General features: G+C 36.5%; 20 protein-coding genes, 2 long non-coding RNA genes and 2 pseudogenes across 51 annotated transcripts; 12 read left to right on the forward strand and 12 right to left on the reverse strand.

Annotated features, from left to right (window-relative positions):
* Nucleotides 1-10,181: 10,181 nt before the first annotated feature.
* On the forward strand, nt 10,182-23,417 carry LOC104593476 (short-chain dehydrogenase/reductase 1-like). Of its 3 annotated transcripts, XM_010253339.3 has the most exons (7): nt 10,182-10,329; nt 10,465-10,726; nt 18,794-18,886; nt 19,129-19,372; nt 22,164-22,241; nt 22,307-22,492; nt 22,765-23,417. In XM_010253339.3, the coding sequence occupies exons 2-7, from the start codon at nt 10,521-10,523 to the stop codon at nt 23,140-23,142; spliced, it is 1,185 nt and encodes a 394-aa protein (XP_010251641.1). In that variant the 5' UTR covers nt 10,182-10,329; nt 10,465-10,520; the 3' UTR covers nt 23,143-23,417. The 3 variants fall into 3 exon arrangements, with proteins under 3 accessions (XP_010251641.1, XP_010251642.1, XP_010251643.1); XM_010253340.3 differs by lacking the exons at nt 10,182-10,329; nt 10,465-10,726 and adding an exon at nt 16,375-16,834; XM_010253341.3 differs by lacking the exons at nt 10,182-10,329; nt 10,465-10,726 and adding an exon at nt 16,375-16,765.
* A 3,144-nt stretch (nt 23,418-26,561) lies between these two features.
* LOC104593475 (Glyceraldehyde-3-phosphate dehydrogenase-like family protein) lies at nt 26,562-74,205 on the reverse strand. 3 transcript variants are annotated; one of them, XM_010253336.3, is made up of 12 exons: nt 73,906-74,205; nt 72,184-72,334; nt 71,711-71,791; nt 71,308-71,423; nt 67,304-67,357; nt 63,528-63,615; nt 63,335-63,427; nt 48,837-48,877; nt 48,408-48,461; nt 48,050-48,213; nt 42,267-42,336; nt 26,562-27,055 (listed from the first exon to the last, which is right to left on the reverse strand). In XM_010253336.3, the coding sequence occupies exons 1-12, from the start codon at nt 73,999-74,001 to the stop codon at nt 26,930-26,932; spliced, it is 1,134 nt and encodes a 377-aa protein (XP_010251638.1). In that variant the 5' UTR covers nt 74,002-74,205; the 3' UTR covers nt 26,562-26,929. The 3 variants fall into 3 exon arrangements, with proteins under 3 accessions (XP_010251638.1, XP_010251639.1, XP_088747332.1); XM_010253337.3 differs by lacking the exon at nt 67,304-67,357 and having other exon boundaries at nt 73,906-74,180; XM_088891206.1 differs by lacking the exons at nt 26,562-27,055; nt 42,267-42,336 and adding an exon at nt 43,083-43,212 and having other exon boundaries at nt 73,906-74,180.
* Nucleotides 33,069-37,963, reverse strand: LOC148790299 (uncharacterized). Of its 3 annotated transcripts, none has more exons than XM_088891207.1 (2): nt 37,432-37,963; nt 33,069-33,453 (listed from the first exon to the last, which is right to left on the reverse strand). In XM_088891207.1, exons 1-2 carry the CDS (start codon nt 37,814-37,816, stop codon nt 33,206-33,208), a joined length of 633 nt encoding a protein of 210 aa, XP_088747333.1. In that variant the 5' UTR covers nt 37,817-37,963; the 3' UTR covers nt 33,069-33,205. The 3 variants fall into 3 exon arrangements, 2 of the variants coding, with proteins under 2 accessions (XP_088747333.1, XP_088747334.1); XR_016078480.1 differs by lacking the exon at nt 37,432-37,963 and adding an exon at nt 34,014-34,151 and having other exon boundaries at nt 33,317-33,453; XM_088891208.1 differs by having other exon boundaries at nt 33,333-33,506.
* Nucleotides 74,206-81,519: 7,314 nt separating the features above from the next.
* LOC104593474 (protein FAR-RED IMPAIRED RESPONSE 1 pseudogene) lies at nt 81,520-84,785 on the forward strand (annotated as a pseudogene). The gene is made up of 3 exons (XR_016078243.1): nt 81,520-81,944; nt 82,397-84,475; nt 84,620-84,785. The product of XR_016078243.1 is annotated as a protein FAR-RED IMPAIRED RESPONSE 1 pseudogene (transcript).
* A 22,152-nt stretch (nt 84,786-106,937) lies between these two features.
* Nucleotides 106,938-151,434, forward strand: LOC104593473 (protein FAR1-RELATED SEQUENCE 3-like). The gene is made up of 6 exons (XM_010253333.3): nt 106,938-107,267; nt 112,531-112,701; nt 113,119-113,352; nt 128,149-128,238; nt 144,780-144,899; nt 151,045-151,434. Exons 1-6 carry the CDS (start codon nt 107,094-107,096, stop codon nt 151,087-151,089), a joined length of 834 nt encoding a protein of 277 aa, XP_010251635.1. The 5' UTR covers nt 106,938-107,093; the 3' UTR covers nt 151,090-151,434.
* A 2,885-nt stretch (nt 151,435-154,319) lies between these two features.
* Nucleotides 154,320-155,075, forward strand: LOC104593689 (enoyl-CoA delta isomerase 2, peroxisomal pseudogene; annotated as a pseudogene).
* A 20,045-nt stretch (nt 155,076-175,120) lies between these two features.
* LOC104593472 (trigger factor) lies at nt 175,121-185,019 on the reverse strand. 4 transcript variants are annotated; one of them, XM_088891013.1, is made up of 2 exons: nt 184,113-185,019; nt 175,121-175,135 (listed from the first exon to the last, which is right to left on the reverse strand). In XM_088891013.1, the coding sequence occupies exon 1, from the start codon at nt 184,887-184,889 to the stop codon at nt 184,116-184,118; it is 774 nt and encodes a 257-aa protein (XP_088747139.1). In that variant the 5' UTR covers nt 184,890-185,019; the 3' UTR covers nt 175,121-175,135; nt 184,113-184,115. The 4 variants fall into 4 exon arrangements, with proteins under 4 accessions (XP_088747139.1, XP_088747141.1, XP_010251633.1 ...); XM_088891015.1 differs by lacking the exon at nt 175,121-175,135 and adding an exon at nt 176,460-176,819; XM_010253331.3 differs by lacking the exon at nt 175,121-175,135 and adding an exon at nt 176,460-176,853.
* A 7,997-nt stretch (nt 185,020-193,016) lies between these two features.
* Nucleotides 193,017-205,617, forward strand: LOC148790300 (uncharacterized). Its single transcript, XR_016078765.1, has 2 exons — nt 193,017-196,165; nt 205,535-205,617. It is a non-coding gene; the product is annotated as an uncharacterized LOC148790300 (long non-coding RNA).
* On the reverse strand, nt 198,427-202,477 carry LOC148790301 (uncharacterized). The gene is made up of 5 exons (XM_088892073.1): nt 202,437-202,477; nt 202,262-202,354; nt 202,068-202,172; nt 199,075-199,404; nt 198,427-199,001 (listed from the first exon to the last, which is right to left on the reverse strand). Exons 4-5 carry the CDS (start codon nt 199,270-199,272, stop codon nt 198,786-198,788), a joined length of 414 nt encoding a protein of 137 aa, XP_088748199.1. The 5' UTR covers nt 199,273-199,404; nt 202,068-202,172; nt 202,262-202,354; nt 202,437-202,477; the 3' UTR covers nt 198,427-198,785.
* LOC104593471 (uncharacterized) lies at nt 202,262-214,531 on the reverse strand. The gene is made up of 5 exons (XM_088892072.1): nt 214,044-214,531; nt 208,568-211,088; nt 206,549-208,472; nt 206,326-206,445; nt 202,262-202,837 (listed from the first exon to the last, which is right to left on the reverse strand). Exons 2-3 carry the CDS (start codon nt 209,512-209,514, stop codon nt 208,304-208,306), a joined length of 1,116 nt encoding a protein of 371 aa, XP_088748198.1. The 5' UTR covers nt 209,515-211,088; nt 214,044-214,531; the 3' UTR covers nt 202,262-202,837; nt 206,326-206,445; nt 206,549-208,303.
* Nucleotides 214,532-217,894: 3,363 nt separating this feature from the next.
* On the forward strand, nt 217,895-248,656 carry FRS3 (FAR1-related sequence 3). Of its 2 annotated transcripts, XR_734579.2 has the most exons (7): nt 217,904-218,516; nt 219,395-221,751; nt 221,865-221,951; nt 222,309-222,458; nt 230,337-230,453; nt 246,838-247,051; nt 248,278-248,656. XR_734579.2 is itself a non-coding variant. In XM_010253320.2 (6 exons), the coding sequence occupies exons 2-6, from the start codon at nt 219,487-219,489 to the stop codon at nt 246,880-246,882; spliced, it is 2,664 nt and encodes an 887-aa protein (XP_010251622.1). In that variant the 5' UTR covers nt 217,895-218,516; nt 219,395-219,486; the 3' UTR covers nt 246,883-247,345. The 2 variants fall into 2 exon arrangements, 1 of the variants encoding a protein (XP_010251622.1); XM_010253320.2 differs by lacking the exon at nt 248,278-248,656 and having other exon boundaries at nt 217,895-218,516; nt 246,838-247,345.
* A 5,879-nt stretch (nt 248,657-254,535) lies between these two features.
* Nucleotides 254,536-287,325, reverse strand: SAE2 (SUMO-activating enzyme 2). Its single transcript, XM_010253319.3, has 11 exons — nt 286,881-287,325; nt 286,678-286,767; nt 285,572-285,655; nt 285,231-285,449; nt 278,847-278,948; nt 270,789-271,247; nt 270,426-270,655; nt 262,397-262,490; nt 262,116-262,298; nt 259,990-260,087; nt 254,536-255,132 (listed from the first exon to the last, which is right to left on the reverse strand). Exons 1-11 carry the CDS (start codon nt 286,911-286,913, stop codon nt 254,781-254,783), a joined length of 1,944 nt encoding a protein of 647 aa, XP_010251621.1. The 5' UTR covers nt 286,914-287,325; the 3' UTR covers nt 254,536-254,780.
* Nucleotides 287,326-300,674: 13,349 nt separating this feature from the next.
* SE (C2H2 zinc-finger protein SERRATE (SE)) lies at nt 300,675-320,733 on the forward strand. Its single transcript, XM_010253317.3, has 12 exons — nt 300,675-301,282; nt 304,885-305,012; nt 306,417-306,474; nt 312,017-312,091; nt 312,190-312,264; nt 312,354-312,401; nt 312,641-312,709; nt 312,802-313,599; nt 313,696-313,744; nt 315,611-315,894; nt 316,008-316,190; nt 320,259-320,733. The coding sequence occupies exons 1-12, from the start codon at nt 300,861-300,863 to the stop codon at nt 320,317-320,319; spliced, it is 2,250 nt and encodes a 749-aa protein (XP_010251619.1). The 5' UTR covers nt 300,675-300,860; the 3' UTR covers nt 320,320-320,733.
* An 8,164-nt stretch (nt 320,734-328,897) lies between these two features.
* SQD1 (sulfoquinovosyldiacylglycerol 1) lies at nt 328,898-333,814 on the forward strand. 4 transcript variants are annotated; one of them, XM_088892183.1, is made up of 5 exons: nt 328,898-329,052; nt 330,193-330,302; nt 330,652-330,689; nt 331,505-332,599; nt 333,118-333,814. In XM_088892183.1, exons 4-5 carry the CDS (start codon nt 331,553-331,555, stop codon nt 333,517-333,519), a joined length of 1,449 nt encoding a protein of 482 aa, XP_088748309.1. In that variant the 5' UTR covers nt 328,898-329,052; nt 330,193-330,302; nt 330,652-330,689; nt 331,505-331,552; the 3' UTR covers nt 333,520-333,814. The 4 variants fall into 4 exon arrangements, with proteins under 4 accessions (XP_088748309.1, XP_088748307.1, XP_088748308.1 ...); XM_088892181.1 differs by lacking the exon at nt 330,652-330,689; XM_088892182.1 differs by lacking the exon at nt 328,898-329,052 and having other exon boundaries at nt 330,052-330,302.
* A 155-nt stretch (nt 333,815-333,969) lies between these two features.
* LOC104593686 (calcium and calcium/calmodulin-dependent serine/threonine-protein kinase-like) lies at nt 333,970-337,422 on the reverse strand. The gene is given in 8 exon segments (XM_019197116.2): nt 333,970-334,186; nt 334,275-334,334; nt 334,976-334,986; nt 334,989-335,182; nt 335,905-336,135; nt 336,350-336,462; nt 336,606-336,639; nt 336,641-337,422. Coding segments are annotated over 8 exon segments (1,503 nt in total). The 5' UTR covers nt 337,324-337,422; the 3' UTR covers nt 333,970-334,009.
* Nucleotides 337,423-349,583: 12,161 nt separating this feature from the next.
* Nucleotides 349,584-365,525, reverse strand: LOC104593466 (Fe(3+) dicitrate transport system permease). Of its 4 annotated transcripts, none has more exons than XR_016078775.1 (4): nt 364,939-365,331; nt 353,659-353,986; nt 352,831-352,962; nt 349,584-349,968 (listed from the first exon to the last, which is right to left on the reverse strand). XR_016078775.1 is itself a non-coding variant. In XM_010253315.2 (4 exons), the coding sequence occupies exons 2-4, from the start codon at nt 365,084-365,086 to the stop codon at nt 349,767-349,769; spliced, it is 678 nt and encodes a 225-aa protein (XP_010251617.1). In that variant the 5' UTR covers nt 365,087-365,234; nt 365,363-365,525; the 3' UTR covers nt 349,584-349,766. The 4 variants fall into 4 exon arrangements, 3 of the variants coding, with proteins under 3 accessions (XP_010251617.1, XP_010251615.1, XP_088748213.1); XM_010253315.2 differs by lacking the exon at nt 352,831-352,962 and adding an exon at nt 365,363-365,525 and having other exon boundaries at nt 364,939-365,234; XM_088892087.1 differs by having other exon boundaries at nt 349,907-349,968; nt 352,871-352,962; nt 364,939-365,325.
* A 5,557-nt stretch (nt 365,526-371,082) lies between these two features.
* Nucleotides 371,083-374,054, reverse strand: LOC104593465 (DUF309 domain protein). Its single transcript, XM_010253312.3, has 3 exons — nt 373,081-374,054; nt 372,828-372,975; nt 371,083-371,449 (listed from the first exon to the last, which is right to left on the reverse strand). Exons 1-3 carry the CDS (start codon nt 373,906-373,908, stop codon nt 371,235-371,237), a joined length of 1,191 nt encoding a protein of 396 aa, XP_010251614.2. The 5' UTR covers nt 373,909-374,054; the 3' UTR covers nt 371,083-371,234.
* Nucleotides 374,055-374,206: 152 nt separating this feature from the next.
* LOC148790302 (uncharacterized) lies at nt 374,207-377,629 on the forward strand. Its single transcript, XR_016078620.1, has 2 exons — nt 374,207-375,780; nt 375,894-377,629. It is a non-coding gene; the product is annotated as an uncharacterized LOC148790302 (long non-coding RNA).
* On the reverse strand, nt 377,284-412,555 carry LOC104593463 (PQ-loop repeat family protein / transmembrane family protein). Of its 13 annotated transcripts, none has more exons than XR_016078612.1 (15): nt 412,236-412,542; nt 410,564-410,783; nt 403,538-403,580; nt 401,988-402,014; nt 401,796-401,888; nt 394,982-395,151; nt 393,972-394,158; nt 393,778-393,903; nt 383,099-383,218; nt 382,848-382,868; nt 382,419-382,477; nt 382,241-382,331; nt 381,612-381,729; nt 381,359-381,464; nt 377,284-377,677 (listed from the first exon to the last, which is right to left on the reverse strand). XR_016078612.1 is itself a non-coding variant. In XM_088891543.1 (14 exons), the coding sequence occupies exons 1-13, from the start codon at nt 412,267-412,269 to the stop codon at nt 381,646-381,648; spliced, it is 1,275 nt and encodes a 424-aa protein (XP_088747669.1). In that variant the 5' UTR covers nt 412,270-412,541; the 3' UTR covers nt 377,284-377,677; nt 381,612-381,645. The 13 variants fall into 13 exon arrangements, 3 of the variants coding, with proteins under 3 accessions (XP_088747669.1, XP_010251610.2, XP_010251611.2); XR_016078611.1 differs by having other exon boundaries at nt 381,359-381,476; XR_016078613.1 differs by having other exon boundaries at nt 381,359-381,476; nt 410,564-410,826; nt 412,236-412,540.
* A 16,481-nt stretch (nt 412,556-429,036) lies between these two features.
* Nucleotides 429,037-457,953, reverse strand: LOC104593462 (PLAC8 family protein). The gene is made up of 5 exons (XM_088892081.1): nt 457,900-457,953; nt 457,651-457,737; nt 456,761-456,938; nt 442,400-442,626; nt 429,037-429,568 (listed from the first exon to the last, which is right to left on the reverse strand). The coding sequence occupies exons 3-5, from the start codon at nt 456,930-456,932 to the stop codon at nt 429,398-429,400; spliced, it is 570 nt and encodes a 189-aa protein (XP_088748207.1). The 5' UTR covers nt 456,933-456,938; nt 457,651-457,737; nt 457,900-457,953; the 3' UTR covers nt 429,037-429,397.
* Nucleotides 457,954-490,473: 32,520 nt separating this feature from the next.
* Nucleotides 490,474-505,343, forward strand: LOC104593461 (respiratory burst oxidase homolog protein A-like). The gene is made up of 14 exons (XM_010253306.3): nt 490,474-491,441; nt 491,561-491,720; nt 491,828-491,876; nt 492,536-492,649; nt 493,457-493,879; nt 499,638-500,021; nt 500,178-500,273; nt 501,198-501,313; nt 502,065-502,232; nt 502,323-502,482; nt 503,206-503,403; nt 503,503-503,631; nt 504,297-504,375; nt 504,518-505,343. The coding sequence occupies exons 1-14, from the start codon at nt 490,790-490,792 to the stop codon at nt 504,625-504,627; spliced, it is 2,838 nt and encodes a 945-aa protein (XP_010251608.1). The 5' UTR covers nt 490,474-490,789; the 3' UTR covers nt 504,628-505,343.
* A 21,053-nt stretch (nt 505,344-526,396) lies between these two features.
* Nucleotides 526,397-527,020, reverse strand: BCP1 (homolog of Brassica campestris pollen protein 1). The gene has a single exon (XM_088892114.1). The coding sequence runs from the start codon at nt 526,939-526,941 to the stop codon at nt 526,594-526,596; it is 348 nt and encodes a 115-aa protein (XP_088748240.1). The 5' UTR covers nt 526,942-527,020; the 3' UTR covers nt 526,397-526,593.
* Nucleotides 527,021-544,454: 17,434 nt separating this feature from the next.
* On the forward strand, nt 544,455-545,468 carry LOC104593460 (late embryogenesis abundant protein At1g64065-like). The gene has a single exon (XM_010253305.3). It carries the CDS (start codon nt 544,670-544,672, stop codon nt 545,234-545,236), a length of 567 nt encoding a protein of 188 aa, XP_010251607.1. The 5' UTR covers nt 544,455-544,669; the 3' UTR covers nt 545,237-545,468.
* A 9,154-nt stretch (nt 545,469-554,622) lies between these two features.
* On the forward strand, nt 554,623-555,913 carry LOC148790304 (late embryogenesis abundant protein At1g64065-like). The gene has a single exon (XM_088892350.1). The coding sequence runs from the start codon at nt 554,717-554,719 to the stop codon at nt 555,386-555,388; it is 672 nt and encodes a 223-aa protein (XP_088748476.1). The 5' UTR covers nt 554,623-554,716; the 3' UTR covers nt 555,389-555,913.
* Nucleotides 555,914-576,716: the final 20,803 nt, after the last annotated feature.

A 576,716-nucleotide genomic window follows, 5' to 3' on the forward strand; every position in this document is an offset into this window, starting at 1 on the left:
AAAATCTACATCGTAATTCGTTTATCTTCCCAAATCCAAATCCTTCATGCACCATATCATATCCTGCACTTCTTTCCCTACATGCCCATATCATATCCATGTCAAATAGATCAGCTCAAAATGTCATAATTAAAATTTTAAAATAGATAAAAATATAAAAAAGGGGCATAAAACTTAAACATACCCTAAAATTTTCAAAAAGAATTAAATATACCTTGTGGGATGACCTTACTAGACTTAAACATACCCTCCATCAATGAAACATCGCATGTGAACTCATTTAGAATTTCTAAAATCCTATTTTGCCCTTCTAGGTAGGAAACAAGAGAAGTGAAGAAAACGAAGAAGAAGAAGAAGAAAGAAAGAAAGAAAGAAAGAACATGGGAGGAGAGAAAAGAAAAAAGGAATAATGAACTTTTTTATTTATTTTATTCAATTTAATAAATTATTATCTAAACATTTATTTATTTATTTATTTAATAAAATTAAATACATTATTTACTTCTATTTATTCATTTTTATTTTATTTTTCTAAATTATTTATTTAGTTAGAAATAATTTATTAACAAATTATTATTACTAGAAAAATGGTAACTAGACTAGGGTTGTCAATGGGTTGGGTCTACCCGGTGGACCCAAATCGGCCGAACCAATTATAACGGTTTTGGTTTCATGATTTTGTTTTGATTAATAACTGGGCCGATTTTGGTTCTTGCCTATCCAGAACCGATTTAGACTCGAAACCGATTTTATGAAATATATAATTTTTAATTTTTTATGATTTTTCATCATATATTTATGTTTGAAATAGTAAAATTTGAAAGATAATATTAGTTAAAAATGTTTGTCTTATTAGTATATAAATAATATAGTATTTTTCTATTGTTTTTATTAAGATTATATTATCAAAATTTAAATTTGAAGTTATTATTTGAATAAACAACTATTGTTTTTAGTATAATCAGGACTAGTTCTACCTAGATCCGACCCATTCTGCCTTAAACCAGACTGGGGCTTCTCCACTATACTTATTTATTATTCCTAAATAATACAATTATAGTTATTTTATTTAACTAATCTATTAAATGGAGCATTCCTAGCGAGCCAATCTGCAACCTAATTTGCTTTACGATATACATGTCTAAAAATGATGCTTACGTTGAACCGCGATACGATGCTGATACATTCATTGATGATGCTTTCTAGCTTCCATGGGGGTTACAATTTTCTTATGAGATAGTTGATAATGAGCTTAGAGTCACCTTAATGATGATTTGGGTGTTCTTAAAGTCTTTAAGAGGCAATATTTATAGCTTCCCACGCTACCCAAGCTTCAACTAAATTAATAATGAGTAATCAATACAGTAAGCCTTAGTGAAAAACAAAACCAAAATTACAGGTGATTCCTGGCAATACACGCAGTAAAGCACCAACCATCTTATCTACAAAAAGCATCAAATTGATTTAAATGGTCCCAAGGTTAGGGTCGGACCACACTATTTACTTCCATTCTTTTAAACTATCATTGACTCCATTTAGTGAATTATTTTTTATCTCATTCCAAAAGTCAAAGACTTTGTCAATGATAATTTGAGGTTGAGAAGATTTATTATTGAAGCATTTATCATTTACGTTTGTCCATATAAACCAAAGAATAATTGTTAGTTTCTCTTTAAACAATTGTTCATTATTTGAATCATGATTTCTAGCAATTCTGGACCACCAAAAATTAACTAAAGAATCATTATCATTAGGCACTCGGAGAGAAGACTTAGGGTCTGTTTGGTTTGTAGTTAGAATCGGAATCGGAATCAGAATCAGAATCAGAATGATCTATTCCCAGTCTGTTTGGTTTAGACAGGAATGGGAATGAGAATTAAAATCAACAGGAGGGAGGGGCAGGGAATGGCCATTCCCTCAAATGGGGAAATGCCATTCCAGCAGGAATCTAACCAAACAGTTAGAATCGGAATAGCCCATTCCGATTCCGATTCCAGACCCCTATTCCGATGAACAAAATGAAACCTTAATAAGCATCCATATTTGTTTAGATAAATTGCACTTAATGAACTGATGATCTATATTCTCTTCCTCTCCACATAGATCACAGCTAGGGTTAATATTGAGACCTCTCACAATAAATTTATTTTTCATAGGAAGTTTTCCATTTAGAAGAAGGAAGAGAAAAACTTTAACTCTCCAAATATTTTTTTGTCCTCCATCAGAATTTCCAATTCCTCCATTTATACGACTCTCTTCATTATAGGCCATATTAACTGAAAACTTCCCATCCAAAGTAAACTTTCAAACTAGTTTGTCCTCCATATTACTAGAGGGAATTAAGATGGGTTTAATACAATGCCAAACATGATTGAGCACCAAGGATCTAATGAGGTCTTCCTTTCCAAACCTTTCTATGATCATGATCGATTGCACTACTAACCAACATCTCCAAATTTGAGTTGGTCCCTGGATTAACATCATCCAAAGTAGGGGAATTTCCATACCAAGTATCCTTCCAGTAATTGACCAAATTTTCATTACCAATCTTCCAACTCATTCCCCTTCTGATAGCAATTGATTGTAAGAATTATAGAACATTCATTTTCAAATATAACTAAAAAAGCATGAAGACTAAATCAAATATAATCTAAGTATCATGCTTTAGATACTCAGGCTCCTTTCTGATCATTTTTAAGCCTCTTTCATTTTCACACTGAAATTTTTAATATTTTGTTCTCACAATACTTGCAGTTGTACATTGAGAACATCTTGCATGTCTGCAAGTATTGTGAGAAAGGTGTAAAGAAAAATCCTGATTCCATGAAGAGAACCCTTCCTTTTCATGGAACCCATAAATTAGCCTAATAAATATTAAACGCACCAGAGGACATGGTTTCACATATTGGAGGAATACAAAATCTAATAGTAATGGATTTGGAAAAATCTTATAGTTTAGATTGGCATAACAATTGTGGCTAATGTGATTGGTGTCACATAGGGCGAGGTTCAATTATAGTACCGAAAAAACTTTTATGGAATAAACTAATATCATGGTAACCAAGGTGGTATTTATCAAAATTGATGAGAGGCTTTGAGTGATCAAACGTTTCCGTATCATGTCTTTCCAGCAATATATATAAATTTTCTCTCTGCTATTTAGACCATAAAACATTAATTGTTAAACGGAACACGATTCTTCCCTTAAGGCTCAGTTTGGAAGGAGTACGTATAAATACAAATATGTACAGTATAAATCATGGTTTTTAAAACCGGACTGGATCAGAAAAACCGGGAATCAGTCACCTGACCGGTTCTGTTTTTCCCAAAAACCGGATTTCCCCCCAAAATCGTTGATTTTAGTCAGCGAACCGCTGAATGAGGCGGTTAACCATTTGAACGGTTTTGACTGTTTTTTATTTTATTTTTATTTTTCTGTCAAAATGGGTCAAGCATTCGGTTCAAACGATCGGACTGCTCGACTTGGTAACCGGACCCCTGACCGATTCGATCACTGGGTCGGTTTTAAAAACCATGGTATAAATACATACAAAATACAAGGTTTTGCATTGTACACATTTGTATTTGTACTCCTTCAGGGTGGCCACAAGCAGAGCTTCTCACAAGCTATTCGAGTTTGGCTCAGTTTAAACCGAGCTTTGAGCCGAACTCAAGCCGGATATATGGGCTTGTTTGCTAATCAAGTAGAGCTCAATCCCAGTGAAGCTTGGCTCGTGAGGCTCGTGAGCCTAATTAAGCCTAGTATAATAAATAAATAATTTTTATTATATATAAATACATACATATACATATAAATATATATATAATAATAGTTAATTTTTATTATATATAATAATATTTTTATTTTTTATGTATAATAATAAATAATTTTTTATAATTCTTAATTTTTGTATCTAAAACAAAAAACATTTTTATATGTATAATTTTATTTTATTTTTTTTAAGTTTGACTTGCAGTCAAATTCATGTCGAGCAGAACTCAAACTTGCGAGCTTTTAAATTGAGCCAAGTTTGAGCTCAAGTCTTTAGCTCGAATTGAGCTCGATCTCGAACCTAACACTATTTCTGCAAACCAATCTCGAATAATCAAGTATCCAACTCGATTCGATGCGAATATCTGTATTTCCAAAGTAAGAGTTGCACCACCTCCGCTCCTCAAAACATTTAAACTTGAAGGCTGCATTTGGTAGAGGTGTAAAATCGAACCGGGGTAAACTTTACACCTGGTTCGATTTTGCAAGCATTTGGTAAAAACATCATCGGCTCAACAGAAACAATTCCATGGGAACAGAGGCAGAAGCTTCATCATCGGCTCCGGCAACCATCTGCCTCCTTCGCTTGGGAGTAGAGGCAAAAACAGAACCAGTTCAGTAGAAGCTTCATCACCGTATCCAGCATGGTTTCAATCTTCGCCGGAAACGTATAACCCTCAACGTCGTGGTTTCAATCTTTGCTAGAACTCTCCTGTTTCCACCATGGTTTCAATCCTCTTATGACCCTCTTCTCTCTCTCTCTCTCTATTTGTTCTTGATACGAACCAAGAAGGATGATACGAACCAAGAAGGATGGATGGAGAAGATAATAGTTTCTCTTGATATATATATATATATATATATATATATATATATATATATATTCAATAGGCTACAACTCTATTTATAATAGAGCTAATAGGGATACAATAGGGAAACAAGGTCGGTGACCTAAAGAGGATACAATAAGGAAAGAAGAGAAGATAAGGTATGTACAGCTATCTCCTAGAAGGAAGGAGATAATGAAACTAATTTTGATAGAATACGCTATCATCCCCCCTCAAACTCAAGATGGTAATGTATCAGTCATCTGGAGTTTGCCAACGAGAGCACAAAAGTGAAGAGGAAAGTGAGCTTTGGTAAATATATCTGCAGATTGATCCTACGAAGGGACAGAAATAAGGCAAACAGTATCCTCGAGCACATGATGATGAATAAAGTGACAATCAGTCTCATTATGCTTAGTGCGCTCATGAAATACGTCATTGTGAGAAATCTGTATGGCGCTATGATTGTCACAGTGAAGAGGGGTTGCAGATGAATGAGTAATTCCCATGTCATGGAGTAACCATCATAACCATAGCAGCTCGGAGGTAGTGTCAGCAAGAGCTCGATATTCAGCTTCAGTACTGGAACGAGAGACAATCGTTTGCTTCTTACTATGCCAAGATATAAGAGAATCTCCAAGAAAGAAGCAATAACCAGTAGTGGAGCGTCTATCAGTAGGATCACCGGCCCAATCAGCATCAGAATATGCAATCAAATGAAGAGAGGAAGAACTGAAGTAGTGAAGTCCATGAAACAAAGTGCCCTTGACATAACGGATGATCCGAAGCACAGCAGCATAATGAGTAGTGCGAGGGGCAGACATGAACCGACTCACAATATGGACAGCATATGCAATATCAGGACGAGTAACAGTAAGGTATACAAGACTGCCAACTAGTTGCCAATATAAGGTGCAGTCACTAAGAGGAGTACCATCAGTGGCTGACAAATGGGCATTATGCTCAATTGGAGTGTTAACAGTCTTAGTATCAGTGAGTCCTGCACGAGAAACAAGATCAGTGGCATACTTGGTCTGAGACAGATAATATCCCGATTGGTCGGAGGAGACCTCAATGCCTAAGAAATAAGTTAATCGACCAAGATCTTTCATTTCAAATTGTTTGCTAAGAAAGGTCTTAAGAGCGGAAATGCTTTGCAAATCATCGCCAGTAATGATCATGTCATCCACATAAAGGAGGAGAAGTACACAACCCTGAGAGGTCTTTCGGATGAACAAGGCATGATCATAAGTGCTAGATTGAAAACCAAACTGACAAACAATAGAACTGAATTTGGAGAACCATGCTCGAGGCGCCTGCTTAAGTCCATATAGAACCTTACGAAGACGACAAACCTGATTAGGGAGATGATCATAACCAGGAGGGGGCTGCATATAAATCTCTTCAGAAAGATCACCATTGAGAAAAGCATTCTTAACACCCATCTGAAATAACTGTCAGTGCTTATCTATAGCAATTGCAATAAAACTGCGAACAGAGTGAGATGGGTTATTGGAGCAAAAGTCTCCTCATAATTAATGCCATACTCCTATGTGAACCCTTTATCTACCAATCTAGCTTTATACCATTCAATTGAACTATATGCCCGAGTCTTGATTTTGTAGACCCATTTGCAACCAATCACGGATTTATCTGGAGGTAGGTCAACTAAATCCCAAGTATGAGTGCTTGTAAGAGCTTGAATTTCTTCTGCCATTGCTTTCTGCCATAGAGGGTCAGTACTAGCCTCACGATAGGTACAAGGTTCATATAAAGATACAATGGTAGAATAACAATGAAAATCACGAAGAATAATGGAAGGTTTAGTGACCCTACCAGAGCAACGAAGTGAAACATTAGAATGAGTAGGGTCGAATTCATCAGGAGGAATCAAGGGCTTAGAAGAAGGCAGAGTTGGAGGATCCAAAGCCAAGGTAGATGCATCAGGAGAGGTTGCAGGTTGTGCAGTACTGTTAGAGCTATCAGATGAAGTAGTCGGACCTGCAGATAAATCATCAGGAAAAAATGATATAGTAGGATCAATAAAAAAATGTGGAGATGTCGTGGTAACTCGAAATGGGGAGAGACTGGAAAACATTTTGTGTTCCCAAAAGGTAACATTACGAGATATGCGAAGTCGTTGGGAAAGAGGATCCCATCACCGATATCCTTTATGTTCAATACCATACCCGAGTAAACAACATAGACGTGCTTTTGGTTCCAATTTAGTATGTTCATGAGGTTGTAATAGAACAAAACAAGCACAACCAAATACACGAAGAGACTGGTAATTAGGGCAATGGCCATACAATCGTTCATAAGGAGAAATGTTACCAATAACAGGAGAAAAAATGCGATTGATGGTATAAACAGCAGTGAGGGCTGCTTCCCCCCAAAAACGTTCAGGACAAGAGGAAGAGATTAAAAGAGCTCGAACAGTAGCAAGAATATGCCTATGTTTTCGTTCAGCACGCCCATTTTGTTGAAAGGTACCGGGACAGGATCTGTGAATGATAGTTTCATTTTGTGAAAGAAATTGGATAAGGATAGAATCTCTATATTCCATGGCATTATCAGTGCGAAAAATTTTGATGATAGAGGAAAACTGAGTTTTGATCATGGTGGCAAATTGAATATAAATTGCAGGTAATTCAGATTTATAACGCATGAGATAAATCCATGTATATTGAGAGAAATCATCAACGAAGATCACAAAATAACGCGAACCACCCATGCTATTATGAGGCGAAGGGCTCCAAATATCAGAATGGATAAGATCAAAAGGTGCAGAAGAAACAGAATCACTTATAGTAAAAGGCAAAGCATGATGTTTTGAAAGAGGACATGAAACACAATCAAAGTCTGTTGTTTTAACAGGACCCAAACATCCATTAGAAATTAAAGATCCTAATTTAAAGGTAGAAATGTGACCAAGACGAGAATGCCAGACACTAGAGGTGACAGCAGCAGCAAGAGATGGTAATTGAAGAGATGATAGCTCAAACAGTCTCCCAACCTTACGGCCTGTCCCAATGATCTTCCCTATCCGTGGATCCTGCACAGTACAACCACAACTTAAGAAATGTAGTTCAAAACCAAGTTCACATAATTGTCCAACAGATATAAGATTTAGAGTTAATTTAGGTACCAAAAAAGTGTTAGGAAGTGACAAACGAGATGTTAAAACAGTGCTTACACTTTTGACAGTTAAGGTGGAACTATCGGCAGTATGAACAATTGGTGCAATAGAAGGATGTGACTTGGAAGTAAACAGTGATGAATTGGATGTCATATAATTGCAACAGGTAGAATCAAAATACCATGATGAGGTAGTACCTGGAGTGACGGGCAAGACTGAATTAGAAGGCATACCAGAATCATGTCGGAGCTGATGAAGAAGAGCTTGGAGTTCTCTAAGAGAAAATTTTGGAGAGGTGTTATCAGAAGAATTCTCTGTGGCAGCAGCTGCAGTAGAACTCGAAGCCTGAGAACCCATGGATGAGGACTTCTGTCCAGACGCCTTTTTGGCTTGCAAGCGGCGACACTCATAAATAGTGTGACTAGTCTTCTTGCAGTAATTGCAGAAAGTCCGTTTTGAAGATTTAGTTGAAGAAGTAGCTGACATACCCGAAGTAGCAAGAACAACACCAGTAGATAATAATGATTGTTCATCTCGAAGAGTTTTTAGACGAGTTTCTTCAGAGAGCAAATCTTTGACCACAACTTCAAGAGAAGGCAATGGGCTACGATGAAGTAGAGTACCGCTAATAGGTTCATACTCATCCCTGAGAGTCATCAGAAGATGCCAAACACGTTGGCGATCGCGAAGCTTGGAATAAGTAGTAGCTGTAGAGGTACTATCCCATTCAGGTTCACACTATGCTAACTGATCCCAAAGAACTTGTAATTCAGAGACATAACTGTGAATGGTCTGTTCAGGTTGTTGCTTCATACGGTGAAGACGCCTATAGAGCTGAAACTGATGCACATCATCAAAAATAGAATAACAAACTTGTAAGAAATCCCATACCTCTTTAGGAGAGTCATATCTACGAAATTCCAACTTGATGCTTGCAATACAAGTATTGCAAAACTAGGTCAATATTTGATGATTTTTCCCGTCCCATTTTTCTACTCGTTCAGCAAATTTATCTTCTGTTTCATCAACAATTTTAGTAGATTTGGGAATCTCACCCGTCACATATCGCCATAGAAGACGTCCCTTGAGAAAAACTCTGGAGTGATGGGATGAGAGATATGTTGAACAGCTTCAGACGAATCCATGAGGAGAAACACAAAACTCTGGAGCAACGCAAATCATGGGAAAAGAAACAAGGTAGACTCAGGGCTCTCGCTCAGGCTCAGACTCAGACCCGTGTTCCTTTTCTTGCTTTCTTCAATTAATTTTGTTTCTTTCTTCCCTCAACTAAGCCTTAGCGACCAGCTCAGACAACAGCAATAGTGAGTCAAGCGATTGAGAATTACAGAGAGAAGGCAGAGATGCTCTCTACAAGAAGAAATCGCTGTAGCTTCTGGAGGAGATATCGCTGCCCAAGAGTTTGTTGCCGTTGGATGGCACGGAGGAGGTGGGCTACAACAGGGAAGCCAGGTTCGTTTGGCTTAAGGAGGAAGAACGCAACAGACCTTCAGGTGCACGGGAAGCAGGTCTCGTACGCGAATGAGATTATCGCCTTCGTGGAGAGCCACCGGATGAAGAAGCTGATCGGCGTCAAGAGTAAGGAGCTCCTGATTCGGGTTGGGTCACCCTCTGGGATATCTACCTCGATGACCCTGCTTCCGGTAAGATCTCGTTCAAAACATCGACCGTTGGTCTAGTCGCAGAGGATCCAAGCTTGTTCCGCAGCCAACCGGAGCAGAGCAGAGGAGTCATTGGTTTGGTCGCAGACTTGGAAGACGGAGGACAGAGGATCCAAGCTTGTTCCACAGCCAACTAGAGCAGAGGAGTCGTCGGTCTGGTCGCAGACTTGGAAGATGGAGGATCCAAGCTTCAGTTCTCTGTTTACCTCTGTACCGGGCGGCGGAGCAGGATGACCCTTGCGAAACATAGACGAGAATAACAACTGGGCGCTTTTCGTGATTATCCTCGAAGCTGGATCGACAAGCTTTCGTGCTCCAGATGGAAAACTCCAGATTACCCTGCTTCCGGGCTTGAAGAAGAAGAAGCAAATAAGAATTGAACTTAGTTTTCTGCGTGCACCAGAAGTCGTGTACAGGACGACGATCACGATGGGCGGTTATGCGAGGGAGCTAGCCTTCAACCCAAGGTGCTACGATAACCAGTGCAACAACAGTGTGCACTCATGAGAGGGCGCCGACGAAGCTCAAGTGGATCCGATAAAGTATCACAGGCTCTGATACCATGATATGAACCAAGAAGGATGGATGGAGAAGATAATAATTTCTCTTGATATATATATTCAATAGGCTGCAGCTCTATTAATAGAGCTAATAGGGATACAATAGGGAGACAAGGTCGGTGACCTAAGGAGGATACAATAAAGAAAGAAGAGAAGATAAGTATGTACAGCTATCTCATTGTGCCAAGTTTGAGGTTCAAACGCCTTTTCTCCTTCTCTGTGAGGACGCTCAGACGATCAAGGCATCTGATCGTCCCATCGCCCATCGCCTATCTACCTCCGACAACAAATCTGCTCAACCTCCTCCCTTCCCTTGTCTCGAATGGCTCCTGAAATGGCTTCCTCAATACTTGTACGCCGATGATTTTACACAGTTTTGCCAAATGCACAAGAGTGTAAAACATGCATTCGGCCGATTTGTTTTTTACCCTGTACATTTTAACATTTTGTCCTTTCAGAATATTTAATTTTCTCTTTTTCATACCAGACTATTATAACAGGCAATGTACTTGTCACTGTCGGAGAGCCGCTGCAGGAGGACAAATGACTCTATTGATGTTGGGCTGGTGTAGAAGCACATTTGCCTCGACTCCTCATCTGGGTTTCCTTTCATCGGCACCGTTGGGTTCTTCTTCCACAGTCTCCGTTTCTTCTCCTCGCCCTAGCCCGAGCCAGAAAATCAAAGCGGTTTCAGTCTCTTCTTCCCAACAATCGCAATCAGAACCAGTCCGATCTCAAAAACCCATCAGGTATCTCTCTCTCTCTCTCATCACACACACACAGAGGACAGCGGATACATAAATGATGCTTACCATAGAGCAAAAGTCAGTCGTGAGCTCAAGGAAATCCAACGACTGAGTGCTCTTCCTTGCCAATGATTTTGCTTTCTCTTGTTGGTTCGCTTTCAACGGATTCAACAGCACGCTCCCGATCTGTTGTACACAAATCGGATTACACCATGCTGAGGGCCCGTCGTGCAAACTTTGAGTCCGAGGCTACGAACCCACCATTATTAGGCCTGGCTAGAGTGGACCTAGTTCTGTCCAACACTCCACAAATTATCGGGCCCAATTCCATTTCATCGGTTCTGTACTTCTTGCCTGAACCCAAGTAGTACCCCAGCATTGGAGGGTGTTTTGTTGGCATACCCACATGCGCTGATATAAGTAAGTCAAAGCCTTTGATTTGTTGACATGGCCCCACCTTGAATTAGATGAAATGACTTCGTTCTTAGTCGTGGGGCCATTGCATTAGACCAAGGCCATGATTTTCTGTTTTAATCTTGCTTGTAGCAAAAGTGTACTCTTTGCTTTTGAGTATGGTATTTAAGAATTCGGTACGAATAAATATATGAAAAATGCTTGAATACCTTAGGGAAATGCATATAAGTTATATATATATATATATATATATATATATATATATATATATATATATTAATAACATTATATTTAAGGGAAAATTCCTTATTAGTATCTGTGCTTTGGACCTAGTGTCATTTTGGTCCCTCAACTTTAAAATATAATAATTTAATATCCGAATTTTCCAAAGATGCCAATCTAATACCATTCATTAAATGGCATGTGAAAAGATATAAATGCCCTTTTGGGTGTCATCTAATTTTCTTTATCAACCATCAAAATGCCCTTGTCAAAACTAAAACATTGTTCATCACCTTCTTCCTCAATAAGATGAAACATAGGTATAAGTTTTTTGTACAATTTTGCAAGGGAATGGTAATGATCCAGCTCCTACAAAAACCAAATACATTCCCTCAAACCCCCAGTTAACGAATGTGACAAGTGTTGAAATCAAGGTTCAAAGTAACGAAAACGTCAAGTGTATCGGAAAGGCAATTTTAAGATACATATCGAGATACACTTTGGATACGTATGCGTATCAGAGAAAAACTATGATACGCTTGGAAACACTATAAATAATTTAATAAATCATAAAAATACATCAACGACACTAAATATAAAACCTCAATGACGTGTATATACATTAAATTAATATATTTTAATGGTTTTATGAAGAAATATATTATAGCTAATTGTAATTTCATTAAAAATTCTATGCTTACCTATAATTTATAAATTATAATTCCTAAGTTTTAATGTTTTATGGGATGAGAAAAACCCAACTCTCCTATCCAACCATAAAACATGCATTGGCACAACTTCTATGTGAAAATATAATTAATAATTATTTATTGTTTAAATAATTATTATTTATTATTCATTTTTAAAAATTATAAAAAATAAATAAATATTATATAATATATTAAAAAAATAGTTATTACAGAAGAATTTTCAATTGTGGATATGATAGATCATTCATAGAATTATAATATATTCAATCATTGTGATCAAATCATAAAATTTAATTATTAATTAATTTATTTTTTAATTCTAAAAAAATAAAAATAATAATTATTAAAGAAGAAATTTCAATTGGTCTATATGATAGATAAATCCATATATCTAAAACATATTTAGTCTTTATAGGCAGAGAAAAAACTTACATTTTCAAATTTTTTATTAATTTATATTTTCCCCAAATATTTTCATGAAATTTCCATAAATCTATTGATAGCACAAAAAATTGTGATTTTAAATGTAAGAAATGTAGATCAACATAAATTTAAACATTCAAGAAAAAAAGGAAATCACAAGATATTATAAAAGATTGAAAAAAATTACCTATTTTTGCCATATTTCTTCAAAATTTTAAAAATCTTTAAAAAAAAATTAACGATTCACACTTGTTTCTTGCAAAATTTTGCAAATCTAGCACTCTAGAATTGAAGTTTGGAGTTTTAGAATCATTTGGAGGTGAAATAAGGCTTATTTCGGGGAAAAGAAACTTGCTTTCTCCCTTTAAATTTTTTTTTTTAGTTTTTGGTCGTATCTTTTTCGTCGATACGCTACTGATACGCCTCGATACACCCTTGATATGGGTCCGATACGCATGAAAAAAGATGAAACGCCCGATTTGCATGTGTGTCCTATATCGGTTTTTAAAAGATACGATATGATGCGCCCCGTATTGGGTGTAACGTATCGAAATTTTAAACCTTGGTTGAAACCCCTACAGGTTTGGGGTTGTTCACCATTGCTTTGTTTCAATCTTGATTCCTAAAGAAGAAGATGATGAACAGTGTTTCGATGGGTAATTTTGATATTTTTAAAAAATTGAAATCGCACATGTCATCACGCAATACACATATTTGATGGTTGGTTAACTACAGGTACTGGGTTCGCAAATTTTGAAAGTTCAAATACTAAATTGTCACATTTTAAAGTTTAAGGACCAAAGTGGAACTAGGTCCAAAGTACAAGGTACTAATCATGAGTTAACTATGAATGAGGTATAAAAACATGAGAAATGTACACTTTAACAAGTTATATGAAGAGAAACATTACAATCAACGATATCGGGACTCTGGAAGATGTACATATCATACAATAATTATCACTCTATTTTAGTTTTTACAATTATAATTTTTAATTTTTATTAATTTTTGGGATTTTTATTTAGTATTTTTATATAAATAATCTCTATTTTTAAAATATATTTTTATTTTAAACATACATTTGTTTATTTTACATATAGTTTTAAAATAAAACATATAAATAACTTAAGGTAGGTAAAATAATTTATAATTTTCAGTTTTTCCTAAAATTTTGGGGAAAATTAGCTCTTAAATTATTTAGTTCAGTTTTATAATTATAATTTATAGTTTTTATTATTTTTTGGGAAATTTTATTTATTTAGTATTTTATATAAATAATAACTCTATTTTTTCAAATAATAAATATATTTTCATTTTTAACATATAATTTATATGTAAAATAAAATATTTAAATCATTTAATATAAATAAAATAAATTAATTTTATAATTTTCAATTCTTATTAAATTTTTGGCAAAAAATATATCCTAAATCAAGGTTTGAATATATCGTCAAATTAGGGTCCGATACGCTTTCATAGTGGTGAGTATCGAGTCGTATCCACCAATGTAGTGCGACATGCATCAATACAGTGGTGTATCATGCAAATACGCACGACTAGCAGAAACGCATAGAGTTGTAGCGTATCTTGTGCAGGCTGTGCTAGTCAACATGGATATGGATACGATACGCCCCATATTAGATGTACCATATCAATACTTTAATCTTTGGCTAGCAAAAGATCATGTTGGTAGGGTGTTGGAGTGTGTTGCTAACAAAATATGTTCCAACACCCTACCAACATAATCTATCACCGCACATCTCATACATGGTGGATCCCAACCTCATGGTGAGGTATGTGATGTCGTTCGGATCATATTGGTATGGGGTTGGAATGTGTTTTGTTGACTTTAATCGAGTCCCTCTTCTGTAATAGGCGCTTTCCGGTAGCAGGGTTTGATTATCTTTTTACGATTACCATTCAAGTATTAAATATCTTCGCCTCCCAATGGGACATCCCAACTCATTAAGTTCTCCACTCTCTTAATTAGGGGTGGCAATGAGTCGAGCTTTTCGCGAGCTACTCGAGCTCATCTCGGCTCGATTTCAACCAAGCTCGAGCTCGAGCCCAATCAGTGGCTCGATTATTAAACAAGCCGAGCTCGAGCCTACTAGAGCTCGGCTTGTGAGGCTTGCGAGCCGGCTCGAATATAGAAAATAATATATATAATAAATATATTATAATTCTTAATTTTTAAATATAAAATAAAAACCTTTTATATATAATTTTTATTTTTATAAAATATTTTTTCTAAATATTTTTATAAAATATAAAACGAGTCAAGCCGAGCCGAGCCAAGCTCGAGCTTATGAACTTTTAACTCGAGTTGAGCTCGAGCTCGAGCTTGTAGAATAGTCTCGCGTCGAGCTCAAGCCTGGTACTATTCGACTCGAATCCACCCCTATTAGCAAGTGATCTCAATACACTGAGTCCAGATCACCTGCCAACAACATACATTCCAACGAGTTCAGATCTGCACCCCACAACGTCCCATAGCACATTCCTACTTGTATTGGGAACATCTCCCAATGATAGTACCAAAGTCAATGATGTCATCATCGAGAGTTGTTCCCAATACAAGGCGAAGATGTAATGTGAAACGTTGTGGGGCGTAGATGTGAACTCCATTCCAACACCTACAAAAATGATCTAACATTGCATATCTCATATAAGTTGGTAGAGGGTTGGAACGTATTTCGTTGGTAGGAGATCCCAACTTCTCTTCCAAACCCCACCATTGAAAAAACTTCGGCCGCGTTTGGCAAGTCTTTCCGTGCAGGGTTCGGGCTGTTTAGAAGCCCGAAAGCCTGAATTTTGGGCTTTTCCCATTTGGCAATAGAAAGATCTATTCAAGAAAAGCTCCAACTCATAAAAGACGTCAGAAGCCCGAATTTGGGCTTTTTCAGGAAGCTTCAAATGAAGCTTTTACAGTCTTTTAGCATCCCGTCTTCTTCGAACGTGTGGCACGATGCACATGCTTGGGACTTGAGAGAAAATGGGTTATCTTTCCACAAAAACTATTTGAATGTGTAAGTGGAACCTTCCAATGGTATGCGAGGCCCACTTTGGAAAATGTATGTGGGGCCCACATTAGGTATTATGTAGGACTCACCTTGTAAAATGTATGTGGGCTCCACATACATGTCCACACATGGACCCACATGCATAACCACCAATGGCATGTGGGGCCCACCTTGTAAAATGTATGTGGGCCCCACATACATGTCCACACATGGGCCCTACATACATGTCCACTAATTGTATGTAGGCCCCACATACATGTCCACACATGGACCCACATGCATGCTCATCAATGGCATGTGGGGCCCACCTTATAAAATGTATATGGGCCCCACATACATGTCCACACATAGACCCCACATGCATGTCCACCAATGGTATGTGGGGCCCACATTGCAAAATGTATATGGGCCCCACATACATGTCTGTACATGGATCCTACATGCATGTCCACCAATTGTATGTGGAGCCCACCTTGAAAAATGTATGTGGCCCCACATACATGTCCACACATGGACCCACATGCATGTCCACCAATAGCATGTGGGGCCCACCTTGTAAAATGTATGTAGACCCCATATACACGCCCACACATGGACCCCATATGCATGACCACCAATGGTATGTCAGATCCACCTTGTAAAATTTACGTGGGCCCCATATACATATCCACCATTGGTATGTAGGTCCCACATGTTAAATGAAAGGTTTGTTGACCCACACACAAGACATTCACATTAATTTAATCTCCATGTAAAATATTTTGTGAGATCCATGTAAAATACAAGTCTCGAACCTTGTATGACATTGTAGTTTTTATGGTATTTTGTGAGATCCATGTAAAATATTTCAACCAAACATAATATCTATTTGCAAAAGCTCAGTCTTTTAACCGTGTGAGATCTTGTAATAGATATTGTGGAAAAGATTTGCCAAACAGTCACTTCATCTCCCGAGTCCTCCATTCTCTTCATTTGCAATTATCTCCAATTCTCCCCTTCCCTCCACCGAATCGTCATCTTCACTATAGCTGAAACCACCCACCATCTTCCCTTCCTATTTTCCGGCTAGGAACCGAGTTCACCGTTTTTTCACTTGGGCTGCGAAAAGAATAGAAAACAAAGCAGAGGAGAATAAAAGCGGAGAAAAAGGAAAAAAGAAGAGGAAGAAGGTATAAGGGTCGATTTCAGGAAGGGTGACATCCTTCATTGGCATTCTTTCAAGCTTTTGGAACGTGTGAAGCGAGAAAAAGGTGTCTCTTTATCCGAAATTTTGGACTGTCAACACCCTACAACCTTGTTATTCAAGTGTTTGTGAAAAGGCAACAGTTTGTTTCCCCTTAACTTTGGTCTTTGTTTTTCACTTCTCATGCTGTGAAATCCATGACAGCATGGTAGTAAGATATTTTCCTTTTATCTCTTGCATATATGATGGTCTCCAATGAATTTTTTGTAGGTTATGTCATTCTGCTTCAACTACTACCTAGAACAATGCCTTGTCTTGATTCTTGAGTGTGTGCAGCCTTGCTTTTTTGTGATTTGGGCATTGAATTTTGCTTTGTTTCTTCTTCTTTATTAATGAATTCAATTGAAGAGAGCTAGAGAGGGTAAATTCCTTGAGGTTCAATCCCTTTTCCCTTGAATAAGAATGTAAGGGTGAGGACCTTGGAATACTAAAGGAGGATGGCGTGTAGTCACCTACCCCTTTTCTCCTCACACCCAATAAAAGGGTGAAGGGGATGAACCATGTGAGAGGACACTTCCCACTACATTAGCCTTCTCCAAATTCAAAGAGACCTTTTAGACCCATTAGCTTAATCTTTCTTTAAAGTCTTGTTGGATGTTAATGTTGGATTGGGAATTGACAATTACTACGATACAGGGAGAGGGATGCTTCCCTAAAAGCCTAAAATTTGGCCAATGGTTCTTTAGGGCTAATGAGTCATCAAAAGAGTTGTAAGAATGCATTGTTTTGAGAGACCCATCACTCCCCTCTTGCAGTTTGATGGATAAATTATCCATTTCAGCTATAAAAGTGAGCCTCAAACCATTTTGGATGCTCACTGTCAAGTTTATTGGGTCTTTTTTTTTTCTACATATTACACGGTACAGGGGTAACAGGTTGATAGACAGGGTGAACATCATGGGTCAACCGATTTAACCATTTGGGTCAATAACAGGTTGCAATCACCGAGTGGTTTGGCTAATTATATAATAATGCAGTTGTGTGCCTTATACTTTTTTTCAATGAATCAGTAACTTGTCTTAATGCTTTTGATCAGTGTTCACTTCAAGGTGTTGGGTTGGGTTAGAACTGGAATGGATTAGCCTGGTGCATCAGACCATAATTGTCACCTATGGTCTCCTTAAGCATTCCTGGTATCTTGGGTTGAGAAATAAGAACTCACAAATCTCCAATACAGTAGGGCACAGAATGTGGAGTGTGGTCAGGTTAGATCAACCCTAATCCAACCCAAGTTTTTTTAACCCCAACCCTAACACTAACTCAAAGGGCTTGAATTTGGGTTAACCTGATTTTTTTTATTTTATTATTATTATTTTTTTCTTTTGAGCTTCACCAATTTTTGCATTGTTATATGTATAAAGACAAAGTTGTGGTGCTTGAGAAGTATCATATTTAATTATCTCACACATTAGAAAATATTTGCCACACAAAAATGAAGACAAATAGAATTCATGTTAGTGAAGGCCTGAATCCTAACTCAACCTGAAGTTAAATTGAGTTCATATGTTTCAACCCTTCTAGCCCTAACCTAACCTGAACTCCAACCCAACCTAAATTTCCACTAACCCTTGTTCACTACTGGATGAAAATTATAAATGAAGTAATGAACAGACAACCCATAAATTAACTTCATCAATTTGTGTTTTGAAAGCCCCAAATTTAAGTTGTGTTTGGGGGCTTAAAAAATGATTTTTACTTTAGATTATGTTTTCAAAGAAAACACTTACCAAATGCTTAAAACACTTTTTGTCACGTTTTTCTTGAGGATGGTACAAATGTCAAATGCAGAAATTTATCCAAACATAGCCTAAAATCTTAAATTTATAATTTTGTATTTTTTGATAGTTATTATAATTTTGTAAGTATAAAAAAAAAAAACCTGTTATATCTACTAAGCTGCCGTTTTTAGCAGCTGAAGTTGCTGAACTGAATGACTTATTACTTTGCCTCATTCACTTTAGCCACTTCAGCCGTTATCTAACAGCCACCAAGATTCATATTCACAATAAATAAATATAATTCTGAAACATAACAGGTCCAGCTTACAAGCTCTAAGTGCAGAGAAAGATTCATTGTGCGTTCCAAATACAGCAGAAATGGGAGTTCATAAGGAGCTGGTAACAGAGAGGTATGCTGCTTTAGTTTTGTGGGTAGTCAAAGTCTCAAACTAAGGTTGCGTTTGGATAAATTTCTGGATTTGTGCTTTTAAATCCTGAGGCTTAAAAGTGTTTTGGATCTCAACACAAACAAAACTTGGGCTCAATTTTATTCTCCACAGCACAAAGCTCAAAAGTAAAAACTTATCCAAACGAAGTCTTAAGTTGTTCTATCTTATTTTCATGGCTGATTTGAGTTGATTTGGTGCTGCAGATATGCAGTGGTTACAGGTGCAAACAAAGGGATAGGTCTAGAAATCAGTCGACAGTTGGCACAGGAAGGTATTACGGTGATTTTAACGGCCAGAGATGAGAAAAGGGGGATGGAAGCGACAGAATCACTCATGAAATCAGAGCTATCAAATGTTGTTTTCCATCAGCTTGATGTTCTAGATCCAGCTAGCGTGGAGTCTCTGGCTAAATTTGTGGAAACCCAGTTTGGGAGACTTGATATACTGGTAAGAATATGAAACCCTTATCTTGCGGCACACTAGAGCCGTTTGGGAGGGGTGAGATGAAGATTCCGCTAGTGCTCTGGATTAGATCTGTTCGAGTTTTGGGTTCGGCACTTCGGCCTATAAACATTTTGTACTGCTTTGGGCTTGGGCTTTCCATCGAACCCATTTAAAATTTGGCAAAAGTTAAGCCTGATCCTGGCCTATGACAGCCCCTTAAATGATTGACTGATTGTTGATTTGGGCTCTTCGGATTTTACACTAAACATAATTTTATAGGCTGTACATGTAAGGCCCACCTCGGAAAGCCAGAGCATTGCTTTTCAACCCTTCCAAACAAGCACTAGCTATCAGCCCCTTTTTATCTAAGGTGGCGTTTGAAAAATCTAAAATATAAAATCTGAAAAGTTAAAAAGATATTAAAAGTGTTTGAAATCTGAAAAGAGATAATTGTTTTTTGAATTTTTAGCGGCTTTGAATAAAGAAGATTGTTTGTGTTGGATCAAACCTTTAACATCTGAAATTCATTAATTTTATTATTTTACCCCTAAATTAGACTATTCAGTTGCAACAATGAGAGAAGAAGAAGAAGAAGAAGAAGAAGAAGAAGAAGAAGAAGAAGAAGAAAAGGGGGAGAGAGAGAGAGAGAGATCTGAGGGTATTTTGGACTTTTGATCAGGTCTGAAGCGCATCTGAACGCGTTCAACGCCTGGCCCATATCTTATTATTTTAGATCTTAAAATAATTTTCAGACCCAAATTCAGAAACACTTCTGACATCTGAAAATCAACACCTTCAGACTTTAGAGGTTTTAAGTGTTATCAAACGCCACCTAATTGCCTGTTTTGGAGGATTGAGCTGAACATTCAAGTAAATTGGTTAAACTGTTTGAAGTGCTCCAGATACTGAAGTGGACGATGGAAAAACTGACTCATGGCCAGTTTGAGCTTTTCAGGTTTTGCAGGAACATATCTTAAAGGATGTCATTATGAGGGCAACCTTGGAAAACCAAAAGCCACTGCACTTCAGACCGAGAGAGCATTGACCAATCAAACCCACTCCCCCACTTTTATGGTCCGTCTGTCCGCTCCGTGTCTTACAACATTGGTTCAGAGGACCAGCCAGTGGATTTTTCAGACATTGGTTAATAGAATAAAAACTAGCAAATGATAACGGGAGAGGAACTCTAATTTGTTCCACTTACCAAATGCACAAGCAAAAGAGGAGGGAGAGGAGAACCTAATCTGTTCAATTGAAAAACTAGCCCAGATGCAAAGAAAGTATAAGAAACTTTGAACAGTTCAATCATAGATGAAATTAGAATTTGACAAAAGCATAATTATTAGAACTGCAAAATTTACCCCTTCCTCCAAATTTGAATTTGAATATAATCGAATTAGGGTGATCCAACTTTGATCTGGTTATAATTAGATCCAAAATACATATATCCCAATGCCATCTTTATAAATATTTAAACATTTGGTTCTTGTATCTTTATAAAATCAATATTTACCTATGGGTAAAATTGGTGAGGTCTCTTGCTGGTTGTAGTGGAGACTTGGGATTAAATCCCGCTGCCACCAGGGTGGGGTGGGTTATTTCCCATTACTTAGTCATGGGTTCAAGTCTCATAGAAGTCTTTTTCACATCATTATATGCAATATCAAATTCATTTCTAATTTATTTTATTAATAAAATTTAAATTCTGATATTTTTATTTTAATTTATAAATATATCCAAAATCCAAATCTAATGGATTTTGAATTCTAATATTAATGAACCAAATTTTAATCTAGTTATATCCCACTTGTCCTAACAAGCTTGCAGTCCTAGAAATTATTGTGGCTTTTGCCCTTGACTGTGGCAGCTCCTTATGCCAAATAGCCAATATGGTCCCAAGATCAAGATAAAGTCCATAGTGACTATACCATGAATGGACGCTTTACATCCCTCTTTATAAAGAAAATAGAAGTAAAAACACAGGTTGAAGTAGTAAGAAAATGATCCATAATTTAATAGCCCTTGATAGAATGGAATGATAGAAACTGGGTTTCTGTAGCAAATCCCATATAGCTGGTATAACATGTTGAATTTAGGTTGTGTTTGGATAAGCTTCAGGATCTGTGCTTTAAAGTTCACAAGGACAATGCCTCAATTTTAGCTCTAGAGCTTAAAAGTGTTATGGTTTTATATTGTAATGGTTCCAAAAGCAACTATTACCAAATGCCAAGACCACTTTTTAGCTCAATTTTGTTTTCTACAGATCAATGACCAAAAGCAAAAGCTTATCCAAATAGAGCCTTTCTTTTGCTTCAGATTTGACCTTGTTTTGTTTGTTTGTAAGTAAAATAGGAAGCAAATTGATGTGGTCCCCAAATTATATGAAATAGAAATGAACTAGGAGGAAAATTATATATTTGGGGGGAATAAGGTAGGAAGCAAATTGATATGGTTCACACCTTACATGAGAGAATTAAGATAGAAGTGGTGCCAATTTTGTATCAGTTGTTTAGATGCAAAATTTTCACGGCTAATAATTGTAAATGAGATAAAACAATGCAAATTTTGCACAAGTAACAGTGCAAACCAAGTCTCAAACAAACGGATGCAAAAACTGAATGTTGTGCAAAAACTGTATCAAGTTCAAATTTGTATTGCAAACAAAGGCAGCCTAAGGAATTTCACAAAATATTTTAAGATTTTTTTTTTTTTTACTTTTCTTCCATCTTATTTTCTATCAAGCCAAAGATGTCCAACCCAACCATATTGATCCACATTTTTTAATCATCTTCAGGTAAATAATGCGGGAGCATCTGGAGTTGTAGTTGATGTTGATGGTTTAAAAGCCTTAAACATTGATCCTGTCTCATGGGTAAGTTTATGATGCTTGGTGATGGATTCAATTACAGAAATGATTGGTTATTGTGGCTAATGCAGCTCTCAGGCAAGGCAACCAATTTGGTGCAAGGAGTGATACAGCAAACATATGAGAAAGCAGAAGAATGCCTTAACACCAACTACTATGGCTGTAAGAGAGTCACAGAGGCTCTTCTCCCACTCCTCCAGCATTCAGTGACGGGAGCAAGGATTGTAAATGTGTCTTCACTGAGGTCAGAGCTAAAGGTAAGTGACCATGGCTTGGAACACATGCATGCTAAGGGACTGTTTTATAATGGCTGAAGTGACTGAACTGAATGACTTTGTTTAGTGGATCAAGGGTATAATAACCAACCCAACTTATCTTCTAAAAGACCAAATAATAAGTCATTCAATTCAGTCACTTCAGCCATTATCAAATGGCCCCCTAAAACTTCTACTGTGCCTTATTTGAAAGAATCCAATCCTTGGTTAATGTTGCCAACAGAATGACTTACAGAAATGCTGTATTTATACAGAGGATCCCCAATGAAGCAATACGAAGTGAACTAGGTAACTTGGAAACCTTAACAGAAGAAAAATTGGATGGAATACTGCACAAGTTTCTACATGATTTAAAAGAAGGTGCACTTGAAGCCAATGGATGGTGCACCATGTTGCCCGCTTACAGCATCTCCAAGGTCACACTGAATGCCTATACTAGAGTTCTTGCCAAGAAGTACCCCAACATGTATATTAACTGTGTGCATCCTGGCTTTGTCAACACTGATCTTAATTGGCATACAGGAACCATGACTGTGGAAGAGGGAGCTAAAGGCCCTGTCATGTTGGCTTTGCTTCCTAGTGGAGGGCCTTCAGGATGTTATTTTGATCAGACAAAAATTGCAGAGTTTTGACCTGGTTGCTTAGATTAGTAACAAGTTGTTATGATCTATTCTATGCTAGAACCATCCTACCTGAATTTGGAAACAGTAGACTATTGTTTGTCAACATTGATCCAAATTGGCATACAGGAACTATGACTGTGGAAGATGGAGCTAAAGGTCCTGTCGTGTTGGCTTTGCTTCCTAGTGGAGGGCCTTCAGGGTGTTATTTGATCAGACAAAAATTGCAGAGCTTTGACCTGGTTGCTTTAGTAATAACTTGTTATGATTTATTCTTTGCTAGACCATCTTACTTGAACTTGGCAACAGTAGACTATTGTTCGTCAACAGTGATATTATTTGGCATACAGGAACCATGACTGTGGAAGAGAGTAAAGGCCCTGTCATGTTGGCTTTGCTTCCTTGTGGAGGGTCTTCAGGATGTTATTTTGATCAGACAAAAATTGCAGAGTTTTGACCTGGTTGCTTAGATTAGTAATAACTTGTTATGATCTATGTTATGCTAGAACCATCCTACTTGAACTTGGCAACAAAACTTAAAAGACCAAAGAGCCCTTAACATTTCATTAAATTTTCAAAGCATGCCATTCTTCTTCGCTGCAAAACAGCACTGAGAAACAACAGTGGTGTTTTAGAGCCATAATGGACATTGCCTTCTTCCTCTCTTCTCCGCTAATGCAAACACCAACGAATGATGATGGCAGTGTTTCAGAGTTGTAATGGATGTCCTTTGAGAGGGCTTCAATTTCAGGGATGCGGTCTCCCACAGTGAGTCACATTGTTCTCCAAATAATGACAAATGTCAATGAGCCTTTCCCTAGAAGCTCTTCTGTTTCCTAATTTGCCTCTTGTAGTTATTACAAAGAAAACGGGATTATGAAAATGGCACAGGAAAAAATGAGAATAAAAATGAGATTATGAAGAAAATTAATGGGCATATGAAATGACCCTAAATGTTTTCTTAACGCATGGCCTATTTGTGGAGTTCAGCTTCTGTCAGGGCAATGCCTGTTCGAGTAGCCTTTACAGCCTTGCATTGGGAATATCTCCATACTTATGTGCTTTATTTCATGGGAAGATGTTCCTTATGCAAGGTTGCAAGAGGCTGTAGGGACGGTGTGAGCATGGGCTTGCCCTGACTAAAGCTGATCTCCTATTTGTGTTATGTCGGGCCATCATATATAAGTAGTTTTCTCAAACCTCAAAAATATATAAATAATTAACCCTTAAAAAATGCAAGAGAAATTTGAAAACCTATCATTGGAAAACAAATGAACATTAATCCAACTTGTAGAGGCCAAAGAATTAATCCATCCAGACCATAATTTCTTCGAGAGTAAACAAACACACACAACAATTAAGCCATCTTAATCAGATAATCTAACATTGCAGGCTTCAAACAATCAAATGTAGATTAAGCCATCTATCGCCATAGTTCTGGTTTATGTAGATGACATAATTGTCACTAGAAATGATACTACTGACATTCAAGCCATCAAAATTTCCCTTGAAAAGTATTTCCATATCAAGAATTTGGGGCCCTTGAAATAAATTTTAGGGATTAAAGTAGCTTGTTCCAAGAATGAAATATTCCTATCTTCAGCAAAAATATGCCTTGGAAAATTTGAATGATGCAGGTTTACTTGGTGGAAAGCCAGTTGTGTTTTAGATGGAATAAAATGCCAAATTAACTTATGATGAAGGGATCTCTTAGGAGATCAAATCAGCCCCCCACAACGTCTCACAGCACATTTCCACTGTGTATTGGGAACATTTTCCGATGATATCCTAGAAATGATGATATCATCGTTGGGAGATGTGCTGTGGAACGTTAGGGAGGGGCTGATTTGAACTCATCTCTTAGACAATCAATCTCAGTATAGACAATTGGTAGATCATTTGATTTATTTAACTATCATGCGTCCTGACATAACCTATTGTGCAACTTCTTAGTCGATAATGAAGCTACATCTCGATGTTGCCTATCAAGTTTTACATCACGTCAAGTCAGCTCCGAAGAAAGGGACCCTCTTGTCAAGTCATAGTGATCTTTAAGTCAAAGCCTATTGTGATTTCCATTGGTCTGCTTGTCTTATTACTCAGCTCTACTACCGGTTATTGCAATTTTCTAGGAGATAGCCCTATATCTTGGAAAAGCAAGAAACAAGGTATAGAGACATGGCATGATGGCATTACAGCATATGTGACAAGGCAGCCCTACATATTGTAGCGAATCCTGTTTTTCACGAGCGTACCATGCAAATTGAATTGGATTGCCATTTTGTTCGTAAAAAAATTCAAATTGGTTTGATTGCACCATCTCACATCGCTTCCAAGAATCAGTTAGCAGACATGTTTACCAAATCTTTGGAAAGAGAACAATTCACTTGTGTTGCTAGCAAGTTGGGTGTTTATGAGTTATGACATTAACACTCCAACTTGAGGGGCGTTATTTTGAGGAAGAAACACATTATCCCATATCTTCCTCCCAAGGTTCGAACTATTGATACGTATCAGCCCGTATCGGCCAGCCGATACGTATCGTTCCAGGACCCCTCTAATACGCCCCTACAGTGGGTGTATCGGGGGTCTGACCAGTTCAGGGGTGGAGGAGCCCTAAACCAGTCCCCCTGAACCGGTTGTGAAAAAATAAAAAAATAAAAAAAAAAACATCAAAAGCTGTATCGATTCGCCCGATACACCCATACCGGCGAATCGATATTTTGAACCTTGCTTGAGTCCTCTTTCCTTGTATTTCTAGGTGCGTCTTTGTATAATAACTTTCTTTTTACCTTCGGTGAAACAAGAGTTGAAAACTGCTATCTTTCTCCCGTGAATGTAGGCTTCATGCCAAACCACGTTAACCTCCTCTGTATTTCATCTTCTTTCCTTTGCTTTATGTTCCATTTGCTTATTTTCTAAAGATTCCCACTATGTTTAACCATTCTTTTGAATTCAATATAGCATTTGTTATAGTTGATGGCTATATTTAACCTTTGCCATGGCTCTCCAGAATGATATTGCAGATTTTCAGTCTTGCATTCTTGCTGACTGCTAGAGGTTCAAGTCTAAGGATAAATTATCAAACTTGTGCCACTTTGGAGGATAGTATCTCAATGAAACCAGAAAATGCAGCAATATGACAGTCATCATGAGTTTCAATTGATAATAACAATTCTTGTTTTATTGGTTTGGCTATTGCATGCACCAAGATCAAGAGATGGCTCCATATTAGACCAAATTTGGATAGGTTTCCATGGACTTTCATGCTGCATAACATACCTGAGTAGGAAGTTGGAACTCAAATTTGTTAGACAATTGACTTAAAATTTGGGTAAAAGAGTTAAACCTCCCCTAATGTTTTTCCTAAATACTTATACCTCCCTTGTGATTTGTCATAGGACTTAAACCTCCCACGTGAAATGATGTCATCAGACAAATAATACCCCTCCCTTAATTATCTTTGATATACCATTTGACTTGACATTGTATTTGTCTTATATTTTCTCAGAAATCCACTTTTGCCCTTTAAGAAACTACAAAAAAAATCAATAATTAAAAACCTGAAAAATAAAAGTTCTCAATGCCATGAGGCAGTGCTGTGTTCAGTAACATCACTATTGGGTTTGAGGCAGTCAGTGGCGGAAAGATGAAAGGGACCAGCCTTCAAGGACAATGAAACCAGAACTCAGCACTTTATGTTTGAATTGATAACACACCATGGGGGAGAGAGAGAGACTACTGCTCCTGCACATATCTATTCATCTACCCGCCTATCATAATTCCTAAGGTAAAGCCCTCATGAAAACAGATCCTGGATATCAAGGATATCGGCAAGGACTCCAGCTGCTGTAGTGTCATTCCCTGCTCCAGCACCTTGAATAACCAATGGCTGCTTGCTATAGCATCTACTGTAAACTTCCAACTGCAAGATCAATCATCAAAGTTACTAAAGTGTTATAGAGAGTCCTTTGATAAAATCTCATATGGTTCCATAAAGCTAATGGGCAACTATTTTTATCTTCAGAGTTCATAGTTCTTAGATTGTCCGTTGAAACCATTTCTTCTTCCATGCACTATGAAATTATAATCTGAATAATTTATAAGAGACAATTATTTAAAGAACTTTCATTAAGTTCATATCAAGTTATTTCTGTACACCTTAGAGTTCAAGTAGGCTAGAAATTTTTTATGCCATCAATTCTCCATTGTCTGTCCAACAAAGAACAAAAGTTTTGAAAGGATAACTTGCTGAGAAGACCTAGCCATAGAGTTCGCATGGATATCAATTCATCTGTAATTAATTGGTCTTTGGCGCTTAAGGAGATCAAGGACATAGGGTCAACTTTGATAGAAATTAGCAGGATATTATCGATCACTGATTTAAGTTTTGTACCCTTTCTTTTTGCATTTTCAACGAGTGTTCAATTGATTCACAATTTCATGGAAATCAGTTAGCTTTATTATGTTTTCTATCTATAACAACGGTATCTATAAAATTTGATGTATTAGACAGCTGTATCAGTGCCAATGATAGGGGCACACACCCACATCTTCATGCTTTCCCTCCAAAATAGTTTTCATTCTCTTCTTTTTCCTTGTACTCTCTTCTCCTTCTCTTGTCCAGTAACCTATGATCTGCATTTTCTTCATTGTTTTCTGATATTCTATGACAAGTTGGTATTAGTGCAAGGTTCCATCTTCTCTGTGTGTAGGAACCATACACAACTAGGATCAGTAGTGTGTATGAGAGAATACAAAGCCGATCAAGGAAAGATTATTTTGCCTGGTTTTGAGGGAATTTTGAAGAGAAGTCTGGTTTGATTGAATGCCTAAGAGATTATGGAGATTATATGCCCAAAAAAATCGGAAACCAGAGATAGGAGAAGCTTTCACAATTGAAGACCCTAGAGACAGATTTTGTTTGGTACTTGGGATTTTTTTCAGTCAGTTTTACTCTTCTATTGAGATTACCACTTGTTTTGGGAAGTTCTCTGAGGTGACTGAAGAAAGTGCTCCCTATTTCTCCCCTTCTAACTTGGTGTTGGAGTTGGATAACCCTGAGAATCTTTTTGATAGTTGTCATTGTAGGTCAAGGTTCTTGTTTCTATTGGTTCCCTAGTTATACAAGGTATTGTTGGAGTTGATTATATCACATGGATATTTCTAGAGGAGTTATGGATCAGAATTTTATTATAAGCAGTACTTTGTAAGATCCCCAGCGCATCAGTGACTACTATAATGCTAGATGGTGCCAAATATCTGGAATGAGAAAATTTTGGTTGTCCAAGTTTGACAACATGGGCTGTTAACAGGGTTCTTCCCACAAGACACATTAGTTCACACAAACTTTGTGAAACAGCACCGGTGCTGGATGCATGGCTGCATGAACTAACATGTCACACAAGGAGAGCCTTTTTGACAGCCCTGACTATTAAACATGGATGACCGGAGTTCTCTCATCTGGAATGGGTTCAATTGGTAAGAATCTTCATTGGAGGATGTGGGAAGCTGGGATATGTTGATAAAACTATAGGTACATCAATTCAAAACAATAGGTGGTGAGAAATCACCCAATAAGAAAAAGAAAAACTAAACAATACGTTTCATTATCCCCTTCACAATCTCCAATATTGAACAAAAAAAAAGACCCAAAAGACTCCTTTGGAACATTAAAAAAATCATGGAAAATTAAAATCCAACCCAGAAACTGATCCCCAACCTCTGAACAAAGTTTCTCCACTATTTGAACATTTGACAAAGCCAGCTCCCACAAATCCACTACACATCATATGGATTATGGACATAAGAGAATTATATGTTAATGTTGTGGAAACAGCCTCTCTGTGTGTGCAGGGGTAAGGCTGCGTACATCTGTACCTCCCTAGACCCCACATTGGCGGGAGCCTCATGCACTGGGCTGTCCTTTTTTTATATGGTGATGTCATGGCTTGTGAATTTGATGGAACCTCACATTACCAGGAATTATTTGTGGCTAAAACATGACAAGAAATCTGAAATAGTGCTGTTGAAACCTATTTCTAGGCAATAAATGTGGCCAAAGCAGATCAGCTCAGGAGCAAAATAAATAATCTGAAAGGGTTTGAAATTTCTAGTATTATATTTCTCTAAACTCAGTCTACCCGGCAATAAATTGATCATCTAAGAGATGTAGAATGGGAGAGCTCCAGGGGTGCTATAGCTTTCAAAAAATTGGAGCACAATAGTGTTTTTAAGTTTCTTGTCAAATTAAATTAGAAGCATGACACTACCAGACAACACATTCTCACCAAGGATGATGCCACCTTGTCACAAGCCTACTCAATTGTGCATAATGAGAACAGAAGACATGTAATGCTACAGGGACCATCTCCTGATTATTCAACCCATGTTGCCATGAAACCCAAGACATTAGCAGTGCTAGTTGATCATGAAGGTGAGGAAAAGAAGGAAGTGATTTATGACAATTGTAAAAGCCAAAGCATACCAGGAAGGCATGCTGGAAGTTACGCTCAAATTTGAAGCCAGAAAGGTTTAGGAATCCCAAGAAGCACACATGGCAACTACTAGTGGCAAATTAATATCCTCATTTGTCTCCATATCTGCACCTGTACCACTTGCTCTTCCCTTTATTTATTTTTTTTGTCAATAACAAAAGGATTTCATTAATGAATAAAAAGATAAAATTCAAATACAATGGTGGGGGCAGGTAAACTCTCTTAACTCTCCCCCAAAGAGAAAATTACAATGTATCCTAAAACAAATGGTTTCTTCCCACCCCTTGTTTGGAAAGTGCATCTGCAAATGAGTTGGCACATCTTTTAACCCACTACAAACGCACTTCCATACCTTGAGTTAGCCACTTGAATTGTCTTCGATCATTGATAATATGCCCACAATCCATCATCTTACTTCCCTAACCACCTATTACCACTTTTGGATCTCCTTCAATGATTAACCTATTAACATTTAGTTCCTTAGCCTCTTTAACACCCTCTATCAAGGCCAAAATTTTAGCTCTCAGTGAGTCCCCAACACCAACTGAGCCAGAAACAGAGCTATAATTGAACCTTCCTCCGACCTAAAAACACCACCAACTCCTGAAGGCCCTAGGTTACTTTCACTTCTGCCATCAAAGTTGAGCTTGATAAAGCCTGCACAAGGTGGAGACCATGAGGTTGAGAAATGCTTCTGCTTGGAGCTAAGGCTGATACTTCCTACCAATTATTCAAAATGGTCTCTATGGAAATGTCATTAAACAACCTCACTGTCTTTACCCAATGGGCCACCCTAAAAGTGAACACCTCTATGATTGCCTCTCTACTTCTCTCTTTTTTGGCAAAAATTATTTGGTTTCTTTCTTCCTAAATTGTCCAACAAACTGCTGCTCTTATACACCTCCACAGGATTCTCCCCTCTTCATAGTCCAGCTACTAGCAAAAGAGTCGAAAAGGCTTTGTATGTTTAATGGGGGAGTCCATGTGCAACCAAACAGAGAAAGAAACCAAGCCCAAATAGAAGAAACAAAGGAGCAGGAGATAAATAAGTGGTAACAAGGAGACAAGCACCAAAAAGCCTTCTTTCGTTGAATTTTATCGCAAGTGTCAATTCTTTCCAAAGTTGTTTCCCAGAAAAGTGCCCCTATCCTAGTTGGAACTGGTTTACCCCACACTTCTTTAGCAGGAAAGGGAAACACTTGTCTTCCTTCTCCAGAGATGCTTGCCACTACTCGAGTAAAATTCGAAAAGTACAACAAATACTTGGCACAACTAGAGAGTACGACTAGAGCTTCTCTAGGAATGTTCTTTCTACCTTAGTCTGTGCCCACTCAAGAACACAGGCCAATGTAAATCATGCTTCTTACTTAGATAATCCAAACTTTCCATGGATCATAGAATCTAGAGCTTTTAATCACATGACCAGTCTCTCCTCCCTATTTCATTATTATCATCTTAATTCTGGGAAAGACAAGTTTCATTTCTGATAATCTAGCCCCTATATTTGGGAAAAGGAACATTAGCATGCCTGACAGCTTAACCCTCCCGTCTACTTTACATGTTCCTTAGCTTAGTACAAATTTGTTATCTATTAGCAATCTTGTTAAAAAACCTAAACTACTTAGTGACATTTTCCCCATGTCATTCTAAGTTTTAGGATCTAAAAAGGTGATCGAGAGTAGCTGTGAGGCAAATGGGATATATATACCTACTTGATGCTCCACCTAGGAGAGATGTCCACCCAAGAAGAGCAAGGTATTAGGACTACAGTGTTAGAGTTGGCGGATTGAGTAATGATGTGGCATACTCGTTTAAGTTATTTGTGGTTTCCATCTCTGAGTTAGCTATTTCTTGAATTTAAGCTTGTTTAGTGTTAAGGCATCTGATTTGAACTTTAAGTATCGCTGCCAACTTAAAAAATATCGTAGAAGTTCATTTCATTCTAATAATAAAAGATCAAATATTCCTTTTGAGATTGTGCTTAGCAATGTGTGGAATCCCTATCATATTTTTTTTTTATCAATTGGAATCCCTATCATATTTTTTTTGATCAATTGGAATCCCTATCATATTCCTACAATTGATGGATATTATTATCTCTTGTTGTTCATTGATGATTTATCTCATTTCTCAAGGGTGTATTTCATGGGTTCCTGGGATGAAATGCCCTAGTTGACCAGATAGTTGTTAGTACGAGTGGCCAGATGCCCTCAAATGGAACAACCTTGGTGTATGGACAAATCCTACGGCCAATGGCTTAGCTTACACTAATGGGTAAAAACATTTTTCCTCTGATAACTTAGTTGTTAATTTCCTTCTATGTTTATGTTATCTGTTTGCTGCATGTTTTACATTTGTTTGCACTGAACAAACCATTTCCATGTCAGCATAACACATGCTTGGTGTGGCCAATAGTTTGGCTAGGTAGTTGAGAAATCTGGGGCATATAATCCTACCTAGTGGGACACTTGTCCCTGACCCAACAGGCTGAATTGGTCCATGCGAGACTAAATCCAAGTTTATCTTGTTACCGTTGGAGATGCTCTAACAGTAATATCTTTTAATGTTGAATGGAGTCCACACTTATAAATAGGTGGTCCTCCTCTAGAGTGATATACATGAACTCTACAGTCAAGCTTCAGATGATAAAAAGACACATCGGACCTCTGCCAAGCTGGGTCATTCTGAGTCTTCAATCGCATGATACAAGAGCCAGTCAAGTGTCTTGCCCTTTTACATCTGTGCTGTAAAGGTTGCAGATCTGGGATTAACAATAGTTCCATCGGATGATTCTAATCTGGTTTGGTACCAAGGTTACTATGGTCTTAAGTGGAAGGTATATTTGTAATTTTTCTTTTCTTTTGAGGGAGCAGTGCACACATCCCTATGACAATTCTCTCAATTTTTTTTTCTAATTAAAAAGGATCAATTTCATTAAAAAACTGGTGCAGTTACAAGCTTCCCTTGGAGAGGCACAAGCTGCGTCCTCTCCTACCAGTAGGAAGAAAGACAAACAATAGAAAACAAAAAAAATAGAAAACAGATTCAGTCTACAATTGAGCCCAATACAAACTTTCCCTATTTACCCCTTGCTTTGCAAGACCATCAGCCATAGAGTTTGCTGACCTCCCCACCCATTGTATTCTCACTGTCAAGCTTCTTATTAGGCAGTTGAACTTTTTAATTTCATTCTTAAAACACCACACTACAGGTTCCGGATTTTGTAGCCAGCCCACTACCACCTTGGAGTCCCCTTATATTATCAACTGTTCCACACCTATCTGCATTGCTAATTGTACTCCCTGGATAGCAGCAGCAAGTTCCGCCCTAGTAGAGTTTCCAACTCCTATGGGTCCTGAGAAAATAAGAACCACATTCCCACTCTCATTCCTTAGTACCCCTCCCACCCCTAATGGACCAGGATTACCAAGACTACTCCCATCAAAATTCAGCTTCAAGAATCTTTCAGGAGGGGGTTCCCAAGCCATGCTCACTTTAGTTTTTATGGATGAGCAATTAGCCACTGCTAACCAATTCTTCCACACATCATTGAATGAGAATTGATGGAATAGATCCAGTTATTTTAGCCAAAAGATCACCCTATTTAGAATGCAGTCCATCTCTTCTGGGCTTCTCTCCTTCTCTTGGAAAATTCTGGCATTCCTTTCTTCCCACACGGACCAAATCAGTGCTGCTCTTGCACACCTCCACATAATTCTTCCTCTTCTGTGCCGCCAAGGGAAGAAAGCAGGATCAAAGAACAAACTTACATCAGATGGCCTAACCAACCTGCACCCAGACAAAGAGAAGAGCCACTCCCATAACTCTGCAGTAAATGAACAAGATATCAGTATATGGTTACAGTCCTCACCATGTGACCTGCAAAGAATACACCAGGAAGGTGAGAGACAGAGAAAAGGTCTTCTCTTTTGTAGAGTGTCAAAGGTGTTTATTTTCCTATAATACACTTCCCAGCAAAAAGCCAAAACCTTAGGGGGAACAGACTTGCACCAAATTTCCTTAAAAGGGAAAGGCTGGTTGGGGGTAGACTGAGTAATGGATTTAAAGAAAGAAGCGCATGAAAAGGATCCATTCCGCTGGGGTGTCCAAATCCGAATATCAGGTTCAGAAGGGTCCAAACATACTGTATGAAGTAGACTTAGCAGATTTGTGAGAGACACAATCTCCTCTTCCCTTAAACCTCTACGAAACCCAAAGTCCCAATTTGGTGTTAATGGGTTATTCATAATGGAAAAAAACTTTGACACAACATGCTTTTTGTACCTTGAAACAGAGAACAAAGAAGGGAAAAGGTCCTTCAATGGAACCTCTCCCACCCAAGTATCCTCCCAAAATAGGACTGAGTTACCATTGCAAACATCATACCTAACAAAACTGAGGAATTGATGAATGCCATGAATAGCTTTCCAAGGTGTTGCCAAGGTTGCCTGCCGTGATACTGAGCGGCCATGAATACTGCCCACCACCTCATGCCAAAGTCTCTCTCTCTCTCCACTGGCCACCTCCATAGCCACTTCCCCAGCAATGCTTTATTTTTTTTAATTAAATTCCCTAACCCCAATCCCCCTTCCTCATTATTTCGGCAAACCACCTCCCATTTTATCAAGTGATCCTTTTTACTCTCCCCCGGCTCCCAAAGAAAGTCTCTCATCAACTTCTCTAGCTTCTTAGCTTCCCTAGGTGGTATCCTAAACACAGACAGGAAATAGGTTAGTAAGTTAGCAAGTGTGGCTCTTATCAACGTGATTCTACCCCCAAGGATAAGTAGTTTTTCCTCCACGAAGTTAACTTCTTTTGGAATCTCTCTACCACTGGACACCAAAAACTACTCTCCCTAGGGTTTGCCCCTAACAGAAGCCCCAAGTAAGTCATAGGCCAGGACAAGATAGAACGACCCAAACTTCTTGCTATAAACTCCACCTCCCTATCCTCCAAGTTAACACAAACAACACAACTCTTTTCGAAGTTGACACTCAAATTTGATAATCTCTCAAAGCTTTTAACCAATTCCTTGAGGTTCCTCACTCTCTCAATATCATCCCCGTCACAGAAAATCAGAATATCATCTGCAAATTGGAGATGGGTGACCGGAATACCATCCCTCCCTATTCTCCACCCTTTAATCACATCTTCTCTATCAGCCTTTGAGATCATTCTACTAAGCACCTCTGCTATAGAGGGTCTCCTTGCCTGATACCTCTACAGGCTAGGAAGAAGTCCTTCACCATTCCATTAACCAAGACAGAGTAATGGCAGGAACTGATACATCCAAAAATCCAACTACACCACTTATTCCTGAATCCACAATTTCTCAATACTTCTACCAAGAAGTGTCAGTCCACCAAATCATAGGCCTTTTCTAGATCCAACTTACAGACAAAGCCTTTTCTTTTAGATCTTCTCATATCCTCCACACACTCATTAGCAATTAGGATCTGATCTGCTATCTGTCTCCCTTGTACAAAGGCTCCTTGGGCTTGGCTTATTAAGGACGGGAGAATTGCTTTAAGCCTCAAAGACGACACCTTAGCCAAGATTTTATAAATGCTAGTTACCAAACTAATTGGCTTGAAATCCTTAGGTTGGATAGCTTCTGATTTCTTAGGGACTAAGGCCAAGAAAGTGGCATTGACTCCCGGACTTACTATATGATTCTCTAGAAATTCCTCAACAGCAGCATACAAATCCTCTTTCAAAATGTCCCAGCAATCTTGGTAGAAAGCCACAGTAAATCCGTCGTGACTTGGCGCCTTAGCTCTATCCATCATAAACATTGCCCTCCTAATCTCCTCTTCATCAATATTCCTTTCTAACCACCTTGCTTTTTCTCCCTCTAATCTCGACCATTCCAAACGCACCCTCTCATTCAAAGACCTACTATAGATGGATTTAAAATGATCTACAAAGGTCCTAGCTATATCCTCTTAATTGGTAATTACTTGCCCTTCTAGTTCTAGTCTAGCCACTAAGTTCTTCCTCCTACCATTTGCCAACTCATGAAAGAACCTAGTATTCCCATCCCCCTCCTTAATCCACTTGTGCCTTGACTTCTACCTCCAGCAAATCTCTTCTTTGAGTAGAACCTCTTCTAGGCCCTTCTTCAATTGCCTTCTTGATTCTCTATCTTGCTCCCTCAACAACCCTTGGGCTTCCTTTTCATCCAATTTTTCAATTTGTGTGACCAGGCTCAACTTTTGTTCCTCTACCCTACCAAAATGATCTTTATTCCACTCCTTCAATTTGACTCTCAGTCTCTTACTCCTGATGAAATTTGATTCCTTTCCACTTTATTCCCCTTAACTCCTTGTTCCAGCAATCCTTCACTATGCTTTCAAAACCAGGATGAGTTAACCACATATTCTCAAACCTAAATGGTTTAGGTCCACTAACTAGGGATTCCACACCAATCTTGATGGGACAATGGTCTGATGTGACCATAGGCAACGCTCTAGAGTCCAAGTTCCCCCAGTAGTTTTCCCATTCTAGGTTGAACAGAAACCTATCCAGCTTTGAACAAAGTGGATTATCTTGAAAGTTAGACTAGGTGAATCTAGCTTGCAGCAATTGAATTTCTTTTAGCTCACAATCTTCTATAAACCCATTAAATTCCCTCATGCTTGTTGTAATTGACTGGGCATGATTGCTAGATTCCTTTGAGTACCTTGTGACATTAAAATCCCCTCCCAAACACCAAGGTCCATCCCATAAACCCCGAATTGCATACAATTCCTCCCACAATTCATTTCCTTCTCTGCAGGTACTAGGGCCGTACACATTGGTAAGCACACAATAAAACCCATCCTCTACATTCTTGAATTTAATGGAGACAGGGTATCTATCCACTAGCTCCTCCACTACCCCATTCTTCCAGACGATGACAATTCCTCCCGAGGCACCCCAAGATGGAGCCGAGGACCAACTAACACACCTAATCCTCCAAAAGCCTCTTATCCATCTTCCATCCAGTTCAGAGAGCTTCGTCTCTTGCACCATCACAATGTCAAGCTTCTCTCTTGTGAATAAATCCTTTATAACCCTCCTTTTCCTAGCACTTCCCAAACCTCTCACATTCCAACTGATAATCCTCATGGTCACACTTTCAATAAAGTCCCTCCTGAAGTCAACTCCTCACCTAGAGTTCTTCCTCCTCTCTCCCCCTCCGCTAAACTCAATATCAGCCTCAATGTCAGATATTAGTCGTTGCACCTCAGTCCTTTTCTTCTTTCTATGCTCCTTTTTCTCCTCTTTTTTTTTCTCAGGTTTCCTATGGTATGTTTGAACTACTTCTTTCCCCACCCCAAGGTCAACCTTTTGATAATCTCTTCCTATTTTAGAATTCAATTTTGTCCTATTATCGCCTTCTATTTCAACCCCCTCTCCTTCCTCACTAGGCAGTCCCTTCTTCTGAAAATTCCTTTCCAAGTAATCTTCCTTCAATCTTATTTCCTCACATTCTGTACATATTAGCTTCCATATTCTCTCCACCTCCTCCCCCACACCTTTATAACAATTTAATTCTTCCTTCTTCTTATGTTCATGATTTCCACCGACACCTTCATCCCTTCCTTTAGCCACCAAATTTGCTCCTTCAGAATGGGAATTTAGAGTATCTGTGACAGGCTGAACACACATATCAGTAACCGAAACCGAATGGACACCCATACCTGATCGCAGAGTAGGAGAATGAAGAAGAAATGAGGCTTGCATCTGAGAAATTACAGGTAGTGCCAAGTCTGTCCCCTTAGTTGGCATTTGCAGTGAGATGGTTAAGTTAAATTTTCACCTTTGTCAAGTCGTGCCACCAGAGAAGCTTGTTCCTGTTCCTTCCTTTCTGGCCTATCTTCATAGTCCACCGGAAATTTTTGTGCCTTTATACCAACTCTGTTTGTGTTCTGAGAGGTTGTAGTTGCTCCCTCATGGAAGGGGGGTGTGATAAGCTCAACGTCTGAAGTCGTACCTTCTATCCTCCTCATCTCCCCTTCTTCCTCTTGAGAGATTCCTTCTAAGAATGGAACCTCGGTATTGAAGCTTCCTTCCTGTAACATATCCACGTTTTCTTGCAAATCAATACTTCCCAAACTCGTTGTATCAGTCGAATCTTCATCATCGCCACCTTCTTCATTTGTGTCTTCATTGTCTTCAAGAAGCTCAAAATCTCGTCGTTTCATGCTTCTGGGGTTCCGCCTGTCCGGAGAAAGAATATTTGACCTCTTGGCCGGAACCTATTGCAGGTAGGTCGGGGCCGATAGACGATTCCTACCATCTATTGGAGCTCTCCCCTTCCCAGGCGTGTGTGACTTAAGTGAGTCACGTGACCCACTTACCTGAGCCTTGGCTTGGGCCAACTTGATTTGCGGCCCACCTTTTGTTCTTTGAGCAGGCCCATCAAAATTTTGAGGCGCACTCGAGCTAATAAGCTTTGGCACGTGAGTCTTCACAAAGTTACGCTCAGTGCCCCTTACCCCGAAATCAGGTTCACCCTTTTTTGGTTCAACCCGGTCTGATTCCTTAACCTTCCTTCTGTAACTTGATTTTGAATCAGAGATTTCACCTCCTTTTACCACCTGAGTACAAGATTTACCGCCCTCCCTACTGAAAACTTGCTCTCCACATAGTTGACCTCCCAGCTCTGTTCCTTGACCTTTGCCATTTTGACCTTCCTGTCTGCCGAAACCTTTAGACAGTCCTAATGGCTGCCTATCCAAATTTGTGAAAGTCTTAACTTTCTCTGAGTGCCCTACCCCCAACTTGCCACACAGCTCTAGCCATTCTTTCCTTTCATCCTCAACCTATCAAGCCTCCCTCCATAGACTAGCTTCAATGGAGGAGGCCAACCACACCGGATGAAAAACCCCTTCAACATTAATACTTATCTTTCTGGGTATATCTTCAGGCTTAACTCCACTCAACAACAAGGCTGCCGACCATAGGTCTCCCCAAAACTCTCCATCAAGACGGGCACCACATAACATTGCAATGGAGGCTGCTATCTCATGATTCCACAGGTGGAAAGGCAGCCCAATCACTTGAATAATCACACCATCTTCCTGAGAAGAACTTGGAGTTCGACGAAGGAGACCACTTAAACAAAGTAAAAGAACCTAATGCATCCTGAAAGCTCAGAGCTTTAACTTCAATCATATTTTCAACAGGATCAAGTAAAAACCTTAAAACTGTTAAAGGGGGTCAGGATAAAGGTGGTTCTCAGGTTCAATTTTTGTATTAACAGATCAGCAACTTTCCTCCACTCCAAGATTGGACTATTGGCCTCTAGCACCAACATGTCCTCCCAACATTCTTTCCTTACATTGACAGTCATTGTGGGGAGGCTCTGACAGTGTGCCATAACAAAAATATCCTTCTTTTGCACCTCAGCATTAGTCTTTAACACTGTGGCAACCTCCTTCCATCCTTGACCATTTTTTCCTTGAGGAAAGCAGACCATTTGCTTCTTACCTTTAGCAAAAAATTCAGACAAAGAGATGTATGAACCTTTTGAGTTTCTTTTACACTCCAGCAGGTAACTTCTTCCTGTCTCCAAGGACCATTCCTGCCTACTTGGTTTTTTTCCTCTATTTGCTGCCTCCAACACAAACTCCATCAGCCATTCAATCATCACCTGTCCTTGAACCAAGACCATAGCCTTTGTCATTTCCCGAATCTTTAGGCTAGAGTGTCCCTTAATCTTCAACTCCTCGAAGAGAAAATCTTTAGCTTCTATTCTCAAGGACTTCCTCCATCGTGCAATCTCCACAAAGCCTCTGCTCTCCATGTCTGCAACTCTACTTCCCACACCACCTAAGTGCCTAACACTCTTGGAATCGCATCTATTGCTTCCCCACAATTCTCTCAATTTTCACATTGCTCTATTGTCACATTGCTCTTGTCTCCTTTCATCTCTCTTCTTGGTGTGGTCTACTCAATTCATTAACAAACACATCAAGGACTACAGATCTATCAATTGTATACTCTTTAAGACATAGTTATTTTCATGTGCAGGGGGCTACTACCATGGGGTTCAGCAATCCTACTAATTAAGTACCCAAGTTTTCCTCTTCCTCCCACAAATAACTTAACATCCTTGGACCATTCCAAGTAATTCAATCCATCAAGAGGAGGGATAGAAATTGGAAAGTCCACACTTTCCACAACATTACTTTTTATAACTCTAGTAGCTCAAGCTATAACAAGTAATGTTGGTAGGCACAATATCATTCACATCAATCACTCAACAAGTTTCAAAACAAAACACGTGCACTTGGACCATTCCAAGTAATTCAATCACTCAGGAGGACTAGAAATCGGAAAATCCACATTTTCCACATAACATTACTTGTTAGGTAGGCACAATATCATTCACATCAATCACTCAACAAGTTCCAAAATAAAGCACATGCAGTAATAAGTATTATACCAGTCAAAACAAACCACCATTGAGTACCAACAACTAGCAAATACATTTCTGTCAAAGCATTAAACACTAATCAGTTGTCCATAAATCTGTCCACCAAAGAGAAAGACATTTCAGTTTACTGCTGGATATGGAATGGTCTGCACAAACATTACCTCCAGTCAAACCATGGAAGACTTCTTAGTTTTCTCTGGTCTGTAAATACATGAGCATGAATGATTGTTGTAGAGACTAAAGTCTCACCTTCTACTTTTCAGGGATACCCTCGTGTATTCAGCCACAAAGAAACTGCTATACACCGTATGAACTGATAATCAGATCAAACATTTCCAAAAAGGTCCTTAGACCTCCATTATAGGTCTCAACTCCCACAAGAAATATCCTTGGTTCTATGACAAAGGAAAAAAAAAAATAGAGAAAAGAAATTTGTTGTTTTCCATCAGTCCAAGAGAAGTCTTAGATCTGCCTTGTTTTAATCACCACTCACCAGCACAGTAGAAACAATAGAAGATCAAGAACGTGAGATCAATTAGATCTATAGTTGAACCTGCTCTGTTACCATGTCAGAATGTCAGCCATAGGAATAGAGAGTAAAGAGGGAAGAGACACGAAATTGAGAGAGACAAAAGGTATGAGTGGCAATACCCACTGATTATTTTATTAGAATGAATGAGCATAATGGAGCAAAGTGACTAGTTTATCCTTGCATCACTAATACACAAGTTACAATAGGGGGGATCCATTGCTTACGGTTTTCAGTGTATATGTTGATGATATAGTAGAGACAACATTTCACAGATAGAGAAGTTCAAGCAATTTCTGTTTGTAAGTTTGATATTAAAGACTTAGGAGACGGGGAGCTTCAATATTTCCTTGTCATGGAAGTAGCCAGATCAAAGCATGGCATATTTATCTCACAAAGAAAATATCTTGGACTTGTTAACAGAAACAAGGAAGTTAGGAGTTAAGGCAGCTAATAAAACCATTGGTCCAAATTACAAGTTGTTTTGTTCAACAGGAAAACCACTTGAAGATAAAAGGATGTTTTGGTGTCTAATTGGCAGGCTTTTATATGCATGACTCTACCTAACATTTCTTATGCAGTCAGTGTGGTGAGCCAATTCATGCATACTGTTATAGATGTCCATTTGGTTGCTATAGAGAATCTTAACTTAAAAGAGGAAGCTTAGCAGAGAGATTCTGACATGAAGAATGAGGCATTCACATATGTAGACTGGGTTGGATCAATGATGAAGATGCTCCACCTCTACAAATTGTACTCTTATTGGTGGAAATCTAGTGTCATGCAGGAGCAAGGGATAGTCTATTGTGGCTCAAACTAGTTTAGAGGCTGAAAACAAAACTATGGCTCAAGGTATCCTAGAGACTTTGTAGGTTTGGGCATTGTTGAAAGAGTTGCGAGTTGAATATGATAGATTTATGATTTTGTACTGTATAGTCAAACATCAATTAATATTGCATACAATCCAATTTAGCATAATAGGACTAAGCATATCAAGGTGTATCAAGTTGGTAGCATCTGATCAAGTCCGCCTTTGTTTTGTAGCATCTGATCAAGTTGGTAGATACCTTTATAAAAGGAGCTGTCAAATTGAAGCTGAATCATAATGTAAGAAAACTGGGCATGATTGACATTTATGACCACCTTGGAGGGGAGCAATAACAGTGTCGAAATGGAAGTGGGAAGACCATGATTTCATGGAAGCCAGTTAAATTCATCATGTACTTTGTTGCTGTTTATAGTCGGGTAGTTATCTAATTTGATGTATCAATCAGAGAGTCAAACAAATGCTAGTGATAAAGGCACACACTCACATCTTACTCTCTCCAAATCAGCATTTGTCATCATTTATTATTCTTCTTTATTTTCTGATATTATATGAGAAGTTCTTTTTGCATAATACCTATGGATGAATTCTCAACATCCACTTTTTTGCATTTCTCTTATTTAATATTAATAAATAATAAAATTTGTTATGCAAAACAAAATTGAGCTTGCTGACAGGAGATCCAATTCAAAGTGACATGTACGCCTGCTCTAAATGGATTTTCCATGATCTTTAATATGAACAATTCATGAATTCAATTTATGAAAAGATTGTTTTGCACATTTTATTGGAAGACTTTACAAACAGATTTACTATGGCATGATTATTAGAAACATTCAAATGAATTAATGAGCATACCACATTGTCACTTCCTTTCAATCTCCCCAAAGGAGAATCTTTTGGAAGCTCTTGAATGCCAACATGACACCTGCTAAAAGAGAAGAATGTCACCACTACATGGCAGAAAATGGAATAGAAACAAAACAGAATGATTAAGAACCAACGGAAAAATAACTTAGAACCAAGGTATTAAAAACCAACCTGGAAATTGAACCACTTTGGCCTCCAGTTTCCAGGTTAGCAGTTCAAGTGTTCGGGTTGAACAGGACCCGTGATGTCATAAATATAGTTATAAAATATCTAATATTTAGAAAGTAGTTTCCTTTGTTTTTTTTTAATATAACAGTTATAATGTGCAAACATTGCTGTTTAGTACTGACCCAGTCACATTTCTTTGACGTATGATGAATTTGGAAAATGCTGTGCACCTTTCCTTTTATTTAGAAAATAGCTACCATTATATATTTTTTTAATAATAACAGCTATGTTCTGCCAACATTATGCTGTACAGGTTCAGTCAAACTTTTAAGACCTATGATGAATTTGGAAAATGCTAGGTACCTTTCATTTATTTATTTATATTTTATATTAAAGAAAGAGAATTAAAAAAAGAAAAACAGGACAAAGTGATTGATGGTTTTACTTAGATGACCAATCCACCCTTTTGAAGCTTTTACCTCTCATTCCTCTTGCATACCAAAAATAGGTGATGGTTGCCTTTGTTTCCATGTCAAATACTGGAAATTTTACTTTCCAACCATCATAGGAAATAAAAAAAGGGATCAAAATATTTTCCGTTTCAAATGGCATCACTGGTGGAAGAGATCAAGCCATAAAGGGAGTTGATGGTCGCCTTTGCTCATCACTATAAATGGCAGCCTTGGCTCATCACTGTAACCGCACAAGAGACAGAGGCAGTTGATAGTCACCTTGGCCATAGCCCTGGATCGCTGCTGCAGATGTCCTGAGTCATTGAGAGTTGAGTTTTCTCTCAAGAAAGAAGACTCAGTAAAGAAAGTATGAACTGAAATGTCTTTTTATTTATTTTATTTTTCTATTAAATTAATTTTAATTTCAAACTATTAACTGCTGCCCAGGTCAAACGGTCAACAGTTCAACCATCCGGGTCAATGGCAGTTCAAAAACCTTGAGTAGAACAAAATAGAGATTACTGGGGGGGGGGAATCATCCCTATTCCAAGCATGAAATGGCAAGTATAAGACCCATTTATAGAATTTAGATTTGGAAATATTGCAGCTTACAAACTGTTAGAAAAGTTGGAAAAAGTAAGATCTTGGAATCTACTGGGATAGAAAACCAGAAAGCCATGCTCAATTTTTTCTATGAGACATTCAACTAGAGACTCCTTTTTCTTATCAATAACTGAGCATTTTATTAATGCAAATTAAGAATTACAAATTACAAGCATTAGTGGAAGAGATGACAAGTTTTTATCTCCCTATACAACTTCACTTACAATTGTCCCCAAAAGATTTGCTCCCTCCCCACCCCTTGCTTGGCTAGTTCATCAGCCATGCTGTTGGCTGTCCATTGAACCCGTTGAAGTCTCACTTCATCTCCCTAGTCTACCATAAGAACTTTTTTAGCTCATTTCTGTACTGCCATAGGATTGCCTCCCCACTCTGCAACCACTCCGTCACCAACTTAGAGTCTCCATCAATAATTAGCTTATTTACATTCATCATTCTTGCTCTTTTCAACCGTTCCATAAAAACTGACCACCACTCTTAAAGAATCTCCTACTCCAATAGGTGCTGAAAATGGTGCCACAATATTCACTCTCTTATCCCTAAAAATGCCTTCAATCCCTGAAGGTCCTGGATTTCCCTCTCTTATCCCTAAAAATCTTCCCTTCTACAAGCAATAGAAAATGGTGAAAGTGCAACAGATTCTATGAAACTATTCCAATTCTTGAAAAGCCCCTTGCAGCACAAACTTGAACGAGGTTCTTCATATCGGCAGGCACTACCAATTGCATTACAAAAAACTTGATTTTTTTTTTATTTTTTTGGACTCCAAACTTTTACTCCTGGTGGAGGGGCAGCCTCCATAGTTTTTTTTTTAATGAAAAAAAAAAAAAAAACTATGAAGGGGGGCATAGAAAGCCTTACCCCTCAAGAAAAAACTATACACCAAAGTCCCCAACTCATAATAAATAAACAAAGAAGCATCCAGGGATTAAGGAAGAAGTGTAAAACAAAGATCTCAATCAGATCAAACGAAAGGAATGCCCAACTTGTTCTGTCAAAGGTTCTGAACAACATTACAAGACAAGTTGGTGAGAGAGCCAAAGAAAGCTGAAAAATGGCTATCATGACCCAGGTTAGCAAGTGAATCAGTTGCTTAATGACCTTCATGCAGGGTATGCTTCAATTCAAAGTGGATGCACTGCCTTAATTCCACTGCATCAGACCACTAACACCAAAGAGTGGGAGGAAAAGATAGACTCTAGTCAAAACTCTAGAATCAAAAAAGATAAGACTAGTCAAATCCAAAGCCTTAACAAGGTGTAGGCCATCATGCAAAGCAAAAGCTTCAGCCGCCAAGGTTTTAATGACACCATATTAATGGAACGAGGCAGAACGAAATTACCACCATCACCCCTTAACAAACACGAGAGCAGGAGGCTCAATGTAAACCAGTCTGACCTTTGCATGCTTAACTTCTTATGTGAATTCCCAGACTTTGGATGGACAGCTTCTCATGCCAGTTCATTTCCTTAAGAAAAGAAGATATGATAGAGAAGCTGCTGCCCCCATATTATTACTCGTCAAATGACTTGCTGGGAGCAACAAAATTTCCCTTCTCATTTTCTCCTATTGCGCTCTTTCCAGATTTTCCAAATGATAAAAAGAGGACATACATCAACCACCATCTCAAACTGGTTACCTTATACAGGTTCCTTCAAGCACACACCTATAGACTCCAAGGTAATATATTGAAAGCCTAGTACCTTGAGTAAAAAAGAACACCAATTCTCTGAATTTCTGCATCAACAACTATTCTTCTTTTCAGCACTCTCCATCAACAGCAAAAGTAAGATATCTTGGTAGGAACAATATTTTTCCTAACAAATTTATAAACACTATTTTTATCTTTATGACGCCAAATTACATTAAATGCAGATTTAAGAGTTAATCTATTATCATTATTATGCATCCACGTGATCTTATCATCTCTATATGACAATTGGGTGCTTCTTGTCTTAATAATATCAATAATACCATCAGAGAGACAATCTGCAACAAGGTCCAAATTCCAAACACCCATCCCTTGTCTTACGATTTACAATACGATTCATGATTTGAATCAAGAATCCCAAAGGTTTTGATTCTAATCTTATGTATGAATCCTTTTCTGCAAAAATCTTGCAATTCTCATTTTAATCCTACAATTGGTTCATAAATCTTCGAATTTATACGATTTCCACAATTCACTGAGGTTCAAATAAATTCAATTATGAATTATTTCTCTACTTTGGCATGTTTTTTATTTATATTCAGTTTTGTCAAGGGAGACTTTTTAAAGCCCTTACAAGAAAATAATATATTTATGTTATTTCGTTATTTAAGACTAGAAGTTGAGTTTATTTTCCATCATATGTAGCTTAAAGAGCCATTGTAGATTTATTTGACTTTCAAGTTAAACTTGATATCTTCGGATTTTATTGTATAAGTGGTAAATTCTATCATTTTAGGTACATATATGGTAGATACAAATTAAAAATAATGTACAGTCACTTTCCTATATATTTTAGCTTTCAAATATAACTATATTTAGTTTTTGTTGACAAGTTTGTAAAAACAGAAATAATCTTACAATTTACGATACAATTACAACTTTCAAAACATTGACTAAAAATAGTAATTACAAGAATTACTACAAATAGTAGGTCCAAGAGTTACCATAAATGGTAATTTTGAAACAGTAAAAAAATCTATAAAACAGAACCATGTTCTTAAGACACCAACAACTAGAAAATAAATATAAAAAAAAAAAACTGAAACAATACCAACTAACAATATCCCATAACCCAAAAATTCTGAAATTGATGTAGGAATTGGAAAACTGGTTTTTCCCCATGAATTATTTCCTTGCTTCTACATCTGCATAAGTATTCCAACTTCGAAAATTCTCTAGAGCAGTCTTAGAGCTCCTAGGAGGAGTTCTAGCAAGATGAATACGAGTATTTTGTAAATAAAACCACCAATTCTTCTTGCAAATTACGAAGTCTATATTCATTCTCTGGGTTCTCACCTTTCAAAGGTGATCAATGGTAAGTATCTTCTCAAGAAAACTGTCCACATGAAAACTGTCTATCAACTTTTATTCCATCAAAAATTAATACCAGTACAAGATTATCTCCCTTAGATGTCCCTATGATATAGACCAAGTCTTGTCATGGTTCCCATTTAATAATCTCAGGAGTCATTCTAGGTTTCAGCAATAAACAATCAAGTATACCAGCAGAAAGTTTCTAGAAGAGAAAAAGCAGGAAAAGAAAGAAGAGAGAGAGACAGGCGAAACAATAAGAGAGGAGAATAGGTCGTGGGTTCTGAGTTAGTCCGATATAATGAAGGAAAAAATTACATATGTGCCCCTGCTTAGGTGGCAGACTATAGTAATAACAAAAGATTTTATAGCAAGAATAGTCTGGAGTTGTATCCCTTTTGCTGTGTGTTGGGTCATTTGGAACAAGAGGAACAGGAAACTGTTTGAAGACAAATCCAAAAATATCAAGGCGTTGGTGGCCTCAGTAGGACATTTTGTCTCAGATTGGGTTCTGGTGCTCCCTGAGTTTGATCTGATTAGTAGATCAGGTTTGGGGGAGAATTTTTGGAATGTACCTGAAATCCAGAATTGTAACAGCCATTAGTATGCTTCTATTGGTTTTTAGTTGCTATGTTTGTAGAGGTGCCATCTTATCACCTCCTTTTTGTAATTTTTTTTCTGTTAATAAAATTACTGTTACTGCTCTGCAAAAAAAAGATGAGACTAGATGTCCATATATTCTATAGCTGAGTCTGGCACACCTTTGGTAAAAAAAAATCAGCCACCTGCTGATACATCTTCACATATGGAAGACACCTCTTCCAAAACAACCAGCTCACGAAAAAAATGATCATCCACCTCATCTGTTTAATTATTGCAATATGACACAAGAGGCTTCCTCCAAACAACCCCTAACTCCTCAAGTAAAGACCTCAGCCATAAGGCTTATAAAAGTCCACAGGAGATCACCCTATACGCATCCTCTACACTAGAAAGAGAAACTACAAATTGCTTTTGTTCTTCCAGTACACAATTTCCTCCAACAAAATCACAAAAACCAGATACAGGCTATATATGGTTATATAGAACTGATCAGATATGCCATTACCACAATGTTTTTTTATTTTTTTATCCTAGTTGTTGTTTCATGTCAACCAAATGACTGCTGACATCATTTGTATGGTCTGCTAACATTAGAAAACCTCAAACACATGAATCAGGAAGAACTCCTTCCCTTGTATTTCTCTGATACCAAATTTGATTGATTTTGGTCTGTTTAAAGGAAAAAGAAGTAAGAAGAGAGAAAAGAAATGAGAAGAAGAACCGTACAAGCAGAGCATTTTCTTGTCAGTCTATTCTCATTTGTATAATAAACAGCAAAAAAAAACTACAAGTATAGTATCGCAATAGTAAAATAATAAATAAACCTGTAAGTATAATATTACAAATTTACAACACATCAATATCCATATCTAGGTATCTTGGAGTCAAATAAAATTTTAAAATACCTTGACCCATCAATAACACAGACATAACGGAGCACATTCCCTTTTGAGGAAGCCACTTTAACTCTTTCATCAATACCCTCATCGAGCGAGGAAAGTCCACTGGACAAGAAGTCCTCCAAAGACATTTTATCAGGACCCATTTCAGCAGGGTACAAGCTTTCAACCTGAGAAAAATGGACATGAAATGAGAATCCTGTTATGTTCAAATAAGCTTACATATAAATCATAATTTCTTTTTTGATAGATATAAATATAAATAAAAAATAGTCAATTTATTTAATAAAAAGGAGTTGAACATGAACAATATCAATTATCCTGTTGTACACTAGAAATTAAGGAAATGCAATTCAATAGTAACCTTAATGTCATCCAAGTTAAGCCGTGCCCCAAGAAGTCGAGCAAGGATCAGAGCCTGTTTTGACAAACATAGATACCAGACAGTGAGGACAATAAGAATCAAACAGTTCATATTGAAAATTGCCTTGATTTGCCTTCAAAAGAAATTTTGACTTTTTAATTAAATAAGTAGATAATTAAGTTTTAGTAGACATCTAATTTTTAATCCTTGTTCAAAAGAATACAAAGTTTTGTTGTAAAATTATCTGTTTTGCTAATAATCCAATTCCAAATAGTGCATTATGTACACAGTTACATCATTGGCAGCACAGATGTATGACCTATTTGCAGATATGTTTCATCCATTCTAATATTTTTACAGATGGAGGAATTGAGAACACCAAGGAGCTTAAACTAGCTTTAGCATCTATTAGTTAAAAAATAACCAAACCTTTCTTGCAACATCCATCCCGCCAAGGTCATCACGAGGATCTGAAAGAACAAAATGAAACAATACCATAAGTCTATGTTCTGAAATATAACTATATATCCTTGGGAGATGTGATTCAACTTTTCATTGGAGATAAGAACCAACCATAAGTTGGAAATAATGAAATGAATATGAGAAAACTACAATAAGGAATCTAGTCATTAAATGACTGCATTAAGGGAAAAAGAAAAGGAAAAGACTAATTTGTGCTCAACCACGCAAAAATTAAAAGCTAAAAAGGTTGCTCTAATAAGGTCAGAATAACAAGAGGAAGAGAAATAAAATAAAAAAGAAAGAGAGAAATAAAGAAGACAGATTAGGGGTGAAAGAAGTGACTGAACAAGTGAGAATTACATAAATACCCCTATTTAATGAAAATTAAGGACAAGAATGTTCTTATTAAAGAAAGAGAAAGGTCAAAACTACTGTGATATCTAACATAGTTAACTGTCCATGATCTCTATATATGATACCCATACCAGTTGACCCCTTCAAATATCATAAAATCCTGAAGACAAAGGACTAAATTGATTGAGGCTAACATGTCCAACTCCAGACACACAAGACAAGGCACTATTAGCAAGGATAACATATTGAGAAGAAGACAATGAACTAAATTGAATGTAAAGAATTGGAGTCTGTAGTGAGAATGGGCCAAATGGGCCTTAACTTCTTTATTTCACTTAAGTTATGTTATGTTTGTGCTTTTTTCAGTTATGGGCCTCTTTTTGTTATTTTTATTATTGGCCACCCCATTAAGGGTAGTCCAGGGAATTGTATTCAGATTAGAATTAAAAGAATAAAAGATCTAACCGGGGGGCTAGAGAGAGGATCAAACTCTTCTCTTCTCTCTTCCCTTCTCTTCTTCTCTCATTTCCTTCCACAAACTTCTGCAGAAATTTCTCTCTTTTTCTTTTTATTCTCTTTTCTTTTTTTTCTCTTTTCTTTTTTCTCTTTTTCTTTTCCATACTTTCTGAATTACTACTGCAGGTGTGCTTTACAACTTGGTATCAGAACAGGTTCTCACCTTCGACATCTTTCTCCTTTCTTGGCCCATACACAATGTGTATGGAGAACTGATCGGGTGATTAATTAGCAGCTTATGTAGCCTAGTTGGGAGGGCTTTTGGAGAGGTTTTGTGGATATTTCCATCCATAGTTGAAGCCCAAGGCAGGTTCTTGGAGTGTTTCCCTGAAAACCCAAGATCCTTTCTTGGCCCATACACAATGTGTATGGAGAACTGATCGGGTGATTAATTAGCAGCTTATGTAGCCTAGTTGGGAGGGCTTTTGGAGAGGTTTTGTGGATATTTCCATCCATAGTTGAAGCCCAAGGCAGGTTCTTAGAGTGCTTCCCTGAAAACCCAAGATAACTGGAGAAACCTTGCTACAGGTCCTAGAGACACTTTGGAGCTGGTGCTTGGGGATCAAAGGAAAACCTTTTGATTTTCATTAGGGCAATTTATGTTAGACAGAGTTCTAGAGCCTCTGGTAGGGGCGGTTGAACTTTCTCCTCTTCTCCCATTCTGCTAGGTCCTATGAAACCCTAGTTTTAGGTAGTTCAAAAGTAGTTCTTTGCTTTGAACAGCAATTCTAGCTTAGTAAAGCCCTATTTTGATTTTTGTTCGTATTTGTTCACCCAATGGAGCAAACTAAAGGAGAAACCAAATATCCCACAGATTCCAGGTTTGGACCTAGGGGTCAGTGGAGACTTTGTTGGGAGTTGTGGCCACTGTGAAGTTGGATGGAACCAATTATTTATCCTGGTCTCAGTCAATTAAGGAACATGTGTGTAATAGAGGGAAATGGGGTTACATCATTGGGAGCAAGAAGAAACAGGAGAATGACCCTACCTATGAAAGGTGGGTATAGGAAAATTACATAGTAGTGGGTTGGTTAGTGAATTCTATGTAGCCACATATTAGCCAACACTACCTATGGATGGAAGTTGCAAAGGAAGTGTGGGATAGTGTCATAGAGACCTATTCCCAAAAGTTGAATGTTGCTCGGGTCTACAAATTGAAGAATGATGTAAATAATCTGTTTCGAATGCTGCTACAGTAACTCGAACCAGGAAGAGAAGGAAGAAGAAGAAAGAAAATAAGGGTCTGTCAAAATCTGATGGACATCCCATACAGTCGACCCCCTTAATCTTTATTAGATTCTAATGACCTTTACAAAGACTAAATTGCCCATACTTAAGTGTGGGGCAGAGTACTCTAATAAAACTGCCACATAAGCAAACTACTTAATACACATAAGATGACTAAACTACCCCTATTCGGCTCACTTTAACACTCCCCCTCAAGCTGGAGAATATATGTCATATAATCCCAGCTTGTTACATAGGTAGTTCACTTTCCCTGAGCTTAGAGCTTTTGTAAACAAATCTACCCACTGATCATTCGAGCCCACATGTTCTGTATTTATCTCTCCAGCAAGAACCTTCTCCCTCACAAAGTGGCAATCAACCTCTATGTGCTTTGTTCTCTCATGAAAGACAGGGTTGGATGAGATATGGAGTACAGCTTGATTGTCACAGTACAATCTCATAGGTTTATCCATGTGAAACCCAATTTCTTTTAGGAGATTCCTCAACCACACTAATTCACAGGTAGTGTGTGCCATGGCCCTATACTCGGCTTCAGCACTGCTTCTGGCCACAACCGTCTGCTTTTTACTCTTCCTTGTCACAAGGTTTCCTCCAAGAAATGTGCAATAGCCTGTAGTAGATCTTCTGTCATTCACTAAGCCTGCCCAATCTGCATCTGTATACCCAACTACTTCAAGTTTTCCTCCTGGTTTATACAATATCCCACGGCCTGGAGCTCCTTTCAAATACCTTACAATTCTAAGAACTGCATCCCAATGAGGTATACGAGGGTTCTACATGAATTGGCTCACCACACTGACTGCAAAGGAGATGTCAGGTCTCATAATAGTCAGGTAGTTCAACTTTCCCACTCGTCGTCTATACCTTCTAGGATCTTCAAATACTTCTCCTGTATCACTGCTCAACTTAACATTAGGTTCCATAGGGGTCTCAGCCGGTTTTGCACCTAACAGTCCTGTTTCCTTTGGCACTGATTTACACCTTGTTTTGACCTGGCAACTTCTATTCCCAAGAAAAACTTTAATGTTCCAAGGTCTTTTGTTTGAAAATGATTTTGTAGAAATACCTTTAGTTTGCCAATCCCCAATTTATCACTGCCAGTAATGGCAATATCATCCACATAGACCACTAATAAGATCTTCCCAACTTCTGAGTCATAGCTGAACACTGAGTGATCAACCTAGCATTGCTTCATTCCAAAACTCTTCACCACTTTGTTGAACTTCCCAAACCAAGCACGTGGTGATTGCTTCAACCGATAAATTGCCTTCTTCAGTCTGCACACCTTACCATCCTCCCCCTGAGCAACAAACCCAAGTGGTTGCTCCATATATACCTCCTCCACCAAATCACCATGGAAGAAGGCATTTTTTATGTCAAGCTGAAACAAAGGCCAATCATACATAACTGCCAGGGAAATTAGTACACGAACAGAACCAATCTTAGCCACCGGAGAGAATGTCTCTATGTAGTCCACTCCATACAACTGTGAGTAACCTTTAGCAACAAGTCTGGCCTTCAGACGCTCCACACTACCATCTGGCAAGTATTTCACAGTATACACCCATTTACAGCCCACAACATGCTTACCAGGTGGGAGAGTAGTAAGTTCCCACGTTTGAGTATGTTGAAGAGCAGAAAGTTCCTCCTCCATTGCCCGCCGCCATCCAGGTGAACTAAGAGCTTCTTGAACATTGTTAGGTAGGGAAATAGAGGACAAAAGTGAAACAAACTGGCGATGTAAGGTAGAAAGACGAGATAATGAAACAAAATTGGAAATGGGATGGAGGGTAGAACTACGTTTACCTTTCTGTAAGGCAATGGGTAGGTCAAGGTCTGAAGGTTCAGCAATAGGAGCCATGAGAGGATCCGCAGATGAGGTAGAAGCTAGAGGAGGGGCCGGTGTCGTTTGACGTGTATACACTTGTCGGACCGGTGGTCGTTCGGTGGTGATCTGCACTGGATGAGGTGATGAGTCTACTCCAACAACAGCATCTGGAACTGGATCACTGACAGGAAGAGGAATAGGAAGTAAGGGTGGAATTGGAGGAGCTTCAGGACTTGAGAAGAATGGTATAGACTCAAAAAAAGTGACATCAGGGCAGACATAGCACTTTTGGGTAATGGGATTATAACATTTCTACCCTTTTTGAGTCCAAGAGTAGCCAAGGAAGACACATTTAATTGAGCGTGCATCTAGCTTGTCTATTCCAGGACTTAGATTGTGGACAAAGCACACACAACCAAAGACACGAGGAGTTAATGAAAAAGGAGATAAAGTGGGAAACAAGATAGAGAAGGGGGACCGACCATGAAGAATGAAGGAGGGCATCCGATTAATGAGAAAACATGCAATGAGTACAGCATCACTCCAAAACCGTTTAGGAACATTCATGTGGTGAAGAATAGACCAAGCAGTTTCAAGAAGTTGATGGTTCTTTCATTCGGCTACCCCATTTTGTTGAGGGGTGAATGCACATGAGGTCTGATGAATAATGACATGATGTTCTAAATACTATTGAAATGAAGTAAGAAAGCATTCACGACCATTATCTGAACGGAGAACTTTGATTGGAACACCAAATTATGTGCGTATTTCAGCATGGAATTTTTGAAAAATGGAAAATAATTCACTTCTTTCTTTCATTAAGTAAATCCATGTCATTCTTAAACAATCAAAGGAGACAAAATACTTGTACCCATTATAAAACTCTATTTTGATTGGACCCCAAACATCTGAATGAACCAAAGAAAAATGACTCAACATACGACTCCCAACTCTTGGACTGAAGAACACACGACGATGTTTCCCAAACTGACATGACTTACATTGCAAAACTGACAAATGACTCAATGACGGAACCAATATCTTGAGAGCCTTGAAAGATGGATGTCCCAGTCTGCCATTGTAGAGGAGTAAGTGAAGTCTGAAGAGCAATTGAAGATCCACCACCATCAAGATAATACAATCCACCAGCTTCATGCCCCCCACCAATCTTCTTCCCCGTCTTGAGATCCTGAAAAACACAAGTGGAAGGAAAGAAGGTAACAGAACAGTTAAGAGCTTTGGTTATTTTACTAACAGACATAAGATTGAATGGAAACTTAGGTACATATAAAACAGATGATAAGGGCACAGAAGCCATGTCAACATTACCAACACAGATGGGAGATGAGGACCCATTGGCAAGTGTAACGGTTTGTGATGTGGAGGTTTCAGAAAGAGAAGAGAACACACCTAGAGTCCCGGTCATATGATCTGAGGCTCCAGAGTCAATAATCCAGGGAAAGGTTTTAGATGACATGCAAGCAATACCTGAGTGGGCAAGTGTGGCAGTGGTATGCTGTGAAGTAGTTTGAAGGAACCGTTCATACTCATCACGCGATACACTCACCATCTCCCTCCCAGAAGTAGATGTAGATGGGAGAGGAGTACGGTCTGCCTGTTTACTGTCACTGATGTCAACCTCACCTGCAGCATGATTAGCCCATTTGGAGGGAGGGCCATGTAGGTCATAACAGAAATTCACTGTGTGCCCATCCCTACCACAATGAGTACACTTCCTTGCAGAGTTATTCTTCCCTCTGCCACGGCCTTCCCCTGAGTCACGACCACCCCAACCAATCATGAAACTGCCACGGCCACCTCGGGAGGTATGTCCTCCCCCTCTTGTACTGTGTCCACCTCCTCTAGCTGTCACAAGTGCTGATCTATCAGACTATGTGGGATTCTCTGTCTGTTTCAAAGAAATTCTGCGAAGCCGTGAGAATACTTCCTCAAGTGTAGGAAGTGTGGAGCTCCCTAATATTTGGGCTCTAACTGGTTCATACTCTGATTTCAGCCCCACCGAGAATCTTGTAACATCTAGTTGTTCCCTTTGCTGTTGCTGAACTTTAATATCTGGAGTGAGGGGATGATAGACATTGAGTTCATTCCTTATATTCTTCATGCTGGCATAGTACTCTTCTAGTGTTTTGTTTCCTTGTTGCAAATCAAAGTACTCCTGATAAAGTTGACATACTCTTGTTGTATTATCTTGTCCAAAATACAACTTCTTAGCATGTTCCCATATATCCTTAGCCGTATCAAGAAACATGAAGTTGGCACTAATTTTTTGTTCCATACTGTTCCATAGCCAAGTCATGATTTGAGCATCTTCTTGTTCCCAATTATCAAACCTGGGGAGTTAGCCGATGGTTTCTCATCTTTTATGTGCTTCACCTTCCTCTTTGCCTTGAGGAAAACTTCCACAGATTTAGCCCATGGAACATAGTTCTCCCCATTCAGTTTAATTGAGGTCATCTGTACACCTAGGTAGTCAGGGGAAACCACCACACTAGGTTTCTGATCATTACACCCATCTCCTATTGCTGCCATGGTACCTTTCATAGTTGCCTCTAACCTGAATTCTCAGCAACAAGCTGACTGTTGTTATCCAAAAATTGATGTTTCAGCACGTATACGCCTTGTTCTTATCCACACTACTACTGATTTCACAACACCACGAACCACATAAGAATCAATTTAACACTCACTAATCACATGTAAGCCCTCTTACAACCACTCAATAAGGATTGTGCAACACAAGCACCACAACATAGTCAAACCTGTTACACCCAGTTCAGACTAGTTTAACACTTTTAAGAGGGCACTACACAACCACAAAAGCTCGGCTAGGTCACAGCATTACACCTTACACCACTCGGCCACTTACAGCAGCCCTAACACCACTCAACAACTTACAGCAGCCCCTACACCATTCGGCTACTGTACACACAGCCCGTTCTAGGGCAACAATGAACCTAGTTCTCTAGGTTCTGATCAGTACTAATAGCCTCTTGAAGGGTTTCTACCCAGAAATACCAGCGACACAAGAAGAAGAGATAACCGACCTTCCTTTGAGAGTCTCAACCAACCATTCACTGCTGAAATCACTTTTCTTGATGAAGAAGAATATGCGCAGCAGAGAGAGACAAGCTGTGAGGTTTCAGACCTAGGGCAAACCAGTTCTCTCCATTGACTGACCAGAAAGGCAGGAAGAAGAGTCACGAACACTGCTGAGGTGCTTTACCAACTGAAGTAGGTCAGGAACATGGCTCTGATACCATGTTTTGAATGCTGCTACAGTAACTCGAACCAGGAAGAGAAGGAAGAAGAAGAGGAAGAAGAAGGGAAGAAGAAGAAAGAAAATAAGGGTCTGTCAAAATCTGATGGACATCCCATACAGTCGACCCCCTTAATCTTTATTAGATTCTAATGACCTTTACAAAGACTAAATTGCCCATACTTAAGTGTGGGGCAGAGTACTCTAATAAAACTGCCACATAAGCAAACTACTTAACACACATAAGATGACTAAACTACCCCTATTCGGCTCACTTTAACATAATCTAAGACAGGGGAGAAGCCCTTAGCCGTCTAATTCTCCATGCTGAAATCTCTTTGGCAGGAGATTGATTTGATGGAAACTATTGTTTGGGGTTGTATAAAGGATGTTAAAACACATAGGAAGTTGGTAGAGAGAAATCGAGTTTTCAAGTTCCTCACTAGACTTAATTGGGAGTATGATATTGTGAGGCAAAATGTTTTGGCAAAGGATGAGGTGACTATATCTTAGGCTTATGCTATGATGAGTAGTGAGGATAGCAAAAGACAAATTTAGTCTGTAGAGCCACAGGTGGATCACTATGCTAATGTCGGGATGAAGCCGAAGGCCAAGTATGAGAAGTATGGCCAAATAGTTGCATCCAAAGCCTAAACACTAAAGACACATGTTGGAAGTTGCATCCAAAGCTCATTCCTACCAGACTCAAGAATGCAAACAGTGGAAAGAGGATTGAGAATGGAAAAGATGGAAATGCAAATGTACACCTTCTCATAGATTGAATAGGGTCAGGGTGGTGAGAAGTCAGTGGGAGAGCAACTAGTAGCCGCTAAGGCTAAGTATGAAAAGTATGTCCAAATAGTCAGTCATTTGGAGTCTACTGCTATAGCACCAACTTCATCAAAAACTGTTCCTCTGTGTATGCACACTCAGGCATTCGTGCCACTACAAATCATGCTACTATTTCAGGTACTCATAAAATCCCTTGGATAATTGACTATGTTGCCTCTGACATATGACCAATGTTTCACACTTATTCACCTCTTACCAACTCCTTTCTGGACAGAACAAGATATCCCTGGCTGATGGCTCTCTTACTCCTATCACAGGAAAAGAAGACATCAAAACATCACATGCCCTGACCTTATCATTTGTTCTTCATGTACCTAAACTTAACACCAATATGCTTTCAATTAGTAATTTAACTAAATCCCTGAATTGCAGTGTGACTTTTTACCCTTCATATTGTGTTTTTCAGGACATGAAATCTCATAAGGTGATTGGGAGTGGCCATGAGGCGAATGGGACACATCTGTTAGACATGCTTGAGCAAAGCCAAGTACAACCTCAGAGAACTGCTTTTGTTTCAGAGTCCACTAGTCGTATTATGTTATGTCGTCATCGTTTGGGTCATTTGTCTATTTCTTCATTGAGTCATTTGTTTCCAGAACTGCTTAAAGGAATAAGTCTGTCGAGTCTATATTGTGAACTCTCAAAGCATTGTAAGAATACTTATTCTACAAGCAATAAAAAATCTACCATTCCTTTCAATATTGTTCACTTTGATGTGTGGGGGCTTTACCATTTACCTTGTATTGGTAGCTACAAATATTTCATCTTCTACCTTATGCGCTCTTGTACTAAAGTGCCTAAACTTGTGCAACAGTTCCATGAGTATATACTCACCCAGTTTGATACCCGCATAAAAAATATTCCAACCTAACAATGCTAAGGAATATTTTGAAAAAGATATTACCTCCTACCTTGACAGATTTGGGGTTGTTCATCAGAGCTCTTGTGCATGTAATCCACATCAAAATGGAACTACGAAGAGAAAATACAGACATATTGTGGAAGTTGCAAGGAGTATTCTTTTTGCTATCCATGTTCTTATGAAATTTTGGGATGATGCAATTTTAACAGCCACCTATCTCATTAGCAATATGCCTTCTCAAGTCTTGGGGTTAAAGTCTCCTTTTGGTGTCCTCTTTCCTGATGTTGATGTTTTCTTCATTCCTCTATGTGTCTTTGGTTGCACTTGCTATGTCCACATTCCCAGTTCCCATAGACATAAGTTTGAACCCTAAGGCTCAGAAGTATATTTTCCTTGGTTATGCCTCCACACGGAAAGGGTACTGTTGTTTTGATCCCATTAGTGGCACCCGGTTTGTGTCCATGGATGTCACATTTGCAAAGTCAGTCCCCTTTTATAGTCATTCTTCTTTCTTCACCCCTTCCTTTATCAGCTCTAGTTAAGTCTTGTGTTGAGTCCTCCACCGTTACTCCCATTCCCATGGAGGTCTCCTCTCCTCCAAGGTCTCCCATTCCTGCTCCCCCCTCCTCCTGCTAGTCCTCTAGTTTTTACCACTCATCTGATTCTCCAAAGGTGGTACTAGTGGCAAAGACAAAGGTAGACACAAGTTGTTCCTACATCTCCAGTTCAGTCTCAAGCGCTTCCAATCACTGAAGAGGGGACAGGTCCGACATCTCCATCACTAGTATCATCTTTTCCGGACCCTGACCTTTCCATTTCTTTGAGGAAAGGTAAGAAGAAATGTATGGTTCATTGTATTGTATTTCCAAATACCTTTCTTACAGCCTGTTGTTCCCATCCTACTATTCCTTTATAGCCTCCATTTCCTCTCAACCCATCCCAAAGTCATTGACTGAAGCCTTAGCCAAACCAAAGTGGAATGATGCTATGAGGATTGAAATAGAAGCATTTCATAAAAATAATACTTGGGATATTGTTGACTTACCATCTAGGAAGGAACCTATTGGGTGTAAGTGGGTTTACACTATCTAGTATCATGTTGATGGGTCCATTGAGAGATATAAGGCACGGCTCATTGCCAAGGGATATACCCAGGTGTATGGGATAGATTACAATGAGACATTCTCTCTTGTTGCTAAGATGACTTCTATGAGAGTTCTTTTATCTTTAGTAGTAAGCTATGATTGGCCTCTTTATCAGTTTGATGTTAAGAAGCACTTCTCTCTTGTTGCTAAGATGACTTCTCCGTTTTTCCTCGGGGGAAGCGTAGTATGGCTGAGAAGAAACATGCTCAAGTTTACCTTCTTCATAATTTTTAAGGCACCTTGTCGCCTAGTCGCCTAGGCGATGGATTTTTTTTAAGTAAAAGCATATATCCTAGGGTAGTTCCCTAGGTTCCATAACCATCTTTCCTTAATAATTATCCATGTTTTTCATAAGAGAAGTATAAATTTCATGTTTTAAGTTTAGAGAATCAGCATATTATGAGAAGAAAAGGAATAAGGGAAAGAAAATTCAAAAAATATAGGGGCTGAACCCCTACTTTTGTTCTAGGAAAAGAAGAAAAGAAAAGGTGGAAGAAGAATATCTGTAAGAAGAAAATGTGTTGATTAGACAAAATTTTAAGTTCTTCCTTTGCTTATTGGTTCAGGTTCTGAAATCATTGAGGATTCAATCAAGAATCAAAACTTTGATACGATACGCCCCGTATCAGATGTATTGTATTGTATCTTTGGCACCCCAATACACATGTTTACACGTGTTTACAGGAACCCACTTTTTAAAATAATATATATATATATATAAAATGAAATTGAAAACCAAAGAAATAAAAAAGTAGGGAGACTATCGTTATAAGTACTAATACACCTTGTCGGTACCCAGAGGTGTAGAAATACTTTGAACCATGGGTTCAATACAGCAGTTAGCAATGTTTGTGTTGATTAAACACTAACAAATAAGAAAATAATAAAAAGAAATTAGTATATAAACACATAAAATGAGTATTCTAGTTTAATAATGCCTATTTTACAATTATAATGTCAAAAAATGAAAAATATAGAAGTATTTTATAACATAGTGCACAAAACTACTTGGCAACTAGGCGAGGCGAACCTCCAAGGGCGCCTTGTAGCCTAGGCGTCGCCTTGACAACTATGCTCCTTTCTATTCCTGATCCTCCCCCATTTCGTGTTTTCTTTCATGGACACAAGAGCCACCCAAGTTCAAGAGATGTGGAGCATTTGGATGCTATACCACTAGTGCCATTGGACTCCCGGGGACAGATTCTATCCAGCCAAGTACTCTTGTTCCCATTGATATGATTGATCCCATTAACATTGATACTTCTGCTATTAATGACCTAAACCGTTCCATTGCTCAAAGGAAGTGTGTTAGGTCTTGCACCATAAACATCATATTCCCCATTTTGTCTCTTATGAGAACATCTCACCTTCTTTTCGTGCTTTCCTCTCCACTATTGACAGTGTTCCTATTCCCAAAAATGTGGCAGAAGCCCTCTTAGCTCCTGAATGGACATATGCAATGAAAGAGAAAACCAATGCCTTACACAAAAATGGCACAGGGAAATTGGTAGATCTTCAGCTGATGGTACAGTAGAAAGATATAAAGATCGATTAATAGCAAAAGGATTTACCCAGGTGTATGGAGTGAATTATGCAAAAACATTTGCTCCGGTGGCGAAGATGAACTCTATCAAGGTCCTTTTCTCCCTTGTTGCTAATCTTGATTGAGATCTTCACTAGTTAGATATCAAACATACATTTCTCAATAGTGATCTTGAAGAAGAGGTGTACATGGTACAACCTTCTAGCTTCCATGCTCAAGGTAGTGAACAAAAAGTGTGCAAACTAAAGAAGTCCTTATATGGCCAAAAGCAATCAACAAGAGCCTGCTTTGGTAGGTTTCATTTAGTAGTACAACAGATTAGCTACAAGCAATGCTAATCTAATCACACCCTATTTGTGAAAAGAGGGGAAGGAAAGATTGCAGCTTTAATAGTATATGTTGATGACATAGTGATCGTTGGTGATTGGGAAACTGAAATTCAGAAGTTGAAGAAGTTTCTTACTACTCAATTCGAAGTGAAATATTTAGGCCCTTTACGGTATTTTCTTGGGATTGGAGTTGCTCTCTCACAAAAGGGTATCTTCATTTCTTAAAGGAAATACATCCTAGATTTGTTGCAAGATTCCGGTAAGCTAGGGGTGAAACCAGTTGACTCCCCTATTGATCCAAACCGTAAGCTAGGTGATTGTCAAGGTGAAACTATCAAAAATTTGAAGTAATTTCAGAGACCAGTGGGAAGACTTTTATATTTATCCATGACACGCCCAGACATTGCTTATGTTGTAGCGGTCGGTTCTTAGCCAATTCATGCATGCTCCCAAGGCTACTCACTTGGAAGCAGTTGAGAGGATCCTCAGATGTCTCAAGAAATTTCCAGGTGTTGGGTTGTTGTTCCAAAAACATGGGCATTTGAAGGTCGAGGTATATACAGATGAAGATTGGGTTGGACCTATTGATGACAAAAAAAATCCACCAATGGTTATTGTACCTTTGTGGGAGGGAACCTAGTTACATGGAGAAGCAAGAAACAAAGTGTTGTGGCTAAGTCTAGTGTTGAAGTTGAATACCAGGCTATGTCTCATGGAGTGGCTGAGATCACGTGGATTAAGAATTTGTTGGGAGAATTAGAATTTACCGTTGATAATCCCATGTCCTTATATTGTGATAACAAGGCAGTTATTAACATCGCAGCTAATCCTGTGCTTCATGATAGGACCAAGCACATTAAGGTGGGCAAGCACTTTATCAGGGAGAAACTTGTTAGCGAAGAAGTATGTACATACTATGTTAGTTCTGAAGAGCAGCTTGCAAACATCTTCACTAAGGTTTTACATCACTTACGGCATAATGATATGTGTACAAGTTGGACATGCTTGACAATTATGTCCCAACTTGAGGGGGAGTGTTGAAAATGATGTACTTTTTATATATTTAGCATCGCAAGGGCACTGTTGTAATTTCTCCTGTTTTATTTGGTCACCCTAGTATATAACATAATGCTGGTGCCGCCAGCATAGCTTTTTGGCCTCTCATTCTTTTCTCTCCTTTTCTTCTCTCTTCTCTTCTCTTCCTTCTTCTCTTTACTGTTATTTGCAGCATAATAAATCTCAAGAGTGGGTAGCAGGAACCAAAAAATAAACAAGTAAAACAAACACATCAATCAAGGAAGGAGATGAAGAATCTCAATCTCCCTACTCTGATACCATAAAAAGGTTGCTTTAATATGGTCAGAACAGAAAGATAAAGAGAAAGAGGAAGTGAAAAGGCAAGAGAGAAATAAAGGAGAAGACAGATTAGGGAAAGAAGTGATCAACCTGCTTAGAAGAGAGAGAGTTAATCTATCTTCTAGCAGCCAGCTCATATATACTCTCACTAATATTGATCAAAAAAAATATACTCTCATTAATTAAGTCACAATTACATAAATATCCCTATTTAAAGAAAATTAAGGACAAAAATTTCCTTATTGAAGAAAGAGAAAGATCTAAACTACCCTGCCGCCCAAGTACATATTTATATACATATTTCAACAAAAGTGAAAGCAAGAAGTTGCATTAAAATAGATAAACCATTACTTTGAAGTTATTCCAACTATAGGTATGGGTTGAGGAGTGTTTAGGAGTCTTTGGTTTAGGGAAATAAGTCCATGCAAGATCTATAATATTGCTGCAAAAGAAAATGACAGGATTGAGGCTAGAATTTTGCCTCTTAGGTTCTTTCATTTGAGTGATGCTCAAAATCTCATCTTCTTTTGTGTGACTCCAGCGAGAGCCTTATAATGAATATGCTATGACTCAATATTTGATTCTAGAAAAGAGTTACGACTATTCTTTCTATCTTCTTCTACCATCCTTTTCTCTTAATTATCTATTCACCATTCTCATTATCTAAGCTAAGCCTAGTCCCAACTATGTGGGCTCGCCTACATGAATCCTGTTTTCCACTATTTGGTGTCATATTCATGTCAAGTTATGAATTTATGAGTGTTTAAACCATTTCTTACTATTTCAACAGATGTCCTTCACTTGCAATTCCTCCCTATCTGTGTCCCTTTTATTCTTCACTTGTTGCCACTCCTATATCAGACCTCCTTGCTTCTTACTTGTGTTGACTTTTTATATTTTTTCTGTTTTGCCCCTGGTTTTTAACTATACACCTGCCCCTGTTTACTATGTCAGAAAAGTATAATCAGATGAATAACGAAACAATTGCAAACCATTCAATTCCAAATTTAAACATTAATACTTAAAAAGTATAAATTTCATTACAATAATATAGACACAGAATTATATGTTCAACAAGTGCTATAGAACTTTACAGTATGACCTCAATTTCAGAAGTCAAGAATATAACATCTATAGTAGACTTTTATTAAGTACCTGGTTCAGTATAACCAAGGCATTTAGCCTCTGTAACAACTTGGCTAAATGGTTTTCCATCTTCAACTTCACTCATTACATAACCTAGTGTACCTGTTAAAATTGCATAGGAAATAAAGATCACAATCACAAGAAAGCATCAAATAATCCACTGAAAATACATAAACAACAGAACCCTTGACCAATTCCATACCACTCAAACTCCCAATAATCCGATGAACTGGATCCCCAGATGCAAGTAAGCGGTTCAAAGAGGTTATGACAGGAAGACCAGCACCAACCTAGCAAAAGAAACAATTCTGTACAAGGTTGGTAAGCTCAAATACTCACTTCAGATAAACCTGAATATTGAAGAAGACACTAAAAAGATATGCAGGATGGAGTCATTGCTTGGTGTAATGGTAAATCTTGGACTGGCAAGAATGAGAATGCAGGTACAAGTTCAATGTCACGGTGGATGAGAAGAATATCGATATATATTTTTTGGTAATAAAAGGAAAAGTTTATTAATAGATAAAGAGGAAGTCAAGATGAATAAAACATCCAAAAGAAAAACACAACACACACACACACACACACACACACACACATATATATATAATTGTTTAGTCTAATTCAATTCTATAGAAACTCCACCCATTCCCCTATCTCCCAGTCAAAGAGAGGCCTTCTGAACTTCAGGTACAGTTTTTGAAGCTTGATCCACAATTTCTAGAGATAAAATAGAAATTGATCCACAGTTTTTGTTCAGAATGTAAACTTAAAGTAATAATAGGCATTGAAAGAGCTCCATATAACTCCAAGTTAAATACAAATACCAATGGTTCATAAGACACGGGGCATATCACTCAGGATTGATAATGAATTTCATGTTTGAACACATGCACTCAGCTTAACCTAGGACATCCATCACCAGTCACGTGCAATCCACATATATTGCAACCTCTGTTGTAGGAGTGAAGCCTGAAGCTATTCCAAGGAAGACAGAAGTTTTATCAGATGGCATGTCCCATAGTATCTAGATTGCAACCTATGCCGAAGCTGCTCTCTGGAGCAGAGGACGCAGGGTGGAACATGAACAGTTCGAAGAAGATGAGCTACATGGCAGGAAAAGATTGGACAAATCGTTTTTCTTGGACCCTTGTTCAGAAAAGGGTTTGGAGCACACTCTGGTAGCAGGACCTTCGCACAGGCATTAGTTGTTGGAAGAGATGAAACGCCACCTGCACAGAAAACTGTTTGCATGCAGAGTAGAACTAAGGAGGTGGGCCAACAGATTTTTAGGAGGCTCAAGTGGGGTCGGTGATAAGATTGGACTTAAAGTTGTCTCAAGTAACCACAAAATCAAAATTGGTATGGAGTGTTTGGGGTCTGGTTGAACTGTTCTATTTGAACCAGCCCATAAAGTACATGAAGTTTTAGGAAGTCACATGACCCAACTGAGAGATATTGGGGAGGATATTTCTTCTCCCCCAATCAAGGCCCCTGTGAATAGTTCAGACGTTGAGAAATGTTTAACCTCAGGACAAAACACCACAGGTTTCAACCCTGTGATTGGTGTGAGAGGTGCAAAGAAGGCTGATGGGAGAGTGAAGGGTTCTTCCGGTGAAGGTCCAACAAAAAGTCCAAAGGTTTCTGGTAGGTGGGAAAATCAGCAAAGCTTTGATAACAGAGGTTGTCAAGGCTTGCTGAGAACTTCAAAAGGAAAACCAAAGATGCGAGTGAAGAAGCACATTATAAGGAGAAAAATCAGACTTGAAAGCAAAAAACAACATCTGAGAATGGGTGCCTACAAGGTATGTGAAAGAGGTACGTTCATACAGTCTTGGCTGCAGGGAGGTTGGTGATACAAGGGAGGCAGAATAATTGATAAGTAAGAATAATGGCGATGGTGAATTCAGGTCAGTTTTATTTGGTCGAGAAGTCAGCGACAGTTTCTCAAAAGCCCAATAATGTCTCAGCAGCAGATGTGGTTTCACAGACAGATGGTGTGTTGATGGAAGAGTGGCTTAAACACAAATGGAGCTTGAAGGTGGACTCCAAGAGGGAGTAACACATGATTTAGATTGTAATTTACATATCAGGGAAAGAGTTGAAGAATTTAGGGAGGATAAAAAAGAAGATGAAATAGGAGATCATATTGAAGAGGAAAGGGAATTTGGGGTCGGGAGTGGTGTGAAGGAACCATCAGTTGCAAAGGTGTACAAGAGAAAGAGGAAGTATTGACAAAAATAAGGAGATAAAAATGGAAACAGCAGCTAAGTCTTCTTAGACGAAACTCGCGATATCAAAAAGAAAATGGAATAGGAGACAGTGGTCAATAAAGAAATGGAAGTTAGTAAAATATTGGGTTTATTTTTCTTGGGGGAGAGGAGTTTGCTAGGAAATCATTCAGGGAGGTGGAAGAAGAACCTTGTAGGAAAATGTAGAACAAGGAAGAAGATAAGGTAAATTTTGGCCAGGGGGTTTCATGAGCAAGTTGGAAAAGAAAGAAGGGCCAAGAGGTTCTGAAGTCGAAGAAATGGTCTGTGAAGATTCTGGAGAACAGGAGACCATTCAAACCTTTGAAAATATATGTGGTGTTGGAATTAGAGAGATTGATTGATTGTAATAAGGAATTAGGAGAGAGTGAGCAACTGCCTAATTCCGTAAGAAGATTTAGAGACAAGAAGAAACTTTGAACTGTTCAAGTCTCAAGAGTTTTCAGCAACTTTGAGAGGCCTTGCAAAGGGGTTTGGGTTTTGGAATTTTTTTAGCTGGGGTTAGGGTGTTGTTTGATGGGTTGTTTTCTTTTTTCGGTAGTTGAAGGGTTTTTCCTCTGTTTGTTTGGGTGGTTTTTGATGAAGGGGAATTTGGCCCGACCTCGTGACAGGGAGACACGTGGACATGACTCGGCATAAGCGACAACTCGACATGGTCAGATCGGCACGTGGATATGACTTGGCACAGGTGACAGCTCATCATGATCAGTTCGCTACAAAGTGACTTTGGGTACCCTGATACCCCGAACTAAGGACACCCCGAGCTAAGAGCATCCCGAACTAAGATCGTCTCGATACCAGGTTGCGACCAGGATAACGGAACCGAGTTCACTATAGATCAAACCCGGACAGATGAACCACCTTGATCAAGACTACCTCGGCACAAGATCACACCAAGACCACCTCGGTCCAAGGGCACTTCGGCATTCGTATCAGAACAGACCTAAAGAGCACGAGATCGGGAAGCTAGCCACCAATCAGCTCGCCATCAGGCAGCCCGGTACCTTACAGGCAGCTCGCCTCCCGTTCAAAACGACCTCCGCATGACAACCCCGAGGATCTCGCCACCGTGTTCCGCGTCCTACGGGATCGTACCTCGCAACGGATATATTAGCTCACCCACTCCCCGGTTTAGACAGGAGAGGGCAACCTTACCGGTTGGTGACATTTTGCCCACCTAACACGCAAGCGGATCCCATCACAGCGAGGATCCAGGAACCACTCCACCAACCCACAAGGACTCCAGTATATAAAGACTTCACCCCCCAGGGGCAAAGGTATGTTCTTTTATTGTTGTGTGTGTAATCTTTGCTCTCTAGCTCCCTAACTCACTATTATCATCTTCAAGCTCTCTACTACCACTGTGTTCTAACTTAGCCATCGGAGTGTCCCCACCGGGTGAGCCACCCCGGGATCTCTGACCCCTCTCTTGCAGACTACCCAGTTCACGTCATTGCTGGCAGCCAGATCATCTCCAGCAGGGAGCAGCCAGATTACGCCACATCAGTTTTATTATAGATGATGTGTTTGGGCTTGGTTGGAAAGGTTATGGGTGGAAGGTTTGGTTAGGTGTTTGTTTTCTTTTCTCCCTTGGATGATGCCTACCTCCTTGCTCTACATTCTTCTTTTCTTAATAAAGTTTCTTTTTCTATTTATCTTCAAAAAAGAATCCATAAATATTGCAACATCAAGAAATGAACATACTTACAGTTGATTCATGACGAATGTGGCGTGGATGTGAGACCAATTTCTCATAATCCTCCTGCACAACAGATTGTATAAGGATTTTCTTTAGCCATTTGAGGGACTAGATCATGATAATCAATAGAATAATTGCTGAAGAATGGGAAAAATGAAAGCACCATTTGATCTGCAGGAAGATCAAAAGTTGAAATTTTTGTCTTTTCCCATTTGGTAGCGAGTAGCCCACTAGATGAAAAGATGGATGCTTTAGAAAGATGAGAAGGCTGGATTTCAGGAAGCTTCAAATGAAGACTCTGAACTTTCCAAGCCCTTGTCTACTCAATAAAGCTTGGTCATTGGTCAGTACGTTTGCAAAACTCCCACATGTGGCACGATCAAAAGTTCATGGGTTCTCTTCCCAACCCCCCATTTTTCACTTGTCTGGTTGCTCTCGATGCCACTGAAGACACAGTGGAACCCCCACCAATCCAGTGTAAGCTCTTGTTTCTATTCCTTTCTCTCCCATGACTTCAAGTTTCATTTCTAGAGTTTCAATTAGTTGTCTGGTGTTCTTTCTGTACCTCAACCATATGGCATATGCAATGACGTTCTTTGTTCTTGTATCTTCATATTTCCATTCCATATAGAGTTTCATTTTCACATTATTATTCATCTTTGCATGTTCATTTGGCTATGTTCTATTCTAGGGTTTAACCTCTAATGTAGGTTTTCTTCTTCATATTTCCATCTTCTTGCATGTTTAATTTCTAGCCTTCTAGGGTTTTTTGTGTTTCGATCTTTGTATTAGCATGTTCTTGCATTCTGATTAGTAGTTCCTTTAACCCCCAATATAGGATTCACTATTTTGTTTCATTTCTCTGTTATTCACGAATGCATACGAGCGCTTAACTTCTACTTTAGCCTCCATGTTTACATCAGTTCTATGTTCATTCCATGTAAGTATCGGTTAACATGCATTCTTCTCTGTCTTCTCCATAACTCCTGAATACACTGACTATTTATAGCTTTGTTTCATTGAAATGTATAAACAGCATATTGTTTATTACTCTGTATATAACCTCTATTTTTAAGTTATTAATGCAAACCAACGTTTTCTTGTGTTAATAAAGTCCATTTTTCCTTTTGCTTTGAATATAATTGATGGATCATTTTTAATAAAACCATTAAGTTCCACCTGACATTGATCATTCCACCGGATAATTTTCCTTGAGAAGGCTTATGGATGAGATGGTGGCTTTTGTTTCTATGCAGTCCAATGGCTTAACTAGTTGAGATGGTGGTCATAAATTTTCAGAAAATTATAGTATATTTATGGGATTAGAATTACACAACTCATTGGGATGGTGGTTGGTAATCCACAACCCTGTAATAGAGATCCTCATTCAGTGATAAAGGGTATGGACAAAGGAATTGTTGTACATGTTTATTTTTTTGTGACTGTTTTTATGTACCTGAGGGGACTTGAAGAAGTGAACTTCTTTGGGCTGCTGATATTTATAGGATATGAATCGGAAACATTTTATGAGAGATCCATTAATAGGGATTGTAATGAGTTGTCCCTAACAAGTATGTCATCTAGTTTAAGAGCAAATCAGACTCTATCAACAAGAAGTGCAAGAAGAGTGCAAGTATCTAACATTGAAAGACAATTTGAATAATAATGGCAACTATCCTTATTTATATGTTGTTGCATCTTTTGATCCAGTTTCTCATACATCAGATATGTTGTCTTAAATACTAATAACAAGTTATCACAGCACGAGGGCAACAACGCAAGGCTCAGAATATCACAGATGCAGAGTGGAGTGCATTCACCGCTAGCATAGAAGCAGTGCAGAAGCTGGGAATCAAAATGGTTTCTTTATTTTCTGATGCACAGAGTACAGTAACTACAGAACCACTAACCAAGATAGCAGGCTGCAGTTCTTAACTATGTAATTTACTTATCAGCTGCTATCTTCTTGTTAGCAGTCCTTATTATTATTGAGCTTAATTGTTGACTTCTAACGCCTGCAGCTCCTGCTCATATCTTGCTTATCTGTTTTGCAGCTACAGGTTCGTTAGTTCAACAATTTGGTTGTTTCAAGCATTTCATCTTGATCAACTGTTGAACCTTACTGATTGAGACTTCAAACTTCCGCTGCATATCATTTGTCATAAGGCTTAGATTCAGTTTGAGGGGAAGGGTCTTGAGCTTGATTGTCAAGGGTGTAAGAATTCAAATAGAATTCCAAGACAATCAGATTTTTAGAGCTCTACCCAATTCACCCCTCCCCCCGGTTAAGGCCATCGGTCCCAACAGTCAATTTGCTAGAAGAGTTAGATGGGTGTAAATGGTCTTTGCTATGAAGTATAGGGCTGAAGATTAGATTGAGAAATACATGTCTAATTGGTGATAGAAAGGTACAAATATCTATGGGGTAGATTACTTAGAGACCTTTACTCTTGTAGCAAAGAGGAACTATATATGAGATTTATATCCCTTGTTGCTAATTAGCTTCTATTATACAGTGATGTGAAAAATGGTTTTTCGAATGGAGACTTACAATAGGAGGTTTATATGGCTCTTGTCCCTGGTTCTTTAGTAGCAATGTTGAGAAGGGGGAGGTCTATAGATTGAAGAATCCTGCATAGGCTAAAGCAATCTCCTTGAGCTTTATTTGGTCAGTTTAAAGAAACTCCTCTAACAAATGGTGACATACAAGCATAGTCAGACCATACATTATTTGCTAAGAGGGATGGCGGCTTACAGAATTCATCATTTATACAGATGATATTATGGTGGCAACGAATGATATTACATAAGTTGACAAGCTAAAGATCTAGGTGAACTCAAATACACCTTGGGAATTGAAGTTGTTAGATCTTAAGCATGAGATCCTTATCTTGTAGAAGAAGTACACCCTTGATTTGTTGAAAGATAAAGAGAAGCTAGGGATCAAACAAACTGATATTTCTCAATTAGAATCACAAGTTGTATGCCTCAAAGGAAAAGGCTAGAAGATATGGGACTGATTCAATGGTTGGTTGGAAGGATGTTATACCTATGTATGGCCAGGGAGGATATCACATATGCAGTTAATGTTATTAGCCAATAATAATTATCAAAAAAAATGTTATTAGTCAATATATGGACACCCCTATGAATGCACATTTGGCAATTGTTCAGAGGGTTCTATCTTACTTGAAATGGCATCCAAAAAAAGGCATGTGTTAGAAAACCATGGGCAATTAAGATTGGAGCTTTCATAGGTCAAGGTCAAGCTAGTTTAGTGGAAGATAGGCAGTTTACCTTAAGGTATTGTACACTAGTTAGGGCCTTAGGGGTAAACCATTGCCCTAGAGTAGCAAGAAGCAAACAGAAGTGACTTGATCAAGTGCAAAAGTTGAAAATAAATCAATAGCTCTTGGAGTTTCTAAAATTCTTTGATTGTGGTCTCTAATAGAAGAGTTGGGGGTTGATCATGCAAAACCAATGATGTTGTACTACAATAATCAAGCAACTATAAACATCACACATGATCCCACTCTACATGATAGAACAAAGCATGTTGAAGTAGATAAGCATTTTATCCAAGAACATGTTTCAAGAGAGATGTGTCTTCCATTTGTCACCATTAAGGGGCCCTTAGCTGATGTTTTCAGGTGTTGGCAAATCTAAGTCGATTATTGATGTAAATAAACTGGGCATGATCAATATATATGCTCCGATTGAGGGGTGTTAAGAGGTTATATTTGTCATTCTATCACTTTTTTATCTTTTGTTTTGCCTGATCAGATGTGTAAGGTTAACCAGGCATGTTTGTCATTTTGTCCCTTTTTAACAGACACAATAAAAGGAAAGAAAGGGGGCAGCAGACGACCCCACATTCTCTCTTCTCTCAAAAACAGCTTTCTCTCCTCTTGTCTCTCTACACTCTCCTCTCTTCTTTCTTCTGCTGCCACACATTTAAACCAGATTGTTCTTCATTTAGTGTTAGACAAGTCAAGTATTCTAGGAAAAATTACCATTGGAGATGTAAGAGGCTTCTTGTTTGCTAGCACAATGCAGCAACCAAGGTCAACAGCTTGATTTAGTATTTCAATAGTCTCAGAACTGGCAGAGCAATCAACAAATGTCAAACCTGTAGGGAAAAGAATCAATAGAAACATATGTAATATGTTATTGTACATTGATGAAATTTGAGAGAATGGTATGAGATAGGATGAAAGAAAACCCCAGCCTAATAATAGTGCCCATGTATTTTTATATAATTATTATCAAATTGAATTAATCAACACTTGAAAAGGTCATCCTCACTGTGAGGAAATGTAGCCAATGTTTAAATTTCCAAAGGGGATGTGAGAACATTGTCATGGATAGACATACTAGCAATGGAAAGAACCATTTTACTATCAACATGCTACAAACCAGTTGTTCTGCCCAAGTGACTGGCAATATCCACAACTTTTTTCACTGATTCCAAGTTGCTGAATATCTGACATTCACCACCTAAATCACGTAAACAAACAGAATTAAGAAAGAATATACATTTGATGGATCATTTTCATTGGTTAACTCTTCAGATGTTGACTTTAACATCAAATTTTCAAAATTCAGTTAACACAAGTAGTGTGCATATATAATATAGGAATCAAAATGAAGTAATAGAAATAATAAACCTAGAAAAGGACAACTACCCAATAATGGTCCCTGCCATCCAAGATCTCCTTTGGCGTTTTTTTCTTTGGCACGAAGTGGCCACTCTAAGACTTGAATATGTATCAGCCCAAGATTTTATCATTACACCAAACATTGCTCCTTTAAAAAACTTCTGAACTAGAACCTTACACATAAAGATCTATAGTAAACTGGTCATTACAAGGACCATTATATTATATTACCTTTGCTGCCCAGAATTGACAAAGAAGAACCAGATGACTTAACCCGGCAAATTTCTGTCAAGAAAGCGTCATCTAAACCCCTTGTGAATACATCTGATGCTACAACCACTGATTTGCTGTCGCATACTCCCACAACACGCAAAAGCACTCCCTATTTCAAACAGTATGGAAATCTCAATAACACAAGTTCCAATTAAAGGTAACAGAAATAAAACCATCGAAGAGGAACATCATAATGTAGATAAAGGAAAACCTGGGTCATCAACACAGCCAAGTCCAAAGTAATAAAAACAGCATACGTGCAGATAGATCAGGGCGCATTGTTGGATAACTCCTAAAACAGAAACTTTGATATAATCCGTGTTAATTCAGACCATCTATTACAAGACAGGCTCCTTATTCTTTGCAACAGAGTTCTGACTGACTAAAATAAGGTATTGGATCACTTCCAAACCAGAGACTTCTTCAATTCAGACTGTTTCCATCTGTTTGTTTCAATGCTGGTTTGGGATGCTTTGGGAGTTTGTGTTTGGATTTTGGTCTTTTGGTTTTTTTTTATAATAGGCCTTGTTTTTCTGTTTGTAAGAGTTGGGAAAGGAAGTTAGGTATTTGAAAAGATTGAATGGTTTGGGTACAAGTTTTGTTTCTTTTCGGGTGATATCTTATCACCTAGGTGTAATTGTTTTTCCCTTCTTTTCTAATAAAATTTTCTTGTTTAATTTACCTTCAAAAAAATGAGTTCAGACCTCATAGTTTAACAATAGAAATGGCACTTAACAAGTGGAATGGTGGAATAGGATTCAGCACACTCAACTAAGTTCAATCTGAACTTTTGTCCCTAACCAAATTTCTAAAATTTTAGTGCAATCCATCCTAGATATCAGGTCATATGGTCAAGTCCGTATTGACTATCCCAGGTTGCATCCCAAGTTTCCTCCTCCTAAGGGATCAAAGTGATTTATACACCTCTAGGTCTAAGTCTAATTCCCAGACAATCAAAACAGTGATATTAATAGATTTGCTATGCAAATTTCAGCTGTGTACAGTGTGATGAGTTTGCATGTTCTATTACACGTTTGAATCTCTATTCACATATATAGACAGGGCAATAAGTAGAAAAAAAGAAGAAAGGAATGGATAACTATACTGGTGTTCTACCCAAAAAAAAAAGTGAACTATACTGGAGTGTAACGTATCACCAACCATCTAAACGATAAAAAAAAGGAAAAAATAACTACCAAAAAATCGATGGATGCTAACAAAGTTAGTAGAATTCTCTTCTGCAGTCAAGTTCATGAGAATAGAGGTTCTTCTTTTTGCTCTATTCTCCAAACAAATAGAACATTATTAAATCCAATCCATTATGCAAATAATTCTCTTCTCCACAACTGCAGTGAGAAGTTGTAATTTCTTCTTCATTCGACTACAGAATCAATTGAAAGATGACTCTATATACGATAGGAACCGGAACACTTAAAAAACTAGTTTTCATTTCCATGCATCCTAGAGACACTTAGAAAAACCAATTTAGATATTATTACCTCCCCATTTACTTCACTCAGTTAAAACCCAGAAAGGACCCCCCTATTTTCTTATTAAACAGTCCATTTGCTCCGTAGTCAAAATGTCAGAAAGCCGCTACTTGAACCAGTAGGATGATCATGATGTTCATTGTTTCAGAGGGAAACTATTGTCTATCTCACATCCAGCTATCTTAGATACCTGTTTGGCATGAAGAGATCTGCAACTGACAATGTGTTGGATGAGCTGTCGCCCAACGCCTCCACAACCCATCAGAATCAATGGAATGGTCTTCATCTCCCTCTCTCTCTCTCTGCTATTGTTAATCACTGTGCGTTCATGTAATGGCTCCTAGTCCCAGTGAGATGAAGCTTATAAGAGATGCCGCGAGAAATACAGAGCTCAGTTTTGTTTTCCACTTTTCATTTCTTTCATCACACCTAAAATAGTTGTATTTTCACAAATGACAATGTTGTGCGCGGGTCGGATGTCAGTTGCTTTCTTTTAGGCAAATGGGCTTAACAGCAATGGGGCAAGCTTCCCTCAAAACCCCAAAACCAGCGTTTTTAACTCGCGGTCGAACCGATCATTTGGATCATGGGTTAGACCGTTATATGTTGGTTTTCTGTTTTTTCTTATTTTCTAGACATGTTTACCATATCTATAAAAAATTCTAAAAATTCTTATTTGTCACATTTATTAAATTTACCATACTGCTGTGAGACAATAAATTTGTAAAACGCATAGACTCAATTGACCGGACTTGAACCCGAATCAAACCATTTGATTAATGACTTACACCGACTTAATATAAGAATATTTTAAAATAATAGCGTTTGGAATGTGGAGAAAGATTAAGATAGAAATAGAAAGAGATACAGAGAGATGTCAAATGATCCATTAGAGATATGCCAAATAGTATTTAAAATATTTTTTAAAAAATATTTTGGTGGAAAAAGATAATTTAGGAGAAATTTTAGGAAATGGACATATTTTAGGATGAGTGGTTCAATGAGATTTCACCATTAATAAGAGATATAAACAATCCAAAAAAAAAGAAAAAATAGAATGAGGATTTTGGAACGCGACATGGCTTAATTTTTTTTAGGGTAAAAGATTTAAACCCTTTTAATGTTTTTCTTAAATACTTAAATCTCCCCTCTTAAAAGAAAAAAAAATAATTGGATTCAGAGTTTCAGACCTCCCATATTGGGTGACAACATAGGAAAAAGTATGCCTGTAAATGTAGCGAATTCAAATTGAATTGTCCATGTTCGAATTCAATTCCAATTACAAAATAAGTGATTTGAATTCGATTCGAAATCAAACAGATATTCAAAAATCTCAATCGAATTCGATTTTGATTATAATGTCAAATAATTGATTTTAACTGATTTTGTAGAGAAAACTGTAAATCTAAAAACCAACATAAAGAGAAACAACCATCACATGTAAACAACACAAAAAAACTCAAAAAATAAAATCATCACTTGTTAACTATGCAAAACAAAAACCTCAAAAAAAACTCATAATCCAAAGGAAATAAGAAATGAGAGAGAGAGAAATTGGATAATGACCCCAATCAACAGAAGTTGAAGTTTAATCTTCATAAGCCCTTTTGTCTTCAATAGAAGATAGTTCTCCTTACTTTCTCTTTACACTTTTCATCCTCAGTGTGAAAGGTGTTGTAGGAAAAAAAAAAAAAAGAGTGGATAAGGCCTGTCAATTAAAGTGGTTGTCAATCAAGAACAACTTTTGTTTGTCTTTTGTAGTAAGTAGGTACAAGTGATGCTTTGGGTCATGTGTAAAGGGTGTACCACAAGTTAGTGGAATTAGAATATAATATATTTGTGTATATTTTATAATATATTATTGAATTTGAATATTTATCTAATCCAATTAGTATGTATTTGAATTCGACCATTTATTCCACTCGAATTTGAATTCGAAATTACAGATATTGTTTATATTATGGTAACGTGGAATTTCTAGAAATTCTCTCAACAGCATAGGTCGTTGGCCCCCAACAGCTAAAGTTTTTTCCCATGAGTCATCAGTTCAATTGTTCGAGTCGAATGGGTTAGACTGTGCTATGTCGGCATTTTATATATTTACCTACATGTATAATTATATAGATATATCTATACTACTTTAAAAAATACGAATGACCTCAAGAATATTTATGGAATTTTTTAAGGACAATATTTACTTGTCTACATTTAAATTTATTGATAAAAAATGAGGGCAAATAGGATAATCGGTTATTGATATTAAATGAGTTGAAAAGAGGTATTTTAAAGATATTCAATGCATTCAATTCTCTGTCATTAAATCCAACATTTAAGTTATTAACTTGCATTCATGTTCATTGAATCATATATTTAACTTATTTTTATTTATTCTCATCATTAAGTTCTATTAATTAAATACATACTTAATAAATAAATAATTCCAATAACATAAAAGCTTATGCTTTTAAAATCTACCTAGCAAAAAATAGTGTTTTCATTTAAGTGGTGGTAAGAAATTAAATTATTTTGGGTCAAATGGGTTAATCCATGTTGTCACGATTAAATAATAAAATTAAAAAATAGATAAAATGAAAAAAAAATATATAAATTAAAAAAAATGGGAACATTTTTAACATACATATTAAACAATAATTAGTATGATAAATAAGAAATGTTTTTATTAATGATGAAAATGGAATATAAAATTTAAAACCAATTTGAAATAAAAATATTTTCCTATTCTCTCCCATTAAATCCTATATTTAAGATATATTTCTCTCATCTTTAAATTCTTGTAATTAAATCCACAATATTAATTTTAATATTATAAAAATTAACATTTTGAAAATTAATATGAAAACAACACAATTTTCTTCCCTCCCGGTGGTGGGCAAGCAATTCGACCATTTGGGGTCAAATGGATTAATAAATAATGTCATAATTAAAATATTGGGTACAAAGAATCACAAGAAAAAAATGATAGAGAAATTTTTGGGCACATATCTAATGTTATATATTTATAAAAAATAAAATATTTGGTACATTTCTAATATTATACATTCATTATATTGAATAAAAATAAGTTTTATACATAAGAAATAATTTTATCAATGATGGAAATGTAATACAAAATTTAAGGTCAATGTAGAAACCAAACAATTTTTATTTTTAAATGGTGAGTTAGTGGTTTGAGTAAAATTATGACGTAGACAAATAAAAACCAAGTGTGATAAGTAACAAATATTTTATATAAAAATGTAAATGAAATATATAATTTAAAGGGAAATTATAGTCAAAGTTGGTTGTACATTTAAAATTAGGTTACAGGTTGGTCCAAAAACCAACAAAACTTTGACAACCGGCTCTACATTTCAAATTATAAAACCCCCCCGCCATGTCATTAGAGGCTTATGTGGTTGTTGCCAACATGGGACTCTTAATCCATGTTGGACATAGCAAAAAAACCTATATCAAAAATAGGTTTTCAGTTTCTCTCCCAATCTCTCTGTCTCTCAATCTCCCTCCCTTCTCTCTCACTCTCACAGTCATCTCTCAATCTCCCACTCCTTCTATCTCTCCCACTCTCTCGGCTTCGGTTTGTAGCAAAATCAAACCCCCTCTCTCTTTCCCCCTCCCCTCCCCTCTCTATTGTTCTCCCTCAATCTTTCTCATTCTTCTCCCTCACTCTCCACCTCAAACAATATTTCCTTTTCCCTCAATCTCTATTGTTCTCCAGTTGGTGTAAATTTTATAGCCAAGAGTTTATTGTGAAATTTTTTATCAAATTGGTGTAATAATTTTTGAACCATACCAAGTTGGTTTCATGTTCTTTTATACGATTTGATTAATACCATATAAGTGTGTAAGAAAAAAAAAACGAGAGAGGGAAAGGGAGAGAAATTGAAGGAGAACGAATAAAATTAAGGGAGAATGAGAGATTGACCAAGAAAGAAATCGAGGGAAAATGATAGGTAGTGAGAGGGAGAGAATGAATTAGAGAAATTGATATAGAGAATGTAATACAGAAAACAAAACCATTTTTTATTTATTTTCAAATCACATAGTCGTTGAGCAAATAAAGATGACTGCGAGTGAGAGAGTGTGAGGGAGATTGAGAGAGAGAAAGAAACTAAAACCCTTTTTTTATTTTTCAATCACCCAACATTAAAGAGCAATTTCAGTATAAGATTTTTTGTTGTGTCCAATATGGATTAAGAGTGTCATGTTGGCAAAAGCCACATAACCCTCCGATGACATGGCGAGGGTTTTTATAATTTGAAATGTAGAGCTGATTGTCAGTCGGCTCCGACTATAATTTTTCCTAATTTAAAACTAATCCAAAAGCAATGTTATTTTCTTATCTAGATGGTGGGTCAGTGATCCGACTTTTCAAAGAAACACATGATATCATAATTGAATAATAAATATTTAAGTTTATTTTTAATCATATTGTTACTTTTGTTAATTTTCAATTTCTATATTAACTATGATATATCTAAAATTCAAGTGATTAATATGAAGAAAAATTTATCATGTGCAACGCATGTGCTTAATTACTAGTGTATATAAATACATATTTTCTATCAATAAATAATATGTAATTATATTCTACATGTAATAGATGCATTATTTTATATTTAATTTATAAATTAATTCAGTTTTTAATCTTTATTTGTAAAACATTAAAAATTGCAATTTGATGTCAACAAAGGGTTTTTTTTTCACGAAATAGTGAGACAAGGTGCCTATGGCCCCTTGGTATGCATAGATCTCAAAAAGTTAACAAAAAAAAGATCACCCCAATCATTTATTGGAGCATAATGTTATGGCCTCCAGAAGTTTGTATACATATTTAGTGTGCAACCTATGATCCATGGTTTTCAAAACCGGACCGGATCGGATCGGACAGTCGGACCGGAAAAATTGGTAACTGTTCAGCCCCCAGGTCCGGTTACACTATAAACCGGTAAATCTTTAAAACCTGTTGAAAAGTCAGAAAACCATTGACTCGGCGCGATCGAACCACTAAACCATTCGACCCGAACAATGGTTTGTAGGTTATAATTTTTATTTTCACTGATTTAAATAAAATTAAAAAACAAAAAACAAAATGACCCTCATATCCCCAATCCCATCCCTTACGTTCAGGGTTAGAATGACCCCATTTCTGTTCTAACCCTAACCTCCTCTCAGCCGTCACACCCAACTGACCATCTATGATGACATACAATGACCGACGACGATTTACAGCATCCGGCGATGGCGGTGAGCTTCATTTATGGTGGCCAACGTTGATTTTGCAGCAGATCCAACAGTAACAGTTGTGGGTTGCGGAAGTAACAGGTTTGGCGATTTACTTGCAGCGGCGGCTGACGATTTTATAGCGACTATTTTGCAACCTTAGCTGTAGTGAGGGTGATGGTATATTTCTTGCCCACTATTATCCCATACGTGCGAGAGTAAGTTTAATTGTTCTATCTGCAACCTTACCTGTAGCTTGGCAAACTAATGAACGGTGATTCCCAATTGACTTTCAGGAACTTACCAAAAGGAAGAATCCCTCTTCATAGTTCCTATGTAGGATAAAGTTGACCAAAAACCTCACAAACCACTCACCCAACCCAAGCGCAATTTTTTAAAGTATCAATGAAACCTCCCTCACCTCACCAGTCACGACTGAATTGAGTTTCATGCTCTCGGGAACCACCAATTTGGAAACCCAAAATTTTTGCATTTTTTATTTTATTTTATACCTTCAGGCTCGAAGGACTAAAGGTCGGGTGGTTCCCAAAAGTTGAAAATATATTTTTTATTTTTAATTTATTTATGAAATCACGGGTTGAACTGTTTGACCCGGACAGTTGAATTGCTTAATCGAAAACCGGTCCCCTGACCGGTTTTGTTTCCAGTTCGTTTTTAAAAATCTTGCTATGATCTTGTTACTGAGTTAAATGAGTCAATTGTTCAATTGGGTGGGCTACATAGATCTTGAAAAATTACCCAAAGAAAAGATCACTATAATCACACATTATAGCACAAAGTTATGGTGCCCAAAAGGTTGCATACATATTTAATGTGCAATCAGTGACTTGGTCACCAAGTTGAATGGGTCAATGGACATCCAATTGGGTCAAATGGTTTTTGACCTGGTCAATTATTTTTAAGAACATTCCTGGTTTTACTAGAATCGAACTCAAAATCACGACAGGGTAACGATTTGAACGATTCAACCATGGATCAATGACAAGTTGAAAACACTAGATGGCATCATAGCCATAGGGGTAGAATTAGTTAATTGTCAGAAAACCTAAGGATATTTTAAGGGATTTTGCAAAGAATAAGGATATTGATAGTCCATTTCCTAAAACTTAGGGGGTAGTTTAAAATATTTTCCCTGTATTTTTATCAATATATACTACTATATAAAGGAAATCAAATTTGCTCCTCACATAGTGCACCTCACGCCAACCCCACATTATATTGCAGCCCTAGGAACATCTTTCCATGAATGATAAAACCAAGTATGGGAGATATTCCCAATGTACAACTAAAAATGAAGTGAGGTTGGTGTGAGATGCACTTTGTGAGCAACAAATCCATTACTAATATTTGCATTGGTTTTGGTGCATATAGATAATAAAAGTTAAATTTAATTATATAAATTCAACTTTATATCTTTACCTTTTACTTTCATAGGTGCATAGCATATTTTCCTTTGCTTGGTTTTGGGCATGTCATAAAAGTTAAATCGAAATCTAACCAAATACCATATATAGTTTTTTTGTTTACTTTTTTACACAAGTTTCAATAAGGGTAAATTGGTGAAACCTTCCTCCAAGTTTAGTATTTGCAATCACCTATTTGACATAATTGCAAGTAGACCCCCTCCATTAGCATCCTCTAACAATAGATGTGAAAATGTACAAAATACCCATGTAATTACTATTGAAGCTGGTTTCTACATGAAAATAAACAATACAAACTTAATAAACAACAACAAAAAAAAAAATTTAAAGTTGCAGCTTTACCTTTGAGCGATTGATATAAATGGCAAATCTGAAAAATAAGGCCTTATTTGGTTTGTAGGAATAGGAGTATGGAATTGGAATAAACAACTTTTTGGTTGGGTGGAACCAAAATCTCATTATTGTTCCTATTGGAATGCCCATTCCCTGTCCCTCCCTTGGGAATAAAATTCCATTCTTGTTAATTTCAATTTTCATTCCCATTCATGTCTGAACCAAACAAACCATGGGAATATAATATTCCGATTTCAATTCTAAAGGATTTCCATTCCTATTTTGATTTTAATTAAAACTGTGAATCAAATGGACCTAAATTAATTTTGGAAAAGAGATCGAAAGGGTTTTAGCTATGGATACACATGAGAAAAATTTGAAAAAAATAAATATTTTGATCAAAAGTAACTTTATGAATTAGTTTGGACATTTTAATAACTATTTATAAAGGATTACAACATAAGGGTCTATTTGCAACTATGTGAAAAAGTTCAAGAGATATAATTACAATCATGGTTTCTAAAATCAACGGTTTTTGAAAGAAATTCGGTTTTAAAGAAAAATGAACCAATCACCTGACCGGTTTCCTGTCCAACCGTCTGCTCCGATTTTGAAAACCATAATTACAATTATCAAACTTAAGAAGATTTCAGCAGAAACTTTACTAAGGTTTCAGCAATTTACCCTCACGTGTCAGTGACATGCCATATTTTTCTGCTTGAGTGACAAAGATACCTTTGTAATTCCTCTTGTAATTCCTTGAACTCTCGAAGGCAAATAATAAAAAATTGAGCTGATGTCATATGAAAAGCACTCTCTCGGTTTCGAAACGCGACCTGGCAAGCGTCATAAACTGTTTTTTCCTCGAGGCGGTCTTCACCTGAAAACAATCGCAGAGACACAGATCCGTCACCGGCGCCGGAGGAAATATCATTCAGCGCTCCTTTTCTCCGTTTGTTTTCTTAAATTTTCATAAAATTTGGCCTTCCTCGACCCCTCTACTGCTATCTGAGTGTTCCCATTTCAAGGTTTAGGGTTTTGTTCCAAGATATTTTTAGAAATGAGCTATCGTTGTCATCGTGGCAGTTTCAGTAACAGAAGTGCCTTGTTTTATCCATGAAGTTCAGAGTAGACAAATACGGCTTAGCTAGGTTCGGATCCTCCGAGTTTTGGATTTCAAAACCCTATCTGCGAAACAAGAAGGTTAAAGGTGCGAATTTTTAGCCTTTCATTTGTTTCCTTTGATATTTAGTGGTTCATGCTTCCCTTGGTATTCTAACTAGTCATGGGTTGTACTTTAAATTCCTCATTTTTTGGAGTTAATTAATAGGAGGTCATTGCCTACCAAATGAACATTTAAAAAATAATAAATTTAAAGAAACAAACTGGCCTATATGTTTTCTTGGTAATTTGGATACTGTGATTCATCCACTTATTTTTGCATGTATTCATGCACTTCTTTATGGAGGAATGTAGTGCTCACTTCTGTTTCTCTACGTTACATTTTTTGTATCCAGTATCTATTATTTGTCATGTGCTTATTTGTCAGTGTGCCTATAGGCTATAATTTTGTTTCTCCCCTTTATTTTCTGTTTCTTGGTTTATGAATATCTACTGATTATTTGATTGCTTATACCTGCCATGCCTTATTTTTATGTATAGGGAATTGATATTCAACAATATGTGGATGAACCTGAATGCAAGCGTCTAGGACAAATTTGGGTGAAAATGTGATCAATGATGTATAGGTGCAGGGTAAAGCTGAATTGGGTATGAGCTTTTCCACCATGGATATTGGTTTAACTGAAGATGATGCATTTTTTGAGCCTTATTTGGGAATGGAATTTGACTCACATGAGGAAGCATATTCATTTTATGAAGAATATGCTAGTTGTGTGGGGTTCACTGCAAAGAAAAAGAATACAAGTCGGTCAAGAAGAACCGGAACATTTATTGATGCAAATTTTGCATGCTATAGACAAGGAAGCAAGATTGCAAAACCTGGGGTTGTTAACCCACGGCCTACTCATAGGACAGATTGCAAGGCAAGCATGCATGTGAAAAGAAGACAAAATGGGAAATGGTATGTGTATAACTTTGTGAAGGAGCATAATCATGAGCTTCTGCCTGCCCAAGCATATCATTTTAGAAGCCGCAGGTGCATGGATGCCATTAGCAAGAAACATTTGGAGTTTTTGCATGCTGGCCAGGTACAAATAAGTAAGATTTGTGCTGCAATGCCCAATCAGTGTGATGGAGATCAAACTGTTGGTTTTGTGGAACTTGTGAGAAATCAAATGAAAAAAGCACGTTTGGCCATAAAACCAGAGGAAGCACAGGCTCTGCTTGATTATTTTATACGTATGCAAGAAGAGAATGCCAACTTCTTTTATGTGATTGATTTGAATGATGAGCAACGTTTGAAAAACGTGTTCTGGGTTGATTCCAAAGCAAGGCATGATTATTTCAGCTTTGGTGATGTTGTTTGTTTTGATACCACATATCTTACAAAGAGATGTAATTTGCCGTTTGTTTCTTTTATTGGAATGAACCATCAGTATGTTCCAATATTGTTCGGATGTGCCTTACTTGCAGACAACACTCCATCAACTTTTGTCTGGTTAATGCAGATGTGGTTTAGAGCAATGGGTGCAGTAGCTCCAAAGGTGATAGTTACTGATCAAGATAAATCTATGAAGGCAGCAGTTGCAGAGGTTTTGCCAAGTACATGCCATAGATTTTGTTTAGGGAATATATTAAGGGATGTACCTGAGAAGCTCAGTCATGTAATGAAAAGAAATGAGAATTTTATAGAAGAGTTTAAAAAGTGCATTTCTAAGTCGTGGACAGAAGAAGAATTTGAAACTCAATGGTGGGAAATGATTCACACATTTGAACTTGGGGAGGATGAATGGATTAAATCATTGTATGAAGATCGTAAACATTGGGTGCCAGTTTTTATGAAGGATACTTCTTTTGTTGGGATGTCTACTGCTCAACGATCTGAAAGCATGAACTCTTTCTTTGAGAACTATGTGCACAAGGAAACTACATTAAAAGATCTTTTGGTGCAATTTAATGTCTTTATACAAGATGGGCGTGATGAAGAATCTAGAGTAAATTCTGATACATGGCTTCCAATGCCTTCTTTGAAGTCCCATTCACCTTATGAAAAACAAATGTCTACAGTATACCCTCATGAAATATTCCAGAAGTTCCAACTGGAGGTTTTGGGAACAGTTGCATGTCATCCTAGGAAAGAGAAAGAAGATGGGTCCAAGAAAATATATAGGGTCCATGACTTCGAAGCACAAGAAGAATTCACAGTGGCATGGGATGAAACAAAATCAGAGGTATGCTGTCTATGTCGTTTGTTTGAACATAAAGGGTTTCTCTGCAGACATGCAATGGTTGTTCTGCAATGTTCAGCTGTGGTTGAAATCCCATCCAAGTATATACTAAAAGGATGGATGAAAGATGCAGGGAGTAGGCATATCATGGGACAGAGATTGGAGGAAGTGGGATCTAGGGCAGAACGCTGTAATAATTTATGCCATCGAGCCCTTAAGTTGGGTATTGAAGCCTCATTATCTCAAGAAAGTTACAATATTGCACTTCATGCAATTGAAGAAGCAATCGGAAAATGTGCAATAGTTAATAACCCTATAATACACTCTGCAAATCCTAGCATATCTGACCTCCATGGTTATTCTGGTGCTCAATAGACCATAAAAAGATATGGTATGCCCAACTAAAGTTACCATCATGATTAAGTTGCAGAAATTGTTTTCTTTTCTTTCCTGACTGGTGAACTTAAGTTACATCAGTCAATGATGATTTGATCTATTGTATAATAAGTCTTTTACCATGTTTTCACATATGCAGGGACAGTTTAATGCACCAATGCCTGTTAGTGATGCTTAACATATTGGCACAACAGGGCATGTGTAATGCTATGATGTTCTGTGGTATGCATATCCATTGTATACTCACGAGAATTTTTTTTCCATCATTAACATATGATTATAATATTCTTGTTTGGGGTTCACTATTTGTAAGGGTCTAAAATTCACTCCATCTACTTGCATGGCTACAATGACAAGCAGAGATAAAAAAATGGCGGAGAAGTACGGACAGGCCCAATGCAGATTTCTGATTTCTGATTTGCACTGCAGAGCTATAAACATTCAAAATGTCAAAAACCCCCACTCTACACACCAATGCCCGCCCATGAATTGGCATTAATTCCGAACTGGCACCCACCCCAACTGCACTTTGGGCCTAAAAATTCTGACCCTAGGCTGAACCGTCATTCTCCTTAAAAAATGGGACGGAGATGGTTATGTTGATTGATTCTGAGTATGCATATATACAATCAGGATTTAGCAAGGCAGGTGCTAATTCTTTGGTTAATGAAACCCCTTTATTAGATATGAAATTCTTTTTTTTTTATTATGTAAATTGTCTAACCATCTTTCATGATGTAACTACGCTAAATGTACTGAAGTGGGAGCTCTTAAATGTATGATGTATCTTTTATTTGGAATTGTAAAATTGATGTGAAGATTATTGTGATAACTCTAGAGTTTCTGTGTTTATGTAATCAGATTTGGATTTTGCAATATGCATCTAATTAATAATAAAAAACAAAATAAAAAATACATGAATTTTATAGAAAAATTTGGATACATTATTACTATCATTGTCATCATCTAGAATTGCCACGTGTAAAGCCCATGCACACTTATTAGTATGTGCAAAAAATGAGAATTAATGTTATTGATGACAGAAATAGTTTAACATATAAAATTAGAAAAAAAGCAAAAAAAGAGAATTGTTGTCTTACACATGACCCATTAATTGAGTAAAAAAAGACAACAATCCAACCAGTCATTTCATCATGTTATTGACGCAGCCAATGGTTTTTTGCCAAAAAAAGTAGTTCTGGTGAAACAGACCCAATAATATGGCCAGATGACAAACAAATCAGTTTGACTGAACAATTCAACCATGGGTTCAGAACAATGAAATAAAGTAGGAAGATTTGAAGCTGGGTCTTTAGGTTGAAAGGCAATAAATCTGCTATTACACCATGTTTCAAATACTTGTCTTTGTTACATGGGTGCTGATAAGGACAATAAAATTATTAGAGAAATCGAGCTTCGACCAATTAACCCCACCTTGAATAATACACAATAAATAAACAAGAATAAGAGAAAGTGTAACTCTCATATTGGGTTACAAAGTTTCGAGTGTCATTGACAAGCCTACATGTGACTGGACTCTTCTTTTCATAATGTCCTATCTTCTTAGTGTATCTTTTTTTATTTATTTATCAAAAAAGTGTAAGATTTAAAAAGAGGGAATTGAATGAGGTGAAAAGTAGTAATTCAAATTATATTTTGAACCTCACAATTAAATATGGATTAAATTCAAAAAATGAGTATTTTATCCAATATTCGTATTTTTAATTGTAGTGTAAATATAAAATTATAGATGTGCTATATATATATTTATTTATTTCTATGTGTGTAAAAATAATTCTGATATGTCATACTTATTTTTTGTTTAATATGATAAATATATGATATTATACATTTGCGTAAATGTTTTTTTTTTAAATTTGTGCATTTTTTATATTTTAATATGATAAAATATTAAAATATTTACCACTCTTTCCTCCATCCCCCTATATGGTTATACCACATGATGGGTTTCGATATTCCTTCCTCTATTTGCAAAGAATTGAACTCAATTTGTAGAGATGTTTTTTTTTTTGTGGGGAAGAATTCAAAGTAAGAAACTTTTTTATCTTAGGGATTGATAGGGGTAGTTTGGGCTTAAGTTCCCTTATATTATGAATAGAGCCCTCCTTTTAAAACTAGCTAAGCTTGGGGGTTCATGCGTGATGACGACTCTCTTTGGGTCAGGCTTCTGAAAGCCAAATATATGCGCAATAAGTCTTTTTGTGGCTTGAGGAAGAAGCCAAGGGATTCTCCTCTTTGGTCTTCTTTATTAGATTGTCGGGACGACCTCTTTAAAGGGTGTAAGTGGATTATCTTAAATGGTTGGAACACCCATATTTTTTTATGATCCATTGATCAAGGGTAAGTTAATTAATAAGCTAGCTTCATGGTCTCTGCCCTGTAATAAGGTTTCCATGCGTATTGATCATTCAGGGAATTGGAATCGAAATCTCATCAACTCAAAATTTGATAGCAATACTGCTCATGAAATCTTGACTACCACTGTGCCAGCATTTCCCTCTTACGAAAATGATATTATTTGGTTACTGACTCCTTGTAGTGATTATTCTGTATTCAGGATATAAATTATTGAGTCACCACGATGAGGAGTCCTTCAATGCTTCATGGGTATGCCTAGGTCTCTTGGCAATCTCTCTGGAAAAATAAACTCTTTCTTCCCCGATTTAAGGTTTTCCTTTGGAGATGTTTTTATCGAGCTATTCCAGTCTGTGAGGTGCTGACTTACAGATATCCCAAGTTAGATCCTATTTGTAAACTTTGCTTTTCAGTCAAATGAAACGGCGACACACTTACTATTTCAATGTCCAGTGGTGGTTCCCATTTGGTTTGTTGTTTTAGGCATGCGTTTGGACCCTAATGACCCAAAAGACCTTCATTTTTTGCTTACTGAATGGACTAATATGGACAACCTTCATCATCATGATAGTGAATCTCTCTCTCCCTTTTGGTTCAAGGTATTTTCATTAGACCTGTTCATGGGTCAGGTAGCCCGAAGGCCCAGCCTGGTTCATTATTTTTTGGGCTTGGACAAAACTTTAGGCCAGTGGGCTTGAGCTTTTAAATAACAAGTCTGGTCATTTTTCTAGTCGGGCTCAGGCTTTTTCAAATAAGTTCGGTCCAGGCCTGAGCCTGGTTCGATACTATTACATATAATAAAAAAACATTTACATTATATATAATATATATATTTAAATATTAATTTACTATTAGGAAATATAAATTAGTTTATTAATTTATTAATAAATTAATAAAATATTAGTTTATAAAAGTACACTGAAAATAAGATGTTTTGTGTACAAGTCGGGCTTCGGGCTTTATATAAGGGCCAAGTTTGGGTTTAGGTCTGCACATTTTCTGTTGATAAAAAGGCAAAATCCGGTCCGATCCCTGCCCAAGAACAGGTGTAATCGTCACTCTTTGATAATAGTGTTTTCTCTTCCAGAGCTGTTATTTTTTCTACTAAAGGTTACTCTGTAGACTTTGTTAAAGACATCTACTAGGACAGATTGATTCAGGTGGTAGATTCTTTTGTGTCTAGTTCTTCTCATTGGTCCAACCCCCCCCCTTCCCCCATTAATAATGATGGGGCATCGGTTTATCATTGAAGATCACTTGGGTATTTTCATTGTGGGGGTTGGGCTACGGTGGTTCACTGTTCCTCCCCTAAACAAATGGAGGCCACTGCTATCTTTTAAGGCTCTCAAGTTTGTAGAATCACTATCGATGGACAATATTATTTTGGAATGTGACGCGAAAGTTATTGTACAATCTTTGGTTTCAATTTCTCACCCTCCTTGAGAGGGTCCGGATGTAGTAGGCACGTTAGGAAAGCACCTATAGCTTTATGACACCTGTTCTAGCTATTAGGTGCCTTACGTCTAAACGTTTTTGTTCGTTAGGTGTTTATCTATTATTTTATTATTTGTATAAAAAAAAAAGAAAACCTGTCCTACTTAATGCGCCTTTCACTCCATATCCAACTTTCTGCCGTTTAGGGCTCTCCCACCTTTGGACCTTCAGTCGTTGCAATTGGTTGGTTGGGGCAGTAGTTCTTGAAGCTCTCACTTGCGATTTCATCTCAAGAAACCCATTCATCCAATCTCTAGCCATCGTATTCCTCATTCACGGGTCCCGAACTTCTCCCACCTCTGGACCTTCAGCTGTTGCAATTTGTTGGTTGGGGCAACAATTATTTATTTTAGAGCATTCACCAAAAATAAAAAGATTTTAAGTAAATTACTAGTTTTGGTAGAAATTGTTTATTTTATGATACTAGCATAGATGAACTTTAATGATTATTGTATTTGTCTTGTTTTGTTTATTGAGAAAGACATAAACTATTATGGTTATGACAAAAAAAGACATAATTAATTCTTACAAGAAGACATGAATCAATTTCCTAGGAATATGCATAAACTATTCTCACAAACTGATAGAGTTAATACAGGTGTTTCTACTTAGAGGTGTAAATCGGGCTGTGCCACCTGCGACCTGGCATGACGGTCCGTGGGCCATGCCAGGCCCGGCACGACCATGCGGGCCGTGATGGGCCTGGAGTTTTAGGTCCACGGGCTAGCACAACATGGCACGACTGAGCGGGTCATGCCACCCATGGCCCGTAGGACGACACGGCCCAACACGACCTATATATATTATATATATTTATATATATTTTATATATAGTTATATAATATTATATAAATTATAATTATATAATAATATATGGTATATAATATATTAATAAAATAGATATTTTCTTTAATTTTATTATACTAGTTTATTTAATTAATGGATTATTGCATATATAAGCAATTTTATACACAAAATTCATATAAAATTAAAATTTTAAGTTTTTTGTCATTTTTTTTAAATAAATAGCTTTGGCCCGATGCACGGCCCGACCTGGCCCAAGGCTCGGCCCACGGGCCAGCCCAGCCTACAACACGGCATAGGCCCGGGCTGTGGTCTGTGCTGGGCTGTGTAATGGACACGACTCCCGGCAACACGTTGCGTCGCAACCACAGGCAACAACGCGCCTAGCGGCACGCATCGCCCGGCAGCAGCATGCACCACACGGAAGCAGCACGCGCCTCACAGCAGTAGCAAGGGGGGTCGCGCGCGCCAGCGGTAGAACGGGGCCCACATGCCAGCTCATCCAGGTGGACCCACACTTATCCGGCCACAGCAGCCCTGCTCGCCAACGCCAGCTGTACCTTTCCCTTATCCCCTATTTTTGTGTTCCCCTTAGAAGTAGGAGTTTGAGTTTCGATAGAAGTTTAAGTTGCGATAAGAGAGGGACTACCTTAGCCGAATACAAGAAGGAAACCCTCCTGTAATCTCCTATTTAAGGAGCTGATTTATTCAATAAAGGTATCGAATTTTCAGTCAAAAGGAGACAAGGAGAGTTAGGTGATCTCTTGAACAAATCACCCCTCGGTCCGCCACCATAGGGTCAACTCGCAAAGGGAAGGCAAGGAGTTTTCCCAACAAACCGCCCCATGACGAGATCCTACGTGCGGGCCCATAACATTTTGGTATAAGAGCCGAGCGTCATGGGCGACATGGAGCAGCTATCGACCAGGGTTCACGAGCTGGAACACCGTCTCGTGGAGAATCACGCAGAGGTAAGGGAAGTTAAAGAGGATGTCAGGGAACTTCGGCGTCTACTGGAGTTATACTTCTCCACTAGAGAAGGGAGCCCTGAAGGGGCAGCCACTCATCACAGCCGCCGCCCAGATCGGGCAGAGGGCTCGGGTGAGCGACAGAACGACACACCAACAGCAACAATCATACCCAAATACAGTCGTCTGGAGTTCCCCTCATACAGCGGCAGCGGTGACCCACTTGGATGGTTGTACCGCTGTGAGCAATTCTTCTGCAATCAGCGCATGAAAGAGAAGGACAAGGTCAGCCTAGCAGCATTCCACTTGACCGATGAAGCACAGCTCTGGTTCTACCGAGTGGAGCAGGAAGAACCAGGCCTTAGTTGGGGCCAATTCAAGTCATATTGCCTCCTCCGGTTCGGGCCCCCATTAACGAGCAACCCCTTGGGGGAGCTCATTAACCTCAAGTAGACCGGGACCGTCGTGGAGTATCAGCGGTAGTTTTAGACCCTTCTCGCCAGAGCCTCTTCGGTTCGGCCAGACCAACAGGTGGATATGTTCACAACCGGCCTATCGGAACCTCTGAGGGTTGATGTGGAGATGCAGAGCCCACCCAACTTGGTCACAACAATGAATCTGGCCCGAACGTTCGAGCGCAAGCTGCAGATCATCCGAGGGCCGTCCAGCATGGGGCGTCCCGCAACGACTTGGGCAAACCCAAGATCTACCATAGGAGGGCCTTCAATGGCCGCCAACAGGGAACAACGCCCTTTCACCAGCAACACCACCCGAGCTGCAACTAGCATGGGTAGCAGCACGACAACACCTCCCATCAGACGCTTATCCAGAGCCGAGATGGCAGAGCGCCGAGCCAAGGGCCAATGCTTCAACTGTGACGAGTTGTACTCAGCCGGCCACCGTTGCAAGCGGTTATTCTGCCTCCTGGTAGACGAGCTGGAGGAGGAAGAAGAGGAACAGGCGGCACAAGAATCTGAGATCTCCCTCCATGCCATCACTGGAGTCCAAAACTCCCAAACCATGTAGCTGCAGGCCCAGGTGGCAGGAAAACAGGTACAGATTCTGGTTGACTCAGGGAACACCCACAACTTCATCAGCAAGCAGGCTGCGCTCCGACTGAAGCTACCAATGGAAGACAGACCGCGACTCCAGGTGGCTGTAGCAAACGGGGAGAGAATTCACAGTCTAGGAATCTGTCGAAGCGTCGAAATCCAGGTGGATTCTGAACCATTCCTCGCAGATCTATTTGTATTGACCTTAGACGAGTTCAACATAGTGTTGGGGATTAAGTGGCTCATCACCCTCGGCCCCATCCTATAGGATTTCAGCGCCTTGACCATGACGTTTGACTTACATGGGAAGCGGGTCACCTGGAAAGGGACCAAGATGAGGGCAAGAAAACCACAGGTGCATACTCTCCATGGCGGCGCCTTGCACACCGCAGAAATGGAGAGGCTTCTTGCCGACTTTGCAAATGTGTTCTCAGAGCCTAAGGGCCTTCCACCGGGCCGGTCGTGTGACCATCGGATCCCATTAATACCAGGGGCAGGACCTGTTGTCGTGAGGCCATACCGCTACCCGCACCTACAGAAGGACGAGATAGAGAGGCAGTGTGCAGAGATGCTGGAACAGGGAATCATATGCCCCAGCCGCTCTCCATTCTCTTCACCAGTCTTGTTGGTGCCAAAGCAAGACGGCACCTGGAGATTTTGTGTGGACTACAGGGAGCTCAACAGTAGAACCGTCAAGGACAAGTTCCCGATCCCGGTGGTAGACGAATTGCTAGATGAGCTCCATGGATCTCAGTACTTTTCCAAGCTGGACCTCAGGTCGGGTTACTTCCAGGTCCGAATGGCCCCTAAAGATGTGGAGAAAACAGCCTTCTGAACGCATCACGACCACTTTGAGTTTCTAGTCATGCCTTTTGGTCTCACCAATGCCCCATCTACATTCCAGGCCCTGATGAACGAGGTATTTCGGCCCCACCTCCGCAGGTTCGTCCTAGTATTTTTCGACGACATCTTGATTTACAGTACTTCGTGGGCGGAGCACGTTTGTCACCTAAGGACAGTTCTGGAGCTGCTACGATAGCACAAGCTCTTCCTAAAACGAACCAAGTGCTCCTTTGGAAAGCCGCAGGTCCGTTACCTAGGCCATATAGTCAGCAGGGAAGGAGTCACGGTAGATAATTCCAAGATTCAAGCCATCCGGGAGTGGCCCAAGCCGCAGACCATTAGGGCTCTCCGCGGGTTCCTGGGGCTCACGGGATACTACCGCAAGTTTGTAAGGGACTATGGACTCCTGGCGACCCCATTGACCAATATGTTGAAGAAGAATGCATTTCAATGGAATGAAGCAGCTAACACCGCCTTCACAAACTTAAGGGACACACTTTCCACTACCCCCGTGCTACAACTACCAAACTTTGAACAAGAATTTACGGTAGAGTGTGATGCGTCTAGCATCAGCATCGGAGCAGTACTGCAACAGAAAGGGCACCCCATAGCCTTCTTTAGCCGCAAACTAGCAGATCGGCACCTTAAGCTACCGGCCTACGAGTGCAAATTGATCGGACTGGCCAAGGCCGTCCAGCACTGGAGGCCGTATTTGTGGGGCAGACCCTTCATTGTCAAGACAGATCACTACAACCTCAAATACCTTCTAGAACAGCGGCTTACTACCCCACCCCAACAGCACTGGGAAAGCAAACTGCTAGGGTTTGACTTCCACCTAGACCACAAGGCGGGAGCCTCTAACCGGGCCACTGATGCATTGTCCAGGCGTGAAGAGGACACGGCACACCTCTGCGCGGTCTCCCAGCCCCGCGTGACCCTATTGGAGGACCTAAGGAGCGTGTTGCCCCAATCACCAACGTGGAGGGACCTGGTGCAAGAGTTACAGTCGGGCACAACCAAACCAAACTGGACTATCCATGAGGGACTTGCGCTGTACAAAGGAAGGGTATATCTCCCAACAGATTGTCCCTTGATTCCAGCTATCCTCGCCAGCATCCACAATGCCACCCATGAAGGGGTGTAGAAGACGTTACACCGCGTCCGTGCAGACTTTCATTGGCATGGAATGCAAGGCTCGGTCAGGGATTTCATCCAGAACTGCTCCGTATGTCAGCAACAAAAATGGGAGAACTTACACCTAGCAGGACTCCTGCAGCCCCTTTCACTCCCAACGCAGATCTGGGCCGATATCTCTATGGATTTCGTTGAAGGCTTGCCTAAAGTAGGAGGGAAATCCATCTTATTCGTAGTGGTGGACCGCTTCTCAAAATATGCTCATTTCATTCCATTGTCCCCCCTACAGCGTAATCTCTGTGGCCCACGCCTTTTTCACACACATCTTCCGCCTACATGGGCTGCCCGAGACCATCGTCAGTGACAGGGATGTAGTCTTCACCAGCACCTTCTAGAAGGAGCTATTCAGACTACAGGGCACGACCCTAGCCTTTTCCTCTGCCTATCATCCACAGACAGACGGGCAAATGGAGGTTGTCAATTGCACCATAGAGATGTACCTCCGTTGCTTCGTGGGGGACCAACCACGACGCTGGGTGGACTACCTTCCTTGGGCCGAATACTGCTACAACACATCCTACCACTCATCCCTTGGCATGACTCCCTTCCGTGTGGTGTATGGGCGAGACCCTCCTCGTCTTCTCTCCTACGAACCGGGTTCAACACAGTTGGAAGAAGTGGACCGCAACCTCCAAGACCGCGATGCCCTACTGGCTGAAGTCTCCTTACGGTTGCAGCAGGCACAGGCACGCATGAAGACAGCCTACGATCAGCACCGCCGCAAGGTCACCTTCCAGTCAGGACAGTTCATTTGGCTAAAGCTCCAGCCCTATCGACAGCTCTCCCTCAGGCGACGGGGCCCCCACAAGCTGACCCCAAGGTTTTACGGGCCCTTCAAAGTTCTTCAACAGATCGGGAAGGTTGCCTATCAATTGGAATTGCCCGAGCACAGCAAAATCCACGATGTCTTTCATGTGTCCCTACTAAATCCTTTCACAAGGATTCCCCCAACGCAAGTGCCCCCTCTACCCCCTCTCAAGGACGGCAGACCCATCCTCCAACTTAGAGCTCTTGTCCGATCACGCATCAATCAGGGCACCTTCGAGGTTCTAGTAGACTGGAACGGACTACCATCAACGAAGGCCACTTGGATTCCATGGACCGACCTGCACAACGCCTACCCCGACCTCGAGCTTGAGGACAAGCTCGTTGTCCAGGAGGGGTGTAATGTTATGGACACAACTCCTGGCAACACGCTGCGTCACAACCACAGGCAGCAATGCGCACAGCAGCGCGCCTAGCGGCATGCACCGCTCGGCAGTGCGCCGCGGCACAGGCGGCACGCACCGCCCGGCAGCGTGCCGTGGTACAGTCTGCCTGTCGCACACCAGCGGCTCGCACCGCACAGCAGCAGCACGCATCGCACGGCAGCAGTAGCAGCACGCGCCTCACAGCAGCAGCAAGGGGGGTCGCGCGCGCCAACGGTAGAACGGGGCCCACACGCTAGCTCATCCGGGTGGGCCCGCACTTATCCGGCCACAGCAGCCCTGCTCGCCAACGCCAGTTGTACCTTTCCCTTATCCCCTATTTTTGTGTTCCCCTTAGAAGTAGGAGTTTGAGTTTCGTTAGAAGTTTAAGTTGCGATAAGAGAGGGACTACCTTAGCCGAATACAAGAAGGAAACCCTCCTGTAATCTCCTATTTAAGGAGCTGATTTATTCAATAAAGGTATCGAATTTTCAGTCAAAAGGAGACAAGGAGAGTTAGGTGATCTCTTGAACAAATCACCCCTCAGTCCGCCACCATAGGGTCAACTCGCAAAGGGAAGGCAAGGAGTTTTCCCAACAAACCGCCCCGTGACGAGATCCTATGTGCGGGCCCATAACAGGCTGACCCTCAATCTTTTCACTGGGGAGGGCAGCACGGCCTGTGATGGCCCGCGGGCCGCCCATGGACCCAACACGACCCACTTTACACCTCTATTTCTACTTACAAATTTATGACAATCGTGTAGTTCTCTTGCCCTTTTTCACCCTAAAAAGCAATGCCCGTAGCAGAAGTTCAGAACTCGCGAATGAGGAATGTGATGGCTAGAGATTGAATGAATGGGTTTCTTGAGATCAAATTGCAAGTGAGGGCTTCAAGAACTGCTGCCCCAACCAACTAGTTGCAACGGCTAATGGTCCCGGGGTGGGAGAACCCTAAACGGCAGAAGGTTGGAGTTGGAGAGAAAGGCACATTAACTAGGATAGGTTTTCCTTTTATATTTTTTTACATAAATAATAAAATAATAGATGAGCACCTAACGGAACAAAAATGTTTGGACATAAGGCACCTAATAGCTAGAACAGGTGTCACACAACTATTAGGTGCTTACTTAATGTGCTTTCCCAACGTGCCTTCGACATCCGAAGAGCCATCACCATTCTCTTGAATTGTAAGAAAGCCTCTCATTCCTCATTAGACTTGTTCATGGGCCGGGCCGGGCTTTCACTTTGTATTAACATAATTTTCTAAGGCCTGAGCCCGAGCCCGACCCTCATAAAAAGCCCGAAGCCTGTGCCTGGGCCCGAGCCCAAAATTTAGCCCATACTGTTAGCGGTTGAATAGAGAGAGAGAGATTATAAAGAAAAGAATAAAAAATGTATATATTAAATTATAAATATATTTTAATAAATATTATATATTTTATAAAATATATAATGCTGAGTCAGGTCGGACTTTTTTGACAAATCCCGAGCCCGGCCCGAAACACAGTCGGGCTTACTGTGTTAGGCCCACAGGCCTAATTACATGATCAAGCCCCACCAGGATGCGAACCGAGCCATCGAGATACCCGACCCATGAACATGTATAGTCTCATCAATTAGATTCTTTCATATTCCTCATTCTTGTAACAAAGCAACCCACAAGTTGGCTCACTATGCGCTTATACTTCCTAGACATGGTCTCTTCCCCCCCCCCTTGGACTTTCTGCCTTCTTATTAATGAATATAATGATAATCAATGATTACTAATTAATAATAATTAAATAAAAGTAACGCATGACTAAGGCTCCAACTATATATGGCCCTATTTAGAATCTTTTATTAAATTATTAAAATAACAAATAAGTATTAATAACAATTTTAACAAAATTATTAGAATAAAAATAATTAAAATAACTTAATAAATAAGTTATTATTAAATTAATGATATAAATAATCAAAACAAACCAACTATAGAGTTTTGATCAGAAAAAAATGAACCATTTATCACAAAAACCCATTAAGATAAAATCTATATATGTATTTGAGGTTGAAAGCATGCGATAATTCAGATTTTGTATAATCCAAATTTCAATCTATTTAAATTTCCTTTAAAATTAATAAAAATGTATGCAAATTTAGCAACTTGGGGTTTGTAACTTGGATTATGGTTTAGACCATCCAGACATGCCCTAAAAATGATGTTTGAATTGGACATAGCTTAACTTGGTTCAATCCATGTTATGAGCTTAATGCTCATTCTACCTCAATTTCTCTTAACCAAGCTTGTGCATTGCACGGGGCCCACTAGTACCATTTAGAATCATGGCCATTGAAAAGTATAAATAGGGATTCTAACATCAAAGCTTTCCATGAATCTTTCAAACTATGTTATTACATTATCATAACTCTTGGGCCATATTGGGAGTATTCTATTAGCTGCCAAACTTGGGACATGAACATGCAGTTGATTAGCAGATATGTTGTGGATTCCTCTTCTGCCGTGAAAAAGGGGCAAAGAAGGTCCACATTGCACCCCTTTTCCTATAACCTTTGCCTAGTGTTCATGTTATCCATGCTAAGAAACCACAAGAAAGATCTTAACTTTTTGTTGGACACTCGATTTTCTAAAGAAATTTTGAATTTTTATTGACATATTATCTTCTCTTATGGTATTGAACCAAAGCCATGCTCTCATTTTAATTTCTTTATACAAAGTGGAAAAATGAGTTTAACTTCAAAAAAGTGCTACACAAACTGATTTCAACATGATAACTGGTATAATAAAATCAGCAACCAATCAGGTGGTGTCATTCACAAGGGGCTTTGATTGGCCAAACCTCTTATTGTATCAGACCTCTTTTCCTTGGTTGTTATTCACAAGGTCCTGTGACCATTAAGGGGGTGAAAGCTAAGTAAGAATTGGGTTGTTGATACTCCTCTTAGTTAATTTATGAGCAACACGATTACCTCCTCGACCAACCAAGTAAATTTTCACTTTCTCATACAATAACGACTAGATATAATGGATTGCATCAATAAAATTTATTGGATAAAGGCTTTGTTCTCTACCATAGCCTCCCTAGAGGCTGTATGAAAGTCATTCATAGTCTCTATGTAGATGATACAATTACTTTGCTAGAGGATGAAAAGAGAGGTACCAAAAACCTCATGGCCTTTTCTGGCTATGTATGAAAATGCTTTTCGCCAAATGGTAAACAAAGAAAAATCTTGTTTCGTGGTACACCTGAGATTGAATGCCTCTACTGTGGATATTTAAGCATATTACAGGGTTTAAGCACAAACAATTTAGTTTTGCTTATTTGGGATCTCCAATTGGCATTGGAAGGCTGAAGGTGATTGACTTTGAACCTTTAGTGAGTAGGATCCAATGGAGAAATGAGGGTTGCAAAGCTAAACTCCTATCTTTCAGTGGAAAACCGGTTCTAATTAAACATGTTTTTTAGTTGATGTCAGTTTATATATATATATCCTAAGTGTTTGTACTCCTTCAAAGAATATAATTAATAGAATTCACCAAATGTTCACTAATTTCTTTTGGGATTTTTTAAGTTTGGTAATAGAAGTCCCTGGATGAACTAACAAAAAATTTGGAAGAAAACTAATGAAGGGGGTTTGGCAAGGTTTTTAAAACTGACCCAGAGAACGAACCGGTCAGGGGTCCGGTCCTGGGTCGAACGGTTTGATCGTTTGAACCAAATGGTCGGCCCGTTCTGACAAAAAGATTAAAAAATAATAAAAAAAATGATTAAAACCGTTAAATGGTTTGAACTATTCAACCGCCTGGGTTAGCGGTTTATTGACCAAATCAACGTTTTTTTTTATAAATATCCGGTTTTGAGGAAAAACAAAATCGATCACCTGACCATTTCCCAGTTTTTCTGATCTAACCGTCCGATCTAGTCCAGTTTTAAAAACCATTGGGGTTTGGTATCATATCTATAATGGAAATTTGAAAGCTTTCAAATTGAAATATTGTATCAGAGTCTTGCAAAATAAGTGATTCTAGGCCAACTTCATGTTCTAAAGGTATGTAAAATCAACTCCTACTGCTCTTCTGGAAAAGGCAAGGAATAGTTCTAAAATTTGGAGAATGAGATAATGGAACTCAAAAATGTAGCCTTAGCTTGGATAATTGTATTTAGATGATTGGCAAAGGTTCTATCTCTTTTTGGTATGACAACCAGATAGGCCTTGGTCTACTAGTTTTTAAATTAGAAGATGAAAGTACGAAATCCAAGACTTTGAGGTGAAACAGATTTTAAACAATGATGAGAGTTACAATTTTAATGAGATGGACAACATTCCACAAACATTATTGATCTTTCTCTCTCAGTGAAGATTTTTCCTAATAACAAAGAAGATAAACTGATTCGGAAAACAATGCTAATGGGAAATTTTCACTCTTATCGACATGGAATTTAATTAGGACTCATGACCCTTAGGTGGAATAGCATACTTTTGTTTGTAGTTTAGGTCTTCCTATTAAAGCTTTTGTGTTCATTTGGAAACTTTTTTGAAAGTAAATAAAGAAGAAAATATTATTAAAAAATGAAAAAAGAGATTACAAAGAAAGGTGATAAACCGACAAAGAGAAAATAAATCCTTAATAGGGACAACCCCAAGAAAGAACAACTCCACAAAGAGGAACAACTGACAAAGAGCAAATAAATTTATCTTCACATTTGAACTACAATCCAAGAAAAGAAAAAAAATGATGAGAAACTTGAAAACTAAGAAAAATTACAAATCCTAGAGAAAAAAAAAGGACTAAACCCTCAATCCTCAACGCACAAAACCAAGTTAAAGCCAACTAGACGTCAAAATTAATCCATTTTCTTGGATACTTGTGAAAGATCCAATTTCCTTTTTCTGGAAGATTTCTTGACAATTTTGCTATGGACAACTCCAAAGAAGCCCATTTCAATATGGTGAAAACCTTAGACACCTGAACTTAATGGTATGTCTTTGACTTTTAAATCATCTGCCTATGTTGCGAGACCCTTATAGAATAATATTTATATCCTTTTTCCTTTCCATATCCAAAACTCCCATAATTTCCTTTCGTTCTTCCTTCAATCTTTCCTCTTATGTTTCCCCTCCTATCACCTTTTCTTGCAACTCCAACATAGAAAAGATCCCAACCCCATTTTCCTTGATGACCTCTTTGTCATGAATATTTTCCTCCAATTCCCAAAAAATATCCTCAGAAACTCCTCCCCACCTATAAAAGACAGCCCCAAAATCTTACTTCCATTTTTTATCAACTATTTTTTTCAAGATCAATCTTCTTTTAGACCACATGAGTCTCATCTATGTGGACCTCATCCTTATTTTTAGAGTTTGTTTAGAGTCAAATGCCTTCATTTTTCCAACCCTGATGAGAACAATGCTAAATCTTCTCCTTTTATAAGCTATTAAAATTCTCATCTTCTTACCTCCCTCATCTTTTCACCTATTTTCTTTGATCCTTTTTAGCTTGCCTCTCCAAATTGACATTTTCCAAATCTCCCTCGTTCCCCAACACCTTATCTGTACTAGTCACACTCCCCTTCATTTGATTTTAAACTTAAGACCCATCCTCTCTTCCTTATTGAGCAACCAACAAGACTTCCTCCTCCCTCTCACCCTCAAGCCTCACTTTTTCCCCATTGTCTCTCTCCTCAACAACCCCTTCTTTCCCTTCAACATCCATCCCCAAGCCAATATTAATTTTCCCTTAACCTTTTTCCTCCCTCAACATCACACCCATTATTTTTCCCCTTCTTTTTCAACCAAAGTACCATTGAGAACATTGCATGCACTCTCTAGATGTACTTGAATCAGCTATGTTTAGGGGTGTCCATGGTTCGGACATGGGCAGTTTTTGTAAACCAAACCAATACCACCGGTTTTTCCATTTCTCCAAATCGAAATTGAACCGGTAGCACCGGTTAACCGGCTTGCCGGTTTCGGTTTTTGACTGGTTTGGTTCTTCAGTTTTTTATATTTATAGTATATATTATATAAATATATGTATAATATTATATTATAAATAATATATAATATATAATATATTATAAAAATATAGAATATATATATTATATTTATAAATAGATTATTATAATATAATATATGTATATATTTATATATAATATGTAGAAAACATGTGACATATATTAAAAATATATATAGAATATACATAAAAATATATATACCGGCCGATTCGGTTAACCGTCAATTTTTTGTAGGTTAACCAAAAATCAAACCGGTCATTCGGTTTTTCAAAAATACCAAACTGAAACTGAACTGATCGGTTCGATTAACCTCATTTTCCGGTTCAGTTTTCTCGATTCAGTTCGATTTTTCAGTTTTTTATGGACATCCCTAAATATGTTACCATTTTCATTAACCTGTTCTGTTACAATGCTCTATTTTTCGATACGTTTCATAAGGGAGTAGAATCTTCTGCTTTTATCAAATCAACCTTGTTACATATCTCTGTTTTTGTTACCAATTTGCTAAGTTCATTATTGGCCTCATAATTATTCTTACCAACATTATCATGGCATGAAGTAACAAATTCCTCGCCTTGTTTTCATGAGAGAAATTCACAATTCTCCACAAATATCCGTCATTGTCATACACTATGGATTCTAAAATCTTCTTCACCATCGTAACACCCTTCTTAATCTTACTTTGCCTCAAGGAGGATAATGATAGAGCCACAATTTGGTCTATCAAACTCCAAAGCTTGATTGAGGTTACATTCTCATAAAATGAATCATGTGATTCGTGATTCATCCCTATAAAACCTAACCTTGTTGGACTTACAACCCACCAAATGAAGATTGAATTGAACATCTCTCCCCTTTTTCAATGGGCCCAAACAATATTCCATTATATGGAACCCCAATGTCCTATTTAAAAAACCCACATGTCCCCTATCCTCGACATGTGAATCATCTCAAACCAACAATTCAAGTAGCTCATCTTGGTTTGACGCTTAACCACCTTCAAGCCTTTTCAAGTTCCCTCCTCTTACAACACCTCAGCCTTTCAATTCAACTTCAAGATTCCCTTCATTGACTTCCAAATGGGTGGTCCTTCTCACGATTGCATTCAACTCATAACATTTTGAAATCTTTTCCTTAACAGGTAATGAAAATTTTCTTTTAACTTCCATTGGCTTTACAACTTTCTCCCTTTCCCTCACTCTAAGGCCCTGCTCGCTTTTCGGTAAGTTACTTATCCGGGTAAATGCAGTTACCTGGGTAAGTTTTTCTTGGGAAACACTTACTCGAGTAAGTGCATTTACCCATGTTCTTTAATTTCTCATGTAAATAAGGTAGTGACCATTTTATCCATAAAAATCCATTATTAAAAGGGGCATTTTTGTCCCATTCAAGTGTTGACAACTTCCCCCCAAGTGGGATAGTTATTTACCCACATAGGAGATGGGTATCACCCAGGAAAACAAACTTTCCCTAGCCTCCACATAAATTCGAAAAAAGAATATAGAATTCTTGGTCAATGGGAGCCAAAATCTCATTGACCAATTTTTCCCCTCTCAAAATCCAAAAAATAACACCCCCTAAGATTTTCCTACAAGTCATTCTTTTCTTCTCTAAATGCCACCTAGTTTGCCTTGTCATCTTCATCTTCAACCATTGTCTCTACATGCCATAGCGTCACTTTAACTTTTGACACTAACTAGATCTCCCTCCATCTACCTTTAGCTTGGATCTCCACTACATGGGGGATTTTCAAGTTTAGCCACCCAAAACCTTAACCTTGGTTGCATGTAAGTCATAGGAGCTTACTGCTTTTAACTCTCATCCACGAATCATTGCATTCTTTCCGAAGACATGCTCTACCCATAGGTGGAAATGTAGCCCCAAGATTAACCATTAAACTTCCTTCTCATTACTCGAAGGCAAACAACTCTCAATTGTAACTAGACCTCTTTTTGTTTTCATAATTATAAAGTCTACTCGAAAATCCCTTAAATCAATAACTTCTTTATCCTTCTCAAAGGGGATAAGAATGGTCATTTCTTTTATTTGTATATTTTCTAAACAAGTATCCAAAATTTCCTTCCAATCATTAACTTTATTCTTAGCAGAAACCACAAGCTTTTTGTTCCAGTATTTTTTTGGTCAGTGACTCTTCGACTAAAGGTTTTATAGGAATATCCATTTCTTCCTTGCTTTTTTTTTCTTCACTATATACACCTCCAGCTAAAACTCAAAATAGGGCATTTGCCACACTTTTCCATCCCACTGAATTCTTTGCTTGTGGATAAGAACTAGTTGTCTTTTCCCTTACCAAACTTTTCCTCCAGGGTGACATACCAACCATGGGCATTTCTTTTTCTTGTCGATGTGTAATATTTCCTTTATGTTTTTATGGGGTCTTTGAAGAAAACCTTCCAATCAACATTCATTGCTACATCCCAAAAACTTTGGAACCACGATACAACCCTTCTCACTAGGAAAACAAGACCCTTCCTTCCCTTTCAACCTTCAGCGAGAGCTCTTCTTGGTGTGTTATCTATTGTAGTAGCAAGTCATTAATTCTAAATCATTCCCTCAAACTTACTTCTTTCATGTACTCGTCGATGTTAGCTGCATGCTCTTATTCCAATCCCCCTTAAGTTGGAGTATATATACCTATCATGCCCAACTTGTCATACAGATCATTATGTCGTGGGTGATGAAGCCCTTTCTTCCATGTACTCGCCGATGTTAGTTGCATGTTCTTGGTCCAATCCCCCTTAAGTTGGAGTATAGATACCTATCATGCCTAACTAACAATACCCTTTCTTCCCTTTCAACCTTCAGTGAGAGCTCTTCTTGGTGTGTTATCTATTGTAGAGAACACTGATGTGGGCCCCATAGCTGTGGTCCCACTCTGTCCGTAGGGTAGAATGTACCTAGTCATCGTAGGGTTAGCTGATGGTCAATCTGTTATTCTAGTTGTTATTTATTTTTCAGTTTTATATTGTTTTATGTGTTATGTAAATATTAAGGGCAGATGTGTCATTTCATGTAACTAGCATAACCTATAAATATTAAATAGAAGTGGCGGCGGCAGAATATTGAGATTCTGTCATTCCTTTCAAAGTTTGTGTTCTATTGCTCTCTCAATACTCTTTCTCCTCTTTTCTCTATACTTTCTCTCCTTTTCGAACCTGAAATTTATTAGTGCTCAAGACTGATAGCAGTCTTGAACATCTACATCTATTATAGTAGCAAGTCATTGATTCTAAATCATTCCCTCAAACTTTCTTCTTCCATGTACTCGCCGATATTAGTTGCATGCTCTTGTTCCAATCCCCCTTAAGTTGGAGTATATATACCTATCATGCCCAACTTGTCATACAAATCATTATGTCATAGGTGATGAAGCCCCTTCCTAAACACATCTACAAGTTGCTCATTTTTACATATATCATTTAAAAACTTTTCAATGTTGCTTTGCCCCCTGAAAGTGTGGTTAGAAGTCATGGAGTCTAGATAGCCTCAAAACATCGTTGTTGTGAATGCCCTTGTGTTGAGAATCTTAATCACTTGTTTGTTAATGGTGCTATTGCAAACAAAATTTTGTCTCATTTTAGTAACACTTTTGATATCCCTATCATTACAGATCAATAGGTGATGAACAAGGTTAACCTATTGTGGAACTTCATTGCAATAAACACTCAATTACATCATATTATGATAGTTTTTCCTTCCATTGTTCTTTTGGGTGCTCTGAAAAGAAAGATGCAATGGAAGTTTTGAGGGTAAAGGCATTTTGTCATATTCTCTCATCAATCAAAATTAGGAAATGGTTGTTGGAAATCAGTTTGACTTGAGGTAAACCTCTCTCTCTCTCTTGAGATGAATCCTTACATTTTACAATGCCTGAACATTCCTACTATTTCATCAAATAGAAGAACAATATTGTTGGGTCTATTAGCACTCTCCAGCTCAGTTCCATTTTAAATTAAATGTTGACAGCTCATGTCATGGCAACCTGGAAGAAAGCACAGTGGAGGGATTATTAGAGACTATAATGCGGTTCTGAAGTATGCTTTTTACAATTACTATGGTGCTTTGCCAAAAAAAACTACTACAGTGATGATACTTCTATTAAAGCTTAGTGTTTAGTGCTTCTTGATGGTTTAAACCTTTGTTACAACAAGGGTTTGATGAAGGTGGAGGTAGAAAGTGACAACAAATGCCCCGTGAATGTTCTCATTGAAAATTTGAGATCTCCATGGAACATTATCTACTTAGTAAGACAAATTAGAAGTGTGTAATTTTATAAGGGTTAAGTTGTCCCATACGGTTTGGGAAGGTAACAAGTGTGAACTATCTTTCAAACTTAGACATTAAGGAAAGGAGATACCATGAGTTCAACTCTCATTCTGATCTCCCTCAAGCTCTTCTGACTTGTTTAAAGGAGACCACATGAAGTTAGGGGTGAACACAAAATGAGCTTTTCACGAGCGATTTGAGCACAGCTCATGAAAAGTTCAATTAGGCTCGGTCTAAACCAAGCTTCAAACCAAACTTGAGTCTAATATATAGGCTTGCTTGCTAATCAAGCCGATCATGAGTCCAGTGAAGCTCGGCTTGTGAAGCTTGCAAGCCTAATCAAGCTTATATATATATATTATATAATGTATTGGACTATATATATATATATAATATTTTACTCTTTTTATATGCATAATTTTTAATTTTTATATTGTATTTTTTTGTGAAGCTTAATTCACTATCAAGCTTGAATTAAGATGACATTGAACACATACACTTTTGAGTTGAGTCAAATTTGAGCTCATTCTCGAACTCGAATCAAGATCGAGCTTGAAGCAGCTTGAATCCACCTCTACATGTGGTTCCTTGTTTTAAGAATTGATTGATGTGTAACTCAATTTTTTTTTTTTTTTTTTGATTCTTTGGTATTTGTTTTGCTGTGGGGCAGGGATGAGTGGGAACAAACATGGGTGCAATTGAGTCGAACCGAGATGAATTATGTCTTGGCTTGGCTTGATTAAAATACTATTAGGCTTGAGCTCAAGTTTGAGTTCGATTTGAACTCTATTTCCTAGTTGGAGTTTGGTTCGGTTAAATATTCGATGAACTTGAGTTTGTCTCGAAAGCATGAAAATGAATATAATTTTATATTATATATATATATATATGATATATTTTTATAATATATAATACATGCTTGTATTATACATAGAATATGAAAATATATTTTCATAATATATATTATAAAATATATTTTTATATTCTATTCTATTATATTCTATAATATATGTATGTATGTATGTATGTATATATTATATTCTAATATATGCATGCATGCATGTATGCATATATTATATGTATGTGTATGTATGTATGTATGTATGTATGTATGTATGTATATTTTTGTTAATGGAGTCAAGCTCGTAAGATTTTGCGTTGAACTTTTATTGGTCAAGCTCGAGTTTGAATAATTAATCGGGATTACTTTGTGGTTCAAACTCAATTAGAATCAAACTCAAATTGATCCTAATCGGATTTGAGCTCAAACTATTCGATTAGAGATTGGTTCAATTGTAACCCTATGAATTGATGTGTGCTTGTTGTTAGGTTTGTAGGGCAAAACATGCTATTAATTTGGGGTAAAATTTTAAGATCTATGTGGCCCAAGGCCCCAGTCCCACTATTCTTTCCAAAACCCCCTTTTTTTGCCCCAAATCCCAATTTTTAGCATTTTTATGATAAAAGGAATTAAAATAAGAATATAAGTTAAACATAAAATGATACTTATATATATATATATTTACATGTAAGATATAATTATAAATTATTTATTGGTAAAATGAATAAACACACATACACACAAAATGATTCAACCCAAATGGTCAAACTGGTGACTTGCAACTTAGAGGTGTAAACGGTTCAACCTCCAAGTCAATTTTTAAAACACTAGATTTTTGTGGAAACACCCTCATCACTTCCTTCATCAACTTGTCAGCACACAAAATAGTTAAACTTTAGATTCACAAGTTGAGCAAGTCTCATTCATATTTATACCAAAATTTACAAGATTTTTATTCACAACAATGCCATCTAAACAACATTTCCAAATGAAATTTCTTATTTTAGGAGGGATATTAAGATTCTAAACTCTTCTCCAATGTTTTTTTCTTGATATGCTTGCATGGACCCTTTCATGTACAGACTGAAAAGATAATTGGTGTGCAATAACATTACATAAACTAATCTGACTGATAATCTACCCTCTGAGCCTAGCATCCAAATTGTCACAACCACCCAACCCTATGAGCTTTTAACTTACAAATCTGCTCAGCTACCTCTACTTCAAAATGATTGGATCTATCCCATCTCCTAGCATGAGGGTCAATAAAATCTTAAACCCATTTTAATTGACTTGGTTTAGCTTGAGGTCCACAAGGATTAAAATGAGGTTGATTTGCCAGCCAAGGGTCCATCCCATAAAGATACGGTGAATTTGAGCATTCCACTCTCCTAGTCCTCCCTTGTCCACTCCCTCACTCGGCCACTCAGTCCTCCTCACCCAAGGTCCCGAGTCCCAGCACAAAATTGTTTTTGGTATATCCATCCCCAACTAAAAAATTACTCAAAACGAAAAAGCGGCAAAACGTCCCACAGCCACAGAGAAGAAAACATGGAAGATACTCTCTTTTTGCAACTGCACAAGCTATCGGCAGCAGCTTCTGAGGAAACCCTTGCGCACGTCTTCGAAAGCTTATGGAAATCCAGGAAAACCGGTCTGAAACCTCTAGAGAAGTCTTATATCCAATCCCTTCTCAACCTTCCATCAGCTGAAGAACTGGATCCGGTAAATAAGAAAAAAAAATCTCATTTCCTACTGCATAAGCACTAGTTTCATTCCTTTTTTTACCTATTTTTTCATGTGTTCTTCTAAGACAGTAATTCTGTAAAGGGTCTTGAGCCACTACCGTTTTGTTTGAGAACCCGTTTCTGTTTTTGCTTTATTTATGGTGGCTGGCTCGAGTTCTGTGTTGTTTCCTTATAGATGAAGCACTGCTTAGTGTGACTTAGTACAGGCTCCGTCCCATTTCTATACTCTGGTTGATGGGTTCTTGTTGATTCATGCCTGGGTCCGATTCACATTGCAATTGGAAGATTATATTACAAAAGGAAAGATGGGGTTCGATTCCTTTCGCTATTGTCGGTGTCCTGAATTGATGGAAAACTTTCTTGATATTTCACAGCCTAGGTTATTGGATTGCTTTTAGAAGTATGAATATGATAGTGGAGAAATTCAAATTGCATTAGGGTAGGCAAACCGATCCTAGGGAAACAGAGGTTAAAACTCCATGACTTTATACTCAGTTTTTGCACTAAATAGCCATTTAAGGGCCTCTCCCCATAGGATATGGCTCAATTGATGCGGTTAGTTTGGCTATAAGAAAGAACTTTTGAATAGTTTGCTTAAGACTGGTTGGAGTGAGTTCTTAGACTTTTTTTTTTTTAATTTTTATATGTTTTTTCCTATCATGGTTTAGCTTGGGAGGCTACTGTAACTTCAAATATTTGTGGCGAGGGAGTTATTATATATCCTGTGTTTGTTTGAGAAATTCTGTCACTTCTATGCTTTTCCTCTTTAAAATCCTTGTAGCATAGCTGTAGGTTCAGTCAAAACCTTCATTAGAGCACCAGTACTAAACCTTATCCAATTCATGCATTATTAATGAATAGTGGTAAAGACAGTGTTTGGGATGATATTTTGCTCTATTGATGACTAATGGGAGATTTTAGTGTGAGAGCTTCCCATTATGATGTATGACATAAGATTGGGCTACTCTGTAGAATTTGTATTTAAATTGGTTTGAGGACCTGGATTTAGAATCAGTGAACCACTAAGTATGCTTTATGTTAACATTGGACTACCATGAGTTATAAATGCAGGGTTTGGTATGCTGAATAATGCTGTAGATACCAGAAGCTTTGCTAGGAATGAGACTGAACTATATTTACTGCCACCGTATAATGCTGCAGGATTATATTTTCTGTGTTCGTCAAACCTATTGTGTGTTTAGGTGCAGGTTTGGATTTGGCATGGTTAGACCTAACTAATTAAGGAGAGGAACTTAAAAGATATCTGACCTCCAGGGGTTAAGGAATGCAGTTCAATTTCATCAATTGTTTTTTCCTTCTCTTAACCGTTTTTGCAGTTCAGAATCTAAAAAAGTGTAACATATTGGTCAATTGGCTATAGTGTTTACCCTGGTTGAGTCAGGTTCACTTGGACAGTCCCCAAAGCAATTATTGCTATATTTCTTTAATCTCATTTATGTTCATAATATGCATTTTTTTGATTGATAGTTTGCAATATGCATTTTTATATAGGTTAAAGCCGATAAGCATGAAGAAATCAAGCATGCATAAGTATTTTATGTTTGTATTACTTCATTTCTTTTTTACTTGCTTTGCTTCAATTATATAAATTATTTATTATGTTAGATACATCCATTCTTCGTCTTACATTTTCCAGAGATGCAGGTCAGAAGCAGTTTGAGTCAGTTTATATTGATAGAAAGAAGTAGCCAGTGAAGGGTAGCAGGCCCAATCATTACTACTAGAATGTTTCTCTCTTAATTATAGCTTTGCTATTTTTGCATGAAATATTAAGTTGGAATTTCCCATGCAATCATGAAGTCTTACCATTAGCATTAGCTACAACTTGCAATAAGCTGGCAAGGACCGAAGATAACTTTTATTCATAAGAATGCTCAACTTTGTACTAAGTCATCTTAAAGAATTAATGGAAGTTACTGTTTCCCATAAAAAAATAATGCTCAACTTTGAATGGCTGGTATTTAAAGCTGCAACTAGAGATAACTTTTATTTATAAGAAAGCTCAACTTGGAATGACCGGGTATTTAAAACTGCTATATTTTGGCTTTTCATCATGGAGTCTTCTCTTAGAAATGATAAGGAGAAACCGGAAGAAACTGGTGGTAGAAAAATCAAAATGTGAGACTGGAGTGAAACAAGTAATGGGGGAGGCTTCAAATTAGAGCTCTAAAGTTCAACTTTTGGGTCAGCTATATCAATCCTTCTCTATCATTCCACTCCATTCAGTGCTATATCTCAAACCTTTGATGTTAGCTCAAAGTGCAAATTTATTGCAAATTCATGATTCTGGCATTTCAAAGTCACTTTTTTGTTTTCTTTTTCTGGGAGGTCTTTAGAAAGGGTGATGCAGAAGGAAGCTCAGAACAACAGGACAGAGCCAAAGGAGCAACCTTGGCTGGAAGATGATGGCAGAGTTAGGGAGGAAACCAGGAAACCAACAGTTCAATTGCTGAGCCAAGAATGACTTCAGTTCTGAACAGTGAAGACTCAGTTTTGTTCTCTGTTGCCAGCAATCAGAAGACGAGAAAGAAGGAAAAGTTTTACTGGAGCAAGGGCTGTCGCCAAATCACCCCACTGTCACACAGGTTATTATTGGAAAGTTAGGGGTGGATTTAGGAAGGAAAAGAGAGAAGAATAGGGTAGAAGGGAACATTAAACCTTTGAGATTAGAGGCTGGCTTGAGAAATGCTAAGATTCCAAACAATGGACAATTAGTTCATGTTACAAAAGTTTTTAATTGTTTGAAGGAAGGCGTTTTTGGGGATGGCCCTTGCAGTAAATTCAAGAGGACATATAAGAGAAGGGTTTCAAAGACCAAAAGTAAAGAAAAGAGCTTTTCTGGAAGTAGTGTTCATGATAAGTCAAACTTTGAGATTGAAAAAGAGGTTGTGGGATGTCTCCATTCAGGTCAATTAGAAAGACCTTTCCAAAGAGAGGTGGAGGGAAGGAAACAGAAAGATGGTTTAGGGGAAAACAACACGGATGAAGAGAAAAAAGCTGAGGAAAAGAGGGGAGCTCAGGGGAAGACAATTCTGATGAGGAGCAAGAAGAGGAGGGAGAAGTGATGGACAGAGTTAGAAAGGAAGAAAGGAAATTGGACGTGGACAAGGTAGTAGAAATTGCAGTTCACGTAAACAAGGTTTTAGGACTTTGGGTGTTGCTGTGTTGGGAGGGGAAGAAATGACAAGGAAGCTGTTTAAGGACCTTGAGGAGAGATTTCTGTTGCCTGAAGAAAAATCTGAAGAGGAGTCTTGAGAGGCTTGCTATTGTAAGGACCCTATTGGGGTGGGGTCTTTTAAAGGGCTTGGGTCTTGTTGGGGATTAGGGTGTTACTTTGTTTTTTTTTTTTGGGGGGGGGGGCGGTTGGTGACTTCTGTTGCTTCAGCAATTGAATTATAGGGTCAAAGGGTTGTCTTTTTGTTGGGCCTTGGTGTTTTTTTTTTCTTTTTTTTTTTTGGGGGGGGGGTGTGATTTCTTGTCACCTATGTGTTTATCTCTCTTATTTTTAATAAAGTTTTTTCTTTTTTATTGATTACCAAAAAAAGGTCCATTTGGGGGGCGGTTGGTGACTTCTGTTGCTTCAGCAATTGAATTATAGGGTCAAAGGGTTGTCTTTTTGTTGGGCCTTGGTGTTTTTTTTTTCTTTTTTTTTTGGGGGGGGGTGTGATTTCTTGTCACCTATGTGTTTATCTCTCTTATTTTTAATAAAGTTTTTTCTTTTTTATTGATTACCAAAAAAAGGTCCATTTGGATAATTTGCTTCTTTGTGAATTTTATGAGGAGATTACATAATTGTTTCTCATGTCTAGAAGCTCTTTGTAATATATAGGTCAGAAATGTGAGTAATGGTTTGTGGATCAGGGCTATGCATATCAATTACCTGCTTTCAACATAATCTTGGACCTTGTGAAGCGCTTAATACTAAAATTGTCCATGTTGAAAGAGAGGCTAATGAGTTTAAATTGAATGGTTAAAATCAGATATTCAAAATTGTCTATCTCCATTGAGGTTAGCCTTTAACTTCCTTGTGCCTTTATCTAGATGATCATGAAAAACCAAAAAACTGAACTGAACTGAAAATTCCGGTTAATTGAACCGATCGATTTGGTTTTGGTTCGATATCTCCATAAAACGAAAGGTACTGGTACGGTTTCGGTTAACCAATATAAAAAACTAACGGTTAACCGAACCGACCGGTATACATATATTTATATATGTTACATATCTACGTATATTATACATATTTTATATATATTTTATATCGTCTATATATTATAATTAAATATATATGCATTATATGTATAAATATATTTATAATATATAATATATTATTTATTATTTATAATATAATATTATATATTTGTAGATTTTTTATTATATATTTATATATTTATTTGTAATACATATTATAAAAATAGAAAACTTCAAAACCGGTAAACTGAACTAGTGGTTAACCGAACTGATCAACTGGTTAAACTGATCGGCTTCGGTTCAGTTTGGAAAATAGGCCCAACTGAACCATGAGCACCCTTACCATTATCTATAATTAATCCTTCCCCTTTTCTCAAAGTTGCCGCCTTGGGAAAAAAAGGAAATCATCATCATCATTATCCATGCCTTATCCCAACTATATGGGGTTGGCTACATGAATCCTGTTTTGCTACTTTGTTCTATTTAAAGCCATATCCATTGTTAAATTATTAATTTTTAAATCATTTCTTACTATTTCTACCCATGTCCTTTTTGGTCTACCCCTTAGCTCCTCTAGCCCCTTCCACTTGTAACAAATCGCTTCTTCTAAGTGGAGCTGTTGGTGGTCTTCTATGCACACGACTAATCCATCTTAGCCTACTCTCTCATTTTATCACTAATTGGATCTACTTCTAGGTTTCTATGAATGGTGTCATTCCTGATCCTATCCATTCTAGTTTTTCCACTCATCCATCTTAGCATTCACATTTCTGCCACACTCATTTTTTGAACATGTTGTTTCTTGACTGCCCAACACTTTGCTCCATAGCTTCCATTAATACAATCTGGAATGTACTGATCATTTTCTGGTTCTTCCCAAAGACTAATGGTTCTTTTATCTTGTTTACCACTATGTTTATTATTAATTTGTTTCATTTGTTTTATTATGAGAAGTGGAGTTCCCTAAGCTCTATACTCTAGAGCTTTTTTTTCCTCCCCAAGATATAACATATGGAACCTGATTATAGGTTTTGGCATGCCTTCGGTCGCTTATCAGAAAATGTTTACATGAGAATTTCATTGGGAATGATATCTTGAAACTATTTCCACATGACCTGCCTCTTGAGCTGCAGAGCATTCTCTTACTGTTACTCCAGAAATATCAGGATCAGTGGAAGGAGGAAACATCCAGAGACCAGGTGCAATTTTTATCAAATTTTACTAGAAACTTAATAGTTATTAGTTGGCAATATATGTATTATGCATGTGCATTACCTGATTATCAGTTCTGAAAGGTTTTACTAGGGATTTGGAGGTGATATTAAAACTGTTCTAAAGTTTCTCAAATACTTTTTCTGGATTGCTACTTTTCTAACTGTTTTACCATAAAAAACTTTTTCTAGATTGTTACTACTTGTATAATTAGGCTCATTTCAAAGTATTTAAGTCATAAATTTCAATATGGTTGGATAGTTTTATTGAAATGTCATTGATCATGGATCATATAGACTATTGGCTTACTTGGAAGTATTTAATTTATAAAGCTCAGTATGTAATTTTATCAAATTCTGATTTGTTCATTTCCATTTTACTGTTATGATGTTCATGTTTGCCAGCCTCCATGGCAAAGGCCCAGGGTCTCCTACCAGGTTAAAGTAAGTGCACCACCTTCTTTCACACATTTTCCAACTTCAGAGATGACAACAACAATGTGGCCTCGGCAAGATGACCCTACTGTTCGCTTTAACAGCAATGATGTTACCACTGTCACACCAGTCATTGCTGATACCAATTTATCATGCCTGGCTCCCATGGCTATCCAACGAGATGATGGTCCTTCTGACAATCTGGTATGATGGGTGTTGAGTTGGTCTGGTTTGTTTTTTATTTAGTTAGGAAGTTGTTGGGCTTTAGGCCCCATTAGTTTATGCTTTTTTTTTAAGTTGTGACTGTTCAGCTATATTAGTAGCCGCCCTACTAAGGGCATCCTTGTAATATCTCATCCTTTAAGTTAAGTATAAATATAATGAGAGGTAGGCGGCTAGGGTTAATTTTACAATCCTGGTTGAATTCCTACTCTTTTCTTCTTCTCCTTTCTTCTCTACTACTGAAATCATCTTTCCCCTCTTTCCTTTCACAAGAAACTCGACTAAATCTGCAATTAGTGATTTCTACTTGGTATCAGAGTAAGCCGAAGGTTCCTTGAAGTTGTTCTCTCATGCAGCCCTAGATCGGCCGACTGCATGGTGATTTAAGAGGCTGATCGAAGCTCTCTGGTAAGCCTAGTTTTTGGATTTTTTTTGGTGGATCTGTGTGCTCTGTAGCTAGTCTAGGGTTTCTCATCAAAATCAGGAAAAACTAGAGAAAGGGGAAGAGTCCTGTTTTTGTTGGACTCTTCAATTTTGACCTAGGAAGTGGCGCCCTAATTTTTTAGGGTTCCTTGGAGTTTTTTGTAAGGGGCGATTCAAGTCCTGCTTGATTTGGAGGCTTCTAGAGAGAGTGGCTGCCTCTTCTCTTTCTTCTACCGTCCCACATAAAAGGAATCTTTTGTGGGAAGAAAGTCTAGGACACCAGAAAGGTGTTGTTGGTTCCAAAAAGTGTTTTGTTTGATCTTGTTGCAAAATTCAGTTATTTTCTTTACATTTTTTGAGAAGCATGGAGGGCCACAGAGTTGAAAATAAGCCCGGGAGTGAAATGCGACCAGTGGGAGGAGGTGCTGGAGACCCTTTCGGGGCTGGGACCATTACTACAGTTAGGTTGGATGGTGCAAATTACTTAGAATGGTCACAATCTGCAAAGATGGCCATTGGTGCTCGTGGGAAATTAGGGTATATCACTGGTGAAGAGGTGAAACCCGAAACTAGCAACTCCCGGTGGGTACAGGAGATTTATACGGTGATGACTTGGTTGTGTAATTCCATGTTGCCCCATATAAGTAAAATTTTTTTATGGGCAAATACAACTAAGGAAATATGGGATGGGGTTGCAGAAACCTATTCACAGAGGGAGAATGTTGCTAGGGCTTATCAGTTGAGAAATCAGATTATTTCTACAAGGCAGGGAGATAGATCTGTTGCAACCTATTTTTCAGCCCTTAAAACCCTGTGGCAAGAGATTGACCATTTAGAGACATTTGCTTGGGAAACCACTAAGGATGCAGCTACCTATCAGAAACATCTAGAGAAGTATAGGGTGTTTGAATTCCTTGCTGGCCTGAATCCTGAGTATGATATTGCATGACAACACCTTCTTTCCAGGGACAGTGTTACTCTCCCAGGCATATGCCTTTGTGTTAGGGGGGGAGTGCAGGAGAGATGTAAGTGTTGTGAAACCTAAACAAAGTGGAGATCGGGGTGGCAGTGAAATCAAGAAGGAAGATAAAAGAGATTTGATCTGTGACTATTGTAAGAAGCCTAAACACACAAGAGATACTTGTTGGAAGCTTCACCCACATCTTGTGCTGACTAGATTGAAAATGCACACATGGCAGTTACTGGTGACATTTCGGCTCCTTCTACTACAACTGTTTTGGAGTCAGTTGCAGCTGCTGCAGTAAGGGCCGAACTTGAGAGAGGTATGGGCTACTTTCGAACCAGCGGGGTACAGCCAGTTCCAGTTCAGCCGCAAGTGGACAGCAAGGTACAGGTGGCACTGGTGGAGTCCACTCTACTTCCTTTGCTCACACAGGTAGTTCACATGTCACTGCAAATTATGTTTCTACTTCAGGTAAGGAGGGACCTCCTTGGATTATAGATTCTGGAGCCTCAGAGCACATGACCCAGAGTCTACTATTTTTTCAACTTACCAGCTCTGTTCTGGCAGAGATAGGGTCTCCACAGCTGATGGATCCCATGTTTCTATTGCTGGGAAGGGATCTGTCAAGATTAGTGATTCTATTTCTCTACCCTCTGTCCTTCATGTTCCTAGATTGAGCACTAATTTGTTATCTGTTAGTAGTTTGACTAAGAACCTGAACTGCTTAGTAATTTTTTCTCCTGGTCATTGTATTTTGCAGGATCTGGATTCAAAGAGGACGATTGGGAGTGGTCGTGAAGTGAGTGGAATCTACCTCTTGGATGTACGTCCTCCTCATCAGAGTCATCATGTTAGCAGAGATAGTGAGTTAGGGTCTGTGGGTCAAATTATGCTTTGGCATAATCGTTTGGGCCATTTACCTTTTTCTTCTTTGAGTTTTTTGTTTCCAAAACTTTTCGAGTCTGTTAGTTTGTCAAGTCTGGAGTGTGAAGGTTGTCAACTTGGAAAGCATTGTAAACATTCATTTAAACCTAGTAATAAAAGATGTTCTCTTTTTTTGATGTTATTCATTCGGATGTGTGGGGCCCTTACCATGTTCCTTATATGGGAGGCTATTGATATTTTCTCTTATTTGTGGATGATTTCTCACGATATTCTTGGATTTATCTGATGAGATCCCGTGATGAAGTACCATCCTTGGTGAGGCAATTTCATCAGATGGTACTAACACAGTTTGGAACAAGAATAAAGGTGTTCAGATCCGACAATGCCAGGGAATATTTTGAAAGACACCTTGCCTCATCTGTTAGAATATGGTGTTGTTCATCAGAGCAGTTGTCCCTACAGTCCACAACAAAATGGTTTTGTAGAAAGGAAGAACAAACACATTGTTAAGATTGCAAGAAGCATGATGATCACATCTACAGATCTAGATCGGTTTTGGGGTGATGCAGTTCTCACAACAGTATATCTGATTAACAGGGTGCCCTCTCGTATACTTGGATTCAACACCCCATTTAGTCTCTTTTTTCCTTAGGGGGAGATGTTTCATATTCCTCTCAGGGTGTGTCTGCTTTGCACATATCCTTGGTCCTCACCGCTCGAAGCTTGATCCCAAGGCAAAGAAGTGTGTCTTTCTTGGATATGCAGAAAATCAGGAAGGGTACTGGTGCTATGATCCAGTCTTTGGGAGCCGGTATGTTACCATGGATGCCACCTTTTTTGAATCCACGTACTTCTTCTCAAAGAATCCTTCTTAGGGGGAGTGTTTTGGGGAAGTGAGTCAGCAGTCTATTCCTCTCCCAGTTCCAGTCCCTGTGTCTATTCCTGTGCTTGACCACCACCCTGTGTCACTTACCTTGCCACCTCCTTTGCGTTCTGCTTCTTAGCATTACTTACGACAGAGACTTTACAAGGAGGTTGATTCCACTACAGCAGAACTCACATCACTTCCTGTCGATTCCTTGGAGACTCCAGATTCGGCTGACATGGATTCAGGTATTCTTCTTGGTCCCGCTACTGTTTCAGTTCTCATTGATTCTACCAACACTGTTACAGATAACCTTGATCTCTTTATTGCTCTCAGAAAAGGGAAGAGAAAGTGTACTGCTCATTGTATTTCACAGTACTTATCCTACAGTGGACTTTCTCCTTCCTACCGTGCTTTTCTTTCCTCTCTTGATTCAGTGTCTATACCCAAGGGTGTTAGTGAGGCTCTCTCCAAACCTAAGTGGAAGACAACTATGCCGGAAGAGATGGCAGCTTTGATTAAGAATCAGACATGGGACATTGTGGATCTACCAGAAGGTAAGGAGACAGTTGGATGCAGATGGGTTTACACAGTAAAATATAAGGCAGATGGAAGTATAGAAAGGTACAAGGCAAGACTTGTTGCAAAAGGATACACACAGACCTATGGCATTGATTACTTAGAGACCTTTGCACCAGTTGCAAAGATGGCCTCTGTTCGGATACTTCTTTCTCTTGCTGCCTCATACTCTTGGCCCTTGTTTCAACTTGATGTGAAGAATGCTTTCCTAAATGGGGATCTGCAAGAAGAAGTGTATATGGATCTTTCTGCTGGCTTTTACAATGATACTGAAAAGGGAAAGGTATGCAGGCTTAAGAAGTCACTTTATGGCTTGAAACAATCTCCCAGAGCATGGTTTGACAGATTCAGAAAGGCCTTGATTGCTTTTGGCCACACTCAGACTCAATCCGATCACACCTTGTTTGTGAAGCGAAGGGGATCTTTGGTGTCAGTCCTAATTGTCTATGTGTATGATATTGTTGTCACTGGGAATGATCTGAGTGAGATTGATGGTCTGAAAATGAATAAAGAATTTGAAATTAAGGATCTTTGAGAACTGAAATACTTCTTAGGCATTGAAGTTGCAAGATCAAAACATGGAATTTTTATCTCTCAAAGGAAGTATGTCTTGGATCTTCTTCAAGAGACAGGGAAGCTTGGAACAAAGGCAATCAACACTCCTATTGATCAGAACCATAAAATTAATGCATCAGAAGGTGAAACCGTAAAGGACATTGGGAGATATCAGAGACTTGTGGGTCGGCTACTATACTTGTGTATGACAAGACCAGACATTTCCTATGCAGTAAGTGTAGTAAGTCAATACATGCATGCTGCACGAATCCAGCATTGGAATGCAGTTGACAGGATTCTTGCTTATCTGAAAGGACATTCGGGCAGAGGCATATTGTTTACTGATCATGGACAGTTGAAACTAGAGGTTTATACAGATGCAGATTGGGCAGGATGCCTTGATGACAGGAGATCAACTTCAGGAATGTGCACCCTTGTTGGGGGTAACCTTGTCTCATGGAAGAGCAAGAAACAAACAATGGTGGCAAGATCAAGTGCTGAATCCGAATACAGGGCCATGGCACATGGAGTTTCAAAACTTCTCTGGATCCATTCCCTGTTAGAAGAAATTGGTGTACAGGCAGAAGAACCTATGATGCTATACTGTGATAACCAGGCAGCAATTAACATTGCCCATAACCTAGTCCAACATGACCGAACTAAGCACATTGAAGTGGATAGACATTTTATTAGAGAAAGGGTAACTTCTGGAGAAGTTTGTCTTCCATACATTGCTTCTGATCTGTAGCTCGCTGATGTTTTCACAAAAGGTGTTGCAAAGAACAAGCTGGAGCATGATCTACGCAAGTTGGGGATGTGACATTTATTCCCAATTTGAGGGGGAGTGTTGAGTTGGTCCGGTTTGTTTTTTATTTAGTTAGGAAGTTGTTGGGCTTTAGGCCCATTAGTTTATGTTTTTTTTTTATGTTGTGACTGTTCAGCTATATTAGTAGCCGCCCTACTAAGGGCATCCTTGTAATATCTCATCCTTTAAGTTAAGTATAAATATAATGAGAGGTAGGCGGCTAGGGTTAATTTTACAATCCTGGTTGACTTCCTACTCTTTTCTTCTTTTCCTTTCTTCTTTATTGCTGAAATCTTCATCTTTCCCCTCTTTCCTTTCACAAGAAACTCGACTAAATCTGCAATTAGTGATTTCTACTATGGGGAGAATACTTTTCTTGAGATTTCCCTTCTAACTTATATTTAGGGGCCATTTGATAACAACTGAATTGGCTGAGCTCAATAACTTATTGCTTTGTCTTTTAGTTAGTAATTTAAAAGGTTGTGAGGTCTCCTTCATGGCTGAAGCTGAAGTTGGGTTGACTACTATACCCTTGAATATTTTATTATTTAATTATTTTATCCAGTATAGATATGGCACTGTACAGAGAAGAACGTTGGAACAAGACTCATATAGACAATCCCATATAGTGTTCTTTTGATAGGTAGCCAAGCCCATATACTTGGGGTGGGTTTTAGTTGAGTTATTATTTTATCCACTAAAGGATGAAGCAACACACTTTTCAGTTCAGCAACTTCATCTGTTAACACATGGTTCTGCAGTCTGCACTGTAATGCGTTAGATACATTAAATTTATGCTAATAACTGTCAGGTGTCCCCCCATGAGGCACTTGGAAGCAGGTCTATATCAATCCATTGTTTGTCACCTGTTAAAGATAAAACCTTTCTTCTTCTTTTTTTTTTTTTTCCTTTTCTAAAAGAAATAAAGTGAGATCAGATGTGATATAATACCCGCGGTTGAATAAACAAAGAGGAGGAAAAGAAAGCAAGAGAGAAGGAGAGAAGTAGAGAAAGAATAAGAGAAGACTGGAGGGGCGAACCGAATAGAATGCCCATCTCCCTAGTCGACTATTATTTGTAGTTTTCCAAAGCTGATTATGATGACCTCTATACCCCTAATTAAATATGAACCACACAACTTAAGATAGGAGAGGATTGTCCATTTACATAGAATTGTAGCATAATAAAATATAATGTAATGACTAAAACCCCCCTGTTTAGGTGTTTGTTAACACTACAGTTCCAGCTTGCTACGTATGTATTTAACCTTTTTCTGGTTCAAGCTCTTTGTAAACAAATCTGCCCACTGCTTCTCTTAACTAACATGAAATGTGCTGATCTCTCCACTAAATACTATTTTTCTCATGAAGTGATAAACTGATAATCAACCTCTATATCATTGGTCCTCTCATGGAAGACAAGATTAGATGAGATTTGGACTGCTGCTTGGTTGTCACAATGTAACTTCATAGGATTTGTCAATTGTCATAATGAATCCAACTTCTTGAAGTAGGTGTTTCAGTCACATAAGCTCACATGTGGTGTGTACCATGGCTCTATACTCTGCCTCAACACTACTCCTTGCAACCATAGTTTACTTTTTTACTCTTTTGTTAGAAACTGATCCAGCCCAATCTGCACCCATATAGCCTTTAATTTCAAGTTTCCCACCTTACTTATATAATAATCCAAGTCTTGGAGCCCTTTTCAAATATCATACAATTCTAATGGCAGCATTCTAGTGAGGTACCATTGATAAAAAAATTTCTAGTGAGGAACCTGAGGATTCTGCATAAATTGACAAATCGCATTGACTGCAAAGGTGATATTTGGCCATTTTGTCAAATAATTTAGTTTGCCAACTAACTTTTTATACTTTCTTGGATCATTAAAATAACTCCCCAATTTACATTTGGTTCTGTAGAAGATTCAACTGGTTTTGCACCTAATAATCCTGTCTTTTCAAGTAAATCTAGGACATACTTTCTTTGACATTAGTTAATACCATGTCTTGACCTTGTGACTTCAATACCCAAAAAACACTTCATTTTACCAAGATTTTTGGTTTGAAAAATGCTTCTATAAAAATAGTTTGAACCTTTCAATCCCCTCAACATCATTGCCATTAATAACTATGCCATCAAAACCATGATGGAACATTTGTTCTACTAAACAAGGCATGTATCCTCCCACCAGCTGACAACTAACAGTCAAGGAAAGGCTTTGGAGAAGTTGAAGTTTGCATTCATCACTTTCCTTCCAAAGCCACATGATATCCTTCTCTTGTTTCTGGAAATGTTAAAGACAGTTTGGTAGCAGTGTCATTTCTAAGAAACATGCATAATTTTGTTCCTCACCTTCAAGAAATTTTAACTTGGGGTGTTATACCATTTTTCCTGTAGTTAGAATCAGGTTCAAATGCTTTGTGATGATCTTGGGATAGTTGGAGTACTTTTATATCATGCTTTTAGATTTTAGGTGCCATGTCGTCAAGGTGCTGAAGCATCATGGAACGGAGATTTTTGAATGTCGGATCAAAATCTCTTACAAAGAAAAGAAACCTTTGTAAGTCTTTCTCAAGATAAGCATCATGGAACGGAGATTTTTGAATGTCGGATCAAAATCCTTTGAAATTAAACGAAGCTTTAATCAAAAAGATGATTTTGTACTAGCGGAAAGGGGCAAGGGAGCTTGGACATAGATAGTTTTGTCTCGTGAGGACATTCTATGGACTAGATCCTACATCTAGGAAGCTCTGGAAATTGAACGTAGACATTTAGCAGACTGTAAGAGAGCGTTCAAGGGAAGAATCCTATGTTTACAACTTAAATCAAATACTTAGGGCGGATTCATCCGCCTAGAGTGAAACCCCGCCATACTAATCTCACGCAAGAAGCCTTTCCATCGCTCCAAGTCAAAAGCAAAATCATAAAATCCAGAGGTTTTGTGTTTCTTTCGATTGCACATTAGGGAAAGCCATTTGGAAACTGGAGTTTGGCTTTCGTCTGTACGAAAACACCTGCGTTAAGTTGGGATGAAGTTGAAGCCGGACTGTCTGCAAATTTGCATTCTGAATCCTTGTTGAAACTGCGCCCTTTTGAACAAAACAAAGCAGTTGGCTTTGCCCCTTCGGAAGACTTGATTATCTCTTGGACCAAGCTCAAAGCAATCTTCGTTTTTAGTGACTGGGTTCAAATTGAACGCTGGTGGCCAAAGATTAATGCAGTCCTTGATCAGTTGAGATTCAACGGTTGGCTTGAGTTAAGAGGGCTTCCATTCCACCTCTGGACGAAGGAAATCTTTTCTCTGATAGGAGACACCTGCGAAGGTCTTGAAGACATAGATCCCCGATCTTTGATTTTCTCTGAGTTAAGTTTTGCCAAAATCAGAGTGAAAAACCGTGGTATTCATGCCATCCCTCGTTCAATCCCAGTTTTGGATAGAAACGTTTGGTTCTACATCTCTGTGGAGGTGGAGAAGACGAACGAGTCACCTTCCGGTCTCTCTGAGTCAACTCACTCAAAGGTCTCTCTTCCACGTGGCACTTCCACCTTTGTCGCTCAGAGATCTGGTCGCAGTAGAGGCATGCACAGAGAAATTGGAAAGTCGGTGGTGGCTCCTCGTGAATCTGTGTAGGAGCTCTCCTCCTCCAAATCTAAAGGCGTAGTGGAGCTCAAAAAACGTGAAGAAGTTGGACAGGCGCAACCCCTTATTAAAAAGTCTCAAATCTCAAAAGCCCCCCCTAATTCCAGGATTGCCAATATTGTCCCAACTCCCAACCGGTTTGAAAACTTGGGCCGCTCTTCTCAAACCCAAGGCCCACATAAGTCTTCCTGCCCATCTAGCACCTTAAGCCCACCAGCAACCCCCACTTTCAGTCAGGCGGTTCCCGAAACTCCTCCCAGTTCAGGTCGACATCTGGGTAAAGTTTTCATGGCTCCAACTCCGTCCGTGAGCTCTGGCATGCCATCCGCCAGTGAAGAAGAAGACACAAAGGACGACCTCAACTCGTATGCTACTGAAGTAGATCTAGACCCTCGTGAGTTCGCTCTTAAAAGAGTTAAAGACCTGTTTGCAGACAAAGGGAGTTGGGGATGTGTGGAGATTCTCGAACAAACCCAGTTAATCGATCCAAGCTACGAAATGTCTTCAGAATCAGACCCCCCTGTTTGCAGACAAGGGAGAGATTCGTCACCCTCCTTTCTTGACCAAAACCATAAATCGCACTCAGGGAGTTCCCCCACCCCCCGTTCGGTTCTGTCTTCTCTTCAGCCTCCTTTTTCTTGCTCTGCTTCTACATCTCACTGTCTTTTTTCCCCTTCCACTCTTTCAGGTTCAAATGAGTTGCCATCCCACCCAATGCAGATCGTTCCAATTCAGAGAATTGTTCCACCAAGCAGTGGCAAGGAGACAGAGAGTTTGGGAATGAACAATATAGCCGGAACTTTGGGAATTGTGAGAAAAGACAAAGAAGATGAAAAGGAGAGAATCCTTAATAAAGAGGTGACTAAATCTGGAAGGGCCCAGGAAAAGAGCAGAAAAAAGGGTCCTAAAAAAGAACTAAAAAGGCTTCAGTGGGGTATAAGGGATCACATCACAAAAGGAAATAGGATGAATAAGGGGAAATCTGTCAAAGTGACTCAATGAAGATACTAAGTTGGAATGTTAGGGGTTTGGGAGGTCAGCTCAAAAGAAGCTTAGTGAAAGAAGCATTGAAGAGAGAAAATCCAGATATAATTGTCCTTCAGGAATCAAAAAAATAAGTCATTGATAGAAAATTTATGAAAGTCATATGGGGAATAAGGGGTAGAAAATTGACTGCTGTTCCAGCTGTGGGGTCCGCTGGAGGTATCATTCTAGCATGGAAGGAAGATGAAATTTCAGGCTTGGAGATCGACAGAGGTGAATTCTCAATCTCGGTTCTGTTCACTAATATTAAAGATGACTTCAGCTGGATCCTCACTGATGTGTATGGGCCTAACTCTCCTTCTGATAGAGTGAGGTTTTGGGCTGAGTTGGAGTCCCTGCATGAGGAGGACATACCATGGTGTTTAGTGGGTGATTTCAATGTCACCAGGTTCAGTTCAGAACATTCTTATGGTAGAACCCCAACCAGAAGCATGAGAAATTTCTCTAATTTTATTGACAGACAATCTATGTGATCTCCCTCTTACCAATGGACTTTTTACCTGGTCAAACATGCAGGAAAATGCCATAAGCTGCAGACTTGACAAATTTTTATTATCTCAGGATTGGTTGGAGAGATTTCCAAATCTGTGTCAAGAACTTCGTCCAAGATGTACCTCAGACCACTGGCCCATATTTCTGAACACCGAAAGAATAATTAAAAGAAAGACCCCATTCAGATTGGAAAAATTCTGGCTACAACACAAAGATTTCAGTAAAAAGGTTGCAACATGGTGGGAAGACTGCAAAGTAGAGGGTTGGGCTGGATTCAGACTTCTTTAGAAACTAAAAGCTTTGAAGAAAAATCTTAAAGCTTGGGGAAGAGAAGAATTTAAAGCTGTTGAAGAAGAGAAAAAAAGAATACTTTCGGAATTAGGGGACTTGGACAACAGAGAGCAAAATGGGACCCTCAATGCCTTAAACAGAAATAAAAGAGCAGAATTAAGAAAGGAATGGGAGCAACTAGTTAGAAGGGAAGAGATCTATTGGAGACAAAGATCAAGAGTGAGATGGTTGAAAGAAGGGGACAATAATTCCAGATTTTTTCACACCTATGCCTTGGGAAGAAGTAGGAAGAATTTTATTTCTAAGCTCAATTTTAATCAGAGAGAAGTGGAGAATCTTGAGGAAATTTCTGAAGCTTTCCTTTCTTTCTTTAAAAACCTTTACTCCAAGGATAGTGAAAATCAATTCACAATATTTAATTGGGATGGCACTACCCTTTCAGCTGAAAAGGGGGATTGGTTGGAAAGAAGTCAAGAAGACTATTTTCAGCATGGACGGTGATAGGGCTCCAGGGCCTGATGGCTTCCCTATCATTTTCTTCCAAAAATGTTGGGAAATTGTAATGTCAGATCTCATGGAGTTTTTCAGGGACTTCCATTCATCTGCGATTTTTAACAAGGGCCTTAGCTCTACCTTTCTCTGCCTCATCCCTAAGAAAGGGGGAGTATATACAAAATTTTGGCAAAGGTTCTGGCCAACAGACTTAAAGAAGTCCTTGAAGATCTAATTTCCCCAAATCAGTTTGCTTTCGTTAAAGGAAGACAAGTCGTTGACAGCATTCTTATTGCCAATGAGTGTGTAGAAGACAGAAAATCCTCTGGGATCCCGGGGATCTTTGTGAAACTTGATCTTGAGAAGGCGAACGACAAAGTGGATTGGGACTGCATTCTTGATTGCTTAAGGCTAAGAGGTTTTGGGAGAAACTGGATCAGGTGGATTAAAGGTTGTATTGGCTCTCCATGGTTTTCAGTATTGATAAATGGTGAAGCGAAAGGTTATTTCAAGGCAAGCAGGGGTCTAAGACAAGGTTGCCCTCTTTCCCCTTTACTTTTCACTTTGGTGATGGATATATTTAATTATCTCTTTGACAAGTCAATTCTTTTCAACTTGGTGAAAGGTTTTGAAATGGGTAGGGATAAACTTCACATCTCTCACTTACAGTTCGCTGACGACATAATCCTATTCTTAGATGCCTTTATAACCAACATCACAAACACTAAAATGGTAATTGAATGTTTTGAGATTCTCACTGGTATGAGAGTTAATTTCTGCAAAAGCAGTATTGTGGCTATCAACTCAGTGGAAGTGGATCTTCTAGAAAATTTCAAAGCGTTATTGGGGTGCAAAGTGGAGAATCTCCCCATTACCTACTTTGGGATGCCTCTTGGAGGGAATCCAAAATCCCTTAACTTTTGGAGTCCTGTGTTGGAGAAATGTGAGAAGAAACTATCGACTTGGAAAAAGTGTTATCTCTCCAATAGGGGGTAGGCTTACTCTCTTAAAGGCCTCCTTATCAAATCTGCCGGTCTACTTTCTCTCTGTCTTCCAAGCTTCAAAGGAATTTTCTTTGGGAAGGTAGTGGAGATAAGAAAAACCATTTAGTCAGCTGGAAACAAGTATGCAGACCAAAAGAGGAAGGCGGTTTGGGTATTGGACAGCTTAAAGAGAAAAATTCCTCTCTTCTAGGCAAATGGCTCTGGAGATTTCCGAAAGAACCTAATGCTCTTTGGACTGCTGTCATCTCAAGTAAATACAGACGAAATACAAATGGGTGGGATAGCAATCTCCATTTGAACAGGATAAAGGCCATCAATCCTTAGAAAGGTATATGTTCCATTCATACTTCTTTCTTTCCTTTTATAAGGTATAAAGTGGGAAATGGTTCTAAAATTAAATTCTGGAAAGATCTTTGGTGGGGGAATCTACCCTGGATGCTTCTTTCCCTAGGCTGTTTAACCTCACCCTTGTCCAAGAAGCCTCTATTTCTGATTGCCTCCCAAACCAGTCCGCTGAAAATTCTTTAAACCTCCACCTCAGAAGACCCCCAAGGGACTCGGAGATTTCTGATTTAATAGCTTTAATCCAAACCCTCAAAGCTGCCTATATATCCCCCTCTCATTCTGACACCCGAATATGGACCCTTCACCCAAATGGCGAATTCTCTTCTAAGTCTATGTTCAGGGCTTTGACTGCTGAAGATCAGCATCCCTCTTTTCCTTACAAGAAAATTTGGTGCAGCCACATCCCCTCAAGAATTTGCTTCTTTGTATGGGAAGCCTGTCTCCAGAAAGTTAATACTTGTGATCTCCTTTGGAAAAAGCTTTTGGGAAGACGCTTCATTTCTCCTCATGTTTGTATTTTATGTCTCAGCGAGGGTGAATCTGCAGATGACATCCTTCTTCATTGCAGCTTCACTCAAAGGATATGATCCCATTTCTTGAATATGGCAGGGTACAGCTGGGCTTTTCCAAAACACATTATGGACAACTTGAATCAATGACAAGGAATAGGGCTTAGCAAAAGGGGTAAAGTCTTTTGGCAATCAGTGCCTCATGCAGTAATGTAGGGCGTTTGGGATGAAAGAAACACCCGTATCTTTGACAATAAAAGCAGAACCTTGGAGGAGTTAATCTCAGATATTACCTATCTTTGCATCCTTTGATCAGTGAATTCAGATCTATTTAAAGGACTTTCAGTCAATGATATTATCAGAAATATTCACCCCTTTCTGTTTCTGCCTCATCCTCACCAAACTCCCTTGAGGCATCCCGTTTCCATCAGTGAAGGTGTGATAACCCTTAATTTTGACGGTTGTGCCTTAGGCAATCCGGGATTTGCAGGTATTGGTGGTACAGTAAGGGACGAAAGGGGCAATATCTGATGGACTTTTAGTGGCCCAATCGGTTGGGCCGACTCCACAAAGGCTGAAGTGATGGCTGCTCTCACCGGAATCAGGATAATTAAGAATTTGGGTATTCAGAATTTGATCATTGCAGGTGATTCAGAAAATACAATAAAATGGTTAAGAGACAAAAAAGGGGGCCCTTGGAGACTTTATCACTATCTGACTGAAGCTTGGGATTCTTTGGATGGATTGAATGTTAACTTAGTTTGGATTCCTAGGGAATACAATCATACTGCAGATGGCCTAGCTAAATTTGGTGTGTATTTGGAGCATCTGTATAGCGACAAGCTTCCTCCTTTGTAACTTGCAGGGGTTCCCCCCCTGTTTTGTATATCTCCTCTTGTCCCCCCCCCCTTCCCTTTTATTCTCAATAAATCTTGGTTAAATTTTCTCAAAAATTAATAACTATGCCATTAACATACACTACTAAGAGGATCTTCCCTGCTGTAGATTCATAACTAAACACCAAATGATCAACATTACACTATTTCATCCCAAAATTCTTTACTACCTCAATGAATTTGCCAAACCACACACGGAGATTGCTTTTTTTATCAGTAGAGAAGAAGATTTAATTAATTCAACGAGAGAGTTTTAGTACATCTAGTTGAGATAATACAACCATCCAAATACATAAGATTTACATTGGTGCCCAAAATAATTGATGTCTACTTGTTTTGCTAGTGAATCTGCCATCCCATTTGAAGTTCTTCTGGCCCATAAGTAGGAAGTGTTTACCTCCCTTGATAGTAATCAATCTCCCTGAAGACATGCCTGTAAGTCCAAGGGACTTGGACTTTTGAGTCCCCTTCTACTTCCATATTTCAAAAGTTTGATTGCTTTGCTAGTCTTAGGCCTTGCAGTAAGGCCATCAATTCAGTTCAGGGAATCTCCCACTCTAGTAGGTGTTGAATACATGGCCACCACCCTTCCTATGTTGGTGCCATGCTTTTCTTCTAGTATATTTGAAGCTAAAGCATCTTTTCTCAATTTCTATATTCTATCAATTTCAATCAAAGCTCTGATTTATAAAGTTTGTTCTTTAGCATTTGTGTTGTAAATCTCATATAATCAGTAGATGGGGTTATTCATGTCATGTTTCTTCTGAGATGAATAAACTGCATGTTCTAACAATAGCAAGTACCTGTATTAATTATCCTATATTCAGTTTAATGAGTTTTAGATGTAACTTGTATGAAATAAATGAACAAGTCCTATTTATTATATTTATATATTGGTTTTAGAAAAGAAATGGGCATTTTGTTTTCTTCTGAAAATGAAAATGAATGATCGGTATTGTCCAAATTGAGCTTTCTTTATTGTAGGGAATTCTACCCCGACTGAAATCAATGACATGGACCATGGAAAATAGGAAGTCAAAGCCTGCTGATCGAGTGGCTGTTATTAGTTTGAAGGTATGCAAGTCAAGATTTAAAACTTCTTGTGCACATGAAATATAAGAAAACAATAAGATGTTGGTCATTCTAGGTTTCTAAGTGGTTGCTAACTAATGTATTTGAGTTGGTTGCTGATTGGTAGTATTGATATACATCTGGTTATATGGCTGGGGCTGCATCTCGTTCCTCTGCTGGTTGTACACTATTCACTTGCGATAATAAAGCTTATATCATTTATAAAAAAAGGATAAATCTCATGCATAGACATTCTTACCAATTGGATGAATGGTGCATGAATGACAAGTTTATGTATAGCAATGGGAATATCCAACTCAAGGTGAGGAGTGGTACCTTGGTCGCAGTGAGAGGCATCTAATTGGTTGCAATCTTTAGTTGCAAGGTCCTTTTTTTCCTCCTTTGATAGACACTCATTTCTTTTTCTTTAGTCACATCATTTTTTTGTAGCAAGAGCAGTGGACACAAGAGAAAACATAGAACACAAAAGGGTTAACCTCAGAGAAAATATCTTCCACCCCACTAGACTACCCTTGAAGAGAATTCTGGGGAGGTTCAAAAAATGATTGAGTCTTAAAGAAGGTAACGTTCTTGGTGATAAACTTCCTTTTGGTTTGAAGTCAAGTGTTTGGCCCAGCTCGATCCAGCCCTTGAAGCCAGGTCCAGATGGCATTAGAGCTAAGAGCTCACCTTACGAGGCTGCACCTCAACAAGTTTTTCAAAGGAGGCCACATCAGTAGGAGCTAGTTAGGCAGATCCCAAGGCATAATTGAATTGATTCGATGTAATAATATGTTTACAAGGGAGGGCTATTGTAAGTAGTGTTTTCAACCACCATTGACTTGGCCGTTTGAACCATCAACCGACCATGATTCTGGGTCTAGTTCTACTAAAACCCAAGAATTGGTCAAAAACCGTTCAACCCGAGCAATTGGACCGTTGACCTATTCAACCTGGTGACTGGGTCACAGGTTGCACACTAAATGTGTATGCACACTTCCAGAGGCCATAACTTTTCACTTTGATGTTTGATTGGGGCGAGTTTTTTTAGATTTTGGGTAATTTTTCAAGATCTTTGCATCCCAAGGGGCCATAGGCGCATTTGCCTTGCTATTTTTATGAAAAACTTTTTTTTTGCCTCAAAGTGCAATTTTTAATATTTTTACAAATAAAAATAAAAAACTGAATTAAAAATATAAATTAAATATAAAATAGTACATATATTACATGTAGAATATAACTATACATTATTTATCGATATATGTATTTATACACATATGTATATAACTATACATACATATCTATATATATATATGTATGTATATAGAATGATGATGTAGCATGGTTTGACCTGCGACCCTGAGGCAAAAACGGTTCGACCTTTGGGTCGGTTTTTAAAACATTGATATGAATCAGATATGATCCTCTCTCGTTTCTTCTTCATCTTCTGTGTTTTCAAGAGGGTGGTTCCTTAAAAAGATTCTAGTTAGGCACTTACTAACATCTCGTATCAGAGCAAGGTCAATGCCAAGCACTTGGGCAATGACTATGGAGTCACGTATGGATCAGATGGAGATTGAGTTACACAAGGTGACATCGAAAATCAGGAAATCAGAGAAGCCCTATTTATGGTGGTGGTGAGGTTTGATTAGATGACTCTTAGTACTAGCCGAGAGGTGGAGCAAGAGTCTAGCCACGGTAGTGTTAGGCTGAATGAAGCTTGGTCTGGTAAGAATGTTAAATTGATTTTCCCATTTTTTTTGGTGAAGATCCCATTCTATGGATCTATATTTGAATATAATGAGACCCTGGGCCAAATTGAGCAGCTATAGCTGCTATTCATTTGGATAAGAAGCCATCCTCTATTATCGAGAACACATTTCCTGTGACCACTGTCACAAGACAAACCCGAGACCCCCTAGTGATTTTTGAACATGCCAGCATTTGGTGAAAAAGAAAAAATATCTCGTCAAGTCGGTGTCTGATTAAAACACTTGCATGTTCAAAAATTAGAGGGGAGTCTTGGGTTTGTCCTGCAAGGGTGGTCGTAGGAAACGGAAGTCCTCTATTACCAATGGTATTGCTTGTTTCACTCTAAATGACATGGATCGAGTTCACTGGTGCTCATTGTGTTAGATTTGGTCCTTCTGGGTATATGTCGATTATGATGAAAGCCTGACAAAATTGAAACAACATGGAATGGTATGTGAGTACTAGATGGAGTTTGAATGCCTGGCTACCAGGGTTTAGGGATGGCCTGAAAAGTTTAGTTGGGTGTTTTGTGGGAGGATTAAAGGATGAAATATGCCTGGAGGTTAAGGCAGTGGTTTAAAAGGCGCAGAGGTGAGGTGCATTTCAGGCTAGGCGCCTTGCCTAGGTTAAGGTATGTGAACATCAAAAAGGTGCTTGCCTCTACACACCTAGTTGTGTGCCTTATTTATGTTTTCATTTTTTTTTATTTTTTTATGTTTTGAGTTTATATACAATTATTATAACATATCAAAGGCCTTTTTCTTTTATTTTTTACAACTATTGTATATCATATGCTAAACCAAATAGCCCAAGGGCCAAAACGAGAGTGGGAAAGCAAAAAACTTTCCAAACAAGCAAACTCAAACAAGGGCAAACTAGTCATCGAACTCTGAGTACCCTTCTTCATCGAAGACACCAAGTCCAAGGAAACCTTTTTTTGATCTTTAGATTCAATTGAAAAATGTATCTTCTTTCCTTCTTCTTTTTTTTTTTCCCTTCTTTCTTCCTATTTTTCTTTCCACTGTTTTTGAAAGAAAAACAAAGGGCTCTGCCCATTCTTGTTTCCCCTATATTTCCTGTCATTTTCACACTAAAACAGGGGCTCCACCCATGCTTATTTTTTCCTTTTTCTCATCAATTTTTACTTTAAAAACAGCGGCCTGGAATACCAGGAGATTGAGCTTAGAGAACACCCACGCCTTTTTTAAGCTCATCGATCAACTCATCTATCACAGGAATTGGGAAACGGTCCTTTATGGTAATGTTATTGAGAGCCTGATGATAATCTACACAAAACCTCCACCCCTCATCCTTCACTAGCAAAACTTGTGACGAAAAGGAGCTGTGGCTGAGTTGTGTAAAGCCCTTATCTGACAGTACTTGAACGAAGCTCTCAATTTCTTGCTTCTAGCAGTGAGGATATCAGTATGGTAACATTTGTGGGTCCCACTCTAGGTAATAAGGGGATATGGTGGTCATGGGCTCTTGGAGGGGGAAGACAGTTGGGCTCCTGGAATGCCATTTCAAATTGCTTCAAAAGATAACATAACTTTTGCTGAAACTCATGTAGCCCACTCGATCCATCTGGCTGTGAAAGGGTAGGGCCCCCCACTATTGGCCCCCAAGCACATAAAAGAAGGCAGGTCCGGGTCTGGCCCAATTCTACTGATCAAGGTCAGATCCACAGGTTTGGGGGAGTCCTAACTTCATACCCTTGTAAGTGAAGAATGGTATCTCCCATCTGGAAACCATGGTCAAATGGCTCCAATGACATTTAATGGGGCTAAGATGTTTCAACCATTGAATTACCTAATTGCCCCTGTTTTGGGTGCAAAACAGTGAGAAAAATAAAAAAAATAACAGTGGGTTGGGGCCCCTATTTTTTATGTAAAAGAAGCGAGAAAAATACATGAATAACAATGGGGTGATGCCCCTGTTTTGGAGGTAAAAAGAGTGAACAAAAAATAGATAAACTGTAGGTGTTCAAGACTGCTATCAGTCTTGACCACTAAGAAATTTTAGGTTCGATGAGAAGAGAAAGTGAAGAAGAAGTAGAAGAAAGAGTGGTGAAAGAGCAGTAGAACACAGATTTTGAGGAGAAGAACAGAATGTCAATATTCTGCCGTCGACACTTTAATTTAATATATATATGTTATGCTAGTTACATGAAAGGACATATCTGCCCTTGGTGTTTACATCATAACTGCTAACAAATAACAAACAATATAAAACTGAAACTAGGAGTAACAGAATAGCAAATTGACCACAGCTGTGACTAGATACATTCTACCCTATGGACAGAGTGGGACCACAGATGTGGGGCCCACATCAATGTTCTCTACACTCCCCCTCAAGTTGGGAGTATATGTTCATCATTCCCAACTTGGATAGATCCGCCTCTAGCTTCTTTCTTGATACGGCTTTAGTGAGGATGTCTGCTAGTTGCATACTAGATGTGATGTAAGGGAGGCATACTTCTTGAGATGAGACCCTCTCTCGCACAAAATGATGGTCAACTTCAATGTGTTTGGTTCTGTCATGCTGTACTGGATTATGTGCTATATTAATGGCAGCTTGATTATCACAGTACAGCATCAGGGGCTTCTCATACTCAATACCCAACTCAAATAGAGATCTTAGCCATAGGATTTCAGCCACTCCATTGGCCATGGACCTGTATTCTGCTTTAGCACTTGACCGGGAGACAACACTTTGTTTCTTACTTCTCCAGGAGACAAGGTTTCCTCCCACAAGGGCACAATATCCTGAGGTAGACCTTCTGTCATCAACACTCCCAGTCCAATCAGCATCAGTATAGACCTCCACCTTCATGTGATTGTTGTTCTTGAATAGTATACCCCTACCTGGGCATCTCTTCAAGTAGGCTAAGATTCTTTCTGTCGCAAGAAGATGTGTGGTTCTAGGAGAATGCATGTACTGGCTGACAACACTAATAGCATAAGTAATATCTGGCCGAGTGAGGCAGAGATATAGGAGCTTTCCTACCAGTTGCTGGAACATAACTTTGTCTTCAAGAAGCTCTCCACTCTCGGCACTAATCCTGTGATTCTGTTCAATTGGTGTATCTGCAGGCTTGATACCTAACTTTCCAGTTTCTGCCAACAGGTCTAGGACATATTTCCTCTGAGATATAAAGATCCCCTGTTTGGATCTAGCAACCTCAATACCTAAAAAAAACCGGAGTACACCAAGGTCCTTCACCTCAAATTCTTGGTGAAGAAGCTATTTAAGAGACTCAATCTCATGGCTATCATTCCCTGTGACCACAATATCATCAACATATACTGCCAGTAGTGTCAAAGAGGACTCCACCCTCTTGATGAATAGGGTATGATTTGACTGGGCTTTTACATATCCAAACTTCACAAGTGCTAGTCTAAATCTATCGAACCAAGCCCTAGGTGACTGTTTCAAACCATACAAAGCCTTGTTGAGCCGACAGACCTTCTTACCTATTTCTGCATCATAGAATCCAGGAGGCAAACACATGTAAACTTCTTCCTGCAGATCTCCATTCAGAAAGGCATTTTTCACGTCCATTTGGTATAAAGGCCAAGTGTGACTTGCTGCAAGGGACAATAGGACTCAAATAGTAGTCATCTTGGCTACCGGTGCAAATGTCTCCAAGTAATCTATGCCATAAGTCTGTGTAAACCCTCTTGCAACTAACCGAGCTTTATACCTCTCAATAGATCCATCTGCATTATGCTTCACCGTAAATACCCATCTGCATCCAACTGGTTTCTTTCCTTTTGGAAAATCAACTACCTCCCAGGTGTTGTTTTTCAACAGGGCATCCATCTCAACTTGCATTGCATCTTTCCATTCAGGGATGGATAAGACTTCTTGCACTGTTCTTGGAATAGGGACATTGGAAATGGAACTAAGGTAGGACCTGTAGGTAGGAGATAGGCGATCATAGGATAAAAAATGGGAAATACAGTGGGCTGTGGATGTGGTACAATGTCGTTTCCCTTTACGGACTACAATTGGAAGGTCAAGATCATCTGTAGGGGAAGTCTCTGTGGGATCTGGGACTGTAGTATCTGGACCTGGAGCTGCAGATGAGATTGGAGCTGGTCTGGACTACTGATGATCAGGATCAACCTGCCTGCACCGCCTGTGATAAACCCTCAACTCCTGATCCCTCTGACCACCCTCACCATTGCAGCTCTCCCTCAACTCCTGATCCCTCTGACTACCCTCACCATTGCAGCTCTCATCACCCAATGGAATAGGTAAAGGAACTGCCCCACTCTCACTGCTCTCCCCCTGAAGACAAGAACTTAAACCCCCACTCTCACTGCTCTCCCCCTGAGGGGCAACTCGAGGATAATAGGGTGTCCCCTCAAAGAAAGTGACATCCATGGAGACAAACTTCCTCTCGGAGGTAGGATCATAGCATCAATAACCCTTTTGAGTTTGTGCATAACCAAGGAAGATGCATTTGGAGGCTTTGGGTTCGAACTTGGAGTGATGGGGTCCGAGAAGCTGAACAAAGCAAGTACAACTGAATGTCTTAAGGGGAATAGAAAACAAGTCCTCACGTGGGTGTAGAAGGGAAAAAGGAGATCGCATATCAAGGACCCTGGAAGGGACCCGATTAATAAGGTATACCGCCGTGAGGATAGCATCACCCCAGAAGCGAATAGGGACATTGGAAGTAAACATGAGGCTTCTAGCCACTTCCAAAATGTGCCTATTCTTCCTCTCGGCAACTCCATTCTACTGAGGTGTATGAGAGCAAGAGCTCTGGTGGATAACCCCATGATGAAGAAGATAAGATGTCAATGATTTAGCAAAGTATTCCTTTGCGTTATCAGATCTGAGAACTTTGATCTTGGCATCAAACTGGGTTAGGATCATTTGGTAAAAATTTTGGGTCAGGGAAGGTACCTCATCTCGTGAACGCATGAGATAAACCCAAGAAAAACGGGTATGGTCATCAACAAATAACAAAAAATATCTGTACCCACCCATGGAAGGGATATGATAAGCCCCCCAAATGTCAGTATGCACAATATCAAAAGAATTATCACTCCTTTTATTACTCAATAAATAAGGCTTTCTACAATGCTTAGCAAACTCACAACTTTCACACTGTAGCTGAGACAACTCAATAGACTAAAATAAAGTAGGAAACAGACTCTGTAAAGATCGAAGAGACAAATGACCTAATCGGTTATGCCAAAGCATAACCGGACTCACACTCTGAGATACAAAAGACAACTTCTCTACTGACTCTCCCTGACGGAACCGCTCCCCGAGCAGATAGATCCCATTCGTCTCACGGCCAGTCCCAATCACCTGCGTCTCCAAGTCCTGAAAAACACATCGATCAGGGAAGAAGGTTACTGAGCAGTTCATATGCTTGGTAATACTACTGACTGAAAGAAGGTTAGTATCAAGCTTAGGCACATGCAAAACATATGATAGGGAGATAGTATTTGAAAGATTGATGTCACCCTTCCTAGAAATAGGAACCAGGGAGCCATCAGCAATAGATACCTTATCCCTATCAGAAGACAAATGGTAAGTAGTAAACAATGAAGGTAAGCTAGTCATGTGATCAGATGCACCTGAGTCTATTACCCAACAAGGTTCAGTAGTACCTGGAGCTGAGGCATGATAGGCTGAAGCTCGAGTACCTGAATGGGCGAAGGCAGATGTAACAGGGGCTGATGGAGGCTACGGTGGCTGAGCTGAATTTCCAACCTCCTTTTCTAGTTGTATTAGGGCAGCCCGAACTGCAGCTAAGGTCTCCAAAGATGTTCCTTTTGTGCTAGATGAGGATGTTGAATCAGTGTTCATGGCTACATGAGCAGTGCCCTTCTTGTGTCTCAACTTCGCAGGAACCAAGTGGGGATGCAGTTTCCAACATGTCTCTTTTGTATGTTTGGGCTTCTTACAATGTTCACATACTACATCCTTCTTGTTTTCCTTCCTCCTGTCCTTCTCTGAATCACCCCCTGATTTGGGTGTAACAGCTACAAAGGCTGATGTGGGTGTGTGAGGTTGCATCATAATCTTCCTTCTGGTCTCTTCACTGTGTACAAATGAGTAAGCCTGAGAGAGAGTCACAATGTCTCTAGTCAAAATCTGCTGCCTCACAATATCATATTCTGAGTTCAGTCCTGCCAGAAACTCAAACACTCTGTTTGTCTCGATGTGCTTTCTATGGGTCTAAGCATCTTTGGGACTCTCCCACTCAAGAGTCTCTAAGTGATCAATCTCATGCCACAAGGACTTCAAGGTAGAGAAGTAGACCGACACCGGTTTCTCTCATTGTTTAAGGGTGTTTACTTCACATTTCAATTCATATGCTCTGGCAACATTAAGGGGTTGGGAGTAAGTTTCTTTCATAACATCCCATATCTCCTTAGCTGTCTTTGCGCACAAATAATTCCGGCTAATATGAGGCTGCATAGAATTACACAGCCGTGTCATAACCAAGTAGTTTTCTTGCATCCACTTGGTATATGTCGGGTCTCCCTTGGAAGGTTCTTTCATATCTCCCAGGAGGTACCCTAATTTACCTCCTCCACCAATAGCCATCATGGCTGATTGGGCCCATTCCAAATAGTTTGATCCATCAAACTTTATGGTCGTAATCTGACCACCCATCTCAGAAATACTACCATAACTGATGTTTCCAAAGCTGCCTTCTGCCTGATTTTTAGACTCCATTTCTGTCAAGTCTCAAAACAGCACTTGAACCACCAATCACAATCAAAACAGTATAGGCCTGATCTGTATTCTCAGTGTATGTGCACAAAACTGAAATAATTCTGATCTGAAACCAACTAGCCAACACAGCAGTAGCTGTCCGTAGATCTCTAACCCCTTAGAACTCTGAGAACAGCTTAAAAAAAACTGATATGCTTGGGAAAGTTAAGGTTTTAATCAGTCCTGAAAGTAAGCTATTCAGTTGCACAATCCAAACTGTATAGATAGGCTTGCAGTAGGGTTAATAAGAAACCCTAGAATCTGATCGGACCTACCAATAAACTTAAGAGTAGCTCTAGGTAGATCACAGGGTTCAGTCAAACACTAGGGCTTGCCGCAGATCACTTTCAAACGCTAGAGTAGAGAGAAACACAGTTCGGTCCAGGGTTTGCTGTAAAACCCTAGTGAATCGAAGAGAGAAAGAACTAGAATGGTTCGGCCTTCCCCTCCAGATAGGTCCAACCTATCTTCTCTGATAGAACTTCTCTTAGAAAGTAAACAACTTACAAGGAAAAATTGTTCGCTGCCTTCTAGGGTTACCTGAACCCTAGTCTTCTCTGATCCTTCCTGACCACCAACACTCTGCAACCCTAGCAAGTTTCCAATAGCTGCTAGCACCTCTGGTGATCTCCAAGAATCAGTCTGCGAACTCCTTTTCAGCTTTCAGTCCTAGGAGATTCTCATGTGGTCGGCTGGTATTAGACTCACATGAAAAACCCTAACTTGGCTCCGATACCATGTAAGTGTTCAAGACTGCTATCAGTCTTGACCACTAAGAAATTTTAGGTTCGATGAGAAGAGAAAGTGAAGAAGAAGTAGAAGAAAGAGTGGTGAAAGAGCAGTAGAACACAGATTTTGAGGAGAACAGAATGTCAATATTTTGCCGCCGCCACTTTAATTTAATATATATATGTTATGCTAGTTACATGAAAGGACATATCTGCCCTTGGTGTTTACATCATAACTGCTAACAAATAACAAACAATATAAAACTGAAACTAGGAGTAACAGAATAGCAAATTGACCACAGCTGTGACTAGATACATTTTACCCTACGGACAGAGTGGGACCACAGCTGTGGGACCCGCATCAATGTTCTCTACATAAACAATAATGGGGCGGAGCCCCTGTTTTGAGCATAAAAGCAGATACAAAAAATTGAAAAACAAAAATGGGGAGGATCCACTGTTTTGGAAGTAAAAATTGCGATGATAAATGAAAAAATAAGAGTGGGGCGGAGCCCCTGTTTTAGTGTAAAAATCAGTGGTAGAAAGAATGGGGTAGAGCCTCTGTTTTAAAGTAAAAACTGGTGAGATATAAAGAAAAAATAAGCATGGGTGGAGCCCCTATTTTAGTGTGAAAACAAGGGGGAACTAGAATGGGCGGAGCCCCTGTTTTACTGTCAGAAATAGTGGAAAGAATGAAGGGTTTCCTTGGACTTGGAGTTCGATGGTTGGTTTGCCCTTGTTTCAGTTTGCTTGCTTGGGAAGTTTTTATTTTCCCACTCTTAGTTTGGGCTTTTGGTTATTTGGTTTAGCATATTATATTAATAGTTGTAAAAAATAAAAGAAAAAGGCCTTTGATATATTATAATAATTGTATATAAACTCAAAACATAAAACAAATAAAAAATTGAAAACCTAAATAAGTCCCTTGCCTGGGCCGCCTGACGCATGGCCTGAGGTGCTTGACTAGGTGCAGAGGCGAGCGCCTTTCTAATGAGTACATGCCTTGACATGGGCGAGGCGCCTAGCCTGAAATGCCCCTTACCTAAAGTAGTGGAGAGACCATCAGTTACTCACCTTATCTTGGCCAGATAGCAGGTGATAGGAGGCAAACAAAGAGCACATATGTCTCATATGGTCAGTGGCTCTTGTATCAATAATCCAAGGGCTAGAATGTATAGGACTAGTAACACTATGAGTAGCGACAGTACCTTTTTTGGCAAGGGAAGAGGATACAAGGGGGGAGTTCCTCAATCGGTCCATGGCTCAGCTAAAGATTTCTGCCTCATCAGCTGTAAAATCCAAAAATGATTCTGAGGCAGAAGAATTCGTGTTCTGTCCCATCACAAAGGAGCAGTTGTAGATGTATTCTTCTGAATCTTTGCATTGTTACCCATTGCCACATTTTCACTTGGTGTTTGACCCTTCTTAGGCTTCTTATCCTTTGTTAGTGCAACTGGTTTGTGACCTGTGATGGAGATTAGAGCAAAAGAGAGAGATAACAGAAAAGACAGAAGATGGATGGGTTGCAAGTGTGTTCTCAGCCAGCCCTAATATACATGAAAAGACAGGTGTGCCCCTAATTAGTAAAGGCACACATAAGTACAAAATAAAAAGAACTAATTCAGGCCCAACACAGCAACATAACTAATAATGTAAAGAGAAAAACAGGCCTACAACTTAATCACCCATTACAACAAAGATATTCTGATCCCTTCTTTTTCCTTTTCTGGAAGTAAATTTCTTCTTCATCCTTTTTTTTGAACTAAAACAGGGGCTCTACCACTTCTCCATCATCTTTGAGATTTTTCTTCTCTGTCTTCTTTCTTCTAAGACAAGAGTAGGGGCTATGCCCTTTTTTTTTGATAATTGAATTGTGAATTCATTAATCAAAGAGAATAATCTGTTACACGCATCCTTTGGAGAAGCGTGAGGTGCAGCCTCTCCTAGATATTACAGTGAAACAAGAAAATAAGCATTTGCCGACCTACCCATCCATTGGACTCTAAGGCTGTGTTTGGTTGCAATGCAAATAAATTTGCACTGATGCAAAATTATGGCAGTACAAATGATTTGAGTGTAAATTCTGACCTATTTTTGTTTCAAATTTTAGCTTATCTTGTTTGATTGTAGTACAAATGAAGTAAATTAAGACATAAAGCAGAATAAAGTATAACCCAAAACAAAATTAAATGAGAATTTGCATTTTTTTTCATTTGCACTCCTTGTACTAGTGCAAATAAAATTGCACTGCAACCAAACACAGCCTAATGATCATGTGTCTTGTTAACCATTTAAATTTTTTCATAAGATCCCTATAGTTCCAAGTAGCTGAATCGAGGTTCTACAACCAACCCACAATTACCTTAAGAGTCCCCTTCAATCGGTAACTTCTCTATTCCAAGTTGGTTGGCAATCTGAATTCCTTGTACAGCAGCCAGTAACTCAGCCCTTGTAGAATCACTTATTCCCATCGGGCCTGAAAACAGTGATAAGATCTTGCTATCCTCAATTCTCAAGACTCCTCCAATCCCTGACAATCCCGGATTGCCTTGACTGCTCCCATCAAAATTCAATTTGATAAAACCTTCCAAGGGAGGTATCCAAACTGCTGCAGATTTATTTTTCTGAGAGGACAAGTTAGCAATTGCATCCCAGCTTCTCCAAATATCTGCAAAGGAAAACGGAGAAAAGGATTCTAAGGTTCTCAGCCAGTGTATATCTCTAGTGAAAATACACTCCTTTACTACTGGAAGGGTTCTCTCCTTGTCAAGAAAGATTCTAGAATTCCTTTCTCCCCAAATAGTCCATAGTGTGGCTTCTCTAATGCATCTCCACATGCATTTCCCTTTTTTGTTGGCCAAATGAAGGTAGGTGAGCTAAACAACAAATTGACTTCTTATGGTAGAATCCACCTGCAACCAAACAAATAAAAAATCCAATCCCATAGAGCTGCAGCAAAGGGGCAGGAGATCAGTAAGTGGTAGCAATCCTCTCTATGGGCTTTGCACAAAATACACCAGTTTGGGGGAAGACACAAAAAAAGGGCTTTTCTTTTCCAAGTTTTCCAAAGTATTAATCTTACCATGGTACACCTTCCAACAAAAGACAACTATCTTAGGGGGAATAGGTTTGGTCCAAACTTCTTATACAGGGAAGGACCCAGGCACATCACTAGAACAAAGGGATTTGAAGAAAGAAGCACAAGAAAAAGAGCCTTGAGGAGTAGGGGCCCCCACTCTCTTATCAGGGGAAGAAGGGTCTAAACAAACATTGTCAAGAGAAGAAAGCAACTCAGTGACAGAAGGAAGTTCAGCCTCCCGCAAACCTCTATGAAAACTAAAATCCCAATTCAAAGAAAGAGGGAGGACTGGAGGGGAGAGGAAAGAGGAAATAGGCTCTTTTTTATAAAGGGAAAGAGAGTAAAGAGAGGGGAAAAGGTCTTTGAGAGACAAGTTACCCACCCAAGTATCTTCCCAAAAAAGAACTAGATTGCCCGCACAAGCATCATACCTTACACATTGAAGAAATTTGGGAAGAATGCCATGTATTGCCTTCCAAGGAGTTGATAGAGTAGCCCGACGAGTTACTCTGGCATCCCAACCTGAATAGGAACAGCCATGAATGCTACCCACCATCCTATACCACAAACTTTAACTTCTATTTCAATGGAAAAAATAGGGGCTCATCCCCCTTTTGTTCTATTTTGTTTAGACCTTAAGCAACGCCTAGGCGACTAAGTGCTCCCTTGTTGTCTAGGTTTGCCTTGGATTCTTGAGAACTATGTTTATTCCTTGAATGGGTCAGATGGATCAACTGTTCAACTGTCTTTACTGGCAGGTTATTGACTGAGTCATTGGTTTTTTGTAAATAGCAGGTTTGACACAACCGAAGCAGGGATTTTGACCGGGTTACTAGTTTGACTAACATGGTCAGTGGCGGGTTGAAAACAGTGTGGTATATAAAATAAGGAGTAAGGTAAAACAATAAAGTGAGGGACTTCTTTTACTTGGAATTAATGGTATGCTGTTATGGAATTTCCACAAAAAGGAGGACCACATCAAATAGTTAAAGTTGCACTTTTCCTAGATTTTCACTCCTTATCTCGACTTATCTAGCCGTTTTATTTTTGAAAAGCCATGAATATAAACTAAATATTTTTAACATTCTTATATTGCATATTTTCTGTTTGTATTGACTAGTGGATGATATTGCATCAATATCTTAAATTTAGAATTTATCATTTCTTTGATTGATTAGTTAGTTACTAGCACCAGTCAATGCATCCCCTAGGGAGGCCAAACAACTAGTGGTTGCCTCACTACGTTGACAGCACTGGTCATGACAACTGTGGTTGACATATGTGAAACTAGATAGTGATAATCGTGTTTAAAATGATTATCCTTAGGGGATGGTTGGTAATGGCAAATTCTTCAACTGCACAGTCTGTGGATCAGCTTTATTGGACAACTGCAGCACAACAAAGGATAACATTGAACTTTGATGGAAGCTCATTAGGTAATCCAGGACCCTCTGGAGCTGGGGAGGGCAGGCTGATAGCACTATACTCTGGCCCCATGGGTGTGGGAGATTCTCTGAAGGCTGAAATTATGACCCTACTAGAAGACTTGAGGCTGTCCAAGCAATGGGGATATCAAAACGTTGAGGTGGAGGGAGACTCTAAACTGTTAATAGGATGGCTGCTGACAAAGTTTGGGTGTATGGACTAGAGGTGTAAATCGGGTCGTGCCGTCCGCGGCCCGACACGATGGTCCATGGGCCGTGCTAGGCCCGGCACGATCATGCGGGCCGTGCTGGGCCTGGGGTTTTAGGTCCACAAGCCGGCACGGCCCAGCACGGCCCATATATATTTTATATTTATTTATTTATATAATATTATATAAATTATAATTATATAATAATATATCGTATATAATATATTAATAAAATAAATATATTTTTTTAATTTTATTATACTAATTTATTTAATTATTGTATATATAAGCAATCTTCAAGTGGGTAAAGAGGTCAGCCAATTCTGTGGCTGATTATTTTGGCAAAGCAGGGGACCTTAAGGGAAAACCCTATTTTTGGGCTGTGATGTAACTTTGAAATTGGTTGGGTGCTCTGTGTGGAAAGGCATAAGGAAAGCTTTCGACCCTTTTAGGAAGGGTATCTGCTTCAAAATTGGTGATGGCCATCAGGTGAAATTTTGGAGAGACTCCTGGTGTGAAGGCAGACCACTGAAAGAGTCTTTCCCTGCCCTATATGTGTTGGCAGTGGACAAAGAAGCTTGGGTGACAAACCACTTACAGGTGTGGAATGGGTATGTAGTCTGGACCAAGGTTTTTAAAACCGACCCGGACAACGAACTGGTCAGGGGTCTGGTTCCCGGACGGATGGCCCATTCTGACAAAAAAATAAAAACCAGCCAAACCATTGAACGGTTCGAATGGTTTGACCACCCGGGTCAGCTGTTTGCTGACCAAATCAACGGTTTTGGGGTAAAACAGAACCGGTCATCTGACCGGTTCCCGGTTTTTCCAGTCTGGTCCGGTTTTGAAAACCATGGTCTGGACTCCTCGTTTCAGAAGAAACCTAAATAACTGGGAGGTGGAGGCAATGGTGGAAATGCTTCACAATTTATATATCACTCAGGTGGAGATTGGGAGCATTGATAGAAGGCTGTGGAAGTGAGATAAATCTGGAAGTTTTACAGTCAAATCCTTCTATAATCACGTGTCCAGATTAGAGGAACAGGCCATTCCAGCAAACATCATTTGGTGCAAAAATGTGCCGTCAAAGGTAGCCTTCTTTGTGTGGACCACCTACCTCAACAGAATCCTAACCAGGGATAACTTAACTAGGAGGGACATGCCTTTGGAGTCCAATAATTATGTGTTGTGTGATGGGCACGTTGAATCAGTTAACCACTTGATGTTACACTGTGACTTTGCCCACGAGATTTGGTCAAGGATTTGGGAAATGGTTGTGGTGCAAACCTGCAACCCAGAATCAGTGGTGGACTTCTTACAGAGCTGGAGTGTAGCTGGTCTAACCAAAAGGGGGAAGGTAGCATGGAATATCACTCCTGCACCAGTTTTTTGGTGTGTCTAGCAAGAGAGAAACTCAAGAATGTTCAGAAACAAGAGCAGCTCGGTTGATTCAGTTTTCCAGAAAATCTTGGGGAAATTGTTTTCCTGTCTGGCTATGAACAAACCATGTAGGGAAAGAAATCTCAATTCTTTTTTTGCATATGATAATATTTTTGTAAAGCAGAGGGTGGGGGTTTAGGGTCGTATGGGCATTGGATGTGCATCCCCCTTTTTATGTATAGCAGCTTGCTATACTGTTTTTTGTTTTCTTAATATATTCATACATTGCTTTCTCTCAAAAAAAATAAATAAATAAATAAAATGGTTGGGGTCAACACTCATACTCTGAGTGGTTGACAGTATAATGATTAATTGCTATTTTTAATGAAAGTTACTGTTTCCAATAAATAATAACAATAACAATAACAATAATAATCATGTTTAAAATGTCCATAAATTTCCTAATATTTCCATGACATACTTCTATTTTAAAATGTTCTTTTTATCTTTCAGCCCTGTAAGGGCATTCTTGTAACTGTACATACTTTTTATCTCTTTAATATAAAAGAGGCTCTTTGGGGTGGGGGTCGACTATCCTGGACACCCCTAGATCTGTTTTCTCCTAGATCTGAATTCAGTTCACACTATGTGGATTACAAGATAGTGTTGTAACATAAGTTGGAGACAATATTTTAGATGTGTGGGGTAGCAGTATTCTTGCTCACCTAATGGACATGATTACCACTTCGAGCCAATTTGAAATTCTTTTCAAATATGAAGTTAAATCTTATTTTTATTGTATAATAAATTATTGGTTGATCTATTAGAATCATTCACACTTTCTATGAGTTTTAAATTTTACTTGAACTGTCTCTATCATGTAGTTTTGGTGATTTGGAACAGGATAATAATTTAACAGGTCTGCCCATTGCATCATTTATCATTACAAAAAATAGCATTCTATATTTTTGCATATTTCATAATTGTCCCACCATGTCTATAATTTCTACAGTATTTTCATATGATGTTTTCAACATTTCCAACATGTTTTCTACATTTGGATGGTTGATTTTTCCACTGACACCGACACCGACACCAACATTTTAAACCTTGCTGATAGTGTTGTTCTTTATGAACAAATAAATTTTCTTGTGTTTAGATTTCTAGGGTCCCTCGTTAATTGTGTAGAGCTTGTTTAATTCTTTTTATGTTATACATTTTGCAGCTCCAAGATTATGCTAAGTCCCCTTTAGGCGAAACAGAGGTGAAATTCCAGCTTACTAAAGATACACTGGAAGCCATGTTGAGATCAATGGCCTACATCAGTGAACAACTCTCTAACATTGTAAGCATTCTGTTAATCTTGTTATGATAAAGACATTTGTGAGCACTGCAGGAATGCTAACTTGGGCTTGATAAGGAGATGCCACCCATCAAGTAAATGAACTAGGAGCGATGGGTCTCCCAGCTATTTTACTTGAAACTATTCGGACTTTATAGACTATATGCACATCACTGTAGCTTGGAGTATTCTTCCCAAGTTGCATCTTCTGGGGGCAGGTTACTCCATTCGACCAACACCTCCTGGAGCACTTTTCCATTCTTCATGGCCCATGGAAATCAGTAGTCTTGGGTAGCTTCACTTGCAATGCTCCTTTCCCTGTAAAGTGAGGAAGGGTTGGGCTAAAAGCTTGGCCTGGGTTCAAACTGCATTTAAGGAGGGAAACATGAAAGACAGGGTGTAATCTAGAAGTGGGTGGATGGTCCAAATGGAAAGCCACCTGCCCAAGACGTTCAATGCGAAACAACCCAAAAAATCAAGGTGCAAACTTGTGCCAGGCTCAATGAGCTACAGTGGTCTGTCTATATGGCTGTAACTTCAAATAGACAAAGGCTCAATGAGCTACAGTGGTCTGTCTGTCTACAAAGCCACCTGCCCAAGACGTTCAATGCGAAACAACCCAAAAAATCAAGGTGCAAACTTGTGCCAGGCTCAATGTGCTTCTTGTTGCTTGCAGTAAGTGACCTTTTAAGGTTCTTAGAATGTCATCCCTCTGAAAGTTGATCATCTACTTCAACATCTGATGATGACCCCTGTTTATAAGGGACAATGGCTGGGGGATCCCACCTTGAAAGGACTCATCCCTGTAGAGACATGGAAGCTGATGTTGTACCAGTATTCAGCCCATGGTAACCATCTGTTCTATTGATCACCTCAGACTGTCCATTGGTTTGTGGGTGATAACTTGTAGAATGCAGAAACCTTATCCCCTGCACCTTAAAGTCTTCAAGCCAAAATCTGCTCATAAAGGTTGGATCCTGGTCTGAAAGAATGGACTTGGGAGTCTCATGCAAATGGGTGATCTCCTGAATAAAGACTTGGGCCAATTAGGCTGCTGTGAAAGGATGGGCCAAGGTTGCAAAATAGCTGTATGATGAGAACCTGGGTTGGCACCCACCCCCCCTCCCCAGCACCCACAGCCCAAGTCTAGGAACCCTAGGCATCAGACACCAAAGCCAATGACTCAGAGGGAGTGTTGTGTTGTATACACCAGGAGGCCACATCAGCATAACTAACTCAGCCTCCCCATGTGCTTGGAGTTGGCGTGATAGGAAAGAAACCTGTTATGATGAGAGATATAAATGGCTCATGAGAAATATCTGAAATACCTTTTCCTAATTCTCTTCCCTCTTCTCCTTCTCTTTTATCTATTTCAGGAGGTAGAGCTCCCTTGAAGAAGCTCAGCTGTTTGAAGTTATCGACTGGTATCAGAGCCTGTGGTCCAGGATGCCCAACACTAGAGCTAGTTCCTCAGATGAAAGAATGGATTGGCTGGAAGTTCAACTCCACAAACCAGATAGAGATTTAAAGGAGATGAAGGTAACTCTCTTTGTGTTCATCTCAGTTCGACAAAATCTCCATAGGTCGAACAGGGAAGGTGAACAAGAGGAGATAGCCACTGGCCAGCAGGAAATCCATCTGGTAGGACCTTGAAGATCAATTTTCCAATCTTCTCAGGTGTGAGGACCTTGTACCTTGGATTAACAGAGTTGAACAATATTTTGAATATCATGATGTTGCTGCTTCTTAGAGGCTCCAACTTGCCTCAATTCACTTGGATGGGGAAGCCAACGTCTGGTACCAATGGTACCGGAGGTCTCATCCTCAATTGACCTGGCTCGATTTCACTGAAGCCCTCAATGTATGCTTCAGCCTTTCTAGGTTTGAAGATTTCGATGAGTCCCTTGCCAATTTTCGCCAGGTTGGATCACTGGGGGAATATCAGAGTCAATTTGAAAGACTGGCTTAGGGTTCATGGGTGGCCGGAGAAGGATTTAATCAGGTGTTTTGTCGGAGGGCTCTAGGAAGATATTAGACTCGAGGTAAAGGTCATGCAACTGTCAATGGTAATGGCTATTTTAGGGTTGGCCAGGTTATTTGAAGAGAAGATTGACAAAACCAAAATGACAAATCATCCCTTGGGACTACTCATTAAACACCCCCCCCCACACACACACCACCACCACCACCACCTAGACCTGAACCAGAGTTGGTCTTAAAGTCTTCCCCACCATAGGTTGAACCGGGTTTACCCAAGACCTTAAACCAGGCCCTTGTACCCATTAAGAAACTCTCATGGGCTGAGATGCAGGCATGCAGAGATGAAGGGCTGTGTTACAATTGTGAAGAAAAATTTTGCCCTTAGGCATTGTTGCAAGGCCCAACAGTTGTTTCTGCTATAGCCTGAGGAAGTTGAAGATGACTCTGAGGAGATTGAAGATGCCCCAGTGGGACAGAGAGATCCCTTTGTGGAAGTTTGTTGAACTTCATTACCACTGAGTTGATAAAACAGACTGTGATGGCAGTGGAAGCTATAGATCCCTTTGTGGTCCATGTGGCTAATGGGCACAGGATTATGTGTGATGGAGTTTGCAAAATGGTGGGGTTGCAGGTACAGAATTGCATGTTCCATACCAACCTGCACCGGTTGGAGTTCACTGGGACTGTTGCATGTTAGTCTGCTGAAACCATGCATATCTCCTTCAGCTAGAGTCAGCAGTACTCTACCTCAGTTCTCAGAGCCAGAGGAGGGTTCACTCATACTAGAACCTCACTCCATCTGTGATTTCAGGTGGATCAAGTTGGGTACAAAGAGAATCAAACAGGCTCTTGTTAGATGGAAGAACCTTAAGTGTGGAAGATGCAACATGGGAAGATGTTTCAAGGCTGCAGCACCGATTTCCTGATTTCAACCTTGAGTACAAGGTTGTTTACAAAGAGGGTGGGGCTGATGGGAACCTGGGTCAACACAGCAGCCCCCACCAGCACCCACGGCCCAAGTCCAGGAGCCCCAGGCATCAAACACCAAAGCCATCAGCTCAGAGGGAGTGTCTTGTGTAGTTCAGCCCATCAAGTTTGTATACACTAGGAGGCCATGTCAGCAGAACTAACTCAGCCTCCCCACATGCTTGGAGTTGGCATGACAGGAACCTGTTATGATGAGATATAAATAGCTCATGAGAACCCTAAGGAACGGCAAGAAATATCTGAATCACCTTTCCCTAATTCTCTTCTCCCTTTCTTCTCCTCCTGTATTCATTTTAGGAGGTAGAGCTCCCTTGAAGAAGCTCAGCTGTTTGAAGTTTATCACTGTACTTCATCAACCTGTCCACCACCACTAATATAACAGACTTCCTGGCTGATCGGCAGGCCTGTGATGAAGTCTATGGTAACATCATTCCAGACGTGTTCAGGTAAAGGTAAGGGTTGAAGGAGGCTAGCCGGAGCTACAGTCTCATTCTTGTACTTCTGACAAATAGCACACTGGACAACATACTCTTGAATAGTCTTTCTCATACGTTTCCACCCTTTAGGTTCTCAGCACCCCTGAATGCCCTCCAAGTGTTGAATCATGGAATAAGTGTAATAGTTCTGACAAGTTTAGTGAGGTGGATGAAAGAACAAGCCTCCCTTTGTGAAAAAAGATCTGGGCCAATGAGAAAGTAGCCCAAGTATGTGATAAGCTAGTCAAGGAGAAATTTAGCGATGAATTTTTTTTTAAGATAAATAAAGAAAAAAATTTATTAAGAATGATAAAGAAAAGTACAAGAAGGTATAAAGAATCACCCACAAATAAAAGATCCCAGCAACAAACTATCACTTACCCAACCAAACCTTGACACTATCCCTAATAAAACCCAAGAAAATTCAATTAGAACACAACTAAAATCCTAACTTAACCCTTTGCTCACATCTCACCTTCCCAGAGACCATAAACAGACAAAACCACCCCACCCGAGACCTCTACACAAGAAACAATACTTATCCCAAGCCTTCTAACAAATGAATCAAACAACCTCTTTCTTTTTCTTGACAGCTCTTCTATTCTTCTTAACCCTCTAGTTAATGCCTACCCTAAATAAATCCCCTTTCAATCTATCAAGCACCTTTGGAACTGGCACAAATCTACTAAACTTTTGGTGTCTAAATCTTTTAACTGCATTGAGACAACCCTCGCAATTCTTCCATTCTCCATAGAATTGACTAATCCTTTCTAGCTCAAAGACGCATTTTTCTCAAACACTTGCTCCGCTACCAAGTCATCTTCCCTTTTTTGTAAAGGCCCTGTTTTGCTCGAAAATGTCCCTCTATCCATTCTTCAAAGTCCCACCATACCTTTCTTCCACTTCCCTTAAGGCTTTCCTTGCAAAATCCTCTCTCCCCAAGAAGAATAATCCCCCAATATTTTGCTTACCTCTACCGCTTTGTTAATAACTTTTTCAAGTCGGCTTTTCTTTTCAACTTCATGGATCTCATCCATCGTGATCTCTTCTACCTCCTCATTGTTCTCCAACTCCAATCCTCTTCTAGAAGTTTCAGTTTGTAATTCCTTTTCCTTTGGTAGACTTTTACTCCGTTAATCTCATTCCCTTCACTTCCTCTTTTTTACCAAAACCGCCTTCTTCCTTCTCCTCCCCTAAGTTTTCCCCATCACCTCTCCTCTACCTTTTCCTCTCCCTCCAACCCCTTCTTACCTCCCTCCTTTATCCTGCCTGCGAGGATCAAATCAGATCCTTGATTTTTTTTGCCAGATTGTTGCAGGCCAACATCTACGAGCAAGGCCTGTCTCTTGCTGGATCCTTTTACTACTTCCCCTTTGCTCTCCTCTCTCTCTCTCTTTCTCTCTGCTTCCTGAAGATCCACTCTCAGAATGTTGTTGACATCCAAACTTTCAACCTCCCATTGAGTTCTTACTGAAGAAGATGATGGACAAAAAAAAATCGTCTATCATCACCCCTTCCTTACCAATCACATGTTCCCTTAAAAGCTCATGTGCCTTCTCAATATCCAAGCTGTTATTCTTATTTGGCTCAATCTCTTTTCCCGGCCCATCATCTTTGGGTTTCACCATAATAGGCCCATTTGTACCAACAACCTTTCCTCCATCAAGACTCCTCTACAAGCTAGTGCGACTTTACTCAAGATAGACTCAGACCACAAGTTGAACGGGAGGCCCAGAATCTTCAGAATGAGGCTTCCCTCTTAAGTCTTCTCATTACTCAAGATAGACTCAAGCCATTCAATCTCAACCATAACCAGATCTTCACTGGTCTCCAATGTACAAAAATTGAGTTTGGTGTTACCAATCTCCATAATGGTTTTATTGAGATTGAATGGCTTGAGTAAAACTGTCTTTCAGCTGCAACTTAGTTTCAAGTGTATTCAAAATGTCCTTCCAATCTTTCACTCTATTTTTAGTTAAGATTACCATTTTTCACTACCTCCATTTGCAGCCATCCTTGGGGCCATCGTAAGACAAACCAAAGGTAACTCTGGGTCTATATTCTGTATTGGTTCCTCCTGGCTCTCCTGCTGACTCTCCCCTTTAGCCTGTTCAATTCTTTGATTTTCAACAATCCTAATTAAATATTCCTATAACAGACCATTTATGACTTTCCATCCGAAATTGTTTCTACCCTCTGGAAAGCAGATAACTTGTCTCTGTTCTCAGCCAAACTGTTCTGTTAGTACCAGAAACCACCCCTTTAAGTTTCTTTGTTCCACCTGGTAAATCCTTTCTTCCATCTCCAATGTATTCTTCCAGCCTGTCTGTTTCACCAACTGAATAGCTCCATCTACAAAACCTTTGAGCTACCTTGCTGCATCCCAGGAACACATTTACTCTCCTTCTCTAATCAGTAGGGTCTTTACCTCTGCTTCTAGTTCCCTCAAGCAGGAAAGTTTTGGCCTTGATCCTCATTTCCTTTCTCCACTTCATCTAAGGATCAAAAAAAATGAAAAAAAAAATATAGCTTTGATCTACCCAATTTAATTTAATAATGGAAGGTCTAAATGATTGGCCACAATTGAGTGATTCAATCCAGGTTCAATGTTCTTTTGTTTCCATTTTTCATCATCAAAAAGTAGTACTATTTGACATTGCAAATAATTTCTTTATCATCGACCAATTTTTTTTTTTCTTTGGCAGGCTGGGCCTTCTTCAGGGCCATTACAGAAGAAGATGAGGCAATAGGAGGATCCAAGCAAATTTTCTTTTGTTATGGACCATGCCATGTCATGCTCTTCAATGAGCGTTACCTGTGCCAGTATGTTCTGAAAGGTGAAGCATATAACCCACATTTCCATTCACTCATGCGGTTTACCTCTGTAAATATTAGTCATTGTGCAACAATGAGTTTCAACCTCCAATATATTAAAATTTATAGTAGCCCAAGTGGCATCACTTGAATGATAATGATCATTTCCATTTAGCGTTTTTTTGTCCATTTAGTATAGATTGTTTTTTGAACATTTTGGTTTTGTATATACTTATCAATAAAAGAAGCATTTTTATTGTCTCCTGTTTCTACTATTGGCACAGGCTATGACTACATTACAACAGGACGTTACTGGATTGTTTTGTGGTGCAGTCCATTGTTTAATGTTTCTGTTATTGGTTCCTTCCCCTCATAAGACTAGTGAATTAAGGTTCATTTTTTATTTGAAGAGTTGCACAAAAGGGGGCTCTGCTTGAAACATGGTGGGTTTAATTAAGATCGAGTTGGGGTTTTTTGGCAAAATGTGAATCCATCTGGGCTGGTTCTTCGGTTCATTTTTGCCTGTTTTATCTACGACTTGCAATCCTGTCAGTTAGAAAATGATCCTTATTTAGGGAACCTTAAGTTTTATTTATTAAGAGCCAGAGTAACAGATTGCTTTTCAAATATTTTTGTTTCTAGTATTGGAGTTTGCGAAATATAAGATCTGAAGAATGTGGTGATTTCAACAAGCAGTTTGTTTTAGTTTACCGTTAGGAAACTTTTAAGGGTTCTTTTGGTTTGCAGTTGGGATTAGAATCAGAATGGTATATTCCATGCCTGTTTGATTCAGATGGCAATCGGAATCAGCTGGAATGGGATTATCATTCCCAAGGCAGAGAGGGAATGTCTATTCTTTCAAATGTGGGAATGCCATTCCATCAGGTATGGTAATCAGATTCTGATTTTATTCAACTAAATGATTGGAATTAGAATGGTCATTCTCGTTCTAATTTCAAGCCCCTAGTCCCACAAAACAAATGGACCATAAAAGGCCACACTGGTCTCAGCCACTCGGGCTGCCAAATTTAGCTCAACTGGGCACGAGTTTGACAAACAAAACTTTGGATGAGGCTGAGGGGCACGAATTTAGCATGTGGCAATACTAAATTTTGTTTGGTATGGATGAGGCTTGAGGCCTGTGGTCCGGTAACAGTGGATCAAAGTGTTAGAAAAACGCTAGACTTGTTTTTTAAATGTGTATACAAACTTTGGAGGTTATAACTTTTCACTCCTTTCTCTAATAAATTAAGAACAACCAAACTCTTAGGTTATATTTCGTTTGAAGGAAAATGTAGGGAAAGGAATGGAAAGGTATGGAAATCTTTATAAACCTTGTATTGGTTTCCCTTTCTTTCCCTTCCTTTCCCTACCTTTTTCTTCAAACCAAAGTTTAGGGATCTTTGTTGGAAATAAAAGTTTAGGGGGAAAGTGTCATTGACCCATAGTAGAGGTGTTTTGTTGCAATTGCTAATGAAAGTTGTGCTGGAAGGTTTTGGAATCCATCATATGGATGGTCGAACCATGTTAAATGGTTGGATGAAATTTCAAAAAAAAATTTCTAACCCTTACGGGAAACAATTTCCTGGTGAATTTGAAAATTGAATTTTTCGGATCGATCTTACACTAAACCAAACCAAACCAAATTTGAAACCAAACAAAGAGGGAGATGTATATCTAATACACATTCCACAGATGCAGATCCCAAGGTGGAAGTTTACGCCCAAATCAGTCATAAAACCAACCTCCACTGAAAGTGGCGCGTGAAGTCGGTTCAACAACACAGTTTTCAACAAAGTTGTGATCCAACTTGCTTGAATCGAATGAGGTAAGTGAATCTGATTTTCTTCTGAGTTTTTCTTGCAAAAACAAAGAAGAAAACTAATATAAATCAATTTTTAAAGCCTAGATCGTGAGGGTTTATTGAAAGACAAGAGAGAACAAGAGAGAGTGATGTTCTAGTCTGATTCACCATTTTCTTCTTTTATCTCCTTATGGAGCACTCTCTTAATCAAATTAAGAGATTATCCAAATCTAATTTGGATTTGGATTCTATTAAGATATAAGTCTTATCCTCTTAAGATGATGGGTGTTTCATAACCATTTCTAAATTCATATTTGGCCTAAAGTACATGACAACTTAAGTTGTCATGTGACAACTTACTTAATCTTATTAACTATGGGCCTTAGGTCCATTTACTTCAAAGGCTTACGACCCAAGATATTGTATGGCCAACTTAGGCCTAATTTGTATGGTGTGAGACCCTATAATAAATTCACATGGGTTCGGCTCAACTTCTGTGAAAAGGCTTGGCCGAATTCACTATTAAACGTAGTGAACCCCTGAGCGCATTACTATGAGCTCAATATGGACCCAACATTTACACCTAAATGTTGAACTTAAGAATAATGAACTTAAGTAAGATAAAACCCATCAGGTAATCAGCTTTGTAATGATTTCTTACACTTAATCTCTCAACCCATAATAATCACAACTCCCGGGAATTAAAACATTTTGTAAATATTTTTCATAAAACGTTATATATATTTTGCAAAACCAGATTTCAAATACAGTTGAAATTCACTGTCAGTAGTTTAGGTTTCTATTAGAGAGAGTGTAAACCCTATCATTCACTTTGTCCGACAAAGAGGCCAATTCTATCATTATGATCATCTACTCAGGTGAATTCTCAGACTGCCCCAACATATTTAGGTTTTGATTCTTGATGGATCTCATTGATTGGCATGTCAAAGATAGCTCAATCCAACACCTAGTACAACACCATAATCAATTTCTTTGACAACACATCAGTGTCAGGCTTAATAGGATAAACTCCCTAAGTCCATCTAATGGCTGAAAACGTTTTAAACTAATACGAGTCTAATAAATATTAAATTTAAAAGTTAAATACAAAAACATATCAATATTAACATGAAACAATGTTATACTTTTACTCATTTACAATAAATATATCTAAATATTAATTTGATTGGAACTAAGTATACACAATGTACAACAAGTTGTGGGATTATTGTCATTAACGCCGTTAGTATTGGGGGCATTTATAATTTACCCAAAATAAAAAGGATCCATTCTCATTCATGGGGTAAAGCCGTAAATAGAACTTTGGAGTTGAGAACTTAGAAAACTAGCTAGAATCTCATAATGGAAAACAAGCAGAAGCTCCAACATGTGAATCAATGGCGAACTTGCCGGCTCGAGAAACGCGGCCGAGTCTACGTCCTAACCCTAACCGGGAAAGACGACCATCGCTTCAACCCATCTTCCATCGACGACATCGCCGCTGCCCTCAAGACGATCGAGCAGTCCCCGGACGCCGGCGCCCTCGTAACCACCAACGAAGGGAGGTTCTTCTCTAATGGCCTGGACCTCAAATGGATAAAAGATAATCTTTCCTCTTCTGGCCTCACTATCATCCAAGACAAATTCGAAGGTCTCCTCTGCCTGATGATGAAACTCGGCATCCCAACAGTGGCCGCCATATGCGGGCACGCCGCGGCCGGGGGATTCATGCTGGCACTGGCTCACGATTACAGGTTCATGAAGGATGGAAAAGAAGTGCTCTACATGAGCGAATTGGATCATGGGATGTTCATGCCCAGGAGTCTGATGGCAGTTATAAAAAGCAAGATTGTGATGGCTAATACTCTGATAGACGTGGTGTTGAAGGCCAAGAAGTTCAGGGCTTCTGAGGGTTTTGATTCTGGGTTTGTGAATGGGGTTTATGAGGATTCTGCAAAGACACTTGAGGCTGCAATTCTTGAAGCTGAGAAGCTAGCGAGTCGGAATTGGAAGAGAGACAGTTATGCTAATTTGAGGGCTGCAAGTTTTCCGGGTGTAGTTGAAGAATTGGAAGCTCATAGGGATCCTTATGTCTGGCGCCTGGGTTCGAGGATGTAATAATGGGGGGAAAGTGGGTGTTATTGTACTTCTTAAGCAAAGGAGGATTCGTAGTGCTGGTAATCAGTAAGATCTTTTTTTCTTTTTTTAAGGGTGAAAAAGAGCAGAGTGATGATATTTAGGTCATCTAAGTGTAGACATTTGGTTGTCTCATAAATTCATCTGCCACAATATTCTTATGAAATTTGTGGGAGCTTCGTACAATGAATCCATGAGATTCTTAGCCTTAAAGAATCTCAAAGATCTCAGTTTATCGAGCCTGTTTGTCTGAATAAATTGTAATGATAGAAGCATATTGTGTTCCTTGCTAATTTTCATATTTAGTATTATTTTGTTTGAATGAAGTGCTAAGTTCAAATGTCCAGGATCAAAGGGTAGGGTGATGCCTTGTCGTTTAAATTGTACTCTTCTTTTATTTTAATGGAATCTGCATTGGGCCTGTCCGTACTTCTCCGATTTTATTTTACCTATCAAAAAAAGCATCCCCTCGTTTTTTTTTTTTTCTTTTGCTGCAAAAAAGCATCCTCTCCTGCTGTGTGCAATCTAGGCGCATTACAGTAGCATTTTGAGATTTTTAAGTTGATATTCTAGGATCATTAGTAGAGAATTACTATGGTCTAGTAAATAGTAATTACTCCTCGTTTGCTGTCTAAGTAGTATTTTTGTTAGTAAAGCAAGATCAAAAACTATTCTGTGTGTTCTTCTCGTTAATTGGATACAGGTAGTGTTTTCTTTTTGTTTCTTTTTCCCTGCTCTATGATTGTTTTCCCAGTATTTGGTTTACCTTATTGGGTACTTATTGCTTCTTTTGTCTGTTTTATTTTTTCATTTGTTTGTTGTTTGCATTTGTTATAGATGGATGACTTAGATTGTATTTGGTACCATTGCTGTTTCTACCTGAAGGCTTTGGAAGGAGTACAAATACAAATATGTAGAGTGCAAAGCCTTGTATTTTGTATGTATTTGTACTCTTTCCAAACTGAGCTGAAATGTTTTGGGTTGATCAATATAAATTGGTGAGAGATATTTTTTCTACATGAAACATTTTGGGTTGATCAATACAAATTGTTGTTTCTACCTGATATGTCAATTCTGATGTTTCAACAATGTCAATGATCAGTCTGACATATGCATTTTTTCTATTTGAAGTGATTCTAATATGTGATGTGACAGCACATATTTCTCACCAATTTGTATTAATCAACCCAAACATTTCAGGTAGAAACAGCAATGGTACCAAACACAACCTTAAATGATCTACAGGATGCTTTTGCTAGCATGCTTAATGGTGATGCTAATGGGAGTGTAGATGTCATCAATTTATAGGGGGATATGACTGAAAACTTTATGGATTACTGGGGTTTAAGTCTTATTGGAAGAGTCTTCCCGAAAGTGTCCATTCCATTGGCTGATATGATAAACAGATTGCATGTAATATAAGGGGTCAACAGAGTGTCCATTAGAGTCATTTTGCTGCATAAGTTTAGGTATGAGGTAAATTATCAGAATGTTGTTCATGGATAATTTTTAACCAGTGGATCTTGTTAAAAGAATGGGCTCTTTGGAGACCACAGTCTGAGTGGGTTCTCAAAGATGCAAAGGTATGGATTCAGATCCATAACTTCCCTCTTGAACATGCAAGGAATGAAGTTGGGTTCTGAGTTCAATCTACTAGTGGTAGGTTGAAGGAGGTTATTCCTCACCATTAGGCTGAAGGTGGTTATCCCAATTAATGGACCTTGAAAGTTGGAGCTTTCGTGAGTAGTTCTGTTTGGGTTCTTTACAGATATGAAAATTTACCAGTCATTTGTTATTTGTATGGGAAATTAGGTCATCTCTGTAGACATTGTGTTCTTCATTTGCCAGAAACAGATGATCTTGATAGATTCTTTAATGCCAGGTTGATGAATCTACCAGGCCATGGTTGTCAGCAGGAGGAATTGGAAGTCAAGATTTTAAAAAGATGCAGTGTGGGTAAAAATTTTTAAGATCTAAATACCTTTCTAATAATGAGTTGTGCCTAAGGAAGATTGGAAGTCAAGATTCTCTTATATGGAAATGTATTGCAAAGGGTCTTTTAGAAATGAGAAAGATTGGGCTTTAGAAGTCTGTAAAGACTCAAGGATGTCAATTTGGGAAATGCTTTTGGATTATGGGTAAAAATGGTTATTATAATCCTATGGGCCCACCTCTAGATTTAAAAATTTAAGGAATCTTGTTGTTAATTCTACAGGGCAATGGAAATATGAACTTTTTAGGGAGATGTTTTTTTGGAGGATACTATTAAGGATACTTCTCAAACCCATATTTTTTTGCAGAACAATGGTTACAAATTTATTTGGACTTTATCTAAAAATTATGTTTTTAATGTTTTCTTGTGACAGGATGGTAGAAATGTTGCTTTAAATTCTGAAATTAGGAGGATTTTAAGCAAGATTCAAAAATTGAAAATTCCCCATAATGTAAATTATTCATGTGGAGAATATTTAGAGGTTTTATTCTGCTCAGATCTGTTTTAGCAAATTGGGGGAAAATTAAGGATAAATCTTGTGTATTTTTTCCCCTTTTTGTGATTATAAAGAGGAATTAGTCACTATTTTTTGTATTAATTGTCCTTTAGTAAGAGAGATTTTGTTTATGTGCTCTCTGAATATTAGAGTGTAGATTGGTTTCAGGAAAATAATAGCACAAGAGATATTGTTTGCGATTTCTTAGCTTCGTTTGATGATAAATTGGATAAAATGTTAGTGTTGTTTTTCCAAAAAAAAAATGTTAGTGTTGTCTTGGGATGGCTATTTTTTCAATTGAATCAATGTTCTGCTAATATTCTCTTAGTTCAGGTTAAATATGTTTTTAGAAATTGTAATTTGAGTAGAGGAGTAATCCAGGTTTAAATATTCAGAATAAGGAAGTCTTCTGTTCTAGCCCTCCAACTGGTTTTGTTGAATTAAAATTGTCATTATGGTGTTGAGAATGATGGTTCTGCTATTATTGGGTATGTAGCCAAATATGAAGAGGGTCTCTTTATTTGGTGCTGGCTGCTGCAGGTGAATCAGTGAGCTGTTATACTAATGTCCGATTCCCTTTTAGCGAGCCTTGAATTCTATTACTGAATGCTTGAAGGGGCTGTAATTATATTTTGGATAATTCTTTTGCACAAAGTAAATATTATATATGAGTAGGAATGCTAACCAGGCAGCTCATTCAGTAGCCTAGGTGATAATGTTCTAAGTGATCAGCATGGAACCGGAGCCCTGTTACAGAAATCAATGGTTGGAAAGCTCAAAAGAAGGAAACTGTTAATGGCTAATCATTTTGATTGGGTAGATGGAAACAAAGAGTAAGATCAGCCAAGACAGATGAAAGAAGATTAGAATTGAAACTTGGAGAGGGATGTCACCCCAACACAAGAGGGTCGTTAATGGCAATTAAAATGTGATCAGAAGAAGCAAAGAAATTAAGTTTCAGAAACAAATTAATGCAGACGCAGGTTTTGGAAAGAACGAGAGAAGGAATTTAAGGAGGCGTTAATTGTTAAAGCAAATCAAAAGCACTTGGTTTGAAAATAGATTGTTTTTTAAAACAAAAAATGCAAAAGACATGTTTTATGTGTTCATTGTTTTCAAGGCTAAAACCAAAAACAAGTTCTTGACTTGTGGTTTCAAAAATATGTTTTCATCTCATTTAATACCATGTTCCATAAATCATATTAGATTTTTTTTTAATAACCATTAGTTTGATGGTTCTAAAAGCATGTATTGTTTTTTGAAACAAAATCAACTTATATTTTCCTTTGAAAACAAAACTGAACAGACTATTCACTCTCAACTAGATAGACAAATGACTAAAATGCCCTTGTACTGTTGATTCTAACACTCCCCCCTTAAGCTGGAGAATATATATTATATAATCTCAATTTGTCACATATGTAATCTACACTGCCCCAGAACAACTCCTTTGTAAAAAGATCTATCCACTGATTTCTTAAATTGACATGAATTGTAGTTATTACTCCATCAACCACTTTTTCTCTTATAAAGTGGCAATCGACTTCAATATGCTTTATTCTCTCATGGAAGACAGGATTAGAGGAAATGTGTATAGCAGCCTGATTATCACAGTATAACCTCATGGGTCTATCAATTGAAAATCCCATTTCTTGTAACAAATTCTTCAGCTAGACTAGTTCACATGTAGTATGAGCCATAGCCCTATACTCAGTTTTTGCACTGCTCCTTGCAACTATTATTTGTTTCTTGCTCTTTCAAGTTATCAAATTGCCACCAAAGAAGGTACAATACCCTGTAGTTGACCTTCTGTCTGATACAGATTCAGCACAATCAGCATATGTATATCCTTGTATCTCAAGAGTTCATCTACTCTTGTATAACATACCACGACCTAGAGCACCCTTCAGATATCTAACTATCCTTAGGACTGTTTCACAATATGAGACTCGAGGATGTTGCATAAACTGACTCACCAAACTTATATCAAATGATATATCTAGTCATGTGATTGTTAGATAATTCAATTTTTCCATCAACCTCCTGTACCTTCTAAGATCATCAAACTTTTCACCTGCATCGACACTTAACTTAGCATTTGGTTCCATAGGTGTCTTGGCTGGTTTAACACCTAACAGTCTTGTTTCTTCAAGTAGGTCAAGAACATATTTCCTTTGACATAAGTTAATTACATGCTTTGACCTTGCAAATTCTATTCCCAGGAAGTACTTTAGCTTACCCAAATCTTTCGTATTGAAGTGGTCCTGTAAGAATTTCTTCAACCTGTCAATCTCATTACTGTCACTCCCAATTATGACAATATTGTCCACATACACCACTAGCAAGATTTTTCCATCTTTTGAGTCATGGCTGAACACAGAATGATCTACCTGACACTGTTTCATCCCAAAGTTCTTCACTATTTTACTGAATCTACCAAACCATGCACGTGGAGATTGTTTCAATCCATAAATTGCCTTATGAAGTCTACAAACCTTACTATCCTCCCCCTAAGCAACAAACCCTGGTGGTTGCTCCATATATACCCCCTCAATGAGATCACCATGCAAAAAGGCATTTTTGATGTCAAACTACAAGAGAGGTCCGTCATACATAGCTACTAATGAAATCAATACCTGAACTGAGCCAATTTTAGCCATAGGAAAAAATGTCTCCATATAGTCTACACCATACAACTGAGAATAGCCTTTGGCCACTAACTTGGATTTTAATCGTTCCACACTGTCATCTGGAAGATACTTCACTGTGTAGACCCATTTACACCCAACAACATGCTTACCAGTAACGAGAGTAGTAAGTTCCCACATGTGATTCTTTCGTAAAGCAGACAATTCCTCTTCCATTGCTTGTCGCCACCCTGGAGAGGTAAGGGCTTCCTAGACATTCTTGGGAGTGGAAACAATGGATAGCAAGTATACAAAATGGCGATAGGAAGCAAAAAGGTGAGCAACTAAAACATAATGAGAAATAGGATGAGATATACAACTATGTTTACCTTTCCGCAATGTAATAGGAAGATCAAGGTCGGAAGGAGGAGGTGCAACCACAGGATCTGTCAACGGGACTAAACTGGATGAGGAGTCGGTGCTATTCTGTGAGTATAAACTTGTCTGATTGGTGGCATCTCAGTATTAACCTGCACAGGTGAAGGTGGGGATGGAATAGAGACCACAAGAATGGGGTCCTCTATTGGAACAGGAAATGGAACCACAAGAGCAGGAGAAGAAGCCTCAGTACTTGAGAAAAAAAGGAACTAACTCAAAGAAAGTGACATCTGAACACACAAAGGACCGACGAGAGCAAGGGTTATGACACTTATACCCTTTTTGGGTCTTGGAATATCCAAGGAATATGCATTTGAAAGCACGCATATCTAACTTGTCTAAATCAGGTCCTAAATTTTGAACAAAGCAAACACAACCAAAGACTCTAGGAGTAAGAGGGAATGGATAAATAATAGGGAACAATGCTGAGAAAGGTGATTGACTCCCAAGGATGGACATGGGCATCCGATGTTAAGACAACACCACTCCAAAAACACTTTGGGACATTTATTTCAAGCATAATGAAACTTGTGGTTTCAAGTAAGTGTCGATTTTTGCATTCAACCACTTCATTCTGTTGTGGGGTATAAGAACAAGTTTGATGAATGATCCCACGGTTCTTTAAATATTCCTGAAACGGTGTTAAGGTGTATTCTTTTGCATTATTTGAGCGAAGAATTTTAACATGAATTCTAAATTGGGAACATATTTCAGCATAAAATTTTTGGAAAATAGAGAATAATTCACTGTGATCTTTCATAAGATAAAGTCATGTCATCCTTGAAAAGTCATCAACAAAAATTACAAAATATTTATAACCATTGTATGACACCACTTTGTTTGGACCCCAAACATCTGAATGAACTAAAGAAATGGACTCAAGACACAACTATCAACTCTTGGGCTAAAAGAGACTCTATGGTATTTCCGAAGCTGACACGACTCACAATCCAACGATGAAAGATGACTTAAGGACAGAATCAACAACTTCAAAGCTTTGAGAGATGGATGACCAAGTCTGCAATGCCAGTGGAGATGAGTAAGAGATGACTGAAAGGCTACTAGCAGGCCACCAACATCAAGGTAATACAATCCACCTGCTTCATGTCCTCCACCAATCTTCATCCCCATCTTGAGATCCTGAAACACACAAGATGAGGGATAAAAGGTTCTAGAGCAATTAAGTGACTTGGCAGTCTACTAACAGACATAAGATTAAAGGGATGAGGGTTATAGAGCAAATGTAACTGTTTGGGATGTAAAAGATGGGGAAAAAGAAGAAAATATATCTAAAGTCCCAAACATAAGATCCAAGGCTCCAAAGTCAATGATACAGGATGATGGTTTGGAAGCCAAGCAAGCCATACCTGAATGGGCAAGAGTAGTTGTATTCTACTGAGAAGATGTCTAGAGGAACTTCTCATATACCTCACGTGGTACACTCACCATCTCCTTCCCAAAAGCACCAGTAGATGTAGAGGGAGTCTGATCAGTTTGCTGATTTTCATTAACTGTACTACTGCCACTAGTCACAACATGGTTAGCCCAAGTGCTGGGTGGACCATATAAATCATAGCAGAAATGAACAGTGTGCCCCTCTAATTCATAATATGTGCATTTCCTAGTTGCACTACTCCTTCCTCTACCACGACCTCCCCCTGACTCTCGACCACCACTGCAGCCACTAGATCGATTAACCATAGAACCACCTCTGTTTCTTGGAAACCCATGGCCATCACCTCCACCTCTATTTCCACGACCTCCCCCTCTAGTTACCACAAAACCAAATCTGTCCGAGAGAGGAGGAAACTCTGTAGAGTCAACAGATATCCTTCGAAGATGGGCAAACACTTCTTCAAGGGAGGGAAGAGTTGAACCCCCCAATATTTGTGCCCGAACATGTTCATATTCAGCCTTGCCACATCAAGTTGCTCTCGCTGTTGTTGTTAAACCTGAACATCCAGAGTCAGAGGATGATATACATTAAGTTCATTTTTTATATTCCTCATGTTTGCATAGTATTCCTCCAAGCTTTGGCTACCTTGCTTCAAATTAAAGTACTCTTGGTACAGCTGATATACCCTAGTAATATTCTTGGTTGGAGTAAAGTTTCTTAGCATTGTCCAAAATTTCTTTAGTTGTATCTAGGAACATAAAATTCACACTAATTTTAGATTCTATGCTATTCCACAACTAGGTCATGATTTGTGCATCCTCCTATTTCCAATCACTGAACCCTAGAGAATCAGATGAGGGCTTCTCCTCTCTCACATGTTTTGCCTTTTTCTTGGCTTTTAAAAATACCTCCACAGATTTTGCCCACGGCACATAGTTCTCATCATTCAACTTAATAGATGTCATTTGAACATTTAGGTAACCTGAAGAAATCATAACACCAATTTTATTGTCATTCCCATCTCTAGTTGATGCCATCTTAGCTAATTCACCTTACTTCACAAAGAAATCATTGTTATAAGTAGAGTATTCACCTTCGAGTATTCAACACAACTTTACGCACCACCACAAAACCCTAACTCACTTTCAGCACCACTGACTTCTCCAAATACACATCACGCACCTAACACAATAACTGTAATCACTCAGTCATTAAATCAAACACCTGGATTGCACACTGCAAAACCAATCACACACCTAATACAAGAGTTGTAATCACTTAACCATTAAATAAAACACCTACACTGCACACTATAGAACAAACATATACTCAACTGAACACTATCCCACCCGAACCTGCTCTCTTCGTACCATTGAATAGAGAGCTTCCTACCAATCACCACAAACAACCACTACACCACACACCGGAGGCATGAAGGCCTCCTACAGAGAAAAACGACCACTCCTTTGCAGCCTTTCCCTTAATCTCCTAGTGAATCTTGAGAAATCTGCGAAACCCTAGAAAAGAGAGCAATAGAAAAAAAATGGGTAAACCAGAAAAACAAGACGAGCAGATCTGAACTTGTGACATTCGTTCTGATACCATGTAAATTAATCTTAATCAATTCAGACCTGAAGTATGAGAAGAAGAAGAAGAAGAAGAAGAAGAAGAAGAGAAAGGGAAGAAGGATTCGGCTATAGTGGAAAAGTCACCCTCACCTAGCCGACCCACTTGTATTTATATTGTATATAATCTGAAATACAAAAGACTAAATTGTCCCTCATTAAGTATGTGACACATAACTTAAACTTAAACAAAACAAACTATTCACTCTCAACTAGATAGACAAATGACTAAAATGCCCTTGTACTGTCAACTCTAACAGGAAAGAAGCATAAAGTTTCAGTGCATTGAATTGTGTGGGTTATCTTAGGACTTTGATGTAAATCATTTGCATAAGATTCATTTTATGGGTTTAAATGTGACCAAATTCAAGTACTCTAACCTTAGAAACCAATGGTCTGATTCTTAAGTATTCTCAAACACATCCATTGACATAATGTGGAAAATCTAAGTTTGAAAACCTAAAGAACTGTTCTTGAACCTTTGTAATCAAAAGCTTAAAATTTCTTAGGTTAAGAGCTGTTAGTAATCAACTACCCCTGAAGTTATAGTCGATTAACCTTGACAAAAGGGACTTATATTACTCATTAGTTGACTCGCCATGAAACTATAGTCAATTACCTATGACAGCTAAGGTTAGTGTCACTTGGAAACTATTGATAGTCAACTATAGAAAATCCATAGTTGATTATGTCTTATAACCGAAACTCAAAAATTGCTATTAGTCAATTATCAAGAGGAAGTAGTCGATTACTAGAGAAAAAAAGATCCTTCCCTATGCATAATAGTCCATTACTAGTTCATGCTAGTTAATTATTTGGTGAAAAATCTTATCATTTGAAAGTATAATAACTATTTCCTCTTCTAGTAAACCTTCAATCTTGTTGCCAAGTAAACAAAAAGCATTATGTGTAAGAGTTTTAGAGAAGAGATTTCTAAGCTTAATCATTTCATATAGTGAGAACAACTAAGTAGCCTTTGGGCTTATTTCTTTCTCATTGAGATTTCTTAAGTCTCTTAAAGTGTTTGAGCCTATAGTCTTGTACATACTCTTGCACCTGATATAGATTTGTTTGTATTTGTTTTTATTAATTTATCAAGAGGTTTGCTTGTATTTGTTATTTTCAGCCTATCTAGAGGCATTTGCATTGTATCTATGCATTACATTGTTATTATCTTGTTGTATTTGTATGTTCAAATATGAACACCATTATGTGTTTAGTTAGCACCCATAAGTCTAACGGTTAAGGTTTGATTAACACTAAGAAGTTCAACCATTTAGGTCTTGTTAGCACTTGTAAATCCAACTATTATAAGGTCCAGTAGGCACTTAAAAGTCCTATTGTTTGTAAAGTTTGTCAAAACTTGGAAGCCTAATTATTTAAAAGAAATTCTCAAGAGGTGGCCTGAGGAGATAACATAGGCCTAAGTTTGGCAAAACCTCTAAAAATTTGTGCACCTTACTTTCTTACACTTATTTTAAATGTTCATTCATTCTATTATTTGCATCACATTTGCATAGCACACACACAACCTTTCATTCCATTAAAGTTTGTATTCATAAGTTTTAAAAAGCCTTAGTTGGGAAAAAATCGTTTAAAACCCAATTCACCCCCTCTTGGGTTTGGTTATCTGGGCAACAGAATGCCTCCTAAATAACCAATCAAAATGTTTCCAAAGTGAAAATATAATCGAGAAAGAAACAAAAAAAATGAGAAAAATATTGGAAATGTAATAACAATAATAAGTGATTTTGATCATTGGCTAAATGGTGATCTCAAGTGGTCCAATTTGTAGTTTGCAAACCCATGCTTGAACTATGAAAGCGATGAGGATGATGGTGTCAAGATTATTAAATAAAGAGAATTGCGAGTTTGGTTTGAATTGTACATGGCCGAAGACCTTAAATGGAAAGAAATTGAGGAAAGGTAAGAATAAAACAAGGAATAAATGTGAGATCAAACTCGAAACATGAGCATTGCATACAAAAGGGTTAATTATGACTCAAAATCATGACAAGAATAATTCCCTATGTCAATTGTGGGAATTAAAAAGACTTGAACCATCAAACTTGATGTAAATGAATTAGGGTTATTGAATACTAGTTTATGGTGAACAATTGCTTCCTTTCAAAAAAAGAAAAAGAAAAAGAAAAGTGTTTAGAATACCCAAAGCTAGTCATTATTACTGCTCATAGGAAATTAAGAATGATTTAGGGCTTGTTTGTATTGATGGTGTTTAATTGATAAGCGTTTTGTACAAATTTTTTTCTCAAAAAATTGAGAGAAATATGCTTTAAATGTTTTCCTACAATTCAGCACCACTAGGTACTATTAGGCACTAATGGATTGCTCTCATATAACCCAAGAAAAATATTTTCTCAATTAACGGTTTAACCAAACAAAATTTCAGGTTTCATTAGGGGAAACACTTATTTGGCACCGAAGTGATGTTGATTTTCTGATAAATGACAATGGTACCAAACACCATCTTAGTTTCAAGACAGTTACCGCCTGAGAAATATGCTTTAAATGTTTTCCTACAATTTAGTGCCACTAGGTGCCATTAGGCACTAATGGATCACTCTCATACAACCCAAGAAAAATGTTTTCTTAATTAAGGGCTTAACCAAACAAAATTTCAGGCTCCATTAGGGGAAACACTTATTTGGCACAGAACTGATGTTGATTTTCTGATAAATGACAATGGTACCAAACACCATCTTAGTTTCAAGATAATTACCGCTTAATTCTGAGTTTCTTCTAGCATTAAATAAGGGAGGAGATACTAGAAAAAAACATTGAATCCTGTTACCTCTGAAACAACCTCCAATCCTCATTCCTACTGTAAGGTCCTCAAGAACAACATGGCCAAGACTAATAAGGTCGAGAAATCTCCAAGAGGCATTTTCCTTAGGCTATGTTTAGTTTGAAGGAAAATGTAAGGAAAGGTAGAAAAACCTTTACAAACTTTCCCTGTCTTTCCCTTCCTTTCCTTATCTTTTCCTTCAAACCAAACATAACCTTAAGGAAGCAGAGAAGTGAAATTGGAAGATAAGTTGAACAAACAACTTTTGAAAGATGCTTGGAGGCAAGCTCAAAAGGAGAGCAGTTGAGGTTGTAACAGTGAAGGCAACGCAACAATTGTGAAAAAGATGGATATTCAAAATATGGGTAATGGCTTTTTCCCGATCAGTTTTGAATCCAAAGAAAACTATAATATTGTCTTCGACAAAGGGCCTTGGTTTGTTAATCCACTCGATTGTACCCTCGAATGAGAGGCGAATACGTCATCTCATCCGTCTTTAACTGGGAATTAGCGGAACTCTTCTTCATTACCAGTCATTTGATTGGTTGAACCGGTCATTTTTTACTCTCCTTCCCATTTTTGACTCTCCTCCACCGAACCCAAGCATCCATCGGTGACTCATAAGCCACCGGCAGTAGGAAAAAATCCACTGTCCCCCCGCTCTCCCTCCCCTCCATTATCCCATCCGATACTCGTCCATTCTTTTGAAAGACTCCGTCAAGTTTCCGTCGGGAGCTGTTCCGATTCAGCACATTCTCTGTATTTATTGGAAATAATGCAGAAGGAGAAGTTGGAGAGAGAGAGAGAGAGAGTTCGGGAAGAACCTAAGCACTCAGATCGAGGAAGCATTGCCTGAGTGGAGAGATAAGTTTCTTTGTTAAAACGAATTGAAGAAGCATTTGAAGATAATTGATTCGAAATTATTTCACCCCTCCAAATCAATAATGCTAACGGCATCTTCAGATTGATCAATAACAAATTAATAGGGCTTTTTATATTTTGGAGGGAGCCGAATTGCAATGGAATACTACAAAATCACATCGTGGCAATACTAATTGCAGCAACTGTTGTGTCGTGCCTTCCTGTCCCGCAATTGTTCATTTCTTCTTCGCCAATTCCCTTGCCATAATCTTCTTGTACCCGCCACTACCACCACTAGCACCGCCTAAACTGGCCCCAGGCTTGGATTATACACCGCCGATTCCACATACGACTCTTTGTAGACCTTCCGTTTGGTGTCCATTAGAGCCACCCCAAATGGGCATCCACTATATGACACTTAGGATTTGTTCAGTGCTTCAAGTGCTTCATATTTCAGTTTCTTGTTATAATCCGATACAACTCTACTGTTTCTATAGCATCAATTGGCCTCGCTGTTAATCTTAACGACACCGTCGTTGTGGTCGTCGTCGCTGAAGGTAAGGCCATTGTGATGGGGCTCCATAAGTAATGGCACATCCTTGTCCAGTAGATCAAGGTTTTTAAAACCAAACCGGCCAGGGGTCCAGTTCTCGGGTTGAATGGTCCAAGCATTTAAACTGAACGAATGGCCCATTTTGACAAAATTTTAGAAAAATTAAAAAATGGCCAAACCGTTGGATGATTCGAACGGTTCAACTGCCTGTGTCAACAATTTGCTAATCAAATCAACAATTTTTGGTGAAATAACGGTTTTGGGGTAAAACAGAACCAATCACCTGACTGATTCTCAGTTTTTCCGGTCCGATTTTGAAAACCATGCAGTAGATCGTTGGGACCAAATCTCTGGGGCAATGTCTCCTATCGGACGGGATAATGGAGGGGAGGGAGAGTGAGGGGACAGTGGATTTTTTTCCACTGCCGGTGGCTTATGCGTTCATGACGCCGATGTGCAATGAGTCTTCAATGGATGCTTGGGTTCGGTGGAGGAGAGTCAAAAATGGAAAGGAGAGTCAAAAATATCCAGTTCAACCAACCGAATGACTGGTAACGGAGAAAGTTTCCATTAATTCATAGTTAAGACGGATGAAATGACATGTTTGCCTCTCATTCGAGGGTGCACTCGTCCAGTGCACCCATGGGTGCACTGAATGCAAACTCTAATTTTGGACTCTAAAGCACCTCCAAAATGTTCTTAGACAAATTAGCCCTATTGTTAAACTTGATGAAAATATAGAGAAAAGATATCGAACCCTATTTCCTAGGGTTTGTGTCACTATCAACCTACAAGGCCATTAGCCTTAGAAATCCAAGTTACCATTGGTGAACAAGATCACACTATTAATGTCATGTATGAGAATATCCATGAGCTCTGAATTGGTTGTGGCTATGTAGGACATAACTTATAGCTGCCCATCCATTATTGGTAATGGCTAGACCGAGGCTAAGAAAAATAAAAAGTTAACTCAACCATTAAGGTCAATCAGTGACGTCAACAAAAAAGAAAGTTAAAATCAACGTACTAGTTCATGGCTAAGAGAGAAGAGGTGATATTGTTGCTCATGCTAGGACATTGGCCAAGATGAAAATGATCCGACCGGGGTTTACCTTGTTGGAGCCCATTAGCAATGACCAACAGTGGGTTGTAAAAACTGTTTCCAGTGGTCTCCCTAGCCTTTCTTTGTCCAGAAAGAAAGTGGATTGTAAAAATTTTGAGGTACTTATTGGAATAATGAGACTGAGAACACCTTGGACATGGGTGATGATGCTAGAAGACAATGACTTTTCTTATGAGGACCTAGAGGAATATGAGGTCATAGAGAAAGAATGGGTCAGGCAAAGCAATTCAGATCTCCTCCCCACAAGAATCCTACCCAGATGACATTGGGAACCCAATAAATGGTAACATGCAAACATGGGAGATGTTCTCAATGTACAGCTGTAATGAGGCATGAATAGGCGTGGATAGGAGATCTGAACTCCAAAGCAATTCAGATCTCCTCTCCATAAGAATCTTACCCAGGCAAAGCAACAAGTAGATTGCAAAGCAAAAAGGGGCATGCATTGACGAAGATCCTCTATTGGATCTTCATCAAAAAGGGGAAATAAAGATGATTGAAATCAAAGGCACTTGGATCTGAAAGCCAACAACATTAACAATGAAAGTGCTTGCATGGAATGTTAGGAGTGTTGGACGCCCAATTTTCAAAAGGAGTGTTGGGAATTGGGGTCACTAAAACTTGGAGGAGAATCTTTGAGGCACGTCTGAAGACACTGTCTTTAGAATGTTATTTGCCCCTATTCAGTTCCACTGAGTTTGCTGTTGGGTTACAGACAAATCCGTTCCCAGGATACAACAGAGCTTTGGATGAGAATCTACAACCAGCAAAATTGAAGAGTCTCGGAAGAAACCTTCTGTGAGACAATAGCAGATCGGACTGAGAGAGATAAATGTGACTTTTGAAACTTGTGTGTGCAATTGTTTGATTCATGCTCCTTAAATAATTTCTGAAGTCATGGAGTAGAGAAAGGTGTTGGTTCATAAAATGCTTCCAAAAATTGTGACTGTTAAAAAGGTAGTTAACAGTTAATGACTATTAACTTTAAATAGTGTAAATAAGCTACTATTTAAAAACTCAAAATAAGTCTTGTAATTTTTCAATGTAGGACAAGTTAAAAACTGGTTTTAGTAAGAGAAAAAACTATATTTCAAGACATATGCACAAGCGTGTTTTTTCATGTAATTGATCAATCAAACCCCATTGGATTTAATCTCTTATGAGATTAAAATCCAATAGTCAAAAAGGGGAAATGAAGATAATTGATGGAAGGCGCTTGGGACTAAAAGCAAACAACATTAACAATGAAAGTACTTGCATGGAATGTTAGGAGTGTTGGGACGCCAACTCTCAAAAGGCATGTGAAAGAACTGGTTAGGCTCTATAAACCTATCATTTCGGTTCTTATGGAGACAAGGGTTTAGAAGGCTAATAGTAGTAAAATTATTAGGAATTTTAGTTTTGATTCCTGGTTTGCTGTTGACTTGGTTGACTTTTCTATTGGATTATGGATCCTATAGAACAAATCTCTATCTAATCTGGATATCATCTTGTCTAACGATTGATTAGTGCATTGTCTTATTAAAGATCTAGATGTTAATCTAAATTGACTATACTATACACCTCTGTCTATGCTCCACCTAGTCGTAGTGTCCAAAATTTTTGTTATGGTAATCGCTCAAAGATGTATATAGCTGTCCTTACAAACAAACCTTGGTGTATTTTAGGTGATTTAAATGCGACTAGAGCCATTAATGACAAGTTAAGTGGAAGAAAAGTAGTGAACAGTCAAAGAAGAGATTTCAATAAAATGATTTACTACTGTAATTAACTTGATGGATCTAGAAACAAAAGGTTGCAAATTCACTTGGAGAAGTAAAAATGTTTTTCAGAAATTAGATAGAACGTTAGTGAATGGTTTATGGAGAACCTCTTACTCAAATGCTTTTGTAGAAAATCTCCCTTTCCTAAGTTTGGATCACACTCCAATGTTGTTATATAGACACCTAGAGTGAGATCAATTCTATCCCTAAACCTTTTAGGCTCCGTTTGGTTTATGGGAAGATTTGGGTGGGATGGAAAAAGATGAGATGGAAAAGTGTAAAAATTTAATTTTCCAATGTTTGGTTTTATATAGAAAAATAGTAGGAAAATTATCATCACAAAACAGAGTTCTCAGAGGTGTCAGAAGTTATACCATGGCAGAACCCAGATTTGCTTGGTTTTATACGAGAATGTTCGTATCTGTGAACCCAGATCTAAGTTCTACCATGGCAGAAAACCTCCGATCTGTGTTTGCGTCAATCTGGGTTCTACCATGGCGAAAACATCTTCAACGGTGGTGGCGGCAGAAGAAGGTAGAAGGGCAAAGGAGATTACCAACAATGATGGTGGCAGTGATTACCAGCAACAGTGGTGGCGGTGGTTACCAGCAGCGGCGGTGGTTACTAGAAGGGAAGGAGAAAGTGAAAGTGGTGGCGGTAGAAAGTAGAAGGGCAAACCCAGTAGCAGTGGTGGCAGTGATTATCATTAGCGGCGAGGCAGAGGATGAGGGTGAAGAAACTCGAGTTTTCTCAAGTTTTTCCACTAGGGTCGCACTAAATCTCACATCCCACTTTTTTCTCATCCCATCCCCCTATTTCCCTTGAAACAAATGAGAGAAAAATGAATATTTTTGAAATATTCCCTTTTTCTTATCCCCATCCCACAAACCAAATGGAGCCCTAGGTTTGAAGCAATGTGGGGCAATTGTGAGAATCTTAAGGACATCATTCAAAATGTATGGAATGAAATTATCAGTGTGGCTCCAGGGGGTCAATTTGGGTATGCTTGTTATCCATTATTAAGGTCCTATAACACCAACAAGATTCAATATCTCAAGTGTTTGTTCACCCTTAATCATCAAGTGTTTAGAACTTTAGATCAGGAGACTGACTGAGTTTAATTACATTCTTCACTATGTTTAATTCAATGAGGATGAGTTTCCCTAATTCACCATCAATAGCTCCATGACCTCAACTACCACCACAAGCCACACATCGTCATCTTATATTTTGAGATATATAGCTGCAATGTACTGTGGGTAGGGTGCCGGTAGAGAAAGTGAGTAGGAAATCTGTCCACCCTAGTAACTGCCCAACACCTACTCATCATCTTCGCCCTTCTCCATGAGCCTTACGTCATCACCTTCTCTTCCTCAACCTGAATCACTCTCTCCTCCCTCTTCCCAACCACCATGACCTCCACTGCCACCCCCTTCCAACACTTATCCCATGATAACTAGGGCCAAAAAGCGGTATTTTCAATCCTAAATTCTACATGGCCAGCCCTCATTCTCTTTCATCTGATGAACCCACCTGCTATTCTAAAGTGGCTAAAGATGCTAACTAGTGTGAAGTTATGGCCTCAGAAATACATGTGTCTCTGCATATTGGTACTTGGGGCTTAACTCCCCATGAATTTGATTGGTTGCAAATGAGTTTATCACATAAATTGAAACCCTAATGGTTCTATCAACCGCTACAAGGAATGGCTTGTAGCCAAGGGCTTTCATCAATGCTCTAGCTTGGATTATACTTTTAATTCGGTTGTCAAATTGGCCGCCATTTACATTATCCTTTTCATTGTTATCTCCAAGAATTGGATGATTCATTGACGTGACTTTTAAAATGCATTCTTGCATGGGACTCTGATTGAGATTGTTCACATGTGACAACCTCCTGGCTTTATCCATCTTAATTTATGTTGATGACATTATTTTTACTAGCTCTCTTGCCTTTATATGTAGTTCAATCACTTACTATAGATATGAGTCGCTACTTTTTAGTGAAAAACCTTGGACCTCTTCACTTTTTCCTTGGGATTGAAGTTCATTGTATGGGTTCTAGTATCTTTATGTCTCAATGCAAGTACATTGTTGATTTACTTCAACGTGCTAAGATGGATAGTTGCAAACCAATTTCTACACCCATGGTTGTGATTGCAAACTCTCTAAGTCTGCTAGTGATCCACTTCCTTATGGCTTTGAGTACAAAAGCATTGTGGGTGTTCTTCAAGTATCTTATTATTATCAAACCGGATATTATGTTCTTTGTGAACGAGGTCTATCAATATCTTCACTCTCTTACCTTTAACCATTGGGCAGTTGTCAAGTGAATTCTCAGATTCCTTAAAGCACATTATTGATGTTGGGTTCATGATTCAGCCTTTCTAGAGTCTGAATGGCAATGGGGTGGGTTCAAGGCAGGGATCATATTCCCCATTCTCAACCCCAATTTTGAAATAAATCCACATCCCCGACCTCGATCCCTCTTGGGGATAAAAGTTGTCTTCTATCCCTGATCCCCAGCGGAGACAGATTCCCCACAAGGACTCAAATCTCTGAAAATTTTTAATTAATAGTATTTTTTGAAAAATAAATTTATTTAAAATAAATGAAAGTTTTAAAATATAAATAATATTTTAAATGCATTTTGAAATTGGGGTCGGGCCAGGGCGGGGCATTCTTTCCCCATCCCTATCCTCACCTACCAAAACAGGTTGAGTACTGGCGGGGATGGAGAAAATTGCCATCCCAATTCTAGAGCCTACAATTGTATACCATTCCTAATGCCAATTGGGCAGGCTGCCCAAAAGACTGACTCTCAGGTCAGGCATCTTTCTCGAGAACAACCTGGTCTCATGGTCCTCTAAGAAGCAATCCTCTAATTCCCAATCGAGCACTAAAATTGAGTATAGAAATGTTGCCTTGGCATTTGCTGTATGTGCTCCTTTGGTTATAGTCTCTTCTATTTAGGGCTGTCAATGGGTTGGGTCCAACCTGATGGACCTGATAGACCTAAATCGATTGGATTTCTAGTTCTAGGAACTAGAACCAACGGGTCGGTCTTGGGTCCTGATATAGAATCCCTATAACTATCGGTTCAAAACCGGTTCCACCTAGCCCCAAACCGATTCAAACCCGACCCAATATATATAATGTATAATATATTAAATAAATAAATTATATATACTATAATATAATATATATTAAACATAAATATTTATTTTTTATTTATTATAATCAGGTCAAACCCGATTGTCCCAAGAACCGCTCGATTTGGTTCTGGGTCCAAAAATTACAAACCCTATCAGGTCCAATTCTAGGTCCGAGTCCTCAACGTTCCGGTTTCAACTTCTATTTGAGATTGATGTTTCTACTTCTATGCTCACTAACCTGGTCTTTCATGGATGTACAAACATTCATGATCAATTAGTAGACATTCATGAGTTTCTCTCCCATTATCGTTCCTCCTTGAGTTCTAAACTGACTTTGGTTTCCTCTTCTAGGGTTAGTTTTTTTTCTTTTTTTTTTTTGAAAATTCCCGATCAGTACCCTGTACTTTGGATCAAGTGACAATTTGGTGCCCAAACTTTAAAATGTGACAATTCAATACCTGAATTGTCAATCCATTAATCAACCATTAAATGACATTTGAAAAGTCAAAAATGTCCTTCAACATTTAATTCTCTTTATCAACCATTCAAACGTTGACAAGAAACTGAACAGTCCCAAATCCTACCCTCTTCTATTTGAAAATGTTGGTGATTGCTTAGAAAAATCTAGAATTTGGAACTATTCCTTTTATTGTCAATCTATTCAAAAAAACTTGACAATATTGAAACGATGATTCAATCACAGAAGATATTTTGGATAGGATGGACGAATTGTGTTAAACTTGTTAAATTGTACAAACATTTAGGCTGTGTTTGGTTGTAGTGCAATTTTATTTGCACTAGTACAAATGCATGGGAGTGCAAATGTAAAAAATGCAAAATTTTGCTTGATTTTATTTTGGATTTTACTTTATTCTGTTCCATATCTTAATTTACTTCATTTGTACTGCAATCAAATAAAATAAGCTAAAATTTGAAAGTTGAAACTAAAATAGGCCAAAATTTACATTCAAATCATTTGCACTGTTATGGTTTTGCATCAGTGCAAATTTATTTGCATTGCAACCAAACACAGCATTTGGATAGATGTATGTCAAATACCTTTAATATTTACATAGATAACTCTTACATTTGTATGAGATAGTAGAATCTAAGTAGGATATTTTTTAGGATGATATTTCTGACTTGCTTCATGTCGATGATGATGATATGTAATCTAATTCAAATTTCAAATACCTCAAAAAGCCACCTGTTTCATCCATCTTATTATCAATCTTGGACATGTTTAATCAAGTGGCTTTTGACTTCTAACAAATAACAAAATATAAATAAGGTGAGCTAATTTTCTTAACTTGATAGAGAAATAGAATAATATGAAAAACTGACGACTTGGAGTTAAAACCATTCACAAGCAAAGCATAGTTCAGGAGGCTTGGATTATCATTTAAATTTACCTAAGGTTAAATCCAGGTTTGCAGACATGGGTATAGCGCACCCATACCTTGCCCCATTGTGTGGTGTCAGAATTAGGATCCAAACCAAGAAATATAGGTCCAAATTAGTAGATCAGCTAAACCAGAAATTTGATAAACTGATTGGTCTTTCAATTCTATTGGTAGGATAGGAAAGCCTAATAGTCCTTAAGCTTTATTTTAATCTCTATTGCTACTTGTCCATTTATTGTAAAACAATCAAGTCATCCGAATCTCATTGATTGGCTGCTGATATTAAGAAAATCAGAAAGAGAAAAAGGTTATCTTAGTCTCATTACAGAGTTCAATTTCCAAGGATGGCCAAGTTAGTTTTTAATAGGGTGATATAATAATAATCCAAAATGAACCATGCCAAGCATCCCTAATTAATTATAAGCTAGCAACAGCTACCTAACCCAACCAATAATTGCTTCTTTCAACCCAATTCCTAGGAGCAGTCACCAAATTATTTACTTCTTAGAAAAATACCCAACAGAAACTTAGTGGCATTTGCTATATGGAATTATGGAAATGCCCAACGGATATACTGATAATTTACTGAGGGGGAGGAACCACAGGTTCAAACACTCAGGTTCCTTCACAAGTTCAAAAAGCTAAGGAATTATTGAAATGCCTAATAGTTATATGGGTTATCTTAGTCTCATTACAGAGTTCAATTTCCAAGGATGGCCAAGTTAGTTTTTAATAGGGTGATATAATAATAATCCAAAATGAACCATGCCAAGCACCCCTAATTAATTATAAGCTAGCAACAGCTACCTAACCCAACCTATAATTGTTTCTTTCAGCCCAATTCCTAGGAGCAGTCACCAAATTATTTACTTCTTAGAAAAATGCCCAACAGAAACTTAGTGGCATTTGCTATATGGAATTATGGAAATGCCTAAAGGCTATACTGATAATTTAATGAGGGGGAGGAACCACAGTTTCAAACACTCAGGTTCCTTCACAAGTTCAAAAAGCTAAGGAATTATTGAAATGCCTAATGGTTATATGGGTTCCTTCCCAAATTCATAAAGTCAGGAAATATGGATATGCCTAACAGCTATAGGGCTCCTTTCCAACTTCAAAAATATAAGATTCTTTCCATGCCCTCTAAACTTAGGTTCTTTCAATCCAACATTCAAAGACTATGATAGGTTACTGCCTATCTCAGGGCTCCTTCGAAGGGAACCGACCTCCTGAGAGAGAGAGAGAGAGGGAGGGAGGGAGAAAACGAGTATTCTTCTTATTGTCATTGATAGAAGGCGCAACTTATATAAGCAGTAGCTGGCCGTTACATTGCAGAGAACCAACTCAGTTGGTTATGATAGTGGAATTAGTTGGGATTCCATCGAATGTGGCCTAGAGCTGCTCAGGTGTTGGGCAGGGATTCCTCTTACACCATAGTGATGGGTGGTCGAGGCCCATTAGCATAGAGACCTGGGCTTGGGCCAGCTCCTGTGTTCTCACCAGACTAGGTTCTTTCAATCACCTACAAGATATGGGCAGCTATACTACATATAACAAGTAACTAATAATTGATAACATACAACTGACAGTGATATTCTCCAACAATGTCAAACTTCCATTGAGCATATTATAAATTAGCAAATATAGAAAATGTAGAGCATATATTTTGATGTCATGACACTACTTCAACGAACCAATAGTCTACTATGTGTCAACCTGAACTTCAGAGTCTACTATAGTGCTTTTACGTGAAACTTTAGTCTACTACTATGTCTCAACTTTGGGTTCTATATTCTCATATATGCACATGTATAAACAAAAGAGTGTGTGACTAGTGTGGCTAGTGTGAATTATTCTATCTCTGATGTCATCCTGCTAAGAAAAACCTACTAAGCTTAGTTATGATATTACAATTGGGTTTTCCAAGGATTCAATCTAGATAGCCATATGGAAGGGGTTCACACTATGAATTAATTAAAGCACAGATACAAACATGCAAGGGCACATGTATCAACGGAAATACATATAGGCTAAGGAGCACGTACATTTTTATGAGGCATCCCTTTATAGTCTTGTTTGACTAACATTTGCTAGAAGGGAAACTCACCTAACAAAATTTTCTATTTGGAGGTACATATTTATTCCTTTTTAATGTCGTGCATTCTAATTAGTTGCCTCCATACACCAAGTTCAAGGACAAATTTTTATTGAGTGCTCCAGATTTAATCATTATACGACTAATGTATCTGTAGTTTCCATACACCAAGTAACATAACCTAAATTGATTGGGCTTACTAAGCTGACCTGTTGCCTATTAAAAAAACATGATAGCAAGCTATCATGCATTTGTTTATCTGAGACTCCAGGTAAAAGCCAAGTTAAGTTTATAAAACTAAAGCAACGCATGGTTGATCAACTAGAAGCATTTGTACAATCTTGGTGGTGGATCTGTTTTATCATTGCAATCCCATGGCGAACAATGGTTTAAAAGATGAAGAAAAAGGAAAGGAAGATGATGGGAAATATTTCAAAAACTGAACTAGTATAAGTCTAGTGAATACCTTAAGCTTCAACATTTCTTATTGTTTTTTAGTCAACACTATAGGAGGAAATAAAACAGGTAGCTAGAGTAAAATAAAACTATTCACATATCTCAATATGGACCATGTTGAACCTTATCTTCAACAAAAATGAAATTTGTCATAGACAACTGATCACCTGTACCTTTGTATAAGGATAAAGGCATCTTATCAAGTGGATTCAGAACCCCTTGTTGGGTACAGCCATAGGCATCATTTCAAATAATATAGGAAGAAGAATGAAGTAAAAGTGAGGCTAATATATATACAGTTAATCCTTTACCTACTAGTTCTTGGAAAGATTAGGAATCTATTAATTAATAGAGCCTATAGAGATTAAGTTTTGAAATTAACAGAAAAGAACTTTTTATATATGGCATGAAAACAATATTTTAGCAACCAAACAAATATACCATGAAATAAACAACATACTTATAAATTTATAGATTATTAGGTTGTACAGCAAGGAGAAAACCCTAGTATTAAATAGGGGAAATCTCGCTGAAACCCATTCCACAAATTTACTTCACAGTACACTCACAACAATTTAAAACTTCCAACACCCCCACTTATCACACCATACCCCCCCCCCTGTATTGGCATTAATTCCCCAATATCACTATTCCCATATGTGGGGTGAAGTAAAAATTTGTGAGGTGGGGTAAATGAAGATTCCCCTATTAAATACGTAAGGGAAATTGAGATGACTTAACAAGGGAATTGGTTCATTCAAAAGAACATATTAGTATTAAATATTACCATGTATTTAAATCAATGTTTTAAAAGGCAGAGGCGCGACGAAAGGCGTTCCACTACCTAGATACGTGAGGCTTAGTTCAGAACGTAAGAGGCATAAGATTCCCGAACACGAGGAGGCATAGTTATTCCCCTTCCCTTTCTTTTCCTTTCCGTTTTTTCTTTTTTTTTCTGTTTTTACATGAGGTGTGCATGAGGCATACGCCTCTAGCATGCCTCATGAAAAAAGGGTATGAGGCGTATGCCTCAGAGGTGTCGGCACCTCTAGCATACGCCTCAGCGTTTGGGGGGCACCTTGCCTGGAGGCTCCAAGCGTATGCCTCCCACGCCTTTTAAAACACTGATCTAAATGTAAGACTGTACCAGTTTGTTCACCCCTGTAGTTTGAGAAAAATGTAATTGAGATGACTTAACAAGAAGGGAATTGAGGTTAAAAGGAAGCTAGAGACTCTGTAAACAAGGCTAAAAATAAGCTAAAATGTAATTTGATGGAGTAACCCATTCTTCATGAGTTCAGGTTGGACATAAAAACAATTCTCCAAGAGTCCCTAACCATGCCTCCGGCAAATATATGCCAACCCAAACGCATCAAAGGCAGATCATCATGAAAATTGTTGTCATTATTTGGACTGCTGATATTACAGATATGTTGCCCATTCTCTCTCTCTCTCTTCTTGGTTGCCACTTGCCACATGTTACCACACGAGGCATCTCCCTCTAGTTATAGTCTCATACCCAAAACTGGAACCCCATTTCAATTGGCTTAGATTCTTTGCCACTCACTACATGTAGCAAGTGAAAAAGAGGGGCAATTGTAAGCATAGACTTTCCAAATTACTTTGTCTTTCTTTCCCCTTCTTTTATTTTTCTTTCTCCCTTGGGCTCCACCCCTTTTTCATTTCTTTCCTTTTCTCTCTCTTTCCCTTTCTCTCTCTCCCCTAATTTTCTTCCTAAAATCTCTCTCCCTATATCTCATTTCTCTCCTTATTTCTCTCTCCCCCAATGCTCCTTTTAGGACCTAATAAAACCCCAAAGGCTCATCGGGACTAATTTTTTAGTCTTTACGTTTTAACAAGATCACAAAAAAGCCTTGCTTCCGTTCACCGTCTCTACTGCACATCAAATAGATTGGCTTTCTTGCACACCTCCTTGGTTTCTCATTTCACTAGGGCAACTACTATCTCAGCCATTTATATTGCTTCATAGTAGGGCTCTTGCAGACCACCCTCAAACCTTCCGTACATGTGACATTGTACGCTAGAAAGGAAGCCTGCCATTGATACAAACAATATCCCAATTCAATTAACTGGGAAGATCTACAGCCGCTTGATTTGATGATAGTATTTTATTTCATTTCATCTACATTTCTGGTTGTTCATTATAACCATTGTGGCATTGTTTTGTCTTGACTATGGTCACATATAGATTATAAAGTGATTCTTGATAACCCTATTTCCTTGGCTATAAGCATTTATCTTTCAGATTTGGGTCTAGAATTTATTTCTATATTTTGAACAATTAATTTTTCTATTCAGATTTCTTTGAATCTCCAAAGCCAATTGATCCTGCGAACAAAGTCACTACTACTCCTTGATGGTTTCTAAAAGACCCCCCCATGCCTGCCCTCCCCGGATTGCCAAAGGAGCTGTCGTTAAAGTTCAACTTCAGCTTATTTGGCTTACAATCCCTTTATGTGTATCTGTTTGTACCACTTCAGTCCATTTCCATAATATGTCATTTGTAGAGACATCTCTGAATGGTTCCACTGTTTTTACCCAATCAGATCTGACTTTTATGGTTTCAATCACTTACTCCTTAGACTTAACACTTCTCATTAAAGATCCTTTGGTTTCTTTCTTCCCAAATAGTTCATACCAAGGCTGCTCTTATTGTCCTCCTCAAACATCTTCCCCTTTTTCTGTTGCTTCAAGAAGTTGGAGTTGAACAAACTAACCACATCTTGTGGGGAAACCTATCTGCAACCAAAAAGAGGGCAAAAGTATTCCCAAATGCAAGACACAAAAGAGTAGGAGATTAGTAAATGAGAAAGGGTCTCACCATTAACCTTACAAAGGATACACATGAGGAGAGAGACATTTACTTGGCCTTCTTTTCTGTAGCACATTGCAAGTGTTAACCTTTTTCAAGGAACATTTCCCAACAAAGAGCTTGCAATTTAAGAGGGATTTGTTTGCACCAAATTTCTCCCACTAAGAAACTCACCCCACATGTTTTGAGTGGATAAGAAGATTAAAGAAGGATGCACAAGAGAAGAGGCCATCATGGGAGGGATACCATACTCTACCATCCAAAAAGGTTTGATCTTAAAAAATAAATAAACAAATAAAACTTTTCCAAATTGGAAAATAGGAGAATAAGGGATTCACACTTCAAACCCCTTCTGAACCCAAAGTCACAATTTAACCCATGTTCTAAGGGCAAACCAAATCAAAAAGTAGGTTCCCCCTTATGGTTTGGTGATGAGTAGAGTACAAGGAATTGCAATTTAAGGGGTAAATCCCCAATCTAGAGGTCTTCCCAGAATAAGACTGTACTCCCACATCCCACATTGATACGGATGAAATTAAGAAAGGTTCACAATACCTCAAAGATTACTTTCCATGGGGAGTTTGAAGCAATATAAGGTGCTAGTTTTGCATCCCAGGCTCCCAACCTTTTGTCCGCTACACCATGAATGCCTCCAATGACCCTATGCCACAATCCATTTCCTTCTAGGGGAAATCTCCAAAGTCACTTTCCTAGAAGAGTTGTATTCCTCTTCATCAAATTCCCAATACCTAGTCCTCCTTGCTCCTTAGATTTACACACCTATTCCCATTTCACCAAATGATCTTTCTTTTCATCTCTTGGCTCTCATAACAAGTCTCATCATTTTTCTAGTTGTCTTTCTATTTTTTGTCAGGATTCTAAAGGTGGACAGGTAGTAAGTGGGCAAATTAGCTAGGGTGGATTTGATCAAAGTGAGCCTTCCTCCCATAGAGATGTAGCTCCTCTTCCACAAAGCTAACCTTTTAGTAAATCTTTATACAATTGGTTTCCAAAAGCTATCTACTCTTGGGTTTTCTCCCAATGGCATACCAAGATTCTCTAGAGGTCAATGTTTCACCTCACATCCTAGTATCCCGGCCAACAACTAGATGTCTCCCTCTCCCAAATTAACCTCCACCACACATGACACAACTCTCTTTCCAATTGACTTTTAAATTTGAGATCCTTTGGAAACGATCAACTAAAGCTTTCAAGTTCCCTAAACTGAGTTTAGTACAGTTCTCAAAAAAAAAAAAAAACTATGCCATCTACAAATTGCAAGTGAGTCACAACAACCTCATTTTTCCCAATCTTCCACCTCTAAACTGGTTTTCAATATTAACCTTACTAATCAACCTACTCAATGCCTCAGCAATAAGGGTGAACAAGAAAGGGGAAATGGGATCTCCTTGCCTTAGACCTATTTTACCCAAGAAAAAAAAAATCCTTAGCCACTCCATTGATTAGTATTGAGAAATGTGTCGAACTAATACAGCCTTTGATCCACTATCTCTATCTCTCTCCCAGGACAATTTTTTCCAACAAATCCAGGAGGAAGGACCAATCCACCGTATCATAGGCTTTCTCCAAATCCAATTTGTAGATTAAATCTTCCCTTCCCTGCTTTTTCTTTTCTAGCACACACTCATTTGCCACAAGAATGTGGTCAACTATTTGTCTCCCTTCAAAAAAGGCTTCTTGATTTTGAGAGATTACCAAAGGGAAAATAGTCTTAAACCTTCTAGCTAGGACATTGGCGATGATTTTATATAGGCTACCTACAAGGCTTATAGGTCTATAGTCCTTTGTAGTCTTGACCTCTTTCTTCTTAGGCACTAGGGCTAGTAATGTTGCATTTGCCCCTTATTATAGAACTCAACAAAAACATCCATCAAATCGGCTTTTATGATTTCCCAGCAATCTTGATAGAAATCCAATAAGAAACCATCAGGCCCTGGGGCTTTAGATCCTTACGTTGAGATAACTGCTTCATGAACCTCTTCCACACTGAAGCTTCTTTCTAGAGGGACTACTTGGGTTTCTAGCACTCTAATCTAATCCAAGTTCCCCACTTCTGTGTTCCTTTCTCCTAAGGAGGCAAAGATTGACTTAAAATGATCTAAAAAATTCTTGACAACTTCCTCCTCCAAAGTTACCACCCGACCTTCAACCTCAATGCTAGAGAGATCAAGTAGTAGAAGGAACAATACCTACCAGCGATGGTAAAGCGAACAAGCAACAGGTGGTGGTCTGGAGCCCTAAAGCACTGGAAATCCTTGCAATCGACTCTTAGGTTAGGCAAAAAAAAGTGAGGTTAGGGATCTTTCATGAATAAACGGGAATGAAATATAGGTACAAGAAGGACTTATACTTGCTGAAGACGGAACCATTAGTTGGACTTGAGCAGCGATGACAATCCTAAATAATCGGTTATACCTGCCAAGTTTGAATGGTGATGGCCCAAAGTTGTGATTCTTCCATAAACAAACAAAAGAGAAAGAAAAAAGAAACACTTAGATACTTACCGACGGCGGAAAATCCGTAGGGAATGCAGCAATGACAGGAAATGGCAAGGCACAACGACAATGAGAAACATCTCCAATGTATGAGGAAGAAACCCTCTAAACCCTACTTGACACTTAATACACAAAATTTGTCTATCTCACAATGCATCATATCTCATTATCTTCCTATCACGTCAGACTCCCCGTGGGATCCACGTCAGCTCCATGCCATCGTGTCATGGGGGCACCAATGGGGCGATACGAGAAATGTCACTTTCCCGATTTACTAGGCATGGACATCGTCACTTCCCGATTTACTAGGCATGGACATTTGTCAACGTTTTAACATTCCATGTATAGACCACTTTCCTAATTTACAAGGCATGGGTGTTTGTCAACATCTTTTCATTAAACACCTCAACCAAAAAGTAATTTTTACCTGAAAAACAGAAACACATAACTGGCGCCAAGGTGGCACCGTTTTTCTGAAAAGCGGCAACACTACCAAACATCCCCTTAATTGCATATTCAATAAAAATAGTTATGTTATGGATATGGTAAAAATTATCATGTTGAAAAGACATCATATTGAAAAGGCTTTAATCCATCAAAACCTCCAGTAAATTTTGATGAAAACCCACCTAATTGGTTACCAGTTACTACTATGATAATGCCGGTTGATTGGTTAAAAGATTTTCTGGTATCTTGTCCCTCCCGCATCATAGTCAAACTTCATGAGCTTAGCAATCAGGAATTCAACATTGGGTGAGCAAAAAAAACAGCAATCAAATCCATATAAGACAATACTTCTTTCTTCAATTAATTAAAAAGAGATAAATACTATTGTAGCAAATGCAAGCCACGATCACTAAATACATGAAAAGCAAAGTTACCATTCAGGCATACAGTTCCGAATCCTTAATCCGATCAAAACCCACATCACAATCACCATCGAAAGCCCTAACGTCCAACTTAGACAACACAGAATTATCAAGCAAAGATTTAACCAGCGCCACTGCCGAAGGCCCACATTCCGGCCAGGAAACACAAAGCGTCCCTTGAATCCTCCTCATCTGACACCTCGTCAAAAGCGCCGCACCAAGACCATCAACCATACTCCCCGAAGGAAACCACCCCACCCCGCAAACCATCTGTTGTCCCGACGTTGACGACGTCTCGAGCTTAAACACAAGCATCTCGTCGGCAGAGAGATTTCCACGAAAATTCCGACTCTGCACCGAATCCAAAATCAAAACTCTCTCCGGCCTGATCTCTCCTTCATCGATTATCAGTTTCGCCACCGCATAAGCCCTCTCTCCTGCGACGGGGAGCTGGACGGACATAAATAGAATGGCAGGGTCGTCGATGGAGGCGTAGATGTCACAAGATTTGGAACGGTGAGAAGGTTCGATGGGGTTGCCAGAAAAGGAGATCTCAGGGAGAATTAGGGTTCCAATTAGGGTTTTGGAAGGAATGCAGTGGTGGAGAAGATAGATAGATGGGGGAGAGATAGCCACGACGAGGAGGGATGGGCGGAGGGGAAAGTTAGAGTCAGGTTTAGAAAAAACGAAGAAGGGAGATGGGAGAGCAGGCGATGGTAGAGCAAAGTTGTTGAGGTCTTCATTGAAGAACCTTGAAGGGGGGGGAATGTCTGTTATTACATCTTCCATCTCCGTCTATCTCCGAAGCTCCTTGTTTCTCCGTTTCTCGACTTTCTGTTTCTGAGGCAATCCAAACCAGTGAAATGAGCGACAGCGACAGCGACAGCGACAGAGGCAGAGCGATATCAACTGATTTGGCGTGGTAAAGGTAATTGGTAAATAGAGTTCAGCGCAAACCCCATAAGAATTAGGGACTTGGGCCTAGGTCTGGCCCAACCCGGACTTGGGCCAGATTTTGTCAATGTATTCACAGCTTTTAAGGCTACTCGTATGCTTTACCAAAAGAAAAAGGCTACTTATGCCCAACCCAACTCACACCCCAAGCCTAATAATACTTGTCTAGGTCTAGGACAATACAAGCTTACTTGTATTAATTAAAAAACTCTGATTTTTTATAAATTAAAGTTTTGTTTAATTTTAGTCAAAATTATAGAAAATATATAAAAAATGGGCTTTTATAGGGGAAAAAATACCAGGTTTGGTTATTTGGCAACTCATATACATTTTCAAAAAAGAAATTGCAAAAAAGAGTAAGCGGGAGAGTTTTTATTTGAACTATATCCCCGATCCCCAATGGGGATGGGTTCCCCGTGGGACTTTGAATCCTCCATTTTTTTAGATAACAGTATTTTTTATTTAAAATAAATAAAAATTTATAAATTATAAATAATGTTTTAAATATGTTTTGATATATATATAATATAAATAATATAATAATATATATTTAATATAAATATATTATATATTGTATATATATAATTGGAGTTGGAGTAAGGTGGGGACCTCAATCCCCAATCCTGACCTCGACCGAGAATTCCTATTAATCCCCTTCTCCGTTTTCACCTCACCAAAACAATCCCCATCCCTGACCCCAACAGGTCGAGGAAAATGAATTCCCATCGGAGATAGGAAAAATTGCCATCCCTACTTTAGTTATATAAGAGACTTCTTTGTTTATTTTGAAGGGTCAGTTCCACACTCGGTTGGAACTCAAGTTATGACATGAGATTATAAATAACCCTATAGAATTGAAATAGTTGTGCTAAATCTTAACTAGAGTCCCTGTAATAGAATGGGATTCGGTGGTAGAACTTGAAAATGCACTTAATGAGGTCATAGATATTCATGAAGATCAAGAATTGGTATCAAGCTCTTTTCCACCTTCACGTGGATATACCAATCATATGACAAAATGTCAGGGGAGTTGAAAATCCATCAGCCTAATTCATTGGTTTCAATAACTCAAAAAAAGCTTGAAAAAAAGTATGACGTTTCATGTTTGAAAACAGAGAACATCATGTGGAATTCAAGAAAAGCAAAGTATACCATGTGGCATGGGCAATATGTTATGGAAATAAGCAAAATATAAGGCTCGTTTGATTCGGGGGAATAGGGGTTTGGAATCTGAATCGGAATAGAATATTCTGATTCCAACTGTTTGGTTGGGCAGAATTAGAATCCCATTCCCCTATTTGAGGGAATGGTCATTTCATGTTCATCCTTTGGGAATGAAATTTCATTTCTACTGATTTTAGGGTCTGTTTGATTTGCAGTTGGAATCGGAATCGAAATTGGAATGGTTCATTCTCATAATCTGTTTGGTTCAAATATGAATGGTTCAGATGGGGGAATGGTCCATTCCCATAATCCTTGGGATTTCATTCCCAAGGGAGGGGCAAGGAATGGCCATTCCTTCAAATGGGGAATGCCATTCTAGTATGAATGGGAATGGTATTTCGATTCCGCCAAACCAAACAGTTGGAATCGGGATAGCTCATCCTGATTCCGATTCCGATTTCATACCCCTATTCTCGTGAACCAAACGTGGCCTTAATTCTTATTTCCATTCATGACTGAACCAAACAAACTATGGGAATGGACCATTTTGATTCCGATTCCGATTGCAAACCAAATTGACCCTAAGTTTTAATCATTTTTGTTTTGTGTGTTGGATGTCAAGATAACTCATTGTATATGTTTATATTAATGGCAATATGAAAAATGTCTTTAGTAATTTATTGAATAAATTTTTACTATCATTATATATATATACATACTTATCTACCACCAGTTTTCGGGTCGACGATTCGATCATCCGGTTCGAATAGACGGCCCGTTCTAACAACAAAAATTACAGGCAGAAAATTATGGAATCATTCTAGCCACCGATTTTCGGGTCAACGGTTTGACTGTCTAGTTTGAACGGACAGCCCATTCTGACAACGAAAATTAAAAGCAAAAAATTGAGTGTGTGAGGTCTATTAAGTAGTATCCTACGTGTTATGTCATTCAAGCGTGTATCTCATACAACCCGAAAACGGAAACCGTTCTGGCCACTGGTTTTTGGGTCGGTAGTTCGACCGTCCGATTTTAACAGACGGCCCTTTCTGACAAAAAAATTACAGGCAAAAAATTATGAAACAATTCTAGCCACCGGTTTTTGGGTCGACGGTTTGACAATCTGGTTTGAATGGACGACCCGTTTTGACAACAAAAAATTACAAGCAAAAAATTGAGTGTGTGAGGTCCATTAAGCAATATCATACGTGTTATTTCATTCGAGCGTGTGTCTCATACGACCAAAAAATGAAACTATTATGGCCACCGGTTTTCGGGTTGACGGTTTGACCATCCAGTTCGAACGAACGGCCTATTCTAACAACAAAAATTAAAAAAAATTAAAAAGGCCAAAAATCATTGAACGGGTCAATGGGTCAACGGTTCGATCGCTTAGGTCAATGGGTCGTTGATTGATTCAACGGTTTTTGGCCAAGGACCGGCATTGGGATAAAACGAAACCGGTTGCTTGGACGGCTCCCAATTACAAAAATAAAAAATGGCGGTTCAACCGTTCGTTTCGAACGAACGGCCCGTTCTAAAAACAAAAATTACAGGAAAAAAAATTGAGTGTGTGAGGTCCATTAAGCAGTAACATACGTGTTATGTCATTCGAGCGCATGACTCATACAACCCAAAAACGAAACTGTTCTGGCCACTGGTTTTTGAGTTGACGGTTTGACTATCTGGTTCGAATGAATGGCTCATTCTGACAACAAAAAATAAAAAGCAAAAAAAAAAAAAACCAACCAAAAACCATTGAACGGGTCAACGAGACAATTCGACCACCCAGGTCAATGGGTCGTTGACCGATTCAATGATTTTTGACCAGGGATCGGGATTGGGATAAAATGAAACCAGTTGCCTAGATGGTTCCCAATTAAAAGAATATTAAAAAAAATGGTCAGAAACCATTGAACGGGTCAATGGGTCATTGACCGATTCAATGATATTTTGCTAGGGACTGGGATTGGGCTAAAATGGAACCGGTTGCTTGGACGGCTCTCGGGCCAAAATTTTCTTCCGTTTAGGTCAATGTCGGTTCGAAAACCATGGCTTTTTATGCTTTTGGATTTTCACTATTTAAAGGTTTTTTCTACTATGGGTTTTATTCAAGCGCGTGCAATATGTTCATTTTTTTCATTTTCTACTTTTTTTTGTGCTTGGTCTTCTTCTTCAAGATCCTCCAAAACGGTCTATGGTTTACCATCATTTTATTTCTTCCTTTTTGTTTTTTTCTTTGGGTTTTCTTGTGCAATATATTTTTTTTTAATTTTCTTACAATACAATATGCTTTGTCTCTTTCATTGATTACATATAAGTTTAGCTCGGTCTCAAAGCGGAACTTTGGGCTCGATTTTCTGATTTTTTTTCCTTGGTTTTTCCAATTTGGTGGATTTACTGCCAATTTTTTGGTCATTTTGGATTTATCTTTCAAGTTTTGGAATTCCTTGCAATGTCCATCATTCCCATGACTATGACTACAAAGTTATTTCGTCTAATTATTGACATCTAGAAAAAATGACCCAGAAACAGAACTGTTATGGCCACCAATTTCCAAGTCGACAGTTCGATCGTCTGATTCGAACGGATGGCCCGTTCTAACAACAAAAAAATAATTAAAAATAAAAAATGGCAAAAAACCGTTGAGCGGAGATTTCAGTTGATTTTTGCCATTCGAATCTAGTAATCATTAATGTGATGTAGTTAGGTAGTGGTGATTAACCAACTAATGTCATCAACAAGGTTTTTAAAACCAACCCGGACAACAAACCGATCAGGGGCCTGGTTCCTGGGTCGAACGGTCTAACTGTTTGAATCGAACAATCAGCCCATTCTGACAAAAAAATAAAAAACGGTCAAAATTATTGAACGGTTCGAATGGCTCAACTGATTGGATCAACGGTTTGTTGACCAAATCAATATTTTTTGACAAAAATCCTATTTTGAAGAAAAATGAAACTGGTCCCCGGTTTTTCCGGTCCGATCCGGTTTTGAAAACCATGGTCATAAATTTTGAGAAAATTTATGTGGTCGAATACTCAAAACTAAAAAAATATGAGAGAAGTTACGTGATTCATAATTTCGTATATGAATTTTGGATTATTACTAAAAACTCACCATTACTCTATTTGAGAAAAGCTAAATGAATTATGAACTATTACTGAAAATATGAGAAAATTATGTGGTTGAATACTTCTTATTGATGATTAGTGAAACTATGAAAAATATGACAACACATATTCATAATTTTCTTCATCGTAGGTTCAATCCAGTTTGGGTTAATCAATGATTATTGAAAAATATAAGAAAACGTACTTATATTTTTGTTATTTGATTTGATGGAAGAAAGGAGAAGGAATGCTATTTTAACTAAATGCTTAAAGTATATTAAAAGTAAAGAAAGAAATCTAATGAAACCAAGTAAAGTCAGTTCATTAAAGCTATGTTTGGTTTGTTGGAAAAGGTAGGAAAAATAAAGAAAAATTAAGAAACCTATATAAGATTTGTGAAGGTTTTCCTAACTTTCATTTCTTTTCCCTACTTTCTCCTTCAAACCAAACATAACATAAGGAAACTGTATCTTAACACGTATTAAGGAAATTCTATCTTAACTAAATGTCAATTTATTAAGGGATTGTTTTTTTTTTTTTCTCATTTAGAGAATTAATCTGAAGAAACAGGGTGATGCTACTGTTATTCTGATTTTGACAAACAAGAATGAGACAAATGTGCCAAATGCTTGAGCAAATTCTTTGGATGAAAATTTCCAGAATTCATTATTTCTTGGATAGATAGTAAAGATGAGAATTTCAAAAATTGATGCCAAACGAGACCTTAGTTGAAGTTCTGTTTCTTAATTCGAAGGAACATTTAGGAAGGACGACACCATCAAGATCCGAGTAGAGACAATGAAGATGCAACAGTGGAAGGGAGAATGAAGATAGAATGGATGAGAACTAGTGAAGTTTCAGATACTCAGGGAGCCTTTGAAAAGGTGCAGCAGATTACCCTATTGTTGATAATGCAGGTTCTCTCTTTTGGCTGTAAAATCTACAATAATCCAAGATTATGCTTCACAATTTGTGGATGAAGCATCTTGTATGAACAACATGGATTCAAAGTTCATAGAATGGCCAAACTTTTTTTTTGTCATTATTTTAAAACATAATTGATTTTGTCAAATGACCAAACTTGGCCATTTATTTTGTAAAAAGTAAAAAAAAAAGTGTTATCAATATATTAATATATTATACCATATATACATATGTGGTAAATATTGTAATATTTACCTTATAATATATAAAATTTTAATATTATCCCTATATAATATTTATCATATACGCATATAACTTTTGGGTTGAAACTAGAAGAAAATAGTTGTATGAATCCAAAAATTGAACCTTATGACATTTCCAATTGAGCCATTATTCTATTATTTTATTTGGAATTTGGAGATATGAAATGCAAAGGGTTTGTTCTTATTATTTTTAATAATTTTTACTTTTTATTAGTAATTTTAATTTTTTTCTATTAAAATTAGTTATTTTTAAGTAGAACTCAAATGTATTTTAATTTTTTATTTATGATTTGCTAACATTTATTAATTTATTATTTTTTAATAATTGTTAGATAAAAACTTGTTAAATTTTAATCTTCTTTATTAATTGTAATTATTAGGTTATAAATTATAATTTTATGACAATTAACCAGTTGAGTGTGAGTAAAACCATCTTTCTCTCCCTCTCTCTCTCTCTCTAAAATACAAAAAAGCTAATAATGGAAGATATCTCTAGACATAACGATGGAAGGGATTGTGTAGGTACCTAGGTCTTAGAATTCTCTAGTTGGGACCCGTCCAATGTACAGGCTTTGTTAAGTGCAATTGAAGCAAAAAAATGTCTTTTATGTTCAACACAAGCATTATTTTTTGGTGATTCAACTATTTATGATATTTTTTAATTATTTTTAATCTTTTATTTGTTTTATAATTTAAATAGAATGTAATGTTTTAATTAAATTTCATTTAATAAATAACACTGTCATTTATCAACTAATTGTAAAATTTCATTCTTACCAATTAATTTTGTATTTTAAAATTTTAAATTTTAAAATGTTATTATATTTTATTAACTAATTTAAATTTTTAATTAAATATTTTAAAAATAATTTCATTAATAAAATAAAATTTGAATTTGCACAAGTTTTATAGTATAATTTTAATTATAATTACAGTTAATAATGAACTAATTAATGTCACTTTTATAATATACGTAATTGACTAACTAATTAAGTGAATATATGCTTATTTATTTGTTATTTATATTTGATTTTATACTAAATATATTGTGTAGTGTTGTGATATTAATTAAATAATCATTTTAATTATACATAAATAAACATATAGCTAATGTTACAATATATTATCAAATTTAAATACTAATTTAACTTATTTATTTACATTACTTGTTATTAATCAATTTCAAATGCTCTATTTCCTTCATTATTTCTTTTAACTATGAAACACGATGCACAGATGGGTCTTAACTTGGGAAATTGACGATTTGATGTCCATAGAACCATTAAGGGCATTGTGGGTATTGCATAATTGTGAACTTCATTTTTTATCCCCATCCCCAACCCCTTGGGTCGGGTAGGCCGAGTACCTGATGGGAATGGGAAAATTGCCATCCCTAGAAGTTTGTGAAATGGAGCGGGTTGACCCTTCAGTTGAACACTATTAGCTTTAAAAAAATACCCATCAACTCTGTTTTTTCACATATATTAAAAAAATTAACAAGTACAGAAAACATAATTTCCCCAATATTTTAATAATGATATATAAACCCTATCCCAAGAGGAGATGGCACCAATGTGGTCAGTTTTCTACCAAGGCCCTCTTTAATACTTGGTGCGTAAAGTGGAGCTCGTCCTTATGCCTTATCTCTAATTGTGACTTGACAGCGAGCTTATTAAATGAGTTTGGTCTCTAAAAATTTCTTCTAGGTTTAAAGATGCAAATAATGACTCTTCTATTTGCAAATAAAGAATCCTTGCTTCATCTCTTTTTCAAATGTTTGTTTGCTTATGTGTGATTTGGGTCACCAAAATTAATGGAAAACCTCTTAATCTCTCTCTCTCTCTCTCCAAGATGAGAATGTTCCTAACAAGAATCATAGTCCGTCTATAATAAATTTATATTGGATTCCATTGATAGAAGATAAGAACATAGGTGTTAATGAACCAAATTTGAGTTGAAATCAATCTAAATTAATAGGAATTTGAACAGTTTCTAGACCGGTCCAAAATGGTCCAAAATATTCATTGGACTGAATTGAACCAGGTCCATTTGTAATGGACTCACATTGGACTGGACCGGATTAGACCAAATCCAATCCAATTAACACCCCTACTTGTTGGTGTGATGTTGGAAGCCAATGCAATCCTTTATGCATTACTTCTTGCTAAGGAGCAATTGAATGTAATTTCTATTTATTCTAATTTTTTGTCAGTAGTTAGGGCTATCCAGGATCTCTCAATGAATACACCTAGGCAAACTATTCAACATTTGGACTGTATTAAAAAACTTTGTAAATACCTTAGGTTTATTACTGTAGTTAGGTTAATTGATTGGTTGTTAAACTAGTGCACCTTTTGAAGCCATCTGGACCAAGCTGGACAATTACAAATTGAAAGTTCAGCAATTATGGACTTTGAGTTCTGGAACACTTAGAAACAAATGCATTAATTGCAAGAACCAACTATTAAATAATTTGGGGAAGTTCATAAGCAAAATTAAGGAGATTGAAAAGAAGTTGGATTCCCTTCAAACAGATATATTGGAAGAGAATGACCTACATAAAGAACTAGACAGGTTGCTAGAGTTGGAAGAGTTGTTTTGGAAACAAAGGGCCCATATTGATTGGCTGAAGGAGGGTGGCAAAAATGCAAGATTTTTTCACATCTCTACCTCTAACTAACACATAACAAAATGGCATCCATTTGGCTCAGAGATCACAATGGGGCGTGGGTACTTATCTCCCAAACCAAGGTTTTTAAAACCAATCCGGAGAACGAACTGGTCAGGGCACCATTTTCCGGTTCGTTTAAAACCAACTTAAAGAACGAACTGGTCAGGGCACCGTTTTCCGGTTCGAACGGTTCAACTCGTGACGTCATAAATAAATAAATAAAAAAACAGAAAATATTTATATATAATTAAAAATAGCAAAGAACTCTCTCCCCTTTAAAAGGAGTCTTGGCTGCGACCTTGGCGACGTTGAGCCAGGTTTTGATCTTAAGGTCTAAGACATCCCAATCCATCTTTTGGATGCGAGAGGAGGTGAGGTGCTCGATTCCGAGATGGTATAACCTTCGTCGACGATTGATTTTCTGATGATCTTGTAGATCTTCACGCACTCTTTACCGTAGCCCGAGGAAATCATGCAATTGGCGATGGACTTGAGATCCGACATTACGAGCGTGGAAGCTTGCTCGACCTCGGAGATAGAGTGAACGACAACATGGACATCGTCTTCATAAGTGTCATCGTAATCGGAGGTGCTGGACGGAGGCGGAGATGAGGGAGGAGCGGCTGGAGATGGATTTGGGATCGAGATGGTCGCGAATGGCGAACGGCGACAGTGGGCTTGGTCGCCAATGCCCAGTGCCGAGTGTCGAGTGCCACTGCAAACTTGCCGGGCAGCCGCTACAAGCTCGTCGTTCGCTGCTGCAAGTGCTGGTGAGGGTGAGGTATTTTATTTTTTGTTCGTAAGGGATTCGAACTGGGTTGGGGATATAAAAGGTATTTTATTTTTTGTTTTTTTATTTAAAATATTGAAAATAAAAATATTAACCCGCAAACCGCTGCTCGAGTCGAGCGGTTTAACGGTCTGACCGCCTAGGTCAGCGGTTTTTTTGACCCTTTCAAGTTTCAACGTTTTTTAACAATTTCCAATTTCTATTAAAACCGAACCCGGGGGCTGACCGGTTACCGGTTTTTCTGGTTCGACTATTGGTCCGGTCCAATTTTGAAAACCATGTCCCAAACTAACAGAGATTTCTTCATTGAGTTATTCACTTCTTCATACCCCCCAATTCAGTTTGATGCCTCTTTCATTCCAACCCAAATCAATGATGACGTGAATTGTATGTTTTGTAAAATTCTCACAGTTGAGGAGGTTAAAGAAGCCCTCTTCTCTACCGGCCCTCTAAAGGCCTTGAGTTCAGATGGCACTCATGCGCTTTCTTTCAATCATGTTGGGAAATTGTTGGCTTTAAGGTAGTAGCTTTTGTTCAACATGTCTTCCGTAACCTAGATCTTAGTAAAGAAGTAAATGATACACACCTCATTACTATTTCGAAAGAAAAGATGTTTTGGAGCAAGTCAATGATTTAAGACCAATAGGTTTAACCAATGTACTCTGCATGGTGGTAACTAAGAATCTGTTTGGCATCAATGTCATTGCTCTAGAAAATAGTGACACATTAGCGTTACGTCGGAAAAAAACGGTGTTCCAGGAAACACCTGTTTGTTGGGAACCATTTGTCCATAAAAAATAGTGCTACAAGCTATGCTTTGGAAGTCGAGAACGTGTGGTTTGGAGCAATGCTGAATTTGGCGTTTTCTCATATTGCAACTCGTTGTTGCCAATGAGGGTGTGATGTGGCAATGATGTGGACTTCCTATAATAGGTCTCAGTGCTAAAAACAGACATGAAGCACTGGAACCAAACAAAAAGTGTTGTTGTTGCTCCAGAAAATGTCCTACCTGGTAACAATATTTCCAAACAAAGAAAAAAAAAAAACACCGTTTTCTCATAAATCGGTGTCTTCCAAACAGCCAAATCATGGATAATAAACACTAAGTCTTACTAAAGCTCATGTGCTTCACTCAACCACAACTGATTGCAAGGACCTTATGCATAGTTTTGATAATCCCCTTATCTCCTTTATTCCCCTTACGAGTAATCGAGCTGCACATGTAATTTCGAAATTAGGTTGTGTTAGTTCCCATCCCTATTACTTGGTTTTTCACCCCTTGATTTCCTTACACCTGTATTGGATGATGATCGATTTCAATGAATCTACCATTAGGCTTTTCAAACAAAAAGAACGTGGGGGTAGCGCAAGGTCCACGTGAAGCCTACTAACCTTACCATAGAAAGCTTGTAATTATGCAAGTAATCCCACACCTCCATATTCAAAGGGGCACTAAGAGACCATCTTGATTAAATTTGTCATTAGCATCAAGAGGTTAGGTTTGTGACTCTTTTGTCCTAGTTAATGGACTATGCTATATTACCTGTTTCTATTACCTAAGTTCATCTAGGTAGTGTTCAATTGATGGTTCTAAAAAGGGTGGTATGGTTTCATAACCATGCCAATCTTTTTTTTTTCAAAATGGTTTCATAACCATGCCAATCTTTTTTTTTTCAAAAATGACTTGTTTTTTTGAAACCACATAATACAAATTAAAAGAGACTATCATGTTTGAACCCTTATATATGGGCATTGATTGTATCATTCGTGCATACATGTGTCTTTACCATCTACTTTTGATCATACAATCATTGTCAAGTATAGATATTATGACTAGTGCCATATTAGTGCATAAGACACACTATATAACAGTAAGGATAAGTTTAATATTGTTGGAAAAGGAATGTGAAAAAGAGGAATATTCTTAAATAATTATCTTTTCCCATGTTTGTTTGCTGGTATATAGTGTTTTGGGATGAGAAATGAAGGGGACACGGGATCCCAAAAACAAGGGAGTGGGATCCCACCAAAATAATGCAACACTGATGGGAAAATAAATGGCCGAGACACATATGAGAAAATTTATCAGGCTTTGTCAAGTCAGGAACTTGATAGTCTCCTTTCCCTTTGAAGTAGCATCTCAACGGTCATATCTCTGATGGCTTCTCTGGCCATCTCTTTGAAAGGTAAGATAGAATTCATGAACAACTTGCTTTGGAGATTCTATTTTGCCCTTTTCTGTTTTTTTTTTTGGTCCACTATTCCTTCTTCCCCATCCCTATGTTTTTCCCCTCAATGGTTGGAAGCTCAGTCGTCGTCTTCATTGTCATCGACAAAGGTTTAGTCAAAATGAAACCGTATCCTTCGAGAGCATGCATCCATGTCTATTTCTCTTTCATATTCTTTTCATTTTAATCCATTAGTGAGATCTGGTCACATTGGATTTTTGTTGTTCTTTGTGGTTGTTTATGTGTGAATTTCCTTTGTAAAACTTCAAAATACATGTGGGTTTTCCAAATTTGACATTTTCACCTCATTTGTGTATATATGTGCCAAATCCAGTAAAATGTTTGTTCTAAACTTGAGGTAATGCAACTACTTTCTCTCCCATTGTTTCACATGTATGTTTCATTCTATTTTGGTTGTTAGTTTCCAATATTTTTTTTAACCAAGATACCATGTTGTGATTTAGTTTCCAAATACAATGTCTATGATTCATGCTTATTTTAAATAAAATTCATTGATAATTGAGTTCACATACCATGTTTTCTTTTCTCTATTTTTGTTTTTATTCCCTCAAAGCTCTACACAATCAATAATAATTATTGCACAAGTTAAATACAATCTACATAAAATAATGCAGTTTATTTTCTTTCAATCTTTCATGAACAACTACCTAAACCAATGTCTTGAAAAAGTTACTTCATTCTATGCTATTATGAATTTATGGTTCTAATAAATCCACTAGCTAGGTTTAAGTTTAAAAGCCCATCATTTTACTTTTGGCAATATTTTTTTCTATGCTACTATAGAGTGGTCAGTTGCATACATTTTCTTATACTCAAGAAATTAATTTGGCACCCGTTAGACAACCTAGATCATGAGACCTAAACTACTAAATTGATATAAGAAAGTTAAGACCAAATTGGAGGTATCATATCAGTAATGAAAATTACCAAGTTTTATTCCTTGCATTATATTTAGACTCTTCAAGTCTTAGTAGTAGTCATTGATTCTCTATTCTACTACTATATTCTTATTTTTTTTTATATTTTTTGCTTTTTGAGTGTTTCAGTATTTATATTGTGAAAGACAAATGTCAAGAAATTTAATATTGTCCATAGGTTAGGAGCCTAGTTTACTTTCTCATTTTTTTTATTTAGAGTTCTAGAATTTTTTTGGACTGCTTCTTGTTTTGGTTTAGGCTATATGATACTAATATTGAAAGAACTTTGACCAATCAGTGAAAAGGACTGTTCTAACTCTCAACTTAAAAATAATAATGGAAAATAGAACATGAGTTCGATCTAGGACATGGATAATTTACTCATTGAGACATTTGTTGAATAGGTCAACCTTGGAAACAATGTTGACAAAAGTTTAAAAACACCTGCTTACACTATGGTAGCACGTGTTAACATTATTAGTACTAAGTTTTAGTTGAATGTACCTATGAATGCACATGAAATAGGCCGAAAACAATCAAGCGGAATTTTGCCACATTAAAAACCTTTTGAATCAAAGTACTTTAAGCTCATGGTTTTTAAGTTAGTATAAAAGATGACTTATTATGGAACTCCCATGGTAAATGAGCATGCACATCTAGAGGCAAAGCGTATCAGACAAAAAAGCATTCACAATTATGACCAATTGGCATTGGTATGTGAAAATGATTAACTAGAAATGGTGCCTTTACAACAAAGGAATTGAATAAGCAAGACGCAATTTCCGTAACTGCCACTAGTGCAACATCGAATGCTGAGCATGTGTTTGATGATATTGATGGGGCTAAGAATTTTGGAGATCATAACCTCATGCAATGCCAAAAGAGGCAAGTAGTTCTGTAGAATGAAGAGTTTTAGCAAAATGAAAGTTATATGATTCAATTATTTTTAGGGGTGACACTACAGGAAATATACCCAATCCGTCGGTATAACCCTAAATGAGCTACTCCGACGGTCGCTTGATGCATCCGGCAAGATAGCGTCGGTGTAGACCTATACCGACAGATTAATTCCGTAGGTATAAGGTATAGACACCTATACCGACGGTTTAGCAAGCCGTTGGTATAAGTTGTTGCTATACCAACAACCGTAGTCCGTTGGTATAGGCTCAGGCTATACCAACACAATTAGTCCATTGGTATAGGTTCAGGCTATACCAACGGAAGTAGTCCGTCGGTATAGGTTCAGGCCAAACCAATGGAAGTAGTCCATCGGTATAGGTGTTTTCTTTTTTTTTTTTTTAATATATTTCCCTACAATCCTATTTGTCTAAAATGTCCAACACAAAGAGAACACTTGTACATTAAAGAATGTTTTCTCAAGATTCCTGTTCAACCAAAATGACCAACATAGAAAGAACAACTATACATAAAAAAAAAAAACTAAATATGCAAAAACTTATAAAAACCTAAATTTTCATTGAAACCAGAAAATATGTTTTTAGCATCGTCTAAGCAACTGTTGGATAAACCACCAACTTATTTGCTCCAATATGCTAGAACTAGCAAAAAGCATGCTCATGGCTTTGAAATTGATTTTTCAAGCAACAATAGGCGTTCCTCTTCATTAAGTTGATTTTTCTCTACCTGTAGAAATAAAAGGTAAAACGAAATAAATAAAAGAATGGAAAAAAATCCTTAGATAGTGAAAACAAGCAGTCATTCTTGAAACACCTAAAGTAAAATAAAATACTACAAAACAAATAAAGTAAAATAATTATTATAAATATTACTACTTTGATTTCCATGAGGATGATGGCTTGAAGTCGAAGAGTTTCAATGCCCATTTGGTGAGACATCTGGAGTAAGAAAATTTGATTAGTACAGTAATATTCTATATATTTTAAAATTTTGAATATAAATATATCATACCTCTCTATTTGTGTTATGGTTTACAAGACTCGTGATATCACTAAGTTGCTCATCAGGAAATCGCCTCTGAAATATAGATATAAAACCATTCACCAAACCCTCTAAGTTTTGAACTTTTTCCTGCAAAACTTGATCATGTTGATTGTGTTGTTGAGATGATGAAGCTCCACTACCATTAGAAGTTAGAATCTTTCCCATACAACGAACACGTCCTTTCTTATCAGGTCCTTTAACATGAGAAAGCACATCATTCTTCCAAGAAGATCCTTGCTGTAATATTTGCGAACTCTGTGAAGTGCTTTCATCATCTAAGCACTTTTTCAAATTTTCCTGAATTTTATGCACAAGTGGAGCATTAATGGTCATATAGAGTAATGGATTGTTGGAATGATTTCCATTTTCAAATTTTGTTTTAAGAATTGAATATTTCATTAATGATCAAAAAGAAAAAACAAAGGGAGAACTTAAATAACTAACATATAATACATGTAAATGGAAATGAACAGGGCCCCTCACTTATTTGAGGCCGGTGAGGCAGAGTGGAGAATGAGAGACAGAGTGACTGATTGTGGGTTTGATCCGGGTCAAAGGAAGGTGTTCTTCACAGTGGATTCGGAACTGGTGCACCTAATCCATTGCAAATCCGAGGAGTTTTCCAGCCCGCTTTACCCCACTTTGGCCACAAATATGGAAGTAACTGTTCTGGTAAATTTTGGACAAAGTGCTTTCAAGTATGCACCTGCAAATGAGGACTCCCAGCCCATGTTTTATTGGCTCCCTCGCCAATGCTCCGGGTTATTAGGACAGCCGAGAGATCTTCTCCATGGGGAGGATTGATTCTGACTGGTTTAATCGAAGTACTACCAAGAATAGCAATAACAATGGTGATAGCATGGCAGGATATGTCTATGAGGAATTTGAGACTGACCTATTTGAAATAGTCCTCAGATAATTTATAGCAGGTCATCAAGTAGAGCACCAGGTATAGAGACATGATATTGATCCCACAAGATCTCCGTTTTTGGCTTTATTCTCAAAGTACACTACAAATGCATGCTCTTGCCATCTGGTGATGAGTATAGAATGGTGCCTTGAATAAATGATGGGGGGAATCAGATATTATTGGACACAAAAAGGTGCAGCCATGCAGATAGGCAAATAATAACAGCCTAAATACATTCATATATGTTAGTTTCAGTTAGTGGCTTCTAATGCTTATTCTATCATATTTTTATCATTAGTTTCTCATGTTAACAGCCTTATGAACTTCCATTGACTAATTACATTCTCATAGAGACTGGAGTTTATATTGAAACCGGGAAGTAAACCTCTGTCATAAGACCAATAGACACTCCCAACTGATTAACAAATAAACTGATGGATGATCAGGAAGAATTATTTAAATACCATAATATGTAGAATAGATTAGTAGCAAAACTTATTCAACTATTACCTACTGAAAATATTTGCACTTGGGACCTAATTGAATATGTGCACTTGCAACTGGACTACTTATTCAACTTTTATTGCAAAGTAGTTTCATTCCTTTAGTTTTTCAGTTATTCAGCTTTTACAGTAGAGACAACTATTGAAATCATGTTCTTGGAAGAGTGTATATCTCTGACTTTCAGTCATATCTTAGGGGTAATGTGAGTCATGGGACAAAATGCAATGTGATCCTTTTAATGAATGATAGCAGCACACTTCATGATGGGTTGTATAGGGTTATCCATTGGATTTAATGGAAGGCCGAGTTTTAAGAAATTTGGTCTTAGGTGTGGTGGTGTTCAAGTTTTGAAACTTGCAATTCTAAAACACATTAATTTGCACAACCTTTATTTCTTTTTTTGAAAAAAAAAAAGTTAAAAAAGGGGCAAGGATACATCAGAAAATTTACAAATAAATAGGTTAAAACAACAAAAAGCAGCCTATGAAGAAATAGTTAAGGCATTTCACTATACAAAATATCCCTTCCCAAGCCAGATCCAGCTAAAGCATCTGCTGTTTCATTTAATTCCCTGGGGATCCATCTAAGGATGCAGTTTAAGGAAGCAGACAGTTCAAGATTTCATAGAGGAAGCGAGCAAGCCTCCACAGGCCAGTCCCTATATTATTGGACCAACCTATCTTATTCCTGAAATCACCCTCCACCAGAACAGAGGTAGCCTGTGTGGATTGAGCAATCCGGAGGTCAACATGAAGGAGATGGACCTCAGATTCAGATGCATCAGAAGCTGAAATACGACGATACCCATTCCAATTTCCCATCAGATTTTCAAAGTAACTCCCATGATACCTTCTGTCCAAAGAGGCTCAAGAGAACCTTTACAGCTGCCGCCTAAGGATGGATGGGAGAAGAGTGAAGAATTGAATATTCTTGGATATTGCCATCACATTACCCCTAATTGAAGTTCTTGATTTATGGTTGGACAGGGTGGATTGGGGGTCTTCTTGGAAAGATATGTGAGAAACAAGGGATACCCTTTGAGTAGCAGTTTGCGTTTGACTGTATAAGGACACAATGTTCAGACTAGATGGGAAGGGACCAGCTTCTATCTTTTTTCTTATTTGCAGCTTTATCTATGCAGTAATTCCAATCCGATGGTTGGGGGGTATTTCCAGTGCTACCAATGCCTTTAAGATGAAAGCAAGCAGATCTAGGGGCTCGGATCATTGTTGATCATTTTGGTGTGGTCTCACATAGCCTAGCCTGTCTTGTTCCATCCTAGAAATTTCTAGGCCCAAACAACCATTTTTCTTGCATGACTGACCTGCTGGCCCGGAGTTTTACATATATTTTTCTGTAATATATGTTTCCTGTACACACAATGTATCTATTACCCGGGCAGCCATTTTCTTGCAGGCCTGACCTGGTGGCTTGGAGTTTTATATATTTTCTGTAATATATTTTTATATATATTCTGTAATTTTAATTGTGAACTTAAATTACATAAATACCAAATATCCTCCAATCATAACTAGAAAGTACTTACAATAATCTCTGCTGCCTTTTCATTGACAATGCTTCCATCACTGCATGTCCGACTATCTATATAAATTTGTGCACGAGTAGGTGCCACCCCGTGGGCCTCTTTTGTCTAACAACATGAAGGTAAAATAACTTCAAACAATATATATATACTGAACAAAAAATTTATCATCATTACTGCAAATATGTAGAACTAACCTTCTCTTCAATGAGCCTAGGGAATCCTTTTGTGCCAGTGCAGTGAAGGTCTTCTAGCTTGGCTCGATTACTTTTATTAATTTGGCTAACTCTCTACAAAAAGAATAACAAAATAAAAAATAGTTAAATACTGATGTTTAAATTGACTCATGATAAATATAACAAATTACTCTACCTTTCCCTCCTCAAAGCACCAATAATGAACCAGTGTACGATATTAGTTTCCATCTACCCGATCATCTGGAACATTAGCAGCCATTCTTCTTCCGTTTTACTCTCATCATACCCCTTTGCCTTTATCTCATTCTTCCATTGCCTCCACTTGTCAGATATAATTTGTAGGAGTAGCTTTTTTGTTTGCTCAGTGCATCTAGGCACAAATTGAAACTTTGACTATAACCAATGACACTGAATTCAGACTTATCATCATGAGTGTCAAAACTTAAATAAATGAGATAATCTTAAACAACTTTTATACATCTACAGTTGTCCACATATCATCTTTGTAAGTCCGGGGCATATCTTTCCATTTTATATAGTTGATAGGTGCAAATTGGGCCCTTCTTACCATGGTACCTGTAAAACCCACAGTTAAGTTAGTGGGTACCTGCTAACCATTAGAGGGGACGATAGCATATAAAACATAGACACTCAAATCTGATCTCCCAACAATTGGGATGTGTCTTATTCTCAAAACGAGTCCATATGTGAATAACAACACCGAAAAGTAAACGACGGTATTGGGTTGGGACTGAGAACCTACAAGAACTGGTTTCACCAGTTCCGTTGGATCTCTCTCCTCCCCTCAAATCCCGATCACACTATAATCAAACTATAAGACTATTTACATAGAGAAAGAAGCAATGATTAATAAAAACAAAGAGAATAAAATGAGAAGCAAGGGAAGAAAAATGAAGCTTACCTGATTCAATAAATAACTGGTAATTATTATAACTTTCAAATCAATAAATAAACTGCTGGAGTTTGATATGCATTTGGAATTTGTAAAAGAGATAATGTAAAAGAAATGGGTTCCAGTACAATAGCACAAAGCTCTGAGTTAACTGCACCGAAGAGGTCAGGGTTTGAAGTGGTTGTAGAAGGTTAAAAGTTGTAGGCTCATGACTGTTTAGGATTCAGGAAGTTCAGACCTTAGAGTTCTGTCCAAAACCCCAACCACAAGGCATTTGGTTCGAATCCAATGTGCACTCTGTAACCAGTTATAGTGTAGCCTAAACTTTCAACCTGATTCTGGGATTTTGGACAGTGGATTTTGACAGAATGATCAGAACCTCAGTAGTCAATAAGCGAGGGTACTTCATCAGGACCATCTGATTGCAATAGTGATGCATACCTTTCGGCTGTGAGGCTATCAGGGCCAAGATAACAGAGATTGTTTACAAAAATAAAAAACTTAGGTGCCCATAAACTCTTGCACTATTTTCCAACCTTGACAGCATTCTGTCAAAACAGTCACACATATGTGAAAAACCCATGCTGAAATTGTGGTACCAACAATATGTAGTTGCTAAAATTGTAGATAAGGTGTTTAATCATTAATGTTCACATATATAATATATATCACATACTTATCGAAAAATATAATATGTATCACACACACACAGAGAGACATATATATATATATATATGCATGCACACACACAACAGGGGGTTGGCAGACCGCCTAATAGACAAATGGACCCTTCATTGGTCCACCCACAATGCTATTTAAGAAATTCATCACCTGTTCCCAAGATAATATCAGAGATCAATTTTCATGGTTGCTCACTGATATGGTTTCACAGGCATTTCAATTTTCTAGTAACAAATGAGGGTAAACAAGGTGTTGGACAAGAATTTATACCAGAACTTTAAATACACAATACAGGCAACAGCCCTATTAGGAAGTGTCTGGGTAACATGGGTAACAACAAGGGAAAAAGGGTTCCAATCATTCATGTATCAGAAGCCTACTTAAAGGGAGCAAATAAAGTTAAAATCCCTTCAATGCATAGCCTCAAGTGATCCCATTCTCTGAGTTCTGATGGGGTATTGCTTGAAGGTGATTCAAGGATTATTATTGTCCAATATTGTTCATCTAGCTACCCATGGAGCCTTCCTTCTTCCTTGGGTATTACTTGCTAAATGGCACACCTTTTGTCTAGCAGAGTGTAGACATCAATCACATATTTTTCTTGAAATCAATGAATGCTTATGTGAAGATGGTTGCAATTCTAATACAAGGAACAAAAAACCATGCATTGGAAGTAACCACTAACAATGCTCATTTTGGAATGGGAAAACTATATCTGATTAGACATGAAATTCAGCAACAAACCAATTTATGCTACAGTAACATTGTCTAATGCCCCCGTACAAGAAGTATTACCCAAATACTAAAACTGATTTTATCTACAAGTTGCATAATATAAAGCAAAAGAATAATAAGAGATGCTTTGTTTTCAAAAATTCTACTTCATCCCCCACCCCCCCAAAATATATTACCCAAATTGTAGCAAGTGAAATGATAATACTCAAGAATTCATCTTTTCACTAATCCTTGTTATATTTCAGCACTCGAGAGTTTCCTTTGACATCCTTTTGAAGCACCTACACTAAAAAAGATCTTGAGAAAATGTTTCTATAAACACATGCTTATCTTGCAATGAATGAAAATATGGTCAGACTTATTGGATGCTAAACTTCTATTTATAAGACATGGCAAGACTAACTTGTAGATGTTGTGGCCCCATATGCAAAATTTGATAATTTCATGGAAATTACCTATATTACCTCAAGGCTATGTTTGGACTTTGGACATAGCAGGTTACAAGGGCAGAAATGAAAAGAAAATTCCAGTGAATCACCTGTTGATACATCATAGATTCACATACAGGTATACAACAGCTGGGTAAAAGTGTACAAGTTTTTTGCTGTCAGAGGTTGTTGTCCTGCATCTGTGGAGTGTTTCTTAAATGGCTGGTACTTACATGATTTGATCAAGAAGGGGTAAATTTCTGGAAAATGATTCCAGGGGCTGTGTTTTGGGTAATTTGGTAGGAAAGAAACTCTAGAATTTTTCAGAACAAAGGATGCTCAGATGAGGAGGTTTAGTAGAAAATAGTGGGAAAAATGTATTCTTGGACAACAGCAGAACAGGTTTAACAGATCAGATTTTGCTTCTTTTTGTGCTTATTATAATCTTTTAGTAAACACAAAGGATATTGTTGTATAGTTTCTCATCTTTGAGGTTTTGTTTTTTGTAAATTCCAGGTGTACAGCCTTTAGTTATACGGGGGTTTCAATTTTATTAATAAAAGTATACTTTGTTCTTCTTAAAAAAAGAGAAGAAACAACTTCCATCTATGACTGGTCTGGATTGAGCACATGATCCCTCCGTGTGGCAGACACAGGTGGTGTTGTGTGACGCAGGAAGTGAACGCCGGGATCAAGTCAAGCAGAGCACATGATCCTGTTTCTTTGTTATTGAGAATGCTGGGATCTAGGGTTTCTACAAATTTTTCTTATTCTGACTGTTTACTTCATTTCTTATTTATTATTCCCTTACTGTTTTCCCTCTTAATTATTTTGTTCTTCCATATGTAGGCTTTATACATTTCTCTTAGAACATTAGAGATTTATGTTTAATGGTCCATGTTAGCTCAATGAGATGTTTGCTCTCTGGCCCAAAACCAAAGGCAACAAGTAGCTGAGCTTAAGGGACCTGGGTGTACTGACACCCTAACAAGAACTTCTCAGCCTCCTAACTTAAAATCACAGGGACAGGGGCATAAATCCCTACTGATTTCTAGACAACCTATAAAATCTGGGAGTATTTTATTGGTGCAGCATAGGTGACCTAGGTAATGCCATGAATTTGGATGGGGCTACTAAGGGCCTAGCATAGACCTGGGTGTACTGCCAAAGGAACCAGATCTGCCACTGTTCTACTGGTCATTGGAACCAGGTCTGCATCTAGGCCACAGGGATGATACACTGCTTATTGTAATCACTCTGTTTTAGAGAGAGAGAGAGAGAGAGAGAGAGAGAAATTTTTTTTGTACCAGTTTTTCCCTCATCACCAATTGGTCGGCCCATTTCATCTAGTTGAACAACAATCTTCTCCTCCGCCGTCATATCCCACACCTCTAACATACGTGTGGGACCTCGAGGCTTGTATTGAGCTGAAAACATGAAAGATGTGTAAATTGTATATGGGTTATAATAACTCAATAAACAAACTAAGGATTTTTATGTCAAATTAACATATATAGAATTATAGAATACCTTTAGTTGGCCGCCTTTGTGAATATGCATCCACTAGTGCACTACCTTGGGTGGTTTGGCCCTCATTGTTGGGCTCAACCTAGGTAGTTTGCCCCTCATTATTGGACTCACCCCCTTGTGGTTGAGTTTCATCTCTTTCGTGGGAACTCAATGAGACAATATTCAATCTCTTGCGTTTCCCCAAGTTAACCCGTAAGGTGTAACTGAGAAGGATAACTGAGAAGGGCTTATAACAACTCCCCATCAGTTCAATTTTTTTGTCAAAACATAAGATAAGGTAATGATATAAAAGCAGAAATGACCTAAGAAAGAATATACTAGAAATGAAATGTCAATGTGATACAAATAAACCATACATGCTTTTCCAATCAAAAGAGGAAAAAAAACATTGTTTTTTTATTTAACTCAACCCGGTAGAAATAGTCAAACACCAAAATGCAATTTGAGAAGTATGAGTATCATCAAACAACGACTACAAGTTCTAATTATAAACCAAAACACTTTTATAGTAAAGCCAAGTACAAGGAATCCCAAATCATGGTAGTGAAAACATTTAATGGAATGTGACATAATTAAAAGAAATTCTCTTCACCATCATCCTCTGTCTCATTGCCTTCATCTAATTCATCCTCTGTATTTGGTGCGATGCATAGTTCATCATCATCACCATTATCATCAACTTCCATCCTAATCCACTCATTTTGATTATAACATCAAATGTGTCTTCTACAACTTGTTCAACCGGTTGCTCTGTGTTAACACATAACTCATCACCCATATCATACATATCCCTAACTTTAGCATGCATGACCACAAACCAATCCTTATGACTCTCATCTTCAACGTAAAACACCTTTTTCACTTGTGATGCCAATACAAAAGGATCATCAGTGACATCATTACCCGTGTGTTTTAAATGATTGAAATTCATAAGTGTGAATCCAAAACTATCTTTCTTGCAACCTCTATTGATATCAACCCAATCACATTTAAATAGCACAAGCTTATATCTACTTGAATAATTCAATTGAATAATGTTTGTCAATGCACCATAGTAATTGATTTCACCCTCAATAGGTCGTCTGTCCCGTGCACTAGCATAACTCATAGTCTTAACAGTCACAACAACCCCATTGTTTTGGCTTTTCAAAAACCTCTCACGATGTTTTGTGTGAAACCTGAAACTATTAATGATATAGCCAGAGTATCTTCTTGCCACTTCAATTGGACTACGAGCTAACCATCTAATTTCATCAGTAACTTGTTCATTCCCTTGTTCATCCATTCATGCAACCTAGTACATTTTATAAATTATTAATGTATATACCTAAAAGTGTAATAACTAAGTAGAAAAACACATCATCTAAAATTATGCTTACCCTCTCACGAAACCACTCATGAAAAGATTGACTTTGAATCTTCTCGATTTCATACTGTGATATGTGACGTCCACGAGTTTGCCTCTTAATAACCAAAGCATGTTGTCTACATTTAACATGCCACGAAAGAAAGTAAATCCAAAGATTATTTATACTCCTAAGCAACAACAAGAAGAGGAAAAAATCATGAATTATACTTACTCTCGAAATGGGGCAATCACGTCATAATTGAAAAGCACATATCAGTGTGCTTGTATCAATGTTTTTTTGTCAAGGACAACACGTTGCATCCTTTTTCGATTTCTTACATTAAAACCACGTCGTCCCTTTTGACCTAGTGGTCTTCCAGGAGTATGTAATAGAGATGTCTCTGCTTCTAAATAACAATTGGGTTCATCATTCGCCTAGGTCTGTTAAACCTTGTCTCAACTCCCAATAGGTATTGTAAACAAAAGTTCAAGCACTCATGTGCCAAATACCCCTCTGCGATCGAACCCTCTGGATGTGCTCTATTACACACAAAGGATTTAAGTGTAAGAAGGTACCTATATGTACACAATTTGAAAAAATGGTTATAAGTAATTCAGATTTTTAAACATTATAAGGTATAACTGAAACTATAAGAAGCACTAAGCTATACCTCTCAATAAGATACATCCATCGGTAATGTATCGGACCACCAACTTTAGCCTCAGAAGCTAAATGAATTATCAAATGTACCATAACAGTGAAAAAAGATGGAGGGAAGATCTTCTCCATCTGGCAAAGTGTGACAGCAACCTGAGATTCAAGTCGCTCAAGATCATGTAAATTAAGAACCTTTGAACAAATTTCCTTGAAAAAGCGACATAATTCAATTATAACTGAACTCACTTTATTAGGCAAAGACCCCTTTATGGCTATAGAAAGAAGCTCTTGCATCAAAACATGACAATCATAACTTTTGAGGCCTATGATCTTGCGTTGTTTGAGTTGCATGCAACGTGAAATATTACAAGAATATTCATCAGGAGCTCTTACATTCTTGAGAATTTTCAAAAAATCTTCTTTCTCTTTTGAAGTCATTTGATAACAAGCTCTAGACAAGAATTTGGTATTACTACCAGGACGTGTCTTTAGATGAAGTACACTTCTTATGCCCATATCTTCAAGGTCAAGTCGTGCTTTGTAGTTATCCTTTGTTTTCTTCTTCTGATTCAACAACGTGCCAAGAATATTATCACAAACATTTTTTTCTATATGCATGACATCAATATTGTGGCGCAATAGGTGATGTTCCCAATAAGACAACGTAAACAAAATGCTCTTCTTCCATGGTTGTGGCCCATCTGCATTTGCATCTCCAATAGAGGATCCAAGGTTCTCCAATTGCCTTAACACTATAGTACCTGAAGGAGGCTTAGGTGCACTTCTCAATTCTTCAGTTCCATCAAAAGCCTTGCTATTGTATCTAAACTTGTGGTTTTCCTCTAACCATCGACGATGGCACATGTAACAATATTTTTTGCTATGATTTAGCCATAAAGAGGCAGTTTCAAAACCACAAGAGGGGCATGAATATTTTCCTTTAGTACTCCATCCAGACATGCGGGAAAGTCATTTATAGTCCACGTCACTGTCGCACGCACTCGACAGATTTCCTTTATGAAAGCATCAAAAGTCTCAATCCCAACTTCCCACATCTCTACCAATTCTTTTATCAAAGGCTGCATATATACATCCATCTTATTAGCAGGACCTCTTGGACCAGGAACAAGCAATGAGAGTATGAAATATGGCTGCTTCATGCACATCCATGGAGGAAAATTATAAGGGATTAATATGACAGGCCATGTGCTATAAGTAGTGCTCATAGTCTTGAATGGATTAAAGCCATCAAAAGCTAATCCTAGATGAACAATACGAGGGTCGAAGGAAAAATCAGGATATCGAGAATCAAATTCTTTCCAAGCTAAGGAGTCTGCAGGATGCCTCAAGAGTTCATCCTTAGTTCGACCCTCCTCATGCCATCTCATGTAGGAAGCAGTCTCGCAAGACATGAAAAGTCTGTAATATTGGTTTTAGGGGAAACCAACGCAAGATCTTTGCATGTATCTTCTTTCTCTTTCCAGTTGTAGACTGTTCATTAGATTCTACATCTTCGGTAGTTGGTTTCCATCTTGAGTGCCCACACTCAGAACATGATTCGTCATTGGCCTTATCCTTTCAATACAACATGCAATCACCAGGACAAGCATGGATCTTTTCATACCCCAAACCTAAACCCGAGATGAGCTTCTTTGTATCATAATATGACTCTGGTAAGGTATTCCCATCTGTCAATGCATCTCTTAGTAGCTCCAACAACATAGAGAATGATTTGTTGCTCCATGCATGAAGACATTTTATGTGGTACAAATGCACAATGAATGACAACTTTGTGTACTTTGTGCAATCTGGGTAGAGATTTTGTTCAACATATTTCATTAGCTCATAAAACCTATCTATAGTGCTCCCCCCTCTAGGTTGTCGAACACCTTGTTCTTCCATGATCTCCTGTGCACTCTCTCCTTCCATATTGACATCTCGACCCTCATCCACTGTATGCATTGTAATAAACCAGGTATGTCATGTTGAAACCTGCCCTCTTGCTCTGTAAGGCCACTAGTATAAGTAGAAGCACTCGAATTCTCTCCATGAAAAATCCATTGAACATAACCTTTGAAAAAGCCATTAAAGATTAGATGACTAGAAACATCTGCCCTACTATGCCAACGTAGATTGATGCATTTGAGACAAGGACACAAGATTTTCCCATCTTTAGATGACCTCTCAAATGCAAAATTGAGAAAATTAGAAACCCCTCTAATGTATTCTTCACTTTGTCTTGATTGATCGCTTATCCACTTTTTATCCATTTGATGGGAGTAAACTGAAATAAACAAGGATGGTAAAAGGTTATCCATTGGTAAGGTTAGTAATAAATTAATAAATTTTACTACCATTGAATCACATGTTTTGGAAGCCTAACAAAATTTTACTACCTTTCAAAATTCAAATAACTAGTGGACTTTCATATAGAACATGCCTTGGAGCTTGTGGACTTAGATCCGGGGCCAAACCTTGCTTGCCAGGAGCCTCGTGCACTGGGCTGCCCTTTCTAATAAGCCATGTGCGCAACCCTGCAGTCCAGATCAGTGTCAGCCTATACCCAACCTTATATTATATCTTTTTGATTGATAATCTTGTACTAGATATACTTCGATTCCATTCAATTATACCCGTGTGGAAGATATGAAAGTCATTTAGAGAGGTTTTCTTAAGTGACTAAACAAGCTGACTAGCAAACCCTCCATTACTGGGGCAGTGGGGCCAAACTAGAGTATTTTCAAGTTCAAGAGTATGCTTGAACTTCTTAACAAATTCCCTTGTTATTGAAAAGTTTACACCTAAGCTACAATTTGTGATCCATATGCAATGGTAAAATCTCAGCCTAGCAAGTAGGAGAAAGAGGATTCAAGTCTAGAGTAGGGCAGCAGCCAACCTGTGTAAAAGATGCTGAAGATTAGTTCTGTATTGGGTCCATTCATTCCAAAACTCAGTAGCCTGAACCAACATCTGGTGATATATCTTCTGTAGCCTAGGTTGGATCAAAATGCATGAGGCTTGAGACCACACCAAACTCAAGAATCTTCTGTTTGATGGAAAGGGTTATGCACAACCTTTTCCAAGGAGGCTGCTGGTTTAATGGAAATAGGGAATAGGGGGTGTCTGCCTTGTAGTTTTACTGTAGGTGGGTCTAGTTTGCAGTGTGGCCTAGTGGGATCCATATTAGTGCAAGAGAGCAGAAACATACCCAAGACCCTAGGTCCAACCTTAGCATTTTGAGGGAAAGATTGGAACATAAGATGACTTGTTTGATATTCGACTCTTTAATTGTCCTTGGCATTTGGGAGCCCAAACTGTACTATTAAGTGACACCCAATTCTAATTTTCTAAATTTATTTTGGTTCTATTAGTGTCACATCATTAAGACTTATTATTTTATTATATTCTTAATGAAACCGTCACCACAGACATGAGCCGGAGGTGTGCGGTGTCTTTGCGCCACCACAGACTAAAGGTGGTGAAGTGGACTAAACCAAGAAGTCTTGGTTTTAAATTCAATACAGGTGGGGCTGTGAGAGGTGGTCGTGCGATCATCTGGGATGCAAATGATGATATGCTCATGGTCATGGCCTTCTTTCATTTCTATGGCATTATTTCTAACACTCTTGTTGAAGGTTAATTTGAGGCTATGTGATGATCTTTGATTGGTTAGAGATTGGGTGGAATTGGATTCAGAGGTTCTGTTTTGGATGATGAAGGGAAAAGATATTGGAGCTCAGAAGCAAGGTGCCCGGTAATCTTAGCCATGCTTATGTGGAATGCAGTCGGGTGGTTGATGCTTTAGCAAACCATAATTGTGACTCTAAGAGCAATTTTTTGTATTGACCAAGCTCCATGATAATCAGTCATCAAATGTTTGTAGGGAGAGAAGATTCTGCCTAAATTGAATGTAATGTCTGTTTTCAGGTTTGGGAATAGTGTCTTAACACTAATACTCAATCAAGGCTGATGGATTTATCTCAACCTATATGGTTGAACCTGAACCAAAATGCCATTAAGACTGGCCCAACCCTAACCCAAGAGGATTGACTTCTATACAAGTCGATGTGTGTTGAGTGCCTAATAAGAGTTGTATTTGGTCCTTAAACAGAAAGGTTGACTTTCATATTTTTCTTTGTTTATTTCTTTTGGGAATAAGCGAAGACTGAAGTTAACCTCATATGATAGTGGTCATTTTATCAGGCTTTCTAAATTATCTAAACCTATTATTTTGCTATTTTATACAAAAATGGATTGGGGGAACAAGTGCTAAAGAGATTGCAAAATGGAACATCATTAGTTTTTCATGTGAGACAAGTCTCCCCCTCCTTTCCCACATTTTAACACCAAAATGGTGTGATTCCACTTCCAAAGAATTAAGAAATGTAATCCTAGCTTTTTCCCATGTCATCTCATGGAAGAATATTCAAGAGTAATCCTTGTTCTCTTCCCATCCCATAAATCAAACAAAGCCTAAGTTCTATGCAACATTTTTGATGGCTAAGTTTAAGCCAAGTCTAGAAAAAGCAAGCTGAGGGTAAGTTTAAGTCAAACAAGCATGCCGCTTTGTGATCTGCTTCCAGTTTGGTAATAATTCCTTCAGGCTTTATTTATAGAAAAAAAAAATAACTTCAGACTTTTTATTAATTCCAGCTAAACAAGCAAAAGTCTTTGTGGTTTCCATCATTTTTAATTTATGGGTCTGTCTGGTTGTAGATTCTATGGGCTTTGGTTCATTGATAATTGGCAATCCCATGGGTCCAGATTCACTAACAGCAAACAGAACCACACACTCCTGCAACTTGCTAAACATGTGGTAATTTGAACCAATGTGTGAATAATTGGAAAAAAGGAAGGGGTTTTCTAAAGCACTTTCTATCAGAGCTAAAATATCTAATGGAGGGGAAAAAACAAACGCCAAAATTTCCTACAAGGGAAGACATTGAAGAGCCAATGGTTCTACAAAGGGAAATTTGGCTTGATCTAACATTAAGGAATCCAAAACCTTTAGCATGGTATTACAAGAAAGGGGCTGAAGTTGTTTCCGAAGAGTGTTTCCCAGTTCTTGACCAATCTATGATTAATGTTCTACAAGCTGGAACAATGTAGTGGAGCAATGAAACTAAAGTTAAAGTTGCAGACAATGCTTCAAACCAAGATGTGAATATGTCAATAACCACTATGAAAATTTACCAAGTAATGGAACAATAGATATTAACCTAAAAAAGGTGATGAATCAATTAAAAAGGTAAAAACAAGTTTTAGATCTACAGGGAAAAAGACTCAATTTGTCATTTAGGATTGCATTGTTTTGAACTTTCCCATGAACCATTTTTGAAACTCCTAGCGTCACTCTTCCACAAAACTCAGGAAGCAGACCATGTAGAGAAATTATTTTTCTGGTTACATGGCACCATTAACACTAGAAAACAACAGTTTATTTTTTCAAACAAGAAAAAAACCTAAAAATCAGAGAAAGGGATTTTTACCTCAATAAAATTCCGCCGATGTGTGAAAGAAATACTTGCCAAATGCTGATGTGCGACTTTATGTGAACATCAAGTATGCTACTTTGCTTATTACTTTCGTAGAGTTCTGCAGAGCTTCAGAGTGAGAGCTCGACAAAGAGAGAGAGCGCGCAAGGGAGAGAGGACTAAGAGAGAGAGAGAGAGGACTGAGAGAACGAGAGAGAGAGAGGACTGAGAGACAGACGATTGAGATAGTGAACGAGAGAGAGAGAGAGAGAGACGAATGGGAGAGGAGAGAGACAAAGAGGGCGCGCGGGAAGGAAAATGCGCGGGGGAGCCGGAGGATCACTTGCTATTTTTCTTCGTTTTCACTTTTAAGCTATACCGACGCCTACTGATCCGTCGGTATATGAACATCTATACAAAGTAACCGTCGGTATAGACAATTTTATTGTAGTGTGAGCATTATTTGGTTAAAACCGAAAATCTAAATTGGAAATTTTGGTTTCAGTTTTTTCGGTTTGGTTATTTTGGTTTTAGTTTTTAGAATTATAAATTCGGTTAAACGAAAAATTGAATTAACCAAACTTTGATTTCATAATATATATATATATTAGTATATGTTATAATATATAACATATAGTATATATAGTATTTAATCAAAGTAACCAAAAATTTTGATTTTGGCTTTTCTATATTTCGATTTTTATTTTTTAATTAAGTTTATTCCATTCATTTTTTTTAACTGAATGTTCACCCTAATTGTTGTTGAACAATATTGGAAAATTTGTATATGTAGTTGAAAGAGGGTTTTGTTTATTTAGCAATGAGAAGGTATATGCAGATGTTATGAGCGTATAAGGATGTTCAATGGCCTTTTTTATGAAAGCATATGACTTATCATCTGAGTTTGAAAGTCAAGTTTTGACATGTTATGGAGTGGAGCCACATCAGAGGAAGGCATGGCTTCAAATGAAGTTAGGGCCTCCGTATTGAAGGGAGAAATGAAAGACTTTAATTATTATAACTAACATTTATTAACAAACTATGTACTAATTATCTACATATGATAAGAACTTGTTTTGATGGTTGGACCTTTATATACAGTTTGCTTGTTTTTTTTTGGGATGTAGAGCCAATTTGATGATTGTCCTTTTTTTGTGATGATCAATCTTTTTTTATGATTATTAAACTATATTTGTATTAAGTGGAATATATAGTTATATTTTACCTTAATGAAATTATTGGCATATGGATGATTATGTGAACATGCTGAACTAGTGGCATTGAATGAACGAATTACATGCTAAAGACAAAATCATTTGATTATTGATATATGTATGATTTTTTAGATGAACTAGGTTATTGAATGCATGAATAGGTCCAAATGTTGGAACACTTTTAGCTCCTAACAAAATTTTGGATGGATGCATGAACATGTTTTTTTAATGTATGAATAGGTTATTCGATGAATGGACAAATCTAAATATATAGTTGAGCATTTTTAGCTTTTAGTAAAATTTTCGATGAATGGATGTATACATTGTTTCATGAATGTATGGATTGATTCATTGATGAATGAACAAATTTAAAATCACTATCATGCCACATGGCAAGTTTAATCGCATGTATCATACCTTTGCAGATGCAAGCTGTCATACTTGCACCATGTTATCATAGAAGTAAATTACATTTATGTTCATAGTTGAACAATTTATTGGAATGGCTTTCTGGTATAAATTTTCTTGTAAAATAAACATTGTAAAATGAATTTTCTCAACAAACAAACACATTATGGCTTATTGAAGAAATAAATTTTCTTTTTCTCATCCCAATTTTCTCACTAATCAAACAAAGCTTAAAGTCATGTTTACATCAGCGAACCATGTTATTTATTTGGAAAAACTATTAGAAATTGTATTAAACAAAGACCATTTTACTGGTTTTGGAATTTGACATATGGAACATACGCGGATTGTATTATTTAAAAAGATAAAACATGAAGACCATGACTAACATGAATCAAAGATCCCTGCGGTCATAATGAAATGTTTCTAGCTATTCTATAGTTTTCAACTTTTAAATAAAGTCGAGATTTGTGTCATGTTCTAAATGAATAATATTTAGGATCTATGAAGGTAGGTCTCGATTCTGATTAATCCTACTCAATCGGTCCATGACCGATTCATTGTATTTATATTTATCTCAACCAAAACAAATAAAGGCGATTCCATTTTCAAAACAAATATGGATTAGCTGAACGTTTTAACTGTTTTCACGAGTTGTAAAATCAATAATAAGGCTCTTTATCGGTAATAAATTGACTGTCCCAATATAAAATGTGCAAATTCTTGACGTCTAACCTTATCATTGGTTTCACAACCCGCTAAATAACCAAGGTATTCAGCTAAACCTTACTCACATTATTGCTTTCTCCAAGCTCATGTGGTTCAAATTGAATATCTATGGAGTTGGCATGTCCTACCAAACAATGCACGTTTCAACACCTTACCAACATGCTCATTTTGGGATTGGGAGGTGGATTCATCATAAAAATGGGACCCATCTTGTATGAGATGCATGGTGTCGGATGACGTTGGCATTGTGTTGGACTCATATATGGGTTGTCTGATGTGGTGCTTAGTGGTCTTAGAAATTTTTGTTGTTTAATTGACCGTGTGATAATCAACATGCACAATTTGCAGTTTTTACCTAATTTAAGAACGTTAGATCAGCATCTCGACTGATCATCATATCCACAAGAGTCAAAGAAGTGGAATGCGATGGGATCCATCTTCATTTGAGCAGCATGGTCAATGCAAAAAGTCGAGCCCCATTTTGTAAAGTCCTTATCCGTTTCTTCAGAAGTATATGAACTCATGCTGTTGTACTCTGCTCTGGTCAAATGACTCAAAACTCAACAACACTGTTTTCAGCTCGTCAACAAAGAAAACCGTCTCAGAGCAGAGGGAACGTGCTTACACGCGGACGTACTGACACAGCCGGTTCAATTGCATCACGTGACACCGATCTGCTTACGCAGCACATAAATCCAATATCGGGTTCCAATCCATCGGTTCCTACATTGATCAGTACTTTCTGAATCACGTGCTGTCTCACCTGACGGGACGGTGAAAACCAAGATACCACCCATTGTATTGTTATTGCTTACTATCGCCGTGGCACCGTTGTTGGATCATAATTCGAATCACTTATTTCAACTTTTGATTTGGAATCATCGTTCGAGATGAGTGTCAACAACTCAATGTAAGATAATAACAAGGAGTCAACTTTACTTTAGTCTTTAAAAAGGTATCCTCGAGGTCCTTTACCAAATCAACGGGCAAGATCACACGAACGGGGAAATCCCATTTCCCAATTCATCAACCTCTTCACTCTTATTTGCGCACGTGCCGCTACACTGCTGAGTTACCTCAAAATTCAAAATTCACAGAGGGGAAATCCGATTTTTGGAATGTATTCCTTTAGATGCGTGTCCAGCAGTAATCTTCGTTAGATAATATAAGTATATTATTTGATGTAGAGACGGTAACATAGTATCATTGCCTTCTGCAAATCCCTTCCAATCGGGATCTCCTGCCAACATAACACGTTCCAACACCCTACCAACTTGATCTGACATGGGTATTGGAACGAATTTTGTTGGCAGGTGATCCGGATTCAATTCAAACACGATCACGTACGTCTCAGTAAAAATGCGTGCACCCTTTGAATTTTCTCCAGACTCGTATTAGCCGTTAGATGATTTGGCGTAAATTATTTATCTAGGACAGGCTGCAGGTGATCATGTCCTTCATAGGCACCCCAGCTGCGCCCTGCACAGTGTTATGCAGAGATAAACCACATACTTCACAGTGGGAGAGAGGCAGGGCGCAGGGGGGGGGGAGAGGGAGGAGAGCCTTTCTTCGGTTGTCGCATCATTAGATGATGTACCGTGGGGCCCACAGGCTAGCTTCGATTTGAGAAACCATAGGATGGGTTGCCCTCGTGGCAGTTCAGCCGTATGATCCTAATCGTACGGCTTAGGATAGGCATCAGCTTTATGTCATCTTGGACCTAAGCGTCACGCACACCATTTCGCTTTCCTGCTCCCGTCTCCACTGCTCCTCGTCCTCCTCGTCCTCCTCGTCCTCTCCCTCTCCGTCTCTGTAATAGCCCAAAAATATGATCAGAAAAAGGGGAAAAAAACCCTAGTAACCCTAGAAATTTCACCTGAATCCATCCTGTCCATCAGATCTTCCTATGTCAAAAGGGGAAATAACCCTAAAATTACAGTTTTTGTCTCTGCAACTTGTTTGAGAAACCCTAGGAAGGAGATGCCCGGAGGAGCTCCCTTGTTTCTTCTGTCTGGTAGAAAATCTGGGTAGGGAACCGTGGGAAGAACCTGTTACTGTTTGGCTGAGGTTTTGTTTCAGTGTGTTTCGTGCGTCAAGGATCTGATAAGGACTCACTCCTGTTTCGATCACATCACAGGTCAGATGTTCTCTCTGTCTCTTTCTTATTTTTTTTCCTATTTTTTTGTTCAAATGATTTTCCTTTGATGTGGAACTGGTGTTACTGTTGAGACAATCAGTAGTTGATTTTTATGAACTGTTCTGGTCTCCTTGTTCGTTAAATGTAGTGATGTTATTGTTTTCTTTCATTATTTTTCTACTTTGGTTGATAAATTAAGCAATTGGTTTGATAATTTATAGTTTCCAGTTATCATTATTACTGTTACCGTTTTTTTTTCTTTTTTTTTTTGCAGTGGTACAGCAATTTCACTTAGATAGCAAAGTGTCCATAAACTACATTCTTTGTTGATTTTCAATCATTTGCTTTTTTTCTTGAAAATATGGTAATTTTGCTTTTATTATTTGAATAAGTAGTCTCATTTGATTTAATTTCAAACTGTATTATTTTCCTTTTTTTTTTGGTTATTTTGCAAAGGTTTACTCTTGTGGTTGTTTTTTGGGAATTAATTTCCCCATGATAACCCCTTTGTTTTTTAAAGTTTCCCTTAGTAGGTGTTTGTCTATATTGACAAATGGCAGTTTCTATTCTCTTATTATTTTGAGAAATGGCTTTATTTGATTTGGATTTTAAGACCTTCGTTGCTCTTCCATTTTAGTGCTCCATAGGTATATTTTGAATTTTCTGTTGCTGGGTGTTTGTGTGTATTGATCCCTGGTTATTTTTTCATTTTTATTATTTATGATTTTGAGACTTTTATTTTCTCCATTGTTTTAGCTTTTTAATATTTTCTACTTTGAATTTTCTTGGTGGGTGTTATGCATTTTGGTGTAGCTATTTGGCATTCTATGAAACATGTAGTTATAGCTTTAACTTCTACTGTTTGGCATTCTATGCAGATTGAGTCGGTTGTTAGGTCTGAAAAACATGAAAGTTAATCATTTGTAGTCTGTCCATAGAGTTGGACACAGGATTTGAACTTGTGTAGTTGATGAGCATGGATGTTGAAGTGATTGACGTGGAAGAGGAGAATATGGCACGCCGTGCAGCAGCAGAAGATGCAGATTCTGAGCCAAATGAGAGTGGAGAAATGAAAATGAATGAAAATTCTACAGAGAAAGAGGCACCCTCTCAAGAGGAGGATGGAAGTGGTGAACCCCATGTTGGTATGGAGTTTGAATCAGAAGATTCTGCAAAGGCATTCTATGATGCATATGCCAGGCGTATTGGTTTCAGCACCCGTGTTGGTCAATGCAACCGTTCAAAGCCTGATGGAACAATTACATCTCGGGAGTTTGTATGTTCTAGGGAGAGTTTGAAAAGGAAGAATATTGAGAGCTGTAGTGCGATGCTTAAGATTGAAAGAAAGGACCCAGACAAGTGGGTTGTGACAAAGTTTGTCAAGGAGCATAACCACTCTACAGTGAGTCCCAGTAAGGTGCATTACCTCCGGCCCCGCAGGCATTTTGCTGGTGCAGGGAAGGAAGGTTACCAAGGGGTGCAGATTCTACCAAGTGGTGTTATGTATGTCTCTATGGATGGAAATCGTGTATCTGTAGAAACAACACGTCCAAATAGGAATGTTGCTCCCATTGAATCAAATCGCCCAGTTAGGAATGTTGGGCCTGTAAATTATGTTAGAGCAAGCCGAAGGAGGACCCTTGGAAGAGATGCTCAGAATCTCCTTGACTATTTTAAGAGAATGCAGGCTGAAAACCCTGGATTTTACTATGCAATACAACTTGATGAAGAGAACCGCATGACTAATGTGTTTTGGGCAGATTCAAGGTCAAGGGCTGCATATAGTCACTTTGGTGATGCAGTCACCTTTGACACAATGTACAGGCCCAATCAATATCGGGTGCCATTTGCACCATTCACAGGAGTGAACCATCATGGACAAATGGTGCTCTTTGGTTGCGCTTTACTTTTAGATGAGTCTGAGTCGTCCTTCATTTGGCTGTTCAAGACATGGCTTGCAGCAATGGGTGATCGTCCTCCTGTTTCTATAACCACTGATCAAGACAGAGCAATACAAACAGCAGTTGCACAGGTCTTTCCAGAAACTCGGCACTGTATTTGCAAGTGGCATATCTTAAGAGAAGGCCAGGAAAGGCTGGCTCATGTATGCCATGCTCATCCCACATTCCAAGGAGAGCTCTATAATTGCATCAACTTGACAGAGACAATTGAGGAGTTTGAATCTGCTTGGGGTGCTCTCCTTGACAGATATGATCTCAGGAGAAATGAATGGCTTCAAGCATTGTATAATGCCCGCCAACATTGGGTCCCAGTATATTTTCGTGACACTTTCTTTGCTGCAATTAATTCAAGCCATGGTGTTGAAACTATTAGCTCATTCTTTGATGGATATGTGAATCAGCAGACCACTTTACCATTGTTCTTTAAGCAGTATGAAAGAGCTCTTGAGAATTGGTTTGACAAAGAATTAGAAGCAGATTTTGACACAATTTGTACAACCCCAGTATTGAAGACACCATCGCCAATGGAAAAACAAGCTGCAAACCTTTACACCAGGAAAATATTTGCAAAGTTTCAAGATGAATTGGTTGAAACTTTTGTCTATACTGCAAATAAAATCGAGGGTGATGGGGCAATCAGCACATACAGGGTGGCGAAGTTTGAAGATGACAACAAGGCATACATTGTCACATTGAATGTTCCTGAGATGAGAGCAAGTTGCAGCTGTCATATGTTTGAGTTCTCAGGCATTCTCTGTAGGCATGTATTGACGGTCTTCACTGTGACAAATGTTCTTACACTTCCAGCTCATTATATATTGAAGAGGTGGACAAGAAATGCCAAGAGCTGGGTTGGTTCAGATGAACGCAATGGTGAACTGCAAGGTCATGAAACTCTAACAGTCCGATACAACAATCTGTGCCGGGAAGCCATTAGATATGCTGAGGAAGGAGCAATAGCTGTAGAGACTTACAATGTGGCAATGAATTCTCTAAGAGAGGGTGGAAAGAAAGTTTCTGTTGTGAAGAAAAATGTTGCAAGAGTTGCACCTCCTAGCTCTCAGGTCATTGGAAGTAACCAGGATGAAATTAGCCGGAGAACACCTATACCACCTACAGAGATGACTCCATCATTGTGGCCTCGACAAGATGATGTGACCCGTCACTTTAATCTTAATGATACTGGTGCCCCTACTCCACCTGTTGCAGACTTGAATCTACCAAGGATGGCCCCTGTCTCTCTTCATCGGGACGATGGTCCTTCTGATAACATGGTATGCATGGATATTTTTTTTTTGGATTGCAAAATTAACATCATAATTAACTATGATTAATTGTTTCTTCTTTCCTGGTTTGCTTTCTCTAAATCTCTCTTTTGTTCACTTAGGTTGTGCTTCCTTGCCTCAAATCAATGACTTGGGTCATGGAGAATAAGAACTCTCTGGCTAATAGGGTAGCTGTTATAAATTTGAAGGTGTGCATTTTTTTCCAACTAATTTCCATATGCAAATTGTTGTTTTTTTTTTTTCTCACTTGAATACTTAGCCACCTTAAAATGTTAATTTGATCTGATTTTACATCAATAAAAACAAACCGGAACTGGTTTTTGAAAATTTGCATTCACAGACTAAATTGGATTTTTGGTTACACTGGTAAATCCATTCAATCAATTTTGTTATGGATTCTGGTCTTATTGTTTTATTAACTAGTAGGTTTTACGGATCAGGAAAGAAAAAAAAATTGTGTGGGTTGTAGCAGACAAAACTGATGAAATGTTTTTTTAGCTACTTTTGGTCATGCTTGTTCCTGTTTTATTATTTTGTCCATGCAGTTGCAAGATTATAGCAAGACTCCTTCTGGAGAAACAGAAGTAAAATTTCAACTTTCAAGGGTCACACTAGAACCAATGTTGAGATCTATGGCTTACATCAGCGAGCAGCTCTCAACACCTGCTAATAGGGTTGCTGTTATCAATCTGAAGGTTTGAATATATAGGTTTTTCGGAATTTTGTTTTAATTCTTCCATCTTTTATAATTTTATGGTGTGTTTTGGCAATTTAATATCAAGAGTGTCCATTGTTATTCTTATTGAATGCAATTTGTAAAAGAATTCATTCTAGATCTCCACATTATATATTAAATTAATTTTCACAAATTTTGCTTCCAGTAAGATTAACTTCTTTGTTCCTTCTTCTGTTTATTGTCTCCTTGATGTTTTTCTAAATTGCTGTTCTGGAATTATTCAATACTTGGACAGGTCATCCTTTTACTTGTCTTTCCTAAATAGCTTGGTAAAAGGCCTACTTGACTACACCTAATACCTTCTTAAACTTTAGGATCCTTTCCCTTTATGATAACCTTTGTCTAGTTTTACTTGACCCGTAACTTCAATCCTTCTGATCATTACCTGATTTCACCTCTATAGATGCCTAAACTGAGCAACCTATTCTTAATTTCAGCCCTCAAAGGCTCAAACTATTCCTAGACTTTACCAACAATCTGTATACTCCTTCAAATTCCCATTAGAAATACATATTTCCTAATGCTACAGCCATCCTAAGCCTTTTCTTTAATCTTTTCTTCATTGTTGTAAATATTATTGCCAGTACTTGGACTGTGATTTCCATTCTTCCTCTCCTCGGGGGAATTGATTTACTTACTTTAATTTTTTTTTATAATTGATTTACTTACTTTCATTTTTTTTTATAATTGATTTACTTACTTTCATTTGATAAATACATTTTACCTATTGGTAATTTAAAGACTTAGTGTTTATTGTCCATCCATCATGAACATAATACATAATTGATATGTGTGTTTGGACTTTGGATTACTATAGGTATTTTAGTATCTATTCCGTGACTTTAGAGAAGTGGTACACCCCATGCAAGAGCTCCAATAAAAAAAGAAAGAAAAAAACTTTATTGGATGCTCTAATCATTAGCTAAATACATCATTTGAACAGAATCCAATCTTTGTTTTTTGACTGTTCAGAGAATAATTCAGTTTTTTTTGTTGGATTAGTTATCCAATTCCATTGATTTGTGATGCCTAAAATCTTAAATTCAGATCATACAAAAGGAACATTTTGGATAGATTTACATTATTGATTATCTGTAATGTGTAAATGTATCAGTACATGAGGTACTTAACGCGTCTAGATAAGAGCTCAAGGCATGCCAAAATATAAAATGAAATGTATATTTTGATGAGCAACCAGTTAGAAGAGTTCATTCATTATGAGATTACAAGAGTGCTTAGATGCCCTAATCCTTCTGATTATATGATGAAAGGCCATCAATGGTCTGAAGGCTAACAACCTCAATGATGCCGATGTCTTCTGATAGATTTCCGAGTTAAGCATGTTGATGTAGGACTGGTAAGATTTACCAACTAATGTAGTACTTGAATGACAAAAGGATGTGTTTAAGAGGGTTAGGATGAGTTTCAGGTTGATTTAGGATAAAAACAAAGATTGGTTAGGGTAGAAAAGATATAGGGACTTGATCGAAATCTGGTATTGACCTTTCTCTATTCTTGGTAGCATTAGCCCTGTTGTTGACACACACACATATATATATATATATATAGGGTTAGGATGAGTTTCAGGTTGATTTAGGATAAAAACAAAGATTGGTTAGGGTAGAAAAGATATAGGGACTTGATCGAAATCTGGTATTGACCTTTCTCTATTCTTGGTAGCGTTAGCCCTGTTGTTGACACACACACACACATATATATATATATATATATTTCTTTTAATTCTACCATCCTTTTTGATTGTTTGTTTTCTTCTACTATCTTCTTAAATGAGCCAACCAACAAATATTGGTATGGTTCAGAAAATTGATCATCATTGATTCTAGACCCATATGATTGTTTAAGAGATATCCCAAGACCTATAAAATCAGTCACTTTGTGAGAACATAGTGAATTACGATTATCTTTGAAACTAATTGATGTAGGAACCAGCTTTGATACCAACTGACATAGGACTTGAATGGGAGGGTGATTTAAGACGATACTAATAGGACTTGATAACAAAGGGCGACTTAGGAGGGTTAGGATGGGAGGATGTGTTTATTGGTGATTTTAGGCATAAAAACAAAGATTGGATAGGGTAGAAAGTGTTTTATCCCAAGATGGGGAAAACCTTTGAAATGGGAAAAATAGGTCTAGGATATAAATGTTTTAGTGAAATTTCACGGGTAGGGTTAGAATGAATAATTGTAGAGGGTGGCCAAGTTTTTTTTTGCCATACTAGTAGTACATATTGTTACATTGCCAACATTACCATATTGATAGTACATAATTTTACATTGCTTTATTGGTGTGGGCACCTTTATTGGTGCTTTGTCTCAGGACTGTTGGGTGTTAGTCTAGGTCCCTGAATTGTTTGTGAATAAAACCTAATAGATCACGCTGGTTTTCTAACAAGCAACACTTACTCTTGGCTGGGTATCAACTTCAAAATATATGGCTGTTCTTTTTTTTTGTCCTAGATCATCTACATGATTGCAAAGGAACAGTCTTCACAGAGCCTTTCCCTTTTTACCTAGCTTCTTCTTTATATGCTAATTATTTAAGACTTGCATTATCAATTTAGAAAAACACAATAGTGACAATACAATGCTTAACCACTTCCCTAAAATAAGATTTGCCCAAAACCATGATAAAAACCAGCAATGAAGGAACAACCATTTTGCTTTTCCATGGTCTGGGAGCATAACAAATGTTTTGTTCAGATTTATGCCCCAAGCAATAAGCTTATCTTATGTTAGAGCTTTCTCCAAGGAAACTATCCACACTAAAGATGCTACCTTCAAGAGTTGATTGTGAGTTCCTACCATGTAACTAGGTTAGGAGCTTTTATGTCTCAAATTAAATCAGTAATTGGAGAATTACTGATATTGCAGAATAGTAAAGGGTAAGCCCGGATTAGAAGGCTTGACCATCAAGTAAATTAGACTGAACAAGGAAATCGTGCCCAATAAGGAAACTGAGCCGAACAAGGAATGCTGGCCCTCCTTTGGTTAGGACTCTTCCTCTCTATAAAGGCACTCACCCTAAGGCATTCACTTGATAATTCCTGTAGTGAAGCTTTGCCTTTCCTTCTATCAATCTATCCTTTCTCTTTGTCTGACTTGAGCATCAGAGAGTTCTTCCCAAGAATAACTTCAAGGTCTTTGACATCTTCTGTGCTTGCCAGTCATCAGGGCCCTAGGTGGTTCAATCTTATCCCTTGTTGCAAACCTTGGCAACAACAATTAGCGTCGTCTGTGGGGAACAACTAACCTAGGGCTTTTGGCGTGCAAAACATGGAATACCCAAACACAAAAGAAAAGAAAATCAAAAGAAGCACAAGGGCCATGACAAGTAGAAACCTAAAGAAAATCAAAACAAAATGTCATATAAGTTTGAGGATTTGTCTAGGGGACTGAAGACCCCCTACCTTAGGGTTTCGAGAAGTATACCCCCTGAACACATCGAGGAGTTGGATCTTGATGCAAATACAGGGCAAAGAGTACGCTCGTTGGCCCAGAAGTTGAGGTTGAATCCAAACAAAAGGAGCCAGAACAAGTACTACAGGTTCCATTATGACCATGGCCATGACATTGAAGACCATTGCAACCTGAAGAATCAGATAGAAGGCTTGATAAGATGAGGTTACCTTGGAAATTACATCTCGGGCAATCAAATAGGTTACAACTGGCAACCAAGCAGACAAACCACACACATGTAATCGACTTACAATTGGAGTTATAATTGTCATATTTGGAGAACTGACCTTAGGAGGAGAGAGTGCCTCTGTGTGGAAAGTGGAAAGCCTATGCTCGGTAGTTGAAGATCAAGCAAAGATCCTTGAAGAGGTCAGCGGTCAAACGAGGTGATTACATTCTCCAAAGAAGACTTCAAAGGGATCAATAGATGAAAATTAGCCTGGATTGTCCTCAGCTCATTGTCATCCCATTGGTTGGCTTCTTTAGATAGACAATGCAACCTAAGGGTGAAATCACCCTCTCTTTGACTATTGTGGAGGAACCTCGCCTAACCACCATCATGGTTGAATTTCTTGTGGTGAAAGTCAACTTCCCTTACAATGCCATCATCATACCTAAATGTAATGAGGGCCATTGTATCCACATTAACACCTTGTGATAAAGTTCCTCATTGACCATTGCATGGGTGAAATTGAAGGCAACAACCATGTCGTGGCACGATAATGCTACATCGTTTCCTTGAGAAGAATGACAAAGTTCCATGAGACACTAGTTGTTGATAGCTTGGACTTGAGGAGCGAGGTGTAGATGACACAAGGGGAGCTTGTTGAAGAGTTGGTGCATGTGCCACGGTTTGGCGATGTTGCAGAGAAGACCATCTAGGTTGAATCACTCCAAAGTGATGACCATCGAGTTGATATTATGAACATCTTCACATGGTCTGCAATAGATATGTTGGGGGTTGACCTTTCAGTCATAACTCATAGGCTTAATGTGGACTTGAGCTTTAGGCCTGTTTGGTAGAAGGAGAGGAACTTTGCTCTAGAAAGGTGGCAAGCCATTAATGAAGAGGTAGACAAACTTGAATAAAATAGACTTCATAAGGGAGGTTGACTACTGGGATTGGTTGGCCAACGTTTTTATGGTGAGGAAAATTGACAAGGAATTGTGGATCTGCATAGACTTCATAGATCTAAACAAAGCCTGCCCAAAAGCTGCCCCTCCCCAAGATTAGTAGTTAGTCAATGCCACCTCGGGACAGGAGTTGTGAGCTTCATATACTTCATAGATCTAAACAAAGCTTGCTCGAAAGATAGCTTCCTCCTCCCCAGGATTGACTAGCTAGTCAATGTCACCTCGGGGCATGAGTTGTGAACTTCATAGACACATTCTCAGGGTCTAATTATATCAGGATGCATCCTCCTAATTGAAAAAGACATCCTTTATCACTGAGAGGGGCCTCTATTGCTACATAGTGATACCCTTGGGTTGAAGAGCATAGGAGCAAACTACCAGATATTGGTCAACAAGTTATTCAAAGACTAGATTGGAAGGAATATGAAGACCTATGTGGATGATATGCTCTAGTCAAAAGCAATGTTCAGAGAACCAGACCAGGCATAGAACCGCAAAAGGGAGAGGTTCTCGCTAACGAGAACCACAATAGAACTGTTCAGTAGTGCTGAATTGTCCGCTACCTCTGGGCACATTCAGAATTAGCAGACCCGCTTAGTCATTCAGAGAATTTTTAGAGTTTAGAGAGAGACTTTGGAGGTAATACCGAATGACCCCTGAAGTTCCGAAAAGCAAAATTTTGGTGTTCAGAGGTCAATTCAGCACTACTGAACACCACCTAACCCTACCTATGAAATTTCACTAGAAAATTCCTATTGTAGTACCATTTTTCTATTTTGCATTTTTTTTACTATTTTGGGATAAATCTATAGTTTTTGCATTCAAGTTTGTAGACCTTTTGTACTCTAATCAATCTCTCTCTCTGTCCTTTATTACTTCTAAACCCATCCTATACCTCCTAGACTCATCCTTTGGTCATTCAAGTGGTATTGGAGCAAGTGGTCCTACATCAGTTGAACGAATGGTAAGGAAAGGAGGGGTGGGGGGCCTTTGCCTGGCCATACAAAGGGGTATTGGAACTTATAATGTATGAATTCTTTATCCTAAATTTATAAAGCCAACAGTTACTGATGAGAAAAGAAATCAAAGTCATCAAGAAAATCTAAGAAGGAAAAAAAAAAGAATTGTAGAACAAGGTCAATTTCCGATTATAAATAGAATGTGGCAAATAAAGAGGGCGGAGGTTTTATCAAGTGAGGAACTTGATGAATAAGCATAAGATAATAGGATAATAGCAAACGGAATGGCAGATTAAATGTCTAAACAGGGGGGTCATAGAGATCAATTGTTTTGGGCTGAACTGTAATTGTTGTTATGGAAAATATGGGTGTCCGGATACCTATCCAGCAACTTTGCAATCTTATTTATCTTTATCTTTAATCAATGAGGTTTGTTGCTTATAAAATAATAATAATAATAGACAAAATTTATGAAATTAATGAGAAAGCAAATTAAGATAGGGTGGTTGCTACAGAGGTTATCCTAAGAAATTTGGTTTATAGATGGATAGATAGATAGATGAGCAATTCAGTTTGTTACTTTTACACGGGGAACAATTTGCTAGAAGAATGTTTGGAATTGGAGAAAGGTAGAGGAGATAGCTCTTTATTGTTGGTAGGGGAGTAATTTGGGTGGGAATTGGTGTGGATTTTGTGGGGAAAACTCCACTTTTTTTTGGTTGGTATGCCTCAGCTACAATAGATTGGAAGTGCTTATGGGGTCCTTTTTTTCGGAAAAAATGGAAAATAAATTGGAGCTGTTTTTATTTATTTTAAGGGTCTGGCTTAGTTTCTTTATTTTGAGTTCACGAGAATCTGTTTTGGATGACTGGTTCATTTTAAACAGTTGTTATTGGGGTGGGAGGATTTTATCTTTGATTGGACCTTTTCCTTCCAAGATGATATCTTATCACCTGCTCTTGTCTTTCTTTTTTATTGTACTTCAAAAAAATTCTGATGCAATTTTGTTAGACATATCATTATCTAATCCAAGATGGTGTTATTAATATGTGGAAGTTATTATTTCCTTCAATGTTATTCCACCTACTTATCTATAAAAAAAAATGTTATTCCACCTACTCAATTGTCTCCAATATTTCACAGTTCACTTTAATTGCATCTAGTGTTTTAAAAGTGCAAGGTGCAAAAAAAGTGCAAGGGCCAATTTGCACCTGAGGCGCAAGGCGAGGTGTGCGCCTTTTTGAAGCAAGGTGCAAAATTACCACAAAATGCTAAAAAATAAAAAAAAATGTTAGAAAATTCAAAAAAATTATAGAAAATAAAAAAATGCAAAAATATTAATAAAAAATATAAAATTAAATTTTAACATAAATGTTTTAAAAAACCTATTATCTAAGATTAAAATATATAAACATAACATGTAAAGCGTATTCAAATGAAAATTTAAAAATAAAAGCAAACATATAAAGCATTTTCAAGCATGTGAAACCCACAATCTTTTTTTTCCTCAATTGCATTACTTCAAGTAGCTAATGTGGTGTAAAACATATTGCTTTCTTGATTCTATGAGTCACCTTTGTACCACGCCCCTCGAGGCAAGCCCGAACAAGTCCATGTTAGGGTCTTAAATTCTTATTTCTCACATAAAAAACAATGATTTTATAATTTTGATTGCCCTTTAAGAAGATATTTTATTGGAATGAATGAATGAACAACATTAGCAACATTAGGCTCAAAAAAAGTAATAAAAAGCACAAAATTTTGAAAAGGCGCATGCCTAGACGCACCAGGTGTGTGCCACCTAGGATCTGGGCGAGGCACATACCCTAAAATGCGCCTCCCTTGTGTGCCTTGGCGCACCTTTTAAATCATTGATTGCATTAGGTTTTCATTTTCTTGTTTGTTTAATGCCTCTAGATCAAGGTTCTAAATATCGATACAAGGGCGTATCAGCCTGTATTGGCGCTTTTTTTGTGTTTTATTTATTTATTTTTTTGAAAACTGGTTCAGAGGGGTCGGTTTAAGTCCCGGCTACGCCCCGATACGATATGTATTGGTCGATACAGGTCGATACGTAACGATACTTTGAACCTTGGTCTATATTATTTTCTGTGTGCAAACATGTCTCTGCAGTGTATAAAGTGTTGTTCAGTCACAATTGAAGTGCAATATTTTGGTTCTTAATTCTGTAAATTGGATACTTGATGTCCTCTTAGATGCTTGAACCATTGATTTGGTAAAAACATTGTTCTCATTCTGTTTCAGCTCCAAGATACTGAGACAACTACTGGAGAAACCGAGGTGAAGTTTCAGGTATCCAGAGATACGTTGGGTGCAATGTTGAGATCAATGGCCTATATTCGTGAGCAGCTGTCAAATGCTGTAAGTTTTTTTTTTTTGATAAATAAAATGCTGTAAGTTCCGTCTCTATACTATTGTCATTGTCAATTGTCATAGAGGAGAAACTACCAAGACCTTTCTTTTGAGGGAGGTCTAAAGTTCCTTTTAGATTTCAGGATTGGCTTCTTTCAACATTCCAGAAAGGACCAATTTGGTATCTTATTATTGCCAATTGATTAAAGACATGTTGACATGTATGTTTTTAAGTCATTTGATGGTTTATGGTTGTTCAGTCACTAAGGTACTATTACATCTTAAAACATGTTACTGGGACAGGAGAAAACTTTCTTCCATGAAAGTGTCTTGGTAGGGTTTTCTGAAATGTCATTAATTCCATTGGCTGTTTTATTTGGAACCAAACAATAAAAACTTTTTATTCAGAAAGATTTACTTTGAATAATTCATAGGTTCTAAACATATTTCATTAATGACAGATATATGCAAGGCCTGGGGCCCCAAACTATGAGTCTTTCTTTTAATGGGGGTTCCCATTGAGTGGATTTTGAAAGGTTTCTGCTGACTAATTTGTTGATTCTAAATTTATTTTGTAACAACAACTATATGCACGGCTCAGTTTGTAAAACTTTCTTACTTATCAAAAAAATTGTAAAACTTTCTTTTAGTGGGTCTTATTGGAAGGCTTACCTAATTGGAAATTGATTTAATGGAATGATATCACATCTTTCTATGGGACCTCCAGAATTTTAATGATCATACAAATGAATGTGGTATATTGGTTGTTGCAGTAATTAAACAAAGATTGCATGCCCTGCTGTCAACATGCATCATGTTGGCAATGAAGCCAATGAACTCAATTTATCTAAACTGTAACTCTGATTTTGTTTAAATTGTTAGTTGTAGTGCATAAAATTTCTGCTTATTTTCTTTGGCAACCCGGGGATTCAAGAGGATTATTTGCTTAATTGTGACATGATCTGCAAAGCTACAAGTAGGGTAGGTTGGATCTAGAGAATGGATTTTAGAGAACTCTGCTTTATTGTGGCAGTAGCCACTGAGGTTTTCTAGATGGCATTAAAATTTTCAATACTTAGTAATAAGAAGAAAAGTAGAGATTCCATCCCAATGATTAGGACTTGCATTGTTCACTTGTTATCAGTGATTTAAAAGGCGTGCCTAGGCGCACAGGCGAGGCGCATTTTAGGGTAGGTGCCTCGCCCAGGTCCTAGGCGCAGCCCATTCAAAAGGTGCACGCTTGGTGTTTCTAGGCGTGCGCCTGGTGCGCTTTGCACCTTAGCCCAGGTGTGTGCCTTTTGAATGGGCTGCGCCTAGGACCTGGGCGAGGCGCCTACCCTAAAATGCGCCTCGCCTGTGCGCCTAGGTGCGCCTTTTAAATCACTGATAACAAGTGAACAATGCAAGTTCCAATCATTGGGATGGAATCTCTACTTTTCTTCTTACTACTAAGTATTGAAAATTTTAATGCCATCTAGAAAACCTCAATGGCTACTACCACAATAAAGCGGAGTTCTCTAAATTCCATTCTCTAGATCCAACCTACCCTACTTGTAGCTTTGCAGATTATATCACAATTAAGCAAATGATCCTCTCTTGAATCCCGGCTTCGAGAACCCCCTATTTGGTAATGTTGTCCGTTCATTCATCCCAATAAAATATCTTCTAAAAGCAATTAAAACTATAAAATCATTATTTTTTGTGTGAAAACTCAGAATTTAAGACCCTAACATGGACTTGTTTGGGCTTGCCTCGAGGGGCGTGGCACAAAGGCGACTCGTAGAATTAGGAATGTAATATGTCACATTAGCTACTTGATTTAATTGAGAAAAAAGAGATTGATGATGGAGTGACAAGGTGGCTGGAAAGGGATTTCGAGGAAGAAGGGATTAAGAAAGCTATCTTTCTAATGGATAGATCCAAGGCTCCAGGTCCAGATGGCTTTACAATGGGTTTTTATCAAGACTGTTGGGAGGTGTTGAAAGAGGATTTAGTTGAAGTCTTTAAGGAATTTGCAGACAATCACATTATAAGCCCTGGAATTAATGCCACCTTTTTGGCCTTGATACCTAAGAAGAATGATGCCAACCACCCAAAAGATTATAGGCCTACTAGTCTGGTGACAAGCATCTATAAAATTCTGGGTAAAGTGCCTTTCGTTGAGGATCAAAACAATCCTCCCTTCTATCATTAGTGAAACCCAGGGGGCTTTCATTTAAGGGCGACAAATAACAGATCAGATCTTAATTGCGAATGAGTGTGTGGAGGAAATGAAAAGGTCTAGTAAGAGAGGTTTCATTTGTAAATTGGATCTTGAAAAGGCCTATGATTTGGTGGACTGGAAGTTTCTATTAGAGGTTATGCGAAACTGTGGATTTGGGGACAAGTGGTGTAGTTGGATTTTTGGGTGTATCAGTACTTGTCACTACTCTATTTTGGTAAATGGTATGGTGAGGGACTTTTTTCCAGCTTGAAGGGGTGTCAGGCAAGGGGATCCACTCTCACCCTTCCTTTTTACCTTAGTAGCTGATGTGATTAGTAGGATCATTACTAAGGCTGACAGTGAAGATGCCATTAGGGGTTGGAGAATAAGGAGACACCAAGTCTCCGTCACCCACCTTCAGTTTGCAGATGACCTAATGATCTTTTGTGAAGGAGGTTTTAGCGAAAAGGTAGCAAACCTAAAGGAGCTAATCAAAGGTTTTGAAAGTATTTCTAATTTGAGAATAAATTTGGAAAAGAGCTGCATAGCGGGTATAAATTTGGAGGTAGGGGAGGTCGAGGCTATTGCGGAGTGTCTTGAGTGTTCCACCTCTGCTTGGCCTATGTCATATTTAGGGCTTCCTTTAGGGGCAAATCCTAGGGAGAGTAAATTTTGGACCCCGGTGATAGAAAAGTTTGAGAAGAGATTAGCCTCATGGAAGAGGAATTATGTCTCTTTAGGAGGGAGAATTACCCTAATAAGAGCTACGTTGGCTAACTTACCTACCTATTTTTTGTCTGTTTTTAGGATACCAGTTAGGGAAGCTAGGAAACTGGAGAAGTTGATGAGAGATTTCTTATGGGAGCCGGGACAAGAAAAAAAGGATCACTTGGTTAATTGGGAAATTGTGTGCAGAAGTAAAGAAGAGGGGGGTTTGGGACTTGGGAGGGTAACTAGAAAAAATCAAGCTCTGTTAGGGAAATGGTTGTGGCGATGGCCATTAGAAAGAGAGAGATTGTGGCATGAGGTGGTGGGAAGCATTCATGGGAGGCCAGAGAATGGATGGGATGCTGGTGTATCAAGGCAAGCTAACCTAGCAGCACCTTGGAAGGCCATTCACAACACCCTTCCTCAATTCCTCAATTTTATTAGGTATGAAGCTTGTTCTGGCAACACTGTTCATTTTTGGGAGGATATTTGGGTAGGAGACACACCTTTAAAGGATATGTTCTCTTCGCTTTTTTCTGTTTCTTTGTACAAAAAAGAGGTGGTCTCAAAATTTTTCTCACCTTTGGGAACACCCTTAGATCCTACTTGGGATTTTGGGTTTCATAGAGGACTTAGGAATGATGGAATTGAATCTCTTTCTGTTTTGCTTGGTTGTCTTAATCAGGTTTGTTTGGATCCCTCCAAGCCAGATAAGAGGGTATGGACTCCTAGACCCAATGGAACCTTCACTTGTGCTTCTTTCTTCAAGTCCATCTCTCAACTTTCTACTCACCAACCCTTTCCGTCAAAAGAAATTTGGTGCAGGCCAGTTCCCCAAAAAATTATGGCGTTTTGTTGGGAAGTATTCCATGGGAAAGTAAACACTCTAGATAACCTACAAAAGAGAAGACCTTTCATCTGTATCTCTCCTAATTGGTGTATCCTCTGTAGAGCTCACGGTGAGGATTGTTATCACCTATTAATATCTTGTCTCTTTTCTACAGACCTTTGGGCTTGGCTACTTTCGTTGTTTGGGAGTAGTTGGAGTCTACCAGCAGAAGTTCACATGCTCTTCAACCATTCTACCTTTTATTGGCCTACAACAATAGGGAGAATTATGTGGAGATGTGCTTGTGCTGCCTTGATTTGGACTCTTTGGGAAGAAATGAATATTAGAATTTTTCAAGAGAAGGAAAGGAGCAGTCAGGAATTGAAAGACTGTGTGTTAAATAGGGCAATACCTTGGCTGAAGACCTTGGAAATCTTTCATCAATTCTCCTTTAATGACCTTTGGAGAAATTGGTCAGCAGTAGCGAGGTGTTTATCTCTAAAGGACAAATCAATTACAAGCTGGTCTCCTCCATCCGAAGGCTCACTGAAGTTGAACTTTGATGGAAGTAGCATGGGTAATCCAGGATTATCCGTAATGGGGAGTGCTTTGAGAAACGAGAAGGGAGAGATTTTGTTGCTCTACTCAGGTCCCTTGGGAATTGGGGACTCCATCAAGGCAGAACTTTTAGCTGCTATACAAGGGGTGCAATTTGCAAACCTGCTGGGGGTACAACACCTAACAATCGAGGGGGATTCCAAAGTGGTGGTGGGTTGGTTGAAAAATCCTAAAGAGGCTATGTGGCGTTACAAGAATGAAATGAGGAAATTTAGTTGGTTGACAAGGAATATGTTGGTCACTGTACAGTGGGTGGGGAGATCAGCAAATACTTTGTCAGATGTGTTAGCTAAGCAAGGGGTAAATAGGGAAAAAATGTTTTGGGCTCAGTTGTGATTCTTGCTTTTCTTTCCTAGTTTACTTGTAAGATTCAAGGAGGGGCTGCAGCTTGCGCCTCTCCCTGGGATGTTGTATGAACTCACTCTAAATCTGCTTCTGAATTAATAAATTTATTATCATTCATAAAAAAATGTTTTATATGTTTGATTTCATTTTTAAATTCTCATTTGAATATGCTTTACATATTATGTTTATGTATTTTAATTTTAGATAATAGGTTTTTTAAAACATTTATTTTAAAATTTAAGTTTATATTTTTTATAATTTTTTGGCATTTTTTTGATTTTTTTAGCTTTTTTTTTATTTTTTAAATTGTGCGCCTTGCCTTGCGCCTTTCGCTTTTAAAACACTGCTTGTTATACGTGGGCCACTATCCTCTGTCCTTGAAGATCCATTACTAATTTGTATAATTTTTCCTCCATATTCAGTTATGACCTGTATACCTGGATACCTGTACAAGGGTGTCATGTCATGTTGATAAATCAATTTTTAGTGTTAGTTCCATATCTGTCACTCTGTCCAGCTGTGTCCTTGCTGTATCCGTGTAATGTATATTATGACTTATGATGTGTAAGGGACATGTAGCAAGGTTTTAGGAAGACCTCTGGTTGAAAGTGTTCCTCTTGTCTTGGCTGATTATTGAAAGGTGGCACCAGCTATCTGAGATCTTTTGTTTTTTTTTTTTTTTTGGGGGGGGGGTGCTCTGAGATTTGGATAGGCATACAAGGAAAAAGAAAATAAGGAAATTCCACAAGAGAACTGAATTAGGGTCAACTAATCTGATGTAAATCATCATTGTCATGCAAGCCTTTATGCCAACTATATGGGGTCAACTACATGAATCCTGTTTTCCATTCCATTCTGTTTAATGCCATATCTACTGTTAAACCATGAGCGCTTGAATTATTGATAAAAGAAATTATGACCACTTAATTCATTTCTTACTACCTCAACATGTGTCCTTTTGGTCTACTCCTAACCCTTCTAGTCCCTTCAACTTGCAACAGATCACTTATTGTTATTTTTTTATCAGCAACAGATCACTTATTCTTACATGTGTTGCCAATGGTCTTCTATGCACGAAAACCATCTTAGTTTACTTTCTCTCATATCATCTATTGGATCTCCTCTGAGGTTCTTTTGAATGATTTCATTCTGACCCTATCCTTTCTAGTTTTTCCACTCATCCATCTCAGCATGCACATTTCTGCCACCTCATTTTCTGGGCATGTTGTTTCTTGACTGCCCAGTACTCTGCTCCATACAGCATAGCTGGCCTTACAGTTTTATAGAATATTTCTTCTAAGCTAATTCAATGAGTGGCGTCATCTCTGGAGGGATGAACCTCCTGAGATGACGGTTTAGGTGATTCGGTAGGAGGTTACTCGCGGGAAGGTTAACGTTAACCCCTGCAATGTTCTTTAAAGGGGGAAAGTAATGAAGAGTTAATCTATTCCACTTACGTATATCATGTACATGGATGGTTAGGAATTGCATAACCATCTGGAAACTGGTATATGGCAACATTATTTTTGGGACTTTTCTTTTGGACTAGTACCCTTTTCTCAAGAACATAATTACCTATTATGTTCCTGGTATTTTTTCTCCATTTGGTGGGTGGAAGCTGGGGAAGAATACTTGGGAAATATCCTGCTAGATATTTTCTGGAGCACTTGGGAGGATATAAATTTTAGGACTTCTGAGGATTTAACAAATCTGATAAATGTAGAGCTGATAAACATGCATACATACTTATTAGGTTATCATCAAGGTGCAAAAAGAGTTGGGTCATTGGGCTTTTAGACCTGACAAGATTAGAGGTGCTTGACTGCTTTATTATTAGAGATTGGTATTGGCTTAGTTGAGGTGACAAAGTGTCATGTAGGCATTTCATTCTGTTAAACTGAGCCAAGATCTTGTCAACTAGGCATTGCCTAGTGGTAAAATAAATAAATGAATAAATATATTCCATAATGTAGATATAATTTTTTTATAAGCAATGTTGATAACTTGTACGTAAAGTGTTATTTAATTACTTGTTAGTTCTAAATTATTAAACTACAAATTAGACTACTAAGCAATTATCAAAAACAAAAAATACTAAATGATTAAATGACTAATATCATGCACCTGATTAGAAATGAAAGAATTTTTGAATAACCTGCCTGGTTCAGTTTTTCACGCATAGAGAATGATTGATGGTTACTCTTCTAGTGACTAGGAAGGGGTAGGGGTGAGCACTATTTGATTTCATATTATATATTTTATAATATATAATATATTATATGTTATAATATATATAATAGAGTATATATTATTAAAATTCAGTTTTAACCGAAATAACCGAAAATTTTGGTTTTTCTAAATTTCAGTTTCGGTCTTTAACTGAATAAACCAAATGCTCACCCCTAGGAAGGAGGTTTAAACTTGTTTTAATATTTTAAAAATAAGGCATAATTAATTTTCAGCTCATACTAAATTGCTTCTATCTATAGTACCCACCTATATGGTAACATAGGTGATTGGCCTTAAAAATTCCTAGTTGACACCTAGCTGGCACTTTAACTGCACTTATTGGTATGGTATATCCAGATCATCCCTCAATAATAAGGTTAATCATTGTCTTTCTGTTTTGCATCCTTGAAACACTTATCATTTTCAAATGAAGTGATAAATTATTATCTTTATCTGCAACTTAATGGTTGAATGCAGGTAAATAAATTAGTCCAAGAGATGGATATTTGCTTAGCGTCGTAGAAATTTAGAAAATAAGAGCATGGGACTTGTATATATAATAAAACTAAGATGGATTAACATAGCATGTTTGTAACAGTGCTATTAATAAGTTGAGGCATTTTTTTTTAATCTTTTATTGTTAACTTGAAATTTAATGATTGTGGTAAAAGAATATTATGTTAAACTTAAGTGGTATTTTTATATAATAGCATAATGCGGTACAGTGATAATTAGTTGTTTCGGCCTTCCTAGTCGATGCGATGACTAGGTGTGAGTGGTCAATCATAGAAAATATATATTCTAAAAGATATTGGTGCAAGTTCATCTATAAGTTAATAGATAAGAGGAAGACTGGATAGACCAGGACAGGGAGTTTCTGCCTGTTCTTTCAAAAAGTGTAACCTGATTATTTGGTGTGCCCCTTTGTTTTTGCCAAGTCTGTGCCATCACACCACTGATTGGCAAAATATTTAAAGAACTTCATATCTTTTTATAATACGTCTTATTCCCATTTATATCACCATCAACAAATCATGTACCATTACCACCATAATACTTTTAGCAATTAGCATGAATGTGCCAGCATAAAAGAATATATGATACTATTTAATAATTAGAGATAAACACAGGCAAATAGAGTTTCAAAATTACTTCATAGGTTGATTATGCCAACTAATTGTTAGTTAACTAATCGACCTAGTTGATGCTTAGTCGTCCCAAGCTACCGCATCATGAGTGATCTGTATTTAATCTTTTATTGATTACTAGTCGAACTTTGATATCACTGGCTTATAATAGATAAAACAGAAAGGCATCATAGGTAGAGAGATTGTTTAAAACAAATTTTGGTACATAGGAGAGGCTAATAGTTAAAAATGTCTCTGGGATAATAGTAGTCAAGCTCAAGCATTTAAAGATGAAGTTTTAGATGCTAAAAGAAGGGATAGAATTATACCAATTAAACTTGTTCTGGAGAGTAACTAATTAACACAATTAGTGTTTGTGCATCTCAAGTAGGACCATTGAAAGAAAATTTGGACAAAGTTGTTCAAGAAACTCCAATTATTGAGGAAAGAGTGTTTACTGGAAAAGATATGATAGGATGCATAAAGTATAGGTTATGGAGAAAAGATGAGATCGGAGATGCAATTTTGAATTTTGCATTAGGCGTTTGATCTTGCAAGAACAATTGGATAATTTCAGAAAAAGTATAAATACTTGTTTACTTTTAGAGGGAAGAGAACCATTCCCAGATATGAGTAGCAAAAGGACAGGATAAAAGTAGATGATTTATTGTCTCACCACTATTCAAGCAAAGACTGCAAACATGTGGGGATAAGCACCGGTTTGGTCTCTTTTTTTGACCCACATCCAAAGTGTTAATTTTTTAGAGTACCACTTCCCAACAAAAAGCCTTACCTTTGGGGATATTGGAGCACACCATGCTTATTTAGCAGGAAAAGAGTTGACCACATTAGTATAAGTCAACAAAGCATTGAAAAACGAGGAAATAGACAAGCAACCTGATGAAGACTCTGACCAAATTCTGCCATCGGGATAGAACTGATCCAAGAAAACCGAGCTTAGAAGAGAAAGGAGCTCATTTGTCGAACCCATTTCTGAGTCCCTCAAACCTTTCCTTAAACCCAAATCCCAAGAATCCCCAGAAGCACGAATGTAAGAGATGACTTTAAGCTTGTTCAAGGAGAGGGAGTAGATAGCCAGGAATCTGTCCTTTAGAGGGGAGTCCCCAAGCCATGTATATCCCAGAAAAGAATTTTATTACCTGAACAAGCATCAAATCTGATGAACTGAGAGAACAAGGGTAAAATACCAACAATAGCTTTCCATGGGGAGGAAGAAGAGGCCTTGGGGTCTAGTTCAGCATCCCATCCGTTTGCTGCCAATCCATGGATACTCCCCACTACTCTATGCCATAAACTTTCCTGCTCCTTGGGGAATCTCCACGACCATTTGCCTAGCAACGCTGTGTTTCTTGCTCTAATATTTCCAATCCCTAGCCCCTCTTTATCTTTTTCTCTAGAAAGTACTTCCCACTTCACCAAATGATTCTTTTTTATGTCTCCTGGTTCCGAAAGGAAGTCTCTCATTATCTTCTCAATCTGGTTTGCTACCTTAGTAGGCACTTTGAAGGTAGACAAGAAGTACACTGACAGATTTGCTAATATAGACTTAATTAGGGTGATTCTTCCCCCAAGTGAGATGTAATTTCTCTTCCAACCTACTAACTTCTTTGTGAATCTTTCCAAAATTGGGTGCCAAAATCTTCATTTGTTTTGCTGCTGAAAAAGAAAAGAAAACCATGTGGTGGAATCTAAAGGGAGAAAAATTAAAAGAGTTTAAGGATAAAACAGAAGCTGTTGAAAAATGGAATGTAGGAAAAGGAATTAATGATATGTGGTTTCAGAAGACAAGCTTCATAAAAGAGTGACTAAATAGGTTCCTCAAATATCCAAAGGTAAAATACATTTGTCTAAACTCTAAAGAGAGTAGGCGCAGTGATTTAAAAGGCACGCCTCAGGTACGCCTAGGCACATAGGCGAGGCACATTTTAAGGGTATGCGCTTCGCCTAGGTCCTAGGCGGAGCACTTTCAAAAGGTGCATGCCTGGTGTGCCTAGGTGTGCACTTGATGCACCTTGTGCCTTAGCCAGTCGTGTGCTTTTTTAAAATTTTTACATTTATTTTGCTTTCTTTTTTTGAACCTAGCGGCTGGTCTGGGGTCTCTGAGAAACCCCAATTTGCTAATGTTGTTCATCAATTCATCCTAATAAAATATCTTCTTAAAAGGCAATTAAAATTATAAAATCATTATTTTTTTTTTCTGTGAGAATTAAGAATTTAAGACCCTAACATGGACTTGTTTTGACTTGCCTTGAGGGGCTTGGTACAAAGGTGGCTCGTAGAATCAGGAATGCAATATATTTTACATCACATTAGCAACTTGAAGTAATGCAATTGAGGAAAAAAAAAGGAGATTGTGGATCTGGGAGGTGTGGACTGGATAGGACCTTTCCTTTGGCACTTTTTTATTTTTGTCACTTGTGGATGCTCTTGCATATCATCCTGATATTTTTCCATTACACCCAGCAAAAATCTTGTTAGGCCTGGCAAATAAATTGAATTGGAGAGACCTTAAGAGTGTGATAAAAATACTTAAAAATAAGCTAAGAAAGTAAGTTGAGCTATTCTTAAGACACATTATAGATTATACAAGAAGCTAGGTTCAAAATAAGGTGAAAAGAATATGTACAAACTCTCAAGAAGGGAGAAGAAAATAAAGATCTAGATCATTTCAAATGTATCAAAAGTGAATATCAAATAGTTTTAATAAAAAATAAGGAGACTAAAGGTGGAGAACTTATTTTTAAAGATTGCTGAGTGAGGAACATGTTGGGAGTGCAAATTTTGAAGGTCTTGTTGGGAGTTGGAAGTTGTATGTAGTTTAGGGAAAAGAGACATATTTGTAGAATGAGGACATGCTCGTAGAATAGGAGTTGGGACATGTTAATCATCTTTTTCTTCACTGCGAGATGGCACATCAACTCTAGGAAAATCTCAAACAAGGACTCCTTACTCCTTTGGAGAATGAGGACATTTGTTCATGGTGAGGTAGAGTAAAAGGGCACAGGAAGCTCAACAGAAGATGCCTGTTGGAAACAGCTTGCATGATCTCATGGTGCCTATGGAAGAATAGAAACATTAAAATCTTTGAAAACAAGAACTCCTCTGCTCAACTAGTTTTAAAAAGAGCCAGAGCCTTTACGTATGAATTCCTTCATACAAACTGCAGGTTCGAGGACATGTCTACATCTCAAGTTGAGCATGACCTTGTAAGCTGGAAACCGCTGGACCATGGAGAACTCAAAATAAACTTTGATGCCCCGAGAAGAGGAGATGGTAGGTATGCGATTGGAGCTATTGTTAAGATGAGGACAGAAAGGTGCACTGTGTTCTTAGTAGGGACTTGGGGATCCGCTCAATCAACAATGTGGAAGCATGGGTGGCATTCGAAGCACACAGATTAGCAGCAAATTATTGGAACAGAAAGATTGCCATTGAAGCAGATTCAAACCTAGTTATGGATGGATTGAAGGGGAGAAGGGACTCTCCCTGGAAACAAAAGGGAAGTGGAGGTAGGATTGTAACAAGGTTGGATCTAGTTAAATCCAAATTCAATTTGATTAGTGAAACCCTATACCAAATACAATTCAGAATCTTATTGGATCTGGTGGTGTCAGATCTAGTTTGATTCTGGTTGGATTCTTATATTTGGTTATAGTCTGATTGATCATTTTAAGAAATAGATAAAAATAGTAAAAGAATTCATGACTCTTTGGTTTACATACTTAGAATATACTAGTAAATTTGTATGCGCATTGTAGGAGTGCAAATGGATTGGATCATTTTGTCGGGTTTGGATACCCCCATTTTGGATTTTCATATCAGATCGGATCGAATAGTAGGATCTGATTAAACATTGGATCAGATTTGGATGTCTGACATCCTTAACAAATTCAGATTCAAATCAATGTTTGTGAGATCTGATCGGATCTTTGGGTCGAATCAGATCTACGGTTTGTAGTATTGGATCGGATTCAGATATACTCTGATATGAACCCGATTCGATCTGTTTGAATCCTTAGCACATTGCACGTAAAATTTCTTATCTTTATCAGAATATACGAAACAAAGATTAAGTAGTCAAAGCATAGTGTGCTGGTGGATTTAAATTCTGTATTCCGTTTCCATTATTAATAAAAATACTTCTTATTTGTCATATCATTTTTTCTTAACATAATAATTATTTAATATTAGGGATATGCACAATTTTTTTGTATTTTCTATAAATTTTTGTCTATCTACTTTTTGATTTTTATTATGTAATTATGTCATCATGGCTTAACCCATTTGACTCGAACGGAAAATGCTTTTATTTTGGGTGGCTCTAAATTTTATATTCCTTTTCATAATTAATTATAAAATTATTCTTGTTTAATTTGACAAATGTATAATATTTGTCATGTGTCATTTTTTCTATAATTTTTTTTTTATTTTGTAATTTTTTTGATCTATTTTAATTTTATTATTTAATTACAATATCATTAGTTGACCCATGTTACCCAAACGGTTGGACTAATGAACTACCACTTAGATGGGAAAAGGTTTTGTATTCGTGTTAGTTTATTTTTTTGTTCCATTTCCATCATTAATAGAAATATTTCTTATTTATCAAACTTATTTTTGTACCAAATGTTTTCTACAAAATTCCTGTATTTTTAATAACTTTTTATGCTTCTGAAATTTTTATTATTCAATTATGGCATTATAGGTTCACCCATTTGACCTAAAAGTTTGAACCATTGACCCACCACCTGAATAAGAAAATGGTTTAGTTTCTAGGTTGGTTTTAAACACAGGTTTTGTATTGTTGGAATTATTGGTGAAAAACAAAAATACCTCAGATATATGATTTAATGAGAGAAAATGGAGCACCTTTAAATATGGGTCTTAATGAGAGGGAATTGGATGAAGTGAAAAGTAGTAGCTGAAAGTTTTCTGCCCTCATAGTTAGATAGGGACCAAATTCAAAAGTTGGTGTTTTAGTCAATAAAAGTTCCACTAATTTCATCTATTTTTACATACCTTAAATATAGCATTTAATGAGAGGGATTAGGAGATAATACCTTAAGTATAGGACTTAACGAGAGGGAATAGATTAATGAACTTAAAAGTAGTAATTGGAATTAGGTTTTTTATTGCTCTCATAATAAAGGACCAAATTCAAAAATAGGGGTATTTTAGCTTGGTGTGTGTGTGTGTGTATGAGCCAGATCGTATTCATTTCATAGGACTATATCCTATTTTCCAACTCCTAGCTTGGTCCAACTTTATAATTGGGTCATCTTAGTCCAAGATAATTGGATCAGATCCTGTGTTAGGTGATTCATGCAAAATTATGTGGGTGGGTTAACACCCCTGAGAAGTGACTTCTTTCTAAGTTACTATCAGGAGGAGAGTGACCCAAAGCTCCCACAACGGTCAATCATTTGTATCATCTTCTATTGTTTCTTGATTGTCCTCCATCAATGTGGCCACTGTAGTTTAAGTGAGATGGGGGTTTGGAGCCACATCTTGCCATTGTAAGTGAGGATTCTTATTAGATGTCATTTGGTCATCATGGATTTGAAGAGAAAAAGGAGAATTCCATGTATATATAAGGTTGAATAACGAGTCTAATGACCATTATTTTCTTTTCCCATTTTGAATATCCTGCATCTTGGTGACGTCTTACTTGTGGGTCTGCAACTTGTTTTTAGGATTGTGTTCCTTCAAGTTTGCATCATTTTGTTCTTATGCATTTATATGGAGTTTCATCTCTCTCTCTCTCTCTCAACCGGTATGAAAATCATGTCTTTTTGTTGAAGAATGATGATAATATTCCATTGTTTGTACTGTGCATATTGTTATTGCTCATAGGGTACAGGGAGTTTTGATAGGGGTTGCTGGAACCTCCAAGCTTGTCATTTGCACTTATATTTAAATGGTGTCTTGTTTGGTGGATACATGAAAACCTTCTTGATATTTTTCCAACAATCAAATAGAAGAAAAGGAATTTTCCTGCAGCATTCTCTGCCACAATGGAAAGCTGGAGAGAGGGAAAATTAATTTTCTTTTTCTCCTATTCTTTTGTTATCTTCTTGGCAACCAAATGAACCCTTGAATTTTCCACTGGATGGGTGATGAAGACCACTTGGGGACCTTGGTGTTTGTCTAGTTTCATTAGATAGGCTCATCTCTTGGCAGCTGCTATGAATATTTTGTTCATCACTTTAAGTGAACACTGAGAGTTGCCAGTAGTGGTGCATAACCTACTGAGAAGATAGAAAGAAAAAGAAGAGGCCTTGGATGTGGGGAATGGTTCTTTATACAAATCTCATGATCCTTAGGACTAGGACCTCTCTGGATTAGGGGTGCAAATCAGGTACCTGGCTTGAAGAATTTCAACTACAGCTATTCAAGTTTCAATAAATGCTCTACCCAGGCCCACCCAAATGGCACCCCTACTCTGTGTTCCATTTAGATGGTTATCTTGTTCTCCTGTATTCTTCTTCCATGTTTATGTTTTTAATTAATTTTTTCGTTACTGATAAAATAATGCATATGTTTTCAAAAGCGACAGAAACAGAAAAAAATGTAGGCGGATGCTACCTGTTTGTTTAAGGGACCCTGCTTGTTGCATTAATGAATGATGTGAAACCATCTTGGTCTTTAAATTCCCTTTTAAAAATAAGATTCCGCAAGTTGGTCCAAGTAACTGCTAGTTAAGATGAATGTGTGGACAATGGTACTTCAGTACAATTGGGGCCATGTGAGATAGAACTTGTTTTTTTTTTTATCAGTATGTGAGACAGAACTTTTAGTTGGTTAATCCCAGTATTTTAAAAGCGCAAGGCGCAAAAAAAAAGCAAGGGCCAATTTGCGCTTGAGGCGCAAGGCGCACACCTTTTTAAGCAAGGCGCAAAATTACAAAAAGAAAAAGCTAAAAAATTAAAAAAAAAAGTCAGAAAATTAAAAAAAATTAAAAAATATTAAACATAGTGTTAATAAAAAATATTAACTTAAATTTTAAAATAAATGTTTTAAAAAATCTATTATCTAAAATAATATAAATAAACATAACATGTAAAGTGTATTCGGATGAAAATTTAAAATAAAAGCAAACATATAAAGCATTTCCAAGCATGTAAAACTCACAATCTCTTTTTCTCCTTAATTGCATTGCTTCAAGTAGCTAATGTGATGTAAAACATATTGCATTCTTGATTCTATGAGGCATTGCATTCATAGCAATAAAATATCTTCTTAAAAGGCAATGAAAGTTATAAAATCATTATTTTTCATATGAGAAATAAGAATTTCAGACCCTAACATAGACTTGTTTGTGGTTGCCTCAAGGGGCGTGGTCGGGGATCCAGGGGTGGAGCTCCCGACCCAGCTGTTAGACTCAAAAAAAAAAAAGCAAAAAGCACAAAATTTTAAAAAGGCACACACCTGGGCTGAGGCGCAAGGTGCATCAGGCGCACGAAATGGGTACGCCTAGGACCTAGGCAAGGTGTATACCCCAAAATGCGCCTTGCCTGTGTGCCTTGGCGCGCCTTTTAAAATCACTGGTTAATCCTAATTTGAACACATCCATTTCTGATTTTGAGGGATAAAATCTATTTTAGTAAATGAATGATTAGTTGGCTCATCATTTCCTTGGTCCATTATCTTTTCCGTGTATATCTAAGTACCGATACGCCTCTGCCGATACACAGAGGCGTATCGATACTTTGAACCATGTTTCCAAGTTGTTTTGCAGAAAAACTGTTAGGGATTTGCAATGTTTTAAAAAGCGACCTGGAACTGGAACCGTTCTGGCCACCAGTTTATGGGTCGACGGTTCATCCGCCTGGTTCGAACGGATGGCCTGTTCTGACAAAAAAATTAAAACACAAAAATTAAACTAAAAAGTCCAAAAACCATTGAAAAGGTCATATGGGTCAACCGTTCGACCTCCCAGGTCAATGAGTTGACCAATTCAATGGTTTTTGGCCAGGGACTGGATTTGCGGTAAAACGGAACCGGTTTCCTGGATGGTTCCTGGGCCAAACGGTCCAACTGTCTGGGTCAACAGCGGTTCAAAAACATTGGTGATTTGATCATGTTCCTCTCAGCTCTAAATGATATGTTTTTTTTAATCATATCTATACTTGTTATATTCAAAGTAAAATATGTATTTGGTTTCTACCTTTTTAGATCAAATAAAATCCAGATACCAATATGAATATGGCTTGCTGATTTAGATTAATGCATTGGGCTTTCATATGATGTTATTTGTTTCTCTGTTTTCTTTTTTTCCCCTTATGACTTTTTATTTGAAATTTCCTTTGTCAGGTCGAGGCTCAATCAGAGCCAACATCGAAAAAACAGCGGCAGTAGATCCATTGTAGCCAAGTTAGTTTTGTTCATAACCAGATGTGTATTGTTATTTCCATCAAAGGCATTTAGCGAACTCAGGTCCACAAGTCACTACCAGCACCTTTGGTGAGTTGGGGTCTTTCTGGTAACGCTCTCCACTTGTTGCAGTGTCTATGGCCTGCTGTTCCATGTAAGCATTGCCTCTTACCTTATTTGTAAATGTAAACTTCCAAACATGACTCTTAAGGCATCAGTGACCATACTCCATATTGGGGAAATGGACTCCCAAGTTTAGCCTGTTTGATGTCTCAGGATCTTTCTTGATACATAGTTTCAGCTAATTTAATGTTAGAGATTGGGTTCTGCTTTCATATGGTTTGTTGGTGTTATGTAGTTTCATATAAGTGATACTTGGTCCAGGAAGGAACCCTTTTCTTGCTTAATTTAATCTAATGGTTACAATAGCCTTTCCCCTGTTGTTCTACCGGTCTTTGTGCACCATTGTGTTCTTGATGTTCCCCCCATTCCTTCAGAATGCCTCTGCTTGTGGAGTTAAATGTATTATATAGTACATATTATAGATTGATTTGTACAGATTAAGCCACAGGCCCTGTGCATTTGAAGTACTATGATTTTGAAAGCATGTGATTGTAATCTGCAGAGAGCTACTCAGTTACTTGACATGTACTTGGACCAATCCGATTGTTTGTGAGCACATTCATGTTTGCACTAAGCTCCATTTTCCTTTATCAGAAGTAATGGGTAGCGTAGTATAGGGGTGCAAGTCTGGCGGGCTGGGCTGGGTTTTAGTTCAACCTAGGCCCAATCCTTAGAATTGGGCTTAAGGCTAGTGGCCGAGGTCAAGCCTGATCTGTCCAATTTGGGCCCAACTTGCACTGAAAATTGGTGCACTTGGGCTGGTCTTGAGCCTGGGCCAAGCTTGGCCCATCAGCTTATACTAAAATGACAGAAATGTATGTATGTATGCATGTTTATGTATATATGTAAATATGTCCATGTATGTATATAGTCAGGACTGAAAATCCAGACCAAGGACTGAAAAATAGAAAAGCCTGAACTTTTAGGCCTAGGCCCAGACCAAGGACTGAAAATCCAAGCTTAACCGTGTAAATTTGTGAGCTTGGTCGGTCTGGGCTTGGATTGGGCCCACTCAAGATGCACACCTAGCTTCTGTCCTCGGGTAAAAACAGTTTGTCCTAAGTTTAAGCCCTTGGGTTGAAATGTCTTCTGTGGATTGATGAGATGTGCTGACTCTTTTAACTGCTGGAAATACAGTCACCAGAAAATGAGACAATATTATCTGGCAGTGGTGATTACAGAAGGACCTACAGTACCTGTTTATTGTATCAATCTCCTTGTTGAAAAGTTCTAATCCGACCGTTTTGTTTTTTGAAGGACTTCTTTCACTGTTCAAGTGAGGAGGCGGCTGCAATGACCTTCTGTCAGTTCCATTTTGGAATTGAGCCCCGTGGTTAATTACTTGGGGGCCGTTTGATAACTGCTGAATGCTGAAAGTGTAATGCAGAAAAGATTCCAGATTCCAGACTTAAAAAATGGCATAAATCCAGGGGTGTTGTTGGCATATGATAAAACTTATAGGGGGGGGGGGGGTTAAATAATCACTCCAATGCCCGAGTCTGGTTGTGTTGCACTTGTGCACTTCCAGTCTAAGACGGTTCTCATTATATGTGCACAAAGTGCAGTAGATCCAACTCCCAATACCAGAATGCTGAATCATTTTTAAATTTGAAATCGTTTCAGTACTTTGCTTTCAGATCTTGAGCAGTTATCAACTCAACACATAGATAAGCACCCCCTCTCAATGTACCAGGTTTGCAGTCAGATTCTGCCTTGCACTTACTCTTGAGTGTTGGGCCTTGTTTTAAGTAAAAGGACAGGCCGAGGTGACAATTGGTGGGGTCTGGTCTGGGGCAGGGTGGATCTGATCCTGAACCCAGAGTCCCAGATCCAGTTCTAATCCAGATCCAGACCCATTAGAGTCTACAGTAATAGACCAATAGGGCTTATTGGGTTGAACTGATAAGATCCTTTTTGGGCTCAGTTTGGAAAGAGTATAAATACAAATATGTATATCGCAAATACATGCAAAATACAAGGTTTTATGTGTTTCTATGAGAAACGCATAAAACGTCCGAGGGTTTCTATTTAGACAAATGTATATAACATGTATTAGGTGATTGGTTTCTGTTGGAAACAAGTAAAATCAGTCTTGAACCTATTATAATTGGGAATCAAAGGTGTACATGCAAATGGGTCAGATTTTGGACCTTTTGGCCCCTTGGTAATTTTGACCTGGTTTGGCCATTAGTCTATTACTGGTGCTTCAGCAAACCATGCCAAAGATCATGAATCAGATGGCGAGGGTTCAGATCCAGACCCACTTTATCTTTAGGGCGAAGAACCCTAATTGTATTGACCCAGAAGTAAGCATCTTTTTTTATTGGTATTTTGGTGATAACCCCAAATCCTTCTTCATACGAGCAGTTGAGTAGCGCAGCACCACACTAATAACCCTCTCTCCAAAGTCAGTGGTAGCAGGAATCAAATCTACATCCAAATCAACTAATTTACCAACTGAGATGATAGCAGGAATTAAATCCGCATCTTTACGGGAACAAACTAATATACAAACTGAGCCACCCCATATGCGCCTTTCACATGGTACCAAAGGTGTAGCAATTGATATGCATAATGTATCGGCTTTTAGGGTTCTCGATACAGACCTTGATGATTTCAATTGGTGCATATGTTAGTTAATAATATGGCATTTTCACCGTGAAAACATCAAATTAAAAAGTCGGATTTCCTTCTCACAAAATTCGTCCTCACAGCTCTTATGGCCATACGTCGGGATCATCTCTTATATGTTCTTATTTATGGGAGATGTGCTCAATGCATAGCTGCAAAAGGGCTGTGAGGTGGATGTGATGAAGAATTTTGTGTGTAAATCCGATTTCCATACTAGTTACAATGGATCTTGGATGATACACCCTGAGTAAATTCCCCATAGACGAGGTAGGAGCCATGAAAAGATGTCCAACTGTCATTAGTCGTTTACGAGGCATAATGTTTCTGGTGAGGTTGGACAATCAAGTATGCATGTATGACCTAGAATGGCCAAATAAAATTAATTAATACTTGAAAGTGCTAATTTTAATGATCAATTAATTCTATGCTTTCTTTCTTAATTTTATTGTTGATATGGTACTAATAAGAAAGTGTTGAAAAGTATAATCAAGTTGAAATTTAAAACTCATGCTGTTATAATATACTGTCTAGTGGTAACTAGTAAGGACTCTTATGTTGGAAATACGATTTCCATGTATTTATTCAAACTCAAATGTAAGGACTCTTTGCTAATAAAATTAAGACTTCCTTTATGAGGCACTCTGTCTTCAGTTGTATCTATTCATGGTTAGGGCTACAAATGGATTGAATCAAATCGGATATAGGTATACCGAAATTTGATTTGTTTGTATTCGAATTTGAATCGGATCCTATCCATTGGATGTCTAGCGGATTTGAAAAGATTAATAAAATGTACTAAAATGACTTTAATACTGTATCTTATGAACAAAATGAATAAAAAATTACTTGTATGAAACTTAAACCTATGACAATTTAGTAATAATACAACATTCAAATCAATTTTACTGATAAATATAATATAAATTTTAATTTTACATAAGAATATATATAAATAAATAGATAGATAGATATATCCTAAAGGCCAAACAAATTGAATTTGGATCATCCTTAATAGGATTGAGTTCGAATTCAAAGTCGGACAATCAAACACTGTTTGCAGTTCTATTTATGGCTAATAGTTCCCCAAGTAATCTTGTAAGGCATAAAATGATAAATGAGCCTTGTAATGGAAGATCTGAATTATTCCCTTATAAACCTGAATATCCTAACTGGTAAGTCTGGACAACTGACTTATAAGTTTAGCATATGAATGATTACTATAAGATGGTGTGCTGTGATCTTAGCCTTTGGGATAAGTCTCTAGACTACCATATGGGTGTATACTAGGATACTCTTTAATAAAATCCAATTTAAGATTGATTCATGAAAATATTTGTGTTAGTATCAGATGTATGAATATTTCATATGCAAAGTCCTTTTAGTTCTTGAATTTGAGGAGTTTCAGGGCTATAGGATTATAATCAACCACTTTGATATACCATGAGGATGGTTGCTGAAGATTACTCCATATATATGTTACATGTTTGGGAGTGATTTTATGGTTCTAAGAATATCCAACAAGGAATTTGTACCTTCAAACAATAGGAGAGTATCATTGCCAAAAAGTTAAGTTAAATCAAGGTTCTGGCTAGGAACCAAAGTTAGAGTGGGACTCCATAAAAGAATCTTAGTGAGGCAAAGGAACTTATAGGAAAGTTTTTAGGGATTGTCCTAGAGTGTTCTGACTGGAAACCCTTGATACACCTGAGTGATTATGTTTTAGCAATTACCTTGGAAGAAATAAAAATAAAAAAACTAAGTTTTAGGAAGTTTCCCAAACAGAGCATAACTCTTAATTAAGTCCCATTTGATAGTGGTTGGTTGAGACGATGACTATTTACACAGTTGAGACAATCACATGGAATTTTCTAGAGCTTGTCTTAATGTCCTGATTGAACTAAAAATCCCCGGTATATCTAGGTGATTATGTTCTAGCAATTTACCTTAATAGGGTTTCGAAGCAAGAAACTAAGTATTAAGAGGTTTCCTAGTTAGGGGTGCAACTTGGGTGGGCTCAGCCCGAGCCCAAATTGGCCCAGCTTGGAATTTTACATGGATTGGGCTTGGATTTTTGGTCCTCAAGCTGGGTTTGGGCCCAAGAAGTTGGGCTTTTTATTTTTCGCACCGGGCTCGGGCCTAACCCTTAGGTAGTCTAAACCCGGCACAACTATATATATATATATACAGAAGTTTAGAGTGGTTTCATTGACCAACCCGAACCCGTCCTTGGCCCGAGCCCAACCCGAGTGCATCCAATTACAATGCGAGCTGGACTCGGGTTGGAAAAACTGGACTTGACCTCAGGCTCAGTCTAAGCTTGGGCCTTAAGCCCAAATTTTAGGTCCGGGCCTGGGTTGACGATAAACCAGATCCAGCCCACCCGACTTACACCTCTATTCATAGTTGGAGTAGAATTCTTGGTTAAGTCCCATCTAATGGTGGTCTGTCAAAACAGTGATTGTACACATGGTATCCCAACCACTAGGACATATACTATTATAAAAAAGGATTGAATTATAATTTTACTTTGCATAAACGGCTAATATGATAATTTCTAGGACTTAAGAACTTGATTGCAAATGAGTAGTTGGACCTCTTTGAAATTTTAGGATTTTTTTTTTTTAATCCTAACCAAAAGATTAGAAAGAATGATTGGAAAATTCCAATCTAAAAGTAAAGAAACAAGGTATCTCTTGAAAAACCCTAATCTTAAAAGCAAGGTTTTTAAAATCGAAACGGACAAAACTGTTGGGCGGTTAGAACGGTTTGATCGGCCGGGTAAGTAGTTTGCTGACCAAATCAACGGTTTTTTGGCGAAATAACGGTTTTGGGGTAAAATGGAACCTATCACCTAACCGATTCCCGGTTTTTCCGGTCCGATTTGAGCATTTGAACCTACATATCTTGATGACCAGCCGCAAAGGAGAAATTGAACATTTGAACCTACATATCTTGATGCCCAATTGATCCAATTTGAGTGCTGAAAAGCCACAAAGCAATGTTTTAAAAATTGACCTGGAACTGGAACCATTCTAGCCACCGGTTTCTAAGTCACTGGTTTGAACAAATGGCCCGTTCTAACAAAAGTAATTAAAATAAAAAAGGCCAAAAACCGTTGAACGGGTTGAACAAATCAACGGATCATTGACCAATTCAACGATTTTTGGTCGAGGACCAGGTTTGAGGTAAAATGAAACCGGTTGCCTGAACGGTTTCTTGTCCAAACGGTCCAACCATCCAGGTCAACGGCAGTTGGAAAACATTGCCACAAAGCAAGGGAGTAGGGAGACTTAAATTGAAATAGATAATTTTGAAAGTTGGATCAATAATATTAGCAAACTTTTTGATTAAAGAATTCTGATTTCATGTGTAATTGAGGCTTCTACATGTATACAATAATTAAAAATTATAAATAGTTAGATAGCCTATGGAGATCTCCCCCATATAGTTAGGATAAGATATGAATGATGATGACTCTATGGAGATCTCCAGGGGATCAGGGTCAAGAACGGGGATTTGTTCCAAAATCGGGGTCGGGGCCGGGAAAAATGACCCCCGCCCCGTTGCCATTCCTACGAGGGATGTACCCTCACGATCTGGGCACGACTCCTCGTTTCTTAGATTTGCAATGTCCGTGTTGACTTGTTGATTTCCAGAATTTTCACAATTCCTTCAATTACTTGAGGGGATGTCCCCTCATTGACAAGGGTCGACTCTTGCCTCAACCTAAAAACCCTAACCACATTTTCCATGACCAAAACCAAAGTACTCGAGAAGTCATTTAAAGATCTAGAATAGGTTTTTATTGTTCATTCTCAGTGCATGTGACTTGCTCTTATTTAGAATTCAGACAATCTCCAGTCCACTGAGCAACAATAAACCTGAAATGCTCAAACCCATTTTTGGCTGCAACAATATCCATTGTGTGTTTGTGATCAAGAAGACAAGAACATTTGATATTGACCCACGGTCTACAAGCACAACCCAGCTCACCTAAGTTGCACCCCTAGTAAGATGTTTCGACCATTTTACCCATATCGTGTGTTAGTAGTATACGGCTGTCAACAGACTCCGAAAATCCAAAGCCTGATCATCCAGTCTAATTTCTCAGATTTGGATGTTGAAACCCGAAACTATTTGGCAATCAGTAAATCAGATCAGATGCAGATATGACTCCATCAGATCCGATAAAAATCTGAGTCTAATTATATGTAATATAATAATGCATACATTGTATATAATTTTCTATAAAAATAATTTTTAAAATATTTTTCTTTAGTTAATGATAATAGAGCAAGTTGGATTAATCTGAATCCAACCCAAGTCCGATATTTCAGATTTTGGAAAACATTCGGATTTGGGATTCAATAATCTGACATTCAGATGTAGTTTATTCCGATCCGGATCCGACCCAGCTAAACAACACTATTTATAAGCCTAGTCGAGTCTTGGAAATCCATATTCTATCATTCAGTTCACGAGTTGGTACTTGTTCTACCCTGACTTGGATCAGAACAGACACATTAAGAGTCCGTTTTTTTTTTTTTTTTTTTTATTTGGGGGGGGGGGGAAGAGAGAGAGAGAGGGAAAGTTGGTCAACGGGGTTTTGTTCCCATTGATTAAGAAATTTATGTTCTTTTTTTAGATTTATATAGGATCCAGGAAATTTTATTTTTCCTCCTGTGAACACAAGGGAAATGGATACAATGGGGCCCAGAAGGCGAAAACATAGCAATTTCTTCTCATTCCAAGTTTTAAGGGAGATTTGAGAGGACAAAGATATGCCTAAAAAATTGCAACCAAATGATTTTAATCTTAGATGCACTGGAGTAAATTTGTACACAACACACATCATCCCTTTTAACATTCAGGGCACCTCGTCAATGATTAATCAGTTTTCAAGTACTAAATTTTTAGCAAAATGTTCACAGATATTCAACATTTCTACCTCAGACTGTTGTTACAAAAAAGAGAAAAAATGCAGATCTTCGCTAAAATAAGATATACAAATTGAGAACTAATAAATCAAGTTGAAAAGTAAAAAGCACCAAAAGAATCCGTTAATTACTCTATTGGTACAAAATTCAGATGGATGAAGGCTCTAATAGTCAATTCTGAAATTGCTACAACTACTGCAACCTTTTCTTCTTGAGGGTGTCCGAGTGTCCATCAAGAATGACAAGATCATCATCATCATCATCATTAATTTCTTCTGGTTTCTGGTTACTTCTAGTACCAACACTAGCGGCTGATGCAATTGAAGAGGTGCTAGAAATCTCAGACGATTTTCTTTTGGTCCCAGTAGAAACAACTATCTCCGTTTCATTCACATCTTCCGTCTCCACATGCACTGGTTGAGAAACAATTGATGTGCTATCCTCATTGTCAACCTGCTTGTGATTAACTTTCTTCATTTGAGGAGATTGTACCCATCCAGAGAGAAGCATTCCATCAGGTTCCTTCTCCTCATCAAATTCTTCTCTGCAAGTAACAAAGCGCGCTCAGGGATTCCCTCAACTAACATTTCCTAACAAAATATATAATAATTGCAGCGTATAGAGACAATTATAAATGTTATCAAAAACTTCATTACACCAGCGAAAAAATACTAAATAGCATTTTACAACCTGCAAACAGAAAATCAGTTTGTCTACTTAAACCCATGCCATTTGTCTACCCCTAGCCCTTTCAGACCCTTCAACTTGCAACATCACTTTTGCTTACAGGTACTGCAGATCTTCTATGCACGTGACCAAACCATCTTAGTCTACTTTCTCATTTTATCACATCACCTATTAGAGTTGCTCCTAGGTTCCTTCAAATGACTTCATTTCTGACCCTATCCTTCCTAATTTTTTTCCACTCAACCATCTCAGCAAACACATTTCTGTGACATTTACATTTTAGACATGTTTCTTGACTGCCAAATGCTCTTCTCCATACAGCATTGCTAGCTTTACAACTGTTTTAACAGACTTTTCCTTTAAACCCAAGTAGTATCTGCTTATCACATAAGACTCCAGATGCATCCTTCATTTTGCCCATCCTGCTCTAGTTCTATGAATCATCCTCCTCAAACTTTTCTTTATTATGAATTAATAAACCAAGGTGAAGGAAAAAAAACAAAAGTAAAAAAGAAATTGCATGTGAACTTGAACTTTGAAAGAAATTAAATGTTTAAAAAACCTATTGGCATAAACTAATACATAAACACAACATAAAGTGAAATCAAACAAATGTGGATTGTACCAAAATGCTTAAAACAGTCAATAATTCAAGCATGTGAAACTTTCAATTTGTTTATTTTTCTCCTAGTTGAATTACTAAAAGTGGCTAGTGTGATGTTAAACATCTTGCATTCCTAATCCTATTAATTGTTACTTGGTTATCACAATACAGCTTCATATGACCATCAAATATAATCCTCAGCTCTTCCAAAAGAGTTTTCAGCCGGTGTATTTTCATAACTCAATGGGCCACTGCTCTATATATGGTTCAGCACTAGATCTAACAACCATAGATTGCTTCTAGCTTCAACTAGCTGCTAAATTACCACCTGTGAAGGTACAATATCCAGAGGTGGATCATCCATCATCAATAGACCCAATATAATTTATATTTGTGAAGGTCATAGATGGTTGGCATAAAGAACCTCTCCATATGACGCCCAACTTATGCTTTAGGTCTATGGGAGTGTAAAGAGGCCAACTCTCAATTTCCCAAACTCTGCAATAAGTATTGAGAAACAAATAGATCTTTTCTTGACCAATCTACTTCAATTACCAAAAAATGCAAGGTTTCCTCGGTCCTTGATCTTGAATTCAAAAGCAATGAATCTCTTCAACTTGTCTATCTTAGCAGGATCCCGTGAGAATCAATGGTAGTCATAAAATATAGAAGATTAAGTTTTACAATGTGTCAAAGTGAACAACCTCCACCCCCAAATAGTAATAAAATTTTTGTATAAGTTTAAAGTTCTCTATTAACTTCTGAAGTAATAAAATTTTTCTTTATTCATCAAAAAAATGTAGAAACACACAATTTAGACAAATTTATTTTCAAAATATTCGTTTTCATTACTTCATCAAAACAATTTTTCATTCTTCTTTGGATGTGTACCATGTTATAACATTTGTTGATGATCTAGGGAATTACCACCTTGGAGCACAATAAATGCAGCCATATAAAGTGAGAAGAATTGTCCACAAACAAGATAAAATAGTGACAACCATCTAAGTAGGAAAATAATCTAGAGCCCAAGCAACAAAATGCACAATGTAGAAAGGAAAAGAAAAGAGGAAAAAACTATAAAAAAAATCCTGTTTCAAAATAAGTATGAAGTTCTATAATGGTTGGTAAGTAGACAAACTTGTTCTTGGAGGCTCAAGGGGGCACTGACCATTATTACTATGGGATGGCATATCCCAATATGTCATGAATATTAGAAAACTGCTGGTGGAAGGTGACTTTAGGTTGGCAATTAACTGGATGCAGAAGGAAGATTTCATTCTGTGGAAGTTCTCAAATGAAAAAATGAAAATTAACCAGCTTACTCAAAACATGCAAATTCAGGTTCAGTGGTCCAAAAAGGAGTGCTAATTCTCTGGCAGACTCTTTGGCCAAACAAGGGGTGGGAAGAGCCAGTTTCTTTTGGGCATTGATGTAATTCGATATCTATTTTTAGGGAGGGTTAAGAGATTTTACCCCTCCCTTCTCGTTGTATTTTTCTCTTATCTTTTCTTCAAAATAAAAGTTTCTGTTATTGATAAAAAAAATATGCCATGATTTAAAACTAGTGTTTTTTATCAGTAACTGAAACTTTTACCAGTTTATAGAAAAGTGTGTTATGTATAAAATGTTCTTGGATCCCTCAGGCTTAAGCTAGCAGATGCTACCTAAACCAATCCTTTGACATTAGGATTTATATTTTCATTCATCCCCATAGAGATGACCCCCAAATGCACTTGTGTCCTCATGACCGCCAAATGCATTTCTCAAGCAAGGTAACTGATTTCTTTCACATAATGCCGATAGTGATATGCATCTTCATACTTCTTAATATAAAAATTTTTATTAAAATTAAAGAAAAATGAGATCCTCCTGCCTCTTCTCCATCCTCCTTCCTCCTCATCCCCCCTCCTCTTAAGTAGGCTTACGCCTCCTTGTGTTTGGGAGGTATACGTGCTCTGAACTACGCCTCACGCCTCTAGGTAGTGGAACGCCTCGCATCACGCCTCCGTGTTTTAAAACATTGGTCGATACAGCCAATCTCTCACTTTTGTTTTTAAGCCATCTCACAGTGACCTTTGAATCTCCCCTCTACCATAAACATTTATAAATTTGATCTATTCATATTCTTATTCATTGGAGTACAACCAATAATTCAGCTATGATTGAGTTCCCATGTCTAATAGGTCCTGAATGGGGGTGTAGACACCCCCAATGACAGATTGCCCTAGATTTACAAAGATGCACCAATCAAAGTTCAACTTAATGTTGCATGCTGAAGGAGGGAACCAAATTGAGGATATTAACTTAATGGCCAAGGATGATGAAGAAGCAATATATTGTGATCATCTCACAATATTATCCACCGAAAAAGGGTTAAAATTGGTGAAGTGTTAACCCAATGAACCACCTTTATCGTGATGTTATCAATCATAGCCTCTTTAAAATGGGCCTCTTGAATAAACTTGCATTTCATTCTTCCCATAATGACTAAAGGATACATCTCCAAAGGATCTTTCCTCTTTTCTTGGGTGGGGAGAACAAGGTGTCATAAAACAAGCTACTTACATCATATTTCTCGGAGGGTCAAAGAAATGCTCCCAGATGTTAGGGACAAATGTACAGGAATTTGGTAGATGGCTTATAGTTTCACAACTTGCTTTACACAATGAGCAAACATGAGAGGACAAGCTTTACACAAAAATAAATAAATAAATAACATGAGGGGACAAGCACCAATTGAGTTGCCTCCTTCAAAGAACCTTGTAAAATTGATCCTTAAATAAAAAACCTTCTAACAGAAAGCCCTAACTTTGGGTGGAATTAGCCAGTGCCAGAGAGATTCCTTCAAGATCTATAATTAAATCTTGAACTACAGAGAATTCAGAACCTTTCAAGCCTCTCCACAAGGGGCTATGGGTTTGTTTTTATCTCTATGGAATAAATTGAGGGATATTTGTCTTTTAATGGCATATTACCCCAGCATAGGCTGTGGACATGTTGAATTTTGACTCCTGTGCCCAAGTCCATGTAATACAGCTGAAAATACTAAAACCATCCCCCCTTCCTGATCATTGAAAGTCCATCCAATCCCAAAAACCCCCTTTTTTATCAGCAATGGAAATTCATTAATATTAAGTTTGGTACAATATGTTGCAGCACTCCAACAAACCGCAACACAAAAGTTTACACTTCTGCTCAAAACAAATGATGTCTATTAACCCCCTGTTTTTCTAGTGCATATGCCATCCCATTTGCAGTTTTTCTAACCCAAGTGTTGAGTTTCCTTGATAGGTATTCTATCTCTTTAACGGCATTCCTGTAAACCCAAGGTACTTAAGTACTTTTCCTTGTCCAATATATGACCAATTTTGAGTCCCCTTTCCACTTCCAATTCTCAGAATCTAAGCTGTTTTGCTAACCTTAGTGATTTAGTCCTTGCAACAATGCCATCAGTTCAGCTATAACAGAATATCCAACTCCAATTGGCCCTGTGTATAAGGCCACCACCATGCCTAAGTGATTCCTGAATACACCCCCTTTGCCTTCCCTCTCCGGATTGTCCATAGAGCTGCCATTGAAGTTCAGTTTCAATTTGTTTTCAGCTGGGGATTTCCAATCCATGCTAACACCATCCTTCCTTCTACCCCATCCAAAAACTTTAACATGTCTTTTTGTCCAAATGTAAATAAGCAAGATGGTAATATAACCAATGTTCTTCAAATTAATTATTGTATGATGGTTAAAAAATATATTATTTTTGCTACATAAAAAACACTTCATTTGATGTTTCTAAACATTGTTTCTTATATTCATCCATGTATCCTAAAAACAAAAGAAAGTGCAAGTCTTGTAAGGCCTATCCTTAAAACTCAAGGAAAAAACAAAAGATTAACAACATAAGTGGTCAATAAAATAGTAAAAAAGCTCCTGACTAAGATGTGTGGAGCAAAGACATCAAATGGCTTTTACTTCGATTCTTCAAACACACAATCTATTTTCTTTTATTGCTTTCTAGTGAATCAAGCAAATTAGGTGTTCTGAAATCCTTTTAGATATTAATAAACTCTCCCACAGGCTAAACAGTTAAGGAGAAAGTTCAAAAAAGACCTGTGTTTGATATTAATATTGCATGTCAGTTCTTGTTGAAGATCCTCCACAGTGAGAACTGTCCCACCAGTGACTGGAGAAGGAAGTTCAGCTAGTACCTGAGAACAATGGAGACATAAACAATTAGAACATCCATTTTCAAAATATAAACCATTATAACGGTTATAACAATTAATAATTGTTGTTAACAACTGATTATCAAACAATACACTTCAATATTTTGACATAGAAATGTATTACAAACAAGGAATTACAGCATTCAAATCCATCCCAAAAAAAAACAGAATTACAACATTGAAACAGCTAAGAGCAGCAGGATAATAAACCTCAAAAAGTGCTAGTGTGATGTTACCAGATATATAATCCATTTTGAAAAGGGTAAACCAGATTCTCCTATACTATAGTAGTAAAAAGTGTGTGTAAATCCAGATGTCTATGTTTATATAAATAATAAATGTATATGAAGAAAGGTGTCCTAGTCAGGTCAAGTAGGATGCTCCCCTATGAAAACTCCCCCATTTCTGTCCAATCAAGGGATGACATAGCTAATCCAATGTGCATCAGGAGACCATCTAAATTGACCACATATTCAAAACCTCCATCTATAACAGCACCAGCCAGCTTGTATTGCCATCTTCTTTTCTCTGACAATAATATCCCCAAGTGATATTACCTTTCTGAAGTCTGAATTTTTCAGTTCGAAATTTTCCTACTATCATGTAACTGCGCTCTGATTCTAACGAGAAGAAAACAGAAATACAGCAATAAAAGGATGCAATAAAGAGATGGGAAGGACAAAAAAAGAGTACAAAGAATTGGCATGAGGAGAAAACACTATTCCCCACCTGCACTCAACTTCTATTTATACTAAGAGAACTAACTACAAGTAAAAGGACCATATTACCCCTCCTTAAGTGAATTTAGAGTAGATTGACAGAACTGTCCCGCCACCTACTCCAATACATACTATAATATTTCTAACACTCCCCTTCAAGCTGGAGCATATGTCATACAACTCCAGCTTGTTAAAAAAGTAACCCATTCTAAACCCAACTCAGACTTTTGCTAAACAAGTCAGTGAATTATCTTCAGACCTTACATAAGGTGTAGATATGTCATCATTAATAACCTTCTCCATTACAAAGTGACAGTCTAGTTCAATGTGATTTGTTTTCTCATGAAAAACAGGGTTGGATGCAATATGAATTGCTCCTTTATCATCACAAAATAGATTCATAGGCTCTGTAATTTGTATACTAATCTCCTTAAGTAGGTGTTAACCCATATCAGCTGAAACATAGTATGAGCTATGGCTTTATCTTCCACTTTTGCACTGCTTCTAGCCATCATGTGAAGCTAAACACTTGGGATATTCTGCAAAAAAAGAAGACCATCTCTTTGCTTATACCTAACCCAAACTCCACCCCTACTGCTTCCACCCCTGCGTTGCCTGAAGAAGTCACAATCAAAGCAGAGCAGCTTTCCAGGATCAACACAGCGTCAACCATCTGATGATTAGATGCATCAATAGCCAAAACATTCTCACCACCTTCTCGACCACAGCACCCAGGAGAACTACCATTGCATACATGCTTCAAACACTCTTATTAACAGCACACTCCTTCACATCTCTCAAAACAATCATTTTTTTCCAAATCTGTTGTATCTGAAATCACCCAGAACCAGCTTTCTTCCTTTCCCCCTTGCACCTTGACCAAGTGCATTCCATTAGAAGCCCCAACCCTTCTGATCTTTGGGCACTTGAAAAGAAAGTATCTTCTTTTACCAACCTGTAACTTGACCAGACAGTTTCCATTTCTGCAATCTTTAAACTCGGCCCTCATAAAATGATCCCCACTTAATTAAAGTATTTATCATTTCTCAAAAAAAAAAAAAAAAATTGATCCCCACTTAAACCTCCAGCGTGCCTCACAACCCAACCCACCTCCTCAATTTCTAAATTCAAAGATTATAGACAATTACTAGTGCAAGAAAACTATGACCAAGACAAGACACCTCTCCCCCCCCCCTTCACCTAGCTTTGCCTTGGTGCCTTGAAAACTATGACCAAGTCCCTAGCATCAGCTTTAGTATAACTTCTATGGTTAAAAGACAAGATAATGTACCTTTTCCAAGTTTGATGAATAATTGGCGACCATATCTTCATCAAGATCATCCCCGACCTCATAGAGAAGGGTTGAGCCATGCATGATCAATGGCAAATTCATACCTAGCTTCGCTTTAACAATCTTCTCCACAAAATCTCGCAGCTTTGAACGATGAGTATTAACTTCAAGTAAAAGAGGCGTCTATTTCCAATTGCACATTTGTGTGTGGTCAGAATGCAGTAATAAACCAGAACTTTAAACAAGAGTCAAACAATGATGTGCAAATAAGACTGCATTACCTCTGAACAGACATAACAGGATTTGTTAGGCTCAAATGGTTCTACTGGCATCAGAAGCATCTTTTTAGATGGATGTTCAAGACAAAATGTCATCCTGCATAGAAAAGCCATTGGATTACTCTCCATTTAGCAAGGAAAGAACCAAATAATGTAAGAAGATTAGTTGTTTTGGATAGATCAGCAAATTGCATGGTGAAAATTTATAACTAAGAAATGAGATAATAGAAGTAAGAAGATTAGTTGAAGAGATTGGAGTGAGATTTTAATGGGCATACAGATCAACAAATGGCATGGCTAACGTTTTAGGAAAACAAGGAACTCTCAGGGAACAGCTGTTTTGGAGAACCATTTCCCATGGGGGCAAGTTGTAATCCAAACAATACACTAAAATGAATGGGATGGGCAGGCTATAGGCCTGTAAAAAGGGTGCATGGCACACTGTAAAGAATTCTTTTTTTTTTTTTCGTAGAGCAATGAAGTTCAAGTTACCAATCAAAAATAAAAGCAATAATGTAATTTTACACTCGTATACCATAAGTAATTATTCATAGTCACTAACCAACTGAAAATTTAAGAAATTATCATTGTTAAATACTGGACATCTGTAAGTTGCTTAAATCAAAATCCAAGTGCATGTATCAGAATCTAAACATTTTTCTTTCATCAGTCAGAATTAAAGCATTATTATCAGTAATTAAGGCTTTCTTATCATTCCATCCACTTAAAGGCTTAATCCACTTGCTTCAACAGTCTGCAAACTAATTTAAACTTGTGTGATTGTACCTACACTATGATACATCATAACCTTTGTTTTAGCTACAGAAAACTGCAATTTCAGATTACTTCAAGACAGTCCCCAATGCAACACAAAACCATATTTTGATACTTGCATGCACTCATACCAATACAGAGTCCTTTTCTATAACAAATAAAAAAGAAAACTTTATTCAAAAAAAGAAGAGAATACAAAAATACGTAATAAGTTATCATCCAAAAAGGAAAAAAAGAGTCCCCCCCAACCAAAATTTTGAAGTACATATTTGAGCCCCTGCCCAGACTTCCCAACAATTTAAAGCCTCCAACATGCCTCTCACCCACCCGCCAAAACAAAATCCGCATTCAGAAATCAAACTGAAATCCTTCCCCCAGAAAGTAGTTAAAAACAAGAAACAAACAAAAAAAAAAAAAAAACCTATCTTGTTCAACACTTAATCAGCAGACAAAGGATAATAGTTTTCCAATTCCATTAACTTTTTTCTTACAAATTCCTCCCCTCCCAAGACAAACACCCCAAATAATTTGCTTACTTGAACCTCTGTTTCAAAAATTTTTCCAAGTCAACCTTCTTCTCTATCTCCCTCACTCTTCCAAATTCTTTTTGTTGTCTTCCTCTGGTCTTTTAACATCCTCTTCCTCATCAGTACTCTCTTCGTCCCCTTCCACCTCCATTCTATTTCCTTCAGTTTGAGCATCAAAGCTCACTTCCATCTCACTTTTCTTAACCTTTCTCTGAGCTTTATCAATGGAGTTACTCTTCTCATTGCTTATATGCCTTTTAATTTTATTCTTCATGCCCCTCTTCTTGTAAACTCTTTTAAATTTATTAGAAGGTCCCACCCCGAGAATACCATCTTTCAGACAATGAAAGACCTTAGTGGTATGATCAAAGTGCCCACTATTTGTTTCTTTAGGTTTTTTCATATCTCTTCTGAATTGTCATCAATGGTAATCCCTTTATTGTTCTTACCATCTTTTGCTATCCCAAATAGACCCCTAGCTTGCCCACAAACACCTCATGTAACGTAGGAGTTCCTCTCTACCTCTTCTACCAAATCATTAAGTTCACCACGACTCATTTCCTCTTTCTTCTCTTTATTTTTATCTGACCCAAACTTTTCCACCTCTACGGCTCTACACTTCCAGCGTCAAAAGTCAAAATACATCTCAATTTCCATTAGACGATCAACTTTTTTTATCAATAACAATAAGCTCTATTAAAGATGTGAAACTTTAATTACAATAGGGGAGGTGAAATGTCTTAACTCCCCACGAACAAATTACAAAGAAAGAAAATTAGAAAGAGATAGAGATAGAAGAAATCAGAGAAGCACTAAAAGATATTAATGGGGACAGACAAAGCCCCTGGACCGGATGGGTTCAATTTCAAATTCATTAAGGCTGGATGGGGCTTTTTGGAAGGAGATTTCTCTCAGATGATTCAGGAGTTCTGCACTTTAAAGAAACTAGACAAAAGGATCAATGCCACCTTCATTACACTAGTCCCAAAGAAAGATGGAACTATAAATATAAAAGACTTCAGACCTACAAGTCTGATTAGCAGCCCTTACAAACTACTTCCTAAGGTGCTGTCTAGGAGGTTAAGGAGAGTCCTTCAGGAGGTGGCGGGTGACTCCCAAATGGCATTTGTAGAAGGAAGGCAAATTTTGGATGGGGTGTTGGTGGCCAGCAAATGCATTGACTCAAGATTAAGAAGTAAAAGACCAGGACCATGGTTTCAAATGTCGCCAAATGTCGCTAATGTCGCCCAACATATGTCGATGTCAAGGCTCACCGACATGAAAATGATGGTAATATAAAAATTACATTATGTCGGCCAACATTTCCTATATTTTGGAAATGTCGACCAAATCGGTCCAAATAACCAAAAAAAAATACAGTTTTTCCTATTATCTTGACAAGATGACGACTATTGTCGCCAGGATGTCGACTAATGTACATTAAAAATATAATATATTAGTATATTATATTAATATAATACAGTATATTAATATAGATTAATCCATTCATATTTCTATTTAATATTTCAAATAAAATATTTATAAAAAGAATTAAAAAATATAAAAACAAAAGAATAAATTAATTACTTTATAATATAAAACATAAAATATTTTTCAAGTAATAAAATATTAACTAGTTAATATTTTTTAAAATATTTATTAAAATCAGAAAATGTTTATTAAATTTTATAATAAACCATATTCTACATTTAATATAAAAAATCAGAATAAATTTAAGAAATTTTATACTAAATCATAATTTATTATATATTTAGTATTAAAAATCATAATAAATTCATCAAGTTTTATAAGAAATCAGAATTTATCATAATCTTAATACTACAAAAAGGAGAATCAGTTTATTAAATTTATAATAAAACATAATGTATTATAACTTTAATATTTAAAAAAACAGAATAAATGTATTTCTATTTACTAGTGTGAAATAAATATATTAGAATTTATAATAAATCAGAACTAAAAATAAGAAAAGAAAATATCAGATAACCTTGTAAAAACATCAAAATGCATAATAAATCAGTAAATCGTCATTTACTAATTTGTTATTGATCTTAGTTTCTTAGCTTTATATAATGGTTGGGAATAAGATAGTAGTCTAGAAATATGTATTAATGCTTCTTTTATCATTTTACAAAATATCTTTGCATATTTCCACATATTTCATAATATTTCCACAATGTCTCTAATTTTTACAATATTTTCCCTCGACATTTCCAACATATGTCCTATATTTTGGTAAGCGGCATTTCCATCGACATCGACATTTTAAACCTTGGCCAGGACTGGTATGCAAAATCGACATCGAGAAGGCTTACGACCATGTGGAGTGGGGATTCCTTAAGGAAATTCAGAGACAAATGGGCTTCAGGGGGAGAAGCTGTATATATGCATGTATTTCCTCCATATCTTTCTCATTACTTATTAATGGAATTTCCTCAGGATTCTTCAATGCATCTAGAGGACTCCGGCAAGGGGATCCCATCTCTCCACTTCTGTTTGTTATTGTAATGGAGGTGCTGAATTTGCTCCTAGTCAAAGCAGCTCAGTTAGGATGGATTGAAGGCTTTGATGGGCGGGGATAATAGTCCTTGCATCTCCCATCTACAGTATGCTGATGACACCCTCATATTTTTGGATGCCTCTGAGGAACAGGTGCTGAATCTGAGAGCTATTCTAGCAAATTTCGAGATGCTTACAGGTCTGAAAGTTAATCTAGGCAAGACTATGATAATTGGGGTAGGGGAGGTAAGGAAGGAGGAGCTGGACCATTTTGTTGCAGTTTTTTGAATGCCACAGGTGATCTACCTTTCATATATTTAGGACTTCCGGTACGATCCAGAACTAATGAAGCAGGGATTTTTTTTATCAGTAACAAGATGCTTTATTAAATAATAAAAATTGTGAAACTTGAAGTACAAGAAAGGGGAGGTAAAATATCTTAGCTCCCCCACAACAGAGAACAGCCATTGAATTAGCGCTTCTCTTCACCCAACTGTACTTCACCTCAAAATCCCTACTCAGACATTTAAATTTTTTCTTTTCATTTCTGTAGCTCCACAAACCATTGCTGTCTTCCTTCAGCCACCTAATCACCACCTCCGAGTCCCCTTCAATGACCAAGCATCAAATGCTTAGTGAAGCAGGAATTTGGAGGCCAGTGATTGAACGAGTAGAGAAAAGGCTAGAAAGATGGAAAGTCAAATACCTATCTCTGGGGGGCAGAATTACACTGGTGAGAAGTGTTCTCTCAAGTCTGCCAACTTATTATCTATCTCTTCTAAAGGTTCCAGCAAAGGTGGCAGAAAAATTTGAAAAGATTCAGAGGGACTTTATGTGGGAAGGAGTTGGTGGTGCAAGGAAGTTTATTTGGTGAAATGGGATAAGGTGTGTAGGCCAAAAAATCATGGTTGCTACGGTATCAGAAGAGTTAAAACTTTCAACGAGGCCTTGCTGGGAAAGTGGCTGTGGAGATTTGGGTTAGAAAAGGAGAGGGAGTCCCTTTGGAGAAGGGTTGTAGCAGGAAAATATGGGTTGGTGAGGTTTGGGTGGGAGTCAAGGGAGGTCTCCAGCTCTTACGAAGTGAGTGTTTGGAAGGGGATCATATTGTTCAATCAAGAGTTTAAAGATGGAGTCAGATTTAAGGTGGGAGATGGGGCAAGAATTAGATTCTGGGAAGATGAGTGGTGTGAAGTAGGGGGAAGCTGTTATGGACGCATTCCTCGGAAAGACGTACCATCGCCGCCGGCAGCAACAGGAACCTGACCCACCGCCAGATTAGATTAGATCATCTCGCTTGTTCTTATCTTATTCTATTGCTCTTATCTTATCTTGTTAGTAAGTTATCATATTAAGATTAGTTTATCTTATTATCAGATTAGGATTAGCTTATCTTATCCTTAGCAAGATAGAATTGGAAGTCTCCCTATTCAGCAAGGAGACTCCCTAAGATTAGGACTCTTGTAATCTCCTATTTAAGGAGACACCGTTATTGAATGAGGATATCGAATATTCAGTCAAGAAAGAGAGTAAAGGAGAGTTAGGTGATCTCTTGAACAAATCACCATTAGGGCGCCTAGATAGGTCCATCAAGAGCAGGGAGGAACAAGGGAAAACAGAGGGTTTTCCCGTGGACCGACCCGTGACGAGATCCTATTCGCGGGCCCATAACAGAAGCTGTGTGAAGTGTGCCCAAAACTTTATAGGCTGTCTGAACACCAGATTAGAATTGATCAATGCTTTGAAGTGTGCGGAGAAAAGATTGTATGGCGTCCCAAATTCAGAAGACCCTTGCTAGACCAGGAAATAGAAGAATGTGTTCAGTTGTTGAAATGCTTCAGAAAGTGGAGATATCCACTTCCTCGAGGGATGGTTTGTGGTGGAAAGAGTGCAAGAATGGGGTTTTCTCAGTGAAATCTTTCTATCTAGCTATGTTAAAGGACCAGCAGGGATCAGATTATAAGGGTGGAATCTGGGGGAACCCCACTCCACCTAGAGTGGAAGCTTTTGCTTGGCTGGTTTCCATGGACAGCATCTTAACATCTGATCATCTGAAGAGCAAAGGGTTTCATATGGCAAACTATTGTGTCATGTGTAGTGCAGATGAAGAATCTGTTCTGCACTTATTTTCTACCTGCAAGACTGCAAGAATAATTTGGAGTTATTACACTTCTTTATTTGGGAAAAGTGCGATTCGGCCAAGAACTGCGGCAGAAATTTTCTCCACCTGGCCAAGAATTGGGGGAGGTAGGAAAGCAGGGATAGTTTGGAGCCGCATCCCATTTGCTGTGTGCTGGACACTATGGAACGAAAGGAACAGAAGGATTTTTTAAGACAAACTCAAGAACACAGACTGACAGAAGTTCTGGTGGCTCTGGTTGGGAAGTTAATTGCAGATTGGGTTTGGGTGTAACCAGATTTCGATCAAGTAAACAGATCAGATTTGGGGGAAAATTTCTGGTGTTTGCTTGAGATTTTTTTTGATAAATGTGTTTGCTTGAGATTCAATGATGTATCTGTACCAGTCGTAGTGTTGGACTGTACCTAGTTCAGTTTTGCTCTGTTTTGTTAGTTAGGTGCCATCTTGTCACCTACTACATGTAACTGATCTTTTTCTTTTAATAAAATTTCTATTTTACTCTTCAAAAAAATTAGAAATTAGCCCAAAACAAAGATTCCCTATTCACCCTTGCTTGGCTAACCCATCGGCAATTGAGTTAGCATTTCTCTTCACCCAACTGTACTTCACCTCAATGTCCCTACTAAGCCATTTGAATTTTTTTCTTTCGTTGCTATAGCTCTAAATGCAACAGTTGTCTTCCTTTAGGCACTAGGCGATCAACTTTTTCTAATCGTTTGGATTTCATTCTATGTCAAACTCAAAATTTCTTGATTCTCCACCACCATGGAAAATAAATTGCCTGAAGATATCTCATCTAAGTCAATTTGAGACGAGAAAACGCCCGTATTCCCAGCCAAGAACTCCACACTTTTACACTTGCTTCAGAATCCTGTTACTTCTTAACCAAAAACACCTGAGCTTCCCCGAGGTCAGAAATCCTCCCCTCCTCGAACAGGCACCATCAAAACATTGGTCGAACTTTTATCTTGTTGCTTCTATCCAGCCTTAACACCTGAAGATAAACAATCCCAAACAGCTTCCACCCAGATCTCCTCCTTTTTCTGCTCAAACCTAATGATAACTGATTCCCAGATATCCTTATGTCCCTTATCCCTTCGTAAGGCTGAAATGTTTCTGAATTTCTTGAAGATGACGTCTCACTTTCCCCTTATCACACCGACTTTCCACCAACCTCTTCGCCCAATAAACTTTACCACCTGCCCTTCCATCTTTGGGCTTTAGACCAGAACTGGCCCGTCCAAGCTTAATTCTTCCCCCTTCACCTATAGGCTTCAAAACCTACACATGATCCTCTAATAAGTCAGATGAGTGCATTTGACCCACCAGTTCAACTCTAGGTCGAACCAGCCCCTCCTTATCAAAAGGCCTCTTCAACTCCCAAATTGCAAACCAAAAAAAAAATGCAGTTAGAATAAGATACCCATGCAAGACCATAAATGTAATAGACAGATTGGTTAGTTAGAAATTTCCCATACATCTATAATATATATAACAAGGAATGCCACCTCACGCACCCTCTCCCTCCTACCTTTCCCCTTCCCATCCCTCTCCTTAATGCCAAGTCAGCATCCCTCTTTCCTCCATCTTTACCCTTTTTGAATACCCCCTCCTAATTTTCTCCTATTTTTTAATTTTTCTTATTTTTCTCAAAGCCTATTAGAGAGTCATTCCATGAGCTTCTTCATAGAAGACGTTTCGTCTTACAAAGACACTGACTCTAATATTCTATGTTACAGCCCAATGGCAAGGGCTCTGCCCCTATGTTCTCCCTCTCCCTGGTCGCCGAGCACAGGGGCTCCTCCTCCACCTCGTCCTCTTCTTCTTCTTCTTCCCTATTTTGTGACTCAACAGGACTAAGAACATAGAAGAAAGAGAAATGAAGACAACCATAATTGGCGTTCTTGCTCAGGGGCAATGATATAATGTTTACATTTCTTTTTAATCCCTTCTGTCATCATATCTGATATCAGGTATTCCCGTGCATCGCATGGGGCCCTGCTAGTATAACAGATAAAACCACCATTTTTGGAACATTTAAAAATAAAAAGGGAGAAACGAATATGCTCCACACCTGTAATTGTTTGTGTCACTCTGAAGCACCTTGATTGCTTCAATCACAATTAACCCAGCAATGATGGCATTTGTTGTGGCAACAGCATGCACGATATTGCCTGCAATACCTTTAGCTTCAAACAGGCTTTGCATAGGAATACCAAAAGAAGCTGCACGAATATTTGCTGCTGCAGTTACAAATTCTACTGCTAACTGATCATCTTTATCAAAAATCAAGTTACCAATTTCCTGTAGAGAAGAAAAATGAAGCAGTCTTCAGTGCATAAGGGAGTGAAGAAAAATAAAGATGTAACGCTTCTGAAGTCCAGATCAAAGTATCAAACCAAATTCAAACTCAAAAGTATTACAGATTAAGTCAAACCTTCTCCCTTTTCCCCAGAAATAATTTCAAAGACTCCAGAAATATTCTTGTGTTTTCCACCAAGCTCCAAATATCCTGTGGATTCTTCAGGCCTAGAGATGCCATTGCAGACACTGTTGATGGGTCATCAATATGAGAATTCTTGTCCAAATTGCCATTCTGTTGAACAAATTCACCAGTCAGGACATCCCTAGAATATATAGGCTTTGGTTTGTTTCTGTTTTTCCATGTCTCTTCATTGGATAAAGCCACTTCAATATTATATCCAAAGACATGATCATATATTCTCCGCCCATACTGCTCAAAATCTTCATCTTCTCTTCTCTCAAAGAAATCTTCAGCATGTTCTGATGACCCAGTAGCATCACCAGAGCGTACATTCAGATCATTGGCCTGATTCTTGTCACCGAACAACTTCGCAAAAAGTAGGTCCTTTGCCCAAACAATACAGTGAACAAACTGCAAAATTCAGACAATGGTAACACCAAGGACTGCTTAGAAGTTTCCAGAAATGAACCACATAAAAGCACATGCACAAATTGGACAAAAAAAAAGAAGCAGCAGAAGACAAGAAAGAAAAGAAAAGAAACAAAATAAAACACTTAAAAAATATCTCGCTAAATATAATAAAATAGTAATGATCTATAACTTTCACAAGTTATTTTATGACAAAGCCATGAGACATAAATATGTTGACTGCAAATTTACTTTAGTCCCATTCTATATGAAACTATTATTTGAGATTACTAAAAGGATAATGCTGACTGCAAATTAAAATATGCTGGTATGTGAACAACATGATCTGAGCTCTGAAACCACTGATCATCACGATGATAAGCAGGAACATTTTCATATGGTATCTTAAAAAAAAGGCAAAACATAGAGTTTTAAGCATTTGCCTTATGGGGATCTAGTTTGTTAAAGAATATGGATAAGTTATCTATCAATGTGATCTGAAATAGATTACAATTAGGAAATTTGGTAGAAGTAGGAAATCTAGAGAAACCTACTTTGATTTAGATTGGAAGTATGGATGACCATACATCCTCAATTGGGATTTTTCTGGTTAGTATATTTTTTTCCCACATTCTTTGAGAAAGAGCTATCCAGTATCCAACTAATTTAGGATCCCGGCTGTTTTTCAGACTGCCTTCTTGGGTCTGAATTTCAGTATGTATTTGATGATTAAAATTACATTACCTTTTACAAAAAAATAATAATAATAAGATCTAGCTTGTTAAAGAGTCCAAATAAAATCTCTATCAATGTAATCTGAATCAGATCAAAATTAAAAACTTAGTAGAAGAAGGAAATCTAGAGCAACCTACATGATTAAATTAGAAGTATGGAAAACCGTTAATTCTAAATTTTGATTTTCCTCATTACTAATTTTTTCACATCCTTAGGGAAAGAGATCCGGTATCCAACCAATAACCTGAATTTTAAGGGCTATTCCTGGCCATTATCTGTCCTGCATCATAAGATCATACTTGGAAAAAAAAAACAAAAATACCAATGACAGGATAATGGATTAGAATATGCTGACATGTCAACAACACTGCTTAAGCTCTTAAATCACTGACAATCAAAATTATAAGCATAAATTCTTTTTATAGGTTAGCTAGAAAACTTTACTGAGGTCTAGTTTATTATAGTCTAGAGAAAATTTCTGTTAATGTAATTGAGTCAGAATAGGAACTGGAGATTTGGCAAAAGATAGAATTCTAGAGCTTCCTACCATGAGTATGATTAGATTAAAAGTACGGATAGTCATGAATTCCATTTTGGTTGTCCTTGTTACTAGTTTTTTCCCCATTCTTTTTTTATTGGTAACAGTTAAATTTATCTATTGTGGTATAAAGAATGAATATTTACATATAGTATTTCAAAACTCAGTACAGGGTTATAGGCTGGCTTTGCTACCTATCCCAATTTTCACAGATAATGCTTTAGCCAGCTCGTCAGCTAAAACATTAGCTAGTTTTCTAACCCATGTATGAGTAATCATCATATATTTTCCTGTTTGCCTTATATCCCTCATCATGTTTCTGCATTTCCATGTACACACTGGATTTTTTTCAACCATCACACACCACATATGAATCCCCCTTCTATTAGATTTCTGATAATGGTGATTTAAATAGCTTCAGTCCCCAAAGAACAGCTGAAATTTCTGCATTTCTTGAGTCCCCAACACCAATAGGGGCTGAAAATATACCTATTATGGTCCATGGTAGTCTCTAAAGACAACACCAGCTCCTGAAGTGCATGGATTTCCCCTACTGCATCCATCAAAATTCAATTTAGTTTGGTTTGAGAGTGGAGGGCTTCAATGGAGGTACGCAATAATTGAGTTGTTGATGATTGAGATTATATGTTCCCATCCCCAAAGTAAGTCAGCTATGGAGAAGGGACAAATGCTTCCATTATTTTAATCAAATGCACAACTTTGATTAAAATGCCATCAACAAACTTATTCTGCTCTTAGAAAATTCTAATGTTTCTCTCTTCCCAAATCTTCCATAATATTGCTCCTTTATCTTCCCCTTGCTATGCATGGTAAAGAAAGATGATTTAAATAAGTTTCTGATGTCAGCTATCACTTCCACCTGCAACCAAGTAAGGAGAATATCCTTTTTTCCATATACTAGAGGCAAAAGAGCAGGAGATTAGTAAGTGATAGGTGCATTCTCCACTTGCATTGCACAAAAAAACAAATATGGATAGTTTTAAAGGTATTAATCTTTAAATGAAAAAACTCCCAACAAATAATTTTAGATGAACTGAATAATACCAAGTTTAATTGATAGGAATTTTTAATTGATAGGAAGAAGTTGCAAGGGGGTAGAGGTAGAGAAAATGGTCTTTAAGAGCATTAATACACCACCAAACATCTTCCCAAAATCTGGCGTTGTTGCCTAAGTTACTATCATACCTAATAAATTGTACAAGGATGGAAATTGCTAGATATGGCCTTCCAAGGAGAAGATAAAGAGGCACTACTTGAGGTACCTGCATCCCGTCCATTTGCCAAAGTCCCACCATAGTTGTCAAGGCATCTAGGCCATTCTGGGCAAACTGGGGTGCCTAGGCGATAAAAATTTTATAATATAAAGAACCAACTTTTGGCTAGTTCACTAGTTTTATATACCATTCAGCATGCATATTAATTAAAACAATAGCATTTCTCTTTATTAAGAACATTCAATTTCCTCTATAAAAGTGGAAAATCATCATATCTAAAAGGTAAAAATCTTTTCAATATATTAATTCATTATTTTCAAAAAATAATACTACTGTAATAAACTCTATGAGAAATGCTAATTCTGTTTTCTGTAGCTGATGCCTTAGCCAAACAGGGAATGGGGAGAGATTCTCTATTTTGGGCACAATTGTAAGGGAGATGGGACTGTCTGGGGAGGGATTCTCAAGGTCTTTGTCCTATACCTCTACATATTGTACGTATTACTTTTTGCCTTAACTAATGAAACCATTGAGTTATTGATCAAAAAAAACATATCAATTAGCAACTAAAGAAGGTTAACTTTATAAGATGAAAAGAAAAATAGAAAAAGCAAGGATGGAGTTGCTATTTAATTTAATTGATGAGAGGGAGAGAAAAAAAAAAAAAGAAACATCTCTAGTCTCTACACTTCTATTCATTCTTTCTTTCTTTTTTTCTCTTCTCAAAACCCTTTGATCTTTTAAATTTCAATAGTAGAACATTAAACCAAAGTAATGGTATATATAGTATAAATGGGTGGGATGCAGGATGTCTTCATAGAGCTACCTTGGCTGCCCCATGGAAGGCCATCCATGATTATCTTCTACCTTCTTACATCATATGAGGTTTAAGGGTAGGCCCATCTCTGACTTCCTTACTCAGCATCACTTCTCTACAGGATTGAATTGGAATTTTGGCTTCATTAGAAACCTTAGAGAATCTGAACTTTATATGATGACTGATCTTTTGAGCTTGTTGAATTCAGTTTTCTTGTGTGAAGGTGGCTCAGATTCTAGAATATGGGGTCCTAATTCTGTGGGGGATTTCTCTTGCAAGTCCTTTCGTTCTCTGGTTGCCACCTCTTCTTCCTATTCTTTCCCGGTTAAGGAAGTCTGGCGTTCTCCCATTCCCCCTAAAATTAGCGCCTTCTGCTGGGAAGTGTTTCATTGAAGCATTAATACCTTTGATTTACTTCAAAGGAATAGACCAAACTGGTGTTTGTCCCCCAACTGGTGTGTTCTTTGCAAGTTGAATGGTGAGACTGTGATTCATCTTCTTATCTCTTGCCCGTTTATTAGCTTTGTTTGGGATTGGTTTACTTCTCTTTTTGGATGCAGGTGGTTTTCTCCTGATAGGTTGGAGGGTTTGTTTAGCCATACTAGCATTAGCTGTACAAAAAAGAGGGGTAGGACCTTGTGGAGATGCACTAGAGCTGCGCTAATTTGGACTGTGTGGGAGGAAAGAAATGCAAGAATATTTGAAGAGAAGGAACGAAGCTAGGAAACTCTGGTTGAAACTATAACATTGAGGGTAAATCATTGGGCAAAAAGCTTTGAAGCTGTTTTCGGATTTCAAGATTGAAGATTTCTTCAGAGCTTGGGGTACCATCGCTGCATCCTCAACTACAAGACAAAGATCTGTTGAGGTTTGGTCTCCTCCAATAAATGGTTGGAAGAAACTGAATTTTGATGGGAGCTGTTTGGGTAACCCAGGGCCCTCAGGTATTGGGGGAGTCATTAGGGATGAAGAGGGGAACATAATTGCTTTATACTCTGGTTTGGCAGATAGCTTAGCCAAGCAAGGGATACATAGAACACACATGTTTTGGGCTCAAATGTAGTACTGAATTGGGACAGTTCCTATAGCTGGTTCCTTTCACAACTTCTTGTTGTAATCATGTTTCTCACATAATTATTGAAATTTTTTCTGTGTTGCTGACCAAAAAAAAGATGCAATAATATAAATGATATTATAATAAGTTGCTAATGATCAAAAAAATTATAATAAGTTGCCCACCTTGTAATTTTTGTCACCTAGGCCTTGACAACTATGAGTCTCACGTCTGCAACTCACCACTTTGTGCCACAATTTATCCAAACCCACTGGAAATCTTCATAACCATTTCCTGAGTATTTTTCTTCACTAAATTCCCCCCCAAACCTAGAGCCCCACCTTGTAGCGGTTTCATATACACCTCTTCATGAAGATCTCCATTAAAAGAGGCATTTTTTTAACATCAAACTAACACAAGGGCCAAGAGAAATGCACAACAAAAGACAATAAAACACAAACTCAAATCATCTTAGCTATAGGATCAAAATTTTCTATTGCCTACTATAAATAAGAGTTAAAAAAGAGATATAAGAAAAAAAGAGAAATTTGAAAAGGAATCATAAGAGTGGCAGCACCCACTCTCTTATTATATATAGGATGAAAATAAAATAACATGAAAAAAACAATTCTACCCTTACACAGTTACACCAAAAAGTAAATATGCCATATATAATTCAACACCCTCCCTCAAGTTGGGTGGAGGTTGGGCTAAGTGTAATTTGACTGCAACAGAGTATATTCCTTTTTTTATGTTTGGAGGATATTCCTTTAATTTACAAGTTGAAGTGGTCAATACACTCATGCTAGAGGTGAAGGCCTAATTGTGGTTTTCTTCTTTTTGATAAAGGTACAACTAGGTGAAGAGCTTTCACCCACAAATATAATCAACTCCATCCACCAAATAACAAAAACATAATAATACAACCAAAAACCAAAACAACAAGAAGGTGGCCCAGCAACTACTTCTAAAGTTTCCCACAGCTTGGGAAACCTGGGTATGTCAGGAATTGGAGGAGAATTCAGGGATGAGGAGGGTAAAGTGGTTGCACTATTTTCAGGTCCAGCAGGTGAGAATAACTCTTTAAGAGTGGAAGTTATGGTACTTATGGAAGGAGTGCAAAGGGCTGGAATTATGAACTTTAGGAAGCTAAGGGGATTCCAAACTTGTAGTGGCATGGCTACTAGATGAGGAATGCAGGATGTGGAGACTGGAGATACAACAATAAGAAGAAAAAATTTAAATGGATTACAAACATGGAGCTGCGAGTACAATGGGTGAAAAGAACTGCTAATTCTATGGCCGATGCATTAGCCAAACAAGGAGCTGGGAGAAATCAACTATTTTGGGCACAGTTGTAACTTGTGGTTAAAATCAAGGGGAGAGAGAGAGGAGGAATATCTCTCAATGATTTTCTATTTGTACTATTACCTTTTGTTTTAATGAAACTCTACAGTTTTGATCAAACAAAGAACAGTTTCCACAGCTTCTCCCTAAAATCATTTCTATTAAGGTTTTTGAATTTGGAATGAGCAAGAGCAACAATCAACTCTGACAACCAAATGGCAAAAACATAATAATACAAACAAAAGCCAAAACAACAAGAAGGTTACTCAGCAACTACTTCTAAAGTTTCCAACAGCTTCTCCCCAAAATCATTTCTATTAAGGTGATGAAAGTTGTGCAGTCAATACAACCAGAGCAGAGGAAATGGATTCCCCAACCAAATGGACTTAAAATTCAGCTTCGATGCATATTCTCTAGGTAACCCAGGCCATGAGACATAGGAAGAGCTCTCTAGAACCACTTGCAAGAGGTGAATGCTGCATTCTCTGGCTCTGTATGAGAGGTAATAACAATAAAGGTAGAGACATAATCCTTGACTTAGTAGAGTAGAACTTGACTTAAAACCATAACAACAGAACCCAGAGATCAAGATTATTTTCCACCAGCTTTTATTAGAACGTTAGATCAGTCAACTGTCACAGACTTCCCTAGTAGCAGAGTTCAGATATCCCATATTCCCTCCAAGTCAAGGGTATCATTCCTAGTGTGGACTGCAGTGATAGGAAAATGCCTCACAAGGGACAGCATGATTAGAAGAGGAATGCCAATTGACTCAGATTTATGCACTATGTGTGAGTTGGAGAAGGAAACTGCTGATCACCTATTTATGTGTTGCAAGGTGGCTGGATTTGTGTGGGGAAAATTTCCTGGTCTGCCTAAACTCTAAAATTGTGGGATGTTCTCCTGACAGGTTGGAATCACTGTCACTAAGTTGGAAAACAAGGGGCCTATGAAAGAAAGGGTCCACTTGTCCAAAAGAAATGTGGTCTGGAGACGCATTCCTGCTGCAGCAATTTAGAACGTGTGGAAGGAAAGAAATGCTCACATATTCATGAATTTGATTTGGAGCGAGGAGGAACTGATCTCTAGAACAGTGGGGACTGTAACATCTTGGAGCTTGGTACACAGAATTTTTTGGATGGACATACAGCTCAGTTTTGGTTTTTGAAAATTTGTATACAGACACATATAGATAGAACATCATTGTATACAGGTTTTTGTACACAGGTTCTGATTTATATAAACAAAATATAGTTTACCTTTTTCAATGAAAAATATAATCCTTGTTGCAGGGGCTGAGAATTAGCCACCCCTAAACATAATAGCAGAGGTGGAAAAAGATTCATTCATGGTAATAGGATGCAGAGAAATGCAACTGATGGTCCATGAGAGCTGCAACATCATACAAGAGAGACAAAGATCACTAGCTTCCATCATAACATCTTGTCAGCTAGATTCCTAGATCATCCAGATCTTTAGAAGATGCTCTAGATAGGAGAGGTATTTAATGGCTCTTTGTAATGTGGAGATGGTATTACCAGAGTAAGCCATGACCTCTTTATGGTTGTCTTTGTTTTCCTTTTTTAGTTATTCCTCTCATGTTCAAGAGAAGAAAAGTCTATTGTAGTCATAAATGCTTTGTTCTAATAAAATGATTTGATGTTTCTATTTCTTTGTTAGTGACAAACTTAAAAGCCTCAATACTATTGCTGATAAAAAGATCTTGCTGGCAGCCAAAGTACAGCAAAATGTCATCAAAAAAAAAGTACAGCAAAATGCAGAGTTTTAATAACCCAAGGAATAAAATACAATAGCGGTCATTTACAATCTAAACAAAGCACAAGCAACAAAGACTTTTACTTCCAACATTCAGTACCTTTGACGGTGTACTAGTTATGGTGCAAACAGGATACGTTTTTGGAGCAGGTTTTGGTTGGCATTCATAGCACTCTGTTTTACCCTTTATATGAACAGTGACCTGCTCTCCTTGAAATACAAAAACATAAAAACAGTGGTCATTATCAGAAACACTCAGGCAAAAAACATAGCATAGTATCATGGCATAATGAGGATACCATCAAGAAATTAACAGTAAATATTAAATACAAATTTACAGGATAAACACAAAAACACAGAAAAGTACAATTCCAAATGATTTAGAAGAAGTATGAATCTTTCTGTCATCAGAAGCAAAGACTTGATAACAGTCTAACCTTTCCAATTTTTCAACTGAAAAAAAAAACAAAAAAAAAGGTGTTATCTGCTTTCGACTTTTTGAGGAATGGACTGCCGTAGACCTTGACTTACCTATTGCTCTTCATAAAAGTAATTACACCTATATTGCTCATCCTATTGAGTATTGATCAGTTCGTGTTCTACGCCTCCATATCACATAGCATCTATAGTTCTTTTTACTCTTTGTCATCTACTTCTACTCCTAAATCTCTTCAAAAGGCAATGTCTACCTCAATCCGGAGGACAGCTATGAAATAAGATATATCGGCTCTATACAAGAATGGGACATGAAATCTTGTTTTTCTCTTCCTCCAGGAAAGGTGTGTTGGGTGTCATTGGGTACATACCATTAAGTATCTACCTAGTGGTTCTATTGAAAAAAAAATGAAGATAAAAGAAAATAACTTATTAAAGCAAAAAAGAAGACACAAGGAAGGTGATAAGCAATCACCCGAAAAGAAAGGCCAACCCAAACAAAACCCAATGAGACAAAACAAACCCAAATCAACCAACTAACGAAAGCCCCTTACCCATAGCAATGCAAATTATGCAATACAATATAAAAGGCGAAATAAACAAGAATACCAAAACAGCCCGATGGCAACAAAAACCCAAGCAAGATACCCAAACCCCAAATTACCACTTCAATCATCTTCTTCAGTTGTTTTAGTACAGTTTTGTTGTCGTTTTTTGACTAATCCTTTGGGTTTTCTTACAAGCTTGTTAGGTCCCAATCCAAATAGACCACCTTTTAACCTTATGAAAACCTTAGAGACTGGGATCTTTTATTCCTTTGACTTCTGAATCTTCTGACTGTGTTTAGATTTTTTTTATTTTGATAAATCTGACTGTGTTTAGATTTCCCACTGCTGCTTCAGGATTCCCGCTGGCTTCTGACCTCTGTCTTCAACCACCATCTCCTTGACCACTTCTTCTGGCTTCGCTATGAAATCCCCACAACCTCCAGCTATCCCTTCCATCTCTTGCTTTGTTGAGTTATCAAAATTAGGATTAACTGCTGGATCTATCAAACTTTCATTCTTCCCAAATGTTTCCTCCATAGATCTAAAGGCTTCTTTTACAAATTCCTCCCCTCCTAGAAAAAACAGACCCAAAATTTTGCTAACTTTCACTCCCCTATTCACCACTTCCTCAATGTTAGCAGTCTTTTCTACCAAATGGGTCTCATCAATCATCAGCTCAGACTCATATTCCTCCCCTGAATCCACTTCCATCCCCTCCTTTCCAGTCTCCTCTAAAGGGAAAGTTCTGTACTTTTTCCTTTTATATGTTCTAAACTCCCCCCCCCCCACCATTCTTACCTTCTTCACCTTCATTTCCCTCTCCTTCAATCCCCAAATCCTTCTTCCCTCCTTCCTCCTCTTCTACACATCTGTCCCCTTCTCCTTCTTTATTCTCCCACATCTCTTCCACAAGTCTTTTTTCCTTTGCTCCTTCAATCCCAGTCCCCTCATCTCCCTTTCTGTTCTCCCCCTCTTCAATGGCTGTGCTTTCATTCCTTCCTGGAAAGGCTAGTGGTTCTATTGAAAATTTGAAAGCTCGCCTTGTTGATAAGGGCTTTATTTAGACATAGGAATGGACCATGGAAAGACTGTTTCTCCTATTGCTAAGTTAGCAACAATATGCAACATACTTGTTCTTGTGGTGACATACTATTAGCCCCTATTCCAATTAGATGTTAAAAATGGTTTCCTCCATGGTAACCTACAAGAAAATGTATAAATGGAGCAAGTAGCAACCTCCTAGGTTGTTGCTCAAGGATTGTTTGGGAAAGTGTGCCTCTTGAGAAAGGCACTTTATCAAATTAAGCAGTCCCCTCCGGCCTAGTTTGGAAAATTTAGTAAGGCCAAAGTTTCCTTTTGGTTAAATAAGTGTCAATCTTATCATTTAGGTAGCATTTGGTAAATCTGAAATTTGATGCCTGAAAAGTCAAGACCTATTATTTGGGTTTGAAATCTGAAAAGTAGAAATGATTTTCTGCTTTTTAGAGGTTCTGAAAAGATAAGATTGTTTGAGTTGGAGCAATTCTCCAACATCTGAAACTGTTAAATTTACTATTTTACCCCTGAAAATAGACTTTTGATGATATTAAAATAATAAAAGGAATATTTTTATCAGTAAAATAATAAAAGGTATATTAAATAAAAATGTCATTAAATAGATAATTATTAAATAAAGTATTATTATTAAATAATAATAATAACAGTAACAGCAATAATATTATTATTCATTTAAATAAATAATAGTAGTTATTATTTAACTAATAATAATATCAAAAGAATATTAAACAAAAAAATTATTAAAAATATTTATTAAATAATAAAAATAACATTAATGTTATTATTATTAAATATTACTATTTATTTAGTAATATTATGAATAAATAGTATTCAATAAAATATTATAATTTAATTAAATAAATAATAATATTAGTTAATTAATACTGTTAAATAAATACTAATATTAGTTATTATTTAATTAATCATAAATATTTGATAGTAATATTTATTTATTATTATTAACTAATATTATTAAAAAGATATTTATTAAATAAAAATATTATTAAACAGATATTTATTAAATAAAATTATTATTATTATTAAATAAAGTTTTATTACTGTTAATTATTAATATTTTTAAATATTGTTAAGTAATAATAGTGATATTTACAATTATTATTCAAATAAATAATATTAGTTATTATTTATTGAATAATAATATTTATTTGTTATTATTAACTAATATTAGATAAAAATATTATTAGAAAACTATTTTTAAATAAAAATATTATTATTCAATATTATGAGATAATAATAATAATATCATCATTATTATTTTTTGATAGCTATTATCATTAAATAAATACTATTATTTGTTATTATTAAATAATTACATCTGAAATGCATCAGAATCAGTTATGTGTGTGACCATCTCTACCTGTGTCAAGACATTTTTCCTCTAATCAGATATTAGACGCAAGACCATATCAAACGCCACCAACATCTGAAAAGTGTTATCAAACGCCACCTTAGTGTTTTGCAAGAAGACAATTGCAGCCCTGCAGGAAAGATTATTCTGATGGCATGTATGTTGATGATAGTGTTATTACAGGTCCTAATAAGCAATGCATTGAAGAACTTAAGCCCTTTCTTTGAGGAGAAGGTCCCATAGAAAGGACATAGGGAAATTGAGGTATTTCTTGGGAATTGAAGTGTATCGATAATGCAAGTATGCCATTGAAAGAGACCAGAATGTTGGGATCCAAGCCATGCTCTACAATGATGGATCCCAAAACAAAGCTAGACATAGATCAAGGAGACTTACTTGATAAACAATGGAGATACAGAAGGCCGGTTGTGAAGTTAAATTATATCACCTTTACACGAGTGATACGACCTAACATCTCTTATGCAATTAGTGTGATCAACCAGTTCATGGACTGTCGACTGGTCATGGACAACCATATAGAGATAATGGAAATCTGAATGTGCTGGGCTTTATTGATACTGAATGAGCAAAATTTATCTTCTAATAAGTGATCTACTATTGGAAGCTATACTTCTCTAGGTGGCAATTTAGTTGCCTAGAAAAGTAAGAGGTTGTCAGTCTAAGCATCATGCTATGGCTCAGCCTAGTGCTTTTCCTAGGACGTTTTCATTATCAGTCCCACAAACCATTTGCAAACTCACTCAAAAAACCCTTGCCCTGTAAAACTTCCATTCCCATGAATTAAAACTAACATTCTAGTCCATGCAATGTATGATCAACCTGTAGCAAAAGGAGACACATTCTCTGATTGAATTGTGAAAATAAGAGCCTCTAAACATAAAATGTACATATCAGATACTCACTGGAGATAGTGTTGTACACATTTCCACTAATACAGTGGTGAAAGAGCATACCATCCAAGGTAGCTTTTTACATTTGGGCCGCTAACCTAAATAAGATACTCACTAGAGATAATTTATTGAAGAAGGAATGCTGCTAGATTCCCAAGAGTGTGTGTTGTGCAATGAAATGATGAATCTCTGGACCATTTAATGATACATTGCAGCTTCACTTATGACATTTGGACAAGTTTTTAAGCTCTTTGTTTTCAGGGAATGCTTTGCTGTCCCACACCTATGGAGATGTTCTGGAAGGGATGGTACCTGCAAGGCTTAAGTTATAAAAGGAAGATCATACTGCAAATGATTCAAGGGGTTATTTTTTGGGTCATATGGCAGGAGAGGAACTCTAGAGTGTTTAAGAACAAAGGTTGCTCAGCTAAGGATGTTTGACAGAAAATAAGGAGCAAACTGCATTTTTGGGTAGCAGTACACAGAAGTTTTAACAGAAAAGATCACAGTAAATTTTTTGTTTATGAAATTCTTTTTGTAAACTCTAGGGGTTGGTGGTACCGTGGTATATGCATTCTTTTTGTATGTAATGATGTATATCCCCTGTACAGCATCTAGTTGTACAGAGCTCATTTGATTATTTTAATGAAAGTATACTTTATCTCTTCTCAAAAATGCACAAATAAACTTCTCTAATTGAGTCATGAATCATGAAAATATAGTTGCCAAAGCATCACACATGCAAAAAGGTGCTCATCTAAGAACCAAGGACTTGTGTAAAGGACCTGGGAGTACATCTCATTAGCATATGTGTTTATGCATCCCATCATATAGCTTACATTACTTATGTTTTATTTTAAGGTTTTACTATTAATTTATAAGTATCCAAGGCTTTCGAGGAGAGAGAGAGAGTGAGAGAAAAGAGCAAAAGAGGTTTTTCCTTCTTTTTTCTATAATTATCCCCTCATTAAACAAAACATGGACACCACCCTTGGTTTTTCTCATTTTTTTTCATTAATTATTCTCTCTTAAACCTTTTATTGATACAAAATTATATAATTTTATACTTGATAATAGTTTTTTGGCATACAATTTTTTTCTAAAACCAACTGGATTTTTTTATTAATTAATGAAAAATAAAAACTCTTACTAGTGAAAAGACCACTAGCAGAGGCAACCAAATTTGTGTATAAAACAGTCAATAGTCTGACTAAAATGACTAAATAAATTAAAAACAGAATTAACTACACATGTCTGCCCCTGGGCATGGTGCCCCCAGGCAAGACTTTGTCTTTCACTTCCTTCTTTTGTGAGGCATGTTTTCTGGCACACAATTACTCTATAAAATACCTATTACATTGTACTTTTTGTGTTTGAAATATGTTGCTGATCATCCAAGCCTTATCCCAACTATATGGAGTCAGCTACATGAATACTGTTTCACCATTCCACATTTCCACTCTGTTTAATGTCATATTCATTGTTAAATTATGAGTGCTTAAATCATTTCTTACTATTTCAACCCATGTCCTTTTGTGGTCTACCCCTAGATCCTAGCCCAAATATGTTGTTGACATGACAAGGGGAAAAAAACGTTAAAACAAAAAGAGAATGCATTCTTGTGTTTGAAATATTAAAATTAATAGATTTAAAATGATAGTCTTTTATTTGGATATGATGATTTATTATGTTTTGCTATAAATAAATGTCATTGTTTTTAATAATTAAAAGCTTCGCTTTTTTCAATTTGCATGCTTGTCTATTGGTATAAAAAACTAAAAAAGAAAACAATTAATTTGAATTCCTAGTAACTTATTGTGCAAATTTATCCTTCAATATCATGTTAATTTATGGGGAAAAATTAAGTCCATCATGCTACCAGTCTATTGACCAACGTATTGGCTATCTAAAAGTCCAAATTAAGACTCAAATTCTTATCATTTATTTATTTACGAAGAGCACCCATAATTACTAGGCAACATGGAGGTGAGTTGGACAAGAATCTTATACTCCCCAGCCATTATTCTTATAACAGTAAGGAAAGTTAGGCAAATAATACATAAAGAATTAAAAAAAAAGCATACGCAGAGACTATCAATGAAGAAGAGAGATGAAAAATAGAATCTCAATTTAGATAAACGAAATACAATGTGAAACATAATCACCTGCCCTAGGAACCCAGTAGTTCCACTTTCAACCAAAGGAACATTAGCTGCCAAGCAAAGACGATTAACATGTCGCCTTGCATCTAAGTTGTCAAGGCCATTCAAAACAACATTGAATTGTTTAAAGAAGTCTACATTGAATTCAGGATCCTTGACATTTGCATGGTATGGTGTAATACTTATGTGAGGCCTAAATCTCAAGACTGCTTCTCGAGCAACCTGGGTTACAAAATAAATAGCAACTGAATTAAACCAACAACCTCGCAAATGCTAACTTTGAAACATCAATCACAGTCCCCATGCATCCACATAAATGCAATCCAGAAGCACAAATTACTCACTTTTGCCTTAGATTGCCCCACATGTGATTGTCGAAACAAAAATTGTCTGTTTAGGTTACTGACTTCTATAGTGTCCATGTCAATCTGCAAGTGAAAGCAAAAATATGCAAAATGCTTAAGTGAAGGGGAAAAAAAAGCCTACATAAACTCATACTAGCAAATTTGAGGCATGTTATAAGAAGGGCAGCCCAGTGCATGAGGCTCTTCCCAATGTGGGGTCTGGGAAGGAATAGATGTACGCAGCCTTACCCCTGAGAAAAGCAACCTCCCAATACATACATGTTCCCATGCTTCTAAATGAAAATCGTAAGCACTATTCATTTAATCATTTGAAAAAAGTTGCATGCTGACACATGATGACCCAAAATTTGTATGCTCTAAATTGCAAGTTGGGTTATTGGGCATAAGGTAAAACAGCATGCTCCTAACTTTGAACTTCATAACAAAAGCTATACATAACATGTTGAACACATAAATCTATCCCATCATAAAGCCATATCATAACGTTGGCATATATCTCATGGTTCGTACCACGATAATTACTTTGAAATTTTTATTAAAGGTAATAATTACTTTTAAATAAAGACCATGGCTTCCTACTGATGTGAAATAATTTAAAAAAAAAAACTATAAACATGTTTTCTGCCTTTATTTTTTTATCTTTCTCTTTAATATTTATTCTTTATTTTCTTTATATAGGGCGCACTTGAAAAAATATAAATTCTAATAGTTAGGCAAACATACAGATATGCATCAATCTTGTTGGTAGTTGTGGGATACGCTGTTAGAAATACATGAACAAAAGAAGCACATACAAGATTAACAACATCAAGTAGAACACTGGCCAGTAGGTTAGTGTGGAAAGAGGGGAAAAATAACTAAAACTAATCTTGTTAATCAGAATATTGAAAATAGGGGAAAAAATGAAAACCAAATTTCCCTACTCAACAACCATTCACAACTACCCGGACAGTCGAGCTGAAGAAAAAGCAAATTTTCACTCACAAAACCCTAGAACCAGCAAGAAAATTAGTAAAGGAGCCTAACCCCCCCCCCCTAAAATAAATCAACGAAACCTCCAAGAAAACCACATGAAAGCAGCTTACGATATGAATATCCTGGAAACCAGAGAGAGCAAGCGTCTTCAGAAGCTCACAACCGATACCGCCTGCCCCAACCATCAGCACCTTCGCTTTCTGCATAGTTTAACAGACCCGTTTTTCTACTTGAATTGAACTAAATAAACCTTCTAATGAAACTTAATGGCACTGAAAGAGTAAAAGAGAAGAACGAAGGGAGAGAAATGCACCTTAATTGCCAGTAACTGCTCCTCGGACGCCATTAAAGCATATGAAGAGAGATGGACACGAGAAGAGAGGAATAACGAGAGGCAACAACTGAGGGTTTTAAGTGTCTGAACTCTGAATCAATCCAACAGAGGGAATGAGAGAACCTCACAGAGTCGTTGCCCGCCTTCCCGGTACTTCGTGGAAGCGGGGGCCCAAAAGAAGAAAAGAAATTGAAGAGACATTACCCTGCTTAACAAAGCGCTCGAGCGGTGAGAATAACTGACCAGTTTAGCGATGCTATTCAGACAGACCGATCAAACCGTATCATATACGGTACCTTAAAATCCGCGTTTTTATTAGGGGATTTGCAAAACGGAACGCGGACTCAGATTGGATTGTGTTTTATCTGGATCCATTTTAATTTTTAAAAATACAGAAAAAACAAAAAAAATAATTACTTTTCAACTTTATATATAATTGGCATGTGTGTTGGTGTTTTGCATGTGAGAAATTTTGCAATGATGATAGTCTTATATAATATGTTTTTATATGTTTATAAAAATTATTTTTATTTATCACACTTATTGTTAACCATTAATATGTGCAAATTTTTTATACATTTTTTATTATTTTAGTGTTTTTATCTTTCAATATTTTATTATTTAATTATAACTTCAAGAATTGACAATTTTTGGCCTAAAATTAATTGATCTACCATAAAACAAGATAGCAATTTCACTTTTAGGTTAGTTTTCACTTTTGTATTTGATTTAGATCACCAATAAAATGTTAAAAACAATTATTGTTTATCATGTCTTGTTTTAATTTTTAATATGATTAATATAAAACATTATGTGTGCTCACGTGGTTTTTACAAAGTTTATATCTTTTGTATTTTTATCATTTTTTTAATTTTTATTATTCAATTATGAAAAGTTCATAATCGTTCTAACTATTGAAAACTTGCAGCCTAAGCTATTGAATCTTAACGGGCTCATATTGGATTAAATTTAATCCGGTTCCCAAAAAATAAAAAATAATAATAAACAGTTTTTAAGTTTATATTTAACGATCTAAATATAACATACTAAATTTATTATATATGTTTAGTAATAATATAATATAAAAATATATGTTCTTTATAATTTTAAATATAACTATATAAATTTATATATATAAATAAAAAAATATTATAATATAATTGAATTGGATGGATTCAAATTTGAATTTTATCCAATTATTAGTTAGATGCATATCACAAAATCCGAATATGATCCAATTACGTAAACGTGCCATCTAGGTTCGGGATACTTAGATCGGGTTGTGAAGTTTTGGGCATCATTGACATGTCTAGGTCTAGGTCTAGGGCATAATTTAATGTGCCCAAGAGCAAAGTATGTTCAAATTGTTGGCTCTAAAATCCACCTCCATGGTTGTTCTTATTCACTCCTCTCGCAACTTGGATCAAAACTACACTCCAAGCCAACAAATTCCAAAACAATATCCTAAAAACACATCTTGCTACATATAACACATTCACCTCACATATCATGCCAAATTCAGTGAACATCCTCTCCTCCCATTTTCCATTTCCTTTATTACTAGTTGAGTATTTCATAAGCTCTCCATTGTCATCATCCATCCCTAGTATTGACCAAACTATAATCACTCTCTTATCGTTGATGTCAAATCTATGGCTCATAAGATAAGGTTTAATTCAATGACCCCCCATTCCTTCTTCCATTTATGGTTAACATCATGTTTCAAACAATATGCCATTGCTCTACCATCATTGAGAAAAATGGAAAGTGGGTTTAAAATGCGGTGCTTTTAGCTCTTACATGTCTTTTTGGATAATGTTTTAAACCAAGCATACAATCAAAATGCTTTCCAAATCACAAGTCAAATGGTTTGGCCATGATTCGCATATTTGATATATTTAAAACATTTTGTAAAATATAACATGTCTTATGCATGGGCGAGATGGTTAATTACCTCGCTCTCTCTCTCTATCGATATATGTCTTATGCATGAGCGGGATGGTTAATTACATCTCTCTCGATCGATTGATTGATATTTATGTTTGTTATCAATCATAAATAAGTTGAAGGTTTACTTGATGAGTTATTTAAGTTTCATATTCTCAACACCAATACTAAATATCTCTAGTGAGTTTGTGTTCTACTAAAGAACTAAGGGCCCATTTGATTTGCAGTTGTAATTGGAATCGGAATTAATGGTCTATTCCCATAGTTTGTTTGATTTATACAAAAAAATGAACTGAAATTGGATTTAGCAAGGATGAGATTTCACTCCAAAAGGAAAAGTAGGTAAATGGCTATTCCCTCAAATAGGGGAGAATGTCATTCCAACATGAATGGGAATGGGATTCCGATTTCATTTAACCAAACAATTGGAATTGGAATGGATTAGAGTTACTCAAAATGATTGATTACTACAATAACTCATCAATAAGATGACTACATCAAATTATTCTTAAAAAGTGCAATTCTTTAAGATTTAGATGTAATCAATTGCACAATATGCATTCCTATTGATGTCCTACGAGACCAAACTTAGTGCAAGTAATTTTAAAGACTAATAGCTATTAATAGGTTTGGTTCCTAAGTTTTCCTTAACCTAAACAAGTATTTATAATCTTAAAAATTTATTATAAAAGGCAAACAAATATTTATAATCCATTAATGAATATTTCCAAGGCTTAAAAGTGTTTAGTTGTTTATAATGAACAATTGCCCGAACTCTATAATATAGTCGACTACTCATAAATATATGGTCAATTAATTGTTATAATTCATGCATAATTTTCTAAGATTGTGTGAAATTGATTACAATAAAGGCATAAAAGTGTCATGTTTAAAAAAATAGTTGATTACTTAAAAAATGCATAATTGACTAACTTAGACAGATTAAATTCAAGTTGATTAATTGATAGGAGGAACCAATCGATTGGAAGATAAAAAAAAAAATCAATTTGTCTAAAAAACAACCACTTGCTTTTAAAACCTATATAAATATAGGTTTTTAAGAGTGCAAGTTAGCAAAGAGTTATGTATTTTTTTTACGAAAATATCGTCAATCTTTAATAGTTATAGATGTAAGAAAATTTGAAAAGCCTATAAGCTTGTACAATCCCATCAATCTATTGGAAGTCTCTTAATTGAGTTGAGTATCATAAGAAAAACTCTTTTGACCGAATAGGTTTGTGTTATATATTGTTATATTTTCTATTAAGAGGTCTCTTATTATATCTTACCACTTTGTACTTCATTTGTAATATCTTGAGTGTATGAGTTGTTCTTGTTGACACTTGTAAGTTAAACTATAAGGTATTGTAAATACCCGTAAGTCCTATTAGTTTTTTGTTATTACAAGCACCTATTAGCCCTGATGGTTAAAGTATTACAATCACTTAAAACTATTGTTAATTGGTTGTAAGGCATTTGCTAATACATATAAGTCTAACTGGTTAATATAAATTCTTATGGGTGGCCTAAGGTAAAAAATATAGGCGGAAGGTTTTATTAAACATCTATAAATCTTATGTGCCACTATCTTTGTTATTTATTTTTTCCTTATTTTGTTTTAAGCTATTGCAATTACTTTACAAATAATACTATTAGATTATTTAACTAATTGTAAAAACTTGAACAATTGATTATTTTGTAATCATTGTATATTTTTTAGTTCATCTCATTGTGATTTGCAAAATACAGATTTCTTGGTATAATTCTTGTACTACTAACATCACTAACTTTATTAACTGTACTAACATTTTGGTCTAATAGTTTAGTATTTCATTGTTTGCCAACAATCACCATATATTAGTCATTTATTTAACTACTTTACATTTATAGTTGCTTACTGTCATTGTTCCATTTAGCATTTAGTCATATCATTTATTTTAATCAATTAACTTGTCCATGACATTCCGATAGCAACCTTACAACTCCTTAGATCTCAAGCTAATTATCTTTATAAAGTTGGTTTATTTCCTAACTATTATGTTGTGATTAATTCATTACCTCTAACTGCTAAACTTGACACACACTTTTAGTGTAACTATCATTTACATTTCAATATATTTACTTTTTATTTGCTTTTACATTTATTATTTATTATTTATTATTTATTTAACTACATTACCACTAATCTCATAGCAACATGTTTATTTCTTTGCTACTTTTACTTTGTGTTATTATTCAATTTCTAGCAGTTATTATTATTATTATTATATAGCTACTAATCTTTATAACCCTGATTACTATATTGCTCATTTGTTTTGGACTTGTAAATCTTGATTTAGTAGTCAAGTTAATCATTAAGCACACATTCTTGATTAAGAATATTTTATTTCAGTTTTTCGATTAAAAAAGGTTTTTAAGCTTAACATATCCATAATTTTTAAGTTATACCCAATTCACCCCTCTTGGGTAAGCCAATGAGTCCCAATATACTTTACTCTACATGTGATAATCATCCATAAAATGCCAATATGTCTTTGTATTATCAAGTGATTAATGTTACACGCAATCAGTTGAAATTTATGCCAATATATTATTTTTAGATGCAGTGGATTTGTATTTGGTTTAAGAAAAAAATCCATATTGATACAATACTATAATTAATTGCTCATATGAAGAGGGAGAACATCAATAGAATAATCCGATAGAAGATGATTAATGCTCAAAAGTAGGAAAAAGTTTCACCATATATTTTAGGCGAAAAACTTATGTTCTATGCAGCGAAAAAATCTGATTTATGATGTGCCAGATGGCGGAAAATCTATATGCTATGCAGCGAAAAAACCTCATTTGTGATGTGCCAAAGGTGGAAAGCTCATGTGCTATGCAGCGGAAAAATTCTGATTTATGATGTGCTAGATGCGAAAAACTCATATGCTATGCAACGGAAAGTCCTCATTAGTGATGCGCCAAAGGCGGAAAACTCATTGTTATGCAGCGGAAAATCTGATTTATAATGTGCTAGATAGCGGAAAATCTATGTGTTATGCAGCGAATAATTCTCATATGTAATGTGCCAAAGGGAAAAACTCTTGTGCTATGCAACGAAAAATTTGATTTATAATGTGTTGGATGGTGGAAAATATAAACTTGAAATGTGCTAAAAGATGAAAGTTCCATGTGATATTTAGCGGAAAACTTGATTTATGATGTGCCAAAGTGGTGGAAAACCATGATTCATGATGTGTTTGGAGGTGGAAAAGTTCATGTGCAATAAAGCAAAAAATTAGTGGTTTATGATGTGCCAAAGTGGCAGAAATGCTCATGTGCTATAAAGCGGAAAAGCATGTGCCATAGTGCGGATGAACATGTGCTATGAATAGACCTGTTCATGGGCCGGGCCGGGCTTTCACTTGTCACTAATGAAAATATACTAGGCCCGAGCCCGAGCCTGGCCCGACCAATGGGCCTATAACTTGGGCCCGAGCCCGACCCTAGTAAAAAGCCCGAAGCCCGGTCTAATTGAAAAAAAAACAAATTTCCCTATTCAAATTAGAATTAAAAATTCAGATAGTATTTTTTGTTCTATTTAAATGAACAATGAGCCTACAAGATGGTATTTTTCCCTTTCTTTTATATTTTAAAACACAATTTTACATTCTTAAATAAAAAAGTTTATTCAAATGGACATAATCACATAACTAATTTTAAGTTTAATATTAAGTCGGGCCGGGCTATTTTGACAAAACTCGACCCCGACTCGAATTTATTGCGGACTGGGTTTTTTGGCCCGACTTTAAGCCCGCGGGCCTATAAGCATGTTCAAGCCCGTCTAGGGGTTGGGTCAGGCCGGGCCGGGCCGGCCCGTCGGGCCACTCGGCCCATGAACAGGTCTAGCTATGAAGTGGAAAATCTGATTTATGATGTGCCAGATGACGGAAAATCTATGTGCTATGCGGTGGGAAAACCCATGTGCTATTCAGCGGAAAATCCATGTGCTTTGTAGTGGGAAATCCATATGCTATACAGCGGAAAATCATTATGTGCTAGAGGGGCGGATACTTTATGTGCTATGCAACGGGAAACTCGGATTTCTAATGTGCCAAAGGATGGAATATCCATGTAATGTGCAATGGAATTCTCATGTGTTGTAAAGCGGAAAACACTGATTTGGGATATGCCAAAGGGTGGAATATCAATGTGTTGTGCAGTGAGAAAACTCATGTGCTATTCAACAGAACAGAAAAAAAAAAAAAAAAAAAACTCATGTGCTATTCAACGTAACTTTCGGATCAAAAAGACTGCAACTCAAACACAATGGGAGATGAGATTTTTATCTTCTTTTTATTATACAGTTTTCTGGGGAGTTATGAGACTAAAACATGAGATGACAAAACAACTATGTCCAAAGGCATCGACGTCATGCCTTAGCAAGAGATAAAAGTATTTGCCCATTTTCAAAAAAGCTAATCGAGACCTTAATAATTATAAAGGCATGTGCATAAAAAATGCGAAAATAAACAATTATGCATTCGCTTTGGGAAGCACCCGGGTTTTATGGGAAACAACCCCAGTTCTTGGTTAACAGGAGGATTTGTGATGAGAAATGAATGATTGAAGAAGGTTCAAAACAAAATCCTTTATCGCCAGCCAACTAAGTCTATCCTGTGCTAAATTACTAATTTTTAAAGGATGAATGAGGACTTTGTGAATGTGATGAAACGTGGTTTAGGACAAGGGATCTGAAATGAAAGATGAAAGGCTAAAAAACTTATTTACAATGGGACACTAGATACTTGGCCCTTATACAAGGCTGCTATTTCTCTTCATCTTCATTTTTTTTAATCTTCTCTTATTCATTTTTCTCCTTTTTTATCTTTCTTTTTTTACATACTTTTCACATCATCAAATATGAATTACTTCACTGATCATGGTGGACTTGAAACATCAAATAATCGACAGGCAAATACTCAAGCCAACTAATTCTAAAATGATCGAAACATATATTTGCCCCCATTTTTTTTGCAATACTTCTTTCTTTTCCAACCTTTGAATATTTAATCATCATTCATTCTCACTTTTTATTTGCCTCGGATTCCGTACTTTGAATTTCTTTTCATTTTATTTCCTCAAAGTTTTCTAATTTTTCAAACTTCCTTGACCATTCCTCCATTCTAAGTTACCCCAATTTCTTCTTCATTGCTCATTCTTCTTTTCTTTTTTATTCTTTTTATTTATTTTCTCTTTTTTTTTTGTTTTGCAAAAGGTACATCGAAAATTTAACAAGTTCACCAAGGAAAAGGCATTTATGCATTGGCTCAATTGGGCTGACTAGCGGATTTTAAGAAAGAATATGGTCAATTGAGAATAAAAAACGACCAAAGGCGGCCTCCAGTCCTTTCCTTTATCAATTGGTGAAGCACTAGATCATGATGATATCCTATCTCTGTGTTGGTTCTGAGGAAATTGGTAGAGGATACACATTTAAATTGTCAAAACTGTCCCAGTTTAAGATATTTGGGCACTCATGGAAAAAGATTGGGATGTAAGCTTGACATGTACGGACAATGTGATTGTTGAATTGGAACAGGTAATCACAAAGAGCCAAAATGAATAACTAAATAAAGAATTGACCTCCAATAAGATATGGGATGTAGTTACTATCGGAGATACCAAAGCTCTAGGGTCTGATGGTTTAAATGCATATTTTTTCAAAAAAATACAAACAAATCATTAGAAGGTAAGTATAAGACATAGTGAAGGCTTTTTTTTTCACTCAAATTCAAATGACAAAGGGTCTAAATCAAACTTTTATTCCATTAATTCCAAAATCTGACAACCCTGATCCAATGGAAAATTTTAGGCCAATTAACCTTTGCAATACCATATATAAAATAATTGCAAAAATATTAGTAAATAGACTCACACCTTTATTAGGAAAAATTATTGCCCCTTTCTAAAGTGCATTTGTGACAGGGAGATAAATAATGAATAACATTTTGATTGCACATGAAATGATGGATATAAAAAAAAAAAAGAGGCAAAGTTGGCCCAATGGCTTGCAAAATTGACATGTAAAAAGAAATGATAGTCTAGAGTGGGAATTCATCAGGAAATTGTTGATCAAAACAAGGTTTCATGACAGGTGGATTAAATGGGTGATGCAATGTACCGACATAGTATCCTACCAAATTTTAGTCAATGGATTTCCTATAAGAACCTTCAAACCCACTAGAGGAATTAGGTAGGGAGACCCCTTATCCCCGTATATATCTGTGTTGTCCAGTGAAGCACTGTATAAGCTCTTTAATAAGTGTGACAAAAAAACAAGGAAACCTTTGGATTTAAACCTTCAAGAGGAGGGCCAACAATACCAATTTTGCAATTTGTTGATGGTTGTATCGTGTTTGCAAAGGCAAATATAGATAATGCATTGAGAATCAAGGAAACAATGGAGAGGTATGCTGGAGCATATGCTCAAAAACGAAATTTTAGCAAATCCACCATTTTATTCTCCAAAAATATTCATACGATGATCTAGAAAATCCTCCATAGTTATAAAGATCCCAATTGAGAAGAAGAACGAAACAAACTTTTAAGCTCCCCAAAATTATGGTGGAAAATTTGGAAAAGAAACAAAGGAACTCATTGGGTGAGGAAAAGAAAAGCATACATTTAATTAAATGGGACACAATTTGCAAGTCTAAGCCGAATAATGGATAGGGCTTGAAAAGTTATAGTAGGTAAATACTGCGTCTGGCAATATTAGGATGGAAACTATTGGCTCAACCAGACAATTTGTGGGTTGTCTGGGTCGATAGTAAAAAATAAATATATAAAATTGATCATTTTTTTTGGCTTATCAACCCAAAATATAACATCTCTTGGGCCTACAGAAGCATTGTTGAAATCAAAGATACCCTTAAGTAGGGAATTTGATGGAAATTGGGTAATGGTCAGTTTATCGATTCCTTGAATGATATTTGGGTGGGAATTTCCTATCTACAAAGTACTAGAGATTTAAGCCATGATATTTGGAATCAAAAGGTGTGTGAATTTATTAATGAATAAAATATGTGGGATAAATAAAAAATATTAGACGGAAAAAAAATCATAACTATCCCCGTCCAAATTAGGGGTGGATGTGATACCATGATTTGGAAACTTGATCCTAAAGGTAGGTACTAGATTAAGACAACTTATAGGCTAATGGAAGGTGATTGGGATCACACTAATTCCTATGGGGGATCTAGGAAATATATGGAGTTTGAACTGTTCCCAAAAGGATATTTTCTTCCTTTACCTGTGCTTAAAAATGAAAACTATAACAAAAGCACTACTAAGGAACTAGGGACTAAGAACTAAAGTTGAATGTCCATTATGTGGTCAAGAAGAATATGTAGAACACCTCTTCCCCAACCACCGGGATTCAAGGTTTATTTGGGATGCTTTGGGGGATATTAGCCTCATTTTGATCTCAAATGAAAAGTTGTTAGAGTGGTGGAATAGGATAAGAACACATTAATACCACACAAAACCTTATGATGGAAAATGTGGGGTTTACCCTTTGAAATATTAAGAAAAGGAGAAATGAGAACAAAAATAAAATAATAAGAACATTCCCCATTCCATAATGGGGAGGGGGGATTAGAGCTAATCTATATGAATTTACCAACATCCATTGTTTGTATAAACAAGGGAAAAAGGATAAGGTAAATTTATTAGTGGACTAGGTGAAATCGCTTAACGGGGAATTAAAAATAAACTTTGATGCATCTCTAAAGACAAATGAAAAATGTGTGTTAGGAGCTATTATGAGAGATGAGTTTGGTAAAGCCTTATGGTATAGTTGCAGGGATGTAGGAGAGTGTTCAATAAATGAAGTTGAAGCTTAGGGGGGCCATTGAGGCCCACAAAATTGCTTGCAGGTTTCCTCAACATAAACTTGTCATCGAAGGAGATTATGGTCTTATTATCAACTACCTATGTGGAAGGATGGAGCCCCTGTGGAACATCAACAACTTCATCAAAGTCTGCATAGACATTAAACGATGCAATGAGTTAAACATTATAAATGTACATATGTTGAGAAAAGCAAATATAGCTATGGATAGATTGACAAGCTTGGAACATCACAAAGCTTCTTTGAACCCTTATATAAATGATAGTAACTTGGCATTTATTTGCCTATATGATGCTTATGGTTTTACTTCTAATTGCACAACTTCTTTGTAATTCCCCCCAATTGTGTAATAAAATCATGAAGATGATAGGTTGAATATAACCTACAAGATAGCATTGGTCTATTATACATAAGTGTCACTAGGCACCACGTAAGAGAAAATGCCACACATCACCTCAAACAAGAAATGTCTAAATGATATTTCTTTTAGGGCAAATTTCGTAAACTACCCTTATGATTTAGCTAATTGATTAACTCTACCCTTACTATTTACATATTGTCTTAAAGTATCGTTATTGTTTATAATAATTGACATTGTTGGCAAGTTCTAATGAAAAACGACGAAATATCAAGTTTACCCTCTACTGTTCCACAAATTCCCATCTCATTCAAGAAAGCTTCCTCAAAATAAAACCATGTGATAAAACCCAACGAAATGTCAAATTCTTATTGAAAACAAATTATGGGAGAGTTTCTGTAGAGAACCTAGTTCTCTACTAGTCTACTGGGTGGTATTCATATGGATATGCTTCAAGGGGAACCGCGGTGGCAGGGATGGGTCCAAGGGGAATTGGGTGTCGGTGTTGGCGGTGGAAGAGAACCATTATAGCGTTCATCCTCCTGATCTTCCATGCCTTAACCCGTACCAGGGAATCAGGGCGTCACTGATGGTCATGCCTCAGTAGGAGACTATTGCCCTGGTGTTTCTAAAGAGCCTCAAGAGTGGGAAAGTTGTCAATGGTGTATGATAGCAAAGATTCCGAAAGTTCTCCATAGGCATTCAAGAACCTTGCCTCATTAGGCACTTCCATAGTTGCTCTTCCTTGTTGAAAACTATGAGCCCTTGAAGACCGTGCCTTATCGTCAAAAACTCTAAGCCCTTGAACACTGCTCAAACAACATAAGTCTTTCGATTTCTTGTAGCGACAAGGGCTTCCCATTTGTTGAGTCAAAGGGAAAGAACTTCTTTGCCATCTCTCTCTCTCTCTCTTTTTCTATTTATCTCTCTCTCTCTCTCTCTATATATATATATATATATAATATCCCCTTCTTCCCCTTCATTATCTATCCCATGTTTCATTATCGCCGCTACAATGGACCCATCCACCTCTGAGTTCGCCTTTGCTGGCATTGGCCATGGCTATCAGGTTTGCCTTCGCCGGCTTCCTTCGTGGTGTGGTCTCATATGGTTGTCCCCCACCGCTGGTTATTCCTCTGCACAAAGATCTTGACTCAACTTCACCCCAGCAGGTTATTTCTCCAATTAACTGTCTTCCATTCCTAAATCCGCTTATTCCATTTCATTAGATTGTTCAATTTCTAACTGCTTAGTTTGAATTCACTAAAACAAACAAGAAATATGAGACAAATGTTATCCCCACTCACCATCTAGCCAAATCCCTAGAGTTTTGCTTTTGGACATTTCCATTAAGATTATTGATTTATATGCGATTCTTATAAACTACTAATCCTCTAATTGTTATTTTTGGTACATCTCTCTATCTCTCTCTCTCTCTCTCTTGTATCTTCGTTGTCACTGCAAAGCGGGCCCCTCCACACCGACATCACAAAATTTTAGTTTATGTTCGAAATCGTTAGCTCAAAGATTCATAAGGTGGTCGTGATATCTAAGGCTGCATCATACTAAGGGCAGGCCCACCAACGCCACACAAACAAGCTGAGTAAGCCTAGGCTATGCCTAAAGAGACGCCACAGTCAAATTTCCACTACCCATAGTGTGACCAATTTTGGGATCTGCCATTGTAGTAGCACCAACAACCTTGGCACAATTCTCATAAAGAGGAGGTGGCCCTTAGACAAACACTTGGTTCAGGTGAGGCCTTATGAACACTTGTTCTTGAAAACATTGTTAGAAATAGGAAGCAGTCCAGACCGAGGTCGTTAGCTGTACCTGACAACGAAGATTCTGGCGAGACCGAGGTCCAACCTTGTGCATCACCTCTGGTAGGGAGCTGTCGCTACACTTGAGTCAAAGAAGAGAGGTTGAAGAGAAGGAATAGAGGAAGTGAGAGAAGAGGGATGAAGGGTAGTATTGGGTTTTAAAAAAAATGATATGTCATGTAGTGTCACGTGTATACGGATTTTGACGAAACATTAATGGACACTAACGACAGGGATAGAGTTAGTCAATTGTCAAAAAGCTTAGGGGTACGACAATAGTTAAATAGTGAGGGTATTGTTTGTCAATTAGCTAAACAATATGGGTAGTTTAAAAAATTTGCCCTTTCTTTTAAGAGCAGACTTTCACGTCACTCGAGACGAGATGGTTTGATGAATCGAATAACCTCTAGTGGTGATGATATGGTAGAGTCGATGAGTCATATAAAAAGTAAGGCAGTCAATGATTAGGGTCTAATTCGTGACATGATGAAATTATTCCGAACCAACAAGAAATTAGGTTTTCCTGGTCCCGAATCAGACCCTACTGGAACAATAGTTTGGAACCTATAACCGATCCGGTTATTAATCGGGCTAATTGGGTTTGGCACGATAAGAACAATTCAGAGGGTTTTCCTTCAAAGATTAAGAGGTAAAGCTGCAAGTCTGCAATTGAATCTGCTGCCCTAATGGCTGTTGGAGTCAAATTGAATGTATAAAATACTTGGTAGTGTTGTAAATAGGAACTTAGGCAAAGAGGCAATGATAACCCTCTATGATTGGGCCGTTAAGCATCCCCATGTACCAAAAGAAAAAAAAAGATCACATAGGAATAAAACACAACTCAAAGTGCTACCTGCCGCTACAACATGTTTCTGCCGTTCAAGAAGAAAAAGCAATCGATATAAAACAAAATACAGTGGGGATTTAAGAAGAAAAAACCATAGCTCAGATCAGATGGTTATTTCTTGTTGTGGTTCAAGAAGAAAAATCACTAATTGATGGTTAATTGCCACTACCGTTCTTTATATTATTGCATTTTCTGCATAGATGCCGTGACTACACTTCCCAACAAGCAAATTTGGTGTTGTGCCTATCACCTACAACTGCAACATCTCAAAGTTTTGTGAGTGGTGTATGGTTTTGGCGTATGTGTCTCCCTTAGTGGGCGGGCATCCGATGAGATGAGAATAGTTTAGGGTTTAGAACTGCTAGTGAATAATAGAAATAGTGAAAAGCGAAAGGGTTTAGGGGTGCATAGAATTTCATTAAGACTATGTTTGGTTTGAAAGAAAAGGTAGGGAAAGGAGGGAAAGGAAGGGAAACATTTACAAACCTTGTATTGGTTTCCCTTCCTTTCCCTACATTTTCCTTCAAACCAAATATAGCCTAAAGAACTTCTATTAGATGGACAATTTTAGACATCTACTATAATTGATAGTACGTAAAATACCATTAATATATCATAAATGTTATGATATTTAATCGGTTTGGGACAGCTAAGACCGGTCCCCAACCAATAATAATCAGGACACATAATGAAGAACTCTGAATCAGAACCAACGGGATAAAACTCTGAACCAGAACCAGAACCAGAACCAGAACCAACATAATTGGTTCGGTTCTATTTCTATCGAGTAGACCCGACCCATTGACAACCCTAATAAAAAGGGGCACGCAACTCAATCATACCAAACACACCCTTGCTAAAGATTAATGTTTTAAATTTCACGTGCATATTTCCAAGTAGGGATAAAATGCACGAAACAAACATCTCCGCCTGCTCACATTTTCACGGCAGCTAGCTTCTTTGAGTCATTCTCTTTCCAATTGAACACTAATTTTTGTTCCAGCCGTGAGCCGATTCGTTCACTCTTCGCGGTTCCTAGGGTTTCAAGCTTTCTCGTCCTCAACTGGTTTTTGATTTTCTATTAATGGCAGAAGTGATGAACATGCCCGTCGAATCTATCGATCGCCGTCGCGATCGCCAGTCCGAGAGGAAAGAGAAATCGAACGACGACGACGACCTTCCACCTCCACCACCGCTTCCTCCCCCGTCGAGGAGAAGGGACAGAGATTCTAGGGAGAGACGTGACGACAGGGACATCGATCGTCCTCCTAACCGCCGTGGTGGCGTCGATTACCACGACCGGAACCGCTCTCCTCCGCCAAAGGAGAGGGATAGGGATTACAAACGTCGAAATAGTCCTAGTCCTCCTTATCGTGACAGGCGCCATTCTCCTCCTCGGCGGTCTCCTCCACCACCGCCTTTCAAGCGCTCAAGGAGAGATGATAGTGGTTACGATGGCCGCCGTGGAAGCCCTAGGGGTGGTGGCTTTGGACCGGACGATAGAAGGTGAGTGAGTGGTTGTCATTCTCGTTGTCATTCTGTTATTTGTGTTTCAGAACGATGGCAGTTTCTTATTCGATTCGAGGCTTTTGTCTCAAAGAATTTAGGTTTACGTCTCTTGGAGCTATGTTGATAGCATTATATGGTCTAATATTTCGAGGGGGATTGCAGTGACGGGGAATTAGAGGCATTTTGATTACAGTTAAGAGGAAAAAGGTAGCTCAGTAGGTGTGTTCATGTAATTGATCGATTAATTCTTGGTTCTTTGGGGAGTTTCACCAGCGACGACAGAACCACTGTTAGGGTCATATTTACAATCTATATGTACCTTGGAAGCATGGATAAGAATGGGAGTGATTTACCTGGAATTCGTCTTTGGCTTTCGTGCTTCATATGCGGATTTCTTCTTGCTGGCATGTGCTCTTCTTGCTGAAACTCAAATCCTGTAGAATGGAATTTCTTTCTGGCTGTTGAACTTTGCAAAGCCCCCACATGGTTATTGCCCATCTTTCAAGGCCTGGATCTTTTGTAGGGAAAAACTTGGAGGTGCTTCTCTACATTTTTTTTTTTTTGTGATACTTGCTTCTTTCTTATCCAAGTGGATGCTAAAGAAATAAATTTGAATTTGGAGGTTAGGTATAGTTTGGATACCAAGATACAAGGGGTCTTTCTTCTATCCTATTGACCATATTATGTTTTGTGGTGGTAGAGAGGGCTCTTTACTTAGAGGATTTCATTATGATGCTTCCCCATCCTCTCTCTCCCTTGTGTGAAGCTTCTAATACAGGTCAATCAGCAGTGGGGTTTAGGCTCATAGATGGGTTACTCCTCTGTCTTATTATCCATATCCTCCTGTTAAGTTCTTGAAGGATGGGTCTTTTCATCTCTTCCTAGTTCTTTTCCAGTCCATGTGGTTGAACATAAATATTATGTGCAAAGTTTCCAAGGAGTTGCCGCGTTGCCTAGGTTACTAGGCGCCCATCTAGGTGATTAGGTGCCTGCCTAGGCGACAATGATCATAAGTTGGGTGTCTTATTATAATATGATTAATGTCACCACATCTTAATACATTCTATTCTAACCATGCATATCGTTTATATCTAAAGTTTTACTATTGAAGTTTAAGAGATCCAAGAGTTTTGTGAAGGGAAAAAGAAAGAACAGCAGTAAAAAGAGTTTATTATTGTTTTTTGTTTCTACTATTTCCTTGCTTTCTTACATTAAATAAAACAACAGCTCCACCCTTGTTTTTTACTAACCAATTCAGCCTTTTATTTTATAAATTTCTTATCACCTAGGTGGCTAGGCGTCCACTGATACCCATAATCGCTTGAGGCTTTGATAACCATGAGTGTTTTGCATAATAATTTGACAAACAGAATATTGGTTAAAGAGTTGGCAAACAGAACATACTGACAAGCCCATGCTGCAATTTGCATGTGCGTAGTGCACTAGTGTGGTTTGAAATAGTTCAGTTTATGTAAATACTCAATATCTAGAAGCTGGTTCTTAGCTCATATATACATGAAATCACATAACTGATAAGTAAGAATTTACATATGCTGGATCTCCTAAGCTCAACCCTTTATGCTAAGTTGTAAACTAACCAATGGGAATTTGTAAAAATTCATGGGGTTGGCTTTCATTGGTCAGACTCTTATAAGTGAGAAAGGGTAGTTATGATAGTCGGATATCTCACTTCTGACAGTCTTACCAATCAAAACCACCACTGTGAATTTTGATGAATTCTCATTGGTTAGTATACAACTTATGACAGAGCTTCAAGTTTAGGAGATTCGGACTGGAATTTACAGTCTTGGTATGTCTGTATGAGAGGTGTAAAGATTGATCCTGGATCTCCTGAAAGCAAAAGTTGTGTGCAACCGGATGCTGGACTCGCAGAGTGTTTGCATGGCTTTTGCTTTTAGGAAATCCGGTCTCATAAAAATTTCAGTTGTACTGCAGCTAAATTATATGATATTGTATAAGTAAGGTAAAAGGATGTAAGGGCATGATAACTGACCAATTTTCAGTCTAGAAAACTCTAAAATGGGTTATTGATAAAGAAAAAACTCTAAAATGAGTTAAGGGGAAACCCATAAGTAATGGGTTTAGGGGAAAACCCATAAAAAATAGGCTTATGGGAAGCCATGATAACCTCTTCTTCTATGCCTCTCTCAACTTACATGAGCAAAACAAAACATCATTTCTTTATGGCAGATCAGGGGTTCTTCTCATCGGTGATCACTCTTTCTGTTAGACTCTAACAGTTTACTTTATTAATGAAGATTCATTTTTTTTTTCTTTTAAACTAAAAAACAGTGTTGTAGAATGAATGTATAATTCTTATATAACTAAGCAATGTATGCTTGGTTATCAATAAAAAACAGTGTTGTAGACATAAAGGGATTGTTAATCCAATAATGGATTTCAAGTATGAAAATAACTCAAATGTAATGATGTGCTAAAAATTACTAATCTACAAATTATGACAGTTCATAATTCTAGTTTCTACACAACTACATCACTGTTCAAGGGATAAATGGCTTGCCACCATATCTACATGTCTTATTGTTTCTCATTGTGCTGTCACTTCAGCAATTAGGGAATCAATAAGAGGTTATTGGCATGGCAGGTGCAAATTGATAGGATTTGCTGGCTTTTAGGTTCTGCATAATTGTATTCATACTCTTGGGGATCTATAAGAGGGTAGTGAATGAATTTAGGTTCTGCTTCTCCAAGCTGATGGATGTCTTCTTACTGTAATGTGGTTTTAAAGCTGATAATCTTTTAGTAATATCTATAAAAAAACACTGCTTTTATTTATCACCAGAACCTAATAATATAGTTTGAGTAATATCTATAAAAAAACAAATGTTTGAATAATTGCAGTTATCCAGATGTAGTTCATCTGCAACTTGAGAGTCGCTATTTTTTCTTGTGGAATCTTTCCAATCATTCTATTATCTTTTTAAAAGGTAAAAGTATAATTGTTGTATTAATATTATGTGAATGACTTATAAAGCTGCCCATGTATACCAAGGATCCATATATTGGGATATACGGAAATAGATTATGGTAAATTGGGTTTTGTGCAACTGCTGATTCAGTGCAATTTATTTCTTATCACTGAAGAAACAAATGATTTGTGGGAGAAGCGGAATGCAGTCTCATGTTTCTTTTTAGGGGTGAAAGTTAATGTTCCCTGCCTCTTTCTGTAAATGCCTCTTTCTGTAATTACTTCCAGTCTTATCTCATAAGCACATACATATACAAGTGCCAGCACACACAAGAAAAAGAAAAAGATTGAAGGTGTACAATGTGCACACATAATGAAGAGAAAAAGAAAAGATGCTGTTGTGTGAACTTTTTTCTTTCATGATGCTGTGACAGTCGATCATATGCTATGACCACCAGTTCCTAAATTTGTTAATTTGTCAATTTGTGAAAAAGAGTCTTTTGGGGACTGTTAATGGTCCTGTATAAGTTTTGTGGTTCTGCATTTGTAAGCAGTGCTTCTGTTATTTATGAATAAATGCTGTCTATGCAAATGTTGTTTAGATATTGTTCGATTGTTAAGATATGCAGGTCTGGATATGATTATGCAGGTTTGGATATGATTATGTTGGGGGATATGATCGTGGTACCGGTGGGGGCAGACCTGGATATACTGATGAAAGGACTCATGGTCGGTATATGAATCGATCATCTGGTGGTTATCAAAGTGGGTTTTCAGGTAATTGATCATTTAACTTCTCCTTTTGAATGTTTTCAGGTAAATTGATCATTGAATAAATCACTCTAAATCCTGGTTTAATTTGGGCCAAAAGTAATGCTCATAAACCTTGTCAGTGGTTTTTATCTCTTCCGAAATGGCCACCTTTTCCTCCATCATGGTATCATGTAGTTCTTTAATGACATGTAGTCTTAGGGACTCCTTTTGGAAGTCAAAGTTGGTTTCCTTTAAAGAGGTAACCATTTAAAATATTGAATTTATCATTTTGCCCAAATTTGCATACCTTTCATATCTCACGAAAGCAAGGGTCGGTCCCATAATTTTTCAGGTAAAAGATCAAATCTAATTTTAGAGGATAAAGTTTTCAGAAGACAAATCTTTTGACCGAGTGCACTGGCTACTTTATTCTTAGTACTTGTGATGAATTGCAAATGCATACTCTTTGAAGTAGGAAACCCGCTTAGCTTGTCTGGCATTGATCTTTGTTTGGGTACTTAGAAAACGAAGAGCTTTGTGGTTAGAATAGTACAAACTTCTTGTGAATGAGGTGGTGATGCCAAAACCTTAAAGCTTGTATTATAGCATAAACATCAATGTGATAGGCAAAATAGTGTTTCTTAGCTTCATACGGCTTCTCAATGAAGAAAGCTATTGGGTATCCATTTTGACTTAAGATAGCTCCAATTCCTATGTGAGATGCATTACATTTACTTCAATTACTTCTTCAAAATTAGGTAAGGCCAGAACGGGTGCCTTAGTGAGCTTTTTCATGATTAGATTGAAGCTATCTTTAGCTTCATTTATTCAAACAAAGCTTGTGGACTTCATGCAATCAGTCACTTGGCAATGGCAATGCTAAAATTCTTAATGAATCGCCTTAAAAATGTGGCTAAGCTATGAAAGCTTTTCACTTTCATTATTGACTTTGGAATCCTAAAACTTTTCAGAGTCAAGAGTTCTCTTTGCGATAAATAGCAGTCCTGGGTGACATCTGCATGTGTTATATCTTTGTTTCTTGTGCCTCTATTGGGGAAGCTTGTAACAATTGCTTATCATTACTGATTATTGAAATTTTAAAGAATCTTTTACTTATAAAAAAAAAGTATGTATATCTTTGTTTCAGCTATATAAGCTATTCTAGTACCTAAAATGTAAACAAATGCCTTTATTGAGATAATTGGTTTTTTGTTTTGAAATTAATGTGTACACCGTTGCCACACATTTTTGTATCTAATACCTTTATAAAGCAATGAGCTTAATATGGGTGTGACATCCTATTTAAGCAGTCAGGTGCATATTTATTCACTGGTTTTCAATTTTCAACTTGTAGATGAACTGTTGACCTAGGTTCCTCTTGTTGTCACAGTTGAGCTCGGACTATACTTCATTATGTATTTTTTGCAGATTGGGATTCAGGTCGTGGAGGTTATGGTGATGCTTCAAACACAGGGAATGCACAAAGGTTAGTGATTTAATTTGTCTATGTTAGGTTAGAATTCTTTTGCATTCTTTATTTCAAATCCTGAATTTTGTGTCATTTTTTGTTACTAAAACGCTGATTTTTATGAGTGAAAAAGGAATCTATTGGAGGAAAGTAAAGGGGAACACTCTCATTCATCATTCAAAAAAAAAAAAAAAGTAAAGGAGAACACGGAGTTATTCATCCAAGGAAGGACCAAAGGATAACCCATAAAGGCTATATGTAAGGAGCACGCACTAAGGAGCATACAAACTGGAGGCTGGTGTTAAGAAAATTAACTAGCTAACCCCAATAGGAGCTCTAGGAACCTTACTCCTGGTTAAGCTGTTGAAAATGTGGTGCGGAATTATATGATGCAACTATTGTAATATCAATATCTTAGGGATTTCTTGAAGGGATTATATAGGTCTTTTGGGATGTGAAGTTAGGGTTAGAAAAGTTCCTAGGTCTAATGGTGGAGAATTTCTGGGTTTGAGAAATTTGGCATGGACTCCAAAGGGTGGAGTTCATTTGTAAATAGAAATAACACTCTTGAAGTCCTTTGAAACCAGCTATGCCACTACTTATTTTCTCCCAACATATCAGGTATAGTGTTTTAAAAAGCGTGGGAGGTGTACGCCTGGAGGCGCCTCTAGGCGAGGCGCTCCCAAAATGCCCTAAGGCGTATGCCAGAAGCGCTGACACCTCTGAGGCGTATGCCTCTTGCGCTTTTTTCATGAGGCGCATGCACATCTTATATAAAAAGACAAAAAAAAAGAAAAAAGAGAAAAAGGAAAGGAAAGGAAAGGAAAGGAAAGAAAAAGAAAGGGAAGGGAAAGAAAAAGAAAGAGAAGAAAAAAAGAGAAAAGGAAAGAAAAGATGAGGGGAAAGAAAGTGGTTTCCCCTTGCCCCTTCGGTCGGAGGGCTTCACCCCCTAGATCCCCACACCCTTTTTGATGCAGCCCAATTTGTTTTTTTGCTTGCTTCGCTTGATTGCCTCCGCGACGACAAGACCCTCCCTTTCAACTAATGTTATGCATCTTTATTCTTCTTAATATAAAAGACTTTTATTAAAAATAAAGAAAAAAATGAGATGCCCCCTTCCTCTTCATCTTCCTCTTAATCCCTCTCCTCTTAAGGAGGCTTACGCCTCTTGCGTTTTGAACTACGCCTCATGCCTCTAGGTAGTGGAACGCATCGCGTCACGCCCTCGTCTTTTAAAACATTGATCAAGTATTACTCCTTGTCTCAAACTTGGGTTATAATTTGGGAGGATCATTTGTGTGGAGATTCTCCCCTTTGCCAATCCTTTCCCATTGTTTTAAAAGCTGAACCTCAGGTGCACAAAGGCATACACCAGTGTACAAAGGGTTGTCTTATCGGTTATTTCAACAAATCTACCACAGAGTTTGCCAATTTGCTTGATGACTCGAGCAAATTAAATGGTAACCCAAAGATTATGATCCCAATTGGTTCAAAGGGTTTCTTCTCTCCAACAGATTAGTCACCATATACTAGTTTGTTTGCATATACTGGGCTATCTTTGAACTAAGATACTTTGCTGTTAATGTCTATGCTCGAAGTGACGATAAGCATGCCTTGTAAGCTTTAAACTTCTTAATTTGAAGGTTTGGTGGCAACACCAAATGACCAATGATTTTCTCTACAATTGATCTCCAATTATTCAATTACCTATAATACTGTTTTTTTGAGAGAAAAAAATTGTTCAATTACCTATATACTGTTAGATTCATAAAAAAAAACCTATATACTGTTAGGACCAAAACCTTATGTTCTTACGTTCTCAACCATAACCATCAAAAGCACTTAATTAGCTATTGATGTGGATGGTGTTTGATGGTCCACCTTTTTTGTGGACTATCTTTTAAGTTTGGTATCTTTTGTTCCAGAGTCCATTCCTCCTGGATCTCCTACAATTCATGTGTTCACCTTTGATAAAGTCAACCGTCCTTTCAAACCCCACTTTTCAGGTATACATGCCATCTGCTTTTCATTAGCTTGAAAGATCTCATAGCATATGTATCTTCCTTTGGCATTCGTTTTTCTTTCCATTTCATAGCTTCTGTCGATGCAGTTAAAAACATTCCCCCATGTTACATTTTCATTTGTGTACATGTTTCTCTTGGAAGCGCTTGGACCAGAATATTCCTGGGTCACTTGGAGTATTTCACCAAACCACTATTTAAAAATCAATTCCTTTATATTATGTATACTTTTTATACTAGTAATTAAGCACGTGCGTTGCACGTATGGATTTTTTTTCATATTAATTACTTGAATTTTAGATATATCATAGTTAGGATAGAAATTGAAAATCAATAAAAGTAACAATATGGCTAAAAATAAACTTAAATACTTGTACTAAATGTGCACCTGTAGAAATTTTAAATTACAATAACAACTATTATTATTATTATTACTACTACTACTAAATTTTGTATTCCATTTCTGTCTTAAAAAATAATATTTATTTTAACAATTATTTTATTTAACATGATGATTATATAACATTAGAAATGCTCCAAAATGTTTTTATTTTAACAATTATTTTCATCTACATTATATACATAAGTTTCACTTGTCACACTTATTTTTTGTTTTGACATAATATCTAATTTTTTATATATTCTTTTGATTACTTGTACTTTTTTTATTTTTTTAAATATTTATTATTTAACTATTATATCATCGATTAATCCATTTGACTCAAACCACTAACCCATGGCCCAAATAGAAAAATAGTTTGATTTTTAGGTTGACATTAAATTTTGTATTACATTTCCATTGATAAGGTTATATCTTATGTATAATATTTATTTTTGTTCAATATAATGAATGTATAATATTATATATGTATCCAATATTTTATTTTTTATAAATATATAACATTATATCTTATGTATAATATTTATTTTTGTGATTCTTTGTATTTTCTATTTTTAAAAAAGTTATTATTTGAATATGACATCATTTCATTGTTAGGTTGATTTTAATTTTGGCATTCCATTTTCATCATTTACAAAAAACACTTCTTACATTTCATACTTATTTTTGTTCATTATAATGAATATACAATATTAATGACATGCCCGGTTCTTTTTATTTTTTCGTATTATATATTATATTTATTTTAATTATCATTATTATTCAATTATGGCATTATTTATTAACGGATTTGACCCAAAATGGTTGAATTGCTTACCCACCAGCGAGAGAAGAAAATGGTTTTGTTTTCAAATTATTTTTCAAAATATTTATTTTTATATTATTAAAATTAATTTTATGTTGTGGATTTAATTAGTATAATTTAATGATGAGAACAATGTCTTAAATATAGGATTTAATAAGAGAATATACCTTAGATATGAGATTTAATGAGAGATAATTGGAAAATAGTTTTACTTCCAATTGGTTTTGAATTTTACATTTCATTTCCATCATTAATAAAAACATTTCTTATTTACCATCAATGTTTTCAACTTGTTGATGACTTGGCCAAATGAACTGTTTGAACCGTCACTCGGCCTTGATTCTATATTTGGTTTTGTTGAAACTCCCTCTTTTGGTTAAAAACCATCCAACTTGGGTGGTTCAACCATTGACCCGTTCGACCCAGTAACCAAGTCGCATGTTGCACACTTAATTATGTGCAAACTTTTGGAAGCCATAACGATGTCCGATTGGGGTTATCTCTCTCTCTCTCTCTCTCTCTTTTTAAATTAAATTTCGAGTAACTTTTTAAGACCTATACGTCCCAAGGCCTTTATGCGCCTTGCCTTGCTATTTTTGCGAAAAAAACCCTTTTTTGGCCCCAAATTGCAGTTTTTAATATTTTTTAGAAAACAAATTTAAATTTAAAACGGAATTAAAAAGCATAAATAAATATAACATAATACATATATTATATGTAATATATGTAAAGCATAACTATGATATATGTAAATCATAAATATACTATTTATAGATAAAATATGTATTTTTACACACACACATAGTGTTGACACAGAGCGGTTTGGCTCGTTTGACATTGACAGTTGAACTGGTGACCTATGACCTGAAGGCAAAAGCGGGTTGGCCTCTGTGTCGGTTTTTAAAAGATTGTTTATCATACTTATTATTGTTTAGTATGTCAAATATATGATGTTAAAAACATTCCCATTTTTTAATTTCCATATTTTTTTGCATTTTATATATTTTTGATTTTTTTTTTGTTTAATTGTGGCAACAAGGATTGGCCCATTTGACCCAAATGGTTTAATTTCTTACCACCACCTAGATGAATACACCACTTTTTCCAGGTAGATTTTAAAAGTATAAGTTTAATGTTATTGAAATTATTAATTTATAATGTATGTATTTAATTTTAGAATTTAATGATGAGAAGAAACAAAGAAGCCTTAAATATATGATTCAATGAAGGTGAATGCAAATTAATGCCTTAAATGTTGTATTTAATGAGAGATAATTGAATGCATTGATTATCTTAAAATTAAATCTTTTCAACTCATTTTATATCAATAACTAATTACCTTATTTGCCATCATTTTTTATCAATAAATTTAAATATAGAAGGGTAAATTTTGTCGTCACAAAATTCCAGAAATATTCTTGAGCCTATTCGTACTTTTTAAAGTAGTATAGATATATAAAAGGGTTAGTTTTTGTCAATGCCTATATTTTTATTTCCTCCTTTGAGCGTGTTTCCTTTTTGGTTATACCCTTCTTTTCCACCATTTACCCAAATTTTCTGTGGGAGTTGTAGTGTACACTAATTTGTTTGATTTCAATTAATACTTAATATCAATAATCATACTTGAAGTCCTGAATTAGTAGAAGTGGACTTTCAAGTTGTCATAAACTAGATTTGATCTAGGGAAGAAATGCCTTGGACCTTAAGGTTTTTGGTAAGAGCAGCACATTGGCCACCAGCCTATACTGCTAATTCTGGTGGATGTCTACAGCAGCAAGTAGTATTCAGTCTCTTAAGCTTGGGCAAGGGGTCACATGGGAAAGCCTACCGTGTGGTGTACCAGGGCAGACTGGCAGGGGGAAATTTGAATGTGTAGAAAATAGTAAGGGCGATTATCGATAAAAAAAGTAAGGGCGAATGATATAATCAGAAAGAAGCTATAGTACATTTCTCCTACATCCTACTTAAACTCTTAAAGATTATATGGAATTTGCCATTTAACTGATAACATCATAATTTACTTTAAGAAAAAAATCCAACTATTTAGACACCTCTTTTTACCTACTTCTTTTGCTTCAGAGTACCTCTTTTGATTTTCTCTTCACATGGTGACATTTTCTGCAGTAGAAACCAAAAATGTTTAAGTATTTTCAGGGCATTAACTTGCCCTTTTAGTATATTCCTTTTAAGGATATCTTTTCCCACCTTTTTCGTATTTTGCTATTTTCTTTCCATCTTGTTCTTTCTTCATTTCATTTATTCCATGGTACTTGCTTTCCTAGAGTTATTTTCTCATAACAATATTGTAATATTACATGGTGTAAATTGTTTCAGAGAAGGCTTGATGACTTATAAGCAATTCATTCAAGAGCTTGAAGATGATATACTACCAGCTGAAGCTGAACGCAGGTACCTAATGTTGTCAAAGGATTACTGATTCCTGAATGCTATAGTTGGACATGACTAATATGCTAACATATTCTGCTGATATGTCTTTCATAATATAGGTATCAAGAGTATAGATCAGAGTATATTTCGACCCAGAAGCGTACATTTTTTGATGCACATAAAGATGAGGAATGGTATTGTTAGTTTAACAGTTCCATTTTGTATTTTCCTCCATGTCTTTCCTAATTTCCATCTTCCTAATTGGATTTTCTTATGGACATAGGCTGAGAGACAAGTATCATCCAACAAATTTGCTGTCAGTCATTGAAAGGTTTGTTCTACTTATTTTGTGTTTAATATAATAACTGACAATGAGCCTAAAATGGTAAAAGTTCATGAGCCAGTAAATGAAATTTTTTTAGTTCCTAAGCTGTTTCCTGTTTTGAAATACCAAGTACTGCTAGTTATGAATAAAAAATTTATGGAGAATCAATTCTTTCTTGTATACATACATATGTATGTAGTTGAATTAAATTTTCTTGTTTTGTTTCTGTTACATTTTCTTTATAGGAGGAATGAAAATGCTCGAAAAATTTCAAAGGACTTTTTGCTAGACCTACAAAGTGGAACATTGGACCTGTAAGTTTGGTCCTCGTTTTTTCCTTGCTTTGGTTAAGCATCCAAGTCATTCTGTTGACTCCATTTCCTTGTTTTTTTAATAAAATATTCAGAGGACCTGGCATCAATGCCTTATCATCAAACAAATCAGGTCAAGCTAGTGATCCCAACTCTGAAGATGAAGCAGATGGTGGTGGCAAAAGAAGAAGACATGGTAGGGGACCGGTTAAAGAAAATGATCTTCTTTCAGCTGCTCCTAAGGCTCACCCAATCAGTTCTGAACTTAGACGAATTCAAGTTGATATTGAACAAGCACAGGCTCTTGTTCGTAAGCTTGACACAGAAAAAGGGATTGAGGAAAACATTCTTGGAAGCAGTGATCATGATAAAATGGATGGTGAGAAATCCCATGGAGGGCCGATTATAATTGTGCGGGGTTTAACCTCTGTAAAGGGCCTTGAGGGGATTGAGTTATTAGATACACTTATTACTTACCTCTGGCGAATTCATGGTGTGGATTACTATGGCATGATTGAGACAAATGATGCCAAGGGTCTTCGGCATGTGAGGGCAGAGGGCAAGAGCTATGATGAAACAAATACAAATGCATCTGATTGGGAGAAGAAACTTGACTCATTTTGGCAAGGGAGATTGAGGAGTCAAGATCCTTTGGAAATAATGACTGCCAAGGAGAAGATTGATGCAGCTGCTGTTGAAGCTTTAGATCCATATGTCAGGAAGATAAGAGATGAAAAGTATGGGTGGAAGTATGGTTGTGGAGCCAAGGGTTGCACAAAGCTCTTCCATGCTGCTGAATTTGTTCATAAGCATCTGAGGTTGAAACATCCAGACCTGGTTATGGAGCTAACTTCAAAAGTGCGTGAAGATTTATATTTCCAAAATTACATGAAGTAAGGGCTTAACAGCTTTTCTTTTTCTTTTTATCAATGTCTGTGCATATGGTCATTTCTATGATACAATGATTAATATATTATTACTTTTTGCAGCGATCCCGATGCACCTGGTGGGACACCTGTCATGCAGCAACCTCTTCCGGTATGATTCTTTGGACCTATAATGCATGCATGCACACACACACACATTAAATACATGTGATAACCTATACTTTTGGATGTGCGATTTATCTTTAGACTCTAGTTTTTTTCTTGAACTCTTGAGCTGAATCTCTTTGATTCCCAAAATGAAACAGTATATAATGTAAAATTTGGGGCATGCGATCAATGTCCTAATGCTCCTTTTTGTTCTCGTTCTTTCCCCATGCTGGCCTTTCTTTAGAGTGATCATTTATGGTTTGATTTCTTTAATCCCTTGCTATTTTGCGCTTTTGGATGGTTAATATAAACTGAAACCAAGATACTCATGATTCATTTAATCTTGTTAGAAGGTATGTATGTTCAGAAAGGAGATTGTGCTAGCTGTTGTTCATGAAGGAGATTGTGCTCTATCCTTTGATTTTGTCATTGGAATTTCCTTTTTTTTGTGTTTGTCAGATCTATTCTTATTGCTCGTGTATGTCTCTCCTTGTTTATAATTGACAACAAAGAGGTCTTATTCTATGTGTATGATCTGCAAGAAAATGCTGCTGATTATGATTGAAGGTTGTTTATGATGCTATTTCATTGTGATTATCTTTGTATACTTATTATTTCTTTTTTGGTTGGTAACTAAAAGCCTTGTTTTATTAACAAGAAAACGGCTGAACAAGATCATGCTTAGTTTGCTTTAGTGGGGACATAAACAAGGCCAACCAAAGTAGAAGAATATGGGGAATACATCTTGAGTAGTGATGGAAAGATTTGGGGTGTTGGTGTTGGGAGATGAAGATAGGGAAAAGTTTGGGGGAGTGGGAGTTGGTAATGAGGAACCAGAAAATAATCCAGATCAAGTTGGAATTTGAACTGAGGAGCAATTAAGGAAGTTTAAATGAAATTAGGATTGCAACCTAAGAATATGGATAATTCCAAAGGAAATAAGAGTCCAAAGAAAGCTAGAGTTATGCCTGGAATCCAAAAAGGGGGAGTCAAAAGCAGTATAAAGAGGAAAACTGAAGTTGAAAACCTCCAATGCTACTTGTGACAGAAATGGAGAAGTAGAAGGCAGAAGGGACTTGAGAGTTGAGATAGATTGGTATTCAAGGGATCCTTTAAAATACAAGATAATGAAGATCATAAGTTGGAATGTTAAGTGATATAAAAGTAGCATTGGCTCTCTTTGAGGGCCAATACAAGGATTGATTTGGAAAATATGCCAAATCAATCCTTTCCAAATCAATCCTTTTATGTTAAGTGATATAAAAGTAGAATTGTCTCCAATAACTACGGCACTCCTCCAATAACTAAGGAATTTCATGAGAGGGGTAGCACATGCTTCAATCTCAGTGGTAAGACATTTGCTATAATTTATAGACTTTATTAGGCTGATGGGTATAAAATCCTGGGGTCAAGAAGCAAGTGGGAACTTGGGAATAAGTGATATAAAATAGCATTGGCTCCAATAACTACGATACCCCTCTCATGAAATTCCTTAAAATCTCCCACTAGTCCGGATTTCATAATATTCAAACATTTTTGAAAGTAGGCAATTGTGAAACCATATGGACTTGGTGCTTTATATGCATCCATCTCAAAAATTGCAGTTTACACTTCTTTGTCGAATGTTTTTTCAAGGGTGGCAGTTAAATCTTTGTCTAGGACAGGCCAATGCAGTCCCAAGACAACCAACTTATTCTGAAGTGGTGGTGATTATTTGTTGGCTCCTTTGATTTGCCTTTGCTGTCATGTATCTATGCTTTATATTATTGGTTTCTGTTCTTGTATCACTATTATTTTGTTAGATTCAGCTAGAAGATGTCATGACATTTTTCATTTGCCTTAACTGACAATCCAATTCCTGTTGTGGTAGAAGGACAAGCTGCAGAGGCGTAGAACTGGTTCAGATAACCGATTCAGAGATGATCGGGGAAGCCGGAGGGAGCATGACAGGGCAGACAGAGGTGATGATGAAAGATATGATAGATCTGAAAATTCACCATCTCGTGATTTCCAGTCTACTGGTGGAATGGAAGGGGGAAACCCTGATGAGCCAATGTTTGATACCTTTGGTGCACAAGGCATGCGTACTGCACCATCATTTCCCTCAGATATGCCCCCTCCTCCTCCAGTATTAATGCCTGTTCCGGGTGCTGGGTAGGTTTGCTTTTTGGTTTCTATTTGTTTCTGTTTATGGAGTGTAGTTATTCATCTCATATCTTGTTCACCATTTCTTTTAAACCTTACCATGTTTGGGAAATTATTGCCAGTCCTCTAGGACCTTTTGTTCCAGCCCCACCTGAAGTTGCTATGCGGATGTTGAGAGAGCAGGGGGGGCCATCTCCTTACGAAGGCAGTGGTAGGAAAGGGCGGCCTGGCCCTCAAATTGGTGGTCCAGGCCCGTTACTTGCTGTTTCTCCGGCTTTTCGACAAGATCCTCGACGCATACGAAGGTAATTGATCATGTCTATTACATTTACATGTTAATAAAATTATTATTTTAACTTGGTGTTACCGGATAGTTCTGTTCTTGATTTGTGTGTCATCACCACCACAACTACCATTAATGTTTTATTATTTTATACTGTTTTTTTTTTTAAAGTCGATAATGCCATTGTTAGTTTTATGAAATTAGTACTTTATTATTTCTTAAATGAGTTGGACTCTGGACATCATTTTCTTAGTTCCTAGTTGTTTCCACTTTCTGGTCATCCATAGTGTAGACTTATTGGTGGACCCCATTATAATTGGATGACTTGGAGGGTGTTTGGAACCATTGTTGTTCCTACCTGAAATGTTTTGGATTGAGCAATACAAATTAGCATTCAAGTTATTTGCGGCTGTTTATAGTTAAACAGGCATACTTTAAAATGCAGTTGTAGGAGGCTGTTTATAGAAATACTAAATTGATGCTTCTTGTTCCTGGGGGAGGGGGGGGGTGAAGTCTAATTGGTTTAGCTGAAGTAACTGTAATATGTGATGGACAACTCATATCTCTCACCAATTTGTATTGATTAACACAAAACATTTCAGGTAGAAACAACAATGACACCAAACACCCTCTTGGTCAGTCAATCTATCACTTGAGCGATATTGGACCATTACCCAAACTTTTTTAGGTGAACAGTTCAGATGAAATGCCATTGCAACCAACCTATAGCCCAGAAAACTCCTGAAACTCCAGTAGCACATCAAAAATGGAATGGGAAGAAAGTGGGGAGTTTAAGAGAGAGAGGGGAGAGAATTGTGGTGACAGTCAATCTGGAAAAGGTGGTGGAAACCAAAGTGGAAGTAAGTAAAGCATTGAGGCTACTTATTCTTGGAGGCATAGTTTTCAAGGCGCCAAGGCGAACCTAGGCGACAGGGGAACGCTTTGTCGCCTGGTCGCCTAGGCATTACTTAATGTCAAAAAAAGAAAAAGAAAAAAGGGGGATGCACCCCTATTTTCTCCATTTCAATAGAAGTAACAGATGGAAGAGACCCTATTTTCTTGTCTTGGAAGAAAGAAAACATGAAATAAAAACCTCACAAATCATGGACAAGACACCCCTGTTTTAGTTCAAAAAACGATGAAGATGAATCTTTTTTTCCAGAAAAAGAAAACAAAGGGGCAGATCCCTGTTTTTTTGTTCCAGAAGGAGTGTTTTTGTTTAAAGAAAAAGAAAAAGTGTTCTAGTCCACTGATGTTTTTGTTCCACAAAGAAGTGGAAGAGAAAGGAGGAGGGGCGGAGCCTCTATTTTTGTTCAGAAAAAGAAAAAGAAAATTGGCGTAGCCCCTGTTTGTTCCAAAACGAAAAATGAAGAAGGGGCGGAGCCCCTGTTTGTTCCAAAACGAAAAATGAAGAAGGGGCGGAGCCCCTGTTTTTTCTCCAGAAAGAAGAACAAAAAGCATACCTTCTATCATACCTCTCAAACTCATCTTCAAATATTATTTATCAGAAACCTTGAGGTCCTTGATGAGATAAGAAATTAATAAAAAACTTATTATCTTATGAAATAAATAAAAATAATGATTCAGTGCATCATGTCTATATTTATATTATAGACTTGGAATATAAAAAATTATTAAATATACAAAGCTTACAATAGGTTATATATAATATATATCATATGGCATTTCGGCGAGGTGAGACCAAAAAGCGCCTACACACCTAGGCGCCCGCCTAGGTGTCGCCTTGACAAATATGCTTGGAGGGGAGGATTTTGCTAAGAAAATGTCTAAAGATTTGCAAGAAAGACATCCAATACCTTTGCAGAATAAATGAGATCTTCGCTTGGGTGCCGAAGAGAATGATGCCAACTCAAGATCACAGTTTGATAAAAAAAAGTTAGATCTGATTAAAGGAGATTGTAGAGGAGAGGAGAGCTGGCACAAGATCAGTTTTTTGAGAGAAATGTGGTGTTGGAACTGTAATGAAATAAATAATTAATGATGGTCAAAAGGCACTGAGGGTCTTGAAGAAGAAACCTAATGCTATTAGAAGATTCAACAGAGGGAGAACTCATCAAATAGTCCAGGTCTAAAAAGTGTTTGCAAGACTGAAAGGGGGTTTGGAATTGGTCATGCAAAGAAGGTGAGAAAGTCAAAGAAAGTTTTAACAGAAGCAAAGAGGTCTCTAATTAAGCTTATGGAGAGAGGGACCTTTTTTGTTCTATTGTTGTACAATTTTGTTTGTCTTGCTTTTGCTTAGTGGTGGTGTTTTTTGGCATATGGTGGGTTGTTTTGAGTTTTGGTGGGTGGTCTTGGCCTTTTTGGAGATGTAGTTCTTTTCTCTCAGGTGCCTGCTGGTCACCTTCCTCTGTACTCTCTTTTTTATTTTAATAAAATTTTCTTTTATTACCAAAAAAATAGGGAGCTGCCAAAACTAGTAACCAAATCGAACTGACTTCCTGTTGACTTTCAAGTTTCAGCAAGCCTCACCCCCTTCTAGACACATCACATACAGACAAACTTTTCCTCTTTGCCCTAGGTTTTCTCTTTGGTGAAGCTCTACCCTCATCCTACTTTCCACTCTATTTGGTAGCACTTTCCAGCTTCTTCCTTTCAATTGCCACAACTACATTGCAAATTATGCCATCCTCCCATTTTACGTCCCAACTTGATTTCTCATCCCCTTGCTGCATTGAATGAAAATATTTGTAGGCCCTTGAATTAAACCAACCTCCTCTGTCCATGAATAAATGAATAAAAAATAGAAATGAAGAAACTGACCAAAGAAACTGATTTCTTATAAGGTAATCATCATTCTCTTTTGGAATTTGTCTTCTCCCAACTTTTATACTTCTTCCATCCAAGGAATCTGATTTCCAGATTGCAACATACTCAAGTCAGTATCAATAAAAATGCCTTCCTCTTTTTGATTATTACTACAACTTTCATGTCTTGGAGCTGGAGTGGTTGGATGTATTACTTCTCTCTCCAGACCTACCCCTCATGCCTTAGGCTGCGTTTGGAAACGATGCAAATGGAGTGTAAATCCCGGTTCAGGGTAAATTTGCACTCTGGTTCACTTTTGCCTGTGTTTGGCAACATTATATTTATGCATTGACAAATGACAGACCAATGCATATTTACATTGATAATAAGATGTAAAAGTACAACAATAAAAAAGAAGTAAGTTTGCATTCAAGTGGGCTTTTGATAAAAAATGCATATGCTTTATTGAAATTCATGTTTGCATCCTTTACAGCTAAAAGTATGTTTGGTAAGAAGGTAAATTTGTCGGTGCAAAACTAACCCAACTTTGCAATTTATATGAACTGTTTTACACTCTACATATTTGCATTCACACTTATGTGCATCGTTTCCAAACGCAGCCTTAGGATCTGTCTATCCTTCACACTATAACTTTTGGCTAGGACATTTACAGTACATTGGTTTTGTAAACCATTTGTCCCACTCCTAGAAGCATCTGATATAGCTATGTTTAAAGGGATGATCTCCATCACACACCTAGGCATGGAAACCTCATTTATTGCCTTGCTTGTTGTGTTAAAAAGATCGGAGTCTTAAATGTAACAGCTAGGTTGGGCCTAACTGTAGCTTTTAAAAAGTTTTTGAGATTTTTGGTCGTGATTCATTCTTGTCTTGGCATATAGCAAAACATCTAGTGTTATATTGCTTATGGATGTTTGGTCATAATTTCTTACTTTGTTTATGAAGTTTCATGGGTATATGACAATTTTTGTTGTTGTTGTTGTTGGGTAAATAAGTTCTATATGGTGGTCGTTGAAACACACATGCAAGGGCTTCTTTCATGTTGGTGACATATGCATTTGCTTTTATACATATTTGTAACAAGTAAAATTTTTTGTCTGCCACTTGCATTGGTAGAGTTTGTATCTGCTGCGACCAGTGTTGGAGGTTCAATAATCACCGTTAGTTTTGGCAAAAAAATACGAACTAATGCCAAATGAACCTCTCGATTGGCCATGCTCTCATACATTACATGTTAGCATTATGCTAGATTCAAACTTCTCTTTACAATGTGCGACTGATATTTGCATTCAATTGGATGCAGTTATCAGGACTTGGATGCCCCAGAAGATGAGGTCACTGTGATAGACTACCGGAGTTTGTAGGAACAACGCTCAGCTTCCCGAGAATGTTAGATGTCTGCAATGACAAGGGATCATTCGTTTCATGCTTTCCTATTAATGGCTACTTTACGAGTGGAATGGAAGTTGCCACATATTTTGTACCATAGTAGGATATGAAACTGGTTGCCGGTGCTAGTCATAATTGGAGTTGCTAATAGCTATCTATGTTGCTATAGTTTTACGGTACCCTGATGGAGCCTTAAGGGATTGAATTTCGAACTTGAGGCCCAAGTTTGGGGGGTTCTGTCAACTTGTGGCATTGTTGAAGTTTTATTTCACTTCTGTCCTTGAACCATTGTTTCTTCTCTATCAATTAATGGAAAAAGTATGTAGCTCATAATAAACTGAAGCTGAAAAAAGCGAGAAAAAAAAAGAACAAAGGGATTGAATTTCGAACTTGGGGCCCAAGTTTGTGATTCTGTCAACTTGTGGCGTTGTTAAAAGTTTAATTTCTTGATCTCCTTGTTAAAAGTGTAGGTTCACTGTTGTCCTTGTCCTTGAACGGTTGAACCCCATTGATTCTTCTCTAAAACTATCTAGTCAATAGTAACACTGAAAGCTGAAAAAGAGGAATAAAAGGAAGAACAGCTTTTCCATTTAACTTTGTTATGGAATGAAACCAATGGTAAGATTCAATCATTCATGCAAAATGCAAATATCAGTGAGAGTTGAAATGATCTAGGTTTTGATATTTGCTGGAATTTGTGCCGAGCTAGGTGGGGCGTATTGGACTTTGTTGCTCCCTCATTCTTTTTTTAGTTTTTTCTTTTCAACCTGCTTCAGAGGGGTCGGTTTAAGGCCTGTTTACCCCGAACTAGGTAAGCTCCTAATATGGTTTGATTCCCCATACGTATCGTTCCAGCATCCCACCGATATGCCCCTACAGTAGGTGTATTGGTGGTCTGACCGGTTCAGGGTGTGGCGAAGACCTAAACTGGCTCCCTTGAACCAGTTGGCAAAAAAAAAAAACTACCAAAAGGAGTATCGATTCGCTCGATATGTCCATACCGGCGTATCGATATTTTGAACCTTGGGTGAGTGTCTTACAATCAACTATCAAATAAATTTTTGGAAACTCATGCTCTCTCCAAAAATTAAAATTTCTCTTATTAAATAATAGACTTCTCACGAAAAATAATCTTATAGTCAGGGGTCTTGGGATTGATCCAGCTTGTGTCTTTTGTGGGGAGGTAGGGGATTTTGATCACCTGTTTATTAAATGTGAAAGCTCTAAACAAATCTGGAGCAGAATAGATGAGGAATTTCCGATTCCTGCAAACTCTTTCTCGTCGGTTAGGCAGTGGTGGTCTTTACTAAACAAGCCAAATGGTTATTCTAGGGATAATTTCTTTAGAGAAAAATTTGCAAGTGTTTCTTGGTTCATAAGGAAGAATAGAAATAATAAATGTTTTAATAGAGGTTTTAATAATGCAGAGAATATCATTGGCAGAGCTTTTGCTTACCGGAATGAAATTAAAGAAGTTTCTTTTTGCGTGGGTATCACTAACGGTAAAAGTTTAAATCTTGTTAAGTGGTATAGGCCCAAAACTGATTGCATCAAAATCAATTTTGATGCTTCCTGTTTGATTAATGGCAATTGTGCCATTGGGTGTGTTGCTAGGAACAATCAAGGTTACGTCCTCGAGACCAAAGCGATTGGGATTGGTATCACGACGATCAACCTTGCGGAAATGTGGGCTGCATGGGAGGCTATCAACATCGCGATTAATTTCAGGGACCAACAAATCACCATCGAAGGAGACAATATACTGGTTATAGATTGTCTCAATGGTCAAGTCTCACCCTTGTGGAGATTAGCTAGTATCATTAGGGAATGTCAAAACTTTGTTGAGTTTTTTAACCTAAATATCAGATTTAAGCATACTGCGTATCGGGAAGTGAATCAATTGGCTGATTGGTTAACTCGTAAAGCTCTTAATAATTGAGAGGATAGTAATTAATTTAAGACATGATTTTAATTTTATTTGTGATGCGAATGTAAGGGGAAGAAGTACTCCGAGGCTTGTATAACTCGCCTTTTTTTTTCAAAAAAAAAAAATATTTATCGAAATTTCGAACTTTGGTGCCGAGTGACATACATAATGCATTATATGTACGGTGTGACCCTAAAAAAGCCAAGCTCCACTGTTTCCTGTTTTGGTGACCCTTAAAACTGATACATCAAAACCTGGAACCTTGCTTTAAAAATATATTTGTTATAATACTCCAAAATTTGAGAAGATCTAATTATTTGGTCGGCTTTAAACGAAACAAAGCAATCTAAAGTTCTAAACTCGAAGATAACTCATAATACCAAATGAAAAAAAAATTTCCTCAAATATTTTGTACTAAATACATATGAAAGCATGTCTACTGTAGGTGTAGGTGAGAATGGCAACTCCATTCACACGTTCACTCATGACAGTTGATCGTGGGATCCACCAATTTATGAACTAAAAGAAATAATTATAATTTTTGATAAAATATAAATAGAATAACATATCAATATTATAAAAAATTGATCAAATTTGCCAAATACTTTTGTATTTGGCCTTTGAGGGCATTTTGTTTTTTGAAAAAGGGAAGGTAATTTATTCCTAAAATAAAACATACAATGGGGGAGGTACCAGGACAATCCTCCCCAGAAGATACAGCTTTAAGTGTCCCATAGACTAACTGAATTTAGAATCAAAAACATGTTCTGATTACTAAACTCAGGCAGGACTGATAACCAAGAAGCTATCCTAGCAACAATAAAATGTTGATAAATTATTTTCTAAAGACTCGGTTATTCCTTTCTGACCAAATGGTGCTAATCACTGCTGCTGGAATAGTCCTCCCAATGAGTTTGTCTCTTTTAGATAAGCCCAGGAGATACCAGCTTTGTAACAGTGCCCGGTGATCGAACCGGTTTTTTCGGTCCAACTGTCCGGTTCGGTCAGGTTTTGAAAACCATGCCTGGCATCACCCAACTAATGCCCACTGCAATGAATACATAGATGGCGGTCAATGGATTCCTCCTCGTGCCCATAGATCCCACAGCTCAGGTCTTCTAAGTATATTCCTCTTCTTACCATGTTGCTTCTTGTTACTTGTTAGACATTTCCTCCAACCTAAAGCCCAAACTAAGAAATTGACTTGGGAGGGAATCCAAACTTGATTAGATGGAAAACCTGACTCCCTTCTAACTGTTAAACCATCCACAAAGGATTAACCGAAAACTTCCCATTAGCCCTCCATTTCCAGGTCCATTGATCACTTCACTGAGGATTAAAAGAATGTTGAGGCAGTTTAGAAGATTCACTACCTCCACCACCTCTCAGTCCTGAAAAGCTCTACAGAATCTGGGGTTCCAAACTACTTCTCCTCTAATCAGCTTGAAGGATTCGGCTATTGTTGCCTCTTTGTTTTCAGCCACTAAAATAAAAGAGGAAAACTTCCCTCCAGAGTTAGATCATCTAACCAGTTATCCTTCTAGAAATGTATTCTGCCCCCCATCTCTCTCTTGAGGAAACTAAAGAGCACCATTCATGATAGTCTTTCATAGGATGGCAAATCCACACCAGTCTTCATCCATGGGAGAATGATGGTTCAGCCCAGGGTCAGAATTTCTAGGCCCAAAGTACAGTTGAGGTAGGTGCCAAATCAGAATTGATGCCAATTTACGGGCGGATATTGATATATAGATTAGGCGATTTTTGACATTTTGAATATTTATAACTCTGCAGTGGAATTCAGAAATCTACATTGAGCCTGTATATACTTTTCAGTTCATCCATCAACTATTTTCTTCCATTCCAAATCTCTAGATCCACTACAACTGCATGGCACTTGAGTTCTGGTAGTAGTTGTGTCATTATGTGACAAATTAAGTTGTCGAATGGCTAGGGACCTAGTATATATATATATATATCCCCATCGTGAGTGGGCACTCTCCGCATTTACTCAGTCCATTACATGCGTTTTTCTTGTCTCCTCGACAATTATAGCCATTAAGCTTGAATTGATAAGATTAACCAACTAACTTGAATTTAAAAGTGCTCAAATTTAGGGTTTTTGGTTTGATACGCTTTGAAGTTTGAAATTCTAAGTGAACCTTGACCCAATGAGGGTCAGATTCATTTGAACTGTTAATTGGAAAAGTTTTGAGCTAATCTTCTATATCAATAGAGAAGATTAAAGCTGTTTGCTTGAGTTAAGTGGATGAAATTCTCCTAAGTTCGAGCCAATCTACTTTGAACTTTGAAGGTTTGATCAAAGAAGAACGAGCTCCAATGAGTCCTAAGCTTGAAAAGTCTTGAAGCATCCAACAACGAAGTCCTGGCTTGCCATCACCCGAGTTTCCTATTTTGAAGGGAGATTTCTCCTCACACCAATTTTCACATCCAACCATATATTGGGAACATCTCTTCATGAATAAAAATGCACTAGTATAGGAGATATAACTGATGTACAACTAATACATGCTGTAAGGTTGGTGTGAGGAGTGGTGTCTGTACTTGGTCCCTGTGTGTATTAAGAGTCCCTTTCAGGCTATGAGTTCGAATCAGCTACCAAGACACGGTTCCAACAATATTCCAACCAGCCATTGCGGCTGTACATCAGGATCATCTCTCCATGAATGAAAAAAGAAATGTTCCCAATGTGTGACTGTAGCGGCATGTTGGGAGTGTTTTGTTGATAGCAAATCTCTACCCCGCAATAGATCGGCTCTTAGCTACAACCCTACAAGTTTGCTCAAGTCCTATGATTCTGTGGATTCACAATTCCCTTGTTCTTCATCTTCAAACTGTCTCGTGATTCCCCTTCTTCATTCTCTTGGTGCATCAAGTTGGTGTGACATCTAAGTGGGGTGTTGCAATTTAAAATTAAAACAAAATCTTCCTTGCATCTTGACCTTTCCAAAGCCCTCCATATTTCCAATAAATTAAATATGCACTATCATTGGGTGAGAACTGATCGAATTGATTATAACGGTTCTGGTTCGATGATTTTTTTTTTTTTTCTAATTGGGTCAGCTCCTGTTCTTGTTTATCCTGAATAGATTTAGACCTGGAACCAATTATTTTATTATATATATATACTATTTTTTATAATTTTTATCATGTTTTATGTTTGAAGTAGTAAATTTGATAGATAATAAATAAAATAATATTAGTAAAAAATGTTTAATTTATTAACATATAAAGAATTCAGTATTTTTCTATCATTTTTATTAAGGTTTATTATCAAAATTTAAAATTTCAGTTATTATATTATCAACGTTTTGTTTCGATTAATAATTGGTTCGGAACTTGTTCTACCTAAATTTGATCAAAATTTGACCTGTTGACTGCCCTACCCATTTTTGCAATGAAAAACTTTATTAGGATAGAGATTTATTGAATTATCCCCAAAAAAGGTTGTTCTAATTGAAGATCTTTTCTCTACAATAAAAAAGGTGATTCACTCTATTTAAGTGGGTTTCATTGTTCACTTCCTCAAGTGAACAACACAGACCAAGTTGGGTACAAACTTAAACCTCAAAATGCCATACTTGGACAATCTAAAGAGAAAACAACAATGTCCAATGTGTACGTTCATAACAAGGGCATAGTTATAATTTTAATATCTTCATTATAGGATAGTGCTCTTGCTACAAAGCTTTTTATCTAGATAAATAATTATCTATCTTCTCAAGAAAGAGTATCTAGAAAGTGGATTAATCAACTCTACTCTCAAATTAAGTAGGTGTGGGTTCCATCTTTAATGGAATAGGTCCATCTATTATAAATTAAATCTGAATTAATTTCTTATCGCTTGGTTTGGAAAGAGAATAAATACAAAAATGTAATACATACAAAATCTATATCTATACTACTTTAAAAAGCATGAATAGTCTCACTAATATTTCTGTAATTTTTTGAGGATAAAATTTGCCCTTTCGTATTTAAATTTATTGATAAAAAATGAGGGCAAAAGGGTAATCAATTATTAATATTAAATGAGTTAAAAAGAGACAATTATAAGATATTCAATGCATTCAATTTCCTTTCATTAAATCCAACACTTAAGGTATTGATTTGCATTGAACTTCATTCAATCATATATTTAAGGCATCTTTATTTCTTATCATCATTAAATTCTATTAATTAAATTCATACATAATAAATTAATAATTCTAATAATATAAAATATATTTTTAAAGTCTACCTAAAAAAATAGTGTCTTCAACTAAACAGTGGTAAGAAATTAAACCATTTCGGGTCAAATAAGCCAATTCATGTTGTCACAATTAAATAATAAAATTTAAAAATAGATAAAATGCAAAAATATAGAAATTAAAAAAATTGGGAACATTTTTAACATCATATATTCGACATTAAACAATAATAAGTATAAAAAATGTTTTTATTAATGATGGAAATGGAATGTAAAATTTAAAACCAATTAGAAATAAAACTATTTTCCTATTCTCTCTCATTAAATCTCATATTAAGGTATATTCTCTCATTAAATTCATAAAATTAATTTTAATATTATAAAAATAAATATTTTAAAAATAATTTGAAAATAAAATTATTTTCTTCCCTCCCAATGGTGGGTAAGAAATTCAACCATTTTAGGTCAAATGGTTAATAAATAATGCTATATTTAATAATAAAAAATTAAAATATATAAATTATATAATACAAAAAATAAGAATTGGACGTACTCTAACATTGCATATTCATTATACTAAATAAAAATACATATGAAATGTAAAGTAATTTTATTAATGATGAAAATGGAATGCCAAAGTTAAAATCAACTTATAAATGAAATGATGTCAGTCAAATAATAAAATTTTTATAATAGAAAATATAAATAATAACAAAAAATAGAAAAAAAATTGGGCACATATCTATTGTCACATATTCATAAAAATAAATATTAGGTACATCTCTAATATTATATATTCATTATCAATGATGGAAATGTAATATAAAATTTAGTGTCACCCTAGAAATCAAATTATTTTTGTTTTTGTGTTGTGGGTTAGTGGTTTGGGTCAAATGGATTAACCGATGATATGATAGTTAAATAATAAATCTTTAGAAAATAAAAAAAATAAAAATAATCAAAAGAATATATAAAAATGTATATATTAATTATGTCAAATAAAAACTAAGTATAATAAGTAAAAAATATTTATATAACGTAGATGATATATAATTTAAAACAAAGCCAAAAGTAAAGCTATTTTCTTATCTAGATGGTGGGTCAATGATCCAACTTTTCAAAGAAACTCATGATGTCATAATTGAATAATAAATATTTAAAAAAGATAGAACACAAGCAATAATTCTATCATATTTGGGAACATTTATAATGTTATATATTTATCATAATAAATAAAAATAATTGTTAAAATAAAATTTATTTTTATTTATAGCAAAAATGAATGGAATACAAAATTTAATAATAATAATAATAACAACAACAACAACAACAACAACAACAACAACAACAACAACAACAATAATAATAATAATAATAATAATTGTTATTGTAATTTAAAATTTCCACATGCAATGCACGTGCACATTTATTATAAGCATTTGAGTTCAATCATATTGTTACTTTTGTTAATTTTCAATTTTTATCTTAATTATGATATATCTAAAATTCAAGTAATTAATATGAAAAAAATTTCTCACGTGCAATGCATGTGCTTAATTACTAGTAATACAAAATGTTTCTTCACTCTACATTTTATATTTGTATTCCTTCCAAACTATTGAGCCTATAATAAATAAAAAGGTAAATTTCTGAAACCTCCCCTAAAGTTTCTGATTGTTCTTGAAACCTCCCTTGAAGTTTTGTAACTGAAGTCGCCTCCCACAAACTTTCTTGTACAGTTGTAAGCAGACCCCTTTGATAGAATCTTCCAAAAAAGAGGCATGAAAATGTCCAAAATACCCATACAATTATTATTGAATCTAGTTTCTACAAAAAAAAAAAAAATACAAACTTTATGAATAATAAAAACAAAGAGAATTTAAAGTTGCAGCTATGCCTTTGAGTGATTGATATGAAGGCAAATTTGAAAAATAACCAATTTCAGAAAAGAGATTGGAAGGGTTTGGGGCAATAATTCATATGAAGAGAAAATTTGAAAAAAAAAAACAAATTTTGTTAAAAATAATTGCATGGGTATTTTGGATATTTTAATGCCTCTTTTTTAGGAGATTCTACCTGAAGGGTTTACTTGCAACTGTCATAAAGTTCAGGAGAGGTGATTGCAACTACCAAATTTTTGAGAAAATTTCAGCAACAATGAGAAACTTAAGGAGAGGTTTCAGCAATTTACCCTAAATAAAATCAGATTAATATTAGGCCCCGTTCGTTTACCACTATCTTGGGGTGGGAAAGTTTACCAACTTTCCCATGTTCTTTTACAAATACATGTAGGGCCCATGGGAAATACAGATTTCCTTGGGTAAGTATTTTGGCCATTTACCTGGGAAAATCTTACCCACCTCAGAGGTGGGTAAGTTACTTTCCCATCGTAGAGTGACTTTGTTCACTCGAAAATACCTTTGCTAACAAGCTTAGGGCAAACATTAGTTTCTTCCCCAAACCTTCTGTTCAAGAAGAACATCCACCGCCAGAGAGAACCCCATACTTTTACAGTTTTCAAATTACAAATCAATCTTTTGTGATTCGTGAAAGAGGCTTCCACTGAGTCCATCTGTATGTCTTCTTATTCCCCTTATTTTTTTTCCTTGCAATGAACTATAAGCTAGGATATGATTCTTATTTTGTTATTTGAGGGCTTGCCTGTCTACAACTCTTGAATACCACGCCCTAGGGACAAGATGACAATGATGATTTCAAATTTCATTCCCACCAATTTATAAGAACAAATTAGTTGTTATTATACTGCCAAACTTGTTTGAGCCTTGTGAAACTTCTTGTAGAATTACGAAACAGGTTGAAATGTTTGATATGAAAACTACCAAACAGTTTTCAGATTATATATCATGTCTCTGTTGTCTATTACTTAGTTGTTGAAACATGAAAATTGATTCATCATTTCCTCCAAATTTTATGATTATGTATTAGCTGGCATCACAATATTCTCCTTGTAGGCCTTTGGCAACAGTGGATTTTATTGGCATGATGTCGTGAGTCCTAGACCCATATTCGATCATCCATGAGAAATCTGTCCAATTCTTTGTTTTTGTTCTGACCCTTGTCTGATAAAATATTATTTGGTTCTCAGTTGTTATTTCCAGCATAGTTGCATGAGATTACCATTTTATTCTAGACACACAACCACATAAAAATGGGCTACAAATGAGATTGTTGAACCTTGTTCTCAGAGTCCTTGTTGATGAGAATTGTTGAATGAAAGCTTGTGGAGTACATTCACTTGATATTCTAATAGTGAGCTGTTTGACTTGAAATGATTATCAGAATTCTAGGAAGAATATGGGTAAGCTTCAACAAAAACAATATGGGTAAGCTTCAACAATATAGCGTAAGAAATGGACCTCTTACCTAAGAAAGTGGGTGAGGCAAAAGAATATGGGTAAGCTTCAACAAAAACAACATGGATAAATAAATTTTACTTGGCAAACATTTACACAGGTAACTGAATTTATCCAAACAAGTAAGATAGCAGTAAAATTTCAGGGAGGTTTAAGAATTTGTCAGAAAAACAGGGGAGGTTTAAATATCGGACAACGAATATCCCCCTCGCTCCTTTCTCTTATGCTCTCGATATCCGCTACAAAATCCCTCTAAACCCTTTTCTACCACTTTCGGATAATAATATATCGTTTTTATTTAATTATTCAACTAAATTTTCCTCTAACAACTCTATCTCAGAAGCTGAACGAGGCAGAACCATCAACTCCGCTCACTCCCACTCGATTGAAGCTGCCTCTCCACTGTATTGTGATGATCTCGAAGCATTTCTGAGCTTCATCTTTGTGAAGGTATCAGTTTTGTTAACTTCTTTTGCTCTAGGAGATTTCTTGATGATTGTTTGAGCTGAGGTGAAGAATCATTTGTAATTTGGTTTGTTCGAATCTGTATTTCTGTTCGTTTTAGTTAAGATTATAATAGGTTTTGGATTTTTTGAGAATGTAAATTTCACCTCACATTCTCTGCAAATGACTGAAAATACTACTTTTGCCTTTTGGTGTAATTCACCGTTAAATTCTACACAAGTACATATGCTTTATTCATTATTTCAAACAAATGTTATAATTTAGAGCAGAACTTTTGTTCCTATGAACTCTTTTTCTAACCAGTCCTATGCTGCTGCTTTTCCTGGTATTGCAGAGTTTGTGTATTTTTTTATCTCTGGATTGAGATTAAAGGTGAGAGTTTGTGATTCCATTCTCTGAAACTGCAGTACCCAGTAGTGGGTTCCAGTCAAACCATTTCCATCTGTTCTGGTTCTTCCTATTGCTCAAGTGCTTGCTTTTGTAGTAATTATGTCTTCAATGTTGAAATTTTGAAAAAAATATGTGCTTCTTATATTGATGACATCTATTAAAGAATCTTTGGTGCATCGCATCAAAGTACATTTTATGAAAATATCAATCAACAAAGAAATTGCGGCTTTCTGTTTTTCCTGTTTGTCAAGTTTTCAAGATAAGGTTCAATTCAATGACTAAGGCAATGATTTTGGATGTTGGTAGGGAACCCATGAGTCTTGTTTTGTCGTAGAAGATTTTAACAGTCTTATATCTGAGGCTCTCAGCAGGCGTTGTCGTTTTACATCGAGTCTCAAACTGGAGAGCTTTTTAGTTTTTATTTTCTACTCATCTATTTGTCAGTTTTTTTCATTACTAATCATGTGAGTAGGATATGATATGTAATATTTTCATGTTCTTTATTTATGAGTACCAAATACGTGGAATTTCTCCTACTTTAAATTGTACTTTTGTAATGGCGGCGTTTAAGCAGCAGTTATTTAATTTGTTAGGCTTTCAGGTTCTTGATGCTCTTCTGCTGTCATGTTGAAATTCCTTTCATTCATAAAATCCCTTTTCCTTTTCAAACTTGGAACATCTCATATTTTATGGTCGTTGGCATATTAATGCCTAGATATCAAACCTATAGTTTCCAATATCACAGAAGTTCTGCCATAGCCATATTACCTCTAAAATCATACATTTTCCTTTTGCAGGTATTTACAAACCATTGAGTACCATTTTATTGGAATCCAAACATCAGCATGGCACATATACTCTCAACTTCTTGCTCATTTAAAACCTCAACCAGTGCCACACCATACTCGAAAACATCCAATCAATATTCTCTTGCACATCCTACTGGCCTTACATTTCGAACATCCATATATTCATTGAAAAAGCTTGTTTCACATGGCAAAAGACCTCTAAGACACCTTACAGTCTGTGCTACCACATTATCCATGAGCCAAGAATCCCAAACTGAACCTACTTCTGGCACTCAGGACAGCCAAAATGAATCATCCAAGCCAAAGCGGGTCATGGTTATTGGTGGAGATGGCTACTGTGGTTGGGCCACTGCCCTCCATCTCTCCAACAAGAATTATGAGGTTGCCATTGTTGACAGCCTTGTTCGTCGCCTCTTTGATCACCAGCTTGGCCTTGACTCTCTGACCCCAATCTCTTCCATCCATAATCGTCTCCGCTGTTGGGAATCTTTGACTGGGAAAAACATCCAACTTTACATAGGTGACATCTGTGATTTTGAATTTCTATCAGAAACCTTTAAATCCTTTGAGCCAGACTCTGTTGTCCATTTTGGCGAACAACGATCAGCTCCATACTCCATGATTGATCGGTCCAGAGCTGTTTTCACACAGAAGAACAATGTGATTGGAACCCTCAATGTTCTGTTTGCCATAAAGGAATTTAATGATGATTGTCATCTTGTGAAGCTTGGGACAATGGGAGAATATGGAACTCCTAACATTGACATCGAAGAGGGATATATAACGATTACGCATAATGGACGAACTGATACTTTGCCTTATCCTAAACAAGCAAGCTCATTCTACCACCTCAGTAAGGTGCATGATTCAAATAATATAGCCTTTACATGTAAGGCTTGGGGTATCCGAGCCACTGATCTGAACCAAGGAGTGGTGTATGGAGTGAGGACTGATGAGACCGAAATGCATGAAGAGCTCTGCAATAGGTTTGATTATGATGGTGTTTTTGGAACAGCACTGAATAGGTTCTGTGTTCAGGCTGCTATTGGTCACCCACTTACAGTATATGGAAAAGGAGGCCAGGTAAAATTGATATATCCTACCACTACAGCACAAAGTAGTTTGCTTTGATTTCACTTGTTCTGGGATGGAGAAAATAGGAAAGCCACCTTCTTTGATTCCATCCATACATGGAAAAACCATCTTCAGGATTTAGCATCTGATATAATGAATCCAACATCTGAGATCCAAACTTCCTTGGGGGGAGCGGCAGGGGGAGGGGCACAAAGTGCAGGGACAAAATACTTGATGAACCAAGTATCTGGTCCTGGGATAAAAAAGGATAATGATGATAAATTTTCTGGTGGCACCAATGTAATGAGTGCCAGTGACTCCTGAATATACCATGCATAAAACAACCATATGAGAATGGAAAGGCATTACCCAGATATCCAATCCTTATTTCTCTGCAAATAGCTAGTGCCAAGATTTTGGGGGAACATCATCAATGTGCCCTTTCAGATATTATGGTTTCTTATCATTCTTGTGGATTTTTTTGCCCATAACTTTTTCTTCTCAGTTCTTTCACTGTGTACCTGCAGACCCGGGGATACCTTGACATAAGAGATACAGTCCAGTGTGTTGAGCTTGCTATTGCAAACCCGGCACAGCATGGTGAGTTCCGGGTCTTCAACCAGTTCACCGAGCAATTTTCTGTCAATGAACTTGCTTCCCTTGTCACAAAAGCAGGAGAAAAGCTTGGTTTGGACGTGCAAACCATATCAGTGCCCAATCCTCGTGTGGAGGCAGAGGAGCATTACTATAATGCCAAGCACACTAAGCTTATTGAGCTGGGCTTGAAACCACACCTCCTTTCTGATTCTCTTCTCGACTCATTGCTCAATTTTTCCATGAAGTTCAAGGATCGTGTTGACAAGAAGCTGATTATGCCAGATGTTTCCTGGAGAAAAATTGGGGTCAAGCCTCGGACAGTTACAACCTAGACTAGTTAGATAGAAGAGAGTTTTGGGGGTGTCATTATGTGAATGTTACGTTGTTCTTGTTGTATTTCTTAATTAGAACTAAACTTAGGCTAGAAAAGAACATCTTTCTGAAGCAACTAAGCTAAAAAGATCTTTGTTTTTCACTAGAAATGATCTGATCTACAGGATCATTTGGCTTGGCAGGTAAACTCACTTGATTCGCCCATCAAGTACTTTCATGACTTACATGGATCATAACATGGATTTCTAGTAATAAAAGCTGGAATACAGCTTGATGAGTTGATTCTACTTGTACTAACCAAGTTTGTCCAATTAATTTGAACTTGCTCATTTGTCATATTCTAAATTAAAAAAAAAAACAAAAAAAAAGAACCTGAGTGGAATGTTTGGAGGTTCTTTCGGTTGTTGTTGTATGGTTTGCCTCCATAATTGTTATAATTACTTCTCCTACCCTGGCTGAAATGAAGACTGAAAATAGTAGTAGCAAGAATTAGGCAGGGCGCAGGGAGGACATGACTGCATCTTGGAGGGAGCTGTCTAGCTTCATAGCAGCTTTAAACTCTTCAAAACTGATCTTCCCATCACTGTTGATGTCGATCCTATCAAAAATCTCATCCAGTTTGCTGGGTTCTGTTATATCTGGAGGAAGGCACTCCTCCGGCAAAGCCTTCACAGTGGAACCAATGATTCACCCAATCAAGATCAGTTGAAAAAGCAAAAGATGGTTTACAAGGGGAGAGAGAGAGAGAGGTTACTCTCATCATGGATGTTACTTCTTCCTTGGTGATACATCCTGACCTATCTGTGTCATACATCTGATTTTTGGCCACATTATACAAGATATTAGTTTCAACCTTCTAAATATATTTACTACAAAATTTAGTCCTATTTAAGAGAAGAAAAGAGCAAAGCTGGTTTCAATTATCAAAAGATATACTCCTTTCAGGATCAAAGAGCATGGAAAGAACCAGCTCATATAAGCTATGCATTGCATTCATTACATGATGAAGGGATCTGAAAAGGGGCATTGGATTTGAACTTGGTTTAAAGATGCAATAGGCGGAGGAAAGGCCATTGGTATTTAAGAGACAAAGCATAGACTATTAAGTTACTATTATCATTATTATTATAGTTGCCCATAGTATTCTTTAATTTTAGACCATATTATCCACTAGGTTCTATGAGGCTATTGAGGTAAGGTAGGTTGGGCATGCCTCACCACCTTTTAAAACTATGGGTTTGCATGCATTTACTATCTCTTAGGTAGAAGGTTGACTTTTTTGGTGGATTATTTGCAATATCTTATTCTGACAATATGGTACAACTTTGATGGATTGAATGGCACAGTTACACCATCACTTCATCTTCCAGGCTAAAAGATGTGACATAGGCAGGAGATCTTCCTAATTCAAGTATAGACTCTATCTTGAATAAGGGAGAATGGGTGTAAGGTTACCTGGAAACAGAGTGAAGAGCATTTTCTCCTTGTGAACTCTTAAGGCTCGAAAAGCCACAGAAAATCTCTCTAATGTCTACAGTTCCATCATGATTGTTGTCAAAAAGATCAAAGATGCGTGGGGCAAGGGGGAGCAGTTTAGGCATCTCCATTGCTTTCAGCACGTCTTCAAATTCAGATAGAGTAGCATTTTCACCATTTGCACATCTTATTCACTTTTAGAAACTGAATTGGATCTTCTATATAAATCTTAGGATAGTCCCAGTTTCAGTATTTTTTTTTTCTCTTGCATTGAGGATTTCTTTACCACTATAAGATACCTCACATTTCTGTTGGTATGGACCAACTTGGCCAGAATAAATCATATAGTAATCATTTGATCAAGTCATTGGCATTATCATGCGATGCAGAAAACTGTATGGCTTTAATTTATATAACTGCATTGGCTATTTGAATTCAATTAAATATTTTAACCTCCAGCTGGATGGCTATAGGAAGATAGACCTCTTACAGTTGGTAGGCCACCTCTAATTGTCCTTTTGATGACAAAAAAAAAAAAAAAAAACTCTAATCACCCTTCTTGATCAAACAGATTGAATTCTAAATTGCACCGTCTTTAAAACACAGTTATGGCATTTGTTGAGGTTCTTTTGATGGGAACAGCAGAAAATTTGTCTACTCTCAGACTCAAACCCATTTCTCACACTTGGCCCAAGATTTTACCATTACACCTAGCCCCTACACATGTACAAGTGTCCAACTGCTGATCTATGGCTTCAGCAATCCAACAATTGGATAGCATTAGTTAATTTATTTGTTTTGCTTTGGGAAGTCAAGTAAAATTGAGGTACTGGTGGTCTAATCTACAAAACTGTTAAGCTTGCTAACATATTGAATGAATGAAATAATGGTGAGAGGAGAAAACTTACATATTCCTGAAATGCATTATCAGTTTCTCAAGTTCCTCAAAAGTAAGATTATGGTTCCCTAAGAGGGTCCTTAGCTGTTTTGTTCTCACAAGTAATGCACTACCACACATGCTGTCAATTGCAGCTGCACGCAACTTACGACGAGCATTCAAAGAATGAAGTCGAGAAATGATTTCAGTGCCCATATTTTCTTGTTTTGCTGATTCCCCCATGACCCATGGATGCAGAAGTGTAATAATTACCTGAGTAGTTATCGAAAATCTCATGTATAAGTAGAGAACAAGATCATTGGAATGTTACTCATATTTGATAGACAAGGAAGTTATTTCTTCTACTTCAACCGATTTCTTAAAATTGTCAAGTCCTCCAAAATATTTGCTTTACATGCTTCACTGGACATCATCTGTAGTCAAGTAAACTTGATATGTGGAATGATGAATATCATACCTCTTGAGCAGTTGCTCTCTTATGAGGATCAACAGTAAGAAGGCTGGAAATCAATTGTTTCGCTGGTGAAGAAATGGTCTTCCATGTAGGCTCATCAAAATTGAATTCTCCCTGTTAAAATATCATGTAGGCTCATCAATATCACGCTAAACTACAATCATCCATATTAAAAGAGGATAACCAGAATATTATTTGAACTTTAACATAGAAACTAGCGAATAATCAAGTTGATAATGAAAAATCATAGAACTTACATTTAAAATCATTTGTTGCTTATGCCGATTATTTCACTCCCAAAGACCACATATCACTTGCAGAAGATATTCTGCCTTTGGTCGAGGCCTCGGGTGAGACATAATCAATTGAACCAAACAACCCAACAACTGGATCAGTGAAGTCCTCTACAGAACTTAGTCCAAAATCCGTTATCTTCAAAGGTGAATTCTCACTTTCATTTAAGAAAAGACAGTTCTCTGGCTTTAAGTCGCGATGGACTATATTTGCCTTGTGCAGTGAAGCTAACCCATTAACAATTTGTCGAATCACAGTTGCTGCTTCAGTCTCTGAATACTTTTCCTGATCCACTATTCGATCAAAAATCTCACCACCAGAACATAGCTCTAGTACAAGATGGATTGCATTTTGGTCCTCGTAGACATCATACAGGTGGACCACATTGGGATGGGAAGATACATCTTCCACTATCTTCTTCATAACAAGAATTTTATTTGTCAGTAAGGCTTTTGTGATTGAAACCTGCCTCCTCCAGCTAGCAAATCCTGTTGTACTCTTCTCTCTTGATCCACTCGTTGGTGTTTCTGGAGGAGTTATCTCAAGCCTCTTTAAAGTTTTGATGGCTACTTGGGTTTTTCCACCATTTGACTTGCTTACTCCTCTTCTAATTATTGAGGATCCCCCTCTACCTAGAATTTCAGCAATTTCATATGATAATCTTCTCGTTTCTTTCCCCATCGGCAATACACCTCCGGTAACAAAATTTTTGTACTTGCTCACAACCAAATGGATAAAGACAACTCAAGCCCACAATCAATGAGTGGAATCTTTTGGAGTTTGGGGGGTTACAAGAAAAAAAGAGAGCTCTGATGGACCAACTTAAGAGCATTGGCTCTAAAGAAGAAATGGGAGAATTTGGAGAAGAAGACAAGGAACAAAAAAGATGGTTGAGAAGATAGTTAGATGACTGCCTACATAAGGAGGAAATAAGTTGGAGACAAAAATCTTGATGTAAATGGTTGCAAGAGGGAGATAGAAATACCAAGTTTTTTCATTCTTTGGCAGATGGAAGGAAAATGAAAAACTTTATTTCCAAATTGGAAGTGGATGGAGTTGAGTTAACACAACACGAGGAGATAGTCGGGGCATTTGTAGAAGACTTTAAATCCATTCTAAGAAGGCCTGTAAGTAGAGGGGTGTGGGTAGAAGGAATGGACTAGAGAGATGTAGGGGTGGATAGTAGGAGAAGGTTGGAAAGAAGGTTTGATTTGGAAGAGATCAAGGAGGCTGTGTTTTCTATGGATAGAACAAAAGTTCCAGGGCCGGATGGGTTCATAGGAGAGGAGTTGTTAACCCGGGTGTGAATTTCACTTTTTTAGCTTTGATTCCAAAAAAGAAAGATGCATCACATCCAAAGGATTTTAGGCCAATCAGTTTGGTATTTAGCCTGTACAAGATTATTGTAAAGGTTTTGTCTTTGAGGTTGAAGGAAGTACTACCAGATATCATTACACAAAATCAAGGAGCTTTTGTGAGTAGAAGATAGGTTATTAATCAAGTCCTAATTGCTAATGAGAGTGTGGAGAATTTCAGGAAGGATAGAAAAAAGGGAGTAGTTTGTAAGTTGGATCTGGAAAAGGCTTATGACTTGGTGGACTGGGAATTTTTGAGGAAAGTTATGACCAAATTTGGTTTTGGGGCTAGATAGTGCAAATGGATTATGGGGTGTGTTTGGAATTGTCATTATTTTGTGCTAGTGAATGGGATAGTGGTAGATTTCTTTCCAGCCATTAGGGGTATAAGACAAGGAGACCCCTTATCTCTTTTCTTGTTCACACTAATTGCTGATGTTCTAGGGAAATTGATTCACAGAGCAGACTCTAGGGGTCTCATTAGAGGTTTGAGAGTTGGAAGGGAGAAAACCCCCCTTGCTTACTTATAGTTTGCTGATGACACGATTATGTTCTGTGAAGGAGGCAATGTGAGGTTCATCAGGAACATGAAATTGGTGATGCAATTCTTTGAACAAATGTCAAACTTGAAGGTGAACTTTGGGAAAAGTTGTGTAGTGGGTGTGAATATGGAGGAGAGAGAGATTAGGGAGAGTGCAGAAGTGCTAGGGTGTGAAGTCTCAGGTTGGCCATTGAATTATCTAGGGTTGCCATTAGGTGATAACCCTAAGAGAGAGAGCTTCTGGAATCCGGTGGTGGAAAGATTTGAAAAGAGACTTGTCTCTTGGAAAAACAACTACCTTTTTCTTGGTGGGAGGACTATACTGATTAAGGCCACTCTAGCAAATTTATCCATTCATTTCCTGCCAGTGTTCAAAATCCTAGTAAAGGTTTCTAGCAAATTGGAGAGGATGATGAGAGGTTTCCTTTGGGAGCCGGGAGAGGAGAAGAGGGATCATAGAGTAAGTTGGGAGGTGGTGAGTAGGAGTAAAAACTATGGTAGTTTGGAACTTGGGAACATTAGAAAAAAGAATATGGCCCTTTTGGGGAAGTGGTTGTGGAGGTTCCCATTGGAATATGAGAAACTATGGGCTAGAATAGTGGTAAGCATACATGGGCTGGAGCAAAATGGTTTGGATGCTAGAATTAGAGCTAGGACCATAAGTGCTTCACCTTGGAAAGCCATTCATGATTTGTTGCCAATCTTCTCCCCTCATATCAGGTACGATTTGAATTCAGGTAACTCCTTAAATTTTGGGAACAAATTTGGGCTGGGAATGCCCCCTAAAGGACCAGTTTCTTTCTTTGTATGCCCTATCTAATTTAAAAAATGAGCTAGTTTCTTCTTTCATTACCCCTTCCTCTTCCAGTTCTGGGCTTGGGTTTGAGAAGGGCTGTGAGGACTCAGACCTCGATAGTATTTCTAGCCTCTTTGAACTTCTTGATAATGCTTTCTTAGAACCATACTAAGGTGGATTCTAGAATTTGGACCCCTAACCCCACTGGCTCATTCTCTTGTGCTCTTTCTTCAAAGTTTTAAGCTAGTCCACCAGTCCTGTAGCCCTTCCTTTCTCGGTCAATGAGGTTTGGTGTAGACCAGTTCCTCTTAGGGTTGGTAGTTTTTGTTGGGAAGCCTATCTATAAAGATTCAACACTGGTGATCTGCTCTAAAAGAAGAGACCCAATACTTGTTTGTCACCTCATTGGTGTGTGTTCTTTGCAAAGCTGATGGGGAGACTGATTTTCACTTATTGGTGTCTTCCATTTTGCAAAGTCAATTTGGGAGTGTGCTTTATCCCTCTTTGGGTGTAGTTGGAACCCTCCATCAAACTTGCAAAGTCTTTTCTCCCCTTCTTTTTTTCAAGTGGCATATGAAAAGGGGAAGGACTATGTAGAGAGGACCGAGGACTGCAGTATGGGAAGAAATAAATTTCAGGATCTTCTCAGAAGTAGAGAGAGGTGTTGAAGAACTGAGGGCTCTAATCCATATAAGGGCTGTATAGTGGCTGAAATCCCTAGAGCTATTCATAAATTACACAGTGGATGACATTGTTGAAGAAGTGGAGTGACATTGCAAACTGTACCCAGATCAAAACAGTAATGAGTGTGTCATAGACCCCCTCACTTGCTGAATTCTTAAAACTAAACTTTGATGGGAGTAGTAGGGGGAATCTTGGACACTCAGGGATTGGGGGTGTTTTTAGGGATGAGAATGGGGTCGTTTTTGCCTTGTTCTTAGGCTCAATTGGAGTAGGTGATTCCCTTAGAGTTGAGATCTTTGTAGTTATAGAAGGAGTCCAGAAAGCTAAGGAGATGAATATCAGAAAACTCATAATTGAAGGGGACTCCGAGGTGGTGATAGAGTGGCTGAATAAAGATAACAATGACTTATGGAATTACATCAATGTGAGGAGGAAATTTAAGTGGCTGGTGTGAGAGATGAAAGTTAAGATTAGTTGGGTTAAAAGATCAGCTAATTCTTTTGTTGATGGATTAGCTACACAAGGGGTGGAGAGGGAATCAATGTTTTGGGCTTAGATGTAATTTTATTGTTTCTCTTTTTTCTTTTCTTTTCTTGGGGGCTCAAGTTGTAATTGGAAGATAATAAAGTTTGTCTTCCTTTATGTAATTATTCTTATGTTGAAGTAATGAAATTATTATTGATAAAAATTTAAGACTAAAGCCCAGCTAGAACTAGAGTAGTTGCTCACAAGCAAAATCAGAGCTATAAAGCTGATGATTGAGAAAAAATTAAACTGACAAACCTAAAGAAGGAAATATTTCAAAGAAAAGCCAGAAAAGAGGAATGAAAGGAACAACCATACAAACAAATAGGCCTACAACAATCTTAAATAGTCAATGCATTGAAGGAGGAGCAATACAACAATCCAAGAACCACAAGATGAGAAAACTAAAAAGACAAACACAGAATGTTGGAGAAACACCCCTAGATTCCTGACAATCATAGTGAGTATGCGCTTAAAAAGTGACAAACTAGAGCGCTCCATCCGTTGCTTGTTGCCCGAGAGCAAGCTGAAAAACTACAGCGCGCTAGCGCGCAAGGGCTTGACTATAAATGCTTGCTGGCTCGAAAGCCGGAGCAGCAAGATTCAAAACGGATGTAAGAAAAGCAATGAAATATAAAACAAATCATAGACCCCAGAAGCAGAACAAATATTTTGGATCAATACAAGAAGATGACAAATAGGAATAAGGAAGGTTTTCACTTTTCAAAGAAGGTGACAGATTGGAAACCTCGTATTAATACCATAAAGAGGTTGAAGGAAATCAACAATGATCGACACCATCCAATGAACAGTTGCCGATTAAATTATTGCATGAAATATGAAGAAGTGCTGGTAGCGTAGAACATATACATCAAGCAAATGAATAAAACATGAAGACGAGGAAAAGAGACAAGAGAGAGAGAGGGAGAGAGAGTCAGCCGACCTTAGAAAAAAACATCCATGGAGATCCCTGGAACGAAGTTGATGTTTCTTCCATTTTATGAAACCTCTGTTTTCAAAACCGGACCGGACCGGAAAAACCAGTAACTGGTCAGCCACCTGGGTATGGTTTTATTAGAAACTGGAAATTTGAAAAAAGCATTGAAAAGTCAAAAAATTGCTGACCCAGGCGATTGGACCGCTAAACCGTTCGACCTAGGCAACGGTTCGTGGGTTAATATTTTTATTTTTAATGTTTTAAATAAAAAACAAAAAATAAAATACCAATTATATTCCAACTAGTTCGATTTTTGAATCCTAGTCCCCTATTCGGTTTGGCCTTTAGGGTTATTTCCCAAGTTCCCTCCTCACTCCTCAGTCCTCTCAAGTCTCAATCCTCACACCCTACCACATGCGACGACCATCAACTCTGGCATCCGACGACGACACACACTGACGACGACCGATGAACTTGCAACAGCGGAAAGAGTCACCCTCACCCAAGCACTTGTAGCGACGTCCGACGGCGAAAAGATTCACCAGACACTAGCACTTGCAGCGGCGGACGACAAGCTTGCAACGACACTCGGCACTCGGCACTTGGCATTGGGCATTGGCGAGCAAGCCCACTGTCAAACACTCAAACTTCTTGGAGCAGCACTTGTAGGCTTGTAGTGGCAACTTTCCTACGACCAAGCCTGACTGCCCGAGCCCACCGACGACGAATCCCTGGAGGTATAATTTTTTTTCTGATTTTTTTTTGTGATATAATTGATTTTTTGAATTTTTTTTGGTTCATTTGGTTCATCAGCCCCTGTTTGTTCTTCATTTGGTTCATCATTTTGCTTTGTACCTGCCAGGCAGAGGCTTTTAGTGAATACTTTATAATTAGGAGCATCAGACGATAAGTTGATAGATTACAAATCAACACATTCTTCTTCTTCTATCCTTCTTATTCTTCGTTTCCCATGAAAAAAACAGGGTCTCATGCTATATTTTTCTGAATTTTCTTTCTTTTTTTCTTCTCAAAATATGTTTTGATATGAAATTTATGCTTTCTTCTCAAAATATGTTCAGATAATTTTTCTGAACTGATGCTTTTTTCTTCTAAAAAAAACAGGTGCTCATTACATATTCTTTTTTACATATTTTTTGGAAATTTTGAAATTTTCTGTATTTTATTATTTTTATATTTAGATATTTTTATTTTTTTCAAATGTTGTTCTTTTTCCTATATTTTTTGTATTTTATTTAAATTTCTATGGTATTTTTTATTATATATAAGTATTTTTTGTTTTTTATTTATTTATGATGTCACGAGTCGAACCGCTCGACCCGGACGGTTGAACCGCCAAACCGGAAAACGATGCCCTGACCTGTTCGATTTTAAAAACCATGTATGAAACAACCACCTCTTTGAGAGAGAGATGCCCAACGATGGAGAGTTAGTTAATACACCCTGCGGCGCGAAGTTCAATTGTGAATCTGTGATGTCAGCTACTCAACCAGACGTAGATATTCTAAGCAGCAATGAGATCATCTCAGCAATCAGATGGTCCAGATAATTTGATCCGGCTTTTTCTTCTCCCTTCCGTACAATTCACGGGATTTGTTAAATTGGGATCCACTGAAATGTACGATCAGGATCGAGAATAATACGTAACGTATATTTGTTAACGCTGGGAACAAGAAATGGTTGATGGTTCCACCAATTAGCTGAATGAACCGGTTCTATCACATGGTGAAGGGCGGGTTGGGTCGGGTTAAGGATCAACTCAGGCCCAACCCTGAGATTCAAACCTCAATCTCCGACCTTGCCCAAGCCCAACCCAAGGTCAAGCCTTCCTGAGTTTATATTACTGAAGCCCAACCCGAGTTTAACCCAATCTAATTTGGGCGAAAATCGGGTTTGGTTGGGCCTGGGCAGATGGGTTGGAGTTTGAAATGTTTTATTGGGCAAGCCCAATAGGGATGTGATAGCATTTTCTATATTAAGTGAAATCAAAGCAAAAGGAACCCTATGGCATTCTTCAATTGGTGTGGGTAGGTTTAAGTCCAATATAAGTAGTTTTTTAGGTGAGTTATATGTTGATAAATTTTAAATTTTCATTGACATAATTATTTCTAAATTTAAATGGATTTTAATTTAATGTAATTAGGATTGGAAATAGTACCTATTTGTTTCAATTCAAGTTCAAACTCAATTTGATTAAGGCAATTCAATTTTGATATTTTATAATTGGATGAATATGATATTTAGGTATCTATGTATATATTTTCCCTTTTTAAAGGGTGCGTCAGCCCCAACAGCAAACTACTATGATGGGCCTTCCCCAAAGAAAAAATAATTTAATATCATGTGGGCTGATGGCCCACGTATCTCATAAAAAATGAATTATAATTTTTTATGTTTATATCTACATAAAATTAACTATTAGTAAAGATGGTTTTAATGTCATATGTTTATCATAGAAGTTATTTATGATATGCAATATATCAAAGGGCATTTTATATCATCTAAGTATAGTTTATTAATGGTATTCAACATTTGAATTGATCAGAAAGCAATTTGAATCCAACAAATAAGACATGATTCGAATCTAAATAGTAATGAATCAAAAAAGGAGATTTGAATAGTTTAACACTACAACAACATAGAATAAAACTTCCACAAACACACATATAACCTAAACTAAAGGCTGTTGACGTTGAAATGATAAATTAAGTGCTTTAGAGAGAGCTAGTAGAGATTTGTCATAAGCCTCATATAATATAATATAATAAATATACAATATATTATTATATATAATATAACTTTTATTATATATTTCTATATGAAAAGTTAGTATATTATATATGGAGCAATATACCCTTTGAAGATATACATATAGCTCCAATTTTAGAAGAATTTGGAAAAAGAATTGATAACCTTGTTGACCCTTGTTTCCCCATCCCCCTTGACTCCCAACTTTGGTGTCATCAGGATTTGATCCTAAGTCTCTTCTACAACAAGTTAGAGATCCTATTAATTGAGCCACCATTAGTTGGTAAATCCTAACCGAAGCTGGTTAGCCCTAAATCCATTGCTGACCACCATCCTAAGCCTTCAAGGCTTGCCATTGCCCACTATCAACGACCTCCATCAAGACATCGACTAATTTTTTGCTGCAACCATGGACACCATATAGAAAACCTAAAAGAGATAAAATTGGTTGAGGCTAGCTTTAGGCTATTGCCATCATTTATTGTTACCATGGATTTAACAATGTTGTTGTATAATGCAAGATTCAAAGTATTGGTATCTTGTATCCTATCTGTAAGCTTGGATACCAATACCTATTGCATATGCTTTAGATGCACATGGATACAATGGAAAGAAATGGATATGATTGGATGCATTGGGAAAACTCTTACAAATCCCACAAATACACAAATTTTGTGTATAAATCCAAATACAAGAAAAAGTGGAGATAAATTTAAATGAATTGATTTTTTTAATATATTTAAAATAAAAGGGTTTTTACTGTTCAGTTCACCCCTAGAAATCTTAACTCCACCGTACAGTTGGGGTAGGTGCCAATTTACGGGTGGATATGAGTGTTATAGGTGGAGGTATTTATAATTTTGGATTGTTGTAGATCTGCAGTTGAATTCAAAATTCTGAGGTGCAACTTATTCCTAAAATAAATGGTATACAAACTCTTTGTATTTGAAATCTCTTACAAAAGAGATAAATCCTTTGATTCCTTATTGTTGATACATTTCTTGCAACTTGAAGATTTGTATGAGTTGAAACCAAGGGTCAACTGATGTTTTCTCATACTTCAAGGAATGATGGAGTTACTTCGTTCAACTGACCTTTGAAAACTTTGATCAAAAGAAGGATTTCCCATGACTCCAAAAGTGTTGTGACTTTGCTTTTCATGCTTCTTACTTCATTTAGTCTTTGACCAAAGGTCCCTCCTCTTTTGATGGGAGCCTCTAATTGCATGGCTTTGAAAGCTTGATTAAAAGAATAATTCTGCAAGACTCCAAGAGTGTTGTAACTTTTTCCTTCAGAAGATGATGTATGCGTGTGTGCGTGCTTTCTCATTCTCCAAGAGCCTTCTTATTTCATTTAGTCTCTAAACTAAAGGTCCCTCCTCTCTTGATGGGAGCCTCTATTTGTAGATTGCTTGGTCTAATATTCCATGCCTTTGATTGAAGATTTAATTGACTCTTGTTACATTTTTTAGAGAGTTGTGACATTATCACTTATAAGAAAGATCAATTGTTCTCTCTTTAATCATTAACTAAACTTTCATATATGCTTTAATTGACAAAAAATTGATTAATCCCAGTTACCTTTTGGATTGAAAGAGGTTAGCAAATTGTTGTTTACGGAGAGAATGATTTTCAATCAATTGTTCTCTTTTCAATCATTGGCTAGGTTTCCATCCTCGCTCTAGTTGATTTTTTTCCATAAACCACTAAGAATTTAAATTTAGGCTCTGTTTGGTTTGCGGGAATAGGGGTCTGGAATCGGAATTGGAATGGGCTATTCCGATTCCAATTATTTAGTTGGGCGGAATCGGAATCCCATTCCCATTCCTGTTGGAATGGCATTCCCCTATTTGAGGGAATGATCATTCTCTGTCTCTCCCTTGGGAATGAGATCTCATCCCTATTGATTTTAATTCTCATTCCCATTTTCATTCCTTTTTGAACCAAACAGACTATGGGAATGGACCATTCCAGTTCCGATTCTGGAGGATTTCGATTCCAATTCCAACTACAAACCAAACAGATCCTTAAATTAAAATTAAAATTAGAATTTAACTTCGGAGTGGATCCCGCATGGACCCTCCTCTTATGCTATTGGATTTATAAAGCAAGGCTCAAATAGAAAGAGTCCACTAAGTCATGAGCGAATTCGAATTTATGGGGGTAGGGCTCATTTAAAGGCCCATCAAAATTCTCATGGGCCACTAGAAGACACATAAAATTGTTGTTGGATCAATGATTTTGATAGATCATTGATAAATCCATCTTATATAGTTTTTCTTTACCATGGAAATCATTTATAATATATAAAACAAATGTTTTTTTTTTAATTTTCCTAAAAATTAAGAAAAAAAATAGAGCATTGTTAGATTAATGAGTTTAAAAAGATCACTGATGTATCCATTTATAGTTCTTTCTTGCGATGAAAATAATTTAAAACCTATAGAAAAGCATTTATAATTTTTTATAATTTTCTATAGGTTGTTGGGTCCAAGGTTTTATGAAAATAATATATATTATGCCAAATTGAAATGATAGAAAATACACATATCCATAAACTAGAAATTTATAAGCAATAAGTTTAAGCATTTAAACATTAAATAAAATAATAATTAACCAACTAACAATTATAAATATTTTATGTTTCATGTAAAAAAACCAAGTTAGAAGAAAAGAAAAGCATAGCTGAAATGAGAAAAAAAAAAAAAACTATAGTACCAAGTTAGTGAGACTGTAACATACTTTTATCCAAACTTATTGACCTAGGTTTTTTTTTCCTACCATTTCCAAATGATCTCATTGCTTCTACTAAAAGGTTATGGTACCAAGTTAGTGCAAATGGCCCTAATCAATGATCAATAGACCTAGATTGGTCATGTTTTGACTTTGATTTATGCTGGGTAACTGAATGAATATACTTTTTATAAATCCACTATTTTACATTAGCTCCCTTTTACAACTTTTAGTGACCTAGGGCATGTTGTGAAAATTGATCCAAGTTAATCGGTCTGATCATCCAATCTGATCAGTGTCTTACAACATTTGTTGAAATTTGGTTTATGGGTTTCTATGTGCCATTTCATTTTGAAAGAAGAGATAAAAAGAAATCCTAATATTATGAGGTTAGAACTTAGAAGTCATACCAAATTACGAGAGTAAGTTGGGGAGATGGGTTTCAGTCAGTGCTAGGCCCGTTTGAACAGTCTTTACAGCCTTGCATCGGGAACATTTCCATACTTTTATATTTTATTTGATGAAGAGATATTTCCAATGCAAAGCTATAATGACTGTTCGAATGAGTTTTGCACTGATTGAATCCGATTTCTAGGTTGGGACAGAAAAACGCAAGCCCAACTCAGGTTGAAGAAGCAAAATCCTAACCCGAGCATTCTCTGAAGTAAACCTGACCCTATAAGGTTGGGTTTACTATATAACCTGACCCATTCAGAACCCCAAGTCCGCTGCTCCAAGACCTTGGTCAGCCAAGACAAACATTTGGTAATTCCAACAAATATTGATTTAAAAATCAATGATCAAAATTTCGTCACTGGTCATCTGAGATAAACATTTCGTAATTCCAACAAATATTGATTATCACTAGTCAGTCAAGAAAAACATTTGGTAATTTCAAGAAATATTGACTTAAAATCAAGGTTCAAAATTTCTATCACGGTGTATGCTACCATATTGACCTGTCCTCATATGTGAAATATTAAATATTTTAAAGGATAGGCCTTGCTAAGACCAGTTCCTTTAAAATTAAAATTAAAAAAGGATAAATTTCTTAAACTATTCTTATAGTTTAGCTAATTGACTTACTTTATCTTTACTATTTACATATTATCTTAGAGTATCCCTAAGTTTTTCGACAATTGTCTAAAACCTCCATTCTTGTTAATTTTCCATCACATTTACATGTGGCGTTATATGACTGATATTTTTTTTAAATTCCTAAAATATCCTTTCCCAACATCTTCAACCTTTTTATCCCAATTTCTTAGCTCCGAGGTACAGATTTCTCAGCTGCAGCACTGTCACCTGTGCAACAAAAACAGGCACTTTAATGTAAGCCACCATCATGGCCAGTTTCACCGGAAAATTAAAGCCTTTTCCTCTTCTATCTACCAAATGAGATGATTTCTTGAATTCTCTTTTGGAACGAAATCTGGGACCTCTTGGAGAGCCTGGCCTTCCCACCAAAAAGCCATGTTACCTCTAGAACGAAATGTAGTGTTTTGTGGGTCCTAGGCTAGAATAACAAGAGTCCCATCTTCCATTTAACAATCGGAGATGGAATCAACTCTTCGGCGTTCAAACCAGTGGCAGCACATGGCTCTTCGGCGACCGTCCAAGCAACGTTTAAATGTTGACTAATTACCTTTGATAGGGGCTTTGTTGATACTGAAATGAAATCGGTTGGAAAAACAAAGACTCAATCAATGGAAATTGTCGCCAATGGATTTTCTGGGTTTCTGGGCATTTCCGGGTGGAGCTCTGATCAAACCTCTATTATACGGTAATTAATTTTATCAGGAATCGTGTAAGCGGAGTCGGCTTTGGTAAAGCGCGCCATGGACATCTTCAACAAGCTTGGCAACCTGGATGCTTACCCAAAGATAAATGAGGATTTCTACAACAGAACCTTCTCCGGTGCTGTTATCACGCTAGTATCCTCTGTTGTCATGCTCTTGCTTTTTCATCTCTTTCCTTCTCCTTTCCCAACTTAGGGTTCCTATCTTCTTTCAGAGCATTTGGGTTCATCGATGTTCGCATTGATGCTGAAGTCATTATAGAATTATAGGGATTCTATTGTGCTTTACAGGGGATATGAGCATATGCTTATGGAGGAAACTAAAAAAGAACAAGGGGTGCTTTAGTTCCGTATCCATGATCAATGGGGAATGATGGAAGCTCCATTTGTTGTCACAAACACTTGCTGTAAATGACACTAGAATTTATCATTTTGATGTTAATGTTTTATTTTGGAAATTAAAGAATAATGAGTAAAATAAATTTTTTCATGTTAATGAAAAAGAGGATTTAATTAATTGTCAGAATAAAACTTAGGAATACTATAAAATAATAGGGAAGATGGCCGAGTACACACGCTAAAAAAACATAAAAAAAGATGTGCCGGTGAGACCCCCCGATACACGCTCCAGTATCAATATTGGAACTTGTTTAAAACCAGTTCCTGTGGAAAGCATTAGACGTGCTCAACGACAGATAACCAAGGAAGATGGCCGAGTACAACGGAGAAAGAAGAAATTGTCATCTACCACTTTTGACTCATGACGACCTCATACTTGGGGCAGACAAAGTTGGCATACATAAACAATTTACAAATGAGCTAGGTCAGTCAATCAAACCTGCCCCGCAAATGAATTGCTGTTCGATACCCATTGTTATGGCACAAGTAACAACAGTTCACAATTCTCTACCTTCAAGTATAACCAAATGTATTCTTCTAACCGACTTATCAAATACAAATTGCAGGATTACAACAAAATGGAAGACACCCTTACGGGACAATTAACTTCCTGTGCAAATTTTCAAAAGAATGCTCATGCCCTTCATGATCGTGAAAAAGAAGTGTTAAGATTCCGACCAGACAGAGCACAGAACCAACAAGAAGTTTATCATGCCGCTCCACCCAGTGAAACTTGAGCTGGCTAGCACCGTAGTAGGAGAGTGCAACCAGTGAGGTCATAACTATAATAGTACTGCAATCACAGATATCAAACATAAGGTTAGTGTATCAGAAGTTCTAACTAACCAAGATTGAAAACTAGAGAGACCAATATTTTGTCAAAGTATTGACAGCAAAACACAAGCAAGGTGGAAACCCCCTCCTCTGGAGGGGGTTGTAAAGCTGAACTTTTTTTTTTTGATCAATATCGTAAAGCTGAACTTTGATGGGAGTAGTCAAGACAACCCAAGGCCTTCGAGTATTAAAGGGATCTTGAGGGACAAGGACAGCAACATTCTCTTTATTCTCAGGTCTAGTGGCAGTTGGAGATTACAAGGGCTGAAATACTAGCAGCTGTACAAGGCTTACAGATTGCCAACCAACTTGGAGTGGAGAATTTGTTAGTTGGAGATTCAAAAGTGGTAATGGATTGGTTACTGAATCCGGATACTGTTATTTGGGGCTATAGGGATCTTTTCAAAAAATTAAAATGGCTTACAAGGAATATGTCAGTCAGTTTTCAGTGGGTTAGCAGATTGACAAATGCCTTGGGCAGATTCTTTGGCTAAATAAGAGGTTTCTCGGGTTTCTTTGTATTGGGCTAATTTATAGTTTGTATATTGGTAAAGAGTAGGGTTTGTACTCATCCCAATGGGGAGGTAACATCTCGTGCCTCCTCCTAGGCTGATTGTACTCTCCTTTCCTCTCTATAATAAAATTATTTACTCATTCATCAAAAAATAAGAATTCAGCATATAGAAATGTCAGTTTACCAGGCTTCATGCAATGTGTCACCACATGAAATGAAAACATTTAAATGCTCAGATGTTTTTAATATCCCACTAACCAAATAAAAGCAACACAAAAAATACAAGAAAAGAAATGAGAAGAAAAGAATTAGGCATTTTGTACAGAAGACCATAGGTGAAAGAAGCAGACCCAAGAAGGAAATCCTTAGTTCCAACTTTTGAAAAGCTGGTATTGACAACATGGATCAATGGACTAAAAAGGGACGATTTGCCCAGTGTTGGCATAAAGAATGCCTCCCAGGAAAAAAAAATACGGGTACAAATAAAGTAATATAATATATCTTACAACCTGAGAATAAAGGTAGTTACTAAAATCCTCAGTTTCCTACCAAATGAGAGATCTATTTGCTCACTTGGGTTCTCTATAGAGGTAGAATAATGTCCACTTGGGCAACATATGTGTTGCATGAATATGGCAAAAAATAAGGTGATTAGAATAATTGACTATTGAAGCATTAAGATGGGATTCATAAGCATTCTCACAATGACTTGGGACCTGCCTGGGGGGGGGGGGGTGAGGGGCCTGCCACCCACATCCTTGAAGAGGAGTTAGTAACATCAATGGTACTTTTCTGAGAGTTTGAGAGCTAAGCCTTTTAACAAGCTTGACACTTAATCTTCTTTCTACCATATTGAGATCGATAATTCATTGACATAGAAGTCCACTTGGCCAAAGTTCTGACAAGGGCAACTAAAATAGGAATGTCACTAATATTCTTCTCCCAAGAATCCCTAGGAAATCTTGAGGATATTGGGGTAGAGATTTTGTAGTGAATATCCTATGAGATTCTTGGACAAGAGTTCAAGTGGGAGGGGAAGCCTTGTGCCAATGATCCATAACCGTTACATCTCTCTTGTGAACATCAACTACAGGGCTGGTCAATGTCATTGACTAAGATTTATCATGGTTGGGGTAATTCAACATTTCAACACTCTACTAGTTCCTTTAGGAATTTCACAATAAATCCCTAAAAACAAAGATGGCCTTAAAGAAGGTGATGTAAAATGGAGTAGGGCTCCTATGAGTTTCAGATCTGGTGGTGGGCTTTGTAGGGGTAAAAGTATGCATTTTGTTGTCCACCAAAGAATGAGTAAATAATCAGAAAGAGGGGGCGGGGGACTCTTGCTGTTAGGCTAAGCAGCAAAGAGAAAGATCACTTAGAAGTGAGAGAGAGAGAGAGAGAGAGGGAGAGGGGGGGGGAGAAAAATTCTTGGTAACAACCAGAATTCACTAAATCAAACTTTATTCTTCAAATCAACTCTTCTTTAATTGCAATTACAATGACTCTATTTATAGACTCAACTTAAAAAGTATACACTCGGATGCCCCTTTATAGACTCCAATTTGGACTAGGATACCAACCAACTCTAATTTAAAGACACAAGAAATTACTAAACATACTAAACTGCGAGTACAAGAATTACTATAAATAGTAAGCCTGAAAGCTCACATAAATAGTAATTTTGAAATAGCAATAAAATTCTAAAAAAAAACAAAATTCTATTATTAAGACACCTATAACTAGGATATAAATGAAGAAAAAAACAAAGCAATACCAACATCTTATCACCCAAAAATTCTGAAATTGGTGTAGGATTTGGAAAATTGATTTAGTTCTCCATGAATTCTTTCATTGCTTTTTTTTTTATCAATGAATTTTTTCATTGCTTTCATATCAGCTATCAGAAGGTATCCTCACAATGCCAGGATAGGATACAAGAAGCTTAGTGCTCAGAAGGAGGTCATGGAGAATAAAAAGACTTTCATTTGTTTCTAAACCACCTTCTCCTAACATGGCAATATTTGGTGTAATAGCCTCAACAACATTGCCAAAAGGCAAGGATCATAGTGAGAACCAAGGAGACAAGGGAGGTGAAAAAGAAGTTCCACCTGCCCTCCCCCCTCAGACCTCTCGCTCTCACATGTTCCTCATTTGTCATGTTTACTGCAATATAATAGCCTCAGCCACACTGCAGAAGAAGCACCTCTTTCCCAGGCATTTTTTTATCCAGAACAATGTAATTGTCCAATTGTTAATTTACTTTGGAAAATCCCTTTTTTTTCCAAAGGGATGAAAAAAAAATACTTTGGAAAATCTCCAATATATGGTTGCACGCAGGGCTAACATATGATGGTTTTGATAACAAGAACAATCCAGAGAATCAGCTATCACCGGGCCCACAGTCTGTATTGGAAACGACATCCCTCCACCAGGGCTCTGTGTTACATGGACACCAACACAAGAATTAGAATCCAACATGTGTCCAAAAGTCTGACACAACAAAATGAAGAAACAAGGACTCGTGTATAAATATGTAAAAAAATAGAAAGTATTAACATAGCACATATTTGTTGAATTTTATAAAGCTATAGAAAAAGGTCTAAAAAATTCACTTTGTTACTTAAATTTTTTCTTTTTTGATAAAAGAACACTGTAAACTAAAAAGAAGGCCAAACAACATTATTCAGGTCCAAAAAAGAGGGGGGAGCCCACCAAATCACATCATCAGAAAAGCTTTTATCCCTACACAGTCTACCCCAGATGGCTCAAACCAACATTTGGTATGGGTAAGTACTTTTTACAAGTGTCCTTCATGAATCCATGGAGTAAGGAATCTGACACTCTGACGTAGAAACTTCATCCATTTTAGGTTTAGGATGGTCCATCTCTAGGGGCTCTCAATTAGAATATGGAAAGGTGGACTTAAATGGCCTATAGAAAAATATGGGCCAAAAAGCAAACATCAACTTATCAATGTCATCTCGGCATACATGAATAAATACATACCTATATGCATATGTATGTATGCACATGCATACATACTAAACATTAATGAGATAAGATAGATGAAATATATATACTTTAAACCACTAAAATTTGCTCCAGGTGGAGTGTTGTTGTCACCATATATACCTGAAAAGCAGCACTACGACAGCAAGTGCCATCATGGAGGAAGAGTTTCCAACTGCAAGAAACACTGGGAGTGTGGTTGCACAGGGAGATAATGCAGGAACAAGAACAAGCCCTGCGACAGCCATTTTCTCCATGGGATGGTTGTGAGTATGGCTATGACCACCCTTTCCACGCAAAAACAGAATTATATAACTACCTCCAAGAACTATAAGCAATAGAGAAGCAAGTTTATGCACTGTTTCCTCGCCAGCAATAGTATTTGCCATGGTAACTGCTGTTATACCAAGCAGTGCAGTTGAGATTACATGCAAAACTGCTCCAAATCCCGCTGCATAAAAGGAATATTTGAGCAAAATAAGTACAGTAACAAGTAGACTTACAAATGTATGCAGCCAGAAAGCTTTGAGGAAATTACTTTCCATTATTGGAATAAATTTATACAGCAACTTATTCTACCTTTTATGTTCTGGTTCTTGTCTGAATCAGATTAAGGATTGATGTATCCTCAATATCTCTCTCAACAAAATACCTTTTGTTGGTCCCACATAAGGTTCCAGAATTAGTTGTTCACATTCAAATGGCTACTCACCATTGGTAGCAAAGAACAACTTTTTTGGTAATAAATGAAAAGGAAATTTTCATTAAAATAAAAATAGCAGATTACAATCAGGAAGGGTGACGAGTAATCTCTCTCCTCTCTTTGGAAACATCCTTAATATATTATAATATGGATGCCAAAAAAATATTAAAATATTTCCATATTATATTGTATCCATAATTTTTCACCTATTAAGGAGGAAACATAACAAAAAGAAAGTACATGTGCTTTAATCACCACTTCCAATGTTTCTCAACTCTAAAGTAGAGAATGACTCCTTAGACACCTCATTAAACTCTGGCAAAATCAAAATCCAATCTAATAGATTGAAGAAGGCCCTCAAAAGAAGTCTTTTCCTTACTGGTCTTTCCTTTTTTTTTTTTTTGAAAAAGGTAAGGTAAATATCAGTGTTTTAAAATGCGGAGGCGGCGAGGCGTTCCACTACCTAAAGGCGTGAGGCGTAGTTTAGAATGCAAGAGGCGTAAGCCTCCCGAACACAAGGAGGTGTAATCCTCCGTAAGAGGAGGGGGTAAGGAGGTGGAAGGGGGATCTTATTTTTTCTTTATTTTTAATAAAAATCTTTAATATTAGGAAGAATAAAGATGCACAACATTAGTTGAAGGGGGGGGGGGTCTTGTTGAAGCGAAGACGAGCAGAGCAAGACCCCCCTAACTCAAAAACAAATTGGGCTGCATCAAAAAGGGGGCAAACCACTTTCTTTCCCCTTATCTTTTCTTCTCTTCCCTTTCCTTTTCTTTTCTATCCTTTTCTCTTTCTCTTTCTTTTCCTTTCCTTTCCTTTCCTTTTTTTTTCTGTCTTTTTATATAAGATGTGCATGTGTGCATGAGGCGTACGCCTCCCACAGCTTTTAAAACACTAGTAAATATTATTAATAGAGAACCAGAATAAAGAATACAGTTGGCCTCTCAGCAAAACTTGGGCTCAAAACCAAGAATACATTACAAGATATCACCAGCAATCAGCTGGGATCCCAAGACCCTTGGTTGAACCCCTTTACAGCAGCAGTCCAGGAGTCTAACTTCCCAAAAAGAAAGGAAATTAGTTGACCCACTTCACTATGCTTGTTCTTGAAAATTCTGCTGTTTCTTTCAGCCCAAATGGTACTGATTACTGCAGCAGGGAGGGAGGACCATACACTTTTTGCTACCTTAGACAATCCTCTTTGATCCCAGCACCACAATAGGTCACAAAAGGTTGCTGGCATAGACTAGTGGAGATGCCAGAGGGACAAGAAGTGGTTCCAGATTGTAGTGGAGACAGAGCAGTGCAGAAATAGGTGGTTACAATCTTCTTCCACTTGATTACAGAACACACAGGACAGGTCCTTGAGCACAGCCCAGAGCAAAGCACTTATCTTTGAAGGGACAACCTGACTCTAGACTTTTTCAGCAGGAAACTCAGCTTGAAAACCACTTGCTTGCATAGTTGTCAAGGCGATGCCTAGGCGCCCGCCTAGGCGACTAGGTGCTTTTCAAAAAACGCCTCGCCCAAACGCCAACTATGTTAGGTGCATGGTTAGTGGGATGAAGCAAATATATTATATAAATATTTATTAAATAAAAAATAAAAATATATAATATTTTATTGGTTGTTTTAGTTTTTATAAATAGAACCTATTGCATGTTATCATGCTTTTGTTTTGAGGAAAGTAAAAAAAAAGTTAATCTTCAAGGGTTTCACATTGACAATAGAATCGAAGTATCGAACTGAGGAAGATGAGAGAACAACAGCTTCCATCGTTCCCACACAGTCCTCTAAAGTCAAGGTGTGCTAATCAGTTTTCTTCTTCTTTCTCTTCTTAGTTTTGTTCTCTGTTTCCTGGTTTAAAACAGTGGTTACACCCCATTTTCTCCTCTTCCTTTTTGTATATTTTCTCCAAGTTTTTTGAATCATTTTATTGGACTAAAACAGGGGCTCCGCCTCCTTTTGTTCTTAAATTTCCTGCATGTTTTCAGCTTTTTTTTTTTCTCATTATTGGTGTCTGAAACAGGGGCTCCACCGCTTCTTTTATTTTAGTATTTTTTTTTTCACCAGCTTTTCTGGGTCTAGAACAGGGGCTCTGCTCCCTTCTTTTGTTCTTAATTTCTTCCATTTTTTCGGCTTTTTTTTTTGTTCTCATTATTGGTTTCTGAAAAAGGGGCTCCGTCCTTTCTTTTCTTCTTCATATTTCTTCTTTTGTTTTAATATTTTTTCACCAGATTTTCTGGGTCTAGAACAGGGGCTCCGCCCCCTACTTTTCTTTTCCATTTTCTTCTTTTATCTTAGTATTCGTTCCCTATGTTCAGTTCTTTCAAGTTCTAACTTTTAACTTGTAGGTTGCAACTCTAATATATTGTTTTGCCTACTTGAAGCAACACTGCAAGAAATACAAGCACAAAAGTAAGTGCAGAATACATAAAACCAATAAAAACTCATTCAAAAGGGGTAGAAATCATCGGCAAGCCTTGGTTTTAAATTCCATCGCCTAGGCGAGGGCTAGGCGCTCGATGGTCGCCTAGCCTCGCCTTGGTGCCTTGAAAACTATGCCTGCTAGGTTCCTGGCAAAGGAGTTAACAGAGAATACACCACCATTACTCCAATTCCAGTTCCAGGTGTCCTCTTCCATCAGGTTCAGGTTCTGGTTGGACAACAATTCCAGCAGATTAGAAACAAGGTCCAGCTCCCGATCCTGAAAACTTCTGAAAGAAGGGCACCAAACCTGGATGTTGTCTTGGACCTCACAGCAGTCAGCCACCAAGATATCTTGATTCTCTGCAATCTGGTACAACTGAGGAAATAACTCTGCTAAAGATCTACTATTGCACCAAATATCCTTCCAAAATTTTACCCTCTGTCCATTTCCCAGCTTAACCGAAAGACCCCTATTTATCAGAGGGAAGACTTCCATGATTACCTTCCAGATGGAACACCCCAGAGAGGTCACAGAAACAGTTGTCACCCAATCCCCATAGTCTGTGTTGTATTTGGCTGCGACCAGACTTCTCCACCAACTATCTCTTTCTTTACCAAATCTCCAGATCCATTTACCTAGAAGAGTCTTATTAAAGACCTTCATTTTCCTGACCCCGAGACCACCTTTTCTTTTAGGGGCACAAACCTGATCCCAACTAACCAAGTGAATCTTCTTCTCCTCTTCCCACCCCTTCCAAAGAAAATATCTCTGCAGCTTTTCCACTTTTTCGACCACTTTCCTTGGCATTAGGAAAAGAGACAGAAGTAGGAGGGCAGATTTGATAATGAACTTTTTAGAAGAGTAATCCTACCACCTAAGGATAGATATTTGGATTTCCAATGAAGCCCACTTCTTTTCTAACCTCTCCAGAACTGGCTCCCACACTAAGGCTGATGTGCATTTAGCTCCCAAAGGGAGCCCCAAATAAATAGTTGGCAGGAAACCAACTTGACAGGCTAGAACCTCAGCTAACTCTTGAATGTTTTCTACTTTTCCCACTGGAATTAACTTGCTTTTGGCCCAGTTGACTTTTAGGCCCGAAACTACCTCAAACCAGCAAAGAACCCTAAAGAGCACTCCCAACTGTTCCACATCAGCATCAATAAAGCATAGGGTATCATCAGCAAATTGGAGCAATTGGACTTTTTCTTCCCCCGAGGTGGTTTCAAAACCATGCCACAAGCCCTCATTTCCCACCCGGTTCACAAAGGCTGTTAATAATTCCATCACACAAATAAAAAGAAGAGGAGAGAGGGGTCTCCTTGTTGAAGACCTCTTAAAGAAACTAGCTGACTGACCATTCACTAGGACTGAAAATTTAGGAGAAGTGATGCAAACCTTCATCCAGTTCCTCCATCTTTGCCCAAAATTCATTCTTTCCAACACAAAGTCCAAGCATCTCCAGTTAATATGGTTGTAGGCCTTTTCCAAGTCCAGTTTACAAATCAGCCCAGGTTTTTCTTCCCTTTGCCTTGAATCAACCAGTTCATTAGCCACCAAAACACTATCCAACATTTGTCTTCCCAGCACAAAAGCAAATTGTTTTTTTGCAACCACTGAATTCAGGACCTTCTTCATCCTTTCAACTAGAACCTTGGCTAAGATTTTGTAGAAGCTGTTTAACAGACTTATTGGTCTTAAATCCTTTATATTTGTAGCTCCCTCCACCTTTGGGATTAAAGAAATAAAAGTATCATTCAGCCTTCTTTCAATAGTAGCTTTAGAGTGGAATTCATAAAAAACTTTCTTTTTTAAAGGTAAGGTAAATATTATTATTATTTTTTAATATTATTAATAGAGAACCGGAAAAAACTTTTATCATCTCCCAGCACTTTTTATAGAATAAGTTTGTGAGCCCATCTGGCCCTGGAGATTTATCAACTTCCAAGTTTTTTATCACTTGCCAAATCTCTTCCTCTGAGAAGGGAATTTCTAATTCTCTTTGTTGTGCATCTGAAATCCTATTCAAGTTCAAATCAAGAGGGAGGGGTCTCCATTTCCAACTTTCCTTGAACAGATTTGAAAAGTAGTGGGTTGCTATACTTTTCAACTTAGTCCAAGATTCACCCACTTGGCCGTCATTCTCTAGTCTTTCAATTTGATTGACTCATCTTCTTGCATTTGCCATCTTGTGAAAGAAACCAGAATTTTTATCCCCTGCTTTCAGCCAGTTAACTTTTGCTCTCTTTCTCCACTTTAGCTCATCCCTGTAAGCTAACTTATCTAGAGTCAGCTTTGCTTCAAGCCTCTTTTTCCTCTCTTCTTTTGACAAAGAACCAATCTCTTCAGCCAAATCAATTTCCTTAATTAAATTCAGGCAGTTCCTTTTTTCTGATTCCGATTACTCTTTATAGCCTTGCTTCCAAGACTTTAGAAACACTTTGACTGAACTGAGCTTCTTTGCAAGGATATGCGAGCTGGAACCCAAAAAATCTGTTTCTGACCAAACTGAAGCTAACACCTGCCCTAAGTTATCTTCTTCAAACCAGGCATTTTCCATTTTGAAAGGGCATTTTTTCTAGACCCCTGCAACCCACATAAGAACTGAATTGGAGAGTGATCAGAAACGGGCCGCAGAAGGGCAACTTGCTTCACTTGTTGGAAAGACTCTTCCCAATCCGGGGAGATCAGAAATCTATCCAGCTTGACCAAAGCCGGATTTTCTTGGTTATTTGTCCAAGTACATTGCCCCCCCTAAGAGAGGCAGATCTATTAATTCAAACTGATTAACAAAATTTGCAAAGCTTTTCATCTCCCTTGTCCTCTGGCTTCCTCACTTGCAGTCCTCCAGGAACCTAACTACATTAAAATCCCCTCCCAAAACCCAAGGGATGTTATGCCCCCTTCTCACCTCAGCTAAATCCTCTCAAAGTCTCTCCCTTTTTGAGCTAACCGTCGGGCCAGAGGATTAGTAAAGCACCTGCTGAACCTCTGGCCGGCTTCCCTACCCACCTCACTTGGCCCTGACCCAATATACTTCTAACCACCCCGACCTCCACAAATTCTAGCTTTGTTTCTTGTAGGAACACCACATCTAACTTCCAATTTGGTAATGTTATTCATTCATTCATCCTAATAAAATGTCTTCTTAAAAAGCAATTAAAACTATAAAATCATTATTTTTTGTGTGAAAACTAAGAATTTAAGACCTAACGTGGACTTGTTTGGGCTTGCCTTGAGGGGCGTGGCACAAAGGCAGCTCGTAGAATCAGGAATGTAATATGTTTTACGTTACATTAGCTACTTGAAGTAATGCAATTGAATGACAAAGAGAATAGAGGTTTTACATGCTTGAAAATGTTTGATTTTATTTTTAAATTCTCATTTGAATATGCTTTACATCTTATGTTTATATATTTTGATTTTAGATAATAGGTTTTTTAAAACATTATTTTAAAATTTAAGTTTATATTTTTATTAATATTATGTTTAATATTTTTTTTATTTTTTTGAATTTTCTGACTTTTTTTAATTTTTAGCATTTTTTTTTGTATTTTTGCACCTTGCTTCAAAAAGGTGCGTGCCTTGCCTTGCGCCTTGCACCTCAAACGCAAATTGACCCCTGTGCCTTTTTTGCGCCTTGCACTTTTAATACACTGGTGAAGCTTGTATGTGGTGAAGGTGAATCCTCTATCAAGGGATGCTCGGTTGTGGGTTAGGGAGAAGAATGGCAAGTTTTTCTGATCAGCAATGCAGAAATTTAAACTTGCGTTAAATCTTTGAAAAGAAAGATTACAACAAGAAGTTGTGGAAATCTGAAAAACCCTTTACAAAGCAAACCTACCCAACACAATATCACAATTGTGCCCAATACATTTGTTGTCTTTGACCCTCTTGCTTGGCTAAACCATCTGCCAAGCTATTTAGCAGATCTTCTTACCCATCTTGTTTGAATGTCAATATCTCTTGATAACCACTTGAAGTGCCTAAACTCATTTCTGAGTTGCCAAATCACCCCCACCTTTTTTCAACCACCCCACTTAATTGCCTTGCTCAATTGGGCCAGAAAACAAAGCACATAAATTGCCACCTTCATCCCTTATCACCCTACTAATTCTTGATGGGCCCAGATTGCCAACACTAATGCCATCAAAAGTTCAATTTCATCCAGCACCCAACTGGGGGTGAGAAGAATGGCAAGCTCTCAACCAAATTTTGCTATCACGCTTTGTTGGGACCCTTTGATAAAATAGCATGGTCTTGGATTTGAAAATCTAAGGTGCCTTCCAAGATTAAATTTTTGTGGCTTGAGGGAAGAGACATAATTCAGGTTGTGAAGGTTCTAGTGAAGCGGGGTTTGTGGTTGGTTGCTCTGTGTTGCCTTTGTATAGTGCTAATGCTTTACCTCTGTAATTCTTGTTTCTTGGTTTGGGTTCTTTTTGCTCTCTGATTGCTCATCATTTGCTACTACACTGTCCATTCACCTACCAAATTTGGTTTAACTTCTTTAGGTTTTTTCAGATCTATTGGGCTCTCCCCTATTCTTTAGCTGAGCTGCTTTTCTCTTGGAGATTGGGTCTGATCTCATCAGAAAGTGAAATTTCAGTGGGACTATCATCCTTTTGCCATTTGCTGGACAGTGTTGAAGGAGCAGAACTGTAGAATCTTTGAGGGTAAATCTACTCCTCTGTAAGCAGTTATAAGCAAGATGTAATGGATATTGAAAAGTTGGGCTGGTATTTCAAGGATTTCTGAAGGAATATCAGCTCGCCACCTTAATGATCAGTGGTCTTCTATTATATTTTGAGTTTAGTGTATAGGAGCTGAATGTACATGTCCTGTGCATATTTACACACACATCTTTTTGTACACAGTTTAGGGATTCTCACCCTCCTTTATAATTTTCTTTTTGAAGACAAATAAAAAATTTTTATTAAACAAAAAGAAGATACAAGGAAAGGTGATAAGCAATCACCCGAGGAGCATTCATAAAATTTTGGACATACTCAGTTCCTAATGTCATTATTCATTATTTTCAGAAAAAATGGACAGTATTCATTAAATGGAGGCGGAACTAGTGGATTAGACTTCATTCCCCTTCTATTAGAATCACCAGCACTTTCTATGAGTTTAAATTTTACTTGAACCCATTCTATTATGTAGTTTTGACCCTTTGAGTTTACAGGACAATTTTGGAGAATATTATTTCGTCTATTAACCTCAGTTTCTTCTCTTTAATTGTTTAGAATAAGATAATGATTTAAAAGGATGTACCTATGCTTCTTTTTTTTTTGACAATTTACCTATGCTTCTTTTATCATTTCATAGAATATCATGCAATATTTTTGCATATTTCACAATGTTTCCACCGTGTCTATAATTTTCACACACACACACACACACACACACACACACACACACACACACACACACACACATATATATATATATATATATATATATATATATATTTTATTGGAAACAGTAACTTTCATTAATTCTTTAAGAAACTTAGCACAACTGTCACCTTCAAAAAACAAGGTGACCCCTCCACAGATTACAAACAGGCCCAAAAAAGGTTATGCCTACTAACTCCTTGCTTTGCTAAAGTATCAGCCATTGCATTGGCTGATCTCCTACTCCATTTAAACCTGACTTCAAGCTCCGTTGTTAGTTGCATAATCTCCCTTATAGGCTGTCTAAGGGACCAGGTGCCTAAGCTGTTTGTTTGCATCCAACCTATTACCAGTTTCAAGTCTCCCTCCACTTCCAACTGCTGAAAACCCAGCTGTTTAGCCAGCTTGAGCCCTTGTAGGAGTGCCAAAACTTCTGCCCTAAGAGAGTCCCCCAGTCCTATCAGGCCAGAATAAAGCGCCAGGACATTTCCTCCCCCATCTCTAAAGACACCCCCAATTCCAGAGGGACCTGGATTACCTATAGAACCGCCATCAAAATTTAACTTAACATCCAAAGATAACGGGGGCGACCAGTCCTCTTAAATAGCTAAAGAGGGGCAGGAAGAAGCTGCTACCACACTCCACCCTCTAATTAAGTCATCTACAGAGATGTCCTTGAACAGATCCAGCGATTTCAGCCAATGTATGATCTTGATGGTGATCCCTTCTATGACTTCATGTGCTGATTTTTCTTTCCCTTGAAAGATTCTGTTATTTCTCTCTTCCCACACTGCCCAAACAACTGCTGCCCTCGTTGCTCTCCACATTACCCTTCCTCTTTTCTTTGACTGACGAAAAAAGCTAGATTCAAAAAGATCCACCACGCTTGTAAGAGGAACCCACCTACACCCAAAGAGAGAGGAAAACCAATCCCAAATAAGAGAAACAAAAGGACAAGATATTAGTAGATGATTTATCGTCTCACCACTCTTCAAGCAAAGGCTACAAACATGAGGGGATAAAAACCAATTTGGTCTTTTTTTCTGAAGCAAGTCCAAAGTATTGATTTTTTGGAGAACCACTTCCCAACAAAAATCCCTCACCTTTGGAGGTACAGGAGCACTCCACACTTCTTTTATAGGAAAAGAGTAAACTAAATTGAAAGAGTGCACTAAAGCATTGAAGAAAGAAGAGCATGAAAAACAACCGGAGGACTCTTCAAACCAAATTCTGTTATCAGGGCAAGAATGATCCAAAAACACTGAATTTAAAAGGGAGAAAAGATCATCTGCCAACCCTATTTCTGACTCCCTCAACCCTCTCCTGAACCCTAAATCCCACGCCTCATTAGAAACACGAAAGGTAGAGATGACTTTAAATTTGTTCAAGGACAAGGAGATGACTTTAATTTTTACATATCTTTATATGACATTTCCAACATTTACGATATTTGGATGACTGATATTTCCATCAACACCCGCATTTTAAACCTTGCCCTCAACACACACATATGCTCTGTTCATAGTTATCAGCCACATGAAGGTTTCCACCCTAGGTGGGACTGTGATGTAGTTCAACCTTCTACAGCAATAGAAGACATGGAAAATTAATTGCTAGAGAGGTAATAAATGTCTGCACCTAGATCTGGAAGCTTACAACAATTTCTAAGTTTGTAGTTTCCATATTTATAACCAGACTTCTTTTGATGGGGGGCAAATTTCCTATTTTTTAGGTGGTCTGGAAACTATTAGTTAAACTCAAATACTATTTTGCCAAGTTTCTATTTCCTGAGTCTCTATTCTTGGGAGTTTTTAGGATTCTAATTAGGACTCAGCTGTGGTTTTAGTAATTGACAAATTTTTATTTCAGCCAATGCTTTGAGAGTTTCTATGTACACATGTAAATCTATCCAAAATAGAATTGAATGAATTAATTTGCGTTCTTCTCTAATCTCTATAGTTGCTTTTTTTTCTCTGCTTTAAGTCAGCATTAGAGAAAGATTTTCTTTTGACATGAGCAAGAATTAAAGGAAAAGTTGATCACTCAATTCTGAAAACAATTTGATGATAACAAGAACAACTTCAGAGGTAGAAGTGCATTTTGTTTTGGAAATATGAAGATGAACTGTTCTGGACTCCTATAGGATATATGTGTAAGGATTGAATCCTATGGTGGGTCTTGGCTCAGTTGGTAAGTTCTGTGGCTATTTATAGCAGAGGCTATGGGTGACAGCCCCATGAACTCAAATAAAATAAAATCCTATAGGGAGATGCAGGATGATTAATGAAGTATAAGAGCTGAAGACTGATTAACCATGAAAGTGGTACTCGATCTGTGTTGCTAAATTATAGAGATTCATAGAAGACAGCAGGGAATGCAGATACCCCATTTCTAAGAAGGTGCAACTTACACATTCTAAAGCTTCTGTTTACTATTCCAATAGGTAAAACCAGCCAAGAAAATATCACAATTGGTGCCAAAAAATAGGTAACAGCCCGATTTGCCTTCCAACGAGAAACTACCCCAATGATCCATTCCATGAATAGAGAGAATTCGACCTTAAAAGATAGTCTCAGTCAGGATTTTATTCCCTTTTTTTCAGTCAGGATCTTATAAACTGAATACTAAAATTCAAATAAAAAATCTACAAAAAAAGGGAACATCAGCAAAAGAACTTGAACCATTTGCACGAAACTAATTGCAGCAAGCATTGTGTTACAGAATACAGATCCGTGAGAAATTATAACTAATGTTTCCTGCTTCGAGCTTTTGCATTTCCTAATCCTAAAAGGATAATGGGAAATAAGAAAAAAACAGACCTGCAAAGAATGGGGGGAGAGAGAGAGATGTAAATTAGGAGGAGGCGAACATACTGACAAGAAGAGTCCTCGAAAGCGTCCATTGCTGCGCGCGACCGACGATCGAGAATGGAAGCCAATGAGTAGGAATGAAGGAATGGAGAAGCGAAACAGTCGCAATTCCTCCGATCGTAGACAGATCTTTTGCACTAAAACTCTCCATTTCTCTACCAAAGAAACGAGAAGCAAAAACAAAACCGATAATGATCTACTCCGATTTCGTGATCCACAGAAACAACAAGAAAACGAGAAAGTAGGGGGCTTCGAAATGAATCCTGCAATTTCGAAGATTATCCTCTATCTGGTTATACCTGCATTTACATTGCAATTGCATTACTGAGAAGATATCATGAATTTTAGGGTTTTGATTAAAGGAATATTACACCAAAGAGTAGTAAAGAGAGTATCAAATTCTGAAGGGTTAATTTGTTAAATATACCCTATATTTTCATGCAAGGTGCCAACTGGTTGGTTGGTAAGCTTTCTGAGGAGACTTGCGAATCCCGCCGCGTACTCTGTGTTGTTGGGGGAGGGGTTATGGATTTGGGTGATGGGCTATCCCCATTGAGTACCCCACACCAGAAGGGAAAAAAAAAATACATAGTGACACTGTGCAAATTTTCAACTGTTAAGTATAGGCTCAAACAAGTTTGGAAGGATTACAAAATACAAATACAAATATGCGAATGTAAAATCTTGTATTTTGTATTATTTGTATTCCTTTTAAACTGAGTCTAGGGCTCAGTTTGGAAGGAATACAAATATAAATTTGTAGAGTATAAAATCTTGAATTTTTGTATGTATTTGTATTCTATATATTTGTATTGTATTCTTTTTAAATTGAAGTTCAGTTTAGAAATATAAATATATACAAAATATAAGGTTTTGCACTCTACATATTTGTATTTATACTCCTTCTAAAGCCCTAAAAACAAATATTAAGTCTAATTCCGTCAAAACTGACATTAAGATAAAAGAATAAAATTATGAAAATGCTTATACTCAAATTCTCTTTTTCATCTTCTTCTACCTTTGGATGCAAACAATGGCGACAAAAAAGTTTTGGTAGGCAGTGCATTTGTATGATAACAAAAGCAACATATAAGCATTGCTTAGCATCATCCCTTCTTCTTGCCTGGAGGCTTCATTATAGAACTCAAATATTCCTTTTTGTTTCTGAATGCTTTTATTTATGTGTAGACTTTAAATGCTTTGCTATTTTGTGAATTATCATTTATTTTGTATTGCCACTAGATCGTGTCCAAAGGTAGAGGAATAGTAAAAAAAGAAGAATTTGAAGATGGGTATTTTAGTAATTTTTGTCCTCAGTGTAACACCAATTTAATGGAGTCAAACTTAATTGAATATTTATGGAAGTTCAAGGTACTAAAATGTCACACTTGAAAGTTTAGACCCTTATGTGTTATTACCCCGAAATTACAAGGTACCTATCTATAATTTACCCAAAAATACCCTATTATTTCATTAAACTACTTAAATATAGGGGAATAAATGTATCAAATTCAAATCAAATAAAGCAATATCTGAATTTGATTTGATATCCAATAGATATTGAAAATTAAAGTTTGATTTTAAATTCAATTAAATATTTGAATATTCAATTTAATTCGAATTCGACCAATTAATTATTTTAGGTACTTAATAAATATTTTATTTATATAAATTATATATATGTAGTTTAAATATTATATATAAAATTATATAAAATGTTTTAAGTATTTTATATTATATATATATATATATATATATAAATTAAATAATCGATTGAATTCAGATATTTATCGAATTGGATCAGGTCATATCTAGATTCGATTTAATTATGTTGAATCTCAAATTCAAAAGCGGATTTTTGAATACTATTGATACCCCTACTTGTAAAGGGTAAAAAAGTCCTTTGCCTTATGGTAATTTGACCAAAAAAAATATAAGGGCAAAAGGCTTAACACCCCCCTAAAACCTCCCCTATTAGATACATTAGTCATTATGCATAATGTAATGTAGGTGTTGAAAAGTCTAATATACCCTTATAAGTTATAAGTAGCACTCAAGTCTCAACCACTAAGTTCGATTGCTCTGCATAAACTACAAATTTGCCAAGAAAATTTGACAAGCGCCATGACCAACCACTCTTCCATTCATCACTAGGTCTAATGTGAATCTGCAGTGATGTCCACTCTTCAAGTCAATCTTGGAGAAGACCGAGGCTTGGCTAAGTTGGTCTAACATCTCCTCCAATCAGGGAAATAGGAAATTGGTAACTTTATAGTGATTTTGTTGATTATTTGGTTTATCTATACACACTCTCCACAGCCAACTTTCTTGGGAACTAAAGAGCTGGGACTGCACACATGCTAAGGTTGGGCTGGATGTGCCCTTTCTATAGCAACTTATTCTACAGTTGAATGAAGAGACTTTGGTGATAGTTTGGTGGAAGGAACTCTCTTCTATGGATTGTGGATGGTGGTGGCTAGGGGTGTCAATTGGACTGGATTTGGTCCAACCTGATCCAGTCCAATGTGAGTCCATTATAAATGGACCAGGTCCAATCCAATCCAATGAATGTTTTGAATTGGTCCAATTCAATGTTTGGACCATCCAATTTATTCAAATTCATTTTGATTTAGATTGGTTTCAACCCAAATCCGATTCATTGACACATATATTCTTATCTTATATTAATGGACCAGATATTAGCTTAATCCAACCAAATCCAATATAAATTTGTTACAGACGAACCAGGTCCAATCCAATGTAATAAATATTTTGGACCAGATTGGTCCAATCCAATATGTCTTGTTGGTCCATCCAATCCGTCCAATTTGATTTTGGATTGGACCCCATCCAAATTGATTTTGGACTGGATGGGGTCCAATCCAAAACCGATCCATTGACACCCTTAGTGGTGGCGGGCTTCTCGTGTTCTAGTGACTCCCAAGAGGAAGACACCAAGGCTTCCTCATATTCATCCTCATTTTTACAGAGAGTGGATCAATATGAAAGGAAGAGTAAGGGTCGAGATCATGGTTTTTAAAAACAAACCGGTGATCGAACCGGTTAGGGGTCCGGTTATTGGTTCGAACGGTCCGACTGTTTGACCTGACGGCCAGCCCATTCTGACAAAAAAATAAAAAAAATGAAAAACAGTCAAAACCATTTGAATGATTAACCGGCCGGTTCAGCGGTTTGCTGACCAAAATCAACGGTTTTAGGGGAAAAAGCAGTTTTAGAAGAAAACGGAACCGGTCAAATGACTGATTCCCGATTTTTCCGTCTGACTATTCAGTCCAGTCCGGTCTTGAAAACAGTGGTAGAGATAATCACTATGAGATGCTCTCCTACCTTATTGTTCAAGAACCAAGTTAATAAGTTCGTCTTTGGTCAATGTAGGTGATGCATTCTTCAAGGTTTTGGACTATGCGGAATTCCTCTACACCCATGAATGAAACTCTTCCCAGTAGTGTGTCCACGTAATAGCCATATATGTTAAATCAATTAGACACTAATACCAGCTGATGCAATTGGTAGTCCTTAGGGGATGAGAACCTTAGGCTGTGTTTGGTTGCAATGCAAATAAATTTGCATTGATACAAAACCATAGCAGTGAAAATGATTTGAATGTAAATTCTGACCTATTTGTTGTTTCAAATTTTAGTTTATTCTGTTTGATTGCAGTACAAAGTTCGTGCATCGCATGAATCCCCGTTAATTTCAAATATTTTCACGAAGGTACTGTCAAACGTGCTTCTTCTTTACTTGCTTTTTGTTTCCAAAAACTTGTAGGAAATGTAATCAAGAACCCCACCAAGGTGCCAAGTTTTTGGTGAAGTTGAGTTTGTTATAGAATAAATGCAGCAAGGGAGAGAGAGACAGACAGAGAAGACCAATAATTTTGGGGGTTATTTGGCTCTTTTCCTCTATTCATTTCTAATAAGATACACATGTGAGATTGTGAGAGGTTGGCTTAGTGGCCTTCTTTTGTTCTCTCCACTCACCTCCCCTACTCTCTTCTTCTAGCCTCGACTCAAATTTTCTTCTTCCATCTTTTTTTTGTCATCTCTCCCCATACACTAACAAGTGAAAAACAACAAATAGTAATGGAAACTAATAACCTCACCTGCATTCATTTGTTTCAATTTTGGCATTTGAAATAGAGGTATCAAGGAAGCTAACCTGCTTTTTTCCTTGAATTTATACTCGATCGAGTTGTTAGGCTGCTACCACCACCAAGGTTTAATAGGAGCTTCGCGTTTGAAGATGATCAAATGGTTAAGGAGGTTTTCTTGATTTATCATGGGGAAGGTAGTGCCAATTGAATTTGGTTACCATGTAATGGCCGGAGGTGGGATTGACCAATGTTTTTGAATTGCCATTGACCCGGATGGTTGGACTGTTCAGCTTGGGAACCATGCAGGCAACCAGTTCCATTTTACCCCAAACTCGGTTTTTAGCCAAAAACTGTTGAATTGGTCAACGATTCATTGACTTGGGCGGTTGAATTCAACCCGTTCAACGGTTTTTGACCATTTTTATTTTTTCGTTGGAACAAGCCGTCTGCTTGAACCAGATAGTCGAACTATCAACCCAAAAACCAATGGCCAAAACAATTCCAATTCTGAGTTGTTTTTAAAACCTTGGGATTGACACTAAATGGGAAGCGACAAGCAAGGGAATTGGTAGTGTTTAGTTTAGTATAGTCTATTTGTTGCCATTGGGGTGGGCTAAGGAATATTAGTAATCAGGGACTAAAATTTGCAAAGGAACAAATACAATCATCACATGCCCTTGTTGAGATGAGTAAGGGCCAATGGGAGGGGCGTCTCCGTTCAAAAATATACACACCGGAAAATTGTGATTTTAATAGTTATATTGTAGCCTAATGTTTTCACACCATCTAGAGAATCATTTAGGTAAGTTGAAACTTAGGATGGTTGAATTCCTTATGCTCAATTTGGAAGAGTATAAATACAAATATGTACAATGCAAATACATATAAAATAATACAAAATACAAGCTTTTGCACTTTACATATTTATATTTGTACTCCTCCAAACTCAACGTTAGGTTCAGTTTAGGAGTACAAATACAAATATGTAGTGTAAACCCTTATATTTTGTATTGTTTTGTATATATTTATATGTACTGTACGTATTTTGTATTTGTACTCATTCCAAACAGAGACTTAATAACATGGTCCTTAAACTTCTTGAAAAGTGGGGGTGGCAATTGAGTGGGTTTGGGCAGGTTGGATTTGTTCAACCCAATCCATTTGACCCATCAACTTGTTAATGACTCACTTAAATAAAATTAAATGAGTTGGGTTCAACCCAAAACCTCCTTGATCCAACCAATCCCGTCCAACCCATTAACCTTGTAACAGCTTGAATTTTATGAGAAGTAATAACAAATTCCCTTTTGAAATCTTAGTTAGGCATGACTTAGTGGTTAAAGTGATGTCTTTCACATAAGTGTCCAACTTTCATATCACATTACATGCACATTATTTTTCCATGGAGAATCCAAGAGCAATTAATCATTTGAGGTCATTTGAATATATTTGAGTTCTGGATATGGTTAAGTAGCTCAGGTTTGAATCAAATTAGACCAGTCCAAGTAATCTAGCTGGATTTGCATTTCGTTTGATTGGATCAGGTTTAACCAGACTGCTTGACCTAAATCAGATCAAGCTGAATTAGTTAGCTTTAGGATGCTTTGTGTTTCGCAGTTAGAACCATTTAGGGTCCGTTTGGTTTGGAGTTAGAATCGGAATTGGAATTGAAATGGTTCAGAGCAGGAATGAGATTTTATTCCCAAGAGAGGGGCAAGGAATAGTCATTCCATCTGCTTCGACAAGACCCCCCCCCTCCCCCCTTTCAACTAATGTTATGCATCTTTATTCTTCTTAATATAAATATACAAGATTTTTATTTATAAAGAAAAAATGAGATCCCCCCTTCATCTTCATCCTCCTCCTAACCCCCCTCTTCATAACCTCCTTGTGTTCGGGAGGCTTACACCTCTTGTGTTCTTAACTACGACTCATACCTCTAGGTAGTGGAATGCCTTGTGTCATGCCTCCGCATTTTAAAACATTGAATATTATCTAAAGATTCTCCTTTATGATGGTGCAAACCTTCATTGTTACATAAGATTTTGAATCATATCCTTTACATTTTCAGTAATGCTGACAAAATATTCAAGCTGAAAAGAAAAAAAAAGAATTAGATTCAATGTAATAGATATGGGTTATATGTTATGGGCTAAATCATCACAAATTGATAGAGTCAGCAGAATTAACAGGCCATTAGATCTTCTTGTGTTGCATGAATAGTGGGAATCTTGACCCTCACGGGGTTTCTGATGTGGTAGGATTCCTCGGGGCAGAAAACTATATAAGGAACATTGTTGTCAGTCTTTAAATGATATAGGCACTGCCCAGCAGCAAAACTACCAAGAAGTTGATATGACTGCTCTGAGCCATCCATTGTGATGCAAAAATCATCAGCACCTGCAGAGAAATTTAAGTTTCAGTATTTAAAAGACAAATGAGCTCCACCTCCACTATAAACTCACTTGTACAACCAGAGTTAGATACAGATTAATTGGAACACAGAGTTGATCTGCAATCTTAATATTATAAACACCACAATAGTCCACATAATACATGTCAAAGGGGAGGAAATCACTCAAATCTTTTATTTAGATGGGCAAGCTTCAACAATATTGGATAACCATCATTAATAAATAATCCTGCCAGGGAGTTCGGTTAAAATTAGCCTGATCAATCAAATTTAATGATCTGCTATGAAGACCCATCCTTCTGCCCTGCTGTATTCAAATTACTTTCAAAGTCAAACCAATGCGATGATCCAGTTATGTGCAATTTTGGAATGGATCTGGCCTTGAAAAGAATTTGAAGTTAGAAAGTTTTTTACTTGGACTATAAGATAATGTTTTGCACCTTTTCGACCTCTATATTTTTTCCTTTCTAGTTTCAAGTTGAGTACCAATGCTAGAAAGTTTCTAGTTGAAAAAAATTTAAAGTTAGAAAGTTTTTTGCTTGGACTATAAGCTAATGTTTTGCACCTTTTCCACCTCTATATTTTTTCCTTTCTAGTTTCAAGTTGAGTACCAATGAATGAAATCCTCTGTGCTTTGTAATTTTATATTTTAATGGAGATCCCTGTTTTCTTTGTTCAAGATGTGTTTGTGTGTGTCTCTCTCTTGCTTTTTGTTTCATTTTCCTTGCATGTCTTTGCATAGTTCATTTCTCTTGTAAGTAACAATCTATAAAACTAAATATTTTTAGTTCTATTCTTCATATATTCACAGGAAAGTGTTCAGACTGGATATTGGATAACTGTAGAACCACACCATGGTGGCAATAACATCAGTTTCAGAGGTAGAGCTAGGGGAGAAAACTTATCATCATCATCTAAGCCTTGTCCCAACTATATGGGTTGGTTACATTAATCTTGTTTTGCCATTCTGTTCCGTTCAGTGACATATCCATTGTTAAATGGAGCTACTCATAAATTCCTTTCTAAGACTTCATTTCTAAGTTGACATGTTCATGGGCTGGGCTTGGATTGATCTTTTGCCAAACTTTGAATAGGCCTGGTACGAAGCAGTGTAAAATGTTCATGGGCCAAGCTCAAAGCCTGGCATCATGGGACAAGCTTAGGGGTGACCATGGGTACAAGACACGGTTTGAAGTTCCGAGACTGACTTGATACAATCCCGTACAGCGTATTGATCAAGAACATTTCCTTTTTTTCGGGGGGATTTTTGGACTGCAATCACCCACAGAAATCTTTTTTTTTCACAATAACTGCTCTTAGATAAGCTAAAGTCTGAAAAAGAGATTGGTTGAAATTATGACTTACAGGCAGCTAATTCTAACTGAGTCTGGTATATAAAATTCAGAGCTTCAGAAATCTCCTGCTCGAACTGATGAAAAGGCCCACTTGTAAAGTTCATCTTCCGAAGCTTACACAACCCCTCTCCCAGTTCCATCATCGCCCCTCTATGATTCTGCATTCAGCAAAAGAAAGAAACTAATTAAATTAACTAAAGAAGTTGAATAAAATTACAGATGAAAGCTTCGAAAAGGCCGACAAATGCACAAGTAATAAGTACCTGGTTAAAGAGGTGATGAAACCCCACGGCGCATTGTAGAATCCCATGGATCAGAGTTCGTCTCGGCTCCTCTGCTTTGTTCCATAGAGCTTCGAGAAAGTCGTGGCACTTATAGTAATCCCTGTTGTTGAAGAGCAAAACCGCTTCATCGAAGTTACAATTCTCACCTTCTTCGTCATCCTCGAAGAAATCATCGCTCGAGAACCGATAACAAAGGCGAAAACAATCGAGACTTCGTTCCCCGGAAGCTTCATAAATCCTTGGATTCCGACATTGAGATTGGAAGAATGAACGAGAATAGCATCCGAAGAATAAACTTTGAGGGGAGAGTTGAGGCTGCGATCGTGGAGTGAGTTGCAAAGTTGTCAACGTTAGAGCGGAGCTCGATGAGATCGCCATTGCCGACCAAAAGCCCCTGCAAGTCTGCAACTGCGTCCATTTTGAGTAGCTTCCTCTCTCTGTATTCTTTCCTTGCTTTTCCGTGTGGTTGGCAGTTGGCGAGGTTGCAAGATATCTACGAGTAGCGACAAAAGTATAGTTCGAAGCATCTGGAATTGCATAGTCGACATAGATAAACTTGGTAGACTTTTCTATCCGTATATTCGGTTTTTTTTTTTTCTTCGGAATACCCCCTCCCTTGCGCCTCCAAAAGAAATTTACGGAAAAGTACGGTCTGATTTTCACTGGAAAGTTGTAAACATTTAAATGTTTGGAGAAAATGGAGGTGTTTTTGGTGTATTGGCCGAAAAAGTCGACCCCATCTAGGTCAGTTTGGCTTTTTAATTCATACACTAAATTAGGGTTTATGATCTGAATATACTTAGTCATTATTGACAACCAAACCAGCAATAATAAATAATCAGTAAAAACATGAACAATAACAAATAGATTTGACTAGGTGTTGTAATCCAAATTCGGATTTGTACTGTTCCAATTTTGCATCAAAGGCTCAATTTGAAAGGAGTATAAATATATACAGTATAAATACATACAAAATAATATAAAATATAACGTTTTGCGCTCTAAATATTTGTATTTATACCCCTTCCAAATGGAGCCAAACTTGCACTTTCATTGCATTGTTCTTGGACCCCTCCAAGGGCTGAGAGTTCCATCACTTTTTTGAATAAGAAACAAAATAACAAAACCTAATTTTTTAATGCTTACATTAAAAAAAAACTAATGCAAATTATCTAATAAAAATAAAAAGATATATTAAAGATAATATGAGAAATTGCCCATTAAACATCAATCTTAAAAAAAATAAAGAATTCAATCACCATCAAACTTTAGCCAATAAATCAAAGATTACACCATAGAACAATACCAAATAATCAGAGTTAATCAATGCTCTAGATTGAATTCCATACACCATACACGTGTGAGCTCGAGAAGGTGAAACGTTGCAACCCGGCGTCCCTTAACTCAAATTTTGAAATTTGATTTCTCTCGCACACAGCCCGCCATCTTTAGCTTGAGCTAGATCAAAGCATAGGTCAAACGGCTCAACTAGGTTTAGATAAAACCACCGAATTCCGCACTTCTATTGCCGAGCACACAAGCAGCTCGTCCTCCTTTATGGTTGCTGAACACCCTACTCCTCAATCTTGGAACTGGGGGCCGGTGATAAAGCCATATCTCACCCCGGTTGAACCACCACGTGGAAGCTGACATGGAAGACACCTGGCTGAGTTGTTCAGTTTGACCAATGTGGAGAACATGGTCCCAAGGTGGAGGTGACGGGATCTTCTCCTCACATAGGGGTGCCTCACAGGCACATCTACCGTGCATTGGGAACATCTCCCATGAATAATAATTTATAAGTATGGGAAATGTTCTCAATGCATGGTAAGATGTGCATATGAGGCGCCCTGTGTGAGGAGCAGATTCAGTCTCTGGGCGGAGAGGATGTGTGACAAACAACAAGTCTTACCTAACCTGCATCTGGTTGAGGAACACCGAACCACATGTTCACATCAACCCCCCACAACGTTCCAAACACATCCCCGTTGTGTATTGGAAACATTTCCCGATGATGGGGGACAATCTTGTGGGGAGCTGATTTGATCTCTCAAACCACCCCTAAAACCTCAGCTAAATATCATCCTACAGCATGCCACATGTCCTGATAAGTGAGGAGCACAATGATGCTCCCATCAACATATAAAGGCACACCACATGGGTATTCTTATTCTACTTCCAATTTCAGTACTTTCGCTCTCGATCTCTCTCCTGCTCTCTTAAGATCTTTAGCATTGCTTGATAACGATGGCTTGTTTTCACTAGTTCAACCTAATTAACCTCCCCTTCGCCTTACTAACTTGAGCATCAGAGTGTTTCCTCCCAGGAAACCATCTTCGAGTCTTCAACTTACATCACCTTCCCTCTATTTTAAAATGGACTACGACCTTCCTATCAAAAGAATTACCTGTTATTTCCAACCAAAAAGTCTAATACCTATCCTTCTACTCTAATCAAATTACACACAAGACTCTTCGATAATCTTCAACTTGGACAAATAGTAACTGCCACCATTCACATCACAGACATCCCGTCATCATTGAAGGAACTCCGTGCAAGAATAATAAAATTCCGGCCTTCAAGGAACGAGCTCCAACCCCTCTACAAAAGCAATAAAATTCTGGCCAACATGACCAACGGTAGCCATGACTGACGCTCTCATGGTTTTCAAGAATTAATGTAAGATACTTCGTGAATTGTGAGCAAACCTACTTACATTTCTTTTCAGTAGGACTTTATCGTGTTGTTGTCTTCTTGTTGGTTTGTTCTCATTCCTCTTGGTTAATGATCAGGTTAAAGGAATAGAAGAATTATAGAACTGACAAGTGACAACTATGCCTGAAAACCCACAATCTGTAGCAGAATCGCCACAGAAGACAGAGAGAACCGATCTCCAGATCTACCTAAAGTTTGTTGTATAACCTCTACTTATCAGAAACCTGTTAAAGATTGTTATTCTTCCTCTGGCCGGCGACAACTAGCCACTAATTCCATTAGTGATCCTGCTGACGTGTCAAGCTACTGCAAAAGAATCAGAGTTAGTTATAGCTTTTTGTTATGATGGACGATCAATCATTTGTAATGATTTGAGCGAATATCATTGTATGGTTCACCAGGATCTTATAAATATTCCCTAGAATTCCTCCAAGGTTAAATCCCTTGTTTTCTTCATCCCTTTGAGCGACAACAGAAACACTATAACTCGGGACAGCTCTGGCCTAAATCCCCGGCAACGGGGCGAAGTCGCTAGCAAAGATCTAGCCATTTTGATCGAGAATGAACCCCCCAAATTCTTACTCTTACTCAGGAGTCTGGGAGTCTGGAGTATTAGGAAGAAAAAACATTCAAGAAAAAGAACAGGTGAAAGAAGACCCCAAGATATTAACCAAAAACTAAAGAAAGCGTAGAATAAATTTTTCCATGGACATCGGCTTTCGCGACTTTCGTCCCTGCAAGAAATTGAGGGTCCGGAGTCTCCCATCTCCCTGTTTGGAATTGAAGGCCGGCACTTTTGTGAAAAGAGCTTCATAACATCTGTTGAGAACTTCATAAATAACATTTTGAGTAAATTTCATTTTCCTATAACCTTTCAAGTTCAAATTCTTGTTTCCTTGCTTGATGCTTATTATAAAGGGTATTCACCGACAAGAGAGGAAATTATCCATTTAATTTTTGGAATAATTCCCACCTTTTCTTTTCTTTTCTCTATAATGATAGTGGATGATGTTCAAATTCTAGCTTGAACAGCTCTTGCGTATGGGGTTCCAAAGAAGTAGAGCAGAAGAGATAAATCATCCCATGAAAGCGAGGAAAACTGAAAGGATTTCTACCGTTTTCTTAACACACAAGAGGCCGCATGAAATTGGATTTTAACAGATTCCCAACGGAGGGGAGATTTGTGTCTGATAACATCAGACAACAGGGAAGGTATTAGTCCATTTTGAAAAGAGAAGGGAGGTCTTAGTATTTACCATAAAACTCAGGGAAGATCAAGTCTTTTAACCTAAAAACAATGAGTAGGATATATGCAATTTGATCTGTCAACAACAAGATCTCTTACATTTCAAGTGATGATACCCTATCAGCCCAAAAAGTCTGAAATGAAGCAAGTATTTATGTTAGTCTGACATCTCAAGATTTTAATGTAAGTACCATACTATTGCATTTTAACATGAAAAAAAATTGAAAAATAATAACATTCCATACTTCCATTTCAATAAATAAAGTCATGCCACTATTGAATGGTCATCAACAAAGACTCAGTATTATCTAAACTCGTTATAGAACTCAATTTTAATTGGAACCTAGATATTATAATTAAACAAATAAAATAGACTTTGAGACTCCCTACTCCTAGAACCGAAAGAAATTGTAATGGTATTTTACTTATCATAATCACATTCCAAAAATGACTCTTGACACAATGAAGGGACCAAAAATTTTTTCTAGAGAAAAGGATGATTGAGACAACATCGGATGGGTGTAAGAGATGACAGAAATACGCTGTCGTCCACCACTGTCAAAATAATACATCATCCAACTTCATGCCAATCAACTCTTGTCCCATTTTGAATTCCTGAAACATAAAGCAAGAGAAAGAATGTAATTGAGCAATTAACTGATCTACTTAGCCTACTAACTGAAATGAAGAAAAAAGGGAACTTGGGTACATTAAAGATGGAAGATAAGAATAGAGATGAACCAAGATTTACATTAGTTAGGCCACATATAGAAGTGCCATTGATTAAAGTAATAGACTAAGAAATGGATAAATGCAAATATTGAAGCAACAAAAGGAACTTATGGAGACTTTTTAAGTTTTTGGGTGTTAGGATAATACTATTTTTAAGGTTTTTAAATTTATTTTCTAGTAGTAGGTCTCTTCAGTAAAACCTATGCACTACTAAACCGATACCCATTTTGGTCTTTTTAATTATACTTAAAGTTATGATAGACAGACTAGAGGTTTGAGATATCTATTGGCTTTGTCGTTGAAATAAAGCAAGAACTTGGGTTTTAACCAGAAGAGGGTGAAAGAGATAGCAGATGTGAAAAGATATAGGCAAAATGACCGAGGAGGAGATGGCTTAAATGAATATAGATCTGGCAAAGATGTTGGCAGAGAAGGCAATGGTAAAAGTAAAGCATCTCAAGATACAGCTGGACCTTTGTGAAGTAGCAGAGAAGGCGATTCAACACTTGTTAAAAGGTATAACTTTACACATATCCAAGCCCATGTTGAAACAATGGAAAAAAAACATGCAATAACAGTTCTAAATGTGGAACATGAGCTCAGTATAAGTTCATTAAAGGAGGGCAGTCGGAGATTTGTTTTCAAGACTTAAATGAGAGAAAAAGGGCATTAAATGAGGGGCCTTGGTTTTATAGGACGAGTTGGTCAATGTTAGCCCCATGGCAAGACAATTTTTAAGGCCCCATTTGTTTTTGGGATTCTGAAGAGGGCAAGTCAATCAATGAGATTGTGGTTCCCATTGACCACTTTTCCCATGTTCATTTTTCAAGTTCATGTAGAACCAACTTAAAAATAGATATTACATACCCGGGTAAGTGATACCCATCTCCCAGGTGCATAAATAACTTTCCCATCTGAGAATCAAACCAACACAGGTAAGTTCATTCACCTGGGTAAGTGTTTCCCAAGTAACACTTGCCAGGTAAATAGCTTTCCAAAAAACGAACAGGGCCTTAAAAAGTCAATGGGAGAAAATATGGGTCCAAAATGTATGACTTCAACTACATTTTCTTCCACAATATTTAGTGGAATATAGTAAGGCTATATTCTAGTCATGGCTTACTCTTGAGGTGATTGAGGATCAAAAGCCCATCAAACCGTCATCTCATTAGAGGGTTATATGACTAGAATGTTCATTACTACAAATGGGAAGAGAGTTTCGGGCATCAATGGACAAAATGTAAAAGAGTGGAGACATCTTAGAAGAGGCAAGGGTGATCACAGTTGAAAGAGAGAGAGACATGCCTAGGGAATGGCTCAAGGTGAAATATAAATTTGATAAGCCACACAAACTGAAAATTTACAAGAAATAAGGGATGGGTGTAGAGTACCTCTCATTTGCATGAGCAAGACAAGATTTGACGAGGACTCAAAGGATGAAGGAATCAATGGGAAAGAAAAATGTTAGGAGAATCGATCATCAGCAGGTGCTAGGGCTTTTGAGAAGCACTGTGGGCAGATGATGACTAGTCAACTGAGTCCTCAAATTGGTGAGTTGATCAGTCTCATAGCAAGCGTTCTCATTCAAAAACTGGCACAATTAAAAATACAATTTACATGCTCCCAAATGTGTTTTTACATTAATACATGCATAGAGTGAATTTTTTGAGTCACGTGTATGACCAAATTGAGTGGATTCAAGATATTTGGATCCCAGGACCAGGTTGCGTAAGAGAGGCCAACCAAGAAAGTCGATCTTTGAACCAAATATAGGTACACAAATTCAAGCTACAAACGATGGCTTTGAGAATTGGCATTATAAAGTAACTAAAGTAAGGATGCTACAAGAAAGAATTGAAGAGAAAGATGGATAAAAAGATTAAGGGAAGTCATCTAAAGCCATACAAGCATGTTAACGAGTGCATTAAACAGGGTGTTGAGAAGCAATGTCAGGTGAAAAACAATGGATAGAACCAAGGCTGCCTTTACAATGAGAATCTCACAACTCAGTCTTTTAACAGCTTTGAAGGACAAGCCTGGGACCAAATGATGTTCTAAAGCCAGTCGAAAACTTTCCCCATATTGAAAAAGCATGGCATATTTGCTCTACACCCAACCTCTTGCTTTTTTTTATCTCCATGGTTTATGCCTGTATGTTGAAATTCTATATTTTTAATAGAAATGGAATTTCTCATTTGGAATGGTCAAGGGTTAATAAACCTCACACCATTCATTTTCTAAGGAAACTATGCAAAATACACAAGACAAATCTGTTATTCTTGTATGAGAAAAGACTAGGGGATCAAAAACAAGAACAATTTTGTAGACACTTCAATGCAATTGCTTCAATAAGGCAGCCTAGTAGATTGTTTTGCTATTGAGTTATTGACTTTGTAATTACAAACGCAAGATCTAGATTTGATTGACGAATAGAGAAGCAGAAAAGAAATAGAAAAAGAGTTGACTCAAGAGTGGTTCAACCTTTGGCCTACATTCACAAAAGAGGGGGGAATAGAAATCCACTAAATCAGTAAAATGGAGTACAAGTTTGAGCAACCTCACACAAACCCAAGAGCCCAGTACACCCCCAAGCTTGATCTGACCCAGCATTCTTAACAAATGCCGGTCAGATCATAAAGCGGGCCATATACAGGAATTTAAGGCACAATTCAACAAATCTCCACGTTGGCTTGAATTCCATCAAGCCACACAAGAATAGTGGACTCTCTCCTATCTCGAGACCCCTCCCATCTGAAGCAGGTAGAAGTACTATGATGAAAGCAGTTATTCAAGTCCCCCTACCTATGTTATTAGTACAACTCTAATCCCAAGGACAACTACAAACAAAATGGAGAAGTTGGAGAAGGAATTCTGGTGGGCAGAAGAGAGCAAGAAGAAAGTAATGCACACAATTGCATGGGAAAGGCTATGTATAACAAAAAAGGTGGACTTGGTTTTAGGAAAATGCATGAAATGAATAAAGCCATATTTAGTAAGCAAATTTGCAGATTGTTGACAAACCAACTAGCTTTATGGTCTTGAGTGATCAAGAGAATTTTTTTATCAAGGAGAAGTATTTTATTCATAGATCCATATTCAATTGTAGAAAGAGACTACAAGATTCAAAATGGTGGAAGCAGGTTATTGATATTTTTAGTGAAATGAAGAAAGAAGTTTGCTGGCAGGTGAAAACAGTGAACTCCCTTCACATCCTAGAACCATGGATTCCATCTCTGAGAAATGATATCCAGTGCTACAGGCAGGGATCTTTCAGAAAATTCACCAAAAAAAACTGTCAATGAATAAATAGCCTCCCAAGTATGCCAGAGGTGTTGATGCCTCTGAGGCACACATGTCAAACGCCTTTTACATGAGGCGAGTGCCAGAGGCATTAAAAGCTCCTCTCTGCCTCTTTACTCCATTTCCTTAAAACAATCAATCATGGATGCTGCTATAGTGCTGAAGTCTTTTGTTCTACATCATGATAGTAACTCTTTTGTTCTACATCAATCATTTTGCACATGTCTGTGTGAGAGAGGTAGGAGTAGAGGTAAAGAGACTTACCATCACCGGACAATTATTGCAAACCACTTGGCAGTCAATAAGTAATACTGGTGTCATCATGCTTGTCTTTTGGACCCTTGGGTTTCCAATAACGGAAATGGATAAACTGAATAATTATCTAGAAAGATGTTAAGGCTCCAATCACTAATGCAATGAAATATTCTTCACATATGATTACATTCAACAGAAGTTATACAAATTACACAATGAATTTCAGTCAGTAAAATATGATACATTTCAAAAAGAGACTTACCATCACCGGACAATTATTGCAAACCACTTGGCAGTCAATAAGTAAAACTGATGTCATTATGCTTGTCTATTGGACCCTTGGGTTTCCGATAACGGAAATGGATAAACTGAATAATTATCTAGAAAGATGTTAAGGCTCCAACCACTAATGCAATGCAATATTCTTCACATATGATTACATTCAACAGAAGTTATACAAATTACACAATGAATTTCAATCAGTAAAATATGATACATTTCAAAAGGATCAAGAAATGATTAAAAGATGAAAATACTCTACCATTTGAGCTTTCACCAAGAAAATAAACACTACAAGCATTTAAACACTACATGAATTTTAATGCTGCATGAAATTGCATCAGAAAGATCCCAAACAGCAATGCTATAGTAACCCATGTTAATACTCGAAATCAAATAATTATTATAAATATACCATCATCAAACTAATAAAGCTAGCACAAGATTTCAACTTCATGCACCAAGAAAATGAAACTACAAGCACTTAACAGATGCATGGAATACCCATGCCAAAATAACTCATATCAATACTCCAGAGATGTAATGACTATTAAATTGAAATTCCATCAAATATCTTATCAAACTGATAGAATAGAACACAAAAGAAGATACAAAACAATCTAGAAGTATACATCCTCCTGCATCAACTAGCCATGGTAAATTTGGTCTGATTTTAGACAAATTCAGACTGCTAACAAGGATACTGAAAAAGAGGAGAAAAAATCATTATGATGCAATTTAATCTTATATCAAAATATAAGAATTATTTAAATTTAAAAGTAACAATCACCTTGCCACGTAAGTTGCATTTCCAACTAATGCAAAAACAAACATTAATGGATTAAGTCCCTACAGTTGATGTGAAAGAAGAGCTTAGTATGTACCAAAAAAAAATCAAAGATTTAACTTTCTAGAACTTGGAGGGGTCCACTCCACTAAATCTGCTGAACAATCTTGAGGTATATTTTGGATAACAACCGCAAGATACCCTTTTCAAGGTAGAAGGAACAATGAAAGTATGTGTTATGAATTAACAAGGATGGGTTTTCCATATGCAAACGTCAGTATTAATTTTTGGGGCTAAGATAAAGTATACTAACATTAGGGGGAAAAACTTTAAGCACAAAGACAGGAATTATAAACCTATCCTTTATCTGGAAAATTCATTTCCTCTATAATGCAAATAAAGAACTCCAAGACAAATATAGAATAGACCTACCCCAACATGTCCTCTTCTAATCTGCAAAATTAATTCAAAGCATAAAGTTAGATTCAATAATAGATAACTGATGGATGACAACCAATATGCAAAAGACTAAGCCAAATTAAAATTTGCACAAAGTATGAAACCAAACAAGCAAGTCAAAACAGAAAACATTTAAAAGTCACTGCATTTTGCATTAAATAACGAATAAACATTAGAAGATTGAAACTTTTTTTATAAATCTACTAGCTGTCATAGAACTTCACATTTAACCAAATCTGGGGAAGCCGTCCACCCATGTATATAGCTGCCATTGCCCAACCGAGGAAGGTCCCAACGCTGCTGCTCCCTTCACCATGATTTTCCAATAATGGTCCACTACTTTTCTGAAAAAAAATCAATTCAGAAAATGGCAAGACAATAAGTACTCTTACCTTCATGCATTTCTAGACACAAACTAAGAAAATAGCCTAGATAAAGAGGAAAAGTACAGAAATTTCAGAAAAATACGAAGTCCTGAAGTAGATTGCAATCAGTGACAACCAAACACAATTCTTACCATAAGATTATTAATCAACTACCACACACACACAACACACTAAAACAAGGATATCTTCCTGAGTATTAATCTTTGTTTTTCTTTTTTTTTTCCTTTTTTTATTTATTTGTTGCATATAAATTGAAAAAATAACTAAAGTAACCAATCACTTTTCAGACTTTCCCATTATCTCCCCTAATCAACTTACCATTATTTTTTTCCTCTGTCTAATTAACTCATCCAATCATCTCTCCTTATTAATCATACCATTAACTCTCTATTCTCCAACAACTCATGCCACTAGTTCTCTCTCAATTAGTCCATTAAATTGACTAAAATGCATTAGTTCTATCTACTCTATATATAGATTCAATTTAAAAATAATAAAAATTAGTAAATCAAATAAAAACTAAAACAAATTTAACTAACAATAATTAATAAAATTAAATTATTAATAACAATAAATAATTCATTGATTAAAAAATAAAATCCATAGAAGTTTGTATCTATATAACCCACAATAAAATGTTATAGCAGAGAGAAGAATAAACACCTTATAGAGATCATGAGGAGCTTGCTTCTTTAGATGTATATGCTACATAAGTTTTGGAGGGAAGTTGTTCTACAAGCTACCTTCTTGATTAACCACATACCATCTCAGGTGCTTCAGTTCAAGTCGCCTTTCAAATTAGTTTATGGCCATGAGCCTCCCTTTAATATTCCCTTGTGTGTTTGGATGCACTTTGCTCATATTCTTGGAGCTTGATAAAGCCCATTACCCAGTGTTGGTCCTAGATATCTGGGATCTTCAGAGGGCTAAACTATATTCAATCCTAACCTTTGGCTTTTTTGGCACAAAGTGGCCACTCACAGACTGGAACCTGCATTCTCATATTTTCCAGCTCATGATCTTGCACCATTACTCACCCTGGCATTACATTTACAATAAGTATGATTAGTTATATAAATGGACCTAGAACCCTCACTTGCAGGCATCTTATCATATATTGAATTACTTGAAAGCTTCCTCTGGTCATGAATTGTTGTCTGAGATCATAGAAATTTGTTGTTTGAAAATGCTAGTTGAGCAGCCTTACCTTCACATAGGTGAACAACCATAGAATATTGTACTTTTCTAGGAAGTAATCTGGTCACCAGTAAAAGTAAGAAGCATAACAGCTTGGAAAGGTCAAAATGCATAAGCAGAACATTGGGTTTTTTCACATACAACGTGTAAACTAATATGGGTCAAAACATTTTTACTAGAATGGGGAATAACTCCCTATGAGATTGCATTGTGATAAACAAGTGATTATCCACATTGTAACTAATCTAGTATTTCAAGAAAGGACCAAACATATTGAAGTTGACAACCACATATAAGGTTTGTAATAAGATGCTTAGAAGGATATTCTTACTCTTTATGTTAAATTTGAGAATCAGTTAGCTGATCTGTTTATTAAGTCTTTGATTCATCCTTAGGTAGACTTCATTTTTAGTAAGTGGGATTATATGATATGTACCCATCTGCTTTGAGGGGGAGTGTTATGTCATCATCGTCATTCACCCCTTATCAGTGGCTTCACAATATGCCTTTTTAAAGGGGTTTCGGGAACCACTCTTTTTTAATAAAAAATATGCCCAAAAACCAAATTTTGAAAAAAAAAAAAAAAAAAACGCGTTAATTTAAGTACTGGGGCGTATCGATATTTTGAACCTTGCTTACCCTAACTATATGGGGTTGGCTACATGAATCCTGTTTTGCCAATCCATTCTATTTAATGCTGAGGGGGAGTATACTATTTTATTATCTAGAGGGCAGTTTAGTCAGTTAATATATAGTGTTTACTTAAGAAGGGCAAACTAGTCTTGATATTTATTTTAAAGTGTACTATGTACTCAAGAGTACCATCTTTATCTTTACATATAAAAAGTGGGATGTGTGCAAGTGAGTGATATTTCGACTCTAACATCATCTCTTTTCCTTCTCTCTTCCACTCATTCTTGCTTCAATCTATAGATCAAGTGGTTTTAGATCATAGAGGTTGCTTGGTCCAACAATGGAATCTTTATCTCCCAAAATAAATATCTTACAATCTTCTCAAAGATTCAAAAAGCAAAGTGTCAATCCAGCTCATAGTTGCCAAGGCGACAAGGCGCTCTTGGAGGCTTGCCTCGCCTAATCACCAAGCACTTTTCTATAGTGTGTTAGAAAAAACTTTTATATTCTTAATTTTTTGAGATTATAATTTAAAATAGATTTTAAACTAAAATATTCATTTTGTGTGTTTATGTACTAATTTCTTTTTATTATTTTCTTATTTGTTAGGGTTTAATCAACACAAACATTGCTAAATGCTGTATTCAACCCTGAAAGACTTCAAAAAGAGGGTGTGGCGCTTTGTGCTTAGGAGGTGTATTTTGACTCCTAAAAGAGGGTGGTTCAGGTTTGGAAGAGATTGGGAAGCTCTGGTAGGAGCGGCTGCATCTTCTCTCTTCCCCCCAACAGTTGGACGGAGTAAAACCCTAGTTTTCAAACATCTGGGTTCTGGTTTGACTTCAAGTAAGTTTATATAGACCAAATTTCTGGTTTTTTTATTTTCGTTTGATTAATGGAGCCATATGGAAGTGAGTTCAAGCAAGTGTCAGTTTCCGGCCTCAGATCGGTAGATTCCGTTTTGACTAGTGTGACCACAATCAAGCTAGATGGGACAAATTATCTTGCTTGGGCACAATCCATAAGAATTTATGTCTGTAGTAGAGGAAAACTCGGGTATCTCATAGGTAGTAAAGTAAAACCCGAAGAGACAGACGCTGAATTTGAGAAATGGATGCAGGAGAACTATACAGTCATTGGGTGGTTGGTCAACTCTATGCAAGCTCATATAAGTCAGCATTATCTCTAGATGTCTTCAGCCAAGGAGATATGGGACAGTGTTACTGAGACCTATTCACAGAAGTTGAATGTAGCCAGAGTCTACAAGTTGAAAAGTGACGTGAAAAACCTAAGACAGGGGGAGAAGAGTGTAGCAATCTACTATTCTATACTAAAATCTCTATGGCAAGAAATTGGTGTTATGGAGACAGTTGTATGGGAGAGTAAGAATGATGCTGAAATGTATAGGAAGTTGGTCGAAAGAAATAGGGTGTTTGAATTTCTTATTGGACTCAACCTTGAGTTTGACATCATTAGGCAAAATATCTTGGCCAAAGATGATGTTGCTATTTCCCAGGCATATGCTATGATAAGCAGTGAGGAGAGTAGGCGACAAGTTCAGTTACAGAGTCTACCTACAGAACACTCTGCACATGCTGGAATAAAGCCAAAGGGTCCTCCTGAGAAAAAAGATAAGATATGTGAATATTGCAAGAAACTGAGGCATACAAAGGACACTTGTTGGAAGATTCATCCTGAGCTTCTTCTTGACAGGTTTAAGAATAACAACAGTTCTAAGAAGGGCAGTCAGGCAGGAAAGCTTAAGACAGCTAATGTTGCTACAGTACCTGAAGGAGGAAATAAGGAGAGTGAAGAAAAATCAACCATTGAGCAGTTGGCAGCAATGAAGGCGGATTTTGAAAATTATGGGAGGCTGCTAAATCACTTGGAAGCTACTGTTTCTTCATCTCACTCTTCCAGCAACACATCATCATCATCAGCATTTGCTCACTCAGGTATTCGTGCTTCTGCAAATCATGCTTTAGTTTCAGGTAATCATAAAATCCCTTGGATTATTGATTCCGGTGCATCAGACCATATGACCAACCTATCTAATCTCTTCTACTCATACCACCTTCTCTCTGATAAAGAGAAAATATCCCTTGCTGATGGGTCTCTTGCTCCCATTTCTAGTAAAGGGGATATAAAGACCTCTGGCACCCTTTATTTATCCTCTGTCCTTCATATCCCTAAACTTAATACAAACCTTTTATCTATTAGCAGCTTAACTAAATCCATGAATTGTAGCATAACCTTTTTTCCCACTCATTGTGTTTTTCAGGACCTGCAATCTCAGAGGATGATTGGGAGTGGCCATGAGGCGAACGGAATATACTTGCTAGACACACCGGATAGAGCTTTTGGACCACCTCATGGAGTTCCCTTAGAGTCAATCTTGTCAGAGTCCATTGACAAAGTCTTGTTATGTCACTTTTGGTTTGGTCATTTGTCTTTTTCTGCTTTGAGTCATTTGTTTCCAGATATGTTTAAGAGAGTGTCTTTATCGAGTCTTCATTGTGAGTCGTGTGAACTGGCAAAGCATTGTAGACATTCTTATTCAGTAAGCAATAAAATATCTCTTTCTCCTTTTCATATTGTTCACTCTAATGTGTGGGGCCATATCATTTGCCAACTATGGGGGGTTATAGGTACTTTATCCTTTTTATTGATGACTACTTTCGTTCCATTTGGATTTATCTCATGAAATCCAGGGATGAAGTACCAACTATTGTGCAAAAATTTCATGAACTCATCCTCACCCAGTTTAACACTCAGATCAAAATATTCCGTTCTGATAATGCTAAGGAGTATTTTGAGAAAACCCTCTCCGCCTATCTTGAAACTTTTGGGGTTATTCATCAAAGTTCTTGTTCCTACACTCCACAACAGAACAGAGTCGCGGAAGTGGCGGAAAGGAAGAACCGACATGTGGTTGAAGTTGCCAGATCCCTCTTGTTTGCATCCCATGTTCCTATAAAATTTTGGAGAGATGCTGTTCTTACTACTACCTTTTTGATCAACTGTATGCCCTCCCGGGTTCTTAACTTCAAAACCCCCTTTAGCCTTCTCTTCCCGGATTTGTTTTCTCTTCCTCTTCGTGTTTTTTGGTGCACTTGCTATGTGCATGTTCACAGCCATCAAAGGCACAAATTTGAACCTAAGGCTCATAAATGTGTTTTTCTGGGATATGCCTCCACACAGAAGGGATATTGTTGTTTTGATCCAGTTAGTGGCACCAGCTTTGTATCTCGGGATGTCACATTTGCTGAGTTAACTCCTTTCTTTAGTATTTCTCCTAAGGGGGAGAAATCTAAAAAACCCTTTGCTATGTCTCCATCTATTCCTCTTCCCATTCCTCTTGAGTCCTCTCATGATGTGTCCACTTCTCCCACTGGACCTACCTCCAATATTCCTATTCCTCCTCCACCTCATTCTCCTGTAATTCCTCCTCAGCCTTCCTCTGACCATCTACATCTTTCCCAGACCTTGACCTTCCTATTGCTCTCCGCAAGGGCAAGCGGAAGTGTACAACCCATTGTATCTCCAAACACCTGTCTTACAGCCTTCTATCTCCTTCCTACTACTCTTTTCTTGCTTCTGTTTCTTCCCATGTGATACCTAAGTCCGTATCGGAAGCCTTATCTAAACCTGAATGGAGGGATGCTATGATGGCTGAACTGGATGCTTTGCATAAGAACCATACCTGGGATATTGTTGACTTGCCTGAAGGGAAGGAACCAATGGGTTGTAAATGAATGTTTACCATTAAATATCACTATGATGGATCTATTGAGAGGTTTAAGGCTAGGCTGGTTGCTAAAGGCTACACTCAGATGTATGGTATTGACTATCTTGAGACATTTGCTCCTGTAGCTAAGATGACCTCAGTCCGGGTTTTGTTATCTCTAGCCGCTACTTTTGATTGGCCCTTACACCAGTTTGATGTTAAAAATTCCTTCTTGAATGGAGACCTACATGAAGAGGTCTATATGTCTTTGCCTCCAGGGGTGTATGGGAAGGAAATGCAAGGCAAGGTGTGTAAACTGCAAAAATCTATTTATGGTCTCAAACAGTCTCCTCGGGCTTGGTTTGAGAGGTTCAGGGCTGCTCTTGTCTCCTTTGGTTACACAAACTCAATCTGATCATACCCTATTCTTGAAGAGAAATGGCTCTCTGGTGACCTTTATGATAGTTTATGTTGATGATATTGTGGCCACGGGTAATGACACTCAAGAGGTCAATAACCTCAAGATTTCTTAACGCTGAATTCGAGATCAAGGATTTGGGAGATCTTCGATATTTTTTGGGCATTGAAGTTGCTAGATCTAAGGATGGTATCTTCATTTCTCAGCGTAAATATGTCCTTGACCTCCTTGCTGAGACTGGTAAACTTGGAGCTAAACCAATCTCCACTCCTATTGATCCCAATCATAAGCTTTCTGCTACAGATGGTGACCTTTTATCTGATAAGGGGGTGTTTCATAGACTGCTTGGGAAGTTATTATATCTTTGCATGACTCGGCCGGACATTTCCTATGTAGTAAGTGTTATTAGTCAATTTATGCATTTTCCCAGAGAAACTCATTTAGCTACTGTAGAAAGGGTTTTGTGTTACTTGAAAGGTACTCCAGGGAAAGGTATTCTATTTGCCAAACATGGACATATAAAGCTGAAAGCTTTCACTGATGTTGATTGGGCAGGATGTATTGATGATAGGAGATCCACCTCGGGTTATTGTGCTCTGGTCACTGGGAACATTGTGCCATGGAGGAGTAAGAAACAGTCTATAGTTGCTAGATCCAACTGAAGTAGAATACAGGGCAATGGAACATGGTGTGTCAGAATTACTGTGGCTACGATCCCTTTTAGAAGAATTGGGGGTTAACTATGAGAAACCAATGATGCTCTACTGTGACAACCAAGCAACTATCAATATTGCACATAATCCTGTTCAACATGACAAAATTAAGCACATTGAGGTTGATAGACATTTTATAAGGGAAAGAGTTTCCTCAGGAGAAGTTTGTTTGCCATTCATCACATTAGAAGAACAATTGGCTGATATCTTGACCAAGGGAGTTCCGAGAGGGAAAATGACACACTATATAAGCAAGCTGGGCATGATTGACATCTATGCTCAGCTTGAGGAGGAGTGTAAAGAGACTGGGCCGAATGGGTCCTAGTATCTTCTCTTGTAATATTTTTTTTTCTATTTTCCTTAGCTAATGGACATGTTATTTCTTTTTGTTTGATCTCTTTATGTTACTGCCTAGCTGGCCGCCCACTTAAGGGCATACTTGTAATTATTTTAACATTAATTTTTAGTAAAAAGGATTAGAGAAGGGAGGGAAGGATTATTCGAACCATTCTTCTTCTTCCTCCTCTTTTCTCCATCTTCTTCTCTTGTACTGCTGTTCTTACTTTTCTTCCTCCTTTTTCTTCCTAATTTTTTTTAAGTTTACACTTATTTTGAGGACTGGTTTACATCTTATACTATATACAAATTTTCTTCTTCCACCTTTTCTTTTCTTATTTTCCTATAACAGAAATAGGGGTTCAGCCCTTATATTTTTTGAAATTTCTTTTCTTTCTTCTTTGTTTTTCTCATGAATATGTTGATTTTCTATACTTTTAGCATGGAGTTTATACTTTTATCATGAAAATTATGGATAATAAGGAAATATGGTTATGGAACCTAGGGAACCCTAGGATACATATTTTTACTTGAAGAAATCCATTGCCTAGGTGACAAGGCGCCCCCCCTGCCACCTAGCCTTGCCTTGGCACCTTGAAAACTTTGATCCAGCTGCTATCCTATTGATCCTAATCCTAGCACTTACAAAAGAGACTTGTTAGAATACAAGAGCCAGTAGCAAAGATAGAATAGTTTGGAGGTTGTTGTACTTCTGCCTTACTTTTCTAGATATTTCATGTTTTATGGACATTGTCAACCAGTACATGCATTAGCTACAAGTGCCACATGATGAAGCAATCAAAAGGATTCTTGCCTATTTAAATGTCACTCTAGGAAAGAAAATCTCTATACAGATGGTCATCTGGAGGCTTTTATCAATGCAGATTGGGTTGATACAGTAGATAATAGGCATTCCACATAAAGCTATTGTGCCTTTGTAGGTGATAATCTAGTATAGTTGGATGAGGCCAAGAAGCTTAGGGAAACAAATCTCAAACCCACCAAGAAGCATGAAGACAAGGCTGAGAAGCACAAAGAGATGATTGCATGCAATGTCGAGGCTCAACATCTCCCCAAGGTTGAAGAGAAAAATCTCAAGAAGGCTTTGTAACAAGCCCGACAAGAAGGCCAGCTGAGTCTATCCTTGCTCCTAAGACCACTGAAGACAGGCTTCAGAGTCCGAAGACTCAAGTGTCATGAGAACAGGTTTCAGAGTCTTCAACATGGTGAGGAGATCAAGAAGCAGTAGAGTCACACTAGAAAGCTGAGCTCCAAAAGTATGATAAGATAGGTTATCAAACTTCTAGTTTTTTTAGTATTATAAAATCTATTATCAAAACAAAAACAAAAATAAACATTGAATAAGATGCAATAGGCTGTGGCAAGATCTAGTGTCAAAGCCAAGGTTTTAAAAGGCTAAAGGTGGAGGCGAGACAGTTGGGTGCTAAAGAGGCGAGGCGTAAGCCTCAAGGCAGTTTGAAGCGTAAGCCTCAAACTAAAAACTTAAAAATTATGAAAAAATATATAATTGAAATTTTATATAAGTATTTGTGACTTAATGTATAGTTCAACAATGCTGATTGTTCATATCTTTTCAAGATTACTTGTATGAAGTCTAAGATAACTAGTAAGTAGTAACTAACTACTAACTAGTAACTATAATATAAAATTTGAACATGTAATGATGTAAATCAGTTTATGGAAACCATTATTTTTTCCTTCTAAATCTCAGAAGAGAATTAGGTTGAATAGGTTAGGGAAAATGAGCTAAAGTAGTTAAAAAAATGAATATTGTAAGTCTAATATAAACGACTAAATCATTTAAAAAAAATAACCTAATGAAATCAAGCTGAACATGCCAAAATTTGTATTAAAAATAACCCAAGGATAAATCAACAAAAAAAAAAAGAAAGGAAAGATTCAAATGAGAATAACAAATCTATAGTCAAATTAATAAGTAACAATATCATGTTCATTGTATGCAACATGTATCATCACAGAACTTATCATGTTCATTGAAATAGCGAATTAATAAATAAGTAAATAAAAAATTAATATTGATCCAGATTCAATATATTTATGGAATGCATTTCAGTTCAGGAAATATTGAAATGCATTTTAATTGAATCTGGATTCGTACAGGAGAAGAAGAAAGAGGAGGCAGTGGTGGAGGACCTGTACGCACTATGCAGTATGCACGATTCAAGAAGAAGAAGAAGGAGGAGGACCTGTACCAGTACCACTATACACACGATTCGATTTGTCTTCCTCCCTCCAACATTCTTGAATCTTGATTCTTGAGTTCGGTTTGTGAGAACACTGAGAAGTCTTCTTGAAATCTTGAGTTAGGTTGAACTGAAAAGAGGGAATAGCAGTTTTGGTTGATGGAAACCTACAGTTTTTGGGGTTTTCACTTTTTCTTTTATTTTTTCCAAAATTACCCCTGATGCAATCAAGTTTTCCCCACCCCAAACCCTTTTAACTTAAGGCTACCGCCTCATGTAAATTGAGGCGAAAGGCCAAAGGCCTAAACCTCACTAAAACTGAGGCTTATGCCCCTTGATTTGAGACTGAGGCTACCAAAGCCAGGCAAAATTTGGCCACCTCGCCTTGTGGCATGCGCCTCTCGCCTTGCCTCAGCTGCCTTTTAAAACCAAGGTCAAAGATTTGGGAGTACATGTAAAAGAGCCTATACAGCTAAATTGTGATACTGATAACCAAGTAGCAATTAACATTGCAAACAATATTTCAGCATATTACAAAACAAAACATATTGAGGTCAATCAACACTTTACCAGGAAAAGGTCAACTCTAGTGAAGAGTGTATAGCTTTTTTGACATCAGATGGAAAAAGGAATTCTTAAGCCAAATTTTAATGGTTTACGTGTCAATTTAGGGATGATAAACATCCATGCTTAGTTTGAGGGGGGAGTGCAGAGTTATTTTTATCATTGTATCTATCACTCATTTTACTTTTTTTCTGAGGACATCTTAATCGTTATGATATATTAATATAGTGAGTGACTGAGTGGGCTAACTTCCCAACAATTTTCTCTCCGAATTGAACTTCCTTTTCTCCACTTCTGTTTTCTCTTCCTCTTCTTCTTCCTCCCTTTTCTACGCTCAAGTGATTTGTTGATCAATTAATTAAATAAAAGTTGAGAAGGTAGTATAAAATAAACATTCCTCATGACATAAATTGTAGGATATTTATTAAACTGATCATTCAAAAAAAGTGCAATGTATTACTGGATGGAAAGGATCTACTAATGCAACAGAAGAGGCTATTGAATTATAGCCATACAAAAAGCACAAGGGGTTTATTGAATTACAGATCCAAAAAGTATCCCATCAACTAAACAATTACATGTAATAATACTACCAACCAAATGAATCACAAATGGCAGTAAACTCATCCATATCTGACTAGAATTTTTGTATGGATAATAGAAATTTGCTAATTATAAATACAGGAAATAAATTACTGCTTTTTTACCTGTAAAAGCCTCCTTCCAATTCGAATAACATGTCCTCCTGGCTGGTTTTCTAAATACATACTAAATCTGCTATTTGCAGAAAGCTGGAGACGAAAGGTGCTGAGAAAGAACGTTAAAGCAGATACCTGTAACCAAAGGAAGTTAAAAGAAAGAACAAAACAGGATGAATGATTGCACAGCTTATGGAACTCACCACACATAGCATATTTTTAGTGTTCATAGGTGGTGTTGATTGCATAGAACCCACCCTTGAAAGCAAGGGCTCTTCAATGGAACGGCAATCATGATCAGAAATAGAATTTGTTCCTTCATAACCACATGGACATGCTAAATGCGATCCTGCAGTTGGTGTATGGCTCCTTGACAGAGACCTTGCTGACCTGACCCAATCAAAAGTCCAGGTTTAAGATATGGGAATTCAAAATGATGAGTGCTACTATTTGGTTAATAAAATAACATGCATATCCAGGGATCAAAACTAATTCATAGACCAACCATAAGTTTGTAGAGGTTGAAAAACAAACTTATCTGCTGATGGAAAACCCTAAATTATAGAATTTAACGTAAATAAATCACAGCACTCTTTCCCTACCACCTAAAAGTATATCAAAGAGCCAGAGTAAACCATATGGTTGACTTCCAATAGGGAATTTCCTAACTAAGACCATTTACTGGCTACCTTGCAGGCATTAAATTAATATTCAATTTATAGAGGATAACTACCACGTGTTATTTGAACCACAGACATAATTCCAGAAGCAAACCAAGATGATACTCAAGAAGAGTGTAGTCAATGGCTTGAACTTTTCTTGATTGAATACAACGCATGAGAGATCAACGAATCACACATGCATTTTGTTTTCTGAACAGGCATTAAACTAATGGAGTCATAATACTGTGCTAGTGTTGACCATAAAACATTACAACTGTAGGCATAGTGTAGTGGCTGATGCAAAATGTGATCTAGGACAAATTGATGGAACTTAAAAAAAAAAAAAACAAAGAGAATTATGAACAAGGCATCAATTGACAGAGAGAAAACATGCCAAACATGCTTTAATAGAAAATATAGACCTAACAGCCTGGGTGACATAGCAAAATTCCTACATCCAACCAGAAATAATTTGGCTGAGGATTAGAGGATGGTAGAAAAAATTTACACAATTTTGTCTGCTTAAAACACCAAGGACAAGAGTCAGTTACATGTAATACAACTCTCTCCCGCAAGAACCATCACGAGAATGACTCGGAACAGAAACAGGAATTGGTGAACTTGGCAAAACTCCTCTATCACCAAGTGCGCTTTGTTTCTTGCCAAAATTGTTAGTATAATGTTCCTTATCAACTGCATCAATTTCAGGGAGTATGGGGCTCTGCATTCACAGACCAAGTAAACAAATCATGTTATGGATACATGAAAGGGAAATTGAGAAAAGATAATTGTTAGATAGATAGATCAAAATGAGCCAAAACAGAACAAAAACAAGAAAGAATGAAAACAAAATAGCTACACTAAGTGAAAGAAACATGAAGAAAACTAGTGTAAAAGAACAAAAGGCATAGAAAGAAATGTAACAATGGGCGCTAACGCACTCCAATATGAAATGGACCAACTAGCACTCCTGAAGAATTTTTCTACCTAAGAACAGGTCCTGATGTGGCATGATGATGGTACTTGTGATTTGAGCTGAATTTGACAGAAAAAGGCATTTTTGTCATTTCACAATTTGCCTATGGTCTCCAACCATAGAGTTGGACTTTTCTAGTTAATTAGTTATACTTGTTTTGTCTTTAAAATTTCAGAATCATTGAATAAATAATATAGGAGTTATTAAGTTTTCCATGAATTAAAATCAGATAGTGGCAATTCTTTAATTTTCTTTTCTTGAGTTCCACTTGGATATTATAGGTCTATAGTAATAAATATGAATGGTCATTTTTTTTATCAGTGAATTGTAAGATTTATTAATTCAAAGCCAAAGAAGGTACATTTTAGGGAGAGGCACGAGATGCTACCTCCCCTTTAAGGAGGGGAGATGGAGGAAACCATCAACCCTTTAGTTACTAAACAAATATGGTCATTTTACACATGAATGAATGGAGCTTATTTGATTGCCTACAGATTTGCAACATGTAGCGGGTGACTCCTATGCTCTAAAGTAATTCTAGGAACCTAGTTCAATGTTTCCAAATTCTTAATCTCACTCCTCTCTATCTATCTTCTCTTTATTTTTACAAGAAACATTTACAGCCCTCAACAATTATAAGATCATCAAAAGCCATTCATTCTCAAAAGAGTGGAATTAATCCAGGTGATTTTTTCTTGAAGCATGAAACTTTCCTTGTTCAACCATTTTCATAATTTTGTACTCAGCCATCTCCTTTTTATCTCATATTTGGACATCCCCATCAATCATAACAACTGTCCTTTTTTCTTCTTTTTTTGATAACTAGATCTTAACAACCTTTCACCCTACCAAATTTCATTTAAAAAAACAACCCAATTCCATAGTTTCCAACAATTTGGCATCTTTTCTCACAAGGAGAAACATATGTTCTTTTGTGGAAAACCTTTCAGGATGCTGTCATTTTATCAAATTAAATCAATCCATCCCATCCATCATTCTATCTCTACAGAATTTGATTAAATATTTCCACTCCTATGCTTAATTTTTTAATTCTCTATTGTTTCATCATACCACAGAGAACCTATAGATTTCAACAATAAAATTGAGAACATTTTCTAAACCCCTTTTAACCCTTTATTAGTCCTAAAATCACTACGAAACTCTCCCTATCACATAGTTACCTCCTACATTCATCATTGAGTCATTCCAATCCTACATCAATGGGTACCAAAGCTAAAGACATAGGCTGTTATCATGGCTACTCATAATGACATATATAGAGGTAGACTGGCAGACACATAAAGAGATTCATTAATCAACACTTCTTGCAACTTTGCAAGAGCATTGCAATCATTGAAGCACAAGACAAAATTACTTGAAGAGTGTAGAGAGGCTGATATACAACAATAAGAACATTACAGAGAAGACCAATATAAGGAGACCCAAATAGCCCCTTGTTTAGCAAGACAATCAGCCAAGGCATTAGCCGATCTCCCCAACCACTGAAATCTGACTGTAATGTCCCTTAATAGCTATTTGACCTTTTTTAAAATATCCTTAAACTCCCAAGTGACAGTACCCAGATCAGCCAACCATCCTACTACCACCTTCGAATCTCCTTCAATTATTAAGTTCTGCACTCCAAGTTGATAAGCAATCTGTATCCCTTGTGCCACGGCTAGGAGTTCAGCCCTCACAGAGTGTCCTATTCCCACCGGTCCTGAAAAAAAGGCAATGATATTGCTGTTCTCATTTCTAAGTATACCACCAATCCCAGACAGACCTGGGTTACCCTGACTACTTCCGCCAAAGTTCAGCTTAACAAAACCTTCCATCGGTGGAGTCCAAGTTACTTAGTTAATGCGAGGAATTATCAAAGAGCTTTAATGATTTCATCCACAAAATAGTAGAGCCCCTTAGTTAATGCGAGGAATGGAGGAAACAAGGGAGCTGTCCAAGAAGATATCTAAGGAACAATAATGGTCAGAGTGATACAGTTGGTAAAATCTATGGAGATTTTTGCTGCATGCTCAGCCAGTGATATCCTGAAAAGCCGGAAGGAAGTGGACAATTCTGAGTATCATAAATCTACTACAAGCCCTATTTGGTCTCCGCCTGTAAATGATTACATAAAGTTAAACTTTGATGGAAACAGTACAGGTAATCCAGGTCCCTTGGGTATTAGAGGGGTGTTTGGAGACAATGAAGGCAGAACTGTTGGCCTATTTTCAGGCCCAGTTGGAGTAGGTGATTCATCAAGGGCTGAGGTGTTGGCTGCCATGGAGGGACTGCAAAAGGCAAAGGACATGAATATAAGAAAGCTGATTATTGAAGGTGATTCAAATCTGGTAGTGGAGTGACTGCAGAAGGAAGAAACAGGTTTTTGGATTTTTAACAATGAAAAGAAAAAGGTTAAAGTGCTTGACACAAAATATGGAGGTGAAGTTTAATGGGATAAAAAGAACGGCGAATGGATTTGCTGATGTATTAGCAAAGCAAGGGGTGGGAAGGAATAATCTGTTCTGGGCTCAATTATAATAGCTAAATTATACTATGGAGAGCTAAGAAAGTTTATCTCTCCTGTATTATTTCCATATTAATCCTATTGAAATCCTGTTATTGATAAAAAACTGCAAATCATGCACAGGTAACACCCATACAAGGCTGGAATCCTAGATAGCAGATACATAGCAATCTGCCACCAGTTGATGCATATTTTTAGGCTACTCTCATCTCCTGGAAATGTAAGAAGCAACAGGTAGTAAAAAAAATCATTGCTAGAAAGGCATTGTTCTTTTCTTCTACATGTGAAAATATGTGGTCTAGCGGACTTCTATACGACTTTGACATCACCTCATCCTCTCCCATCCATCTTCTTTCCGATAATATTAGTTCCATGCATGTAGATTCAAATCCAGTGTTTCATGAGTACACTAAACATATTGAGGTGGACTGTCATTTTATTTGTGATATAGTTTTAACAAAGATCATCACTCTCCTTCATGTGTGGCTTCAAATCATCGGCTATATATCTTTACAAAAGCCATGACATGGACATCCCATTAGTTTCATATTAACTGATATTGTCCCTACAGAAGTTTCAGGAAAGGTATACAAAATAAGAGTCTCATACAATATTACCGTACATCCAGATGCATTGTCACTAACTTTTGTATGTGCTGTACCAGAAGGGTAATATTGTAATTTCTCCATCTTTTAATATAAAGGATATCTTCTCTCTTGGGATGGTTGACAAGAGTGACTACAATTTCCAATCATGAGCGTCTGACTACAATTTCCAGCCTCTTTTTTTTATCAGAAACACAGAAAAGGTTTCATTGATTGAACAAATTATCAAGAAGCTTAGTAATGATGATGCAGAAGCAAGGGAAAGAATTTGTGGAGAAACAAACCAATTTTCCAATTCCTAAAACTATTTCAGTATTTTTAGGTTATAGGCAAGGGTCAAAATTTCGATACGATATAACTCATATTGGGTGTATTGTACCGTATTGCGTCAGGAGCAGTCCAGTGTTTCGGACTTTGACCATTTTCAGGGGGGTAAGCCGTAGGCATGCTTAAAACCAACCCCTGATGCAATTTTGAAAAAAAAATAAACTAAAAAGAAAAGTTGATAAGTGCGAAACACACGATACACCTGTTTGTGCATATCAGGAGTATCGATACTGTAAACCTTGGTTATAGGATTTTGATATTTGTTTCAATTTTTATTTTCTATCTGTGGGTATCTTAAGAATAGGACTCTTTTTTTTTAGATTTTTTTTTGCTATTTCGAAATTACTATTGATAGTAACTCTCTGACCTATCTATAGTAATTAAAAGGGCAGCCCAATGCATGAGGATCCTGCCAATGTGGGGTCTGGGGAGGGACAAAACTATTTATAGTAATTCTCATAATTAATATTTTTAATAAACTCACAATTTACCATGTTTAGTAATTTCTGGTGTGTCTTTAAAGTCAGTGGTAGTGGGATCAGTAATAAGTTATTAGAGTTGTTTAGGAGTTAAGTGTCTTTTCACACTAAATATCCATTTGCATCCCACTAGTTCCTTATCCTAAGGTAGCTTCACAAGTTCCCAGGTCTGATTTTTAATAAGGGCTTGCATCTCATGCCGCATAGCCTTCTTCCAATTAGGATGTAACATAGCCTTGTTAGGGGTTAAAACATAAGATAAAGCAATAAGAAAAGGACAATAGGAGGCAAATAGAGCACTATACGAAACACAGTCTAACAAATGGTAAGCAGTACTAGAGGTTGACTGGGTATGATGTCTCTTAAGTCTTACCCTTGTGTAAGGTAATGGGTATGTGAGTATTTGAATCAACAGATGGGATAGACAAGATCAATTGAAGGAATAGAGATAGGATTAGTTTGAGTTTTACCTAAAAAACCCAAATTAGAGTCATCCAATGGTTGTGAAGGTGATATCTTCAAGGAAACCTTCTGGCATTCAGGATATACTCGCAAGTTCTTGTGTTGCACCTTAGGTGTAGTTGAACCAAAAAGAGGAGCCACTAGAAGAGCAATCACAAATAGTTGGTAGAGGATATGAAAAGAACCCACTCTCTTCACCTGTGTTCTCTCCCTGAAGAGAAGGATTAAGAATGAAAGCAGTGGCTTCAAAGGATGAGATCTCTCTAGTAACATACTTCTTACCAAATTGGGGATCCAGCACTTGTAGCCCTTCTGGGCACTTGATTATAAAAAAAAAAAACAATAAATATATTTAGTATCAGATTTAGGCCGTGAGCAACTCAAATCATGAAGAAAGTAACACCCAAAGACTCTCAAGGGTAGATGGGTAGAGAACTAACCAAGGTAGTCCAAGTTAAAAGAAGACTGGAAACTAATAACTCTGGATGGCATCCTATTTATTAAATGCATGTTTGCATCTACTCCACGCTCTGTAAAAGAAGTCTAGTCCCCCTCCCCTCTTGCTCCAGCACCAATAGCAGGATCAACACTGTTACCTCTTACAAACCTTCCAAATTTTCCTCCCCCCGTATGACCAGTTCTCGCCCTCTCCCTTCATGATCTCATGGAGGTCAGGTGATGTGAGATACTGCATCAGCCCTTGCTTCATTGTTTGTCAATGAATATTTTTAACCACTAACCAATTGGTTTTGATACTGCTTCAACCCCCTTGATGTTCTGTTGGAACTGCAATCCCCAAGTGTGTCTCCCTCCTTTTCTATGCATCGTATCACTTGCCAGTTTCCTCACTCATTGAAACATCATTCAATATATTTAATAGAGAAATTGCACTTTAGGAAATTATTAGCAATTAAAGAAGTTTTAGTTTTCTACTAATCACAGACTTTTAGAGAGTAATGAAAAGGGGAAAAGAACAGCATACAAAGTCCTTTTTGTATTAATAAAGACTAGTTTTCCATATTTTCTTTAATTCGTTTTCTTTTCTTAGAAACCTTGGACCTTATATGCTTTAATTGGTAAAACCCTTATACAAAATATAAGTGACATACATTAATAATGAGATTCAGCCATGGCAATAATATTACAATAAAGGAAAGTGCCCATGGTAATAATATCGCAACTTCACCAATATCATCATTTAAGGGGATTCAAAAGTGATGTGGGTACAAAATGAAGGAAAGTGCCCATGACAGTATAGACACCTTATGAGAGAGATCAATGAGCTAAAATGAGACAGACTTGTTGCTGTTCATTGAGTTTACAGAGCTGCCAATAGGTTGGCATATGAGTTAGCAAGACAAAGGATAGAAAGAGAGAATCTATTATGGGGGTATGGGATTTCTACTTGATCTACTGTTTTTCTGATTAGAACAGCTCTGGGTTAGGCCATCTCAACCTCTGAGACGGCTGTTTCCTCGTAATTTAATTTTATCTCTTATTAAAAGTTTTCTGTTATTCATCAAACAAATAATATTACAATGAAGTGTTTACCCTTTGATTTTTGTCACCTAGATCAGCACCCTTTTTGTACAAGCATGGTGACCATCTAAGATAGCCTCAAGAAAGCAAGGTAATGAAGAACTTTCGTCATCTTCTACAATATTATAGTATTATACACCACTTAGAGAATCTATACCTCAACAAAGCCATAAGCCTACAAATTCACAGAAACTAATAGATGGTACCTAATCCAGAAATGAAAAATTCCTTAATTTTATCAAAGCCATTTAGGAACCCCTTAGCACTTCTATGCTATTCATTTACCACATAGAAAAGGAAAAGAAATTTCATTCTTCTTGTTTCAGTTTCTATAGATGGAGGTCATCATTCTTATTTCAGAAGCATTAGTTATTTGTGAGTTCAGCAATAGACAAAAAACGTGAACAAAATAGATAATACAACCAGGAAAAAGACAACTCATAAGAATCTGACCTTATGACCATGTCTATGGGATTTTAGAAGATGATAAATGCGGCTATAATAGATAGTTTGCAAAGCAAGAATCAGGGTCGTTAATGTGTACAACTGCAGACCACAACAGTAACAATCAACTGCTGGATTTAATGGTTGACATTGCAAATGTGTGGCAATTTGTGATTAATAACTGGCAACAAAAATTCTTACCATTGCCATATAGTATTGTGTTGGAAGCTGCAAATTCAAACAGAAGAAGTTAGCACATAACATTTTATGTCATATAACTGCAAATTATTATAATATAATAGGAAAACAAAACCAGTTTGCACTTCCATATATAATAATCCATGCCAGATTCTAGTCCCAGATCACTATGCACTATATTAAAAGAAACGGTGAACTAAAGCGCAACTAGAGCCAGAGGCACAAGGCTAGGCATGTACCTGAATGGAGGCACCACTTTTGAAAAGAAAATTGAAAAAATTTAATATACGAAATTATTCAAATTTAAGTTCTAAAAAACTAGAATATCAAAATGCCAATTTGCTCAATTGGTTAAGAGAATCATGACATTAATACAAATAATGTAGCCTTGCACATTCAAACCCCACAAACTAAATTGTTTGACTTTAAGTATCATATGTACAACCTACAATATAGCAAATTACTTATTCAAAATCAAATTCAAGACTAGTTTATAGAAACCCATGTTTAGGAAACCAGACCAGACCGGACAGTCCAACTGGTTGAACTATAACCCATTACTCTTGCCTATTTCCAGTTTGGTTATGCCCTAGAAACCAAAAGAGGCAGGAGCTCTCCAAACCAGCTAACCGACAGATTTAAACATAAAACTGGTGAACCAGTCCGATTTCCTAAAACCCGCCTGGGTCTCAAATGTATGGAATTTTCAAAATGCAAATGGCAAAACTTGAAGCCATGACCTTTTTTCCATGCATATTGTCTTGTTACCATTAATCCACTTCATCATTTGTGTTCATTTATGAATCTTTAATGCACATATTGCTTGAATACACGAGTTAGGAGGTTTAAACCGTAGTAAATTGCTTAAAAAATTAAAGAACTAGCCATCTATCCACCATGTTCAAATATGATATTATTTGTATAATATATTATATTATATATATAGATATATTATATTATATATATATATGCCAGGTCATCATAGTTCAACCCTCGGTTTGACCACAACTGAACTTCTGACCTCTCCCCTTTCCAGTTCTATGCCCAGTCCAGTTCTCTGAATTGATAAAAACACAACAATGAGCTAGGTAAGAAACTCCACAAAATGATCCTCCTATTTGAACCTAGGTACACCTCAAGCCCACCTTTTAAAGCACTAGCATTATGCCATGGTCCCTAAGCATATATGGATTCCAAAACCAAGGAGGCTGCAAATTTTCCAATAGGAAATGCAACATTTCATGGAATCAAAAGCAGATTATCAATGATGCATTCAGAAAACAATCAAATTTTGTGGCAACATAAACAACAAAGAAAAATTATACTAATCCAGTATGTAGCAAGAACAAAAGTTATTACTTATTCAGCTAGTCACATGAAACATGATTGCATAGCTCACCTCCAATTAAATACCGATTTTTAACTTGTTTGCAACTATCATGACTCATCAGAACATGTTGCTCTCTCTCTCTCTCTCTCTCTCTGACAATTAAGTGCCTAGTCCTGAACCTAAGCATTGTTTCAAACAAGAAAAAAGAGAAAAATAAACTCACGGTAGCGGGCTCCAGCAAACAGCCAAAAAGGTTGAAAAGATCTCTGCAACATAGGGTATACAAAAATGTCAGGAGACGTAATAATATTTTTTAACAGCACAACAATTTTTATACCATAACCTAATTCACACAACAGACAAAAGCAACCTTAGATACAACAAAATATGAACTTTTTAGTCACTAGAATAAAGGTGAAACTCTTAAACAAAAAATACTCTATTTTAGGGCATGTAAATTCATTTCAACTCTGTAGTTTTGACAATTACATTTTGAGTAGGGTATATAAAAGCTTTCATCAAAAAAAGGACCCCACTATGCATATACAAGTAAAAATTAATTAAAAAAAAACAATGCACAATTTTAAATCAGTCAATCTTGTCTCCTTTCATTTTTAATGTTTATTTTTTTCACTTGTCTATTTCCAAAGTCATGCAGAAGCCTATTGTCTTACCAAAACAAAACACTAGGATTTACATTAATAATTTAGATGTTCATATAATAAAAAGGAAAACCAAGACCATGGGTCTTACCACCATGTACCTCTCTCAAAATGAGTTGATTTCTAAATGTGGTGCAGTCTGCTTAGTAAGGAAGATATCAAAATTCAAAGTGTGATGGTCTCTTATTTCTTTCCAATTACTTCAGACCACCTTGTTTACATCCAACAAAGAGAATTATGGGTACACAAAGCATGGCCGTTGCAGTCAATGGCTAAAGGGAGACTAACCAGAAAAGTGAACTCACAAAATGGAACTGGCAAGATTGGAGAAGGTACTTTGTTTAGATGTAATAAGAAACAGAGCTTTGTTGGCATAAGAAAATGCTCACTTCCACTGGAATGGCAACACATTTGTGGCGGAGACAGGTTATCAGATTGAGGCAAGGAAATTGCTCCTAAGACACTGTCTAGTCAAACAGTTCAAAGGGGAAAAGAAGAATGTGAAAAGGGTGGAAGAGTTAACATTAAAAAATTGTGACCAATAGGGACTGTAAAGGTGAAAAAACTAATCCAAGGTCTATTCCAATTCATTCTGACATTGAGAGAGGCATCTAAAAGCCTCTATCAAGCACCTTGGTTGATGTGGAGTGGAAGCACAGGATGAATAGCCCAATGAAAGAATGAATCAGCAGAGAATGGGAGGGTTGTCTGGATACAAAAGTCATCATACGTTGTTTTTATTCTTTTTCTTTTTTTTCTCTTTTCTTTCTCCTTCCCTCTTCTGGCCATATTTGTCCCAACCTCAAATAAATCCTTAGCAATTACCCTAAGTCTGCATTTGGTTTGTGGGAAGAAAAGGGGGAAAAAAGGAATATTCTTCCCTTCCATCTTTTGGCTTTTGAGATGTCATGACTCATGAGATGGGATGTGCAAAGTTGGGATTACAATCCTCAATCTTTTGGGAAGTGGGGTCACACTGTTCTGGTGTGCTTGTGAAAAAATTAAAAAAGAAGGGGAGTTGGACTGCAATCCCCCTCAGAAATCTGAATTGCAGCCCCCCCAAACCGCATCCTGCCCATGGATCTGGCATCAATCCACGGTTAGGATTCAGTCCACCCCTAGAGTGGAGCACTAGGTTTCTAGGGGTGGACTGAACGGTAAAAACCCCTAAAAATAAAGGCTTTTGAGACGTCATGAGATGGGATGTGAAAAGCTGGGATTACAATCCTCGTCTTTCGGGAAGTGGGGTCACACTGTTCTGGTGTCAGAAAGTGAAAAAAGAAGGGAAGTTGTCAAGTACTCATCTAACATAAAAATAAAAAAGATATTCTTTGTAATATTATTTAAACCAATCCAAAATAAAAACCACTTTTCCATCCAGGTGACAGGTCAGAAGTTCAATCATTCAAGTCAAATGGGTCAACATAGGAAATCATAATTATAATTAAGTAATAAAAACATAATAAAATAAATAAAAATACATAAAACTACAAAAAATTTATAGAAAAAAATTGGCTGTCTCCAATATGTTACATTCTTTATATTAAACAAAATTAAGTGTAATAAATAAGAATTATTTTTATTAATGATGAAAATGGCTAAAATACAAAAAAAAAAACAAAAAACAAGATAATTAATATCTGACTCGTGACCAGCTGACCGTGTCAAATGGTTCAATAGTACAAGAGTCTAGGTCAAACGGGTCAACTCATGATGTCATAATTTAAGTAATAAAAATATAAAAATAGATAACATACAAAAGAACTACAGAAAATTAAAAATTATGTAGAAAAAAGTTGGGCATATCTTTAATATTAATATTAATCACATTAAACAGAAGTGTGACAAATAAGAATAATTTTTAATTAATGATTTAAATGGCTAAAAACAGAAAAAAATAGAGAAAGGAGAATTAATATCTGACCCGTGACATAATGATCAGGTCAAACAGTTCAATAGTTCAATCACACAGGTCAAATGGGCCAACCTATGATGTCATAATTAAGTTATAAGATATAATAAATAGATAAAATACCAAAAAATAGAAAATACAGAATTTTTGCAGACAAATTGGGCATATCTCAAATATTATGTATTAATCATATAAAAAATAAGTGATAAACAATAATTATTGCTTATTAATAATGGAAATGACACAAAATACAAAAAACTGAAAAAAGAGAATAAATATATAACTAGTGACTTGCTGCCAGGTCAAATGGTTCAGCAGTTCAACAGGCCGGGTCCCTGGGTTGTTGACCAAGTCAACAGTTTTTTATAGCAGCTCAGTGGTAAAATTAACCCAAAAATTCAGGCCAAGTGACAGGTCACTCAATCCTACCATAGGTTGGAAACACGGTTTCTTTGTTATCGGGGCTGGCATTCCCAATGTTTTTTCTTTAAACAATGAAATATGAAGTTTTTGCACTCAATTTAACTTTCTCATCCCATCCTTTCCCATCCCACCAAAATCTTCCTATTAGAGAATAAAACCTATTCAAGGACTTCACCTAACAGCTTAAGCTTTTAGGTTGAATGGTTCTCTGAAATGGACATTGATGTCTACCTAATGCTTTTTATTACACAAGTAGCTTTATTCTACTCTTTCTTTTCCCCTTTTTTGTTTTTTCTTCTTTCTTACCATGTAGCTGTATTTGACCCACCCCAGATGAATCTTAGCAATTATTCTAAATAAATGTCTAAGAACCTCCCAAGAGAAAACCAAGTAGAATCTGCAGAAGTAGCAAGTATGAAAGCCAAGAGAGTAGAGAATGGATTTTATTGTCTTTTCTTTTACTCTTTCAGTGTAGATTGCTCTTTTCTATGCATTTATCATTTCCAACATTTTCCATCCTTCATCTCCAAAGTATTATATTGTGTTTTTGGTATGTGTTTCTGCATCTCGTTCATTGATAGAAAATTTTTTTGCATTCATTCAAGTTAGTGTCAGTTTTTACTTTCTTCTTCTACTTTGTTTTTAGTTTTTTATCTTTTCAACTTTGCCTTTTCCTAATGTAGCCCATCGTTAGGGATGGATCAAGGTGTCTAAACAAGTTACCATTGTCTCTAAGGCTGCATTTGTTTGCAACATAAATACAAAATTACACCATGGAGTTTACCAATGATCTGGTTTTTTTGTGTAAAAAGCAAACTGGCTTTTACACCCATTAACACTCCAACATGTTTGGATGATCAATGTAAAATACATGTTGCACTTTTGCTAACGTTTGGAGAATACCCATCAACGGAAAAACAGAGGATCCTTATTCGTCATTCAACCTTCTAATACGCTTTGGAACTACAGAAAATCTTTCAATCTCCATTTCTTGTTGCCCATGCAGAACCATGACAAAGAGTAAGAGGAGGATTTCGAATTCGAGGAAGTGGTTTTGGTGCTTTGCTGTTGTTCTCTTTCCCAAGTAAACTCAGAAACCTGAATGGCTAGATCAATCTGGTCTCTCTGTGGGAAAATTTTGAAGCAGGGACGTGTAGGCCCTTGACAATGAAGTAGTGCTCTTCCGTGTGGAAGACTCATCAACTCCGTCAGGAACATAACCACAACAGAGATTTTAGGGATTGGATGATGCCATCATCGAAAAGCTCATCAACGGTGAGAGAGTCTCTCTCTAACTGACCATTGAAATCAAAGGCAAAGTCGTCTTCATTGCTATTGTTGGATTTGGGTTCTTGGGGCTTCTCTTCCCAATCAAATGGGACGATAGTAGTAGTAGTAGTAGAAGTAGAAGAAGACCCATCTCTTTTGTATGTGTCATTGGTCCTAGTCACAAAATGATCATTGATTTCACTGTAGATGGTAGCAACCCTGGTAGAACTCATTGGAGTGCTGAAGTAGAACTCACGGAAATGTTTGGGGCTGGAAGGAGTGCTACTGCAGGGAGAATAGCAGGCGCTGTCAAAGTTGAAATCCATATTCAGCAGTGCCAGTGCCCGCATCACCACCTCCATGTTGAGTTTCAGTTTTGCTTGTGAGGGTTTTATCAGAGAGTTTTAGTTTCGTTTATGAGGGTTTTATCAGAGGAGAAGAGTGGAGAGAGAGAGAGAGACGTTATAATGAGTGGGAGTACTTTTACATCAATTTTTCTATGTATTCTTTACACCGATTATCAATTTAAAAGTCATTCAAGATGGAGTTTTACACCGATTTTCGTTAATCTTTTACACTCCATCCAAACAGCTGCAAAACTGGACCAGAGTGTAATATTATACCAGTCTGGCATTTACACCGCAAACAAATGCAGCCTAATTAACAAGCTTAGGATGCATCCAAAATGAATCATTTTTCAATCTGTATATCCTTTTGCCCCTATCAACAGGTAGCAGATCATTTACTTTCTTTTTGAGGGATGGATGCCAAATCTTTAAGCATACACCTAACGCATCAGATTTTGACTGAGTCAAATAACATCCATATCTAAATTGGCATTGCAATGAGGATACATATGGAGGGTCAATGAATTTTAGCAAATTGATATTAGTTCATCACTATGTTCCCACAAAGTGACTGATTCTGCAGACATGGGGCTTCTTCTAAAAAAACGTATGGGTCTAGAATCAATAATGATTTTATTTTGAAGATAATATAGAATCAATAATGATCGGATTTCCTGAATTGTACCAAGGGTTTCTGGTTGAATTTTTTGACAAGATAGTAGAAGAAACAGATCTAGTAATGTCAATTATAGAAGTAAGGTTTTCAAGAGTGTTAGAATATTTTGTTAAACTGAACTTTGATGGAAATAGCCAAAGTAACCCAGGCCCTTCTGGAATAGGAGGAGTTTTGAGAGATGGAGAAGGTAAATTTATAGCACTCTTTTCTGGCCCTATGGGTATGGGCGTCTCCCTCAACGTGGAACTGCTTTCAGATCGTTAGTGAGCTAAACTTGAAAAATGTGGTGATTGAAGGGGATTCGAAAGTGGTGGTAGAATGGCTAAAGAATCCAGAGTCTATAATTTGGTGCTACAGGAGTAAAATGAAAAGATTTACATGGATAACCAGGAATATGAATTTGAGGATACAATGGGTGAGATCAGCAAGGATGATTACGTCTGTTAACAAAATTTAAGTTATTTATCAGTGCACAAGTGTAATCTGCTTATTGTATGAGGTAGCAGCTCATGCCTCTCTAAGGGATGCTTGTAAAGGTGTTATATTAAGTCTGTTAATAAAATTTAAGTTATTTATCGAAAAATGAATGTTAGAAGAAGAAAAAGAATGCTTAAAAGAAGAATGTTGGAAGAAAAAGGGACATACCAGAATTCAAGGGAGATAATGATCCACAAGTTTGATTGCTTAGCTGAATTGGAGTATTTTGATTGGTATGATACTTCCAATAAACAAAGGATTAGATTTGCAAGTTTGAAGCTCACAGGTCATGCCAAAGTATGGTGAAGAACTCTTAAACAATTGACTTGAGAATAGAGGTGAAGATCCTATTACTACATAGGCAGAGGTGGAGGCATTTGCAAGAAATCCATCAAGACTTCAAAGATGATCTATATGAGGAGTTGACTACTCTCAAGCAAAGTATGTGATCTTTGGTTCAATGTATGTGAAAAGTTGATGAATTGTCTTTTAGATTTTATAGACAAATAACCAACTTATGGATACAGAGTCTTTAGAATACACAACCCATGGAAGCCCATAATGAAGGGACTGAAAAGGGATAGTTACAAGAATACATTTTCTTTAAAAATGAAAGCTAAAGATGAATATGAGGAGTAAGTGTATAACAAAACATTTCATAACACAAAAACACTAAATAGGCATTCAAGGTTGGATAAACTCAAATCATCAAAAATAACATTGGAAGAGTTTGGACTGAAATTCACTACACTATATTTCTATAAAATAAAGCATGCCTCTTTTGAAGATAACACAGAAGGGATAAAACTAATGTTTGATGCATGAAGGTGAATGTATATATATTATATAAACCAAAAATCAGTGTCTGAAGAAATTTTTTTCTCATAGTAAAAATGGCTTTCCAGGAAACTCAATGGTAGAAGAGACTTGAACAACTAAAGAACAAAATCCCAGACAAGCATGAAAATGTTCAACCATAACTTTCTTTAACAATTTCTACTGAATGATTATTTAGTGGGCATTTCTTCATGTCTCAGTCTCTTAAAATGGGTGTCCTAGTGCAAAAAAAAAAAAAAGTCCCATGGACCTCAGGAATGAATGAAAAGAACTAATAAGGATCTCACGGTACTATATTTGATGACAAGTTTGTTCAAAAGAAGCATAGAAGCAACCTAACTCAATTGAAGCAAAAAAAAAAAAAAAAACAAAAACAAAAACATATATATTTCTACTTCTGCTGTAGATAGATAGATAGAGAGAGATTAGCAAAGGAAAACAAGACTCAGACCTTCAACCTTTTCTGATTCTGAATAATAATAATAATAATAATAATAATAATAATAATAACAATAATAATAATAATAATGATAATGATAATAATAATAATAAACTTCTTCTGTAGGAGTATAATAGACACACAATATCCTTTAGCAAATATGCAAGATAAATGGACTAATGGAGACTATGCTTTTGCTGAGATTACCCGATTATCCATGTTATCAGGAAAGCAATGGAAAGGCTCTCTGTAGACTTTTTCTTGTAGTTTGTGATGATTTGAGGTACCTCAGCAACACCCCAACTGATGACACTAATCAAGCCTAGGGTTAAAGAGGCTCCATCCTTCGCACTGCAAAGACAATACTTCATGTAGGTCCTAGCCCATTCTGAGCAATGTAAATTCCTAGGACACACAGGATAAGAGCCTTTGAAAAGCCCCATGACAAAAGAAGAAATGTCGCTATCAAACTGACAGAGAACAGAAAATAATTAATCAGTTTTGGTTAATACATAAGGTTAGTTACAATGGAGGAAAAAGCAATTCAGTCTAAAGATTAAAAAAAAAAAAAAAAAACTTCTTAAACTTAAGCTTCAGAGAAAATTAGTACCAAAACAAGAAAAATTAGGTGTGTTTATCAATATGAATGTTTTTTATATTTAAAAACAAAAATAACTGCAATATGCACGAAAACAATATGATTTTGCAGATATGGCAGTTGTTTTTTGTTTAAGAAAAAAAAGTAATACATATTTACAGTAACCCCCTAGAAAAACAAACAAATGTGAACTGATTAAGAAATGGCTTATGCGTTTGTAAACTCATGGTGTCCTGGGATAAATAAAAAAGAAGCTACCAAAAGTAATTAGCTAACCATAGGGAGGAAGTCTGGAAACTTTGATGAAACAATAGGTTTCTATAACAACAAACAAGTAACTTGTAAAGAAAAATAAATCACTGAAAAAAGATTACGATAGGGAGTCTAAAATTCGAAGCATTGGTGTAAAGCCTACAAAATTACAAACGCATGAATACACAAAAACCTGACTAAAAGTATTAAAGAAGAATAATACAAACTAATAACTCATAGCCACTAGGTATGCGTTTGAATTTCTTTGATTGATTAAGGTAAATATTAAACCAAACAAGATGAACAGATTGTTGAATATAAGACCAAAATTAAGTTGCAAAAAAAAAAAAAAAAACAGAAAGAAAATCCGAAGAAGCATCCATACACAAACCAATACATCATCCTTTGAAGACTACAAATTCGACCAAAACTAAGAAACCCAAAGTCTCAAGATTTCAAAATAAATTCTGCCCATCTGAGCTTAAGAACCAAGCTGAAATCTTGAAGAAACAATTGAGTGCAATCAATAACTGTGACAAACATAAAAGTTTTTTATGGACCTCAGCCAAGCAAAACTTTAAATAGAAGAAAAAACTAAAAGCATGACTGCTAAAACACAATTGCGTCTTTTAACCATGTACAAAAAGCTTACTACTGAGGGAACAAGCAAAATCCATAACCCATCGCTTGAAAGGCCTGAGAATGCCATTAACAAATTATACGTAACTACAATTGAAGGAAAAAAAACCAATATTGCATAAGACACCATGAAACAAAAGAAGAAACGATATGAAAAACCTCGACCTAACTCTGCAAACAAAATCTCGGCGACATAATATTAGATAGTCATAAAACAAGAACGAAAACCCACGAGCCATATTCTATATACAACATATAAAATGCTGTGGTGTCAACTACTACTCATTACTTTCAAGAATAGAAATCAAGATTCATTAGTCTCAGAATTCCACCAGATGAAACTCCTAAGAGTTCTAACGAGTTCCAGCGAAGAACAGATTAAAGACTTACTGTTTAGATAAAAAGCCAATCTCTCAAAGCCCATAGAAAGCACAGTATACTGCGGAGAAGAACTCCAGTGCCTTTTACAAGACTCACGCCTTCTCGCAAAATGCCACGAGAAAGCAGAGAGAGCGAGTATGATGACAAACTTGTGAGATTCAGAGACACATCGACCACAGAAAGGCTCGCCGCCCTGTGCCGTAATGTTGTTTTATTTCTATTTCTTAATTTGATGGAAATGGAGGACTCTCTTTCTCCGATGCTCTTGGCATGGCATAAGAAGGAGGTGCTTGTCGTTGCCACGTAGCAAGAACGAGAAGAAGGGGCAGTGCAAGAGGAACGGGATCTGCTCCTCACATATGGGCGCCTTCCAGGCACGAGACGGGATCTGCTCCTCACACTCGGGCGCTTCACATGCACATCCACCGTGCATTAAGATCATCTCCCATGAATAATAACTTAAAAGTACGGAAGATGTTCCCTGTGTATGGTAAGATGTGCTTGTGAGGCGCAAATCCAATCTCTACAGGCACATCCACCGTGCATTGGGAACATCTCAAATGAATAATAATTTATAAATATGGGAGATGTTCCTAATGCATGATAGAATGTGAGTGTGAGATGGATGTGAAGCACCCTTTGTAAGGAGCAGATTCGGTCTCAGTGCATGTGTGGCAAATAAACAACATCAGAGCAAATGCTGACACGTCAATTGTTCAATTCCGGATCTCCTGCCTACCAAAACTCTACCCACAACACACTATTCCCGTGAATTTAAAACATTTCCCCTTGCATGATTCTCTCTGTGTGACCGCAATAAACTTGGGTAGAGTTTGTATGAGCAGGAGATCCGGACTTCAATTGTTCCATACATTTATCACTCACTTGTATCGAGTTCATATCTCCACCCCACAAGGGGCCGCCCTACAGCACATCCCCGCCAATCCGGATCTCCTGTGGTATATTGGAAATATCTCCCGATGTTAATATCATCAAAAGGTATATCATCGGGAGATGTTCTCAGTACTGTGGGGTACACTTGTATCTTCTCTACGTATCCAATGGAAACCACTGAATATCTAAGCTCTAAGTCTAAAGTATTAACTCTCATCGTAGGAGATTGGTGGGAAAGCTGGGGGACCACTGTTGCATAGTTGCTTGGACCCACTATTCCTCACAGAAAATCTCAGCACATCGCAGTGTGTATTAGGAGCATCTGTTATCTCTTACATTACTGCCGTGCCGTGCATTGAAAATGTTTCCCATGCAAGTGAGAGGTGGAATCTCCTACCAACAAAACACCTTCCAACACCCTATTAACACGATCTAGGACCGCACATCTCACCTCTGCTATGTGTGTGATATGTATGGTATCAAATCATGTTGCAAAGGTGCTAAAAGTATTTTGTTAGCAGGTGATTCGAATTCCATGGCTGATGGCTGAAAGGAGGCCGGATCTCTTGTTCACGTTTATTGTAATCACACATGGAGAACATCTCGTCTTCTGCATAATATTATGCTGGGGGAGATGTTTCTAATTCACGGGGGGGGTGTATAGTGGGTAGGCGTGGACAGAAGATCCGGTATCAGTTGAGAGTGCTCTGAGATTGGTGTGGGGAGTGCTTCGTGTGGAGCAAATCCAGCTTCCAAAGCCACTTTCAAGTTCAAACCTCAAGGACTGAAGTGGGTGTGCGGTGTGAGGGAGTATTCTATTCTTCGAGTAAGAAGTCCAGATTGATCAAATTGAGTCAAATTCAGCAGAGTTTCGAATTAAGTTGTGGAGATCAAAGGCTTGTTTGGTTTGTGGGAATAGGGGTCTTTGGAATCAGAATTCCAATTCCAACCATTTGATTGGACAGAATTAGAATCTTATTTTCATTGATGGTCATTTGAGGGAATGGCCATTCTTTTCCCTTTCTTGGAAATGAGATCCCATTCAAATTGATTTAAATTCCGATTCTAATTCCCATATAAATCAAATAGGTCATTTCAATTCTAATTTAGAAGGATTTTGATTCGAATTCTAACTGAGAACCAAATGAATCCTAATGTTAAACTGCTTTCCCGTAATTATTTCAATTGAAATTAGTGTTGTCAATGGGTTGGGTCATAAAAGACTCGGCCCCAGCCAGAGAAAGGCATATCAGATCTAATCCAATGAGACCGACTATAATTGTTTTTAGGAAGAATGACCAATAATCACAGGGTCAGAATTTATAGACTCAAAATACATTTGGGGTAGATGCCAGGTCGGAATTGACGCCAATTCATGGGCGGGTATAAATGCATAGAGTGTGGGTTATGACCTTCTGATTGTTTATAACTTTGTGGTTGGAATCAGAAATATGCATTAAGCCTCTCTGTACTTTTCCGTTGTTTTTTAAGACGAAAGAGAAAAAATAGGTATTAGATAAAAGGGTTTGGTTGTTCCGACTATATACAACGTATAATTGTAGATACTTTTCTGCAATACATATGTATGATCCTATCTAGTCAGCTTGGGGTCTTCATTGGAGATTATCGGGCTGGGTCGGGTTTTTATAATGTGCTAATGGCTTTTAAGGCCTGTCTGGGTCCAACCCGGCCTGCACTCCGGACCTACTTGATAATACATGTCTGGGCCCAGTCTCGGCTGGGCATCGGGTTTACTCCGTATGAATGTACGGTAGTTGTATTTTAAAATAAATAAAGTTTAACTTTAACTTTATCATCAATATTATAGAAAATAATCTTAAAATTACAATATATATATATATATATATTTGAAAATTTATTGTATGTACATTAATATATTGTATCATATATATGCTATATATATTTGATAAAATATTATATATACCATATATACATATCCCACATACCATAGATACAGATACATATTATGTATATATACATGCTATATATATGTCATATATACTATATTTGATAAAATATTATGCCAATAATATGTAAGATATTATAGAAAATATTAGCCATGTTTTGGAACCAATGCCATTTTTTGGGGTGTTTTTTTTTGAGAAAACCATGCTACATTAGCATGTTATTTTCTTCCTTTTGTTTGAGATAAATGCTGGTTGGTGTCACATACAAGTCCGGATCTCCTGCCCACGAGAACCCTGTCCACGTCTATCACAATTGTACATGGAGAATATCTCATCCTCTGCATAATATTATGTAGGGGGAGATGTTCCCAATTTACGGGGGGTAGTGTGTTGTGGGTAGACGTGGGCAGGAGATCCGGGCTCGTCACATAGGCCTTTTTTTTCAATGCCACATCAGCATATTATTGCTAATAGTAAAACAATGAGAAAACACCAAGCATGGTCTGATGTTGTGCCATTTTTCAAGATGTGGCACTGATGTGGTGCCGTTTTTCAAGAAAAGGAAAATCAGTTCCAAACAATGACATTATAAATAGACATACAATCTCCAAGTGGGGCCAGGCTGCATTCTGTGCGTGCAGGCTTGATACAGGTCTGGGTTGCTTGGGTTGGGAGAAATTTGGCTGCTTAGGCTCAAAAATTTGCAAGCCATGTAGACCGGGCATATCATAAATGATCATCCCTAATTTTCATGCATGTTTGGAAGAGTCCAGATCTGTTTCCAATAAAAATGCGTCCACCATGTTTCCAACATGATCAAATGTTAAAAAGGGTTTTGTTGTGAGTAGATCCCAACTCATTCATAGGGTTGTAAATGGTATTTGCTTGTCTGAATTCAAATTCGATCTCATTAAGAGTGACCTGAATTCAATCCATTTATAATTGGATCAAATATCATAACCACCCATGTCCATTCCAATAATATCTATTCGATTTGATTTAAACATATATGCTTGTATATACTTAAAATTTATACTGTACCTGTTAGTAAACATAGTTTAAATGCTGTATTACTAGATTGTCATAACTCATAAGTTCAAGTTATAAGTTATTTTTAATTCATCTTGTTAATGAAATATAATTTTAAAATCAATTTATTTAATTTTATTGACAATATATAGCATGATGGTCATTCTTATTTTAATTTATGGGATATTGTCTAAAATTCACCATAACTTTTTCAGATTTCTCTTAAACTCACCATCACTTTTCAAAACCTCCGGAGCCCCTTGCCATGAGTTTATTGTCAAAACTTACCTTCCATTAAGATTTCCATTAGATCACCATTAGTGATAATAAGTAGAAGTTGTTCAAATAAGCATTTGAGTATTTTACTTAGCCAAATTGCCCCTGAATAGCCAGTCAATTGGGGGTAATTTTGTGATAAAAATGAAATTTTAATTGAAGGTAAGTTCTGGACAATAAAACTCACTAATAGGGGGCTCTTTTAAGGTTTTGAATAGTCATGGTAAGTTCAAGAGAAATGTTAAAGAAGTCACGGTGAGTTTTAGATAATATCTCTTAATTTACTAGTAATTAAGCACATGTGTTGCACATATGAATTTTTTTTCATATTAATTAATTGAATTTTAGATATATCATAGTTAAGATATAAATTGAAAATTAATAAAAGTAACAATATAACTAAAAACAAACTTAAATACTTGTACTAAATATGCACGTGCAAAAATTTTAAATTATTATTATTATTATTATTATTATTATTATTACTACTACTACTACTAGTAGTAGTAATAAATTTTGTGTTCCATTTCTATCTTAAATAAAAATAATTTTTATTTAATATGATGATTATATAACATTAGAAATGCTCTGAAATGTCTTTTGACAAAACTATGTACATTTTTATTTTTATATTCAATATTTTTTTTTAAATATTTATTATTCAATTATGACATCATGAACTTCTTTGAAAAGTTGGATCATTGACCCATCACTTAGATAAGAAAATAGATATTCTTTCAGATTAGTTTTAAATTATATATTTCATATATATTATATAAATAATTTTTACTTATCACACTTAATTTTTGTTTGACATAATTAATATATAATTTTTATATATTCTTTTGGGGAAAATCTATGATACAGGAAAGATATGGTACTAGAAGAGTTTTGATCAATCAAAACCCACCCATGAATTTTCATAAATAACACTTGATTGGCTACCACGTTTAGAATTCTAGTTGATTGGTTCGAAGTTTTTGGGATGTCATATTTTTCTCATATCATTGTCAAACCCATTCTTTTGATTATTTATACTTTTTAAATATTTATTATTTAACTATCATATCATCAATTAATCTATTGACCTAAACCATTAACCAACGATCCAAAAAATGTTTGGTTTTTAGGTTGACATTAAATTTTGTATTACATTTTTATTATTGATAAAATTACATCATATGTATAATATTTATTTTTGTTCAATATAATAAATGTATATTATTATAGATGTACCCAATATTTTATTTTTATAAATATATAACATTATAACTTATGTACAAAATTTATTTTTGTGATTCTTTATATTTTTTGTTTTTAAAAATTTTATTATTTGACTATGGCATCATTTCATTTTTAGGTTGATTTTAATTTTGGAATTCCATTTTCATCATTTATAATGAATATACAATATTAGTGACATGACCAGTTCTTTTTTTTGTATTATATATTTTATTTTTTATTATTTAATTATGACATTATTTATTAACACATTTAACCCCAAATGGTTGAATTGCTTACCCACCACCGAAAGGAAAGAAAATGGTTTTGTTTTCAAAATATTTATTTTTATATTATAAAATTAATGTTGTGGATTTAATTAGTAGAATTTAATAATGAGAAAAATATATCTTAAATATAGGATTTAGTAAGAGAATATACCTTAGATATGCGATTTAATGAGGGATAATAGTAAAATAGTTTTACTTCCAATTGGTTTTAAATTTTACATTCCATTTCCATCATTAATTAAAAAACATTTCTTATTTATCTTCAATGTTTTCAACCTATTGTTGGCCTGGCCGATTGAACCGTTCAAACCATCACTCGGTCTTGATCCTAGGTTTGGTTCAGTTGAAGCTCCCCCTTTTAGTTAAAATTTGTCTAACCTAGGCGATTCAACCATTGTCCTGTTTTACCCAAAACCAAGTTGCAGGTTGTGCACTTAATTATGTGCAAACTTTTGAAAGCTATCCATAACTTTGCATTTCGATGTTTGATTGGGGTTATCTTTTTTTTTCCATTTTGAGTAACTTTTCAAGATCTATACGTCCCAAGGGCCTTAGACACCTTGCCTTGCTATTTTTGCGAAAAAAACCCTTTTTTTTGCCCCAAATTGCAATTTTAATATTTTTCGTAAATAAAAAATTAATATATGAAATAAAAAACATAAATAAATGCTACATAATATATATATATATATAAATATATTATATGTAATATATGTAAAACATAATTATACCATTTATTGATAAAATATATATTTTTACACACACGCACACACATATAGTGTTGACGTAGAGCAATTTAACTCGTTTGACCTTGATAGCCAAGCCGATGACCTGTGATCCAAAGGCAAAAGCGGCTCAACCTCCGGGTTGGTTTTTAAAACATTGTTTATCATACTTATTATTGTTTAATATGTCAAATATATGATGTTAAAAACGTTTCCATTTTTTATTTTTTATATATTTTTTTGCATTTTATGTATTTTTCAAATTTATTATTTAATTGTGGCAACATGGATTGGCCAATTTGACCCAAATGGTTTAAAAGTATAAGTTATACCACCACCTTGATGAAAACACTATTTTTTTCCAGGTAGATATTAAAAGTATAAGTTTTTATGTTATTGAAATTATTAATTTGTTATGTATGGATTTAATTATAGAATTTAATGATGAAAAAAAAAACAAAAAAAAACCTTAAATATATGATTTAATGAAGGTGAATGTAAATCAATACCTTAAATGTTTGATTTATTGAGAGAGAATTGAAAGCATTGGAAATCTTAAAATAACTTATTTTCAACTCATTTAATATCAATAACCAACTACCTTATTTGTCCTCATTTTTTATCAATAAATTTAAATATGGAGGAGTAAGTTTTGTCCACAAAAAATTCCATAAGTATTGGTGTGGCTATTCGTACTTTTTTAAAATCTAAATTAAAAAACATAAATAAATGTTACATAATACATATATTATATGTAATATATCTAAAGCATAATTATAAAATATATGTAAAACATAACTATAATATATGTAAAGCATGATTATACTATATTTTGATAAAATATGTATGTTTACACACACATATAGTGTTGACATAGAGTGGTTTCATTCGTTTGACCTTGATAGCCGAACCGATGACCTATATGATCCGGAGGCAAAAGCGGGTTGACCTCTGAATTAATTTTTAAAACATTATTTATCATACTTATTATTGTTTAATATGTCAAATATATGATGTTAAAAATGTTTTCATTTTTTTAATTTCTATATTTTTTGTATTTTATATTTTTAAATTTTATTATTTAATTGTGGAAACGTGGATTAGCCCATTTGATCCAAATGGTTTAAAAGTATTACCACCACCTAAATGAAAACACTATTTTTTTTTTTCAGATAGATATTAAATGTATAAGTTTTTATACTATTGAAATTAATTTATTATGTATGGATTTAATTATAGAATTTAATGATGAGAAAAAACAAAAAAAAAGCCTTAAATATATGATTCAATGAAGGTGAATGCAAATTAATATCTTAAATATTGGATTTAATGAGAGAACTGAATGCATTAAATATTTTAAAATTACCTCTTTTCAACTCATTTAATATCAATAGCCAACTACCCTATTTACCCTCACTTTTTATCAATAAATTTAAATATAGAGGAGTAAATTTTGTCCTCAAAAAATATTCTTGAGGCTATTTGTAATTTTTAAAATAGTATAGATATAGATTGATATTATTCAATACTTGATTACGATATAAATTCAATTCGAAGTAAATATGATGGACAAGATCTTATTTGAATTTGAACATAACAAATTTGGATCTGCTTATATCCAATTCGATTCGATTCAATCCGTTTGCAGCCCTATCCATTCAGAAAAAGCAAAACCAATCCCAACTTGGGACCCTATCCCTATATAGTCGAGGTGAACACCAACTTAGCATGTGGATTTTCAATGACTTCAATGGATGGAGAACCACATTGTCGAATGTACAACCATCAAATCAAATGTGGAACCTTGAATCTCTGTCTTGTTGCATCTCCCTGTCCACATGCTGTTAACAACGTTCTTCATTGTGGTCTGTGGTGGAGATGCCCACAGGAAGGAGATCAAATCAGCCCCCCACAGCTAGACTTGTTCATGGGCCGGGTGGCCTGACGGGCCGGCCCAGCCCGGCCCGGTCCCCGGACGGGCTTGAACAGGTATATAGGCCCGCGGGCTTAACCTCGGGCCAAAAATCCCGGCCCGCAATAAATTCAAGCCGGGCTCGGGATTTGCCAAAATAGCGCGGCCCGAGCCCAGCCCAGCCCGACCCGACCTATAGATAAACCTAAAAACCCTAGTTGAATACCCCTCTTTTTTTCACCTCTTTCCCTTCTTTTTCCAACCAAATTCTTCTTCTCCACATCCTCTTTCCCTTCTTTATATATATATTTTTAATATAAATAAATTTTGAATTTATTTTTTTTTAATGTAAATAAATTTTGATTTATATTGATTATTGAATAGGGAAAATTTCTAATTTTTTTTATTAGGTCGGGCTTCGGACTCGGGCTCGGGCTTCGGGCTTTTTATTAGGGTCGGGCTCGGGCCCAAGTTGTAGGCCCATTGGTCGGGCCGGGCTCAGGCTCGGGCCTAACATATTTCTGTTAATGAAGAGTAAAAGCCCAGCCCGAACCTGGCTCGGCCCGGTCCATGAACAGGTCTACCCATAGCACATCCCTGCTATGTATTAGAAACATTTCCCCATGATAATACCAGAAAAATAATAATATCATCATCGAGAGATGTTCCTACGGCGGAGATGTAATGTGAGAGAGGTTATAGGGGGGTGATTTGAACTCACAGGGAAGAGACAGAGACAGGGTTTAAGCTCGAAGAAGAACAATCTAATCATCTACTTGGTCCATGATATCTGTCGGACCGGCTGTTAATGAATCTGACCATCTTACCCCAAAAAGCTGAGTTTACAGCTAAAAAGATTGGGAATCATTTTCGGACATTGGTGGAAGAAATGTGCATGATCGTCTAAACATCACAACAGGCCATTTGCCAATTGTTCTTTCTTGTTTGATTCGGAAAGATACCCACTGGGGTTGTCTGCTTCCATGTACAAACTCCAAATGGACAATTAGAGAAATCCGATCAAATTATTTTCATACATTAATGTAGGCAACTTGATCTGATCAAATCTTGGCGTATCCATTGATTAGTTAATTAGCTTATCACTGCTTCATACCACCCAACAAGTACATTGTTTTTCAATATAAAATTAGTTTTAATTTAGAAGAAAAATATATGTTGAGTGGCATTGGACCCACCCCATCAGACAGCTTTTTTTCCTAATTGAAATAAAATATGACTCGATCAGATCCTTTTTTCACAAAACAAATCTAGCCTAGTTTTATAATGCAAATAAAAAACCCAGTCCATAGGCTTCTAAGATTTATCAAGATGGTAGGTTCTGATGACAGAATGCACCACCCCTGTTATGTGGATCCCATTTTTTTAGATAAAGTGTGTTGTTTAATCACAAACCACACCTAATTCAATATCCTAAATAAAAATAAATAAATAAAAGGTCCCCATTATATGCTTCATGGTTTGGGATACTGGAGAGGCTTGAGATATCTGCATTGATGAAGAATTCAGTTGGAGCTAACTAAAGCTGTATTTGGTTTGAGGGAAGATTTTGGTGGAATAGGAAAGAATGGGGTGAGAAAGGGAAAATGGGTGAAAATTTTCAGGTTCTATTGTTTGCTTGTTAAAGGGAAAATAGTGGGAAAATCAATCCCAATAACAATTATTAATATTTTTTATTAATTGTTGTTATAATTAATTAATATTGATTATTAGTTATTTAATTATTAATTAAGAATTAATATTTTAATTTTAGTTAATGCATTGTTTTATTAATATTTATGTTGTATTAATTAATAATGTTTATTTTGTATTATTAATTACTTTCAATTAATTAACAGTTATCTATTTTTTTATTTATTTTATGTAAATTAATAAGAAATACTTATTTAACTACTCATTAATTACTTATTATTAATTATTAATTATTTAATATTAATAACTAGTTAATTAATTATTAACATTAGTTGATATTTTAATTTTTGTTAGCCTTTATTTATTATTAATATTATATTTTATTAATTCTCATGGCTTAATTAATAATTTCAATATTTTATTTTAATTAATTTATTAATTTATTTTAACTTAATTATTTTATTAATATGTTATTAAATAATTAACAATTTACTAATTAGTCATGGATCTAATATTAAATCTTAAAAATACTATAAAAAAAGGTGTTTTTTTTGCTAAACAAGTTCCCCCCTCCTTTTCCCACTTGTTTCCCACCAAAATGGTGGGATTCCACATCCCAAGAATCAAGATTTGTAATCCCACCTTTTTCCCATCCCATCTCATGACATTCTACAAACCAAACATGGGAAGGGAAGAATATTTGAGAATATTCCATTTTTTCCTTCCCATCCCACAAACCAAATGGAGCCTAAGAGGAAATGCCACTTACTTCTCTTTTGTTTGTCTTGACAAATGCAACAATGAAGCTCGAGTATTAGAATTTACAGTAAAGCCAACCTCCACGAGTGTTCTTTTGTGAATATTGAACACTAAGGCTCAGTTTGGAACGAATACAAATACAAATATGTAAAATACAAAACCTTGTATTTTGGGTAAGAGCATTAAATATCAAAGTTTGCAATGTTTTCTGGCAAGAATGTCCCTAGTAAACAGACAATTTTTGGGTCTCAAGAAAATTGATTTTAATGATATATATATTTATAAGGACAATTATGGGTGATGAGAAAAAAGATTGAAGCATATAGAGACATTCTTGAGAAGGTGCAAAATAAAATAGATGCCTAGAAAGCAAAAGCTCTTAGTCAAGAAGAACAAATTTGGTGCAGTCAGTTGCTCGAGCTACGCCAGTTTATTAATTACATTAACACAAACTTATTAACAAAGAAAATTACGAAAAAAGAAATGTAAGAGGTCAAAAGAAATTTTTGGTGGTCAAGGAAACAAGGGAAGAAACTTAAAATGTCCATAAAGGAGGGAGGGTTAGATCTAAAGAGAATTGAAGAATGAAATCAAGGCTCAATCCTGAAGCATTTTTGAGATTATTTAATGAGGGGGAAGCATTGTGAGTCAAAGCAATTAAGGCCAAATATTTGAAGATCTTTTGGTATGAAGCTAAATTGACATCAAATCATTCTCTCTGGTGGAAACAGTTTCCAGAGAAAGTTAAAGACAATTTTATTTGGAGGAAAAAGTAAGGTGCAAAACTGCAAACCAAGATTGAGAGTGAGTGATTTAATAAATGAAGGAAGATGGAACGAGGAGAAATAAATAAATTAATAGTTTAAAGGAAAAGGAAAATAAGCCATACTAAATGTTTTACCACGTAGAAGATATGGGAATAATAGATTATTATACAATCTATTGATAGTTTACACCCCAAGGTCCAATGTTTGATGTTGACTATTTTTATTATGAATAAAAATTCAGTTTATTGGTTTATTACATGTGTTATTAGGTGTATTTATGTGTAATAGCCCATATTCTACATAAGAGAATCATGATTAGAAATATTAATAATTGGAATGTAGATTAAATGTTCTTAGTCTGTGGATAAACTTGGGCAACTTGTTCTACTTAGATTGACATGACTTAAGGGTGGAGCAATTTGTCTCAATTGCGAAGGTTAGAATCAAAGTATAAGTATGTCTGTTTATGAAATACTAAACCGAACGATTTTTAATATGCTCGTCGACCTTTCGATAAATGGAGTAGTTGGATTGTTGTTTGTAGGGGTGTCCACTGTTTGGTTAACTAAATAATGGGCAATTTTTGCAAATTGAACGGGTACTACCGGTTTTTTCCATTTCTCTAAACCGAAACAGAACCAGTACCACCAGTTAATCGGTTCATCGTTTTTGATTTTTGACTGATTCAATTCTTCGGTTTTTTATATTTATAATATATATTATAAATATATGTATAATATTATATTATAAATAATAAATGATATATAATATATTATAAATATAATATATGTATATATTTATATATATATATATATATATAAAATATGTGACATATATTAATATATATATACCTATTGGCTCAGTTAACTGTCGGTTTTTTGTAGGTTAACCGAAAATTGAACTGATCCTTCAGTTTTCCAAAAATACCAAATCAAAACCGAATCGATCAGTTTGGTTCGATTAACTACATTTTCTGATTCAATTTTCTCAGTTCAGTTTGGTTTTTTTGGTTTTCCATGGACACCCTAGTTCCTAGACGTATTAATGATACTATATGCCAAGTATCGAATTTGTTTGCTGTTGGCATGTCAACTAGTAAGGTATTTCTTGGGCCAATAACTGGGCATGCTGGAGCAAATTAAGATGGTATTCGGACTGTTGATCATTGTTAATTTGTTGTAGGATTTACTACTTTGACAAACAAAGGGAATATCCTTGAGATGCTTTCTTTAATGGAAACTGCAAAAATTAGTGATAGCGGATTTTAAGTAGTTTTTTACATCGATTTGCAAAATAAATAATACATAGCCACTATTCAGGGTCCTCACCTAACACCTTGACATCAATAGTGATTCATTCCATTGATGTTGAACTCTCAATGAGAAACTTTTTGAGCCTTTTGTTTCTTTTGTGGCAAACTAGGTCATGAAATGGAGGTTTGCAAGTTGAAATTGGATCTTCTTATGCCATTTCCAATACTAATTAAGGATCCAATAGTAAAGGACCAAGTCTAGACTCTCACCCTCCTTCGTGTTCACTACAATTCTCACATCAAGGTCTAAGCCTCAACCAAACCAATGGCTATCAGGAACCATTTTGCAACATATACCAGCTACAACTACTCCTAAAACCCCAGTGGATAGTAAAGGACCAACTCCAAGCTCTCCTTCACATTCACTATAACTCTTGCATCATGGTCCAAACCCCAGCCAAATTGGTCGCTACCAGGAACCATTTTGCAATACCAACTGCATCTGGCTAATATTAAAATCCAAGTGGAGTATCTGGTGGGAGTTGTGATTCTCAATCTACACTGAGATTGAATGACACCCTAGAAGCGATCGAGCATACAACTGCACAAGAGTTAGTGGGAAGTTGGCCTTCAGTGAAATGGGGTTCGACGACAACACCTCTGGTCAATCGCACCACCCTAGATTTCTTGCCCACAATGAGAGTAATCTGGAACTCGTGGGTTCTAGAAATTAATTGGGATTAGCTAAATGTGATGGCTGTTTAACGGGCTGTTGAACCAATAATAATATTCCACGCTAGTAATAAATTCATGGCAAAGGTGTGGGTTTCATGTATTTTATTATTGTGCTGAACAGCCAACACGCTCAGCTAACCCTTACCCTCTAGAAATTCCCCTATGCCTGAGATTTCAGCTCTTACATATATGGGGACCCAAGGGAAGCCTATTATCATGCTTTCTCCAGCTCAGAAAATGAGACTCCCACTAAAGCTGGATGAAATCCCACAACCTTTATCTTTAGCACCAGGAAAATTGGGGAGCTGCTTGTAAGCCCAAAGCGCAAAAGCATGCAACCACTTCTATTGTTGGCCGAGGTGGGCCCTCTCATGTTCGTAGTCTCAAGACTCTCAACATCAAGCATGTGATAAGGCTAAGATGGTGTTTGGTTCTGTGGCTGTTTATTTGAAAAATAATGCCAGGTCTTCGCCATATAGGCATTGGGGAAACATCATTATTTGGTAATATTATTTATTAAATAAACGTTTTCTCAATTTGTGTGAGAGTTAACCGTTAGAGGAAACACCATTTTTAATGTTGCCCCAACACCATTCATTTATTTACTGTCGAGCTTATATGGCGCCTAGCTGTCAAACAACATTGAACAAGAAATGTTTATCAACCACTCTCTTGTTTTTCAAGATAAAAAGTATAAAATATTTATTAAAATAAAAGACCACAGTACAAAACAGCCCCTAAGTCTTCTACTAAAAAATCCGCAAAGTTGTTAAATGAATTCCACAATTATGATTTTATCATGTGGTTCCCTGTGCTGCTATTGCTGGTGGTTTATAGTTACTATGGTGTTCTGATATCAATGTGAAAATTCTCGGCGTATCTAACAACTTCATTGTGACTGATATTATTTGCCCTGGCCTAGACAGTCTTGGACTATGGTTGGTTTTTAGGGCTGCCCATTCAAGTCTGCCAAAAACTTAACTTGGAACAATTTATTGTGTGTTACATCATCCTTTTACCAAACCTTATTGTCACACTTATATTTCACAAATTTGATCAAATACTAGGGGGTTAATCGAGCTTGGATGAATGTAGGACACTAGCTTATACTTGGTCTAACAAGTGTGATATGCAATTCCTAGTTAGAGAGTGTATTGGTGGAGCTCAGGTGAATCACCTCTCTTGTATTGCAAGTGAGCACTGCCTGATTCTTATCACTCCTAACATGGTCAAGCATTGCACCCACCCTTCTGTTGTTAGATTTGAAGCTTTTCAAAGCAAGCCTGAGAAACTATCAGAGTGGGCATTCCTTTATTGCAAGAGGTTTCCATTGATTCCTTCACCTTACAATTGAAATCAGTGACAGGCTATCAAAATACAAGAAAGGGTACCTATCATAGATGGGGGTTTGGGAAAATAAAACCAGAAATTCAATAAAAATTTGAGGGTGTCAAACCATAGATTTCCCTAATTGCAAATCTCACCTTAAGAATTGGAATGAAACAGTTATAGGCAGTTTGAAAGTTTGTATGGTTGAAATTTCTCACCAGCTAGAAATTATTCAAGTTCTTGCTCCTTCGTAAGCTTCCATCCAGGAAGAGTGGGCCCTCATTTCCAAGTAAGGGAAACCTTGTTGAAATGGACAAAATTTATTGGGCCCATGATTGGCTGGACACCTTAATACTCATTTTCCATGTCAAGAGAAGGAAAGCCCATAACCAGATCATCACTCTTCAATGCCAGGATTCTTCTTGGACCATAGATGCTGATGAGGTATCTTACCAATTTACTTTCAATCTCTCTTCACCTCGGAAGAGGTTGAATATTTGATTAATCATGATAATTTGTTCACCCATGTTGTCAATGTACTCCTCATTATAGGAGATTAAACATGTAGTTTTCTCCATGGGTGCCCTTAAGGCTTTGGGACCTGATGGTTTACGTGTTTTGTTGTATCAATCAATCCAGTTGGAACATCATACACTAGGATCTCTATGAGATTGTTTCTAAGGCCTTTAACGATAAATCACTTCTATAAATGACGCATACGTTGTGCTAATCTCTAAGAACCAATCTCCTTCAACTCTAGCAGACTTTTGGTCTATCAGACTTTGTAATGTTTCTTACAAGATGATTATTGCCAAGCTTCTTGCCAACAAGGTTGAGAGGAATTGATGCCGATCTCTTTGGTTTTATGGCACATTTGGAAGGCTCGTAACCGCCTTATTTTCGATAGAAAGCTGACTTTTCCCCTCACTTTTGCTCATGCAACTCAGGGAGTTCAAGAGAGTGATGGATCAAGCAACTGATGTTTTTACCTAAAGTGAACCTACTTCGCCAACTGCCACTAATGCTTTAGCTTTTCAGGAGGCTCTTTTTTTGCCCTTCTCACATAATTTTAAAGGCCTCATCAATGAAGGAGATGTTATGGGTATTATCTAGTTCTTGTTGGATAGGGATGACAATGGAACAGGTTTGGGGAGGGTTTTGTAAATTCTAAACCTTATCTGCCTCCCTAAACCTCCCAACCCATACCCACCCCAAAACTGTAGCAGGTTGGATTTTGAGAATCTAAACCCTCCCTACTTTCAAGGGTAGGGGTGTGGATTGGGTTTGAAGCCCACATTATTTCTTGTCATATGTAAGCAATAAATAAGTAAAATAACACAAACAGTGGTTGGGGAGGGTTAAGGGAAAGGGAATGAGCTACCCCTGTTGAGTAGCCCCGAAGAAAAAAAAAGTAAAATAACACAAATAAACAACATAATTTCCAATACATAAAGTTTATATGCTTTCCAACAATATACGGGTCGGGGAGGGCCGGGTTTAGCCTAATACCATACCTGTATAAGTTGTAGACTTCCAAAACCTATCTCTGCCCCAAAACCCATCCTTCAAGCAAAAAAACCCACCCCATCAGAGGAGCGGGTACCCACCGGGTTGGGTAAAAATTGCCATCCCTATGTTGGAGTCTAATTCCCCACTTCCTTGGCACATTGCTCCGTGTCGGATTGCAGGTAGCTTCTCTTCTGTTTCAGTTCCATTTCGCTCTCTCATTCTCGTAGGAGTTATGACTTGTCGCCCACCTCTTGAATTGTATAATATGCAATACATATTGTGCACGTTGATGTTTTGAACCTTTTCTTTTCATGCCTCGTTCTCTCAAATCAAACATAGCGTTATGGAATACCTAAAGCATTCCATGGGAATTATTGGACAACCAAGGTATTCTTCATCCCAGGGACACAATTTTCGCCAGTTGATAAGACTTAAGAGGCGAAGTTCAAAGAAAATGATCATAAGATAACCAAGACGAAAACAATAAAACAGCAAATTAAATGCACATGATCACCAAATGGTGGGTCATCCATGTGAGTGTAAGCAACACTAAAATACAAATGTAGTTATCCATAGTTGGTAGAAATATAAAATTATAAATACTTGCCCAATTAGGAGTCTAGATCCATGGAACTTAAATCAAGTAGAAACTTTCAAAATAACATTATATTTCCCATAAAACTGAACCTGATTCTGTACGTGTAAATCCAAAATGTTTCATAGAAACGACTCGGTGCAACGAACTAATAATACGCACGAAATAAACAAAGTAAAATAAAATCATGACCTCTAATATAATTGATACAAGTATACATACGCTCACAGGAAAAGCTAGAGAGAGAGAATCTGGCAAGAATTTGGGAAGGAACCTTAACCTATAAATAAATGTGCAGCATCATTTCTCTGAACCCGACCCCATTGTCTGTACAGGTGGGGCAGTCACAACCGCAAGTTTAAGATCGGATTGATTAGAATTTCCTGATTTGTCACGGATCTCCCTATATTCTTGACAGATCGCACACAGGTGGCAGAACAGGTGAGTAGTTAAATCCCCACAAGGTGCTTCCTGTGCAGCAAATCAGAACAAATATATTTTATTTCTATAAGATTTTATCAGGTAAAATAAAAGGAAGAAACGGCTCAAGACAAAACTACAATGTAATAGAAGAAAAACCGAGCCCCAAATACAAATACAGGACTATCTAAGAGCCAAAAGCAATTGAATTCCCACCCATTACAAAGTCTGAAAATTGGGTCCATTCTAACTCCTATAAAATGGATGTCCAAGAAAAGATGGTTCATTCAATTACCCCAGTTACAACATGGACATTATAACTCTTCCCTTCAAAGAGAGCAATCTCTCTCTCTCTCTCTCCAAATACTCCAAAAAACGGCATATATAGAGGAGTAAATTCCAAAGAAACCATTCCTTTATCCAGTAACTGTAGTCCGATAAGCATTTATTAAACTTAAAAGGTCACCAGGAATAACCCAGGGTTGATTAAACAGCTTGAAAAAGTGCCACCATACCTACAGAATTGGCAAAGAATCAGAAGGTGCTGCAGCAGCTTTAAGGAAAAGGCACACAGCACGAATATCATCAGCATCATCATCATCATCCATGTCTTATCCCAACTATATGGGGTAGGCTACACGAATCCTGCTTTGCCAATCCATTCTATTTAAATCCATGTCCACTGTTATATTATTAATGCTTAAATCATTTCTTACTACTTCTACCATATCCTTTTTGATCTACCCCGAGCTCTTCTAGCCCCTTCAATGTGTAACAAATTACTTCTTCTAACTGGCGCAGTTGGTGGCCTTTTATGCATGAACTTCAATCGTCCTAATCATCCAAGAGCCATAGAGATTAAGTAAACTCAAGGTTCGAAGTATTGATACAATATCAGGCATATCATATTATTGTATCTTGGGAGTTGGGGCCATCAATATGATATGATATTTTAGGGGAGTTGTTAGATTTCAATATTTTTATGATAAAAGATGATGTGATAAGACAGCTGTTAAAAACTCTCAATATTGAAATTTTGCATATTGAGAGTACTATTAACAATGGGTGGGGTACCCACGGGGTAGGATACTGGAAAAGATCACCTACCCTACCTGGTGGGTACCTGCCTTTTGGGATTTTACAACCCATACGGGTACGGGTAGGGTACAGTATTAGCTAAGCCCAACCTTCCCCAACCCGCATAGGCATATGTACTAATGTATAAGGTGTTGAGTTTAATAAATATTTTGAATTTTATGTGAAGGATAATTGATAGTTTATTTGTTTTCTACATGTTTTAATCAACTAATTGGAAAATTTGATGTTTGTTCATGTTATTTTATTTGTTTATTGCTCATATATAACAGAAAATAAAAGGAAATTAGATGCAGGTTCTAGAACAAGCCTGCCAACCCAACCCGTCCACCCTCAAATGAGGGTAGGGTCAGGGAGGGTTTTGCATTTTCATGTGTGGGGAGGGTTGGGGTTTTGGAAATCCAACCCACTATTGGTTTGGGGGAGGGTACGGGTTGGGAGGTTTAGGGAGATGGGTAGAGTCTAGAATTTACAAAACCCTCCCCAAACCTGCCCTGTTGCCATCCCTAACTAAAAGGATACTTCACTACTTGAAGGCTATTTCAGGTTAAGGCCAATTATTTGCTAATTATGGCTATTTTCAAGTAGATGCATATAGAAATGCCAGTTGGGTGTTCAATAGATGATAGAAGATTTACCTCAGGATATTGTACTGTAGTTGGAGAGATTCTAGTTATATGGGTAAGAAGAAATCTGTGGTGACCAGGTCTAGTGCCAAGGCTAAATGTAGAGATTTTTTTTTTTTGATAAGTAAAAGAGGAAGATTTTATTAATGAAAGCAAAAAACAGGTGCATCTAGATAGGGCGTCAAGGCAGCACCCACCCATATACTTGGAAAAGAAAAAACTAATGGAACAACAAACATCAACAAAAATAACTATAAAAGTCACAGGCTTGTAATTCTGGCACCTCCCAAAACCTTTCCTCTAAATCTCCTTTTTTTATCTGAGAAAATTCAGGGTGAACCAGCACCCAGTCAGCAGAAACTTTGCCAACAGCTGCCACTAATTTCTTCAAACTCCAGCATCTGTCTTCAAAACATCTCCTGTTCCTTTCCTTCCATACGCACCAGCAAACCACAAAAGGAATGCAGGACCAATGCAGCTTAGCCTTTTTACCACCTCTGAATTTTGGATACAAAGAAAAGAACTGAGCAGGGGAACCAGGTTGGATATATCTCACCCTAAATAATGCAGAAAACAGCTTCTAGATGAAAGCAGTCACCTTACAATGGATGAACAGGTGACGCACAGATTCCTCTTGCTCTCTGCATAAGTGGTACCTACTAGCAAGACAGAAAACTCTGCTCTTAAGGTGATCTGCAGTGAGTACACTATCCATAGAAATAAGCCAAGCTAAAGCTTCCACCCTAGGGGGCACTGGGTTATCCCAGATACCTGCACTCTGATCAAGCTCCAGATAATCTTTACACAAAGCTAAATAGCATGATTTGACTGTGTATTTGCCATTAAAACACTCATTCCACCACAGCTCATCTCTTGAATGGTCTGTAACCTTAATGCCTTCCAGTTTTTCCAGCAAATAAATGCATTCCTCCAACTCTCCCTCTAGCAAAGATCTCCTGAACCTAGGACACCAGACTCTCTGATCCCCTTGCCACTCAAAACATTGGCTGATGGTGACGCATAGTATTTCTGAATTATTATGGGTAGAACATGTTACCTGTCTTAATTGGTTTGGGAGTTGATGTTGATTAGTCTATGAGACTGTATTGTGATAATAAGACTGTAACAGATATTGCTCATAATCCTATCTGGCATGATTACACCAGGCTTAGGGTACACTTAGGACTGGAGACCAAGAGACAACTCAATGTGATCTTTGCCACTACTTCGGTTCAATAATTCATAACAAGGGAGAGCTTGAGGAGGATGTCACCCGTGGACTTGGTGTAGAACGAGCAAAATGGAAGAGTGCATCTGGAGTATGTGATAGGTGAATACTGCTTTAGATTAAAAGGAAAATTCTATAAAATATTTGTAAGGAAACATGTCCAAAAAAAGAGTGTGGCAGAAATGTGTATACTGTATAGAAAGATGGATGAATGGAAAAACTGGAAGGATAGGATCAACAATGAAGTCATTAGATGGAACTTAAGAGTAGCTCCATTGCTCCAACAGTGATAAAATGAGAGAAAGTAGATTTAGATGGTTTGGCCACATGCATAAAAGACCACCACAGTATCCATTAGAAAAGGACATGGGCTGAAGTAGTAAGAAATGATTTAAGCACTGATAACTTAGCAGTGGATATGACATTAAACAGAATGGAGTTACAAAACAGGATTCAAGGAGCCAACCCCATATAGTTCGGATAAGGCTTAGATGATGATGATGATGATGATGATGATGAGCATGACTGTGCCAAGCACATGGAGGTAGGCTAGCGTTTTATACATGAGAAAGTGGACAGCCAAGAAATTTGCCTTATGTGAAGACTTAAGAGCAGTTTGCTAATTTTCTTACCCAAGCTTTTCTCAAGGCCAGGTTTGTAGACATTCTTAGCAAGTTGAGTATGCTGGATGTGAGTCAACTCATTCTCATATAAATATCAATGGAAAGAGTAGGCATAAGCCAACTCATTCATGCAAAAATTTCTCCCTTTGTTCTTTGTTCTCTATTTTTCTCCTTTCTTAGACTCTCTTACTCTATACATAATATTTGTCAAGGCATCACCTAGGTTCCCTTGGCTGGGCATCTCACCTAAACACCTCGTTTATAGCAACAAGGCACCTGCCTAGGTGACAAAAAAGACAAGGAAGCTTTATTATAATATCATTCATAATGTTCAATTGTTCATATCGCTACTCTTATTCCTAGCATTAGAAGCACCTAAATTAATGAGTACAAGGGTGCCAATAGTGGAGTTGAAACGTTAGCAAAATGAGTACCTGTGTGAGAAAAGGCTGAAGAAGATCAAGCTGTTTATCAATGCTGTCCTAGACGAGACAGAATTTCTCCACTTATTTAGAGAGGGAAAAGCCACCGTTAAGAGGGAAAACCCAGACATCATCATCCTCAGGAAACTAAAAAGGAAATGGTGGACAGGAAGTTATTAAAAGCTATTTGAGTGAGAAATTAGGAGGGAGGAGTGTATTGGAGGCAAAGATCTATTGTAAAGTGGTTGAAGGAGGGAGACAATAATACTGGATTCTTTAATAGTTATGTTGCAGGAAGACGAAAAAATTACATCTCAAAATTGGAGGTGGATCAAAGAGAGGTGGAAGATCAAGAGGAGATTGTGGAGAAGTTCCTTTCCTTCTTTAAGGATTTGTACACCAAGAGCAACAACAGATCCTTTTCTTTGGTTAACTAGGGAGGTGGTTGTCTATTGGAGAAGCAGGAATGGAAGGAAAGGGAATTTGATGAACAATAAGTCAAAGAGGTGGTCTTTAGTATGGATGGAGACAGGGCTCTTGGGCCGGATGGCTTCCCTTTGTGTTTCTACCAAGTATGTTGGGATATCTTAAAGTTGGACTTGTTGGAAGTGTTCATAGACTTTTTTAATTCAGCCATTATAAATAAAGGCAACAATTCAACCTTCATTACCTTAATTCCCAAGAAAGAAGGCATCCTGAAAGTGAAGGACTTTAGGTCAATTAGTCTAGTTGGAAGCATTTACAAAATTGTGGCTAAAGTTCTGGCAGGTAGGTTAAGGGAGGAGTTGGGAGATTTAATTCCTAGCAACCAATATGCTTTTGTAAAAGGTAGACAGATCATTGATAGCATTTTAGTGGCCAATGAATGTGTAGAATATAGAAGACAAAGAGGCAAGCCTGAAGTGGTCATAAAACTTGATTTGGAGAAAGCTTATGATAAAGTCGAATCGGATTGTGTTCAAAATATCTTGGAGTGTTAAGAAGATTTGGAAGCAGAGGTGTGTTGGATGAAAGGGTGCTTCAATTCTGTGTGATTCTCAATGTTGGTAAATGGAGAGCCTCAAGGTTATTCTCAAGTGGGTCGGGGTCTAAGACAAGGCTATCCCCTTTCCCCCTTTCTCTTCACTTTGGTTGTAGACATCCTCAGCTATTTCATTGAGAAGGCAAAAAGTCTTGGTTTGTTAAAGAGAGTTTGAAGTTGGAAGGGAAGCTGCTCATTTGTCTCATTTGCTTTTTGCTGACGATATCTTGTTCTTGGAGGCAAATCTGGAGAACATCAATAATTTAAAGAAGGTAATCACTTGTTTTGAAATGGTCACGAGCAAGGTTCTAAATATCGATATAGCTGATACTCCGGCAGGGTGTATCGGCCTGTATCGGTGCTTTTTTTTGTGTTTTATTTATTTATTTTCAAAACCGGTTCAGAGGGGTTTGTTTAAGTCCCAGCTACCCTCTGAACCATGGCCTGACCTGATACACCCCCTGTAGGAGAGTATCGGGAAGGCCCCGATACGATACGTATCAGCCGATATGTAATGATATTTTGAACCTTGGTCACGAGCCTTAAAGTAAACTATTTTGAGAGCAATACTGCGGGAATAAATACAAGTGAAAGCTTGATTCACAGTTTTAAGGAGATTCTAGGATGTAAATTGGAGAACTTTCTCATTTCTTATTTGGTGGTGGAAAATTGTGAAAAGAGATTGGCCATGTAGAAGAAGGGTTACCTCTCAAAAGGGGGAAGGCTCACCTTAATCAAGGTCTCACTAGCTAATCTTCCAACTTATTATCTTTTGCTTTTTCAGATTCCAGCCAAGGTCAAAAAACAGAACTGAAAAGTTGCAGTGGGATTTCTTGTGGGATGGGGGTGGATATAGCAAGGTTCCCTTGAATCAAGTGAGAGCCAACCAAGGTTCTAAATATTGATACAAGCCGATACACTGGTAGGGCGTATCGGTGCTTTTTTTTGTGTTTTATTTATTTTTTTTCAAAACCGGTTCAGATGGGTCGGTTCAAGTCCCGGCTACCCTCTGAACCATGGCCTGACCCGATACACCCCCTGTAGGGGCATATCGGGAAGGTCCCAATGCGATACGTATCGGTCGATACATAACGATATTTCGAACCTTGGAGCCAACAACCCTTGGAAAGGCATTTGCTTCATTTATTTTTCCTTTATCTCTTTTATTAGATATAAAGTAGGGAATGAGGCTAAAATTATGTTTTGGACTGGCCTCTGGTGGGGAAAAATGCTTTAGCTAACACTTAACCTCGATAGTTTAACCTTCCCCAAAACCAAGAAGCCACCACAGCATCCTGTATTTCAGATCCACCTCTTGCATTAAGCTGGAACATAAACTTAAGAAGATCCTTAAGGGATGTAGAGATTGCTGATTTGCAAGTTTGACACAAACTTTAAGGAGAGTCTACCTCTCCCCTTCAAACCTAGACCAAAGAATCTGGAAGCTCCATCCTATTGGAAAGTTCTCAATAAATTCCTTTTTCAAGACCTTGGTGTAGGGGGGACTTAAACTCTGGGCTTCCTTCTAGAAGAGTTTGGATTGCCCGCATACCTACTAGAGTTTCTTTTTTTGTCTCAGAGGCTTGCTTGAAAAGGATAAATACTTGTGATTTATTACAGAAAAAAGCACAAAAGTAGACTGTGCATCTCCCACCATGTCTGCACACTTGGCCTCAGTTATGGTGAATCAGCTGAACACCTCCTGCTTCATTGTTTGGAAACAAGGAACATCTGGTGTCATTTCTTAAACCTCATTGGCTAAGCTGGGTTTTTCCTGCTCACATTGAAGATTTCCCAAGGCAATGGCAAGGAGATGGGTTAGGTAAAAGAGGGAGAATCTATTGTAACACGGTGGCTCAAGCAGTTATGTTGGGCGTTTGGGAAGAACAAAATAATTGCATTTTCAATAACAAAGTTAGATCAATGGAAGATCTAACTTCTCATATTTTTTACGCAATTTAAATGCTATAAGCCCCCTCCCCCCAAGTTAAGAGAAGGGGAGGAAGTGACTCTGTAGTTCGATGGAAGTGTTCTTGGGAATCTGGGATTAGCTGGAATTGGCGGTGTTTTTAAGAGGAAGGATGGAAGTCCTTTGTGGTGTTTTAGTGGTCCAGTTAGGGCTGCAGACTCCATGGCTGAGGTTTTAGCTGCACAAAATGGCCTGTGTATTACTAGAAGTCTAGTCTGACTTGGTAGTCAAAGGTGATTCAAGCAACACAATAAAATGGCTTGGGGAGAAGCAAGGCATGCCTTGGAGACTGGCTCACTACTTGGACGAGGCTAGAGATCTGTTGTTTTACTTGAATGTAAAATTATTCTGGATCCCCAGGGAGTTGAACTCTGTAGCAGATAGTTTAGCCAAACCTGGCACACACAGGGAGAGCTTTTATAGTGCTAGTCTTATGCCCTTGTAACCTGTGTGTGGCCTCTGTACATCATCTCATGTACTCTCCTTTGTCCTTTTAATATCAAGTTACTCTTTTTCTCAAAAAAATTCTGTCCCTTGTGGGGAGAGGAGACTGAATTGGTTAAGGAGAAGTACCACTTGGCTCTTCTTTAGATGCATTATTTGCATGCTTCTTCTGACTTCAACACCCACGTGACCACCCATGCAAGTCAAAACATTCATCTCTAGCATGATTTTTCCAATGCCAGTAATCAAACGCCAATTCTTCATTACTAGAGTACTTGTAGGTTTCTGATGATTTACTCTTCTTGATATTGATGATCTTTTAGGAATGGAATTATTTTAGATAACCATTTCCCTGCTTTCTTAACTTTTCATCAAGGCCTAAAACTGGCCTACAGTAGGTAACTCCTCTCACTCAAAATCTGCACCATATTAACTTGAACTCTGAATTCAATCAGGCTAAAAACTCATATTCTATATTCTCCATCTTCTAATTAAGACTTCTTCCCATCTACAACACATTCTCGCTCAACGAACTGATAGTAGCCCTTCACCAAACAGAAGCTTTGGAGTGTATATACTCTCTTCCTGACAAATATATGCAAATTCCTGCCTTAACTGGTAGATACAAGCAATATTCTTCCTTTAAGAGGAAGTTTCCACTAGAAGATCCGAAATCTCCTTAGCAGTCCCAAGGAATAAATAGTTACTACTGATATTTTTTATCAATAACAAGCCAACTTTATATTAATTTTTATGTAAATAATGCTATGCTAAAGAGATAAGCCAAAGCTTCCCTAACCATTGGGCCAATCCCGCTGCCCACCCAATAACTATATAGGAGATCCTTCCTACTGAAATGGAGAAGCATGGAATCCAACAGCAATGCATCCCACTTCTCAAACGTTTGATCTTCTTCATTGGGAATTCCTATTCATATGTCCTTGTTTTGTGTGACACCATAACCACTCCTGTATATTCTAACAGGTGGTGACATCTCCAAGCAATTTTTGCTGTAAGCTTCACAGTAGTGACTTCAATCCCAGGATGATCACCCATACCAAACAAACATTGCAACCAATCAGAGCTAGTATGGTTATCTGAAATACCACTCAAAACAGACATTATGGAAGAAACAACCAATCACACACTTGTTCAAACTTACAATAGAACTTATCTGATGACTCCAAGGCCAACAAATAGCCAACAAATGATCAGAACAACTTTAAGGAAAACAATAGGCTTTATTGAGACACCACAAGATATCCACATCTCAAGGGATCAATGGGCATACTCAAGACTGATAACAACCAATTCTGTTTCCATACACACTTCATATAACAAGAAACTACAAACCAACATCATCAATGATGTAGGTGATGGACTTGGTCTGGACTCTGAAAGTCTGAGGAATGGCCAAAGGTATCTGCATCCCAACAGATCAATTTACGTACTGAAGACTAATAACAACCAGTTCTTCCAAATGCACTTCATACAATGAGAAACTAAGAACCAACATCATTGAGAGAGAGAAAGAGATATCCCCAGTCTGAATCTAAATTGGTTGTAAGTAACAAGATCTCACAGAAAAAAAAAACACCTGAAACTTTCCAACTTCCAGCTTCTTACATTCTCCTGATCTGGATTTGGCCATTGTCTATTAAGTAAGCTGAGAAGAGCAGCCAACTCCTCTATTTCCCAATTGTTCAGATTTCTTCTTAGGGATGGACACCAAGACACCTTTCCACCTTGTAATTCATAGTTGTCTATCACTCTAGCGTCTCTGTTTTCAGCTAGAATTAATAAAGAAGGGAATAAAATGTTTTTTTTTTTCTTTTGATAGATCAAAGGAGATAATATTAAGCTAAGAAAAACCAGCTACAAAAGGTTCCAACCAATTAGGTGGGTGACTCCACCAAACTAATTGGCCATCAAAAGATTTAGCCTGCAGAGCTATCCTATGCACTATTCACATTAACTGTTGTAGGAATATAAGAGAAGTTAATATATACAAAGTCGTTCAAGAGTCTTAAAACTTTGTCCAAAAACTCTAAACTAAACCATGGGATACAGTGATCTGTTCTTTCTAAAGCCTGAACAACAACTTTAGAGTCAGTATGTATAGCCAGTCTCCTCCATCCATGACTCTGCAAAAAGAAAAACTTGAAATATAGACATGAGTTTCACTTCATAAATATTTTGAACTGCCTCATAGGTACCACATACAGACACTAAAAACCCAGTCAGTAAAAGCACAAACCCATAAGAAAACTCATTCTATCCCCAACTTCCAACTTCAATCTGATACCTAGAAGGAATTTACTGCAGAATTTCACAATGCCTCGCCAAATAGAACAGCCATATAGACCCTCATCAACTCCTGGATCCCAATTAAAGTTTCTAGCACCATTTTTTTTTCAAAATTTGGTTATGCAACTAACCAAATTGAGAAACATGAATATCAGAATACCAGAAAAGACAGGAAAGAAAGCTACAACATATAATCTTCTTCTTATGCAACTAACAAAAAAAAGATTTGTAGTCAATTGACAAACATGAATTCAGAATCAATGAGCATATTATTATTAGGTCTAATATCACCAATCTTACAAATGGGAGCAAGTGAACCATTGACAACAGAAACTTTGTCCCTACCAGAGGTTAATCAATAAGAATTAAAGAAAGAAGATACACCAGTTATATGGTTTGCAGCCCCATAGTCTATGATTCAATGGAGTGTAGATGAATGATATGCCATGGAGTGGATACTTAACTTGGAAAATGCAATGGAAGGCTTAGAAGTTGTAGGCTGCTGAGAGTGGTGACTAGTTTAGCTAAGTAGTAGTAGTCATAGGCTGCTGAGATGTGGTGACTAGGTTAGCAAAGCCTTTCTTCTCTCCCTTAAACTTGGATGGTCTCAAGTGAGAATTGAGTTTCTAGAACTTCTCCTGGGTATAGTGAGGTTTCTTACAATAATCACAAATAATCTCCTCAAGTTCTTCACTTTGGACAGCCTTCCTAACTCCTTTTTCCCAATAGAAACCAAGGTTGTGCAATCTAGGTGAGATTGTTTTTCCATGAAATACATTGTTCCACCTCCAAATCATCAATCTCCTTCTACAATGACTGTAATGAAGAAAAATACATTGATATAGACAGATCCCCTGGTGAAGATCAATCACTTATTTTCTCAACTGATACACTCTGGCAGTGTTCTCAACCTGTAGTATGCTTCAATTAATGCATCCCAGATCTCCCTGGCTGAATTGAGGAACATAAAGTTCCTACAACATAAAGTTCCTACAATATAAAGTTCCTACAATTGAGGAACATAAAGTTCCTTCCCTATTGGGTATCCCAACTTTCCTTTGGCACCTATGGAGAGTCTCATTGATTGATCTCACTCCAAACAATATGTCCCATCTACTTCACAGTAGTGATTTGCATGTTAGTGTTAGAACTAGGGATCAAGAACCAATGGGCCAATAAACAGCACACTAGGTTCCAAAGCCCTCTTATTATCATATTCAAAAGCCAATTTTCAAGCCAAAGTTTGACCCTGTTACTTCACATAGTAACAAACTCCCACTACCAGAAGGGAGACTTCAGGGATGGACTGAGAATAAAACACATCAAACTGCTCCCATATAGCAATAAACAAATATCACAACCATGTCAGGGGCTATTAGATATCTCCTCAACCACACATAGTAGGAAGAAATGGTTCAAATATACCCAATAAACAGGCCTGGGTGGTAATTTGTATTTGAAGAAAATTCTACCAATACTTCCTCAAGCATCAGAAAAATGCAAGACCACTTGTCTCCTTTCAGAAATATGAGGCAGATTAAATACACCTAGTCCCATCCAAAAACCTCTTATCACTAATCAGTACAAACTAGAAAACCAAATCTGGTATTTTTCTACTGTAAAATGAATAAAAAATCTGAAATTTCTTCAACCCAGAATCTTTTTTCCATGAAAAAGTCCCTAAATTTGTTCTCTATTAGAATAAAGGGTTTTCTTCAAACTAGACTAAAGGTTGACTGTATGGTTAGTGACATCATCTGTATAGCTAGTGACATCAATGAGGTCTTGTCAATCAGGAGAATCTTCAATGCCACTCCAATACCAACTTGTTATGCTATAACGGTGACCCAATGATAAAAGAGCAAAAAAAACCAGTGGAGTAAGGAAAAGGAAGAGATATTTGGAGGGAAACTTAGGGGTCATGCCCCACTCTTGAATTTTTATATCATTTGAAAGAAAAAAGATATCAAATGAACAATCCCCCTGATAATAATAAAAACATTATATAGGCAAATATACCCTTCACTCTCATACCATTTCAGCAACATAGTTGTCTAGGTGTATAGGCATTTGGGTGATAGTGAGGCACCTAGTAACCTAGTCAACAAGAATTTCAAAAAATAAAAACTAAAGCTTACCTATCTCCCAAGTTTTATATACCATTCAGGATTCAGCATGTATATTAATTGAAAAAATAGTGAGTTTATTAAGAACATTAAACATTTTTCTCTCAAAACATGGCAAATCATCATATCTAGGATAAAAGTATTTCAAATACATTAATTTCAATGCTTTGCAAAATAATACTAATATAATAAATATTGATAGAGAAATTTCATATCAAATTAGCAACCAAAGAAGGCTAAACTTTTATATGATCAAATTTAAGATAGAAAGTAAGTAAAAAGAAAAAGAACAAGGGTAGAGCTGTAGTTTTATTCAATATAAGAGCGAGAGAGAGAGAATACAAGAAAGAAAAAGAAGAAAAAGAAACATCATTATACTTCTGTTATTTCTTTCTTTTTTTTTCTTCTCAAAACCCTTGGACCTTTTATATTTCAACAGTAAAACTTTAAAACGAAGTATAAATGATAATATAGTATATAATAGAATGTATTAACACACATATTAATATGATGTATCAATATGGATGATATTTTAACATGGCTCCTGCCTTGTCATTTTTGTCACCACAGGAGGTGCCTTATTGCCCAGGCAGGTACCTAGTCGCCTAGATGGGTGCCTTGTCACAAGTCAAGGCACCTAGCCAAGGGTGCCTAGGCGATGCATTGACAACTATGTTCAGCAACCAAAATCCAAATACATAGTATGCAGTCCAACTGCCTGGTCCTGTCCATGTTTCAGAGTAATAGCTAAACCAGTACAGTTCTACATGCAATCATCATTTCACAACAACCAACTTCCAGTTTAAAATTAGATGACAAAATTGAGAAAAAAAATGACCCTAAAGCTGGGCATAGCCCAATAACCAAACAAGGCCAACAAAGGAACTCACTAACTTCTGCTGGCCCTATTATTTTTTGTTTTTGTTGTTTTTTTTTTTTTGGGGGGGGGGGGGGGGGGGGGGGGGGACTGCAAAATGCTCATTTAATTAGAAAAAATTACAAAAAAAAGTCAATGGCATACCTGCAGATTATACTTTGTCCGTAATGCTCTGCGGTAACCACAAGCATAACATGCAACAAAGCATCCTGGCAATCCCAAGAGAATGCCATCAGTCAGAAGACAGCAAAGGATATTGGCAAGACCGCACAAAATAAAATGGGTCGTGCACGATCCAATCAATGTTCCAGAGCCCAAAAACTCCGCATTCTTTGCAAACAAGAAACAAGGACAAAAGAGGCCTATGCAACCTGCACAAAGATGTCGAACAATAAGATTTTTTTTGAAGATATTAACATATCTTTTCTAGTAAATTGCTTATAACCATAATGTCATCAATAGCCCCATGATCTTATTTCATAAAACCGCAATTAGATTAATATCTAGATAAGGAAGTAAACACACAATTGAAGTTAGCGAACTGGATGGAAAGAATGACAAGATAATTATGTGCCACATCATGCACCATGCTTGGTAAATTTCAAGCATAGATGAAATGTGTTCTGTACATAGTTCACATAAATCCTACACCCTGTGATGTAGATGTGCTGCATTCCTTCATCAACCACAAATTTACCAATAGACCATAACTTACAAAAGTAACAGAAACAAGCAACAACACATAATATACAGACATCTCCCAACTAATGTTTTGAAAGGTGGTAAGGTGAGGCAGTGAAGCAGAACCAAACTACTTTGCTTCATCCACATTGCACAAATGACAAGAGGCCTCTACTTCAAATTTGATGAGGTGTATGCCTTGGGCCTCAAATTGGTGAGGACGCACCTCATTTATGCAACATTATAGTTGATAAAAAATAAAACATTACAAATATTATTAATCTATAACATTCTCTAAAATTAAACAATACTTGATTATTTATTTGGTTACCTCTCATAATAACTCATGTAACCCCCAAAATCTGTTTGTTTTTCTTATTAACTATATATAATAATACTAATGTCCTAATCTATGTCTCAATATGCTGCATATGAGAATAGCATCTCAATTAATATGTTCACCCATGACAATGTGACAATGGAACCTGGTTCAACCAGCCAATCTACAAACTAAAAATGATAGTTATGATTTTTTTTTTAATTAAAAAATAAAAAATAATATAGAAATTATTAATAAAACAAAAAACCAAACAAAATTTTCAAACTCTTTTATCCATTCTCAGAGTCTCACAAACTTCTTAGGTCCAACAAAAAAGTTGAATATGATGAAAAATGTTCATTTAAAAATTTATAAATTAGATTTTATTGAAAAATAGATTAGAATATATGTAAATTAAGTAAAATTATAATTTTATTTAGGTAGAAAATGCTATAAATGTAACATAAAATTTAATAATGTATATAAAAAAGAATATACATGTAATAAAAAGTAAAAAGTATAAATTAACTATAAAAGAAATAAATCATATGTGAAAATATTTGGATAGTTTTATCAAGGAGAATACTCACCATAATGTAGAGATTTTGAGACTCATTAGATGGTGGGCCATGTAGGTCATAGCAAAAATTCACGCTATGTCCTTCACACCCATAATGGTTACACTTACACACTATACCATGTTCACCAACACCTCTACCCCTAGCAGTACCTCCTCTACCACCTCCATGTCCACCTCTCATTCCACAACCACCACTTCTTATCATACACACCTATGCTACCTCTGATTGCAGCTAAAGCAAACTTCTCAAGCATGGGAGAACTATTAGTTTGTGAATATAAAACTCTTCTACTCTAGAGAAGACTTCTAACAAGGTAGGAATATCACTACTACCCAAAACTTGTGCACAAATTGGTTCATATTCAGATCTCAGTCCTGAGAGAAACCAGGCAACATCCAAATGATCCCTTTGTTCTTGTTGTACCCAAGGTTCAAGGTAGCGATACACCCATGTATTGGCAGAGGCATATCAGTACTAAAAACCATGTGCATTCTATTTTTCTAGTTTTTTTTCAAAAATTGGTTTTTAGGAATGTTTCTACTTTCTAAGTATATTTTTTATTAAAAAAGAGGGTTCGAAACACCTGTAAACAGGTGTATCAGAACCCCAAAGATATGATATGATATGCCCAATATAGGCAGTGATTTAAACCTAGGCGTACAGGCAATGTGCATTTTGGGGCGCCTCGCCCAGGTCCTAGGCGCACCCCTTTCAAAAGGCACACACTTGGTGCACGTACACATGCGCCTGATGCGCCTTGCGCCTCAGCCCAGGTGTGCGCCTTTTTAAAATTTTGCACTTTTTGCCTTTTTTTAGTTATAAAATCATTATTTTTCATGTGAGAAATAAGAATTTCAAACCCTAATATAGACTTGTTCGGGCTTGCCTCGAGGGGCGTGGTACAAAGGCGACTCATAGAATCAAGAATGCAATATGTTTTACATCACATTAGCTACTTGAAGCAATGCAATTAAGGAAAAGAAGAGATTGTAGATTTTACATGCTTGAAAATGCTTTATATGTTTGCTTTTATTTTAAATTTTTCATTTGAATACGCTTTACATGTTATGTCTATGTATTTTAATTTTAGATAATTGGTTTTTTAAAAACATTTATTTTAAAATTTATGTTTATATTTTTTATTAACATTATGTTTAATATTTTTTGAATTTTTGCATCTTTTAAAATTTTTTTGGCTTCTTTTTTAATTTTCTGACTTTTTAATCTTTAGCTTTTTTTGTAGTTTTGTGCCTTTCTTAAAAAGGCGCGCGGCTCGCCTTGTGCCTTGCACCTCAGGCGCAAATTGGCCCTTTGCACCTTGCGCTTTTAAAACACTGGATACGGGGCATATCATATCGAAATTTTCATCCTTGGTTGTACCTTTAGATCAATTGACAATGGCTGGTAGGAATTTAGTTTATTGTGCAAACTCTTGAGACTAGCATAGTACTCTTACACATTCTTGTCCCCTTCTTACAAATGAAAATATTCCTGATAAAGTTGATAAATTCTTGTATCTTGCCCAAAATACAACTGTTTAGCATGACCCCATATCTCTTTAGCAATGTCAAGAAACACCAAATTCACACTAATGTGGGTCCCATGCTATTCCAAAGCCATGTCATGATTTGCACATTTTCTTGCACCCAATCACCATATCTGACGGTTCCAGATTCTGACAGTAGGGCAACTTGTACAGAGAGCATCCATCAGATCACCCAGTCAGGTATACAAACAAAGCAACAGCAAAGAAAAAGGTTTCCAGATTCTGGTTTATCTTTTTTTTTTTCTGATGAATAGGTTTTGGTTTGTCATTCTTAATGTACTTTTTGCCCCTGCCAGTCAGATTTACTTCAATAGACTTTACCCAAAGTATGTAGTTTGCACCATTAAGCTTCAATGAGGTCATCTGTACAGCCACACAATCTGGCTGCAACACCACTCTAGACTTAACTTCACTATCCTATGATGCCATAGCTCAGAAGAATAATTCCAATGTGGCTCTCCAGTAGCTTCCACCAAAAATCAATCACACCAACACAAAAGGAGCACTAAACAGCAATTTTCAATACTTAGAAAGCACAAAAAAAGGTCCTAAAACACTAGCAGCCCGGTTACATCATCATACCAGCTTTATTATCATCACTAGACAAAGCCATGATAGGAGAATCAATGCTGAAAATCACTTAGCACCATAACAGTCTCTTCCAATACCTCCGGTTGCCTCTATGAACCCTTATCTACACAATCAGCCCCTTATACCACAACAAATACCATACTAGAGAACTATCTTTACTCAAAAGTGTGGATACACCCAGAACAACTGCTGATTCCATAAACCCAACCAAAAAATAACCTTTTATCACCTCAGTCTATCAACCAAGCACAAGACATAATAGAGAACACAGAAAAGTAACCTGAGACCAGCATCCAAGTATTCCTCTTCAAACTGCCGACTAGAGGAATCCTAAAACAATACTCAACAACCACTAATCTGCTCAAATTAAGGCATGGAAGCCTCTACTTCTTACTGCAATTAGTTCAGAAGCCTTAGATGTAAACTCCTGTGTATGAAGAAGAGCTTTCTATGTGCAAGACTGAAAGAAAACATAGATCTGTTTAGGCAATTAGTAGTGCTTTGACACCATGTTATCTGCCCCAAAATAGATCACAAAATAATGGAGAATTAAGTAGGAAATCTTGGTCACAGTTCTGAATTTAAACAACTGAAAGCAGAGGAGATCAAACTGTGCTCTTGATCTCAACTGCCACCCAATTTTATTAATCTTATAATAAAATGTAAAACTACAATTAGGACCCTGCTTAAGTAATAAAGAAATAAAAGAAAGTTTACAAATTTAACCCCTGCCAACTCTAATATAAGAAAAGAAATACAACTTTTAACATTTTGTAAAGAAGGAAAGTCATTTGACTTTGGGGAAGCTGTAACATCAAATGAAATCTTAGTCTAATACTGAAAATCCGATCAGATGTTGGAATCTCCAGCATCATTCTTCCCTGTTGTCTCTTCTCCTTTTCTCAAATAAACCTTGTGACCACTCACTCCCAGCTCTCATGCTTCGTATTACCTCTTACCACAATTAAGCAATTTTTCTGATTCTTAAAGGAAATACCTTTTCACCCCTCCTTACCTTTTTTTTTTCTTTTCATTAGTCAAGGGATTAATGCTACTTTTTTGGCCCTTATCCCGAAGAAGTCGGATGCTGGTCACCCTAAAGATTTTAGGCACATCAGTTTGGTGACTAGTATTTATAAGATTATTGCCAAGGTCCTATCTATGAGATTCAAATTTGTGCTCCCGTCCTTAATCAGTCAGTTCTAAGGTGCTTTCCTCCAAGATAGACACTGACCAAATTCTTCTTGCAAATGAGTGTGTGGAAGAGATGAAAAGATTAACCATAAAGGTTCTGTTTGCAAGTTGGACTTGGAGAAAGACTATGATTTGGTGTATTGGAATTTTTTGATTGAGGTGATGAGGATTTGTGGCTTTGGTGATAGATGGTGCAAATGGGTACGGGGATGTTTAAAATCATGTCACTGCTCTGTGTTGGTTAGTGGGGTGGTGAATGATTTTCTTTTTTTTGAGAAAATTTAACCAGAATTTATTAAGAAAAAGGGGGGTGATCAAGGGGGGATATACAAAGCAAGGGGGAAACCCCTACAAGTTACAAAGGAGGAAGCTTGTCGCTATACAAATGCTCCAAATACACACTAAATTTAGCTAGGCCATCTGCAGTATGATTGTGTTCCCTAGGAATCCAAACTAAATTAACATTCAAACCATCCAAAGAATCCCAAGCTTCAGTCAGATAATGATACAGTCTCCAAGGGCCCCCCCTCTGTCTCTTAACCATTTTACCGTATTTGCTGAATCACCTGCAATGATCAAATTCTGAATTCCCAAATTCTTTATTATCCTGATTCCGGTGAGAGCAGCCATTACTTCAGCCTTTGTGGAGTCAGCCCAGCCGATTGGACCACTAAAAATCCAGCAAATATTGCCCCTTTCATCCCTAACTGTACCACCGATGCCTGCAAGGCCCGGATTACCTAAGGCACAACCGTCAAAATTAAGGGTTATCACTCCTTCACTGATGGATATGGGATGCCTCAAGGATGTTTGCTGGGGATGAGGGAGAAACAGAAAGGGGTGAATGTCTCTGATAAAATCATTGACTGAAAGTCCTTTAAACAGAGCTGAATTCACCGTCCAAAGGATGCAAAGATAGGTAATATCTGAGATTAACTCCTCCAAGGTTCTGCTTTTATTGTCGAAGATGCGGTTGTTTCTTTCATCCCAAACACCCCACATCACTGCATGTAGCACTGATTGCCAAAAGACTTTACCCCTTTTGCTTAGCCCTGTTCCTTGCCATTGATTCAAGATGTCCATAATGTGTTTTGGAAAAGCCCAGCTATAACCTGCCATATTCAAGAAGTGGGACCATATCCTTTGAGTGAAACTGCAGTGAAGAAGAATGTGATCTGCAGATTCACCCTCGCTGAGACATAAAATACAAACATGAGGAGAAATGGAGCGTCTTCCCAAGAGTTTTTTTCTGTAGGAGATCACAACTATTAACTTTCTGGAGACAGGCTTCCCAAACAAAGAAGCAAATTCTTGAGGGGATGTGGCTACACCAGATTTTCTTGTAAGGAAAAGAGGAATGTTGATCAACAGCAGTCAAAGCCCTGAACATAGACTTAGAAGAGAATTCGCCATTTGGGTGAAGGGTCCATATTCGGGTGTTAGAATGAGAAGGGGATATGTAGGCATCTTTGAGGGTTTGGATTAAGGATATAAAACAGAAATCTCCGAGTCCCTTAGGGGTCTTCTGAGATGGAGGTTTAAAGAATTCTCGGTGGTCTGGTTTGGGAGGCAAGAAGAAATAGAGGCTTCTTGGTCAAGGGTAAGGTCAAACAACCTAGGGAAAGAGGTTTCTAGGGTAGATTCCCCCCACCAAAGATCTTTCCAAAATTTAATTTCAGAACCATTTCCCACTTTTTACCCTATAAAAGGAAAGAAAGAAGTATGAATGGAACATATACCTTTCCAAGGATTTGTGGCCTTTATCCTGTTCAAATGGAGATTGCAATCCCACTCGTTAGTATTTCGTCCATATTTACTTGAGATGACAGCTGTCCAAAGAGCATTGGGTTCTTTCGGAAATCTCCAAAGCCATTTGCCTAGGAGAGAAGAATTTTTCTCTTTAAGCTGTCCAATACCCAAACTGCCTTCTTCTTTTGGTCTGCATACTTGTTTCCAGCTGACTAAATGGTTTCTCTTATCTCCACCACCTTCCCAAAGAAAGTTCCTTTGAAGCTTCTCAATCTGATTTCTGACTTTAGTCGGATCGGAATCTGGAAGACAGAAAGAAAGTAGACTGGCAGATTTGATAAGGAGGCCTTTAAGAGAGTAAGCCTACCCCCTTTTAAGAGATAACACTTTTTCCAAGTTAATAGTTTCTTCTCGCATTTCTCCATCACTGGTCTCCAGAAATTGAGGGATTTTGGATTCCCTCCAAGAGGCATCCCAAGGTAGGTAATGGGGAGATTCTCCTCTTTGCACCCCAACAAAGATTTGAATTTTCTAGAAGTTCCACTTCACCGAGTTAATAGCAACAATACTATTTTTGCAAAAGCTAACTCTCAAACCAGTGAGAATCTCGAAACATTCGATTACCCTTTTAGTGTTTGTGATGTTGGTTGTGGAGGCATCCAAAAGTAGGATTATGTCGTCGGCAAACTGTAAGTGAGAGATGTGATTTTTATCCCTACCCACTTCAAATCCTTTCACCAAGTTGAGAAGAATTGACTTGTCAAAGAGATAGTTAAATATCTCCATCACCAAAGTGAAAAGTAATGGGGAAAGAGGGCAACCTTGTCTTAGACCCCTACTAGCCTTGAAATAACCTTTCGCTTCACCATTTATCAATGTAGAAAACCAAGGAGTGCCAATACAACCTTTAATCCACCTAATCCATTTTCTCCCAAAACCTCCTAGCCTTAAGCAATCAAGAAAGCAGTCCCAATCCACTTTGTCGTACGCCTTCTCTAGATCAAGTTTCACAAGGACCCCGGAATCCCAGAGGATTTTCTATCTTCCACACACTCATTTGCAATAAGAATGCTGTCCACAATTTGTCTTTCTTTTACAAAAGCAAACTGATTTGGGGAAATAAGATCTTCAAGGACTTCTTTAAGTCCGTTGGCCAAAACCTTCGCCAAAATTTTGTATATGCTCCCAACTAAACTTATAGGTCTAAACTAAAGTCTTTAACTTCCAAAACTCCCCCTTTCTTAGGGATGAGGCAAAGAAAGGTAGAATTAAGGCCCTTATTAACAATGAAAGATGAATGGAAATCCCTGAAAAACTCCATGAGATCTGACTTTACAATTTCCCAACACTTTTGGAAGAAAAGAATAGGGAAGCCGTTCGGCCCTGTCTCTGTCCATGCTGAAAATAGTCTTCTTGACTTCTTCCTCTTCAAAGCTTCTTTCCAACCAATCCCTCTTTTCAGCTGATAGGGTAATGCCATCCCAATTATATAAGGTAAACCGGTTATCACTATCCTTGGAGTAGAGGTTTTTAAAGAAAGAAAGGAAAGCTTTAGAAATTTCCTCAGGATTCTCCACTTCTCTTTGATTAAGATTGAGCTTAGAAATAAAGTTCTTCCTACTTCTTCCCGAAAGGTTGGTGGTAATAAAGTTGTAGTCACACACCTCCAAGTTGCAGATGATATCATAATCTTTTATGAAGGGGGTGAACAAAGGTTGATAGGGCATTTGAAGAGTTTGGTCAAGAAATTTGAAGTTGTCTCGAATCTCAATGTTAATTTTGAAAAGAGTTGCATTACAGGGATTAATTTGGAGGATGAAGAACTAGAGGCTATTGCGGAGAGGCTTGAGTGTTCCATTTCTAGTTGGCCTTTGACCTACTTAGGGCTTCCTTTAGGAGCAAATCCTAAAGAGAGTAGGTTTTGGTCCCCAACTATAGAATGGTGTGCAAAAAGACTATAAATGTGGAAGAACTACATATCTTTGGGTGAGAGAATTGCTCTAATTAGATCAACTCTAGCAAACTTGCTATTATATTATCTGTCATTCAGGATTCCACAAACAGAAGATAGGAAGATTGAGAAGGTAATGAGGGATTTCCTGTGGGAACCAAGGGAGGAGAAAAAAGATCACATATTGCGATGGGAAATAGTGACTAAAGATCTAAAGGAAGGAGAATTGGGCATGGGTAATGTAAATAAAAAGAACTTAGCTTTGTTAGGTAAATGGATTTGGAGGTGGCCTATGGAGAGGGACTGGTTGTGGCGCCAAGTGATTACTAGCATTCATGGCAGGATGAACCCTAGATGGGGTGCAGGAGTCTCTCGTCGAGCTATCTTGGCCTCACCGTGGAAAGCTATTCATGGATTTCTTCACTGGTTTCTTAGCTTCCTCAAGTATGATGTGTGTTCCGAGGAGGTTGTGAAGTTTTGGGAAGATCTTTGGGTTGGTTCCTCAACTCTTAAGGATTGATTCCCTTCCCTTTACTAGTCTCCTTGTACAAAAACAAGTACGTCTCAAATTTTATTGATCCTCATATCCTTCCATTGAATCATAATTGAGATTTTGATTTCCAAAGAGGGTTAAGGGATGCTGAAATGGTAGAATTGAATGGGATTTTGCAACTTCTTGACTTCGTTTGCTTGGATCCTACCAAACTGAATAGACATATCTGGGTTCCTCATCCTAAAGGTCTTTTTTCTTGTGCTTCTCTTTTCAAGTATCTTTGTTTGCCTTCTCCTCCTCAACCTTTCCCTACTAAGGAAGTGTGGTGTTGACCTATCCCTACCGAAATTGGAGCCTTTTGTTGGGAAGCATACCATGGGAAGATCAACACTATGGGCTTGCTACAAAAAAGAAGACTCTTTTATGCTTATCCCCAAATTGGTACACCCTTTGTAAATCTAATGAAGAAAATTGTTTTTTCCTATCAATTAATGAAGGAAATTGTTACTACTTACTAATACTTGCCCCTTTGCTTCAGATATATGGGATTGGCTTTTCTCTTTGTTTGGTTGTAAGTGGTCCTTGCCAACGGAGGTAGATAAAGTTTTTTGACCCTTTGGCCTTTGTTTGGCCTAAAAGGAGGGGAAGGATTATGTGGAGAAGTGCTAGAGCAGCAATAATATGGACTCTTTGGGAAGAAAGAAATAATAAAATTTTCTCAAGAAAGGAGAGATGCATAGAAGCGGTAAGAGACTGCATATCGGTAAGGGTGATACATTAGCTTAGAACCATGGATTCTTTTCATCTTGGTCCTTTGATGATATCTGGAGAAATTGGGGGGTAGTGGCTAGAAGTTCTTCCAGAAAAGAAAAAGGATAGACTTTATTGGAAAACCCCAGTTGCAGACTTTGTAAAATTAAATTTTGATGGGAGTAGTCAAGGCAACCTAGACCCCCCTTCAGGCATGGGGGGTGCTGAGAAATAAAGAAGGGATTATCAATGCACTATTATCCGGTCCTGTGGGAGTGGGGGATTCCATTAGAACAGAATTGCTTGTGGCTATGACAGGGCTACAGATTGCAAGTGATGTGGGCCTGACAAATGTGGAGATTGAAGGGGATTCAAAAAAGTGATAGGGTGGCTGAAGGATCCAAAGTCTATTATTTGGTGTTTTAGGGATGAGATGAAAAAGTTTAACTGGATAACCAGAAACATGAACTTGAAAATCTCTTGGGTTAGGAAAACAGCTAATGCTACGGTAGATGGATTAGCTAAACAAGGGGTCAATAGGGACAGTTAGTATTGGGCTCAGCTATAACTGTTTTTGATACTTTCTTTTATTAAGTTTGTGTAGAGGTAACACCTCATGCCTCTGTGGGATGTTTGTAATGCTTATCTTAATATTTAATAAATAAGTGTGTTTACTTATTAAAAAAACACCTCTTAATCTTCTTTAGGCCCAAGGCCCATGACTAGTGAGCCACTGAAAAATGTTACTATTTTCCTTGTTTTGGAAAGCCCAAAACCGGGTGGCAGAGTGCAAGAATAGACATCCTGAGGTTTCAACGAGAATTACGTTCAGTAGTTTTTCCTATTCATTTTTGGGGTGACGCTATCCATACAGCTACTTTTCTTATTGATAGATTTCATGTGTTCTTGGTTCCAGAATTCTATTTAGTGTGCTCCATTCTAGAGACAATGTCTTTGGATGTACTTACCATGTTTTTTTATGATAAATGGTAAAGTGTTGTATTATAATATAAAAATGAAAAGGGAGGGCAAGGCACTCTCCACTATACAAGTATGACAAAAACTTCTCAAAAGGTATCACTATAGCATGTAGCCATGTACAGTGATATACAATAATAAATAATAATCACAAAAAATAGAGTTACAATCATTAGTAAAATCTGCTTCTGAAACTACTAAGAACTGAGGCAGCAGTCAAGCCCATCTGATTACAACTGCTCTATCTTGTTCATCAGAACTTCACGAGAGGAAAGTTTCCTTTGGAAAACCCTGCAGCTCTTCTGTTTCCAGACCTCCCAGGGTAACTGCTCCCAAAGAATCCTGCTTATGCAAGAAACCACCTACTCTCCAAGAAGATAATAGATCAGCCACAGCCACACAGGTAGCAATTATTATCCAGATTCATCCCTTTTCTGATTAGTAAATCCATAGTCTGAATGCAATACCAGCCAGCAGATCACACCAAAAAAAAAAAAAAACTTTGAAAGGAACATTTGCTTGCCAGATCCAGCACCAATCAATCCTACTGAGGTAACCAAAAAAAAAGCTTTATAGCAGGATTTAGGAAAAAAACGATTGTTCCAAGGTCCAAACCCTTTTGTCTTTCGAAAGGGTTTGGACCCACACCCACTGGACTGGACCAATCAATAGCCTCCTTGACAGAAATATGTCAATCGTCAGCTATTTGGAACAGACTAGGGAACATATCACATAAAGCATGATCACCACACCAAACATCTGTCCAAAAGAAAACTCTTTCACCAATCCCAAGTTGCAACCTTACGTTGATGACAAAATCCTGCCTTAGCTTCAAAATTCCTTTCCACAGGCTTGAACCATAAGATTGAGAAGGCACTAGTGATTCCCAACCCATAGGAGCAGATCCATATTTACCCTCTATCACCTGCCTCCACAAGAGAGATTGCTCGTCCCCAAAACGCCAAAGCCACTTTGACAGCACTACTTTATTCATCAATTTCAGCTTCCTGATGCCAATGCTGCCTTTCTCCTTAGGTTGAAAAATCTTGTCCCAGGCAACCAAATGCAATTTCTGCACCTCATCAAGATCTTGCCAAAAGAAATCCTGCCTTATTTTGTTCATGTTTTAGGTCCTCATATATACAAGTTTGGTCCCAAATCTATTACGTGCACATTATTGATATTTGCTTCTGACTGAAAGGGATATTGCTATGTTGGACCTATTATTGGGAGGAGATTTGTTTCCATGGATGTTATCTTTTATGACTTTTCAGATCTTTCTACACAAGAGGAGAATGATCCATTTCCTATTCCTCTTCCTTCTATCATCCTTGAGTCTGTTTTTTTAAGATAAATATAAAAGAAAATTCATTAATGAAGAGAAGAAATGTAGAGGGGCCAGGTGACAAGTCATCACCCACAGATACTAAGAGATCACAAAACACTCTCAGTACAATTAGCATATATTCAAAGTGTTCTAAAAATGAGAAAAAAAAAATCTTCTCTTTTTGAGTCTTCAAAATCTGGAAACCAACATCCAATCCAACAACCTTGAACCTATTGCAGCAAACAATTTTTCCCTGCACTTCTCTTTACCATTAAATATTCATCTATTTCTCTTTTTCCACACTTCCCAGCAAACTTAAAGGGAACACAGCTCCACATAATCTTAGCTTTCTTTCCCCCGATAATCACTGGCCACTGCTCAAAGATTTCCTTAGGCACCTGAGGAGCCCACCCCTCTTGAAGAGTCGAAAGAAGAACCAAATACATCTAAAAGAGCTGCAGTCCACCATCAGATGCATCACAATTTCAGATTCAGCCTCACAGAGCACACATCTATTTGCCAAATAAAAAACCTCTTATCTTCAAGTGATTTCAAGTCTGCTGCCTTTCCTCTTCCTATTATAGTTCCCAATCCTAATTCTAAGCATCTTAGTGTTAGTCCTAGTAAGGAGTTGTAGGTGTATCAAAGAAGGAAGAAGTCACCATCCACATCTCAGCCACTTCTGTGAAGATGCTAGTCTTGGTAATTCATAAGTTCCTCTGCTCCTTTTGACCTTAACCTTGACCTTCCTATTCCTCCTAAGATTGAGAATTTTTGTTGGGAGGTGTACCACGGAAAGATTGATACTTCCAACAATCTTTAGAAAAAAGGCCTAATGGGTCCTTATCTCCACATTTGCTTCCTTTGCAAAATAGTGGTGTGTCTTGCTACCACTATTAATCTCCTATCCATTTTCCATTAGTATTTGGGAATTGGGAATGGCATTTCTCTCTTTTTGTTTTCAAATGGACTTCCCTGTGCATTTGGCAAGTCTATTCGCATCTTCCACTTTTAGATGGCCAAGGAAGAGAGGGAGGGTATTTGGGGATGCACAAGAGCAGAAATGGTTTGGTCAATGAGGGAAGAAAGGAATATAAGGATCTTCAAAGGTCAAGAAAAAAGTATAAAAGCCATCATTGAAGCAATCACAGTAAAAATAGTTCATTTGATGAAATCTTTTAAGTATTTCTTTTTCTCCATTTTCCTTTTATGATATTATGTGGAAAACTGGAAATGGAGGAAACTCCACCAGTGTGAGCTTATCTTACACTATCGGTCCCAAGCCCGGATAAAGGACAGTGCGTCAAGTTGGCATCCGGCACTAAAACTTTTGCAAACTCTCATGATACGGATCCTGATTTGTCTTTCCATGCTCATACTAGGGTGTTCTCTAGAAATGAATCCCAAATGAAGAGAAAATTTTTATAGGAAGAGACTTAATGGGTATGTATGGAAAGAAGTGTCCGATATGATATGGTAAATGGAGGATTTGGGTTTGGAGAGAGAAATGAATCAAGAGGTACAACATTAGGTTTGCATTAGCTTATGATATGGCAATTTCAAACACTTTTTTTCCAAAAGAATGATGAACATTTAATAAAATTTAAAAGTGGGTCAAACATAAGTCCTCAATGAATCCCAAATATCAAATGACAGGGTAATGAAAGACCAATCTTCATGTGTCTCCTTTGCTCCTGATTGAAATGAAATAAAAGCAAAACCAAAGATTCAGACGACAATCATAAATCTGTATTCAGTAAAACGTTTGACATAGTAGTCATCCAATTTGGGCATGTACCATTAATCAAGATCTTATACTTATTGAGACAATTATCTGATATGGTCATGATAAATAAACAGTTTCCTGGTACATCTTCCCTCAGTTATATGAGTGTCCTGAGCCTGCACGGCTAGTTGGGCAACTAGAACATCCAATTGGTATGATTTAAAAATGTTCAATCTAGAAGTGAACCATTAAAAAGGTGCCAGCTTCCATAGAACATGTACCAGTTCAACAGTTAAATGGCAATTTCAACTGTCCTGTTTACTAATTAGAACATATACCACAAAGGGCTAAAAGTATTCTTAACTTGTCAAAATGGTCAAGTTGCAAATCATATATATAGATATAGGAATAGGTATAGGGTAAATCTACGGTGCTGAAAAGGTATGATACCGGAAGCCACCTGATTGGTTACCACTTTTCTGTTACTGGTTGATTGGTTATAAGACTTTCAGTATTATGTCTTTCCGGTATCATAGCTGAAAGCTAAATACAGATATGTGTATGTATGTCTAATGCATCAGTGTAGGTTAACAAGGGTGTAGGCCAGAGAGTAGCATACAACTCTGCATATCATCACAGCAAGCACAGATCCCAGAAGACCACTGCTCAGGACCATCACTTGTCTGACGTTGAGCAGGAAGTTCATCACTCTGTCTAACGCCATCTTCTTCTACCTCCGACTGTCCCAATGGAATATAAGGTGGTGGCACATAACTTCCTTGACCTTTCATTTTTTTCTGAAATACAAAGTGTAATTCAGCAACCAGAATCCAGGTAAACAAAATCAAGGTTTCAAGCCAGCATCCTCCAATAAAAGGTTGAAGAAAGCAAACAGAAATTAGTATTTGACCAATAAAAAATAAGGATTTTAATTCAAATAAGGAATCCGCATGATCAGATTGACGCCTACTTAACCACTCACAGTCCACCATTTTTAGACGAGATAAAATCACAACCAGATCCCATGGTTATAAACCCATCTTGAAATGGTATTATTACCCCACTGACAGCAATACAAAGGTTAATAAGCGACATCAAAGTTGAAACCTTGATTGAATCACTGCCCAATGAATCAATAGCCCCACTGAACCAGAAGTAATAAAAAATGACTTATATTGTTTATGTCTGTGATTAACGTCCACTCATAAACTAGTTGGGCTGCGAAAATAATGCCCATGATCTAAGTAAGGTGAAACTCATTTAAGAAAACTCGACTAGGTAACATATTTAAAAAAAAAAAAAGAAACAAAAAGAATAATCAATTCTCCTCTACAGAGTATTACATGGGTATCGCTATGGATTCAACAGCAAATATTTTCTTCTTCAAATCCACTAAATTTCTATCTTGTTAAAATAAAACTGTAAAATGTTAACTATACAGTTGTTTAAGATGAAATGCAATGCTTCTCCTTAAAATTCAGAAAGTGATTGAGCTCAAACATTACTTACATCTGAATTTTCATCTCCCCAATTATTGCCCTGTCATCACGCTATTCCATGCAAATGCGAGATCCAAAAGAGAGCGCAATTTGATTCCTCCAGAATCGAACTATACGGAATTAGGTTTCGGTTTGGAATGTTTTTGAAAGAGCGCCAAACGAGATTGAAACCCTAATTAATCCTCTACAGTCAGCAGCAGAAGAAGCTATATGAGCCTATATCCTACAAGTGGGGAGAAAATCATATTTGTTTTCCCACCGCTACTCGTAGCCGTCGCTCAACTTGCTATCCTTGCTGCTAGCTTATTCTCGGGGGTGATCATTTCCAACCCAGTTCAGCCCGAAATTTTCCGGGCTTGGGCCTAGCTTTTGTGTCGAGGCCCAGCCGGGTCTCACATCGATCTATATCTAATGAGGGTAATGGCTTCCTCTTCTTGAAAATGTTGAATTCAACAACGTTTTCGAACCGCCGTTGACCCGGACGGTCGGATCGCTTGGTCCAAAAACCGTCTAAACAATCGGTTCCGTTTTATTCCAAATCCAGAATTTGATAAAAAATCGTTGAAAAAGTCAATAAACTGTTGATTCAGGCAGTTGATCCATCGACCCGTTCAATAATTTTTTATCATTTTTTAATTATTTTTTATTTTTTTAATTTTACTGTTATAACAGTCCATTCATTCGAACCGGATGATCAGACCGTTGACTTGGAAACCGGTGCCCAGAACAGTTCTATTTAAAAGGTTCCCTAAACACTTTTAAATAGGTATATAATGAAAATTTTAAACCTTGATTGAATTTAGATTTTCTTATTTGAATTGAATTACAAATAGATATGAACCTTAGGTAGGACTCCCCGTTACTTGATTTCTCTAGAATCCAGATGGTCTAAAGTTTTGGTCATCTTTTTATCGTTGCATTGTTAATTGATGGTTGGGCATTCTCCAAGTGCACTGATTGCTGCTCAAACACTTAGGCTGTGTTTGGTTACAATGCAAGCAAATTTGTATTGGTGCAAAATTATAGTAGTGCAAATGATTTTAGTGTAAAATTTGACCTGTTTTTGAAGCAAATTTTAATTTATTTTATTTGATTGCAGTACACATGATGTAAATTAAGAGATAAAGTAGAATAAAATAAAATCCAAAACAAAATTAAATAAGAATTTGCATGTTTTTCATTTACACTCTCATGATGTGTATTAGTACAAATAAAATTTCATGCAACCAAATACAACCTTATGAAGTAGAGTGGTCACGAGAAGTCAGGTGATTCATCTTTGTTGGCAATTCTCGTTGGTTGTGCAATATTTCAGTATTCTTGTTGGTTGTGTTGGAATTGGGGTGGGGTTATTGCCATCAACATAGAGGGTTGTTTGTATGTTAATCTGCAGGTTGAAAGGGGTATTATTAAAGTTTAATATGAGATACGTGGAAAATTGGTGATATTTTCTTTTTCTGCTACTGAATTAGACCCATATTGGATCGTATCGAGGGTGTATAAGTGATACACCGAGTATACCAGTTAATACGTTATGAAGAAGATATAGATAAAAACGAAAAATAAAATAAAAAGGGAAAATCATGGCTTTCAAAATCGGACCAGACTAGATGGTCGGACCAAAAAAATTGGGAACCAATTACCTGACCGGTTCCGTTTTACCCTAGAACCGTTATTTTGTCAAAAACTATTGATTTGGTCAGCAAACTACTGACCCAGGTGGTCAAACCGTCTAACAATTTTGGCTGTTTTTTATTTTTTTATTTTTGTTAGAACGGGCCATTTGTTCGATTTAAACGGTTGGACCATTTGGCCCAGGAACCGGACCCTGACTAGTTCATTGTCCGATTCAGTTTTAAAAACCTTGAGGAAAAGCTTTCTTTCGGGGAGGTTCTTTCACCCCCCTCATTGATTCTAAAACTCCAAGCCTCATTCCTAGAGTGCTAGATATGCAAAAATGAAAAATGCAAGAAACAATTTTGGATCATAAATGTTTTTGAAGACTTTTCAAGTTTTGAAAATATTGCAAAAAATAGGTAATTTTCTTCAATCAATTTTTCATAATATATTGTATTTTTTTTTGCTTGAATGCTTGAAAAATGTTTAAATCTATGTTGACCTACATTTCTTATGTTCAAAATCACAATTTTTTTTTGTGTGTTATGAATAAACATATGAAAATTTTATGAAGAGATTTGGGAAATTATAAAATAACAAAAAAATAGAAATGTATTTTTTATTTACCTATAAAGACTTAATATGTTTTAGATATATAGATTATCTATCATATCCAATTGAGCAATTGAAATTTCTACTTTAATATTTTTTTATTTTTATATATTTTATAATTAAAAAATAAATAATAATTAATTATATTTTATGATATAATCATAAGGATTGAATATATTATAGATCTATGGATGATCTAGCATATCCATAGACCAATTGATAATTCTTCTTCAATAATTATTGTTTGGAATATATTGTACAATATTTATTTTTTTGTATTTTTTTAAATAAAAACTAAATTATAATTATTTCAATAGAAAATAATTATTAATTATATTTTCACTTAGAAGTTTGCCAATGCATGTTTTATGGTTGGATAGGATAGTTGGATTTTGTTCATCCCTTAAAACTTATGAATTATAATTTATAAATTATAGTTAATCATATGATTTTTTTAATGAAATAATAATTGGTGATGATGTATTTCTTCATAAAACCATTAAAATATATTAAATTAATGTATGTATACCTCATTGATGTCTTATATTTAGTGTTATTGATGTATTTTTATGATTTATTGAAGCATTTATAGTATTTTCATGTGTATTTGTGCATATCTTAGGTGTCGTTTGCAAGTCCTTTTAGAAAGATCTTTCAACATCCTAGATGGCCAAAGAACATAATGAGCTTTTCGGGTATTGTCTTTAAAGAAAAAGACTGTTTGGTAAGCAACTTGATTTATCCAGGCTTTAAAAACATGTTTAGAGGCTATTTATCATGCAAAAGACTAGAAAAGTTTCATTTGAAGCTTGTTGAAATTCGGTGTTTTCGATCTTTCTGAGTCTTTTTGTGCATGAGTCTTTTCATCTTCCTAGCTTTTGATTACCAAATGGAAAAAGATTGATTTTCGGTCTTTCGAGATTGCCAAGGCCCAAAATACCATACAAAAAGACTTGCCAAATACCACCTTAATTTTTCTTTGATAGATATGAATATCCAAGATGCATCCCAATACATCTCTTAAAATTGCATCTCCGATGCACTTCAAGATTTAGATACTTTTGGGTGGTTGTATTGTAAGGTTATTTGAAAAGATTTATTGTATGGATGTTGTAACCTTGTGTAAATCATTTGATGAAGTGAAGAAAAAAATCAACGGTTCTTTTTTTATTCTCTTGGTTTTTTTCATTTTTTTATTAAAAAAAAAAAGAAAAAAAAAACAGTTTATCAATTGAAATAACAAAAGTATAAACTGAACAAACATGAAGAAAAAGAGGCAGTTTATCACTTGAAAGTTGGGCATGGCGAGAGTAATAATACATTGAAAATGTTAGCTAACAAATGATGTCTAAGAGAACGTAGACTGTATTAAGAGGATGTAGTTCAGATGGTAGAGCTCTCGCTTAGCATGCGAGAGGTACGGGGATGGATACCCCGCATCTCTAATTTTTTGAGGGGCATTTTTACCTTCTCCTCAAATAGTAATTAATGGAAATGAAAAGGTACCGTACCTAGATACTTAGAATTGCATTCTCGGCATTTTTATTTTACTACTTCTCCTTAAATAGTAATGCTTCATTGCTTCTATAACTTTTACTTTCTATTTTCAATGGGAAACTGCCGAACTGTCTATGTGGGTGTTTGCGCCGGAGGGTTTCACAAGTGGGTTTCAATTTACAAGTGTTTTGTTTCACTTGTGTTTTTGAAAAATACAAAAAATAAAATTGGGGTTGCAGGCTAATTAGGAGTTTAAAGTGATTTGATTTAATAATATAACTAGCAGGGTTATAAAAAATAATTATTGTTAATTGAATATGAACAAATATTTTTTAATAAATTTAGTTTTATTAATAATTTGTAGTAATTTTAATAATTTTTATTCTTTTTTATTTTTAAATGAAATTTTGATTAACTTTAAATTAATAAAAATAATTATAAAAGCTAATATTTTTATTAATTCCACTAATAATTAATAATTATATAGGAATGATAATGGGGTGGGTTCAGGGCAAGGCACCCCATCCCTTTCCCTACCCCATAGTCAAGACACTCTACCTCATCCCTGCCCCGTCCACAGTGTCACACGGGTTCAGGGCAAGGTAACCACTCCTCAATGTTAGGCGAGTTCAGGGGCAAGACACCTCATTCCTCATCAAGGATGGAGAATCCTCGAATTTCCTTGTCCCGTCCCTAATATTGGGTGGGATCAAGTAGAGGTGTAAATTGGGTCATGTTGGATTGGCACGACACGACCCGCATGTGGCCCGCACAAAGTGCGAGTCATGCCATGCTGGCCCACAAGGCGTCCCAGGCCGTGCCTCCCTACTCTAGGATAATTTAGCAGTTGGTTCGGCATGGCCCACAGCCCGAGCCCGCATGGGTCCATGCTGTGTCATGGGTCAGGCTGGTCCATGGGCCGGGCCTTGGGCTAGGCAATGCCGCACAGCAAGCCAAGATCAAGGCAAGGCACCCACTCCACGTCCAAGGTTTTAAAAATTGGACCGAATAGGGAACTGTTATGGCCTTAAACTATCCGATTGTTCGGTCCGAACGGATGACCCACTCTTACAAAAAAATAATAATAATAATAAACTAGAAAAACAAAAAAAGGCCAAAAAACTGTTGTCTAGGTTGATGGCTCAATCGCCCAGGTTAGTGGTTCGCTAACCAAATAAACGGTTTTTGGACAAAAAGTGGTTTTTGAGGTGAAACGGTGTCCGATTCCCAATTTTTCTAGTCTAACCATCTGGTTTGATCCAATTTTGAAAACACTATCCCCGCCAACTCAATATTCAATTTGATGGTATAAATGATTAAAAGGATATATTGAGTATCAACCACTTGGTAAATTTCTAAAAGTAGACTAAATTGTCTTTAATATTCAAAAATGTAGTTTTATGAAAATTTTGGAAAATTTATTATACTTGTGTAATTTTGAAAATTTATTTAAATTTTGATTAAATAATTTATTTACTTTTAACTGAATTATACTAATTTATCGTATAATTTCTAATATAAACTAACCAATAATTTCCTTTTTCCAATATTATACTAATTTATCTTAATAATTTGTGTAATTATTTGTTCAAATTACAGTTTTCCATTTCCCATAGTGATTTATCTTTAATAATTTTCAATAATTTGCAATGAAAATTATAAAATTTTTCAATGGTTTTCCAAAATCTATCAAATGTAATAAATTTTCCTAAAATTTCTAAAATATTATAATAATTATTTAATACATTTTAAATAATTATATTTGTGTAAATATGGGGATTTATTGAATTTTTTAAATTGTTATTAAATATATATTTTTATTTGGTAGTTTACTAACAAATTACACTAATTTATCTTTTATTTTTCAATATAAATTAATTAATAATTTCATTTTGTAATGTTATAATATTTTGCTCCCCAATTTGTATGTGGTTAATAATAATAATAATAATAATAATAATAATTTTATACTTTTTGATAATTGTTAAATATAATTCTCAATTTTATAGAAATTAGTTAAAGAGTTTCCAATTTATATAAAATGTTGTTAATGAGTTAATTAATAACAATACTTATTATTTTTAGATAATTTACTAACCATATTTATTAACTTTTGGTAATAACACTATTTAATAGTCATTGAATATGGGTGGGATTAAATATTAATCATATTTAACTATTTATTAATTAATATGAATATTTTAAATGAAAGAGAGTAAATATAGATTAGGGGGATGCATTTTAGGAATTGATTAGGGAGTGGGTCAACATGATACTTTCCTATTAGGTTAAATGAGATACCTTAGGAGAGAGATGATATGAATATTTTTAGGTAGTTGGGTGACATGGCTTAATGGGAGTGGTGGGAAGCGGAGAGGAGAGAAAGTCAAAGAGAATGCAGGGTGGGGATAAAGAAGCAAGGAGAGGCATAGTGACGGGGACCTATGCAATGCACGAGCTTTATTAAGCGAAAGTTAAACAATAGAAATACATAAGAGTATATAATTGTTTTATATTTTAACTTTTTTAATAAACAATCCGATTAAACTCAATCCAATTTGATCGATTTTCTAGTATTTTAGATAGACTTTGGTTTAATAAATATATATTAATATTTTATATTTTAAATTTAATTTTTTAATACGAGAAGTAAGAAAATTCCCATATTTCTTAGTCTAAAATATTTTATATCATAGATTTAATTTTTGTAATTTATTTTTTAAAAATATCATTGTAATTTATGAAATTTAAATTTATTTTTTACGTTTAAATCTTTTGAACAAACAAACTAAATTGAAAGTAGACCCAAATCGATACAACCCGAGTTGGTGGATTCTCACTAATGGCCAACCAGTTTCGAGTGACAAATTACGAACTTGGCCAGATCGATTTGGTTGGTGAAACAACCTACAACTGAACTGAACTAATCATTGAACACTCTTAATTTAAATTAAATTTATAGTCTAATCTCTAATGAATAACAATAGTTTAATCTCCAATAATTATTGAAAATTTATAGCAAACGTACAAAATCATTGCAAATAAGTTTATAATGAAAATATAATGGGTATATAATAAAAATAGAATAATTACAAAAAATATAATTAATATTAAAAATATACTAAATTAGTCAATAAATAGTGTAATCTCAAATAATACTTTAATATCCAATAAGTATTAACCTATAAATTATAAAAAATATATACTTATTAAAAATAAATTTATAACAAAAATACAATAAATATGATAAATTAAATTTCAAAAGTTAAATACTAGTTGTTTAATCTCCAATAATTATCGATAGTTTTCTATTAAATAACAAAATGAAAATAGATTTAAAAATAATTATTAAAGAATATTTATAAAAATAATAAATAATTACTGAAAATAAAATAAATATTAATTATAATATATATAAATATATAATGAATATACACTATTATAGTAAAATTATTACTAATAAATATAATTTTGTTGATAGTTATTTTCTATAATTAGTAATTGATATAAGTGAAATTAGTTATTTACAATATTATTTAGTTATTGAAATAATATTGTTATTTAAATTCTTAAAATATTAATTATTTATTGAATTTAATAATCCATAAAATTATAATTGTACTATTATTACATAATTCGTTATTAATTTTGTAAAATATTAAATTATTATTAATATGAATATTATGAATTCTATTATAATTATTTTTCTACTTTTAAGTTTTTTTTTAATTTATTTCATAATGTTGTTATTTTAACTATTTAAAATTTTGTCATATTAAATATTTTTTTATTTAAATATTTAAACAATATAAAAGATATTTAAAAATTTTCATTATTTGAATTTTATTTATTTTAATGTTATTACGTAATATTTGAATAATGTAAATGTTACTACATAAATAATGTAAATGTTAAATTTTATTATTTGATTAACATTTAAATTGAATAATTCGTAAAATTATAATTTATATTGTTACTACATAATTTCATGAATATTGAATTATTAGTAATATGGATGCTATTAAATCTATTAATTTTTTTGTGTTTTGAATACATATTTTAAATTTAGTATATAATTTCGTTATAACATTTAAATAGTTTTGAATTTTTTTTAATTGAAACTTTCTTTAGATAAATATAGATAAAAAGTGGGGGATAGGATAAATAGGAATTAAAGATAGTTTAGGAGAGAATCTCTATACTAAATTAGAGATAATCTAAGAGATAAATAGGAGTTAGAGATAATTTAGGAGATAAATAAGAAACAGAGACAATTTAGGAGGAAGTGGGGGAAATTGGGAGTCCGGATCTCCTACCCACGAGAACCCTGCCCACGTTTATCGCAACCCCACATGGAGAACATCTTAACCTCTGCATAGCATTATGCAGGGGGAGATATTCCCAATTCACGAGGGGTAGTGTGTTGTGGGTAGACGTGGGCAGGAGATCCGAACTCGAAAATTGGTGCCACTTGACTAAACATTAGAAAAGCAAATCCCTCTCTCTTTATGGTTGTTAGAAATAGTTAAGCATATGTTATTTACTTATTGGTTTAATGGGTAATTATGTGGAATTAAAAAATAAAAAATTCAAAAAAACAGAAAATTAGGAAAGGGGGTTTGAAGCAAGGAGAGGGTTTCTGATGTGGCAGGACCAGTTTTAATATAGGGAAATTGTCTAAAACTCACCATGAGTTTTCAACATTTCTCTTAAACTCACCACAATTTTTCAAAACGTCTAAAACTCACCATGTCAGTAAGTTTTTATTTTCCAAAACTCACCTTCTGTTAGTGCACCATTAATGTTTCTTAACAGAGGTGTTCACATCAGCACAAATAACAATTTTTATGACCAAATCACCCTTGAATGGCGAGTTAGAGGAAAAGGGTCTTTTTCATTTTTCAATTTTATTTTTTTACATTTTTAGTGTTTTATTATAATTTCTAAATTTTTTTTTATAATTTATGTTTTTTACGTTTTTCTATTTTTTTACATTTTTCTATTTTCTACAATCTATAAAATTTCCTTTATTTTTTGTTATTTATTTGCAATTTTTGTGTTTTTCTATAATTTTTGGTGTTTTTTCTACAATTTTTATTTTCTGATTTTGTTTTTCAATTTCTATATCTATAATTTGAAAATAATTTTTTATTTTGTGTGAAATTTCTATAATTTTTTATATTTTTTTTGCATTTTTTGTGTTTTCATGTATTTTATATTTAAAAATATTTTTTGAACTTTTTCCTTTTTTCCAAGCCTAAATATTAAAATATATGTATATTTATGAAGGTTAAAATAGTAATATATTAATAGTCGTTAGTCTCTTTAACGTCAAGTTAGTGACATGGTGAGTTTTATACATTTTAAAAAGTTATGATTTTTTTACGAGAAATACTGAATTTTTGTAATGACAACTGTATGAAATGTCAATTTGACGTTTCAAGAAACCATTCCTCTCCAGAATCCCAAAATTAATCATTGTAAAAACTTTTTTTACAATTCCATTTAATTGCTGATGTGGCATCAGCAAAAGTGGAATGCTTGGGAAACACTCCGATACTAAGCACCCAGCCACGGAGATCCCTCCTCCCATTATAGCTTCCTTTCTACTTGATTTTTGTCACCACCCTCTCCTTATCAAACTTTTTTTTTATTTGTTCTATGGGGCTACACAAGGGGGGTATCCCATACCCTTCCAACATTGGTCTATGCTACAAGCAGCTAATCTGAATTTCTTAGGCTGTGTTTGAAAATGATGCAATGGAGTGTAAATTTCGGTTCATGGTAAATTTGCACTCTGGTTCACTTTTGTCTATGTTTGACAACATTATATTTATGCATTGACAAATGATAGATTAATACATATTTACATTGATAATAAGATGTAAAAGTACAATAAAAAAGAAATAAATTTGCATTCAAGTGAGCTTTTGATAAAAAAAAGCATATGCTTTATTAGTATTCGTGTTTGCATCCATTACAGCTAAAAGTCAGTTTAGTAAGAAAGTAAATTTGTCAATGCAAAACTAATCCCATTTTGCAATTTATATGGACCGTTTTACACTACATATTTGCATTCACACTTATTTGCATCATTTCTAAATGCAGCCTTACCAACAAACTAGTTGTCACTTCGCCCTCCGCTCATCTAACTTTTTTTTTTCTTGCCTCATGGCACTAGACAGCAGGGTAGCCCATAACCCCCAACATTGGTGTAAGCGGGATTCGATCCCAATTGTGGAGACTTTACCAACCAACAAGTTATTAGTTGGCAATTTATCCTCCACTCATCTAACACTTGTCACTAATTTTCTTTTATGAACCTTGAATTGCATAACTGTAATTCCAGGATTTCTTTGGTATATACCATCACTTTTAACCAAGCCCATCTCTCTCCAAGGGGGATTTTTTCTTAACCCCATCCCTGGTGATAGGATTTGATGCCAGGTCTTTGCTAAAACAAGTAGATCCTATCGAGCCACCAACTGTAGTATTCAGTTGGTATTGTTTGTTAAGGGAGTATAATAATAACAAGAGATTTTTACTGTTCAGTTTACCCTCAGAAATCCTAGCTCCACCTTATAGTTGGGGAAAGTACCAGCTCAGAATTGATGCCAATTTACAAGCGGGTGAAAGTATTTATAATTTTGAATTATTGTAGATCTGCGATTTAATTCAAAATTCTGAGGTGGAGTACAGTCTACTTTTCCTTAATAATGATAATGGATCACAATTTTTTTTTTATAAATTTTTAATATGAGACAACGTTTTTCTTAATGTCAATGTTTGATATAAATAGTGGGTCATTTCTTTATCTATGTATAATCCATCAATCATAGATTAACACCCAAGGCAACAAACAAATAAAACATTGAAAAGACAAAAACCCTTTCTCCACGTCTCCTCATCTAGATCTTTTACACCACCTGTATGAAACCTCAAACGAGAAAAGAAGAAACCTTCTAGGTGTTCTCTCTTGTCAAAGACAAGATTTAAGAAAAAGAATGTGATGAATTTATTTTATTTAAAGCAGTGGGGCTTCGTGTTTGGGGAATTGATACTTGTAAAGTTATAACTGCTATGTCATTGCATACTTTTAATCAATATAGTCAAAGAGCGATGAGAACCACCAGGCACATTATTGGTGGACTGCGTTTTGTACATTCATATTTATTAGACCAAGAGGAAGGCAAGCCATGTATATATGCATCCTTTTTTTCTCTCTCTGTTCCAAGAAAAGCCATGTATATATGCATCAATACCCCCACAAGGGGGTGCCCCACAACCTCCCACAACACATCACTGTATTGAAAACATTTTCCGATGATAATATCATCATTTTTGGTACTATCATTGTGAGATGTTCTCAATATACAGTAGGGATGTGCTGTGGGACGTTACGTGGCGCAGATGTGAACTCTCTTTAAAACCTGAATAGGCTTCCAAATTCGTGGGGGAATGTTTGGAAGATTTTGACTGTATACATGCTTACATGCAACTCTTGAAATCAGTATGAACTTTCAGGGTTTGATTCACATAAGCTCTTTTTTTTTTTAGTTCTGATATGACATTTTTATTCCTTGCTTTTTTTTTTCGGCAAAAGCCCCCGAAAAAAACATCATTAAATAATTAGCATTCTTGAAAGTATTTACATCCAGACCTTGGGGGTAGTTGATGCAAATATTTCCTCTCATAAACTTTGTAAGATAGCCTATGATCTAGATCATGTTGGTAAAATTACATATGTGATATGACATATATCAAAATATTTGAGCAAGTCCAAAGTCTTATCCCTATATATCTTATCTCTTTGGGCAGTGCCTTGAAGGATGATTTAACAAATGTATCATCTATATGTGGCATCAGACAGTTTTCAAAATCAGACTGGACTGGATGGTTAGACTGAAAAAATTGGGAATTGGTCTGGTGACTAGTTTCGTTTCACTTCAAAATTGTTTTTTGGCCAAAAACAATTGATTTAGTCAGTGAATCGCTGACCTAATTGGTTGAACTATCAATCCGAATAATAGTTTTTGATCATTTTTTTATTTACTTTTATTTTTTTGTCAAAACGGATCATCCGTTCAAACTGGACGATTGGACCGTTTGACTTAGGAACCAGTACAGTTTTAAAAACCTTGGGATCACAACTAATCAAAAGGCACTTGATATGCATGTCTTTCATTGCTTTTAATCCCAGCCTCCCTGGATTAAGGCCAACCATTCTACTTCAGTAATGGGGTGTAAATGGATCGAATTTGAATCGAATAAGGTGATATCCGAATTCGAATCCGATTAGAAAATTCAATATTTGAATGCAATTTGATATCTAACGGATATTGAAAATTAATATTCAAATAAATATTTGAATATTCAGTTCAATTCGAATTCAGTCAATTGATTATTTTAGGTAATTAATAAATATTTTATTTATTTAAAGTATATAAATATATAAACATTTTTATATAATTTAATTATTATATATAAATTATATAAAAAATTTAAATATTTTATATATTATATAAAAGAATTAAATAATCCGTTGAATTCGGATATTTATTGAATCAAATCAATTCATATTCAAATTTCACCGATTAAATATTTGAATTATCAGAATTCGAATCGATTATGTTGAATATCGAATTCGAAATCGTATTTTCGAATACCGTTGACAGCCGTAGCTCTAGAACTTTGTGTTCCTGTTACTATATGTAAATGTTTGATTAGAACGTAACTAATAGCTGATCTATGTATAATAGGCATATAAGACCCATCGGTATATAGAATGGTCTCTTTTGTAACATATTGTGTATGCCTTTGTAATTCTTTGGGCTGCTTAGTATGATCATTTTTTTAACATGATTAAGATGGCATTTGGTACTACTGTGGCAGATGTTCACCCCAGTCCGTTTTAAAATATAACACAGTAAATGACCTCTCTAAAAGTCATGAAACCGTTCTCTCTCTGTAAGTTGCGACTCACGAAACCGTTCCCTCTCTCTTTGTTTAGAGAGAGCTTCTCTCTCGAGTTTCTCGAGGTTTTATCAATCTCTATGTTCGTCGTCCACTTTCCATCCTAAACATTTCTTTTGGGGTGGCTCCCTTTAGAGAGTCCCCCTTTCCATTATCCTCTCTTTTCTTTTCTTCCCTCCTCCCCTGCTTTCATTCTTCATTCTTCCTCCCATCTGGTTCTCTCCATTCTTCCCACTATTCTATTTCCCACTGTTCTTCCTCCCATTTATTTCCCTCATCTTTCCCATCTGGTTCTCTCCATTATTAGCCTCTTTTTGTGCTTTTTTTTTTCTTCTTTTTGTAGGCGTTTTGACAAGGGGTTACTTTCTCTTGGATCCTATATCGGGCATTTGATACTGATGGATGCTACTTTATCTTTTGCCGTCCATGGTTAAGTCCATTCGTGGTTCTCCAGCTGATGCAATCCATGGTTAATTTCGTTCACAGTTCTCCAATGGATGCAATTATGGAAGGCAATTATAGTCTTTGGTAGCGGTTGTAATGTTTGGGGCTCTGCCGTCTCTTGCGGATCTACCCCAACCATACTATTACCAGCTCTTTAAAGTCTCTTTTGGGGAACCTCTCCTATCATTTTTCTCGCTGTTTGTGGTGGATTGGAGTTGTGCTTATCTACTTTTGTTGGTGATTTTAAATTCACCTTAGTTCGATCGCAGAAGTTCATTATGTTCTCCTTCATCCATTTATTTATTTTGTTCTTTTTGAGAAATTGTATTTGAGTTTTGATTGGCCTTGTTGGAAATTCTATTTACTTGTATCAATTTCTTGAATGAATAAAATATGCTTTAAACCATAAAAAAAATAGTAAATGACATTTGTTTAAGCATGTGTCATGCTCTAAAATGAGCAATGGCTGGTTTTGAAACACAAAATATCGTGCCATTCTAGCCACAATAATTTCTCATGTTTTAAAGCGAACCACACCCATTCTCTCTTATTTTTTGATTCCATGCTTCTCAACTCACTATTCCAAGCTTCAACCTATCAGCCATTAGTCCAATCCTGCCATCTTCTCTTTCACACTATTTTTTATTCTTAAACTACCCTTATGGTTTAGCTAATTGATTAACTCTATCCTTACTATTTACGTATTGTCTTAAAGTACTTCTACTGTTTTTGACAAATGTGCTGTTTATTTTCCATCACACTCTGTTTACATGTGACATCACATGACTAGAAAATTTTTTAAAATTCCTAAATACCCTTACTATTCCTTATCTTCGCTTTGGCTTGCCCCAAACCACTCCCCATCTTCTGTTGCAATCAAGCCGAAGACACCTTCTGAATTCCCTTCCACCTTTCTCCTTGGCTTGCCCCAAACCACTACTGCAAAGGATTTTAAATCCAAGAAATAGAATGAATGAAGCCCACTTTCTTCTATCAATCCTCAACAGATTTGGGGTAAAGAGACTCATGTTCCCATTTCCCAAATTCCATTGTTCATGGGGTACCTTCAATTAATCAAGTTTCAAGTTGGAACCCTCTCCTTGTGGCCAGTTGGTCTCCCAAAAAAATAAAAAAAAATTAAGTCAGAGATTCAACCATGTTTCAAAACAAACATTCATACATATGACACGAACGTATCAGTTTACAAGGTCATTGAAACACTAAAAATTAGGATCTACAACCTATGCCCATGTTTTCAGTGCTTAAATATTAGGGTCCACATTCACCATGGTGGCATTGGAAGATGCAGAAGGAGCAGCATCTGGTTGCTTGATGGCGGGTGGGTCCATAGGTGCTACATCAATGACAAAAGTGGACATAGGTGCTCTATCTGGGATTGCCATTTCAATTGGTTTGGATGCCTCCGATGTTGTTGCTAGAGGGGACAATTATTCGTCGAGGATTCAAGTTGAGGTGGCACATGTGATAGTTAGGGCTAGTGACAATAGGTAGGTTGCCTTTAGCGATCGACAAAGGAGAAGTTGGTCTAGATTCCAATGAAGCCAAGAAGCTTGGGGAAGTCAACATTTCATTGGTTGGGTTTTATTTTGAAAATTTGAGGAATAGTGGAGGGCAAATTGGAACCATAGTTCACATAGTATGTGGGTGTATTTGACACATTATCACTCAATCATATTGACATGTAAAATTTGAAGTGATAAGTCCTTTTCTCAACAACGAAGTAATCCACTAGATTCCCTCTTGTTGGGTGCCAAACAAAGTTATTATACCTTAATTTCTTTGTCAAATGATACTATTTGTTTCAGATAACTTTGTTTTAGAAAGGAAAATAAGGTATGGGTTATGGGACTTATAGATTCACTTCAAATATAGCATAATGTTGGGGTTATTACAACCCATGCATTTCATTTGCAAGAAAAAGATGTTGGGTTTCCCTCCTTATATGGTGGTGAGACCAATTCATGTGTTTGGGTCTCTTGCCCAACATGTAACTTGAAAAAGTTGGAAAGAAAGACAAATTGTTATGGGCCCGAGCATAGGATCGCGTCATGGGTCGCTCCACCGCGGGAACCTCAGATCTTTTCTTGCCCTTGGCCTTGCGTACAGGCCCTATTTTGACTATCTCGTGGGTGATTTGTCCAAGAGATCACCGAACTCTCCTTTACTCTCTTTCTTGACTGAATATTCGATATCCTCATTCAATAATGGTGTCTCCTTAAATAGGAGATTACAAGAGGAGGGTTCCTTATTGGATTCGGCTAGGTTAGTCCTAAACGGACTCAAACTCCTATTTCTAATTAGACTACTTACTTTTAATGGTACTACAATTCCTTCTAAGAATAGGGGATAAGATAAGGGAGAATGGGATAAGGGATAAGGCGCGTTCTCTTGACGTGTCCGGATAAGGGTGGGCCCACCTTATGAGCTGTCGTGTGGGCCCCGCTCTGCTGCTGCTGTCGGTGTGCGTGCGCACGGTGCCGCTGCCATGCAGTGCGTGTGTGCGGTGCCACTGTTGCACAGTGCGTGCACGCGGCTCATGGTGCCGTTGCCGTGCAATGCCGGTCATGTGCACACTGCGTCCTCAACTACTGCCGTGTGGTGCGGGTGCTCATAACACAAATAAAGTTCGCACTCTTAATATTCTCTCATCAGTGAAAAAGAGACAAATTATTTAATTTGTTTTGGTTCATGTTAGTGGATGGAGTGACCTACTCTCTACTCTTTTTTGTCTTTAACAACAAGTCTCACTTTTATCTTTATGCAAAGAGTTTCTTGGCATTATAGACACTTACATTGGTATCCTTTTTTGCATGAAAAAGAGAAGAAGAGAGTGGGAAAGAAAATTCTTCTTTTAGAAGAGGAGAAGAAGAAATTCAAACTTCTTGATACGTGAACAAGAGCACATTCAATCAACCACTGTGGCTGCTATTTTACACTTATTCCATCAAGTTTTTTTGTGGGTTTTTTCTTATCCCTTTAATAGTGGTTTGGAGAGGACTTGGGCAGTTTTATTTGGTGAGATCTTTCTCATGTTTTGTTGATTGAAATAAATTTTGTTTGATGACTGTTTTTGTGCATCAAAGGGAGGTTATTGCCTCTTAAAGTTGTTATCTTTTAATTGGAATTAGAGAAGTTGTAAACCCATTATTCTTATTGATAGTGGAAAATTTCTGGGTTAGTGTTTTCACATAAAAAATTCTAGTGTGCTATTTCTCTTGTAGTGTTTGATTGCTTTTTTCATTGGACATTACAGTAGATTTTGAAGGGAAAATCCTCCTATCTATGGGTTGTTTAAATTTAACAATGTTATAAGTGGCAAATTATTTGGAAGGCCAAAAGTAGGGGTATCAATGGACCGGTTTTGGATTGGACCATGTCTAAACCAAAATCAATTTGGACGTATTGGATGGACCAACAAGACATATTGAATTGGACCAGTCCATACTTAATGGTCCAAAGTATTTATTGGATTGGATTGGACCTGGTCTAAGCATAATGAAATTATACTTGATTGGGTTGGATTGGGCCAATATCTAGTACATTGATAAAAGATAGGAATATAAGTGTTAATGAACCAGGTTTGTGTTAGAATTAATCTAAATTAAAACAAATTTGAACATATTGAACGGTCCAGACATTGAATTGGACCAATCCAAAATGTTCCAAAATATTTATTGAATCAGATTAGACCTGGTCCATTTGTAATGAACTCACATTGGACTGAATTGGATTGGACCATATCTGGTTCAATTGACACCCATACTTAAAAGGAGTTTCTATTTTTCTTTCCTTCTTTTTTTTTATGAATCCCTTACCACCTAGTGTTCATAGAAAGAAATTCTACCCAAATTCATGTGAAAAAAAACCCACTTTTACAGGTGATTTTTTTGAAGCCATAAGGCCAATTCATTCATTAATGCTCCAAGCACAGAATAAATTAATACAAATAGCAAGAAAGGTAATAAACAAAGTGAATAGGAAATAGAAACCAAATTGTTGAACGAAGATAAAAGAAATACTAAGCATCATGAGACTTTTACAAACAACACAAAGAGAGTAGAAACACCAAAAGGAGGATCGTTTGCCTCCAATGGGTACATGTCTCAAAAAGCCGACTCCTACAACCAAACCGCCAAAGACTTTCTGTGTGGGGGGTTTAAGAGAAGAGAGACAAATTTCCAAGGCAACCCTTGATCCAACATGAATCATTAACTTTTTTGATGTGAAGGTGAAAAGAAGCTTACAGCCTCTGAGCCTCCTGTATCAGAATTGGCTACAACATCTCTTGTATGGTGGAAGATACAGGAAATTCTATCCACATTGGGCAATTTTATCTGTTGTGGCCTTTAATATTTAGGCTACATTTGTTTCAATATAAATTTCATTTGCACTGGTGTAAATGTATGGAAGTGCAAAAGGGCTGAGTGTAAACTCTGGTTTACTTTTGCTTCATATTTGATTTTTTCCTTTTTATTGGTGAGAAGTAAAATAAAGTGACCTTCACTTTACATAAAAGAGAATGGAGGTAGGAGGAGGGCTCTGTGACTAAGAGTATAAACTGAGATGCAAAATTGTAGTTCCTGCTTTATATGAGAAATAATTGAGGTAGGAGGAACGTGGTAAAAATTTACATCAGTTTTTTGGATGCAAAATTTGCATTTCTAATAAGTGCAAAAGAAACAAAAGGTACAAATTTTGTATCAAGTAGGAACACAAATCATAATTGGAAGCAAAGGAAAAGCAAAATTAAATCAAGTGCAAATTTTGCACCTACTCAAGATTTGCATTGTGCAACTTTAATTACAAGTATACAGTGACTTGGCAAGTCACTTCGGCTGGATGGATAGTGGGAACATTGCTGATGTATGACTCTACAATACAACATTAGTTTTTTTTTTTTTTTTGGTTTGTTTCTAATTTATGAATTTTGAATTATCCTCCAAGTGTTAAGATCATTTTGTAAAAGAATAACTTCTTTGTTAAGCTTTTAACACATTAGAAACACCTAACTTGCCTTGCAGGTGGTAATTTTTTATGTTGATGCAATGATATTAAAAATGTGTCCACATTTTAATACATTTTTTTATATTTGTTTAATATGATGAATATATAGCATAAGAGATGTGCTCAAATATCTTCTATAAAATTCCTATATTCTTTACACACTTATGACCAAGGATCAAAATTTCATGTATCAGCCCGTATCGGAGTCTTCCCGATATGCCTCTACAGGGGGTGTTTCGGGTTGGCAAATGGTTCAGAGGGTAGATTGGCGTTAAACCGCCCCCTCTGAACCAGTTTCAAAAAAAAAAAAAACATAAAAAACAGTACTGATACAGGCCGATACGCCCCACCGACGTATTAACCTATATCCATATTTTGAACCTCGCTTATGACTGGCCAAATTGCTTGGGCCGGATAGACACCTAGTGGGAGATGCATTTCTCTACAGTACAACACTAGTTTTTTTTATTTGTTTTCTAATTTATGAGTTTTGAATTATCCTCCAAGTGTTAAGAGCTTTGTGTAAATGAATAACTTCTTTGTTTAACTTTTAACACACCTACCTTGCATGTGGTGATTTTTTTGATAAATTTTGTATGTGGTAATTTTAGACAACGATGACGATGATATTAAACATATGTGTCCAAATTTGTATACAATTTTTATGTGTATGTGTACAAAAATAATTTTCATTTATCACAATTATTTGTTTAATATGACAAATTTATAATATGAGAAATGTGCTAAAATGTCATTTACAAAATTTTTGTATTCTTTTTTAATTTTTTGTGTTTTTATCCTTTTGCAATTTTTGTTATTTAATCATGACATCAAGGCTAAACACATTTGACCTAAAACATACTTTATTTTTTGGCCGACTTCAAAAAGCATGGGATTTATAATGTTAAAAATATGGGATATATATAGATGTAATTGGTAGTTTTTTTTTTTTTTCCAAACTGCAAATTGCATTAATGATAACTAGTCTTGGGCCAAGACTCTTGGCCATACAACTTTGATATAAGAATATGATTAAGAAAGGATAGACAGGAAAACCAAGCCATTGTTGTAGAAAGAGTAAGTGCACACTTAGTTTGAGAAACCGAAATAGAATTGTAGTGAGAAATTAAATAATGCTTATGCAATCTTTATTAATTAACGGTGTGGACAGACCAAGGAGGAGAGGAAGAACTCTCCAACAGAATCTGAGTGATCATTTGGGAGTCGCTTTCAATGTGAATACAAAACACTTGGCATTTCCTACTCACTTTTCTTACCCACTCTCTACCCGTTGTGAATTGGAGCCACACATCTCTTATTCCTACTCACTCTCTACCCACTGTGAATTATTGCCACATATCTCTATTATGAATTAAGAGATGTATGGCTCCAATTCACGGAGGTAGAGAGTGGATAGGAAAAGTGAATAGAAAATCTGGACTCAATACAAAGTCCCAACTCAAGAGCAAATTGGAAGTTCAGAAATAAAGCTGTTGCTTTAACAAATAGCGGTTTACACTGGCTGTGGGCATTGTCCAAGACATAAATTAATTGTTAGAATTATATTGGCGAGAAAAAAAATATCTTAAATATAAAACTTAATGAGATGGAATTAAATAAGGTGAGACGTAATAATTCAAATTACATTTTTTGTCTTACAATTATAGAAGAACTGAATTAAAAAACAGAAGTATTTGTCAAAATGTTTCATACTTATATATTAGTCTAGATATAGATAAAGATAGATATTTATTTCTATAAATTTAAGCAATTATTAATTATTAATTCAGGATTGAATTTAATATACTATTATGCAATTACCCTACTTTTGCGAATCCAAACAAATTTTGAGAGGTTATTATCAACTGTTTAATCAGATCTTTTTTTTCTCCTTTTGAAATTCCAATGCTACTGCCTTCCAAGTCTAACATTTTTTTGACCGGCTACAAGTTTCAATTGTGTTCATATACAATGAAAATATATTGAAGCCAAAATCAAAAAAGCATTTTTGTTTTGGAGAAGATGCAGTGAAAACTTGTTAAACATGTTCCATTTAACCAATTATTTTTGGTTATACATATTAACAAAAAATATTTTCTTCTTAAAATGAATACATTTTCTAGTTGGAACAAGTGGGGAGCATTCGTAGGCTGATCTACCTACTTTTGCCGATGATGTGGACCATTCAACCCATTTATATATTGGGCATGGGCATGGATATATTGAATTCCTTTTGCCAAAATTTGTGAGTTGGGATCTCATCCCAATAGAAAAACCGTCTCAACTCGTTCCAACGTGATTTGTGTTCACACATTTTTCACCATAAAGACTGGGACTCATAATGCATGAGTTGTGCCGATACAGATCATGTTGGAACGTGTTGATTGATTTTTATTGTTGGGAAAAGATCCGGACTCAAAATTTGTTCCATGAATATATCAATATAGAATTGATAGAGGAAAAGGAAAATCTTCTTGGGCTGATATGGCAGTTAATTTTGTTTTGAATATTGCATTTGCCGACACCTCCTAAATGAATGGAAATTTCTCAAATTGACCTTTGGCAATTTCGTTCTATGTTCTATGTTATTTCGAATTTTTAAAATCTTATTGACTCATAAATTAATTGGTTCAATTCCCCGAGCAGTAGAGTCAACAACTTATTGAGTGAGTTGAGCTTTTGAAATTCCAAATATGTAGCTTTCATATCTTAAGAAATTTTGTTTGGATCTTCTGTATCTCATAAACAGTTTCAATTTTCAAATACTTCAACCGTCTCTGGGATTCTCATTTGATCTTTAGGCTGGTTTTTCCAAAGCCTCATAAGGCGATCTTTTGACTGTGTTTGATTAGGGTGGATAGCTAAATTGGATGCCAGGTTCTATCATTTAGCTCCGCTTTGATTAGAACTTGTGAAAATTGAGATTATATTTAAGTAGAGCTGCCAGCGGAGACCAAAACTTGACACTGCAAACGGATCGGATCGAATTTGGTAAGGGCATATCCGATCCAATCTGTTAAGAAAATTTGACTGATCCGAATTCGTCGAATTTTCAAAAGCATGATTTGAATTTATTATCGGATATTCGATTCGAATTTGATTCGATTAGAATTATATTTATATTATGTAATATAAAAAATATATTATATAATAATATATTAAAATATATAATTATATAAATAGTATATAGAATATACATATATAATATATAAATAATAATATTTCATAATTAACAGATCGGATCGGGTTGCAACAGATAGGCTTTTCCGATCTACTTTGTTAGGATCAAGAGGGATATCTGAATCTACCTCTTAATGGATCGGTATCGGATTCGAGTCGGATATGATTTGACTTATTTGCAGCCCTAGATTAGTGATAGTTTAGATTGTTTTATTTTCGGATTTGGATACTTGCGGATATGGTTAGACCTGCTTATTGGTCGAGCTTTGTTTGTATAATAACATAATTGATGGTGCGCAATCCGACTGGTCCAAGCTATCAACGATCTTGCCTCGAGCTGGAGCAGAAGGTGCTTGAAACGGAGGAGGAAGTGAGTAATCTCCGGGGAAGAACCCGGTGAGAATGCTCCGAAGCTCAAGTTAGTATTTTCTCAAAGGAAAGATAAAACCAGATGGCGCAAAGTTATCACATACCTCTCTTCTTGGGGGGAAGGGGGCCTTTTATAACCACTTCGCGCACTCACCCCCAAGCTCCTGTCAGGTCGGGTATGATTACCTCTGTGCTTCTGCCAGTTCGCGTGTCATCACCTCTGCTGGGACAGAACCGCCACTGCTCTCTTTGTCGGAGTCGTCTCTGTAACTGGAGATGGCGGTGGCAGGTGGCCGTTGAAGTGCGGCTATCAAGCGCCAGATCCCAAGTCAATCAGGTGCGTTGCCGCCTCAGGATACGGACTCCTTCGGTGTCAGGTACGATATGGTTGTTCAGTTCGGCGTCCTGGGGGCGAAGTACTGGAGTGGTGTGCGATGTGAAGTCTTGAGTTCGGATAGAGGTGTGGCCCGAACTGCCCTGGGGCGGGCCAGTTCGGGTTGTGGCCCTTTGAGCTCCTCATAAGGCCCAAGGTCAAAGGGAGAGTTCGGGCTCCTTGTGAGGAATTCGGACTGCTGGTTCCTCCTTTCGGAGTTCACGCCTTGGGCGTACTGTTTGTGCCGAGCTGTTGCCTTTGCCACGTGTTGAATGGTTACGAGGTCGGGCCAAATCTTCCTTCATCAATAATACATTCAGGCTCGAGCTTGGGCCTAACCCAACCATCAGACTACATTTTGAGCCCGAGCCTAACCCTCAAATAAAGCATGAACTTGAAACCTGACCAAGAAATTGGGAAAAAAAGATTATCTTCTTTTACTTAGTAACAAAACCAATTCACTTATATTAAAATACCTTCAAACCAAAAAATAATGAAAGCTTTAACTATGGCTCGAAAAAACGAGAAGAGGAACAAAGAAAATAATATATTATATTTTGAAATATATTTTTTTGTTATATTATAAATTACTAGGTCTGGGTCAGGCTTTTTTGAGGAAGCCCAAGTCTGAAGCCCAAGCTCACAAGCCTAAGTTAATGTCCAAGCCCAATAACAACATGCCGGGCTACCTGGCCCCTGGACAGGTCTAGTTGTGGTTCGGGGTGATTATTATTACTAGGCCCAGCCCGGGCCAACATCAACCCACAAATTTCAGGGTAGGGCATGTCCTGTGCGTGCAAGCACATACACATGTTATTAATACAAAATTTATACATTATCTATACATGTTATTACGGGTGGACATGATTTTGGATATTCACAAGTCATTCGGGCTCGGTTTGTAGAAGGCTCAATTTGGCTCGGTCCAAATTAGGGTTGTTCATAAACAATGCCAAACCGACCAAACTGGCCCAATCCAATCTGATTTGGTCAGTTTTTCTTCACCACCTATCAGTTTCGGGTCGTGAAAAGAGATAAAGTGATAATTTGGTTCAGTTTCGATTTTCACACATAAAAACCGAAACCAAATCAAGCCGAACCGGATTAGTTAGTTTCTGATTTCCTAGTATTTTCCTAACTAGGTAATCCCTATCCTAGTTTCTTCTTTCTAATTAGTTACTTATTTTTAACATTAAAGAACAATAAAACATTAGTTAAATGAGAAATACTTTCGTCTTTATAATTGTTTTCATTTTTTGTGTAAGAAATTTTACACCAAAATAGGGTTATTCACAAACAAAGCCAAACCAACCAAACCGACCCTTCATGTTTGGATCAATTTTGCTTAATGGCAAGTCGGTTTCGGTTTGCTCTTTAAGTAACCCAACCACGTTGGATTGGTTGAAAAAAATCTATTAAATTGACCCAACCTGACCTGTAAAGCCCTAATCCAAATTGAGCTTCGGACTAGCTTAAATTGAGCCGAGTTCAAATAGTATAAAGCTTAACAAGGCTAATCAAATTATATATATGATATACAATAAGAAATAAAATACATACATATATTTTATTTAGTTTTTATTATACATATTTTTTTTATATATATAATAAGAAAACACAGCAAGCTGAGTAGGCTTGGTTTACTATCCACCTTGAACCAAGTTGAGCTTGAGTATATAAGCTTTTTGAGTCAAGCTGAATTCAAGTTAGTATTTTTAGGTTGAATTGAACTCAAGTTTGGATGCAAGCCTTATGTTTTTCTACCGAGCCAAGCCGAATAATCTAATATTTGGCCTTATTCGGCTTATATCCACCTCTAATCCTTCATGCTATTTTATATTTTATATAAATGTTAAATATAACACCTAGTACATATTATATTTGATATTTGATATTATATAATGTATAAAAAATTTTAACATTTATTATATGACATAATTATATAAATTTAATATTTTATAATAAAAATTATAGGCTCGGAATCAGGCCTGGCCCGATTACATAGGCTTGAGCCCGGGCTTCTGTTTCAGGTGAAAACTGGGCTTATGTACATTATCCATGAATATGTATGCACATATTATATCTATCTATCTATCTATATATAATGATTCAGTATTCAAGTTAAAAATGATTGACTTTTACTGTATGTAATTTTTTTTTTGAAAAATTTAGCGTTTCTTTACGTTAAGAATAATGAAATGAAATTAGATAAATCTGAATCTGATACGAGACCCCTAGATTTATACTGGATTTGGATCAAGTTTTTACTAATTGGTCCGAATTAGCCCTATCTTTATCCATTCAATTTTATGATTATTTTAGAGCTCTATTTTTTTTTATTATCTCTTTTACTTCAGCACTTCAGCTTAGCTTGTTTGCAGTGTGGATTTCATTTCAATTGGTGCAAATGTATGGGATTACAAATAGGGTGAATGTAAATTTTATTTTATTAGATTTGACTTTATCTTTTTTTGTATGTGAGAAATAAAATGAAATGATTCTCAAATGCAAATTTTGCACTATGGGAGAATTCATTACCCGGTAAATAGGGGTTGGTAAGTTGGTAGGTCACGTGGAAAAGAAAGAAATTCACCTTCATGTTTTGCTATTAGTGGGTTTCATGGAAAAGAATAATTCCTGAATGACTCATTTACCTAGGTAAGTAATACCCTCCTGAGACTTCAATAAATAACTTTCTTGTCGGTTTGGAAAATTACTAAAGTGTGATGGAACAATATTGTCCCTTCAATAATGATCATTTTATGGTTATTATATAATTTTATTTGGGAGAGTATTACCTAAAAAACTCTTGTTCTACGGGATAAATGCATTTACCCAGCTACGTGATTTACCGAAAAATGAATGAGGCTTGCAAATGAGACAAATGTACATTTTGTATCAAGTAAAAGTGCAAACCATAGCTAAAATAAATTGACTCAAAACTAACTAGGTACAAAATTTGTATGCTAATCAAATTAGTACTGCAAACAAAGAGAGCCTTCAAATTATTTTTACCGCCAAGAAAATGCAGCAAAATCGAAGGATCATTAGCCCATCACCTTGAGTAAATTCCATCGACTAATTAAGACCAGGTTTGATAATTGAAAACCGTCGCATGAATTGTCTAAATTCAATTACTTATTGCTTTAATTATCTTTTAATGGACAAAATAGTTCCATATGAAATATTTAATCTGAATGACCACCAATTACAAATCAACTACTTAGCCAGGGTTACATATTTATACGTGTGACATCATCAGGGCCATTGATTTTCTCACCTTGATTACACCCATACCCCAACCCTATATTACCATTCAAACCCACTTAAGAGCAAGAAGCCTGGCCTAAGTCCATGTTTATCTTGGGTTGTGATTGATAGTAATAAATGAATCTGAACTGCAGCATGGGCCATACGAAATTTGAACTGATGTAATATTTAAGGGCAAAACAGTCATCTCAACAACCCATTCTCCATTCAGTAGTTACATAGTTTGCCTCCCACTGAATTGATTATATATCTATCCACCAAAAGAAAAACCAATAAGTAAATTCAGCTCTGCCGTTTAGTAGTTACCAAACAGCCGCTTGGTTCCATTAAATGAGCTGAAAAGAAGTTTGGAGAAGAAAACAATACCATAATTATTAACAGAGAAATATCATCTAATCTATGCTATAATGCTCTTGGGCTAGATAGACGATAGTCTCTGTTGTCTATCTGAACAGAAGTTGATGGTTGATACATGGTCAATCGGGTCGGGTGGTGATGGTCTTCAATGGGAAGATTCGACAACAGTCTATAACCTACCTACCCTCTCACAGAGAGAGAGAGAGAGGGGTTAACAAATTAACAATCTGTAATATTTGAGGGATGTTCAATTCAATTCGCTGAACTAACAATCCTTTAGTGCAGATAGGGCCCCTCAGATGGGAACCAGAGTCTAACTCATGGGACCTACCTCTAATATTTGAGATGGGCCCATTAAGAATCTCCCGCAGCCGCATGGTAGGACTATGGGCTTGGCTTAGGGCCAGGCGGCCAGCCCTTTGTCAGCAGATGTTGAGGACCTCAAAAATAAAATCTACGTTCTCATGATGGAATTTCATGGATTAGAGTTGGTGGGCCTCTGACTAGGGTTTGTTTGGGCATGGCAGTTGGTTCGTTACGTAAACATCTTCTAGAAATAGCTACCCTATAAATAACACCATCTCCACCTACTCTCTCCTTTCCGTGTACATGGCTAATGTGTTCCGTTTTTGTCAAGACTCAACCGAGATTAATTGTCTCTTTTCGCTTGACCCTCCAGTTTTTACCAGTACTGAAATTTCAGGACCTGTTTGGACACCAAAATTACAAATATTTGGAGTCTTCACCGTTGTCGGTAGTTGGAGGGAGCTGCGTTGACAGATTCTAATCAAACAATGGAAGCTCAACGGTCATCTGTTCACACCTCGCAACAAACCTTTTTGTTGCTAGGCTGCATGTACTCGTAGTACTGCCAGCTGCAACTCTGCAAGATTGGAAACTTGGTGAGTTGACTCGTCGAGTCTTCCATGTTGAATCATTTTCTGGGTCTTTTTTATTTTGTACGCGGCATGAAGAATATAATGCCATCGACCAAGGCATGTACTGCCAAGGAACAAGTGAATTCACGGATCCAACTTCACTTTTTGACTCGGACGGGTCATCTATTTCACCAAAGCAAGCTTGGTTTCTTTTCTCCGTCTCGGTTATATCATATATACAAACCTAAACTAACCTACTTGGTCCAACCAATGGAGCCATGATTTGGACCCTGGCTCTGGCCAACCCCTCAGTTGGTTCTGTCTTATTTAGCATTATGGGTGTTAACAGTATTTGAAAATCCAATTTTTAATTCAAATATTCTATTTATTTATTATTTAAGTAATCAAATCGAATTCGAATATGACTTGATTCAATTTAATAAATATTCAAAATTGATCATTATTTAATTCTTATATATAATATATAAAATATTTAAATATTTTATATAATTTATATATTTATACATTTTATATAATAGAACATTTATTTTATATATATTATTAATTACTTAATAATTAATCGATCAATTTGAATCGAATTAAATATTCAAAGATTTAATCGAATTCGAAATGCCACTAATTTTCAATATCAGTTAAATATTGAATTGAATCCAATTGATATTGAATTTTACAATAGTATTCGAATTAGATCCATTTACACCCTACCTGGTACAGGTCTACGTTGTGAGTTGGCACAGATTACTCGTGACCGTGTCAAACTGGGTTTAATCCGCTTCAAAAAACCAAATTAAGGGGATAAGGCTTCCTTTTCCTTTAGGTCGACTTCTGAAATATTCTATTAGTTAATAATAGTTGTGATGATGTCATTGGATTAACGAACATTCAATTCCAGCCGATGGTAGAGGCAGCCACATTGACTTTGGCTGCCCCAGATGTGGGTTAGGAATTAATCTGGGTTCAACTTTGAATTGGACGGCGATCGATTACTCCAGCTGACTGACTGGTGTAGATCCTTGCTAGTACATTGCATCTACTATGGTTGATCAAATTCCTCAAAGAAAATGCTTTCAATTAAAATGAAGAATGTAGAAATTAAATAAAAAAGTAAAAGGCCCAAAGGATATCATCAACACATTAGGTGAACAACATTTTGTTGTCTTATTTGTCCACTTTAATTAATCACGGAGGAACGAGGAAGTCGATAAATTTCTGCTACGTCTCGTCGTGTCTACAAAGTGCATGGACTTTTCATGTGAGAGCAAAGCAGTTGGTGAATAGAGTTTGTCAACTGTGACCATTTTCAGTAGAAAGGGTTGGCCACTTCTCGTGGTTGTCTTAACTCAGAAGTAACTGGTTTTGTTAGGCAGAGGATTTCATGAAAAATAGTGAACGGTATAATGATCACATCAAATCTTATGACCTTATTGGCCTTCAGATATTTTTTAATTAATTTTGGGTGGTTAATCTTTTTCAAGGTTGAAAGTTCTTTTTTGCATTTAATACACCTGGGTGATCTAAGACCTTCTTCTCTCTCTCTCTATATATATATTGTAAGTTAATTCATTAGCATTGAAGAAATTGTGTGGAAAGGGTAAGGTATTTGGATAGGTCATATTACATGTTTGGCAAAATCTATGGTGGTTGTGTAATGGATTAATGATAACTTTGCTTCACATCTTGTTAACACGTCGAACTACATCCTGTTAAATGTGAATTAATGAAAATTAAGATGTTTTTAGTGTGATTGATTGATTAAGATCTAGATTCAATGAGCAGCTAATATCAATGAACAGTAGTTGAACTTTACATGCTTTTCTCCCCCTTGAAATGGAAATTCACGGTTCAGTTAGGCCTTGTTTGGTTGAATTTTCATTCTTTCTCAAAGATGAAATTCTAAAATGGACAAGAATGAGTAAAAATAGGCAGAATGAGAAAATATTGCTATGAACCAAATGCTTTTTTTTTTTAAAAAAATTCTTTTTTTTTTTTCAGACTGACAAGTGTCCTATGTAAAAGTGCTTTGATAAAAGTACTTTCATAAAGGTGCTTTCGTAAAATTACTTTTACAAAAATACTTTTGCAAGTGTTTTTTATAAAAGTACTTCAGTAAAAGTGTTTTTATAGAAGTACTTTCATAAAAATGCTTTTACAACAATGCTTTCATAAAAGTACTTTTATAAAAGCACTTTCGTAAAAGTGCTTTTATAAAAGTACTTCATAAAACTGCTTTTACAAAAAATGCTTTCATAAAAGTACTTTTGTAAAAGTTCTTTCATAAAAGTGCTTTCGTGTAAAAGTTCTTTCATAAAAGTGCTTTCGTGTAAAAGTACTTTTATAAAAGTGTTTTCATAAAAGTGCTTCCATGTTAATCCACTAGTTAACATGGAAGCAGTTTTTTGTAGGCATAATTTCCTCAAAGAAGGAAAATTAGCAAGATGGGGCATGATTATTTTTCATGGCAAGAATTTTGTAACCAAACACTCTAATGCTGTTCATTCTTGCTCATTCTTGCCTAGAATGAGCAAGAATTAAAAGAATGAGGAACATGGCCTAGTTTCTCCTCTTGGTCAATGAAACAAAGAATGCAGGTAATTTTAATATTATAAAACAGAATACCTACCTAGTAATGACTTTGCCCAAGCCAACATTTAGAAAGCTAGAAATTTTAATGGCTGAAGTTGCTGAATTGAATGGCTTATTTTTTTCTCTTTTAGTGGAGAAAATAATTGTATTAAAAAGTTTTTAGTAGTTGTCAACCTAACATACCCTTCAACCATTAAGGCTGAGTTTGGAAGGACTACAAATGCAAATATGTAGAGTGCAAAACCTTGTATTTTGCATTATTTTTATGTATTTGCACAGTAAATATTTGCATTTGTACTCTTTCCAAACTCAGCCTAAGGTTAGGGGTGTCAACGGTATTCGAAAATCCAGTTTTGAATTCGATATTTGACATAATAGAATCGAATTCAGATAATTTAAATATCTAATCGGTTGAATTTGGATATCTTATTCTTACCGAATAGTTAATTGGATTCGAATTCGAATATGACCTGATTCAATTCAATAAATATTCAAATCCAACCTATTTTTTAATTCTTATATATAATATATACAATATTTTATATAATTTATATATAATAATTAAGTTATATAAATAATTTATATATTTATATACTTTATATCAATAAAATATTTATTTTATATATATTTATTAATTATCTGAAATAATTAATTAATTGAATTCGAATCGAATCGAATATTCAAATATTTAATCGGATTCAAATTCAGATATTAATTTTCAATATCCGTCGGATATCGGATTTTCTAATCGGATTTGAATTCGAATATTGCCTGATTCTATTCGAATTTGATCCATTTAAACCCCTACCTAAGGTGTTAATACACACATTAAAATATAAAGCAATAAGTCCTTCAGTTCTGCAGTTCAGCTGTTGTCAAATGGACGTTCTATTTGAGAATACTACTATTGCTCTTTAATTTTGCATTAGAAATACAATGTACAAGGTTTTGTGCTGTATATATTTGTATTTGTTCTTTTCCCAAACTGAGCCTTAATTTAATTTTAGTCATACCAAGCTCGCCGTGGTAGGACCATGGTAAGTATTAGAATCTAGCTTATGATTAATTGACCATGCTGGATTTTCTTTGTTTTTTTATTTTTTTCTGTGGGTTATGTCCTCTCTTGTGTTATCTAATTTTTTATCTGGTAATGATTAATGAAATTTTATGATGGGTATCCCTTCTCTTGGAGTGATTCTCATACCTATAACCCACCAACCCTTTTGGTAGTGGCAGCGATAGGATTTGATCCCAAGTCTCTACTAAAACTAAGGGTAAATGCTTTGGTTAACCAAAACTGTGGGGTATATTTTTGATAATAAACCAGTATTATTAGTTTTTGAAAATCCTCGAACCAAAATCAAATTAGTTTTGGTTTTTGACCAATTCAATTCTTTGGTTTCTTGATTTTTTATATTTATATATATTTTATAAATAAATGTATAAATATATAATCTAGTATATTATAGATAGATAATTATAAATAATATATATATATATATATAATGCATATATGTTTATATATCATATATGATATATATTAAATATATATGTGTGTCTGTATGTATGTATATATATAAAATGTAAACATATATACCAGTTTGTTTAATTAACCACTGATTTTTCTTAGATTTTTCAAAAATGTTGAACCAAAACTGAACTAATCAATTCGTTTAAACACCCATAAGCCCTAGCTAAAACCAGACAGAGGTCGTACCAATTCCATTCATCTATTGGTTCCTAAAGTAAAATTTGGGGTCTAGAGAAATGGTAACATCTATCTACCTTGTTTTTGTGCAAGTATGGTACTTTGATACACCTCTATGTATTGACAGAGGTGTATCAATACTTTAACTGGTGCATGTTTTATTATTTTTAGTTTAATGTATAGTAATAAAAAAAGAAGTCCCTAAATTGATATACCCTTTATTTAATATATCGTATTTATATTTTAAAATTATATACAATTAAATTCAAATACCATATATCATATATTATTAATATTTAATTACATACACGCATAATGTTAAAATGTAAAATTTTAAACGAGAATCCGGTATGGGTTTTTCTTTGAGAAATGAGTGATATGGTCACTTTCATTTTGATAAATCACGATGAATGAACACGAGTGTACAAACTTTTAAAATGCAAAAGAAAAAAAAAATGTCCTTTTCCACTGGGGGATGCGCCACTTTTATAAAAATGGGATGTGTACGAATTTCATCATTTAATCTTATATTGGACCCATTTACTGCACCAGGATCCTATACTTAGATCCGACACATAACCCGTGCCCCAGCCCCACCTAGTATCCGTCATCCGGTGGGGTACCGTACGATCTCCCATGATCCGAATCCGACCTACGAGTTAGATGTCGAGCCAATCATAATACGCCACGTCATCAAATCATGACCCACGTGTATGGAGCGGAGGTGGTGGTATATCACGAATTCACGATCAACTCAGTATTTTACAAAGTACAGAGTCTACAGACGAAAAACATTCGGCGTTGGAGAAGGCGTAACTTCGCCACAAAGCATGCGTTAAACTTGAGCGATGAGGTGTTTTGTCGCTAACCCTCTTGACTATTGAATATTCATGCACGTTTTGAATATCAGACTCGCATCTGCCTCACATTGGGTGCGAGTGAGTCTCCCGTGGTAGGAAACGGCCTAATGCATGGCGACGTGGCAAAACCGTTGTAATGAAAATCATGTCCCTTCTTTGAATAAGCTACCTGTGGAATTTGGGTAAATTGTACACCACGTGGCAAACTGGATGAATAGTAGATTCTTCTGGAAACAGGGAGATCACAGATGTGAACAAATATTCTCACGACCACGTAAGATCATGGGTGAGGTGAGGCCGTGAGGGTGACCCCACCCTCGGTTGACGCCATTTTATTCCCAACCTTCAGCTGGATGGAAATGATATCTCAGCCGTATCAGAAACCCAATCCAATTCTTCGAAGCAAAACGTAGCCTTAATAAAGAAAGGTAATTATCATAATCATGATAATAAAATAATAAAAAATTTCCCTTGAAATGTTCCTAGTCCCTACAATATTCATTCTTCTCTGGTCTTCTCTTTCCTTGCTGTCATAGGCCATGGGTGGAAATGACCATTTCAGGCATTGACCCGGGCGGTTCCTGCTCTCCACCCGGGAAACCAAAAGAAGACAGCAAAACAGCATCCCCATTTCTTTCCAACTTTATTAGAAAAAAATGCATTTTGGGGTGATCGTCTTGACGTGAGGCCAAGTCCAATAACAAGTATAGCACCAAATCATAAAATATATATTAGATGAATGAATAAACTCAAATTTCTTCTTATATTCTCTCGTTTGGTCGTCGTCATTTCTTGATTTTCCCACTTGCCTATCTTCTTTTCCTCACTATACGATTTTCTCATCTACTTAACCATACGACTTCTCTTTGTCTTTTGGATTTTAGCAAGGTGAGGACGGTAGCAGCTGAGAGAGAGAGAGAGAACTCTTTATGCGGTCACGGAGAATCAGAGGAGAATTTCGGTATAACTGGACATATCGTTTCGGGAAGTTTCGGTGGATCAGAAACAACCAAAGAAAGAAACCAAGACAGAGTATAAAGGGAAAATAAAGACAATCTTCAATCCTAGCCTTGGCCTTGGTCCCTGGCTCCCTGCAGCGTTCGCACTAGCAGTGGCTCTCTGTTTCAAGCTTTGTCTTTTTCGTGGTCGTCCCCTCACTCTTTTTATTTCCATTTTAGTCCCACTCAAAAGACATCTCTGGTTCTCTCTCTCTCTCTCTCGTTTTAGCTGCGGCCACCGCGTAAATGTCTTTTCGGAGGGATTCCGGACGCGTCCGATGGCTTCTCTCCTTTAAATAATTGGTAAAGCCGAATACTTTTGTTAGACCCTCTCCAGTCTCCACCACAGCACAGAATTACAGAGCGTGGGATTTTCCACTAATAATGAGGGGCCTCCCGAAACACGAACGCCGATGGGCGTCAGATACAGTTCCAGCTAAAACATTCAGTGGATCGTCGTCGCCTGGAACGGAATACGGGTCAGCGGAGGAGTTCGTTGAGGTGACGCTTGATTTCCAGGGCGATGATACCATCGTTCTCCGGAGCGTCGAACCGGCTACTGTGCTTGACATCGATGCGGAAGTCTCCGCTGGGAGTGAGACTCCAGCGTCATCGAGATCGCCGTCGATTAGGCGGAGTTCTTCGAATCGGTTACGTCAGTTCTCTCAGGAATTGAAAGCTGAAGCTGTGGCCAAAGCCAGGCAGTTCTCGCAGGAGCTTAAAGCCGAGCTTAGGAGGTTCTCGTGGGGCCATGGCCATGCGTCTCGGGCACAATCTTCTTCGCCATCCTCGGCCGCCCAGAATGCTGCCGGCGCTAGCTCCGGATTAGACTCGGCTTTGGCCGCTCGGGCTCTCCGGAAGCAGCGAGCTCAGCTCGATCGAACAAAATCTGGTGCTCAGAAAGCGCTCCGAGGGCTGAGGTTCATTAGCAACACCAGTAACCAAGGCGTCGATGCCTGGAACGAAGTTCAGAACAACTTCGATAAGCTTGCCAAGGACGGCTTTCTCCACCGTTCAGATTTCGCACAATGCATAGGTTTTCTTCTTCTTTTTTTACTTTCCGGTTTTATCATCAATTCTTCGGAATTCTACTTAAGTTGCTGCTATATTTATCATTTTTTGTTATATTGATTCCATCTTTTGCGTCGTTTGAAGGAATGAGGGATTCAAAGGAGTTTGCGTTGGAACTTTTCGATGCATTGAGTAGGAGGAGACGGTTGAAGGTCGACAAGATCAGTAGAGAAGAGCTTCACGGATTCTGGTGTCAAATTACCGATCAGAGTTTCGATTCACGTCTCCAAATCTTCTTCGACATGTATGCACTATAATTAACACGAAATCATTTCTCCTTTAATTTCTGTTTATCATAATCTTTCTTTCTAAATAATATATTTAACTTAACTCGTACATCATATGCTGCAGGGTTAACAAGAACGAAGACGGACGAATCACAGAAGAAGAAGTGAAAGAGGTATAGGATCAGTAGGACCTCGTCCTCATCTCTCCAATTCTCCATCCATTTTTTCCCTTTTTTATTACCACTAATTACTACTTTAACCAGCAAACAACTCGATCAATCAACCTCGGTGAAGTGTAATTAATTATTCATTATTGATTTCTTCTACAAATTATGCTCGTCGTAGCAAGAAGCATAATTAATAAACTATTAGTAAAATCACTCTGTCAGATTCCTGCGAGATAGAAATCGGGCCGCTGACCGTTTCCGGCAGATAAACACTTGGAGCTGAGACATAAAATATGGGGTTTGTGCTAAAATAAGCATCACGTAGATAGGATTTGGTGGACTTAAATCAGCGAAAATACCAAAACCAACAACTCCAACCTGCCCATTGCTAAGAAAGAAAGAAACTAAAAGATCAACGTCTGACTCTGACCCTCTCTTTACTTCTGAAAATTGTGATTTAAATTTCCCTTTGTCAAAAAATGAATATCCAAATGGAACCAAATTCTGGAAAACGAGTGAGGTCATTTTCAGGAGGGTAGGTTAAGGGTATAATGGGAATTTAAATGGTGTCTTTTGCTTTTTCTTTCTTTCTTTCTTTAATAATTTGTTATTATCTACTACTATTACTAATAATAATAACTTGTCATGATTTTTTTTTTCTGTAGATTATCATGTTAAGTGCTTCTGCAAATAAATTGTCGAGGCTGAAGGAACAGGCGGAGGAATATGCAGCCTTGATCATGGAGGAGTTGGATCCAGAAGGCCTTGGTTACATCGAGGTGGGTGATCCTTAGCTACGTAGGTTATAAAGCTATACAAGTAATTATCATGCATTGTTATTATTATGATTTAATTAAGCCCAGAACGAATTGGGTGTCTGGATCGAGCACTTATTGATCAAATCTTTTAAAAATTGGTGGTGCTTGAGAGTTAGACTTTTTCTTTTAGATCATTTAATAATTCGACCAATGACGAAGTTCTTTGTTTTATGAAGAGACAGAGAGAGAGAGAGAGCCACTATGAGATGAATAATGGCTTCTAATTAAGTCTTGACTTTGGAGAAAAAAAAATATATATACAGTAAACAAGTTCAAGTCTGGCTCTCGTTTTCTTGTTTCAAGTTAGCATGCATATGATATTCGAACTTGAACAGCTGTCCGTTCTTATATAATTCTTTCTTTTTTCACATAATAAAAAAAGAGAGGAGAAAGGGAAAGGAGATGAGCAAAGAAATTATCAATGGAAGTAGGGTATAAGTGTAACGTTTTGGGTGAGGGTATTTTGGTAATTGTGGGAAGTCCACTGTTTTTTTATCTGACGTGGCGGGTCAGTGGACAATGGGGGAGAGCTGGTTCCCATGATTCCATGTGGAATGCGTAATACGCACTCTTGCACTAACACAGGGCGTGCTCGAGTGGGCAGCCAAATGAGTAGGGACTGTAGCAGAGCTGCTTATGATTGTGATCATCATGGGTCAGGTCAAATTTGTGATTTCAGATAATATATAATTTTGAATTTTTGATGGGTTGGTTTGCTACTTTGCTTTGTTGCATTGCGTGATGGATGGTGGGTGGTGGGTGATGCAGCTTTGGCAGCTGGAGACGTTGCTGCTGCAGAAGGACACGTACCTGAATTACAGCCAGGCCTTGAGCTACACGAGCCAGGCGCTGAGCCAGAACCTGCAGGGGCTGAGGAAACGGAGCCGGATTCAGAGGGTGAGCACCAAGGTGATGTACTACCTGGAGGATAACTGGAAGAGGCTGTTGGTGTTGGCGTTGTGGGTGTGCATCATGGCCGGTCTGTTCTTCTGGAAGTTCTTTCAGTACAAGCAGAAGTATGCCTTCAAGGTCATGGGCTACTGCCTCCTCACGGCCAAGGGCGCCGCTGAGACCTTGAAGTTCAACATGGCTCTCATCCTGTTACCCGTTTGTAGGAACACCATCACCTGGCTCAGGTCCACCAAGCTCGCCCTGCTCGTTCCCTTCGACGATAACATCAATTTTCACAAGGTACCCTCCACTCTTCTCTTTCCTCTTTTTCTTTTCCATGACGCCATGTTAGATGGGTTCCAAGAGTAATTGCACTCACTATCTTTTAACCAAAAAGATAAATAGGGGACTGAATAGGATAACATATCATGTAGAAGAAGTTCTACAGAGCCTAATCACAGCCCAAATGGATGAAAAATAGGCAGCGACTTAGAATGACGGGTTAAACTTAGCAATCAGGTTGACAAATAATGTTTGAGGAGTACTGGTCTGGATTTTTTTTTTTTTTTTGCATGATTCCTTTTGAATTCCAATCAGATGATAAAGAATAAATTGTCACGTAAGCGCGTGATTTTTTTCTTAAAGTACTGCTTTATGAACTTGTAAGTTCTAATACATATATGGAGGTTGTTGACTTTGGATTTGGTACTAGGCAGCAAAGGTTGACCTGAAAATTATTACTTTCTTTTATTGTTTGTGAGTTGTAATATAGGGGTGAGGGTTTTTTCTTTTAGTTATTATATAGAACTAAAGAATGTTTTTTCTTTTTTTTTTTATCTAAATAATTATATTATATTATAACTATATGAGGAAATTTTAATAAGGGGAGATTAATATTAAAGGAAAGGTGATGGACATTGGTGATCTATTTTGACCCTCTAGTTACTTATAAATGGGCATAAGACATAATTATAACGAAGAAGAAGAGTAGCTGATTCTAGGATTTTAGAACAAACTAATTTACATTATGCTATCTTTTAAAGTCTTGGTTTGGTGATGTTGAATATCAACAGTATTGTTTGGCAATGTTTTGAAAACTGGTCCGAGGTTGAACTGTTTTTACCTCTAGGTCGTGGGTCACTGGTTTAACTGTCCGGGATATATACACGTTTTCATTGGTATCCTGTCTAGTGTCTTCTAGTAAAGGCGTTTTCACTGTTATCCTCTCTAGTGTCTTATGATGCTTAATGATGCTTATTTGTATTAAACAATAAAAAACAATTGTAACATTATATTATGGGGTAAGTTGCTAAAACCTTTCCTAAAGTTTTTGGTTGTTGCTGAAACTTCCTTTGAAGTTTGGTAATTGTAATCACCTCTCTTGAACTTGCTGATATAATTGTAAGTAGACTCCCTCCAATAGAATGTTGTAAAAAAAGGCATGCAAATATCCAAAATATCCATACAGTTACTTTCAGCAAAAATGCTTATTTTTCAAAATTTCTTTTTATATGAATCACTATTTCAAACCCTTCCAATCTCTATTTTGAAATTGATTTATTTTTTAAATTTGCCCTTTATATCAATCACTCAAAGGTAAAGCTACAACTTCAAATTCTCTTTGTTTTTGTTGTTCATAAAGTTTGTATTGTTTTATTTTTCATATATAGAAACCAGCCTCAATAATAACTACATGGGTATTTTGGAAATTCCCATGACTTTTTTAGAAGATTCTACCTAAGGTTGTCAATGGACTGGTTTTGGATTGGACTCCGTCCAGTCCAAAATCAATTTGGACGGATTGGATGGACCAATCAAGTCCAAAATATTTATTAGATTGGATTGGACTTGGTTCGTCCATAACAAATTTATATTGGATTGGGTTGGATTAAGTCAATATCTAGCCCATTGATATAAGATAAGAATATATGTGTCAATGGACTGGGTTTGGGTTAAAACCAATCTAAATCAAAATGAATTTAAACAGATTGAATGGTCCAGACATTGAATTGGATCGGTCTAAATTGGTCCAAAAATATTCATTGGATTGGATTAGACTTGGTCCATTTATAATGGACTCACATTGGACTGGATCGGATTGGACCAAATCCAGCCCAATTGACCCCTAATTCTATCAAAGGGGGTCTAATTGCAACTGTATTAGAAAGTTCAGGAAAGATGATTGCAAATACTAAACTTAATGGGAGATTTCAGCAATGGTTAGAAAATTTAGGAGAGGTTTCAGCAATTTGCCCTTATATTATGTGGCCAAACCTTTTTTTTCTTACAATACCAAACACCACCAAAATTGGTGGACCTTACCTGTTCCCACCCATTAATATCTTGTGATGTGATGTAATACCTATAAAAGACAATTGTTTATACATGAAAAAACACTAGGCACCAATTGAGGGTTGATTGTTGATGTATTAGCTGGTTTGTTTCGAGTGTTAATGTTAAATCGAATCCTGCACCCAGCACTTTAGAGAAAAAAAGGGTCAAGAGGAAAATTATTAATGGTGCATGGTACCAAATACAAAAAAGAAAAAAAAGAAAAAAAGAAAACGCATTAGGTCATATTATTGTTTGCAGACATGGTATATTACTAGTAAGCCTCAAGTTGAACAATTAAAGATGAATGTGCATTTTGTGATACCAGTATTGTGAAACATGTCTTTGTTTATAGAATAGCTCATTTTTTATGGATACACACGTATGTTTGATTTGTTATTCTATAATTTTTAAATAAAACATATTTATGCATATTAGATAAAATTTTCTTTGGAGTCGAAACGGACATCCCCATACCATGCCGATTTCTTGTTTACTAAAAAGATGTTCGGGTTTCTTGAAGAAAATTTTAAATTTGCAAGTAATATCAGGTTTTCCCAAATAATGTCATTTTCTTCTGGCTAAAAAAAAAATAGTCGTAAGAAAAACATTTGCCTTTTCTTATTTTATTTTATTTGTTGTGCACAGCATTTGCCTTCATTTGAAGTAAAAATCTTTAGCATGTTAGATTGGAACGAAATTGCCTTTTCTATTTTCTGTGTAGATGTGAAGAAAAAAGAAAAAAATCATTAGCGTATTAGCTTGAAAAATGGGAATAAGATGTGGGAATGCAGTCAGCTGATCCAAATGTGAAAACGAACCATGTCAACGCATGCAACTCCAAAATTGCTTTCAATCAAAGACGTATTGAACAGGTTAAGTAACAGGCCACACCACATGTGCAAAACACGTCGCATCCTATTTATATGGACTTTAGCTCCTATCATAAAAGAGGTAAACATTTAATACGGTGGATTTTAAAGCCACCTCACCGAAAAGTACAAAAATTTAGAAAACAAGGAAATATGGTCATATCATCTCTACCCTCTTTCGGCCTTTCCTCTTTTATAGGAGTAAAAGTTTTTTCATTTCTATGGATCACTGACATGTCCTGTCCACTCCTGTTGGTGGGTCATGTATTCACGTGGCCCATTATATATGCCTTGTTTGTGACCCAACATATGCACACGAATGGTCCTAATTGGTCCTATGGATTTTAACTTATTGTCCATATATATGTTATTACCTATCCCAATATGTCAACATAACCATGTCAACACGAGAAAGTTTTGGCTTTGGCTGTCCATGTTATGTGTTATTGCAGAGAGAGCCTTGTGTGGATAGAAGAGGCTGTACAGCATAGCTGGTTTTTTTTTTCAAACATTTAAAGTTTATCCTTAGTATGGAGTCTCACATGTTGACTGACATGTGTAATATGATATAAAATTACTACCCATTCTTTTCTTTCTATTTCTTTTTATAAGGAGATTTACTTGGTGAACTTCTTTCAACTTTTTGGAGTCATTTATAAGTATATTTGAATAAGTAGGGTTCTAAACCTATTTGCTCTAATCTTTCTGGTTACTCATCTAAAAATTCAAAATTTCACACATTTTTTTTTGGACATATTGTTCCTTGGCCCCAACTTTGCTCCATACAACATTATTAGCTTTACAATTATTTATTATTTTTTTTACTTTTAACTTGAGTTTTATTTTCCTATCATCCTTCTATGATTCTAGGAACAATATCCTCTTGAATCACTTGTTTTTTTTCGTTTTGTTAAAGAACCAAGGTGATAGAGTAGTTACATTGACTAAAGCACCCTTACTCTTGTTTTAATTATGGGAGTGTTCAATACTATGGCCATGGAAAATGTGGTGTATTTGAAATGAAGGTTTTGGAATTCACTATACACTCTCTACTTTCATACTTTGGTATGTTCCAAAGCATTTGAATTAAAAATATAAGGGCAAAATCTCAATTAGTACCCTGTACTGTCATTTTGGTCTCCGAACTTTAAAATGTGATAAGTCAATATCCAAACCTTCAAAGTATGTCAATCTAGTACCAACCGTTAAGTGGCATTTGAAAAGACACAAATGCCCTTCAAGTATCATTTAATTTTCTTTATAAACCATCCAAATGTTGATAAAAAATGAATAGTCTCAAATCCTTGCTTCTTCTATTCAAGAAAGTTGGGGTTACGAGAATGTCCACTGAGATGGGACCCAAACTTTCTTAAATAGAAGAGGCAACGATTTGAGACTGTTCATTTTTTATCAACATTTGGATGGTTAATAAAGAGAATTAGATGACACTTGAAGGGCATTTGTGTCTTTTCAAATGCCACTTAATGGTTTATTAACGAATTGGTTAACGACAGATACTAGATTGGCATAGTTTTGAAGTTTGGGTATTGAATTGTCATTTGTCACATTTTAAAGTTCAGGCACTAGGCCCAAAGTACATAGTACTATTCGGGGATTTTACCAAAATATAAATAGGAAAAATTCTAATTTAGTATCTTGGACTTTGGGGGTAGTGTCAAATTAGTACCTGAACTTTCAAATGTGTTATTGTAGTACCCAAACTTTCAAAAAGTATCAAGTTGGTCCTTGTCGTTAACCACCCTCAACTTATTCCTATTCCATGGAGCCAAGTTAATATCCATATGGATTGGTCAAGCACTATGCATCTGGTTTTTGTTCGGCTCCGACACATCAGTTGAGGACAGAAGGAATTCCATGACGCATTGGTATTGCTACCATCTTCTACAGTTGAATTTGTAGTGGCAAAACACTATCTTTAGTGTTAACTGACTGGTTGCCACACCAAATTGGGGGAGCACACTATGTGGTTATTTTTATTGAATGGAAATTTTCTAAGCCATTTTAATAGGAATCAGAATTTGGGGAGCACACAAATAGAGGAAATCAAAGGTTCAAAACAGAACTGAATAGCGCATGCAATCAGTATTTTTCTTTTATTTGTTCTTTTTTACTGACAAGCAGAATAATTACAACTATTCCAGAAGAAAATTAGAGGCTGCACCACATTTGTATTCTTCCCAAAGAGCCCGTCTGAGTCGTTTGCGGCAACTGCATTTCAAGAGTTCATCATAACCAACTTGATATCGGAAGTAGTTACTAGTTAGAGATCAAATATCAATCATAAGAAAATTAGCGTTTAATGGTTTTAGACCAATTTAACACTTTTTAAAAATTTGGATATTGCAGTGATATGTTTAAAAATTTGGGTACTAACTTGACAATACCCCCAAAGTTCAGTTAATAAAGTAGAATTTTCACATATGAATATTACTATCAAATTATATCAAAATCAATGTTTACATTAAGTATCTAAATCCACCATATTTTACGTTTAGAATTAGCCACAGCCCATTCTATTACACACCACATCACAGACAGCCATAATGAATTTTTGACACCCCTAGAACACTGCTTCTTCCTTCAAGCAATATTTAGTATGGATGGAGCAAAGGGACTATATCGCGTACTTGGTCTGTGTTGCTCCTTTTCTTCCTTCCTCTCTCTCTAATCAATTTCAATTATACAAATTGTTTTAGAACTCACATTTCTTATATCCTTTATATTGATGATCTGCATCTTTATTAATTATTCAAGGCACATCACATCCTTAATTACATTTGCTGAATTATCTACCCTAAAAATATATACATTTTGTCGTATCGTTTCTGGTACAGACAATAGCGGCAGCAATTGTAGTTGGCGTCATTCTTCACGCTGGGAACCACCTCAGCTGCGACTTCCCACGGCTTATTCATGCTTCTGCCCATGACTATGAACACTTGATAGACGACTTTGGGAGCCACAAGCCCACCTACATGAAACTCGTCCGAGGCGTCGAAGGTATCACTGGAATTCTGATGGTGCTGTGCATGGCCGTGGCTTTCACACTTGCGACGCGGTGGTTCAGGCGGAACGTTGTTAAATTCCCCAAGCCCTTCGACAGGCTGACAGGTTTCAACGCATTCTGGTACTCTCACCATCTTCTTGTCCTCGTCTACTTTATGCTCGTCGCCCACGGCTTCTTTCTCTACCTCGTCCATAAATGGTACCTCAAGACGGTAACAACTAGAAACCCTCCTTCGCTCTACTTCTCTATTGAATTTAAAACTACACATATTGCATTATTAGCTTGCAGTGGTTTCTTTCTTATATACAGGTTCTAAATTAGTTGCTTAATTTATTGATGGTTAATATTGTGTTTGTAAAATCTGCAGACATGGATGTATCTAGCTATTCCTGTTTTGCTTTATGCCGGAGAAAGGACACTGAGATTCTTCCGGTCTGGCTTTTACTCTGTCCACCTTCTGAAGGTAATCACTGATCAAAAGTCAAAAACTGATGAGTCACTTTGGCCTACTAGCATCATCTTTTGCTAGGGACTTGGGACTCGAAATTGGCCCAATTTGAAGCCACAATAAATGTATGCTAGGTGTTTGAGCCTTTGGGGCACTGATCCATATTCTAGAACGGGAAGTGCTGAGCACTTTTCCAGTTTTGCGTGGCCGTAGATCTACATTTCTCGGTTGTTTGTAGACGTTCGGATGGATGAGTGGAAGAACCAGAAGAGAAAGGAATAAAAAATGAATCTATTGGAAAGAGCCTGGGAGTAGTTCCGACTTCCATGGGTGATAAAATGAGGAAAAATAGACTATGATGGTTTTGTCACTTGCAGAGAAGAACATCTACAGCATGTTTGTGAAGAAGTGATTTGAGGGGTCTAAAAGAGCTTAGGGGCAGACCAAAAAGGAATGAGTTGAAGTAGTGAGAAATGATCCAAGGGCCCATAATTTAACAATAGATATAGCACTGAACAGAGTGGAATGGCAAACAGGATCCACGCAACTGATTATATACTTGGGAGTTGGGATAGGCTTAGTTGAGTTGAGAGTTCTGAATTGATATGAAATTTGGAAAAAAGGAACAGAACATTAGTTCTAAATGCAATAATCCCAAGTACTAGCATCCAAGTTACCCAATGTAATAGCAAAAGTGTCTTTCTAATGTTTCTGGAGCATTGTGCATAAACAAGATGTGGTGTTGATTCTGTGGGCGATGCATGTTGGTTGTTCTCTGGTTTGGCTATTTAGTCTATCCAATTTTGTCCTCTGTTGACTGGTTTTACTTGTTCATTACCTTATTTTTGGTAAAAGAGTTCTTTATTACTTATTTAAGCTCTTATATTGCTTTTTTGAATTACTGTTTACATATTTGACTTTTGTTATTTAAATTTTCAGGTTGCTATTTATCCTGGTAATGTCCTTACTCTGCAAATGTACAAACCTCCCCTATTCCATTATAAAAGTGGCCAGTACATGTTTGTCCAGTGCCCTGCTGTTTCTCCATTTGAGTGGTAATTCTCACATTACCTTATGTTTTGCATATATCCCATTCAATGTAGATATTGAATATCATCTGTTTCTGCATACGATCTTTTTCACATTACCTCCTGAGATGCAAATGAAAGCACTGATTTCCTTTTTAGGTGAACTGTAATGATCAAAAGCTTAATTGAATTTGGATCTTTTTTCTATTCTTAAAAGAAGGTAATAGGGATGCTGAAAATGTATATTGTGATTATCAATTTATCATCTTGGTTAAGTTCTTGCTTAAATACCTCTTCTTTTTTCTTCTTCATAAGAACATATGAAATGTTTGATGTTGCAAATGGCTAGGCTTATTTAGACAAGATATGTAATTCAGACATATAAGTTTTAAACTTAAGATTCTTACAGTGACTAATAGAGAGGCCTTTGCTGACTCAGCCCTTGGTTTTGGATTTTGGACCCCCTTTTCACCAAAAACATAGCAACCACTGTTTAACTTGCCCTCCAGGAAAAGTAAGGGAAAAGCGAAAAACAAAACAAGGAAAAAAAGATAAAAAAGGTCCTCTGTGTTTTGCATTTCTTTGGAATATTCAAAATTCTGTCTATAGGCTTGTTATTTATGATCATGATAAGCAATCCAACCAAGAAAACAAAAGTAACATGGGTGATATGCTGGTTTTACTTGTCTATAGGCTTGTTGGCCTAGATGACTTCTTTTGTGTATAATTTATGTATTATGCTGATATGCTGTTGTAAACATTAATTTTCATATTACAGGCATCCATTTTCAATTACTTCAGCTCCTGATGATAACTACTTGAGCATTCATATCCGGCAGTTGGGTGACTGGACACAAGAGCTCAAGAGGGTTTTTTCAGAAGCTTGTGAGCCGCCTGTTGGTGGAAAAAGTGGTCTTCTTAGAGCTGATGAAACAACCAAGAAAAGGTACATACCATGATTGCAATTTTGTTAAATTAAATATCTTTCTTTTGTCGTTTTGTGGAATGCTGATTCTTTATACTCATCAAATTATAGTTTGCCAAAGCTCTTAATTGACGGGCCCTATGGAGCTCCAGCACAAGACTACCAGAAATATGATGTCCTGTTGCTTGTTGGGCTTGGAATTGGAGCAACGCCTTTCATCAGTATTCTGAAAGATTTGCTCAACAGTATAGTCAAGATGGAAGAGCTTGCAGTAAGTAAACCTAAATCTTAAAGAGATTGAAGCAACAAAATTCTTATATCATTTATTTGATTCACATAAGCTCATAAACTATTTAAATTATACTTTTTTGCCATTTGCCCTCTGTCTTCATTGCTTAATGTATTGTCTCCTTTGAAACTTAGTGGTCCAACATAATTAGATCATTATCAGGTCTAGTCAGTACTTTTTGTCCTACTTTTCATGCTCTACAGTTGTAAGTTGGCACAGTAAGTAGTTGAAATCCAACCTAATTAAATGATCATAACTGTATGAATAATAAACTAAGCCTTGTCCCAACTATATGGGGTTGGTTACATGGATCCTGTTATGCCATTTTGCTCTTTTAGGACTATTCACAGCATTTTGCTTTGATTGTCTGAATGAGTATATTGATGGAATGGTGTTGGTTAATTGGTTATCTTATAGGGGTGTAAGTTGGGTACCCAATTTAAAGATTTTCCATTACATTGTGCATGGGCCCTTGGTCTGGGCCCCTTCAAAATTTTACAAATGCTAAACCCAGGCCCACCCAAGTTGCATGCCTAGTTATCTAGGACATTATGTTGGTGCAACTCTTCTAAGAGTAGTCTAATTTTCTCATCCTGATCCAGAAGACTTTTAAAATATGAAGTTTTTTAAGAATTTACTTTTGTTAAAATGGAATGCTTTCATTTAGAGATACTGATATTAGAAACTTATTTTCCTACTTTTTAGGATTCGATTTTGGATTTCAGTAGGACAACAGATCAGAGTGTTGGAACCTTGGATTCATCCTCTACTAGCAAGAGCTCGCAAAAGGGAAGAAAGATCTTGAAGACAACAAATGCCTATTTCTACTGGGTAACTAGGGAACAGGGTTCCTTTGACTGGTTCAAAGGGGTCATGAATGAAGTTGCTGAGCTTGATCAGAGGGTAAGAATATATATAAAAATTGACAATCTGTCTCCTTTATTTTTGTTTCATTATTAAGATTCTCAAGGTGGTTCTTTATCTATAATATTTATACTTCAGGGTGTGATTGAGATGCACAACTACTTGACGAGTGTATATGAGGAAGGTGATGCCCGTTCTGCTCTCATCACAATGGTTCAGGCCCTCAACCATGCCAAGAATGGAGTTGACATTGTTTCTGGGACTAGAGTAAGAATCATGATACCTTCAATGATTTAGTTTATGAATTTATTTCATCTTGTTGAGTTGCATGATGCATGCTAATATTCTTTGGTAAATTGTGATGCTGCAATTGAATGCTATTAACAACACATTGTACCACTTACTTTCATCCTGGTATCTGAACACGTTAGTTACTTGATTTTTATTTATTTATTTTTTATTTCTAAGTTCTGAAGTTGTTGGGTCCATCTTTTATGAGGTATTGGGTCAGCTCTCTTTAATGGGTAGAGTATGGGGATCCGAAAAGAGTCAATTTACATCATTCTCGACTCTTTAAGATTGGCTTTCTAGTTCTAGCTCATTAGCAACCGTACCGACGGTTTCACATCCAATGACTATTCACTTAGAATGAACAACAGTGTAGTTCAATTGCCAAATACCTTGACGTAATAATTAAATTGTACATCAAAGTAATCTTGCAAAGTTTCTTGAAAGGGCATATCATGTCAGATCTAAAATTGTTTTTTCTTTTACCGAATTACTTCTTTTCCATTTTTGAGAAATGGTAGCAACTGTCTGCTAGAACACCCTTTAGAGGCCACATGCTTAACACCATATGCAGGCATCTGATGTGGGGTAACTACAAAACCAGATATCTTCAAGATACTAACAGAACTAAATTGTCAATTCAGGTGAGGACTCACTTTGCTAGGCCAAACTGGAAGAAGGTGTTCTCTAGAATATGCTCGAAGCATCCCAATGCCAAGATAGGTGTGTTACAGAGCATCAACATCCGAATCGATTTACTCTGTTTTTCTTCTATTTATTTTAACTTCAATTTTACATTTCCCCTCTCTTCTAATTGGAGAAAATATTTCTGAGTATATTGGTGTGAACGTGATCTCTTTGACAGGAGTTTTCTACTGCGGGATGCCAGTGTTAGCTCAAGAATTGAGGAAGCTCTGCCAGGTATACAACCAAAAAGGTTCTACCAAGTTCGAATTCCACAAGGAACATTTCTGAAGTTTGAGTTGCATTTTAACTCATATTCTCCACTCTTCTCCCACTCCGTCTCCTCTACCTCCCCAGTCACCACTAATCAATTACCCTCTACCAAAGCGCGTGTAGAGTCTGCCTCAATAAAAAAGGAAAGAATGAGTCAATGTCCAGTTGTGAATGAAAGAATGATACATAAGAATATTTACTTTATATACAGATAACATAAAGTATGTAACAAGCACAACCGAAGAAACGATTAATGGTCGGTGAGCTTGTCTGGGTTTGGATGAAGAAAGAGTGGCTCTGCACCTTACACACGGCAGTAAAGAAGGGAATGACGGGCCTGTCGAGCTCTTGGGAGGGGATGACAAGATATTGTGTAGGGAGTGCGATACAGCTGCATTAGAGGAGTTGACCTTGTAGAAAAGGAAAAAGGTTGACACTTTATAATGTTAAGCTTTCAGTGCGAGATGGTTGTCTCCCAAGTGGATGAATATATCATATGTGATATGTGTGTCTGTGGATCGGAAGGGTTGTTTGTTTGATCATTTCTTCTAGAACTAGAAAGCTTCCCTCTGTCCAGCCCCCCTTTTTTTTGGTTCAGAATGATGCTGACAGCTGAAACAATACATGGATGTGTATCTTTTACTGTGGAGCTTTTCCAATTTTCTTACACCAAAGAAAAGAAAAATTGTAAATGAAAATTTACCATTTATATAAATACATAGTTGAGTTTGTAACATGGCGTATTTGATCCAAAGTTTACTAGATATCTATTTGCTTTTCTTTTTTGTTTGTGAAATTGAATAAATAGATTCTTGTGAATGTGGGTGGCGCAGAAATCCACCGATCAAGGACACAACCTTGCGGTAGGGGTGCTTACGGTTCGGTTAACCGAACCGTGGGGCTCATTTTGTAATCGAACCGGTAGTACCGGTTTTAAGAAAAACTGGTAATCGAAACCTATTGGTTAATCGGTTGATCGGTTTTTTATTTTTTACAATATATTATGAATATATATATATATATATATAAATATATAATAAAAAATTATAAATAAATAAATAAATATATAATATTATATTTTAAATAATAAATAATATATCATATATTATAAATATATATCTTTATATATATAATGCATATTTATTAATTTATAGTTACGAAAAATATATATAATATGCATAAATATATAAGAATATATATATACTGGTTGATTCGGTTAATCGCTGATTTTCTGTATTGGTTAATTAAAACCGAACCGGTACCTTCTGTTTTTTGAAAACACCAAACCGAAATTTTGGTTTTTTTGCTCACCCCTATTAGCAGTTCTTATTTGGGAGTGCTTATTTGAAAAGAAATAAAAAAAAAGTGATTATTGAATAAGTGTTTAAAATTAAGTGCTTATTCTAATAAGCACTTATAAATATTTAGTGAAACAAACACATGCGTAATATAGATATTTTCAAAATGATGTGGTGGGCTAAGATAGGCTAGAAAGGAAATAGCTACTTATTGAATAAACCCTTAAAAATAAGCCCAAAATTTGGGTAATTCCGGCTTCTTAGAATAAGCACTTGTTTTGAGTATATTTCTCATTTCCCAAACGCAAATAAATACTTATATTAATATGGTCCTGACTCAAAATAAATGCTTATTTGAATAAATATTTACTTTTAAACACTCTCAATTTTGCGTTAGCACTCCTGAAAGAACAAGGCACAATGGACAAAGATCTTGTGGTGGAGTTTTGGGCCCCAAAGAAGTAATCAGTGTCACAGTGGCGGTGGGTGGGTTTGTGATGATGACACATCTGTCAAATGAGGGAACCCACTGGGCATTGGCTTGGCTATATGTTCAAGCTCACACCCCCATCGGTCATATGGCATTATCTGATAATGGTGACTCACAATTCTGTGGTCCATCCCATGGTTTTTTCATCCAATGTTTTTTTTAAATTGCTGAAACCTCCCGTTTGGTAATGGCAATCACTTCTCTTGAATTTTTTGATACAGTTGCAAGTACATCCTACAAACTTTTATAAAGAAACACAAAAATGTCTAAAATACCTATAGGCTGGTTTTTACAGAAAAACAATACAACTATATAAACAACAAAAAAATAGAGAATTTTAAGTTGCACTTTTATGTTTCAACGATTGATATAAAGAGCAAATTTAGAAAATAAATCAATTTCAGAAAAGAGATTATAAGATTTATATGGAGAAAAAATTTGGAAAAATAAGCATTTTGGTCAAAAGTAACAGCATAGGTATTTTTGGACATTTTCATGGGCTTTTTTAGAAGATTCTAACAAAGGGAGTCTACTTGAACTATGTCAGAAAGTTCAGGAAAGGTGATTGCAATTACCAAACTTCAAGGGAGGTTTCAACAACCAGAAACTTCAGGGGAGATGTAAATATAAATTTTGGTAATTATTTCATGAACACAGGTAGGGGTGTCAATTGGGCTGGATTTGGTCCAATTCGATCCAGTCCAATGTGAGTCCATTATAAATGGACCAGGTCCAATCCAATCCAATGAATGTTTTGGACCGGTCCAATTTAATGTCTGGACCATCCAATCTGTTTAAATTCATTTTGATTTAGATTGGTTTCAACCCAAACTCAGTCCATTGACACATATATTCATATCTTATATCAATGGACCAGTTATTGGCTTAATCCAACCCAATTCAATATAAATTTGTTACGGACGGACCAGGTCCAATCCAATCTAGTAAATATTTTGGACCGGATTGGTCCAATCCAATATGTCTTGTTGGTTCATCCAATCCATCCAAATTGATTTTAGACTGGATGGGGTCCAATCCAAAACCCGTCCATTGACACCCTTAAACACGGGCAGGTGCTCTGAACTGCTTTTTTTTTCATGAATACAGAATAAGGAAGGAGTAGAGTTGGGGAACTCTTTTAATTTTGAGCTCTAAATTAATTTCCCACATTTAAGATTTTCCTTTTCTTTTGGGTAAATTGCTAAAACCTCTCCTAGAGTTTCTGACCATTGCTAAAACCTCCTTGAAATTTAGTAATTGCAATCACTTCTCGTGAACTTTCTAATACAGTTGCAAGTATACCCCTCTGATAGAATCTTCTAAAAAAGGACACAAAAATGCTCAAAATACTCATGCAGTTACTACTAAGGCTGATTTCTGCAAAAAAAAAAAAAAGAAAAACAACACAAACTTTATTAACAATAAAAACAAAGAGAATTTAAAGCTACAGCCCTTTGAGCGATTGATTTTATGGGCAATTTTGAAAAATATATCAATTTTATAAAAGAGATAAGAAGGGTTAGGATAGTGATTCATATGAAGAGAAAATTTGCAAAAATAAACATTTTTGTCAAAAGTTAAGTATTTTAGACATTTTTATACCTCTTTTTTAGAAGATTCTACCAGAGGGTCAACTATATCACAAGATTCAGGGGAGGTTTCAGCAATATACCCTTTTTTTGCCATTTACTTAAGAGTAGGAAGCATGCTGGGCAGATTCCATTCCAGGTTTTCTCCCCAAACTTAATCTAGTTAGACCCATCGTCAATGACTTATATATCTCAACAAAATCGAATTTGGGCGGTCTGTAATTGGTACTATTAACTCAGCTTTGATGATTCCCCATTGCAGGCCTTGGATTGTATCTCTATGCCTGAAAACTCTATTTTTTTTGATAAATACTTGAAAACTATATTAGTGTTCCTCATTATAAAAAGAATTAGGTGTCTCTGTGGTGGGCCTAAAGGATTTCGGCATTGATGAATGAAGTGTATATAGTATATGCACTGGCAGTTGTCTTGGGTTATGGGGTGCCAGCATGGGCCTTAAATCTCTTTTGGGGTTGGCCTGATGAGTTTTAAATGTTTCAAGAGTTGGGCTTTGGTAAAGAAACACATTATCCCAATAAGGCAGTTTCTTAGAGGCCAGGCTATGGTCCGAGTCACAAGGCAGTTCTGTATGCATAGTTTTTGGCAAATTGGGCGATGGTCAGCATTTCAACACCATTACTCCACTAATAAGTTCCTCAAGTAGGGAAGCAATTTGTGGGCTGAGTTGGTCAAATCCAATAAGAAAAATTGGATTGGGTTCAAATGGGTTAGAGCTGAGAAGTATGATCCCTAATTGGCTACAATCAAGGAAGCCATTGGCATTATTTTTGGAAAGTAAAAAGAAGAAAGGAAATTGGGCCAACCTAAGACCAACCCAACCAGTCAACCAGATGTCACCATTGGGTTGGGTTGGATTAGGGGGGAGGAGTTTTAGATTGGGACGATGGGCTAAGGTTGACTATATGGGGTTTAGTGTTGACTTTGACTTTATAACCCGTGTTGACATACAACCCTACCTTCAAGTCTCTCCCTCTACTTTAGCTAATTGTCAATAAACTCTGCCTACAGCAGCTCCATCTTGTGTTTTCAATCACCAAATTTCAGTGCCAGTGCCAGAGGATACATTTTTCTTTTTCTTTTGAAACTTTAACTCAAATTAGACAGAATTAGACCTGTTCATGGGCCAGATAGCCCAATGACCCGGCCATTATTTTTTAGGTTTGGACAAAATTTCAGGCATGTGACAGGCTTGGGCTTTAAATACCAGGCCTGGTCATTTTTGGGGACGGTCTCGGGCTTTTTCAAATAAGTCCATCCTGATATTATTACATATAATAAAGAAACATTTATGTTATATATAATATATATTTATTCCTTAAATTATTAATAAATATAGATTTACTATTAGGAAATATAAATTAGTTTATTAATTTGTTAAATTATTATTAAATTAATATAAATATTAATTTATAAAAGTACGTTGAAAATAAGACATTTTGTGTACAAGTCAAGTATCGAGCTTTATATAAGGGCCAAACTCAGATTCAAGATTTAGGCGTGATGGTCGAGCCAAACTTAGGCTTAGGCTTACATATTTTCTATTGATAAAGAGACAAAACCTGGACCAATCCAGCCCATAAACAAGCCTAAACAGAACTAAGTTCAGCCATTAGAAAATCTTAACATAGCCCGTAGGTTGATCAGTTCAATCGGGGGCTACAGTTTGGACTCTAGAGTTCAAAAAATTCATAATTTCATAGTTCTACCATAGAACTTGGCTCTGTTGGTTATTAGACTATATGGGAATATTGTCTTGTAAGAAATTCTTGAAATTCCCAGTTTGCTTTGGAAAAACCCTTTTGAGTATTTTAACCGGGTCCGAACCAATTTCAAGTCAAGTTTATAATTAGAAATATCTTGCAGCCTTGCATCTGTGCATGCTTATGTTCGCACAGTCACTTACAGCCTTGCATTGAAAATATTTCTCATAAAAAATATATATATATAAGTATATAGATATTCCTAATGCATGGTGTAAAATGCTATGTGAATAGTGTGAGCATTAGGGGTGGCAAAGCTTTTCACGAGCTGTTCGAGCTCGGCTTGGCTCGGTTTCAGTCGAGTTCGAGTCTACTAGAACTCGGCTCGTGAGGCATGTGAGCCGACTCGAATATATATATATATATATATATATATATATATATAATAAAATTATAGAAAATAATATATATAATAAACTTATTATAATTCTTAATTTTTTAAATATAAAATAATAAAATTATATATAGTTTTTATTTTTATAATAAAATATATAGTAAAATATTTTTATAAAATATAAAATGAATCGAGCTCGAGCTCAAGGTTCTGGCTCGAACCGAGCTCAACCTGGTACTATTTGGCTCGGCTCGAATCCACCCCTAGTGAGTACTGAAGCCGATCTGACATGTGATTTTAAACATTTTAAAATCTCCAAATTACCCTCTGACACTATTTCTTGTTTTCTTCTTTGAGACTGAACCAAAGCAACGGTGGTCTTTTTCTTTCCTACTCTCGCTTCCCTCTTGGTCCCAACCATAAATAAAATAAAATTTAATTTTATTTTTGCCTCCTCTTATTCTTGTTTCCCAACAATTGGGTGAATTAAACAAAATCGTAAAGAAGAATATTGATCCCTAACGAACTACTCATCGTCTTTAACAACCCTACCTTCATGTTCTCTAGCACCGTCCCAAGCGCATGTTGCCAGGGGGACCCAGGGAGCCATTCCCCCCTATAGCCCAAAAATCCCTAATTATGACCCTTTTTAATGTATACTTTCCTCCTCCTCCACCCCAATGGCCCATCCATGTTTATTGGCCTCTCTTCCTATCTATTTTAAGTTGGGAAAATCTATGATGCAGAAAAGATATGGTATGGAAAGAGTTTTGATCAATTAAAACCCACCCATGAATTTTGATAAATAACACCATATTCCCTACCACATTTATGATTCTGGTTTATTGGTCAATTGTTTTTCGGATATCATATCTTTTCCATATCATTTGGCCGCATACATTAAATGTTTTTTCTCCGCCTATGTCGGGTTTTCATTTTACAACACTCCCTGAAATGGGTACTTCACCAATGATATGTAATGGTACCATATCCAATACATCGGGATTTGATCACTATTGACAATACCACTGTGTGCCCTGATCTCTATTTCGCTCCATCCTAGAACATACTTCCCTTTTTCACAGTGGATGTTAAAGCAATGTTTTCAAAACCAAACTGGAAAAATTGGAAACCAGTCTGGTTACCTGACCAGTTCCCGTTTCACCCCAGAATTGTCTTTTGGTAAAAACCATTGATTTAATCAGTGAACCATTGACCCAGGTGGTCAAATCGTTCGAACCTTTGACCTGGACAATTGTTTTGGCCCTTTTTTTATTTTTTTTTGTCACAGCGGGTCATTCATTCAGTTCGAACCGTTGGACCTTTCGACCTGAAAACCAAACTCATTTAATTTTAAAAACCTTGTGTTAAAACTTAAAACCACCTCATTTAACATTTAAAAATTTTCAAGAAAACAAGAGATGTGGCTGAATCATCAACCATGAAAAAGTGGAAGTATGAATGGAAATACATATTTCCAGGATGGAGCAAGAGACGTGACCATTCAGGAACGTCACAAATGAGTTCCTAGCCCATAAGGAAGTCAGAATTATCAAGAAATAGAACAAGAAACGTGACCATCATATCCTCCTATTAGTTAGTACTAGATGAAGCAAAAACTCATTTGGCAGAACATTAGAGGCTTAGAGCAAGCAATTGAACATTTCTTTTTTAACTTCCCTCTAAAAACTAAGACGTCGATCCCATCAATGATGCTTGCAATTTGGCTAAATGTAAACACATGGGCACTAGAACGTTAAGCAACCTGCAAATGGTACAACTTCCAACATCTATATTCTCTGCAAAGAAATGCATTATAGCTTCCAAGATCGGCACAACAATCGCAGATTCCAGTCAACGTTGTTGGGATGATGAGTTTTTCTTATCTATATTTTCTCCAAAGAAATGCCCTCTAACTCAACCAATTGATTGTTGTGAAATTTTGTAGAGCGACATCCGATAGTATCAGTTGAATTGTGGCCATTAAAGATTGTAAATTTGTTTTTATTGTTAATGAATCTTTTATTTGTTAATGCCATGGAAGAAGAAGGAGGAGGAAGGAAGAAATATGGACAACTTAGTAATTTTATTATCCACTAAGTAAGGCCAATTGTGCTCAACTAAGGTGTCACTTTTCAGAAGTTTAGGTATTGTAGTGACTCCTTTGTTCAGGTACCAAGGTGTGACCATATAACTGACCACCGCATGAGAAGATAACACCTGTCCATATACACGCAAAACACTTTGGCATGTGTGGAGAATTAACATAGGGGTGTTAAGCCTCACCGTTAGCTCCCAAAAAAATTTCAAAGTCAATTTCAGAAAAAGTTCTCTCTTCTTTGTCCCTAAACCCGTCTTTGTCTCCAAGTACTGTTCATCTCTGAAATTTTAATCACCATCTCCTCATTTCTCCCTCATTCTCTCTCTGCATCTCTGAACTTCTTTCTCTTTATTTTTGAACACTACTCACTGTTTAAAAGTTTGAAACCCTAATCACTTCTCTGAACCTTATCTTCCCAACTTGTAATTCGATTTTCTCAACTTATTGGAACCTGATTATCCCCAGCATTTGCAACTACCATCATTCTAGTCTCATTGGTGCTACTACAGGTGAGTCTTTCAAAATTTCTCTAAGTTCTCTGTTTAATTTATAATTTTACCTTATTCCCCCTTGTTGTTTCTGGTTGAAGGCATAGGGTACTGGTAAGACAACTTCCCTAAGTTTCTTTTATTGGATTTTAGATGTCTCTTGTTATTTCTTTAATGGATAACATCCATTTTGTTTATTTCTTCTTTTTTAGTTCTAAATGGGAATGCTAGGCTGGTTAATTGGATGGCTCACAAACCAATCAATTCCAATATATGCGTTGAAATATATGTGCCCAAGATTATTTACATTAATCTCAACCCTGAGAACAATAGATCCACTAGTTAGGTGTATATTTCCAAATGATTGAGAGCTGTCATATAATGACTTAATCATAGTGCTCTGAGAAACACTTTTGCTTCCTATCCACCCAACATCATGTTGAGAAAGTATTGTGCCAAGAAGAAAATGATGTATCAATATATAATATAGGAAAAACTGTTGTTTATTAGTTACTAGGTCTATTAATGTACCCATGGTTGCTTCCTCTAATGCAACTGAAACTTGAATAGTTGATATGGAAATAAACAACAATGCATATGCTAGTCTGATATGTGGCATTTGTAGAAGATATTCATATTTAAAATTTAAGTTGTATGATTGCATCTTATTTTTTTATTCATTTTGCATAATTGGTAAGAATATCTGGAATATGTCTACTGAAATATGTGAACCATCATTGCAAATGTCCACACAAGCCAAACACTACCCCAAAGATATCCAGTCAAGATAATGATAATAAAAGACAAGATGGACTTCACCTATGCGAGTAGAAAATGTAACTATCTTGGATGGGGTATCCCTTATAATTTTAATGAGGTGTTTGAATTGGCACATCAGCACATGCATCAAATAGATGGATAAGTGGACTAGTAGAAGAAAGTGGATTGAAGAGAAAGAGGTTCTAGAACAATTTGAGAAGGAAATATTAGTATTAGAGGGCACCTTTTTAGTCACTGTCATTTTATTGATAATGGTTTTAGTTTTTTATAGTAGATTTTTAAATGTATGCTCATAAAGTATGGCAATTAATTTATGTTACCAATGTAGTTAAGGTGACTTTAAATCACTAAATTGGAATGGAATCATATTGACTATCCATTTTGTGAGCTTTGATTGATATTAGTTTTGATTGGTATAGTAAACTTACTTATTACAAGTTGCTTTAATTGTGAAAAAACTCCAAAGTGGTGCTAAAAACAAACTATTAGCATGGTTTTATTTCTCCAATGGAATGAATGCTTTGAATGGTTTCAATACAATCTTGGCATCTTTAATATCGAATCATTATAAGCAAAATGATACTGTAAATAGACTTGATGTGACATCTTTCAAGAAGCCCCACATGTTATAATGGCAGTTAAATTGTAAAAACTAACTTTTTTTCATTAACCATTCACTTTAATACTCAAAATATTGCCATCTCTTGAGATTATAAGCCAAAATGCATCAGATGCTTAAAGTGATTCAATTATTGTGGCTTTGTTTGTGAACAAAAAACCCCCAAAGTCCAAGTTTACTTAAAAAAAAAGAAAGAAATGTGAGAAGAAGCCAATACAAACTATGAAGAAGACATAAATAAAATATATCAAACAAGGATATTGACACATTTGAAAATATACCCTCGTAAATTTGTCACTCATTTTTGTTATCTTGTTCTTCTGATGGCACATGAGTATTTGTTATCATGACTAAAGAGTGATAAAGAATCTTGAAAAGTCTGAGCTCGTTCAAACTTCGGAAGGAGAAGATTCCAAATAGTAGACCGTTGGTCCAAATGTTTAGTGGTAAAAAAGCTTGAAAAGCAATGAAAATAGAACATTCCAAAATCCAAAGTTAGAGAGCAGTTCGATGAAATCAATATGAAACCCCCAAGTGATATAAAATATTAACTTAAAAAACATAACATTTTTTTAAAGAGCATAAAATCTGTTTCATTAAAAGACTAACATGTAGTATAGGTAGATTCAATGATAGCAATATGATGGTAATTATGAATGTTGGGAATAATCGGATTACAAGTTGGGAAGATAAGGTTTAGAGAAGTGATTAGAGTTTTAAATTTTTAAACGGTGAATAATGTTAAGAGATAAAGAGAGAGAAGTTCAGAGGCAGAGAGAGAGAATGAGGGAGAGATGAGATGTTGGTGATTAAGATTTCAGAGATGAACAGTATTTGGAGACAAAGACAGAGTTTAGGGACAAAGAAAAGAGAACTTTTTCTAAAATTGAGTTTGAAATTTTTTTGGGAGCTAACGGTGGGGCTTAACACCCCTTCTTTAATTCCCCACACATGTCAAAGTGTTTTGTGTATATATGGACAGGTGTTATCTTCTCATGCGGTGGTTAGCTATGTGGTCATAAAAGCGTAGTCAGTAGATCTGGATTCCTTGTGGTCTCTCTTGTGTGCTAGAGAGAGAAACCCAAACATTTGATGTTAATTATAAATTAATCCTCATCATGGTCGAGTCATTTGAGTTCAAAATCCTTGTAAACAAAAACAATGAGGAAATATTATACATAAAGAATTCCAAGAAATTCTACAATTTTCTAGTTCAACAATTTAATGCAATGGCCATAGTAGATTTGGATTAAAAGTTGTAAATATGACTAAAAAATTCTTAGAAAATCTACAATTTACTTCCTTTGACTAGTAGTTGCTTATTACATCTCTTCTTGGTGCGATTTTAGTCTTTGGGTAAAACAAGAAGATACTTTATATATTTGCCAAATATGTTCTTAGATGAAAGACATTATAGGAATCTTCGATTCTAAAATGTATGTGTGTTTTGGGGATTCAAATGGTGAAATAGGGTTTGGATATAAATTGTTTAATGTTGCCAAAGTTTGATGAGCAGTAGTAGCTACGTTAGCATTTGTCATCTTTCATTCAATGCTATTTTGAAATCATGTCAAGATCTCTGTCTTATTTGCTTGAAATTAAAGCATTTCCTTCAAACCCCACTAGTCATCGGGCTTTAAGCATGGCTTAACTAAAAAATTGTTCATGCCCCTAAAAGGGAGGCAAGTCATAGGTTGTGAGGAAGAAAAATAAGTAATGAAAAAGGGTTTTCAATTTTGTCCAAAAGCCAAGATTAGATGTGTTTAGAAGCCCACTCTTCATGAAATTCCTGGTGGTATTCAAGGAGATAAAAACTCCACTCCTGTTTGTGTTTATTAATTGCTTCTTTTTCTTCTTCTTCTTCTCTCAGTTATATGGTTACAACAACTTGGTGAAATTTGAACTTCGTTGTTTTGGTGAGATCCACAATTTTTTTGTGATGTTGATGCTATAGTTGTGAGCCAATGATTATTTCCTTGATATTTGTAAACCTCTAGTTTTAGTTAGAGATGACTGTTATAATCCATTAATTTCTGAATTAGTAGAAGATATTTTCAGACCATAGGTCTTGTAGGTTTTTCCTCAATTTTTGGGGTTTTCCATGTAAAAATTTTGGTGTGTTGATTTGTAGTGTTTTTTATTTATTTTTACTTGTTGCTTGTTTGAATTATTTATCTATCACCATTGTTGTTGATAAATCCATTTTATTACACAACATTAGGGGAAAGTTTACTTGTTGTCTTGGGATTGTGCTATCATTGATTTTTCTATTATAGTGTATCTTCCCCAATAGTTGTATAAGAGCAAGGTTAGCTTAAATTAATTATTTGCGTTGATATAAACAAAATAATCTTCGGGTGTCATCATAAAATTGACTTCATTGAACTATTCTATTTGGAAACCTAGAATGAAAAACATCATTTATTGTAAATATTTGTATTTACTCATAAGAGGTGATGAAGCAAAGCCGGGTAACAAGTTCAATGATGATAGAGGAATTATTTATAGAAAAATTGTTGGCCAAATTTAAAAGTGGATTGACCATAATATTTTTCACTATGTTGGTTAAGAAACTAGGGCTAATTAAACTAGGCCGATTTAATTAGGAAAATTGCATATTTGAGATATAAGGATGAAGCTAATATGTCTGAGCATTTAAGTGATTTTCAAGCTTTCATAAATCAATTGACTACTATGAAACTTAATTTAGATGATGAAGTACATGCCTTATTATTACTTAGTTCCTTGCTTGATAGTTGCCAAACCTTGGTGGCTTTTGTTAACAATTTTGGTCTAACAACAAATTAATCATGGAGACTATTAAAGATTTTTTGTTGAATGAAGAATTCAAAAAGAAAGAATAAGTAACTTATTTAGAATCCCAAGCACTTGTGATAGAAAAGAAAGACAAGAAAGGAGGAGTAGAATTACCCCAACAAAAGTGATAAACTTAGAGGAAGATCTTAAATCCAAGAAAAATATCATTTGCCAGCACTGTAACAAACCAAGACATTACAAAAATGAATGTAGGATCTAGTAAAAGAAAACAAGATAAAAGAAAAGGTGAAGGCAAGAAAGAATAAAGAGATATCACAACAATCGTTGCTGAGAGGGTGATGTTATTATTGTTTGTGATAATGATTGTGTCAAATTTGCATGTCTAAACAATGGTTAGGTCATTGACTTGAACACATGCTTTTATGTTACATTCCATGGTGATTTTTTTCACATTTTATATTGTAGGTATTTTGGACATGTTTGAATGGGAAATGCTGGTGCAATTACGAATGTTGGCAGGTGAGGTATTTGCTTAGATACTAATATTGGTTGCAAATTGAGTTTAAAAACTGTTAAACATGTTCTTTACATTCACATAAATCTTATTTACACTAGTAGGTGAAGTAATAAAGGTTATACAATCACATTCAATGATGAAAAGTGGAAGCTCAATTGAAATTCACTCGTTGTGGTTGAGGGAAAGAAGTACAACATCCTTTATGTGATGCGAGATAAAATGAGTAAATGAGAGGTTAATGTAGTCCATGATTCATCCATTGAGCTTTAACACTATAGGCTTAGACATTTGAGAGAAAAAAGGCGTTAAATACTTTTCAAAAAACAAAAATGTTTTATTGATGTGAAATGTATGTCTCTTGAAACTTGTGTATATGCTTAGTTGGCAAATAGGGTAGAGTTGCATTTCATAAATTCCCTTTATCTAAATATCCCATATTTTAGGTTTACTTCACACTGATGTTATATAAAAGATTATTTGGTGGTGCATTATATTTTGTGACATTCATTGATGATCATTGTAGAAAAGTGTGGACTTTTGCTTTGAAATTTAAGTACGAATGGTAATTGGGAGGGTTTAGGGAGAGATTTGTAAATTCTAGACCTCAATGCCTCCCTAAACCTTCCAACTCAGTTCTACTCCAAACTCAAAATGGGTTGGATTTTGAGAATCCAAACCCTCCTCACACATGAAAATGCAAAGCCCTTTTGACCTTACATCCTTGCATTCAAGGATAAGGCAGAGTAGTTCTGGAACTAACATCTAATTTCCTATATTTCTTGTTATTTATAAATAATAAATAAGTAAAATAATATAAACCAAATCAATGATAGAATTAGGTGTATAGAGAGAATAATTATTGTTATTATTATTAAAATTAAATAATTAACCACCTTATTATTTTATAATGATTTACGAATTAAAATGATTTTAGTTTATAGTATGACTATGTAATAAATTAAATAATGTGGAATAAAGAATATTCAATGAATTAATGTATCATAATTAAAGTAATATTATTTAATAAATTAAATAATGTTAAATAATAATATTATATTATTATTTAAAATAGATTAAACGTTATAATAAATTATATATTAAATTAATTAAATAGTAATCATTATGAAATAGTAAAAATTACTTAAATAAAAGAAAATAAACATAGTAATATTCTTAGCTATGGTTAATTAATTAAATATAAAATGTTTATAATTAAATAATTATTTAATACATGTTCGTTTGCATTGAATTGTAAAGTCTAAATGCCACTAAAACTGTAATAATTAGTTTAAGAAGTATATTGGAGTTGGTGAACTTTTCTTGGTTTTGAAATCAGAATGTAGAAAATGGTGTTCTAAAATTTGAATGCTAAATTCCAAGAAGTAACAAATAACTATTTTAACCCTTTATATGAGAAAATATTTTTTTTTATTAGTAACAAACGAATTCAATAATTATTAATTATTAAAAATTAATACTAACAATAAATACAATAATAGTATGAATAATAATAATACTCATAATTAATAACAATGATAATAATAATTGCATTCAATAATAATAATAATAATAATAATAATAATAATAATTACAATATTCAAAATAATAACAATATAAATTATTATTATTATTAACAACAAATATTCATAATATGAAAAAACAATAATAATAATATATTAATAAATATAAATGATACTTTTAATAGCTAATGAATTAATAATGACAATAATTATTGATATAATATTTAATAATAATAATTATATATTATTAATAGTTATATTGGTATTAATTATTCATAATAAAAATAATAAATATACATAATATACAAAAAAATAATAATAATATATTAACATTGATATTAATAATTAATAATAATGATAATAATAATATCCATAATAATTAGTAGTATTAGAATTAATAATTAATAAATGTATAAATATACATATTATATAATAACAATATAATATTTAATAGTAATAGTAGTAATATAATATAATATAGCCCCTAATCTTATAGATTTAAATGTATTCAGTTCTGCATGAAATCCTAAAGGTTTGATTGGTTTTACCCTTTTTTAAATTTGCCATTTTCTATGGACAAATATATGAATTTATTAATTAATGATAGTGGCATTATATGAAAGTGTGCATTTACTAACAATGCAAATGATATAATGGGTTTAATACAAATTCATGTTTAATAAGATGTATTAAAAGTGTTTTTAAATAATTTCAATGATTGACCTTTTTTATGTATTATTAAAGAGGATAATTTTATTATATAATATTTTGATAACTTTCATTTAAATGGAAAAGTGATTGAATTATGATATTGCACATATTTATTTATTTATTTATTACCTAATATAAATAGATTTTGTTTTTATAAGCTTAATCGTAGTGTTAATGTTTTATAATATGTATTTACTACATATATTAACAAATTTAATAATAATAAAAATGTTATATGATATTTTTAATTTTAAGATAAATGTTAAAATGTGCAAACAAATATTTCTGTATTATAAAATCAAATTATAACTATACTGTCCCATTTATATTGACATGTGTTTTAGTTATGACATCAGGTCTTAATTAATTACAATAATTTTCATAAAATAAAATGTTGAGTTTTTTTTTATATATTATGTTTTTTACAAACTAATATAATTTATATCTTTATAATTAGTTTATTTTTTATTTGATACCATAGTTTTTACATTATTGATTTTTCTCTTATAACTTCAAATGTGACACAAAAAATTATAAAATGAATTAAAAAGATTATCAATTTCTTTAAAGACATTAAATGGTCTATTACTTTTCATTAATTCATCTTTCACAAAGTATATTTATATACTTCAACAATATTAAAGATATTACCTTTATTTTTTTTAATTTTTCATTGATTTGCTTTATTATTTATGTTATACACATTACATGATTTACTTACTTTTTTTTGGTTTATGTTTTACTTAATCTAACATTTTATGCTTTTTATGATATATATTTATATGTGCTTTTTTATGATTTATATAAAGATAATAGGAATTTTTTAGCTATTAAAAGTCATAGTAATGTATTATTTAAGTTTCATTCATTTTTTAGATTTTGAAGGGAAAAGTTGATCAATGAGATTGTAATTCTCATTAACTACATTTTCAATATTCATATGAGATCAAACAAAAAAATCACTTTTTTAAATAAATGATACCAATCTCCTAGGTGGATAAGTAATTTTCACACGTATAGAGAAAATTGATAAACGTGTTGGGACAATTTTGTTCATTTTAACAATGATATTTAATGAACAAATGGTTACTATATAATTTACCTAAAATTCAAAAGAACATGGACAAGTTTGCTTATCTAGGTAAGTGTTTCCTAAGTAACATTTACCTTTTTTTTTTGTAAAACAAACAATCTTATATTGAAAATGTGCTTACCCGTTGATGTTACAATTACACTTCCCACAAATTAATGTGTGATTGTTGGTCAATGGAAATGACTTTTTCATTGTTCAACTTTTCTTTTCCTATTTATTTTCTTTACCTATTTATCGATAAATAAATGAGACATTGCAAATAAGTTTTTAGGGGGAGTTGTTCAATAAGAAAGTTGATTAACTTCCTTATGTTTTTTATTGATAAATGTAAAACTTATGGAAAGTCAACTTTTATCTAAATATGTTTTTAACAACGTGCCTTGGATCGTTTTAACCTTTTTTCTAAGTGAGTAAGTTATTTTTATACTGAAAGGGAGTGATGCCAAAATTAATAAGACAAAAATACCCATTAACAAACTTTTAAAACCAAAATGAGTTTATTAGTAAATATGATAAAAAATGTATTTTGATAAATTTCAGCAAAAAAGAACATATCTAACATTATAGGAAATATGCCAAATCCATCGGTATATATTTATAAACTGTTGGTATAATTCTAAATGCGCTAATCCGACGGTCAACCAATGCATCTGGTAAGATATCATCGGTATACACCTATAATGACGATATTTACTTTTAAAATAAGTAATGATTATTGAATATTTACTTTTTATACTTATTTTTGGTAGTAATAATAATATTAATTATTATGTTGAATAATTAAATATTATAATATTATAATACCGAATATTTGTTACAATAAGTTTGAATAATATTATCGAAAATAATATTATTTTCAGTAATAAAATATTATTACTTAATTTAATAGTTACTTAATTTAAATTATTATGTTAGTATTTATTTTTAGTATTTAATAAAAACAATTATCTATAATAAGTTTGACTTTTCAAATACCATGCCAAATACCATGCAGACACTTTTGGCCCTTTGAGTTTTTTTCTGCTACTTATTTCCCAGACGTGTGCAATTGTGATTTTTGAGATGTAAGAAGTGGGAAGTTTTCACTCTCAATATCTTCCTAAAAAAAGGACAATATGAAACCATTTTTAATGTTTAATATATCAAAGGAATGTGATCAGGCTATAATCTTTCCCTTTCAGACACGTGGTGTTCCAATTTTGCTGGAAATAATATTCCATTTTCATAGTTCAACTTGAGTAATTTGTTAGTCACGTACAGTTTGTTATGTGTGGGTAAGCCCGTGTTGCTAATTTTCAGGAAAAAAACTCGATAGTTAATGTTATTTGAATTTCAAAACATTTGTTCCAACCAATTCATCAGCACCCCTTGTATCCAAACTATAACCGAGAAACTTATGATCTCTGCATCGAATGTGATTCGTGCTTTGGATCAAAACAAGGAATTAAGTTTATTTTCCTGCATCCAAATTGTAACTTAGAACATTGCAGTCTCTGCATAAAATGTGATTCATGCTCTGGATCAAAACCGGGAATCAAGTCTACTATAGTTTTTGCCTTAAAACTGCACTCCTAAGAAGATGTTCAACTGAACATTCAGAGTAGTTTTCAACTTTAGAGAAGTTTCAACTGAAGTCTACAACTCATACACGCCTACTCTGTCTGCAACTCATACAAGCCTGCAATCTCAGAGAAACTGATTGTATCAGGTTAGTAAATTTATCATTCTTTGTATTTTATTAATGTTTGAGAAGTTAGTTGACGCTATTAAGGTTTTCTTTGTTTAATTTCTGTTCAAGACTTATGCTATGTATTTTCAGTTTTGGTGTTCGTTGTTATTTAAATCTTCATGTTGTTTAGAAACTACCAACGACCATCGACAACATAGTGCTTTCTCCTCCGGCATTAATAAAAGGCATGATGTTTAAATTTTTTTTCAGCTCTACTATTATGTCCGCCAAAATTAATATTTCCATATTGCTGTAAAATAATATTTCTTTGATTGTTTTTTATATTTTTGACATGTTTTTATGTCCAAATGGGTGGTAAACAACCAATATTTGGATTGTCGATGTAATCTACACTATCCTGTGTTCGTCGCTCTAAGGAGCGAACGATTTTAATTTCGAGTAAAGAAGGTGAAGTTTTTTGGGTAATCGGGTCGGGTCATTAATTGCATAGAATTTGGCTATTTTAAACCCGATTTAAATCATTTAAATTCAAACCGGTTTCTTTAATTAGGGTGGTTATTAATTTGACATAATTAATTATTGTTAATTTCTAAACTAATATTAATTAATGCTTTTAAATTAATTACCCGGTTTAATTCATTTAAAATCAAACCGGTTTCTTTAATTAGGGTTGTTATTAATTTGACATAATTAGTTACTAAAATAATACTAATAAATGCTTTCTAATTAATTAATTTCATCTATTAATTATTACTAATAATAACTACTCATTGAATTAATTACTGATAATAATTTCTTATAATAATTACTGCTACTTAATTAATTAATGCTAATTACTAACTATTAATTAACAGCGATAATTATTTACTAAAAATATTTACTTACTGATAATAATTACTTATAATTAATTACTGATACTAATTAATTACTATTAATAATTAATTACTGATAATATTGGTACTTATTAATTCCGATTGATAATTAATAATGATAATTACTATTTCAGATTTATTCATTTAATATTTTTATTAATTCATAATATTTAAAACCGATCTACACTGGTTTTATTAATTGTTAATTAATTACTTATGTTAATTAGAATTTATTAATTATATTATCAATTAATTAACGTATTTAACTAAGTTAACTAATATTTAGTTATTAATTAATAACTAAATAAATATTCATTACATTACTTAATAAATAATCAGCACTCATTAATAATAATAACCAAAATTTCAATATTTATAAACATTTACAATAAGTAATGATTATTGAATATTTACTTTTTATACTTATTTTCAGTAATAATAATATTAATTATTATACTGAATATTTAAATATTATAATATTATAATACTGAATATTTGTTACAATAAGTCTGAATTTATAATATTACTACAAATATTATTATTTTCAGTAATAAAATATTACTACTTAATTTAAATTATTATGTTAGTAATTATTTTCATTATTTAGTAAAAATAATTATGTACACATTTCAGCTTAATATATTTATATAGATAAATGATTTTTGCACAAGATATGGGTGGGCTTATGCTTGTCCATTCTTCAAAGTTTGATGGGCGTTCTTTTTTTGGGTTTTGAGAGGGGAGAAAGTTGGTCAATGGGATTTTGGTTCCCATTGAGCAAGAATCCTATGTTCTTTTTTCATATTTATGTGAGGAACAGGGAAAGTTTATTTTCCTAGGTACCACTTACCTGGGTAAGCGATACCCATCTCCTAGGTGGGTAAATAACTTTCCCACCTAGGGGGAAAGTTGCCAACACTTGAAAGGGATAAAAATGTCCCTTTTAATAATGGATTTTTATGGTTAAAATGGGTATTACCTGGGTAAATAAGCATAGTGGGTTTTTATGGTTAAAATGCACTTACCCGGGTTAGTGTTTCCTAGGAAAAATTTACACAAGTGACTGCATTTACCCGGATAAATAACTTACCGAGAAACAAACAAGGCCTAAAGAATAAAAATCTATTTAAAGACCTCACTTACAGCTTAATATTTTATGTTGAATGGTTTCTTGTGAATTTTAGATTCTAAATACAATGCGAAAGTTATACGATAAATAAAAAAGTAACCAATATATCAAATATGTCACATTAACTACTTTTTAATTATTTACATTTCATAAGGTGTATTTACTAATCAAATAAAATACTTAAGAAACATTAAAGTCATCACTTGTAATGTCTAACTTTATCATTGATTTACTTTTTTCTTTAATGGTATAATTTCTATGCATTAGATTTTGCTCTTATGATTTCAAATACAACGCAAAAGATATATAATAAATAGAAAAAAAGTAATAAATCACATTAAAGACAGGAATAACCCTCTCCCAGAATGATCATTCCTGGCCTATCTTGGCTCACGAATTTCCTTTTCTAGGTTTTTTCTCAGGCCTAACCTGGGTCTGGGCTTGCACCAGGACCAAAAAAAAAATTGCAAGCTGGGCATGGGCTCCCTACTTTGATCAGGTCTTCTTGTATTGGAGTCTTGGACCTTGGTCCCATGTAGGACTAGGCTTGGGTACGTAATTACGTATATTTTTCAAGCCCAAGATGTAGTCTAAGCCCACATCTATGACATCTATGTTGAGCCCTTATTTTAAGTATTGATCCCATCGGCCCACATCCAGGGCCAAGCCAATGATCACCCCTACCAAAACCCTAAAACTAGGGATGGAACCTGTAAATGGATTGAATTACATTCAGATATATAGGAGTATTATCTGAATCTGATCATCAAAAGAGATTTGAATTTGATTCAATATTTGGTAGATAGGTAAACCCTATATTCAAATTCAATTCATTTCCATATCCAGATATCTGATTCATTTAGAATATTACTGAATTTGTATACTTAATTTTAAAGAATTTTAAAACAAAAAGTATTTTTTTATATGTAGATATGATTGGGTTCAGATTGGATCAAGTAATATCCGAATTTGATGTAATTAATTTGCCCGTTATACTGTAAAATCCAATTTGATCCAATAATCCTATGCTTTGAATTGGTCAAAAGTATGCTTCATATATGTAGCATCAAAATTTAAAATAATAAAAAATTAGAAACATATTAATCTATATTGTTCTCCAACGTTGAAGAAAGTTTGTTTATTTATTTAGTTATGCTCAAAAAATTTGTCATAATATAACGTAATTCTTGATTTTTATAAGCTCTGTAAATTTAATACTTTAGAATGATGGATCAAATGCAAAACTAATTAGGTTTATAAACAAATACCTTATAAACAATGGGTTTCAAAATAAGAAATAAAGGAAAATATTTACAATGTAGATTTTGTAGTAATAGGAGTACAAATCAATGTCACCCATAGAATTGAAGTATGATGGCAAAATGGAGGGGTGTATTTATTGTTCAAAGTATTGATACATATCATGCTGATGGCTTATTGATACGCCCCTCTAGGGATTGTATCAGGTCAAACACTGGTTCAGAGGGTAGCCGGGCCTTAAACCGATCCCTCTGAACTAGTTTTGAAAAAAATAAATAATACTGATATATCGGCCTGTATCGATACTTTGAACCTTGGGTGTATCTATAGACTATAGTCTTTGTGGTATGATAGATTAATACCAGGAAATTCTTATAAAATAGTTGTATGGAGGAGAAATAACATGGCCAAAAACTGACTAGAGTATGAAAATGCTTATGTATCTTTATGAGATGACAAAACAATGATTAGAAATCTAGTGTTGGTTCTCATTATACTCCATAAATTCTTAATTGGAAAATGGTGTTTTAAGATCGACATTTCCTATTTCTTCTAAGAAAATATTGCAACCAAGGATTTTATATCTGTTTGATGGGTTGAACTTGGCCATTTTGATGGTTTTTCCAGAGCCAAGGTCGGATTTAAATGTACCGCGCGATTCCGATTTGTCATATAATGAATCAACGGTGACCTTAATTTGCATTAATACAAATGCATAAGAGTGCAAATCATCAGAATGGTGTAAATTCTGGTTCAGTCTTTATTTTATCGGGGTTTACACCTGTTACATGTCATAAATAAACAAGAAAAGCGAAATGAGAAACAAAAACAAGACAGAGTTTGCATTCAACTCATTTGCACTCGGTGCAAATAAAGTTGATGGTGGTCCTAAAAGTAAAACTTCTCTCTGTAGCACTAGGGCATTTGTAGCAGCTTAGAGGAAGACGAAGCCGGCAACGGCGGTAGCAACAGCAGCGAAAGTGGAAGAAATATCCAAGGCTGATGCTGCGCTATGGGTGTCATTGGTGGAAGGTCCGGAAGCTCCTCCTGCAAGGGCCTCAGTTGAAGGTCCCAATGAAACATCCTTATCAGGATCGTTAAGGGCAGCTGACCCATCAGGTGACAATGCACCAGCTGGTCCAGCTGCGCCACCGGCGGCAGTTGCATTGCCGGCTGCTGTTGCGTTGGCGTCTGCCGGAGTGGAGCCAGCGGGAGCCGTCCCAGAGACGAGGCCGACGACGGCAAAGAAGATAAGGGCCAACAAGACAACTTGACGTGCCATCTCTATCAAATTGTTTTATACAACGAAAGGTTATTGATTATGAAGATATAAGACAGAAGCTATCAGAGAAAGCAGTGATGAAGAAGGTGATGAAGGGGGGTGTTATATAGGGTGAGTGAGTGGAGGAGAGGAAGTCTCATTGTTGGCGTGGAGTCCTGGAGGCCAATGACTTTTCCTTCGTCACCCATGGTTTTAGCAAAACAGTTTTTCTGTTATAGTTATATTTGGACATTAAAGCTATGCCACTTATAACATCTGAATTATTTCATTTTTTTTTTAAATCAGAAATTTAGGTTAAGTTTTTTATTTCGTTTTTATAGATTTTTATTTGATTTAAGAGGTTTGCCATATTTTATCTAAAACAATGGTCAACATCATTTATTATTTCATTTGAGATTCATAACTTATGCCTATATGCTTAATTTGATTTTGATTTTTTATTTAATTTAGAAAATTAAATGAGACTTAATTTGCAATTAACAATTTATGTTTTTTCTTCTTTTTAACTTATGTAGTTGGCATGGCAAAATTCTAAGTACAGGGAAACTATTATTTTGTTTGTGATTGAGTACTTGTATGGCTAGTTTGATTTGGGTATTTTAGGAGGGTGGAGATATTTTAATAAGCAATAGATAATTGAGTATTTTGTGAGAGTATAGAATTATAGATAATGTTAAAAAAAAAAATGTAAGTTCAGACAAATAAAGGATGGAGAGGAGATGCTAGCATAGACAATTACATTTTATACATATAATACGTACATACCCAATTATTTTTTATTTACATAGTTGGATTCATTCTTTATCACATTTTAATTAACTTAAATTAAATTATTAGCTTTGTTTGGTTAATAAATCTAAGGTAACTTCATGAAGTTAATTAATCCAATTATTTAACCAGTTTACTAATTATTCAATCATTTTCTTTTTTGGAATAATCTTTTCTAATTATTTAATCCTTTTTAGTAATTATTGGATCATTTTGTATTTCTTTTTATAAACTTAATAATGTATATGCTATGTGTTAATTATGTACATGAATCAATTAATTGAATAATTAGTTTTATGTACTAAGTTATTAATGTAGTTTAATTAGATAAGTTATTAATTGAATTAAATTATTAAGTTGAAATAATTAACTTTAATCGAATTAAGAGTCCAATTTAAAAATTCAATGATTTATATGGTGTACGGATTAAACATAAATGAGTCAACTTATGTGGATAAATTGTTAAATTAAAGTAATAAATTTTCATTGAATTAATGGGTCAAGTTGGCTTATCAAAAAAAGTGGGTCACGTTGAATTTAATGACTCGTATAGTTTACGGGTTAGACATAAAAGAGTCAATTTACGTGGACTTGTAGATTGTATGGGTGTCTTAAAAAATACCTGCTTTTCCTATAAAATAAACTGTTTAATTTGTCTTCAGTGACCTATACCAATTATTTTCAATTAACCACAATTTTCAATAATTTCAATTTTGAGTAATTGTCATCTATTTTCAATTAACCGCAATTTCAATAATTGCAGTTTTGAATAATTGTCAATTATTTTCACTTAATTTCCATGTTTAATAATTGCAATTTTCAATAATATTTTCCAAAATTTTCAACTAACATGAATTTACTATGAATTTTGAATAATTATTTTTAGTATTTTTCAACTATCACCGTCTTGTAGCAATATTCATTTTTCAAATTATTCCCTATTCCCTATTCGTAAATGGGCAAAGGTGTGTGCACACAGCTCTCCATGTACCTACCCGAACACAATGGGAGAGGATGAGACTTAGGAAGTGAGATAGAGATAGAGAGATTTTAAAGGGTGAAAAAGTGTGGGACAATTTGGATGAGTTTGTGGTAGTTTTAATAGGTTCCACCCTGTATGCTTCTTATTCGGTTGAGCATGCATCTATTAATTTAAATATTTTGAAAGAGTTGTTTGAATTCTATTTGAAAATGTAGTTAATCATTTCTAAAATGCTGTTTTCTGAAATATTTAAGTGCCTTGTGTCTAAAAGTGGGGAATTCTCGCCTGACGATCTTCCTTTAATATATGTTTTTTATAAGTTAAGCAAGTGACTCTTTTACCCATTATTAAAATAGATAATTTTATCTTATAATGCTTTGACAATTTTTCTTACAGTAAAGTTATCTACCCACTTGGGAGATAGATATCGTTTATTTGAGTCGAGATTAACCGCTAACAATTTCACACAACTACGAAGGTCATAGGTAGCAGTTGGGAAATGTTAGATGTCCTTACTTTTTTTTTAAGATAATAATGTTGCTTCATGTTATGTTTCTAATTTTTTTTTTTAATTTGTATTTTTAAGTGTACCATGGATAGTATATATGAGGTTCATTTTCCTATGTCTCTATTCATAATGTTGTTATTACTCTATCCATGTCCACCTAAATGGAAAGGAATTGTTATGTGTAGATACAGGAAATGGGGATGTTAGATTAGTTGTTTGAGGATGGTATTGGTGATTGGGTATGTAGGCTTTCTCATTCAGCCTATATGGAGATTATCACACAATGACTAAGCTATTGAAGGGGGAATTGAACAGGGGTTTTATTTGATTATCTTTCATTATCTCTCAATTGCAGTCTGTAGACTTCCTTAGTTTCTATCTCACTTTTATATGATTTTGTTTGATCAATTGTTGATTATCTCACTGCGTTATTTCAATTATTGATATTTATTTCTCTAAGAAAAAAAAGGGAGTAACCTTGTTTGATATGATTAACCTAATCTGATGGAAGAATTTATGGAGTAGTTTACTTTGCATTTGTTGAAACATTAGTGAAAACATCTACAAAACCCACTGATTGTGGAAAAGGTTCCCTAGATTTAATGTCTTCTCTCTCTCTCTCCTCAATTTTACTAATGACTCTGTTGTGTTATAGTTGTCAACTAGTGGGGACTTATGTGATGCATGGACTTTGTTAAGCGAAAGCTAAATAATATAAATACATAAGAATACATAATTGTTTTATATTTTAACTTTTAAATAATTAATAATTATTTATATTTTATATACTATTTTTAATATTTTTTCCAATAAAAAATAACAATAGTTAATTTCAGCTAGGGTTGTGCATCAAACCAATGAAACAACCAACCTAACCCAACTCAATCCGAGTTGCTCACTTTCTAGTATTTTCATTTAGCTTTGGTTCAACAATTTCCCAACACGACCAAGTCGGTTAAGTTTCAGTTTGGCCATTTGTAAATCGACCAAAATCATACCGACCCGACTATACATATATATTTTATATTTTAAATATAAGAAAGTGGGAAAATTCCCATATTTCTTAATCTAAAATATTTTATACCATAAATTTAAATTCTTTAATAATATTGTTTTAATTTTTTAATTTGAATTTAATTTTTAAAGTTTAAATCTTTTGAACTAACCGGCCAAACCAAAATTCGACCCAACCGATACCAGTGTTTCTAACCCATGGTTGACTTGATCAATTGAACCATTTTAACTATCACCCAACCTTAATTCTAGGTTTAAACCTGTCCTTTGGTAAAAAACCATTGACTTGGTAAAAAACTGTCCAATCCGAATGGTTCATCGGGTTGCCGGTTGCACACTTAATGTATGTGCAAACTTTTAAAGGCCATAACTTTGCAATCCAATGTCTTATTAAGGTGATTTTTTATTTTTGTGATTTTGAGTAACTTTTCAAGATCTGTGCACCCTAAGGTGCCATTGGCACATTGCCCTGCTATTTTTGCAAAAAAAACCCCTTTTTTGGCAACAAATCAAAATTTCAAATATTTACATAAATAAAAGATAAAATTATATAAATATATAAATGTGTATATATATATATATATACACATTTATATATGTATATAAATATATAGAGTGCAGATGTGGAATGTTCTAACCCATTCGACCCTGATGGTTGAACAGGTGACCGTGACTAGGATGTAAAAGTGGGTCAGTTTTTAAAACATTGCAATACAACTCAAGTTGGCTGGTTTTCACTAATCGTCAGTTAGTTTTAAGTGACCAACTCCCCAACTTGACTAAATCAGTATGGTAAGCCAAACAATCGGTAACCAAACCGAACTAAACAAAGCCGATCAATGAACACTCTTAATTTCAACTAAATTAATAGTCTAATCTCTAACAAATAACAACAGTTTAACCTCCAATAATTATTGCAAATTTATAGCGAAAACACATAATTGTTGAAAATAAATTTATAATGAAAATACAATAAATAACTAATAAAAAACTTTAATACTTCTAAGTTGTTTAATTTATTTTTTTACTATTTCAATAAAATTTAAAATTTTTAAATTATTTATTTTTATATTCTTATTATCGAATATTATTAAATCTATTGTAATTAATTGTGTTTTTGATAATATTTTAAAGTTATTACATAATTTCATTATTTAATCAATTTTTTTTTTGTTTTTAAATAATGTTTAAAATATTCTTTAGTTATTAAATTTTTGATGTTTAAAATATTTACAAATTAGTTAGTTACAATATTATTTGGTTACTTTTAATTAGTTATACTTTATATTTTTATTATCGAAAATTGTTAAATCTATTATAATTCTTTTTGTGTTTTGATAAAATTTTTAAAGTTATTACATAATTTCATAATTTAGTCTACTTTTTTTTTATAAATAATATTTAAAATATGATTTAATTGTAAAAACTTTGATATTTGAAATATCTAAAAATTAGTTATTTACAATATTATTTAGTTATTTAAACAATATAATTATTTAAAATTTTAAAATATTAATTTCTTATTAAATTTAAGAATTAATCTATAAAATTATAATTTATACTATTTTGAATATTATAATTACTTTTCTAATTTTAAGATTTTTTTTTTAAATTTACTACATAATTTCGTTATTTTAACTATTTAAAATTTAGTTGTGTTTAATATTTAAATATAAATTATGAATTTACCACATAATTTCATTATGAATTTCATAAAAATATAAATTATTAATAATATGAATTTTATTAATTCTATTATAATTATTTGATTTTTTATTTTTAATAAATATTTTAAAATTATTACTTAATTTTGTTAATATTTAAAATTTTAATTAAAAGTTTATTTAAGATGGATATAGATAAAAAGTGGGGGGAGAGGATAAATAAGAAGTATAGATAATTAGGAATTAGAGATAACAAAGATGATTTAGGAGAAAGTGGGGGATAGTGGTGCTGGGTGGCTAGTGGGGGTAGGAACAAATTAGAGTAAGGATTGGCTTTATAAAGAAGTCTTATATCTTTCCTAAAAACTATGTGTTAAATATATGAGTTTTATTAGTTTCGTAATAAAAATGAGAGGAAAATAGGAGATAAGGTATGCTGAGGTGGCAACTCCAAGCACTTTTAAAAAGAATCTTGTACCCCTCTAGAATTGCTCAATTGAAGTAATGGAACAAGTAGAGACCATCTGATGTGGCCCACTTTACTTTAGTATAGATATAGTTAAATGGTTCTTAACGAATTTTACACACAACACACCCCCAAGTGTTCTATGGGATTAAGAAATTTTTGATTGGGTTTTTGGATTCGGCTCTTTCTATGTGTAAGATTTATTTTTTAATCCTTTTATGTTTTCTCCGTCTTGACTTACTTCTAGAGACTAAGAAAAAGCTGTGGCTTAAATTTGGGAAATGCAAAAGCAATCACCTCAAGGAGCGTAACCCTTTGTGTTCTCAATTAATAATTTATTAGGTATAATTATTTTTTCAGATTTGCATAGGTAAATAGACATTAAAGGTTAATTAGATTTAATGTAGAATAGGTATAGCTTGTTAACTAGATATATATCCCCACACAATGTTTGAAAAGAAAGGTTATTTTTTTGCTTTTAATGAATGTAGGACTAAAGAACAATTTTAAAAGAAAAAGAATAGACAAGTTATTTTTAGTTGATGAGAAGTGAAAACCTCATTTATTTTGGGTTCACTGTGATCAATTTGAAGTTTTTGATCTATGTATAAAGCATGGTTTTTAAAACTGAATCGGTCAGGGTTTTGGTTACCGGTTTAAAAGGTCCGACTGTGCGATTCAAACGGTTAACCCATTTTGACAAAAAAATAAAAAAAATTAAAAAAATTGAAAAACGGTCAAAACCTTTCAAATAGTTTAAATAGTTAACCGATCGGTTCAGCGGTTTTCTGACCAAAATCAACGGTTTTGGGGAAAAACGGAACCGGTCAAGTTTTTTCGATCCCTGGAAAAACAGACCGGTTCCCGGTTTTTCTGGTCCGATCATCCAATCCGGTCTAGTTTTGAAAACCATGGTATAAAGAATTACTATCCCCCTCCCCCAATCAAAACACACCCATGAATTTTGATAAATAACACCTTATTTGCTGCTATGTTTATGATTCTAATTTATTGGTCAGTTGTTTTTCAAATATCATATCTTTTTCATATCATAGTCGAACCTGATGTAGGTATATTTGGTCGGTCCACTGGATCTTGATGCGTGGCATCGGCTAGGGGTATTCTCGGTAGATGACAATTTCTTAAGGGCATTCAGGTAATTTCTGCCCTTAGTGATTGTAGAGCATTTAATGTAGGCGCACGTCTTGGGCGCATTTACTCTTGAGCCACTAATGTGGGGTTGTGGTCAGCTGACGCCTCTCTAAGTCCCATTACGTGATCACAATATATGGCATGGTTATAGGTCATGCATTACTCCCCACCTAGGCGACTCCTACTATAAAAGGGGCACTAGAGCTAATCCTCACCCCTGGGAACACTTTGGGGGCTTCTTACATCTTTTCATTCTTATCAGGTATTACTCCGCTACCCTCGGCTCTAGATTTGGCAGCTTTAGAACCCTTCTAGGTTTGTAACTAGGGGGGATTAACAAACAATCTGTAATATTTGAGGGATGTTCCCTCTCCATCTCTTTTCTATCAGTCGCGTTCACGTCTACACTGTCCACCACTGATAAATCTAAGAGACCACCTCTTCAACCATTCGCTGCTCGCATTGGGTGATGGTGAGGTCCATTTATGGAACACCCCTGCAAGTCTTGAATTCACGCAAGATTAATTATTCATTAATTAATAATTCACCAAAATTTCCTACGTTATATTCATTAATTATTAGATTCACCTAAAATATCAAGATTATAAAAATTGATATACCTAAATTAGCAAAATTAATTTTCCAAATAACCAAAATTACAATAATTAAATTAGAAAAAATCACCAACATTATGAAAATTTATTTATCAAAAATTAAAATTTTTAGGAAAATTAATATATAAAATCACCAAAAATTTAAATAACAAAATGAATCATAAATTTAATTTCCTATATAACAAAATTATTCACCAAAATTAACAAAATAAATTTACAAAAAGTACCAAAATTATCAAAATTACTTTCTATTTGGAAATTAATAATTCACCAAAATTAATAAATTAATTTTCCCAAAATTATTTATTCAAAAATTAGAAAAAATAATAATATTTGTTTAATTAATGTACCAAAATAAGTAAAAATTAATTTTGGAAATATACCAAAATTTAACAAAATTTCCAAATTTAATTTAGCTAAATTACTATAATTAATTTTCCAAATAACCAAAATTACAATAATTAAAGTACCAACACTACCAAAATTTAAAAATTTTTAGTAAAATTAATATATGAAATTACCAAAATTAATATAACAAAATGGATTACAAATTAATTTTCCACATAACAAAATTAATCACTAAATTGCCAAAATTAAAGTACAAAAACTTCCAAAATTAGCTAAATTACTTCACTTTCATAAATTAATAATTCACAAAAAATAATAATTTCCCAAAAGTATACGAAAATTATTCATTAACACATTAGAGAAAATAATAATTTTTTGTTAATCTGTAACTTAACAATATAAATCAAAATTAAATTTTGGAAGTATACCAAAATTTAACAAAATTGACAAAATTAATTTATCAAAATTCATTATGAAATTTACCAAAAATATATTACATAATTAATTATCTCTAAATTAATTTAGCATTGTTATTAAATTAATAAAATTACTGTTTGATAATTACGAAAATTAATTAGTTATAATTTACCAAAGTTAAGCAAAATGAATTTACAGAAATTATTATTTTTTCTAAATGTTATTAGTTTACCAAAGTTACAAAAAAATCATGTACCGAAATAAATTACCTAATTTATCAAAATTGACTGTGAAATCTAACAAAATATTTTACCAAAATTAATTTCCAAGTTACCAAAAATTAATTTTTGTTATCTAAAGAGAAGCTAGCAACGTGTGGATATCTTACAAGTGTAGTCTAATTATGTTCCTTAAGAATTAACATACATGATGGAGAAGGTTTCTTGAAAAGGGAGTGGAAGGGGTGTGGGATTTTAGGTGAAAAAGGTGGGATATAGTTTTTCTAATTAGTATGAGAGAGAAGATAGTGGGAGACCTTTTGGGAGCAAAGTGGTTTTAAACTTCCTCAAATATTGGAACATGGGGCTACACAACCAAGGGGAGGGGGATCATCCCCCAAACCCATAAAGCCCCCAACCCTAGTGCAAACTGGATTTGATCCTAAGTCTCTTTTACAACCAACAGGAGACCTTACCAACCAACCAGTTGACACTTTGGTAGGAGATGTTTAAAATTAAATTAATAAAAAATCTCTATTTATTGCTGTTTTCATAACAAAAAAAAAGAAAGAAAAACTTGAATATCATGAAAATCCTTTGTAAAAATTTTGATATGAATAAATTACTTTTCAAAAATCTATTAATATATTATATAGTGATTAAGTCCACATCAGCAGCTCTCTCCTCCCATAGACCCTTTCTCATCTCTCCTTTAACTTCTCTTCTTTCTCCCTTACCCCTTCTAAGCTCTTTGTTTCACTCTTTTTCTTTCCTCCCCTTCCCTTACCCTGGCCTCCCAATAGGCCATGTGGCAAGAGAGGTCTCAACCATCCAAATATCAAGCATTGTATTACATCGAAATCATAGAATTTTAGATTGATGGAAATGAAATTACCATCATATCATGGTTGAGACCTTTCTTGCCATATGACCCATTGGAAGGCCTGAGAAGGGGAAAGGGAGGAAGGAGAGAGGTTTTAGGAGAAATGAGAAAAGGGGGAATGGGAGAAGGAGAGAGCTGCTGACGTGGACTTAATTGCTATATAATATAGCAATCAATATATAATTTTTATTTTCAATTTTATTATATTATTTATTTCAATTTTATTGTAAAATTTTCAATTTCATTTTATTATATAATATAAACAATCGTATACATCAAAATTCATATAGAGTAAAATTTTAAGATTTTTTTTTTCAATTTCTTGTCTATCTTGTTATTTTATTTTAACTTTCCATTATTTTTTCAAAACTTCTAAAAGTTTCGCGTGAACCTGTGGCCCAACCCCACTCATGGCCCATTGGGCCCAGGCCTCAAGTCTTGTCGGGCTCCCCTTTGAGTTAACTTTGGCTGTTGGGGGCCAACAACGTATGCTGTTGAGAGTGGTTTTAGGCTGGACACATTCACCAATTCACACCCATGTCTATGCTTATGGTTAAAAAGAAATAGAGAGCAATTACTATTTTACCCCACTCTATGGTAACGTGTCATTTCCAAAAATGTTCTCAACAGCAGAGGCTGCTGGCCCCCAACAACCAAAGTTTTTCGGACCGGGGTCTGCTCCTCACACATGGGCGCTTCACAAGCACATCCACTGTGCATTAGGAACATCTCCCGTGAATAATAACTTATAAGTACGGGAGATATTCCCAATGCATGGTAGGATGTGCATGTGAAGTCAGTGTGAGGCGCCCTGTGTGAGGAACAGATCCGGTCTCAAGTTTTTTCCTCCCCTCTTGGGGGATTTGTGCCAAGCAGGCACGGCCCGCCAAGGCCCACATTTCAGGCACGGCATGCAGCCCACGTTACACCTCTAGTTGTAGGAAATCCGGACTGTTTGTCAAATTATCACCTCTTTACTTAGTGGTCTATGTAAACGTCACTTATTGAAATGTTTTCTAATGGGCTTTGTTCGACCCAGTACAACTATAAGATCAAGCCTAGGTAATGGCCATAAATCACAAGGGTCTTGCATTTTTGCAGTTTTACAGGCTATACACATGGTAAGTTTCAGGTCAGACCACAGAAAAAGTTGGCACCTTTTACTTTTTTCCTGGCCTGAAAAATCTATAACTGAAAATCTTAAAACCAATATGCGCATCAATGGTTCCAGTTCGGCCGGATTAGGATTTGAGGTGGCTTCGAATGGGCTTAGACCAAAATTAGTAGCCCACATTTGACGGTGATGATTAGTTTTTTGCCCAAAACATGTGAACCTCTGGCCTATGAAACAGATGCATTGAAATTAGATTTTAGCTAGGAAGGGGATTGGTGGGTTGGCTTTCTACTTGATTTTGATCGGACATGTGGCCCTCTAGACGTCCCCGTCGCCCATGAATTGATCGATTAATACAAGTTATAGCTTCTACGCTATGTGATCCACTAACGACATTTGGGGCTACCTCATCTTATCCCTCACGAGTAGCGGGAGTCACTCACAAGTTAGAGAGAGAGAAGGCAATTTCTACCATGTGTTTCATGTTTTATTGCTCCCCACCGGGTAAGGCAGAAATTGCCATCCCTACCCGGTGGGAACCTGCCCCAACCCTTCTTGATGGGTTGGAGTTTTTTACTTAAAAGATGGGTTTTGGGATTATACAATCTGTATGGGTACCGATAGGGTATATATTAGGTTAAATACCAATTCTCCCTGATCTTCATATTATTGGAAAACATATAAATTTTATGTATTAGGTGTTAAATTTAATAATGTTTTGAATTTTATGTATTGATAGTAATGTGTTTTTAGATGTCTTAATCAAATAATTTGAAACTTTGTTGTTTATTTTTGTTATTTTACTTATTTATTAGTTATATATGACAAGAAACAATAGAAAATTAGATAAGGGTTTTAAACCTAATCTATCCCTACCCTCCAATGCAGAGAGAATAAGGTCAGGGAGGGTTTTACATTTTCTTGTGTGAAAAAGGTTTAAATTCCCAAAATCTAATTGCAATCTGTGATAGATTTTGGGGCAGGTACATGTTGAGAGGTTTAGGGAGGCAGGTAAAGTCTAAATTTTACAAAACCCTCCCCCAACTCACCCCATTGCCATCGCTAACAGCTCAAAATCGAATAGCCGTTTTAGCCCTCTGAGGAGACCAGCCTCCAGACAAGGCGTCCTGCATCCATCAATGGTGGTATCCTCATCAATGCAGTGATAGCTACTGATGACACAACAAACCAAACAAGGATATATTAAATGTCGTGTTCTGATATTAGACCATCTATGTATGTATATATTCCAAGGTATGGTTGGTGGTATCCCATTCCCATTCCCATGAGGGCCCAATTCTCACCAGTTTTCATGTGGATTGTGGAGAGTGTTTCCCTGCTTGCTTCAGTCGCCAAGAGTTGCTTGCTTGCTTGCTTGACGTAACGAATCAGAGCTTCTTCAAAACCTTTTTAGATAAGCGAAGCTTCTTCAAAACTTGGGCGACATGATTAATTCACGCATCAAAGTAATCTTCTGGTTGAACATACAATAAATGGATCAAAAGATTGGGAATTCCCTGTCATACTTTCTTTTGTTTTCTTTCTAGAAGCCGCTTCTGTCATCGTCATACATCCCAACATAATCTCTCTCTCTCTATCTATCTATCTATATATCTATCTCTCTCTCTTGGTTCCGGACTCGGACAAATTAACGTAGGTAGAAGTGAACCACTTCAATTCCCTTCTCCTACAATATTGACAACTATCGAGATGGGTTCACTCAGTAGCCCGTTTTTCATCTTTGAACGTAGATGGAGTCCTTCCGTGTCTCCGGTAAGCTTCTTTCATTCTTGTTTAGTTGTTTAAGGAGGAAGAAAGCAGACAGCATCATATAGACATAGACATCGTCAACACTCCACAGTATCAGTGTCACACAGTTGTTAATAACTTATATAGCAAAGAAGAAATTACAGTGCTAGCTCCTGATCATAACCTCAGAAGATGACAATCCTCCTTTAATTATATATACAACTATGAACCCCCATTGCTCCATACCCTAGACCAACCACCACACACACACACAGAACCTTCTCCTTCTCATCCTCCTCAAGTAGCTCATCATCCAAAGAGAAAAGGTAAGAGCAACTTCATTGCTTCATCAAGCCGCCGTGAGCCACCATGACCTTCGTCGATGACAGTGAGGTGGGCGACGCAGAACGCCGGAAGCCGGACAGGAAATGTTGGATATACGTCCTCATTGCGATTGGGGTGGCGGTGCTGATCCTACTTATGGTGGTGATAGCGCTTTTCTTGTTTCGTATCAGAAGGCCTAGTGTCAGGTTGAGCGTGGTCGAACTCAGGACTGTGAGCATCGACAGCCTGAAATTGAAAGCCGAAGTGACTATCAAGAATGAGAACTTCGGTTACTTCTTATACGAGAGGAGCGCTCTGACCATCTCCCATGGAGGCGTGGGGGTTGGGCAGGCCACCATTGACCCTGGGCGAGCTACGGCCCGGAGTACAAAGCGGATGCACTTGGATATCAACGCAACCTCGACTCATTTCTCCAGTCCTTCAGTTGATTTGACGCTGAGCAGCTACGCTGTGTTGATCGGGGATGTTCATATCTTCAGGTTTATGAAGACACCCAAGTCCACGGAAATGAGATGCACCATGAGAGCCAATTTGATTGCCCTGACTATTTCTGATTTGTCCTGCATTGACGTCTGAAACTGTAGGGCTTGAGTTGAATCAATGTATCTTTCGTTTCAGTTTATTCATTTCTCAGTCCTCCTCCTCCTCCTCCTCCACCAACTGCTACATACTGCCAATACTTCTACTATTACTAGATCCATGAGGGAAAAGTGCCGTTAATTTAAGGGTTTGAGTGCTTAATTACTCTCCTATGTATTTTTATGTATTTCTATTTGTATTTTGTATTGGAATTTAAGATCGATCAATTTCGTATTTTTATGAGCTAGCTAATCTCTGTTCTCTATTGCTCTGTGTCTCTCAGTCTCAGTTCATTCTGTATGACAATCCCCTGATGAGACTAGTCACAGTCAAAAGATTCAAAACCAAACTTGGGTTGAATAAGCCATTCACGATTTGTAATGAATGAATACCTGGAGACATTTGCAGAAATCTCCTAATCCTCTTAATGGTTAATAGACAGAACTTATTCGATCAGGGAGGGTAAGAAATCAGAGAGACGACCATTTCCCCAATTTCACTCAGTTGAAACTATTCATGATACAGAGCAAAACTTCGATCCCGACGGTTTGAGTACATATATACACTCGCTTGTCTATTTGCGATGCAATTTCGTAGTATGAGAGTGCAAATTCTTGTTTACTTTTGTTTCAAGTTTGTTTTGTTTGTTGGCAAATGGCAGTATGGACCAAGTAAAATGATACTTGCTATATAAGTGAATCAGAATCTAAACTTAAGCTATGTTTGTTTGCAATGCATATTTGAATTGGATACAAATTTTACACCCACTTCAGTTTTACACTCTTATTCCATATAAGATTTGTACATTTTATCTCAATTGCACTTAGGCTAAGTTTGGGAGTGCTTAAAAATAAGCACTTATTTTGGGCCCGGTCAGGCTATGTTTGGTGATTAATTAACTGGTTTGAAAAATAAGACATTGTTGGGGATGTTTGACAAGTCACTTTTCTAATAAGTATTTATTTTAGCAAAAATGATATTTTTAACCCTTGCAAATGGGGTACAACCAAGGTTCAAAGTATCGATACACCTGTGTATTGGTAGATACGATATGATACATTTGATACGGGACGTATTGTATCGTTATACCTTGAACCTTGGATGCAACTGCAACTGGGAAGCTTTGCAATTTGCAGTAAGAACTAGAATCTGAAACCACTGAACACATGGATCATTCACACCAACTTCTCTAACTTCCTAATTCTAGGTTCCAGAGCTTAAAAAAAAAGTTGTTAAGGGCTGTTCGAGATTCACCCCAGCTTTCGAATCCTTAATAATATCCATCCATGGCTTCTCCTGCTTCTTCATTGTCTAGTCGCATTGACGTGTTCTGGCATGAAGAATAAGGGATGGATACTACCATTCTGGTCACCATGTTCGGCATGAAGATTGATTATGCATTAATTCGGCCTCTTGGTCACCATGCTCAGCCTGCTCAAGCCGATGGATACTGCTTCCTTAACAATGCTGGCCTTGTCGCTGCTGGGCAAAGGTCGATTTTAATTCCGCTGTACCAGTGATCACCAGTAGTTGCACCTCTGCTCCCTCCCGCGGTTGCTCTGTTTGTAAGGTTCGAATGGAGAAGAAGAAGGGTTTTTTTCCATGGTTTTTAAAATTGATCCGGTGAAGGAACCGGTCAGGGGTTCGGTTATTGGGTCGAATGATCCGATCATTCGAACCGAATGCTCGGCCCATTCTTACAAAAAAAAAAAACGGTCAAAACCGTTCGAACGGTTCAAACGGTTAACCACCCAGTTCAGTGGTTCGTTAACCAAAATCAATGGTTTTGAGGGAAAATCCGGTTTTTGAGAAAAACGGAAGCAGTCACCTGACTGGTTCCTGGTTTTTCGGGTCCGACCGTCCAGTCCAGTCCGGTTTTGAAAACCATGGTTTTTTCCTTTGTGGGGATAATTTAGGTATTAAGAAAATTTTGTAGGGACTGGACCATCCCAAAATTTTGGAATAAGAACAAGTGCTTAAGAAAAAGCCACCTCTAACCTGTACTTATTTTCCACTTGTTAGTACTTATTTTCCACTTGTAAGATGCAAACACTTCTTTTCAAGTACTCTTTCAATAAAAACTTAAAATAAGTGAAATCAAACATGTGGCTCACACCAATAACCATTTATTCGTGTTTGAAAAATAAGCCAAATAAGTGTGTATCCCTATGAATAAGCACTTAAAAATAAGTCAAAAAATTTGGGCCTTAATCAAAAGTGCTTAGGCCCATAATGTCACCTTGAAAATATTTATACTGCCCTTAGAATAGGTGCTTATTTTTCAAATGAGCACTCCCAAACAATTGGTTGATGTATCAATAGTATTTAATTACAAATAGTGCTTTTGAGTTGATCTTGACTTGCAATTAAAACAATCTACTTTATCTAAAAGAATATAAGAATAGGGACCCACAATAATGTATTATTGGAATCTTCATTCGTTAGAGAACTAAATTTAATATTATTTTTCATTGAAGAATATGAAGAACTTTCTAATTCCAATAGGAAATTCACACGGTTTTAAGTTAGAATGGGACACTGGCTGTTGTGTATTTATTTTTGTCTGAATGGGTGGGCTAGTTTGAAGAGCGGTTATGAATAGATCAAAGTTTTTCCTTAATTATAAAAGAAATAATCTTTCAACTCTTCCAATATATCAATTAAGGTTCAATTTGGAATATAAATGCAAATATATAAAGTGTAAAACTTTATATTTTATATTATTTTGCTTGTATTTGTATCGTACATATTTGCATTTGTATTTTTTTCAAACTGACCCTTAATGAATTCCAACATTCCATCCACAAACTCTTTTCACATCTCCTACCCATCACGAATTGGAAATATCTTTTCAAACATTCATGGGAAATATTCATATTCTCAATGCACAAAGATGTAGAAGTTGGAAGAGTTTGTGGGTAGGAGATCTGATTGTTTTTGGTTTTTGCTAACAAGACAGTTATTTATTATTTTTGTTTTAAACATAAAACCATTCAAATTAATGAATACCTCCTAGTTAATATGCTGACTACAAAACACTGTTCACACATCCTGTTCACAAAACACTATCCACATGACAAATATCTCTCCATCAAAGGTCAATGACAACATACTGTAGGGTTTGTTGCCGGCCGGCGTTTCATCGTCAGCAGAGATCTAGACTACCTAAATAAGCTGTTAACTTTGAACATTGTTACAACAAATGTTTCATACGATCCCGATTAGTGCAGAGATCCGAAGTTAATTAATTCAATATTCAGAGTGAGTTGAGATCTGTAATTTTTTCTCGCTTGCACTTCCATTTAATCTTTTTTGTGTCTCATGTGTATGGTATTTATTTATAGGCACATGTAGGGGCACATTCATTTTTGGGAGAATGACAATTCAGCCCAGGGTCAGAATTTGTTGGCTCAAAGTACTGTTGGGGTAGGTGACAGCTCGGAACTGATGACAATTCACGGGTGGGCGTTGGTGCATAGAGTGTGGGTTGTTACCATTTTGAATATTTAGCTCTGCAGTGGAAATCAGAAATCTATATTGGGCCTGTCTGTACATTTCTGTTCAGTTTTTGGTAAAAGTAAGTTCATGGAAAAATGGTTCCCTTTGATCCACAATCCCATATATTATTGTGTTCCATGGAAAAGTTATTTTCTTGGCTATCACTCATTGTTTTCAAAGGCTGTTGAGGCCAAGCCTAAGAGAAAAGGCCTGGCCTCAATAGCCCTAGACCCCACTAGCAAGGCTTAGCTTTTGCTCATAGTATTCAAGGTTTGGGCCTCAAATGTTTGGCATGCTTATGTTAAATATGAAGGTTTATATAGGGATAAAATAGAAATTTTAAGATAAAAAATGCCTTATTTTATATAGGTTGTATGGGGTATTTAACAAATAAATGCATATAAATGTGTAAGGAAATAGCTTCCTTTATTGTTCATATTTTGTATTATTCATGTTTTATTCTTACCCACATGCCCACTTTCCCCATTCTTCACTAATGATACAAGTGCAAAAATGAAATGGGAATGCTTTACTCTTAAAACACTATTGGTTCATATCACTGAACTAAAAGGTTTGACTATATTGTTCTGTTCTAATATTTAGATTTTAGGGAAAAAAACTACTATATTAAGATTTCAGTGATGCAAGGTTCAAAGTATCAATAAGATATGCCATCAAATCTTGGGGCCGGGTATTGATACCCATTTTTAAGGCATTTAAAAAACTCTTTTCTTTTTAATAATTGAATAACATAAAACTAACAATTCCGTAAAATTTTGAAACCCTTGGTAATTGGTATCTTTTACCTTCTCACCTCTTCACAAAGCGAAAAAATTACAAGCTAGCACAATGGGATAATATTGTTACTTCTAATTTTGTATTTTAAGGATAAAATGAAAATCACTCAGCTGCAAAATATTTAGAATTGGGATTAGCTGAACACCATCGCTGTTCGGGGGGCTGTGGAACCAATGACAGTGTTCCATTGGTTCCACAGTGTACTTAGCCGGATATATGAGAATGGAGAGGCAACTGATCGTAAGTGCAGGAAGTTCAGCAGATCCCGACTCGTTCGTAGTCGTTAGATTAGACAGAAGCTGCTTCATTCTTAGAAGTCAATGGTCAAGGCCTCCGTAACGCCATTAACATTAATATTAAAGTTTCTGCGACCCAAGGAGAGGCAACTACCTTGAACCAGTCCCGTTGAAAACTACACTATCTGCTGTTGATATGATATCACCTCACCCCGGCCGGCCGCCCAATTTAAATTCATCTGGTGACCATCCAACGATAGACAGAAGGCAAGAAAGATCGATCAGATATATATATCCAACACTAGCTGTAGCTGCACTCACCGGAGACCGATCGTTCGTAGCCTGCTTCTAAAGAAAAAGAAGATCGAACCAGCCATGCTGGAAGCTCAGAAGCATCGCCGCATGCAAAACATGAAATGCTATGCCTATATCGCTGCATTCGCCGTGTTTCAGACCATAATAATCCTAGTGTTCGCCTTAACCGTGCTGAAGATCAAAACTCCCAGCGTTAAGTTGACCAGCGTCACCGTCGACAGGCTCAACTCTGCTACCACACCGTCTCCTTCCTTCAACATGACCTTGACAGCTGAAATCGCTGTCAAGAACAAGAATTTTGGCCATTTCAAATTCGATAACAGCACGGCGACAGTCTCCTACGGGGGCACGGCGGTAGGGGAGGCTTTCGTACCCATGGCTCGGGCCAAGGCGCGGAAGACTCGACGTATGAATATTACGATGGAGGTGACCTCGGAAAGGCTATCGGGTGTTACGAACCTGAGCAATGATCTGAGTTCAGGAACGTTGACGCTGAACAGCTACGCCAAGCTGAGTGGGAAGGTGCACTTGATGAAGATAATGAAGAAGCGAAAGTCTGCAGAAATGAACTGCACCATTGCAGTTAATTTGGGCAGCAAGACAATCCAGAAGGTGGAATGCGAGTGACAGACAACTGAAGTTCTTGCTAGCTAGAGTGGGGATTCTATGTTGATTTTGGTTATTAGAATTTAGAAATAAAGAGACTATATCTATATTGAGGATCAGTCTCCTGGAATAAATTAATTTTCCACTTTTTAATTTTTATATGCGGTACTATATATTGATAGTTCGGTTATTATCCTAGCTGACTAGTACTTTATGGGCTAGCGCCTTCCGGTTGATATCATTCCTATTTGTTTATTATCCTAGATGTGTTGATTAATTATGTTCTGAGTAGTTCTCCAAAGGCAAGTGTAGATGACAGTCTAAACCACAATCATATTCTTAGCTACTAGACTGAGACCTGTTCATGGGCCCAACGCTTGCAAAAATTTGAATGGATCCGGCCCAACTTTCAGCCAGAACTTATCAGATTCTGGGTCAAGCATGCATGAGGCGCCAAAACGAAACAAAGTCAACAAAAATAATTTTGGAGATGTACGTACATTTGAAAAATAGATGCCCCAACTTTTGATGATTCATTGATTTGAAAAAAACAGACGTGATTTGTGAACAATGGGGTATGTGTTCAACACGTTTTGATAAAAGAAAATACAATATGTTACCAGAATTGGACAAAACAGAAATTGGTAAAATAGCTGGGACCCAAGAAGCTCATTAGCTCAACAGGTTGGTTGGATTGGAGCATAGCATATCTTTTTCCATTGGAATTGTTTTGATCAAGAGTTTTTTTTTTTTTTTCAAAAAGCTTAAGCTATTAGATGAGGTTTCTGAATAAGTTTTTATTCTCTAAGACGCCCTTTCACGCAGAAGTTTATCAGACTTAAAAGAGTGAATAACAGATAAGCACAGATGCATCCATACCTTATGTTGAAATTTAATTAATTATAATGAAAAAATTGAAGATCAAACACCTTTATATTGTTTTGCCCTATTGCCCTATTGGAGGCAGAATTCTTTTCAAACGTACTTTGAGAAATACAGGCTGTCTACTTGAAGACCATTTCGTTAATGGTCAAACAAAAAAAAATGGTATTTTTTCCTCTTTTAATATGAAATTAAGAAAGTCTACATGGTCAAATGGGGAAAACTTTACTAGTAAGATATCAAAATATTTGAGGTATAAATCTTGGTTGGAGTTTTGGGAATTGGTTGTATGGGTGATCATCATTGCCCGAATTGAAAATTCTAAACTTGGTTCTAAGCATGGTTTTTAAAACCGATTTGGTCACTGAACCGGTTAGGGGTTCGGTTACTAGGTCGAACGGTTAATCATTCGGTTTAGCAGTTTGTTGACCAAAATCAATGGTTTTGAGGAAAAGCGGAACCGGTCATGTGACCAGTTCCCAGTTTTTCTGGTCTGACCATCTGGTCCAGTCCGGTTTTAAAAACTATGGTCCTAAGTATTATGTTCAGGTCTGGCCTAAGCCAGACCCACATGAGGTCCACAAATTTTCATGCCAGGCATGGCCCCAATACTTCAGCCCATGCACAAATTGAGAAGTTCCGGTGTATTTGGATTCGGAGATTGGAACCATGCATGCCCAAGCAGGTAGAGCTCATACAGTACAGTACCGTTTGGGTAAACTTTTGTTTTTGGGGTTTGACTAATCAAAATCTCCCGTGAATTTTGATGAAAATCCACTTGTCTTTCTTGTGGTGGGTCATTCACGTCTTGTGTTCAAACAGCCTAACAGAAGATTTCATAGCTAGTGAACTATCAGTACTATACTCTTCAAAATTAAGATTTGAAATTTGATACAGAATGCACAAAGAAATAGTAGAACGATTCCAACCCCAGTTCACTAATTCTCAGATGGATTCTTCTTATTTGATATGTGCACACGGTAATACTTCAATGCCAATAATCCTGGTTTCATTAATAATTTAGAGCAATTGTTTAATTAAGTAGCTAGATGCCTTTCGGATTTTATTTTACAGGAAGAACATTGTATAGTTATTATAATAGTTATAAATAAATAAATTGATTAATTAGTTAGACTATAAAAATAAACTAACCAGACCAAACAGATTAAAAGTGAACGCCACTTAACTTTTCAGGTTTTGTTTGAACAGAATTCAACACGCTGTGTGGTAATGTTACGTAATATTTCTACATATTCAATTCACACCCACACAATGCTACTTTAGTCGTATACAACTGACTATGAACCTTCCTATTACATCTGACAACTGATTATAGATGGAAAGGATAATGCATCTAGATGGTCAATTTGTACTGATTAGATAGTATTAACTTTGACCATGTTAGAAGGCTGTGTTTGGATTTAGGAAGAATTAAAAATGGAAATGGATTAGAGCATGATATGGGAAACCATCCTAGCCAAAAATGAGCTTGTCTGAATTTGGATCTGGATAAACACTCAACTAGCTAGATCCACTCCAATCCAAATCCAACTCCTTTTGATTCTGCAAACTCTATAGTTTCTGGTCTTTAGGTTTCATGGTGGGACATAATTCACAAATAATTGTATGATTTCAACAATTGAACTCTGACGGACCCACTCTTGATAAAATTCAATGCTAACCCAATTTGTTAACCGGGCTTATCGGGATGGGTGCAAATAGGGCAGACTGGGCTGGATTAATGGTCGACCTAGGTCCATTCTTAGGATTTGGGCTTAAGTCCCAAGCCCGGGGTCAAGCCTGATCTTCACAACCAAGACCCAACCCATCCTGAATTGATGCACTTGAGTTGGGTTTGGACCCGAGTCCAATTGTACAATGAGCCCACTTTAAATATATTTGTTGTACCAAAAAAAATGTAAATATACATCTGTATATGTATATATGAATATATACACTGATAATACATATATAATGTCTATGTTGAAGTTATTCTCTACAAGCGCAATAATAAAATCCCTTAGGCTTTGTTTTGGGAAGAATGTAAATACAAACAGGTTCACTGCAAATATAAATATGCATAGTTTATACACATAGGCCTTGTTTGTATTTATTTGTATTGAATATATTTGTATTTGCACTCTTCCCAAACAAAGCCTTAGGCTCAGGAAGAAGTATAAATACAAATATGTAGTGTAAAACTTTGTATTTTGTATTATTCTGTACGTATTTATGTGGGAAGAATATAAATCTATTATATATATACACACATACACGCACGTACATCTCTTTGCTCCAAACCTTTCTTCTTAATTTTCTGTTTTTTTGAATTTTTTTATTTTTTTAATTCCACATGATTGATAGTTAAGCCAATAAGGAAACAACATAGGCTAAGCTATATCTAAAAATCAATAGATAAAAGGGACTTGCTTTTCTAATATCTAGCCAAGTGGCACTACTATCCCCCACTTTCTCCAAAATTATCTCTAATTCATATTTATCCTTTTCCTCACTTTTTATCCATATCTGTTTAGAGAAAGTTTGAATTAAAAAATTTAAGAATTATTTAAATATTATAATGAAATTATATAATAACTTTAAAATATTTACTCAAAACAAAAAAAAAAAATTATAATATATTTAATAATATTCATATTGTTACTAATTTTATACTTTTACAAAATTCATCATGAAATTATGTACTAACAATATCAATTATAATTTTACAAATTATTCCTTTTAGTGTTATTCAAGTGATAAAATATAACATTAAAAACAAAATATCATTTAAATATTTCAATAATTAAATATCTTAAATACAAAAAATTAAAAATAGCTAAATAATTATATAACAAAATATTTAGAATTATGTAAAATAACAAAAATAATAAATATTTTACATATTATTTAAATATTTCAATAACTAAATATTTTAAATAACGAAATATTTAACATAACTAAATTTTAAATAGTTAAAATAATGAAACTATGTAATAAATTTAAACAATTTCTTAAAAGTAGAAAAAATAAATATAATAGATTTAGTACTATCAAATTAATAATAATTTAATATTTTACAAAATTAATAACAAAATTCTGTAATAATAGTATAAATTAGAATTTTATGGATTATTAAATTTAATAAATAATTAATATTTTAAAATTTTAAATAATGACATTATTTAAATAACTAAATAATATTATAAATAATTTACTTATATCAATTAATAATTCTAGAAAATATTTTTCAAAAAAGAATATTTCATTATAATAATTTTAAAGTCTTAATCTATATTTGTTATATATGTATATATAATAAAATTATTATTTTTTGTATTTTTTTATAAATTTATTTTTAGTAATTATGCATTTCTGTTATAATTTATTGATTAATCATTAGCTATTTTCCCTTTTCTTTATGTTAGATACTGTAATAGAGAAGTACGGAAAAAGATTGCTTGGAAACTATAATAGGACTTGCTGGGGGCCTCTGTTTCTGCCTCCCATTTGATTTGCTCTGCTTCTTTCTCAGTGGGGGGTTAGGCTCCTTTAAGCGAGAGAGAGAGAGAGAGAGAGAGGGAGATAAAAAGTTAACAAATTATATTATTTGATTTATATAAAAATCAATTTAAAAAACAAAAGAGAAGTAACGGAGAGTTTAACCCTTCTCCCATTAGTTTTCAAAAACTAATACGTGTTACAATGCGGTTGGGTGCCCAGCCCTCATTGTAAATTCTTGTCTTTAGCTCATCCAGACCCGACTAAAAAACATATTTGCAACTAGAATTCAAAGCACCAATATGGTATATGAAAACCATAGTGTGGTTGGGGAAGTGTTGATTCTTTGATCATAGATCAATTTAGGGTCTATTTGGTTTGTAGTCTGAATAGGAATCGGAATGATCATTTTCCATAGTCTGTTGGGTTCAAACACGAATGAAAATTAGAATTAGAATTAGGAGGAATGGAATTTCATTCTCAAAGGAGAGACAGAGAATGGCCATTTCTTTAAATGGGAGAATACCATTCCAACAATAATGGGAATAGGATTCTAATTCTACCTACCCAAAGAGTTAGAATTGGAACAGACCATTCCAATTCCAGTCCCCTATTCCCGTGAACCAAATGGGAAGGGGGGCCTTAGAGTAATGGGGAAGCAATCCTTCTCCTCCATCTAACCAATACTGGCCGGAGTGGTCATCATTAAGAAATGTAAAGGGATAGAAGCAATAATGTTTGGTTGAATAATCAAAGCTAGGTCAATTAAAATAAGATTATCAATTGGAAGTTGAGTAACCAAAGACTAGGAATAGTCAAAAAGAAAAAGGTATTCATGGCAATAGATATATACAGCAGGGATGTGGTCCAGATATATGCTAGATTGCGACTTTGTCTTCAGTCAAAAAAACGCCCTTATCCCAAAAGATTATCATATGGTAAACCAAAATCTCATGTTAAGAAGCCTTGTTAAAAAGGCCCCCATATGGCTGAGAAAACATAACCCTTTTACATCTTGGCATCTCATTCCTCATTTGCTCCTCAAAACCCAAAACCCTTGATTTCTCTGTTTCTAATAGGGATGCCAATGAGTCAGGTTAAATGGTAAATTTGGCTTAACCCGATTTTATAGGGTCGGGTTAGGGTTTTGATTCTTCAATCCGAATCGCCAAACCTAACCCATTAGCATCCCAAGTTTCTACTTTTTAGTTTTTAAGAAGGAAATGCTTATATAGAGGTGTAAACAGAATGAGTTAGAATCAAATCAATTAATATTTGAATTCAAATTTAATTAATTATTCGAATATTTGGTTCCATTCAACCCATTAATTATTTTAGGCAATTAATATAAATATTTTATTTATATAATTCATGTATTATATTAATTGATTCAGATTTTATTGAATTGAATGAGATTATATCCAAATTTGAATTAATTATATTAAATCTTGAATTCAAACTCAAATTTTTGAATACCATTTAAACCCAGAATGCTGAAACGAGTGGAGAAGAAAGAAAAAGAGTTTTCTTTTTCTTTATGTTTATTTTTTAAGGTGAAATACCAAACCATATCTTTTCTCCTTAAATTTAGAATACAAGTGTCCTTGAAAGCACGTAGTCAGGTTGGGTATCGGCTTGATAGAAAGAACTAAAGTATTTAATATAATGCTGGTTACATACTTACATGTCCATCAGTAGCGTCTAGTGCTTCATTCATGCAGGAAAAAAAATTCCTAATATGATAAAAAAAAGCTCAAGTAGCAGAGGTTTTTAGCAACAAACTGGAATCAGAACTGCTTTGGCCACGGTTTTTGGGTCAGTGGATCGATTGTCCAGTTTAAATGGACAGTTTATTCCAAATTAAAATAAAAAATGGTCAAAAACCATTATTTAAATCAAATTAGTCGCTGGTTTGATCATCTGACTAAGGGAGTGCTCTGCAACATAGATGAGAAATTGGGTGGTGTATTTTCATCCATACCACAGGTATAATAGTTTTGGCTAGGGTCCGAGTTTGGGGTAAAATGAAATCGATTGCTTGGACAGTTCCCAAGCCAAACGGTTTGGCCATCCGAATCAATGGCAGTTTGAAAACATTAATAAAAATGTAAGATAAATTAAATAAAACATACTATGTAAAGCATGAGGTCATTATTGATAAAAGATTCTACAGTGGCGTGAACGAATCCATGATAAAAACATGTAGATGAGAAATTGATTTGTGGTGTAGACTCATCCACGAGATAGTGTGGATGAATCCACACCACAGGATAAGCAAACACGTTAATTCAGTGTAGTGCAGTTCAAAACGTAATATATCGTGGTCTGACCATGATACCGAACACCCACTAAGTCAATGGTTTTTGGCAAAAGAACAGATTAAGAGTGAAACAGAATCAATTGCCTGAACAGTTCTTAAGCCAAATAGTCCGACCATCCAAGTTCCCAAGCCAAATGATCCGATTATCCAGATCAATGATGATTCGAAAACACTGATTTTAGTGATGAACTTTTATTAAGATAAGAATTGCTGGTTATATTTTCTACGTTGGCAATCTTGAGTAGAAGTTTCTCTTCATGAAGCCAAAGTCTCTTTTGGTCGTTATTTCTTGTTTTTCAAGCTTTGCTAGTGGAAGTTTGTGACCGTTAACTACAAAATTTGTAGAAAAGCAAACGCGGATGGACCATGGACGCGTATGAACATGATCATATTCCCAATCACATCCACATCGGGTTCCAATTAGGCTTTAGCAATAATACCTTTATCCTTTAATGAATTGTGTTGAGAGTTCAGAGAATTTGTATTCAACTTGAAATTGAGAAAGATGTTGTTCCTTGCACCGTTGGATTAGAATCTACAATACTTGGGATTAATGACCCATCTATCATCAATCAAACGATTAATATTGGTCCCTTAATTGAAGCAGGACCCCGCCACCTCATCTGATTTCAAAGGTGGAATTAGTGTCCGTTTGTTAGTGACTACATGTAAAGCCGTTCAGAATTATGGCTGATCATGAACCAGGCTTCTATATACAGTGCAAATACATACAGAATAATACAAAATATAAGGTTTAACACTACATATTTGTATTTATACTCCTTCCAGGCCAAACGAAAGGTGAAAACGTGAAGCTCAAACGTCTTCTTCATAAGGAAGACAAATAATTTGTATTTTCCTAGATTTAAACATGGAAATTAAGCTTTCATTGTATTGTTCTCTCTCTTGGGTTTTGGGAGAAATTTTGAGGGAGAGTTCTTTGTATTATGGGTTAGGGGTAAAGTGGGCTATATTTTCCTCTATTTTCTTTAGTTTTTTTCATTATTCGATAATGGTTAATAAAATAGTAAGGTATCCACCCTTCTACTTAGGCCCCGTTTGTTTACCAGTATCTTGTGAATGGGGAGGGGAGTAATTAAGGGGGTATTCTATATTGTGCAAGAGAAATTGGTGGATATGGACTGGTCCACACTACACCCTGTGGTAGAGACCAATCCACACCACACCATAATCTACAACTCTTCTGAACTATAGACAAACTGTGTGGATTGAACCAGTCCACACCCACAGTGGCGTTCTGTAGACGTGGTGCGGACCAATCCACATCACACTTTTTGATTTCAAGTATCTCGTATACAATTATGAATGATCTACACCAAAGTTTTAAAAAATGACCCAGAAATGGAACCGTTCTGGTCACCGGTTTCTGGTTCGATGGTCCGATTTGAACGGACGACTTGTTCTTACAAACAAATTAAAAACAATAATTAAAAATAAAAAATGGTCAAAAAAACGTTGAATGGGTCGACGGTTCAACCACCCGGGTCAACGGGTTGTTGATTTATTCAACGATTTTTGGCCAAAAACTAGGTGTGGGGTAAAACGAAACCACTTGCCTGGACGGTTCCCGGGCCGAGCGGTCTGACCATCCAGGTCAACGGCAGTTCGAAAACCTTGATCTACACAATTAATCATAAATATCTAATTTTTGCATTTTATATGATAAATATATTGAAAAATGCATCAATGAATTAGTATTAACCAATAAATATTAATTTTTTATAAAAACAATAGTAAAATAATTAAAATTAAAAAAAATATATTTTAAATATTTAAAAATATTATTTTATTGATAAAAACATTAAAAATTTAAAAATTAAGTAAAATAATTAATATTTTATTGACAAAAATATTAAAATATAAAACAGGCAATAAGGTTTCAGTCTTTTAGGGAGAGTGTGAAGGAGGGGATCAAAAAGAGTGTGAACGGGCCCTAACAATGAGTTTTTGTCGTGGATGAGAAATTAGGGTATGAACGGGACCGGTGCATATCCACTGAAGATGAACACGGTGCCGAACACCGTCTAAATCAATCAACTTGATAATTATTAATTACCCAAACAATCAATACTCGAATACTCCCTTAGAGAGTCTAAGTGGATAAGTTACTTACCACAACACTTTTTAGACTTCAACAACTTTTTCCCTTGGGAATACATTACCCGATTATCTAAAAACGATCCAAGCCTTAGAGTAAAGTTTGGGGCCAAAAAAGGTTTTAAAACTTAAAATCTGTGCCAGTTTGTCAGTTCTGCCTCGCATTTAATCCAAACGCAGCCTAAGTAGATACAAAAAGATAATACTTCGTTATCATCCTAACTGAATATAAGACATAGTCCTATCCTTATGTAGAATAAAAAAGAAAAAAAAAAAAACAGTATGATACGAAGTATATATTATAAAGATGAACAGATTCCAAGCTTTGTGAACATATAGAAGCTTCTATATATTATCATTATTAGACTAGAATTTCATATAAACACACAAACTCAAAAATCAAACTATAGATAGAAGTAGCAAGGAATTTGCCCTGGGCCACCTCCAAGTCAAAGAATCATTACGTAAGGACGCGTTTGGGCAAGTACACGTTGTCTAGAAAAGTAACGTTATCTCAATCTTCAATGGTCGCAGCGTTAACTATATAGTATATATACACTACTCATAGCAAAGCAAACCACCCATCATCCCCAACACTCGCCACTTGTCATCCTTAACTTCACCCTGTGAGAATTGAGAACTGATCAGAACTCACTCATCCAACAACTAATAAACTACTGATAATGGCTGAGAAGGATCAGGTCCATCCCCTGGCACCTGCCTCACAAAGAGCAAGAAGCGATGAAGAGTCGACCAGAAACACGCTGCAAGCCAAGGAGTTTCGCCGCAAGCGAAACGTCAAGTGCTTTGCTTATATTGCTGCATTTGTTGTGTTTCAGACCATAATTATCCTTGTGTTCGCATTGACAGTGCTCAAGATCAAAACTCCCAGTGTTAAGTTGAGTAGCGTCACCGTCGATAACCTAAGCCTCAACCCCAACACTACCGCCAGCACGGTGTCCCCTTCCTTCAGCATGACAGTGGTCGCTCAGGTCGCCGTGAAGAATAAGAACTTCGGCCACTTCAAATTCGACAACAGCACGGCGATCATCTCCTACCGGGGCGTGGCCGTGGGCGAGGCCTTGATTCCCAGGGCTCGGGCCAAGGCACGGAAGACCAGAAGGATGGATGTTACTATGGAAGTCACATCGCAACGGATGTCAGATGATGCTTTGGGTTTGGAGAACCTCAGAACGGATATAGACTCTGGGTTTCTGAGCTTCACCAGTTATGCTAAGTTGAGTGGGAAGGTGCACCTGATTAAGATAATGAAGAAACGTAAAACTGCAGAAATGAAGTGTAGCTTCATGGTTAATTTGAGAGACAAAACCATTCAGAACTTGAGCTGCGAGTGATAATACATAATTAATAAGCTTTGGTATAAGCTATATTTGGATTTGTTATATATAGTCTCTGTTTTCTCTTGTTTGATTTGAAACAAAGAGACCCAATACAGTCTCCATATATATACACTTATTATGGCGTTTGGATTATAATAATGGAGCTTGCATTCTATGGCCTCTGATCCACATTTTACATGAACCCTCCAATGAAATCTTATCACATCATCTTAATAATTTTGGGTAGATTTAACCACAATTAGGTTCGTCGTCTTCAACACCCTGCCTGAGGCAAGTAGCGCAATTGCAATTCCCTTTCTTCCACCTCTCTCTCCTTAACTGATTCCTTCTTAACAACCACTGGTCGTTCATCCTCTCCCTCTCTTATTCTTTTCTCCCGCCCTCTTTCTAACTTCTTAGTTGAGCAAATACAACAAACCCAGACCACCGTTTGAACCATCCAACTTAGTGAAAATAGTGTTGCATATTCCCCTGTTCATGTATCACATTCAACCAAGTCAAAACAGGGTTGCAATTAAACCACTGAATCTGCGGTTTAATGATTTTGCAGATCTACCATTGTTGAGGGAAGGAGAATGAGTCCCGAATGGATCAATGATGTGCCACTATCGACTGTAGATGGGGATGATGCCATTTTGTTATATGAAGGCTCAATACAGGGGATGACAATCGAGTTTGGGGTTGATGGTGGTTTCACAGGTATGATTCAATTATCTTCTCAGAAGAAATGAGGAAGAAGGAGAGATAGGGAGAAGGAAAGTAAACAGAGACTGAATCCCCCTGCTTGTCCCGTTCTCAAATTGTTTTGATCAATATGGTTGCAGAGGAGAATAAAATAAAAAGAAAATAGAAGAACAGAGAGACTGGTCTCGAAGGGTCCAAAGAATGCGATAGATCGTGATGGTTGTATGTTATATTGTATACCAATGGCAATTAAAGAAGATGGCAATCACCTTGTGTGTATAATTAAGGGCCAAGAACCAATAGACTTGAGATAGATTAGACTGTCTACCTTGGACTAATTTTGTATGAACTATACTGATTTAAATCTAGGGTTACAAATAGAAGTGATCACATCATTATGAAATCCTTGTTGAAGGAAAGTTTTGCTCCTTCATCTCTGATTGCAAATTGTATGTTATTTTCAAATCACCTCTCCTTAGAGGAACCCAGATTTCCTACCCATGAATTAGAGCCACACATCTCTCAATTCAAAATAGAGATGTAGAGATGTGTGGCTCCAATATGTGTGGCTTTAATTCACCGCGGGTAGAGAGTGGGTAGGAAAAGTGAGTAGGAAATCCTTAAAGACCAATTTCATCATTAGGACTTAGGTAGTGTTTGGTTAGATGTATATGGATATACCATTTCGGTCCTATTCATATGTGATATACTAGTATTTGGTTCATGTCCACAATATATCATTCCCATTAATTTCTTGTGGATGGTTGCCAAATTTTGATTTTGATATTGTACATCACATTAAGCCCTAGTTCACTCACTTTTTTACTCTTAGGAGAATCTCTAGACATTGACGACTTTGAGTTTTTTTCTCTGTGTTGTTTTATTAAACTTAAAAGTCTTTCTTTGAACTTGGACATGTATTGCATTTTTGTTTCTTGTTTTATGTTTCTATGATGAACCTAGTTTAGAATAAATAGAAACTACATGGTATCTTGATAACATGACTTAATAGTACTTTTTTTTTATATTCTACAACTCCATGGAAATTTATTTATGTGATTATTAAGTTCCATCATGTTCTATTATACTTCAGCTAAGAAATAGAAGTCATCACTTTTGATGAATGGAATAAATATGATGATGAGTTCTTTGAACTTGTCTTTGTTAGTGAAGTGGTGAGACACTAAAACATGTACTTTGTTAAACAATCGTATTGCATACATTTTTTATGGAATGTTTGGATAAATTGAAATAACTTGAAATACCTTGATATGGCATACGACACATCTAGGATGGAGAGAAATGCATTTAAAAGTTTTGCTATTCTCTTGAGAGATTATGTCTGATGAATCAATTTTTGGTTAAGTACCTCGTCATTTGGTCTGCTTCCAAGTGGCCGATGACTCAGAGGCCAAAGTGGAGAATTTTGCTGGGTGAGGACCTGAATGCCGAGCTGACCAGGGGGCCGATCAGGTGCCGAGCTGACTGAGTCGAGCTGGGCAGGTTAGGTGCCGAACTGACTGAGCCGAGCTGGGCAGGTTAGGTGTCGAACTGATTGGGCCGAGCTGGGTAGGTTAGGTGCCGAGCTGTGCAGGTTAGGTGACGAGCTAACTAGAGGGCCGAGCTACCTATTAGGTGTCGATCTGACCAAAGTGTCAAGCTACCTATTAGGTGCCGAGTTGACCAGAGGGCTGAGCTACATATTAGGTGACGAGCTGACTAGGCCGAGCTAGGGGCAGGCTAGGTGCCGAGCTGACTAGACCACCGAGCTGGATTGATTGTTGAGCTTCGTAAGTCTTTAGAGACCTACAAGGAATTAATGTCAGAGGACCCGGGGTGGCTAACCCGGCGAGGTCACTCCGATGCTTAAGTTAATACTCTCATAGTAGATTGCGAGCTAAAATTCACAAAGTATGAACTAGAATATGCTTATTTGCTCCCTCATGTCATTGAGGTTTGTGCCTTTATATAGGCATTATTTGGTGTGGGCTTCATGCACCATATCCGAGATTTCCGAGAGGTCACCTAAGTGGTCCGAGATTCTCGGAGGCAACCGCCATGCATGTTGACCACCCTCCGGATCGTTCGGTACGTGGGCCAACTTCCAAGGATCGTGGGAGTGTTGGGATATGCATGCCGAATTTGTCGGTGAGCATGTCTCGTAGGTCGCCAGGTTAGCGCCTGTGCCAGGTTGCCAGGGCGCCAGCGCCTGTGCCATGCCGCCAGTTCGGCGCCTGTGCCAGGTCGCCAGTTGGGACACCATCATCTTGGCTAAGGCAAGTTGTTGCCTAAATGGTTCTGGATGTCACCTAGTTGTTTCGAGATGCCGCGTGTCACAATGTCATTGGAGGGTCAAATCCGCCCTCATCAATTGTCCCCCACTCCCGAGCTGAAAGTAACTCGACGAAGGGAGTAGATTGCTCCTTTTGGCCTGGAATGACTAATTCGATGAGCTTGTAAGCATCGATCCAATTTGCTTCTCAGGTCGGAAAAGTCCAAGTGTTTGCAGCCTTGTGCAGGACCTCGCCATCTTTATTTTCGGGGCACGGGAGCAAATTCGTCTGCTCGAAGAGAGGTGGAGCAGGTACCCCGAGGACATCTACATTATTAGGGATGTGACCATCGAGAGGTTCTGCGATCTGGCTAGGTACCTCAAGAGTGAAGCTCATCATGCCGTCCTTAAGAGAGGGTTCTGTGTGACTACTTTATCAAGTCGCTCCACCTAGGTAGACTTCGACGCAACGTTCTTCGAGCTGTCCCTTGCCAGTGAGTTTGATGCGGAGCTTGCAACCGAGGTGGAGGTCGGTTGTGAAGAAATCAAGTTTGCATCCATCATGGTGCTGAGAGCAAACTAGTCTTTCCTTTATTTTCTCATGTTGAATACGAACTGCTTTAGCCCTTAGGCTCTGGGAGCGACTCGCAGTCTACTCTCCTTACCCTTGATTTTGCCCATGCCAAAGAGGCAACTGGGTCTTATGTGGTGCCGAAGTCTTTTATCAGTTCGGCACTTTAGCCCTTAGGCTCTAGGAGCGACTCGTAGTCCACTCTCCTTGATTTTGCCCATGCCGAAGAGGTGATTGAGTCTTATGTGGTGCCGAGGTCTTTTATCAATCCGACACTTTAGAGCTACGGCTACGCTGCATCAGCCTCGTTAGTGACGCCGATCACCCACTCCTACAAGAATCTACTGGGAGCTCGACCTATGGGGGTTGCACTACTGACTTTTTGTCACCAGCTTGCACGGGAGCCTTGGAAGGCTCAATCGGCAGGGGCATCCGTGCAGTCCATTGGCCGCCAACTTCTGCGGAAGCCACGAAGAGCTCATCTTGTAGAGGGTACCTCGCGAAGAGGACTGATGAGGCTTTATCCAAGTTGAAATAAAGTCGGCAGAGCTGCTTAGTCTGTTGGCCATCAACTTCCTGTAGTCTTTGAGTTGATAAAAATTGGAAACTAGAAAGTGAGAGTTTTAGTTACTAAAAGGTGAGAACTTAGCTTTCTGGAAGAAGAGGACTTAGCCTTTTAGAGGATGAGAACTTAGCTTTTTGTAGCGTTTCCCACAGACGGTGCTAATTGATGAATCAAGTTTTGGGTAAGTACCTCGTCATTTGGTATGCTTCCAAGTGGTCGATAACTCAGGGGCCAAAATGGAGAATTTTACTAGGTGAGGACCTGGATGCCGAGCTGACCAGGGGGCAGATCAGGTGCCGAGCTGACTGAGCCGAGCTGGGCAGGTTAGGTGCCGAACTGACTGGGCTGAGCTGGGCAAGTTAGGTGCCAAACTAATTGGGCCGAGCTAGGCAGGTTAGGACTAGAGGGTTGAGCTGCCTATTAGGTGCCGAGTTGACCAGAGGGCTAAGCTGCATATTAGGTGACGAGCTGACCAGGCCGAGCTGGGGGCAGGCTAGGTGTTGAGCTGACCAAACCGCCGAGCTGGATTGATTGTTGAGCTTCGTAATTCTTTAGAGACCTACAAGGAATCAATGTTAGAGGACCCGAGGTGGCTAACCCGGCGGGGTCGCTCCGATGCTTAAGTCAGTATTCTCATAGTAGATTGCGAGCTAAAAATTACAAAGTATGAGCTAGAATATGCTTACTTGCCCCCCCTCATGTCATTGGGGTTGGTGCCTTTATATAGGCATTGTTTGGCGTGGGCTCCACGCACCATATCCGAGAGGTCGCCTAAGTGGTCCAAGATTCCCGGAGGCAACTGCCATGCACGTTGACCACCCTCTAGATCGTTCGGTACGTGGGCCAAATTTCAAGGATCGTGGGAGTGTTGGGATATGAATGCTGAATTTGTCGGTGAGCACGTCTCGTAGGTCGCCAAGTCGGCGCCTGTGCCAGGTCGCCAGATGGGACACCATCATCTTGGCTAAGGCAAGTTGTTGCCTAAGTGGTTCCAAATGTCACCTAGTTGTTCCGAGATGCCACGTGTCAATGTCATTAGAGGGCCAAATCTGCCCTCATCAATGTCCTTTTAACAAACTGTCTAAATATAACAATTGAGAAATCACTTGTTATTTTCCTTTTGATCATTGGTAACAATGAAAGATATCATATAATTGTAGGTAGGTTCCAACATTTTAAAAGTACTATTAGTGCTCATTTTAGGAGGTATTACAAAGTAATTTGTAAGCTCAGGAGAGAATTGATTCGACCATCATTTGAAAAGGTGCAACCGCATGTTAGACTTCAAAATATCACACATGGTTTCAAGTATTCCATCAGTATCTTATATATCTATATATGTCATATGATATTCATACATTGACCATATATATGCCCACATGGGATTGTGTTGGGACAATTGATGGTAAGTGCAAAGGTTCCTTCGGATGGGAAAATCACATATAGTTGAAGGAAGCTGCAATACACCACAAATGTGTTAATGATATGTTCATCCAAATTATAGTTTACCATTGTTTATGTAGGGTAGGAAGGATTTGCACATGACTCAAAGGTCTTTATAGAAGCTATTTCTCGACCACATTCAGAATTTCTACATCCTTCCACAGGTAATAGATTCCAAAATTTATAATTTATATGTCTATTTAACATGTTTATTGACATCTAATGTACATGATTGTATATGGCTTTCTGTAGTGAAGTATATCTTGTGGATTCTAAATTTCCCAATGGGCCTAGATATCTAATACCTTATTCCATGAAATGATATCAATTGAATGTCTTTAGAGGACAGAGAAGAAGATTCCAATCAAAGAAGGAATTATTTAACCATAGGCACTCATTACTGAAGAATGTTATAGAGAGGTGTTTTGGGATCTTGAAGGAAATTTGCCATCATTCGATTTATGGATGTAACAATACATCGTAAATGGCATGCTTCATCACATATAATTTTATTAGGAAAGAGGCTTTTCATGATAAAGACATCAAAAAATGGGCAATGGAAGATATAACTAGCGAGCATGCAAATAAAGCCCATAAAAATGATTCTACTGAGGAGAATGAACAAATAGAGATACAAAAAGCTAGTCTTAAAGACAATATGGCAAATAAGATTAGGAATGGCAATGGGGCGGGGCAGGGATGGGGAGCCTCTCTCCATCCATGTCCCCACAAAAATCCCCATCCCTGTCCCCGTTCCCGTCCCCGTCCCCACTAACGGGGACAAGGTTATCCCCATCTCCACGGGGATCTCCACTCCCCGTGATTTTTTATAATGTTAACCATTTTGTTTTTGTTTTTTTTTTTATTTTATTTAAAAAATAAAATTAAAATAATTAAAATTTACAATCCTATTAGAAAAGATTCAACCATATTTTTAAAATGAGTAATATATAGATGTATGTGTACATATATATATATATATATATATATATATAATGTATGCATACATATATACATATATATTAGTGGGGATCCCATGGGGTGGGGAGTGCTCTCCCCGTCCTTGCCCCGTCCCCGCTAACAGGGATGAAGATTTCCCTATCCCCGTCCCCGCAGGGGGAAAATCATCCCCATCCCCGCCCCACTCGGGGTGGATCCCCATGGGGATCGGGGAAATGGGGAAAATTTTCATCCCTAGATAGGATGTATGAGCAACACTAATCAGAGTTTTGATTTTAATTTTAATTGTAGATAATATGGTTAATGTATTTAGAGATGTTTCTAAGATTTTGAACTTTCTTGTGGTACATATCATAGCTGTTTTTCATTACTTCTGTGAATTAATTATATCTCATACTTGTCTTTGAACTGATAAATTGATATAGGTATGGACGGACATATACATATAGCTATGTGCTCATGTGATAAGGGACCAATAAAACTAGTCATTGAAAAGAACCAATGCCAATTATGGACAAATTCCCAAATTCATTTAACTAGGTAGATGAATTTACTAAATATGATGCTTACTTAGCCCCACACAGTGATTATACAACCCTTGATCAACACATAGGGCATCATATTGTATAAAGGCATGCCAAATATCGCAAATCAAACATTGTGTTTCTTGCATGTTGTGGATTTAATATACTTTGCACCACTCTTCATATTTGTCATACTATAGTGGTTTAGTTATTTTTGTTTAAATATTAGTTGTAATTTTGGTTTTTTTTTGTGGTTTATCCATACACTAGTATGTATGACCAGTGGAACCAACATTTTGATGTTATGCTTATGTGAACCAGTATTTTTATTGCTCATTTTGTTCATAAATATTCTTTTTATGCTTTTATGTTAATTTTTAATAAGTTTTTTATTTTTTATAATTTTAAATATTTCAATAATTTTACAAGATACTTTTATTAAATTTTAAAAAAATTATCAATATAAATTTAATTTTTATAATATTTTTAAAATTATTTTTATTACCATGTTCTATTAATGTAAATATTTTTTTTATTAATATGAATTTACTAATTCCTTTTTGTAATTTATTTTGGGTTTAAACTGTAAGAATTTTTCTTTCATGATCAATTGTATAGATCATCTCACAAGTTGTGTGAGATGCATGAAATCAGAAGGTATGGTGTAGACTAGTTCACACCACACCTATAGAATGCCCCAATGGGTGTAAATTGTTTCAATGCACATAATTTGTTCATAATTCATAACAACTATAGACTATGGTGTAGTGTGGATTAGTCTCTAAAACGGTGGTGTAGTGTGAACCAATTCACACCCACCAATTTCTTATCCACATTACAAAACACCCTCTTAGAATAAACAATATGGTTGTTGTTCATTCTATTGTTTTCACATATTCTGCACTACCTTATGAGTCTAAATCTGCTCCTAATACAAATGCTTCCAACACACTTCCAACATAACAAGAGATTACACATTTATTCTACTCCCACACGAAAAGTAATGGAACAACGGTTAAGCCTATCTTGCTAGTCCCCACCCCCTTTGATGTACCTATGATATCAATATGTAGCTCAAATAGGAAGAAAGAAAAATGAAAAAAAAAAATTGCGCAAAAGAAATAAAAGAGAAGAATGAAATTGGACGGAGCTTTATTAGTAATAAGTGGATAATAATAATAATAAAGAAGTAACAAGTTTGGGGTCTCACTCTATTGCAGATTTAATCTTTGGAAATTGGAGGTGAAGTTTTGAGGAGTATTTAAAGATATTGTCATTAGGACACTATTTGCTCCCACTTGATAAATTAAGTTTTGTTGTTGGGTTCTAGGCAAATTTGTTTCTAGGATACAATAAAACCCCAAGTGAGAAACTATAACTAATAAAGTTGAAGAATCTCTAAGAAAACTTTCGACGAAACAATAAAGTTGTGCAAAACTATCTTGACTTACACCATTTTCGCTAATTATGGAGTCTCAAAATTGAATTAAATAGGTGTTCATTATTAGTTAATTGTTTTAATAATTAATGATTATTAACATTTAAATTGTGTCTCTTGATCACACTTGATCAAGTTATAATTGTTGGATTATAAATCAAGGCTGCGTTTGGAAATGACGCAAATAAGTGTGATTGCAAATATGTAGAGTGTAAAACGGTTCATATAAATTATAAAATTGGGTTACTTTTGCACTGACAAATTTACCCTGAACTAGGATTTACACTCCATTTGCATCGTTTCCAAACACAGCATAAATATCAAAGGTCATGATTCAACCTCTCAATCAAAAGTGAACCAGAGTGCAAATTTACCCTGAACTAGGATTTACACTCCATTTGCATCGTTGCCAAACACAGCCTAAATATCAAAGGTCATGATTCAGCCTCTCAATGGTCTCCCTGTGAGATTTTGCCCATACATCTTGTTTCCCATTGTTTCCCACTGGTTTTGCACATACATCTTGTTTCCTCTTGTGAAGGGACAAGTTGCATGCTCTAGTTGTGTTGGAAGGGTGTGCGATGGGACATGTGGCATCTATATTCATCATTAAATCAAGGGTAAATTGCATATTAGTACCCTATGCTTTGGGGCTAATTTCACTTTAGTACCTGAACTTCAATGCCATTGCAATATCTGAACCCCCGTAACTGCTAATTTAATACCCACCATTAAAAGCCCATCAGTTATTTGTATCACATGCGACTTATTTTTTTAAATGCCAAAACTATCATTTTTAATATTTTTTAGACCATTTTACCTCAATTGTCTACCTCAACAACAGCAAGAATTACTCACCTTCTCTAGCAATAGTGGTAGTCTAAACCTACATTTGTTATGGGTTTAATAACTGAAAAAAGGATTACAACAACGATAGTCTAAATGCCTCTTCTTTGACAATGATATTGTCTTCTTAGGTAATGTTTTCACATGTAATTTCTTTGGCGGGAAGCAATAGTTCTTTGGCAGAAAGTAAGGTTAGGGAATAAAGTGAACAGTGGTGCCTAATCACAATGAAAAGGAATTTAAACATGGCCATTTTGGCCATTTCAAAATTATGCTTCTCTTACTTATTCAAAACTTGAAGGGTATTTATATCCTTTCACATGTCATCTAATGCCAATTAAACATTGCTAGTTTCAACCTTAAATTTAGTGTTGCTACTTGATCTATCTTATTGTCCCATGTTGGGACAGTAGTTGGCACTACAACTTTTACCAAAAATCTCATAATACGAATCCTAACTTGTCTTTCTAGGCGTTCTCTAAAAATGAGGCCCTACACTCCAACTCGAGTTTAGTGTTAGAAATTTTTATTATTTTTTTTCTTCCGCTATTGTTGACTGTTTGATCTGGATTGGGTCCACATTGTTCAATTGTTCAATGGATTGAATGAGATAGAGAGAGCTTTTAGTGACGTTAGGCAAGATTGGCCAATTCTCAATACAACAAACCCTACCAATTCATTGACTTGGTGGGGACAAAAAGCTCATAACAGAGAATACCGCCCCATCAAACCAAAATAGACTCGCTGGGATAAGTTAACTGTATCATATATTCAAGAGCTAGTATGGGCTATCAGTCTGGGCTTGGGCTGCACTGGGTCAAGTTTGTTAAACTACATAAAAGATGGAGACGGAAATCGATATATTTCGTGGCATCTCATAGTTAAGTCCTACAAAGGCCCTTTTCTTGGGAAGTTATCCGGATAAATTAATTAATTTATTTATATTCTTTTATTTTTTAGGTAAAAAAGACAAGGACCGTTTAATTTAGTCATAAAAGTCATTATTGAAAAGAGTAATTTTGTCCCATTCAAATGTTAGTAATTTTTCTTTTAGGTACGAAAACTAATTACTAGAGAAAATAAAATTTTCAAGAATTTTACGTAAATCTAAAAAAAGAATATAGATATCTTAGTCAATAAGAACTAAAACCCCATTAACCAATTTTCCCATCTCAAAATCCAAAAAAGGAATGGATGTAAAGTATACAAACCTTTCCGGGTGGTCTATATTATGCAACCATTGTATTATTTGTATGGCAGGGTTTGATTTGAGTAAATTATGATAATTTGGACTGAATTTAGCCCTAGGTCCCTCCCGCCTAAGTGAGGAGATATGGGTTTGGACTGCTGTACGTCAAGTCCAATTGGACCCATAACTAATAGTCTAATACTAAAATTAGTTACTAGGCGGTCCAAGTGTCTCTTTCTAGGGTCTGGAGAAGCGGGATCTGCTCCTCACAAATCGGCGACTCACAGTCTCATCCACCGTGCATTGGGAGCATCTCCCAGGAATAATAACCAACAAGTATGGGAGATGTTCCCAATGCATGGTAGGATGTGCGTGTGAGGTGCCTGTAAGGTGCCAAGTTGAGGAGCAGATCCGGTCCCGGGTCTGGATTCCGAGAACCTTTTATCAAGTCTAAGTCTAGGATTTGGCAATCACAATTAATCAATAAATAAATAAAAATAGAAATTAGGAGCCTGTTTGGAAGGGCTTCTACATTGATTGAACTGCATTATTCCGAGATGTTATCTAAACATAGCTTGACCAAAAAGTCTATTTTGCAGCTCTGGTTACTTGATAAGTCTATGGGAGTGTTCTATAACGTAGATGAGAAATTGGGTGGTGTGTTTTCATCTCATCCACACCATAGGTGTGGTGGGGATGAAAACACATCACACCCCAACAGAATAGTTGTTCTGCACCATGAACAAAAATGTGTGTACTGATCCATACCACACCTTAATGGGTGTTCTGCAAAGTGTGTCACATTTCTGTCCACATCTTGTGTTTGATTCCATGCATCTCAACTACAATATATGAGATTATTTATGTCATTAATCATTAAAACAAAATATTTTATTTTTTTAGTAATATATATAATAGAAAAACATTAATAAATTACAAAAAAAATAATAATTAATAAAAATAATATTATTAATAATTAATAATACTAACAATAATATTAATAATATTTAATAGCAAATAATGATATTAATATTAACTAAAATTAGTAATAATAATTAAAAAATAATTATTAATATTAATAATTAATGAATAATAAAATAATGTTAACAATATTTAACAATATTAATAATAATATTTATAATATTTGATAATAACTAATAATATTGTCACTAATTACTAATAATTAACCATGACTAATAATATTCAAAACATTGTTTTATGAAGTTATTGACAATTTGACACTACTACTATTTATTTATGTAAAATAATAAATAATAAAATATACATTTATCCAATTAAATGTTATTACTTTTTCCATGGTTTTCAAAACCGGACCGGATCAAACGATCGCACCGGAAAAATTGGGAATCGATCAGGTGACCGGTTCCGTTTTTTGCCAAAATTGGATTTTGGCCAGAAAAACTTTGATTTGATCAACAAACTGCTGACTCAGGCGGTTGAACCATTCAAACCGTTCAATGGTTTTAACTGTTTTTTATTTTATTTTTTTCAAAACGGGCTAATCATTCGGTTTGAACAGTCAAACTAGAAAAACCGGAACCGGTTTCATTTTTCGTCAAAACCGGATTTTGGCCATAAAATGTTGACTTGGTCAACAAACCGTTGACCCGAGCAGTTGAATTGTTAAGGTTCTATCGGCGTATCGATCGAATCGATACCTTTTTTTTTACTTTTTTTATTTTTTCAAAACCAGTTTAGGGGGCTAGTTTAGGGCTCCTCCACCCCCTGAACCAGTCAAACCCCCAATGCACCCACTATAGGGGCGTATCGGAGAGGTCTTGGAATGATATGTATCATCCGATACGGGCCGATACATGTTGACACTTCGAACCTTGCTCGAACCGTTCAACGGTTTTGACCATTATTTGTTTTTTTTTTTATTTTTTTTTCTATCAGAACGGGTTGACCATTTGGTTTGAACGGTCAGACCGAAAAAACTAGGAACCGGTAAGGTGACTAGTTCCGTTTTTTTCCAAAACTGAATTTTGGCCAAAAAACGTTGATTTGATTAGCAAACCGCTGACCTAGGTGGTTGAATTGTTCAATAGTTTTGACTACTTTTTATCTTTTTCATTTTTTTTTGTCAGAACAGGCCGATTGTTCAATGTATTGACATAAGATAACAGTGGTTCAGTCCCAAATAAACATATGTGACAAAAAAATACAGATAAACAATCTATTCAAATAGTTGATGAACAGATGTTCAATGAACTGGGGTAACTTTGACTGGTGTTGGCCACCTTCTTCCAGTGGCAAGGCAGACTGATGGGAGAGCAAGAGCTACAATGGTTTCCTGAAAAAAAAGAGCTACAACAATAATATTTATTAGGATGGAATAATGATGCGAAGTAGGGAATCAATGGCTTTAGAGTTTTTCACCATGGCGTGGAGCATTCCACGATTCTTACCTGTGGAAGAGATTTTGGGATATAGTGTGGACTGTTCCACGAGATATTGTGGTTCGGTCCACACCACACTGAAGCAAACGATGAAAATGACTGTAGTGTGTTTTGAAACACAATATATCATGGATAACCACGATACCAAACACCACCTATTTGGACTCACATTCTGAATTCCTCAGCTCATATCATACTAAAAGTATGGTTTCTGAACCATTGCTGATTCGAACGATTGTACCATCATTCTGCCTGAAAACCATCCAAACAACTGATTCCATTTTTATCCACTCATTCTTTGGTTAAAAATCGTTGAACAACAGTTTTGACCAATTTGACCCAAACAACAATAAATTTGACCAATTTTTATTATAATTTATTTTTATTTTTATTTTTTTTTCAAGCGGAACAGTGAAACCACTAATCCAAAAACCAGTGAACAAAGCTATTCCGATTCTGGATCAGTTTTTAAACATTAGCCAGAAGCCTCTGCGTGAAATGCCTCCCAAACGGGAAGCTTCCACTTTAGTATTTAAAATGTGTTGGCATCAAAATGTCCAACACGGCAGACTAATTAACCTTTCAAACACCTTATAGTCTTTGACAAGCACAGATGAAAATTGAAAGGTGCCAGCCAATTTTTATTCATTTCTTCTCCACAATGACCACACATTGTAGTCCTTTTTATTAACCGTTCCAACCACGCCATTTCCTTTTATTCTTTTTGAGATCATGTGTACTAGTTGACTACTAACAATCGACAAACAAACACTTACAATTAAAACATACACTATCCTTCGTTCCTCCATTAATCCTCCTCATTCACTGATTTGAGACAGCCGAGCGACTCTGATCTCAATACCGGCCATGTCCGACAAGAAGTATCACATCTATCACATCCCACCTCCCATCACCACTGATGAAGCTTACCTTTGTTCCTCCATTAATAATTAATGATTATTAACATTTAAATTATAAATTATGTCTCTTGATCACAACCAATCAAGTCTTTAACTGTTGGATTTAAAAATTAAATATCAAAATTCAAAAGTCATGATTCAGATTTTGCACATTACATCTTGTTTTCCGTTGGTTTTGTGTATATATTTGGCATCGATGCTGTATTTGCAGCAGTGCTATTGATGTGTGGCTTGGAGTATCGTTTTACGAGAAAATTGTGCCTTTTTTGTTTGGAATCGTTGCTGCCAGGTAGGACATTTTCTGGAGCAACAACTTTTTCTGTTTGGTACCAATGCTCCAGAAACGTTTTCTGCACTTCTACCCATTGTCTACTGCCACATCACTACCATGTTGGCAGCAACAAGCTGAAGCTCTAGGAAACACTAAATTTGGCGTTGCTCCAAGCCATGCCTTCCCAACTTCCAAGGCGTGGCTTGGAGCACCGTTTTCTATGGAAAAACAGTTCCAAACAGATGTCTGTTTTCTACAGCACCCTTTTTTCCTACATGGCACTGATGTGACGCTATTTTCTGGAGCAACAACAATGGTCCCGAACAAACACCTTGTTTCTTCTTGTGAAGGGACAAGTTGTCTTGGAAGGGTGTGCGATTGGATATGTGGCATCCATATTCATCATTAAATTAAGGGTAAATTGCATTTTAGTACCATGTACTTTAGGTCTAGTTTCAATTTAGTACTTGAACTTCAGTGCCATTGCAATACCTGAACTCTCGAAAACTACTAATTTAGTACCCACCATTTTACCTGAACTTCACTTTAAATGCCAAAACTATCATTTTTAATATTTTTTAGACCATTTTACCTTGATTGTGTTCCTCAACAACAACAATACTCACCTTCTCTAGCAACAGCACTATCTCATAGGGATGCACTATTTGAAGTTTGAACCCATATCACCTACATTTAAAGTATGCTCTTAGACCACTAGACCAACTCGGCATCTCATACTAATAAAAGAAATAAAATAACTTTTATATAATTTAGCATTTACATGTAATCCAAATGATTAATAATATATAATTTTGTTTAACTAAAAATAAAAAAGAATAATTTTCAAAATTAGTGTTTTACAAATTTTAATGAAATGAATAATAATCTATTAAATCCATATTTGTATCAAAATTTGCATATAGTGTGTATCTTAGAAATCTTAACATATACGCTATATTTTTAAGTTAATACTAGATTTTTTATAAATGATTAATTGACATTTTAATTTATATTAAATAACAATATATTTATAATTTACAAAACACTTATCGATAAAATTGTATGACATATATGTATATCCCATTATAATAGTTGTAATTTGTTTCTTCCTTTGTATCATTAAAATATGCAGTTGTTATATATTTATACCTTATTTGTGTCTATTTCAACCTTACATTTAGTGTTGCTATTGTATTTGTGAGATTTATATCAATTTTCCTTGAACTTATTGTCTTACATTGTTGGTCCCATGTTAGGACAGTAGTTGGCACTACAACTTTTACCAAAAATCTCATAATATGAATCCTAACTTATCTTTCTAGACAGTAGTTGACTGTTTCATCTGGATCTGCCTTATCCATTCTAATTATTTGTAGGATTGGGTCCACATTGCTCAATTGTTCAATGAGAGAGGGGAGAGTTCACACCTGCGCCCCACAGCACATCCCGGTCTTATATTGGGAATATTTCTCGATGATATCTCATCATTTCCTGTACTGTCATTGGGAGATATTCTCAATACAAGGCTGGGGTGTGCTGTGGCACATTGTGGGGCACCCCCTTGTGGGGTGTAGATGTGAAGTCGAGAAAGAAGAAAGAGAGAGCGCTTTTAGTGGAGATTGGCTTCAATTAGTGCAAGTTCCATTCAAACACTGTTCGAATAGTCTTTATAGCCTTGCATCGAGAACATCTCCACACTTCTATACTTTATTTCATGGGGAAATATTCCCAATACAAAACTATGATGAGACATACAGAGTGACCCGAGTGGTATGTGGTCAATTCTCAATACAACAAGCCCTACGAATTCAACGTTCAATTTTTTTGGATCAATTTAAATTTATCTTTCAATGAGGAGATATTTTTGGGCTTTATGTCAAACGTACAGCAGTCCAAACCCATATTTTTGGACTGATGTACGTCAAGTCCAATTGGACCCCTAAATAATATAAAATTAGTTACTAAGCGGTCCAAGTGTCTCTTTCTAGGGTCTGGATTCCAAGAACCTTTTATCAAGTCTAAGTCTAGGACTTGGCAGTCACAATTAATCAATTAACAAATAAAAGTACAAATTAAGAGCCAGTTTGGAAGGGTTTATGCGTTGATTGAACTGCATTATTTCGAGATGATGTTACTTAAACATAGCTTGACCAGAAAGTCTATTTTGCAGCTCTGATAAGTTTATATGGACTCGTACATTCTGAATTCCTCAGCTCATATAATACTAGAAGTATGGTTTCTGAACCGTCATTGACCCAAACGGTTGGGCCATTCGGTCTGAAAACCATCAAGGCAATTGATTCCGTTTTTGCCTATTGTTCTTTGGTTAAAAATTACTGATTTAGTCAGTGACCCACTGACCTAAACGATCGAACAATTGACCCATTTGACCCAAATATTGACCATTTTTTATTTTTATTTTTTCAAATTGGAATGGGCTACTCGTTCAAACTGAACAGTCAAACCACAGACCCAAAACTCAATGGCCAAAGCTCCCAAAGCTGTTCCGGTTATAGCCTTATAGATCAGTTTTTAAAACATTAGCCAGAATCCGCTGCACCTCCCAAACGGGGACTAAAAGGGAAGCTTCCACATAATTAGTATTTAAAATGTGTTGGGCGTCAAAATGTCCAACACGGCAGACTAATTAACCATTCAAACACCTTATAGTCTTTGACAAGCACATATGAAAATTGAAAGGTGCCAGTCAATTTTTATTCATTTCTTCTCCACAATGACCGCACATTGTAGTCCTTTCCGATAACCGTTCCAACCACGCCATTTTTCTTTTTTCTTTTTGAGATCATGTGTACTAATTGACTACTAACAATCAACAAACAAACCCTTACAATTCACATACACTATCCTTTGTTCCTCCATTAATCCTCCTCGTTCACTGATTTGGAGCTGAGGTGAGAGAGCTGATTATCATTGACCACCTCTGATCTCAATTCCGGCCATGTCCGACAAGAAGGATCACATCTATCACATCCCACCTCCCACCACCACTGATGAAGCTTACCTTTTCACCTTCCAATCCAATTCAAAGCAGTTGCAGCGCCGGCGATTCACCGTCCAATGTTGTGGCATCATCACTGCCCTCTTCTTGCTTCACATCGTCGTATTTTCCGTGCTCGCACTCACCGTGTTTCGCTTCAAGGATCCCGATATCCAGTTGACGTCCATCACCATCGACGGGGCAGGCAACCTCACCCAGATTTTTTCATCCTCCTCCTACAACGTCACTGTGACCAACCAGCTTGCTATCAGTAACCGGAACTGGGGTGAGTTCAAATTCGACGACAGCACGCTTACCTTCTCCTACTTGAACGCTGTGTTAGGGGAGGGCCAGATTCCCGGCGGACGGGTGAAGAAGAGGAGCACGCGAAGGATGAAGGTGACCATGGAAGTGAGGTCGGATCAGCTGTTGAAAGCACCAAACCTTGTGGGTTCGGAGTTTATCAGGTTGAGCAGCTACGCCAAGTTGAACGGGAAGGTGAAGATGTTGAATATGATGAAACGAAGCAGAAGCGGCGAAATGAATTGCACGATGACCATTTATCTGATGACCCAGAATGTCCAGGAATTAAGTTGCAGTTAACGCCTCAAGCTCATAACTCCTGTGTACTGTAGTTTTTTTTTTTTTTTTTTCAATTTTGCTTTTAAATTTTGAGCTCAAGTTTAGAATTTTTATAGTATGTATTTTAGAGACTTTTAGTAGGCACTGGGCACACCCTTACCTTGAGATGTGAATATGTAGAAGGATTATTATATTATAAATAAATTTATTAACTAAAAGTGGTGAATTTCTGAAGAACAAATTCAAAATTAAAATCACTGAACTATTTGATTTTGAGTTCGAGTATGACATGGAAAAGACATAATACCTACATCTGAATTTAATCTAAAAATTGATTGGAGTTGAAGACCTTATATTCAAATTCAAATCCTAATGAATTTGGATTGGATTTAGATTTAATCCCACTCCATTTTATTTTTTTAATATAAAAAATTAAAACAAATAATTACTTTACAACTTTTATATATAATAAATTAATATAAATATGACATACAGAATTTATTTTCTCTTCCTATATATATAATATAATATGTAAAAATATAATTATTGTAATTTTAAAATAATTATATAAATATTATATATTAAAATCAATAAATATTATAATATAAAATTGGATTTGGATTATAATCGGATTAGATGGAGTCAAATCCAAATCTCAACCTATTACTAATCAAATTGTATTATAATAAATATTCATGCATGCATACATATTTGTTAAACCAAACACATATACATGCATAAATATATATACACATACATTTGTATCAATTTTTAATGTGGATTGATTGGCCAAATTGAGTCCTATCTGGGCCAAATTCCAGCTTGAATGCATCAAATTTTAATATAGAATGAGCTTGATTTAAACAGTTCGGGCTTTATCTCATACACTGTCTATAGTTGGGTCTTAGGGTTAGGCATGAAATCAAACACAACCTAGACCGCTTATTCATGAAATTCAAAATGCAACCCCCCAAATCAACTTTATTTATTTATTTATTGAGTATCATGTGCAGTGTAACATGCAATCCCCAAGGAATGGTTTGGGGGTTGAACAACACGTGAAAGCCCGACCAAACCACACCTTGTCAAGCTGGAGATTGTTGCATGTCCAGAGCTAGGATGAGTCAAGAAATGGTGATATGGCGCACCATCATAAACATTGGTGCACATTGCAACCCTCACACAAGGTGGGAACACATGTTTCCCAAGGTAATTTAGAAATTTTTTCTTTTTTTCTTTTTTCTCCTTTTTTTATTTTTTATTTTATACCATTTTTGAAGTATGCTTTTCTTTCCCATAAAAAATTACCTAAAAATTCTCTCTCTCTCTCTCCCCCCATAAACACATGTTCCCAAAATAGTATCATCTCCTAAAATATCTCCTAAGCTACCTCTCCCACTATTCTCCACTTTCTCTCTCCTCTTAAATTATTTCTAATTCCTATTTATCCTCTCCCCTACTTATCTATATCTATCTAATGGAAGTTTGAATTAAAAACTTTAAAAACTATTTAAATGTTCTAACAAAATTATATAATAGCATTAAAATAACATTAATACATTTATATTTTACTTTTTATCTATATCTATGTAAAGAAACTTCGAATTAAAAATTTTAAAAAATATTTAAGTATTCTAATGAAATTATATAATAACATTAAAAATATTTATTAAAAACACAAAAAAAATAACTATAAAAGATTTAATAATAGCAAAAATATTAACAATTTTGTATTTTTACAAAATCCATCATGAAATTATGTACTAACAATATAAATTATTAATTTCCTGATTATTAAATTTAGATGTTATTCAAATAATAAAACTTAACATTAAAAAATAAAATATAATTTAAATATTTCAATAACTAAATATCTTAAATAAAAAAATAAAATATCTAAATAATTATATAACAAAATATTTAAATATTTCAAATAACAAAAAAAAATTAACTATTTTATATATTGTTTAAATATTTCAATACCTAAACATTGAAAATAACGAAATATTTAATATGACTAGCTTTGAAATAGCTAAAATAATGAAATTATGTAATAAAATTCAAAAATTTCTAAAAAGTGGAAAAATAATTATATTTATAATATTCAATTTAATATTTTATAAAACTAATAATGAAATTATTAATGATAGTATAAATTATAATTAATATTTATTAATAATAATTTTAAAATCTTAACCTATATTTATTATAAATATATATAATATATATATATTATATACTAAAATTAATATTTATTGTATTTTTAGTAATTATTTATTGTTTTTTTGATAAATATATTTTCAATAAGTATGTATAGATCTATTTTTGTTTTGTTATTTAACAAAAAAATTCAATAATTATTGGAGATTAAACTACTATTACTTAAATAAAATTTAATTTATTGTACTTATTATATGTATTGTATTTTTTCTTTTTATTTTATTGATTAATATTTATTAGATATTAAACTATTATTTGAGATTACATTATTTATTCACTAATTTAATATACTTTTTGTAATTATTGTATTTATTATATTTATATTAGTTATTTATTGTATCTTCTTTGTCAATACATTTTCAATAATTGATTATTTTTGCTATAAAATTTCAAGAATTATTATGAATTAAACTATTACTATTTATTAGATATTAGATTATTAATTTAACTAAAATTAGGAGTGTCTGATTGGTTCAGTTTGGCTGTAAGTTGTGTGTCCATCCAAATCGACTTGGTCAGGTTGGGGAGTTGGTTACCCGAAATTGACTTACCACTAGTGAAAACAAGCCTACTCAGGTTGTATTGGTTTAGGCCGATTTCTGGTTTGGTCAATCGGTTCAAAAGATTTAAACATAAAAAACTAAATTTATGATATAAAATATTTTAGACTAAGAAATATAGAAATTTTTTCACTTTCCGTATATAAACAATTACATTAAAATATAAAAGATTAATATATATATGGTCGGGTCGTTCGATTTTAGCTGATTTACAAATGGCCAAAGCGAAACTAATCTAACCTGGTTAGATTGAGAAATTGTTGAACCAAAGCCAATCGGAAATACTAGAAAACCGACCAACTAGGGTCGTGTTGATCAGGTTGATTGATTTCATCAGTTTAATGAACAACCTTAGCTGAAATTTATTATTGTTATTTTTGTATTGTAAAAAATTATTAAAAATAGTATATAGAATATAAATAATTATTAATTATTTAAAAAGTTAAAAAATATAAAAGAAACCAATCTGATGCTCTCCTTCCTTGGTTATATATATATATATATATGAGATGCTTTCCTTCCCCATAAAAAACTTACATAACATCTCTCTCTCTCTCTCTCTCTCTCTCTCTCTCTCTCCCACACGTTCTCAATAACTTAAATAATATCCTCTCATAAAATTTCTCTTCAACTACCTATCCCACTTTCTCCTAAATTATCTCTAATTTCTATTTGTCCTCTCTCCTACTTTTTACTTATATCTATCTAAAGAAAGTTATGATTAAAATTTTATTTAAATATTCTAACAAAATTATACAATAACTTTAAAAATTTATTAAAAACACAAAAACTAATTATAATAGATTTAATAATATTTATATTATTAATAATTTTATATTTTACAAAATTCATCACGAAA

Source organism: Nelumbo nucifera, chromosome 7 (assembly GCF_055504915.1).
Source record: "Nelumbo nucifera cultivar China Antique chromosome 7, China Antique-T2T, whole genome shotgun sequence".
In the NCBI taxonomy this organism is placed as follows: domain Eukaryota; kingdom Viridiplantae; phylum Streptophyta; class Magnoliopsida; order Proteales; family Nelumbonaceae; genus Nelumbo; species Nelumbo nucifera.

Bases quoted from the DNA above. Each gene is read 5' to 3' on its own strand.
- LOC104593476 (XM_010253339.3), top strand. From the start codon at position 10,521: ATGACTCTATTGATGTTGGGCTGGTGTAGAAGCACATTTGCCTCGACT. The intron at 22,242-22,306 runs GTAAGTTTATGA...TGGCTAATGCAG, and splicing joins ACATTGATCCTGTCTCATGG to CTCTCAGGCAAGGCAACCAA. The intron at 22,493-22,764 runs GTAAGTGACCAT...GTATTTATACAG, and splicing joins CACTGAGGTCAGAGCTAAAG to AGGATCCCCAATGAAGCAAT.
- LOC148790299 (XM_088891207.1), bottom strand. From the start codon at position 37,816: ATGAAACGACGAGATTTTGAGCTTCTTGAAGACAATGAAGACACAAAT. The intron at 33,454-37,431 runs GTGAAAATTTAA...CATTTACTGCAG, and splicing joins GGTGGCACGACTTGACAAAG to AGTTATGGGAGTGGCTCTTC.
- LOC104593475 (XM_010253336.3), bottom strand. From the start codon at position 74,001: ATGAAGACCATTCCATTGATTCTGATGGGTTGTGGAGGCGTTGGGCGA. The intron at 67,358-71,307 runs GTAATTTTTCCT...TCTGTTGTGCAG, and splicing joins AGCCTCTTACATCTCCAATG to GAGGATTATGAGAAATTGGT. The intron at 48,878-63,334 runs GTACTTAATAAA...TTGTTCTTTCAG, and splicing joins CCTTGGTTATACTGAACCAG to ATCCTCGTGATGACCTTGGC.
- LOC104593473 (XM_010253333.3), top strand. From the start codon at position 107,094: ATGGAAGATACTCTCTTTTTGCAACTGCACAAGCTATCGGCAGCAGCT. The intron at 113,353-128,148 runs GTATGATGGGTG...TCTTTATTGTAG, and splicing joins ATGGTCCTTCTGACAATCTG to GGAATTCTACCCCGACTGAA. The intron at 144,900-151,044 runs GTAAGCATTCTG...TTTCTTTGGCAG, and splicing joins GTGAACAACTCTCTAACATT to GCTGGGCCTTCTTCAGGGCC.
- LOC104593472 (XM_088891013.1), bottom strand. From the start codon at position 184,889: ATGGAAGATGTAATAACAGACATTCCCCCCCCTTCAAGGTTCTTCAAT.
- LOC148790301 (XM_088892073.1), bottom strand. From the start codon at position 199,272: ATGGGAAAGATTCTAACTTCTAATGGTAGTGGAGCTTCATCATCTCAA. The intron at 199,002-199,074 runs GTATGATATATT...TTCTTACTCCAG, and splicing joins ACCATAACACAAATAGAGAG to ATGTCTCACCAAATGGGCAT.
- LOC104593471 (XM_088892072.1), bottom strand. From the start codon at position 209,514: ATGTCTGGATGGAGTACTAAAGGAAAATATTCATGCCCCTCTTGTGGT. The intron at 208,473-208,567 runs GTATAGCTTAGT...GTGTACATATAG, and splicing joins TGGATGTATCTTATTGAGAG to GTACCTTCTTACACTTAAAT.
- FRS3 (XM_010253320.2), top strand. From the start codon at position 219,487: ATGAGCATGGATGTTGAAGTGATTGACGTGGAAGAGGAGAATATGGCA. The intron at 221,752-221,864 runs GTATGCATGGAT...TTGTTCACTTAG, and splicing joins ATGGTCCTTCTGATAACATG to GTTGTGCTTCCTTGCCTCAA. The intron at 222,459-230,336 runs GTTTGAATATAT...ATTCTGTTTCAG, and splicing joins TTGCTGTTATCAATCTGAAG to CTCCAAGATACTGAGACAAC.
- SAE2 (XM_010253319.3), bottom strand. From the start codon at position 286,913: ATGGCGTCCGAGGAGCAGTTACTGGCAATTAAG. The intron at 278,949-285,230 runs GTGATTATGTTT...CAAGGAGAGCAG, and splicing joins CTACTGGGTTCCTAGGGCAG to GTCACTGTTCATATAAAGGG. The intron at 270,656-270,788 runs GTTTGACTTAAT...TCTTCTCTACAG, and splicing joins TTCTGGGGAAAAGGGAGAAG to GAAATTGGTAACTTGATTTT.
- SE (XM_010253317.3), top strand. From the start codon at position 300,861: ATGGCAGAAGTGATGAACATGCCCGTCGAATCTATCGATCGCCGTCGC. The intron at 313,600-313,695 runs GTAAGGGCTTAA...TACTTTTTGCAG, and splicing joins TATTTCCAAAATTACATGAA to CGATCCCGATGCACCTGGTG. The intron at 316,191-320,258 runs GTAATTGATCAT...AATTGGATGCAG, and splicing joins GATCCTCGACGCATACGAAG to TTATCAGGACTTGGATGCCC.
- SQD1 (XM_088892183.1), top strand. From the start codon at position 331,553: ATGGCACATATACTCTCAACTTCTTGCTCATTTAAAACCTCAACCAGT. The intron at 332,600-333,117 runs GTAAAATTGATA...GTGTACCTGCAG, and splicing joins TATATGGAAAAGGAGGCCAG to ACCCGGGGATACCTTGACAT.
- LOC104593466 (XM_010253315.2), bottom strand. From the start codon at position 365,086: ATGGAGAGTTTTAGTGCAAAAGATCTGTCTACGATCGGAGGAATTGCG. The intron at 353,987-364,938 runs GTATGTTCGCCT...CCTTTTATGCAG, and splicing joins TTCGAGGACTCTTCTTGTCA to CGGGATTTGGAGCAGTTTTG. The intron at 349,969-353,658 runs GTATATATGGTG...CTGTGATTGCAG, and splicing joins GTCGTAGTGCTGCTTTTCAG to TACTATTATAGTTATGACCT.
- LOC104593465 (XM_010253312.3), bottom strand. From the start codon at position 373,908: ATGACTAAGTATATTCAGATCATAAACCCTAATTTAGTGTATGAATTA. The intron at 372,976-373,080 runs GTACTTATTACT...TGCTGAATGCAG, and splicing joins TTCATCACCTCTTTAACCAG to AATCATAGAGGGGCGATGAT. The intron at 371,450-372,827 runs GTAAGTCATAAT...ATTTCTCTGCAG, and splicing joins TCAGTTAGAATTAGCTGCCT to GTGCTGATGATTTTTGCATC.
- LOC104593463 (XM_088891543.1), bottom strand. From the start codon at position 412,269: ATGGGCTTTGAGAGATTGGCTTTTTATCTAAACA. The intron at 383,219-393,777 runs GTAAAAAAGCAG...ATTTTTTTTCAG, and splicing joins TTGGAAGGAGGCTTTTACAG to AAAAGTAGTGGACCATTATT. The intron at 382,869-383,098 runs GTGAAGTTCTAT...TTAATTTTGCAG, and splicing joins TTCCCCAGATTTGGTTAAAT to ATTAGAAGAGGACATGTTGG.
- LOC104593462 (XM_088892081.1), bottom strand. From the start codon at position 456,932: ATGAAAGGTCAAGGAAGTTATGTGCCACCACCTTATATTCCATTGGGA. The intron at 442,627-456,760 runs GTATGCTACTCT...ATCTTTGTGCAG, and splicing joins CTGTGATGATATGCAGAGTT to GTTGCATAGGCCTCTTTTGT. The intron at 429,569-442,399 runs GTATGCCATTGA...TTTGCTGCACAG, and splicing joins GGACAAAGTATAATCTGCAG to GAAGCACCTTGTGGGGATTT.
- LOC104593461 (XM_010253306.3), top strand. From the start codon at position 490,790: ATGAGGGGCCTCCCGAAACACGAACGCCGATGGGCGTCAGATACAGTT. The intron at 500,022-500,177 runs GTAACAACTAGA...TAAAATCTGCAG, and splicing joins ATAAATGGTACCTCAAGACG to ACATGGATGTATCTAGCTAT. The intron at 502,233-502,322 runs GTACATACCATG...ATCAAATTATAG, and splicing joins GATGAAACAACCAAGAAAAG to TTTGCCAAAGCTCTTAATTG.
- BCP1 (XM_088892114.1), bottom strand. From the start codon at position 526,941: ATGGCACGTCAAGTTGTCTTGTTGGCCCTTATCTTCTTTGCCGTCGTC.
- LOC104593460 (XM_010253305.3), top strand. From the start codon at position 544,670: ATGCTGGAAGCTCAGAAGCATCGCCGCATGCAAAACATGAAATGCTAT.
- LOC148790304 (XM_088892350.1), top strand. From the start codon at position 554,717: ATGGCTGAGAAGGATCAGGTCCATCCCCTGGCACCTGCCTCACAAAGA.